The 576,716-nt window shown below is 38.0% G+C and overlaps 2 protein-coding genes, 1 non-coding gene and 1 pseudogene across 4 annotated transcripts; 3 read left to right on the forward strand and 1 right to left on the reverse strand.

Moving 5' to 3' along the window:
* The first annotated feature begins 21,714 nt into the window (after positions 1-21,714).
* Positions 21,715-21,877, forward strand: LOC115836165. The gene has a single exon (XR_004031155.1). It is a non-coding gene; the product is annotated as a U1 spliceosomal RNA (small nuclear RNA).
* A 63,190-nt stretch (positions 21,878-85,067) lies between these two features.
* On the forward strand, positions 85,068-88,673 carry POU4F2 (POU class 4 homeobox 2). 2 transcript variants are annotated; one of them, XM_030815217.1, is made up of 3 exons: positions 85,318-85,412; positions 85,545-85,592; positions 86,035-86,986. In XM_030815217.1, the coding sequence occupies exons 1-3, from the start codon at positions 85,318-85,320 to the stop codon at positions 86,984-86,986; spliced, it is 1,095 nt and encodes a 364-aa protein (XP_030671077.1). The 2 variants fall into 2 exon arrangements, with proteins under 2 accessions (XP_003257829.1, XP_030671077.1); XM_003257781.2 differs by having other exon boundaries at positions 85,068-85,596; positions 86,045-88,673.
* Positions 88,674-101,514: 12,841 nt separating this feature from the next.
* TTC29 (tetratricopeptide repeat domain 29) lies at positions 101,515-415,570 on the reverse strand. The gene is made up of 12 exons (XM_030815182.1): positions 415,529-415,570; positions 412,914-413,011; positions 410,710-410,793; positions 381,764-381,987; positions 376,282-376,467; positions 344,237-344,449; positions 337,318-337,403; positions 297,454-297,545; positions 283,443-283,566; positions 269,550-269,778; positions 147,866-147,946; positions 101,515-101,846 (listed from the first exon to the last, which is right to left on the reverse strand). The coding sequence occupies exons 2-12, from the start codon at positions 413,003-413,005 to the stop codon at positions 101,515-101,517; spliced, it is 1,743 nt and encodes a 580-aa protein (XP_030671042.1). The 5' UTR covers positions 413,006-413,011; positions 415,529-415,570.
* Positions 415,571-510,644: 95,074 nt separating this feature from the next.
* Positions 510,645-511,470, forward strand: LOC101179519 (annotated as a pseudogene).
* The last annotated feature ends 65,246 nt before the right edge of the window (positions 511,471-576,716 follow it).

Here is a 576,716-nt window from a genome sequence, read left to right on the forward strand (position 1 = left end):
CTGGTTAGGCAAAAACAGTACCCGGTCCCCAGAGAAGCTCTTAAAGGTATCCAGGTCCATCTCAAGCACTTAAGAACTTTTGGAATTATAGTTCCTTGTCAATCTCTGTGGAACACTCCCCTCCTGCCTGTTCCCAAGCCAGGGACCAAGGACTACACGCCGGTACAGGATTTGCGCTTGGTTAATCAAGCTACAGTGACTTTAATCCAACAGTACCTAACCCGTACACATTGTTGGGGTTGCTGCCAGCTGAAGACAGCTGGTTCACCTGCTTGGACCTAAAAGATGCTTTCTTTAGTATCAGATTAGCCCCTGAGAGCCAGAAGCTCTTTGCCTTTCAGTGGAAAGATCTGGAGTCAGGTGTCACTACTCAGTACACTTGGACCCAGCTTCCCCAAGGGTTCAAGAACTCCCCCACCATCTTTGGGGAGGTGTTGGCTCGAGACCTCCAGAAGTTTCCCACCAGAGACCTAGGCTGCGTATTGCTCCAGTACATTGATGACCTTTTGCTGGGACACCCCATGGCAGTCGGGTGCACCAAGGGAACAGATGTCCTACTCCAGCACCTGGAGGACTGTGGGTATAAGGTGTCCAAGAGAAAAGCTCAGATCTGCCAATAGCAGGTACGTTACTTGGGATTTACTATCCGACAGGGGGAGCGCAGCCTAGGATCAGAAAGAAAGCAGGTTATTTGCAATCTACCAGAGCCTAAGAGCAGAAGGCAGGTGAGAGAATTCTTAGGAGCTATGGGATTTTGTAGACTGTGGCTCCCAAACTTTGCAGTATTAGCCAAGCCTTTGTATGAGTCACAAAGGTAGGGGGTGACCGGGAACCTTTTGAATGGGGATCCAAACAACAGCAAGCCTTTCATGAGTTAAAGGAAAAACTTATGTCAGCCACCTGGGAATGCATAGAAACATAATTTAGGTAGTAATATTTGGTTCAATAATCAACTCCTGTAATTAATTTATCACTGGTAGATAATTTGTGAAAATTACATATGGCAGGATAATCTTGTTTTATATTTTTCTTTTGAGAAATTAGATAAGTTATTTGTATTCTTTTTAATCATTTAAAGTAATTATTCAAGAAATTTAGTGCATACAAAACTGCTTTCAAATTTAGGCTGTGGCACTTACTAGTGATTTACTTTCAGCAAGTAACTTAACCTCTCTATGACTCAGTTTCTTCATTGGTAAAAACATGCCTCATGGAGTTGTGCTCAGGAAAATGTATGTAAAATATATAGCCTAGTAAGGAATGCATGCTTAAAAATAGGTGGTGGTAATGGGAATTATTGCTGGTTGTATTTGTGTAGTTGTCTTTTTGTTGTTATTATACCATGTGTATGTGTAAATTAAATGAAAAGATTCATAAGGACATATATAATCTTCAAACAAACATATTTAAGAGCAACTATTTTGATCAGGGAATATTTTTTATACTACTGAATATTGTTAGCTTCAAAATGCTACCATGAAAGGAAATGCTCTTCTTTTCCTGTATTTCAAATACAGCAAAGATAAAGATATGTAGTGGCTGTGCCAATTATAACAGAATACTACAAATACATGCATAATTTGAAAACATATTGGAGCTAGCAAGATAATTTCCAGCATAAGTGTCTGGTAGTCCACTTCTCTGAACATTGCTAAAATGCTTTATGGAGATAGAGTATTATTTTCTTCTTTGATATTGCCTCTCCCTAGAACAACTCACAGACTAATATTAAACAGTTAGGAAAATTCCAACTCAAATATAGGAAGTCATGTTTTACATTAGACTAGGAACATAACCACTTCTCTTTTCTCCGTACAGGAATTTAGGCACTTAGCTTCTATTGTATTTGTGTTAATGAGAGTTATGCATGTAAATTTCCTCAATTGAAATAGGATTATGCCCTTTGCACATTGATAGTGACAGAGTTTGTCTGTGTGGAAGATGTAATGCTACTTTTTTTCTTTAACCCATGAGGGGTGAATGTGTCTCTTTGCGGAAGACCTTATGCTCTGGTAGTTTGTGGAACCTCTCCTTCTAATAGTTTCTCTGTCTCTTAAGTGGAAATCTGTCTCAGGAAATTAAGGGGAGAGAGGAGAGTAGACAGTCGTGGAAGATAAGCTATTGGGAAGCACAGTAAATAATGGAGTGAAATGTAGCTTGAAAGAGAAGGATCATTTAAGGCTATTAGATGACAAATCCACTTCAATGCAGTTATTATACCTGTAAATATAGAAAAATGATAATGTTGACAACTCTTCATCACACAATCTGTGTCATTAATAAATGATGAAGGATATAAAGAGTAAAAGAAATAAAACCAACATTCTGTGCATAACAATATCACAGAAGCACTTGGAACAACTAGCTAAGCTAAAAACAAAGGCATAACTCGGTACCACTAATCAGGGATGACTGAGATAAAAAGACAAAATTCAAAAGCATGTGTGTGTAAAATAGCATGAGTAATATAGGTTTCATTATTTAAAACAAATATATAATTTTGCCTTACATATCAGAAAATAATTTATATGTAATAATTGCCTGTGTAATTTTGTTTAATATTGGTTTTCAGGGAAAAGATAGCTGTCTGCATTCATGTAGGGCAAATGAAACTATTTATAGAGTGGTTGCCCACTTCATATTCCTTAAATGCCAAAGATATTAAAAATCTCCAGAGGGTATTTTCATCTCCTCCTGGAAAATTATCTACAATTACTGTATCTCTGAGTGTCCTCTTAGATGGGGCAACAACAAGAGTTATAAGTCCAACTTAATTTAAGTAAGAACAAAGATCTAAAAGAAGTTTGGAGAGCTTATGTCCCTGTGATTGGGAGACCTGTACACATTACCCTGGGTTCATGGAGCTCTGAAAGGCTGAACATTTCAAAGAATAGATTGGGTTGACTTTTCCAAGAGCTGTGTAATTATAATGGGTAGTGGAGGTTGCTGGTGGTCAGTCTCCCATTACACATTCTCTCCTTCTCCCTTAGTGTTAGAACTCCTGATTCTAGCTGGGCACAAGGCTGCTAAATAAAGATTACAGATTCTTTTGAAGCTAGTAAGTAGGCATGTAACTAAGTTCCAGCAATGTAATGTAACTAGAAGTGGCTGATTTCTAGGAAGTTCCTTAAAAGAAGGGGACATTCACCTGTTTATTCCTTCTTGCCGGCTGAATGCATATGTAAACGCTGAAATTCCCAAGAGTGGCAGAGTGGCAAGATGGGAAATTCCTGGAGCTACCCTAAGGACTCTAGCTTGAGTATCTCTGGATTGTAGGTATATAAGAGAAACAAACTTCTCTCTGGTTTATCACTATTATTTTGAGTTTTCTGTTGTTTATAGAAAAGCCTAATTTTATATGTTATGCAGTTCTAAAAAGCAGAAAAGTAAGCCATTATCTCGATCGAAAGGTTGCTCCAAAAAGTGAATTGCTAACCCTGACTAATGCTTAATTGAATGCCTTCAATTCATGCAGTCTTTTCAAGTTACACACAGTAGAAATGGAATCGTTGGTGATAGACTGATCCTCAAATAGGAAACTAAGGCTGGAATTTGCTGTTGTAATAGGCCTACCGATCTTGGTAAATCAAATTTGTGCATAGTTGGAGGAAGAAAATGTCAGAAGCTATATCTGAAGACACCTTAGAACCCTATCAGGCCAGACACCTATAAATATTATTTTTGAATACATTGGGTCTCCTACCGTCAATTATGAGGCAGGCCCTCTTGGCCTGAAGTGACCCTGGGTACTGGGATTGAAACTCTTCAGCAAAGACAGAGAAAACAAGTGCTACTGCCATTTTCCAAGGAAAGTATCACTTTATTCTTTCTCTACTGTTGGAGGACTGTAGCAGTTGTTTCTCTGGAAATAAGAAATTGGATAACCAGACCAATGGTATTCTCCAATCCATCTTATCAGAGCAGAGCTCTTAAATTCACATCTCCTAATTACTAGCCTGGTATTTTTTGTCCTAAACCAGAGACAGACAAACTAAAGCCCTTGGACCAAATACTGTTTTTGTAAATAAACTTTTACTGAAATGTAGCCACAGCCATGCCCTTTATAAAAAATGTTTGCTTTTATAAAAAAAAATGTTTGCTGCTCTCTCCCTCTCTATACTATACTGTTTTAGGTAAGAAATGTTAAGATTCTTAAAACTTCATTTTAAACTTTCAAGTCCTTTCTACTTCAAGATAACTCCCCAGATCTGTCTTCTCTAGGGTGAGAGTGCATGCTTTACTAGGACATAGTGGAACTTTCTTATTAAATCCAATTAGTGAGTTTTTATGCATCGACCCCAAACAAGCAAGACTTTCCTGAAAGTACAATATAAAGGCCTGATATGGTTTGGCTGTGTCCCTACCCAAATTGCATCTTGAATTCTAGTTCCCAAAATCCCCATGTGTTGTATTTTTTTTCTCTGAATTGTGTGCCATCTTCCTTTTACCATATATTTCCAGTAATTAAATTTTCTTATCATTCCTTTTATTTCTGCATGTCTTTTACATTCTTAAATGCCTGAGCATTTTTTTTCCTCAATGTGGTCTCAACAACTGTATTCCCATACTCTCTTATAGAACCACATTTGATAATATGGGATCTATTTGTGATTAGTATTCTAAAAGCTAGAATAAAAAGGTAAGTCACATGATTAGATATATTCAGAAATATTCATTAGGTCATTACGGTACTTACATTTTAGTGCTTCTTGTGGTTGCAGTTGCACATCTTCCTTACAATTTCACTTCTTTGTCTTTACCTGAGTGGCAGATAATGTTTTTTGCATGTCTTCTTCAGTTGGGTACCAGCTGCATTGTCCCAATGGCTTTCAAAAGGAAGACTAATGGACCTAATCCATAAATACTGACTAGAAGCCAGAGTAAAGGCAAGAGGCTCTGTTTATTGGCCATTAGTCATCAATAAATGATGGCAGTGTTAAACAATAAACACAGAGCTCTGAGAATATCATTAACATTACTTACAAAATAAATGTTTCTGTGATATATTGGGTTTTGGTAGTCAAATCCCCAGAGGGCTCTAGGACTGGGTTTGTCATCTGCTGCATTTTAAACTGAAATATCTTTTTCAAAAGCTCTTTCTGGTTCTTTGCTTTGATGGACTTATAAGAAGACTGGTATTTCCTCAAAGAAGATCTTCCTTTCCTCTGGATGTGTGTCATGTGTCGTTGAGTTAACTTGAAGAAGAGCTGGGAATATCTGACAAATATTTTGATCTTTTCACAACTTGAGTCTCTATACGTGTATAAGTATGTGAAAACCCATCAACTATCTGACCCAAGAAAGCAAAGTATAAATCTTGAGACCTTAACAATAACTAACCCCAAAACAAGATCAATCTGTTTTTGCATTGCTTTCTAAAAGAACATAGAGAAAAACAATTAGAAAGTACTTTACATCTGTTTCCCTCTATTTTTCCTAAAATAATATGCCTCCTCACTTAGTACCATATTGCAAACAGCTGGAGTCTATCATATGTTATTCCTACTTGTTGAATATCCTAAAAGCAATAAAGAGAGAAAGAATAAACATGTTTTAAATGATTCGATTTTCATGCTTTATGACTTTCTCATGATCACTTTAGTCATCTACCTAAAGATTTATTTTGAAGGCTAAGTGGTGATTACAGATGAATGCACTTCTAAAACCAATATGAGATACCTTCCTTAAAACACTTAAGAATGCAAGAGAGAGTGAAAACATGGAGTATTTAAACTCTACATCTACCATTTGAGTACATTACCTAACCACAGTTAAAGGTTCCTTTCTTTGTTGATAGAATAGAATAGCCAAGAGCAGGGGTAGCAAACCTGGAAAATGCAGATTCTCAAAAATCATAGGGAAGACATGATCTTGTTGTTACTTAAGTAACATAAGTAATAAATGCATAAAAATCTCATGGTATCTCATTGAGAGGCAAGTGACCCTTCTCCTCGCTGGTAAAACATGTCATGGTTAATAATACCTGCTTCATAAGATGGTTGTTAACGTTAAATATAGATAAATCACCTAGAGGTAGAGTTAATGGTAATAAATATTCCTTCTTCTGTTCCCCCTGCATTTTGTTCTCCTTCCTGTTCTCAGAGAAGAAAAGTCAAGTGATCCTAAACATCACTATTTGTGGAATAGACCTAGGAACAAAATAGGATGAAAGTCTCCTACATTTTAATGATAAACACAAAATGGTGGCAAGAGATCTAATGTCTTTCCTGAATCTTTGCACAAAAACATGACATAATTTTTCTCATTCTAAAAACATAGACGTAGACACACCAAAATGTGAACAATCTCTCTGAAGTTACGAAAGAACAAATCCAAAAAGAATATCAAAGTCTCCAAACTTAAAGTTTAAAATTCTAAAAACAAGCATATTATATCTGAGATATTACTTGGTGTTTGTACATATATCATCAACCAGTAGTGAAATTACTAATCAGTTATTTTTAGGTTGTATTATTTGCCTGTGAATGTTTTAGTAGATAACCAGTTATGTTTATATCATTATACGTTTATTAGACATCCCATTATATGTTTATGTGTTAAACAGAGGGCCTAAGGAGAACTCCACAGTAGAGAACAAAGAATGAGGTTAAAAGTGGACAAGTATGCATGTAGTGGCCATGGCTGTGATTGTTTGAGAAGCTACTTTGTTTCAGAGGTTTTAAGCATCGCCCTCTGCCTTCTACTGAAATTCGTATTTTTCCTTTGCTGAGTCTTTGTGGCTTTATTCTATGCTACTCCAGAGCCAAGTCTCACATGTGCAGTTGTCTGGGAAATCTACCAGGGCTAAACTCCCCAAGACTCATTTTCTTCCTAGTTATTCCTATTGCATTTGCTGGCTTGGTCCTCCGTCAACTCATAGAGGCTTCACTGATCATTCCCCTCTGCACCCAGGATGCTAAATTAGTATGTGATCTCTGGTAGACCTAGGTCCTATTTTGCTTGATAGGGTCTAAAACACATCAGTGCTCTGTGACAATTTTAGAACATCTCTCAATATACTGTAAGCGGGTAACATATGGTGTTTGCATATACATAGCTCCAAACATGTTCCAGGAGCATGGCTTTATTCCCAGATCATGGCCACCTGAGGGATAAGGGTTCTGCTCCCGTCTCCAGGTTGAAGTTTTCCCAGAGAATCACTTTGATCTGGTTTCACACTACCCCATGGGATGGCTCTAATGTGCCACTAAGGGACTACAGTCAATCACAGGAGCAGGCTGGGATCCTGTTGTAGTTCAGGATCCTCCAGATGTCCCTATGTTAGCTTTCTGCAGATAGACTGCAATGCCCTTGGAGGGTCAAAGACTGAACCAGCCTTACAGATTTCCCTGGATTACAAACAACATAAGCCCTGGCCATTGTCTTTAGATGCTTTTAAATATCAGAGCAGGATGGATGAATGGAACTATGCAGTGATCCACGCTAACATTTAGTCTTATTTGCAATAAGGACCCAGATATGCCATCAGCCTGCTACTATCTGGCAAAGTGCACTTCAATTTCAAGCTGATGTGTTTCCTTTCCAGGGTTGAAATTGTTGTCAGTAATTTTTATTTTAAATAGGAGTTGCAGTCACTGGCCTTTTAAAATACTTCATATTTACAAAGGTTCATTTTACAAGAACATCCTAAAGTGCTATATGAATATCGTTTCATTTATCCTCATCACATCTCTGTGAGGGAAAGTAACCCATATTGCCCTCCCCCATCATCACCAGACCCTGTGTTCAAATGAAAACACACAAACAAAGTCCCAACACAGAGGGTTTCTAGAGGACCAGAACAGAACTGATACTGAGCCCAATAATTGTGTATTGCATATGAAGGTTCAGGCACTGGCAAAGGACTTGGGAGAAATAGTTCTATCACACCAAGAGAACACTTTCTTAAGGGCAGAAGAATGGGGACGTGGGAAGAGAAGGCCCCTAAATCAGCCCATTGTATTGAAGACCCTTGTTCTCTGCCTTCTTCTTTCTCCCGTTATCAGTTATTACTATCACTCAGAAAGGAGGTGGAAGGGAGGCATGGAGCAAACTGATCAGCCCATAAATTGTTGAGCCTGTTACTTGCTTTTGAAATACTCACCTGTGTTCTAGATCAGAAACCAACTGATTTTTATTCCATAACACTTTCAGATGATTAGGATAGTCCATTAAGCATAGCCTAAGAACCTTTATTTCCTAAGATTAAATCAATTTGATTCAACTATTTGTTTAGTAGAAGCTTCGATGATAATAATAATGGCAAAAGGAATTGGGGAGGAATGGTGATGAGAGAAATGTATCTTTTTCTCTCATCAAGAGGTAAGGAAATGAGTGTTTACTGAGTAAGTATGGTTTACCAAGAGCTTTTCTAGATGACATTGTCTTTAGATGCTTTTAAATATCAGAGCAGAATGGGCGAATGAACTATGCAGCAATCCATGCTAACATTTAGACTTATTTGCAATAAGGACCCAGATATGCTGTCAGCCTGTTGCTACCTGGCAAAGTGCACTTCAATTTCAAGCTGATGTGTTTACTTTTCAGGGTTGAAATTGTTGTCAGCAATCTGTGACAATTCATTTAACACTGAATTTTGGGAATTGTGGTTCTTATGTCACAGGCATTTGAACCACAGTGATTCCCATCTTGAATAGTGGATCGGTAAAATGAGCCTGAGACCTACTGGGCTGCATTCCTAGGAGGTTAGGCATTCTTTGTCACAGGATGAGATAGGAGGTTGGTAGGACTGGTATCATAAGGTACAGGTCATAAAGACCCTCCTGATAAAACAGGATGTGGTAAAGAAGCTGACCAAAACCTTCTAAAACCAACATGGTGACGAAAGTGACCTCTGATCGTTCTCACTGATCATTATATGCTAATTATAATTCATTATTATAATTATATGTTTATATATATTATGTGCTATATTATATAATTATAATTCATTAGCATGCTAAAAGACACTCCCATTAGCACCACGACATTTTACAAATGCCATGGCAACATCTAGAAGTTACCCTGTATGGTCTAAAAAAGGGAGGAATCCTCAGTTCTGGGAATTGCCCACCTCTTTCCCTCATGAATAATCCACCCCTTGTTTAGCATGTGATCAAGAAATAACCATAAAATTAGCCAATCAGCAGCCCTCAGGGCTGCTCTCTTTATGGAGTAGTTGTTCTTTTGTTTCTTCTCTAACAAACTTGCTTTCTTTTTCCTCTGTGGACTCACCCTGAATTCTTTCTTGTGTGAGATCTCTTGGATCTGGATGGGGACCCCTTTCTAGTAACACTTATGCTCCTTCTCAAGAAACCAAGACTCAGAAAAAATAACCAACTTATAAGGTCACGCAGTAAACTCCAGAGTCTGGACTCTACCCAGATCTTTCTAATTCCTAAACTCCAGCTAAGAGTTGCTTTGGGGTTGTTCTCACATGCTAATGTGAAGCTACTCAAGAACACATTCTCTTACCAAGAGGCAATTGTTACAACTAGATAGGAGGAATGAGTTCTGGTGTTCTGTGCATTGCAGGGCAAATAGGGTTAACTATAATTTATTGTGTATTTTTTAAAAGCTAGAAGAGAGGATTTTTATGTTCACAGCACAAAGAAATGATAAATGTCTGTAGGGATAGTATACTAATTACCCTGATTTGATAATTACACACTGTATACAAATACCAAATATCACTCCGTATCTCATAAATATGTACAATTATTACATGTCAACTAAAAATAAAAGGAGAAAAAAAGTCAACTGTCTTTGTTCCCAAACCAATTTGTGTCTTTTGCCCTTGTTATTTGGATAACATTATTTAGTTAAGTGTTGAACAGACTAATGAAATATAAATATAGAAGCCGAGTGCAGTGGCTCATGCCTGTTATCCCAACACTTTGGGAGGCCAAGGCAAGAGGATCACTTGATCTCAGGTGTTTGAGACCAGCCTGGGCAACATGGTGAAACCACGTCTCTACAAAAAATATAAAGATTAGCCAGGCATGGTGGTGTGCGCCTGTAGTCCCAGCTACTCAGGGGGCTGAGGTGGGAGAGTAACTTGACCCCAGGAGGTCAAGCTGCTGTGAGTTGTGATCATGCCACTGCACTCCAACCTGGGTGACAGAGCAAGACCCTGTCTCAAAAAATAAAAAAAAAAGGAAGAAAAATATAAATACAGAAGTTTAGTGTTTCTATGAAGACTAGACTGCTTAAAAATTGTTTTCATATATATGTGGATTATATGCCTGTAAAATATTAAATTTATAAAAATCTAGGATTCTACATTCAGATTGCTTCAACATTCTTCTGGCATCTTAAAGAAATGGAAACTGGAAATTGGTGAGGCATATGGCTCTGATTCTTTAAAAAAGATGATGCAAAAATCAAAGAAAAGGCAAGGTATATATATATATATATATATATATGTGTGTGTGTGTATATATATGTACACACACACACCCTGATTTGATCGTTACTCACTGTATACATATACCAAATGTCACTCTGTATCTCATAAATATGTATACCTATATATACACGCATAATATATAGATGTATATACATATGTGTACATATGTATATACATTTACCCAGGGTCAGCATTGGGTTAAACCAAGTTTTCTAATTTATGTACAGAAATGTATATACACCTATATATTATATTCTAATATTTATGTACACATATGTATATACACCTATATATTATATATATAAAGTGTATACCAACTTACACTTTTAAACCTTTTAAAAAGGTAGATTACAAATTTCCCTGCTTTAATTGCCTTTTCCAATTAACTAGCCAGCTGTAGATTTTTAAAGCTTTTGATAAGAAGGTGACATCTCCTATAAAGCTTTTATTCTCTGGTCTGGGAATCCTATCTGCTTATTAATTTTATATATTTCTACAATCGGAGAGAAATTTACACATAAGCCTAACTCTTCTTTTGAGGAAAGAGAAGAATTGGAGATGATAGGAAGGGAAAATATCCAAGGGTGGGTTCTCAAACAGAACTGAGATGAATATAAAAATTGAGTAACTAATAAATGGTTCAACTAATAGTTAAATTTTCATTTATGTTAAAAGCCCATTCTATGTAAATGATCTCTTTCTGTTATTTTTGCCTTCATTTCCCAGTGAAAGCTTATTTTTAAAAAGGCCAACTTTCCTCACTAAACATTCTCAGTAATCACGTTGCTTTCCCAGTCACCCAAAGTCACAAGCCAGAGCATTGTCCAAGGCTCTTCCTCCTTTCAATCTCCAAATCCCTTGAACTCCATCTCGCAACTGTTTTCATATCTGTCCCTTTATCTTACTACGTAGGAGAGATCAGACACAAGGGCAAGCATTTACCAAATACATGTATCAAAGCCAATCCCTACTTGCCTGCATCTCTGCTCCCTGAACCACACATTTTATTTTGTGGGATCGTGATGGAGTCAAAAAGATAACCTCCCTCACTTCCTGTAATATCTGCTAAATGATAACGAGATATTCTCAGAATTAATGTTGCTGAAATTCATTTGCTGTTCTACCTGTTGCTGCTGACACCAGTAGCACAACACGACTGTTACGTAGGCTCTCCATAGGTCTCCTGTATTAACCACCACTACCACCATCCCTTCCAGTTGCAAATCTTCAGCTCAGTTCCCTTGTAAATCTAGAATCCAAATCTTAGTTTATAACTGCTGCACTCAAAAGCAGTCACGATTCTCTTGGCCTATCAGACTGAATCCAAGCTCCTTGGCATAAAATATCAGGTCCTCTGCAGTCTGGATCTCTCCTTATTTTTACAGATGTGGCTCATCTTCTCTTTAAACAATAGCTTTGCTCCTCTAAACAACTTCTACTCATTCTTTAGGTCTCATATTTGGTGTCTTCTCCTCTAGGAAGTCCCACCAATACCCCAGAACAGTGGGGGAGGTACACTTCCTGCTGTGTCTCCAACCCTAGCATCCACCTAGTGAATGCCTGTATAAACATGCCAAGAAGAATTTGCCAACACTGCAATAGACAGAGACGACCAAAGGCTGCTGTGCCCTTGGGGGCCCAGCTGTGCCAAATCAGTGACTAAGACAACTGTGGATTCTAAGGAGAACTCTTGGAATGTGAAATAGGAAAAAGCCCCGTTGTGGAATCAGTTCTCCCTGCCTGAGCTATCCTTTACAAGAGGTTATGCCATAAATACCAAGCACCAGTTTTAATCTCATGCTATTGTGTCAAAATCTCCTCTTTATATACATTGAATAACATTTTATCTCTTCTACTTGTATTAATTTACACAGTTAAATTATCAAGGGAAAATACCAAAAGAATCATACTTTTCCAAGTTTGAGCTTGACTTTTGGCTTTCTTTAAGAACTATAAATGTGATGTGGCAATGCACTAAATTCTTGAGTTATTCTTACACCATTTTTAAGATTAATGTAGTCTTAAAACTGGTTATTCTTAGATTGTGCATTCATTTCATTAAGGTGAAGCATATTTGGAAATTAGCACTAAATTAAATTTTTCCCATTCTAAAACAGCTTATATCAGATGTTAATAGACTTCATTTTGATATTCTTAAAATTGCGCCAAGTAAAAATTATATTTTGTGTATAATATATGTAGTACTTGACAGTTATAAAAACCTGCATGAATTTATTTGCTTCTCACAATCCTATAGTACAGACTGATAGGTATTATTATCCCCATTTTAGTGATGAGGAAATACAGGGTGGTTTGAGGACTCTGGCCACATTTACCCAGGGTTAGCATTGGGTTAAAAAACAAACAAACCAATAAACCAAGTTTTCTAATTCCTTGTAAGGATTTGTGCATATGCAGTTGTAGAGAATTCTTTTTCTCCCGAGAGGAGAATGTATAGGATGTAATATTTTAGCTTGGTAAAACCATTTTTCAAGTGTTAAAATTTATTGATACAACCAAAGAATAGGAAAAAAGTTTCTGAATTAATTCTGCTTTGATTTCTTTATCATGACCTTAAATAAGAACAATGATTTTATTAGTCATTTCTGTCATTCATTTATAATGTCTGTTTTACCTCTGTAGCTAAGACTATGCAAGTAAACAATTAAATATTTACAAATGTGAAATGTAAAGAATTTGCCTGATTTTCATCATTCTGACAGGAGCATATCTACATTTTTAAGTTTCATAGAAGGAAATTTACAGTGTTTACATTTGTTATTACTTTTCTGACAACCAGTGAAAACTATGTGGAAAAAAATATTGTAATGACTGAAAAGCAAGCTCCAAGGACACAAGAACTTTGTCTTTTTCTTCACTGGCACATTCTGAAGGCCTAGAACAGGCCTGAAAGATAGTTGGTACTTAATGAATATTTGTTGAATGAATAAATGAAATAGTAAAGGAAACAGATGAGGAAATTGAGGCTCATGACTCTGTTAGAAAGGGTTCTCCAGAGAAACAGAACAAGTTGGAAACATGTAGGTGCATGAGAGGGGATTTATTATGAGAATTGGCTCATGTGAATAGGAAGGCTGAAAAGTCCCACATTTGGCTATCTGCAAGCTGGAAAACCAGGAAAGCTGGGGATGTAATTTAATCCAGTCTGAGTTTGAATTCCTGAGAATCAGGAGCTTCCATATCTGAGGATAGGAGAAGATGGATGTCCCAGCTCAAGGAAAGAGGGTGAATTCCCTATTCCTCTACCTTTTTATTCTATTCAGACCCTCAACTGCTTGGATGATGCTTGCCACCTTGACTCTTCTTCAGTCAGTCTATGGATTCAAATGCTAATCTCTTCCAGAAACATCCTCACAGATATATCCAGAAAATCTTGTTTACCAGCGATCTAGGTATCCCTTAACCCAGCCAACTCAACCATCTCAACAAATTATTTACTGAGTGCCTAAGAAATTCTAGACAGATTCTGAGGCTCTAGTATAGGACTACTAAGCATCTGGTAGTGCCCTGGGGTGAGGTATTCCAGTTTAGACCGGGTGACTGCGGAAGGCCTCTTTGAGGTGCCACCATTTGAAATCTGAATGAAATGAGGGCACCAGCCATGTGAAGATAATATTACCTACCTATTGTCGAATCATTAAATTAGATGATGCATAGAATGCACGTACCTCATACCTCATACATCCTCAATAATCAGCAAATGGTAGATATTATTGGTATTTCTATAGATGGCAACCAAGATATTAATTTCCCCATATTCAAAACTGGGGCAAATCTACTGTGTTGTGATACATACAGATATTTAGATGGCCAAAATGAAGAATTAGTTGTATCCTAATCTATTCTTTATTGGACATGTTGGAAATCTTGGGATTGCATGCTTTGAGTCCTTGGAAGAAGCAGATGTCAATTCCTGCCCCAGAAGGAATGGGTTCTGCTGCACTTTCTGACTTTTTATATCAAAGCCCCACATTTAAAAGCCTGAATGTCCAATTGGGACAGATATTCTAGGTGGGTTTAAGGGCCCTTGAACAGGATTAAGGTTTGCAAATTGTTCACCTTTTTTGATACTTGGGCCATTATATATCAGCATGTCAAATGCTTTCTGTAATTTTTTAAATCTGCCAAACTTAAAAAAGTGTTCCTAACTCGTCTGGAATATGTATTAAGTCTTATATTTAAAAACATAGCTTACTTTTTGACCTTTCAAAAATTTGTTTATTATGTATTTTACAAATTTGTAAAGTTTTTTCTGAAATGTCTGTAACATTAAAACATTGTTTTATTGATTCTCTAATTTTTAAAATCTCATTTTACAAATAAAATATGCTATTGTAAAGTAATCAACCCAAACAAAAAATATATGTAAGTAAGAAACTAAAAATCACCCAAGATAACCACTGTTGTTGGTAAATATCCTTTAATACATTTCTTCAGACATACATATGAATACTTAGATACACAATTTTGAATAAATTGGATAATATTTTACGTGTATTTCATTAAGAATACTTTTTAACCATTTTGTTAAATTGTTTATCCCTCTCTTCTCCCCCTTTTACCCATCCCTCCTCACCACAACTATAAAAAAAATAGAAAACTCTTTTGGTCACTTGAACACCTAGTGTAAAAACCCCTCCAAATCAACTAATAAAGATATAACACATTCTATTTATTGGATGCATAACATTAGTTGAATCATAGTTTGCTTATGTATATACTGAATGAGGAGCATTCTTGCTGTGTCTCGTTTTTGTCACTATGAACAAAGCTATGGCAAACATCCTTGCACATGTACCCTTAAGTGCTGATCATTTTATGGGATTGCTAGGGGAAAGTCTGCGTGTACTTGTAATCTTAATTGATATGGCCAGAATTGCATCCTCAAAAGAGATTAATAGTTCACATATCTCTTTTGCATTTTATCCAATACTTATTTTCAGTGTTTATACATATACATATACACATAATTAGGGCAACTACAATAAACTTATTGCAGTATTATTGATGCTAGAAAAAACTCAGTCATTACTCAAGTTTTACCTGGTTCACTGATCTTGTCATCTGCATTTTAAAAGTGAGTGAAACAGGGCTTTAATAACCATGTTTCCAAAGCTATGCCAGGCAGCCGAATAGAACTATCATCAATAGCTCCTGAGAGCCACACTAAGAAGTTACTCACTTAGTTCCACCAGTTCTTAGAGTTAAGAATGTTCTCTGCATTCCATTTAGCAGAGAAAAATGGCTCCATTTTGCCAGCATCGCTTTCTGATTTTCATCACACTGCTGTGATATTTGCTTCCAGCACCTGAAAGCAGTATAAAAATGCATTTTAAATCATTAAATAGCATTTCTATGTTCTGATTTGCGTTATAAACTATAAAAAAAGATTTAAAGCTATGAATCTCAGCTCCTTGGCAGCATTCTTATTTTTTAAATGCTGAAAAAAAAAATCAAGAGCACCCATTGAAGAAATGTAATGCCATTAACTCATTGTACTGATACATGATGATTTATTTACAATCTGATTATTATAATTAGAGTTAACATACCAAACCCATTCAGGCTCAGGTTTCACAGCAATGTTTGAAGTGATTTTTTGAAGTTCCTAATAATTGGCATCTATTTGCACAGGTGGAAATTGGTGCCTCCTTTGTTATCTTCTCAAATCTACCCAGTCCCTTACCCTTAGAGTCTCTGCCTAGCTTTCAGCTGTGATGAGAATAGAGCAAAACATACTATTCAGTGTTATCCACTCTATTTTCATCACTTCTTCAAATTAAACAAAAATTAAATTGTACTGTAACCACAGAAAGATTTTCTAAAGATGCATTAAATATTTTTAAAAGCTTGCTATTGTGATTATTAGATCCACATTTCATAAATAGCTATTCATCTCCATGTAAGGTAGAAGAACAATCTTGGGGGTATAAATGAAGCAGAAACTTTGAAAAAAATCTTCTGTCCAGTAGCTGTGTATATGAGCAGTGAGTGAGCCCCAAGTGAAATGCCCAGCAATAATCACCGCATACACATCAGTCCCTAGTGAGCTGTATATTAATGTCTGCCTGGAAATTTAATGGCATCTCTAGGCATAAACAAAGATTTATTAAAATAGTAAGTAAAATATTCCTGAACACTGGATTGTTTTTTGAATTTTCCTATTCTGCTTTTGGAAATTAAGAAAGCCTATATTGTAATGCTAAAAGACATTGATTGAATCAACACCTGGCATCATTTTATTTAGGTTCTATTTTACATAGCCCAAAGCAAATAATCTACTTATATTTGTATTCAAAGATTTTTATTTCTAGGAGAAAAACTGTAATGGTTATGAATATAGTCCCTTTCATCAGGTTCTTTTTTTCCATCTACCACCCACTTTTATATCCACTCTCTTCCTTCGTAGCTCTCCACATGCTTCAGGAGGACAGAATCCCTGGAAAGATTTGATTTTCATAAAAAATAATCAATGGAAGAAAGTTAATGTTACAGAGACTTTCATGAATCCATCTTGAACAAGCAGCTTTGAAGTTCTTGTGGTCTCCCTATAACAACTGTATCCAACATGGCATCTGGTGGATAACAGATGAGAATCATCATTTTTTCAAAGAAAGTAATCTAGGGCTGCTGTCTATACCATTGGGCATTTCTTTATAACATTTCAGCAGGTAGAATACAATGATGCCTTGAGAAATCTTGACTTGAAAAAATGTGGTATGCTATATCACTACACTCATAGTTTAGGGTCTTCACCTTGAAAAAAAGCAAAACTGTACCTAATGTATTACCTGTTCCATCCCCTCTTAGAAATGACAACACAACTATTTTTGAAGGAACTAGAGCTCATTATTCTTAACTTCCTCCTAAGTATCTCTCTCTCTCTCCCTCTCTCTACTCATCTATTTAGTCAAAAGTTAAATCTATTTAATAAAGCAAGTAATTTGTGAGTAAACATTTGTCACTAAGATCTTTTTGTGTGGGTTTTGCCTTAAATTATGAAAGGACTATTTGGCAGTAGTACTTTATCTGGTATATAATGCTCATTACATAACTGGTTGACTTTTCAGTAGCTGAAAGGGTTATTGAATGATGCAACTTGATATACTTTTTTTATTATAGAAGTTTGTAGTGACTTGTATAACAAGTTTATTTTCCCTGCAGACATATTTACAGGTAACAATTTTAGCAAATCACTTTGAGATGCTTTCATGAAATAGTTTTAGCAGTTGTGACCAATTTAGATACAGTTTTCTGACATAGAATATATTTAAGGACTCTGAGGGAAATCTTCCTTTGCTCATATGAGTTACTATTTTTTTTACTTTTGTACTTTTTTTGAGATGGAGTCTTGCTCTGTCACACAGGCTGGAGTGCAGTGGTGTGATCTTGGCTCACTGCCGCCTCTGTCTCCCGGGTTCAAGCAATTCTCCTGCCTCAGCCTCCTGAGTAGCTAGGACTACAGGCATGCACCACCATGCCCTGCTAATTTTTGTATTTTTAGTAAAGATGGATTTCACCATGTTGGCCAGGCTGGTCTCGAACTCCTGACCTCAGGTGATCCTCCCCCGCCTCAGCCTCCCAAAGTGCTGGGATTACAGGCGTGAGCCACCGCCCCTGGCCGATAAGTTACTATTTTAAAACCTACTTGATATACTGTCTCCAAAAGCAAACACTATTTTCCTACATTTAAAAAAGTGTATTTTCCCAATCGTCACGCAGATAACCTAGTTTAAAGTTATAATGATGGGCACAAGCTACTATGATGAGGAATAGTTGAGAGATTCATTTCTCTTCCAAAAGTGTATATTTATTCTTTATATCTCTCAGCAATGCAGAACGTGGGCAAACAATGTCACTTTATGAGCTCTGTCCACTGGTTTTAGCAAAAATAATTGCTTTACCAATAAAAAGAGTGACAGGAAGTTAAGAAATAAAGGATAGACTGCTCTCAAAAAGAAGAAAATTGTGCAAACGTGAGGATAAAGTTTAATTAGGGAAGCTCTGCAGTGCCCCATCTCATAAAACTCATTTTATTAAATTTATGTCCCATATTTTTGCCACACTATATTGCTTTCTGCACTTAAAATCTGGCCATGAGGATATGAAATTATTTTCCCACTCAGTCACTGGCTTCAGGGGACACAGTTCTGATTTCACCAGGGTCTTTGGTCCTCTTGCCCTCTGTACCTTATTCAAAAGTTTCAGCAAATTTGACCTCTGAGAAGATACAATTTCCTTTTAGCCTGATAGTTTGACTTTTCTGTTTGCATATTAGAACTCTGCTCGGATGTAGAAAGTCTTACAGCTGAGCTCAGGAGCCAGAGCCAATATCAAGTGAAGTTTTGTTTCTGATGTATTAATATTTCACAACTGGGCCAATTTCCTTATTCAGAACTTAGCAAATAAATCCTATTTTTCAGGGTCCATTTTGGAGTGACTTGCTTATAAAATTCTCTCTATGACCTAGTCCGAGTATTATCTGGTTAATTCTATAAAATGTCTTTGTTCCCAAAATTAAATCATGCCATTGAGGGAAAAAATCCACATGTTCTGGAAGTCTTGATTATCTTGGAGGGCTGCCAAGGCTGGTAACATCTAAACATGTGCTCAATTCCCCTCCCTTTCATTTATAGTGACTCGGTCTGACCAGAAAATTTCTATTGTTGAATTTGATCTTGTTTGAGAAGAAGTGGTATTTTCATTTATGTTTAAATTATGTTTCAAAAGTACATTCATTAACTAGCAGCTTAGAACTCATCTTCCAATGAAAACTGTTGAAAATCAGAGGCTGAATGCAAACACAGCTGTTTGGGCTCAGGCAAGTATTATTAAGAGTGAAGAAAGCAGGGTAGAGTATACATGGTTTTTTAAAATTTCAGTGAAACAGAGATTACTGGGCAAGAAGAGCTCTGACCTTTATTCCCAATCAAATGCAATCTTCAAGAGTAAGCAGATAGGACTTACACTGCTTTTTTCTTTGGCTTTGATGATGAAAGTGTTCCCTTGTCAGAGTGGTCCAGGGCCTTAAGAGTGGCGGTCCCCAACTTTTTGACACCAGGAACCAGTTTCATGGAAGACAGTTTTTCCATGGGCAGGGAGATGGGATAGTTTGGGGATGAAACTGTTCCACCTGAGATCATCGGGCGCTAGATTCTCACAAGGAGCATGCAACCTAGATCCCTCGCATGTGCAGTTCACAATAGAGTTCATGCTCCTATAAGAATCTGATGCCGCCACTGATTTGACAGGAGGCAGAGCTCATGTGGCAATGTGCCTCCTGCTGTTGGCCCAGTTCCTAATAGGCCATGGATGGGTACTGGTCCATGGCCCAGGGGTTGCGGGGCCCTGCTTTAGAGGACTCAGTCTTTCCTCAGAGAGTGGCTCATGACTCCTTTGCATAACTGGATGATGATTTGGAGGTGAGAACATAAAAAGGTAGGGTCATGGGGTGAGTTCTGATTCACTTTAGTACTTAATTAGGATGGAAATTGTGGCCCTGTGTAAACATCCAACACAGCTTACCTGTTGGGGGCCACTGAGAGGCAATTGTTTCTCTATTCTTTTAAGGAAACAGAAACAAGCACGGTTTTGAAATAAAGGAGCTTTAAGCAGAGGATTTTTAGACATGATTTATTTTTTCCTTGAGGCCTATCTTTTCAAAAGCTGCACACATATTTTGGTCTGCCTTGTTTAGGAAAAATAGACACTGATCACAGTTCATTAATCCCATTTACTTCGTTACTAGATGGTTGCAGTGGGGGCCCAAAGCCTTATAAAGGATCTATAAAATACTGCGTACTAAATACTAAGATATAAAACTCACTATGAAAATTAGTAGACAATTTTATATTAGTCATAACACAAAGAGTGAAATATTCAAGAAAACACCTCAAATGCTAGAACTTGAAGAAAGTAAGTTTAATTTAATATGGATGAAGCATTGAAGACAAACTTGAGCAAATTGTGAAGTAGGCTACCGTGCATTTGTAGTTTGTCAAATTTAATTTTAAAATTTAAGAAAATGTCCTCCATATAAGAACTGTATAGCACTAGCACCATTCTTGGGCTTCCTGGCTGTGATGAGGACAAGGATAGCAAACTCATGACCTGCAGACTCAAGCCCGCTGGGCAGATGGATTGTTTAACTTTGAAAAATGTGAATAGCTCGGAGTAAGATGACACACTTCGCCACCCCCTGTGGCTTTGCACCCTGCTGCTTAACACATGCCTTGCCCACTTGGGCTCTGAAGGTGTTTATTTTCAGCCCTAGATTACATTACTTCCTTTGGGACTCAGAGATGTTAACAGAAGTAATGAAAGAGAGAGAACCAAGGAAGAATAGACGGAACCAGAGAGAGAGAAGAAAGAGATTCTTTTGGCTAACGATGCAATAGTTGGAAGAATAGAGAAAGAAAAAAGATTTGTTTGGCAAATATTCATTAAGTTCCTATCATACACCAAGCACTATTCAAAACACTGGGGGAAAAAAAAACAATGAACAAAACAGATGAAGTTCTTACATTCATGGAGCTTACATTCTAGTTGGGGAGAAATATAAAACAACAAATAGCTGGGCACGGTGGCTCCTGCCTATAATCCCAGCACTTTGGGAGGCCCAGGTGGGAGGATTGCTTGAGCCCCGGAATTCGAGACCAGCCTGGGCAACATGGCAAAAACCCATCTCTACAAAAAACACAAAAATTATCCAGGTGTGGTGGCATGCGTCTGTAGTCCTAGCTACTCAGGAGGCTGAGGTGGGAGAATCGCTTGAGCCAGGGAGGCGGAGGTTGCAGTGAGCTGAGGTTGTGCCACTGCACTCCAGCCTGGGTGAGAGAGTGAGACCCTGTCTCAAAAAAACAAGCAAACAAACAAATATTGTTAATGGAGATAAGTAACATGAAGAAAAAAATTTAAAAATAGGGATATAAGTGACAGGGCAGAAAGGAAGATGCCAATCTGTAAAGTGGTCAGGGAAGGACTTGTTGACAAGGTTACATTTGAGCGAGATGTGAAAAATGGCATTTCAGGCAGAGGAAACATGAAGTGCAAAGATCCGGAAGCTAGGCATGATTAGTGAGTTAGAGCACAAAGGAGGCCAGGCTAGGGGAGGAAGGCATGAGAAGGAAGCGGTAAGACATGCAGCAGTGACAAGGCAGTGGAGGGTGCAGCTCTAGTAAGAACTTTAGAGTTCCACTCTAAGGGAGGTGAGAAGAGGGCTTTGAGTAGAGCTGTGATATAATCTTGCAAGAAAATTCCAATTGTTCCGTTAAAAACACAGATGCATACTTATCTGGCAGGGGAGATACCATGTTCACGAAGTTGGTTTTCCAAGGGCCAGGCTTATCCATTGCACTCTGGATGTGCTGACTCCTGTGATTTGCCCGTACGTGGGAAACTTGACTGCATAATTTGTGTAGTGAGGGACTGCGTTCACACTTTCCCCGGTCTTCACAGCCTAAGAACAGGCTTCCTCTGTGTAAAGAAATAAAAGAAAACACAGAAGCATGGGCAGAAGTCAGTAGAACAATTAGGAGGCTCTTACGGTAGTTCAGATGAGAAACAGTGGTGGCTTGAAGAGAGTCATAATGATGAGTGCTGCTAGGAAGTGGTCTGTATTTTCTTTGAAAGTAGAACAAGTAGGACTTGTTGATGGATCAGATGTGGAGTGTAAGCAAAAAAACAAAAGTGTGCTCAAGGTTCACTCTACTTTCTTCTGTGTTTAAAAATGTCCACAACAAAAAGCAAGAAAACAGAGAGAGGGAGTCAAGGATGACTCAAGATCTTGGACTCAAGAAACTGAGAGAAAGGAGTTGTCATTTACTGTTATGAGCAAAAACAGAGAAAGGAACATATGTGAGGGGTGGGACCGTGAGTTCAGTTTTGGGCATGTTACATTTGAGATGCCTGTCAGTCCTCCATATGGCAATACCAAGTAGGAAGTTGATTATATGCGTTTAGAATTCAAAGAAAAGGCCTGGGCTATAGATAGAAATTTGAAATTATCTGCATGTAGGTGGCATTTAAAGTCTGAAGATTAAGTGAGATCACCTGAAGAGTGATAAAGGCGAGATCTGAGGATTGAACATTTTGGCACTCTCAAACGTAGAGGTCTGGAATATGAAGAGGAACCAGCAAGGATATAGCAGGAGGAATGACCAGAGAACTAGGAAGACAAAAAAAGAAAAAAAAAGCCAAGCAAGGAAGGCATTTTAAGAAAGGGGAATGATCAAAAGTGACTAAAATGCCTCTGATAATGAAGGAAGACGAGAACTAAGAAAAAACCATTAGCTTGGCAACACGGATATCACTGTTAATCTTTGAGTGCATACAAGCCCCTTGAGCTTGCTTCAGGAAATATTAGGAGAAGTACAGACAGCAAATGTAGCCCACCATTTTGAAGGTTTTTGCTATGATAGGTAGCAGAGAAATCAGGTAGTACCTAGAGGGGCATGTGCAGTCAAGTTAGGGTTTGTGTTTTTAAATTTTATTTTATTTTAGAGACAGGATCTCGCTCTGTTGCCCAGGCTAGAATGCAGTGGCACCATCATGGCTCACTGCAGCCTCCGCCTCCCGGGCTCAAGCAATCCCCCATGCTCAGCCTCCTGAGTAGCTGGGACTGCAGGCACATGCCGCCATGCCTGGCTAATTTTAAAAAATTTATTATACAGACAGGGTCCCCCAATGTTGCTCAGGCTGGTCTTGAACTCCTATAATCAAGCGATCCTCCCACCTTGGCCTCCCAAAGTGCTGGGATTACAGGTATGAGCCAATGTGCCTGGCAGGGTTTTATTTTTAAAAACAAAAATGAGCCAGTCAGAGAGGAAACTATGATACAGATAAGACACACAACTTCCAGAAAGATGCTCTTAGAAGACAAGATCCATCTTACATGTGGAATTCTCTTTAGATAGGAAGAGAGATTATCTATTCAATGTAACAGAGGGAAGACAGGATGCTGGGCATAGAGGAAAGTGTGTGTATTTGGTGGTGGAAGCATGAGGAAATTCTAATTATCTCTATTAGTAAAATGAAGAGCAAAGTCATTATAATGAGAATAAAGAGAATTAGAGTGAGAATAAATGGCAAGATGCTGTAGGTTTGAAGAGAAAAGAAGGGTATAAAATAGTTGTCTAGGAGTATAAGAGATGAAAATGATTATTCAAAGGCAGTGAAATTCCCTGGCAACAGTGAAGGCCCACTTGAGGTTGACAATCAGGAATCGAAGTAAATCTGTTAGCATAACTGTTTTTTTTCAGCCATTTCCAACAGATCAGAAGCAGGAAGGAGTAGGTGGAAGTTGGGATTTAACTAAGAACAAGTAAATTTGATGGTGGAAGAGAAGGACAAGGGAATTTGGATTATATAAGGTAATGGTTATCATGTTGAACTGTTGAATCTTCATTGAGGATAGAGGTAAATGCAGATATGAGGAAGTGAGAAATAGATGCTAAGGTCAATAGATATATGTTTCTTGTGTGGCTTGAAAATGATCAGAATGAGATGGAGACTTGGGAAGTAGTGGTGGGAGTATATGACATCTGAAATTGACATTATGAAAGGGGGTGCAGTTATTGACAATAGCAAGGTTTAGAGTGCAACCATGAGAGCAGGTAGCTGGAGTGATGTGGAGGACAAGATGATGGCAGGAGAGAACACCAAGAGCCTTAGGGGCTAGATTATTGTAAGGATCTTTTCAATGATATTAAAATCACCGAGAATTAGGAGAAGAATGTTGTTGGGGATATGACAGTGCGTAGGGCATGAGAATCTTCAAGGAATAATGGGAAGTGACTATGAAGTCTATAGATGATTGGACATATGGAGAAGTGAGGTGACCCATGGCTGAACTTCAGAGGAAGCAAGGATGTTTAGGGAGAAGGAAAGGAGGATAAGCTGAAATTGGCAGTGACTATTCATAGCGGCAGAAAGATCAGGTTTCATTTAGAATAAAGAGACGAAGGTGATGTACAGACTACTTCAAGGATATAGGAAATTTTGCTAATGACCCACAGTGAACTCCAAGGAACACGGTGGAAGAGTGTATTGTGGGAAAGGGTGTGAGATTGGGTCATATAAAGGAATGGACAGAGCTGTACAAGAATGTGGTTTACAATGATGAGTGGTGAATTGGGGCTTCTTTTGGTGACTGAGATGGCCTGAGGGTATATAGTTTTCACTTGCTGAAAAATTTCCAAGAGAATTTATTGAGTTTTGATTATAGAATAAATAGGAGAACATGGCTTGTGAATATGCTCAAGCAGTTTTAGTAGTTTATCACCATGACCAGTAGATGGTATTGTTGGCCCAAGATAGTTTGGTTGCTGTTTGCTGTTCAGCACAGAGTGGAAAAGGGAAGGAAAGGAGGTTACAGATGGACTATGAGAGAAGGCAGTGTGTCTTCCACTTGGCAAAATGTAAAGGATACTGGTAGACTTAGGAGATATCCTTATCTGAATTAGTCACTGTTACACAAAATTAATGTTTGATAGAATGGGCAAACAAGCACAAATTCTTAGAAAGGACTGAGAGTTTTAACAAATCTTGAGCATAGAGTTATAGAAATAAATAAAGTGCAAATAATGGATTTTAAAAGCACATAGATATATCTAAAAGAAAAAAAATCAGTATGTCAATGAGATATCTGTACTCCCATGTTAATTGCATCACTATTCACAATAGCCAAGATATGGAATCAGCCGGGCGCAGTGGCTCACGCCTGTAATCCCAGCACTTTGGGAGGCCGAGGCGGGCAGATCACGAGGTCAGGGGATCAAGACCATCCTGGCTAACATGGTGAAACCCCATCTCTACTAAAAATACAAAAAATTAGCTGGGCGTGGTGGCACACGCCTGTAGTCCCAGCTACTTGGGAGGCTGAGGCAGGAGGATGGCGTGAACCTGGGAGGCGGAGCTTGCAGTGAGCCAAGATCACACCACTGCACTCCAGCCTGGGCAACAGAGTGAGACTCCGTCTCAAAAAAAAAAAAAAAAAAAAAAAACAGATACGGAATCAACCTAACTGTGCATCAATGGATGAACAGATAAAGAAACTGTGATATATATACATGGTAGAATACTATTCAGCCATAAAAAAGAATGAAATCCTGTCATTTGCAGTAACATGGATAAACTTGGAGGACATTGCATTAAGTAAAATAAGCCAGGCACAGAAAGACAACTATCTCATGTTCTCATTCATTCATAGGAACTTAAAAAACATAGATCTCATGGAGATAGAGAGTAGAATGGAAGTTATCAGAGTTGGGGAAGGGTAAGTGGTAGGATGAGGATGGAGAAAGGTTGGTAAATGTGTACAAAAATACAGTTAGAAGAAATACACTCTAGTGTTCAACAGCACAGTAGGGTGACTAGAGTTAATAATACTTTGTATATTTCAAAATAGCTAGACCAGAAGATTTGGAATGTTTCCAACGGAAAGAAATGATAAATGTTTGAGGTGATGGATATCCCAATTACTTGTTTTGATCATTACACATCATATGCATGTATCAAAATATCACATGTATCCCATAAAGTGTACACTTATTGTGTATCATAAAAAACACACACAGAGAGACAGAAGAAAACTACAAGAACTTGCAACTCACTTGAGACTGTTCAGGATGCCGAGCCAATGAGATTTCTCCTGTTTTGCCTCTGGGACAACCATGTGTGCTAACTCTGGAGGCAAATGCATGAGAAGTCACTGGCTAAATTCTGATATTGATCTGGAAGCACATACTCTGAAAAAGGCAAATTTGGTTTTTGCTATAAAAACAAACAAGCGGCCGGGCGGGGTGGCTCACGCTTGCAATCCCAGCACTTTGGGAGGCTGAGGCGGGCGGATCACAAGGTCAGGAGATCGAGACCACGGTGAAACCCCGTCTCTACTAAAAATACAAAAAATTAGCCGGGTGTGGTGGCGGGCGCCTGTAGTCCCAGCTACTCGGGAGGCTGAGGCAGGAGAATGGTGTGAACCCAGGAGGCGGAGCTTGCAGTGAGCCGAGATTGCGCCACTGCACTGCAGCCTGGGTGACAGAGCGAGACTCCGTCTCAAAAAAAAAAAAAAAAAAAAAAAAAAAAAAAAAAACATATAAAAACCTATACTCTCTCTTCTTTCTTCTCCTGCTTGCTTTGGGAATTCAGAACACAGAGCTTAGAAAGCCAGAGGCACTGTGACTTCCTTTTCAGAAAAAGGAGAGGCTGAAAGAGGCTGATGCTGGGCAGAGTCTATGAGCTTTGCATATTCATATCCCTCAGTAGTTCAGCATTAGAAAATTCAGGTAATGAGCATGTGAACACTCCAGCAGCCTTTGTATGGCTTGGGGTTTTCTAGTCTCATGTTCTCTGTACAGAATTGACTGTGTCAAATCAGGAGGTCCCTACCCCCACCCCCAAATTGAATCAGCACTTGTACATTGAAGTTTTTAACATCACCCACAAGATTTTTAAGGGCTTGTCAAAAGAATCTTAGTCTCTAGCCATGAATAAAAATGAATTCAGATATCATACCTATCTCACATTTTATTTCATGGGATTAATTTAATTCATTGAGTTAAATGATATGGGCTGTTAAGTAGTTGCTGGTAATAAGTAGAAATTTTTTAATTTTTTAGGAAAACGTACCAACTCTATTCTGACATACTAGTTTTATATAAATGGTTGAAACTTTTTCTTAATGTTAGCACAGTTACACCTTGATTAAACAATCCTCTAGGGTAGGGATGTTCAATCTTTTGGCTTCCCTGGGCCACGTTGGAAGAAGAAGAATTGTCTTGGGCTACACACAAAATACACTAACACTAATGATAGCTGATGAGCTAAAAAAAAAAAAAAAAAAAAAAAAAAAAGGCAAAAAATAATCTCAAAATGTTTTAAGAAAGTTTACGAATTTGTGTTGAACTGCATTCAAAGCTGTCCTGGGCCACATGTGGGCTCTGGGCCACAGGTTGGACAAGCTTGATCTAGGGTAAAAAACGAAATCAGACACATTAAGAAAAAAAAATCTGCAACTATCACATCAAGTTGATCTGTTTGGTATTTATTTGAAGATTAAAAGTACAATATGATTATCTCTGCCCACATCTCCTATCAGGCTAAATACAGTTGAAAGTTAATACTAGCCCCGGAAAAACTTAATGTTTTTAAAGTTTCTTTTGGACACATTGCCCTGGCTAGATAGCTGAGTGCCAGATTATTATTTTAAAATTTGTAAATGATTCAAAGGCTAGAGTTTATAAGCTTAACCTGAGAAATTTTCTGGCGAGAATTGCTATTTCTTATCTTCATTGAGAATTAAAAAAAAAAAAAAAAAAAAGACCAGAAATCTCTACTTCTTCAGCTATTGGGGTAGACAGTAGGCCTTGGAGGGAGATTCATTCTAGAGTAATAAATGTCGGAAATCTTTAGCATTCTGTTATAATAAGACTTTTTCTCTCTGAGCAACTTACTGCTTTCAAAGGCTGCTTTTAGGTGACAGTGGCTCCCACTGCCAACCAAAGGCACCCCTAATTCTTAGCAGCTGTTTCTATCAACAGCTTCTGTTTGGAAGCCACTCAGAGCAGTGTTTATCACAGTGTGCAAAATCATCTGTGGTACTTATGAAAAATTCCTGGACCTCACCCCAAATCTAATGAATCAGAATCTCTAGGGTGGGCTGTAAATCTGCGTTTTACAAGTTCAGAGTTGAATTCTGCTTGCATCTCTTATTGTCTGCTAGTGTGTAGCTGTGCTCCTAAAAGAGCTTTTAAACAGAACTACTTTAAATGTTCATAGAGTTGCACCAGAGCAGGAGAACAGCATGAAATCCCATTATGTCACAATCCTAGCTATTTCTTTAAGAAATCATGGACAGGCTCAGCAGAGACATTTTTTGGATGACCAAATGTGTCTTTTACTGCTTCCTCAAAAACCCTATCCACAATCCTCTTTATCCCTCTTATTCTCAGCATGTTGCCTTACATCCTACCTCATCAAGAAAATAGAAGTGATCATCAGTAGTGCTTCTCTATGATCACTGAATTTCTGGATTTCCTGAAAATCTTTCCTGGCATCCATTCTTTCAATAATTGTGTGAGCTTCTAACTCCTTGGAATAATTCATTTCTGCTTGAAATTTCTGTATTATTTTGACTTATACAGGCTGCTTCCAATTCTTTTTATTAAAATGATAAAAAACAATTTAAAGAATCACTCTAGACTTGATGTCCAAAAATGTCTTTTCCAGAATCACATATTTAATTGTTACTTGACACATTAATTGGATACATACATAATAAGCATCTTAGTCTAAACATAGTCAAAATTGAGCTCCTTATTTTTCCTCCCAAGTCACCTTCTCCTGCAACCTTCACCAGCTCAATTTAAGACATCACTTTTTTCCACTTGCTCAGGCCAATCACTTTGGTGGCATCTTTAACTCCCTTACTTTTCTCATAACCCACATTCAGTCTATCTGCAAAACCTGGCAGCTCTACCTTTAAAATATGTCTAGAAGGAGACCATTTCTCACCATCTGCTCTACTCCTTCTCTGGCCCAAGCCACTCAGCTATCATCTAGATTAGTGTACTAGCCTTGCTCTCTTCTGCCCGCACCCTCTGCAGTCTATTCTCAGCACAATAGCCAGAGTCATCTTGAAAAACTTAAGGCAAGTAATGTCATTTGTCTTCTCAAAACCTTCCAGTGGCTTCTTCCTTACTAAGGGTAAAAAGACAAGTTGCTAACTCTTGCCTTTAAGATCCTATATGATCTGGCCTCTTTACCTCTCTAACTTTCATCACTTTTCACTCTCTCTCTTGTTCTGTCTGCACTAGTCACAATGGCTTCCTTCCTAGTTCTAGAACATGCAATTTATGCTGACAACTTCTTTGCTTCCTCACTTTGCTATCCTCCCTTTCCTTCAAAAAGTGTCTTCTCTTTGAGGCATTGCCTGGCCACATTACTTGAAATTCCAATTTCTTCAACTCCTGATATCTTATATATGCCTTCTTTACTTTTTCTTTTTAGCACTTTAGCACTTTTAGATTATCCTCCATTCCATATATTTTAATTATTTGCATATTTATTCAATCTCCCCTTCCAGAAGATCCAGGAACACAGGATATATTTTTCATTTACTATTATGCCCCCAGCACCTAGGATAATGTCTGGCATATAATAGGTGCTCAATATGTATTTGGTAGATATTAAGTGATTCTTTTGGAAATGTTAACAAAGATAATTTCTATTGAAGTTGGTGCTGGTTTCTGGGGAAAACATCATGAAAGTAAGAGAATAAAAGTATTTCCTGCATTTACAGCATTTGGATGATTTACTTCAAGAAATATTTAGTGAGGGCTAGGGTTGGTTCCAAGTCTTTGCTATTGTGAATAATGCCACAATAAACATACGTGTGCATGTGTCTTTAGAGCAGCATGATTTATAATCCTTTGGGTATATACCCAGTAATGGGATGGCTGGGTCAAATGGTATTTCTAGTTCTAGATCCTTGAGGAATTGCCACACTGTCTTCCACAATGGTTGAACTAGTTTACAGTCCCACCAACAGTGTAAAAGCGTTCCTATTTCTCCACATCTTCTCCAGCACCTGTTGTTTCCTGACTTTTTAATGATCGCCACTCTAACTGGTGTGAGATGGTATCTCATTGTGGTTTTGATTTGCATTTCTCTGATGGCCAGTGATGATGAGCATTTTTTCATGTGTCTGTTGGCTGCATAAATGTCTTCTTTTGAGAAGTGTCTGCCATATCTTTCACCCACTTTTTCATGGGGTTGTTTGTTTTTTCTTGTAAATTTGTTTGAGTTCTTTGTAGATTCTGGATATTAGCCCTTTGTCAGATGAGTAGATTGCAAAAATTTTCTCCCATTCTGTAGGTTGCTTGTTCACTCTGATGGTAGTTTCTTTTGCTGTGCAGAAGCTCTTTAGTTTAATTAGATCCCATTTGTCAATTTTGGCTTTTGTTGCCATTGCCTTTAGTGTTTTAGATATGAAGTCCTTGCCCATGCCTATGTCCTGAATGGTATTGCCTAGGTTTTCTTCTAGGGTTTTTATGGTTTTAGGACTTAAAGTATAATAAAAATAAAAAATAAATAAAAAGAATTGAAAGGGGGAAAAATAGAGAGAATGTCAAAAGACAGAGGGAAGGGGGGATTCCAAAGAGCTGCTCCTAGTGCATTCTTTTTATATTAATGGTTAGTGAATACCAGTGTCAGAAGTTCACATCACAGTACGAATAAGATGATTTGATTTTAATTTTTAGACAAAAATAGTCTTTCCACATTCTAGGTCATGCTGATAAAAACTTTTTTGAGAACCAAACTATTCAGATAGTCTGTACCAAGCCTTACCTGTACATGCAGCTAGAAAATACCTAGAGGACTTTATTCGTTAACAAATTATCACACATATATGCTCCTCAGAGAGTATGTTTAAGATAGTGGTTAAAAGCACAGTCTCTGAAGCCATACTGCCTGAGTTTGTTTCGTTTCTGTGCCACTTTTCTATCTCTGTAACTATTGTCAACTTGCCACTCTCTCTGTACTTCCATTCGTTCACCTGAGAACTGATAAGAGTAGGACTTACTACATAGGATGTTGTGAGGATGTTGTAAAGCATTTATTATTTGGTTCTATATTCAGTCTATTCTGATAACTATGCAGTTGAGAGCAGAAATGAAAGACTTTAATTTCTAGGAGTTTTATCTCTGAAATTCTATCTCCCGTAACCTGGAAGAGCTTCTATTCTCTGCCCCTATGGCACCCTGTGCCACCCCCACCATAGCATATGTTACTGTGCAGTATCTATTGCCTCTCCCACCTACATTAAACTGTAAGCTTCATGAGGACAAAATGTGTGTCTATCTTATAATCATTATTGCTTCAATGCCTAGCATATGGTTTGTACTCGGTAAATATTTATTGGATGAATGTTAAATAAAATGTATTAAAAGAAATATCACAAATAAAAAAAGAAATATTTAGTGAGGGCATGGGTTGCTGGGATATAGAGTGATGAATAGATAAAATCATGCTTTCATAAAGCTAAATGTTAGGGTGAAACTAGAACTTTGGTTCTAGTGGAAGAAGCTAATGATAAATAAATAAAGACAGTATATAATGCATCACATGAGGGTAAGTGCTATGGGAAAAAAAAGGAAAAAGGGGAAGTTAGTCACGGCATAGATGTGCAATTTTAAATTGAGGGCTGGGGAAGGCCTCTCAGAGGAGGTGACAGTTGAACTGAGACCTAAGTGAAGTGAGAGAGGGAACCAAGTAGATATTTGCAGGGGGAAATGTTCCAAACAGAGAAACTGTGAATACAAAGGCCCTGAGGCAAAAGTATGCCCGGGGGTAAGGGAGGAGCCATAACAGGGCTAGGGAGGCTGCAGCATAGTGAGCCTGGGGTGGAGGGGGAGGGGTCACAGGGAAGGTCAAGGGGTATCTGGGGCTCAGGTCAGTTGAGTTCTTGCAGACCAAGGTAAAGCTTTTGGGAAAAGTGAGCTGGAGAGCCATTGGAGGGTTTCGAGCAGAAGAGGGTAATGATCTGGCTTGCATTCTAGAAAGATCACTCAGGCTTCTAGGTTGACCATAGGCTGGGAAAGCCAAGGACAGCAGAGCAGCAGTCAAGTTAGTTAGGAAGGCAATGGCTGTCATCTTTGATGGAGCTGATGGTATCCGAGGAAGTGGTACAAAGCAATAAGGTTTTGCAAATATTTTGAAGGTGGAGCCAATGGAATTAAGATTAGATGTGGAATGTGATGGAAAGCACTTAAGACAACTCCAACATTTTGGGCCTGACTAGCTAGGAGACTGGAGTTGCCACTTTGTAAGAAAGGGCAGGTTTTGGTGGGAGGGGTATCGCTCAAATAAATAAATTGTTACTTTTTAGATGTTAAGTTTGACATTCTATTAGACATCCAAGTGAAGAGTTTCAGTGTCCAGTTGGGTATATAAGTCTGGAGCCTGGGGGAGAGACAGGGGCTGAAGATACAAATTTGGGGGGCCTCAGTAGATAGTATTTAAAGCCATAAGGTTGGATGACGTTTTCATAAATGGCAAAGATAGCTGAAGAGATTTCAAAGAGGTAGTTAAGGCCCTGAAACTCACCTTCATGGAAGAATTAGCTCAGTGATATTGAGATGACTGGAGAGGTTGACAATGAACCAAGAACAAAAATCTTTAAGGATTGATGAAGAGCGATCTGGGAGTCCTTGGTGACTGCAACAGGGATGTGTCGTGGGTAGAATTCACGAAGGAATGAGATTTGAAGTAGTTGAGAGGTTTGGGGAAGAGGTGAAACCATGGCCTGGAAGTGGCAAGGAAGGGCACAGAGAATAGCTACGACTTCTGGGCCCAGTTTTAGGAGACAAAAAGTTTCACCACCTGAGGGAACTGTAGGGAAAGTAGTGTCCTCAGGGGAGAGCCAGGTTAGAGTTCCAGCAAGATGAGATTAAGGCTATAGGGGATTTTTGTTGATGACAAATGTGAGTCCCAGAGGGAACAGAGACAGAAACCCTGCTGGCAGGAGGAAGAAAGATCAGGTTAGATTATTACGGGGTTAACAGAGCCATATGGGGCTGAATGTTGGAGTGAAGAGGCCTGATCTGGCCTTCTTGAGGCTGCTGAAGTAAACAGGGATGGAGAATACGAAAGGATTAACTCTGGTAGATTCTTGGGCTGACAAAGGTGAAGAGGCTATGAATCACTGCAGAGGGAAGTCAGGGCTTGTGCCTATAGCAGACAGAGCTCTGTGGGCTCATGGTTCAGTCATTCTGATGATGGTTTGAAGCTAATGCACACACAGTGGCACCAGGGGCCTGGCCTCTAGTGGCTTTCACATAGTCAATTCATACAGTGGGGCCTCAGTTAGTAATGACAGAGGGAAGTTCTTCATGGCCTTCCATCCACATGGACAAAATAGTTTCTTCCATCTAAAAGGATAAGGTGACAGATGTTTTCCTTGGTGTTCTCTAATCCATCCCTCCTGAGACCACACACATCCCTCTACATAAATGGAAGGGAGGATCAGATTGATTTCTCTTTAGTAAGAAAATCAGTGGTTCACAAAGTACCCGATTGAGGCTAACTTTAAGTTTAAAAAGTATACTTAAGATTCTTTGTTTTGTTGGCTTGGAATTTGAGTGACAATACTTCTGAGGTGGTTTAGTAAGGCTTTCATTAAGAGGGAGATCACTTTTATGGAAAACATTCACCTGGCTGTTTATTATTATTATTATTATTATTATTATTTAGAGATGGGGTTTCATCACTGTGCCCAGGCTGGAGTGCAGTGGTTGTTCACAGGTGCGATTATAGCTTACTGTAGCTTCGAACTCCTGTCCTCAAGGGATACCCCTGCCTCAGCCTCCTGAGGAGCTGAGACGACAGGCACCTGCCACCATGCCCAGCTTACCTGGCTTATTAAAACAGAGCCTCTCTTAGGGGCCAGCCTTGAAGTGTGTCTCCTAATGCAGGAAGACTGTGTTGCTGAATGTCCTCCCCGCAGGGCACTGATGCTGATAGAATCATCTCTGGTTTTCTTTCCATTGCTTCTGCAATGAAAATGTTAGTGATGAATTGAGGAATTTAAGGCTGTGAACACTTTTTTTTTTTCAGGGAGAGTGACATTTAGGAGGGGAAAAAAAGGAAAGCACTTGAGGGTGAAGGGAGAATGAGTAGTACTTCTCTCCCTCTTTCCAAATCAGAAACGGCTTCAATCTTCTTTTTCCCTCATGAGTCAGAAAAATAAAGTGATACAAAATCCAGTCTATTCTCATGCCTTGAGGCATGACTGCAACTAAACCATTAGGGGATGCAAATGGAATCCTCTCTGACAAAAATTCAGTGTCTAGCACACTGTTTGGGCCACATAAAAAAACCACCCATTTGTAAATGGGCTTTTCCTCTGAACATTGGTGGGCAGGCTCTGCGTAAGCATGGAGGAAAGTTTGACTTCTAGGCCTATTGAAAGTAAAGTAATACTCTAAAATATTCCTTAAAGTTAACAGATAATAGACTGAGATTGAAATCAGTTTTAGTCACTGAATTTAAAAAATGAGACATTTCATTAACTTGAGGGCTTTTGAAAAGCAGCACTATTGCTGGGGAGTAGATCATTTGTTTCTAACCTTACTGTTCTGGAGCCTGGGATTCAACTGTGCTCAGGTAGATTTTGCCTGTCTGCATGCAAATGATAGATAGGATTGAGGCATTCATTTGCTATAAGCTCCTATGACTGCTTAAAAAATACTATGGCAGTTCCTCCAAAAAATTAAAAACAGAATTACCATATGACCCAACAATTCCACTCCTGGGTGTATAGTTAGGAGAATTGAAATCAGAGTCTCAGAGATATTTGTGAATTTGTATACTCACAATCATAAAAGTATCATTTGCAAGAGCCAAAATGTAGAATCAACACCAGTGTCCACTGAGAGCGATTGGATAAATAAAATGTAATACATGCATATAATGAAATATTATTTAGCCTTGAAAAGGAATGAAATTCTGACACATGCTACAACATGGATGAACCTTAATGACATTAGGCTAAGTGAAATAAGCCAGTCACAGAAAGACAAATACTCTATGATTCCACTTATATGAAGTATCTAGAGTGTCAGATTCATAGAGATAGAAAGTAGAACGGTGGCTTGCCGGAGGAGGGCGGGGGGTAGGGAAATAAGGACTTAGTGTTTAATGGGTATAGAGTTTCAGTTTAGGATGATGAAAAAGTTGGAGATGGTTAATGGCGGTGGAAGAGCAATGTGAATGTACTTAACAACACTGACCTGTACAGTGAAAAATGGTTGAGATATTATAGTAAATTTTGTTATGTGTATTTTGCCACAATTTTTTAAAAGCCAATGGATTTACCTATTGTAGGCATTTTATATAAATGAATTCATGCAATATGTAACTGGCTTCTTTTACTTACCATAATGTTTTCAAGATTAGGCCAGGCGCGATGGCTCACACCTGTAATCCCAGCACTTTAGGAGGCCGAGGCAGGTGGATCCCTAGAGGTCAGCAGTTTGAGAGACCAGCCTGGCCAACATGGTGAAAGCCTGTCTCTATAAAAACAGAAAAGTTAGCTGGGCATGGTGGTGGGTGCCTGTAGTCCCAGCTACTTGGGAGGCTAAGGCAGGAGAATAGCTTGAACCCAGGAGGCAGAGGTTGCAGTGAGCTGAGATCACACCACTGCACTCCAGCCTAGTTGACAGAGTGAGACTCTGTCTCAAAAAAAAAAATTATTTATGTTGTAGTGTGTGTTAGAATTTCCTTCCTTTTTAAGGCTAAATAAGGAGAACTACAAACCACTGCTCAACAAATAAAAGAGGATACAAACAAATGGAAGAACGTTCCATGCTCATGGATAGGAAGAATCAATATCGTGAAAATGACCATACTGCCCAAGGTAATTTACAGATTCAATGCCATCCCCATCAAGCTACCAATGACTTTCTTCACAGAATTGAAAAAAAACTACTTTGAAGTTCATATGGAACCAAAAAAGAGCCCGCATTGCCAAGACAATCCTAAGCCAAAAGAACAAAGCTGGAGGCATCATGCTACCTGACTTCAAACTATAATACAAGGCTACAGTAACCAAAACAGCATGGTACTGGTACCAAAACAGAGATATAGACCAATGGAACAGAACAGAGCCCTCAGGTACCGCACATCTACAACCATCTGATCTTGACAAACCTGACAAAAACAAGAAATGGTGAAAGGATTCCCTATTTAATAAATGGTGCTGGGAAAACTGGCTAGCCACACCTAGAAAGCTGAAACTGGATCCCTTCCTTACACCTTATACAAAAATTAATTCAAGACAGATTAAAGACTTAAATGTTAGACCTAAAACCATAAAAACCCTAGAAGAAAACCTAGGCAATACCATTCAGGACATAGGCATAGGCAAGGACTTCATGTCTAAAACACCAAAAGCAATGGCAACAAAAGCCAAAATAGACAAATGGGACTTAATTAAACTAAGGAGCTTCTTCACAGCAAAAGAAACTACCATCAGAGTGAACAGGCAACCTACAGAATGGGAGAAAATTTTTGCAATCTACTCATCTGACAAAGGGCTAATATCAAGAATCTACAAAGAACTCAACAAAATTTACAAGAAAAAAAAAACCCCATCAAAAAGTGGGCAAAGGACATGAACAGACACTTCTCAAAAGAAGAGATTTATGCAGCCAACAGACATATGAAAAAATGCTCATCATCACTGGCCATCAGAGAAACACAAATCAAAACCACAATGAGATACCATCTCACACCAGTTAGAATGGCGATCATTAAAAAGTCAGGAAACAACAGGTGCTGGAGAAGATGTGGAGAAATAGGAATACTTTTACACTGTTGGTGGGACTGCAAACTAGTTCAACCATTGTGGAAGATAGTGTGGCGATTCCTCAGGGATCTAGAACTAGAAATACCATTTGACCCAGCCATCCCATTACTGGGTATATACCCAAAGGATTATAAATCATGCTGCTATAAAGACACATGCATACATATGTTTATTGCAGCACTATTCACAATAGCAAAGACTTGGAATCAACTCAAATGTCCATCAATGATCAAATGGATTAAGAAAATGTGGCACACATAAACCGTGGAATACTATGCAGCCATAAAAATGGATGAGTTCCTGTCCTTTGTAGGGCCATAGATGAAGCTGGGAACCATCATTCTCAGCAAACTATGGCAAGAACAAAAAACCAAACACTGCATGTTCTCACTCGTAGGTGGGAATTGAACAATAAGAACACTTGGACACAGGAAGGGGAACATTACACACCAGGGCCTGTTGTGGGGTGGGGAAAGGGAGAGGGAAAGCATTAGGTGATATACCTAATGTAAAGGATGAGTTAATGGGTGCAGCACACCAACATGGCACATGTATACATATGTAACAAACCTGCACGTTGTGCACATGTACCCTAGAACTTAAAGTATAATTTTTAAAAAGGCTAAATAATTTTCCATTGTACAGATATATTACATTTTTCCAGGAGCTGGAGAAAGGAGTGAATGGAGACTGCTAATGAATATGTTTTCTTTTTTTCTTTTCTTTTTTTTAAATTGAGACAGGGTCTCACTCTGTCACCCAGGCTGGAGTGCAGTGAACACAGCTCACTGCAGCCTCAACCTCCTGGGTTCAAGCAATTCTCCCACCTCAGCCTCCTGAGTAGATGGGACCACAGGCATGCACCACCACGCCTGGCTAATTTTTTAACTTTTTGTAGAAACAGGGTTCTACTACTTTGCCCAGGCTGGTCTTGAACTCCTGAGCTCAATTGACCCTCCCGCCTTGGCCTCCCAAAGTCCTAGGATTATAGACATGAGCCACTGCACCCCTCCCGGGTTTTCTTTATGGAGTGATGAAAATGTTCTTAAATTAGACTGTTGTGACAGTTGCATAATTCTGAGTATACAAAAACCCACTGAATTGTACACTTTACAAATGCACATTTTATGATGTGTAAATTATCTCCATAAAGCTATTATTTACAAACTGGAAAAACCCCTACCAACTAATGACATCGTAGATTAGTTAACAAAAGTACAATGTCCATAACAAGTGTTGTGAAAAGGCACCACATTTAGAGCCAGAAGGCCTGCATTCTAGTATTGACTCTGACACTTAATAATGTGACTTTGGTCAAGTATGAATTTCTGTAAACCTCATGCTTACCATTGGGAGATGGGATGGAGAGATTCAGTTCTTTTAGCTCTTTGTCTCACACATCTTGTGCTTTGCCATGTCACCAGCTGCCTCTAAATAAGTAAGCAACAGCTGCAGGTGAATCTGGAACAGATGTCAAGCTGGAATTTCATTCCGGCAATTACTATATTCACAAAGTCTTTTCCTGTTAAGAAACTTTCTAGCCTACTCTCCTTTACATTGATATAACGAAAGTTAAGCAGGCCTCAATTGTGCTGCAGCCAATTATTAAAGGGACAAAAATGTCCCAGCCTACACTGGAAGGGAAGGACAGGATTTCTGTATATGCATGTCTAAGAAAATGCAAAATTGCTTGCAAAATGTTGTTGTTTTGCACATATTGACTTTTGCAGAAGTTGTCTCCTTTGCCTCACCCCAATCATCTACTTTCTGAAGTATTTAACTAAAGGGTTACTGTATTAGTCTGTTCTCATGCTGCTAATAAAGACATATCTGAGACTGAGTAATTTGTAAAAGAAAGAGGTTTAATCGACACAGTTCCACATTGCTGGGGAGGCCTCACAATCATGGTGGAATGTGAATGAGGAGCAAAGTCACATGTTACATGGTGGCAGGCAAGGAGAACATGTGCAGGGGAACTCCCCTTTATAAAACCATCAGATCTTGTGAGACTTATTCACTAATGAGAGCAGCATGAGAAAGACCTGTCCCCATGATTCAATTATATCCCACCAGGTCCCTTCCATGACATGTGGGAATTATGGGAGCTATGACTTGAGATTTGGGTGGAGACACAGCCAAACCATATCATTCCACCCCAGCCCCTCCCAAATGTCATGTCCTCACATTTCAAAACCAATCATGCCTTCCCAACAGTCCCTCAAAGTTTTAACTAATTTCAGCATTAACCAGAAGTCCACAGTCCAAAGTCTCATCTGAGACAAGGCAAGTCCCTTCTGCCTATGAGCCTGTAAAATCAAAAGCAAGTTGGCTACCTCCTAGATACAATGGGGGTACAGGCGTTAGGTAAATATACCCATTCCAAATGGGGGAAATTGGCCAAAACAAAGGGGCTACGGGACCCACGCAAGTCCGAAATCCAGGGGGACAGTCAAATCTTAAAGCTCCAAAATAATCTTCTTTGACTACATGTCTCACACTCAGGTCATGCTGATGCAAAGTGTGGGTTCCTATGGTCTTGGGTAGCTCCGCCCAAGGGGGAGCTTTGCAGGGTAGCGCCCCCCTCCTGGCTGCTTTCACAGGCTGTCATCGAGTGTCTTGGCTTTTCTAGGTGCACGGTGCAAGCTGTGGTGGATCTACCATTCTGGAGTCTGAAGGATGGTGGCCCTCTTCTCACAGCTCCCCTAGGCAGTGCCCCTGTGGGGACTCTGTGTGGGGACTTCAACCCCACATTTCCCTTCCACACTGCGCTAGCAGAGGTTCTCCACAAGGGCCCCACTACTGCAGCAAACTCCTGCCTGGATATCCAGGCATTTCCATACATCTTCTGAAATCTAGGCAGAGGTTCCCCAAACTCAATTCTTGGCTTCTGTGCACTTGCAGGCTCAATACCACATGGAAGCAGCCAAGGCTTGGAGCTTGCACCCTCTGAAGCAATGGCCTGAGCTATATGTTGGCCCCTTTTAGCCATGGCTGGGATGCAAAGACAGCACAAAGCAGCAAGGCCCTGGGCCCAGCCCAGGAAATCATTTTTTCCTCCTGGGCCTGCAGGCTTGTGATGGGAGGGACTGTTGTGAAGACCTCTGACATGCCCTGGAGACATTTTCCCCATTGTCTTTGTAATTAACATTTGGCTACTCATTATTTACACAAATTTTTGCAGTGGCTTGAATTTCTGCTCAGAAAATGGGTTTTTCTTTTCTATCACATTGTCAGACTGCAAATTTTCTGAACTTTTATGCTCTGCTTCCCTTTTAAACATAAGTTCCACTTTTAAACCATATCTTCATGAATACATAAAACAGTGCTTTTAACAGCACCCAAATCACATCTTGAATGCTTTGCTGCTTAGAAATTTCTTCCACAAGATACCCTTATTCATCTCTCTCAAGTTCAAAGTTCCACAGATCTCTAGGGCATGGGCAAAATGCTGCCAGTCACTTTGCTAAGGCAAAACAAGAATCACCTTTGCTCCAGCTCCAAACAAGTTCCTCATCTCCATCTGAGACCACCTCAGCCAGGACCTTATTGTCCATATCACTGTCAGCATTTTGGTCAAAGCCATTTGACAAGTCTCTAGGATGCTCCAAGCTTTCCCATGTCTTCCTGTCTTCTTCTGAGCCTTCCAAGTCTCTAGGAAGTTCCAAACTTTCCCACATTTTCATGTCTTCTTCTGAGCCCCCTAAACTGTTCCAACCTCTGCCTGTTACCCAGTTCCAAAGTTGCTTGTATCTTTACAGCAGCACCCTCCTATCTGCTACCATTCTACCACATTAGTCTCTTCTCACACTGCTAATAAAGACATACCCAAGACTGGGTAATTTATAAAGGAAAAAGGCTTAATTGATTCAGTTCCACATGGTTGTGGAAGGCTCACAATCCTGGCTAAAGGCAAATGAGGAACAAAGTCACAACTTTGTCACACAAAGTCATATGCGGCAGGCAAGAGAGAGCATGAGCAGGGGAGCTGCCCTTTATAAAATCATCAGATCTCAGGAGATTTATTTACTATCAGGAGAACAGCACAGGAAAGCCCCACCCCCATGATTCAATTACCTCCCACTGGGGTCCCTCCCATGACATGTGGGAATTACAGGAGCTACAGTTCAAGATCTGGGTGGAGACACAGCCAAACCACACCAGTTCTCTATCCATTCCCTTTGATTTTGGAGTTTTTGCAGTCTATTTCTGATGTCACACCAGGTTTAGAGGAATGATGTGACCTTTCTTTCTGGCCATCTCTTTCTGATCATCCTCTTGATCCCTATAGAGCCAAGGAGACTTAGACTTTAAGTTACTGTCATTTCCTTTGCCCCACCTTGAAGCCGCTCTTCAAAGACAGAAAAGTGCCCTCAGTCAATTTTCTAATTTCCTCACCAGCATTTTCCATATTATTGTGAGCTATTATTAGAAAAAATGGATTAGTGAAAGAATAAGTGATTATCTACTCTCTGAATTCTTTAGAGGTAGTGTAAGTGCATTTCTAGTTTGTTCCACTCAGGAGAAACTCAGAGAATGTGTGCAGAGGATAGACCTGCATGAAGCATCTTGATTGAAGAGATGACTTCATACATAGTCACAAGGTAAGATCAAGCTACTCACCCATGCCAAAGAGCCAGAGATTCACTAACTAAACTGTCAATTGAAGATGAGGGATATTATACTTATGTTTGAAAATATTGAATTGATAAGAAATGTAGTGCTCCCAGGACAGTAGAAGGTCGTTGAGTAAAGGAATACTTGACGTTCCGTGAGAAGGTTCATCTTTCAGGTTTGAGGAATTTACTGATAGCAACAAAGAAACACTCTGGAGAGAAAAGATTGGAAGTTTTAGGCCTTTTAATGTGAGAAACGTTAAGTGTGTTGAGTTGCTGACACCTCAGACTTTCTGGGGCCAGAGCCTCAAAATAGTTCTTTATGAAAACTCCTTAAAATACAATTTTGAAAAATCCTATCCATTCAGGTATATTTCTAGAGGTGAATAATATTTCAATGCATGTATAAAAGCCAAATGCTTGGCCTATGACCTCACTGGAGGTGGATGTTCTCATGTATCATCTGAAGAAAAATATATTGCTTTAAAAAGGCATCTTTCATTTTAAGGCTCTCTGCAAAAGTTTAAAATAAAGAAATATTATTTTCCTTAGAAGGGCTAATAAATAATTCACTCCAGCTATAAATCTCGATAAAGAATAAAACCTTTCTTCTGTTTCAGCGTGTCTCAGTCTTCTGTAATGGAATATAGTTGTTCTTTGGCTATCCCACATCTAATCACAATGCATTCTGGAAGTGGCCTCTGATTTTTTCCTTTCTCCTTCTTAATCATTGTGGTTCTGGTGGATTTTTTCCCACTCTTGACTTTAAGGGCAGACATGTGACCTAAGTCTGGCCAATCAAAACACCTCTAGGGATGGAGATTGGTTAAGGATGGGGCACATGACCCTGTGAGGCAAATTGGAAACAAGGTTAACTTCAGGACATTGGCATCAGCAAGTACATTTTTAAAAGTTAGCGTTATAGGTAAGTAGGGTTTAATATTGCTTTGAAATCCTGGGAGTAAATGTGGGACACATGCCTCAGAGTTATCCCACCCTACGGGCAACAAAAGTGGGTATTTACACCCTGACTGCCATCATTCATTGGGTATAAATACCCAGTTTCCTTGCTCCTAGGGTGGGATAACCTGAGGCATGAGGGCTACTGGTCGTAGTGGTGGTGGTGAAGTCATTAATTCCCCTGTATTTTGGGCTCAGGTGGTCAGAGAAAGCCCTCAGGCAAAGAAATGCATTTGGAAGTTGGTCTTGCATGTACCAAAATAGTAAGGGCAAAGGGGATATGGGTGGGGCATTGACAGCGTCTGCTACAGTAAATAATGATCTTCAGACAATATATCTTTTTCCATTTTATAGTAAACACTTAGTAAATGTTAGTTATGATAGTATTTATTCATTTTACAAACGTCTATTGTATCATGTGCTAGGATACCTTCACTGTGCTAAATGCTGGGAGTGAAACAATAAACTAGACAGAGACAATCCCATCCTTCAAGAAACTGGCAATGTATAGCAGATACAAGCAAGTAGGCAAGAAATTATGTGTTAAGGATAGGGAAATAATGGGGTGCAGGGAGAACACTCATGGAAGGATCCGAACCGAGAACACATTTTCAAAGCACCATCTCAGGTTCCAGTAGCTTCCATTGCAATAGCAGGAAAAAAAAGTTGTAGAGAGATAAAAATAAATGGATGACGGAGGTGGAAGTGAAGCTGAGATATTATTGTACATCATTTTGTATTGTTGAATTTCATGCTATGTGTATATTTTACTAAACAAATAATTTTTTAAAAAGAAAAGTTATTCAACTTTAAAGGAGTAAGTCTAATAAGTACCAACATGAATAAAATTACCAACTGTCATAGTAACCTAAGTAACTGTCTGTGAAGGGTGGCTAAGGAGATTTGGGAACACAAGTCCAATTTAGGTGATGTGAGTATAAGTCACAAAGAGGCATGGCTGGAATTCAATAGCATCTGGAAAGTTTAATAAGTCTGACATAATGCATCCTGGCTGGTCTGAGGAAAAGGTGGTGGGTGTGGCAGCAGGAAGTACAGAGCAGAGAGTCAGAGATTAATTGTCTGTCATTATGTTTCTAGGACAGTTGGGGAAAGGGCTGCACAAACCAGCTATCACAGGCACTGGGTCCTCCTGGCAGGGATTTGGAGGACAACAGACAATTGTTAAATTCAATAAATTCTTTCTGAAATGAAAACATCAGTCTATCACAAGTCAATAACACTGACCGTCCCTGGATTTACACTCACTAAATAACCCTTTGACATGATCTGGTTTTCCACGTGGATAATCCTACAGAGGCAGTGTAGTCCCTCCTCGTGAACTTTTTGGCCCCTTTGATAGACATTTCTTAAATGAGCACGTTGTCTCCTCTCTACTTGGTTAGTACGACTTGGAGACCCTATACCTGATTATTTCCTATGGGTAAGCTGACAAAAATAATATTTCTGAGCCTGCAGAGGCAAGCACAGGACTTGAAGTACACTGGCCTCACCAAGGTAAGTACCCTGTGGGACCCTAAGTCACATTTCTTTTGTATTTCACTGTAACTGCAAATACTTAACCAGAATTTTGAAGGTTTGCATTGTTGCAATGAAGTATAGCATTCAACTCAGGGCCACCCCATTGCTCAAATCAAAGGTCCCTGTTCATATTGGCAAAATCCACGTACTCACCTCAGAATTTAACAAATGTTAACATTTTACTATATCTATTTCAGATATATATTTGTAGGAAATAAAGTGTGCTATAGTGATCTTTTTTTGTTTGTACTGACCTTTGTACATTTCCATGATTTCATGCTCTTTCTACCCCCCTCCTTCCCGTCCAAAAGTTACATCATCTGAAGTTAATATGTATTATTTTATCCATGTCTTTATATTTTTACTATATATTTGAACCTTAAACAATATTATATGGTTTATATGCTTAAGCTTTAGGTTAATGATGTTTTATCTCCATTATTCTATGACTTCTCTGGTTATTTACTCAATATTGTTTCATAGGCTTATTTGTGTAGCTATACATGGTTGAGCTTACATTTAAAATTTTAATATGCATACTCTGCTATAAGGTTTTCCAGTTATCTCAAGCCATTCACTGTCTCTGTACTTCTCCACAATAAGACAAAGGCCTTAGCCTGCCTTGATCTCACACTGAAAGTTCTTCTGCTATCTTTCTCGTTATTGTTGTCTAGAATTTAATTCCAAATTATTTTAATACACATAGTTTTTATGATTAATTTCACCAATTGATGTGTTCATTGTTGTTACCCCTGTATATCTTTCTGGATCTTTTCTCTTCATAGTTGTTGAATTACCTCCTTTCATAGCTGTTTCAAATAAGCCTGAAGTTTCAGTGTCCTCTTGACTGAAAATCCACACCAGATTTTTCATAAAATTGGATTATATTATAAATGCAGTGTCAAAACTTGCTCTTTTTGCTTAATGATATAGATCCATGTATTTATTTCTAACACCCATCTAGTTCCATGATTTAATTCACTGATCCTCTATTGATGAATATTTAAATTGTTTCCAAAAATTTTCTGAGAAAAATAATGTTACAGTGAATAGCCTTGAAAACATAGGTCTTTGTCCATTCGACTGGTTCCTGTCTGGTTAAGTTCCTGGTCACGGCATTTCAGAGTCAAACCCACATACATTTCAAATTTTGATACACATTGCTAAGCTGTCCTCAGAGAGATTACTATACCAGCACAAACTTTGTGTGTTTTCCTGCTTTCCCAACTTCATTCAATATGGTTTATCAATCTTTTAAAAATTTTGACCAACTTTTCTCTGATTATTAGTGAGGTTGAGAGGCCACACAGGCCTCCTCTCTGTTCACAGAACCCATTTGGATCTGTTTCACTTTGGGTTCTTTGTAAATGCTCTCCATTCTGCCAAGAATATGTCCACTTTCTACTGGACTTTCCTCTTAAACATCCCTCAGAGAAACGTTGCCTGATCCCCCAACTAGGTTAAGTCTTCCTGTTCCCATTTCTCAGAGCACCCACCACTTCTTAACATGCAGCCTAATTGTAGGCATAATAATCTGTGTGATCATTTATCTCATGCCTGCTTCTTTTGCATGACAGTGAGGCCCATGTGAGCAGGAACCTTGCCTCTTTCATTCAAAAAGATATTAGCACTGGGACAGGTGCTCCATCAATCCCTTTTGGTGAATGAATGAATAAAGTGTGATGCAGCCATTTGGTGCCACAGAATATTTTACAACATGTTAAGAAAGTATTCAAACTGCTCCAGTTTTTATTACTAAACCTTTGCACATCTAGCCTGCTTCTGAAACAGCAATCACAATAAATAAACAACAGGTTCTTTCAATTCCCAGTGCTGACATAATTTTCTCTTTTTCCCAACATGCTGCTGACATACAATTCAATAATAAACATTTGTTGAAAACCTAGTATATGTTGGGCATTGAGAACACAAAGCTGAACAAGATGTGATCGTTGTTCTTAAGAAGCTCTTCACCTAGTGCAGAGAAAAAGCCTTATAAACAAGTTCAGTAAAACATGCTGTTGAAGATGGTGGAGGGAGGGTACAGAGGGGATACAAAGATTCCAGTCTGGGGGAAATAGCTCTCACCTATCTGGGAAGACAAACAAGTCTTCTTCCCAGCAGAGAGAATGGCAGGAGTAAGGGCATGGAAGTCCATTGATAGATTGGAACAGACACCACAGTGAGAAAGAAAACCAAAGAAGTAAGCAGCAGACCCGACCTTGAAGAGCCAAGTGGGCATGATGAGCAGTTTAGACTTTCTTCTCTAGGCAGTGGTGACCCATATTCCAGCAGAAAGATGATAAGATAAATTAATGATTTTTTAAAAGAGTTGGAAATGTTTTGCTTAATGTAAAAACCTAGCAGATGTATATGCTAACGTGCCACAATGCTAACTACCTTTGTAATCCTGTCTTCTTCAAACATTTTCGATGCAATCTTAGAAAAATTTATTTCTGATTTTATCATATTGGTCATGAAGAATTCAATTCAACGCCCTTCATTATGTTTGCTGAGCACTTATTATGTCTAAATCATTAAAGAAAGGTTTAGAAAAATTCTAGTTTGAGGACTGTTCAAACTTACAGGGAATTGGGTTCTGGACTCTGAAAGACTGAAAGCTCAGTCAACACTCAGGGTTTGGAAGAGCTTAGGGGGGAATAGTTAAACTCTGATGTCTTAAGAAGTATTATTGATGCTGCATTTATGACTTCAGTAGACTTCTTGTGCTCACCAGGATTTGACCTGGATTAAAATTCCAATTCTGTCATTTAGAAACTGTGTAACCTTCATCAAGTTACTTAGCCTCCTTCAGCTTCAGGTTTCTCATCTGTAAAATGAGAACAGTTTACCTACTTCACAGTATTTACTGGGATCCTAAAAATCATATTTGTAAAGCACTCACTATATATTAGGCACTTTATAAATGCTGACTATAATTATTGTTTTATATGAAATGCAAATGAGATTTCAAACCAAATTTGAGAACATTGCCTATTTATAAATTGAGGACTATTCATAACCAATACCTCACTAAAATTTTTTATCACTGTTAAAAAATATTAATTGACAAAAAAACTGTTCAGTGTGGGGCAGATAGTAAACATCTCTCAAATCTTCTAGCCTTTTAATACAAAGGGTAGTCTTCAATGACTATTAACTTAGAGGTGATGCATTTATACTGTATATAATTATGTAAGAGTGTAATATATTCACAGAGAAATTGAATATTTGTTTCCCTGCTCTAAGACAGCAAAAAAGAAAAGACCCTTTATTCTTACAATTATTGCAATTCTGTAATGTACTTTGTTGTTTCAAGTTTGGAAAAATAAGGGTATCTAACATTGCTTTGAAATATAACACAAACAAGCAAACCTGGCAAGGTGATTTTAGATTGCTGGTTCTCACAGGGACGATTTTCTTCCTACACTGAATCACAGCTGGCTTCTTACCTTTCTCATGTGTTAGGGTGGACACGCACTTAGCCTGCAACCTTAAGTTTCTTTCTGGGAAAAGCAAAACATCTATCTTACAGGATTTTTGTGAGAATTAAAGGAGAAATCCATTTTAAGTACTACTGCAGTGCCTGACCCATACAGACCCTCACTAAATATTAGCTATTATTTATTGTAACATAGATTAGAAGCAGCTATGTTGTATGCACTAGCATTTTGATTCCATCTTATGCTGGGAAGTGACTGCACCTAATTGTCTTACTGCATCCAACCCGTCCATCTAAGCCACCATCATTGTTTGCCTGGACTAGTGCCAGTACCTCCTGACTGGCTTCCTTATCCACTTTTGCTCTTCCTATCCATTCTTTACACAGAAGCCAAAGTTATGCCTGTTGAAAATAAGTCAGTATAATTTTGGGAGGGGGCAATTGGAATAAAATTGTTCTAAGGTGTTTCTACTTTTTGGAAGACAGGTTAACATATTCATCAACTGTAAACTTTTTCAAGTTGTTGAATACTCTTTGTAAAATTTCAAGGATTACCTCTAAAAGAATAAAAACAAATAATAAAATGAGAAAACAAAGAAACAGAAAAAAAATTAAATCCAATTTTTTACAAGTCAAAAAATAAACCAAAAGAAAGCCAGTGTCTCTATCCTAATATCAGAAAATAGACATTATTGTAAAAATCATTATGAAGAATAAGGAAAATCATAATATAATGATAAAAGTTTGCTTCTGAATAAATGAAGGGAAGATGTAACAATTTTTAAGTCACATGCCTCTAATAATAAATTTGCCCTAACATATATACAGAAAAATGTATGGAACTATAGGAGAAACTGATGAATACATAATTAAAATGGGAGATTTCAACACCTCTCTCCTGACGACTGATAGGCGAAATGATAAAAAGTTGGTAAACATAAATAAGATTTGAGGACAACTAACTAACTTTATTTAATAAACACACTCTGAAGTCTGAGTTCCAAAATTAGTTTACCCTCTCCAACACAAGATTCCTTCATCATTGGCTGCTCATCAAGTTTAAAGTTACCAGGAGAGGCAAGTGCACTGCCAACATTGGATGACTACAGCAGCTATACACTTCAGGACTTAGAAAGACTATTCTGGGTCTAGAAATACCATTTGACCCAGCGATCCCATTACTAGGTATATACCCAAAGGACTATAAGTCATGCTACTATAAAGACACATGTGCATGTATGTTTATTGCGGCACTATTCACAATAGCAAAGACTTGGAACCAACCAAAATGTCCATCAATGATAGACGGGATTAAGAAAATGTGGCACATACACACCATAGAATACTACACAGCCATAAAAAAGGATGAGTTCATGTCCTTTGCAGGGACATGGATGAAGCTGGAAATCATCATTCTCAGCAAACTATCGCAAGGACAGAAAACCAAACACCACAAGTTCTCACTCATAGGTGGGAATTGAACAATGAGAACACATGGAAACAGGGCAGGGGACATCACACACCAGGGCCTGTTCGGGGGTGGGGGGGGTGGGGGGGGTGGGGGGCTGCGTGAGGTATAGCATTGGGAGAAATTCCTAGTGTAAATGACGAGTTAATGGGTGCAGCAAACCAACATGGCACACATATACCTATGTATCAAACCTGCACGTTATGCACATGTACCCTAGAACTTAAAGTATAATTTAAAAAAAAAAAGAAATAAACACTATTCTGGGTCTGCAGTCAGTGCACCCCATTGACTTAGAAATGCCAGGAGACTTTTCTCATTGTAATCGTCTGGGAATTATCTTAGGTGATTTATTGACTTTTCCACTACCTTTTGAAGATGCTCCTGGCATTGTGTGTGTTGCAGTATCTCTTGATTGATAGGTCTTCATTTTTTTACCAGGTATTGCTAGAAATGGTGATCAGTAGCCCTTGAAAACAATTTTCATATAGGCCACTTTTTTTGCCATTATGCTGATATATTTCATGGTAAGATTTTGGTGGAAAGATACATTTTTAGGTTAGTTCTGGTGTTTGGAATGTTTAATGTGTGGGTTTTGTAATTTAAAAGAAATCATGTAAATAAATTATTTTGAAAAGTTCATGGTTTATTTTCCCCTTTGGAAGAAAATGTAATAAAACATCTTAGATTCTAAAGACATTTGTTGCTTTAGAATGTATACTCCTTTTTTTTTTCAATTGCCAGAACCCTTTACATGGAAGTAATGATCCAATGGTGTTAGATATTCTAGACTTTTTGTTCTATACATGTGAACTATATGTCCACATTATTAAAAGTTATTAAATATTTAAAAAGAAAAAAAATAGAGCAGAGGAAGAGAAGAAGGAATAGTTGACCTGAGTGAGTGAAGAACTTTTTATTTGTTTGTGAATGTCAGTTATCTAAAACCCAACCAATTGTAAATCCCAATTATTCAAAAATTAATTTTGAATGCCTTTTATACTACTTTTAGATGATCAAGTCAAATTCTAACAAAAATTACAGATACTAATAGCTCTGTTAAAATTTTTGTACAATGTCCGGCACTCAGCCTGTTTTATCAATTATAGAAACATAGATTTAGAAGAGATTGTATGAGCTAATAAAAATTCCCCAGTGTACTGAGTCTAAGAGAGATTGTTGCATAGTTAGTCCAGAAGAGATTCAAACATGTCTAGCCCTCCCTGCCAGGCTGCATAATCATAACTGGCAACAGTGTACTGTAGACACCAGTCTTCAACACTAGAAAAAAAGAGGCATGTGGAATTACTCTGCCTTCATTACAATAGCCAGAAGTTGGATACCTTCTAAAAGCACCCTTAACAGTAAGAATGAAAATAAATTTTGGCCAGAAAAAAATCAATTAACTACTACATCCCATAAGAGAATATTCTTTTTATTTTCCATTTTATTTTATTTTATTTTTATTATTACTATACTTTAAGTTTTAGGGTACATGTGCACAATGTGCAGGTTTGTTACATATGTATCCATGTGCCATATTGGTGTGCTGCACCCATTAACTCGTCATTTAGCATTAGGTATATCTCCTAATGCTGTCCCTCCCGCCTCCCCCCACCCCACAACAGTCACTGGAGTGTGATGTTCCCCTTCCTGTGTCCATGTATTCTCATTGTTCAATTCCCACCTATGAGAGAGAACATGCGGTGTTTGGTTTTTTGTCCTTGCGATAGTTTACTGAGAATGATGCTTTCCAGTTTCATCCATGTCCCTACAAAGGACATGAACTCATCATTTTTTATGGCTGCATAGTATTCCATGGTGTATACATGCCACATTTTCTTCATCCAGGCTATCATTCTTGGACATTTGGGTTGGTTCCAAGTTTTTGCTATTGTGAATAGTGCCACAATAAACATACGTGTGCATGTGACTTTATAGCCGCATGATTTATAGTCCTTTGGGTATATACCCAGTAATGGGATGGCTGGGTCAAATGGTATTTCTAGTTCTAGATCCCTGAGGAATCACCACACTGACTTCCACAATGGTTGAACTAGTTTACAGTCCCACCAACAGTGTAAAAGTGTTCCTATTTCTCCACATCCTCTCCAGCACCTGTTGTTTCCTGACTTTTTAATGATGGCCATTCTAACTGGTGTGAGATGGTATCTCATTGTGGTTTTGATTTGCATTTCTCTGATGGCCAGTGATGATGAGCAGTTTTTCATGTGTTTTTTGGCTGCATAAATGTCTTCTTTTGAGAAGTGTCTGTTCATGTCCTTTGCCCACTTTTTGATGGGGTTGTTTGTTTTTTTCTTGTAAATTTGTTTGAGTTCATTGTAGATTCTGGATATTAGCCCTTTGTCAGATAAGTAGGTTGCGAAAATTTTCTCCCATTTTGTAGGTTGCCTGTTCACTCTGATGGTAGTTTCTTTTGCTGTGCAGAAGCTCTTTAGTTAAATTAGATCCCATTTGTCAATTTTGGTTTTTGTTGCCATTGCTTTTGGTGTTTTAGACATGAAGTCCTTGCCCATGCCTATGTCCTGAATGGTATTGCCTAGGTTTTCTTCTAGGGTTTTTATGGTTTTAGGTCTAACATGTAAGTCTTTAATCCATCTTGAATTAATTTTTGTATAAGGTGTAAGGAAGGGATCCAGTTTCAGCTTTCTATATATGGCTAGCCAGTTTTCCCAGCACCATTTATTAAATGGGGAATCCTTTTCCCATTGCTTGTTTTTGTCAGGTTTGTCAAAGATCAGATAGTTGTAGATATGCGGCATTACTTCTGAGGGCTCTGGTCTGTTCCATTGATCTATGTCTCTGTTGTGGTACCAGTACCATGCTGTTTTGGTTACTGTAGCCTTGTAGTATAGTTTGAAGTCAGGTAGCGTGATGCCTCCAGCTTTGTTCTTTTGGCTTAGGATTGACTTGGCAATGTGGGCTCTTTTTTGGTTCCATATGAACTTTAAAGTAGCTTTTTCCAGTTCTGTGAGGAAAGTCATTGGTAGCTTGATGGGGATGGCATTGAATCTATAAATTACCTTGGGCAGTATGGCCATTTTCATGATATTGATTCTTCCAACCCATGAGCATGGAATGTTCTTCCATTTGTTTGTATCCTCTTTTATTTCATTAAGAAGTGGTTTGTAGTTCTCCTTGAAGAGGTCCTTCACATCCCTTGTAAGTTGGATTCCTAGGTATTTTATTCCCTTTAAAGCAATTGTGAATGGGAGTTCACTCAAGATTTGGCTCTCTGTTTGTCTGTTATTGGTGTATAAGAATGCTTGTGATTTTTGTACATTCATTTTGTATCCTGAGACTTTGCTGAAGTTGCTTATCAACTTAAGGAGATTTTGGGCTGAGATGATGGGGTTTTCTAGATATACAATCATGTCATCTGCAAACAGGGACAATTTGACTTCCTCTTTTCCTAATTGAATGCCCTTTATTTCCTTCTCCTGCCTGATTGCCCTGGCCAGAACTTCTAGCACTATGTTGAATGGGAGTGGTGAGAGAGGGCATCCCTGTCTTGTGCCAGTTTTCAAAGGGAATGCTTCCAGTTTTTGCCCATTCAGTATGATATTGGCTGTGGGTTTGTCATAGATAGCTCTTATTATTTTGAGATACGTCCCATCAATACCTAATTTATTGAGAGTTTTTAGCATGAAGGGTTGTTAATCCCACCTGATTACAGATTCAAAAGGACTGTACGCATTCATATAATCCAAACCACTGGTCTCAAGAAAGATTGTTCCAAAGTTTTCTCAGGGACTGTAATAACTTGAATTTGTAACCATTACAAAATAGCCATTCTCAACTCTGGCTACATATTGAATCACATGGGAAGCTTTTTAAAATGCTAGTGACCTGGGTGTTTGCTTATGCAGATTTTTTTATTTATGTTTCATGTTCCTTACTGTGTGAATGTTCTATTTCATAATAAAAATCTTTGTAATAAAAAATGAAATATACTGCAGTATAGGCAGATCAATTTCTAATTATTTTTCTCACTTAACTTGTCCAAAACTTAACTTTTTATTTTCTCCTTTAAATTTCTTTTTCTCTCAATGTTCTCCCTCTCAATAAATGGGATATTTATACACCCTATTGCTTAGGTCAAAATCTTAGAGTCATCTTTGAGACCTCTCTTCTATTAGAAAATCCTATAGCTTCTAGTTTCTAAACATGTCTTGAAAGTGACCATTTCTCACCCCCTTCACTGATAATATCCTAATCTGAGCTGTCATCATCTCGTGTCTTGATTAGCAGCTGTAGACTTTCAACTAGTCCTCCTACTTCCAGCTCAATCTTCTGTAGGCCTTTCTCAACCCAACCAGACTGATCTTTTAGAACCAGAACTTAATCACATTCACTTCCCTGTTCTCAGTCATCCAGTGGCTCCCTGTCACATTGGGAACAAATCTATTCATTACCAGGGATTTCAAGGTTCTACATGTTCTATCACTTGGCAACCTCTCTGAGGTCATGCTCACTATCTCTTCCACCTCCCAATCCCTTCACTGTATTCTAGCCAGACTAACTCCAGGCTCTTCTGCAAGACTCACACTCTCTCCTGCCCCAGGCCTTTGTGTGACTCTTCCATCCTCCAGAAATGCCCTTCCTCCACAAATCTGTAGGGCTGGCTTCCTCACTTTCTGCAGGGTTCACGTGTAACCTTCTCTGATAGTCCTTCCAGAATCACTTATCTTAAATAGTACATCCTGAAATTATCTCTTAACCTTCTTTTACTTTTCTTCATTGCTTTTTAAAAACTGATTTTATGAATCTATTTGGCCGCTTGTTAACTATCTGACTATCTTACTAGAATGTAAGTTCTGGAGTTTACCTTTTTCACTGTTGATTCCATAGCACCTAAAATGATATCCGGAACAGAGTAGATATTTGATAAATTCTTGTCAGGTGAATGACTTAAAGTTTTTTGTCTTACAAGGCATGTATTGTTGAATGACTGGTATGAAGAATATATAAAACTTTAAACCTCCATTTTTCAATTTTCCTCCAGTGTGAGTGAACTAAAAATGTTTTAAAACATAAATCTGTTCTCAATATTTCTAAACATACCTACACTTCAAAAACCTCTATATTATACAAAAACCTCTATATAATGCATCTAAAGTTGAGCTTTCTTTTTTCTTTCTTTTCTTTTTCCATTTTTTTTTTTTTTTTTTTTTTGAGATGGAGTTTTGCTCTTGTCGCCCAGGCTGGAATGCAATGGTGCGATCTTGGCTCTGCCTCCTGGGTTCAGGCTATTCTCCTGCCTTAGCCTCCCAAGTAGCTGGGATTACAGGTGTGCGCCACAATGCCCAGCAAATACTTGCATTTTTAGTTGAGATGGGGTTTCACCATGTTGGCCAGGCTGGTCTGGAACTCCTGACCTCAGGTGATCCACCTGCCTCAGCCTCCCAAAGTGCTGGGATTACAGGCGTGAGCCACTGCACCTGGCCTGAACTTTCTAATTATGTAGTCTACCTCTGAAATAAGATTCCAAACAGTATTAATTTTTTCTTGGTAAAAGACATGGATCATGCTACTAATTATTATACCTACAAATATATCCACCAAATTTTCTTCAGTATGGAAAATACTCCTCAGCGGCCGACTGTTAGAGTGAATGAAAAGAGACTAAAATTTTGAATAATGGGAAAAGTCTTCCACACAGCTCTAAGTTTAAAAGTTTATTTTTCTTCCTACTGAAACTCATAGGAGACTGTAAAATACGTCTCAAAGGTTAAGGAAGTATATCAGAGGAGGAAAATGTCAGGTAGAAAGAGTGTCACTCAGGAGAATCTTCCTCTTGCGTTCTATACATTTGAGCAATGGAAGTCAGCAATAAGATCTGAAACGGACAAAACAGTAATTAAGCTCTGTTATGAAATAGAAAGTCTATAATCTAAGGAAAGAACTTAGAGCAGTTGCTGACAAAAGGACTCAAGTTATCTGCAATTCTGAATAAATATTAATATTTGAAAGTAGCCAGACAAGTGTGGGTTGGAGTGTAGCAAAGAATAAAAGGTGGCCCAGACACACAACTAGGACAAGGCATCAAGGAGATCCCAACCAGAACCGGCTCAAAAATCATACTGTAAAGGTGAGGCCTTGGAGGTAGACTACAAATAAACACTGCTCATCATTGCTTATTTCTTGTTTAGGTTACCTGAAAACAAACTGCTCCTCCATAGGACTACATTCACTTTGCCCATCTTTTGTCTCCGTAAAGATACGAGTAAACACAATTCCTTTAGGAGGTGAACTGCGAGGTCTGTTCTGACATCTGAATCCTTAACAGAAAGAAAGCCATTCCCTACAAAAATCCTCTGATCTGTTCTCTTGGACTGATGCATACAGTAAATTGTAGACCTGAGGTATTTAGACTAACTCTTCCATGAATAGAAACAGATTGAAAGCATGTGTTGAATTTTTCTGAATAATTACCCAAGTGTCCCACTTTCTTCTGTATGTATTTAGGCAGAATTTCATAAAATTTAGGTGTATAATACATTTCTGAAGGCCAAAAGTCACTCCGTCAAATATCGATGTTTTGATCCTAAGAAAAATGTTTAGAAAAATACACTCTATTTTTCTTTTACTAAGCATTACCTTATGCCAGTGGAGATGAATAAGAATTACTTGATTAAAATTAATTCCGTAAATAAAAAGTCTAGGGGAAAAAAAGGCTCCATAATCCCAGTGGTAATTTTGGTATAAAAGCACTATTACCTAAAACTGAATATGTTCATATTTAGTTTTTGAATACGCAATTAGCTGTCATTTTAGAAAAAAGGAACTGGAAACAAAGTGTCTTCAAATCTTCAAAATGTTAGGTATACTGTCCACAATGACACCTATAATTTTTCTTACTCCTCTGACAGCAGGAATCTGCAGTTTAACCAAAGCATTGAGAATTATGTGTTCACAAGAGGCAAGCTAGGACAAGAGCCCCTTGGTTAGCTTGCCCTCCTTTCCGCAGTTAAATTTGATAAAACACCCTGCAGATATGGAGAATGAAAGAGAAAAAGGAGAAACACCATGTGGTATAAGCTAATAATTATTTATATTCCTAATCAAAGGCTCAGCATTTTACATGCATGGTTGACTACTCTGGCCCACCCAAGCCCTGAAGCTATTTTTCTTTCTTCAAATTAGGAATTTACTGATCAAATCAAATGCTGATTCCATATCTGAAATGATATGTTTTCTCTTTGTGCAAGTGATTAGGTCCTGCTAAGAAACTAATTGCTGCCATTTCAAATTGCACAAGTACTAAAAGAGCTTTCCTTAAGAAAGAATTCCAACTATATTTCTCATATTTTTCACCATTTAAAAGTGATATTTTTCTTCAGCTCTGTTGTTTGGACCATAAAAATGGCAAAGAGTAATTCAATGAAGTAATAAGGCCAAATCATGCGTAAAATTTTGCATAATTTTATCTTGTTAGCTGTTGTGGCTTCTGCTAAGATTCTAAAAAATCAGCTTGAATTAAATATATATTTCTTTTTGCAAATGCATTATCTCCCATCTGATCTTATATGCATGTAGATACTTATATGCCTGTTGAAGTATTGAAGATAATTGTCTTTAGTTTTAAATCTTGCTGTTCATAAGGTTAAAGTTCAGTTGACAAAGAGCTAAAAACAGAACTACCATTCAACCCAGCAATCCCATTACTAGGTATATACCCAAAGGAATATAAATTATTTTACCATAAAGACACTTGCACATGTATGTTCATTGTAGCACTATTTACAATAGCAAAGACATGGAGTCAACCTAAATGCCCACCCATGGTGGACTGGATAAAGAAAACGTGATACATATACACTATGGAATACTACACAGCCATAAAAAAGAATTAGATTATGTCCTTTGCAGGAACATGGATGGAGCTGTAGGCCATTATCCTTAGCAAACTAATGCAGGAACAGAAAACCAAATACTGCATGCTCTCATTTATAAGTGGGAGCTAAATGATAAGAATTCATGGACATAAAGAAGGTACAGGGTGGGAGAAGGGAGAGGATCAGAAAAAATAACTATTAGGTTCTTAGATTAGTACCTGGGTGATGAAGTAATCTGTACAACAAACTCCCATGACATCAGTTTACCTATATAACAAAACCTGCACATGTACCCCTGAACCTAAGTAACAGTTAAAAAAAAGTTCTGGGCTGGCCACTCACCCCTGTAATCTCAGCACTTTGGGAGGCCGAGGTGGGCGGATCACGAGGTCAGGAGATCGAGACCATCCTGGCTAACACGGTGGAACCCCGTCTCTACTGAAAATACAAAAAATTAGCCAGGCGCGATGGCGGGCACCTGTAGTCCCAGCTACTCGGTAGGCTGAGGCAGGAGAATGGCGTGAACTCGGGAGGCAGAGCTTGCAGTGAGCTGAGATCGCGCCAAGGCAGTCCGGCCTGGGTGAAAGAGCAAGACTCCTTCTCAAAACAAACAAACAAACAAACAAACAAACAAAAAAATAGTTTTCTTGACAGTAAGTCAGCTCTCCCTTTGTTTCACCAAGTAAATCTAAGAAGCTTAGTCTTTATTTGTCATGTGCACCCTAACAAGTAGTAGAAAAAACAGCAATTTGTATTATATGATTTCAGGATCACTTATTCTCCACCACTGTCTTCCTTGCTAATGCTGGACACTCTACAACAAGAGATTCACTTTGAGGAACTCTATTAAAATGTAGATTTCCCCAAGGAATATGTATTATTCAGGATTCTCCAGAGAAACAATATATATATATCTATATGTATATATTATATACACTCATAAATACATAAGTATATATTTATATATAAAGTGTATACTTCTAAATACTTATATAAATATATACTTATATATAAATCTATACTTATCTATAAACATTTATGTTTATATACAAATATATACATATATGAATTGACTCGTGATTAGAGAGGCTGAGAAGTCCCACAATCTGCGGTCTGCAAGCTGGAGAACCAGGAAAGCCAATGTGGTAATTCAGCCCAAGTGCCAATGACAGAGAACCAGGAGCTCCGTTATCTATGGGCAGGAGAAGATGAATGTCCCAGCTGTAACAGAGAGAAAAAATTAACCCTTCTTTTGCCTTTTAGTTCTATTTGGGCCCTCAACAGACTGAATGATACCCACTCACATTGATGAGGATGGTCTTCTTTACTCACCCTATCCATTCAAATTCTAATCACTTCCAGAAACACTTGCACAGACACACCCAGAAAAAGTGTGTTACCAGCTATTAGACATCCCTTAGTCCAGACAAATTGATACATAAAATTAACTAGGGCAAAAGGTGACTCTGACCCTGCTTGATACATCAGTAAGTCCATTACACCTTAATGTAGACGAATATGTCAGAGCCTTTCCTGGAAGCTGGTTTGCAGGACATTGCAGCAGGAGGTCCCCAGAAGAAAGAGAGGGTGAGGCACCCAGGAAGAAGAAAGAGAGAAGGTAGAGAATCTAGGTAATTCTTTTAAGGAGGTATTCACGATGTCTTCCTACTGAAATGTCTATATAGGGAAATCGTCAGTCAACAAAAGGTGCTGCCTCTGAAACCTTTTGGTTAAACACTTGTGAGTGGATAATATAGTCTGGATATTTGTCCCTTCCAAATCTCATGTTAAAATGTGATATTCAATGTTGGAGGCAGGGCCTAGTGGGAGGTGTTTGGGTCATGGGGGTGGATCAGCCGTGAATGGCTCAGTGCCATCTCCTTGGTGATGAGGTTGCTCTCTCTGGTTGTTTAAAAGAGGCTGGCACCTCCTCCTCTCTCTCTTGCTCTCTCTTGTCATGTGATGCCAGCTTCCCTTTGCCTTCTGCCAGAATGAAAGCTTCCTGAGGCCTCACCAAAAACTGGTGTTAGCTAGCATCATGCTTCTTGTACAGCCTGAAGAATCATAAGCCAAATAAACCTCTTTTCCTTACAAATTACTCAGCTTCAGGTATTCATTTACAGCAATGCGAGATGGAGTACTACAGTGGAGAATAATCAAAATCTGCCAATTGCTGCAACCCAATGTTTGGTCTCAGAAAGAACATCTCCAGTGATTTCCTCTTTCTTTTTGGGTTGCCAGAAAAACTGGGCCAAATGATAGAGATAGTTATTTGGCAAGAGACTGCAGTTGCCAGACAAATGAAGAATGAAAACAAAATTAAAATAAATTTACCACCAGAGACTTTATAACATTTTTACCTGTAAAGAGAAGGAAATTTTAAACTTGCACTAAAACATCTAGCTCCAACTAGAATCAAACTCTTTTTTTCTGGGTTCACTGTGGTAAAACTTCATGTACTTAATTGGTTCACAACATCTAAGGGATCTTCCTAGAGACTTTACTGGTGTACAAAACGAACTGAGATTTAAGGGGAAAAGTATTTCTTAATATTATTATTCTAATGCTTTAGTACTTTTTCCAGAATTATTTCTTTTTTTTTTCTTTTTTTATTATACTTTAAGTTCTGGGATACATATGCAGAATGTGCAGGTTTGTTACCTATGTATACATGTGCCATGGTGGTTTGCTGTACCCGTCAACCCATCATTTACATTAGGTATTTCTCCTAATGTTATCCCTCCCCTAGCCCCCCAACTTGGTTCCAAGTCTTTGCTATTGTGAACAGTATTGAAATGCATGTGTCTTTATAGAAGAATGATTTATAATCCTTTGGGTATATACCCAGTAATGGGATTGCTGGATCAAATGGTATTTCTGGTTCTAGATCCTTGAGGAATCACCACACTGTCTTCCACAATGGTTGAACTAATTTACATTCCCACCAACAGTGTAAAGGCATTCCTATTTTTCTAAATCCTCTTCAGTATCTGTTGTTACCTGACTTTTTAATGATCGCCATTCTAACAGGTGTGAGATGGTATCTTATTGTGGTTTTCATTTGCATTTCTCTGATGACCACGACTGATCTCCTTAATAAGCTTCTGACCAAACTAGAACTTTCTAGATTTAAATTTTGTGTACATTTGGTCAAAGTGACTTCCTGTTTTTGGAAAGGGGAAGCGATTAAGAAGTTTTCAAAAGCTGCTTACATTTTAGAGTGCCATTTAAATATTGATTTTATGTGAGTTAAGTAAAAGCCGGTTGAAAACATGTATTAAATTTTCCTTAAAATTTACGTGTTTCTAAAAATTAAGAAGGGTGAATGCTTGGCAAGCTGTGACTATCTTTTGTCAAAGCAAAAATACTTGAAAAGTAGTTGTTGCCATTAAAAAATATTTCCAATACAGCTAGATTTACCTTGCCTCTGCTTGTTCTCTTTATTCACTAGCATTATGCAAACTGTCCTCTATCTATTTTAAGATTATGCCGTTTATTAGGAACAAGTAATAAGAATTCAGCTGGCAGAATTTGTGTTTTCAGAGTTTTTTTTTCCATTGCTTTAAAATTATATTCTTTTCTTTTTTATTATTATTATACTTTAGGTTTTAGGGTACATGTGCACAATGTGCAGGTTTGTTACATACGTATCCATGTACCATGTTGGTGTTGTGCACCCATTAACTCATCATTTAGCATTAGGTGTATCTCCTAATGGCTGTCCCTCCCCACTCCCCCCACCCCACAACAGTCCCTGGGGTGTGATATTCCCTTTCCTGTGTCCATGAGTTCTCATTGTTCAATTGCCACCTATGAGTGAGAACATGCGGTGTTTGGTTTTTTGTCCTTGCAATCATTTACTGAGAATGATGTTTTCCAGTTTCATCCATGTCCCCACAAATGACATGAACTCATCATTTTTTATGGCTGCATAGTATTCCATGGTGTATATGTGCCACATTTTCTTAATCCAGTCTATCGTTGTTGGACATTTGGGTTGGTTCCAAGTCTTTGCTATTGTGAATAGTGCCACAATAGACATACGTGTGCATGTGTCTTTGTAGCAGCATGATTTATAGTCCTGTGGGTATATACCCAGTAATGGGATGGTTAGGTCAAATGGTAATTCTAGTTCTAGATCCCTGAGGAATCGCCACACTGACTTCCACAATGGTTGAACTAGTTTACAGTCCCACCAACAGTGTAAAAGTGTTCCTATTTCTCCACATCCTCTCCAGCACATGTTTTCCTGACTTTTTAATGATCTAGGGTCTTTATGGTTTTAGGTCTAACATGTAAGTCTTTAATCCATCTTGAATTAATTTTTGTATAAGGTGTAAGGAAGGGATCCAGGTTCAGCTTTCTACATATGGCTAGCCAGTTTTCCCAGCACCATTTATTATATAGGGAATCCTTTCCCCATTGCTTGTTTTTGTCAGGTTTGTCAAAGATCAGATAGTTGTAGATATGTGGCATTATTTCTGAGGGCTTTGGTCTGTTCCATTGATCTATGTCTCTGTTGTGGTACCAGTACCATGCTGTTTTGGTTACTGTAGCCTTGTAGTATAGTTTGAAGTCAGGTAGCGTGATGCCTCCAGCTTTGTTCTTTTGGCTTAGGATTGACTTGGCGATGTGGGCTCTTTTTTGGTTCCATATGAACTTTAAAGTAGTTTTTTCCAATTCTGTGAAGAAAGTCATTGGTAGCTTGATGGGGATGGCATTGAATCTCTAAATTACCTTGGGCAGTATGGCCATTTTCACGATATTGATTCTTCCAACCCATGAGCATGGAATGCTCTTCCATTTGTTTGTATCCTCTTTTATTTCATTGAGCAGTGGTTTGTAGTTCTCCTTGAAGAGGTCCTTCACAACCTTTGTAAGTTGGATTCCTAGGTATTTTATTCTCTTTGAAGCAATTGTGAATGGGAGTTCATTCATGATTTGGCTCTCTGTCTGTGATTGGTGTACAAGAATGCTTGTGATTTTTGTACATTGATTTTGTATCCTGAGACTTTGCTGAAGTTGCTTATCAGCTTAAGGAGATTTTGGGCTGAGACGATGAGGTTTTCTAGATATACAATCATGTCATCTGCAAACAGGGACAGTTTGACTTCCTCTTTTCCTAATTGAATACCCTTTATTTCCTTCTCCTGCCTGATTGCCCTGGCCAGAACTTCTAGCACTATGTTGAATAGGAGTGGTGACAGAGGGCATCCCTGTCTTGTGCCAGTTTTTAAAGGGAATGCTTCCAGTTTTTGCCCATTCAGTATGATATTGGCTGTGGGTTTGTCATAGATAGCTCTTATTATTTTGAGATACGTCCCATCAATACCTAATTTATTGAGAGTTTTTAGCATGAAGGGTTGTTGAATTTTGTCAAAGGCCTTTTCTGCATCTATTGAGATAATCATGTGGTTTTTGTCTTTGGTTCTGTTTATATGCTGGATTACATTTATTGATTTGCGTATGTTGAACCAGCCTTGCATCCCAGGGATGAAGCCCACTTGATCATGGTGGATAAGCTTTTTGATGTGCTGCTGGATTCAGTTTGCCAGTATTTTATTGAGGATTTTTGCATCAATGTTCATCAAGGATATTGGTCTGAAATTCTCTTTTTTGGTTATGTCTCTGCCAGGCTTTGGTATCAGGACGATGCCGGCCTCATAAAATGTGTTAGGAGGATTCCCTCTTTTTCTATCAATTGGAATAGTTTCAGAAGGAATGGTATCAGTTCCTCCTTGTGCCTCTGGTAGAATTCAGCTGTGGATCCATCAGATCCTGGACTCTTTTTGGTTGGTAAACTATTGATTATTGCCACAATTTCAGAGCCTGTTATTGGTCTATTCAGAGATTCAACTTCTTCCTGGTTTAGTCTTGGGAGGGTGTATTTGTTGAGGAATTTATCCATTTCTTCTAGATTTTCTAGTTTATTTGTGTAGAGGTGTTTGTAGTATTCTCTGATGGTAGATTGTATTTCTGTGGGATCGGTGGTGATATCCCCTTTTTCATTTTTTATTGCATCTATTTGATTCTTCTCTCTTTTCTTCTTTATTAGTCTTGCTAGTGGTCTATCAATTTTGTTTATCTTTTCAAAAAACCAGCTCCTGGATTCATTAATTTTCTGAAGGGTTTTTTGTGTCTCTATTTCCTTCAGTTCTGCTCTGATTTTAGTTATTTCTAGCCTTCTGCTAGCTTTTGAATGTGTTTGCTCTTGCTTTTCTAGTTCTTTTAATTGTGATGTTAGGGTGTCGATTTTGGATCTTTCCTGCTTTCTCTTGTGGGCATTTAGTGCTATAAATTTCCCTCTACACACTGCTTTGAATGTGTCCCAGAGATTCTGGTATGTTGTGTCTTTGTTCTCATTGGTTTCAAAGAACATCTTTATTTCTGCCTTCATGTCATTATGTACCCAATAGTCATTCAGGAGCAGGTTGTTCAGTTTCCATGTAGTTGAGCGGTTTTGAGTGAGTTTCTTAATCCTGAGTTCTAGTTTGATTGCACTGTGGTCTGAGAGACAGTTTGTTATCATTTCTGTTCTTTTACATTTGCTGAGGAGAGCTTTACTTCCAACTATGTGGTCAATTTTGGAATAGGTGTGGTGTGGTGCTGAAAAAAATGTATATTCTGTTGATTTGGGGTGGAAAGTTCTGTAGATGTCTATTAGGTCCACTTTGTGCAGAGCTGAGTTCAATTCCTGGATATCCTTGTTAACTTTCTGTCTCGATGATCTGTCTAATATTGACAGTGGGGTGTTAAAATCTCCCATTATTATTGTGTGGGAGTATAAGTCCCTTTGTAGGTCACTCAGGACTTGCTTTATGAATCTGGATGCTGCTGTATTGGGTGCATATATATTTAGGATAGTTAGCTCTTCTTGTTGAGTTGATCCCTTTACCATTATGTAATGGCCTTCTTTGTCTCTTTTGATCTTTGTTGGTTTAAAGTCTATTTTATCAGAGACTAGGATTGCAACCCCTGCCTTTTTTTGTTTTCCATTTGCTTGATAGATCTTCCTCCATCCCTTTATTCTGAGTCTATGTGTGTCTCTGCACGTGAGATGGGTTTCCTGAATACAGCACACTGATGGGTCATGACTCCTTATCCAGTTTGCCAGTCTATGTCTTTTAATTGGAGCATTTAGCCCATTTACATTTAAAGTTAATATTATTATGTGTGAATTTGATCCCGTCATTATGATCTTAGTTGGTTATTTTGCTCGTTAGTTGATGCAGTTTCTTCCTGACCTCGATGGTCTTTACAACTTGGCATGTTTTTGCAGTGGCTGGTACCAGTTGTTCTTTCCATGTTTAGTGCTTCCTTCAGGAGCTCTTTTAGGGCAGGCCTGGTGGTGACAAAATCACTCAGTGTTTGCTTGTCTGTAAAGTATTTTATTTCTCCTTCACTTATGAAGCTTAGTTTGACTGGATTGGAAATTCTGGGTTGAAAATTCTTTTCTTTAAGAATGTTGAATATCGGCCCCCACTCTCTTCTGGCTTGTAGAGTTTCTGCTGAGAGATCAGCTGTTAGTCTGATGGGCTTCCCTTTGTGGGTAACCCGACCTTTTTCTCTGGCCGCCCTTAACATTTTTTCCTTCATTTCAACTTTGGTGAATCTGACAATTATGTGTCTTGGAGTTGCTCTTCTCGAGGAGTATCTTTGTGGTGTTCTCTGTATTTCTTGAATCTGAATGTTGGCCTGCCTTGATAGATTGGGGAAGTTCTCCTGGATAATATCTTGCAGAGTGTTTTCCAACTTGGTTCCATTCTCCCTGTCATTTTCAGGTACACCAATCAGACGTAGGTTTGGTCTTTTCACATAGTCCCAAATTTCTTGGAGGCTTTGTTCGTTTCTTCTTATTCTTTTTTCTCTAAACTTCCCTTCTCACTTCATTTCATTCATTTCGTCTTCCATCACTGATATCCTTTCTTCCAGTTGATCGCATCGGCTACCGAGGCTTCTGCAATCTTTGCGTAGTTCTCAATACTTGGCTTTCAGCTCCATCAGCTCCTTGAAGCCCTTCTCTTCATTGGTTATTCTAGTTATCCATTCATCTAATTTTTTTTCAAAGTTTTTAACTTCTTTGCTATTGTTTTGAATTTCCTCCCGTAGCTCGGAGTAGTTTGATTGTCTGAAGCCTTCTTCTCTCAACTCGTCAAAGTCATTCTCCGTCCAGCTTTGTTCCGTTGCTGGTGAGGAACTGCGTTCCTTTGGAGGAGGAGAGGTACTCTGCTTTTCAGTGTTTCCAGTTTTTCTGCTCTGTTTTTTCCCCATCTTTGTGCTTTTATCTACTTTTGGTCTTTGATGATGGTGATGGACAGATGGGTTTTTGGTGTGGATGTCCTTTCTGTTTGTTAGTTTTCCTTCTACCAGACAGGACCCTCAGCTGCAGTTCTGTTGGAGTTTGCTAGAGGTCCACTCCAGACCCTGTTTGGCTCGGTGTCAGCAGCAGTGGCTGCAGAACAGTGGATTTTCATGAGACCACAAATTCAGCTGTCTGATAGTTCCTCTGGAAGTTTTGTCTCAGAGGAGTACCTGGCTGAGTGAGGTGTCAGTCTGTCCCTACTGGGGGGTGCCTCCCAGTTAGGCTGCTTGGGGGTCAGGGACCCACTTTAGGAGGCAGTCTGTCCATTCTCAGATCTCCGGCTGCGTGCTGGGAGAACTACTACTCTCTCCAAAGCTGTCAGACAGGGACATTTAAGTCTGGAGAGGTTCCTGTGGAATTTTTGTTTGTCTGTGCCCTGCCCCCAGAGGTGGAGCCTACAGAAGCAGGCAGGCCTCCTTGAGCTGTGGTGGGCTCCACCCAGTTCGAGCTTCCTGGCTGCTTTGTTTACCTAAGCAAGCCTGAGCAATGGCAGGTGCCCCTCCCCCAGCCTCGCTGCTGCCTTGCAGTTTGATCTCAGACTGCTGTGCTAGCAATCAGCGAGACTCCGTGGGCATAGGACCCTCTGAGCCAGGTGTGGGACACAATCTCCTGGTGTGCGGTTTTCCAAGCCCATTGGAAACATGCATTATTAGGGTGGGACTGACCCAATTTTCCAGGTGCCGTCTGTTACCCCTTTATTTGACTAGGAAAGGGAATTCCCTGACCCCTTGCACTTCCCAAGTGAGGCAATGCCTCCCCCTGCTTCGGCTAGTGCACAGTGTGCTGCACCGACTGTCCTGCACCCACTGTTTGGCACTCCCTAGTGAGATGAACCCAGTATGTCAAACGGAAATGCAGAAATCACCCGTCTTCTGTGTCGCTCATGCTGGGAGCTGTAGACCAGAGCTATTCCTGTTCGCCCATCTTGGCTCCACCAGTAATTGCAGTTTTTGCCACTAAAAGTAATGATGTTTTTTGTTTTATGGTGGGTTTATCAGGACATAACTCTATTGTAAGTCAAAGAGCATCAGTAGCTGTCATTTATTTTATTCTGTATATATTTATATTTACCAAATGTTAATCCTTTATAATAGCCTTTTATTCATAAATCTCAATGCCTGTCTCTTAGATCCCTTTTCTTCTTTCTGAAGAACTCACTTAGAGTTTCTTTAGGTATAGGTCTGTTGGTGAAAAAAATCTTTCAGTGTTTGTCTAAAAAGTGTTTATTCCACCTTCATTTCGAAGCACACTTTCTCAGCTGTTGGGTTATAAATGGGAAGCTATTGTCTTTCAGAACTTTAAAGATCTCATTCCATACTTTTCTTGAAAGTCTGATGTGAGTCTTCCTGTTGCCTCTTTGAAGTTCACATATGTTTTTCTGCTAGTGATAGTATGACTTTCTCTTTCTCTTTGCTTTTAGCAGTTTTTCTATGATGCGCCTGTCTTTTTTTCTTTGTATTTATTCTGCTGGAAATTTCTAGAGCTTTTTAAATCTGTGGTTCTTCTTGCATATATCGTCCTTTTTTCTCTCCATGATTCATTCCAGATCCATATTTTAGGCCAATGCTTCTCTGTTCTGTGTGTCTCATTTGATGTTAAACACTCTTATTGAATTCTTAATTTCAGTTATTTTACTCATTTCTAGAATGTCTACTTTTTAATGAATTACAACTGTCATCTAGTTTCTTAAGCATATTAATCACAGTTATTTAAAGAGTCCGTATCTGATCATTTAAATATTTGGATTATACATGGGGTTCATTCTATCATCTGTTTTTTTTTCTTTCTGGTCGTTTAGTTCTATTTTCTAGCATGACATAATTTTTTTGTATATGCCATACATTGTTCAAAAAAACTGTCTTCAAGTCGGTCTGTGTTAAGAAATTTAAAAATTTTAAGAAATAAATATTTTTATAAAAAAACAAAGCTGTCCATCACTTAGGCAAGGGCCATTTAGGCAGCACTGCTCTTAAACCAGAGTAAATGGCACTGCACCAGGCCCCACAATTCAGGAATCCTGCACTTTGCAGTACCTTCATTGAAATTTTCTAAATTCTTATCCAATGCATTGGGTTGGCCAGGACCCGCAGTACAATTCAGATAGGGCTTGCTGAGTTCTAGTGTTACATGGGTTCTAGTTACCAGAAGCATTTCCATAAATTTTCCAATTCCTCTTGCCATAATATGACTGGGCCAGCAGGTCTATCTGGGCAGTGCATCTCATGCCTACACTGAGACCTAATTCTCTTTTCAGCTTGTTTTCAGACCCTCTTCTTTACATGTGGATTCAACCAGCTACCCCAAAGAGCTTCAGGATTTGAACCTATAACATCATCCTAGGTTACTGTGGCTAGACTATTATTTTAGGAGGATAGCCTGATCATCAGGTCATTGCTGCTGGCCAGTGTCGTGTTTCTTTCACAGAATAATGTAAGATTTGGCCACTAGAATGCTGCTGACACTCTGATGTTGGGTTACTCTCATTCACATTGGACACAGAATGAGTTCAGGGCTATGGACTACATGTGGTCCACTGCCAATCTTTGGACCTGAGCTGGGTGTTCGGGCCTATGTATTGACTGTTTTCCTTCTATCTTCTGACCACAATGTCACCTTTGGGCCTAAGCTGGGTGTTTGGGCCTATGTATTGACTCTTTCCCTTCTATCTTCTGATCACAATGTCACCTCTGGTCTGTAGCATCCAAGGCAGGGGATGGGACAACAGTTATCTTTTACAGTTTTCCTTCCATCTCTGGCACCAAAGATGTTTACTCCACCCTCTCTGCAGACTCTGAATCACATGTGAGGTATCCTGGATGGCCATGCCTTTTTCCTCCGGGAGTTTTTAAGACCACAGCTCTACAGTGCCGTTGGGCTTTTCTGATAAATGTCTTCTCTTGCCTCTGTTCCCAGACAGATGTGGTGATGTCATGCTCTCTTGGATCATTTTTATGCCATGTTGAATGAGGGATAGATATACTTGAGTGAATGGGACCATTCTTTCTTCTGCTTATGTGCGTCTCACCTCTCCTTTCTGCTGTTGGTGGTATGTGGAAGGCAGGGGTACACTCAGCATTGAAAAAGATCACAATCTAGGAAGGCATTGATCATGGCCTAAAAAAGTTCAAGAGAAAACATGGTCAGAAAATATGTTGTTTTATCTTTATTCTATAAAATTCTGAAAAGTAAATTTAATATTACCAGAAAACAGATTATAATTCACATTTTCCTGTGTACTATGGGTAAAACTTGCATTTGAGGTCATTATCCACAAAACACAATAACCACAATGGAAAGCGCCAATGGGAGCCAGTATTCATGGGCAGCAGGGTGGTTGCCACAGCATCATGAGTAGTGATGTAACCAGCATGAAATAAATGGTACTAGAGCACCACAGGGGCAGGAAACCCTACATTGTATTAACACAAACCAGTTCAAAAAGCTACTTTTTCTTTATGGTAGGAGATATACAATCAGCCAGGAATAGCATATTTAACAATAAAGAACATCAAGAGATGGTTCCTGGACATGAACAGGAGGAGATTTTACCTGCATACTATGAAGAAAGAATATTCACATGCACCACTTGACCAATATGCAAGTAGGTACGTACCTCTTCTCTATCCATCATTCTAAATCTTCGTCAATAAATCACTCTACCTCATATAGGCCCATGAATCTTATAATACATATCAGTATTGTTTATATAGACAAAGCCCTGCCCAAAATATTTGCTAGTGGCCTTGATATCACAAAGGTGGTTCTGGAGCCAGGGTTCTGATTGAGATCCTATCAGGGTTCTCTGTCCTTAATGCTCAGAATTCTTTCAGAGGTTTTGCACTTAGCCATTTGGCCTGCCACCCCACCTGAGTCAAAAATTTAGCAGGACTTTGACTTCTAAATTTTACAAGACAGCAGGATATTTCATTCTGCCTTTCTGATTCAGCTTTTGTGCCTCCCCAGCTGTCTCAGCCTGCAGAAAATATGTCATGTGGAAAGCAAGCCATAACTTTGGTGCTCTTGTATGTTTCAATCTGTCACACCAGCAGAGGCAGCCATGAAATTTCTTCTTGTCTGTCTATCCTAGTAGAGCCACTCTGCCTATGCCCCTTCCCTGAATCTTCAGATGCACCTGAGAAAAAGAAAGTCTTTGATCTTAGTTCAACTAGGAAGGGCTCCTTTTTATCTAAAATTTTACTTCCTTCCTTCCAAAATTCTTTGTTTCCACAGTTCTCCAATGTCTTCAAAAATTCTATTTTTGTATTTTTTTTTTGTTTTAGTTGCTGCAATAGGAGCAATGGACTACTCAACAGGGTATTTTATAGAATTATAAGATATTACATTTGGAAATATCATACATATTCTCCCAGAAACTGCTTCTGTGGGCTCACCCAGCAGGCTTCCCACCTTCTGAAGTCACCAGATAAAAAACAGTCCTTGGTCTTCATGTTTATGTCCTCATCCACCTTCAGAAAGTTCTTCCAAAAATTCCCTCACCATGTCTTTCACTTGGGGGCTGAGAAATCTGGAAATTAGCAAGTATCCAGCCGAGGAGTGAGATAACAACTCTTTCTTCTTGTGGGCTTCCTAGGTATCCATAGGTAATTCTTTAGAAGCATGCCTCCCTGACCCCATACACAGCAAGCTATCTTCACAATGTCATGATCGTATGTTTATTCTCCCTCAAGATAGTCTAGCATAGTGCCTAGTACACAGTAGGCACTCAGTAAACAGTTAAACAATTGAGATGAACAAAGAAAACCAGTTCACCTGCATGCCAGTTGCATGGTAATTAAATGAAACTTCAACTATGGGTGAATCTTATTTTAGACTTATCTGGACTTAACATATCTGGTTTAATATTGAATCATTTTTTCCCCAGAATCTATATAAATCAGATTGGAGGGGAAATCGTATAGAACAAAGAATTTGGAAAATTAGGTTGATAATCTAAGAAAATCATTTGTGTTAATTCATCAAATTCAGTTAAAAATAAATTTCATGATAGAAAGTCTCACTCTGTCACCCAGGCTGGAGTGCAGTGGCATGATCTTGGCTCACTGCAACCTCCAACTCCTGGGTTTGAGCAATTCTCCTGCCTCAGCCTCCTGAGTAGCTGGGATTACAGGCTCCTGACACCATGGCTGGCTAATTTTTGTATTTTTAGTAGAGACAGAGTTTCACCATGTTGGCCAGCTTGGTCTCAAACTCCTGACCTCACACGATCCACCCACCTGGGCCTCTCTAAGTGTTAGGATTACAGGTGTAAGCCACCACGCCCAGCCTAGCTGTGCATTTTCCTTTCACTATAGATTTTCTGTGACCATTTGGTCTAAGTAGCATCAGGAAGGAAAGGAATTTTCTAGTTGTTCAGGTCCCTTCATGATGTTTCAATTAAAGTAATATTTGAACTCAAATTGGTAACTGGTTAGTAATTTTTAAAGTAAATAATATTAAGAGATGTTAAAGAGAATAATATGGATAACATTACTCCTGCCTTAGATTAAAACCAACCAACCAACCAACCACATGTGTAAGATTCACTTTTGATGTATTCATTAAGTGATGGAAGAGTTTAAGTCCACATAATGACACCAGTTCACACTTGAAGATTTGTATGTGATATGATATGTGTGTAATTGAATCCAAGTCTCTAATTAAAGAAACAGAAATGGCCCTGTGGACACCTATGGGCTTAAAGTCTTGAGTGTTTCATTTTTAAAAAGAAAAGAATTCCTGTCTATGCCCTCTCCTTGTCACTGTTACGTCTGAGATGAAGCCATCAGTCTTTCTTGCCATCAGTCATCATGCCACTATGGGGTTTCCTTTTATTTTTTCTAACTTTGCCATGTGTTTGCAACTAATGGGGTGGTCAAATATTGAAATTACTCTACTGTCTTGGGCATAAATGCAATCCTCATGGTGTTTTACGTTTTCAATTAACAACAACAACAACAACAACCAGTTTGGAAAATTCTCCAAGTATATATCATCCAAGGAATTCAAGGTATAGAAATGGATCTTGCCTCTGAAACTAGAGATGCTTTTTTAACTCTTTCTTAATAACATGTCTTTTCCCCTTAAACTAACCAAATTTCCATTCTTTTCTGTAATAAAGCATTGAAAAGTCTGATAATAAGGAGTCTGATAATATACCCCTTCTTGTCCTGTCTCTTAGCGACCTGGAAAGTATGTTGGTCCCACGCTAAGCAAAGAGGGGCAATGTGGTTACGGTTGAAATGACTTAGCCCGTATATAGAGGGTCATTTTGTTGGATCCCCAGTGTGTAATACTCAAGACTGGCTCTTTTATATAAGACTGTGAGCTTTTCTGTATTTCAGAGATGCACTATAAAACTTAGAAGAAAAAATACCTCTCATGTCAATTAAAATAGCATTTCCAATCTATAAATACTCACTGCAGCTAGTGATAGTGAATGAGTTCAACTGGTGGTTCAGCTCATGGATCGTTTAGTTATAGCACTTTAAATAAGAGAGGCAATGAATCTTACATGAAAAGTATGCAACCTGTGAAAGTTTTATCTGTAACTATATTTAATCTAAACATACATGTAATTCTGGTAATAGGAAGAATGAAAGCTCATTGTAGGCAATTTGGAAAATTAAAATCTCTTACAATGCAACGTGTAAAATGAAAAACGTACTTTTCACTGTTTTCCATGCATTTATATACTTATTTTGAACAAAAAGAATCATTGTTTTTTATCATGTTAGCTTTGCTTTAAAGCACTTTCCTATGTCATTAAGTTTTCTCTGAAAACATGATTGTAGTGACTGAATACTATTTAATAGTATGGTTGTACTACAGTTTATTAAGCTATTTATTTTTGGACATTTAGACTGTCTCTAATTTTCACTATTGTAAACAACACAGCATTTCTCCTTCGTTTGTATTTTTAATTGTTTTTTTAAAAGAGACTCCTAGGCCGGGCGCGGTGGCTCATGCCTGTAATCCCAGCACTTTGGGAGGCCGACGCAGGCAGATCACGAGGTCAGGAGATCGAGACCATCCTGGCTAACACGGTGAAACCCCGTCTCTAATAAAAATACAAAAAATTAGCCCAGCGTGGTGGCGGGCGCCTGTAGTCCCAGCTACTCAGGAGGCTGAGGCAGGAGAATGGCCAGAACCCAGGAGGCGGAGCTTGCAGTGAGCCGAGATCACGCCACTGCACTCCAGCCTGGGCAACAGAGCGAGACTCCGTCTCAAAAAAATAAAAATAAAAAATAAAAAAGAGACTCCTAGAAGTAGAATTCAATGGAGAAAATGAACTCTTGTCAGGCCCTAAATATTTTTTAATGAATTTACTTTCAAGTTACATTTCTACCAGCCAATGGTACTTACTTGCTGTGGTCTGAATGATGGTATCCCCTTTAAAATTCAAACATTGAAAGTTAATTGCCAATGTAATAGTATTAAGAGGAGGATCCTTTAAGAGGTGATTAAGTCATGAGGGCTCTGCCCTCATGGATGGAAATAGAGCCCTTACAGAAAGGCTGGAGAAAGTGGGTTCTCTTATTCTGTTCTTCTACTATGTGAGGACACAGCCTTTCTCCCCTTTAAAGGATGCAGCAATAAGGCGCCATCTTGGAAGCAGAAACTGGGCCCCTACCAGCCTCCATTTTGATCTTGAACTCCCAGCCTCCAGAACTGGGAGAAATGAATTTTTGTTCTTTAAAAATTTCCCAGTGTTAGGTATTTTATTATAGCAGCACAAACAGACTAAGACATTATTCTAATAAACAGAATATGTTTCTGGATATAAGTCTCCTTGAAAGATATGCAAATGTTTTTTCTGTATATGTATGTTAACGGCATTCTATTATAGACCTCATTCAGTTTTTCATTCAACATTTTAAGATATTTTCATATTGCCATAAGATTCATTGCCTCTATCTGCTGTCTCCACAACTCTGCCATTATAAACAACACTGATAGAAACATGTCACCTTTGGGATTTGTAGAAAAATTTTTTGGAGTATAATCCAGCAGTGGAATTGGTAGGCCACAGGATATTTGCATGATCATTTTTACTAAGAACTACGAGTTTGCATTTCAAAATGGTTATAACAATAATTATGTATATCAGTCCTATGTTATGGTTTCTAGCCCACATCCTTAATAATTTTTGGTATCGTCTAACTTTCCAATTTTATAAAGATGATAGCTATAAAATGGTACCTCACCCGTTACTTAGTGAGATGTGGCATCTCTTATCATAGTTAGCATTCCAACTATGCTTTGCTAATCTGTAAATTGCCTACTTATATCTTTTGTCCACTTTTCTATCAGATCTATCAGATTTTGTTTTATGTTGTTCCTTTTTATGTTATTTTTCAAGGTTGCCTTGTATAATCCAGGATTTTTATTGTGCTTTTTATTCAATGCAAATGTTTTCTCTTAGTTTGTCATCTACCTGTTAAGCTGGGCCAAGTACCAAAAAAGATTTGAAAGACAAAAAGCATTAGTGAGATTTCAATGCACAATATTCAAATCATTTTCTGTCATAACAATCATTCATTAAGTTAGTCAACAAATACATGTCAGGCACCTACTTTACACAGAATGCAACGATACGCATGTTGAGGCCACAAAGAGGAGTAAAACAAAGACTCTGTCTTCAGGGATTTCACAGTCTCATTAAGGAGATCAGATAAGGGAAAAACCGTATACAAATGTAAAGTAATAGCTTCAATAAGTGAAACTAGTATGGGTCTGTAGGGACTGAGTTTGAAGGTAGAGCAGATGTCCAGATGGAAAAATCTAATAAACTGTTGGAATGTGAAACTGACTATCAGAAGAGGTCAGAGTAATAGAGTTTGGAGAGGCATTTTGGTGAGAGTAGAAGCTATAAAATTGATGGAATTAGTAAGGGAGAAGCGAAAACAGAGCTGACAGATCCTTAGGCAAGCACTACCTTTTGGGAAATGGGAGAGTAGCCAAGGAAAATGAGAAAAAAATTCCAATGTCTCAGAGAGTGGATATGCAGAATACTCTCGACTTGAGAAAAGGAACCATATCAAATATGCTCAGGTTTTGGTGTTGAATATGTTTTTCTCTCAGAATTTTTTTTGAGGTAATAAGTTAGAAATGACGTTAAACTGGTAGATGAAGCCTGGCCACAAAAATGTCAGACTCTCTGAGCAAGATACAGCACCAACCAACAACATTTAACCCCCTTCTTCCCTGAATGGGTCTTTGAGTTAATTAACAAATATTACATAAGCCCACATTTTAACATATGATAGCCTTGGGGAGATGGGCCACTGGGTGGCTGGCCTTGTTTGATGGACTGGAAAGAGTGGGAGAAGAACACCAAGAAAGAACAAATCCTGGTTTAACGACTGACTCTGCTAAGGCTGGCATATTCTGCCTTTACAGATTATATGTTTAAATCCATGGCAATCCATTTGAAGAATGAGAGGATTACCAGCACTCACATTCTGCAGATTGTTGTTGATATTGTTCTATTATTAGCTAACATTTATTAAGTGCTTATTACATCCAAGGAAATATGCTAAGCCTTTTACATGCAATATGCCATTTAATCTATTCAATAACCTGGGGGAAGAATTTGCTATTATTATCCACATTTTTCAGAGGGGCAAAATGAGAATCAAAGTCAATAACTAGCAGAGCCAGCACAAATTTCCAAGTGTGAAGCCCATGCTTTTGGAAAAAGTACCACAGAATTTGTAAACTAAAAGGTCATTGGAATGTAAGGGAGAGCACCATCAGTAGGGAGTCAAGGATTGAAATAATCTTGCCAGAAGTTAAGAAACAATTGGGTGGTAAGCAAATGAAAGCAGTAAATGTAACTGCCATTTCCAAATCTGCTGGTGAAGAGAGACATCGAAGGGAAAAAAATTAAGAAAGTGTTTCTTAATTTAAATTTTATGGCTAATACATCTCAAATATATTTGTAGGGTAAGAAGAGAAAGACTGGGGAGGAGAAATTGAAGATTCAAGAAAAAGAGTTAAATTGATAGACCGCAGTTCTGAAGGAAGTGAGAGGGTAAAAGCTCATGACATATGAAAGAATTAACCTGGAGGAGGAGGTTAAGTTGACACTTATGGGAGAATCAAAGAAGGAGATGTTGGGGGTAGAAACACAGAAAAAATGATTAGGTGATTATAGAGCAGTTAAGTGGTAGAACATGTAACAGTAAACCATTTTCTTGGCAAACCATGAGGTGAGGTTATGCTCAAAGTCATGATGGCAGAAATGGAGAATATTTGCAATATATTCCATAGAGAATGAGATGGAGAGCCAATTAAAGGTGAGTAAAAGGGAAACTGAGCAGCAGAGAAAAATAACATTAAGCTGGAGTATCAGTCAGGCTTTAGCTGCAAATAACAGAAACCACTTTAGCTATTTTAAGAAGAGAGAGATTTAATACAGGTGGATGCTTACAAATCTTTGGAAAGGTCTGAAGTAGCAGACTCTAGGCTGAACTTCTGGGAATGATTCCCAGAACCATGGTGCAGAACTAGCTTGCCAGGAAAGCTGTGAACTCTACCATAATCAGGGAGAAGGGGAAGAAGGAAGGAACTGGTGAAACTAAGGACTTCAGAAATACACCACCTTAGAGGTACACAACTGTTGGCTTTAAAGAAGTACTGCCTCTCTTAGACTCACCACCTGAGAATAAATTACCCACACTTCTGCCTCTTGGTTACATCAGTACCTGAGCTGTAAGGGTGTGAGAAATGTAGCTTTTAGCTTCATGGACACTGCATGGCAGGAAGGCACACTGGAAAGAGGCTAGAGGAGATGTCAAGTGGCAAGCTACCATATCTGTGACAGATGGATAACACAAACATATGGTAAATTACAATTTAAAGGGAAACTAGACTATTCTTCTTACTCCTTCCACTGAAATCAGCAGTCTATGGGCAAAAGTAAAGAAAATGACTAGTCTGATATGTAAAAGGTAAGGCAGCAATGAGATCAGGATGCTTCATAGGGTCACTATAGAAATGACTAACCATGTGGTCCAGACTAGGTAAGTGGTCAATAGAGGCCAGGAGAAATCAACGAAATATGAGGATGGAAATATGCCAAATGAGCATAATGTTGATAATGCCTACTTTGGCCATGAGAGCCAAAGAAAAGGTGCAATGGGCACACAACACCACAAACTGTAGTATTTCTGTTTTGAGGAGAGTTATTAATACTTTCAAGTACAGTGTGTTTGTTTTGATGCTAGGGCAAATTGATATCTCATATGCATATCGGGAAAAAGTAGTCAAGGCACAAAGCTATAGCATCTACCGGAGCACTTGTTAGTTGAACTATAATTTGGTGATCTGTATACGCATATAAAGGAGAGAAAGAAGAGGGAAACAACACATATTTGGGTACAAATATTATAATTCTATGTTTGATTACCATACTTCTATATACACACGAGATTTACAGACAAATCATAGGCTGTATATACAATTTCAAGAAAGGATAAATGCTTAAAGGTGAATTTGTTGTCATTGTAAGGTCCTTCTGCTGCAGTTAAAAAAAATTGAGAGTGGATGCCTACAAGGATTTTAACATGTTTTATGCACTCAATTCATATTTATATAGCTGAGAAGTATTTATAATCTTTGCAGTCAACCTATTAGCATTTCTCCTTAGGTTTTTCTGTTTCCTATAAAAGGCAAGCTATTTTGTTTCTAATTCATCTGGGGATGAGAGAGGGAGGAAGGAAGGAGGCTTCAGATCCTTCAGATGCATACAATTTGACATGGGCTGTAGGTCTCCACTTCCTGGTGGCTTCCCAGCAGATGCTCAGCCATGATTCCATTGAATTCTAGTTGTATGTCTGCAAATCTCTCCTTTTGTAAGATTTCCCTTTATCTCTGAAAAGAGGCAGTGAAGTTTGCTTTCCGCCAGGCTGCTTTGATTTCCTCCCAGTGCCTCGAACAAACGTCAACAGAGCACTCTAGGGGCAGTCCCGTGTGTCTCTCAAACAAAATAAAGGAGAATATGCAGTGAAAATTGGAATAGAGTCACTGTACCTTCTTCCCAACAGCTTCTTAAATGTCTAGTGCATGATTAAGAGTTTATTGCATACTTATATGTAGAATACTGCTCTCAAGTCTTTGGACATTGAAAAATATACACTGGAAATAAAATAAACCCGACTTAGGTAACAGAAAAATACATTCACATTTTTTAAAACATAGGGACACAACTCTTGTGGTAAGGGATACAAGAAAACGATTGACAATGAGTCCTTAAATGATGATTAATCTTTTTTTTTTTTAAAGTGATCACAAACAGGGAAAGGGAACAAACTGCTGCCTTTAGAGGGTCATTGTTTTGTGAAATCCTGTGGGATAGGATTGTCCAACCAAAATCTGTTACAGAGACATGTATCTCTTAGGCTTCTATAAATATTTGTCAATGAAAATGGTTAATAGACATGCCATCTGGTGCCCCTGATCCTCAGAACTTGATAAGGTCTTCATTGTTATTGCTCAAGAAATTTTGGTTGTATAAACTCTGACACTCAGTATATGTGCTCATGGAAGATGAAGGTCCAAGCTAACTTTGAGAGAATAGGTGGGGGAAACAAGGAAACTTGTCTCCTTTGACAAATGCACAGTTCTTGGTTAACTTCTCATTAGCAGTCTGCTCACATCTCATTCCCATTAAGAGTATTCCGTTTTCTTTGTCTAAAGTGTTGAGTGGTTATGAATAGTAAGGACAGACTATCTGTAATTATTTTTTAATTATTAATGGTTTTGTTAGATCCTTTCACTTTTACATTACATTTCTGTTAATGTAAGTTAAATCAAAATGTACTTCAGTTTCCAAGCTGTTCCCCAATGTATTTTTCATTCTTTCATAACATTACTTCGGATTTCTATGAGGTGTCTATGAAACAGCTTGCCTTTTAGGAGTCACCCTCACCATGCTGATAGATTCAGGTACTGTTCAGTTTTACAGATTCACTGGCCATAGCATTGGTCACCACCAAATTTTAAATTCCCCGTGGTACACAGTGCCAGAGCCTTGATAGGTGCAAAAGTAGTTTGATCTTAGCCAGCATCTTTAAACCCAATACAGGAATGTCTACTTTATTTAGTGCCTCCAGATGAGAAGTTTTTTAGTGCGTTATAGATATGAAGATTCTCTGTCAGTTAGGAACTAAAGGAGAGGAGAAAATGAGTGATTTTGGAAGGAACAGATATCAGAGGAAGAAACGAGTATCCAGGGTTTGTGGTCCAGCTAAGTACCTTGAAGAGTAGTTCAGTCAGAACAAATACTTAATACTTAGCCATTAGGAATATAATGACGCTCAAGGAAAAAAGAAAAAGAAAAAAAAAAGAACTTCCCTGGAGAATAGAAAAAAATTTATCTTTTAATCAATTTTTCCATCACCAGCAAAATGGTACTTTTTGAGGCGCACTATTCTCTCAGAGAAATAGTTCTGGTTTGGATTTACTAAGAGGCCTGGTTTCAGATGGAGAATGAAACAACTCACACAAATTCAAATAATAGCCCTAGTGAGCAAAAAGACAAAGAAGAAAGAATGGGTGAGAGATTTAAAACAATTTTGAAGTATACATAGCCCCAGGAATTCTGGTACCCTTACAGTTGGTGGTGTTTGGAAAAAAAAAAAAAAAAAGGTTACTAAATCAGCTCGGAGGAGTGGCAGGAGGTGGGAGCCCCTTGCAGGGCAGAATTCCTGGGCTGAGGTGGAGGGCAGTGAACCTCAGGGAACCGACTTAGAGGAGCCAGATCTTAGCCAAAAGTGGATAGTTAACATACACTGCACCAAACACAAAAGCTACTAAAAAATGACTGGATAAATTATGCAGAGGGATTTCTGGATTTCTTTCAAGTAATTAAGTTTCGATTTCTTGCATTTATTTTAGTTATAGGAAGCGCAAGGCGCCATGGATTGCAAAAGTCTTCATTGATTGTTCCAATGCTTTAAGTTTGATTTCGTGACTGGACTTAACTTTGAAAAGAGGTAAATACGCGGACCAAGGAAGTTCACTGCGACGAAAAATAACAGTTCGCTGGGGCAAGTAGACACCGGGGTGCCTGCTTCTGAACGGAACGCAGAGGTCTGCCCCCCTCCCCCAAGTGGTGCGCGGGAAGAAGAGGGGAGAAACAGAAACGTGTGCGCGTCTGAATGGGTGTGCGTTAGTGTCAGCACGTGTGTGTCTGCGTGCCTGCGTGTGTGAGAGCGCGCGCGCGTGTGTGTGTGTGTGTGTGTGTCTGCACAGATGTGTGAATTTGAGCCCCTGCGCTCTGGAAGAGTGCAGAGTTAGGTGCCCAGGAATTGAGTCCTTCCCCAGGGCAGATTTTAGTTTCCTGGAGCCTGTTGCGTTTGCTTCAAAGGTTAGTCGATGCCATTGGTTCCATCAGCTGTCCCTGAATGTGAGTTCCTGGCCACAAGCAGCCTTAGCAAACCCACCAGACGGAATTGAGAGGGCGTCTAGGAGCCTCTAAGGCATCCAGCCAGCCTGGGCTGGCTGCGTCCTGCGTCCCGCTCCTCCCAGTCTACTTTCCTTGAAACTGAGCTCTGCTTTCTTTCCTCCACCGGGAAAAGGGGAACCGTTGCTTTCCCTTCTACTTTGTCTCCCTTCATTCTCTTGTCCTCTGCCGGGCTGCTTTCCTCTGTTCAGAATTACCTAGAGAGAGCCCCACGTGGCTTGCTCTGCGACTACAGGCCACTAGTCTTGGCCAAGTCTCTCTCAATCTCCAGAGTATGCTTTCTGGAGTGCCGATAGCCTTTGCTTTTGTCCCCTCTTCCTCCGTGAATTCTACTTGGCTTTGATGGGAGGGAAAGAGGTTGTGAGTCTGTATTTCGTTCTAGAAGGGCCTGGGAACTACTGGATGCAGAGTCAGCAGTGACATTCGCTGACTACTTGCATTGGAAGGTTAGGACTGAGAGCCGGAAAGGCACTGAAAGGAGGCTGTCACCCTCAGGCATAGGGGGTGCCTGGAATCTTTGGGCGAGAGAGCGACTCATTTAATGCAGGAGAGGGGGACTTGGGGCTCACGGGGAGCCAGTGACAGGGTAGTAGTGGACATACTCAGAAGTGAAAAGATGTTTGAACAAAACCCACCCATCACTCCTTAAACATAAACCCCTATCTCAATACTCAAGCCCCAAAGCGCCCTCCTTCACCTGAACTTTGCTCTGCAGCTACATCCCTGGGAGCTTCCAGAGTTTGTTTCAGGGATAACTCTCTCCTGTGTCTTCTTTTTCCTCCCTGTAACAGTAGAGGCCACGGAAGAGTTTAATCTATGCCACCCCCCTACCCCAAACTCTTCTGCCTCAAGCCACGAGTCCAGAGAGAGCTCAGGGTGTTCGTCTTCTATTCAGAATCTGAAGCAGATTGGCTGATTTTGAAATCCGTACAAAAACAGATGGGGAATCCCTCCTTTCCCTCTTTCTTCCACCAACCACTCTCTCCCTGAGATCGAAATGGTGAGCGAATAGGGCCAGATCTGTCTTTTCAGAAATCTTCCTTGTAGTCCAATTCAATTCTGTTTGAAATACAAAGAAATCACCCTGCCCTTAATAGATTAAAATTTAATAAAAGACATTAGGTCCGGTAAAATATGAATGCACTACTTAAAATTTTAATAGTAAATTAGGACCCAGATACAAGGAGGAGGCAGATTTCTCCCCTTGGGATCGCTTCAGGCGCGGGCTGATTTTCGGGTGGGGGGTGCCTACTGCGGGAACCCTTTGCCCAGAAGCCTGAGGGGACTCCCAGCTACTCCTCCTCACCCGGGGGTTGGGGGTAGTGAGGGGAGTTGCTCACATCTGTCTGCATCTGCCAGAGGACTGGACAGAAGCTATTGTCAAACAAAGAGGCTTGGTGAGAAGAAAGGAGCGCCTCCTGTAGTCACAGAGTTGATCCATTTTCCATCTTGCTGCTTAAAAAATAAAATGTTTATTTTCCTTTTGCTAGGTAGGTCTGTAGGTGTGTAGATGCACAAGTGTGAGTAGGGGCTTGGGCATAGGTATGTTGAGGTGGTAGGAAGCAGGTTTCAAATTTTGGGTCATGTGCCTCCACCCCTTGGGTTTATTGCCCACTTTCTAATTGTTTAGATGGCTCCTGATAACTGCGGGGCTGGAGTCTTTCTTCCTTGGAGAGAGGCTTCCACACTCGCTGGAGCACTTTGCAGCAATGCCTGTGGGCAAAACCGAAATGGGTTTTGTTGATATCACCGCAACGATGTTGGTATTCTGGACACTCCTGAAAGGAGAGACTGCAAGATTGCAAGTCCTGGTTGATGAAGGAACAATTGCTTTTTCCCTCTAATGCAACACAATCACTGTTCATTTTTCACTTTGAGTGGGAAATGGAGAAGTCTAACTCTATGACTTGACTTTTTAAAAATGTAAGTGTTTTCTAGGAGGAAGGAAATGCAGGTAAATAAACTCTTGAATTGCTCTACAACCACATATTAATTTACTTCAACTTGATAATCTGAAAACACAGCCTTCCTTTTTTTCTTGTCTGGAATTAGGGATATCACTGAGAAATATCAGAGAGATAAAAAAGTTATGTTAAAAATTTTTTGATGATATATGAATTTCAGTTACCAGGAAAATATTCTCATGGGAGTTTTCTTGCTTAAAATAGTTTTGGTCAATAAATTCCATATCAAACAAAGTTTGTCCAGTCATTTCAACAGTGTCCCTCTCTATTTCATGAATTTATTATAGTACCTTATTTACCATATGAAGTGATGACAAGTGTTTAGCATTTTGGAGATCAGTTGTCAGTTACTATTAAAATCAAGATTAATTCATATTAACGATATGCATTTCTCAATACTCCCAGGTGACAACATACATTAAAACAACTATTGCAAGTAATTAAGCTCAATGAAGGGGGAGGGGACAGAGAGAGGTTCAAAACACCCCAAATATTTGATTTTCAATTCAAGTTCAGCAGACTGTTGCCACAATAATGCTTGGGAAACTCCTCAGGGTTACTTTTTACTTTACATCTAATTAGGCACCTAATGAAAGAGAAGAATTTTTTCCCCATGTGGCTTTTCTCCTTGATATTCTTGTGCCTTTATTTAAACACATAAACACTCTATTTAGGAGTGGCAATACCCAAAAGTTTCTCATGTGATTAACTTGCTATAATAATCTGGGGGAATTAGAAAGAAGAGGACGTTTGTCTTCCGGTTATTTTCTATCTCCACTCTCACTTTGGCCCTTTGGCCTTTATCCAGTACCGATAGAAAACACACCCAAAATATTTTTATGGATTTTTTATTAGGCTTTAAAAATGCTCAACAGTTAATACTAATTATACCATCCAAAGCCTTTTGAAGATTAAGCAAATTGGATAACCCTTGTTAATTAGAACATAATTTGAAGTTTGAAATTATATCACTGATGAAGTAGTCTAATTAGTATGACGATATGTTAATGGACCAATGAGACATAGTGCCGATAGAGTTTGGCATGAACCTCTTCACGGCTTGCAGGAAATCCTCCCTCCTATACTGACATTAATAAAAGATTTCTATAGACTTCAGCCTTTCCACGATGACATACAATTTATAGTACACACAATGCATTAGCTCATAGTACTGCTCAATTTTTTCACTATTATGAAAACTAATAAATTCGTCAAGCTGAATTAAGCATACAAATCAGATGAGGCATAGCAGATTACACAGTGAAGCGCGGTGTCTCCCGAGCCTAAATGAAATTTCAATCTAATAATTCCTTCCTGGCCCAGTCATAATTTGTTTAGAGATGTTGTTCTACTTCTTTCAAAGCGCTATTCGCACTATAATTAAATGATACTCAAGCTTTTAACTTTGATTTATTTCATTTCTTGAAGCTTGAGACAGTGAGAGCTGTACAATGTCATTTTTTTTGTTTCCTTGAAAATTACTCTGGCTGTTGTTGAGGTAGAAATTAAACACCTAAGCACTTACTTGAACCGTCCGGCACAAGCCACATTCATTCATGTCAACACTCCCCTCTCCCTGCCCCATGTCCAGGTTTCTCTGAGCGCACACCCGGGAACACTGCTGCTAGGAGTCCCCTTCGGCTACTATTTATTATTTTCCTCCACACATGGGAAGAGAAAGGCAAGCCCGAGAGGATCCAGGGAAAGCAGAAGGGGGTTAAGGACCATGGACAGAGCCTGTCGCGCGCTCGTTGCTGCCGCCTTCCCCAGCACTCTGGTGACTCCGGAGGACAGCGGTCCCATCTTGAAACCGCTATTCCGTCCGGCTGAGGTCAGGGGTGGACAGGCGGTCCCCTACTCTCCGCCGCCGCTTCCGGGAGCTGACCACCCGAGGGTTCCCCATTTCCACTCTCCTTCCCACTCTGTTTTTGTCCCAGCGCGCCAGCGCCTCTCAGGCCTGCCGCCTGCTCTCGCACCTGCTCGCCTTCCCCAGGCGCCCAGTGCCTGCACCTGCTCCCGGTCAACCCCGTCCGGATTGGGCCACCCGCGGGTTCTTGCGTTGGAGCCGCGGGGCCTTCTCACCCTCGCCTGCACCCTGCTCCTTCCGCTCTCTAGGGAGGTGACAGCAGCCCCCAATACCGCGGGAAGTAGAGAGAAAATGGGATCCAGAAGGAGAGGAAGTAGTGTGTGTGTGTGTGTGTGTGTGTGTGTGAGAGAGAGAGAGAGAGAGAGAGAGACAGAGAGACAGAGAGACAGAGAGAGAGAAAGAGATTATCTCCTTTTGCAACTGGAACCAAGAGTGTGTGTCCATCTCTAGGAAAAGTGGTCTGCACTGGGACTGGGACAGAAGTGGGAGTGAAGTGTCAGCTAAAAATAGGCTCCGCACGGAGAGGCTGTGGAAATGAAGATAAGTGGGGCTTGTGCCAGCCCCCGAGGGTGTGTGTGTGTGTCTGTGTTGTGGGGTGTATCAGCAGCACATGCGCTGTGTAATTTCTGACCTTCCCTCTCCCTGTCAGTTGCCCCTTCTTCCTTTGATTGTGGCTAATGAAGAATAATAAATCCAGGGGCAGGGTTTGCCAGTGGATCCTTCCAAGACTCAGCTCACACTGTACTGGATACAGGGTGGAGGAGGAGGAGAAAAGGGGGGCAAGAGGAGCGTGTGTGTGTGTGACTGTGTGTGTGTGTGTGTGTGTGTGTGTGTGTGTGTGTGTGTGTTGGGGGGGAAGGATACAGGGGGGAGGGGGAGGAGTCGCATGCGCACAGATGACCCGAGCCTGCTCCGCGGCTGTCCAATCCGCTGAGAGCTGGAGAAATCGAGTGAGAGAAAGCCCTGCAGCCCCTCCGACCCCATGTCTCTTTGGCACCAGGCACCCGCCGGGCCGTGGGGGGCTTGTAGCCGAACGCCGACCTCCGCTCTTATTGGGACAGGAGTTCAGAGCCGCTCTCAGGACCCGGGTTGGCCGCAGCGTCTGTGTTCTCAGGGGTGGCCGGGAACCTGGGATCAGGGTCACCTGAGCTGACGGGGTGGGGGCGGGCCGAGTGGGGTTGGAAGCCTGGAACTTAGTGGTAAGCAGGAGGCGTGGGAGGTGGCAGCCAGGTAAGAGGCACTCCAAGTAGTCCAGGGAAAACCCAACCCAACGCTGGCTTGGGCTGCAACTTTATTTGGGAGTTTCTTTTTCCGGTAAGACAGAGACCCGGCAGAAAAAGCGGGAGGGGCTGGAGGCTGGTCCTTAGGTAGGCACTGCTTGGCGACTGGAGTGCGGACCTGGCCATTTGGGTGGAATTGGGTGGGGGCACGATTGTGAGTAGCAGCCGCGGGACGCTGCAAAGGGGCGGCGGCAACAGAGCGCGGGCGGGGGCAGAAAAGGGGCGGCGGAGGGCGCGGTGGGGGAGCGCGAGGCGAGTGCGGGGAAAGCAGAAAGGACTCAAGCCTGAGGGGAGTAGAGAGGGAGAAGGGGCAACGCGAGAAACCGAGCAGGATCCGGCGTTTCCTGGCAAGGGAGGGCGGAGGCGCACGAGAGAGAGGGAGGGCGGGGGGCGCGGGGGTAGGCGCGGGGAGAGGTGAGTATAACTCGCCGGCCGCGAGGAGCCGGGGCAGTTTCGGGCGCCGAGGTCTGCAGCCAGCTGCAAGCGGAGTCAGGCATCTGTTCAGACTGACAGCAGGGGCGGCGAAGGAGCGCTTAGCCGAGATCAAGCGTACAGAGTCCGGAGGCAGCGGCGGGTGAGCTCAACTTCGCACAGCCCTTCCCAGCTCCAGCCCAGGCCCGGCACTTCTCGGAGGGTCCCGGCAGCCGGGGCCAGTGAGTGCCTCTACGGACCAGCGCCCCGGCGGGCGGGAAGATGATGATGATGTCCCTGAACAGCAAGCAGGCGTTTAGCATGCCGCACGGCGGCAGCCTGCACGTGGAGCCCAAGTACTCGGCACTGCACAGCACCTCCCCGTGCTCCTCGGCTCCCACCGTGCCCTCGGCCAGCTCCCCCAGCAGCTCGAGCAACGCTGGTGGCGGTGGCGGCAGCGGCGGTGGCGGCGGAGGCCGGAGCAGCAGCTCCAGCAGCAGTGGCAGCAGCGGCAGCGGCGGCGGGGGCTCGGAGGCTATGCGGAGAGCCTGTCTTCCAACCCCACCGGTGCGTATTTCTGCATAATCACCGCTTAAAGGCACATTTTGACAGCCCCCTTTATCTGCTTGATGTTTTTTTCATGTCTGCACAGCAAATCACCCCACACCTCCAACCAATTTTCCCCCCCTCTCTCTTAAGTATTCAGCGGGTCTTGCCTTTCATATTAATTTTTATGACCTGGGATGTTGCCTGTGCGCGTGTTGTGTTGTGTTTTCGTTGTGTCTACAGGCTCACTTTCCTGCACTCTCGGCTTCTTTCGGTGGCTTCCCTCTTTTTCTCTTCACCTCCTGTTTTCAGGATTATTATTATTATTATTATTATTACTATTATTATTTTAACGATCTGGGAATGTTGTAGGCGCGGCGACGGTGTCGAGCCCTGGGCCGGGGCTTCCGGAGAGAGCGCGTACAATTCCCTGCTGAGCGTAATGTGTGCCTTCTACTTACAATTGCAGAGCAATATATTCGGCGGGCTGGATGAGAGTCTGCTGGCCCGCGCCGAGGCTCTGGCAGCCGTGGACATCGTCTCCCAGAGCAAGAGCCACCACCACCATCCGCCCCACCACAGCCCCTTCAAACCGGACGCCACCTACCACACTATGAACACCATACCGTGCACGTCGGCCGCCTCTTCTTCATCGGTGCCCATCTCGCACCCTTCCGCGCTGGCGGGCACGCACCACCACCACCACCATCACCACCACCACCACCACCAACCGCACCAGGCGCTGGAGGGCGAGCTGCTGGAGCACCTGAGTCCCGGGCTGGCCCTGGGCGCTATGGCGGGCCCCGACGGCGCTGTGGTGTCCACGCCGGCTCACGCGCCGCACATGGCCACCATGAACCCCATGCACCAAGCAGCGCTCAGCATGGCCCACGCGCACGGGCTGCCGTCGCACATGGGCTGCATGAGCGACGTGGACGCCGACCCGCGGGACCTGGAGGCATTCGCTGAGCGCTTCAAGCAGCGACGCATCAAGCTGGGGGTGACCCAGGCAGACGTGGGCTCCGCGCTGGCCAACCTGAAGATCCCCGGCGTGGGCTCGCTTAGCCAGAGCACCATCTGCAGGTTCGAGTCCCTCACACTGTCGCACAATAACATGATCGCGCTCAAACCCATCCTGCAGGCATGGCTCGAGGAGGCCGAGAAGTCCCACCGCGAGAAGCTCACCAAGCCTGAGCTCTTCAATGGCGCGGAGAAGAAGCGCAAGCGCACGTCCATCGCTGCGCCAGAGAAGCGCTCGCTCGAAGCCTACTTTGCCATTCAGCCTCGGCCCTCCTCTGAAAAGATCGCCGCCATCGCGGAGAAGCTGGACCTGAAGAAAAACGTGGTGCGCGTCTGGTTCTGCAACCAGAGGCAGAAACAGAAAAGAATGAAATACTCCGCCGGCATTTAGAAGACTCTTGGCCTCTCCAGAGACGCCCCTCTCCTCGTCCCCCCTTTCCTCTCCTTCTCTCTTCTGCCTCTTTTCACTTTTGGCGACCAGAAACAATTCCAGTAAATGTGAATCTCGAGAAATCGAGGACTGAAGAGGGAGCGAACGAGCGAACAACTGAGCCCAAGCCGGTGAGAATGTGAAACAGTTTCTCGAAGGAAAGAATAACAAAAGATGGTATTTGTCTGTTGTAGCAAAGTTGTCCCTTTGAACCCCACCTCGGCTTCTTCAGAGGAAGTGTGGAGATGGCTGTTTGCAGGAAGGCAGACGAGACAGTTTTTAAAAAGTCCACAAGAATGATCAAGTAAGATTTGTTTTTATTCTTACAGACATCACCCGTGTTCAAGTTTAAAAGTACACTTTGCAACTATTTTTCAGAAATAGAAATTGATTCAGGACTAAAACTTTAAACAAGAGTTGATGCTTAATGTGATAGAGACATCTCTAAAGTATTTTGAATTTTAAAAAAAGATGGCAGATTTTCTGCATTTACACTGTATATTATATATATATATTTTTATTGTGGTTCTTACCCCCTTTTCCTTCTCTGAAGTGTTAATGCTTAAGAAAAGAGTTGCGCCTGCTGTGTTCACTGATCTTGAAAGCTATTATTAGATTATTGCAGAACAACCCTCTGTAAATTATTAATTTATCTCTCTAGCAACTTAATTTTGTGCACATTCTAATTAATTAAACTTCTTCCATCTAAAAAAAGTAGGGGAAATGTATAGCTAGTAACGTTCAAAAAATTTTGTTTGATGAGTTTACCGAATTTTTACAGCTTTCCTCCTATACTCTGTTCCTTTTGACCCATTTGTATATTCTCACTTGAATGAAGATCGTTTTTTTCTTTGTTTTTACTGGTAGTGTTCTGATTTGTGAGTCGACACTCAGTAATGGATGTCTTAATCGTGTAGACCTGATTCACTGTCTGAAGTATTGTTTACTTCGTTACATATTTAATGGGGATTCCCACATTGTCCCCATGACACATGAGCGCTCTCACTTACCCTTACACACACACACACACACACACACACACACACACTCACACACCTCTAACAGAAGGGAAGAAGCAGTTGGAAGCATGACTGATGCACCATTTTCTAGCTTTAGGTGCATTTGCCACTTGGTATTTGCCCTTCGGATTTTAGATTTCACCAAGGTATTTCAGTCTTCCAGTTTTCAATTGCTTTGCTGGCTACATGTTAATATTTATAGGAATCCTTCTGTTTTTCCTTTTGGAGGTTTGTTTGTAGAAAAATTAATCTGAACTATAAGAAAGACAGTGCACTGCTTGTAAATTCACATTGTTTGGAAAAATTCTTTTGGAACAAAAAATTAGGTACATGATAACTGGTACCTTATCTACTGTAAATATTTCATTAAAAATGATGCACACATAGATATATTCTTACAAATTTTCCTGTATTGCTGTTCTATTTGAGGCTCTCCAAAGTCTTGAGTTCTGTATATGGCCTGGTTTCTTGTTTTTATTAATAGATGGTTTATTTACTATGGTAATGTATTAATTTATTTTTGGTGTTGTTCGATTGTCTTTCATTGAAGAGATAATTTTAATGTTTTATTGGCAACATATGCTGCTTTTTCATTACAATATGCTGTTAAAATTAAATGGCTTTTAAAATGTGATGTTGTTTTAATCATTTATGTGGGAAGTGTTTTGGTGGGAGACTTTTTTAAAGGAGGAAGCACATTTTGATGATTTATTAGGGAGTGGTTGTTATCAAAGTATAGCTTGGACTTAGTAGGGGCTGTTTCTCTGGTAAAGTATTAAAGAACAAGGTTTATAACAGCCTTTTAATAGTGAGAGCTCATCTCACAGGATACTTCACTTTTCTGCTCAGAAGAAATTATGATATTTGGCTCCAAATATCTCCCTTGGAGTTCTTCCTTCAGACTTGCAACAATCCTGCAAAAAGGAATCTTTATAAGCAGAGATATTGGATGGAAAGAATTTCATGCACTCCCTCCCATCTATCAAGAGTAAAAGTAAGAAAGAAACTCAGCTCACTTTTCAGCAGCTCTAGGAGACTGGGTGTGGCAAGAGCCAAGGCCTGGTTGGAGGAGTACAGCACCCTGGTTGCGGCTCAGAAGCAAGCCCACCATAGCTTTCAGTTTGGTCACCACCACTGGAAAGCAACGAACCCAGACAGAGCAGGAAGCACCTGAATTGCTGGCTTAGGAAGTAAGGTCTCTCTCTCTCTCTCTCTCTGTCCTCATTTCCCATGACCTTTAAGGAAACTCACATAGCAAAGTAGGGCTGAGGAAGAAATTCTGTGTAGTTAGAAGTAGCAAATTTTTGCCCTCTTCTGTGATTCACCCTGACACCAGAGTTGGTGGGAAGTCTGTCTGACACTGGTTTGGCACTGACACAGGAAAATTCATCATGTTTGATGCAGTCATTTCTTCTTCTGATCTTCTAGCTTAAAGACATCTCTCCACTGTTTTAATAATATTCAGATTCCCTACAACGGTTGGACAACATACTTAATACCAGGTTTTCAAAGGTATTTTTTCCCTCAGTAAGTATCTGGTTTAGATATTTATGTTATTAACATCTCATACTATTAATTAATATGAGAATATCATGCTAATCTATAGCTCAAATGAGAGGAAGATCTAGGTCATTCTCCAGGAGTAATTCTATTAACCTGAGCTGTGACTCCTCTGATATGGAACTATCTTGAGATGTTTCTTATTTTGGAGACAAGATTAGGAAATATAATATGAGTCAATGAAAGTCATTACAGTGGCTCAAGTTGGGATTAAATGTTGTTGGAGATATCATAATTTCTGGACGTAACAAGAAGAGTTGTGAAAGTTAGATGGAGAATGGGTGGAGGGACCTCTTTTTATTACTGAAAAAAGAAAGACACCTGAATAAATAAAATCTAAGTGTCCATTACAAATAATGAGATGTTGCATAGGTGCCTAAGAAAACATTAAAAATTGCAGGAATTTAAAAGAAAAAATTGTGAGTTCAAGTATAGTAATATTGATGGTTTAGTTCCATTTCTGTCTTGAAGGCTGAAAGTTTCTTCTTCCATCTCCCTTTGTATTCTTAGATTTGGTTTTCCTGAAAGTCTTTTCAAACAGCCAGCATATGCTGAGTTAGACTCAGCTTGGTTCTATGCTGAGTACTAATTTCAGTACCATGGATAGTAACCGTAGAACTCAGCCCTACTCCAACTCACCTTTGCCCAAAAAGTTTTTAGCTAGCTAGACAACCTTCGGCTTGCTTGCTTTCTCCAGAGTGGAGAAAATGAATAAAATGGCTTGAATGTGCAACAGATTCAGCTTGCTTATCTAGGATAAAAATGATCGTCAATAAATAACACCGTTCCTTTCTCATATGTGGATCTTTAGTGAAAGGGAGTTGGTTGGCGGGAAGTAAAACAGATGTGCTAGTGTCTTATTTCTACAAATATAGCATCTTTAAATGAAGACGAAAACATTGTAAAAGTAGTAGAAATTGAGAAACATATTGGAAAGAAATAAAAAGGAGTTTTAAAAGTACTTTTGAAGTACATGACAGCTTGCATATGTGCATACATGGCTAAGATTTTTGCGAGAAAAGTGACATAACAACAACTATCCATATACTTCCATAGTTGAGAGTAAAGGCCTATATTTTCTCCTAATTCACCAGGTGTTCTTTGTCTCTCGTGTTCCTGGACTTTCAAAAGTACATTAAATTTTGTTAATCTTCTCTGTGTTAGGGTAAGAGAAAACTTTCTTGTCTGCAAGATGGAAGTATTTTCATTCTTAGAGCAGGCTTAAATGTGTGTTGTATGGGAAAAGCTGAAAAGAAATATATTCTGAAGTTTTTACTAATAAGAGTTGCAGAGATACTAGAGATAATACCAAACCAAAGAGATTGGAGAGAAGAGGGTTGGTCTTAAAGAAAAAATTAAAGGTAAGAATAGGCTGAACCATGTATAAAGTTGTTGAGAAATATCCATTTGGTGTTGACTTTCAAAATACTCAAATGGATAAGTAGTAGAATGTGTCTGAAAATTCTTGTCATATCAATCAAATCCACTGGCATTCATGACTTATTTCCTAATTTTCCCCAAGGTCCACAATTGCTATTTTGTTGGAAAGATATACATTATGAATTGACTTAGTAGCATATTTAGACATCTTGAATTTTATGTTTCAGTATTATGTAGTTTTTTAGACTTCCCTAAAAGCAAATGATCCAATCTTTTTGTTAAATGTGGTCATCTAAATCCAAACTGAAATGGAACAGAAATGATCATGTAAGCCCTGGTTGATATCTAAGTACCCTCCATAGCAAAACATTATAATTCAGCTTCTTTCAGACACCTGACATTACATCAGTTGATCAACTCTTTATCAGATTATGTTTCATTGACACATAGCCTGGGGAAAAATAATGTAAGTATGGAAAAGCAAATTAAGTAATTAGGATTTTCATACAATGTAATACTCTTCTGTTTTCCATAAAATTGATTTTTAAAAATAAGTGATGATACATAACTACACTTTTCAATATCAAGGAGAGATCCTGTTAGTTCTCTTTGTGAAGAGAATTGAAATTTGTTCAAGATAATTGAAATTTTTTCAAGATAATTGGAATTTGAGGGATAAAAATGTTTTATCTCAAACTTCAAATATGTCAATTTATTTTGACCTATCTATTCGAGAAGTTCTTGAGGAGATAGTGAAAAACACATAGAAAAATTCCCTTGATTTTAAAAAGAATATTATTCACAGAATGAAGCTCAAAATTTTTCTAGGCAGGCAATGACAGTAAGTTTAGAAATTTGTTTTTGGAATTGTTTCGCAAAAATCATTTATATATCTAGGTAAATGATTCATATTAGAACTCAAAACTTCACTTTACTTTTCAGTTGGTCTTGGAGGGGGTTGCTGCAACAGAAGGGAAAAAAAAGTTGGATTGGTATCCTGTAGGACAAAAGGGAAGACGAAGGTTTTCAGATAGTTATGATGTTCCTGAAGTCCACATTTGTCAGGAGACAGATTTATGGCAATGAGAAAAAAAAATCACTAAATTTCCCCTGCTTTGCCCCTTTAAAGGAGCCATTCCCAGTACTGAAAGTCTATTATGAGTGAATTAATAAATTACACAGCGAATTATTAAATCCAGATAATTACAAGGAATAAGTAAGTAATCATTAGTTATCTCAGCTAATTACTGTGGGTCAGAGCCAGCCGGAATGTGAAATCCTCCGCGGGAATTGAAATTAACTTTGCACAGTGAGTCTCTCTGCTTGACATCCCCAGTCTGTAGGCACATGGCAGCTCCCCTGTGAGCTAGTCTTTCTATTTAACTTGGAGAGAATAGAAATAAAATTAAGTGGCGATGTGATAATAGGAAGCTGCTCAGAAAGCAAACTGTGGGTTTTATTCTGTACTTTCAACGCTTGGAGATGAAAAGCTTTATTTACACCGTTTCAAAAAATTTAAAGCACCCTTGTTGAGATGGGCTCCCTGAACACACATGCACACATATCTACAGTCGACTGGTGTGACAGTCAGATTAGCAGCACATGAAGAAGGCTCAAGAAGAACAAACGTTTTGAGTCCTCTCTCTCTGTCTCCCTCCCTTCCTCCTTCTCTTCCTCCCTCCTCTCTCTTCCTCTCCCTCTCTCTCTCTCTCAGATGTGGGGAGGGGGGGAGGCAGCAGTCAGAAATAAAAAAAATGAAAATATTGCTCTTTGCTTTCATTCCACGCAGTGGAAATGCTGTGGAAAAGTGCAGCCTGACCTAATAATCTGTTTGTTTTGTGTTTGTTTGGGTAACAATATGCTTTCATCTTGCCACAAGAAGAACCAGCTTAGTGAAAACGTTGTCTCTCGTTGATCTTTTGCCAGATGCTTCCAGAACTGGTGTCACTTTTTTTTTTCTCATATAGCATCACTTTCTGAAGCCAGCCTCCCCTATCCTCTCTCCCTCCATTCCCACCAACCCCTGAGGCCTTCTCAAAGGGCAGAGAAGAGGGCAAAGCCTGGTGCCCGTTGGAAAGTGGAAAATACATCTATGTGATAATGTAATTGTGTGTATCACAGGGCTGGGTAAGCCTGGACATATCGAGAAAAAATAATCTGCTGTTAATGTATTAAAATGAGGGGGGTGGAATCTGAGAGCTTTTTTTTTTATCAATTGCAATTAGATGGACAGTCTTTCCGCTCATTCCCTACTCTAGTCTGGGATGATAATAAAAATTTAATGAAGCCTGGGACGAGCAGAGAGCTCTGTCTAGGGACCGTGGAATAGAATATTTTAACTGTACATTTATACCAACTGTCTGGCTTCAAAGACGTGACTGCTTTTAATCTCGAATTAGAAAACCACAGACTTGAAATTAAATATTAGATACCCCCGGATCCCCTTCCTTTCTGAAATATTGTCACGACTGTTTTCCTCCATTGCCCCGTAACACACATATCTTAGGTCTCCAATTACATTTCTGTGAATAATAGATGGCTTTGATAGGGTGCAGTATTCTGGTGCTTTTGTGTTTTTTTGTTTTGTGTGTGTGTGTGTGTGTGTTTAAATAGAGTTAATGCAATATTAATTGGCTGTAGATGTTATAAGAATGCACAGCCCCATTTTCAGGAACAAAGCGATGAGATAGGGATGCAAGAGAGGGGAGACGAAGGCTTTTCCCAGTATAGATCACCTCTTTGCGGAGAGGCCTTCTCAGAGCTTTGGGTAAGTGAAGAGGCGCCTTAAGTTCCGCGGTCCCAGCTGCCCAGGCTCCGCAGCCTGGAGGCGGGAAAGGGAACAGTGAGACCGAAAAGCAGGACGCGGGAACAGCGATCTCCCAGAAGCTTTCCTCGCTTTTGGTGGCTAATGCTACGCGCCTGCCTGCGGGGCTCAGGCGGCACCGAGGAATCAAGATCCTCGTCCCCACCCTCCGACTCACCACCTAATGCTTTGCACAAGCTGGTCTTGGGTTCCCTGCTAGTCCCATCTCCCCTCTCCTCCCCTCTGGTTCCTGGTGCGCACTGGTGACAAGCGGTTTGGGAGAGGGTGAGGGGTAGAGCAGAACCTCCCTCCCTCGCTGGAGGAGCTCGCCCGGTCCCCGAGGGGACCCCAGAGCTGGGGGAGCAGGCGCCTCCTCAGGCGCTCAGCCAGGAACCCGCAAAAAAGAGAGGCCCGGGCGCCTCGTCCCCTCACATTTTACTAATCACGTCTATTTAAATTCTAGCGCGGTCCGCCGCGCTCTCACCGGGAAAGCTCTGGAGAACTGGACCCATCAATTATTCTGAAAAAATCCCTGACTACGTGAGGCTTCCAGCCAGCGGGAGGGAGGCGGCGGGAGGAGGTGGAGAACCCAGCCCCTACCCCTCTCCGCTCCTCCCCGCCCCTCCCAGCGCGGCCTCTTGATATACACTCAACTTCGGGGTTCTGGGGCCCCAGGGAGCCTTGCGCGCATTCTCAGGGTTCGAGCTTTTGTGGGCGAGGAAGGAAGGTGGTGGGAGAAGGTTGGGACCTGGCCTGTGCAGGGCATCCGCTTCCGGAGCTGCTATCCCTTGTGCACCACCCCCTTCTCACTTTTTGCCAGGCCCCTACAGCTGGCCTAATGGTTGGGGGCTGCTGGGCACGGAGCGGTCTCTACTCGGCCTTCCTTTGCTTCAAGGATAGGGCCTTCGGGGAGAGTCTAGCTCAGAAACTTTTTAGGAACCTCAGCTTAAAGTCCTGTAGCACGAACCCCAACCCCCATTCAGGCTCCAGGATGCCCCGAGGCCGAGCAGCAATCCAGGCGCGCAGCTGGACGCGCAAAAAGAACGCGTTCGCCCTAAAGTAGGGAGGCGAGTGAGCATGGCTAGTAATTACTGCTCCCCCCACCCCCGCCCAGCTTCACCCGCCCCCACCCCGCGCTGGGTCTGCAGCCATTACTCCAGCTGTCACTGGGAGGAAAGCAAGCGCCCTCCCCCCAGCCCCAGAACTGGCTGTAGCTAACAGAAGCCAGTGCCCCCCTCACCCTCCCATAGGGTCTGGATCGTGGATCTTAAAAACTTGTCCTAATTTTTCATCAATACTGTACTTCCTCTTTCCTAACTCCCTTAACGTTTGCATTTTCTGGACCCTGGGAGCATATTCAAAGTCTTATTTGTGTACATGGGTGAGGGTTTTTGTTTTTTATCTCGGGTGGTGGAGGGCTTCCTGAATATTTGGAGGCAGCAAGAAAATGAGAACTGATATTTTTAAGAGAAGCCAACTGGCTTCCGAAATTGTTGTAAGATGCCAAGTCGTCCTGTTAAACTAATGGGGTTTGATTTTTTTTTTTTTTTTTTAAAGTTACTGATGTGTTTGTAAGTGGTTAAAAGGCTTAAACTAACACCCTCTGTACGATTCGTTCAGGATAGTGTTTGTGGTTCTTGGAAGGCCTGAATGACTCTGGGGTTGGTAAGGGACACCTGGAGATGCCAGGTTAATACACACAGGGCTGGACAGTCCTACTCTCCTAGTGGGCTACCTTGGCTTTGCTAAATGGCTGTCTGCATTTCTGTGCCTTTTGGTTAAACTGGGTGAAGACTCACTGAATTCCAGAGACACAGTAGGTCATGGTTTGGGGAATTATTGGCCTAGTGTGTGACGTGACAGAGGTGGAGAATCTTTTTGCAGTCACCTTATGCTCCAAATTCAACAGCAGTCCCAAGCCTGAAAAATATAAGGAAGGCTTCTGACCCTTGCCAAGAAGGGGCACCTTTTGTGCTCACTAGTTATAAACCTAGGAGCCCCTATTTCTTGCACTGGGATGAGGGTGGAGTGCCTCTCCCTAGGTGGCAGCTGGCTCCCTGGTGTATCAAAGCAAGGCCTGGATTGTAAAGGTTCTTTAAGAACTGACCTGAACCAAAGCATTTTACACCAGAGCGAAGGCATCTTTTGCAGCATAGTGGAGGACCAGGGTATACCCCCTATCAGCCATACTCCATGGACATGTAGATTCCAAGATTCTCAACTTCAATTCTGGCATTTTCCTCAAAACTTCTCACCTGCATCACACACACACATGCACACACACACACACACACACACACAACCACAAAGCAACAAACGGGTACATTCCAAGCCATTCTCCTGCTATATCCCCCTGCCAGCATGCTTGGTGAAACTTTTCAAACTCACTCAAAATGCCACTTTCTTAGTCTTACCAAGACACTTGCTTCCCCTGGGAAGGTGCCTGAGACTCCCTTTTCTGTGTATTTTTTTTCAAAGCACCTGATGGGGCTTTTACCTTTTGTTTGCTACAGGTGTCTTGCCTGTGGGTCTTCCCTTTACACAGAGCCTAACACGGTGTCTTTTTGGCAGCAGCACCTCTGGCTCCGAAGGTGGAAGCCATCTGTGTTTCCCGGGGAAAACAGGGCACCTGGCCTGCAGCTGGGCTCAGCAGGGATGGGCAGGGATGAGGATCCAGAATTAAAGTAAAGATCTCTTTGGAAGCAGTGTTCAGTGCTTCAGTCTCTACCCTCTCCAGGGTTTCTTGGTGGCTTTCAGAGAGGGCAGCCTGGATAACTGGTTTTAAGTCCCATTTTGGTACCAACTCCAAGGTACCAACTAATGGTGCCCAAGCGTTAACTTTGCATCTCAGCTTCTGGAGGTGACCATTTTGTCACCTTGAGCCAGAATGAAGGCAGCTCCTTTCTCCTTCACCTCCAGAGTCTTAAGATTTTGTGGGGGAAGAGAACTCAGGCCCTGGTTTTTGAGCTAGAATGTCTGATTCCATCTGGGAAAAGAGCAGTTTGAGGACCCTGGGGTCCACACCCTTAAATTAAATCTAACTTCCCCTAAATGGTCCTACTGGGTTAGGTAAGAATTGGTTGGCAACTTACACTTTCTTTCATCAAGTTTTCACTTTACAGCCCTGAAAGCTTTTAATTACAGTATTGTCAGAGGGGCCCATTCTTCCATTTCCTAAATCATTTCATTGATTTTTTTTCTCACGCTGCTTTCCTTTTCAGGGAGACTTATTTCTTTTTTCCCGAGATTCACTCTGAATTTGAGAGGTGAATAAGAAAGAGAGGGAATATGTGAGGGGGTGATGGGCGGCTAATAGGAGGGAGTTATCCATCTTTCCCCAGGGAGGGGGAAATAATGCAAAGATGACTACATATGTTATCCCTCTATCTTAGGTCCTGTGGTGTAGACATGCAAAGAGAAAGAAGCTATAATAAAATAGAAGGGCATCAGTGCGGGGAGCTAGACCAGTTTCATTTTTGTCAAGTATTCACTATTTGTTCTGAGAGGAGCAGACATATCTGGATAACTGGTAATTAGACTTGGTAATATGCATACATTCACTGTAAAGAAATCACAAAAGGTGTTATAGTAAATCGAGTTTTCTGAGCTGAATGTGGCACACAGCTTCTAATTCTGAAAAGCTCGGTCACATTTCCTCTCAAAACCAGGCAAGACTAGAATTCTTTGGTTCTGTCATTAATTTTGTTATTACGGTAACTCCAGGTTTATTTTTCAAATAGTAGTTTTTACCAACCAGTTGTGGCATCAGCACAGAAGATAAGGTGCCCAGTGTAGAGCAGAAATGAGCAAGAGGTTGCTGTCAGACAAAGGGAAAGCTGAGGCTGCTGTTTCTATTTGCTCCCATTGCTTAGAATCCTAAACTAGAAGGTGGAAGAAATGGCCGGATGTTTCCTGCATGGCCTTTTTGCACTAGCAGTGCGTACAATTGGGGAGGAAGTTTGGAGGGGAGAATAGACAGATTTAATTTAGGCTAAGAACAATTGCATTTATTGTACCCCGATTTGAAACTACTTCGTAACTCAGTAACGATGGTGAGGAGCATCCTTACTTCTCACCATTTAATTCGTGGCCATTAGGTATCAGTTACTGCAAGATAAAATGATTTAATCAGCCTAGGCGAAATAATCTCTTTACTGTTCAATCCTTCCCTCTTCCATTTTCCCCTCCCCCTCCCTCTTTTCTCTCCTCTCATCTCTCAAATAGCTTGGGTGAGGAAATCTTAGAAGCTGGTGTCACTATTAGAAGCAGCTCACTTATTGGGGCAGGATTTCTGTATCAACTTTAATGCTGCCCATGAGTTGCTTATAAAAATGATCCTCCCCCAAATCTGTACTTATCTTGCATGTGAAAGGCAGAGAAAACTATCCTGAGATGCAATAATGCTTGGCTTTCCTGAAACAGCAAGACTGAGTTTTTATTTTTTTGTAATTAATAATAAACAAGCCATTGACAAGCTAGAGTTGGCTGTCTATTTAGGTTTTGCAAACTCACTCATACAAACTCTTTCCCCTTGTTCAGGAAAGGATGCCATCCCTGAAACTGCAGCCAGATGCAGCTCCAAGCAATCCCAGTGTTACATATGATATTTCCCCCAGCTGGCTGATGGCAAGTAGATGTGATAAAGCAGAAACTGGACACAGGTAAGACTATCTTAGGATAACTCTTCTCCCGAGCTTCCCATTAGGCACAATGACAGGAATAGGTTGGAAGGAAATAAATTTTAGGAATCAGTCCCCAAACCCTTTTGTACACTCTGATGACTTGAGATCTAACTCTTTTAATGAGGGAGTGTGGGATGGCACAGCAGTCCAGAAATAAATAAATAAATAAATAAATAAATAAATAAATAAATAAATTGAAAAAACTAAAAAGCTACAATAGCTCCTCCATTTTGAATTGGGTAGGTATTACAGTTCCTCCAACCTTTCTGTTTGCACTCCTTCAAGTTCTCTTTCACCATTCTTCTTCCCACCTCACCACTACTACCCTCGTCACCATTCTCCTCCTCCTCTTCTTTCTTCTCCCTTCCCCCCCAGCACACTCCCTTCCCCCCCAGCACACTCTTGCAGGACATGAATTGTATGCACAGCTAGGAATGAGATCTCAAGCGATTTCACAGTGAGAGGATTCTAAAAAGTGATACACAAGGCTTAGATCCCTGAAAATTGTCTGGTCTTGGAGGGTGGTGCAGGGATGTGTGGTTAGGGAGCCTGTGAAGCAGATTTGGGTCCTAGTGAAGGATGGAGCTGTGGCTGTTCTGGGTATGTTGGTGGGTGTGAGGTGCAGGTCAGAGGGAGATGAGTCTGAATGCTTTTTTTTTTTTTTTTGAACTTCTTTAACCATGTGGGGGAGATGCCAAGGACATTTTTACTCTTCTGCTTGAAGAAGGCTACATCGACTCTAGAAGTTACCATATTTACTACCTAAACGCACTGACTTTTAGATGAAAATGCCATCAGTTGTCTCTGCCCAGTTCTATTGCAGATCTATTAATCATATCCACAAGGATTGCCAAAATGGCAGGCTCTCTTCGCTTTTCAGTTTATACAGAACAGAATCATTTACATAAAGTCCTTAAGGCAAATAACTGTTGGGGCTCTAATTTATATCTGATCGAAAATTAGCCGTCATTATGCGCTCCATTAGCAGCGTCTTTAATGTGCTTCTAAGCACCATTTGTCAAGCGGCTTGTTAATATCCTTCAAGTCTTTAAAGTTGAGAGCTCATTAAAGAGTACGCTCTGTTATTGATGTAATTTAGATGAGTTTGGAAGAGCAAGTACACCATGCCTTGAATGGGCAACCTCCAGAAGCCAGGGCAAGGGGGCATTTGGTCACCAAGCTCACTATCAGTGATCTTCTCCCAGAAGCCTTCATGTTTCTTTGACAGCAGGTCTCTGAGTCCTGTGAGAGTGTTTTTGAAGGCCCTCTTCCTTAGCTGGGTGTAAGTAATTCATTTCTTAGGGAAGATCTATATTTGTCTACAATCTGCCCTTCTTTAACTTCTCAATTCATATTTACTGTGGCTTACTGAACCTTATGAGAAGAGTCTGGGTGGTAAATGGGCCCTAATCGAATGTCCTTTATGAAAGGACTCATCAGTTTCCTTTTTTTCCCCTCTTTTCACCTCCATCCTCTATTTACACGCAGTTGTTTGCTTCCTGAGGTTTCCCCCTTCATTCCACAGGGTAGAGGAAGTAAATATCCATTGAGAAAAACCATAGGCTTAAAGACAGAGATACTGCCTTTGAACCTATTTTCACTGAGGTACAGTAAACCCGCTTAATTATGTACATATTATTACATTATCTATCAACCACCCCATCAGAAGAGCATAAAGGCCAATAAATTACCTCACTTATTTATCTAAAAATCCATATATTTTGTCATTTTCTTTCTGGAGGAGATTATGTTAGTGTAACACAATAAAGAAAACCATTAGCACAGCCAGAAAATTGCAGCTGAGTGCAACAATAATTCCACTAGCAGGAATAAATAACAGTTAGAAAGCTGCATTTCTGTCCGGGATTTTCTGGTAGGTTGAATCAGTCTCCTCTTGAATCCAGTCTTGAGTTTATAGAGGAATCCTTCTATCAGGGGGTATATTACGATTTTGCATGCGCCCCCTATCTCTAAATCTTACCTTAAAAGAAAAATATTCAAGCCACCATGATTTGTGAACCCCACTTCTATTCCTACTCTAAATTCATTTCCCCCCCTGAGACCTTCTGGGGACTCAGAGATTAATACAAGATAATGAAAGACATTAGGCATTTTATTCCCTCCTCTAAATTTCCAAGATTCTTTCAGCCTTCGAAGCTCGAGTGTGAAGAGGGTTCTCCTTTACCACACAGACGTAAAAATGAAACCAAGAGTTTAGGAACTGGACTTGTGCGGGGCTGGTGCAAATGCCTCAAAGTCTTCTCTGTCCTCACTCCTTTATCACCCCCTCAAAGAATAATCTCATTTTCATTATTTGTTGAACAGCTTATTCTTGCGTTCCACACCTTAGAAGAGTTCATTACATACACACGGAGAAAGAGAAGGGAGAAAGAAAGATATAATAAGATCAATTTAAGGACATATTGAGGTCATATAACAGCACAAATATTCTCAAGTGCTCTGTATAATGTGCAGTGGGGATTTTGGGCAGTTTTATTGTGTGGTAGGATCCTCATCTCCGTTGTTTTTTACAGGATTCCTCCAGGCTAAAGTAATAAAGCGAGTAATTAGAATGCTAAAGACAGATGTAAATAACAGGAATGAGACAGCGGTGACAGATGAGCGGCTGGGTCAGGAAGGAGCCCAGTTGGTGGAAATGACACTGCTTCCCCGCTCCGGGTCCCCTCCCCCACCCCATTCGCGTTTTCTCTCTCGGCCTCTCCTCCCTCCTCGCCTTGGCCTTAGGCAGCCGACCGGGGACACACGGGTCAAAATTGCGTTTGGGCGGCGCAGCGATGCTACGGTCTCGGGAAGCCGCGGAGGGGCGTCCCGAGCCCCGGGAGCCGCAGGCTCGTCCAAGGATCCGCCGCGCGGCGGGCGCCTGGGCCCTCCAGGGGCCCCTCCTGGGCCGCCTGGACTCGCAGGTCTCCCGCGCCACCCCCTACCCCATTCCCCGCCTGCGCCCCCTGCTGCGCTCGGCCCGCGCCCTGCTGCAGCCTGCTGGGGACAGCGCACTCAGTGACCGGGCGCGGCAGCCGCTTCGCTTTACCATCGACCTCGCTGCCTTCTGGCTTTTCTCAAAGCCTTTTCTCCAGAGCCAGAGCGCAGATGCCCTGGCGATGCCTTCGCCGCCCATTTGGCGGAGGTAGCCCAGGCCTGTACTTGGTGCCTCCGCCGGCCGCTCCGCCGCGGCCCAAAGCCGGGGAAGCGTCCCAAGCCCGCGCGGTCTGCCCCGGAGCCCCGGAGAACCCGAATACTCAGCGGAATGCCACCCCTGCCGGGTTCTTTGGATTCCCCTCCGGGGCCACCCTGCGGAATCCAGCCGTCCCCACAAGCTACCTCATGTAACTGGAGACCTAATAAAAAACTCTCCATACCTTTTGACAAAAAGATGTACCAGAAGCAATTTGCCTTTCCAAAACTAACCTATCAATCACTAGTCACATAGGAAGGCAAATCCAGTAGGTAATTCCTAAGTGGATGAGTTTCATTTCCCTCTCAACAATTTAAATGGGTTATACGGAAGTTTAAAAATGGTCAATGCTACTAAACCATTATCTTTGACATTAGAGCAAAAGAATAATCAGATCTGATTAAAATCTCATAATGAGCAGGTCCTTTCGTCACTAAATCCCACAGATAATTTGCAGAATTCGGTCGCCAGAGAGACGCTCTTACTCTTGCTTAGAGGAACCTCAATCCTAAAATTGGGTCCTGTTCAGGTTCACTTTAAGGTGAATGTCAATTCTAGCGATATTGCTGCCGTTTGGAGTGACTGTGGTTTAGACAGAAGTGACCGTGCGTCGCCTTTAGCTTTAGAGCTTTAAGTGTCCTGAGTAGTCTTCAAATTAACACGTGTGCACACACCCCTGAAGCAAACAAAAAACTCTAGAGTGAACCAAACTAGCCTAGGAAGCATCTCTACTCTCCACTGGTAATGTTGGGCCTGGGTGTGGGGTGTGTGTGTGTGGGCGTGAAGCTGCTTATGGAACAGTGACAAGCACACAGTGTCACTGAAGGATTCCTCTGCTATTTCTCAGATTATTAAAATTAGTTCTGCCCACCAGTGAAGGAAGAAAACCTCTTTTCCATATTTTTTAAGAAGGCTTGCGAATGGGTAGGGCCAAATAAGAGAATGTGTCTTGAGATACCAAGATATAGGCCAATCAATTTTGGTTTTAATTAAACCAAATCGAGAAATGCATTTTCATCATTTGCATCAGTAACTGCAATAGATACAGTTCTTAACCTGTTCCCCACCTAATTCTGACTATTATCTTATTTTGAGTTAACATTTTTTATTTTTAAACAACTGTTTCTTCCTTAAAGAGAAAAGAAAACAAACTGGGGAATATCTGTGGCACATTTATGAAGCTGGTGAGGATGGGAACTATTGCTCTCAGGCTCTGAGATCAAGTCTGTGGGTTACATTTTTTGAGTCTATTGTTAAATCTATACCTTCCAGATAGAGGTGATTAAAGAATGAGCACTCTTTCCTAGATGAAAAGTTTATCAACATTGGTGGGTATTGATTAAAGATCACCATAATATTCATGAGAAATTGGAAGCCTACCCTGCATTATATGTGTGTGTGTGTGTGTGTGTGTGTGTGTGTGTGTGTGTGTGTTTATGAAACTGGAGATCTGCTCCATTATAAAAGAACTGGCCTTAAAAACTGCATTGGGCCTAATACTAATGCTCTTAGAGGTACATAACAGATAAATCCCCTCTGTTTGTGAGTTACTACATTTTATTTTGGAGAAAAAAAACCACATTGACACATTTACAAACTCAGTGTGCAGCCTCAGGACCTGAAATGTAGGTCTGATGAGGAATTCTGATCTAGTCATATGTCTGATAGCAATCTTCATTTACATTTCTATGAGAAAGCTTAATATGTTTTGTCTGAGAATCAGAAGCTGGTGTTCTTGGTCCAGTGGAGGGAAGGGTGGGAGCGATGTCTCAGAAAAGGTTATGATGGAAATATGTGGGGTGGCCCAATGCTGGGTGTGGATTCCTTATAGCTAAGCCATGGGGCTGGAAATGAGGAGAGGTAGGAGGAGAAGGGCGGGGAGGAGTGAAAAGTCCCCGCGGACTTGGACTTCCTCTGTAGGAAGTGAGAATCATCCACTTCCCTGTACCTCTGTGAAGGACCTTTTCTGTGTAAAACTCTTTTCTGTTATGGAAATCTCAGACTTCAGGTTGCCACTCATTAGTGGGTAATGAATTTAGTGGGTTGTGACTAGCATCAAGAATATTTAAGAACAAGTTTTTAAAAATGGAGTAGAATACAAACAATCACTGGGGACCACATGCTGTGAGAACGAGTTTTGTTTGATAAAACTTTAGTTGTGTTTATATTTGTGTATTTTTATTGGGCCATGGCAGAAAATATATTTTTTACTGTGTGTTTTAGTCAAAACCATTTGAGAACAATCGTGGCTGGGCCTAGCTCACTTCCTACCTTCCCTGAGAATTATTTCTGAGTCCCACCAGCCCTTAGTGGTTTATCAGTCCTTTTGCCCCACTGTCACTTATTGGTGCTGCTTACTGAATGCTCCTCTAGTGCTTTCCTGTGTTATTAACTTCTCATGTCTATTTCTTTCTAATTGAATTTGCACTGTTTCAAAGGTGTGTATTTTAGGCTTCATTGTATGTTTTATGGTCTCTGAGGTGGTTCTGTACACGATAGTAGTTGATAAATGTAGGTGGCTAATTACGTGCTTGACAAAAGCAAGTCTGATCTAGGGATGCTTTTCTTTTTTTTCCCAACTTTTATTTTAAATACAGAAGGTACACGTGCAGATTTGTTACATAAGAATATTACATGATGCCAAGGTTTAGAGTAAGGATCCTGTCACCCAGGTAATGAGCATAATACCCAATAGGTAGTTTTTTAACCCCCACTGCCCACCCTCTGGTAGTCCACAGTGTCTATTGTTCCCATATTCATGTTCATGTGTGCCCAGTGTTTAGTTCCCACTTATAAGTGAGAACATGCAGTATTGGATTTTCTGTTCCTGTGCTAATTTGCTAAGGATTATGGCCTCCAATTTTTCTTAATGTGTTCTCTGCCTCCGCTAGAGGCTCACTCCTGTCCCCTTGTTGCTGGCTCTCATAGTGCTTTGTAATGTCTTCATGATACTTAGTGGAATTTGACTATAAATATTTATGTGCTAGGTGATTTGTTTCCTCCATCAGAGCATAGACTTCATTAGTGTAGACCAGGTCTGTTGAGCTCATTTGTACCTAGCACAATCCTTGGCACAAGGTCGAAGCTCAATAAACATTTGTTAGCCAGCTGATTGACTACTTGATGGGCTGAATGACATAAGAATGACCAGTCATTGTTCTGGGAGAGGCAGCAGGCCTTTTCTTCCTTGCTGGCAGGAAGGTATTTTGCTAATGAACTTAGGATGAGAAGGAAAGACTAAGAACTAATAATTTGAGGAAATTAAAACTTTGCGTGTGTGACATTGTCTTGTCCTTTTACTCCTATTATACTAGCAGTACATTATTTCGTTTCACTTGTACCTGGCTATAGGAATGGGCTCCTGTATAAGAAACAGGTAAGTGGATGACATTTTTGCAATTTTTGAAAAACTGTTACGGAGAAAAGGGATTTTATTGTATAAAATTCGGTTTGTAACTTACACTAGAAATCCTTTTTAGAACTTGTAAGTTGTTTCCTTCTTGACAGAATGAGAATCCTTTTTTTATTAGATAAATGCGATCTGCAACCCTGTGAATTTCGTTTTCTTGGCTGACATATACTGCAGACCTGAGATTTGGGTTAAAATCCAGTAGGACTTTTCAACACACATTTTTTGGAATAATCATCTTTAGTTCTTTAGTCTTCTATAACTTGCTTTTTTAACGTTTGTTTTTAATTTTCTTTTGATTAGGGGCTTTCTGGGTTTATTACACCTATGTCAGCATACTACAAAGGAAATGACATGTGTTGGCTTTGGAACTGGATAGGCCTGGATTCAAATTCTGAACAAATCGGCATTTTAATACTTCTTAGCTATGTGATTTTGGGAAAGAAACCTGTCTGTATCTTATTATTGTTGTCTGCAAAATGATATCAATACTACATTCCACATTGTTTTAATTATTGTCTGAAACATCACAGTATTTAGGACATTTTAGATACTCAGTAAATGTTAGTTCTCTTTCTATCCATTTATAATATGAGACTTCCAATCTCTTTTGGAAGGAGGTGGGTAGAACCCATGACAACAAAAGAGTCTGGTATATTAGTCTTATATTTTCTGTTTTTTTGAGAACCTGGGAGAATAATCTTGTTTCTCTCAATTACTCCATCTTCAAAATTCAGAAAATAATAATCACTATATATTACTTCAGAAAATTATGTGTTAATAATATTGATGTATACACTATTTGATGTAGTTCATGTATTACCTTAAGGATAATTTCAAAAAGGCACATGTTTATCTCTTAAAAAGGGATAATCTAATATGCTGAGAATGTCATTTCTGTTTTGATTATCAGGTTTTTGCATTAATAACTAAAAGTGTAGAATTTTATTTGTGCTTTAGTTTTAAGTTTATCACATAGTTATTGAGGAAATTTTAAAAAAAATCACATTCTATGCTATCCTAAGCAGTTACAATGTTTATAGAGAAGTATGAAATAGATTACTGCTTCAGCTTTAGATACCTAATTCTAAGGACATAAGTAGTGGTTTTAGTAGTATAATGCTAAGATTTCAATACCACCCAAATAGAACTGGTTAGGGAGGCACACAGCCTTCCAGCAGAATCAGCTATCAGAAATAAGCCAAAGATCTGGAATCTAGGAGGTCGATAATCTGGGAATGAGAAACCAATTCTTGATGTTACTTCCAGGCAGGCAGGAGTTCAAAATGAGAGAATGAAGGTCGTTCCAAATATACCATAAACAGGGACACAGACATGAAATGAACAGAGTATTTTCCCCTAGTTTCCTTTATACTTTTTGAACTCTATATATCTAAAACTGAGTTTGAAGGTGTGTTCTGGAAGTAATTGAAATGTAGGGAATTCTGCTACTGTATTAATGGTTCAAGTGACATGTGAGACTTTGTATGACATGTGAGACCATTATATAATGCTTTTTTTCTCCCACCATGATTTCTGGAATTATTATGTTAATTAGTAAATTGAACATTTTAATCATTAAGTTAACAAACCTTTAATAAATTTCAGATATTTTGAAAGATACTGGAAATAAAATGTGCCCTACCTTTGAAAAGCTTACAGTCCTTTGGCGAGAAGGACACTGGAAAAAAATTGATGAGCAAATGATGAGTGCTTGTGGGGTTAAGCCCGGAGTGTTATGGCAGTAGAGAAGGTGCTGCATCAATTTGTATTTCATCAAACGATGATAAACCCACTATTACCTTCAACCCTGCAACACATACCCTGAGTTGACAGAGGCAGAATGAAGAATTTATTTTCTTCAAAGCCAGTTTTGGCTTACGTAAAACTGTAATTATTTGTTAAAATCATGAGATAATTGCAGAGATGGTTCAAGAAAAGATTGTTTTACCTTTGAAGCTTGCATATTTTTTCTGTTTCAGTTAGCCATTTCAAGTAGAATACTTTTTGATATACTTGCTCAAGAATTTCAGCTTTATGCACATTCATTGTAAGCATTCTTAGCCAAATGAAAAAACGCCTCCATTCATCATTCCTTTAATGAAAATAGATAATTTCTTTTGGCTTCTAGAAAGCAGAATATTAGAAGTAGAAGAGAAAAAAATTTACTTTCCTTATTTTACAAAGATGGTATGGTTTTATTTTTAGAATCAATACATTTTTTGAGGAATTCAGTAGGTTGCAAACTTGGAAAAAGTTTCTCCTTTACTTTTTTGTGGAACTGTATGATTGTATTTTCTGTGCTACCACTTTGAAGATGTTTCACTTTTGTTATCTGCAAAATGTGTCAGTTCAATATTTTGGGAAAATATTGTATTCAGAAGAGAAACAGCTACTGCATGCTTTAACAATTGTGGATGTGAACAGTGAACATTTTGCATGATAACCTCAGAGAGCTGGTAAAATTAAGAAAATGATAGCATGTCAATAAGCTCGAGTTATCTATTTAAAAAACTATCTGTTTCTGATTTGCTTTTAGTATATAAGAATCTGGCTACTGAAGTTGCCCTACATTTCCCAGCACCTAGGGATCTGTCTTTGGCAGTCAGCTGCCCTGCAGGACTTGGCTAGGAGCCAGGCCACAAGAAAAGGCAGTATGGAAGTCGAGTGAGGAGAATTAGTTAAGCTTTTAATTAATTCACCCTTTCCTGTTATAGGGCTGTATAGAGAACCACTCTTCAGTTGTATTTCAAATACTCAAACTCAGCCACATATTGACAGTAAACAATAAGCATGAAATAGTATGCTAATCTTTAAGGATGACAGTATAGACATATATAGCAAGGCTTCACAGAGATACTCTGCAGATCCAGGGGCCCAGAAGAATTTGTATAGAGATAGAGGGCTCTGAGGCACCTCAAGGCACTGGGAAGTCTACTTCAACTGGTATACCCACCTTTCTGGGCCTGGAAGGCACAGACGATGTTTATTGAAGTAGTAAGACATTCGAACTCATTCAGCTGACACATGTGTACATAACTAACTTGGATATATCTAGACACGTTCAGTTTACACTTGTAGACTATTACCTTTGTGAGTTCCTTAGTCTGGGTATGTACTCTGTACCACTCCTCACTTAAATTTCCTAATTCTTGTAGATCACAGTTTTGAGTGGTCATACACCAAAGTGGCCACTGTTACTGAAGTCAACATTTTTTTTAAAAAAATAAAAATGCATATTGTTATCATAGAAAAAGAAGTTCTGAAGGAGAACATATAAAGTTGGTTAATCCGATATGGAAGCAACATTTTATCCACTGAAGGTTAGGAAGGAAGTAGCTATTGCCTAGTGCAATATGAAGCATGACCTACAGAGCAGTATGGGTCATTTAAGTCTCGGAACCTTCAATAAGGCAGACCAGTGTAGGTAGTAGAGGCAGAGGAGTCAGGGATGTGGTTGGCAGCTAAGTCAGCTGCTGGTGATGTCTGTATTCTGTGCTGAGGAGCATGTGTGTGTAACAAAGATAATTTGATCTTTATTTATTGTCTGTGGGATTTAGTAGATATTAAGCATGATATAAAAAGCGATAAAAGTTGACTTCTCAGATTATATTTTTTGAATACAAATGACAGGATTTTAACAGCTTTGGTGTTTTTAAAAAAGTCTGTCTCCATGTTGTCAAAAGTAAACAACCTCCTTTCCTTCCTTCTCTTCTTTCTCCTTTCCTTTCCCTTCCATACATCCTACTGCTCTACATCCTATTCTGGATGTCCCCCTTAAAACTCTTTTCCTTCTTAACATAGATTTTATCTGAAATCCATTTTACATTACAGTGGATATTTTAATTTTAGTTATATAGCAAAATTTTAATAGTTAAAATGTTTCTGTGAAAATATAAATTGAAAGCGATTCTTTTTATTTTTCATGGTAACATTTTGATTTTATATATTACTTAGTATATGTAGTAAGCACATGGGTAAGCTGAAAACTTTCAAATTCATCCTGTGAGAAGAACCCTAGAAAAAGAGAGTTGGGAGCAATAACAAAAGATGTTGGATTTATTGTGTCCTATATTCTGCAGGACAGTAGCTAAGACTTTGTAAAAAGGCTTCCATAGAACAATCAAATGTTATAGTCAAAAGAAGCTTGAAAGATGAATTTAGTTCAGTCTTCTCATGTTACAGGAACAAAAAGGTGATGTGACTTATCTTTGGTCACACAACAAATTAGCAACATAGTTGGTACTGGATCGACTTCCGGTAGAATGAATCGTTATTAAGTGTCTTTTCTTCAGACAATGACCTCACAAGAAATTAGGATAACATAAAAGCAAAATAGATTGTTACACATATTAAGTGCTATATCTATACCTCTGTCTGACTTAGTTTCAAAGAGTTTTTCCTTTCGCTGACTGTGATGCTGAGCTCTAAGGGACCGTGGCAAGGAAATAGTCTATTCTGTCCGGGTAGCATAATGAGGACAGGGCAGCCGTTGAGTGTGGCTCTGTCCCTGAAGCTGTCACTTCCCTATTGCCCCATCTTGCCCTATTGACCTCTTAACTAGAAGATAATTCTTAATGACCTTCCTCATCCTCCAGAGTAGAAACCTGGAGAGTGACATGAATCACAATGCAGAGGGGTTGTCTTGAGGTTGGGAATGAAGAGGGACAAGTGTGGATCGGGAGTGGGGTGGGTGAGGTCTGCATGCATCAGGGCTTGGGGTCAAGAGATTGGAAGGTCTGAAGGGTGGGGAGATGGTTTCTAGACCTTGTCTTAGTCATACAAAGGTCTAGTTGCTTCTGTTCCATTCTACATAGTTTAAATGTATCCTGACAGAAATAGCTGTGCGTGGTGCCTCACGATGTTTGTCCCTGAATACCATAGGTTTTAGATGAGAGAAGCAAATGCTCCCTTCTCTTATGATTGACTAGCTTGTACCCCATTCTGTATATTTTTTGTTTGTTTGTTCACTTCTCTAGTGTTGGCAAAGGTCCATGGATGTATACAATTTACAATAATATTTTGAAATAAATAACTGATTTTGGGAAACATCTGGTAAACTTGGGAAGATGAGAAATTCTAAGAATACTCATCTGATACTTAAGTGCTTGAGGGTTATAGTTTTTAAATCTTGAAGTTAGTGTATTTTTCCATTAAAATTATACACTTGTTATAGAAAATATAGAAATAATAGAGAATATTTGTAAAAGATAAATGGTCACCTATTGCCTTAGGACCCAAAGTCTCTTAACATTTTCCAGTTGTTTATTTGTTTCTTCTTGTATCTTTTTTCTTTTTTTTTTTCTTGTGACCAAGAGACGGGGTCTTGCTCTGTCACCCAGGCTGGAGTACAGTGGCACAATCCTGGCTCACTGCAACCTCTGCCTTCTAGGTTCAGGTGATTCTCTTGCCTCAGCCTCCGGAGTAGCTGGGATTACAGGTGTGTGCCATGACGCCTGGCTAATTTTTATAGTTTTTATTTTTTTTAAGAGATGGAGTTGTCCCATGTTGGCAAAGCTGGTCTCAAACTCTTGGCTTGATATGATCTGCCCACCTCAGCCTCCAAAAGTGCTGGAATTACAGGCATGAACCACCGTGCCTGGCCTCTTCTTGTATCTTTTCCAGGTTTGTATATATACATACATTTGTAGTTTGCTTTTTTCCCCTTAGGTCAGGATTCCTGGTAATAGACAGACTCCGGGTAGCAGGCAGTTTTCTTTATTATGGTGACATCATATTCTATTGTGAGGTTATACCATAATTTACCTATTTTTGTTGTTGCTTTGTTTTTTCTTTTTTTGGGGGTGGATCTTGCTATGTTTCCTAGGCTGGACTTGAACTCTTGGACTGAAATGATCCTCATGCCTCAGCCTTCCTAGTAGCTGGGACAATAGGTGCCTGCCCAGTTGTTTTTCTCTTAATTGACCCTTAGGTTAATGACAAGTTTTGGTATTAGAAATGTTGTTATAGTATACTTCTTGACAAATATGACTTCTGAGTTTGGATTCTTTTCTTGGCATAGATCATGGTAATGAATTTATAGGGTCTTGTTATATGTTGTCAAATTACTTTCCAAAAATTTAACAGTTTACACTCTGCATAGGACATCTGAAGTTCTGTATGTCAAGCCTCCCTTTTACTTCCTCTTCTGATAAGAGTACCTGTCCTGTTTTGATTTGTCTCATCCCAGTGATGGGATTTTGGGGCCTCAGAGTGCTGCCAGGCAGTAACATGTCTTCCTAGATCTTAGCAATTGTTATAATGGGTACATGTGACACAAACTAGGCCAACCAGACTTCTTCCTTTGAGATTTTGTGTTCTGAAACTTGAGATGTTCTGTCCTCTGGGGTTCCTAAGCTCTGATAATGTTACTTGGTGGTGTCTGCTGCTAGGATGCCTGGCTTAGGGAGGAAACTCTGTGACTGGAGAGAAGGAGGGCAACATAAAGAGAAGTTGAGATGAGACACTGTGGGTTGGGACTGGGGGACAAAAGAAGAGGAAAAGGAGGTGAGAGAATAAGGGGAACAAGAAGAGGGGAGAAGGGAATGGGGGAAAGAAGTAGAACAAAAGAGAGAGGAGAGAGTTGAGTTCTTCTATCCAGTTATTCCTGAGGTCAGTTGCATCCATATTCTTTCAGTTCCTTGTGCTAAGACATACTTTCATGTGATTATGTTAATTTAAATATAATTTCTAAGGCTTGTCTTTGATAGAGTCCTAATTTGCATTCCCACTTTGTTTCTATAGTTTCAGTTGAAATTAAAAATCTACAGTATAAATTCCCCACTTGACCTTGCACCGATACCAAGTATTAATCATAATCAGCATCAGTATTAATCACAATGGATAGCCAGGCTGGAACTCAAAATGTTAAGTTGGTTATAGGTCGCTTGAACCAAGATTAGTGACAACTTTAACCAGCAATAAATGTATTTTAAATTGATATATGAGGTGTCAGATGAGTATTAAAGGTTTACTGGACATTTATTCTTCACCTTAAATTTAATATGATAGGTTTGTAACTCTTTTTCTGTCTTTTCAATACTCTCTAAACCATTTATTTCTAGGTAGAAAGACTCCAGGAAAAGTTCAATTTTTGCTATTATTGGATGCTTGGTTTGCTCACAAAAAAGAAAATCTTATATTTATGTCCTTCCAGAGCATCTATAAATGTACTAGCTTTTTGTAACGTTTGGATTGTATCTGGGACCATATTGGAGGATATGTTGCATTTACTCTAGGTTTCTTGATATGCACCAAAATGGTTTTGTTGCTATGTGCCATTGATTTGAGCAATACTATCAATAAAAGTCCTTCACCATAGAGTAGATGTGACATGTTCTCTGGCAAAAAAAGCAGAGGGAGGGGGTGTCTGAGTTAAAATGGTAGGATTCTCAAAGCTGTTAAAGTACTAATTTGCATTATCAATGCTCCAAATGAGACTGCAAAAGGCAGCATTTCCAAAACAGGTTTTTAAACCATGGTTTAAAGGATGGTTTAAAACGGGTTTTTAAACCACCTTTTTCACTTAACATTTCACCACTTATGTGTTCAGTCCAGGAAATAGAGCAGTGAAAAAGATAAAAAGTTGCTTTGCTCTCACAGAATTTGTAGAGCTTACAGTCATTTGCCATGCTGGAACATCAGTACAAATGAGCGCCCATATCATATTAAATATAATCATAAATATCACATAGCAACATAAATATTTAAAAGCTATACATTAAACTAACTGATTGTTAAAATGTGTTCCATGCTCTTCCCTTGAGTGATATATCTGCAAAATGATCTGGAAGGCCAAGCTTTCATTTAGAATTTGGATTATTTGGAGTTTTGTGCCCTGATGGCAGAGCGCACTTGCTTCTGGCTCCCTGCTTGTGAGCTCCTTTCTCACTTATCTTCCCATCCCAGGAAAGTTTTTGCATGGATATTTGGGGATATCACAACCCCTACATCCAGGGTCTACCTTCTGGGCGCCCCTCCCCTTACATCCTTTGGGTGTAGGAACTTTGGAGGAGTGAGATACCTCTTTGGCTGAAGGGTGAGCCCTGAGGAAGCCAGGGCACCAAGGGTGGTGGGGAGGACTCAGGGTGGGGGCCCCAGCTATCAGGTTCTAAGGATAGTATTGTTTATTACCTATGATTAGCCTGTGTTCTGTGGAACACATTTTGGAAAATGGTATATCGTTTGTGAAAACAGGGACAACCTTGAGAAGACTGGATGTAGAATTTTTGTTTAAACATAGTTAGTGTTGCCTTTTGTGACAAGATGCCGATTAGAATATTGGAAGAGTTACCATAAAAGGCTGGAATCGTATTAAATGAACAAGCCACTTTCCCAGAAGTCAGATTTGAACTGTGATGGTTAATATTGAGTGTCAACTTGATTGGATTGAAGGATGCAAAGTATTGTTCCTGGGTGTGTCTGTGAGCGTGTTGCCAAAGGAGATTAACGTTTGAGTCAGTGGGCTGGGAAAGGCAGACTCACCCTCAATCTGGATGGGCACCATCCAATCAGCTGCCAGAGTGGCTAGAATAAAGCAGGAATGGACAGAGTGGACCTGCTGAGTCTTCTGGCCTCCATCTTTCTCCCATGCTGGATGCTTCTTGCTCTTGAACATCAGACTCCAAGTTCTTCAACTTTTGTACTCTTGGACCTACACCAGTGGTTTGCCAGGGGCTTTTGGGCCTCAGGCCACAGACCAAAGGCTGCACTTCAGCTTCCCTGCTGCTTCCCTACTTGTGAGGTTTTGGAACTCAGACTGGTTTTCGTGCAGACAGCCTATCGTGGGACTTCACATTGTGATTGTGTGAATCAACATTCCTTAATAAAATCCCCTTCATATATACATCTATCCTATTAGTCCTGTCCGTCTAGAGAACCCTGACTAATACATGAACTATAACATATTTTGTCTTAAACCTGGAAGTAATTGGCAAAGGTTTCTTAGCACCAAAGACCTACTCCAGAGCACTGGCATTTGGCTCTGTTAGTGCAGCCTAGTCCTCACTCAGTGTTTGAAAAATAGGCAGCACTTATTAGTCAGTTGAAGTAATGGCAAATAGCAGACAAAAGACAGAAAATGCAAACAGAAGGTAGAAAAACTATAAAAGCATAGTCAGCAGTGGTCAGGCGGTACATAGGAATAAACAACCTTACATCCCTATCCGTGCTACATAGGAGTGCATAGAAGCTCCACAAGTCTCCATAGATTTAAACAGTGAAATTATTTTTGCAATGCTCTTTATTTTTTTAAATGGAGATGTGATGCAATAGATATTTTTACATGCTTAAAATGAAAAAAAGGAAATTGTTTTGATATAATAGCTTCTGTTGTAATATTCACTTATATGAAATAACGGACAAGGGTATTGATATATTTGTTTAAGAATTGCTGAAAGCTTCAAGATTAATGGCATTCACTAACAAAAGAATGATCATTTTACACTTAAAATCCTGTGCAGCGTGATTTGTCTTCTTTTTTAAAGGAGGCTGTGCTGTGCTTTTTCAGAATCATTTTACCACCACTATGTAGAGTCCCAGGAAGACTTTGGGAGACAAGAGCCTATGTCTTTCTTGATGGATGTACTAGGAATAACTAAGATCACTCCCTGATCAGAATTCCTTTGAACACTTGATGGGAGAATCCTTCCTGCCCACTGACTCATGGGCCTTTTGAGCTGGAGCAGTGTTTGCTGAATCATTGCTGAACTGGCTGGATCATTCATTGCTTACTGGACCTGATTAAACCCTCTTTTGTTTTCTTCAGAATATGTTGCAGACATTTTCTGAAAGTGTTTTGTTATCTTATTGTGACAAAATATTTATTTGCGAGTGTATTTAGTGGATGAGGAGGGAGAATAATGAGTGTGTTGGTATTATGTATGCGCCATGAATTTCAGTTGCTGACAGACATCGTCTATGACAATATTGTGCCACAGGTTTCTTTATTCTTTGCAGTCAAGGTTCAGAAACATGAATTAAACTTGATTGCACAATATCTCCTCATAGAAATTACAAGGAGAATGGCATGCCCTGATAGTGCTTATTTACACAGAACACCGTAGTTCACTGTTTCCCCTCTGGCTTTTCTTAAACAAGCAATTTATTCACAACAGTTTTAAATTTAAAAATCAATATTTCTAATAAAATAGTTTTACACTTTTCATCTTTATGTATGGACGTGTATTTAAGGGAATCCAAATGAGTTTAAGCAGGAAAGATGATACTATTAATAAAAACCATTCTAGGAAAGTCTATGAAAACTAGCTATTGTTGTTTCTATTTCAACTCTAAAGTACATGTGAATGGAATATAGTGTAACTTTTCATTCATTAACTAGATATTAAGTAGTAAAATTGGCTTCAGGCAAAAAAGTAAATCTGTTGTGGTCAATTAAAAAATGCATTTGGTAGTTTAAAAATATTTTAAAGAGTTTACTCTTTTAAAATAAGTACTGAGTGCTTGTCATTGATGGTATGCTTCAGTAGAACACATTTAGAGAAAATTTCCTTTGGGGTTCAAAGATTTATAAACTTTCTTGAACTTGCTAAAAATGCTTATATGAAACATTACCTAAATTATTCTCCATTAATTTGGGGAAGTGGGATGATATGTTTTTAAAACTTGTGTTAAGTCCTTTTTTAAAAGCATTAATCCCACCCAGAAGGGCAGAGTCCTCACAACTCAATCACCTCCAAAATCTTTATCTCTTAATACTGTCACACTGGTGATTAAGTTTCAACATGAATTTTGGAGGGGACACAAACATTCAAACCATAGCATATACTGTGTATTGTTATTCTGCACCTTGCCTTTTTAAAGACTATCCTAGTGATATTTCCAAACATGCCTGTAGAAAACAGCCTCATCCCTCTCTCCTCTACCTCATTATCTTCTTTTTGTACCTCCTCCTCCTCTTTCTCCTCTTCTTCCTTCTTCTTCCTCTTCTTTCTTTTCCTCCTCCTCCTCCTCTTTTTGCTTCCTTCTCCTTTCTTCTTTTCTTCCTCTCCTCCCCCACCCTCTCCTCCTCCTCCTCCTTCTCGTCGTCATCTTATTCTCTTTTTACTGCTGCATAGTATTCCACTGTATAATGTAATATAATATATTTAACAAATTCTCCATCAATGGATAGCTGGATTGTTCCAATTTTTGTCTTCTACTAAAATGTTGTAATGAGAAACTACATGTGTATGTAATTTCATATTACTGCAGGTTTATCTATAGCATATGTATTTGTATAAGATTAAAAACAAAAGAATGCAAATTCATAGCCTTTGCTTCAGTGGTTTTTGAAACAGACAGCAAAATGTTCTGTTTTATTTTGGAAGGGATTAGGAAGTCATAACAAAAACAACAGTATAATTAAGATCATCTAGCCTAAATATTTTCAAAATGTGCCCTGCAGAACCCTGGGGATCTCCAAGATAATTTCAGCAATTGAAGAGGTCAAATTATTTCATAATGGTACTAAGACATCATTTTCTTTTTTCATGGTTGACATCTGCATAAATGATGCAAAAATAATAGTGGGTAAAACTTTGTGCAGACTGGTACAAATCAACCAGTGGGAGCAAACTGTACTGGTAGCCATTGACTTCTTCACTGCCATGCAATCACATTTTTAAAAAAGTAAGTCTCAATTAAGAATATCTAATGAGGCCAGGCGCGGTGGCTCACGCCTGTAATCCCAGCACTTTGGGAGGCCGAGGCGGGTGGATCACAAGGTCAGGAGATGGAGACCATCCTGGCTAACACGGTGAAACCCAATCTCTACTAAAAATACAAAAAATTAGCCGGGCACAGTGGCAGGCACCTGTAGTCCCAGCTACTTGGGAGGCTGAGGCAGGAGAATGGCGTGAACCCGGGAGGTGGAGCTTGCAGTGAGCCGAGATGGTGCCACTGCACTGCAGCCTGGGCGAGAGTGCGAGACTCCATAAAAAAAAAAAAAAAAAAAAGAATATCTAATGAAACAGCAAAAATACCTTAATTACATTGAACATCAACACCAAGTCTACTTTAGAAAATATGTTGTGTGATCAATGTACCAGAATCTCTGGGACACATTTAAAGCAGTGTGTAGAGGGAAATTTATAGCACTAAATGCCCACAAGAGAAAGCAGGAAAGATATAAAATCAACACCCTAACATCACAATTAAAAGAACTAGAGAAGCAAGAGCAAACACATTCAAAAGCTAGCAGAAGGCAAGAAATAACTAAGATCAGAGCAGAACTGAAGGAGATAGAGACACAAAAACCCTTTCAAAAAATCAGTGAGTCCAGGAACTGTTTTTTTTTTTGAAAAGATCAACAAAATAGACCACTAGCAAGACAAATAAAGAAGAAAAGAGAGAAGAATCAAATACACGCAATAAAAAATGATAAAGAGGATATCACCACTGATCCCACAGAAATACAAACTACCATCAGAGAATACTATAAACACCTCTACGAAAATAAACTAGAAAATCTAGAAGAAATGGATAAACTCCTGGACACATACATCCTCCTAAGACTAAACCAGGAAGAAGTTGAATCTCTGAATAGACCAATAACAGGTTCTGAAATTGAGGCAATAATTAATAGCCTACCAACCAAAAAAAGTCCAGGATCAGGCGGATGCACAGCTGAATTCTACCAGAGGTACAAAGAGGAGCTGGTACCATTCCTTCTAAAACTATTTAAATGAATAGAAAAAGAAGGAATCCTCCCTAACTCATTTTATGAGGCTAGCATCATCCTGATACCAAAACCTCGTAGAGACACAACAAAAAAACAGAATTTTAGTCCAATATCCCTGATGAACATCGATGCGAAAATCCTCAATAAAATACTGGCAAACCAAATCCAGCAGCACATCAAAAAGCTTATCCACCATGATCAAGTGGGCTTCATCCCTGGGATGCAAGGCTAGTTCAACATACCCGAATCAATAAATGTAATCCATCACATAAACAGGACATATGACAAAAACCACATGATTATCTCAATAGATGCAGAAAAGGCCTTTGACAAAATTCAACAGCCTTTCATGGTAAAAACTCTCAATAAACTAGGTATTGATGGAACGTATCTCAAAATAAGAAGAGCTATTTATGACAAACTCATAGCCAATATCATACTGAATGGACAAAACTGGAAGCATTCCCTTTGAAAACCGGCACAAGACAAGGACGCCCTCTCTCACCACTCCTATTCAACATAGTGTTGGAAGTTCTGGCTATGGTAATCAGGCAAGAGAAAGAAATAAAGGGTAATCGAATAGGAAAAGAGTAAGTTAAATTGTCTCTGTTTGCAGATGACATGATTGTATATTTAGAAAATCCCATCATCTCAGCCCAAAATTTCCTTAAGCTGATAAGCAACTTCAGCAAAGTCTCAGGATACAAACTCAATGTGCAAAAATCACAAGCATTCCTATACACCAATAAGAGACAAACAGAGAGCCAAATAACAAGTGAACTCCCATTCACAATTTCTACAAAGAGAATAAAATATCTAGGAATCCCACTTAGAAGGGATGTGAAGGACCTCTTCAAGGAGAACTACAAACCACTGCTCAATGAAATAAAAGAGGAGTTCCATTGTTTGTTCCAAAAACAAATGGAACATTTTATGCTCATGGATAGGAAGAATCAATATTGTGAAAATGGACATACTGCTCAAGGTAATTTATAGATTCAATGCTATCCCTATCAAGCTACCACTGACTTTCTTCACAGAATTGAAAAAAACTACTTTAAAGTTCATATGGAACCAAAAAAGAGCCCGCATAGCCAAGACAATCCTAAGCCAAAAGAACAAAGCTGGAGGCATCACGCTACCTGACTACAAACCATACTACAAGGCTACAGTAACCAAAACAGCATGGTACTCTTACCAAAAGAGATATATAGACCAATGGAACAGAACAGAGGCCTCAGAAATAATACCACACATCTACAACCATCTGATCTTTGACAAACCTGTTAAAAACAAGCAATGGGGAAAAGATTCCCTATTTAATAAATGGTGCTGGGAAAACTGGCTAGCCATATATATAGAAAGCTGAAACTGGATCCCTTTCTTACATCTTATGCAAAAATTAACTCAAGATGGATGAAAGACTTAGATGTAAGACCTAACACCATAAAAACCCTGGAAGAAAACCTAGGCAATACCATTCAGGACATAGGCATGGGCAAAGACTTCATGACTCAAACACCAAAAGCAATGGAAACAAAAGCCAAAATTGACAAATGGAATCTAATTTAACTAAAGAGCTTCTGCACAGCAAAATAAACTATCATCAGAGTGAACAGGCAACCTACAGAACGGGAAAAAATCTTTGTAATCTACCTATCTGTCAAAGGGCTAATATCCAGAATCTACAAAGAACTTAAACAAATTTACAAGAAAAAAAAACCATCAAAAAGAGGCAAAGGATATGAATAGACACTTCTCAAAAGAAGACATTTATGCAGCCAACAAACATATGAAAAAAATGCTCATCATCACTGGCCATCAGAGAAATGCAAATCAAAACCACAATGAGATACCATCTCATGCCAGTTAGAATGGTGATCATTAAAAAGTCAGGAAACAACAGGTGCTGGAGAGGATGTGAAGAAATAGGAACACTTTTACACTGTTTGTGGGAGCATAAATTAGTTCAACCATTGTGGAAGACAGTGTGGAGATTCCTCAAGGATCTAGAACTGGAAATACCATTTGACCCAGCCATCCCATTACTCAGTATATACCCAAAGGATTATAAATCATGCTGCTATAAAGACACATGCACACGTATGTTTATTGCAGCACTATTCACAATAGCAAAGACTTGGAACCAACCCAAATGTCCATCAATGATAGGCTGGATTAAGAAAATGTGGCACATATACACCATGGAATACTGTCCAGCCATTAAAAAGGATGAGTTTGTGTCCTTTGCAGGGACATGGATGAAGCTGGAAACCATCATTCTCAACAAACTGTCACAAGGACAGAAAACCAAACACCACATGTTCTCACTCATAGGTGGGAATTGAACAACGAGAACACATTGACACAGGGCGGGGAACATCACACACCAGGGCCTGTTGGTGGGTGGGGCCTGGGGGAGGGATAGAAATACCTATCCCTAACACCTAATGGAGAAATACCTAATGTATATGACAAGTTGATGGGTGCAGCAAACCAACATGGCACATGTATACCTATGTAACAAACCTGCATGTTGTGCACATGTACCCTAGAACTTAAAGTATAATATAAAAAAAGAAAATATGTTATGTGACAAAATGGGAAATATTCATAAAGTGCTTCTGCATATCAAATTACAATGGTTGACTTGAGGAAAATCACTTGAGAGAATGAACTGTGGGCTGAACTAGCCACTTTTCCCCTATAGGACACCATTTTTACTTGAAATATGGCTAGTATCTGGCAGACATTTTCTTCAGAATTAACAAAGTGAGACTGACCCTTCAAGAAAATCAATTGACAGCACATGTTGCCAGTGATAAAAATGTAAGTTTTTATGTAACTATTAGAATTTTGGTAAATTTATGTCTGCTATCAAGAGCTTGATAGCTTCCTAATACTCAAATATTTTCTGATGAAGTTCATAGTAATATTAATACCTGTGATTTAAAAAAGTATTACATACAGAAATATGTCAACATTTGGGAGATTGACTTAACTTTGTGAACCAATATTTTAATCCACACTTAAAAAATCATGCATGGGTTTATATGCAAGATAAACCAATGATTTTAATGCAACCAAACAGGAAAAGTTCAACAGTGTGTTCACATTCAACCAACTTTTAAGAAATTATCGTTTGTCAAATTTTGGTGTAGTATCACAGAAGAATATTATCAATTATCTGAAAAGCCTGTTAAGTTTTCCTCTTTTCCACTGCATAACTATGTGAGGCTGGATTTTCTTCAAAACAAGATGTTGCAACAGATTGAATATTTAAGCAGATATCAGAATTCAGCTGTCTTCTGTTAAGCTAGACATTAGAGATTTGCAAACATGTAAAATAATTCTCACTAAATTTTTTATTTAGGAAATATAGTTATTTTTTATAAAAATGTCATTTATGTTAACATGTAATGGGCTTATTATGTTACTGTAAAACAAGTAAATATTTAAAATTTTCTGTTTCAATATCTAATATGATAGGTATCAGTATATATAACTCACACAAACAAAAGATCTTTAGGTTCATAATATGGTTTGGCTTTGTGTCCCCACCCAAATCTCACCTCGAATTGTAATCCCCAAGTGTGGAGGGAGAAACCTGATGGAGGTGATTGTGTCATGGGGGCAGTTTCCCCCATGCTGTTCTCGTGATAGTGAGGGAGTTCTCAAGAGATCTGATTGTTTAAAAGTGGCAGTTTCCCTGCATTTTTTCTCTTTCCTGCTGCCTTGTGAAGAAGGTACTTGCTTCTTCTTCATCTTCCACCATGATTGTAAGTTTCCTGAGGCCTCCCCAGCCATATGGAACTGTGAATTGATTAAACCTCTTTCCTTTATAAATTACCCAGTCTCAGGCAGCTCTTCATAGCAGTGTGAAAACGGACTAATACAGGTCATCAGTAATTCTTTAGAGGCTCAAGAGCCATGAAATTAAGAAGTTGAGAACCATTATTCTTGCTATTCTGTGAGGGTTGGGCAATTTGAAAATAGGTAAGGTCTGAAGGTTCAAGGCAAAGTATTCATTTTTTAAAAAAATATGAATGATGTATTCTCTGAGTCAGTAAAATTATCATAAGTAGAAATTTCTTTGCTTTAGAATAGTGTAGACACTGAACTAAAATATTATGAACAATTTTTGTCTTTTCCTATATCTATTTTCACCATTTTGATTGCAGCCAGATATTCATATAATTTATTCATTTATAGCAATACCTTTTATGCCTGAAATAACCTTGTTTTTATTCTTTAATTCAGAATTTACCATGAAGCTCACTTTGTCCAAATCCATTTTGAAGGGCTGCTATTACAAAGGGGGATAAATAGGGAATGGGGTTTATCCCATTGGTTATGAGTGATGGTTGCCTAAGGGGCTGCTATGAAGTGTTGTAAGTGGCAGTGGGTTATAAGATGAGAATAAATCATCACTATCAACAAGAACAAGAGCATTCATGGCATGATTCATTGAAGGCCGTTATGTTTCATCTCTGTTTTTTGTAGGCATGCAAATTAAAAGTTTGAAGATGAAGAATTTGTGTATGTATTTATGTGAATATGGCATAAAGTTCTGTCTAGGAGATAGATACTTGGCCTACACTTCTTTTTAGGGATACACCATAGTTGGTGTTAGCCTCAGTATTTGGCCAAAATTTTTGTCTTTGTCTCAGGCCACAGCTTTTGGAAAGCTGAGTAGTACAACGCCTACTTCAAATGTCAGCTCTAAATATTTGCAGGATCACTGATGTAAGTGTATAGGATACTAGTGCATTGAATCAGCATTACACTGCCAATAGCATAAACAAGACAAATAATTCAGATTTATTATTACTAGCTGAATAGTCACTTTCAAATATAGATATGTATTCTATATGTACTTTTGAATGAAAAATATCTCTATATGCTTTAAATGTTGACAGTCTATAGGTTTGTTGAAACATGAATGTAAATGTTATTGCAAGAGTCAAATGCAGCAAAAATTAATGATGATTGTGAAAACTGTTAACTTTATATCCAAAAATAACCAGGCCATTTCAAATAATAAATGTATAAAGAAATAGATTTAAAGTAAAGGTTAATGTTAAGAGAGAATATATTAACTAGATAACCTTAATAAGAATATTGTATCTTATTAGAGCCAGTAAATATTTATAAAATTGAAATAATACAAGAAAGAGTAATAGAAATCTTATTAATATTACAATCTTTGGAAATGTTTGTTGTATTAACATTAAATTATCAAAGCAAATAACCTTTAAAATTATACTAGTATTTTGTATTTAGTTCTATTTAGGCCATAAGTCTTGCAGGAAAAAGTTCTCTATGGGAATGTTTCACATCTCGAAGGATGAATAAAAAACAAAATTAAGTTTGCCTTGTTAAAATTTCACAAGGCAGGAAAACAACCCAAATCATGTACAACAACATCTGTGATAAATCTTCTTTGATCTAGACACAACAAAGAATATAAAGAATAAAGGAGGAAAGTGTTAAAGAAAAATGAGGAATTCCTAAAATATCATGTTTCTCTACCAACCTCAGTTGAAAGAGTGTGTCTATTTAGTATCACAGATAAGCCGTAGCGTGAATGCAGGAGCAGTCTAGCAGCTGACAGTACTGAGAAATGGTTCTTCCTCTATTATGTCAAATTTTCAAAATTTTACTGCTGGTTTTAATGACAAAATTATAGTGAAATAACTTTTTGGGTAACATTCCCAAGTTTCTTACATTTGAGAAGTCCAATCTCTGATGGTGAATATAGGCGTAGGTCTTGGTTTTGGCTGAATATTGATTTTAACATTAGTTCCTTCTGCATTATCTCATAATTTGTCTTTGATACACCTCTTCTTCTTTACAACGTTACTCCTCCAATGTTTAATAAATGAAAAAGGAAGAGCTCACAGTCCTACAAATGAGATTGGACATACTTTCCCTCATGTTTTTCTTTGTTGTTGTTTCATTATTTTTTCTTCTATGAAATGCTTTTTTTTGGGGGGGGGATATTTATATATTTTTCTTATAGTTCTTCTGTCTATGCTTGTTTTATAATTCGTTTTGTGTCTTGTTTTCTTTACACTCTTCTTTTGGTATCTTTTGATGAACAGAAGTTCTTTATTTTAATTTGTCAAATTTATTGATATCTTTTGTTTAGTAATTTTGTTTGAAAAGTTTTTTCAAACCTGATGTCATAAAAATATTCTTCTATAATTATCTGTAAAAGTTTTCAAATTTTGTTCTTCACATACAAGTTTTTGATCCATTTGAAATTATTTTTTATGTATGTGTTAAGGCAAGGATCTAATTTTGTTTCCATTTGAATAATCAGTTTTCCTCGTACAATTTATTCAGTAATCTGTTTCAGTAATTTTCATCGCCATCTCTGGCATCTGTGTGTGGTTCTGTTTTGGGCCTCTGTTCTACTCCATTGGTCAATTTATCTTTCCCTTTACCAATACTACATTTAAAAATTATAATAGGTTAATAATAAATCCTAATTTTAGTGCAAAAGTGTTTGCCCACTTTGCCCTCTACCTCCTCCTTCCTCAACAGTGTCTTGACCATTCATAAGCTTTGCTTTTTCTCATAAGTTTAAAATTGGGTTGCCAAATTATTTGAAAATTCTGCCATGGTTTTTGTTTATTGAGGTAATCTTTACAAGAAGTTGAAGACAGATTTTAAATGTACAACTCAATGAGTTTTGAAAATTGTGTCACCTTACCTAACCAATATCCAATCAAAATACAGAATATTTCTATCACCCAGAAAGTTCCTTCATGCCCTTTTTTGTGTCAAGCCCCGAAGCAACCACAGTTCTGCCATCTATTCTGATAGATTAGTTTTGTGTTCCTAAATTTTAAAAAAATGAATTCAGTTCTCTTTTGTGTCTGTTATTTTTCTCAACATAATGTTTTTGAAATTCATTCATGCTACCGAGCATACAAAATTTATTGATTTGATTCATCGATATATTCATTCATGTTTTGTAGTTCTTTTTTTATTGTTGAGTATTATTTCATTGTGTGGATTTAGCACAAATTGTTAGTCTATTTTCTTGCTGATGATCATTTGGGCTGTTTCATTTTTTGGCTATTATGAATAAAGCTGCTATAAATTGTCACATACAAGTCTTTGTACGGACATACATTTTTATTTCTTTTGTTAAGTACCTACGAGTGGAGTTGGAGGGTCAAAGGGTAAGCATATGTTTAAATATATAACGAACTACTAAACAGTTTTCCAAAGTGGTTGTAACATTTTTAATTCCCACAACTAACGCATAATTGCTCCATGTCCATGCCCAATGTTTGGAGGTGTTCATCTTTTAAATTTTAGCCAATGAGAAAAGTAACATCTCATTGTGTTTTTAATTTACATTATGCTGATAACTAGCAACATTGAGCACCTTTCCATGTGCTTATTGTCCATTCATAAATGTTTTGTGAGATGTCTGTGCAAGTCTTGCCTATTTATGAAATTGGAATGCGTGCCTTGTTATTAGTGAGTTGTATGACCTCTTTTTATATTCTGGATATAAGACCTATGTTATACATTTGCATTGTGAATAATTTACCCCAGTCTGTGGTTTTAATTTTTATTATTTTTATTTATTTATTTTTTTGAGATGGAGTCTTGCTCTGTTACCCAGACTGGAGTGCAGTAGTGCGATCTCAGCTCACTGCAACATCTGCCTCCCGGGTTCAAGTGATTCTCCTGCCTCAGCCTCTGGAGTAGCTGGGACTACAGGCATGTGCCACCATGCCCAGCTAATTTTTTTGTATTTTTTTTAGTAGAGATGGGGTTTCACCATATTGGCCAGGCTGGTCTTGAATGCTTGACCTCAGGTGAGCTGCCTGCCTTGGCCTCCCAAAGTGCTGGGATTACAGGCGTGAGCCACCATGCCTGGTCAGTTTTTAAATTTATATAATAATTAGTGTTCATTAACAGTTGAGGGCTGCTAGTTTTGATTGTGTTTTTGTTTATCTGCAAATGTCTTCAATCCACTCATTTGGGGTATATTCACTCAACAAAGAGTGAGTGAATATTTCAAACTTTCTTTGAAAGTTTTTTTTCCTTTAGTAGTTTACAAATGTTATTTGTCTCTTGGCTTCCATTATGTCTGATGAGAAGTCTGCCATTGTTTGTATTGTCTTTTTCTCTGACCACTTTTAGATTTGTTTAACTTTGGTTGTCAGCAGTTGACTTTGACATACACACATGCTCTCTCCTGTACACTTATTTTGTTTGGGGTTCATGGAGAATGTTGGATCATTAATTTGATGTTTTCCACCGCATTTGGCCAACTTTATTTTATTTATTTTTTTGTAATATATATATATTTTGCCTTATTTTGTCTCTCCCCTCCACCTGAGACTTTAGTTACTATACACACACACACACACACACACACACACACGTATGTATATCTATATGTATGAATGTGTGTGTGTGTGTGTGTGTGTGTGTGTTATATCATTTTATATTGTCCTAGAGGTCACTGAGTCTCTATTAATTTTTTTTTTTGAGATGGAGTCTCACTCTTGTCGCTCAGGCTGGAGTGCAATGGTGCAATCTCAGCTCACTGCAACCTCTGCCTCCTGGGTTCAAACGACTCTCCTGCCTCAGCCTCCTGAGTTGCTGGGATTACAGGTGCCCGCCACCATGCCTGGCTAATTTTTGTATTTTTAATAGAGACAGGGTTTCACCATGTTGGCCAGACTGGTCTCAAACTCCTGACATCAGATGATCCACCCACCTCCCAAAATGTTGGGATTACAGGCGTGAGCCACCGCACCCAGCCATCTCTGTTAATTTTTTTAAATCATTTTTTTCTCTCTTCTAGTAGACAATTTATTCGATTTGCCTTCAAATCCACTATCACTTTCTTCTGTAGTCTTCACAATGCTGTTAAAAGAATTTGTGCCTTATGTATTTTCCATTCTAGGACTTCAACTCTTTAAAAAAATAGTTTCTATTTCTCTGCTGAGATTCCTCATGTATTTACTAATTATGACCATATTTTTCTTTAAGCTCATGAATAAATTTATAATATATGCTTTAAAGTTTGTGTCTGCTAATACCAACATCTGGATCATTTCAGGACTGTGTCTGTTGCTTGCTTTTGTTTTTTGGTTTTGAGTCATATTTTCTTAATTTTTTACATCTAGTAATTTACTATTGTAGGCTGGACATTGTCATGGTACATTTTTAGGATACTGGATTTTTTTTTTCTTTTAAAGCCTGTTGAGAATTGTACTTTAGGACGCAATAAATTACAGCAAATACTTTTGGTCCTGACAGGTATGCTGTGATTTTTTTCCCCTTTATTCAATTGCGTGGGAAATTTACAAAATTTCTCATATATGTGTTTACACACATCTATTTGCATGAAGTTGAAACATATTATACTAAAGACATTTTACTGATCATTCTTTTCTATTATAATTTTTATATAATTAATCTATTATTAATTTCTTTGTTAGTATAGTCCGTTTCCTTAATTACATTGTATGCCTCAGGGACTGACTTTTATGTTATATTTCTTTGTATAATTATGGCATTTGACACACAGCTGGCATTCAATAAAAGTAATAACTTCTAGCGAATATAAAAAATGCTTTACCGTGGTTACTCCAGTATTTCTTTCATAGCTAGTCTTACTCTACTTTTGAGTATTATACATTGAGTTTGTTAATTCATGTGCTCATATACCCATTTATCAATCCATTCAACAAACCTTCATTGAGGACCTACTATATGCCAGTTCCCGTGGTGATACTATGGCTACAACATTGAATAAGATGAACAGTGTCCACATCCTCATAGAACTTATAACTAAACAGCGGAGACAGATAATAAACAATCATGGAAAATAAAACTAGATTGTAGCTTATGATGAAAAAATAAAGCAGAAGAAAGGGATGAAGAACAAAGAAGTTAGTTATTGTGATGATGATGAGGCATGTGTGTTTTTTAAAAATAGGGTTGTGAGGAAAGCCTCTCTAAGTAGATGACCTCAAACTGCAGCAATTAAATAAGTGTATAAAAACAGAATAAGGGGCTAATTATTAGGTGTGATTGCAGGAGCATTACAAAGGCTGCTGTCCCCCACAAATCTTCTGAAATCCAGCTGTCTATACTTTGCAACTTTATCTTAAGACTTTGTTGCCTTAAAATGCAAATCCTTAAAATGTAGTTATGACTTAAGTGTCAAATACTTTTGTGTGAATGAGCTTCAGATATTTTTCTGAAGAAGTGAAAATAATAGAGCAAAAACATAAGGAGTTAGCATGGTGTAGTAGTTAGGAGCATGTATTGCCAGAGTTTCAAGTTCCGGCTCTGCCATTTACTAGCTGTATGAGCTTGAAGTAGTTGCTTAATATCCTTGTGCCCCAATTTCCTGAACTGTAAAATGGTGATAATAATAATGCCTACCCTCGTACGGTTGACATGACGATGATACCTTGTATTTTCAAAATTGTAGGGCCCTGTCTATGAGAAGATTATCCATCCCTTCTTCATTGTCAGATTTGGCCAAGTCACTTTTTTGGCCTGTAAAATGTTAGTCTAACTGCTGTATATAACTTACGTGCAGAAATTTCAAGAGCTCACTGCAGCCATTGCATGTTTCTGCCATTCTCTTTTTTCTCTCTACCATGAGAATGGTGATGTCTGAGATAGGGTTCTCCTCAACGTAGGTCCTGGACTGAAGAGGACAGGAAGCAGAACCACAGTCAAAGCCAACATACAATGTAGTGAGGAATAGATCTTTCTTGTTGTGAGACACTGAAATTCAGGATCATTTCTTAGTGCTGCCAGACTTATTGTAATCTTACTGATATAAATTATTATTTCTAACATGCTTACAACAGTACCTGGCACACAGTGCACACTAAATAATAAACAAATATCATCTTGAGGGAGGCTAACTGTTGACAAGAAAATGTAATAGAACTGCAAGACCGAGGCACCTAAACCAGACTTTCTGACTACTTTCTGATTCTTTAATAATTTTGTGCTATAGAAGTAGGATACAATGATGTAACATTGTTCCTGATACCTGAACCAGATATTAGAAATAAGATGCTGGAGTTGAATGATTTGCTTATGGGATGCACTGTCACTGTTTCCAAAGTATTTCTTATGGAGTCTTTACTCTCCAGTTCCTATTTACACTTCTTAAGACTAAGTATTATAGGGTCTATTGAAAAATATGTACACAATGCTTATTACAGTGTTCTCACAAAACGATCACTTCTTGATGCTTGTTAACTAGGTAACCATAAGAACAAATTAAATTGTTAATCTTGATGGTTTGAAAAAAAGGAGAGTTTCTATTTATACTACATGTTATTAGAGTGACCATGGTTTTCCTAATCTCATTCTGTTTGCTTGGTTAGCTAAATTATTATACTAAACGCTAAAGCTTATATTTCCACTTTGATGTTTTAAAATTGGAAATATGGTTATTTCTAAGCTATTTTCCCATGAGTTGACTCTGATGAGTTAGCTGGGTAAAAGAAAGATGAAGAATGCTCTTTTTAAAAAATGCTTGCATCTACTAAACTAACAACAAGTTTAAGAACACAGTTATGCACTGTATAATGATATTTTGATCAATGACAGGTTGCATATATGATGGTAGTCCCATAGATTTATCATACTGTATTTTTACTGTATCTTTTTTACGTTTATGTATGGTTAGATACACAAATACTATCATGTTACAATTACCTACAGCACTCAGTATAATAACATATGCGGTACAAGTTTGTTGCCTAGGAAGATAAAGCCTAGATGGTATAGCAGGCTATACCATCTAGGCTTGTGTAAGTGCACTCTATAATGTTTGCATGATGATGAAATCCCTAATGATACATTTCTCAGAATGTTTCTCCTTTATTAAGCAACTGTATATTAAAAGTTAATCATAGCAATACTCTTTATAAAAGAGTAGATTACTTGAAAATTAAATAAATTGTGATTAAAGAATAATGTTAACCTTGTACACTGTTGGTGGGAATGTAAATTAGGATAGCTATTACGGAAAACGGTATGGATGTTCCTCAAAAATTTTAAAAAGGGCCGGGCGCGGTGGCTCACGCTTGTAATCTCAGCACTTCGGGAGGCTGAGGCGGGCGGATCACGAGGTCAGGAGATCGAGACCATGGTGAAACCCCGTCTCTACTAAAAATACAAAAAAATTAGCCGGGCGTGGTGGTGGGCGCCTGTAGTCCCAGCTACTCGGAGAGGCTGAGGCAGGGGAATGGCGTGAACCCGGGAGGCGGAGCTTGCAGTGAGCCAAGATTGCGCCACTGCACTCCAGCCTGGGCGACAGAGCGAGACTACGTCTCAAAAAAAAAAAAAAATTTAAAAAAGAACTACCATATGATCCAGCAATCTCACTACTGGATACGTATCCAAAAGATATGAAACCAGTACATGGAAGAAATATCTGCATGCTCATGTTCATTGCCGCATTATACACAATAACCAAGCTGTGGAATCAACCTTAGCATCCATCAACTGGTGAGCAGACAAAGAGAATGTGAGATATACACACAGTGTAGTACCATTCAGCATCAAAAAAAAAAGGAAACCCTGTCACTTTAACAACATGGATTAACCTGGAGGATGTTGTGTTACCTGAAATAAGCCAGGCAGAGAAACGCAAATACTGCATGTTCTCACATACATGGAACTGAAAAAAGCAGAACGTAAAGAAATGTAAAGTGATGATTACCAGAGGCTAGAAGCTAGTGACGTGGGAAAATGTTGATCAAAGGACTCAAAATTTCGGTTAGATAAGGGGCATGATTTCAAGAGATCTATTGTATATTATGATGACTGTATCTACTAACAATATGTTATATGCTTGAAAATTGCTAGGAGGGTAGATTTTAAGTGTTTTCACCACAAAAAGTAAATAATGTGAAGTAATGCATATGTTAAGTAGCTTGATTTAGACATTCCACAAGGTATACATACATCAAAACATCATGTTATACACTGTAAATATATACAATTTTTATTTGTCAATTAAAAAATCATGTTAAAGTTTGCCTAAATAATTTCCCCCTTGAATCACTAAATAACATTAAAAATGTCTAAGCTCTTAGAAAACACTCTACAGATAGTCTAGAAATGGAACAGCTGGAGGAAGTTTACTGCAAACTTGTAATCATTTATTTTGTATATTATCCCTTATTAAATGTTTACAATTATCTTTTAATTAAATGTCATTTAATTATATCCAAAGGGACTTTGTCATCAAGATTAATAAGGAAGAAATTTAACCAAAAGCAAATGAAATATCAATAAACAAGTAAGAAAAAGTAGTGTCTTTGTTCTATTTCCTTGTATTTTCTGTCTTTTTTGTAAACAGGGTCTCTGTGTTGCTCAGGCTGGAGTGCAGTGGCTATTCAGTGGCATAGCTATAGCAAATGGTAGCCAGGAGCTCCTGGCATCAAGCGATCCTTCCACCTCAGCTATCCAAGTAGCTGTGACTACAGTCTCATGCCACTGTGGCCAGCAATATTTCTTTTTGACTGGAGACTGGAAGGCATCAATATTTTTTCTTTTACTTCCCAGTAATTACTCATTATATAGGTAAGCTTGGAAAATATACTATATACCTGTGTGTCCACCATTTACCTTTATTAACTCTTTCTATTAGTCTGTATTTACTTCAGTTAGGTGTTTTAAAAGAAATGCAGTACAGATATAATTGCTGCCTTATGTGTATCCCTCCATAATCCCATTTTTCTCCTTCCCTCTATAGAGGTAATCATTATTCTGAATTTGTTGTTAATTATTCTCAGGCTATTATATACGTGTAAAATATATAGCATTGTTTTACATGTTTTGAAATTTTGTTAAAGTCATACAGTGTACACATCTTTCTAAAATTTTTTGTACACAGTTATATTTTTGGAGATTTGTTCACACTGATACATGTACCTTTAGTTCCTTCATGAACTGCTGCATATGATTTCCATTGTATAAATGCTTCCATGTATCATTCTCATATTAATAGATATTTTCTAGTTTTCACTTACCATAAACTAGGATGTAATATATATTCTTAGTCTGTCTCCTTATGCATTTGTGAGAGTTTCTTTGAAGCATGTTCTCAGAAATGGAATTGCTGGTTCACAGAGTGTAAGAATCTTTACCTCCACTAGATATTGCCAAATTGCTCTCTAAAGTGTTCTATTTCTCCACATTCTCACCAACACTTGGGGGTTATTAGAATTTTAAACTTTTTGCCAAACTGGATGAGTATAAAATGTATCTTTTTTTAATTATGCATTTTCCTGATTAGTAACTGTAAGGGTGTTTATATTAATATTTTATATTTTATTTTATTTTAATATATTATAAAATAATATTTTATTTTAGTATTTCATATCAATGTAGTTCATATTTTATTGGCTATTTGGTGTTCTTTGTCTATGAATTGTCTGTTCTTATACTTTGCCCATTTTTCTATTTTGTTGTCATTTTCTTATTGATTTGAATGTTTTGTTCAATTCTAGATACTAATATTTTATTGGCTGTATGTATTACAAACTGTTTTATATTTACTCTATTAATGCTATGAGTTAGGAGCAGATGGGCATGTGTACCCAAACAAACTTTTGCCTTGATGGAAAAGCCTGTTTTTTATCACTTACGTAGCCCTTCCAATGGGTCAACATTTTTTCTTTAAGCACTTAATGAATATTAACTCATTTAAATCTTGGTAACAACCCCCGAGGTAGATGTGAAGCAGGTTTACTGTGTGTTGATTACCAACATGTTTGAGTCCGGTGAGGCAGATTATCTACGTACACAACAAGCTACATGAAGCAAATTTATTACTTACACATAGGCAGCAAGAGACAACAGAAACGTAAGATTCAGAGTGAGCTGGTCCTCCAAGGCTCAGGAAATCTTCCAGGGTCACATGGAGTCTCAGCTGTGTGTGCCTTACTTGTACCACAGCTGAAGGACTCCCAGAAGCAGCCCACCCGAGGTTATATACCACAGGGACAAGTTGACATGCTGGGCTAAAGCACTGAAGGACATCCTGTTTCTAGGGAAGAGAGGAACAGGGCCCGGCTGTTCCAGCCAGTCCCTCCCCTATCTCAGGATGTTGCATTCCTAGAACATTCTACAGTTATTCTTGAAAACTACGGCTAAGAATAGGGGAGAGAATTGGGTCTATCCAAGGTCACCTAGAGAACTGTCCTGGCACTGTATTTAACCATATTCTTTTTATCGTTACTTTAACAAATAACAGCTTTATGGAGGTAAATTCATACACCATGAAATTTACTCTTTTAAAAAGTGTACAATTTGGCCAGGTGTGTTGGCATGTGCCTGTAGTCCCAGTTACTTTGGAGGATGTAGTCCCAGCTACTTGCAAGGCTGAGGCAGGAGGATTGCTTGAGGCCAGGAGTTTGTGAGTCCAGCCTGGGCAACATAGCAAGATCCTGTATCTAAATATAAAGCATACAATTGAGGGGTTTTTAGTATATTCACAAGACTTTGTAATCGGCCTCACTATCTGATTTCAGAATATTTTCCTCACCCACAAAAGGAACACTACACCAATTAGCAGTCACTCTCTATTTCCCTTTAAATCCTCCCTGTCCCAGGCAACCATTAATCTACTTTTTGTTTTATGAATTGCCTATTCTGGATACTTTTTGTAAATGAATTCATACAATACATGGCCTTTTGTGTCTGGCTTCTTTTACGTAACATATTGTTTTCAATGCTGAATAATATTTCATTGTATTGATATGCCAAATTTTATTTACCCATTCATCAGTTGTTGGACATATGTGTTGTTCCACATTTTGGCCATTATGAATAACGCTGCCATGAACATTTATGTACACATTTTTGTTTGAACATATATTTTTAATTCTTTTGGGTAGATACTTAGGATTGTAATTACTAGGTCATAAGTTAACTCTATGTTTAACTTTTTTTTTTTTTTTTTTTTTTTTTTTTGAGATGGAGTCTCGCTCAGTCACCCAGGCTGGAGTGCAGTGGCGCGATCTCGGCTCACTGCAAACTCTGCCTCCTGGGTTCATGCCATTCTCCTGCCTCAGCCTCCTGAGTAGCTGGGACTACAGATGCCTGCCACTATGCCCGGCTAATTTTTTTGTATTTTTAGTGGAGACGGGGTTTCACCGTATTAGCCAGGGTGGTCTCGATCTCCTGACCTCATGATCTGCCTTTCTCAGCCTCCCAAAGTGCTGGGATTACAGGCGTGATATGTTTAACTTTTTGAGGAGCTGCCAAACTTTCCAAAGCAGCTGTACCATTTTACAGTACTACTAGCAATGTATGATGTTTTAATTTCTCTGCATCTTCTACAACACTTGCTATTATTCACCTTTTTTTCTTATTGCCATCTAAATGGGTGTAATGTGCTATTCCATGATAGTTTTGACTTGCATTTCCCCTGTGCCTAATGATATTGAACATCTCTGTGTGTGCTTACTAGCTACTTATGTATCTTCTTTGGAGAAATATATATCAAGTTATTTTTTCATTGTAAAATTGGGTTGTCTTTTTAATTGTTGAGTTGTAAGTGAGAGTTCTTTATATGTTAATTTTCTGTATTTTAAGCATAAGAATTAATGTGCAGGGAGGTTAAGTAACTTGCTTAAAGTCATATAGGTAGTATATAAATGTTTTATACAAAACATGGCAATGCTTTTAGAATTAAGGGCACTATGAATTCACTGTAATTATCTGCTACTTAGAAACTTGTCAGGATTTTTGGCTTGAGGTCCTAGTGGCTACCATATACCATGACAAAACGTTTGGATGTGCAGTATTGGGCTTACAGTGAGTGTTGTGTGTTGTTGGGCTTATAGAGATTCTTCTTGACGTGATTTTGCTAGTTCCGTCATGAGTAAGTGATTTTATGGTAAGAAATTAGACATCTAAGATGAATATTTCTCTCTGGGAATGAATTTTTTCCCTTATTGTTACTTAATAAGTAATTTCAGGTTCTAAATTTTAGTTTCAAATATATGCATTTATAAATATGTACTTTTTCATGAATCATGAATCTATAAGTATAATTTCTTACTTTTGGTACTGGTATGCTTTATATTAAGATAAATTAACAAAATTTATTTCCTTTTCCTATACTCAGACTTACTGTACTTACATTTTGAATTGTCTATCTCTATTTTGGCTCTTATTCTTTAACTACTATCCATATTCTGTTGACTTACAAGTTATTATCTCTAGACTGATCTCTATTCTGAATCCTGAACTTTTATGTCTAATTGTCTCTTTAACCTCTCCTGTAGGAAGTTTAATAAACATCTTTAAACTTGTGTCTAAAACAGAGCTCTTGATTTCACCTGCAAAGTTTGATCTTCTTGTAGTTTTTCTCATCTTAGTAAATAGTACTGCTAATCATACTAATCACTAAGTTGCTCAAGACAAATCTTTAGGATCTATCCTGCTGATCTTCCCCTTTGTTTTACCATGATCCCATCAGCAAGCTTATGGATTGTTGCTTAAAATATCTTTTAAACCATTTGCTTTTGTCCATTTTCACTGATACTCTTATTCTTAGTGACTCATCTACACTTGCTTGGACTTCTACAGTAGCCTTCTAACTGGTCTTCAAGGTTCCACTTTTGCCTTCCTATAATCTCCTCCCTCCCTACACAACAGCCGAAGTTATCTTTCAAAAACAGATCACATTTCTTCTAGGTTCAAAAGTTTTGAATGTCTTCTCATTGGTATTTAGGATAAAATCTGAATTCTTTACTCTGGTAAGATACTTACATGTATCTTAGTCCATTTCTGTTGCTGTAACATAATATGACAGACTGGTAATTTATAAAGAAAAGAAGTTTATTTAGCTTATGGTTCTGGAGGCTGAAAAGTCCAAGGGCATGGCAGCAGCTTCTGGCAAGGCCTTTTGTGCTGTGTCATATCATGGCAGAAATGTGGAAAGGCAAGTAAGCACATGCAAAAGAGGCCACAAGAGTGAGGTGTGCTCACTCTTATGATAACAGCATTAACCCCCTCTTAAAGGCTCCACTTCTTAATATTGTTACAATGGTAATGTTTCCAACACACGAACTTTTGTGAGTACACATTTAAACTATAGCAATCCGTACCTGCCTGTTTCCTTAATTTCATCTGGTGCCACTCTCTCCCACTCATTTATTGCAATTACATTATCCTTCTTATATTCCATAGGCAATTGAAACTCTTTCTTGCCTTAGAGCCTTCACATTACTGTTCTCTCTGCTAGAATATTTCTTTTGGCTTTTCATACTGCTATCTTCTTCTCATCTTGCAGGTCTCAGTTTAAAGTTATTTCCTCAGAGAGACCTTCCCTGGTGACCTTATGTAAAATTGTCCCTTTTCCATTTTTATCTATCACATCTCCTTTATTTCTTTTAGGTTTTTATAGCAATCTGTCTTGTTTATTTACTTATTGTTAAGACATTGTTTGTATCTTGAATTTTGGCTCCAGGGATGTGGGCTCTTTGGTTTTTTCACTATAATTAACAATATTCTCAGTGCTAGGTGCTGAGGTGCTAGGTGCTATCATTATTCTCATTGAATAACGATAGTTCAGGAGATGTAATTTAAAAGCCCGAATAAACTTATAGCATTTTGACAATTAGGAAAGGTGAATAAATAATTACATTGGGAACCTTGATCTTAAATGAATTATGTCACGTTAAAAAGAAATTACAGGCCGGGCGCGGTGGCTCACGCTTGTAATCCCGGCACTTTGGGAGGCCGAGGCGGGCGGATCACGAGGTCAGGAGATCGAGACCACGGTGAAACCCCGTCTTTACTAAAAATACAAAAAAAAAATTAGCCGGGCATGGTGGCGGGCACCTGTAGTCCCAGCTACTCAGGAGGCTGAGGCAGGAGAATGGCGTGAACCCGGAAGACGGAGCTTGCAGTGAGCTGAGATTGCGCCACTGCACTCCAGCCTGGGCGACAGAGCAAGACTCCATCTCAAAAAAAAAAAAAAAAAAAAAAAAGAAATTACAGCTTTCTACCATGCATAAAGTGCACAAAATGAAGACTTAATTTTATGTGGCTTTGATGGTTTCCTTCCTTTCTTCATTTTTTAAAAAGCCCAAATTGAGCCTATATATATAGTTGAGTGGCAGATTTAGAATCAGAAACTTTTGGAGCCGGAAAGGATGAAAAATATGATGTAGTTTATTTTACTGGTTAAGAAACAGAGGTTCAGAAATGAGAAACATTTTCCCCCAAGGCCGTAGATGGTCAATGGAGAGAAAAGTCCAGGAATTATTTTGTCTCTATTACATATTATTTTTATTTTGCCAATAATACTTGTTCATTAAAAACAGAAAATTTTAAAATTAAATTAATATTATTTAAAATTCTATGTTTTAGAAATAATCAATTAATGTTTTGTGATATATTTTTTAGGAATTGCTTCTATGCATATTCAGTAATATAAATAAGCCAGTAGGAATTCCAGGAATTGCTCCTAGATATATTCACTAATATAAAGAAACTAGTTCAAACCTACATGTTTATTTGTCTCTCTTGTCATTTTAAATAAACATGTCTTTTTTCCTCATTTAATAGTACTGTAATATTCTTTTTTCTGCCATTAGGTATAGCGCCAAATTCAGGGATGATATTACAAATATTTAATGATTACTACTTCAAAGCCACCAAACAATCAGAAAGAACAGACTGTGGCCTGGGGCTTTACTGCTATAGGAGGCATTAGTCCTTTAATTGCTAGATCAAAAGGTGGGTCCGTGGTCTTCCTAGGGGAGGAGCTGGGAGAATATCCAGGACTGGGTAGGAGATGGAGACCAAGGCAATAGCTTGTTGACAAATGCTACAGAAATATTTCAATATTTAATAACTAATTTAATTTTTTTTGAAAGGCAGCCCAAATATCAACTCTATTATCATTTTCAGTTATTGTATTTTATTCCATGGTGCAGTAGAGACTTTTAGCACCCAAATTGTCCCACCCAAATCCCTGGAACTTGTGAATATGAGGAGATATCAATCCCATGATTGTATTCTGGTATATGGCACAGTTGGCTCTAAGATGGAGAGGGTATTGTGTGGGTCTAATCTAATCACATGAGTCCGGGAAAGCAGAGAACTTTTTCTGGCTGGTTGCAGAAGAGGAAGTCAGAGAGCTTTTAAACCTGAGCAAGACTCTATTATGTAGCACTGTTGGTTCTAAGATAGAAGGGACTATGTGAAGGAATGTGGTGGCTTCAAGTTGGTGAGGGTGGACCCTGGCTGACAGGCAGCAATGAAACAGGGACCTCAGTAACCGCGAGGAACTGAATTCTTCCAAGAACCTGAATGAACTTGGAAGCTGATTCTTCCCCACACTTGTCAAATAAGAACTCAGCTTGGCAGATACCTTCATTTTTGCCCTGGGAGACCTAAGCAGAAAACCTAGTCAAGCCTCCTTGGTCTTTTGACCTACAGAACTGTGAGATAATAAGTGGGTATGGTATTAAGCCACTAAATTTGTAGTAATTTGTTACAGCAACCATAGAAAACAAATGCACTTGCTAGGAAGGTACTATAGCTGATTTGACCAGTTATTTTATATTGGATATTTAGGTGGAATCTAAGTTTTATCTGTTTGCTTTATTTGTTCTTATGCTAGCACAAGAAAGAAACTTCCATAAACAGCTTTTTACCTTCAGTATTTCTCAGTTGTCTCATTATTTCCTAAGATAAATTCTTAGAAATGAAATAGCAGAGTTAAAGTGTTTTCAAAGGCTTTTGGTGCATATTGTCAAATTGTTCTCTGCTTCTTTTTTTTTTTAATTTACATGTCTACCTCTTTTATTAAACCCACTTTTTTTTTTTTTTTTTTTGAGGCAGAGTCTCACTCTGTCGCCAGGCTGGACTGCAGTGGCGCAATCTCAGGTCATTGCAAGCTCTGCCTCCCGGGTTCAAGTGATTCTCCTGCCTCAGACTCCCTAGTAGCTGGGACTACAGGTGCTCACCACCACGCCCAGCTAATTTTTGTATTTTTAGTAGAGATGGGGTTTCACTCTGTTGGCCAGGATGGTCTCGATCTCTTGACTTCGCGATCCACCCACCTCGGCCTCCCAAAGTGCTGGGATTGCAGGCGTGAGCCACCGCGCCCAGCTAAGCCCACCATTTTAACACCAGTTATTCTTTGTAACTTTTGATAAAATGATAGGTAAAAGATTAGTGTTACAATGCTGTTTTAATGTGCATTTATTTGAAGACTAGGGGCTGTACAACATGTTTAAATGTTTAGGGATTGTAGGCAATGATAAACTTTTTGTTCTGTGAGGCCATATTTACTCAGGCTGGTAAATTCTAGATTGTTCAAGCAAATAACTAGTAAAAGGTTTTTTTGTTTTTGTTTTCTTTTTTTTTAAGTGTTGAGCCAGGCACAGTGGCTTATGCATGTAATCCCAGTACTTTGGAAGGCTGAGGCAGGAGGATCGCTTGAGGCTAGGAGTTCAAGACCAGCCTAGGCAACATAGTGAAACCCCATCACTACCGAAAAAAAAAAAAAAGAATTAGCTGAGCATGTTGCTGATAGTCCCAGTTACTCAGGAGGAGGCTGATGCAGGAGGATCCCTTGAGCCCAGGAGTTCAAGATTGCAGTGAGCTATGATCCTGCCACTGCACTCAGCCTGGAAGACAGAGCAAGATTCTGTCTCAAAAAAAAAAAAAAAAAATTGAGATAATTTGTATATACTCAAAATTTTGGGGAGAATTTCTTAAATCAATTGCAATATCATAAAATGTATAGCTATAATTCTACAAAAAAGTGTTATTTGATGTAGGACTTGAGAAGTTATATACCAAACCAAGATATTTGGAAGTACAAAGCAATTTTGAGTGAAGTACTAATTAAATCTACATTATTTGTGTCTTTTTCTTCTTTAATGTTCAGTCAATTCAGATAATTTTTAAAAATCTCATAATCATTACATGGTCACATTACTGTCTAGGGTATACTTATCTATAGGGTGTGTGTATGGGAGGCAGAGAGAAGATAAATATCAATAGTAACAATGGTAATATAATACATTTCATTAAAAAATCTGGGTAAAGTAACATTGGAAAGAAGACATTAAAGCTTTTTGCTTTAATAGAAGCTATGTTCATTACTTTTTCTAAAGACTTCCTATATTTCACCTTTAAATGTGGATCTTGAAAGTTAACCAAATGTGTCTTCTGTATTTTGACATATACCATCAACCCTATGTAGAAATATGTATCACTACCCTGGGAGAGGAAAGGAAGGCCCCCTAGAAGGGAAGAACTGGGGGATGGAAGAAAAATACAAGGTCCTTAGCATTTAAATAAAAATATATTGTCCAGGACATTTTAGTGTTATATAGTGTGGGAGCACAAACATACTTCCTTTTTTTAAGAAGCGGGCTATCACTCCGTCACCCAGGTTGGAGTCTAGTGGTGTGATCATAGCTCACTGCAGCCTCAAACTCCTGGGCTCAAGTGATCCTTCTGTCTCAACCTCCCGAGTAGCTAAAACTACAGGCATGCACAGCTATGCGTGTGCTAATTTTTATTTTTAGTAGAGGTGAGGTCTCCCTATGTTGCCCAGGCTAGCCTTGAATTCCTGGACTCAAGCGATCCTCCCTCCTTGGTCTCACAAAGTGTTGGTATTACAGGTGTGAGCAACTGCACCTGGCCCATGTTTGTTGCCTATAACCTGAGATGCACCCCCCCGGCCCCGACCCCGGCCACCACCACTACCACCTTCAGGAATCTTATTAGATACAGTATGAAAACCAGAAAAGGAATGATGCCTTAGCAATTTTTTAAAGGAGAAGCCAAAAGCTAAAGTAATTATAGTATATTACAGAATGTTGTATTTTAGGCACTGTCATTTTGATAAAAATGGAATTAGGGACCATTATAAATGCTTACATGTTCTCAGTGAGTGGTCCTGGCTGCATTATTTATGGGAGGATCTTTTACAGATAAGAACCAGCATTTGATGCAATTGTGATTTGCATCTATCATCCAGAAAAGCTTGATTTTGTTTTCAGATTTGTTTTCAGTTTCACAAATTAAAATGAATCAAACTGAAATTTAAGGAGAAAGCTCCAAAGAAACCTTTTTGATTAAATCTATCAGAAGGGATAGCACTGTGGCCATTTAGCATTTGATTGTAAATTCCAGTTTCTGTTGACCTTGCTGACAGGTTTATGTTTGATATATCTAATTTTCTGAAGTGTTTTCAAAGATGTGGGTGTTTTGATTACAAATATTCTCACAAAACTTTCCAGACATCTTTTTAAGGAACCCGAAAACTAATTTAAGAAGACACTATAGCAAAAAGCAGTTATTATAGAGGAAAAAAGAAGTATTTGTTATTTGAATTTAAACTTCGAAGATAAAAATTGTTCCTATAAAAGGAAATAAAGTTTTCTCGTGGTTAAACTACTTTTTAGAGTGAGATGAGATGGGACATTTGTAATGTAAATGGTTATAGTTAAAGAAACATTATATAACAAAGTAAGAGCCTGGTGCGGTGGCTCACAGCTGTAATCCCAGCACTTTGGGAGGCCAAAGTGGACAGATCAACTGAGGTCAGGAGTTTGAGATCAGCCTGGCCAATATGATAAAACCTCATTTCTACTAAAAATACAAAAATTAGCTGGGCTTGGTGGCGTATGCCTGTAATCCCTGCAACTCAGGAGGCTGAGGCATGAGAATCGCTTGAACCTAGGAGTTAGAGGTTGCAGTGAGCCGAGATCTCACCATTGCACTCCAGCCTAGGGGACAGAGTGAGACTCAAAAAACAAACAAACTAAACAAAAACAAAAACAAAAAAACAAAGTTGGAGAATCTTTAGTGTTTAATATTTTTTATTGTTAAATACTAAATACATATATACATATATTCATGTATGTGGAAAAAATTTAAACAATACAGATGTATATAAAATAAAAAGTGAAATTGTCCCCAACCCTATTCCCTAGAAATAATCACAGTTCATTTTGGGTTTAGATTACTTAAGATCTCTTTCTATACACATACAAACATATACATAACCACAAGCATGCACAACTACATTATACACATACAATATGATCAAGCTGAATCTACACTATAGCCATTCGATCCTTTTTGTTTTATTTTTTACAAGTCAACTTTACTGAGTTGTAATTTACATAGTAAAATTCATCCTCTTATATGTACAGTTCAATTAGCTTTGACAAATATATGAAGATACACAATCATAACCATAATTCAGATATAGAATATTTCCTTATCCCCCAAATTTCCTCATATTGTTTTATAGTCAATCTTTTTTCCTCCAACCCCAGCTCTTTGCAGCCACTAGATCTAATATCTGTTCCATAGTTTTGCCTTTTTCAGAATGTTATATACATAGAAATTCTGTGATTGGCTTCTTCTACTTGGCATAATGCTTTTGAGGTTCATCTTGTTACATTTATCAGCAGTTGCTTCTATTACATTGTTGAATTCTATTTCATTCTACAAATGTACCACAATTTGTTCATTCACCAGTTGATGGACATTTGGGTTATTTCTGGTTTTGACTATTATGAATAAAACTACTATAAATATTTATATACAGGCCTTTGTGTGGATGTATGATTTTATTTTTCTTTGGTAAATAATTGTGAGTGGGATTCCTCTATCATATGGTGTGTATTTAAGTTTATATGGAACTGCTAAACAGTTTCTAAAGCAGCTGTAGAATTTTTCATTCTCATCAGTGATTTTGAGAGTTCCAGTTGCTCCAAGTCCTTGTCAGCCCTTGGTTCTGTCAGATTTTTAACATTTTAGCCATTCTAGTAGGTGTGTAATAATATCTCTCTCTTTTTTTTTTTTTTTTGTTTTTTTAGATGGAGTCTCACTCTGTTGCTGGCTGGAGTGCAGTGGTGCAATCTTGGCTCACTGCAACCTCTGCCTCCTGGGTTCAAGTGATTCTCCTGCCTCAGCCTCCAGAGTAGCTGGGATTACAGGTGTGCGTCACCACACTCAGCTAATTTTTGTATTTTTTAGTAGAGATGGGGTTTCACCGTGTTGGCCAGGATGGTCTCCATCTCTTGACCTGGTGATTTGCCCGCCTCAGCCTCACAAAGTGCTGGGATCACATTTTTCTAACGACCAATGATGCTGAGGATATTTTCATGTGCTTATTTGCCATATGTGGATCTTCTTTGGTGAAATGCCTGTTCAAATATTTTGCCTATTTCTTAATTTGCATTATTTGTCTTATTATTGAGCTGTAAAAGTTCTTCACATATTTTCAATACAAGTACTTTACCAGATAAGTATTTTGCAAATATTTTCTACCAGTCTGGGACTTGTCTTTTTGTTTTAACATTTTCAGAAGAGCAGGCATTTTTACTTTTGATGAAGGATACTATATCAATTTTTCTTTTATGGTTTGTGCATTTTTGTCTCCTAAGAAATCTTTGCCTAACTAAAGGTCACAATAATTTTCTTCAATGTTTTCTTTTAGAAGTTTTATAGTTTGAGCTCTTACATTTAGGTCCATGACTATAACTTGATTTTATCTTGACAATATACCATAGGCATCATTTCATGTCAGCACAGTAAACTTTACTTCACATTTTTAATGATCCCATATTATATTATTGTATGGATGTACCATAATTTATTTAGTCATTCCTGTTAATGAATGTTTAAGATGGTTCCAATTTCACAATATTACAGATGATCTGAGATAAGCATCCTTATAAGTGAATATTTATGCACTTGTCTGAATAGTTTTGAAGAAACTATTTCTAGAATAGAAATGTTAGCTTACAGGACATTCATTTTTTTTACGTTTTCATAAGTACTGCCAAATACTTTGACTTCACAAATTTTTTTTATCAGTTTTTGTTCCTATTAATAGCATATGAGAATGTGTCTTAGTTCATTTTGTGTTGCTGTAACAGACTACCATAGGCTGGATAGTTTATAATGAACAAAAATTTATTGGCTCACAGTTCTGGAGGCTAGGAAGCGCAAAATTAAGGGGCTAATGTCTGATAAAAGCCTTGCAGTGTCATCTCATGGCAGAAGGGCAAAGAGAGAGTGAGAAAGAGCAAGAGATTGAACCTGCAGCCTCAAGCCCTTTTATAATCAACATTAATCCATTCATGAGAATGAAGCTCTCATGACCTAAACACCTCCATTAGGCCTCATCTCTCAAGCCTGTTGCCTTGGGGATTAAGTTTCCAACACGTGAACTTTGGGGGACATATTCAAGCCACAGTGGAGTGTCCTTCATCCTAAACCCTAGCCACACTGGATATTTTCAATCTTTTAAATTTTTGTTAATTTGATTGGTGGAAAATGATATCTTATTGGTTAGGTTAGAGTTGCTGTATTATCATATACAGTACTTTTATATTTAGTTTTTGAGGAGCTTATATACTGTTTTCCATTGTGTTTATACCATTTTAGATTCTCACCAGCAATGCACAAGTGTTTCATCTTGGCTATCTTTTATTGTGTGTATTAATCATTGGTATTTTTCTTCTCTGGATTGCCAATTTGTATCCTTTGTCCTTTTGCATACCAAATTGTCTTTCCTTTCTGTTTTTCCTTCTCTTCATCTTTATTAATTTATTTTAAAGAAAGTATCTGTATTTTATGGGCATTGGGGTTTTTTGTTGCAATTTCTTTTGCTCTGTCATTGACTTTCTAACTTTGTTTAATGACTTTTTCACTGTATGGATCTTTTCAATGTACTCTAGTATGTTGTAGAGTTTGTCTGTTCTGCACCTGACCTTGATTTTTTGCTTAGGAAGGTCTTCCCCAACCCGATATTAGAAAAACATTTCCCAGTGTTGAATTCTGATGTATTTATAGTTCAATTTGATTTGATGATGTGAAATAGTGAACACATTATGGGTTTTGTTTCTGGAGAGATAATCAATATTCTCAGGACATTCCTTACAGAGTCTATCCTTCTCTCATTGTTTTGAAATGCCACCTTTATCATGTACTAAATTTTTATATGTAATTTAGACGATTTCTGAGTGCTCTTTTCTGTTTCATTCATCTATTTGTCCCCGGCCAGCATCATTTTTAAAAAATGACTGTTCCTAGCAAAACAGGGCATTTCTGGGAAAAAAGAACTTGGTGGTGATCACTGTAAAAGGTGCATTCTCAGATACCATCCTTAACAACCTTATTTCTGTCTCAATATTTTGTAAGTCTGAAAGCAGATATCTGCAGTTGTTTTAAAGAGAGAAACCTACTTTAATTTTAATTCTAGGGCAAAACCCATGGAAATCTGTGGGCACTACAAAAGATCGTTCAGGAATCAGAGATACTGTGGAAATTGGTTTTACTGATTAAATAAACAATACAAGAAAACACTTTTTCACCCATATACCTTTTCAATTATTTTTTGATATTTGCATTGACTCATGTTCATTACACTGATACATTGAATAATTTCCTTGGGCAGAGTGCTAAAATTTCAATATCATGTGGAAAGCAGAGTGATTCTACACACTGCACGGTGAGTCTCTACTCTTCAATCATGGAACATTCAAAGGAACCTAATGTTTTTAAAAAATAATTTCAACTTTTATTTAGATTCAGGGAGTATATGTGCAGGTTTGTTACATGGGTATATTGCGTGATGCTGAGGTTTCAGGTACAATTGATCCTGTCACTCAAATAGTGAACATAGTATCCAATAGGTAGTTTTCAACACTTGCCCTCTCCCTCCCTCCTCTAGTAGCTGCCAGTGTCTACTGTTCCCATCTTTATGTCCATATGTACCCAATATTTAGCTCCCACTTATAAGTGAAATCATGTGGTATTTGGTTTTCTGTTCCTGTATTAATTCACTTAGGATAATGGCCTCGAATTGCATTTATGTTACTGCAAAGAATATGGTTTCATTCTTTTTTATGGCTGCATAGTATTTCATGGTGTGTATGTACCATATTTTCTCTATCAACCCCAACATTAATGGGCTCCTAGGCTGATTCCATGTATTTGCTATTGTGAATAGTGCTGTGATGAACATCTAAGTGCATATGTATTTTTCGTAGAATAATTTATTTTCGTTTGGATATATACCCAGTGATGAGATTGCTGGGTAAAATGATAGCTCTGTTTTAAGTTCTTTGAGAAATCTCCAAGCTGCTTTCCACAGTGGCTGAACTAATTTACATTTCCACCAACAGTGTATAAGCATTCCCTTTTCTCCATGGCCTTGCCAGCATCTGTTTTTTGACTTTTTAATGATAGCCATTTGACTGGAGTGAATACAATTTCATTGTGGTTTTGATTTGCATTTCTCTGATGATTAGTGATGTGAAGCATTTTTTCATATGTTTATTAGATGCTTTATGTTTTCATTTGAAAAGTGTCTGTTCATGTCTTTTGGCCATTTATTAATGGGGTTACTTGGTTTTTTGCTTGTTACATTAAGTCCCTTATAGATTCTGGATATTTGACCTTTGTGAGATGCACAGTTTGTGAATATTTTCTTCCATTCTGTAGGTTGTCTATTTACTCTGTTAATAGTTTCTTTTGTTGTGCAGAAGCTTTTTAGTTTAATTAAATCTCACTTATCTATTTTTGGTTTTGTTGCAATTGCTTTTGAGGACTTGGTCATAAATTCTTTCCCAAGGTCAGTGTCCAGAGTGGTGTTTCCTAAGTTTTCTTCTAGGATTCTTATAGTTTGAGGTTTTACATTTAAATCTTTAATCCAACTTGAGTTACTTTTTGTATGTGGTAAAAGGTAGGGGGTCCAGTTTCATTCTTTTGCATATGGCCAGCCAGTTGTCTCAGCCCATTGAGTAGGACGTCCTTTCCCCACTGCTTATTATTGTCGACTTTGTCAAAGATCAGTTGGCTGTAGGTGTGTGGCTGGGTTCTCTATTCTGTTCCATTAGTCTATGTGTCTGTTTTTACCAGTACCATGCTGTTTTGGTTGCTATGGCCTTATAATATAGTTTGAAGTTGGGTAATATTATGCCTCTGGCTTTGTCCTTTTTGCTTAGGATTGCTTTGGCTATTTGGACTCTTCTTTTGAGAAACCAGATTTAAACTGTATACTGACCAAGATTAAATGGGAATAAAAGTCTTTATTGTTGATAATGTACTTAATTCATAAATTCCCCCAGATCTTCAGATCTGAAATTATACATGTAACCATCTCAGCTGTGTTCTTTCATTTGCAAGATGTATTAGGTAAGGCTTGTAAGATTGAAGGACTTAGTTAAACTTTTTAAGTTGACATGGATAAGTTTTATTATGTGCTATCAGCTAAAAGTATCATAAAATATACTTTTACACAGGTAAAGCAAACTGTTTCAAACAAGACTTATCAGTATGGTAGTCTTAATTGCTTATACTCCTTTTATCTATGTTGAAAAGCTTCCCTAGAATTTTAATAAATATTTTCCTACATGAATTCAGCATGAAAGATTTTCTTAAGCTTGTAATTATTTTCTCATTAGAAAATATTTTCTTATTTTGGTTTCATGGTATCACTATTTCTTGTGGAATAGTGGATAAGAGGAAATCGTTTATTTCATGGATGATTGCTGATATTTCTAAGAATTGGAATATATTTTATTTTCATGGATTTAGATGTTTTGGATTAAATTTATGGTAATACACTGCAATGCAAAATCCAATGAAAAGAGTCATAGTCGGTTTTATTATAACTCTATATTATCTGTAACATGCTCCTATTACAAATATCGAAGTCTAAGGTGACATGATGGATTTCTTCTTGCTTTGATGTTAAGTGAAAAGCTGCTTTAAGTTTCATTTTTTTTGATCACCTGGAAATCCGAAATAAAATAAATTATAAATTTAACTTCTATACTGGGCTAGAAAGCAAAGAACATTTGTTTTGAAAAATAACTTGTTTTCTGTAATTTTCAGATGTGGCTTCAAAATTAAAAATGCTTAACCTTATGTGACATTTGAAAATAAATCTGTGATTTTTTTAAAAACAGTGTTTCAATATTAAGGTTATCAAGTGCTGGATGAAACTCCTCTTTTTGTGTTTGGAGAATGAGATTATACTTAGTATATTGCACAAAGTGGGTACTCAATAGAAACTTTTTACTTGATTTATCATACCTACTGAGTTCTTCCAAATGTTCTGAGTTTTGAGACACAGCTTCCACTGTGGATCCTCTAAACTCTTCTAAAAAAAAAAGATATACAAAGTTAGTTAATAGTTTATCATGAACACAGTTTATAGTTATTTTGATCTTGAACCTGAGAATCCCTTTTCAGGGATATGTGTCCTTATCACCTATAAGATAAGGGTGTATGTATCACCAGGGCAGATTGTGTTGTACAAAGATGGCCACAACAATCTCTCCCACTCCACATGTTCCTGTACAGCATGATCTTGTCAATCCCCCATGAAGAAGTAGAATCCAGTTTTCTTCTTGAAATTGAGCTACCCTTAAGACTCTTTTGTGATCAGCTGAATATGGAGGAAGTGACAAAAATGAGTTCTGGGGCTAGGTCCATAAAGGCTATGCAGCCTCTACCTCGTTATCTTAGGATACTTTTTTTGGAGGAAGCAAGTCACCACATAAGTCCTCATACCCTGAGACTGCCATGCTGGAATGGCCATGTATAGGTGTTCTAGCAGACAGTCCCAGCTGAGTCCAGCCTTCCAGCCATCTTGGCCAAGTCTCCAGCCTGTGAGTGAAGCTGTCTTTGACTCTTCAAACCAGCCCATCTGTCAGCTGAATACCACTTAGTGACTTCAATTAACGTCCAGCCGAGCCCTGCCTGAATTCCTAATCTACAGAATTCTTGTGATATAATAAAATGGCTACTGAAAAGGCCACCTTTTGTTGGGTAAGATGACTTTTAAAAATAATACTCAAAAGGAAAATTAATTTAGGGAGCAATATAAAGTACCCAAATAATGAAGTCAAATATGGGAAGTTTATATATATATATATATATATGTATATGTGTGTGTATATATTATATATTTTTATATATATAAATGCATACATAAACATATATATACATACATAAACATATATAAATACATATATAATACGTATATAAATACATGCATAAACATATATAAATACATATATATAATACATATATGTATATATAATATTTATGTATTTATATATAAATATATAAATACATATATGATACATATATAAATACATACATAAACATATATATATAAACTTCCCACATTTGACTTCATTATTATGATATTATGATAATGAAATCAAATATGGGAAGTTTATATACGTAGATATATGTGTATATATGACTTCATTTGTCATATATTATATGTATATCTATATACAGAGAGAGAGCCATGTTAATTTGTTACTTAACTTTAACTTTCATATCTGCCCCTTTACTTTTGATTTCAATTCACTGGGATTAATCTAATAAGAAACTGTTTATTCCTGTTTATGACAGGCCCCAGTTTTCAGGTCCCTTCATTCTATTTTTTATTACCTTTCCTGTTCTGTCCCCATCTCCTACCCACTGAAATTCCTGAAAGAGTTCCACTTTGCCTTTTGGAATATTTGATTCATTATTTCAGCAAAATGTCCTATATCCTTACCCTATTTTCTGAAATTCCTCTTACTTTCTTGCTCTAACAGAAATTTGTCTCTTCTCTCAAGATACTATAAGCCCAGAAACCCGTTTTTGTTATTGTTTTTATCGGTCTTCTCACTACTGGACCTGAAGATGGGTTGGTGTCCTCTCCTCCTTGTTCTTTCAGGACCCTTGCCCTTGCCCTTCCTCTTTCCCTTTCTAACACTCGTGTCATTAGAGTATACAGTCAACCATTTGTCACTATTGTGATCTATCTTCAAGTGGAATCATTCTCAGTGGATGTTATCATTGCCTCATTGTCACTGTACTACTGCTTTCTTAATTTAGTAATTTCAATGTAAAGGTAGAAGATTATTCCACCCTAAGTCTCAATTCCTTGACCTCTTGTTCTTTTACATCTTGTCCTTTACATTACCACAGCCATTAATTCCCCTGGTCATACTTAGACCTTGTTATTATCAGTAACTATGAGCCCCCTCTAGCTCATTTTCCTGCATTTAATTGTTTGGCTGCCTCCTTTTGTATTTCCAGATCACTCCCTCTGGTATCCTGACCCTAGCAATTCTTCTACTTCACTGGAACCTCCAATCCTACCTCCTTTTCATTGTTTTTCCTCATTTTTCTGTCTCTTCTTTCTTCCTTATATAATTTAAATTCCATGGTTATCTACTTCCTTGCATAAAGTCTAAATTTCTCTTCTTTTCACTTTGTTTGCTTACTTGGCAAAAGTATAGCCCTAGTTAAATCCAGTTATCTGCCTATTCCTCTCCTGCACTGTATAGTTCAATATGGATGGAGAAAATACAACTGGCCTGAGATGCCTCATCTTAAACTCATGGCCACAAACATTAAGTAGACCCTTACGCTTCCAGGCCATTCTGTGAGACATTCCTAGTCCACTCATTCTTCCACTCCCCTAGATGACTAAATCTATTTTTCTCAAACCTCCCACCCTCCACTTTTCTCAGCTGATGATTTATTTTCTGGCTTCATAAAGGAAATAAACCACAATAGGAAAAATCTTCCACAAGCCTTGTGGCAAGAGTTACTCACCTACTGCTCCTGTTCTGTATACTCTGTCTTCCCTTCTGTTAGTATCAACGAACTGTCTAAGGCCTATCCCTCTACTTCTTCACTAGATCTCATGCCCTCTTGTCTAGACAAGACACGGTTTCAGTCCTTCCTTCTGCCTCCCACTCATCAGTGCTCTTCCTCTCTATTAGATCTTCCCTATCAGTAAAGAACTATTTAGTTAAAGCCATGTGACTAAGTTCTCACCAATGAAATGAGCAAAGTAATATACAGTCATGTGTCACTTAATGACAAGAATACCTTCTAAGAAATGAGTCATTAGGTGATGTTGTTGTACAAACATCATAGAGTGTACTTACACAAATCTAGATGGCACAGCCTACCACATAGCTAGGCTATTATATGGTACAGCGTATTGCTTCTGGGCTACGAACCTGTTCGTCACGTTACTATAGTGAATATTGTAGGCATCTGTAACACTATAATGAGTATTTACTATAGCTAAACATAGTAAAGGTAATGCATTGCACCACAGTGTTACGATGGCTAAAATGTCACTAGTGCATAGGAATCTTTCACCTCCATTATAATCTTTTAGTATCACCATTGTGTATGGCATATATTGTTGACAGAAATGTCCTTATGCAGTGCATGACTGGATACTTCTTCTGGGTCTGAGTGTTAGACAATGGGTACTCACTCACCACAGGACTATTGACTCTTGGTTCCATCACTGCAAAAACACTCATTTGGATTATAACCTAGGTTTTGCACTATGGGTCTGACTTAAGGTGTGATTTGAGATGTTTGATCTGTAGGACTTCAAGGGAGCTGGAAGACTGGGACCAGTACCACTCTAGTAAGGGAGACCAGAAGCAACAACACGTTGAAGTGTGATATTTGCTTATATGATCTACATTTCAGTAGAAATTGGCACTTCTTTGTTGCTAATAGTAAAGACTCTGAAATGGTAGATTCAAGTGGGCAACAAAAAGATCTCATTTATACCACCACTTAGCCTATATGTTACAAAGCAATAGAATAAGCCAGTAAATGCTAAATTGCTATAAATCCACCATCACATCCCTTTTTTGAAAACAATGGAATATAATATTTATATTATACAGTATTATATGTAAACAAGATTTTTAAAATGTTATCTGTAGAGAAGGATGAATTGAAATGGAGAAGACATTACCTGGTAGTCTGGGGACTGGAAAGGTAAATGAATTTTTATAATTTTGGCATGCTAAACATTTGTAGTGGCCTTACTCTAAAAAAGGGTAAATAACTCATTCATAAAGGTTGTGTCACAGTTTATAGACTAGACCCCTGGTAATGGATTCAACCTTTCTACAACAAATCAAAAGTATTGTTGTATGCTCACATGAATATACAGTAGTCATTACCTTAAATTTAAAACTCACTATAAGCAGCAAACACAGAGAGCATGATATGAAGGCTGTATTGTATCAGTGTGGTCTGCAGAGAATTTCTTCATATGGTTTTTGCCTTGTTGAAATATATGTTGCAGTTCAAAGCTAAAGGGATTATTTTTGAATAGTCATCACAGAGGTTGATTACATTCGTATATCATATTTAGCTGGACCCTGCAGGCTATTATTCCATTAGCTATGCTGGTCCTGCCATTGTCAAAAAGTTGATCACCTAATGTTAAAAGACTGTGCTTTCTGTTGACCTTATCATAATGACTCAAAAGCTTTTGTTAAAAAATAAAATTCAGATTATGTTTTACGAAACTGATTAAGAATAAATACTGCGTATAAACTATGCTCCTATCTTATGGGTGATCTTAACATTATGTTATTATTAACAATGAGATGTTTTGTTTTTGTATTTCAGCAGATTTTATTGATAGTCATAGATTCAATTTTAGTAGAAACAGTACTTCTCTCTCACTGATAGTAAAGAGTCTCAGAAACTGATTTCTGAAAAAGGAACAGAAGTCTCCCTTCCCCACCATGTAAATCATATAAAATTACCCTGGAAGTAAGCCAGTATATCAATGTTAATATAATGGCACATCTACAATGGCCTACTTACAATATGATTTTACAAGGCCACTGTACTGAAGAGAACAAAGTTCTGTTTTGGGGAAATATGTATATGAACTGAAAACTTGTCAATCACACTTGATAATGAGAAAATCCCTTCCAATAAATAAATAAATAAATAAATAAATAAATAAATAAAAATATTTAACTGTTTATTCTTAATATGATGGTTGTATAGGTTCACTCATTTAATTACAATGAGAATATCTGATTCAGGGCTATGAATCTGGTTTTTATAAACCCAGAATCCAATTACCAATAAAAGGCATATTTAGATAAGCTTGACTTTTAAATTATTTTATTATGAATTAGCCACAAATAAGGAATGAAATGAGAGCTCATCTTTGAACAAGATATTGACAGTTATGACTTTATTATTTAAAATAACATACAAATTTTTTCTTTAGAATCACATTACGAAAGCTGTCCTTTGGGAAAAAAGATGATTTTGACCCTATCTCAGTTGAACAGCTAAGTCCTTGAGCTGTGTTCCCAGGAGTGATGATGGATTGGCATAGACTCATGTGTGCTCTTTGGCATGGTCTACCTTGTAACTGATGGTTTGTAAAACGGCTGGTCAGGGATGCAGGCTGTGATCCTGGAACACAGCCAGACACTAATTTTGGCCTCATTAGCACTGTTCTCTTAATCAATTGAACTTTTCAGCAGGTGGAGGTTTCCTAATATTTCTTGTACTTGCTTGCCTTTAGCTACTCACTTGATACTCACAATAGACGAGTGGGTATCAGTCAGGAAGAAACAGATGGCACATGCAACTGGGATTTTGAAAAGACTTTAATGAAGGGACTATTAAGAGATGAGGGCAGGGCTAAGGAGCTAATAAGGGATATTGAGGCACCTAGGGACTTGCAAAAGAGGGTGCCATGCCATTATCATCTCTGGGTCTAAATTCAGGGTAAAGAGGATGGTGCCACTAGACTTTGAGTGAGGGCAAAGATTTAGCAAAGGGACTGCCTATTCTAAATTTAGAAGTAGCAGTTGTAGAGTGTCACAGTTGTCAGAAAGGAGCCGAAGTGAGGGACAGAGGAATCGTATTCTAACTCTCCACCTTCCTAACCTCTCAACTGCCGGTGACTCCCTTTGGCTAAATCCATATGACTAAGCCAGAAAGCAAGTCAGCCTGTGTGATGCAGTCTGAAGTCAGTCTCCTGGGACACAGAGCAGAGAAGGTGGGAGAATTGATCTCGTGGTGTGTGTGTGTGTGTGGTGTGTGTGGTGTGTGTGTTTAAGAGGTGGGGGAGGGAAACAAGTAGCATATAATAACCATAAAATGCAAATGTTTTCCTTTAGCAAACATTTAGTCATGTGAAGTGTGGTTTGGGTGTCAACATATTTAATGTTGGCATATAATTGGGTGTTTCTTTATTCCTTTTCCTCCTCCTCCTCCCTCCCCCTCCCCCCCTCCTCCTCCTCCTCATTCTATAATATTGGTTTGTCATTCATGGTTTTCTCATCTTAACAGTTTTGTAAAAAATTTATGAATCAAAGCCTAAGATTATAGAGTTAATCTCACTCTATCAAAAATATGTGATTTTGGGGGTAATATTTTTCTACATTTTGTTGTTAACAAAACAAAAAGTTAATCTTTCTTATCTGTGTTTTGAAGTAGAAATCATGATGTGGTAATTCTATATCTGATGAGTATAATAATCAAGATGGAAAGTTTTAAGGCAGGAGGCACTTTCAAGTTTGGATAGACTCTCTTAAGTGTCAAAAACTGACATGTGTTCTTTCATATTACAGGATCTGGTATATATCAATTCCCTTGCCAAGGGCTTTTATTAATATTCAAGCAATTAAAATTTATGCAAAGATCAGAAGTATATTCCCATTCGAAATTATAGGGTTTTTTTTTAACCTTACACACCATTATTCTGAATAAATGGAATGCAACTAGGCCTGAATGAAGCATTGAAGATACCATATTGACATAGAATGATACTGAATTTCTTTTTCTGGGCATCTAAACTTTTAATGAGAATATTTGATTCAGGTCTATTAATCTGTCCAGACACTAAATACTTTCTTAAGATAAATAGTGTGTTAATGTCTTCATACAGTTCTTTTTATTTCTCTGATTGTTGCTACATTATAAATCCTGCAATTTTTTTTCTATTCAAGACAGTGTAACAGAAATCAGATTAACTTTTTTCCTAAAACACTCCTCCCTACCCCAAAAATCCTGAACAAAATATATGAAACAATGATTTTGAAGACACTGGACATCAGACAACAAAAGCCAGCGATTTCTGAAAGACAAGAAATATGTTTGAATACAAAACATGCAAAAAGACACAATGTGGAGAAAAATCAATCAAAACTGACCCAGAACTGACATAATTATTAGAATTAGGAACAAAAACAAAGTTACTCTAACTGCATTTTAGATATTTAAAATGTTAAGTAGAGACATGGAAAATAAAATAAAACATTAATAAACTTGGAGACAGAGTAGTAGAAACCACAAAATGAAGAAAGAAAGTCAAAAAGATGAACATATTATCAGTAAACCATAAGACAGCTTCAAGCAGCCTAATAGACATTTACTGGCATTCTAAAAAGGAGATGGAAAAAGAATTGAAACATAGTTGAAGAAATTGGGCTGAAAATTTTCTAAAATTGATGAAGACTATAAACCCACAGATCCAAGAAACTCAACAGACCCCAAGCTTAAGAAACTTAAAGTACGAAAAGAAAAAGAAAAAAAACCTACAAAATGTACAATGCCATACCCACTGAAAATATCTTTTAAAAATGAAGGCAAAAATAAAGGCTTTTCAGACAGACAAAAGCTGAAGCAATTCATTAGCAGCATATTTGCACTACAAGTCCTCAAGGCAGAAGAAAAATGATACCACATGGCAATCTGGGTCTAGGTAAAGAAATGAAGAGCATCAGAGGTAAGTACAACGCATGACAATGTTGTACAAAGGTGAGAAGGGGAGAAATGGAAGGATGTAATTGTAAACTTCTTCTTTTTTTGAGACAGGGTCTCGCTTACTGCAGCCTTGACCTTACAGGCTCAAGCAATCCTCCTGCCTCCTCAGCCTCCCAAGTAGCTGGGACTATAGGCGTATGTCACCATGTCTGGCTAATTAAAAAAAAAAATTCTTGTAGAGATGGGATCTCGTTTCATTGCCTACTCTGGTCTTGAACTCCTGGCCTCAAGCAATCCTTCTGTCTTGGTGTCCCAAAAATGTTGGGATGACAGGCATGAGCTACCATGCCTGGCCTATAAGATTCTTATACTATGTGTTACTATTGGTGGGAATGTAAATTAGTACAGCCATTATGGAGGTTTCTCAAAAAACTATAAAACTAGAGCTATCATGCAATCCAGCAATCCCACTGCTGGGCATTTACACAAAGGAAATAAAATAAATACATTAAAGGGATACCTGCACCTCCATGTGTATTGCAGGACTATCTACAATAGCTAAGATATGGAATCAACCTAAATGTCCATTAACAGACAAAAGGATGAAGAAAATGTGGTGTATATACACAACAGAATACTATTCAGCTACAAAACAGAATGCAATCCTGTCATTTGCTGCCACAGGAATGAGCCTGGCGAACATTATGTTCAGTGAAATAAGGCAAGCACAGAAAGGTAAATACTGCATGTTCTCACTCACGTATAGAAGCTAAAATAATTCCAGCTCTTGGAAGTAGAGAATAGGATAGTGGGTATTAGAGGCTGGGAAGGGTTGGGGGATGGGAGAAGGTGGGAGATGTTGGTTAATGGATACAAAATTACAGCTAAATAGGAGGAATGAAGTCTGGTGTTCTGCAGCATTGCAGGGTGAATGTGGTTAACTACAATTTATTGACTGTTTTCCAAAAGCTAGAAGACAGAATTTTGAATGTTCACAACACAAAGAAATGATAAAAGTTTGAGGTCATGGCTATGCTAATTACCCTGATTTGATCATTACACATTGTAAACACGTATCAAAATATCACCCTGTATTCTATAAACATCTACAATTATAATGTGTCAACTAAAAATAAAAGGGAAAAAATTCTTACACTATGTGTTAAATGATCTAATGTCACTTGAAGGTAGGTTGTGAAAAGTTAAAGATATACACTGGTCATTATTTTTGTTTTTACGTTTTAGTTTACACTTTTCATTTAAATATTCTTGATAGGAAAAAAGTAAGATTTGAAAAATCAACATCTCTCAAATTTGAAAATAAGAAAGCCTGTCTCTAATTTAAACATTAATTCGAAAACTTATCCTTCTCATATATTTCCCTGATCTGAGGCTTGAAGATAAGCTAATGAATTCAAAGAAATAACCATTTCATTATCACTCCGAAAGTTTAATTTTCTTGACCAAATTATGTGCAGTGTAATACATATAATATGAAACTAAATGCGGATAGGTAGGTTTGAATTTTCTTTTTCTGGCTACTTCAGAGTAACAGTTTGGAAAATATACAAGCTCCGTATTCATGTTCTTTTCATATGCTCTGTACTTCAGAACAGAGAATTATATGAGATAATTTTTTGTAATGCTTTATTGAGGTATGATTGACATAATAAAAGCTGTACATATTTAATTTATAAAACTTGATGGGTTTGGAGCTAAGTATATGTCTGTGAAACCATTCAAAATCTACGCTGTAAACACATCCATCATCCAGGGGATGATATTTTTAATGAATAATCCAGAGATGTGAAAATGAATGTTTTTGTAAAAATTGAGTTTTCTAATGTATGTTGAGATTTCCAAAGAAGAGATGCTGTAGATATACAGTATCCAGTCCAAATATAGTATTATAAGATGAGTAAATATATATCTGGTCAGCAGCAAAGTAGTTCCTAGAAATAACATCTCTGAAAAACCCAAACAATTCCCTCACCAAAATTAAAAATCAAAACCTTGTACATCCCAGCTAAGACACTCTTCCTCTTAAATTTTCATAAGAATGAACTGGTCTATTTGAAACAATGACAGTGAGAAATACATTTTGAAATAAGTCACCAGTTTCCAGGTGACCTATATGTCTGCTACTCAAAGTGTGGTCTCCAAACCAGGAGCATTGACATTACCTGGAGCTTGTTCGAAATGCAGAAATGTAGGCCGCACTTCAGACCTAGTAACACAGAATCTGCCTTTTAACAGGATCGCAAGGTGATTCGTTCACCCATTAAAGTTTAGGAATCGTTGCTTTATGGATTTATATTTAACTATGTAGAGTAGGAGTAAAATATTAATAGCACATTGGAAAAAGGAGTTGTAGTTGCTTGTCTGTTGTTCAGTTGCAACATTTAGATAATAAGTAAATTTTTTCCCATGGATTGAGAACATACTTTGTAATAGGGAATGTGGTCAGCACTTGTATTGTTGTTGTTGTTGTTGTTGTTATTATTATTATTATTATTATTATTTTGAGACGGAGTCTCACTCTGTCACCTAGGCTGAAGTACAGTGGCGCAATCTCGGCTCACTGCAATCTCCGCCTCCCAGTTTAAGTGATTCTTCTGTCTCAGCCTCCCGAGTAGCTGGGATTACAGGTGCCTGCCATTATGCCTGGCTAATTTTTATATTTTTAGTAGACATGGGGTTTCACCATGTTGGCCAGGCTGATCTCGAACTCCTGACCTCAGGTGATCCGCCCGCCTCAGCCTCCCAAAGTGCTGGGATTACAAGTGTGAGCCATTGCGCCCAGCCAGCACTTTATTATTTAGTTTTAATTTTTAATTGTACATTGCCAAATTATAATTATATATATTTACGGGGTACAAAGTGATGTTATGATCTATGAATACAATGTGAAATGGTTAAATCAAGCTAGTTTGTGTGTCCAACACTTCAAATGCCTATCATTTTTTTATAGTGAAAACATTTGAGAATTACTGTCTTAGAGATTCTGAAATGTACAATACATTATTACTGACTATATTTACCACGATGTGCAATGTATCTTAAAGAAAAAGCCTTATTCTTCCTGTCTAATTGAGGCTTTGTACTTTTTCACCATTATCTTCCCATTTCCCTCACCACTTCTATCCTCTGATAACCATCCTTCTGCTCTCTGCTTCGTTCAGTTAGATTATTTTAGATTCCAGTATAAGTGAGAACATTTTATATGTGTCTTTCTATGTCTGGCTTATTTCATTTAGTATACTATTCTCCAATTCCATCTACGATATTGCAAATGACAGGATTTCTCATTTTTTAAGGCTGAATAATACTTCATTGTATATACATATATACCTATATATAGTGTATCTATCTATCATCTATCTATCTATCTATCTATCTATCATCTATCTATCTATCAATCATCTATATATCACGTTTTCTTTATCCATTCAATGGTTTATGGACACTTCCATGACTTGGCTATTAGGAATAGTGCTGCAATGAACATGGGAGTGCAGACATCTGACATGCTGATTTCAAATATTTGGGTAAATACTCAGAAGTAGGATTGCTGTATCATATGGTAATTTTATTTTTAGTTTTTTGAGAAAACGCCATACAGATTTCTGTAATGGTTATACTAATTTATAGTCCCACCAATAGTGTACAAGGTTTCCCTTTTCTCCACCTCCTTGCCAACATTCATCTTTCATCTTTTTGATAACAGCCGTTCTATCAGGTGTGGTTTGATATCTCATTGTGATTTTAGTTTACTAGTGATTAATGATGTTCAGCAATGTTTCCATATGTCTGTTTGCCACTTATGTCTTTTTTTTTTTTTTTTGAGAGAGATGTCTATTCAGGTCCCTAGCCCATTTTAAAATTAGACCATTTGCTTTCTTTCTATAGAGTTGTTTGAGTTTTTTCTATTTTGGTTATTAATCCCTTATCGGATGTATGGCTTGCAAACATTTCCTCCCAATCCATAGGTTTTCTCTTCACTCTGTTGTTTTCTTTATTTGTGTGGAAACTTTTAATTTTGATGTAATACCATTTGTCTGTTTTTGCTTTTGTTGCTACACTTTTGGGGTCAAATCTAAAAAGTTATTGCCTAGACCAATGACACATAGTTTTCCCCTTATGTTTTCTTCTAGCAGCATTAGGGACAGTGTTAGGTGTTATGTTTAAGTCTTCAATTCATTTTGAATTGATTTTGCATATGATGTGGGTTAAGGATCAAATTTCATTCTGCATAGGGATATCCAGTGTCCTCAGCATCATTTATTAAAGAGACTGTCCTTTTTCTATTGTGTATTCTTGGCACCATTGTCGAAAATCAATTGACCATACATACATGTGTAGGTTCATTTATGGGCTCTCTATTCTGTTCTATTGGTCAATAACTCTATTTTTATGCCAGTATCATGCTGTTTTTTTATTACTATTGTACTTTAAGTTTCAGGGTACATATGCACAATGTGCAGGTTAGTTACATATGTATACATGTGCCATGTTGGTGTGCCGCACCCATTAACTCGTCATTTAGCATTAGGTGTATCTCCTAATGCTATCCCTCCCTCCTCCCCCCCACCCCACAACAGTCCCCAGAGTGTGATGTTCCCCTTCCTGTGTCCATGTGTTCTCATTGTTCAATTCCCACCTATGAGTGAGAACATGCAGTGTTTGGTTTTTTGTCCTTGCGATAGTTTACTGAGAATGATGATTTCCAGTTTCACCCATGTCCCTACAAAGGACATGAACTCATCATTTTATATGGCTGCATGGTATTCCATGGTGGATATGTGCCACATTTTCTTAATCCAGTCTATCGTTGTTGGACATTTGGGTTGGTTCCAAGTCTTTGCTATTGTGAATAGTGCCGCAATAAACATATGTGTTCATGTGTCTTTATAGCAGCATGATTTATAGTCCTTTGGGTATATACCCAGTAATGGGATGGCTGGGTCAAATGGTATTTCTAGTTCGAGATCCCTGAGGAATCGCCACACTGACTTCCACAATGGTTGAACTAGTTTACAGTCCCACCAACAGTGTAAAAGTGTTCCTATTTCTCCACATCCTCTCCAGCACCTGTTGTTTCCTGACTTTTTAATGATGGCCATTCTAACTGGTGTGAGATGGTATCTCATTGTGGTTTTCATTTGCATTTCTCTGATGGCCAGTGATGATGAGCATTTTTGCATGTGTTTTTTTGGCTGCATAAACGTCTTCTTTTGAGAAGTGTCTGTTCATGTCTTTCGCCCACTTTTTGATGGGATTGTTTGGTTTTTTCTTGTAAATTTGTTGGAGTTCATCATAGATTCTGGATATTAGCCCTTTGTCAGATGAGTAGGTTGCGAAAATTTTCTCCCATTTTATAGGTTGCCAGTTCACTCTGATGGTAGTTTCTTTCTTTTTTTTTTTTTTTAATTATACTTTAGGTTTTAGGGTACATGTGCACAATGTGCAGGTTTGTTACATATGTATCCATGTGCCATGTTGATTTCCTGCACCCATTAACTCGTCATTTAGCATTAGGTATATCTCCTAATGCTGTCCCTCCCCCCTCCCCCCACCCCACAACAGTCCCCAGAGTGTGATGTTCCCCTTCCTGTGTCCATGTGTTCTCATTGTTCAGTTCCCACCTATGAGTGAGAACGTGCGGTGTTTGGTTTTTTGTCCTTGTGATAGTTTACGAGAATGATGTTTTCCAGTTTCGTCCATGTCCCTACAAAGGACACGAACTCATCATTTTTTATGGCTGCATAGTATTCCATGGTGTATATGTGCCACATTTTCTTAATCCAGTCTATCGTTGTTGGACATTTGGGTTGGTTCCAACTCTTTGCTATTGTGAATAGTGCCGCAATAAACATACGTGTGCATGTGTCTTTATAGCAGCATGATTTATAGTCCTTTGGGTATATACCCAGTAATGGGATGGCTGGGTCAAATGGTATTTCTAGTTCGAGATCCCTGAGGAATCGCCACACTGACTTCCACAATGGTTGAACTAGTTTACAGTCCCACCAACAGTGTAAAAGTGTTCCTATTTCTCCATATCCTCTCCAGCACCTGTTGTTTCCTGCTTTTTTAATGATGGCCATTCTAACTGGTGTGAGATGGTATCTCACTGTGGTTTTGATTTGCATTTCTCTGATGGCCAGTGATGATGAGCATTTCTTCATGTGTTTTTTGGCTGCATAAATGTCTTCTTTTGAGAAGTGTCTGTTCATGTCCTTTGCCCACTTTTTGATGGGGTTGTTTTTTTCTTGTAAATTTGTTTGAGTTCATTGTAGATTCTGGATATTAGCCCTTTGTCAGATGAGTAGGCTGCAAAAATTTTCTCCCATTCTGTAGGTTGCCTGTTCACTCTGATGGTAGTTTCTTTTGCTGCGCAGAAGCTCTTTAGTTTAATGAGATCCCATTTGTCAATTTTGGCTTTTGTTGCCATTGCTTTTGGTGTTTTAGACATGAAGTCCTTGCCCATGCCTATGTCCTGAACGGTAATGCCTAGGTTTTCTTCTAGGGTTTTTATGGTTTTAGGTGTAACATGTAAGTCTTTAATCCATCTTGAATTAATTTTTGTATAAGGTGTAAGGAAGGGATCCCGTTTCAGCTTTCTACATATGGCTAGCCAGTTTTCCCAGCACCATTTATTAAATAGGGAATCCTCTCTCCATTTCTTGTTTTTGTCAGATTTGTCAAAGATCAGATAGTTGTAGATATGCGGCGTTATTTCTGAGGGCTCTGTTCTGTTCCATTGATCTATATCTCTTTTTGGTACCAGTACCATGCTGTTTTGGTTACTGTAGCCTTGTAGTACAGTTTGAAGTCAGGTAGCGTGATGCCTCCAGCTTTGTTCTTTTGGGTTAGGATTGACTTGGCGATGTGGGCTCTTTTTTGGCTCCATATGAACTTTAAAGTAGTTTTTTCCAATTTTGTGAAAAGTGACTGGTAGCTTGATGGGGATGGCATTGAATCTGTCAATTACCTTGGGCGGTATGGCCATTTTCATGATATTGATTCTTCCAACCCATGAGCATGGAATGTTCTTCCATTTGTTTGTATGCTCTTTTATTTCATTGAGCAGTGGTTTGTAGTTCTCCTTGAAGAGGTCCTTCACATCCCTTGTAAGTTGGATTCCTAGGTATTTTTGTGAATGGGAGTTCACTCATGATTTGGCTCTCTGTTTGTCTGTTATTGGTGTATAAGAATGCTTGTGATTTTTGTACATTGATTTTGTATCCTGAGACTTTGCTGAAGTTGCTTATCAGCTTAAGGAGATTTTTGGCTGAGACAATGGGGTTTTCTAGATATACAATCATGTCATCTGCAAACAGGGACAATTTGACTTCCTCTTTTCCTAATTGAATATCCTTTATTTCCTTCTCTTGCCTAATTGCCCTGGCCAGAACTTCCAATACTATGTTGAATAGGAGTGGTGAGAGACAGCATCCCTGTCTTGTGCCAGTTTTCAAAGGGAATGCTTCTAGTTTTTGCCCATTCAGTATGATATTGGCTGTGGGTTTCTCATAGATAGCTCTTATTATTTTGAGATATGTCCCATCAATGCCTAATTTATTGAGAGTTTTTAGCATGAAGTGTTGAATTTTGTCAAAGGACTTTTCTGCATCTATTGAGATAATCATGTGGTTTTTGTCTTTGGTTCTGTTTATATGCTGGATTACATTTATTGATTTGCGTATGTTGAACCAGCCTTGCATCCCAGGGATGAAGCCCACTTGATCATGGTGGATAAGCTTTTTGATGTGCTGCTGGATTTGGTTTGCCAGTATTTTATTGAGGATTTTTGCATCAATGTTCATCAAGGATATTGGTCTAAAATTCTCTTTTTTGGTTGTGTCTCTGCCCGGCTTTGGTATCAGGATGATGCTGGCCTCATAAAATGAGTTAGGGAGGATTCTCTCTTTTTCTATGCATTGGAATAGTTTCAGAAGGAATGGTACCAGTTCCTCCTTGTACCTCTGGTAGAATTTGGCTGTGAATCCATCTAGTCCTGGACTCTTTTTGGTTGGTAAGCTATTGATTATTGCCACAATTTCAGAGCCTGTTATTGGTCTATTAAGAGATTCAACTTCTTCCTGGTTTAGTCTCAGGAGGGTGTATGTGTCAAGGAATTTATCCATTTCTTCTAGATTTTCTAGTTTATTTGTGTAAAGGTGTTTGTAGTATTCTCTGATGGTAGTTTGTATTTCTGTGGGATCGGTGGTGATATCCCCTTTATCATTTTTTATTGCATCTATTTGATTCTTCTCTCTTTTCTTCTTTATTAGTCTTGCTAGCAGTCTATCAATTTTGTTTATCTTTTCCAAAAACCAGCTCCTGGATTCATTAATTTTTTGAAGGGTTTTTTGTGTCTCTATTTCCTTCAGTTCTGCTCTGATTTTAGTTATTTCTTGCCTTCTGCCAGCTTTTGAATGTGTTTGCTCTTGCTTTTCTAGTTCTTTTAATTGTGATGTTAGGGTGTCAATTTTGGATCTTTCCTGCTTTCTCTTGTGGGCATTTAGTGCTATAAATTTCCCTCTACACACTGCTTTGAATGTGTCCCAGAGATTCTGGTATGTTGTGTCTTTGTTCTCATTGGTTTCAAAGAACATCTTTATTTCTGCCTTCATTTCGTTATGTACCCAGTAGTCATTCAGGAGCAGGTTCTTCAGTTTCCATGTAGTTGAGCGGTTTTGAGTGAGTTTCTTAATCCTGAGTTCTAGTTTGATTGCACTGTGGTCTGAGAGACAGTTTGTTATGATTTCTGTTCTTTTACATTTGCTGAGGAGAGCTTTACTTCCAACTATGTGGTCAATTTTGGAACAGGTGTGGAGTGGTGCTGAAAAAAATGTATATTCTGTTGATTTGGGGTGGAGAGTTCTGTAGATGTCTATTAGGTCTGCTTGGTGCATAGCTGAGTTCAATTCCTGGGTATCCTTGTTAACTTTCTGTCTCCTTGTTCTGTCTAATGTTGACAGCGGGGTGTTAGAGTCTCCCACTATTATTGTGTGGGAGTCTAAGTCTCTTTGTAGGTCACTCAGGACTTGTTTTATGAATCTGGGTGCTCCTGTATTGGGTGCGTATATATTTAGGATAGTTAGCTCTTCTTGTTGAATTGATCCCTTTACCATTATGTAATGGCCTTCTTTGTCTCTTTTGATCTTTGTTGGTTTAAAGTCTGTTTTATTAGAGACTAGGATTGCAATCCCTGCCTTTTTTTGTTTTCCATTTGCTTGATAGAGCTTCCTCCATCCCTTTATTTTGAGCCTATGTGTGTCTCTACACGTGAGATGGGTTTCCTGAATACAGCACACTGATGGGTCTTGACTCTCTATCCAGTTTGCCAGTCTGTGTCTTTTAATTGAAGCATTTAGCCCATTTACATTTAAAGTTAATATTGTTATGTGTGAATTTGATCCTGTCATTATGATGTTAGCTAGTTATTTTGCTTGTTAGTTGATGCGATTTCTTCCTAGCCTCGATGGTCTTTAAAATTTGGCACAATTTTGCAGTGGCTGGTACCGGTTGTTCCTTTCCATGTTTACTGCTTCCTTCAGGAGCTCTTTTAGGACAGGCCTGGTGTTGACAAAATCTCTCCGCATTTGCTTGTCTGTAAAGTATTTTATTTCTCCTTCACTTATGAAGCTTAGTTTGGCTGGATATGAAATTCTGGGTTGAAAATTCTTTTCTTAAGAATGTTAAATATTGGCCCCCACTCGCTTCTGGCTTGTAGAGTTTCTGCTGAGAGATCAGCTGTTAGTCTGATGGGCTTCCCTTTGTGGGTTACCCGACCTTTCTCTCTGGCTGCTCTTAACATTTTTTCCTTCATTTCATCTTTGGTGAATCTGACAATTATGTGTCTTGGAGTTGCTCTTCTCGAGGAGTATCTTTGTGGCATTCTCTGTATTTCCTGAATCTGAATGTTGGCCTGCCTTGCTAGATTGGGGAAATTCTCCTGGATAATATCCTGTACAGTGTTTTCCAACTTGGTTCCATTCTCCCCGTCACTTTCAGGTACACCAATCAGACATAGATTTGGTCTTTTCACATAGTCCCATATTTCTTGGAAGCTTTGTACGTTTCTTTTTATTCTTTTGTCTCTAGACTTCCCTTCTTGCTTCATTTCATTCATTTCCTCTTCCATCGCTGATACCCTTTCTTCCAGTTGATCGCATCGTCTCCTGAGGCTTCTGCATTCTTCATGTAGTTTTCGAGCCTTGGCTTTTAGCTCCATCAGCTTCTTTAAGCACTTCTCTGTATTGGTTATTCTATTTATACATTCGTCTAATTCTTTTTCAAAGTTTTTAACTTCTTTGCCTTTGGCTTGAATTTCCTCCTGTAGCTCGGAGTAGTTTGATTGTCTGAAGACTTCTTCTCCCAACTCGTCAAAGTCATTGTCCATCCAGCTTTGTTCCGTTGCTGGTGAGGAAATGCATTCCTTTGGAGGAGGAGAGGTGCTCTGCTTTTTAGAGTTTCCAGTTTTTCTGCTCTGTTTTTTCCCCATCTTTGTGGTTTTATCTACTTTTGGTCTTTGATGATGGTGATGTACAGATGGGTTTTTGGTGTGGATGTCCTTTCTGTTTGTTAGTTTTCCTTCTAACAGACAGGACCCTCAGCTGCAGGTCTGTTGGAGTTTGCTAGAGGTCCAATCCAGACCCTGTTTGCCTGGGAGTCAGTAACAGTGGATACAGAAAAGCGGGTTTTCGTGAACTGCAAATGCTGCTGCCTGATCGTTCCTCTGGAAATTTTGTCTCAAAGGAGTACCAGGCTGTGTGAGGTGTCAGTCTGCCCCTACTGGAGGGTGCCTCCCAGTTAGGCTGCTCAGGGGTCAGGGATCCACTTGAGGAGGCAGTCTGCCTGTTCTCAGATCTCCAGCTGCGTGCTGGGAGAACCGCTACTCTCTCCAAAGCTGTGAGACAGGGACATTTAAGTCTGCAGAGGTTACTGGTGTCTTTTTGTTTGTCTGTGCCCTGCCTGCAGAGGTGGAGCCTACAGAAGCAGGCAGGCCTCCTTGAGCTGTGGTGGGCTCCACCCAGTTCGAGCTTCCTGGCTGCTTTGTTTACCTAATCAAGCCTGGGCAATGGCGGGCGCCCCTCCCCCAGCCTCGCTGCCGCCTTGCAGTTTAATCTCAGACTGCTGTGCTAGCAATTAGCAAGACTCCATGGGCGTAGGACTCCGAGCCAGGTGCGGGATATAATCTCCTGGTGTGCCGTTTTTTAAGCCCATAGGAAAAGTGCAGTATTAGGGTGGGAGTGACCTGATTTTCCAGGTGCTGTCTGTCACTCCTTTCTTTGACTAGGAAAGGGAACTCCCTGACCCCTTGCACTTCCCGAGTGAGGCAATGCCTCGCCCTGCTTCGGCTTGCGCACGGTTCGCTGCACCCACTGTCCTGCACCCACTGTCTGGCACTTCCTAGTGAGATGAACCTGGTACCTCAGATGGAAATGCAGAAATCACCCGTCTTCTGCGTCGCTCACACTGGGAGCTGTAGACTGGAGCCGTTCCTATTTGGCCATCTTGGCTCCACCCCAATGCTGTTTTAATTATTATCAGTTTGTAGTATATTTTGAAGTCAGGTAGTGTGATGCCTCCAGATTTGTTCTTTTTGCTCATCATTGCCTTGGCTATTGGGGTGTGTGTGTGTGTGTGTGTTTGTGTGTGTGTCTGTGTGGTTCCATGTAAATTTTAGGATTGTCTTTTCTATTTATGAAAAATGACATTAAATCTCTCAACCACCCTATGCTCTAGGTATTATTATTCATTTTGTACAGATAAGGAAACAAAAGGTTGGAGAGATTAACTTGCTCAATCTCACACAGCTGATAACTGTTTCACTGGAGATCAAATCCAGGTTAATTTGGATCTTAAATCCATCCTCATAGCTTTTGTGCTCATTCTCACTTCAATGAATTCAAAAGGAAGGTGAGTCTTAAGAAAACCTCTTAGGCAAGTGTATAGCGTTAGGCTTGGAAAGACTGATTTATTTGACTTTGTGGCAAGAACTACTGCAGCAAGCCTATTTAGTTCTTAATAGTTGTTCGTCTATTTACTTTCTTGCCTTTTAGAGACCATTCCTAATGCAGCAGTTAAGAAAACAGCCACATACTCCAGAGATCTCCCTGAAAACCACTAATCTGACATGTAGGCCATGACAACGGAGATTGGACTAGTGAGAAACCAAATCTAGTTTCCATCATGTAAGTTGTTGCCTTTATTTCATTATACTTTGATTCAACCCCTAATGGATTCAGCTTCATGAAGTCAGAAAAAGAAAAAAAAAGCAATTTATTCATGTTTTCATTGGAGCTCACTGCAGACATGAAATTTCTCTAAAAATGCAAATCATTTGGTACCACATAAGTGAAACTCGGTAGCTAAAGTGCTTAGAGGAAAATGCTTTCCCAGGGCTAATGTTTTCATGCCCAGTGATTGAATAAATCAATCCATTTATTACAACATCTTCACTTAAGATTTTGTCCCTAGATGAATGTATCTAAGAGTACTAGAAGACTTTTCTTTATCACTGAGAAAATGGATTATACTTGTTAATTTGGCTTTTAATCCTAGATATATAAAAATAAATACCATAAACATGTGTAGAAGAAATCAATATAGAGCTGTTCAATATCAGATTGATCAAAAAAGGATTTAGTAAGTCTCTAAGATGTAAAATACTAATGTACAGACTAAGCCTTTACTTATGTAATACGACTTTAGATGAGCTCAGTATAAACCTAAAAGAAACTATTTCTGAAAACAGAATGGTGTACTTTTCTTGCATTAAAGAAAAACCCCCAGAAGACCTACCTATCCAAGGTATTTAATGTGAACATTTGTTTTTAAAAGATTTCTTGTCTTTGGTCCAGCCATTGTTGTTAATTCATGGGGCATCATATCACAGATTTTTTTATGTTACATAAAGCAAAAATTACAGTTAACAAATGTAAGCTTAAGTCATAAAAATAGATAAAACAATACTCCTAAAAGCCAAGATATCACATGGAAAGGCTATCAGTAATTCTTTTCAGAGAAAGTGAGGACAATGAGTAATAAAAATCATATTCAAAGACTCCTGAAATGCCACTTAGACTGGCTCTGGCCCATTATGTCATGTGTTTTGTAGAACTCAATAGCAAACCAAGTAGACACTCTTTTGACTAAACATATTTTTGACTCTGCTTGTACAATAATGAATAAGACAGAGATTCACGCTACTCCACTCTCAGAATGATGCAAGTTTAAAACTGCTTTTCTGGTAGCAATATGGTTTATGGTGAATATACACTGTGTCAGCCACAAGTGATAATCTCTACTCATTTGTCACACACTCAACAGATATTCATTGTGAACCCAAGTGAAAAACACACATTTGTGGGATAGGTGCTTGGGTGCAGTTTGTAATTGTGTTCAAATTAGATAGATTCAGAGGTACATGGCTGAGGAGGGGCATGGGAAGTTTAATCTGCAATCATGGCACAACTCTCTGAATTAGTGCATGACCCTCAGAGAAGAAATGAGGTTTTTATGTACAACTTCTTAAAACAATTAATTTAGTAGGGGATACAGAATTTCAAAACAAATACTGACTTTAAAAGAATACAGTTAAATGCATTTAAATGCTTGTCCCAATAAAAATAGTCTGCTGGGTTTCCATGGTAGGACTCAGGTTCTTTAATAGCATAATTGGTGGGTCAAATATGAAAAGACACAGAAAAGCAGAGCATCTCTGTGTTAGAGCATGTTTTCTCAACACTCAACGTGCACATGATACAAATGTGTATACATTTTGACTGCTAAGTTGAAGTCATTTCTGGAGAAATTTTTGTGGTTAGAATTTTAGTACATAACCACCATTTCCTTGTAATCTTCAGATTATAAACTTTTCTCTTTTGAAAACTAATATATTTGTCCCTGTATCTGTAGTACTTTGCATGATGTCTTAGAGCTAGTATATACATAGTGTTTTCTGAGTGAACAGTCTACAGCTTATGATTTACTTTAAAAATATGACATAATAAAGTTGATTGGCACACAGAAGGTGACCATTAGATGTCTATTGAAAGACAGACAGAATGAGTTAATGCATCTATTCTTAAAAGCTTATATGAGAGTACAAAAGACATATAGTAAAGACAAAGCTGTGGGTTTGAAATGCCAGATTAAAAAAATTCAACAGCAAGATCTATGGACAACTCTTTAATAAGTACATAAAAATCAGTTATGTAAAGAAATCCTACCCAGAACGATCAGGCAAGAGAAAGAAATAGAAAGTACCCAAATAGGAAAATAAATCATAAAACGATCTCTCTTTGTTGATGATAGGGTTCTATACCTAGAAAACCCTAAAGACTCTGCCAAAAGGCTCCTGGAACTGATAACTTCAGTAAAGTTTCAGGATACAAAATCAATGTAAAAAAATCAGTAGCATTTCATACAACAATAACGTTCAAGCTGAGAGTCAAATCAAGAACAGAGTCCCATTCACAATAGACACACACACACACACACACACACACACAGTTACCTAGGAATACATCTAACCAAGGAGCTGAATGATCTCTACAAGGAGAACTGCAAAATACTGCTCAAAGAAATCATAGATGACACAAACCAATGGAAAAAATTCCATGTTCATGGATTGGAAGAATAAATATTGTTGAAATGGCCATAATTTCCAAATCAACCTGCAGATTCAATGCTGTTCCTATCAAGCTACCAACATCATTTTTCACAAAAGGATAAAAAACAATTCTAAAAATCATACGGAACCAAAAAAGAGCCCAAATAGCCAAAGCAATCTTAAGCAAAAAGAATAAAGCCAGAGGTCCCACACTACCCAACTTCAAACTATACCATAAGGCCACAGTAACCAAAACAGCATGGTACTGGTACAAAAACAGACACATAGACCAATGGAACAGAATGGAGAACCTGAAAATAAAGCTGCACACCTTCAGCCATCTGATTTTCGACAAAGTCCACAAAAATAGGCAATGGAAAAAAGACTCCTTTTTCAATAAATGGTGCTAGAATAGCTGGCTAGCCATATGCAGAAGAAAAAAAATGGACCCCTACGTTTCACCATATACAAAAAGTAACTCAAGATGGATTAAAGGTTTATTTTATTTTATTTTATTTTTATTTTTATTTTTTTGAGACAGGGTCTCACTCTGTTTCCCAGACTGGAGTGCAGTGGCACAATCTTGGCTCACTGCAGCCTCTGCTTCCTGGGTTCAAGCAATTATCCTTCCTCAGCCACCTCAGTAGCTGGGATCACAGGTTTGCACCACCATACCCTGCTAATTTTTGTATTTTTAGCAGAGACAGGGTTTTGCCATGTTGCCCAGGCTGGTCTCAAACTCCTGAGCTCAAGCGATCCACCCACCTCAGCCTCCCAAAGTGCTGAGATTACAGGCATGAGCCATGGCACCTGGCCTGAATTAAAGATTTAAATGCAGGCAGATCACCTGAGGTCAGGAGTTCAAGACCAGCCTGGCTAACATGGTGAAACCCCATTTCTACCAAAAATACAAAAAATTAGCCAGGTGTGGTGGCACACGCCTATAATACCAGCTACTTGGGAGGCTGAGGCAGGAGAATCGCTTGAACTGGGAGGAGGAGGTTACTGAGCCGAGATCATGCCATTGCACTCCAGCTTGGGCAACAAGCGCAAAACTCCATCAGAAAAAAAATTAAATGTAAGACCTCAAACAATAAGAATCCTAGAAGAAAACAGGAAACACCATTCTGGACATGGGCCTTGGGAATAATTTATGACTAAGTCCTCAAAACAATTGCAGTAGAAACAAAATTTGACAAGTGGGACCTAATTAAACTAAAGAGCTTCTGTACAGCAAAATAACCTATCAACGGAGTAAACAAACAATCTACAAATGGGAGAAAATATTCACAAACTATGCATCTGACAAATATTTAATACCCAGAATCTATAAGGAACTTAATTCAATGAGCAACAGACAAAAACCCCATTAAAAAAGTGGGCAAATGACATGAATAGACACTCTCAAAAGAAGACATACAAAGAGCCAGCAAACGTATGAGAAAGTGCTCCACATAACTAATCATCAGAGAAATGCAAATCAAAACCAGAATGAGATACCATCTCACACCAGTCAGAATGGCTATTATTCAGAAGTGAAAAAACAGCAGATGCTGGTGAGGCTGTGGAGAAAAGGGAATGCTTATGCACTGTTGGTGGGAATGTAAATTAGTTCAGCCTCTGTGGAAAGCAGTTTGGAGATTCCTCAGAGAACTGAAAACAGAACTACCAGTCAACTGAGAAACCCCATTACTGGGTATATATCTAAAAGAATATAAATTACTGTACCAAAAGACATGCTCTCACATGTTTATTGCAACTCTGTTCAGAATACCAAAGACATGGAGCCAACCTAGGTACCCATCGGTGGTGGACTGAATAAAGAAAAGGTACACATACACACCATGGAATACTATGCAGTCACAAAAAGAATGAAATCATGTCCTTTGCAGCAACATGGATGCAGCTGGAGGCCATTATTCTAAGTGAATTAATGCAGGAACAGAAAACCAAATACTGCATGTTCTCAGTTACAAGTAGGAGTTAAACATTGGGTACTCATAGACATAAAGATGACAAAAATAGACACTTGGGGCTACTAAGCGGGGAGGCAGAGAAGGAGGCAATGATTGAAAATCTAGCTGTTGGGTGCTATGCTTGCAATTTGGGTGATGGGATCTATTTATTGCATACCTCAGCATCACAGAATATATCCAAGTAACAAACCTGCACATGTACCCCCCAAATCTAAAATAAAAGTTTAAATTATAAAAAAAGAAATAATTTTTAAGAACTGATTTTCCTCTTGAATATATTATTTGCTCCTTTTACAAGTAGAAGTCTAAACTTTTAGTCACAGTTTCTAAAATGCTTTGGAGAAGAAATGAGATTTTTATGTTCAACTTCTTTTTTTATTTTTTTTTTTATTTTTTGAGACAGAGTCTCACTCTGTCACCCAGTCTGGAGTGCAGTGGCACGAATTGGCTCACTGCAACCTCCGCCTCCTGGGTTCAAGCAATATTCCTGCCTCAGACTCCTGAGTAGCTGGGATTACAGGTGCCCACCACCACGCTTGGCTAATTTTTGTATTTTTAGTAGAGACGGGGTTTTACCACATTGGCCAGGCTGGTCTTGAACTCCTGACCTCAGGTGATCCGCCTGCGTCGGCCTCCCAAAGTGCTGGGATTACACGCCATCATGCTTGGCCATCAGCTTCTTAAAATAATTTAAAATAATTCTTTAAGTTCAAAGAAATACATGCTTGTTTTTCCTTCCTTTCTTAATGGAGGAAGATTTCAGCTATATGACTTACCTCAATTTTTATGGATTCTGTGGTTTTTATGCAGTTTACAAGTACTGAGTCAACTTTCCCCATTGCAGTCAGTGTAACTGGAGTATACACGGGCATAGAGGGGAGAAGAGAGAAGGAATACTACCATTGGAAGATTGTGTATCCTTTCTACTCAAATAATCTGCCTCCTTCAAATTTAACTTCTTTGTTTCGATTGCACTGTGGTAGGGACAAAAAAGTACTGTATCTTAAAACCAAACATATTTTTCCTGGAAAGGCACTATATAAACTATACTTCAGTGAATGAGATGCTACTAAAAGATATGACGATACTTATTCAGACGATGAAAATTACTGGAAAGGCCAGACTGGTAGATCACACCTGTAATCCCAGCACTTTGGGAGGCTGAGGCAGGAGGATTGCTGGGGCTCAGGAATTCCAGGCCACCCTGGGCAACATAGTGAGACTTTGTCTCCACAAAAAATTTTAAAAAATTAGCCAATGTGGTGACCCATGCCTATATTCCCAGCTACTTGGGAGGCTAAGGTAGGAATATTGCTTGAGCTTGGGGAGGTCAAAGCTGCAGTGAGCAGAGATCTCACTACTGCACTCCAGCCTGGGTGACAGAGTGATACTTTGTTTCAAAAAAAGTTACTGGAAAAAAGGTTACTTTTATGGCTAATTCCACGTGACTAAATTAGGTTGAAGAAAACTTTATATTGTCTTATCACTGAAAAGTCTATTTTATATCTATCTGTCCATTATATCTGTCTGCCCGTCTATCCATCTTTCATCAAGGTGTTTGCCTGCATCATGCTTGCCATGTTCTGATCTAAGAAACTGAGAATAAAAAAACCAAATAGCCTGTATTGTTTAAAGTGTTGATTTGCTCCAATATTGTAGAGCATTTCGTTCCACACATTGGGAAAGCTAAGTAAATTACATATCAACTTGAATAGAGCCCCTTACACCTATACACCTATTCTATATTTTTTAGAGTCAGGATCTCACTCTGTTGCCCAGGTTGGAGTGCAGTGGTGCAATTATAGTCCACTGCAGCCTGCAACTCCTGGACTCAAGTGATCCTTTCATCTCAGTCTCCCAAATAATTAGGACTATTAATGTGTACCACCAAACTCAGCTAATTTTTTATTTTAATTTTAGAGACAGCAGTGTAGCTATATTGCCCAGGCTGGTCTCAAACTCCTGTCCTCAAGTGATCCTCCTGCCTTGGCCTCCAAAAATGTTTGGGATTACAGGTGTGAGCCATCATGCCAGGTCTAAACCATGTATAAAAAAATTTCAGCTGAGCACTTTGGGAGCCTCAGGCGGGTGGATCACTTGAGGCCAGGAGTTTCAGACCAGTCTGGACAAATGGTGAAATCCTGTCTTTACCAAAAATTCAAAAAGTAGGTGGGTGTGGTGGTGCATGCCTGTAATCCCTGCTACTCAGAAGGCTGAGGCAGGAGAATTGCTTGAACCCGGGAGGCAGAGGTTGCAGTGAGCCGAAATTGCACCACTGCACTCCAGCCTGGGCAATACAGTGAGACTCTGTCTCAAAAAGAAAAAAATATTTGACTCAGCATCTACCTTCACATCTCCTACTCAGTTACCTCTTACTCAGACTGGCCTGTTTTCTTTTTCAAATATTGTCATAAAAGTACTCTTTTCTTTTTGACACCTGTTATCTTGCTCAAGGTTTTGTGATATTTTTCATGAGGATGGTATATGGACAGCATATTTGGAACGATGTTAAGGGGAATCTACTGCTTTATGCATATTACTGATGACTTTATGAAGCCACCTTTTCTAAACTATAAAATATAAACTAAGTGTTATTCATATAAGGGTTTGAACTTGGAAGAGTAACTAAATAGAACAGTTCCTTTGCATTGACATTATTACAGAACTTTATTAACTTTTGTGAAAGAGTAAAGAAAATAATAGGCCCTAAGAATTCTGTAATTATTCTCTGTGGATCATATTCCTTACTTTAAAAATTAAAAAATTTTTGCATAGATATTCATGCACGTGGTACATTTTTAAAAAAGGGTAGACAGTGAAAAATCTGTTTGAAATCCTTGATCCCACTTACTTACTTCCTCTCCTCTAGAGGCAACCACTGTTACTGTTTCTTACTCTTTCAGATACATTCCATGCATTTATAAAAAGATAAAATGATATATATTTATATAAAATATATAATATAAATTTATGTTTTATATTTATATGAATGTCACATACTATGCACACATTTCTGTACTTTTTAAGAAGCAATATATATTGGATATCATTCTCTCTCTCTTTTTGCATACTTTATTTTTTAGAGCAATTTTGGTTTACAGCAAAATTGAGCAGAAAGTACAGAGTCCCCATATACCATGCACAGTCTCCCACACTTTGACATCTGGCACCAGAGTGGTGCATTTCTTATAATGGATGAACCTACCTTGACAAATAGTTATCACCCAAAGTCCGTAATTTACATTAGGGTCCACTTTTGGTGTTATACATTCTTTGGGTTTTGAAGAATATATAATGACATGTACTCCCCATTACAGAATCATAAAATAGTTTCACTGCTCTAAAAATCCTCTGTGCTTTGCCAATTAATCTTTCCCTCCCTGAAACCACTGATTTTTAAAAATCTTTTCCATAGTGTTGCCTTTTTCTAGAATGTCCTAGAGTTGAAATCATATAATATGTAGCCTTTTCAGACTGGCTTCTTTCACTTAGCAATATGCATTTAAGATTCCTCCATATCTTTTCATAGGTTGATAACTCATTTCTTTTTAGTGCTGAATAATATTCCATTGTCTGGATGTACCACTGTTTATTAATTCAGCTACTGAAGAACATTTGGTTTCTTCCAAGTTTTGACAATTATTAATAAAGCTGCTATACAATTAGTGTGCAGGTGTTTATGTAGACATGTTTTTAACTCAGCTGAATAAATACCAAGGAGCATAATTATTGGATCATATGGCAAGAGTACATTTAGTTTATAAGAAACTGCCAAGCTCGTCTTCTCATTATCTTGATAATTCTCTTTTAGTACATATGGAGTTGCTTCATTCATTGCTAACTGGAACAAGAATCCACATAGGGCCAGGTGCGATGGCTCATGACTGTAATCCCAGCATTTTGGGAGGCCGAGGTGGGTGGATCACCTGAGGTTAGGAGTTCAAGATCAGCCTGGCCAACATGGCAAAACCCCATCTCTACTAAAAATACAAAAATTAGCCGGGTGAGGTGGTGGGCGCCTATAATCCCAGCTGCTCAGGAGGCTGAGGCAGGAGAATCACCTGAACCTGGAGGCAAATGTTGCAGTGAGCCTAGATGGTGCCACTGCACTCCAGTCTGGGCAACAGAGTGAGAGCCCATATCAAAAAAAGAAAAAAAAAAAGATTCCACGTAGGAATGTACCATAATTTAACCAGTCACTAAGTGTCCTGTTGAACATTTAAGTTGTTTGCAATATTTTGTAATACTGAAAATCAACCCCTACACATATGTAAGGCTTTTAAAATTTGCTTGCCCTCCAGCCTGGACTGCTTCCCCCAAGATAATCATATGGTTCACTCCTTCCTTTACTTTCCTGAAATATCACCTCGCCTGAAAGGTCTTCCCCATCCATTCTATCTAAAATAAAATTGCCCCATTTATACAGGGACAGGGAATGATGGAATGGGGCCAATTTATTTATTTATTTAGTTTAATATAACATTTTACTTTTACTACTACTACTCTCTCTCTCGCTCTCACTATATATATATATATATATATATATATATATATATATGATTATATATAAAATATTGGGTGCTAAAATGTATGTGTGTATGTGTATATATGTGTGTATATCTGTTTAGAGGATATATATATCTGTCTAGATGCCCTCTAGTGAATCATCTCTCTGAAGGAAGGGACTTTGTTTTGTTTTCTGCTGTATCCCCAGTGCCTCCCTCAGCCAATGCCAGGCATATAGGGATATATTATAAATAGTTGTTGAATGAATGAATGTGTTGGTACATCTATTGTATAAACTTTGAATTATTGGGCCAAAGCTTTTTTCGTTCTACATTTTGATATTGCCAAACTACTCTCCTTGGAGGCTGTATCTATTCTTTTCACTAATAATATGTGGGAGATCTTATGCCATCTTATAGTAACCTATAAATTGCATTATCAAACATTTGCTGATCTGATAGCTGAAAAATTGCTTCCTACATTTTTCATTTACATTTCTCCTAACATGAGTAAAGTTCAGCACTTTTCACATTAAAGTTGACTTTTCACTTAACTCTCTTTTCCTTTTCCTTTTTAAAACTGGATTGTTCTTTTGTTTATTGATCTATGAAGGAGATAAACTCTTTGTGACATTTGAAGACTTTTTTCCGAGTTCAGTTTTACCTTTTAAACTTGTTTATCGTATATTTTGTCATGCAGAATTTTTTTATGAAGGCATGTTGTCATGTTCTTCATTTTTGATTGTAGAGCTTGGATGTCTGCTCTGTGAAATCAGATGTCCAATGGGTTCAAAAAAGTTTGTTTTGTTATAAAGGTGGTGTATTAGCCTGTTTTCCTACTGCTCTAAAGAACTGCCTGAGAAGGCCGGGCGCGGTGGCTCACGCTTGTAATCCCAGCACTTTGGGAGGCCGAGGCGGGCGGATCACGAGGTCAGGAGATCGAGACCACAGTGAAACCCCGTCTCTACTAAAAAATACAAAAAATTAGCCGGGCGTGGTGGCGGGCGCCTGTAGTCCCAGCTACTCGGAGAGGCTGAGGCAGGAGAATGGCGTGAACCCAGGAGGCGGAGCTTGCAGTGAGCCGAGATTGCACCACTGCACTCCAGCCTGGGTGACAGAGCAAGACTCCGACTCCAAAAAAAAAAAAAAAAAAAAAAAAAAAAAGAACTGCCTGAGACTGGGTAATTTATAAAAAAATAAAAGATGTTTAATTAACTGACAGTTCCACAGGGTTGGGGAGGCCTCAGGAAACTTACAATCATGGCAGAAGTAGAAGCAGGCATGTCTTATATGGTGGCAGGCAAGAGAGTGCTAGTGTGAAGGAGGAACTGTCAAACACTTATAAAACCATCAGATCTTATGAGAACTCACTATCATGAGAACAGCTTGGGGGAAACTGCACCCATGATCATATCCCCTCCCACCATGACCCTCCCTTGATACGTGGGGATTATGGGGATTACCATTAGAGATGAGATTTGGGTGGGGACACAAAGCCAAACCATATTAGGTGAGATTGACACTCTTTCATGGATTCTACAAGCAGAAGCTAGAATAGTATTATTCTTTACATATTAACTTTGTACTCACACATCTTACCAAGTTATCTTATTTTTATAAGGGTTTTCATTGGATTTTCCTTGGTTTTTCAGTTGAGCATTTATATCTATGTAAATAAGTATACATTCTCATATTTTTCCATATCTTGTATAGTATCTTGTTTCTTTCTCTATAATAATGTTAAATCCTGGGATACTACACAGCCATAAAAAAGAATGAAATCATGTAATTCACAGCAATGTGGAGGCAGCTGGAGGGCATTATCCTAAGTGATTAACTTGGGTGAATTAGAGTATGATTTTGGCCACTCTAAGTCTGAGGTGTCTATTAACTATTCGAGTGGAGATATCAAGTAGGAATTATGTATACAAGTGAGGAATTCAAGAGAAATCTTAAGGCTGGATAGATAATTTTGAGAATTATTAGTGAATAGATAATATTTAAGGTCATGAGATTGGATATAATAATTAGAGAATGAATGCAAATAGCAAAAAGAAGAAATTAAAGATTGAGCCATGCGTCACTCTAACAGTTAAGGTTCAAGCAAATGAAGTGGAACCAGCAGAGGATGTTGGGAAGAAGCAGCTAATGAGGAAGGAGGAGCCAGTATGGTATCCTGTAAGCCATGTGAAGGAAGAATTTATATGAGGAAGGAGTTATCAACTTTGTTCATTGTTGCTGATGGGTCAAATAAGATGAAGAGGACTGAGAAATGACTACTGTGTTTGGCGATGCGAAAGCCATTGATGAATTTGAGAACAGCAATTTCAGTTGAAGGTAGGACTGGAAACCTGATCCGAGTGGATTCAGAAAAGAATAGGAAGGGAAGAATTAGACAAAGAACCAATGCAGATGATTCTTTTAAAGAGTGTTGCTATGAAGTGGAGGAAAGAAATAGAATAGTAATTGGTAGAGATTGTGAGGGTGAAAACTTTCTTTAAAGACAGGAGAAAGCATAGCATTTTTCTATGCTGATGAGAATGATCTACAGATCATTTGATGCAGAGCGGAGAATTATTGGAGGTAATGGCTTTGAGTAAATGAGAATGGATGACATATAGTACACTGGTAGAGAAACTGGCCTATGCTGGGAGCATGACAGTTGATCCTTAGTAAAAGGAGATAATATATATTGAACAGAGATGTAGGTAGGTGGGTAGATATCATAGTGATACCTTATGGTCATTATCTTTTGAGTGTTTCTTGGTGAAATAGGAAGCAGGGTCATTAATTGAGAGCAAATATAGGGAGGAGGTATTGGAGGGTTGAGTAAAGAAGACAAAATATGAAATAGTTGGCTGGGAGAGAGGGAGAATGAACCAGGGAAATATAGTGATTGGGATTAGCATTAAGGGCCCACTTGAGGTTAGTGATCACAACTTCAAAATGAGACCAGCTAGCATTGCATAGCTGTATGTTTTTCTTCAGAAACATTCAATTGTAGGAGTGCAAACAGAGAGCAGAGAGAAAGTTGTATTTAGCTAGTGTTATGGTTTCACTAGGCAAGTATAAGGAAGAAAGAGGGACAAAGAATGGACCACAGAGTTTAAGCTGCTAAAAGAAAGTAGTGTGTATGTGGCAATTTCTTTCTGGGATTTCTCAGGAAAACGTATGTTTTTCAAAATCTGGGTCCCAGAGAAAATGATAAGTTGACAAATTGGGAAAATTGGTAAAATATTAAAATTCTCCTCTGAGGATTAGAGATTATCAACATAAAGATGTTACTTTTGAAGAAATCCATTTGTGCCAAATTGAAAGCAAGAGCAGGAAATGCTGACACTTGGGAATCAAAGTTAAGGTTGGCATTCCTGGAACCATAATGAGAGCATGTCAGAGAGAAATAGCCATGGTCCAGCCAGTTAGTGTTGCTTGTAGCTGCTGCCACATTGTATGTGTTTGTAGCAATGTCATCTGCTAATGGTAAGTCATTCTTGCAAATACTTGTTAATCAGCTTACATGAGTAGTATACTTCATATGACTCCTATGAGTGATGTTTCCAGAAGTAACAAGTTTTGGAAACAAAATAAATCCATATGTTTGTGTTTTTGATATGTAATTCTGAGTAGTACTGTTAAACTGCTAGGAGATGGGAATGTTATGGTATTCAAAATACCATCCAATAATATTTGCTGGCATTTTCTACTATTCGAAAATAGGTAATGGGTCACTGTTCTTTTTAAATTTTACTAAGCTTAATATTTTTTCAAATATCTATAGTTTTGGGCTTATAGACTTTAAAAATATATAATAATATGTAAAGAGTAGGAAGACTATTGGAAGTATTTTAAGAATAACTCATGATTTGGGGAATTTTTGATAATTCATAGGATTCCTTTTCTTGTTCCCAAAGATTAATCTGCTGGGAATTTATGAACACTAGACAGAAATATGGGCATGAGGAAACTGATGGAAAATGAAAAGGTAGTAGGATCAACTGATGACACATGTTGGTAGGAGCCATTTATTATGCAAAGTGAACTGAAAGAACCTGTAAGAATGGGATGCTTAAAATTGGCTTTGTGGAGAGCAAGGAAGTAGTTTGAAAAGTTTTGGGTTTAACTACGGGAATGAGTAGCTAAGATATGGTGGAAGACAAGACCATTGAAGGAGAAGAGGTCAAGGAAGTGAGAGAAGAAAATATTGGAAGGACCATCATGTAGATATTGAAATGACCAAAAGTTAGCTGGTGTGGAGATGGAGTGACAAAGGACCAGGAGCTAAAAGCTTCAAGGAATGAATAAGGAAGACAGCGAGGCAGATAACTGCAAGCCAAAAGAGGAAGAGGAGTATAGCCTTATTACCTGAGATTTATTGGTAGGATTTTAGCCAGCAAGAAGTGGCAATAAAGTCAAGACCACCTGTCATAACTTTAGGCCCAAAGGTCTCAAAGGACATGGGAGAGAAAAGAGTCATCACTTGAGAGTACTGTAGAGGAAACGGCATCCTTGGGGGACAACCAGGCTTCAATTAGCACAAGGCAGCCAAAGGAATAGTGGGAGAAAGGTGGAGGATTTTGCCTTGCCTGGCCTGAGTTTCTGAGGGGTTCACAGGAAGGATCTCAGTAGTTGGGGAGATTTGGGAGATGAGGTCAGAAAAAAGGATATGTGGAGAACCTTGTGCATATGGGAGTCTTGGGAGACAGAATTTTTTCTTTACAGCTATAAACAGTGACTATAGATATCTTGAAATTACTCCTGATAGTCACAGGCAGAGGCTGTAAAGTTGGGAGTGATTAGCCTAGATTTGGAACCTTCTTATTTAGTATAGACGTTACATGCTAAAGAATTTAGCATCATATTTTGATTAATTTTTGAACATCTAGATAAAATACATATATGTTTGATATACTTCTGTATGTATATGATATATATGTATCACAACTGAAAAAATTAATGAGCTTGTATGAAATAATGGCAGTCACTAACCTAATATCAAACTTGTTTCCCTTGAAAATATAATATGATAACATTTTATGGACTTTAAGAAGCATATTTTTAAATCTGATTAGACCTGTTACTTAGAAATAATTCTACATACTTATCCTACTTTATGTTAGTGTGTTGTCTGGCTATAGAAATAGGTGACTTATTATTTAAAATCAACTGACTTTCATCTTAAGGATGACAAATGCCTACTCAAAATGTCTCTTTGAGTGGCTTTCTCAACACCTTAAATAAGAGCTTGGGGAAATGGAAGTATTATGTTAATGATTTTCAGATAAATATTGAAATAAGCAAGGCTGTTATTAGTGTGTGAACAAAACATCTTTTCAGTGTAACCTAAACATCTACTTTTGTCTGAGAGATTATGGGGGTCTCTTTCACTGCATCAGTGGGGTAATTTTTTAAAAAATCAGATATTAATATTCGTGAGACTCTCTAACTTAATTTGTAGCCAGAATAGCACCAATGATTTGAAATATTTCCTCATCTTTTTAAAGAGAAAATGATAAAGCAAGCCTTTCTTTCTAATAAATGGAAACATTGGATAACTAAAGAAGAAATGTTAGACAACTGGCCAAAGAAGAGCTACAAAACTTTTAAATCCTAGTGTCTCTCTACGTCAAATGACTGGTCAGTTTTTTCAAAACATTTTCTATTATTTTATTTCTATAATATGATTGCAAACCAAAAGAGGTAGGAGAGTATAGTCTCATTATCTGAGATTTATAGGTAGAATTTTAGCCAGCAAGAAGTGGCAATAAGGTCACTCTATTACTGACTTTATGTATAATTAAAAATTGAGGGAGCTTCTGGGTAGTGGAACACGTGGAGTTTCCTGGAGGATGGTGCACCCAGGGAGGGTATGAAAGCTTTGCGCCCCTTCCCCCATACTTCACCCTATGCATCTCTTCATCTGTAACATTTGCAATGTCCTTATAATAAAACCGGTAAACGTTAAGTGTTTCCCTGAGTTCTGTGAGCCACTCCAACAAATTAACTAAACCTAAAGAGGGAGTCAGGGGAACCCCAACTTGAAACTGGTCAGAAGTTCCAGGACTTGCAACAGGTACCTGGGGGTGTGGGAGACAGTCTTGGGGACTGAACCCTCGACCTGGGGGATTTGACGCTATCTCAGGTAGATAGTGTTGGAAATGAATTGTGGGACACCCAGCTGGTGTCTGCTGCTTGGTGTATGGGGAAAAATACCAATACATTTGGTCACAGAAGACTTCTATGTTGATGATTGCTGTAGTGTGAAAGTAGAGGAAAAACACGGTTTGAGAGAGTTTTTCCTGAACAATTGGTGGCAGTGATGGGATCTGCTAGACTGGCCCAGGCTCAGGAAAACATATGGCTTGGGAAGAGAAAGAATAAAAGGGTGGGGGTTGAGGAATCATTGATTCCTCAGTGGCCACGTGGTCACCCATGGTACAAAGCCACAGCTGTGTTGAGATCAGTCACTAAAGGTAAAAGTTATCATTGGAATTTAGAGATGGATCTAACTTCCAGGGAGTTATGCATGCATAAGGAAATGCAAACTAATAAGAAAAAAGCAAAATATTCAATCCATTGGTTATTGTTATCTGCAACAGCTAAAATGAAATTAAAAGAGAATGCTGGGTTGGACCTTAATGCTAGACCAAACTTAGATTTTAGTCTGAGCTCAGGCCCCTGGACTCAAAGCCACCCCGCTAAAGGCAAAATGATGCAGGGACAATAGAAGATATCTCTGAGACCTGTGGTTGGTTACCAAGAAGGTAGTCAACGTGGGGGAAGGGAGAAACTAAGAAACTCTTCAAACCAGAGGGTACAGTGTGAAGCAAGTGTTCCATTTTGTCGATGGGCATCATCAGGTTTTTGAGGAACCTTTACTAAAATGGATTATGAGAGTGACTAACTTAGGGACAGTATCTTTGGTTTTAAATACTGCAGAGTGGACGAACACATTGATGGAGGACCCACGGCTCACTACTGAACAATCATAAATGGGTATACATGGTCAAAACACACAGGAGGTTATTCTTGAGGGAATAGCCAGCCTGGTAGCTTGGATAAAAGCCAGTGTAAGTCTTTTTACCCTAAGAAGGGGGACAGTCTAACTCCACCTATAAATGCCAAGTGGCACACCCTAGATGAGACAGCTGATATACTTTCTATGTAAGCCATGGGCGACTGGCTTTATCATGACAGGGATATTCACCACTGAATGTGCCTGTTAACCAGGTCATGGTAAATGCTGTCGTTAAGGGGGCCCTTTCTACATGGGCACCCAATGTGATGTCACTCTTGTAAAACTGAACAACAGTTCAAGAAGCCTTATCAAATTTGCTGTCTCAGCTTCCCTTCATGGGTCTTACAGATGCTGATAAAAACATAAGATTAATTAACAAGACAATAGGGAAAGGCAAAAAGTCAAAGGATTCATCCCAGCAAGGTAGAAATCTTTAGATGGTTATTAAGAAATAAAATGGAAACTGGTGGGGTTAAAACAAAGGTCTTAATACAATACTATCAAAGATTGGGTGGACCAAAGGGAGTCCCTGCTGGTCATCCAACATTAAAGGACCTCAAACCAGTTTGCTATGTTTCACCCAGTTTGGAGAAATGTAAAGGTTGGAGAGCAGAGATTACAATGAGCAATTTGATCTGAAATTGCCTGGAACAATAGTCAAGCAGATTAATCAAGATAAAGATTGAGGAAAGGGCCAGAGTTCTTTGGCTCAACCTTTGGCTGGGGACCCAAAGCCTTTTGCACAGGAGTGGGTAAAATGGTCTGGGTGAGAGTGGAGAAGAGAAGTTCCTGGAACTAGAACAACAAAAAAGTAAGGGCTGATAGGATTACGAAAGTTGGTATACTTGAATACACTTCATGTGAAGTGGTTGCCTGTCTTTTACCTGACTGTATCATGGGAATGAACATCGTATCTGATTGGGAAATGTTATCTTTACTTACTAACATAAAACAGAAGGCATGTAAATCTGCCTTTCAAGAAACAGTAATTGGACATGCTAGACAGAAACCAGTAAGATTGCCCAAGCCCACACAGTACAGAGTAGAAGCCAGAATGCTGGCAGGGACAAATTCTCCATCTGATAGCCCTTTATGCCTATATGCCTCCCAGCAATGACTACTGAGACTCTGAACTAGAGAATTTCCACTTGATGGACATTTAACCTGTTATGGGACATTAAGTAAAGCTACCCCTATGACTGAAGGACATAAAATGATCCTGAAACCTGAAATACTCATGATGTCTTCAGTGATGTCAGAGAAATGCTCTCATGGGGATGGCAGTGTTCAGAAGTGTTCCATAATAAAATGAAAATGGTTTATGCAGGATCTTGGTACCCAGGGAATGAAAGGAGGAGATGGTCACAAGCAGGGAGCCTTTGGGCTCCCTGGGACTGACTCTGAAACTCTGTGGGGTGTTGCTGGATTCCATTGACACTTAGACAGTGCACTACAACAGCTCTCAACTGACAACAGGAACTACTTGGTTTACAGATGGCAGTACCAAAGTAAATGGATATCATCTTGTTTGAAAAGCTGCCACTTTGATCAAAGAAGGTAAAAACAGATCAGCTTGGTGGGCTGAATTCCGTGCTGTTTTCCTAACAGTTTTGGAAGAATTGAACAGTGATAGAAGCTCCTATGTTTGGGTTTTTACTGGGCAGTGACCAATGGCCTGGCCATAAGCTCAGGCAAGAGGGCAATGGAAACCTGCCCTTTTAAAGGAATGCCTACATGGAGCATGGCCCTATGGAGATTGGGGGATGCATTAAAGTAGAACAAGTCAATATTCATTAGAAGAACTCCCTTCCAGGCTTGGAAAGTGACTGAAATCAACAAGCAGATATTCCTGTGTGTTTCCCTGAGGTGGTCACTTGAGTCCATGAAATGAATGGATATGGGGGCACTGCAGCAGTGCAGACACAGGATCAATCTAAACATGTTCCTGTTGCACCCTCTCAGGTGCATAATGACAGTAAGAACTGTTCTGATTCCCAGCAAGAGAGACAGAGACTGCTGATGACTATGGGGCAAATTATCTGGTCGGAAGGCCCTGAACGCATCTGGCAAGTGGGGCTGATGCTAGTAGCCCTGGGGGGCTACAAATGGGTCTTGACAGGAATAGCCACTGACTTTGGAGTGGGCTTTGCTTACCCAGTGGAAGACACAAATGCTCAGGGTGCCATTGAAAAAACCCCAGAAGATATTGCATGGGTTTGGATAGCCATCGTTTCTTCAGACCAAGGAACAAACAAACTGTTCAGCCCGTAATGTCCAACAATGGGCAGAGATATAGTTTTTCTTTCTTTTCCAAATCATCTAAAAAAATCTTTTTTTTTTCTCCTCTCTGATGCAGTGGTCCTAAGACCAGGGCTGTGACGACAAGTGCTGGAAGCAGGGATGATTTCTAAGCCAGAAACTGTCCCTATGTTTTTAAACTTTGTCAGCGTTCCTAAGGACTGGATGGGGCTGGATTGTGTCTTCACCCCACCTGGCAAAATTGGGATTAAGAATAAATACAACTATATTGCCTGGTGGCAAAAACAGCTCACTAGTTTAGAACCTAGGTAACTCTACCGTCTATGAATGGAAATGGACTGAGCGGGAGGCACTATCAGACTAGTATTGCTCCCAGCGATCTGGACCAGCACGGCGGCAGAACCTAATATTCCTTTTAAAAGTGAAAAAGTAGGGGTAAAAATAAATATCAAATGGAGAAAAGGAGGAATAATAGCTGACGGTGAAGAAATGGATAAATGGGTTATAAATGGAGAGAAATACAATATTACATTAACAACTTTAAGGAGCCTCAGAGCAAGAGAGGCCATTGTCTCTTAGCTCAGTTATCCCAGGTATCTGAAGGGGGGAAGCTATGTATTTGCCAAGACCGCTCCTGCTTTTGGAGGCTGACAAGATTAAAAGGAAGCCTGCAAACCTGAGTGGCCTCAGCCTGAGAGACATCCATATAGTATGATGGACTGGACTAATTATTAAAGATTGCATATATTTGTTTTGCTCGAAAGGATCTGTGGTTGAAAACCAGAGGTGTCCTGTAGTTTTATGATATATGTTGTTTCTCATCCACAGTTCCCGGCTCATAACTCCCATAGCCCTGTTACAGTCTTTTGTCGTAATGTTGGAGTGTTAGGTCTCAGGGGTAGGCTTCAGGAAACAGAATCTCTCTTCTGCCCTCCTTTCACCTGCCCCACAGCAAGACTCTAATCTTACCCAGCCTTTGTGATTGCGCATCTTAAGACCTCCCCAGAGAGGGTCCTACCTTATACTCTGGGGGAAGGAACGCTGACGCCATGAAGCTTCCATAAAATCCCAAGAGGGCAAGATTGGGGAGCTTCTGGATAGTTGAACAAGTGGAGGTTCCTCGTGGGTGGCACCCAAGGAGGGTATGGATGCTCTGCAGCCCTTACCCCGTACCTTACCCTGTGCACCTCTTCACCTGTACCTTTGTAATAGCCTTTATAATAAACTGGTAAATGTAAAAAAAAATTATTTTTGGAGCACAATTTTGGCAAAATATTTTTGTTTTAAAATTTGTTTAGAAAATATAAACTTTCACTTTTTCAGAGTTAAAGGAAATGGCTATGAATTTCTAATAATATTTAAAGTCTATTACATTGGAGAGATAACTAGATTATATAAACTGTCTATTATAGAATGAAGACTATGACAAAAACTGCAAAAAGGTGGACGTGTTTTGGGATTCAACAAAAATAGTAGCATGAATTGAATGCTATAGATGATTTTCTGCCTTTACTGAGGAAAGAAAAAATAAAATTTAAAGTGCTCTTTAAGGCCTTGTTCAAATACCCCCTTCACCCTGATGTCATTCCTTATGCTTCCAACTGTACGTGATCTTTTTCTCTTTTGGAACTCCTGTAACACTTTCTCTTTTCTGTAATCCATATTATGTTCTATTGTATATTCTGGTTATTTGTATGCATGATTTTCTTAAAAATTATGATTGTAAAAATCCTCGAACTTAAGATTCAAAGTTGTATTCCCCATTCTGTCACCCAATTTACATCCTAGCACAGGGCTTTTCATAGAATAAATGCTTAGTAAATATTTATTGAATGATTTTCAGCACTGTCTAGAAAAAGACAACTGCAGTTTGGGTATTCGGAGTGGAGACTAATTGGTTCTAACATTTCATTAAAAAGATCTGTGTAGGCTGTCTTTTATATTCATATATTCATACTTTTCCCTACAATCTCCACTTTTGACCAATAAATGCAGTGCCCTTCTGTATCTTTTTCCCTATTGTATAGATGGTGGTAATAGGTAGTTGTGGTGGGTACTGCTAGTTAACCACCAGATTTGTCTTCTCTCTGTTTGGGTACATTGCTAGGCTACATCTCTCAGCCATCCTTTGCAGGTAGATGTGGCTGGGACTAAATTCCCTCCAAAGAAATATGAATAGAAGTGTGCCTCTCACAGGCTGAGTCCTAGGAAAAGTCTCCTAAGGAGTTTATCTTTCAGCTGGTTGGATGCAAACAGTAATGAGTCGGAGGAGGTGGTGGAGGCACTGGATGGAAGGACCTGGGGGGTCTCTGAATGATTATGAGAAGCAGAGGCTCCACATGCTGACTGGGGACTTCTCTAGCCTATTAAATAAATAAGAAGCAAAACTCCGTTGCATGGAGCCATCGTATTTTTGTATCTTTTTGTTACTACAATCTAGCCTACCCTAAATGACACAGTAGGGAAAGTAATGGTGGCTGCAAACTACATTTCACTGGCTTAGGAGAAATATGTCCTTGTGTGTAGCAGCTAGAATCGCTAGCATGGCCATGCTTTTATTGTAGCTCAGGAGTAACAAAGAGGATGTTGAAAGAACCCAAGGAATGGATCTATTAGCATGGAAAATAGATGACAGAGAATGGGTTCAAAATAATCTTTATGTTGTGTATGTTTTGCCCACCACTCTCCTAGCACCTAGCTCAGGCAGAAACAGTATTCAGTGAACAACTGGGTATTTGGATAAGTAAATGTGATAGACACAAATCTTGATTTTTATTGAGAAGGGCATTCAAAGTACCAGACTTAAAGTTCATTAAGGAAAATTTAAATTAGATATAAAATCATCCTAAATATATTTAAAATAATTTTTTTATTTTTTGGAGATAGAGTCTCACTCAAGCCACTTCACTGCACCTAGCTGAGTGCAGTGTGGTGGCTTGATCGTAGCTCACAGCAGCCTTGAACTTCTGGGCTCAAGTGATCTTCCCGCCTCAGCCTCCCAAGCAGCTGAAACTACAGGCACGTGCACCACCATGACTGGCTAATTTTTAAAAAATATTTTAGAGACGAGGTTTCACGTGCTGGTTCAAACTCCTGGGCTCAAACAACCCTCCTAAGTCAGCCTCCCTAGGCGCTGGAAAAACAGGCATGAGCCACCGACCATGGCAGAACAATCTTACGCCTTAATGATTTCAGAGTTGAAGTCTGAATTGATCTTTCTGGCCTGGAAAAGTCACCCAGTAGTGCGAACCTTACTTTGCCTTAGAAATAGAAGAATCTTTGTTTTGACATTTTGAGAAGAAGGACATTTTGAGAAGAAGGACATTTTAGTGCAAACACATGACACATAAGTAATATTTTAGATCCAGGGTGTGAAACTTTTAGATGACTATATGCAAGTATTTTTATGCTAGAATAAAAACTGAAGAACTTTACTGCAGGAATAGCCACTGACTTTGGAGTGGGCTTTGCTTACCCAGTGGAAGACACAAATGCTCAGAGAGCCATTAAAAAACCCCAGAAGATATTGCATGGGTTTGGATGGCCATCGTTTCTTCAGACCAAGGGACGAACTGTTCAGCCCACAATGTCCAACAATGGGCAGAGATATATTTTTCTTTCTTTTCCAAATTATCTTAAAAAATCGTTCTTTTTTTTTTTTGCTTACTTTATTTGTCTCTTTTCTCCAATCCATCGAACATTGCCCTAATTCAGGTCATCATCTCTTCCCTAGATTATTGCAATAACTCTTAACTGGGCTCTTTGCTTCTGGTCTCTCTTATCTCCAGTTCCTCCTCTACATTGCCACAGAGTTACATTTGCACATTCCCAAGAATCTCTGGCCATATTCCTAACATGTTCTAGCTGCCTGTACAACTGCAATACCTAAAACACACTATGTTTTCTCGTGAGCCTTTGCCCTTTCTGGATTATCCTTTCTTTCCAGCTACTGGGTGAATTCCTACTCTACTCCCGTCACAACTTAAAAGCATTTCCACGGGAAGCTTCTCCTAAGTTAGGTGCTTCTCCTTAGCTCTTCATGGCACTGCATACCTTGATTTTAGAACTTATCAGATTCTACTAGTTGGCCAGTTCCTTCAGCCAAGGAACTTTATCATAATGGGAGTTAGCACTGTGGGAACTTAGTGGGTTCACATGCATTATCTCATTTAACTTATTGGGATAATATTATTATCCCCATATTACAGAAGCATATGCAGAAGCCCACATGGTCTAAATGGCACAGCTGGTAAATGGTGAGGCCATGATTTGAACCTAGGTCATCTGACCCCAGAGTTGGCACTTTGCATCACTATTACATTTGCTGAACGAACCCTGCCTCCATGGAGTCTTCTCTCCTCACTTCTTTCTTTCTTTCTCAGTTGCTTAAGGGTATAACTGGACATGAGGCTCTTGGATGGTCACAGTCTGACTTCCAGCTTATGAGCAGGTGCACACTTCGTGACACTAGACTCTGCTGCAAGCCAACCACAAGCATTTCTCTGTGGCACTTTTGGAGTAGCAAAAGAACTGTATTGCAGGGGGCTAACAAATAACTCTAGAGGGACAGGTGAGAATTCTTCTCATTCTCTCTGTGAAGGAAGACTCCCTGCATCTTTTAGAGCTGAGATGGTATAGCTAACAGTTTGTCTAGTAAATACGTCTAATAATTAAAAGTAAAAGAAATACTTCAAAACATTGAAAAAAATTTATATGCACACCAGTGTAAACTAATCTTCCTTCATCTCTCCCTCCCCCACTTCCTTCCCTTCCTTCCTTCCTTTCCTTCCTTGCTTCTTTACTTCAATTCCTTCTTTCCTCTTCTACTCCTCCCCCTCCCCCTTCCCCTCCCCTCCCCTCCCTTCTGCTCTCCTCCCCTCTCTTTCCCTCCCTCCCCTCCCCTCCACTCTCCTTTCCTTTCTTTTCCTCCTCTTTCTTCCTCCTTTAAACCAAAATAGTTGGTCTCAGTATTAGAATGAAGTAAAGATTAGATTAGATCAGGCTATGTATATAAAACATTTAAAATACTATAGTCTGCTTTTCAGAAGAGATTTCAATGGAAATATAAAACAAACTAAGGCAACAGAAAACACAATGGAAAGAAAAATCCTCAGATAGGACTTTTTAAAGCAAAAGTATCAGCTAACTTGTTGCCGGACATTACAAAAGAAATCAGTCCTTAGGCTCTGGCCCTCTACTTTCTATCAGCATTAGTCAAAGACCTCTTGTCCTGCCAGAAAGGGCCAGGAAAAGACTTTAAATTTCATGTAGAAAACATTCTCGGCGACACACTTTTTTTTAAAAAGAAAATATGCAAGAAACCTTGAAAAATATTTTATAATTGGCCTTGGGAGGGTGGGTGAATGCAATACATAATTAATTTCATGAAGAAATATTTCATTTGAATATGTATTTTGAGTGTTCTAACTTGGGAAATTTCTATATCTTCCCATACAGATAACTGAAAATAAGTGGCTGGCTATGCTCTACCCAAGGTATGGTCACTCTGTTTTCAAGCTCAAAACAGATATTGATTTTCATTTCAAACTCTAATGCCAAAATTAGCAATGTCAGGTTGAATTAGAGGTGGATGGTTTAGAGAGTTCAAAAGTGAACAAGCAGCACAGCCAGACTGCTCTTTTTTTTCTTTTATGTTTTAAAGACAACAAAGCATGGAATGTAAGACACTCTTTGGTTTTATGGCACTCCCAGAAATATTTAGTCCAACTTCACTCATATGTCTTTAGCACAGCAGCGTCCTTCAAGTGCCAAATTCAAGGGTGAAAGCATTTAGTTTGAAGATTATTACAGATTGCTTTGATTTCCTTCTGCTGAGAATTTTGCTTCTTATTTAGCTTTAGAAAATATAAAATTTGTATGGCACTTTAAATTGACGGAGCATTTCATCTACATTGTCCCATCAAGAGGGTATTGCACAGTTACTGAATTGCTCCATGAGCAATGTGTGAACCCTTTACATCTGGGGTTGATCTCAGGAAAATATTTATAAATTGGAGCTAGTGGGATCTTCCCTCACAAATCCCTTCAAATTAATAGAGCAATTGATCAAAGGAATGTATAGAACCCCATAATGGGAATATCTGAAGCATTCATTCAATCTAAGGAGCAAATGCCAGCAAATCTACATCACCAGACATGATTCATTGGTAAAGAAGAGGGTTAAGGCCAGAATGATGTGTAGATGGGAAGGAGGGGAAGGAAAGAGTATTGATATCCTCTGAAATACTCCTGTATCTGTACAGATAATATTCCAGTGTATCTGGCTTTTATTCATTTTTACTCCAAATGAAGAAGGCTTTTGTTAAATGTTTCCCCTGTGGAAATGGGTGCTTAGGATGTGTACGTGTAAGAGAGAGAGAGAGAGGCCAGGCATGGTGGCTCATGACTATAATCCCAGCAGTTTGGAAGGCTGAGGAGGGAGGATCACTTGAGGCCAGGAGTTCCAGATCAACCTGGGCAACACAATGAGACCCTCATCTCTTAAAAGAGAGAGAGAGAGAGAGGAGGAGGATGAGGAAAGAACGAGTGGGGTGGGAAGCAGAGAAGAAAGATGGAGAGTGAATAGGTAAACAGTAGCAGAGATAGAAGCTACAGGCGCCTCAAATATGGATCTTCCAGGATAAAAAGAGGTTCATTTAGTAAATTCCTGCAATTTTCCAAGCCATCTTCTTCCACACATTCTAGTTCTATGAAGGGGATAGCACCATAATTAAATTACTCCGTCAGCACAGTGTGGAGTGACAGAAATCTCTCTGCTGAGCGGGATGGGTGGCAGCCTCTCTGTGGGCCCACGGGTGTTGTATATGCCTCTCTCACCAACTATCAAAGTATGTTGTCAGCTGCTTCCCTGTCTGTGTATGAGCTCTCTGAGGGCAGAGATTACATTTATATTTTCATTTTATATTTCTAGGCCCTAGAAAATGTCTGGCTTACAGTTTCTATTCAAGTCATGTTTGATGAATGAATAGCTAGTGTGTTATGTATCTTCCCCAACAAGATGTGTGAGTTGTATTAAAGGTGGGGAGAGGGAGTCATTCCCTCCCTTCCAATATCTTAGGAATAAAAATCTGAAAATTTATGGAGAAAGTGGAGAAGAATCCCTGTCATTCATCATCAATAGCTCACTTAACCAAGATTCAGAGAACAAATAATTCTGAACATCAACACCCAGATGCCTGGTATGGGTATTAGACTACCACCAATTTCTATCAAGCACATGCCATGTTCACAGTTGGGGATATTGGACAAAGAATCTAAGAAAGACAGTGGCAGATTTGAGAGGGCTCCAGAAGTTGGTGGACTGATGAGTAAAGCAGGAGTGGAGCAAGAGCCTAGAGGAAAAGGGCACAGGGCCTTTGGCTCAGACAATTGAAACTCTGGCCAAGTGAGAGAAAGTAGAAGAGATTTATTGGCAAGAACCAGAGCCTTCTGGAACTAGAAGGGGAAAATGAAATGCTGGCAGGTAGACAGAGAACCACTAGTCATGGAGCTGAGGCTGGCACATGATTCTGAGCTTTGAGAGAGATAACTTCAGATTGATTAGCCATGGCAGCGTTCTCTGTTGGTTCTCTGCGGGGTGCAGCAAATAAAGTTTGGCTGAGCAAAAGAGAGAGGAATAAAGAATGCAGTTTCCTTCCTGTTTTAGGCATTAAATGAAATTAAGCTAAAGTCTGAACAAAAGTTAGACTCGTTTAGCTCTATAGCCAAGCTTAATACTTGATAGGTGGAAGGTTGCTTAAACTACAGCTGATAGCAACAATCTTTGTGACTTTAGAAACCTCAGGTCTTCTGATACACATTAATGTGCTCTTCTGACCACCCCACATTGACTCTTATGCTGTTTTCAATAATTTCTATAATAGCATAGTCAATTGTCAATAGTGTGGAATGCATAAAGGCTACCCAATATTTTTAATAGTATTACATAAGGTTTATTATTCAAGTGTTAAGCTAAAAATGGTGATAGGCTAATTTGTTTTTCTTTCTGCCTTTAGTACTGGCCTCTAGTGCCAACACTGAAAGAATGGGTACTGTTATCTCACAATGTATTTCTCTTTTTGTCTAAAGAATGCCACAACCACAACAGGAAAACCTATTTGCAAAGAGATACTTTGCTTTCTATATTGCAATTGGGAGGCACAGCTAGTTTACTCTGTCTAAACTCCCAGTTCAGCGATTGATGTTGAGAAAGAAGCTCAGTCTCCTAGAGTGAGTGGAGTTTATAGACTAGCCTTCAGCTTGTAGATTCTCTGTACCAGCCCTAGGGGAGGATAGATTTTATAAATAAAATATTTGTGAACAGCAGTAGTCACAGCATTATTACAAACTTAAAAAAAAAGATATCAAACGGCATGGTTATATGAAGTGAGCAACAAGTCAGCACTTGCTTCTCTGAACTGTCTAGGGCTACAACACTGTGTAGGACTCGTTAGTATGCTCAACAAAGAATAGAGAGTTGCATTAAGAATTAGAGATGTTAAAAATATCACAAATTCCAAATATACTTAGTACTGACTTTCCAACCAGGTCAATATTATGATGTTAGGTATTTGTATTTGTGAAGAAATTATGCAGTTTGATAGTTTGATGGTGAACCCTAAATGCAGGAAATTAAAATAGTCATAATTTTCTGTTTAGTTTGATCCTGTGGCATATACGCAAACATAGAAAAATATTGGTTTACAAGTATTTTCCAGATAACTTTAGTTTAGACAAAAACAGTATTTTCAGGCAATTTTTATTGTGTGTGTGAGGAATTTGTCTGTCCCCTCCCCTGTCCCACCAGATGAAAGAGAGTGTGTTTAGAGAAATGTTGTAGGGAACAGTTCCTCACTTCTCCAGTTTTTTAGGTTGGTCTAGCTTCTGCCCCATACAAGCATTAATGAGATATAAATTTAGGGTTCTGGGAGAGTGATGTCAGTAAAAGTGATGTCAGTAAGAGTGATATCAGTAAGATGGCTGACTAGAAACCCGTAGTGCTCTTCCCTCCCTCCTCCACCCCCCAAAAAGAATAAACAGTTACATTTGACCAAAATAATTAAAAGAGAGTGCTGGAGTACAGCAAAGCAGTGGCAGAAATCCTGTAGAACACAGAAACCTAAGATGGCCACACTGAGAAGGGAAGGAAACATGTCACCTCTGCCACCTCGTCCGCCAGATGTAATCAACTTAGAACCGGTAGAAACTTCTCCCTATGGAAGAAAGGCAAGAGGACCCCAGCATCCCCTATCACCATCGTGGACACATGCAGTTTTTACTACTAGAGACTCATGCAATCCTCAAGGGCTCTGAGCCTAGCTGAGAGAGCGCTTCAGAATCTGCACACTGAGCTACCCCCAGAGAAGGAGCTCATGATGTGTCCTGCTGTGTCCCCTACCTGGGTCACACTGCTACTGCTCTGTACCATCTTGAAACTGGAGCCACTGCTAGAGTGTGTGTCCTACTCCAGGGGTGAGTAGCCATTACATCCTTCCATCCCTGAGGCTCAGCCGTCACTGCACCACAGGAACCTGGTAGCATGCCATCCTCAATCAGAGCTTCTGCTATGCCCTGCCTCTTAGGGCTAAGCTATCACAGAACTGCTCCATTAATATCCATTGCAGTCACTGGTGCACCCTCCACATAGGGTAAAGTTGCCTCACCCCTGGGAACATGGAGACTTTAACTACTGGAGCAGTCATTCCCCTGGCTCCAGAGCAAATGTGGTGTCCCACCCACTGGCAGCTTCAGGTCTTCTGCACACTGGAGCAGTTGTGCCCCCAATCCTATAGCTGACACAGCAACCTGGGGACCTCAGGCCTCCAAAACACCAGAGCAGTTGCATCTCCCAGCACAATATCTGATGTGGTACCCTACCCCTAGGGATACAGAGGCTCCATTGACTCACATAGCTGTGCTTTCTATAGCCAAGAAGATGTGTTGCCTCACATCCCAGGAAATCAGAAGCTTGACTTAGTGGTGCCACTCCAGTCATCAGGCCAAATGGCCCCAGCACCCCACCTACCTGGAACTTGATGAGCTGAGCTGCTGAGGCACCTTGCCTCTCTGGGGAGTGGAGTCATTGCTGTGCTGTTCCCCACCCCCTGGAGCCCAAGTCACAGTGGCATCTTGCCATTCCTGGGTCCTTGCTGCTTCTGCATCTGCCTCACAGAGCCTAGGCTACTGCCATGTCCCACCATTCCAGGGTCCAGATTCATCAGTTTGGTATCTCATCTTCTGAAGCTCAAGCTGCCAGAGTGCCCTGTTGCTTCCAGACTCCAAATGGCAGCTGTGCCTTGCTCTGTGGGGCCTGTGCCTCCAGAGCATCCCTTCTTGCCTGGAGATACACCAGTGCTGTGAACTGACCCCAGAATCAGAACCACAGCTAACATCCCATCCCAGGGCCTGAGCTTCTAGGGTATAACTTAGAACAAGACCCTGGCTTAATGTGAGAACTGCATCCACTCATGTGTTGGAGAGTGAGCCTGCATCTCAAGTTCCAGATGCTACAGTAGTTTCACAAGACCCTGAGCCCAGGAACCTGGCTCCACTGCCACTCCAAACACCTGTACCCTGGAACCCAGCACCACTGTGACTGCCTGTGAACCATGTCAGAACCAATACCAAGAGCAATCCCCTCAGATAAGACTCTCCACTGTGACAATAACAAGAGGATCCCTAAAGTCCTTGCCCTAACAACATATGCAGCTACCACCACTGCCACAAACTCCTGCAGTCTAGACCAATGAGGCACCTGCAGTCCTCACTAACATTGGTTGCAACTGAAGAAGCTACATGGAGACTATATCACAATGCCCATATGGAACAAAAGTCATCACACCCTGCCCAACTGGCATTGTCTCAGGCCAATCTGCAGGTAAAAGTCTTTCCCTACAAAAGCTATTCTGTGAAATTTAGAAGAGGTGACCAAATGTGCAGACATCAATGCAGGGACACAAGACACATGAAATAATAAAGGAACATGGCATCACCAAAAAACACAATAATTCTCTAGTAACTGACCCCTCAAAAATAGAAATCTATGAATTACCTGAAAAAGAATTCAAAATAATGATCTTAAGCAAACAGTAAAATACAATAGAGAGATGAGCTAATGAAATCAAGAAAATAATTTATGATCTGAATGTGAAATTCAACAGAGATATACATTGGCTGGATGTGGTGGCTCATGCTTGTAATCCCAGTGTTTTGGGAGGCCAAGGAAGGAGGATTGCTTTTAGCCAGAAATTCAATACCAGTACTGACAACATAGTGAGACCCCATTTCTACCAAAAAAAAAAAAAAGGCCAGATGTAGTGGTGCATGTTTGTAGTCCTCATGAGGCTGAGGTAGGAGGATCATCTGAGCCCACGAGTTGAAGGCTACTGTGAGCTGTGATCTCACTGTTGCGCTCCAGCCTGGGTGACAGTGTAAGACCCTGTCTCAAAACAAACTAAAAAGATATCATAAAAAGAACCAAACAAATTTGGAGCTGAAGAATTGAATCAACAAAATAAAAAATATAATAAAGAGATTCAACAGCAGGCTAGATCAAGGAGAAGAAAGAATCTGTAAAGTTGAAGATAGGTCTTCTGAAATGACCTCCATCAGAGGAAAAGAAAAGAAAAAAGAATAAAAGAGTGAAGATAGCCTATGGGACTTATGGCATAGTATTAAATTTATTTATTTTATTTATTTATTTTTGAATTATGGGACTTCCAGAGAAGAAGAGACAGAGAAAGGGAAAAAAAGCATACTTAATCAAATAATAGGTAAAACTCCCCAAGTCCTGGGAGAGATAATGACATCCAGATTGATGAAACTAAAAAGGTTCTCAAGTAGATTCAATGCAAAGAGGTCAGCTTCAAGGCACATTAGAATCAAACTGACAAAAGTCACAGACAGAGAATTTTAAAAGCAGCAAGAGAAAAACATCAAGTCATATATGAGGGAATCCTCAATAGACTATCAGCAGATTTTTCAGCAAAAACCTTGCAGGCCAGGAGAAAATGGGATGATATATTCAAACTGCTGAAAGAAAAAACTGCCAGCCAAGAATACTGTACTACTTATGAAGCATAATGAAGGAGAAATAAAGTCTTTTTCCGACAAACAAAAACTGAGGGAATTTATTGCCACTATACCTGCTTTTTTTTTTTTTGAGATGGAGTCTTACTCTGTCGCCCTACGTTGGAGTACAGTGGTGCGATCTTGGCTCACTGCAAGCTCTGCCTCCTGGGTTCACACCATTCTCCCGCCTCAGCCTCCTGAGTAGCTGGGACTAGAGGCACCTGCCACCAGGCTTGTCTAATTTTTTGTATTTTTAGCAGAGACAGGGTTTCACGGTGTTAGTCAAAATGGTCTTGATCTCCCGACCTTGTGATCCACCCGCCTTGGCCTTCCAAAGTGCTGGGATTACAGGCATGAGCCACTGCACCCGGCCCTATACCTGCTTTTTAAGAAACATTTAAGAAAGTTCATGCCAAAAGGAAAATATAATAATTACTATCATTAATACATTTAAAAACAGAAAACGTGCTAGTAGAGATAACTACATAGTCAAATCTAGAATACTCCTGTACAGTAACAGTGGTATGTTAATCACATATACATCTCTAGTATGAAAGTTAAAAATAAAAATGACCAAAAATAACTAAAGCTACAATATATTGTTAAGAAATGTACAATATAAAATGATGTAAATGTGACATCAAAACCATAACTTGTTGAGGAAGGAGGGTATAAGTCTAGAGGTTTTGTATGCAACAGAGGTTAAATTATTATCAGCTTAAAATAGCAGATTATAAGATTTTTAAATGTAAGCTTCATGGTGATTGCAAAACAAAACACTATAGCAGATATACAAACAATAAAGAGAAAGGAACCTAAGCTTAGCAATACAGAAAACTATCAAATCACAAAGGTAGACAACAGGAGAGGAAGAAAGGAACAAAGGACTTATAAAACAATCAGAAAACAACAAAATGGCAGTGATAAGTCTTTACCTATCGATAATAACTTTGAATGTAAATGGATTAAATTATCCAATCAAAAGATACAGAGTCGCTAAATGAATTAAAAACAACACCTAAATATTCACTTCCTACAAAAGCCCTGTTTAAACTTAAAGACACGTACAGACTGAATGTGATGAAAGAAGACACCCCACATAAATGGTAACCAAAAAAGAGCAGTAGTGACTACACTAATATTGGATAAGATAGACTTCAAGTCAAAAACCGTCACAAGATACAAAGATGGTCACTATTTATTGATAAAGGTGTCAGTTCATCAAGAGGACATAATCATTGTAAATATATATGCACCCAACATTGGAGCACCTTAATACACAGAGCAAACGCTGATGAACACAAAGAGAAAAATAGATCGCAGTACAATAATAGTAGCAGATTTCAATGCCCCACTTTAAATGAATAAATCAATAAGACATAAAATTAATGCATAAATACTGGTACTTGAATTGCACTTTTGACTAAATAGACTTACAGACATATACAAAACTTTCCACCAAACAGCAGAAAATACACATTTTTCACTAGTGGACATGAAATGTTCTTCAGGACACACCATATGTTAGGCCACAAAACAAGTCTTAACAAATTTTAGACGACTGAAATCACATTAGACCACAGTGGTATGAAAATAAAAATCAATAACACAAGGTATCTTGGAAAATCCACAAATTGTGGAAATTAAACAACATCCTCCTGACCAACCAACGGATCAAAGAGAAAATCTAAAGGGTAATTAAAAATGTCTTGAGACAAATGAAAATGGAAACACAGGATACCAAAACATATGGGATACACCAAAAACCGTTCTAAGAGAGACATTTGTAGCAATAAACACTTACATTAAAAAAGATTAAAGAGCTCACATAAATAGCTTAACATTATACCTCAAGGAACTAGAAAAAGAAGAACTAAACAGAAGGAAATCATAAAAATCAGAACAGAAATAAATCAAATACAAAATAGAAAAATCATAAAATGAATCAATAGAACTAAGAACTGTTTTTTTGAGAAAATAAACAAAATTGACAAACTCTCAGCTAGTCTAAGAAAAAAGAGAGAAGATGTAAATAAAAAATGAAAGTCAAGAAATTATAAAACTGGCACAAGACAGGGATGCCCTCTCTCACCACTCCTATTCAACTTAGTGTTGGAAGTTCTGGCCAGGGCAATCAGGCAGGTGAAGGGAATAAAGGGCATTCAATTAGGAAAAGAGGAAGTCAAATTGTCCCTGTCTGCAGATGACATGATTCTATATCTAGAAAACCCCATCATCTCAGCCCAAAATCACCTTAAGCTGATAAGCAACTTCAGCAAAGTCTCAGGATACAAAATCAATGTACAAAAATCACAAGCATTCTTATACACCAATAACAGACAAACAGAGAGCCAAATCATGAGTGAACTTCCATTCACAATTGCTTCAAAGAGAATAAAATACCTAGGAATCCAACTTACAAGGAATGTGAAGGACCTCTTCAAGGAGAACTACAAACCACTGCTCAATGAAATAAAAGAGGATACAAACAAATGGAAGAACATTCCATGTTGATGGGTAGGAAGAATCAATATTGTGAAAATGGCCATACTGCCCAAGGTAATTTAGAGATTCAGTGCCATCCCCATCAAGCTACCAATGGCTTTCTTCACAGAATTGGAAAAAACTACTTTAAAGTTCATATGGAACCAAAAAAGAGCCTGCATCGCTAAGTCAATCCTAAGCCAAAAGAACAAAGCTGGAGGTATCACGCTACCTGACTTCAAACTATACTACAAGGCTATAGTAACCAAAACAGCATGGTACTGGTACCAAAACAGAGATATAGACCAATGGAACAGAACAGAACCCTCAGAAATAACGCCGCATATCTACAACTATCTGATCTTTGACAAACCTGGCAAAAAGAAGAAATGGGGAAAGGATTCCCTATTTAATAAATAGTGCTGGGAAAACTGGCTAGCTATATGTAGAAAGCTGAAACTGGATCCCTTTCTTACACCTTACAAAAATTAATTCAAGATGGATTAAAGACTTACATGTCAGACCTAAAACCATAAAAACCCTAGAAGAAAACCTAGGCAATACCATTCAGGACATAGGCATGGGCAAGGACTTCATGTCTAAAACACCAAAAGCAATGGCAACAAAAGCCAAAATTGACAAATGGGATCTAATTAAACTAAAGAGCTTCTGCACAGCAAAGGAAACCACCATCAGAGTGAACAGGCAACCTACAGAATGAGAGAAAATTTTCACAACCTACACATCTGTCAAAGGGCTAATATCCAGAATCTACAATGAACTCAAACAAATTTACAAGAAAAAAACAAACAACCCCATCAAAAAGTGGGCCAACGATATGAACAGACACTTCTCAAAAGAAGACATTTATGCAGCCAAAAAACACATGAAAAAATGCTCATCATCACTGGCCATCAGAGAAATGCAAATCAAAACCACAATGAGATACCATCTCACACCAGTTAGAATGACGATCATTAAAAAGTCAGGAAACAACAGGTGCTGGAGAGGATGTGGAGAAATAGGAACACTTTTACACTGTTGGTGGGACTGTAAACTAGTTCAACCATTGTGGAAGTCAGTGTGGCGATTCCTCAGGGATCTAGAACTAGAAATACCATTTGACCCAGCCATCCCATTACTGGGCATGTACCCAAAGGATTATAAATCATGCTGCTATAAAGACACATGCACACGTATGTTTATTGCGGCATTATTCAGAATAGCAAAGACTTGGAACCAAGCCAAATGTCCAACAATGATAGACTGGATTAAGAAAATGTGGCACATCTACACCATGGAATACTATGCAGCCATAAAAAATGATGAGTTCATGTCCTTTGTAGGGACATGGATGAAGCTGGAAACCATCATTCTCAGCAAACTATTGCAAGGACAAAAAAACCAAACACCGCATGTTCTCACTCATAAGTGGGAATTGAACAATGAGAACACATGGACACAGGAAGGGGAACACACACACTGGGGCCTGTTGTGCGGTGGGGGGAGGGGGGAGGGATAGCATTAGGAGATATGCCTAATGCTAAATGACGAGTTAATGGGTGCAGCACACCATCATGGCACATGTATATATGTAACAAACCTGCACGTTGTGCACATGTACCCTAAAACTTAAAGTATAATAATAAAAAATAAAAATAAAATAAAAATTAAAAAGATTTTGGTAAATCTATTTGTTAAATAAACTACCACCATTTTATATTTGAAAAAAAAGAAATTATAACAGATGCCTCAGAAATAAAAAGGATCATAAGAGATTACTGCAAACAATTATATGTCAATACATTGGATAACCTACATTAAAAGGATAAATTGCTAGAAAAATAAAACCTACGAAGATTGAGTCAGGAAGAACTAGAAAGCCTGAACAGAGAATTGGATATCTTTTAAACAAATAAAAGCCCAGATAGCATACCAGATAAATTCTAGCAAACATTCAAAGAAGAATTATACCAATACTTCTTAAGCTCTTCTGAACATATTTTATGAAGACAGCATTACTTTGATACCTAAGCCAAAGAAGACCTCACAAGAAAAGAAAGCTACAGGCCAATTTTTCTGATGAATGTTGATGCAAAAATCCTCAATCAAATATCAGCAAACCAATTTTAACAACACATCAAAATTTATATCTCCTGACCAAGTGGGATTTATCCCTGGCATATAAGCCTGGTTTAACATATGCAAATCAATCAATATGATACATCACATTAACAGAATGAAAGATTAAAACCACATGATTATCTCAATTGACATGGAAAAACCATTCAATGGAGTTTAACATCCTTTCTTGATAAAAACTCTCAATTGTTTGTGTATAGAAGGAAAGTAGCTCAACATAATAAAGGCCATTTATTAAAATCCCACAACTAACATAATAATTAAGATGAACTAAGATCTAGTATCAGGCAAGATGCCCATTGTTACTACTTCTATTTAACATAGTATTGGAAGTAGTAGCAAGAGTAATCAGAAAAGGAAAAGAAATATAACATACTCAAATCAGAAAGAAAGAAGAAAAATGATCTCTGTTTGCAGATGACATGATCCTATATGTGAAAAACCCACAAAAGAATGGTTTGAACAGTAAATAGAATCAGTAAAATTGCAGGATAAAAAATCAACATACAATATCATAGGATTTCTATACACAAATAGCCACCTTATTGAAAATAAATTTTTTAAAATCCCATTAATAATAGCATAAAAAAAGGAATAAATTTAACCAAGGAAGTGAAAAGTCTCTACATTGAAAACTATAAAACACTGATAAAAGAAGTTGAAGAAGACACAAATGGGAAGATACCTGTCCTCATAGATCAGAAGAATTAATATTGTTAAAATGTCCATACTATCTAAGCAGTATACAGTTTTAATGCAATCCCTATCAAAATTCCAATGACATTCTTCACTGAAATAGGAAAAACAATCTTAAAATTTGTGTGGAAGCACAAAATATTCTGAATAGCCAAAACAATTCTGAGAAAGAAAAACAAAATTGGAAGCATCACACTTTCTCATTTAAAGGAAATGGGGAGATGTAAATCAGAGGATAAAAGTAGCAGACATGTAAGATGAACAAATTAGAGATGTAATGTTCCACATAAGGACTATAGGTAATAAGATTGTATTGTATATGGGATTCATGCTAAATGAGATTTTAGCTGCTCTTGTCACAAAATCAAGAAGAAATAAGTAAGTATATGACATGACAGATATGTTAATTTGCTTCATGATAGTAACTTTTTTTAACTATATATATATATATATCCCACAATACTATGTTATATACCTTAGATATACCCAATAAAATTTGTTTTTAAAATACTCTTTAAAAAATTAGGGTTCTATATCACAAATCCAAAGGTTGCACAAAGTATGACCCAAAACCAAGTCTACCCTATTCCAAAAGCTAGTTTATTTTTGGAAGCTGCAGCCCCAAAAGACTTTTGATCTTAAATATGTATCTCAACCTATTATAGGTTACTAAAATTCAACTTTTAGGTTTAAACAGAATCAGACCATGTGATTTCGTTTAAGTCAGGCTGGGTGGGGTGGCTCAAGCCTGTAATCCCACCACTTTGGGAGGCCGAGGCAGGTGGATCATGAGGTCAGGAGATCGAGACCATACTGGCTAACACAATGAAACCCCATTTCTACTAAAAATACAAGAAATTAGCCAGTCGTAGCTACTCAGGAGGGTGAGGAGGAAAATGGTGTGAACTCGGGAGGTGGAGCTTGCAGTGAGCAGATTGTGCCACTGCACTCCAGTCTGGGTGACAGAGTGAGACTCTGTCTCAAAAAAAAAAAAAAAAAAAAATCTGTAGTCAGATTCAAATGTCTACTTGTTTTATTATGCTCATGATTTAGAAATCCTATCAAGTAGGCATTATATCCATGAAGTTCAAAATGATACTATGAATGACATTAGCAAAAACAGAATAAAATTAGGCATCTGGAATCTAACATAATTTTGTATAAGAAATATTTTGTGAAGACTGTTCAAAGTTTCACTGTCTGTTTAGGGTGATGGTAAGAGTAAAGGCATAGTTCTCTAATAGCATTAAGACAAGTTGCCGCCATATGGCCAAGTCGATTTTCAATACAAACTAACCCAGGGAAGTTTTCCTTGATTATTCCCCCAAATATATTTTCCAAGCTTTTAGAATTCTCTTCTTCCTCAGGAATGTTGATTATTCTTAGGTTTGGTCATTTAACATAATCCCAGACTTCTTGGAGTCTTTGTTCATATGATTTTTTATTTTTTTCTTTCTCTTTGTTGGGTTGGGCTAATTCAAATATCTTGTCTTCCAGCTCTGACTTTCTTTCTTCAACTTGTTCCATTCTATTGCTGAGACTTTCCAGAGCACTTCACATTTCTAAAAGTGTGTCCAAAGTTTCCTAAATTTTTTATTGTTTTATCTTTAAGCTATCTATTTCCACGAATATTTCTCCTTTCACTTCTTGTATTATTTTTTGGATTTCCTTGCATTGGGCTTTGCCTTTCTCTGGTCCCTCAGTGATTAGCCTAATAACTAACCTCCTGAATTCTTTTTCAGGTAAATCAGGGATTTCTTCTTGGTTTGGATCCATTGCTGGTGAACTGGTGCAATTTTGGGGGGTGTTGAAGAGCCTTGTTTTGTCATATTATCAGGGTTGTTTTTCTGGTTTCTTCTCATTTGAGTAGGATCTGTCAGAGGGAAGGTCTAGGGCTGAAGGCTGTTGTTCAGATTTTTTTTTTTTGGTCCCAGGGGTTGTTCCCCTGATGTAGTATTCTCCCCCTTTTCCTATGGATGTGGCTTCCTGTGAGCCGAACTGCAGTGATTATTGTCTCTCTTCTGGGTCTAGCCACCTAGTGAGTCTACCTGACTCCAGGCTGGTACTGGGGATAGTCTGCACAGAGTCCTGTGATGTGAACAATCTATGAGTCTCTCAGCCGTGGATACCAGTGCCTGTTGCTAGAGATCCAGACATCCAAATACAAGAAGCACAAAGAACACCTGAGAAATTCATGGCAAAAGGATCTTTGCCTAGGCACACTGTCATCAGGTTATCCAAAGTTAAGATGAAGGGAAGAATCTTAAGAGCTGTGAGACAGAAGCACCAGGTAATCTATAAAGGAAAACCTATCAGATTAACAGCAGATTTCTCAGCAGAAACCCTAAAAACTAGAAGGGATTGGGGCACTATCTTCAGCCTCCTTAAACAAAACAATTACCAGCCAACAATTTTGTATCTAGCGAAACTAAGCATCATATATGAAGGAAAGATACAGTCTTTTTCAGACAAACAAATGCTGAGACAATTCATCATTACCAAGCCACCACTACAAGAACTGCTAAAAAGAGCTCTAAATCTTGAAACAAATCCTGGAAACACATCAAAATAAAACCTCTTTAAAGCGTAAATCACACAAGACCTCTAAAACAAAAATACAAGTTAAAAAGCAAAAACCGGCCAGGCACGGTAGCTCAAGCTTTTAATCCCAGCACTTTGGGAGGCCGAGGCAGGCGGATCATGAGGTCAGGAGATCGAGACCATGGTGAAACCCCGTCTCTCCTAAAAATACAAAAAAATTAGCCGGGCATGGTGGCGGGCACCTGTAGTCCCAGCTACTCGCAGAGGCTGAGGCAGGAGAATGGCGTGAACCCGGGAGGCGGAGCTTGCAGTGAGCCGAGATTGCAGCACTGCACTCCAGCCTGGGCGACAGAGCGAGACTCCGTCTCAAAAAAAAAAAGCAAAAACCAAAACCAAAAAAAAAAAAAAAAAAAGAAAAGTACACAGGGAACAAAGAGCACAATGCACAATGAATGCAACAGTACCTCATATCTCAATATTAACATTGACTGTAAATGGCTTAAATGCTGCACTTAAAAGGTATAGAATCACAGAATGGATAAGAACTCACAAACCAACTATTTGCTGCCTTCAGGAGACTTACCTAGAACATATGGACTCACATAAACTTAAAACAAAGGGGTGGAAAAAGGCATTTCATGCAAATGGACACCAAAAGCGAGCAGGGGTAGCTATTCTGATGTCAGACAAAACATACTTTAAAGCAACAGCAGTTAAAAGAGACGAAGAGGGACATTATATAATGGTAAAAGGCCTTGTCCAACAGGAATATATCACAATTCTAAACATATATGCACCTAACACTGGAGCTCCCAAAATTATGAAACAATTACTAATAGACCTAAGAAATGAGATAGATAGCAACACAATAATAGCAGGAGATTTCAATACTCCACTGACAGCACTAGACAAGTCATCAAGACAGAAATTCAACAAAGAAGCAATGGATTTAAACCATACCTTGGTATAAATGGACTTAACAGATATATATAGAATGTTTCATCCAACAACCACAGAATACACATTCTATTCGACAGCGCATGGAACTTTCTCCAAGATAGACCATAAGATAGGCCATAAAACAAGCCTCAATTAATTTAAGAAAATTGAAATTATATCAAGCACTCTCTCAGACCACAGTGGAATAAAACTGGAAATCAACTCCAAAAGGAGCCTTCAAAACCATGCAAATACATGGAAGTTAAATAATCTGCTCCTGAATGAGCATTGGGTCAAAAATGAAATGAAGATGGAAATTAAAAATTCTTCTAACTTAATGACAATAATGACACAACCTATCAAGACCTCTGGGATACAGCAAAGGCGGTTCTAAGAGGAAAGTTCATAGCCCTAAACACCTACACCAAAAAGACTGAAAGAGCACGAACTGACACTATAGGTCACACCTCAAGGAACTAGAGAAACAAGAACAAACCAAACCCACACCCAACAGAAGAAAGGAAATAACCAAGATCAGAGCAGAACTAAATGAAATTGAAACAAAAAAATACAAAAGATAAAGGAAACAAAGAGCTGGTTCTTTTAAAAGATAAGATTGATAGACCATTGGCAAGATTAACCAAGGAGAGAGAAAATCCAAATAATCTCACTAAGAAATGAAACAGGAGATATTCCAACTGACACCACTGAAATACAAAAGATCATTCAAGGCTACTATGAACACCTTTACACACATAAACTAGAAAACCTAGAAGACATGAATAAATTCCTGGAAAAATACAACCCTCCTAGCTTAAATCAGGAAGAATTAGATACCCTAAACAGACCAATAACAAGCAGTGAGATTGAAATGGCAATTAAAAAATTACCAACAAACATTCAAAGAGAATTGGTACCAATACTTCTGACACTATTTCACAAGAAAGAGAAAGAAGGAACCCTCCCTATTTCATTCTATGAAGCCAGCATAACCCTAATACCAAAACCAGGAAAGGACATAACCAAAAAAGAAAACTACAGACTGATATCCTTGAGGAATATCAATGCTAAAATCCTTAACAAAATATTTGCTAACTGAATCCAACAACATATCAAAAAGATAATCCACCATGATCAAGTGGGTTTCATACCAAGGATGCAGGGTTGGATTAACATACACAAGTCAATAAATGTGATACACCACACAAACAGAATTAAAAACAAAAATCACATGATCATTTCAATAGCTGCAGAAAAAGCATTCAACAAAATCCAGCATTGCTTTATGATTAAAACTCTCAGCAAAATTGGCATACAAGGGACATACCTTAATGTAATAAAAGCCATCTATGACAAACCCACAGCCAACGTAACACTGAATGAGGAAAAGTTGAAAACATTCCCTCTGAGAACAGGAACAAGAAAAGGATGCCCACTCTCACCACTCCTCTTCAACATACTACTGGGAGTCTTAGCCAGAATAATCAGACAAGAGAAGGAAATAAAGGGCATTCAAATCAGTAAAGAGGAAAAGAGGAAGTCAAACTGTCACTGTTTGCCGACAACATGATTGTTTACCTTTAATACCCTACGGACTCCCCCAGAAAGCTCTTTGAACTGATAAAAAGAATTCAGCAAAGTTTCTGGATACAAGATTAATGTACACAAATCAGTAGCTCTTCTATACACCAACGATAACCAAGAAGAGACTAAAATTGAGAACTCACCCCCTTTTACAACAGCTGCAAAAAATTTAAAATACTTAGCAATATACCTAACCAAGGAGTCAAAAGACCTCTATGAGGAAAACTACAAAACACTGCTGAAAGAAATCATAGATGATACAAACAAATGGAAACACATCTCATGCTCATGGATGAGTAGAATCAATATTGTGAAAATGACCATACTGCCAAAAGGAATCTACAAATTCAATGCATCCCCATGAAAATACCACTGTCATTCTTCACAAAATTAGAAAAAAAATTCTAAAATTCATATGCAACCAAAAAAGAGCCCACATAGCCAAGGCAAGAGTAAGCAAAAAGTACAAATCTGGAGGTATCACACTATCTGATTTCAAACTATAGTGTAAAGTCATAGTCACTAAAACAGCATGGTACTTGTACAGAAATAGGCATATAGACCAATGGAACAGAATAAAGAACCCAGAAATGAACCCAAATACTTAGCGCCAACTGATCTTTGACAAAGCAAACAAAAACATAAAGTGGGGAAAGGACACCCTTTTCAACAAATGGTGCTGGGATCATTGGCTAGCTATATATATATATATGATGGAATACTATATATATATATGATGGAATACTATATATATATGATGGAATACTATATATATATATGATGGAATACTATATATATATATGATGGAATACTATATATATATGATGGAATACTACACAGCCATAAAAAGGAATGAATTAACAGCATCTACAGTGACCTGGATGAGATTGGAGACTATTATTCTATTATTCTAAGTGAAGTAACTCAGGAATGGAAAATCAAACATTGTATGTTCTCACTGATATGTGGGAGCTAAGCTTTGAGGATGCAAAGGCATAAGAATGATACAATGGACTTTGGGGAGTTGGGGGGAAGAGTGGGAGTTGAGGCAAGGGATAGAAGACTACAAATATGGTGCAGTGTTAGGTGCACCAAAATCTCATAAGTCACCACTAAAGAATTTACTCATGTAACCAAATACCACCTGAACCCCAATAATAACTTATGGAAAAAAATACAAACTAACCATCTTCTACATCATTCAATCACAAATATAATCTTAGATGATAGGCAGCTACATAGGTCTTTTTATCTTTTTTTACAGTTTAGGAAGTAACCCTGAATTACACAAATTAGAGTGGGTCAATTAAAGAACACAAGGGCATAAAGATTATGAAGAAGATTCTCTTGTGTCACAAATTATGCATGAAAACAATTCTTTCCCTCCTACTCTTTAGTAATTGGTAATTTTTCTAGAACAAATATATTCAAGTGAGCTTCCAATGCACACTTTGTACACTGCATGCATAATCAATGTTGAAATAAGAGCTGAGTGTGGGTGAATAATATTTTTTGAGTTAGGGGGTCAAAGCTGCCTTGTATTCCACTGGGTTAGATTTGGAGGTTGCAGGAGATTTTAGTTGAGTAGTTTCCCTAAACAGAGTAGTTTTTTTTTTGTTTGTTTTTTTTTTTTTTGTAGACTTGTCTCTGTTGCTCCCTTTTACTTACTCTTTTTTAGTATGGTGTAGTATACATAATTTAAATAACCAGGGAATGTCTCTGGGCTCAAAACCACCTGCTGGCTTATATTAGCTAATTAATGATGATTTATCTGAGTTACTAATTTGAGTGGAGCTGAATGCCCTTAGGAATTTGAGAAACGTTGTAAGAATTCTGATTAAAATTATGCCTTTGTGACGAACATTCTTCTTAAAAGGCATTTAAAAAAATGTTACCTGTTAGCAGATTTAAAACAAAAACCTGCCAAATCAATAACCTTGTGTTGTTTTTCTGGGCTCAAATCATGTCTTATGGCAGTCTGCTTGCTTTTGTTATTCAATTTTATCTCTGCTAGGCTTCCTTTCATTTTGTCTCTTATTAAGGTTTATTTGCCTAGTTTCATAGGGCTTTGACTGCTTGAAAAATAGAACTGATCTTGAATCCACAGAGCTCCATCATTTTCACAAAAACTAATACAGTAGATTCATTTCAGCCAAACTTGTGTGTCAGGCTGGCCTGATTCCCAGGGCCTGAATATGTGAATTTAATGGTGGTACAATGTCTGAGGTAGGAATATAATAGAAAGCTTTCAGCAGTATATCTATTGGATCAGTGTAATTTCTTTTTTTTCCTGTGAGTCTCAATGTCTCTTAAGGCAATGTAGTCTGTGTAAAAGCCAGCTATCTCTTACTGAGATCCCACTGCTGTTACAGTCAACAAAGAATCATCTCCTTGGATAAATTATACAATAGGCAACAGTTAAATACACAATTAGGGTTCACTGAAACAGTAATTCTATTAACTGTGGTATGATCTATTTCTATTTCAAGAAAAGGTGCCATAATTAACACAGGATCACTGCTTTGAGACATCTGGATTTAGAAATTGTTTATCTAGCCTAGTCATCTGCCCTTTTTCTCCTCCTTCTAAAAACATGATTCAAGTAATCATAAAATGCATTTTGATTTCTCAGTGACCTCAGACTCATAGTTTGCCTGGCTTGTCTACTACTAAGGAATGTAACTGAAGTATAATTTGCCACTTTTTTGGATTCCTGGTATATTTTCCAGAACGTGGAAAATATTTTTTTATTTATTTCAAAAATGTAAACAAAATATATAAGCAATATTGCCCATAATCTACAATGTGACAACCTAAACAAAGCTTTGTTATTTCAACTTTGAGCTGCAATTGTTTAGCTAACATTATTTCTGGATTTAGGGCTTATAGTCAATTCCCTAGGGTGGAAGTTTTCATAGCAGTCAATTCCTTTGCATTTTTAATAGTTCTGCTCACCTGTTTGGTTATTCTAAAGTACTTTGGAATTTTGGATACCCAGAACTTCTCTCACCTCTCTTTATTTTAATTGTGCAGCTTTCAGTTTCTTAGGCCTTACAAGGCTCTTTAGCCACACTGAATTCAACCAGTTTCCTGTTGCTTGTACTATGCTTCTGATGTTTCCTTTTTCTTCCTTCCCTAAAATATGACTGCATTAAGTAAATATAAAGTTAAGGAAGAGATGAGCCTTCTCATTAACTTTATGTTGAAGAGTTATATATTCTTGGAGTTTTGAAGAATTTTCCTGATTCCCACAGACTTTCCCATTCTCTCCTATTTCTGACTTTTTTAACTACAAGGAATTTTGTTGATGATAATCCAGTTCCACGTCAGCCCACTGCATGGTGGTTATAGATCTCAGGCCTCCTAGCTCCACCAGAATGTAGTGTAGGGTAGGGTAGAATGTAACATTCATCCATATTCAAATGACTGGAAGTTTAAGTATTGTAAGACTGGAAAGGGTTTAAGGGTGATGAGCAACTGAATTTAGGTTAGTGCTCTTAAGGCAACACGATGAGCAGGTGTACTTATCTGATAATGTTCAGATAGATTTAGTTAAATATCACATTTTCAGAAAAAGATATTCTTTCAGTGAATAACAGAGGCAGGGGAGACAGCGTAGTAGGATGGCAGAAGTAAAAGTGATATCAGTTTCTTTATCTTGGTTACCATCTAAAGTGAGTTCTGAAAGTGGAAGTCACATACCGTGACTTCCAAACTTGCTATACTTATAGACTTCACCAGAAAGCCTCTTCTTTTCAATCTGTATCTTACTCCTTTTTCAGGTATGGTGCATTAATATTTATAGGCTGACTCCACACAAGTTCTAAACTTTGGTATAGAGAAAAATATCACACAAAATAACAGGTTTGATGGCTTAAGGCAGAGGGGGGGATAATGACTGCACCTACCTGAACTCAATTCTCACATTTAAATCCTCCTGCTATGGCAATGCAACATAGTAATGTTTCAAGTGCACAACGTGGAGGATATACCCCAAAAGCATCTCTTAAACCACCTTTTGAAAGTTTAACATATGGATTTGAAATTCTTGGTGATTTCTCACATTCAAAACAAGTTTTGCATTCAGTATTCAATCACCCTGTGATCCATTCCATTTCAAGAGTGATATAGGGGAGAAAATAGATTCCAATTCATAGCTACTGTATTGTGCAAGATTCTTATTAAAAACAGCATATTCCTGTAGCCCAGAGGGCTGACAGCTTCTTCCAAAGCAAAACCGCTGCTCTAAGCTAACCTCAAGGGGCCACTCGAGAGAGATGCAGCCTTAACCCCTCTCATTGTGGGGTTGGGGAGGAGGAGAGAGGGGGCAGATAGTATCATATCCTATCACAACTCCAAACCTTTATCACCTCAATAAGTAATATTTCTTAAGGCATTACTGACATTCAGTTCCCTGGTTAATTGGTTTATAAGTACTTCAATAAAAACAATTATTTCAAAAAGAAAAAAATACACCTTAAAATAGAATCAGTTTAGGAGCGTAGCCACACATAGGCTCAGTTATGTAAGAATTTTTCCTTTATTAAAAACATCATGTTCGAACATAGGTATCATTTGCTTCTATTTCATCGCTTGTACTTGATGTTTTACCTGCAGATGATCGAACTATAATAAAGGGATCACTGCCAGACTTAGGCTTTAACAATGTTGAGTAAAGCAATGCTTGGAGACATGGTGCTGAGGAACACAAATGTACCGAATAAATTCAGTTCAAACAGGATGATCATGTCCTGAGGTACCACTAACGTTAGTGTTTTTTCTTATTGTCTACTGATAGTGACAGCAACTGCAAAGAGAGTTTGTCTCTTTCTTTTTCTTTTCCATGATGATCATCAGTTTGCTGATTTCATGATCTCATGTTTCACGTACAGCCTCGTTAACTTTAAGTTTAGCCATAAGCATTATTGATGTATTTTTCTATGCATTACCAAAAAAGTCTTCATTAATGTTATGTCAGACCTCAATGTATTAACTTATCATTTTATAGATTTTAAAAATGCAATTACAAGTTTGGAAGAATTTTAGGACTTATTTTAAAATTGTTGGTCTTTTATAATTTAAAGGCATGTACATGTAGATATGTTAAAAATGTAATTCTCTGCTATTTTAAAAATTTAGAACATTAAATCCTCAATATAAAAAAAGAGAGGTGTGTTATTAAGACAAAGTCACGTGAAAGAGATAATTTTCACAGAACGTAATTCTTTATAAAGTGAAATTATTATTTAAATGCTCGGTCCTTTCTTTAAAAGAGACCAAAAATCATAAGGTAACATTTAGGCAAAATGCATTTGACTTTCCAGGTTTTAATTTCTCGAACTCCTGATCTCAAATAATCCACCTGCCTTGGCCTCCCAAAGTGCTGGGATTACAGGCATGAGCCAATGCGCTCAGCCCCAGGATTTAATTTCTAATGGGCTAAGTTTGGAACTAAAACCCTAATTTTTATCTTACCTACAAAAATGAGAGTATCTTCTGTAATTTCTTCCTGAAAGCGTCTCTGCATATTAAGTATGTGATCCTTCAGTGATAACAAGGTATTCCTTGTTTCTACTTAAGCACTAACACTCCCACTTGATTTGGGTTGTAATGCGGCCCCAAACGGAGTGAATGGATTAGACAAGCAGCCTTCATAAGACAGACCTGGGCATTTGCCCAGTTTTACCATTTTAAATGATGATGATACTCTATGACTGAATTTTTTTTTAAAGAAGCTTGGTCTGGGAGTGCAAATTCAAAGGATATAAATCAACTGTCAATAACATTGACTGAAATATTTTTAAAGCTTCAGCTCTCTAGAGGGGACTGTTGTTCGGAATATATGGCCTCTGCCATAAACACATATGCAGGTCAGGTAGCTGGATTCTCAAGGAGAGCAAAACACTAAAGGTAAGTTAGGGGCTTCAGAAATGAAGTAAATCTGGGAAGCAGAGAGGTCTTGAGTCAAAGTATTATTTACTCGGATTCACAGTGTCTTAGTTCACTGTGCTCAGCTAAAGAAAGCAATCAGACTAAGCCAATATATTCTAGTGTATGAATGGCCATGACCATTGTATGGGTGTTTGCATTTAAAACTGTTAACTTAAAGAAGTACCTAATTATGGAACCCCAAGCAGAGAAGCAACGTGTATGTTAGCAAACAGTTTTGGCACATGAGAGAAGATGCTTTTGATCAGGAGATCATTATGTGTAAACATGGTTTTTGGGTTGGCAAGCACCACAGAACAAATTCTTCTTTTCATTTGTTATGATTTTCATAGCTGTTTCTTTTTCTCTACTTCTACACCAATTGGTATTCTCAAATATAACTTTTATAGTTCTTTCTGACATTCTTAAAGCATTGATGGGTGAAAGCAGCTTTATTGTCTTGCAGGGATAGGTAGGGTTAAATATTTCTAAATAAATATTTTAATAATGTATTTCTTGCATATGGACAAACTGTCTGATAAAAAAATTAAACAAAAAAATGAATTAGTATTTTTTAGAAGTGGGTTTGTGATAAATCTATTAGTCTCATTATTGCTAAATTACACTGCAGTGATTTTCAAAACTGGGTTAAATGACATTAGGTATAGATGTACTTTAGTGTTAGGTTTTATAAGATCTTTGACAAAGTATGAAGCTACAAGGTTCAATAAATTGTTAAATAATTTTTTCTCAATCAACTTATAACCCAAAAAGACAATGCAGCCCCTAGGTAGGTTAGAAGGGGTTGTAACAGGGACTGTGAATTGGGAAGAAGTAGTTAGGTAGTGGGTAATTGATATTATTAGAGATAGACATTTAGAAATTGTCCAGTTCTTAAATTAATTGTTTAAGATAAAAAAGATAATTGACAAATTCCAATTGGAATTCTTTTAGAATAATTCGTGAAATCATCCTGTAGACAAAACATTTATTCACCATTTAGCTATTGCTTTAGCAACTTGGTATTACAGATTCCACTAGAGCTTCCCTAGGTTTCCTTCATAACACCTCACTTCTAGCATTTGACATGAGAAAAGAATGTTCTTTTATGATCTTAGTGCAAAGATTTCATCCTATTTATGATACTTTAAATCATTCCCCTTGTAGTTAATCATATAAGATAGCCAGAACCAGAGAGCCCTGGTTTTAGTCCTGGTTCTACCATCTTCTGGCTTTTTCACTGGGGTCAAATTACTTAACCTCTCCAAGCTTTCATTTTCTCAACTGTAAAATGCTGCCATTTTTTAATGATGTTTTTGACAACTGCTCTGGGTCTCTCACTGTTCTGTTCTAATTGTCAATGCCTTATATCTTTCTCTACCTTTCTTCTCCCCCAAATGAAAACTTGTTGTTTTGTCCCATTGCTTCAGGGCCTTGTTAATGTGTTAGCTAACTAATAATTCCCCTCCCAGATAACAAAATGCCTTAATTTAGTGGAAGCACACATTTCTTCTAAATGATAATAACTTATATTTGTATAAAGATCTATAGGTTGCTGTTTGGCATATATGTAATCTCAGTTAATTCACATGACATACCTGAAGTAGGATATTATTGTCTATATTTAGTGAATAAGGAAACTAACACTAACAAGAGCTCAAGTAATTTTCTCAAGGATACACGCATAATTTGGGAGTCAAGCTCTAGGTCAGCTAAATCTATGTCCAGTATTTGTTCTACTTCACAGTTGTAATCAATAAAATACTCAGGTCATATTGTAAAATAGGGGAATTTCAGACCTGAATAATGTCTGCTATTGCAAAAATAGAAATGGAGAGGTCCCCCTTGTCACTCATAACTTTGTGTGTTGAAAACCATTTATTTAACATACCTGGGCTTCAGTTTCCTTACCTTTAAAAGTCAAGAGTTGGATAAGGTGATCTTCTAGGTCCATTTTTATTTTAATATTCCATGATTCTATGAACATATATATTATAGCTGCAATTCCTATACCAATTTTCATTTTCTTTCCAGTTTATATCAATAGTTGTGCAGGGAATTTAGTTGTCAGGAAATAAAATAGCATTTCAAAATGTGTTATGATATGTAATTTTTTTAGAGGAAAGAAGAGAAAGTAAAGAAAATTGAGTATTAAGTTTGAAGATTCAAATAGGTGAGTGTAGCCATCATTTTCTCTTGACCAAATAACAACTTCTGTGAGGTTGTCCTGTGTACTGACAAGTGCTTAGTTTTAGGAGGGACGTCCATGGAGCAGTAGATGAGGAAGGGGACCCCGCTTAGCTATCCCCATCAGCTAAATTAACTCCAACCATCAGTAGATAACAGATGTGGAAATAAGATCATCAACATACTCATGGATTAAATTTTGAAAAGTCAGATGCAAAACAGTATTAAGCTGTGTAGTCAAAACCGAAGTTGCTCAAGTTAAATATAATTCTCTCTTTATTACTATAAACTGTCTGAGAAAATCTGGCCCAAATTTATAAGACAGTCTAAAAGCAAAATCAAAGAAAAAGATGACAATTTTGAAGAGATTTTTTTCCCCTCCATTAACACAACTAGGCTGGCTGAGCTGTGAAACTGTGATGGAAATATTAGAGCTGTTGTGCCTGAAAAAAAATGCAGTGATCATTTCATTCTTCCTGTCTTTTAATGCTCCAGGGTTTTGGAGACGAATAGGAGCAATAAGTTCACTTTGCAGAATTAATGCAGTAATTCTTTATCATAAGAGCAGAGCATTACCTCAATCTGATTTTGCTACAAAATGGTTCAAAGTCTATTTTTAATGATGGCCCTAATTTGTTAACACCTTTTAAATTATTAATCCCCTTTATATTCAAGTAGTTATTGCATGTCATAACAATGTATCTATGCTGGGAAATTTAATAGTATTTTCTAGATGTCAAGAAAAGGCTTGTTCTGCAAAATGCTATTAAAACTGATAATGAGCTAAATATTTGCCATAGCAAACACTGAAATTACTATATCAATCAGCATTGGGCTCTCTTATTCAATAAACAGAAATTAACCTATTAACTATGCCTAACTTTCAGCAACAAAATGGTTGCTTTCAAGCATTTCTCCCCACTTCAAATCTTTCTTTCCTTAAAAACTACATATTGCCCTATAATCTCAGAATTTTGAATAAAATTCTTAGTATCGGTGTTTGTGGTTGAGATTCTGAAGACATAAGACAGTAAAATGTCAATCTTTTGCTGTAGTGATTGCAAATATTTTTGACTTTCCTTTTAGACAAACACTGACTTATAAGCAATAAAAATACTATATCTGATAAAAATGTAATATTCAAGCTTAATATTTTCCTGATTTCTAGAATTTTTTTAAAAAATGGTTTCTCTCTTACTTTATCAATTATGGGATTTGACTAAGTACAACTACAAAAAAATATGCTAGTGAAAGGTAGTATAAGGATTTACCACTGGTTAATTCTAGCTTTCAGATACTAAAATACGGATTAAGCATATATTTTTTACGCCTACCCAGAAGAAAGATGTAGATGCAAAAGCACTTTACGCACCATTAAAAACAAAAGAAAGTCAGTCCCCACTTCTGCTGTAAGTTAAGCAATACTGACAGATGTGTTGTCTGTCTTCACTTGGTGGTATATTCTCCATCCAATAATCATTTTAGTTATACTTTGGGCCGAGAATCAGTGTTGCACAACAGCGACCCTGAATTGGGTTTAGTTCTGATGCTTTTCTGTTATTTCTTATGCAGGTTTAAGGAACTTGAACAGCTTCAGTTGCTTTCACTATTTCTAAATTTCTAAAAAAAGATACTGCACAATAGATGATAAGTGTAGTTAAGCACAATAAAAATAATGCTGTGCAATGGTGCTTTAAACTTCTCAAAGCTGTTTGTGGCTGTTTGTTACAACTCCCCTTAAGTAGGCAGGCTAAACATCATGTATACGTATGTAACAAACCTGCACATGGTGCACATGTACCCTAAAACTTGAAGTATAATAATAATAAAATAAAACAAAACAAAACAAACAAAAAAAACCATCATCTTTATTAAATAGATTAAAAGGCAGACGTAGAGAAGCTAGATGATTTGCTCAAGCAAGTGGGGGCACTGGGAAAAGAATCTGGACTTTATGGTTTTCAGGCTTATAATTCTAGTGGTTCTCAACCCTAGTTGTACCTTAGGCTCACTTGCGGAACTTTAGAAAAAAAATTGTTTGAATGACACTCAATTAATGTCTATTTAAATCCAAATCCCTGGTGTTAGGTCTCTGCATCAGTAACTGTAAAAAAAAAACTAACAGTGGAGTCTGAAGTGCAGCCAGAGTAGAGAACTCTGAGCATTTTTCAAAATGCAGAGGATGATCTAGTAGATCTGAGTGAGTCTGAGCTTCTGTATTTCTCCAAAAAAAGCCTTGTGGGTAATGTCCACACTGCCAGGAACCACACTTGGTAGCAGGGTCATTTATCCTCCTTCACATCAGTTTTCTACTGCCACCTTGATGGGAAAACGTTTTCACTTTTTTTTTTTAACTCTTTTATATTTGAGAAACTGGAGGCAAATATTCCTTGAATTGGCCTGTAATTTCTTTGACTTAAATAAATTACAAATTGCTTAACAAAAATACACTCAACCGAATTCTGGTCTTCAGAAAGTTCAAAATTAAGCATAATTGCATAAGAGATAACATTCTCCGAATTCAGACAACTCAGAGTCAGTGACCACCAAATAGGGCAAAGATAGTGTGGTTCAAAGCATGGATTCTGCAATCTAACAAACCTGGGTTCAGATTCCAGCTATGTTACTTACCAATGTGTCACCTAATATCTCTAAGCTTCAGTTTTCTAATGTGTAAAATGGAAGCAATAATATCTGTTTTGTTTAGTCTCTCTCTTGATATGTCCCAAGCCAACTTGATGCCAGGCAGTATTCAGAAGAAAGCAGGGTAGCCTAGGTCCCTGCTGCCAAGAAGCTTACCAATAACTAACTTATAATACATTTGTAAGAATAAACAAGAAACTGCATGAAAATTGCTTAGCATAGGGCCTAACATGCAAAGGCTCAATAAATGTTAGTCATTATTTTCTATTAGTTCTAAAGTTTTAGCTGTTATTATCCAATTAGCACATACTGTTTTGATATGGTAATACTCAATAAGAACAGAAGCCATTGATTAAATATACACATCATAATTTTTGATACAGAATAAGACCTCACAGGCACATTATGTGAATATGCCCAGAAGCAGAGAGCTAAGCCTTCATTATTAAGAAACATGTGGACTTTAGCTGTCAGTTTTATGGTCAGGTTTTAGTCAAAGACTCTATGTTGTTCAGATGTTTCTTTGTTTTAACTTTTATTTTAGGTTCAGGGGTACATGTGCAGGTTTGTTATATAGGCAAATTGTGTGTCATGGGGCTTTAATGTACAGATTATTTTGTCACCCAGGTAATGAGCACAGTATCTTATAGGTAGTTTTTCAATCCTGTCCCTCCTACCACTCTCTGCCCTCCAGTAGGCCTAGTGTCTGTTGTTCCCTTCTTTGTGTTCCTGTGTACTCAATGTTTAGCTCCCACTTGTTGGCGAGAACATGCAGTATTTGGTTTTCTGTTTCTGTCTTAGTTCACTTAGGATAATGGCCTCCAGCTCTATCCATATTGCTGCAAAGGACACGATCTCGTTCCTTTTCATGTTTGTGTAGTATTTCTTGGTGTACACATAACACATTTTCTTTATCTAGTCTACCATTTGATAGGCATTTAGGTTGATTCTATGTCCTTGCTGTTGTGAATAGTGCTATGATGAACATACGTATGCATGTCTTTACGTAGAACAATTTATATTCCTTTGGGTATACACTGAGTAATAGGATTGTTGGGTTGAATGGTAGTTCTGTTTTAAATTCTTTGAGAAATCGCCACACTGCCTTCCACAATGGCTAAACTAATTTGCATTCCCACCAGCAGTGGTATATAAGCATTCCCTTTTCTCCACAACCTTAGCAGCATCTGTTATTTTTTGACTTTTTAATAGTAACCATTCTCACTGGTGTGAGATGGTATCTCATTGTGATTTTAATTTACATTTCTCTGATGATTAGTGATGGTGAGCATCTTCTTATATGCTTGTTGGCTGTGTGTATGTCTTTTGAAAAGTGTCTGTTCATGTCCTTTGCTCACTTTTTAATGGGGTTGTTTGTTTTCTGCTTGTTGTTTGTTTAAGTTTCTTATAGATTCTGGATATTAGACCTTTGTTGGATGTGCAGTTTGCAAATATATTCTCCCATTCTGTAGGTTGTCTGTTTACTATGTCGATAGTTTCTTTTGCTGTGCAGAAGCTCTTTAGTTTAATTAGGTTCCATTTGTCAATTTTTTTGTTGTTGTTGCAATTGCTTTTGGCATCTCTGTCATAAAATCTTTGCCAGGTCCTATGTCCAGAATGGTATTTCCTAGGTTATCTTGCAGAGTTTTTACAGCTTTAGATTTTACCTTGAGTTGATTTTTTGTACATGATATAAGAAAGGGGTCCTGTTTCAATCTTCTCCATATGGCTACCCAGTTATCCCAGAACCATTTAGTGAATAGGGAATTCTGTCCACATTGCTTGTTTTTGTCAAAGATCAGATGATTGCAGGTGTGCAGCCTTATTTCTGGGCTCTCTATTTTGTTCCATTAGTCTATGTGCCTGTTTTTGTACCAGTACCATGTGATTTTGGTTACTATAGCCTTGTAGTATAGTTTGAAGTCAGGTAATGTGATGTCTCCAGCTTTGTTCTTTTTGCTTAGGATTGTCTTGGCTGTTTAGACTCTTTTTTGTTCCCTATTAATTTTTAAATAGTTGGGTTTTTTGGTTCTGTGAAGAATGTTGTTGGGAGTTTGATAGCAATAGCATTGAATCTGTAAGTTGCTTTGGGTAATATGACCATTGTAACAATATTGATTCTTTCTATCTATGAGCATGGAATGCCTTTCCATTTGTGTTATCTCTGATATCTTTGAGCAGTGTTTTGTAATTTTCATAGTAGTGATCTTTCACCTCCCTGGCTAGCTGTATTTCTTTGTATTTCATTCTTTTTGTGGCTATTATGAATGAGACTGCTTTATTGATTTGACTCTCAACTTGGGCTTTGTGGGAATATAGAAATGCTACTGATTTTTGTTCATTGATTTTGTATCCTGAAACTTTGCTGAAGTCGTTTATCACATCAAGGAGCTTTTGGGCAGAGACTATGGGTTTTCTAGGTATAGTATCATCTAGTCTGCAAACAGAGAGTTTGACTTCCTCTCTTCCTATTTGGATGAAGTTTACTTCTTTCTCTTGCCCGATTGCTCTGGCTAGGGCTTCCAGTACTATGTTAAATAGGAATGGTGAGAGTGGGCATCCTTGTCTTGTTCTGGTTCTCAAAACCAATGCTTCCAGCTTGTGACCATTCAGTATGATGCTGGCTGTGTGTTTGTCATGGATGCCTCTTATTATTTTCAGGTATGTTCCTTCAATGCCCAGTTTGTTGAGGGTTTTTAACATGAAGAGATATTGAGTTTTACTGAAAACATTTTCTGCATCTATTGAGATGATCATGAGATTTTTGTTTTTAGTTCTGTTTATGCGATGAATCACATATATTCATCTGAATGTGTTGAACCAATCTTGCATCCCAGAGCTTACAGACTACTTGATCATAGGCTTTAATCAAGTAGATTAGATTACTTTGTTGATAGATTAGTTTGTTGATGTGCTGCTGGGCTTCATTTGCTGGTATTTTGTTGCGGATTTTTGCATTTATGTTCTTCAAGGATATTGGCCTGAAGTTTTCCCTTTTTTTGTGTATATCTGCCAGGTTATGGTGTCAGGATGATGCTGGTCTCATAGAATGAGTTAGGGAGGAGTCCCTCCTTCTCAGGTTTTGTTTTTTAATACTTTCAGTAGGAATGGCACCAGCTCTTCTTTATACATCTGGTAGAATTCAGCTGTGAATCCATCTGGTCCTGGGTTTCTTCTTATTCATAGGCTTTTTATCACTGATTCAATTTTAGAACCTGTGATTTGTTTGTTCATTGATTCAATTTCTTCCTGGTTCAATATTCGGAAGCTGTATGTTTCCAGGAATTTATCTATTTCTTCTATGTTTTCCAGTTTGTGTGCATAGAGTTGTTCATATCTGTAATGATTATTTGTATTTCTGTGGTGTTGGAGGTCGTGTCTCCTTTGTCATTTCTGATTGTGTTCATTTGGATATTCTTTATTAGTTTAGCTAGCAGTCTATCTATCTTATTTATTCTTTCAAAAAACCAACTCCTGGATTCATTGATCTTTTGTATGGTTTTCCATGTCTTAATTCTCCTCAGTTCAGCTCTGATTTTAGTTATTTCTTGTTTTCTGCTAGCTTTGGGGTTGGTTTGTTCCTGTTTCTACAGTTCCCTTACATGTGATGTTAGGTTGTTAATGAGAGATCTTTTTAATTTTTTGATGGGGGTGTTCAGCCTATATAAACTTCCCTCTTAATGTTGCTTTAGCTGCATCCCAGAGATTCTGTTACATCTTTGTTCTTGTTATTTTCAAATGTCTTGATTTCTGCCTTAATTTCATTGTTTACCCAGAAGTCATTTAGGAACAGGTTAATTTCCGTGTAATTGTATGGTTTGGGGCAATTTTCTTTGTATTGATTTCTATTTTTATTGTGCTGTGATCTGAGAGTGTACTTGGCATGATTTCTGTTTTTTTGAATTTGTGGAGGATTGTTTTATGGCCTATTGTGTGGTCGATTTTAAAATATGTGCCATTTGCAGAGGAGAAGAATGTATATTCTGTTGTTTTGGGGTGGACAGTTCTGTAGATGTCTATTAGGTCCATTTGGTCAAGTGTCAAGTTCAGGTCCTGAATATCTTTTTTAGTGTTTTGCCTCAATGATCTGTCTAATGGTGTCAGTGGGGTGTTGATGTCTCCCAGTATTATTATGTGGTTGTCTAGGTCTCTTTGTAGATCTTTAAGAACTTGCTTTATAAATCTAGGTGCTCTTGTGTTTGGTGCATATGTACTTAGGATAATGAGGTCTTCTTGTTGAATTGAACCCTTTACTATTATATAATGCCCTTGTCTTTTTTTGATCATTGTTGAAGTCTGTTTGTCTGAAATTAGAATAGCAATCTCTACTTTTTTGTTTTCCATTGCTCAGTAGATTTTCTCCATCTCTTTACTTACTTTGAGCCTATAGGTGTCATTGCATGTGAGATGGATCTCTTAAAGACAACCTACCATTGTGTCTTGCTTCTTTATCCAACTTGCCACTCTGTTCCTTTTACCTGGGAAATTTATCCTGTTTATATTCAAGATTAATATTGATATGTGTGAATTTGATCCTGTAATCATGTTGTTGGCTGGTTACTATGCAGACTTGATTGTGTGGTTGCTTTATAGTGCCAATAGTCTATGTGATTAAGTGTGTTTTTGTGGTGGCTGGTAATAATCTATTCTTTCCATATTTAGCACTCCCTTAAGGACCTCTCGTAAGGCAGGTCTAGTGGTAATGAATTCCCTTGGCATTTGCTTGTCTGAAAAGGATCTTATTTCTCCTTTGTTTATGAAGCTTAGTTGGCTGGATACGAAATTCTTGGTTGGAATTTCTTTTTTCTTTTTTAAGAATGCCAAATATAGGCCCCTATACTCTTCTGACTTGTAGCATTTCTGCTGAAAGGTCTGCTGTTAGCCCAATTGGGTTCTCGTTGTAGATGATCTGCCCCTTCTATCTGCCTTTTACGTTTTTTTCTTTCATTTTGACCTTGGAAAATCTGATGTCTATGTGTCTTAGGGATGGATGTCTTGTATAATATCTTGCAGGGGTTCTCTGCATTTCCTGAATTTGAATATTGGCCTCTCTGGCGAGGTTGGGAAATTTTCATGGATGAAATCCTAAAATATGTTTTACAAGTTGCTTGCTTTCTCGCCCTTTCTTTTGGGATGCCAATAAATCATAGATTTGGTCTCTTTACATAATCCCATATTTCTCAAATGGTCTCTTTACATAATCTCATATTACCCTTTGAGAAATTCATTTTTCATTCATCATTATTGTTTTTTCTTTATTTTTGTCTGAGTTATTTTGAAGAACCAGTCTTCGAGCCCTGAGATTCTTTCCTCAGCTTGATCAATTCTGCTTTTTAATATTTGCAATTGTATTCTGAACTTTTTGAAGTGAATTCTTCAGCTCTATCAGATAAGTTTGTTTCTTAAAATGGCCATTTCATATTTTATTTTCCGTATTGTTTCATTGTGTTCCTTAGATTCCTTGGATTGGGTTTCAACTTTCTCCTAGATGTCGATGATCTTCACTCATATCCATATTCTGAATTCTATTTCTGCCATTTCAACCTTTTCAGCCTGGTTAGGAACCATTGCTGGGGAACTAGTGGTAAGAAGACACTCTGGCTTTTTGAGTTGCCAGAGTTCTTGCTCTGGTTCTTTCTCATCTGTGTGGGCTGATGTTCCTTCAATCTTTCAAGTTGCTGTCCTTTGGATGGTTTTTGTTTGTTTGTTTTTTTGCTTTTTATCTTCTTTGATGCCTTTGGGGGTTTGATTTTGGTTTCAGTTGAGTTCAATTGACTGGGTTTTCTTCTGGAGGATTTTAGGGGGCCAAGGTTTATCTTGGCCACCTGGTCTGCATGCTCCAACTATGGAGGGCTGGTACTGGGCCCCCAACTTTGCTCGCTGGCCCCTGGAGGTTAGGAATCTGCTGTGCTGGAGAAGCCAAGGTGCTCCTGGTCCACTGGCCACAGTACTCTGATGGGCGGTATTAGCAAAAGCACTTTATTGGGGCAGTGGGATCTGTGCCTGCTCAAGCATGCTAGCGCAGCAGGGCACACACACATTGGCTGGAGTGGAGTACCGATGGAAGCAGGGTTGCACTGTTCTGTGTGCTCGTTCTGGTAGTGGGGCACAGGCAGGGGCGAGTTGCCAGTGTTTGTGCTCACATTTGTGCTAGCAGCAGTGGGGGTGGGGTGCTGGATGGTGTGGGGCTGCTGGCCTCCATGTTTGTGCAGATGACGGAATTGGAACAGGGAGGCAGGGCCACTGGTATCAGTGCATGCGTTCACACTGGTGGTGGTGGTGGCGGTGGTGCAGGGAGGGGTGGGGTTACCAGTGTCTTTGCCATGTTCACACCAGCAATGGGAGTTCAGCTGAGTGCTCTTGCACACAGGGGTGGGGACAGGTCGTTGTGTTCACATTACAGTAGTAGTGCAGTTGGGTATCCTATCTCCTGCAATCATGGCTCTCTGAGGCAGAAGATTCCCACACAAGTAATGGGAAAAATCGCAATTGCTTTTGCGCCAACCTAATACTTTTGTGATAACAGAATGTCTGCCTTCCTTTTTACAGAACAGAAAACCAAAGCACAAAGAGTTGTATTGCCTTTGCCAACTCATCTGCCAGGTGCCAGAGCCAGGACTAGACCCCAACTGGTTTTTTATATATTACGTTGACTTTTTTTTTTTTAAGCTAGGAAAGAGGCATTTTTATCATTTTTATTTGTGTGTTCTGTTTACTTATTAGACAAAAATGTCTATGTTCTAATAACTAAGACGGCATTTTAGAAGCATAGAAGAAATTCCCACATGATCTTACTATTTCCTTCATATTACTTTTTCTCTACGCTGTTTACAATTCATTTACCTATACTTTGCTAGTCCTTTCTTCTCCAGCTGCAGTGTTCTAAGCCTCTAAATTTTCTTTTGTCTTACTAGATTCTTAGCACTATAACTCAAGTATATGGTGCCTTTGAAATTTCATGCTGACTCTGGCATGATTAAAATTATATCAAGATTTGTAACAGAATGCTTGTGGGGTTTCTCTACTTTAGAGTCCTTGAGTTATCAAATTGGTAGAAAAGCCAATAGGATTTGCTTACTAACTGGATATGGTGTGTGAGAAAGGAGAAACGAAGATGTCTCCCAGGGTTTTGCCTTGAGAAACTAGAAGAATGGATTTACCATTAAACTGAGAGAAGATTGCTCAATGAGCAAGCCTAGGGGTAACAGGATGGGTGGATTGGGGTGAAAAAATTGGAGTGAAAATCAGGAGCTCACATTGGGTTTCAGATGGCTACTGAATATCTCAATGGAGATGTCAAGTGTTGGCCACAATGAACTGTAGTTCATGGATTATCTTCGTGGACATGTTAAGTTTGGGAGTCATTAGTTATAATGTTTTATCTTTGTGCTGTATTTTATTTATGTTCTTTTATTTATTTCCTCTTTTACTTTCTCCATGTTTATTCTGTTATTGTAACTTCTTAATTTATATATTTAGTCTGTTAATTCATATACTTTATTTTTCTTAATATAACTAAACTATTTAAGGTTATAAATTCCCCTTTAAGAGTTGCTTTAGCTCTATTTAATTAATTTTGAAATTTTAATATTTTCAGAGTTATTTAGTACTAAGAATTATCTAACTTCACTTTTGATTTTTTGAAGAGCCTATTTACTTGCTTTTTTTTGAAAAAAAAATTTTAAAACAAATTTTTGTTGAAATTAACGTAATCACACTGTGGATAGAGAACATGGTCTGTATGATATCAATCCTATAAATTCTGTCAAGGATTGTTTCATGGGCATCAATTTTTAAAAATGTTTCATATGTGCTTAAAAATAATATGTATTCTCCTATTGTTAGAAATAGTTTCAGTTGTATTAAGTACATCATATTTTCAAATTTGATTGTTCAAGACATTTTTATTTTTGCAGATACTTAGGTTTGCTTAATCCATCCACTACCAAGAAGTATGTGAAAATCTCTTATGATGGTAGATTTGAAATTTCTCCACATTTATTCTGTCAACTTTTGCCTTAATATGTTGAAAGGCTTTGGAACTAGGCACATTTCCATTTAGAACCTTATATCTTCCCAGTGAATTGAACCTTTCATTATTATATAGTAACTTTCTTTATGTCTCTGGTATACTTTTGCTTTAAAGGTCTATTTTATCTGGTAAATAAAAGTTTCATGGCTTTTGTCGGTACTTGCTTGTATATATTTTCTCATTTTTTAGTTTTTCAAACTTTCTGGTTTTTAGATACATTTCTAGTAGATGCCATGTCACTAAATTTGTTGAGTTTGGTCTGATAAACTTTATCTTTAATAGTTCACATGATAGTTTAATAAGTCAACTTATATTCATTGCTATTATGAATTCATTTTTATTGTATTATTTAATGCTTTTTGTTCTGATTTTCTTGTGTTTCATTTTTTTCCCCTTTGCTCTTTTTTGGTTTGTTTGGTCTTTTCTCACTTTATTCCTTTCTTTCCTTCTATGATTCTATTTCTTTTAGCTGTTACTCTAGATGTATGCATAATGAAGTTTAAAAAGTTGAAAGTAAATTAGTATGTTTAACCTCTTCCTGTACAAGGAAGCCACTTTAGCTCCAGTCATTCCAATCTGAATTATGTGTCCTTATTGCCCAGATATTTCCCATTTTTTAATTCTTCAAATTAGGATTTATAATTTATCTTTTTATAGAATCAATAATTATTTAGATTCACTTATATGTCTACCTTTTTTTTTTTTTTTTACCATTCTTTCTTGCATTTCAGACCTTTCTTCTGGGATCACTTTACTTTACTCTTTAGCACATACTTTAGAATTTGTTTTGGTGAGGTTCAGTGAGTAGAATGATTTGTTTATCTGAAAATATCTTTACTCTGCCACTGTTCTTGAGTGATAGTTTCGCCAGATTTATAATTCTAGGTTGATTGTGGTTTCTCTCATTATATTACAAATATTATTCCCCTGTATCTTGACTCCCATTATTACTATTTGATTATTGAAGTGCCAACTTGTCATTCCCTAAAAAAATCTTTTATTTTATTCTTCTTTGTCACTTTTTTTTTTTTTTTTTTTGAGATGGAGTCTCATTCCGTCACCCAGGCTGGAGTGCAGTGGGGCGATCTCTGCTTACTAAAACCTCTGCCTCCCAGATTCAAGTGATTCTCCTGCCTCAGCCTCTGAGTGGCTGAGATTACAGGCACCTGCCACCATGCCAGGCTGATTTTTGTATTTTTAGCAGAAATGGTTTTTACCATGTTGGCCAGGATGGTCTCAAACTCCTGACCTCAAGTGATCCACCTACCTCGGCCTCCCAAAGGTGTTGGGATTATAGGTGTGAGCCACCATGCCCGGCCTCTTCTTCATCATTTTTAAAATCTTTGCTATATCTTTGGTGTTCCACAGTTTTACTCTGAAGTTTCCAAACTGCAGATTCTTTTTTATTTACTTTGTTTGGAATATGTTGTACTCCTTATATGTGAACATTCATTTCTTGGCAATTCTCAGACACTATTCCTTTGGGTGTTGCCTTCCATTTTATCACTATGTAACTCCAACTATTGTATCTTGGATAATTTTACTTTATCTTCTGTGATTCTTAACTGCCTGGCAATATTGTCTTTCTCTTTGTCCATTAACATGATCTAGTCTGATATTTTCTTTAGATTTGTTTTTTAGTTTATTAGTTCTCCATTTAGCTGAATCACATCTGATGCTTAGCCCATCCCTTGAAGTTATTTTTCATTAATTTCATTGTTTATCATATTATTTTCTCCTTTGTATGTATCTTTAATTTTCCCTTTCCCTTTTTTGATTTTATGTACTAACTTGGTAAACCCATTATATTCATATTTGGTGCCCAAAGAGTATCTTAGCTGGGCTTGAGAGAAACCACACCATGCTGACTGGTCTTTAGATTCACAAACACCTCAAGTGCTTCATTAGGTTTGCACTGGCATAATTATATATTGACTTAGTCCATATACTCCGTCGTTCTCCCTGAAAATGCTTTCATAGCTTCTCCTTTCTTAAAGCTCTCAATCTGTCCTCTAGATAATGATGTTGTTTCTTCTTTCACTAAGAAAACTGGAGCAATTAAAAGATAACTTCAATAATCTTCTAACACAGTTACTCGCCTAACTTGCCTTGTGACTGGACTTTTGTTTGAATGGAGATGTGTCTGTGCTGCCATCTAAGGCCAACTCTATTATTTTTGTAGTAGATTCCATTTCTTCTTAACTAAATAAGAATATTGCTCTAGCAATTCTCCCTTATCCTTCACTGTAATTTCTTCCCTTTCTATTGGATCATTCCCACCTCATCCTATCTATTAATACTGGGATATTATATCCTATCACTTGTCTTCTTGCTCACTCCTTTTAAGCCAAAATGACTTCCTTGCTATTTCTTAAGCATACAAGCCCATTATGTTTTAGGCTTCTGGATATTTTCCTTACTTTTTGCCAGCATAGCCATGTATTTTTAAAATCTTTAAAAATTATATCTATTTCATATTTCAACGATAATAAAGTATTTCCTGGTAGAAAAGTTTTTCAGGATATATAGTTTTCTATGCACTTTCTTACTTTCTACTGCTGGCTGCTCCTCTAGAACCCAACTGTTACTTGTAGAAGGTCCTAGTTCTCAAACCTTGGCCATTTTTCTCTCTTGCATTCCTTTAAAATTATTTCATGAAATACCACTGCTTCAATACTATACGTAAGCCATAACTCTCAAATATGTATCCACAGCCCAGTCTTTCCTTCTGAGTTCCAAACTTACATACTCAATCCATGCTTGAAATGTTTCATGAAGGATCTAATAAACATCTTAAACATCTAAAGCATAATATGTCCAAAATAGGTCCCTTAATTTTTCCCATCCAGTGTGTTTCTTTCCAAACAAAATCATTTCTGCTCATATTCCAAATTTAGGAATCATCATTTCTTTCTTTCTTTTTCTCATCCCTGAATGTAAGCTATCAACAAGTCTTGTTGGTTCTATAAAAAAAAGTATCTCAAGTCTATCTGCTTCTCTTAATCACCACATCTCTACCACCACTCTGATGCTAGCCAAATTTTCGGAGGACAGAACTTCAGTATGTTCTTTGCTCTTTCCTTTTATTCAATTTTTTGAGTAGAAATTAAGTTGAAAATATCTCATTTCCACTCTGCATTCTGTATTCCACATGCTTACATTCTTATAGATGTTCTGTTGTGGAGAAGCAACTATGCATACATACACATCGAACAGCAGCTTCCATCCTGACATTTGGGTGCATACAAATCCTATGTTTGCATATGTACATATGTGAGTACACATTTCTATATCAAGAAATAGACTGCATATTTACTTTCTAGAAATGAGGAGCAACAAAGAGCAACTTTGTGAAAAGCAGTTTTGAAATCCCGTTGTGAAAATCAAATACCATGCATTCTCACTTACAAGTGGGAGCGAAACAACAGGTATACATGGACATACAGAAGAAAATAGACCCTGGACTCCAAAAGGAAGAAGTGAGTGAAGGGAGAGAGGGTTGAAAAATTACCTATTGGGTTCATTGTTCACTATTCGGATGATGGGTACACTACACAAAAAATGCAGACTTTACTGCTACCCAATATATCCATGTAACACAACTGCACTTGTACTCCTAAATAAGCAAAAAAAAAAAAAAAGAAAGAAAAAGAAAAAAAAGAAAAAGAAATGCTGTTGTAAAACTTACGGGCTAGACAACAACAGCTGTGAACAATGAGAAGAAGAACTTAAATCTGAAGTATACTTGGTCCCAATGTAGCCTGCTTAGAATTCCCTTAAAAATAATTTATAACTATAAGAATAAATGTCATATTCCAGAATTATTGTGTGAGGACTTTAGAAAATATTTTACAATAGTTATTTATTGACATCCTCAATTAATACATCCTGTTTACAACTACACATGTATACACATTGAAGAGCAACTTCCACTCCCATTTCCTTTATAATTTGGTTCCTTCCAATTAATTTTCAAATTTTTCTAAATGATGTATAATGTTCCCAATGTCTAGGTATAGCATGAGTGCATAACAAAATAGGAGCAGTATATTTTTAAAGTAATTTTCTATAGCTTAGAAAAAGCATTCAAGTAATATTATAAATTGAATTCAACTGAGATATGTGGCACATTCTTAAATCAGATCCATTGGTAAAAATAATTGGAATCTATTGGTAATTTTAACATCTATCTCATTAATTAACTAAATATTTTGAGTAAAAGAGTAAATGATATAATTCTCTATGTTAATTTTCATCATGATAGGCTACTATGGTCTGAGGTTTTCGAGCAGGTTAGAATTATATCAGATTAGGCTCTATCTGGCTGAGTCTGGGCACCACAGCACTTATCCCACAGTCTTTGGCTCTCAATTCCCGGTGAAACTGCCAAGGGCTCATTTTACTTCCTTTACATTGGTTCTGAATCTCCACTTGATGGAAGACTAACCTGGAAGCTAGTCAAAATAAGGTTGAATTTATAGGTTTTCATATAGCTTGGACCCACCTGCTATTTCCACTGCTTTTAGAACCTCTTATTAACTAGTTAGCTGAAACCAGAAAGTGAATCTTAAATTCGACACTACATTCAAATAAACTTTTTGTTTTGGCTAACTTGTCATATTTCACCTCCACCCAATCTTAGTAATGACATTTACAGCTACTTGAGATTCTAGATCTGCAGAGATTCTCAAAAATAGGAATGTTTTGTAATTTGAAAGATTTTTAAAATATTTTTATCTTTCTTTGAAATGTCAAGGATAGTAAACAAAATTCTAACTAAAAACTTTAGCTTTAAGAGAAAGCAAAGAACATTTAAGTGCACATCAATTTTCAGTATGAGAGATACAGGGAAATTATGTTTTATGCACAAAGTTACTTCCTTCTAAAATCTTCCAATTTGAAATAAATGTGATATGCTTTGTAGTAGAACTTTAAAATATTTTAATTGAATTTAAACAACTGTGAAAGAGCTTATAAAATTCCCGAAATTCCTATATTCATCTAAATCTGCTAAAATCTACTTGCTTCCCCCAAATTGAGCTAAGTGGAGTACTTCTTTTCAAAGCACTTTTTGGGTAACATGTATGGGTAGAGACCACAATGCTCCAGTCATCTCAGAAGTGTAAAGGATTGAGCATTTTAATGGGTATGGGATCACCAAATGAATCTTTTTCTGAATGAGGGTGTGTGTGTGTGTGTGTGTGTGTGTGTGTACAGATGTCAAAAGAACTTTCACTCTATTGTAAATGTTCTTATTTTTTAAAATGCCTAAATTATATCAAAATCACAAAAATACAAAGAGGCATGTTCCAGGGCACTATCTTTTGAGGGCATCAATTTCCAAGTCTCTTCCAGGGATCATGTGTCCTGTTTGGGCAAGTGAGATAAGACATTCAGGATTCCAGTATATATATATAGTGGAGAATATCTGTAGGAATTTCTTCTCTATGATTAAGTGCTCTTCCTTGGGCTAGTTTCAGCTTCTCATATCTCTAGATTTGCCTTCTCTCCAGTTCATCTCTTAAATTGCTGAAGAAATGTATATTAAAGTACACACACACACACACACACAGATATATATATAATATAACTGTCCCAGTTTTTTTCACACTTAATTCTTTCAACAGTCCTGTAAACTTGGAATGAGTTTCGAATACAAAAAATTAGAAAATGGAGAATCAGATAGTAAATGACGGCTGGATTGGTATTACAATCCACATCTCTGTGTCTCAATATAGATAGCTTCTCTTGTTTCCTTCCCAGGGAATTGGAACTTGTGGACCTGCATAAGTCTCACAGATATAAAAATATCCTGACAGTCTTGAACTTGAAGATTAAAATGGTTAGATAAATTTCAGTTTGCTAGTTAGATGAGCATGCATAATATAAAGTACACAAGAAAGGCAATTGTATTATACTTCATCACTCCTTTTTCCATTACAAATCATTGTAATGGAAAAGAAAATGGCACCAGACATGCTTTGTTATAAAAATACATCGCCCCCTTTTTGAAATAAGTATATATTCAGAAATACACCTGTCAGTATAGTGTCTGGAACAAAAAGGAAACACAATAAAATCTATAATGATACATGAGTAGAATAATTGCTAGATTGAATAATCCAGTGGTATATGGCTTGACATATTTCCCAATCAAAAGATATATACTTGATATAAATATTTAGATTGCATCATATTGAAATGAATTAACTGTCATATTAACCTCTAGAAAAGAGATTAAGAGACTCGAGCTCTGAATGGAAGATTTCTTTTAAGACTCCTGAAACTGAGATTTTGAAATCACAATGAAAATATAGCCCAACTCCAATATCTCCAAACAAATAATGGGCAAAATCACATATAATTTTATAGTGTAAGATTAAAACCTTGAAACGCACATGACAAATCAGTGGACTGTAAGATTTGCTCAGTACAGTGTAAAGAAATGTATTATGGGAAATGAGGGGTGGAGCCAAGATGGCCGAATAGGAACAGCTCCGGTCTCCAGCTCCCAGCCTGAGCGACACAGAAGATGGGTGATTTCTGCATTTCTGCTTGAGGTACCGGTTTCATCTCACTAGGGAGTGCCAAACAGTGTGCAGGACAGTCGGTGAAGTGCACTGTGTGTGAGCCGAAGCAGGGCGAGGCATTGCCTCACTTGGGAAGCGCAAGGGGTCAGGGAGTTCCCTTTCCTAGTCAAAGAAAGGGGTAACAGACGGCACCTGGGATATCGGGTCAGTCCCACCCTAATACTGCGCTTTTCCAAAGGGCCTGGAAAATGGCACACTAGGAGATTGTGTCCCGCACCTGGTTTGGAGGGACCTATGCCCACGGAGTCTCACTGATTGCTAGCACAGCAGTCTGAGATCAAGCTGCAAGGCAGCAGTGAGGCTGGGGGAGGGGCGCCCGCCATTGCCCAGGCTTGCTTAGATAAACAAAGCAGCCAGGAAGCTGGAACTGGGTGGAGCACACCACAGCTCAAGGAGGCCTGCCTGCCTCTGTAGGCTCCACCTCTGGGGGCAGGGCACAGACAAACAAAAAGTCAGCAGGAACCTCCACAGACTTAAATGTCCCTGTCTGACTGACAGCTTTGAAGAGAGTAGTGGTTCTCCCAGCAGGCAGCTGGAGATCTGAGAATGGACAGACTGCCTCCTAAAGTGGGTCCCTCACTCCTGAGCAGCCTAACTGGGAGGCATCCCCCCAGTAGGGACAGACTGACACCTCACTCGGCCGGGTACTCCTCTGAGACAAAACTTCCAGAGGAACTATCAGACAGCTGAATTTGTGGTCTCACGAAAATCCGCTGTTCTGCAGCCACCGCTGCTGACACCAAGCCAAACAGGGTCTGGAGTGGACCTCTAGTAAACTCCAACAGACCTGCAGCTGAGGGTTCTGTCTGGTAGAAGGAAAACTAACAAACAGAAAGAACATCCACACCAAAAACCCATCTGTACATCACCATCATCAAAGACCAAAAGTAGATAAAACCACAAAGATGGGGAAAAAACAGAGCAGAAAAACTGGAAACTCTAAAAAGCAGAGCACCTCTCCTCCTCCAAAGGAATGCAGTTCCTCACCAGCAATGGAACAAAGCTGGATGGAGCATGACTTTGACGAGTTGAGAGAAGAAGGCTTCAGACTATCAAACTACTCTGAGCTACGGGAGGAAATTCAAAACAATAGCAAAGAAGTTAAAAACTTTGAAAAAAAAATTAGAAGAATGGATAACTAGAATAACCAATGAAGAGAAGGGCTTCAAGGAGCTGATGGAGCTGAAAGCCAAGTTTTGAGAACTACGTGAAGATTGCAGAAGCCTCAGTAGCAGATGTGATCAACTGGAAGAAAGGGTATCGCTGATGGAAGATGAAATGAATGAAATGAAGCGAGAAGGGAAGTTTAGAGAAAAAAGAATACAAAGAAATGAACAAAGCCTCCAAGAAATTTGGGACTATGTGAAAAGACCAAACCTACATCTGATTGGTGTACCTGAAAATGACGGGGAGAATGGAACCAAGTTGGAAAACACTCTGCAAGATATTATCCAGGAGGACTTCCCCAATCTAGCAAGGCAGGCCAACATTCAGATTCAGGAAATACAGAGAACGCCACAAAGATACTCCTCGAGAAGAGCAACTCCAAGACACGTAATTGTCAGATTCACCAAAGTTGAAATGAAGGAAAAAATGTTAAGGGCAGCCAGAGAGAAAGGTCAGGTTACCCACAAAGGGAAGCCCATCAGACTAACAGCTGATGTCTCGGCAGAAACTCTACAAGCCAGAAGAGAGTGGGGGCCGATATTCAACATTCTTAAAGAAAAGAATTTTCAACCCAGAATTTCCAATCCAGCCAAACTAAGCTTCATAAGTGAAGGAGAAATAAAATACTTTACAGACAAGCAAACACTGAGTGATTTTGTCACCACCAGGCCTGCCCTAAAAGAGCTCCTGAAGGAAGCACTAAACATGGAAAGGAACAACCAGTACCAGCCACTGCAAAAACATGCCAAATTGTAAAGACCATCGAGGCTAGGAAGAAACTGCATCAACTAACGAGCAAAATAACCAACTAACATCATAATGACAGGATCAGATTCACACATAACAATATTAACGTTAAATGTAAATGGGCTAAATGCTCCAATTAAAAGACACAGACTGAAAAACTGGATAAGGAGTCAGGACCCATCAGTGTGCTGTATTCAGGAAACCCATCTCATGTGCAGAGACACACATAGACTCAAAATAAAGGGATGGAGGAAGATCTATCAAGCAAATGGAAAACAAAAAAAGGCAGGGGTTGCAATCCTAGTCTCTGATAAAATAGACTTTAAACCAACAAAGATCAAAAGAGACAAAGAAGGCCATTACATAATGGTAAAGGGATCAATTCAACAAGAAAAGCTAACTATCCCAAATATATATGCACCCAACACAGGAGCACCCAGATTCATAAAGCAAGTCCTAAGTGACCTACAAAGGGACTTAAACTCCCACACAATAATAATGGGAGATTTTAACACCCCACTGTCAACATCAGACAGATCAATGAGACAGAAAGTTAACAAGGATATCCAGGAATTGAACTCAGCTCTACACAAAGTGGACCTAATAGACATCTACAGAACTCTCCACCCCAAATCAACAGAATATACATTTTTTTCAGCACCACACCACACCTATTCCAAAATTGACCACATAGTTGGAAGTAAAGCTCTCCTCAGCAAATGTAAAAGAACAGAAATTATAACAAACTGTCTCTCAGACCACAGTGCAATCAAACTAGAACTCAGGATTAAGAAACTCACTCAAAACCACTCAGCTACATGGAAACTGAACAACCTGCTCCTGAATGACTATTGGGTACATAATGAAATGAAGGCAGAAATAAAGATGTTCTTTGAAACCAACAAGAACAGAGACACAACATACCAGAATCTCTGGGACACATTCAAAGCAGTGTGTAGAAGGAAATTTATAGCACTAAATGCCCACAAGAGAAAGCAGGAAAGATCCAAAATTGACCCCCTAACATCACAATTAAAAGAACTAGAAAAGCAAGAGCAAACACATTCAAAAGCTAGCAGAAGGCTAGAAATAACTAAAATCAGAGCAGAACTGAAGGAAATAGAGACACAAAAAAACCCTTCAAAAAATTAATGAATCCAGGAGCTGGTTTTTTGAAAAGATCAACAAAATTGACAGACCGCTAGCAAGACTAATAAAGAAGAAAAGAGAGAAGAATCAAATAGATGCAATAAAAAATGAAAAAGGGGATATCACCACCGATCCCACAGAAATACAATCTACCATCAGAGAATACTACAAACACCTCTATGCAAATAAACTAGAAAATCTAGAAGAAATGGATAAATTCCTCGACAAATAAACCCTCCCAAGACTAAATCAGGAAGAAGTTGAATCTCTGAATAGACCAATAACAGGTTCTGAAACTGTGGCAATAATCAATAGCTTACCAACCAAAAAGAGTCCAGGACTAGATGGATTCACAGCCAAATTCTACCAGAGGTATAAGGAGGAACTGGTACCATTCCTTCTGAAACTATTCCAATCGATAGAAAAAGACGGAATCCTCCCCTATGAAGCCAGCATCGCCCTGATACCAAAGCCTGGCAGAGACATAACCAAAAAAGAGAATTTCAGACCAATATCCTTGATAAACATTGATGCAAAAATCCTCAATAAAATACTGGCAAACCAAATCCAGCAGCACATCAAAAAGCTTATCCACCATAATCAAGTGGGCTTCATCCCTGGGATGCAAGGCTGGTTCAACATACGCAAATCAATAAATGTAATCCAGCATATAAACAGAACCAAAGACAAAAACCACATGATTATCTCAATAGATGCAGAAAAGGCCTTTGACAAAATTCAACAACCCTTCATGCTAAAAACTCTCAATAAATTAGGTATTGATGGGACGTATCTCAAAATAATAAGAGCTATCTATGACAAACCCACAGCCAATATCATACTGAATGGGCAAAAACTGGAAGCATTCCCTTTGAAAACTGGCACAAGACAGGGATGCCCTCTCTCACTGCTTCCACATAGTGCTGGAAGTTCTGGCCAGAGCAATCAGGCAGGAGAAGGAAATAAAGGGTATTCAATTAGGAAAACAGGAAGTCAAATTGTCCCTGTTTGCAGATGACATGATTGTATATCTAGAAAACCCTATTGTCTCAACCCAAAATCTCCTTAAGCTGATTAGCAACTTCAGCAAAGTCTCAGGATACAAAATCAATGTACAAAAATCACAAGCATTCTTGTACACCAATCACAGACAAACAGCCAAATCATGAGTGAACTCCCATTCACAATTGCTTCAAAGAGAATAAAATACCTAGGAATCCAACTCACAAGGGATGTGAAGGACCTCTTCAAGGAGAACTACAAACCACTGCTCAATGAAATAAAAGAGGATACAAACAAATGGAAGAACATTCCATGCTCATGGGTTGGAAGAATCAATATCGTGAAAATGGCCATACTGCCCAAGGTAATTTATAGATTCAATGCCATCCCCATCAAGCTACCAATGACTTTCTTCACAGAATTGGAAAAAACTACTTTAAAGTTCATATGAAACCAAAAAAGAGCCCGCATCACCAAGTCAATCCTAAGCAAAAAGAGCAAAGCTGGAGGCATCATGCTACCTCACTTCAAACTATACTACAAGGCTACAATAACCAAAACAGCATGGTACTGGTACCACAACAGAGACATAGATCAATGGAACAGAACAGAGCCCTCAGAAATGATGCCGCATATCTACAACTATCTGATCTTTGACAAACCTGACAAAAACAAGAAATGGGGAAAGGATTCCCTATTTAATCAATGGTGCTGGGAAAACTGACTAGCCATATGTAGAAAGCTGAAACTGGATCCCTTCCTTACACCTTATACAAAAATTAATTCAAGATGGATTAAAGACTTAAATGTTAGACCTAAAACCATTAAAATCCTACAAGGAAACCTAGGCAATACCATTCAGGACATAGGCGTGGGCAAGGACTTCATGTCTAAACACCAAAAGCAATGGCAACAAAAGCCAAAATTGCCAAATGGGATCTAATTAAACTAAAGAGCTTCTGCACAGCAAAAGAAACTACCATCAGAGTGAACAGGCAACCTACAGAATGGGAGAAAATTTTTGCAACCTACTCATCTGACAAAGGGCTAATATCCAGAATCTACAATGAACTCAAACAAATTTACAAGAAAAAAATAAACAACCCCATCGAAAAGTGGGCAAAGGACATGAACAGACAGTTCTCAAAAGAAGACATTTATGCAGCCAAAAAACACATGAAGAAATGCTCATCATCACTGGCCATCAGAGAAATGCAAATCAAAACTACAGTGAGATACCATCTCACACCAGTTAGAATGGGTATCATTAAAAAATCAGGAAATAGGTGCTGGAGAGGATGTGGAGAAATAGGAACACTTTTACACTGTTGGTGGGACTGTAAACTAGTTCAACCATTGTGGAAGTCAGTGTGGCGATTCCTCAGGGATCTAGAACTAGAAATACCATTTGACCCAGCCATCCCATTACTGGGTATATACCCAAAGGACTATAAATCATGCTGCTATAAAGACACATGCACACGTATGTTTATTGCGGCACTATTCACAGTAGCAAAGAGTTGGAACCAACCCAAATGTCCAACAACGATAGACTGGATTAAGAAAATGTGGCACATATACACCATGGAATACTATGCAGCCATAAAAAATGATGAGTTCATGTCCTTTGTAGGGACATGGATGAAACTGGAAAACATCATTCTCAGTAAACTATCACAAGGACAAAAAACCAAACACCGCATGTTCTCACTCATAGGTGTGAATTGAACAATGAGAACTCGTGGACACAGGAAGGGGAACATCACACTCCGGGGACTGTTGTGGGGTTGGGGGAGGGGGGAGGGACAGCATTAGGAGATATACCTAATGCTAAATGACGAGTTAATGGGTGCAGGAAATGAACATGGCACATGGATACATATGTAACAAACCTGCACATTGTGCACATGTACCCTAAAACCTAAAGTATAATAAAAAAAAATAAAAATAAATAAAATAAATAAAATTGATTTTAAAAAAGAAATGTATTATGAAAGATTTACTCAATAAAAGCAAGCATTATATAAAACCAACTTGCTATATGTTGAGGTCAGTTGAACTTCATTACAAGTAAGGCTCACTAACATGCTATTCCAATACCGCCTTATCTCAAATTATTAATATTTACCTCTAGTATAGGACTACTAGAAAATGAAATTTTATCACAGTAGTGCTTTGAAGTGTTTTCACTTTGGTATCTTGAGAAAATGAATTCCACCTAGCTGTGCACATGGAGTGTCTCTCTACCAAAGTATTTTTATGCGCGCATGGAGTATGAAAGAAATCATTGGTAGAGTAAACTAGATGGGGATTCTGATAGCCAAGAGAAAACCTTGACTTTTAATTTTTAATGAGTAAAAATCTAAAATGACAATCATTAGCAAATCTCACGGCCAATTTCTATCAAATAAGAATTTGAAGCAAATAAATGAAAAAAAAAATACCAGCTATAAAACATGCTATTTAGCCAATGAAAAAATGGCATTGTTTGAGTCTGGAGGTGCAACAACCTATTGCAAATTCTATATTTATTTTTATTTTGAGAAATTGATTTCTGGCATTCTGGTGTAATACACACAGAAGACACTTAAACTTCTGCTCATTGTAGTACATTTTTTCACTCTTTTTCTCAGTAATTTTATCTTGTCTTCTGCTAGTCCCTCCTCTGATAACTTTGTGCAGAAAGTGACCACTTTAAAAATAAGTTATTTAGTGTATTATTATATATATATTAAATATCTGTTGGCCATTTATATAAAATATTATTATTTGAAATTAATGGATTATTGAAATGCATTAATTATCGAGAAGAATAAAAGGAAATTGAATAGCAAGATAAAATGATTGTTAATTACATTCCTGTAAAGTTACTTAAGAAATGAAATGTTTATCTTGTAGCAAGTTTTCTGACATTACTCTGTTGGAGAAACTTACAGACAAATAAGTTAGGGAATACCACATTCAGTGCAATACTTAGCACATTGTTTTTGTTTAGTAAGAAGTAGGTGATAGTGACTGATGAAGACTGATGAAGAAAACGTTTTTCACATATCAATGTAGTCTATTCCATGATGTAAAATGCTGTCTATTATAGTGTTTTGTTGCTTTAAAAACTACCCTATAATACAAGGAGATATATACAGGAGTAGAAAATGATCTGTCCAAACAATTTATTCTGTAATTATTACTTTACTATTGACTATTATTTAGAATAGAATATAAAAGCCGAAAGGCAAGGAATATTGTTTTAAGTTGACCAAAGTTTTAATCCTCAAATAGGCATCAGAAAATAAACAGATAACTAGAAAAGACCTTGTAAATCCAGAAACCCATGTGGTCCAGTCTCAAGAGTTCTGTCATAGGAGAGGAAGCAGTTCAGCAACAAAAGCAGTTGAAGTATAACTCAAATTCTTCACTTGCATTTTTCAGATATAAAAATTCAACATACCACATCATAATCTCCAAATTTTCCTTTTTACTTATTTACTTATTTAAATTCAAAAATAATAATTGTATATATTTATAGTGCACAACATGATGTTCTGATATACGTATAAATTGTGGAATGGCTAAGTCAAGCTAGTTAACATATTTGTTACTTCACATGCTATTTTCTTTATTATCAAATTCCTTTTCACTCACCACAATGCCCAACAGTACTCACAAACCTCCTCTCTCATCTGTCTCTTGTTTAGCTTCCTAGTCTCTGTCCCCATACACCCTCTTCTTCATTTTTTTTTTATGAATGAAAACTTAGCCTCTATGTAAGTCAACTTAGCCTCTCTCTCAGCCAATGAAAATACTTTTACTTTGGGGGTTAGGAGGAGAAAAATGGAGCAGGTGTGGGGATGAAGGAAGCCTGTAAACACTCATGTGTGAACACATTTTGATTCATCATAGGGAAATGTTTTATTATAAAATATAAATCTAGAATAATCTGCGATGCCTTAACATAAGTTCAGTAACATCTGTTCCTGACAGAGGCAGCCATATAAAATGTGCATTCATAGAAGTAATGTTTCAACAGTTCATCATATTTTTGGTATTTCTCAACTGAGAAAGGAGCTAAGTCTCAGGTGAAGGTAGACTACTGACTACAATTTCTAAAGTGGGAAGAGGTAGCCTCTTATTTTTTACATTGTAGGAGCATCTCATAAATTTGTCTTCTATATTTGTGTTAAACAGTACCATTTTTTAAGGATAGACGGACTAATTGAACATATGTTATGTTAATTGTTCTTTGAAGATAAAGAGAGAACTATGGGATCCACAGATTAATGAAGATTTAAGAGACAAGTTAACCAGGACTCTACTCTCAAATAGTATGTCTAACTGGAAACCTAAGACTCATTTCTATCTCTAACCTTTCTAAAGACTTGTGAAATCGATTTTTGTGAATTAGCTAAGTAGCTTGAACTAGTTTTCTTAACTGAAAAAGGAACTAAGTCTTAGGTATAGTATAGTATACACATATATGTACTATATTTATAAAATATATACTATATTTACTATACCATAAACTATATAATAGGAGGATACTATACTTACTGTATAAAAAGACATAAATATAGTGTATCATATAGTATCTCTTTTTTTAACATCTTTTGAGATGGCAAGTGGTAAACCTTTTAGGTAATTTAAACTTTCTCCAATAAGTGACAAAAATTAAAAAAAATTAAAACAGTAAAATTGTTGGAGACAACACAGTAAAATGGAAAGAGTGTCATATGTGGTTTATGAAGACATGTCTTCAAGTTCTGACCCTGTCACCTACTCCTTGTGGCCTTTGGTAAGTGCTATGGTCTGAATGTTTGTGTCCCCTTAAAATTCCTATGTTGAAATCCCAACCCCACAAAGTAATGGTATTAGGAGGTAGGGCCTTTGGGAGGTGATTAGATTATGTGGGCAGAGCCCTCATAAATGGGATTAGTGCCTTTATAAAAAAGACCCGAGAGGGCTCATTTGCACCTTTGACCATGTGAGGACACAGCAAGCAGTTGGTGCCTTTGAGCCAAAAAAGCAGGCCTCAGCGTATATTGAATCTGCCTCAATCTTGGACTTGCCAGCCTCCAGAACTGTAAGAAATAAATCTCTGCTCTTTATAAGTTACCCAATTAATAGTATTTTGTTATAACATCCTGAATGGACTAAGACAATAGTACACTTCACCTTCTGTCAAATTAAGTTTCTTTATCTGAACAAATGGAGGATGAACCAGAAATCAGAGGGTCTGTTTCATCATTAAGGTCTACCAAATGATATTTCTTTAAAATTTCCCTGCATTCTTAAACAGACTAAAATGAACATAATTTAATCTTTTCTAGGTGGCTGGAGATCATCAATAGAAAAATTAATTATGTGATACAGTAAGAGGCTATTGAGTTTGTAACATCCTTTGGTTCCTAAGCAAAATGATTCCAGACTGCTGCATTGCTGCATGTTTGAACGGTTTTGTGTAAGAGTGTGTGTGTCTGTGTGTGTGTGTGTGTATACACTTGAACCTTTTAAAAATATGGATTTTCAGCTATTGTTTACTGATGTAATCACCGTCTGTTTATAACTTGCTGCCTATTTTTTTTTTTTTGAGACGGAGTTTCGCTCTTGTTGCCCAGGCTGGAGTGCAATGACACGATCCCAGATCACCATAACCTCTGCCTCCCAGGTTCAAGCGATTCTCCTGCCTCAGCCTCTAATTGTTAATATACTTATTGAGGGATAAATATATCCTTCTATAAAGTAGGTTGCAATTGCCTCAAATGGCAGCAACAAAAATGTTTGGCTTGTTAAAGTCATCAAAGTTTGACTGATGAATAAGTGAAATATTTCTGCACTAGTCAATGGAGAATCAAAATAAATCTCTTGTGCTGTAATTGTTAATACATTTTCTTCTGCTCTATCCTCTGAGGAGATGGAGGACAGCTGTTAAAGACTCCTCTCCTTAACAACACCTATTTGAAGACAGTTATTGGGTCCTTAGAGAACCTTCTTTTCCCCCGGTCTAAAAAATCTCAACCTTTACTCATGTGACTCATTTTCCAAATGATTAAACTTTTTCATTATAATTCTGCAAATCCCTTTTCATTCTTTTACATGTTTCTTGAGCTGTCTGGTTTCAAAACCAAAACTGTAGTCTAATAATAAAAGAAGACGTTTCTATTAACATTTCTGTTATTATTTCTTAAAATGATGTTAACAGTTTTGATATTATCCACATTTTACTTATGGTTAAACTGAAATAAGAGAGTTTGAACATTTAACTAAAGGTCACTAAATTAGTGATAAGGAAACTATATTCTTTGTATTAGGATTGGGTTATTAAAGAATATATATATGTATATCTACAGTATATATGTATACACACACACACACACACACACACACACACACCTACAACTGAAATAGTAAACTTGGTTGGTTTGGGATACCAGAAGAATATTCCTGTGAATTACCTAAGAGGCTTGACACTAGTAGTGTAAATGCTTGCTGAGAAATAAAACTTATGAGTGGAGTTGTTTTCTGAAATCAAGCCATAATTTTAAAACAAGAAGTCTCTCCCTCTTCCTCTTTCTCTTCCCCCAGTGCACCATCTTTAGAGGTCCCCTTACCTTGCAGATGGCTGTAAGGTATAATGCACAAGTGACCATTTGTTCTCTAAAAGACTGGCACCGCCAGGTAACACTTTGGGTAATAATTATGCCTGTGTTTGAAATATGTGCTTTAAAATAACACAGTTGAATCAACTTGTAAAATTTAATCCACTCTACTCACACTTATTAAAAGATCATTTGGATGTCACATCACTTGGTTTATGCACACGGATGAAATCATAGCACCATGCTCTTCAGTTTTTGACCAGCATGATTTCCAGATATTCTCTCCTGCTGCAGGTTCTACTCTAAACCTCAAGGCAGTCTCATAGAACAACCTTCTGTACAGTGAATTTAAACTTTAGGTTCTGAAATCGCAATTGGTTCCACAACTCTTTCCTAGTTATTTTTACATAGTTTGGGGGGAATATTTTGTTTTCTTTTCTATTCCCTACTCAGAAAGCTGACTAATATTGTGATAAATGTCCCAGAAATAGTGCCTAGGAATGCAAAGAAGTGGCCACATATCATTTAGAAAATCTGTATAAATTTTAGAAGCTAATATTTAGGCCCAGAAAAAAAAATCTAAAAGTCACTGAACTAAGGCTGGGCATGGTGACTCATGCCTGTAATCCCAGTGCTTTGGGAGAACAAGGCAGGAGGATTGCTTGAGGCTAGGTGTTTGAGACCAGGCTAAGTAACATAGTAAAAACCCCACCTCTACCAAAAAAAAAAAGAGAAAAAAATTAGCTGGATGTGGTGGTATGCACCTGTAGTCTTAGCTACTTGGGAGGCTGGGGCAGGAGGGTTGCTTGAGCCTGGGAGTAAATTTAAAGTCACAGAACTGAAACAAATCAAAATAACATTTTAGATATATATTATTTTCATGTAAATGTTACTTGGAATAAAATCTGTTTTTGAGAGCTAAAGAACTACCTAGTAAGGATGAAAAATTGTTCAAAATAATATGAAAGTCACGGTACATGAATAGCATCATATTGCATGAGGATACATTTCCAGTAGTTTATTTGGGTTGTTAAGAGAAATTATAGGTGGGACAAATGAAAGAATTCTACTTAAACGTCATGCTCAATAGGTAATGCAACATAATTTGATATATACCTATTATATTTTCCATGTATCTTCTTAAAAATTGTATGTGTGTATGTTTGCGTCTGTGTGTGTGTGGAAATGGTAGTAGTTGTAGCGAAAGCAAAATATTTGAGTTGTTCCCTCCAAAGTGGTAAAATTGATGTGCCTTGTTGTTTGCTATTAAGACTCAAATAAGTCTAGCGTGCTTAGGTTTTCTCTTGTGTTTGCCAGTTTTTGACAGCCGCCAGTTAACAGATGTGATCACTTTATCTAAGCATCGCTAGCCTAGTATCTTCAGAAAATCTTCTGTGAAAGCTGCAGCTTCACCGTCCCAAGTCAATTCCCGCATTCTTAAACTTGCAGCGTGTCCATTTGTGGGCACTGAGGCAGCCAGTGGGAGGGTATTGATTGGAGTATAATGTCATGTGTAGCAGGAGAGAAAGATGAAAAGTGTTTTCTGCTTAATGGGTTGGTATTAAGTAGGTGGGAATGGCTTCTAATTAGCCAACAATTGCTGTGTTTCCCAGTTTCCCTCCTTCCCCTCCTCCTGTCGGTCACCAGCTGCCAATCTGCCCCCATTTTTTTTTTTTTATTTGGAGTTCATTGCTCACTGCAGTGAAAGCCTTTGTTTAAGAAAGAGGGCTCCCAGGGTCTCAGCTGCCTGGGTACAGCATGCTGCCTACGATGAGTAGCAACTGTCAGTTTATTTTATCTCAACCTTTTCATCATGCTGCTGAAACTGATCGACTGAAACCACCTGAGAGACCTGAGGATTCAGTACCTACAAGTCATTAGCTAGGACTGCACAGCCTTTCACCACATAGCAAGTCAACTGAATACTTCCTGGAATGCAGTCCACTTTAACCCCATGCTTTCCCATGAACACATAAGAATTCTGTCCCCTTTTTGTTTTTGAAGCTGAATTGATGAGAGATGATTTCTTTGACATACAGTCATATGTCAGAATATTTTGCTTTGGCTAAGGGATGGGGAGAACGCCCCTGTGACAGGCTTTGCTATAGGGATATCACTAATGTAGGGCACATTATTCCATTCATAGTGAAAGTGAAGGTGACGTTGGAAAACATTTTGCAAAATGACTTTATAACATTAGGTCTTAAGCCCCATTTTTCACAAACATCAAATGTGCGAGATTGGAGCCTGATCTTACATGTGCGTGATTCATAATATAGCTACTGTCTAGGGTTTCCTGTGTTTCGTTTTAAAACCAAGTAAAGAAAAACTTCCCACACCCTTTAATAATAGTTTGAAAATGTTTTTTAGAAAGACCATTTAACCTGTAGTATCTAGAATGCATCTAAATAGAATGACATGCTGAGAAAATTCCACCTGTGCCACAGTGGAGCATAATATTTAGTGAAAATCAATGACATACAAAGGTATGGGAAAATGATGCTGTCATATACCACTTAGAATTGTAAAGTTGTCAATATGTGGCATTTAGTCACATTTCAACCATCAAAGGTAGGTTTCTTAGGGAAGTAAAACTTCAGAAACTTTTGGAAGGGGAAAAGAAAGGAAAGCAGAGGAAAGTAGATTATTTTTGAGAAATTATGTGAAGTGACAAGTATTGATACAGAGTTGGGATTAGAGAGGAAAAGAGTTCAAGGAACTTTTGAACTGATTTTTTTTTTTTTTTTTTTTTTTTTTGAGACAGTCTCGCTCTGTCGCCCAGGCTGGAGTGCAGTGGCGCAATCTTGGCTCACTGCAAGCTCCGCCTCCCAGGTTCACGCCATTCTCCTGCCTCAGCCTCTCCGAGTAGCTGGGACTACAGGCGCCCGCCACCACGCCCGGCTAATTTTTTGTATTTTTAGTAGAGACGGGGTTTCACCGTGGTCTCGATCTCCTGACCTCGTGATCTGCCCGCCTCGGCCTCCCAAAGTGCTGGGATTACAAGCGTGAGCCACCGCGCCCGGCCTGAACTGATTTTTAAATAGATATCTAAAGGAGGTAATGGGGATAGATGCACTGAATAAAAGCACTGATTTGAAGTGCTTTCTATATTCCGTCTGTGAATTTATAATAATGTCCTGCAGTACTAATACTACTAAAAAATGTTATCCTTTAAAAATACACTTTGTTGAGGTATGATTGACATGTAGTGAGCCGTACATATTTAATGTATACAACTGGATGAGTTTAGGGTAAGGAAATGTTATCTTAAGTCTCACTAACTGGGTTTACATATACTAGTGAACTATCACGTATTCATGAAGAAAAGCTAACCTTGCATTATCACCCTAAAATACTGAAAAATTCAAGAAACTTAAGAACAGCTCCTGCATATAAGAATCTCCTGGTGAGCTTGTTAAAAGCAGATTCTTAAGCCCCTTCATTAGAGATTCTGATTCGATAATTCTAAGATAGGACCCTAGAAAGATACATTTTTAACAACTCAACACCACCTACCCCTCATAATTTTGATGCACCTTGAGAAACTGCCTAAGGCTTATTGTGAAGTTTAATTTTCCACAGGGTATCTTAAACTACTTGTTCATATTAGAAATGCAACAGAATATCTTGTCACCACTGAACATTTTTAACTTCAATGTCATTTTTTCCTCTTAAAAATCTTCTACTTATAATTTCTTTGAAATCATTGAAATATGAAATAGACTAGGCTAGACTGCAGTAGAAAAATATCAGAGTACTTCACATGTAATAAGTACTGTTTTGTCAAACTGTTTATTCAATTACGTATTCTATGTCACAAGGTAAAATATATATTTTACTGTAGGTTTTAATTAAAAAAAAAAAGCCCACTGCTTTACAAGCTATTCTTCACACAGCAGCCAAGGTGATCTTTTTGGAAAGTTAGAGTTCTCCTCTCCGACCTCAGTGATAACTCAGTAACAACTGGAATAAAATCTAAAGTAATCACCATGGCTTACAAGGCCTAAATTAACTGGCTGCCCCTCAAACTTCAATTCTTACTTCTCTCCCTCTCACTCAATTTGTTCCAGCCATATTGGTTTCTATCCAGGTAAAACAAGCCTTGCTTTATCTGGATATCTTCTCCCCACCCTCCTACATATACATGCCTTGATTCCTCATTTCAATTAGGCTTCTCTTCAAACTCCTCAAAACCTTCTATTTAAAACAGCACTCAACAAACCCAAACCCAATCACTTTCTTTTTTTTTCTTTTTGAGACGGAGTCTCGCTCTGTCACCCAGGCTGGAGTGCAGTGGCACAATCTTGGCTCACGGCAAGCTCTGCCTCCCAGGTTCATGCCATTCTCCTGCCTCAGCCTCTCGAGTAGCTGGGACTACATGTGCCCGCCACCATGCCTCGCTAATTTTTTGTATTTTTAGTAGAGACGGGGTGTCGCCGTGTTGGCCAGGATTTTCTTGATCTCCTGACCTTGTGATCCGCCCGCCTCGGCCTCCCAAAGTGCTGGGATTACAGGCGTGAGCCACCATAATGGTGACCTGCAATCAGTGATCTTTGATGTTGTTATTGTAATTGTTTTGGGATGCCATGTATTGCACCCATAAAAGACAGTGAATTTAACTGATAAATGTTGTGTCTGTTCTGACTGCTCCACTGACCAGCCATTCCCCTGTCTCTCCCTCTCCTTGGGCTTCCCTATTCCCTGAGACACAACAATATTGAAAAAGGGCCAACTAATAACCCTACACTGGCCTCTAAGTGTTCACATGAAATGAAGCATTGCATATCTCTCACTTAAATCAAAAGGTAGAAATGATTACTATGCTTAGTGAGGAAGGCATGTTGAAAGCTGAGATAGGTAAATGCTAGGCCTCTTGTGCCAAACAGTTAGCCAAGTCGTGAATACAAGAGAAAAGAAAGTTCTTGAAAGAAATTAAAAGTGCTACTCCAGTGAACACATGAAAAGGAAGCAAAACAGCTGTATTGCTGATATGGACAAACTTTTAGTGGCGTGGATAAAATATTAAATAAGCCACAACATTCTCTTAAGCCAAAACCAGTATCCAGAGCAAGCCCCAAACTCTCTTTAATTCTATGAAGGCTGAGAGAGGTAAGGAAGCTTCAGAAGAAAAGTTTGAAGCTAGCAGAAATTGGTTTATGAGGTTTAAGAAAATAAGTCATCTCCATAACATAAAAGTGCAAGGTGAAACAACAAATGCTAATGGAGAAGCTGCAGCAAGTTATGCAGAAGATCTAGCTAAGGTAATTGGTGAAGGTGGCTACACTAAACGACATATTTTCAATGCAGATGAAACAGCCTTTCATTGGAAGAAGATGCTATCTACAGCTTTCATAGCTAGAGAGGAGAAGTCAATGCCTGGCTTTAAAGGACAGGCTAACTCTTATTAGTAGCTACTGCAGCTGGTGACTTTGACGTTGAAGCCCATGCTCATTTACCATTCTGAAAATCAGGGTCCTTAAGAATTATGCTAAATCTACCACACCTGTGCTCTATAAATGGAACAACAAAGACTGGATAACATCAAGTCTATTGTAGCATGGTTTACTTAATATGTTAAGCCCACCATTGAGACCTACTGCTTAGAAAAAAGATTCTTCTCAAAGTATTACTGCCCATTGATAATGCATCTAGTCACCCAAGATTGCTCTGATAGAAATGTATAAAGAAATTAATGTATTTTTTACACCTGCTAATACAATAACCATCTGTAACCCATGGATCAATAAGAAGTTTTGACTTCGAAGTCTTATTATTTAAGAAATACAAAAAACACACGAAAAAATGCTCATCATCACTGGCCATCAGAGAACTGCAAATCAAAACCACAATGAGATACCATCTCACACCAGTTAGAATGGCCATCATTAAAAAGTCAGGAAACAACAGGTGCTGGAGAGGATGTGGAGAAATAGGAACACTTTTACACTGTTTGTGGGACTGTAAACTAGTTCAACCATTGTGGAAGTCAGTGTGGCGATTCCTCAGGGATCTAGAACTAGAAATACCATTTGACCCAGCCATCCCATTACTGGGTATATACCCAAAGGACTATAAATCATACTGCTATAAAGACACATGCACACCTATGTTTATTGCAGCACTATTCACAATAGCAAAGAGTTGGAACCAACCCAAATGTCCAACAACGATAGACTGGATTAAGAAAATGTGGCACATATACACCATGGAATACTATGCAGCCATAAAAAATGATGAGTTCATGTCCTTTGTAGGGACATGGATGAAACTGAAAACCATCATTCTCAGTAAACTATCACAAAGACAAAAAACCAAACACCGCATGTTCTCACTTATAGGTGGGAATTGAACAATGAGAACTCATGGACATGGGAAGGGGAACATCACACTCCAGGGACTGTTGTGGGGTGGGGGGAGAGGGGAGGGACAGCATTAGGAGATATGCCTAATGCTAAATGACGAGTTAATGGGTGCAGCAAACCAACATGGCACGTGGATACATATGTAACAAACCTGCACATTGTGCACATGTACCCTAAAACCTAAAGTATAATAATAATAAAAAAGAAATACCTTGTACAGCTTTAATATTATTTAATATTTAAGAAATATTTTGTAAGGCTTTAGCTTCCATAGGTAGTTGATTCTTCTGATGGATCTGGTAAAAGTAAATGGAAAATCTTCTATAAAGGATTCATCATTCTAGATGCCAATTAAGAACATTTATGATCTATGGGAGGTGGTCAAAATATATCAATAGTTATGGGAATTTGGAAGAAGTTGATTGCAACTCTCATGGATGACTTTGAGAGGTTTCAGATTTCAGTGGGGAAAGTCACTGCAGTTGTGGTGGAAATAGCAAGAGAACTAGAATTAGAAGTGGAGCCTGAATATCTGAGTGAATTGGTGCAATCTCATAATCAAACTTGAATAAATGAGGAGTTGCTTCTTATGGATGAGCAAATAAAGTGGTTTGTTGAGATGGAATCTACTACTGGTGAAGATACTGTGAACATTGTTGAAACGACAACAAAGAATATTACATAAATTTAGTTGATATAACAGTGGTAGAGTTTGAGAGGTTTGACTCCAATTTTAAGAGAAGTTCTACAGTGGGTAAAATGCTTTCAAACAGCATTGTGTACTATAGAGAAATCTTTTGTGAAAGGAAGAGTCAATCAATGTGACAAATTGCACTATTTTAAGAAATTACCAGAGTCACCCAAATCTTCAGCAACCACCACCCTGATCAATCAACAGCCATTAACATCAAGGGAGGACTCTCCACCAGCAAAATGATATGACTTGCCGTAGGCTCAGATGATAATTAGCATTTTGTTTTTAGTAATATTCTTAATAAAGGTATGTACATTGTTTTTTTAGACAAATGCTATTGCACACCTAACAGACTAAAGTGCAGTGTAAGCATAACTTTTATATGTACTGAGAAACCAAAGAATTTGTGTGACCCGCTTTGTTGCAGTGATCTGGAACTGAACCCACAATATCTCCAAGGTATGCCTGTATTTGGCTTGATATTTTTCTCTTTTCCTTCAAATTGATGTGCAAAAGAGAGTCTAGAGGAGAACCTGAGGAAAAGCAATAGGTTGGTTTTCATCTACTTATCTTTTATAAATTATATTTGTACTGAGAACTCTATCCAGTAGAAAGCTGAAGTTTTTTAAAAAAGAAAAATTCCTACGTTAGATATAGTAAGTGGCAGCATTATGCATAATTACCTATGCAATTACACTTGCACATGCTTGAAAATTTTTAGCCAGGAATGCTTAATAACATTTGCATGGTTAAATGAGACAGCAGAAACAACTGGAAGGGCCTCAGGGCATGGTCATCTATTTAAGCATCCACTTGGATTTTCAACATAATTAGTCATATAATTGTGTGCCCAAACTTAGTAGATTCATGTAAGTAATGATAAATTATTAAAAAGCTGTGCTTGTAATGTTTTGCTTCTTATTTCCTGCCAATCAAATTACTAAAAATATACTATATTCACATTTCATCATACAAATCTTCAAAAGTGATTACAATTTAAAGCCCTGGATAAAGGTGGGTGGACGAATGAAGTCATTCACATGAGAGGTAGTTAATGTAGCTATTTGGACATCTATATTTTTAGGGAATATTCCTGTGATCAAATTATAATATCAGCCTGCTCATCCATGCCTACTAAGATTTTAATGAAAAAATATTGTTTCTTTTGCTCACATTATATTCAACGCAATTAGTTTTTTCATATTATGATAGAAGGAAATTAGTAGCTAAAGGATGAATGTGATAGCTTCCTCTTGCATAGTTTATTTCCCTTTTTCCACAATCCTGTTAGCTAGTGGTGGTAAAAACTTGGGCCGAATAAATCTGTACAGTACAGTAAAAATATTAATCTCAAAGTTTTTTTTTTTTTTTTTTTTTTTTGAGACAGAGTCTCGCTCTGTCGCCCAGGCTGGAGTGCAGTGGCGCAATCTCGGCTCACTGTAAGCTCCGCCTCCCGGGTTCACGCCATTCTCCTACCTCAGCCTCTCCGAGTAGCTGGGACTACAGGCGCCCGCCACCACGCCTGGCTAATTTTTTTGTATTTTTAGTAGAGACGGGGTTTCACCATAGTCTCGATCTCCTGACCTCGTGATCCGCCCGCCTCGGCCTCCCAAATTGCTGGGATTACAAGCGTGAGCCACCGCGCCCAGCCAATCTCAAAGTTTTAAGATGGTTATTTTGACCCAGTTTTCCCAAGTTTTCTCACCCTTTCTTTTCCTATTGATCTTGAAGCTTCATTTCATTTCATTTTTCCCCACTTTAGTACTTTAGTATTAGAATTAAAAATATGTGGAAACTGGAAAACTGTTTCCCTTCTTAAGAGCTTACTATCTCATAAGCAAGGCTAGAAGCCCTTTGAAGGGTTGCACTAAACTTCTTTTGATAATAATGCAAAATATACTTGATTAGTTGCTGATATCATGAAATGCACAGCCTTTTTTTAAAAAAAATTTAAGTTCCAGGGTACATGTGCAGGATGTGCAGGTTTGTTACATAGGTAAATGGAAATGCACAGTCTTAATTCAGAGAGATCAGACTTATCTCACTAAAGTTTGAAATTAACTAGGCTTTTTCTCCTTTTAGGTATCTGATTTCATATTAGAGGTTAATAAATGCAATCCCTCAAAGGAATAGCACTTAAGTGAACTAACTTTAGTTTTTCCTATTGGTTTGACAAAGTCCAACTTTGTTTACCTTAAGAGCACAGTAAAAGTAGGCCTATTTGCTCAGGCTTTTTGACTGAAGTTTAGAATGAAATGAAAGTCAGAGAAAACCTGAGTATAATGTAGTGTGAAAAGATTTGGGGTTGGTGAATATTCGTTAGTCCTTTCAATATTTATTTCATTGCCACAGTAGTTCAGAGGACTAAGAAAGTAAATGTGTGCAGGTACATTCATAGCGGTTCAAAAATTCATTCCAGGAAGGTGAAAACACTGGTCAGGATGGACTGGCATTAAAATGAAGACATATGCCACTACTTCTTGTCCTTATAGTCTTGCCCAACGTTTCCCATACTGGGCCCACTGACCCATCGCCAGGAGGCAGACATCATCCATGAGAAGTGAAATATGTATCCGGGGATAAGGCATTGGAAATAATTTCTAAAGGGATATTTGTCATGAAAAACATTTATTTTTGTATTAATTATGCTAAACAATCTAGATCATAGAATATTTATCCTCATCTGGGAGTTAAAAAGGCAAGGAGGACAGAGTAAAAGAACATTAAGAAAAGTAAATTATGGGACCATGAATATATTTTTTCTAAAAAACCCTGAATCAGGAAAAGTTCAGAAAGAATTAGAATCCAACAAAACATGTGCCTTTAATGTGTTCATGTTTTAAATACAGTCATATTGCTTCTTTTTTCGGAAGAAATCTTATGGACCAAGAATTACTAGAATTGTCCTAAGAAAGCCTTACCAAAAAAGGATTAAATACACATAGGAGAGGATCATTTTGCTTCCAAATTCTAGCGATGGTAGAAAGCATCTAGCTAAACTGGCATAATATTTGGAATCCGTGGCCACAGGCCAAATGACATAGCTAGAGGCAGAGGTAAGACCTTTGCTGAGAATGAGACAAGTATAAATGGGGTGACAGCTGAGTTCTCCAACTCTTCCCTTCTACTGATTCACTCTCATTTTGCTATGGTTTAACTAACTGACAAACTTTTCATAAGCTCCTCAAACTAGCAATTAAAGACAAAGTTGAAACAAAATCAGATTAGAGAAACCCAGCTACATTCTTCTTACAAGTGATGAATTCAGTGTACATTGGAAAGTTAAAACTGGTAACACCACCAGCTACCAAGAACTGTGAGCAGAATCTAAAAGAAGTGTAGTTTTTGTCTGAGCAATCAAGAATTCTCTTTTATTGAACCAAAGCAGCAGATAGAGAAGGAGACTCTCAGAGGCGGAAAAAAAGAAAAAGAAAAAAAAAGATCTTTCAACCCGAGGGATCTAGAGCTACATTATTATTTCGCAATGAAGTGAGCAACAGTTTCTAAAGAAATACTTTATTCTTAAGGAGGCAACTTGTCACCTGTAGAAAATAAATGAAGATAGGTGAATTGTATTTGAATGAGGAAATTTGTAATTCAAACTCAAATTTTTCTGTCTTCCTTATTAAAATTTGGTTACAATTAAGTATTGACTTATATTTTTCAGCATGTTTCACCTTTGGAATTATTTCATTTTCTTATTAGTTGCAGAAGTCGCTGAATTATATAAGCCCCTTCTTGGTATTTATTATAAATATACTTACATAATCTATTATAATTTAAATAAGATTAGCAGAAAATATGCATATCCTTCTTTACACTTTTTGGATGCTAGCATGTAGTAGATATATATAGAAAACATATTTTAATGTTTTATCTCTATTTGTCTTATCAAACTTGTTTTCTGTGACTAGAAATGGAAGTACAAATGAAAGATTTTAAGGGCCTCTCCCTCTGAAAGAATCACATGCAGACCAACAACCTAAAAACATACAATTTGTAAATCGTCATACAATTCATGGCTGTCCCAATTCTCCCACTGGAGTTCCCACTGCTGACCTTTGGGAGTCACGATGAAGAATCCTGAATCTTTTGGAGTTAGGGCATGCTAAATTAGGCTGTGGTAACAAAGTCTGAAGATATCAATGGTTTGTCACAAAAAAAGGATTATTCTGTGTTCACACAAAGTCTGCTGCTGATAGGAGTGACTTTCTGGGCAAATGTTCTCCAATTGCAGATTTAGTTATCCAGGCTGCTTCGATCTGGTGGTTCTCTTATTTTTAATAAGGCTTTCTGCACGATTGCTGCAGCAGGAAAAGAATCAGCTGCAGTCTCTGGTGGGCTCTCCTATGCTTAAGCCAGAAGTGACTTTTGACTACAGTCCATTGGCCAGAACTAGTCAGTCCCAGAGCCCTGTCCAGTTGCAAGGGACTGGGAAGTGCAATCTTCCATGTGAGAGAAAAGAATCAGATACTTGAAAGCACTTGTCATTTCTACCTATTTCAGCAATGGTTACTGATCTCTCTGAAATTACAGTTGACCCTTGAACAATGAAGGGGCTAGGGGTGCTGACCCTGCTGCAGTGGAAAATCTGCATATAACTTTTGACTCCCCCAAAATATAACTGCTAATAGCTTACTGCTAACCGGAAGCCTTACTGATAACATGAACAGTCTATTAACATATAAATTGTATGTTGTATGTATGTATGTTGTATGTATACATTGTATTCTTACAATAAAGTAAGCTAGAGAAAAGAAAATGTTATTAAGAAAATTGTGAGGAGGATGAAGAGAAAGGATTGGTCTTGCTATCTCAGGGATGGCAGAGGTGGAAGAAAATCTGCATCTGAGTGGACCTACGTAGCTCAAACCTGTGTCATTCAAGTCAGCTATATATTCCATAGTTGCATGTTTTCTGGAGAGAGACCCCTTAGCTTTCATCAGATTCATCAGAGAGTGATGTGTCATTTAAAAATTCCTTTGTTAAAATATAGCATATACATTTTTCTTAATACAAATTCTAATGACCTCTTTTTTTCCCCCCAAAAAAGGGGATGTAGATTCATGTTAAATAAAGGAAAGCTTTGAAATTCAGGAGAGCTTACAGAAGTTGAATTTAAAGGCAGATTCCCAACTTTTACAAGACAGATCCATGTATTGGCCTCATTATCCATAATTATCTTGCCCCACACTGCCTGAATGATTTCAAATACACACTATATTACAACTGCCCTAAGTTCTGGCCATAGGTAATCTTCTAACATTTAAAAATACCCTAATTGCTCTGAATAGGTTAAAACACTTTCAGGCATAATTTGGTGAGGAATCAGTTCAATTTGATTTCTTCCTAACTACATTCATAACTTTGATACTCTGAAGGAATGGGTGTTCTCATTAGGAAAGGAGTTAAGTTGGGAGGAGAGATAAGCACAGTTAGAACATGAGGTGTTTTTAAAATCAGAGAGCATATCAGATTTTGAGATCTTGCCTAATGCTTTAAAAAAACGTATTTACTAAAATTCTATTGTAAACAACTATTGTTCAACAAACAGTTGCACAGTTTAGGTTTTCCTTGAGCACTATTATGTGCCAGGCATGGTGCTAGCAGCTGGGACCAAAGTAATGACCACAGTTGTTTCTCTGTGATAGATAGTGTGTTGGCACTACTTGACATTTCATTCTTGCAGTATTGTTAGATACAAGTTTTGTTTTTTTTTTAAAACAGTTAACAATGGCTTAAGAAATAGAAAAATTTGGGGGTGTGAGGAGGAGATGTTGGCCAAAGGATACAAAGTGTCAGTCAGATAGGAGGAATAAGTTCAATAGATCTATCGGACAATATAGTGTCTGTAGTTAATAACAATGTATTGGTTTTTTTTTTTTTTTTTTTTTTTTTTTTGATGGAGTTTTGCTCTTGTCATCCAGGCTGGAGTGCAATGGCACAATCTCAGCTCACTGTAAACTGTGCCTCCTGGGTTCAAGCAATTCTCTTGCCTCAGCCTCCTGAGTAGCTGGGATTACAGGCATCCGCCACCATGCCCACTCAATTTTTGTATTTTTAACAGAGATGGGGTTTCACCATGTTGGCCAGGCTGGTCTCGAACTCCTGACTTCAGGTGGTTCACCTGCCTCGGCCTCCTAAAGTTGTGGGATTACAGGCATGAGCCACTGCGCCCGGCCAGTGTATTGTTTTTGGAAAATTGCTAAGATAGTAGAGTTTGTGTTCTCCCTTCAAAAAAAAAAAAAAGTATGTGAGATATTGTATATGCTAATTAGCTTGAGACACTCCACAATGAATACATGTTTCAAAGCATCATGTTGTACATTATAAATGTATATAATTTGTTTTTGTCAATTAAAAATAATAAAATACAAAGAGAAATGGGGACATTTATCTCACATTAATAGAAAGTAGTGGTGGTAATTACAGGGTTGGTTACTTTGGCATGCCCGGAACTTGTTACGCATCTGATTCCTTCTGTGCTTTCTCGTTGCCATCCTCAGCACTTTGAGAGCTTGGTTGCAAGTTGGCTATGGTAGCTCCAGGCATCATATATTCATGCATCAACATTTAAAATCAGGAAAAGGGGAATTCCTTATTTTGTGCTCCCTTTTAGGAATGAAGAAAATATTGTTAGGAATTCATCAGAAGATTTTCTTCTCTTATATGGTTGTTTAGGATTGTGTCACATATTCTTTCTGAAGCTGTCACTTGGCAAGTATAATGAGATCACAGTGACTGAATTATATAGTAAATATTCAATGACTGGGGATCGAGAAAGGCCTTACCTCCCTTTAAGTACATGGGACCTTGAAGAGGAAAAACCGGTAAGAATTCTGTTGTCAGGTAAGAAGTTGGGCAATGGCCACTAGGCAGGCGGCCAACAGGTGCATTCTGTCAGTGGATCCTCAAGGCAACCTTGTGAGGGAGGAACTGTCATCTTCCTTTTATAGATGAGGGAACAAAGGTAAAGTTACCCAGGTCCATCAGCTATGGAGGGGAGGAGTTGGGATTCAAACGAAGAGATTGATTGACTGACTTCAAAGCCCAAATTCCTCCCTGCCCAACACTTGGAGACTATAGTCAAAGAAGACTTCCCATCACTGAAATATGCCTTCTCCAAATTCACAGGCTTATCTTTTTTGGGTTTTTCTTAATTCTCTATTCCAGTGTGTTGCTCCAGAAATTCTTAAAGAAGTGTTATTCTAGGGTATAACTAAGGAATTTTGAAGTAATTTTGTTTGAGATTATGTAATGATTCATTTCATAAACGTTTGTTTTTTCCCACCTCCACTCCCACTGTCATATGTTGATATACTTGCAGTATCATGGCAAAAACAATCTAAAGGAGTTATTTATATGGAATTTGTTGAAAATCATATCAGGGAGAATGATGTTTTAAAAACCCATAATAATTTTTTTGGTGTTTAGGATTATCTTAAATTCAATTAGAGTAAAATAAAACTTAAAAGCATAAGAATTTTCTCAGAAACCTAGGAATCGTAGATTTAAAGAACAAAAAAGGAATTCAGAGATCATATAGTCTAATCACCTCTGTTGCACCCCAATTTTCAAATAAGGAACTTACACAAGGTGAGAATTTTAGTCCATAGGGACACTGTGAATAAAATACTTAGTATATTAAGTAATTATCCATTTAATGTCTCCTAAACCACACATCATAATAACGTCAACATCAACACCAATAACATGACTACTGAAAAAAGTTTTAGACTTTTTGGGTGGGAGGCATTTTTTAGGGTATAATCCATTAGAGATGTATGGTCAAATTTCTCTGTTTTAAAGCCACCTGGAATTCTTCCTTTCTGTGTGATTATATCACCAACTGGATACATATTTAGGGTCATTGGCTTTATTCATTTATTTTTAGATTTTTAGAAGTTGCTTTTGCTTTTTCAAAAATTTCTTTTGTTGGGGCCCCTTGTAGAAATGGTAGATTCCAGGTCTGGATGCAAAGATGTATGCCATGAGCCTGAAAAAATTTCTCATAGCAAATAGAAAGCCATCAAAACCCACAAAGTTTTCAAAGGGAATGCTTCCAGTTTTTGCCCATTCAGTAAGATATTGGCTGTGGGTTTGTCATAGATAGCTCTTATTATTTTGAGATACGTCCCATCAATACCTAATTTATTGAGAGTTTTTAGCACGAAAGTTGTTGAATTTTGTCAAAGGCCTTTTCTGCATCTATTGAGATAATCATGTAGTTTTTGTCTTTGGTTCTGTTTATATGCTGGATTACATTTATTGATTTGCATATGTTGAACCAGCCTTGCATCCCAGGGATGAAGCCCACTTGATCATGGTGGATAAGCTTTTCGATGTGCTGCTGGAATTGGTTTGCCAGTATTTTATTGAGGATTTTTGCATCAATGTTCATCAAGGATATTGGTCTAAAATTCTCTTTTTTGGTTGTGTCTCTGCCAGGTTTTGGTATCAGGATGATGCTGGCCTCATAAAATGAGTTAGGGAGGATTCCCTCTTTTTCTATGCATTGGAATAGTTTCAGAAGGAATGGTACCAGTTCCTCCTTGTACCTCTGGTAGAATTCAGCTGTGAATCCATCTGGTCCTGGACTCTTTTTGGTTGGTAAACTATTGATTATTGCCAAAATTTCAGAACCTGTTATTGGTCTATTCAGAGATTCAACTTCTTCCTGGTTTAGTCTTGGGAGGGTGTATTTGTCGAGGAATTTATCCATTTCTTCTAGATTTTCTAGTTTATTTGCATAGAGGTGTTTGTAGTATTCTCTGATGGTAGTTTGTATTTCTGTGGGATCGGTGGTGATATCCCCTTTATCATTTTGTATTGCGTCTATTTGATTCTTCTCTTTTCTTCTTTATTAGTCTTGCTAGCGGTCTATCAATTTTGTTGATCTTTTCAAAAAACCAGCTCCTGGATTCATTAATTTTTTGAAGGGTTTTTTATGTCTCTATTTCCTTCAGTTCTGCTCTGATTTTAGTTATTTCTTGCCTTCTGCTAGCTTTTGAATGTGTTTGCTCTTGCTTCTCTAGCTCTTTTAATTGGGATGTTAGGGTGTCAATTTTGGATCTTTCCTGCTTTCTCTTGTGGGCATTTAGTGCTATAAATTTCCCTCTACACACTGCTTTGAATGTGTCCCAGAGATTCTGGTATGTCATGTCTTTGTTCTCGTTAGTTTCAAAGTACATCTTTATTTCTGCCTTCATTTCGTTAGGTACCCAGTAATCATTCAGGCACAGGTTGTTCAGTTTCCATGTAGTTGAGCAGTTTTGAGTGAGTTTCTTAATCCTGAGTTCTAGTTTGATTGCATTGTGGTTTGAGAGACAGTTTGTTATAATTTCTGTTCTTTTACATTTGCTGAGGAGAGCTTTACTTCTAACTATGTGGTAAATTCTGGAATAGGTGTGGTGTGGTGCTGCAGGGATGCCCTCTCTCACCACTCCTATTCAACATAGTGTTGGAAGTTCTGGCCAGGGCAATTAGGCAGAAGAAGGAAATAAAGGGTATTCAATTAGGAAAAGAGGAAGTCAAATTGTCCCTGTTTGCAGAAGACATGAGTGTATATCTAGAAAACCCCATTGTCTCAGCCCAAAATCTCCTTAAGCTGATAAGCAACTTCAGCAAAGTCTCAGGATACAAAATCAATTTACAAAAATCACAAGCATTCTTATACACCAATAACAGACAAACAGAGAGCCAAATCATGAGTGAACTCCCATTCACAATTGCTTCAAAGAGAATAAAATACCTAAGAATCCAACTTACAAGGGACAGGAAGGACCTCTTCAAGGAAAACTACAAACCACTGCTCAATGAAATAAAAGAAGATACAGACAAATGGAAGAACATTCCATGCTCATGGGTTGGAAGAATCAATATCGTGAAAATGGCCATACTGCCTAAGGTAATTTATAGATTCAATGCCATCCCCATCAAGCTACCAATGACTTTCTTCACAGAATTGGAAAAAACTACTTTAAAGTTCATATGGCACCAAAAAAGAGCCCACATCGCCAAGTCAATCCTAAGCCAAAAGAACAAAGCTGGAGGCATCACGCTACCTGACTTCAAACAATATTACAAGGCTACAGTAACCAAAACAGCATGGTACTGGTACCAAAACAGAGATACAGACCAATGGAACAGATCAGAGCCCTCAGAAATAATGCCACGTATCTACAACTATCTGATCTTTGACAAACCTGACAAAAACAAGAAATGGGGAAAGGATTCCCTATTTAATAAATGGTGCTGGGAAAACTGGCTAGCCATATATAGAAAGCTGAAACTGGATCCCTTCCTTACACCTTATACAAAAATTAATTCAAGATGGATTAAAGACTTACATGTTAGACCTAAAACCATAAAAACCCTAGAAGAAAACCTAGGCATTACCATTCAGGACATAGGCAAGGGCAAGGACCACCAAAAGCAATGGCAACAAAAGCCAAAATTGACAAATGGGGTCTAATTATACTAAAGAGCTTCTGCACAGCAAAAGAAACTACCATCAGAGTGAACAGGCAACCTACAAAATGGGAGAAAATTTTCACAACCTACTCATCTGACAAAGGGCTAATATCCAGAATCTACAATGAACTCCAACAAATTTACAAGAAAAAAACAAACAACCCCATCAAAAAGTGGGCAAAGGACATAAACAGACATTTCTCAAAAGAAGACATTTATGCAGCCAAAAAACACATGAAAAACTGCTCATCATCACTGGCCATCAGAGAAATGCAAATCAAAACCACAATGAGATACCATCTCACACCAGTTAGAATGGCCATCATTAAAAAGTCAGGAAACAACAGGTGCTGGAGAGGATGTGGAGAAATAAGAACACTTTTACACTGTTGGTGGGACTGTAAACTAGTTCAACCATTGTGGAAGTCAGTGTGGCGATTCCTCAGGGATCTAGAACTAGAAATACCATTTGACCCAGCCATCCCATTACTGGGTATATACCCAAAGGACTATAAATCATACTGCTATAAAGACACATGCACACGTATGTTTAGTGCAGCACTATTCACAATAGGAAAGACTTGGAACCAAGCCAAATGTCCAACAATGATAGACTGAATTAAGAAAATGTGGCACATATACATCATGGAATACTATGCAGCCATAAAAAATGATGATTCATGTCCTTTGTAGGGACGTGGATGAAACTGAAAATCATCATTCTCAGTAAACTATCAGAGGACAAAAAAACCAAACACCGCATGTTCTCACTCATAGGTGGGAACTGAACAATGAGAACACATGGACACAGGAAGGGGAACATCACACTCTGGGGACTGTTGTGGGGTGGGGGGAGCAGGGAGGGATAGCCTTAGGAGATATACCTAATGCTAAATGACGAGTTAATGGGTGCAGCAAACCAACATGGCACATGGATACATATGTAACAAACCTGCACATTGTGCACATGTACCCTAAAACTTAAAGTATAATAATAATTAAAATATATATATCTAGATGAGGGATAGATAAAAGTCAAGCATGTTGCGATATTAATAGAGCAGAAATATTTAAATGCATACATACATTTATACATATAATAACATACCTAAAGAATAATTAAATTTTGACCTTTACTATGATAGCACAACTTAAAAATAAATTCCTACTAAAAGTCAAAAAAAAAAAACCCACAAAGCTGACATTAGAAGGCCCCTTTGTGAAGAAGGCTGTGATGATTTGGGGCCCCAAAATACCCAGTATCAAAATATATCACCCACCTTTAGCCAGGTAAAGTTTTGTAATCTCAGGAAAAAAAAAAGGTCAAAATTAAAAACAAATCCCTTTTAGAGGAAACCAACAACTAGGCAATGAGATATGGTTGCTAAAACAGTGGGTTCCCAAAGAAGAGACTGATGAGCACTGACAACATTCAGTTCAAATATTGAGCTATGGTGGTCCCCAGGCTGGCAGTTGTCTGCCTGGTGGAAACTGAAGGTGCCGCTACAAAATCAGATTTCTCCATTTAATTTACATTTACTTTCACATTTGTTATAAACCCTACAATGCATTATTATTTGTTTGCATTAATCGATTATTTTTAAAGCAAATTTAAAAAGAAAAATTATTTTTACTGATATATTTCTAATTTTTATGTTCTTTCTTTGCACAGATGCAGATTTCAAACTGAATCCCTTTTTCCTTCAGTATGTAGGACTGTAACATTTCTTGTACTGTTGTTTAGTGATTAATTCTCTCAGCTTTTGTATGGCTGGCAAAAGCTTTATTTTGCCTACGGTTTTGAAAGATATTTTCACTGAGTATACAATTCTAGGTTTGATGCTTATTTTTTTTTATTTCAGTACTTTAAATACCTTCTTCTGAACTGTGTTTTTTACAAAGATCTTTCTGGTTTTTTTTGTTTGTCCTGTCTTTGTATGTAGTGTCCTTCCTCTCCCACCTCACCCTGGCTGCTTTAAGATGTTTCTTTTTATCACTGATTTCAAGCACTGTGACTATGGTATGCCTCGGTTTAGTTTCTTCATGTTTCTTTTGCTTAAGGTTTATTGAGTTTCTTAAATTCCAGTTTGTGGTTTTTCTTAAATTTGTAAAACAACTGGCTACTGTTTACTTTGATATATATATATCAAAGTAATATATATATATATCAAAGTAATATATATATATCAAAGTAATATATATATATAAAATATATATTCGTTCTCTCTTCTTTTCCCTCTTCTTTGGGGCCTCCAACTCAATCGTATATTAGGCTTCTTGAAGTTGACCCACAGTTCTCTGACATTCTTTGTTCAATTTTTTTTCAGTATTTTTTCTCAGTATTTCATTGTGAATAGTTTCTATTGCTATGTCTTCAAGTTCACTAACCTTTTCCTTTGCATTGTGTAATCTGCTGCTAATCCCATTCAATTTATTTTTCATCTTGGACATTTTATTCCATGACTCTTAAAGTTCCTACTACCTCCTTGAACGTATGGACTATAGGATATAGGAGTGGCACCAGATTTAGGAGGGAAGAGGTAGCCACAAAGTAAAGTATATGAAAAGGGATAATCATTAGAAGAAAAGCAGGAATATTCAGAAATCAGGAGCCCCAGGAACAGCGGGGCATAGGGTAGGGTTGAGGAAATGCTAAGGGGAAGTAAGACACAGGATTGGATACAGGAGGATGAATTAAAAGTCTTCAGATAATATAGTTCACTAAGATTAGCAACCTCAAGAGTGCCAACCAGGGAAAAGTAAAACTTTTATTATAAATTCTAGCAGAAGGATCAAATACACTTGGTCTTCCTACAGTTGTTTAATATATAATAAAAATAATGATAATAATAAGTTTCCTTTTGTGGAAACTCACAGAAGCCGATGTTTGTGGGGAGAAAAACAACAAATAAAATGCTCATGAACATCTAGATTGTACTCGTAAAGACTACAAAATACTGGCCGGGCCAGGCACAGTGGTTTACGCCTGTAATCCCAGCACTTTGGGAGGCCAAGGCAGACGGATCACGAGGTCAGGCAATCGAGACCATCCTGGCTAACACAGTGAAACCCCGTCTCTACTAAAAATACAAAAAACTAGCCGGGTGTAGGGGTGGGCACCTGTAGTCCTAGCTACTCAGGAGGCTGAGGCAGGAGAATGGCATGAACCCGGGAGACGGAGCTTGTAGTGAGCTGAGATTGCACCACTGCATTCTAGCCTGGGCGACAGAGTCAGACTCCGTCTCAAAAAAAAAAAAAAAGACTACAAAATACCATATTTAGTAAGAAAGATGCTCTTACTGAGAAATCATGGTCAGTTCCAGAGGAATTTTATCAGCATATATTTTGAACCTCAGGTAACAGGCTAAGGACACAAAATGAAATCTTTTGCTGAAAGTCACAAAGCTAATTAGTGCTCAATATGATGTTAGAGCTCAGATCACTGGACTCCTGACTGGTAGCCTCTCTGAATGACACCAAGCTGCCAGTAGGTGAGCTTTGATTCAGTCATATTTTTCACAAGACTCTTCTTTTTCTTTGTGTTGGTTATGAAAACATTATTAAAGACAGAGAGTTGCTCTGTGATTATAAGATGGATGAAACCTACTTGCTTGCTGACTTTTTGGCTAATTCCATGACTTCCTCCTCATTATTAAAGTTATTAACCAACAGAAGTAGCTGATTGTAATAAAAGCTGAGGATCACTAGTGAAAGTGATTTTTTTCACTTTTTTTTAAAGGGTTGAGTTCATGAATGAAAAATACAAGCAAGGAACAGGTTACAAAAACATGACTCAACATTAAGTGCAGGGACCCACATTAAGTCAACATAAACCAAGGGCTGTGAGACAAAGTCATGGTTTTGATCATTCTCTTTTAAGAATACTAAATGATGCATAAAACTACGATGATATCATTGCCAGTCAAGGAAACCTTTACATTCCATTTTGTAGAAAATAGTGTCTTTAAGTACTGACTGCCAGCAGTTTAATCTACTGTATTTCTATAGTCAGGATTTGCGTCTTATTTCTCTGATGTCATTTACATTTGGCTACAATAAGAAAGTACATTAAAACCATGTTACTGATATAATTATTATCAATGAAGTGGTTAACAATGTTGGTATTTAAATGGCTATAATTACATTTCTAGGTTAATACTGTTATTAAGTTGAATATGGAAAGCTTTTGCTTCTGTGTTGCTGTTCCACATGTGGGTCTGAGATCTCCAAAAGGCCATATGAATGAGCCTTTCATTTTAAAAAAAATTCTTCTTGATTGTAGAGATAATAGCTCTAGTAAGGAAAGTAAACTATATTCTGGAGAAATCAGCAGAAATTCATAGGCTCTTAAGCCTTCCGGAGCCAACCAATTTCAGTTGATTTAGGATGAACAATTTTATTGAACTGCAATAAATTTGAATTTCTTCTAAATCCCTAAGTTTGGGAGGATAATCTATTCTTATTTTAATATTGGAAAGAAAGAACAAGCAATCAGGTCTAACCATATCTAAGAGTGTTAGAACAGAATGAAGGTGCCTATATTTGCTGTGTTCCCTCCGAAAGGTAGAAAGATGAGAGATGATTGCTGGTGAGTCACTGTTCTATTTCATCTAGAGACCTGAGTGCTCTCACTGCTCTATTCCCTTAGGGGGTCATGTTCCTCTGCTTAAAAGAATATTGCCTGCTCTCTGAGCTAATGATTTGTTTGGAGGATGGAAGTCTCAGAGGCGAAGATAACTGCACAGCTTTTAAAATGTATCTTTCAGATCTTTGATCTGTTTTTTTCTGAATACATAGGACCCTTCAATGGCAAGATTAAAGATGCCTTTTCTTAGAAGAAAGGCAAAAGTTGAAAACTTAAAAGCTGCTCAGATTTCCAAATAATATTTTTGTATTTTTTCATTTTGTTGACATCATGTTGGGTGAGTGTCATCCTTCATTCATGTGATAATTGGATGGTAATCAAAATGCAGTGTTGGATCACAGGTTTTCCAAGAAGAGGGGGAAACTATGCATTTTGTTTAAAAAGTAGTTAATGCAAATTAGCTTATGATTAGGGCATACATACTCATTTTGAATTCTATTTAATTCAACAAATATTTACTTGGTACCTAGTAGATGCCAAACATCGTGTCTTCTTTTGTAGGGAATACCAAGAACAAGGACCTGTTTTCAAGAGACTTACCCTTAATCAGGCAGTTAAGGCAATTACAGAAATGGCTGTGGTAGGATGCAGAATATGCCAAATGAAAAGCGCGTAGAGAGAAATGAATGACATTCAATATGGGACAGAGAAGAGACCACATTTAAATAAGAGGGCATCATGGAGGGTTTCAGCATTTGAGAATGACCTAGCAAAATGGGCAAGATTTTCCTGGATGGGGCTAGAACTGAAAGTAGGTGATAATAATAAAGTGTGTGTTATGCTGAGGGCAGGGGGAGTGGCAGAGGGCAGGGGAGGGAAGTGGTCAGAAAAGATTGAGAAGCTTGTATTTAATGAGCAGGCAGTGGGGAGCCAAGGCAGATTTTTAAGCAGAGCAGAGATGGTGTTAAGAGTTGTGGTTCAATAAGTATTTTTGAAGCATTTTAAAGCAGAATTTCACGTCTTTTGAATTAAAAAATATGTCTATGTAAACAAACGTGCTTGATAATATCCTACAGGTTTTATTTCCAAATAGAAGGGCTACCTCTGGAAATGTTAAATCATGCCAGTAGTATGAGAATTAATTTCTCACTTGTACTTGGATCCAAAAGGTTATTATTTTTCAGTTTTATAATGTTGTGGCTCATCCATGCATATATTTCTAATGTAGGCGAAATAAATCAGCAAAGGAATGTTTCATTTTATAGCATTCTGAACAACTTAATCTGCCCCCCTCTACCATACAAATAGCTGTTTTTAATGTCTGAATAATATTTTGATATGCTTTTGTTCTGCTCCTAAGTCCTGTTGGAAAAAAAAAGCATGACCTTACAAAAACATGGAAATAAAACATTAAAAGTATAGAAAAATAAATAGTTTTACAGAATAAAGAAAAACAAAAGAGCCAGGTGCAGAGGCTCACGCCTGTAATCCCAGCAGTTTGGGAGGCCAAGGCAGGTAGATCATGTGGTCAGGAGATCGAGACCATCCTGGCTAAGACTGTGAAACCCCATCTCTACTAAAAATATAAAAAAGTTAGCCGGGCATCATGGTTGGGTGCCTGTGGTCCCAGCTGCTCAGGAGGCTGAGGCAGGAGTATGGTGTGAACCCAGGAGGCAGAGCTTGCAGTGAGCCGAGATCAAACCACTGCACTCCAGCCTGGACGACAGAACTCAAAAAAAAAAAAAAAAAAAGAGAGATTTTTTTTAAAAGTGAAAATCAGGATGGCCTCGAATAGACATAGATCTGATCAGAAGATACTTTTTTCAGGAGTATTTTTTTTCATAATTACCATTGTGATGGTTGGAGTTTATCCAAAATAAATCTGAAAATGTGAGTAGCTTTACTCATCTTCTACTAAACCTTCATCAGAATAAGCAATCTAATATGAGTCATGTTTCCTCTGCATTATTTTCTGCCATTCTGGGCAGAAAATATGCAAACCTGAAGGATACATAACTCAAAACTACAGAACTCTCAAATACATGATGACAAGACAGCATGCTGAAGTAAGCACAATATGACCTGAAAGCAGTCAGTTAATAATGGACTGTAAATATTTTGGGGGTGTTTGAACACACTGAAATTCAAGAAGCTGCCAATTTTTTGAAGACTTCATCTTGTTTTCTCTTACTGTGGATGTATTTGGAAGAAAATCTTTCCTTATTTTATAACTAGAGGATGGTGGGTAGTAGTATTCTACTGACCTAAAAAAGTCAACAAAACTTATTTATGCTTAATTTGCTATTATTTACAATTTATTCTATGGAGGAAATAAATACCCAAATAGACTGTTGTTTCATCTAAATGACCACAGGGGAAAACAAAGAGATAAAATCAAATAGAAGATACTTCTTCACATTACAAAAGGTTTGCCTTATGATTCCATTTGAGTTATGTCAAAATATTTTACTTTAAAAAGTTTGATTTGCACACAAATAAAAGAAACTCTAAAGTCTGCCATAGGCAGTATTGTTTTTTATTTTATTTTGTTTTGGTTTTTAAAATATCCCATTCTAAAGTTCTTAACTGGGGACTAAAGCCAAGCCTAGTTGGCACATAATACTGACCCCTGCATCCCTTCTAGTTGTTTGGTTTTAATTGACTATTTTGAATAGAATTCTTCAATTCTATTGAATAAGAAAAAGCATGTGGCAAAAAAGTAGAATTGAGAAAGATTACTACCAAGTATTTTCTAAATTAATATTCCAACTCAAACTGATAAAAGTACTCATCAGTAAAGTAAGCGCATAAAACAAATTGGCATTCATCAACAGTCACTCTTTTCAGTAAGGTATAACACGGAGCATGCTAAAAAAGTATAAGCTTATTTCACATTCCTTATGCCTCATCAGTACATATTGTTGACTAAGATAACTGATGAAAAAAAAAACAGCATGAGAATGGTGATTTATCAGGTACACCACATTATTACCACTGTTTTATGCTTCTCTTAAACATCAAAGGTATAATTTAGCACAAAAGTATATCCAACCTTCATGTAGTAATGGATCCATAAAATTAAAATTACCAATCAAATTAAAATCACCAACATTTGAGTGAACCTTTCCAATGAAAGTGAATTAACCATTGAGCATTATATGAAAACTAAAGTATTCTAAAAACCAGTGCCTTACCAGTAACTGGATCAGGTTCAATGTCACCTCTGCTCTCCTTCCATGACAGCAGGTAGTTGAGGCTGGTGAGATCTGCAGACTCTATATAGTTGTTCACTGTAAGCATCATCTGATGAGCTTTTGCTATTCCATAGTGAACTTTTGTCTCATCCATCAGAGGCATGCTCATTAGCTCTACTGTTGTGTCAAAAGCTTGCTGAAAGCATTCAGAAGCTTTGTTGTAGTATCCCTAAAAAGGTAAGAGAAATAATTTTCTTTCTTACTTTTAATGTCACCATTTCACATATTTTCTGACCTTACCCTGGCATGTCCCACACTGACCTTTTGACAGTTACAGCAGTTCATCTTGAAGAAGAAACAGATGAAAAGTAGGCTATTAGGATAAGGTTCTTTTATAGACCTGTGATTACTCACCATTCAATATCTTGAAATTAACTTAGTAGGCAAGTTGTATCTATTAGACTAAGCTATATAAGACTTAAGTTCTGCAATGTCTGGCAAGATGGCCGAATAGGAACAGCTCTGTTCTGCAGCATCCAGTGAGCTCAACACAGAAGGCAGGTGATTTCTGCATTTCCAACTGAGGTAACTGGCTCATCTCTTTGGGAAGTGGGTGCAGCCCACGGAGGGCAAGCTGAAGCAGGGTGGGGCAGTGCTTCACCTGGGAAGTGCAAGGGGTTGGGGAATTCCCTCGTCTAGCCAAGGGAAGCTGTGAGGGACTGTGCTGTGAGGAATGGTGCTCTGTGGCCCAGATATTATGCTTTTCCCATGGTCGTCACCACCCACAGACAAGGAGATTCCCTCTGGTGCCTGCAGGTTTTGAGCACAAAACAGGGCGGCCATTTGCGTAGACACTGAGCTCGCTGCAGGAGTTTTTTTTTTCACACCCCAGTGGTGCCTGGAATGCAAGCGAGACAGAACCATTCACTCCTCTGGAAAAGAGGCTGAAGCCAGGGAGCCAAGTGATCTAGCTCAGTGAATCCCACCCGCACGGAGCCAAGCAAGCTAAGATCCACTGGTTTGAAATTCTCGCTGCCAGCACAGCAGTCTGAAGTCAACCTGGGATGCTTGAAGTTGGTGGGGGGAGGGGGGCCAGCCATTATGGAGGCTTGAGTAGGTGGTTTTCCCCTCACAGTATAAACAAAGCCTCTGGGAAGTTCCAACTGGGTGGAGCACACCACAGCTCCCCAAAGCCCCTGTAGCCAGACTGCATCTCTAGATTCCTCCTCTCTGGGCAGGGCATCTCTGAAAGAAAGGCAGCAGCCCCAGTCGGGGGCTTATAGATAAAACTCCCATCTCCCTGGGACACAGCACCTGGGGAAGGGAGGCTGTGGGCGCAGCTTCAGCACACTTAAATTTTCCTACCTGCCAGCCCTGAAGAGAGCAGTGGATCTGCTAGCACAGTGCTCAAGCTTTGCTAAGGGACAGACTGCCTCCTCAAGTGGGTCCCTGACCCCCATGTCTCCTGACTGAGAGACATCTCCCAGCAGGGGTCGACAGACACCTCATACAGGAGAGCTCTAGCTGGCATCTGGAGGGTGCCCCTCTGGGACGAAGCTTCCAGAGGAAGGAAAAGGCAGCAATCTTTGCTGTTCTGCAGCTCCGCTGGTGATACCCAGGCAAACAGGGTCTGGAGTGCACCTCCAGCAAACTCCAGCAGACCTGCAGGAAAGGGGCCTGACTGTTTGTTAGAAGGAAAACTAACAAACATAAAGGAATAGCATCAACATCAACAAAAAGGATGTGCACACAGAAATGCCATCCGAAGATCACCAACATCAAAGACCAAAGGTAGATAAATCCACGAAGATGAGAAAAAACCAGCACAAAAAGCCTGAAAATTCCAAAAACCAGAACGCCTCTTCTCCTCCAAAGGATCATAACTCCTTGCCAGCAAGGGAACAAAACAGGATGGAAAATGAGTTTGATGAATTGACCGAAGTAGGTTTCAGAAGGTGGGTAATAAAAAACTCCTCCAAGCTAGAGGACCATGTTCTAACCCAATGCAAGGAAGCTAAGAACCTTGACAAAAGGTTAGATGAATTGCTATCTAAAATAACCAGTTTAGAGAAGAACATAAATGACCTGATGGAACTGAAAAACATGGCACAAGAACTTCGTGAAGCATACAAAAGTATCAGTAGCTGAATCGATCAAGCAGAAGAAAGGATATCAGAGATTGAAGATCAACTTAATGAAATAAAGTGTGAAGACAAGATCAGAGAAAAAAGAAGAAGAGGAATGATAAAGCCTCCAAGAAATAAGGGACTATGTGAAAAAACCAAATCTACATTTGATTGGTGTACCTGAAAGTGACGGGCAGAATGGACCCAAGTTAGAAAATACCCTTCAGGATACTATACAGGAGCACTTCCCCAACCTAGCAAGACAGGCCAACATTCAAATTCTGGAAATACAGAGAACACCACAAAACTCCTCGAGAAGGAGAACTCTGAGACACATAATCGTCAGATTCACCGAGGTTGAAATGAAGGAAACAATGTTAAGGGCAGCCAGAGAGAGAGGTCAGGTTACCCACAAAGGGAAGCCCATCAGACTAACAGCAGATCTCTCAGGAGAAACCCTACGTGCCAGAAGAGAGTGGGGGCCAATATTCAACACTCTTAAAGAAAAGAATTTTCAACTCAGAATTTCATATCCAGCCAAACTAAGCTTCATAAGCGAAGGAGAAATAAAAATCCTTTACAGACAAGCAAATGCTGAGAGATTTTGTCATCACCAGGCCTTCCTTACAAGAGCTCCTGAAGGAAGCACTAAATATGGAAAGGAAAAACCAGTACCAGCTACTGCAAAAACACAGAATTGTAAAGACCATTGACACTATGAAGAAACTGCATCAACTGATGGGCAAAATAACCAGCTAGCATCGTAATGACAGGATCAAATTCACACATCACAATATTAACCTTAAATGTAAACGGGCTAAATGCCCCAATTAATAGACACAGACTGGCAAATTTGATAAAGACTGAAGACCTGCTGTATTCAGGAAACCCATCTCATGTGCAAAGGCACACATAGACTTAAAATAAAGGGATGAAGGAATATTTACCAGGTAAATGAAAAGCAAAATAAAAGCAGAGGTTGCAATCCTAGTCTCTGATAAGGCAGACTTTAAACCAACAAAGATAAAAAAAAAAAAAGACGAAGAAGGGCACTACATAATGGTAAAGGGATCAATGAAGCAAGAAGAGCTAACTAGCCTAAATAAATATGCATCCCATACAGGAGCACCCAGATGAATAAGGCAAGTTCTTAGAGACCTACAAAGAGACTTAGACTCCCGCATAATAATAGTGGGAGAATTTAACACCCCACTGTCAATATTAGATGGATCAATGAGACAGAAAATTAACAAGGATATTCAGGACTTGAACTCAGCTGTGGACCAAGGAGACCTAATAGACATCTACAGGACTCTCCACCCCAAATCAACAGAATATACATTCTTCTCAGGACCACATCGCACTTATTCTAAAATTGACCACATAATTGGAAGTAAAACACTCCCTAGCAAATACAAAAAATAGAAATCATAACAAACAGTGTCTCAGACCACAGTGCCATCAAATTAGAACTGAGAATTAAGAAACTCACTCAAAACCGCACGACTACATGGAAACTGAACAACATGCTCTTGAGTGACTACTGGGTAAATAACAAAATTAAGGCAGAAATAAATAAGTTCTTTGAAACCAATGAGAACAAAGACACAACGTACCAGAATCTCTGGGATACAGCTAAAGCAGTGTTTAGAGAGAAATTTATAGTACTAAATGCCCACATTGATAAAGCAGGAGAGATCTAAAATCGACACCCTAACATCACAATTAAAAGAACTAGAGAAGCAAGAGCAAATACATTCAAAAGCTAGCAGAAGGCAAGAAATAACTAAGATCAGAGCAGAACTGAAGGAGATCGAGACACAGAAAACCCTTCAAAAAATCAATGAATCCAGGAGCTGGTTTTTTGAAAAGATTAACAAAACAGATAGAATGCAAGCCAGACTAATCAAGAGGAAAAGAGAGAAGAATCAAATAGATGCAATAAAAAATGATAAAGGGGATATCACTACTGATCCCACAGAAATACAAACTACCATCAGAGAATACTATAAACACCTCTACGCAAATAACTAGAAAATATAGAAGAAATGGATAAATTCCTGGACACATACACCCTCCCAAGACTATACCAGGAAGAAGTCAAATCCCTGAATAGACCAATAACAAGTTCTGAAATTGAGGCAGTAATTAATAGCCTACCAACCAAAAAAAGCCCAGGACCAGACAGATTCACAGCCAAATTCTATCAGAAGTACAAAGAGGAGCTAGTACCATTCCTTCTGAAACTATTCCAAACAATAGAAAAAGAGGGACTCCTCCCTAATTCATCTTATGAGGCCAGCATCATCCTGATAACAAAACCTGGTAGAGACACAACAAAAAAAGAAAATTTCAGGCCAATATCCCTGATGAATATTGATGCAAAAATCCTCAATAAAATACTGGCAAACCGAATCCAGCATCACATTAAAAAGCTTATTCACCACAATCAAATTGGCTTCACTCCTGGGATGCAAAGCTGGTTCAACATACGCGAATCAATAAACATAATCTCTCACATAAACAGAACCAATGACAAAAATCACATGATTATCTCAATAGATGCAGAAAAGGCCTTCGATAAAATTAAACATGGCTTCATGCTAAAAACTCTTGATAAACTAGGTATTGATGGAACGTATCTCAAAATAATAAGAGCTATTTATGACAAACCCACAGCCAATATCATACTTAATGGGCAAAAGCTGGAAGCCGTCCCTTTGAAAACTGGCACAAGAGAAGGATGTCCTCTCTCACCACTCCTATTCAACATAGTATTGGAAGTTCTGGCCAGGGCAATTAGGCAAGAGGAATAAATAAAGAGTATTTGAATAGGAAGAGAGGAAGTCAAATTGTCTCTGTTTGCAGATGACATGATTATATATTTAGAAAACCCCATCATCTCAGCCCAAAATCTCCTTAAGCTGAGAAGCAACTTCAGCGAAGTCTCAGGATACAAAATCAATGTGCAAAAATCACAAGCATTCCTATACACCAATAATAGACAAACGGAGAGCCAAATCATGAGTGAACTCCCATTCACAATTGCTACAAAGAGAATTAAATACCTAGAAATACAACTTACAGGGATGTGAAGGACCTCATTAAGGAGAACTGCAAACCACTGCTCAAGGAAATAAGAGAGAATACAAACAAATGGGAAAACATTCCATGCTCATGGATAGGAAGAATCAATATCGTGAAAATAGTCATACTGCCCAAAGTAATTTATAGATTCAATGCTATCCCCATCAAGCTACCATTGACTTTCTTCACAGATTTAGAAAAAATTACTTTAAATTTCATATGGAACCAAAAAAAGAGCCTGTATAGCCAAGACAATCCTAAGCAAAAAGAACAAAGCTGGAGGCATCACGCTACCTGACTTCAAACTATACTACAAGGCTGCAGTAACCAAAACAGCATGGTACTGGTACCAAAACAGATATATAGATCAATGGAACAGAACAGAGACTTCAGAAGTAATGCCACACATCTACAACCATCTGATCTTTGACAAACCTGACAAAAACAAGCAATGGGGAAAGGATTACCTATTTAATAAACGGTGTTGGGAAAACTGGCTAGCCATATGCAAAAAACTGAAACTGGGTCCCTTCCTTACACCTTATACAAAAATTAACTCAAGATGGATTAAAGACCTAAACATAAGACCTAAAACCATAAAAACCCTAGAAGAAAACCTAGGCAATACCATTCAGGACATAGGCATGAGCAAAGACTTCATGAATATAACACAAACGGCAATGGCAACAAAAGCCAAAATTGACAAATGGGATCTAATTAAACTAAAGAGCTTCTGCACAGTAAAATAAACTATCACCAGAGTGAACAGGCAACCTACAGAATGGGAGAAAATTTTTGCAATCTAGCCAACTGACAAAGGGCTAAAATCCAGAATCGACAAAGGGCTAAAATCTAGAATCTACAAAGAACTTCAAAAAATTTACAAGAAAAAAACAACTCCATCAGAAAGTGGGCAAAGGATATGAACAGACACTTCTCAAAAAAAGGCATTTATGTGGCCACCAAACATATGTAAAAAAAGCTTATCATCACCGGCCATTAGAGAAATGCAAATCAAAACCACAATGAGATACCATCTCATGCCAGTCAGAATGGCAATCATTAAAAACTCAGGAAACAACAGATGCTGGAGAGAATGTGGAGAAATAGAAATGTTTGAGATGCCATCTCATGCCAGTTAGAATGGTGATCATTAAAAAGTCAGGAAATAACAGATGCTGGAGAGGATGTGGAGAAATAGAAACGTTTTTACCCTGTTGGTTGGATTGTAAATTAGTCCAAACATTGCGGAAGACAGGATGGTGATTTCTCAAGGATCTAGAACCAGAAATGCCATTTGACCCAGCAATCCCATTACTGGGTATATTCCCCAAGGATTATAAATCATTCTACCATAAAGACACATGGACACATATGTTTATTGCAGCACTGTTCACAATAGCAAAGACTTGGAATCAACCTAAATGCCCATCAATGATAGCCTGGATAAAGAAAATATGGGACATATACACCATGGAATACTATGCAGCTATAAAAAAGGATGAGTTCATGTCCTTTTTAGGGACATGGATGAAGCTGGACACTATCATTCTCAGCAAACTAACATAGGAACAGAAAAACTAAACACCACACGTCCTCACTCATAAGTGCGAGTTGAACAATGAGAGGACATGGACACAGGGAAGGGAACATCACGTACCTGTTGGGGATTGGGGGACTAGGGGAGGGACAGCATTAGGAGAAATACCTAATGTGGATGACAGGTTGATGGGTGCAGCAAACCACCATGGCACGTGTATACCTATGTAACAAACCTGTATGTTCTGCACATGTATCCCAGAACTTAAAGCATACCTAAAAAAGTCTTATGTTCTTATCGACAAAAAGTGGTCAAATATTGGCAATTTCATATGGTTCAGCCTAATACATTGTAGTAAAAAGAAGTTTGGGAATGAGTGAACCAATTCACATTGATTTGGATAGAATTTTACTATCCATAGAGTTGGATTTAGCTAATGAAATATTTTTTACATAACTTCTTTTTTTTTTTTTTGAGGTGGAGTCTCGCTCTGTCACTCAGGTTGGAGTGCAGTGGCATGATTTCAGCTCACGCAACCTCCGCCTCCCAGGTTCAAGCGATTCTCCTACCTCAGCCTCCCGAGTAGCTGGGATTACAGGCATATGCCACCATGCCCGGTTAATTTTTTATATTTTTGGTAGAGACGGGGTTTTACCATGTTGGCCAGGCTGGTTTCGAACTCCTGACTCAAGTGATCCACCCGCCTCAGCTTCCCAAAGTGCTGGGATTACTATGTTTTGTTTTCAGTCACAGCAAAAGGTCATTTCAGCCAAGTCATTCAGTTAATGGCTGGTGAAAATAAATGTATCTATCCTCTAATTCGTTTACTGCTCTGATTTTCCCGTGTTCATATGCCATTCTTCTTAACTGAGAATGTTGAAGTATCCAAAATTTCTGAAAAATATGATCTCGATGTCACTAGCACCAATCAAATGATCATTCAAATATCTCTTCAAGAAGTCCTTTGCAACAGCTTGAGCTGCAAAAATTCAGGGTTTTGTTGTTGTTGTTGTTGTTGTTTGTTAGTCTGTGTCACCTTTATTAAAAGCTATCCTCCACAAATAAATACTGTTTACCTAGCTCTTATGAAACATGGGGGCCAATGCTAAATACTTCATATATATTATGTCATTAACTTTCACACGTCACCCTATGAGGAAAATATTATTATTATTTTACAGATAATCATATTGAGCCTCAGAGAAAAGAGCATCTTCTGCCACCCCAAATCTTCTAAAAATCCTCATGAAAATCTCTTTCTAAGAGGAAGATATTATCTAGGATTGAGCTACATTTGTAAAGGCTCTAGGGGACAAAATTTCCTTTCTTCACTGACTTATAACCCTTTAGGCTCCACCATCTCCTCCCTTCCACTCATCTCTCTCCTCCTCACCCCACCAAACACACAAAACAAACACGTGCATGTGCACTCTTTTGAACAGAAACCCTTATATGGGGGAATATTTTGCTGTATGAGTTGTTAAGTCAGTTTGTAGTATTTTATGAAGGAAATGAACATAAAAGCAACACAGGAACAGCTTTATACCATTACAGCAGTAGAGGTAAAACACATCTTCAACTCTGCATACCTCTGTATAATCATGAAGCTCCAAGATCGGTCAAACTGACTGAATAAAGAAATTTCTGGCAAGGTGAGGAGGGTGAGAAATAGGACTTATGTGATCATTTTGTTAGAAACAGGAAGAGCACATATAACACTATATTACATGCCCACACAGACGGTTTAGGAGGACTGTTCATTCAAATGATTCATTCCAACCAGCTTTGTTAATTTAAACAGAGTCTCTCCATATTACATCAAAAATAACTTTTGTTTGTTGAGGTGAACAATTCTTTCTCTCTCTTCGAGGCATAAAACATAAAATTTATATGAGAAAAGAAGTTAATTAGGAAAAAATAAAACTGTATCAACGATATTTGTATGCCAATGAAGTAAACTATAATTGAGAAACATACGAATATTGAAGATGATGAAAATAAAAGTCACTAAAATTATAGATTTTCCTGGTAGATATCAAAGACATAGGAAAAAATATATGAAAATATATAATTAGGCCAAACGTAACCATTTTTTTAGAAACAAAAGTATAAATATCTAATTGATATTGTAATTATATTTCTGAGATTTCAATTATTTATTGTTTTAGGTGAGAGTCTTAATTAGGAAAATTAGAGACCACAAATAAGTGAACATATATATGAATTTCCAAAGTTATTTTTATATGTTATTAAATTAAAATTAACTCATTCATGCATTCATTCATTCATTCATTCATTTGGCAACCACGCTGAGCCAGGCCAAATGCCAGGCCATGCAGAAGGAGCAGTAAATGGAGTTTCCACTCAAGTTTTTGAGGTTACTATTAAGTGTAAGTAGTGATATGCCTAAAATTTTGATTAGATCTTATTTAAGTGCCTTTTTACTCTTAAAATGGGAGCTTTATAATTAGCTAATTATTATTCCGTCAAATTGTACTTAGTATTCCATCTGTAGATGCACACAACTGACATTAAATAGATAAAAACCTACCAGTTTTTCTAGTTTCTCTAGTTTAAAACACTACTAAAGAAATAAAAAATTAATTCTTTTAAGATGCAAGCATTTGTATACGTACCATTTTAGAATGAGATTTTGCTAATGTATATTGTACTTGTGGATGTTTAATTCTTAGAATTTACTGTCTAAATCTCTTCTCCAAAGGTTAAAAATAACTTTCTACAGTTTATTTCAGATAATCCCTATTCTATTATAAAATTCAGAAGATTCTAGTAATTAGTCTTGGCAATCTTAAATATGAGTTGACAATATGCACTTCCTAAATGAATCTTACAGGAAGAGAACAAATTCATTTAATGTTATTAATATCCCTGATAAGCATTTAGTGGACAATTCCAGGACAGGATCTTGATGACATCATAGACCTTGGAACAACGCTCAAATTATCACATTATAACATAGAATTTTCACGCATTATTTTGATTTTTAGTGTCTAAAATGTCACTCTATTCAATGAGCAAGCTCAAAATAAATAAGCATTTTCTCAGTACTAAGGATAAACCATTTCCTACCCATTTTCCCTATAATTTTAGTGTTGGAACCACCATTCTTTTTAACTATGTCATTAGTCTATGATTTTATTAAGGAATGAGAAATCTTATAAACCTAGTTATTTCCTCTAAAACATTCTCATTTGACCACTTTACACTAATTATATATTTTCAGTTAACAGTCCATCAAAAGACCCAGAGGGTAGGATGAGTGGTCCATTTTCTATGATTACATAGTGAAAGGTAAATAACTAGGATACAGGATATTTTTTAAATGTGCTAATTCTAATTATAATTACTATAATAATTACAGAAAGGGTAACTCCAATATTTTTCCAATTATTATAATTTTCATCTTATAATATTTTTATTTCTTGAAAATTGTTAAGAATACAATTACAATACCTTGCATGAGTAATATGAAGCCAGAAGATATTGGGTTTGTTTTTAAAGATTCAGGACAAGTTTTCAAAATGTTAAAATATTATACAAAAATGAAATAGAGGCTGGGCATGGTGGTTCATGCCTGTTATCCAGCACTTTGGGAGGCTGAGAAGGGAGGATTACTTGAGGGCAGGAGTTCGAGACCAACCTGGCCAACATGATGAAAGCCCATCTCTATGAAAAATACAAAAATTAGCTGGGTGGGGTGGCGTTTGCCTCTAATCCCAGCTACTTGGGAGGCTGAGGCAGGAGAATCACTTGAACCCGGGAGGCAGAGGTTGCAGTGAGCCGAAATCGTGCCACTGCACTCCAGCCTGGCAATAGAGTGAGACTCCATCTCAAAAAAAAAAAAAAAAAAAAGGGAGGGGGCAACCTGATGGCCACTCTTTCGTTGCTAAGAGAAGGCCCCTCTGAAGAGGTGGCATTGAACAGAGATCTGAGTGACAAGAAGCCAGCAATGTGAAGTTCAGAGCATTTCATGTAGAGCATTCCAGCCAAGGCAAATGTTCTAAGGCAGGAACTAGCTTAACATGCTTAAAGAACTCCAAGAATGTCAATTCGCTATGGTGGAGTGGATAAAAAGGAGTTGGAAGCAATGAGGTCAGAGATAGGGGTGGGGCTATCTCATATTTTAGGATAGGGTAGGGATTTATATTTATGTTCTCGGAAGAGTGAGAAGTAATGGAAGTGTGAATGAGAAGTAATGGAAGCGTTTTAAGCAGAGAAATCGCATTTGATTTACATTTTAAAGTAAGTACTTTGGCCTCTTTCTGCTTATGCGGGGGTGGGAGGGAAGAGAGTGTATGCAGGAAGCTGAGTTTAGGGCTTACTGCAGTGTCTAGGTGAGACAATATAGTGTCATAAACTGATGTGACAGTTGCAGGGATAGAGGGAAAAGGGTGGATTTGAGATATATATTCGGTAACATAAAGGTCAGAGTTTGCTTTTGGATTGAATATGGAGCCAGGGGAGAGGAGAATTGAAGGATTTTCAGATTTTTGGCTTAAGTGACTGGGTGGATGGATAATGTTACTATTTATTAAGATAGAGAAGGCTAGAGAGGAGTGGGTTGCATTTGAAATAGATTAGAAATCCAGGTGGAGGTGCCAAGGAAGCAATTACCTTTACAAAATTTGGAGTCCCAGGAGCGACCAAGATTGGAGATACCAATGTGGAAGTCACTGGCGTATGGATAGTATTTAAAAGCCGTGGGCCTGGATGGGGCAGATAAGAGGAGCTCATAGACTAAAAGGAGAAGATTGCTCGGAAAATGCCTAAATAATATTCTAATGAGGTTGAGATTTAAGTTGTTAGAAGAAAAAATTTAGAGAAAAAAACAGTAAGTTCAGTTTTTAGTACAGTACAGTTGAAGATATCTAAGTGGAGAGGTAAGTAGGTGGTGGGGTATGCGCTTGGAATTGAGGGGAGAGATCTGAGCTTTTAAAAGGACTGTTCTTCAAAACAGAAGGGCAAAAAACACAACTTTTTACCCTACCTCCAAACAACACCCAAACCCAGCCCTTCTGTACAACATGAACATTGCTAACCTATATTTTCCTAATAACAGAAAGCATAAGGAAAATAAACTTTTCTGAGGGGCAATATTTTTATATTTGCATTTTCTTAATGTTTTTGCCAAGAGTTTATATCTCATCAGTGTGTATTTAATTCTCCGATTTTTGATTCTTGGAGAAGAGTTTAGTATCTGAAGTTAAGGTATGAGAAATAATATCCAAAAGCTGTGTCAACTTCCAGAAGTTAAATTTCATCAGCTTATCCCTATTCTAATAGAAAATTTGGAGGATTCTGGGTATTTGCACTATCTTCAAATATATATGCCTTCAAATATACAAGTTGATTCATACACCATTATCATACTGCATACATTCATATACTATATCTTTTCTCCTGTGCTATAGGCGATGCTCCCTCATTAGACTGTGAGCCTCACAAGGGTTTAGGTCTTTCTGTTTTCACCACTGTATCCTAAAAAGTAAATAAAAGCAAATACAAAATCAAGGAGAGAGGAGTCAATAAAGGCAAAGAAATGGGCTGGGAACCAGAGGGTAGCAGAGGAAGCACACGACATGCAAAACCTGAGCACAGCTAGAGCAACAGACAGGGGAGGACTCGAAAAAAGAGGGGAAACAAAGTGGTGGAGATGGGGGAGAGGGAGAGGATGACCCAGGGGTCAGAGAGCAAGGAGGAGGGACGAGAAGGAAGGATGCAGGAGAGAAGGGAGCAAGATAGGTAAGGGAGGCGGGGAGAAGAAGGGCCAGGAGAAAAGGGGGCTTTTTAGATTTCAAGTAATAGGAGAGAGGGGAGGCAAATGAGCCCAGGGGAGCAAGAGAGGGGATGTAAGACAAAAAGGAAATGAGATACCTTGTTTGAAAGCACTTACTCCACATTAGGAACTAAAGAAATATTAGTTTCACTCATTCAAATTAATTTCAAACTCGATTTCCTTAAAAAAAAAATCCTAACTCCTTCTGAAATAAAGTCAATTTTATGGCAAACGACAGAATACTGTAGTGGTTAGGAGAATGGGTTTGAATACCATTGCCACCCAGAATCATCTGAGGGTCTGGCAAAGGGGAACTGTTTGATACCACTAAGGGTGTAGAGAACAACAGAAGTTTATAAAGATAGTACTTCTCCTGCTGTAAAGCACTAGCCTAAGTGCTTTCCATATGTTAACTTAATATGCACACTAACTTTATGAGGTGAGAAAACTGAGGCACCTAGAAATTTAAGTAACTAGCCCAAGGTCACAGATCTTACAAGTGAAAGAGCTGAGTTTTTAACTCAAGCAGTGTGGTTTTGGAATTAGTGATTTTATTCACTACATACACAGACTCTCAAAGAGATTAACAGAAAGTGTATAAACATAATTTGAGAACATAATTACCCTGAAAATGATGGATCTTATTCATGATCAAAACAGCAATTATAACTAGAGAAACAAGGCTCTTTCACACCATTTCTAAAGGAGAATCAGTAATAAAAAGATAAAATCAGGAGAAAATATGACAGAAGTCCATTATGACCAGTACATTATACTAGTAACAGCTTCTTGAATTGGATAATTTTATTTTGGACTTTTTTGTTCTTCTTCCTGTTTTCTCTTTCATGTAATCAATCTGTTGCTAAAATTCCACTCTAAATTTTCTGCAGAATTGTTTTTAGGATTGTCGTTCCTTCTTCTAAGGAACCTAGCAGGGGCGCCACAGATGGATTAATAAAGAATTTGGAGCGAGAGAGATGAATGTCAGTGGAAGTAGATAATAGCCAACAGTTATAATCAATTTCCTTTGAATTAAATATTTTAATTGCTCCTCAAATCCAATGTCACTTAGAATCCTCACTGGATGTCGAATCTATGAATCAGGGTTAGCAGCTCATAAGGACTGTCCCCGCATGGCCCTAAGGTATTGGAAGAGGAGAAGGAGGAGGAGGCATTTCTCCTCCTAGTCCTTGCCATGGGCATTAACTACATGCTGCAGTCCAGGGCCATTCTGCATAATATATTGTGGGAAGACAAGGATGACATGAGAAGAGACTTTTAAAACGGCACATTTCTCCCTAAACACTGTAAATTTCTCATAAACAAGAAACACATAGACTCACTTTTTCATTGTAGATGTCCCCAAGCATTGTACTTGCTCTCACAAAATCTAGGCTTTGAAAATTGTTTCTTGCAATTTTCACAAATTTTTTCAAGTATTTAATTGCTTCTGTCATCTCTCCTTGGCTAGAATGAATGAAACAGGAAGTCAATGGAGTATCATCTTACTTAATGTCACAGTAAAGAGGAAGTTTCTTGTGTCTTTGCTGTAGAAAATGCAAGATGGTTATCAGGATAATGAGATTTAATGTGTAAATACCAAATTAAAAATATATGGCTTGTTTTTGTTGGCGCATACATTGAGTTAAAACTGAAACTTTTAAATCCTCATGCATTGCTAATGGAAATGTAAAATGATACATTTTCTTGGAAAACAGCTTGGCAGTTCCTCAAAAACTTTAACATAGAGTTACCATATGACCCAGAAATTTTACTCCAAAATATATACCCAAGTGAAGCAAAAATATGTCAACACAAAAAGTCACATACATGAAAGTTCATAGCCGCATTATTCATAATAGTCAAGGCATGGAAACAATTGAAATGTATATCAACTGATGAATGGGTAAACAAAATATGTTGTATATCTACAATGAAATATTATTCAGTCTTAAAAAAGAATGAGGTGGGCCAGGCGTGGTGGCTCACGCCTGTAATCCCAGCACTTTGGGGGGCCCAGGTGGGCGGATCACAAGGTCAGGAGATTCAGCCTATCCTGGCTAACATGGTGAAACCCCATCTCTACTAAAAATATAAAAAATTAGCTGGGCATGGTGACAGGTGCCTGTAGTCCCAGCTACTCGGGAGGCTGAGGCAGGAGAATGGCATGAACCTGGGAGGCGGAGCTTGCAGTGAGCTGAGATCATGCCACTGCACTCCAGCCTGGGCAACAGAGCAAGACTCCAACTCAAAAAAAAAAAAAAAGAATGAGATAGTGATACATGCAACATGGATGAAACTTGAAAATATGCTAAGTGAAAGAAGCCAGACAACAAAAGATCACACACGATATGAGCCCATTTATACAACATGTCCAGAATGGCAAATCCATGAGATAGAAAGTAGGCTAGTGGTCGCTAGAGGCTGAGGAAAGTGGAGGATTGAGAAAAGACAAATAATGGGTACAAGATTTCCTTTTAGGGTGATTGAAATTAGATAGTGGCCATGGTTGCTCAACCCTGCGAGTACACTAAAAACCACTGAATTGTAGACTTTAAACTTTAAAAGTGAGGACTCTTAAATTGTAGACTTTTAAAGTCTACAATTGTTAAAGTCATAATTGTATAGCATAAGAATTATGTCTCACTAAAGCTGTTTTTTTTTAAAAAAACTTTTAAAAGTTTATAAAAGGTGAATACTAGCTTACTCTTGAAAGCATTCATTGGTAGTGAAAGCTCAGGTGTCACTAAAGTCACATATACAAGTGTTACATATCCTCACAAAATGTTCAGGAAGACATACAATTTCTAGCAGAGAATTTGGCATATAGTAAGCATTAATATACTTTTGAATGAAGTAATGTTGAAAATTTGGGAAGGGAGACACATATGCTGCACACATGAAAGCTAAGCATCCAGGTAAACTGTGAGAACCTTAAGGCATATAGATGTTTGGAGTCTATGATTGTAAACTCCTGACTCTTGGATATTCTAGTAACATCAAGAAACTTTGGGAGCCTAGCAAATGTCCCAAAATTTGCTAGTTGCTGGGGAATAACGTTCCTGTGCTTGAAGAGTTTCACTGTCAATTTGGAGAAATAAGTGTATAAATTCATACATGGGATCAACTGTGACAGGTACTGACTTGTATACAGTGCTTTGAAACCTGGAGTTCATTCATTCACCTATCCTCGTAAGAACACGTCTAGTGTTGTTTTGTTTTTCTGGGTTTTCTAAATGTGACTCCAAATTCTTTTGGCTATTTCTAAACACTGAACCCACCTCTCAACTGGGGCTATTTAAAAGAACATATTGCAAGTTCAGAAAGTATTTTCTTTAAAAAAAAAAAAAAAGGGATACATGTGTAGAACGTACAGGTTTGTTACATAGGTCTACCTGGGCCATGGTGGTTTGCTGCACCTATTGACCCATCCTCTAAGTTCCCTCCCCTCAATCCCCACCCTTCAACAGGCCCTGGTGTGTGTTGTTCTCCTTTCTGCGTCCTTGTGTTCTTAGTGTTCAACTCTCACTTACGAGTGAGAACATGCGGTGTTTGGTTTTCTGTTCCTGTGTTAATTTGCTGAGGATAGTGGCTTCCAGCTTCATCCATGTCCCCACAAAGCACATGATCTCATTCCTTTTAATGGCTGCATAGTATTCCATGGTGTATATGTACCATGTTTTCTTTATCCAGTCTATCATTGATGGGCATTTGGGTTAGTTCCATATCTTTGCTATTGTAAATAGTGCTGCGATAAACATACGTGTGCAAGTGTCTTTATAGTAGAATGATGTAGGTTTACTGAATCATTTTTTGTAGGATCCTTTGGGTATATATCCAGTAATGGGATTGCTGGGTCAAATGATATTGCTGCTTCTAGATCTTTGAGGAATCGCCATACTGTCTTCCACATTGGTTGAACTAATTTAACTTCCACCAACAGTGTAAAAGTGTTCCTGTTTCTCCACAGTCTCACCAGAATCTATTGTTTCCTGACTTTTTAATAATTGCCATTCTGACTGGCGTGAGATGGTATCTCATTGTGGTTTTGATTTGCATTTCTCTGAAGATCAGTGATGTTGAGCTTTTTTTCATGTTTGTTGGCTGCGTAAATGTCTTCTTTTGAGAAGTGTCTGTTCATATCCTTTGTTCACTTTTTGATGGGGTTGTTTGTTTTTTTCTTGTAAATATATTTAAATTCCTTGAAAATTCTGGATATTAGACCTTTGTCAGATGGGTGAATTGCAAAAGCATTCTCCCATACTGTAGGTTGCCTGTTCACTCTGATGATAGTTTCTTTTGCTGTGCAGAAGCTCTTTAGTTTAATTAGATCCCATTCATCAATTTTTGTTTTTGTTGCAATTGCTTTTGGTGTTTTTGTCATGAAGTCATTGCCTGTGCCTATGTCCTGAATGGTACTGCCTAGGTTTACTTCTAGGGTTTTTATGGTTTGGGGTTTTACATTTAAGTCTTTAATTCATCTTGAGTTAGTTTTTGTATAAGGTGTAAGGAAGGGGTCCAGTTTCAGTTTTCTGCATATGGCTAGCCAGTTTTCCCAGCACCATTTACTGAACAGGAGATCCTTTCCCCATTGATTGTTTTTGTCAGGCTTGTTGAAGATCAGATGATTGTAGATGTGTGGTGTTATTTCTGAGGTCTCTGTTCTGATCCACTGGTCTATATGTCTGTTTTGGTACCAGTACCATGCTGTTTTGGCTACCGTAGCCTTGTAGTATACTTTGAAGTCAGATAGCATGATGCCTCCAGCTTTGTTCCTTTTGATTAAGATTGTCTTGGCTATACGGGGTCTTCTTTGATTCCACATGAAATTTAAAATAGTTTTCTCTAATTCTGTGAAGAATGTCAATGGTAGTTTGATGGGAATAGCACTGAATCTGTAAATTACTTTGAGCAGTATGGCCATTTTCACGATACTGATTCTTCCTATCCATGCGGATGGAATGTTTCTCCATTTGTTTGTTTTCTCTCTTATTTCCTTCAGTAGTGGTTTGTAGTGCTCCTTGAAGAGGTCCTTCACATCTCTTGTTAGCCGCATTCCTAGGTATTTTATTCTCTTTGTAGCAATTGTGAATTCGAGTTCATTCATGATTTGGCTCTCTGCTTGCCTACTGTTGGTGTAAAGGAATACTTGTCATTTTTGCACATTGATTTTGTATCCTGAGATTTTGCTAAAGTTGCTTCTCAGCTTAAGGAGATTTTGGGCTCAGACAACGGGATTTTCTAAATATACAATCATGTCATCTGCAAACAGAGACAATTTCACTTCCTCTCTTCCTGTTTGAATACGCTTTATTTCTTTTTCTTTCCTGATTGCCCTGGCCAGAATATCCAATGCTATGTTGAATAGAAGCAGTGAAAGAAAGTATTCTTGTCTTGTGCCGGTTTTCAAAGGAAATGCTTTCAGCTTTTACCCATTCAATATGGTATTGGCTGTGGGTTTGTCATAAATAGTTCTTATTATTTTGAGAGATGTTCCATCAATACCCAGTTTATTGAGAGTTTTTAATAGGAAGTGATGTTGCATTTTATTGAAGGCCTTTTCTGCATCTATTGAGGTAATCCTGTTGTTTTTGTCATTGGCTCTGTTCATGTGATGGGTTACGTTTATTGATTCACTTATGTTGAACCAGCCTTGCATCCCAGGGATGAAGCTGACTTGATCGTGGTGGATAAGTTTTTAATGTGCTGCTGGAATCGGTTTGCCAGTATTTTATTGAGGATTTTCACATTGATGTTCATCAGGGATATTGGCCTGAAATTTTCTTTTTTTTGTTGTGTCTTTTCCCGATTTTGGTATCAGGATGATGCTGGCTTCATAAAATGAGTTAGAGGAAATTCCCTCCTTTTCAATTGTTTGGAATAGTTCCAGAAGGAATAGTGTCAGCTCCTCTTTGTATATCTGGCAGAATTCAGCTGTGAATTTGTCTGGTCCTGGGCTTTTTTGGTTGTTAGGCTTTTAATTACTGCCCCAATTTCAGAGCTTGTTATTGGTTTATTCAGGGATACAACTTCTTCCTGGTTTAGTCTTGGTAAGGTGTATGCATCCAGGAATTTATTCATTTCTTCTAGATTTTCTAGTTTACTTGTGTAGCGTTGTTTACCGTATTCTCTGTTAGTAGTTAGTATTTCTGTGGGGTCAGTGGTGATATCCCCTTTATCATTTTTTATCGTGTCTATTTGATTCTTCTCTCTCTTCTTCTATATTAGTCTTGCTAGCAGTTTATCTATTTTGTTAATTTTTTCATAAAACCAGCTCCTGGATTCATTGATTTTTTGGAGGGTTTTTCGTGTTTCTATCTCCCTCAATTCTTCTGTGATGTTAGTTATTTCTTGTCTTCTGCTAGCTTTTGGATTAGTTTGCTCTTGCCTCTCAAACTCTTTTAATTGTGAGGTTAGGGTGTCTATTTTAGATCTTTCCTGCTTTCTCCTGTGGGCATTTAGTGCTATAAATTTCCCTGTTAACACTGCTTTAGCTGTGTCTTAGAGTTTCTGTTATGTTGTCTCTTTGCTCTCATTGGTTTCAAAGAACTTCTTAATTTCCATCCTAATTTCATTATTTATCCAGTAGTCATTCAGGAGCAAGTTGTTCAATTTCCATGTAATTTTGCAGTTTTGAGTGAGTTTCTTAATCCTGAATTCTAATTTCGTTGCACTGTGATCTGAGAGACTGTTTGTTATGATTTCAGTTCTTCTGCGTTTGCTGAGGAGTGTTTTACTTCCAATTATGTGGTCAATTTTAAAATAAGTGCCACGTGGCACTGAGAAGAATGTATGTTCTGTTGATTTGGGGTAGAGAGTTCTGTAGCTGTCTACTAGGTCCACTTGATCCAGAGCTGAGTTCAAGTCCTGAATATTCTTGTTAATTTTCTGTCTCGTTAATCTGCCTAATACTGACAGTGTATTTTTAAAGTCTCCCACTATTATTGTGTGGGAGACTGTCTCTTTGTAGGTCTCTAAGAACTTGTTTTATGAATCTGGGTGCTCCTGCATGGGGTGCATATATGTTTGGAATAATTAGTTCTTCTTGTGGAATTGTTCCCTTTACAATTATGTAATGCCCTTCTTTGTGTTTTTGGATCATTGTTGGTTTAAAGTCTGTTTTGTCAGAGACTAGGATTGCAACCCCTGCTTTTTTTTTTTTTTTTTGATTTCCATTTGCTTGGTAAATTTTTCTCCATCCCTTTATTTCGAGCCTGCGTGTGTCTCTGCAGGTAAGATGGGTCTCCTGAATACAGCACACCAATGGGTCTTCACTCCTTATCCAATTTGCCAGTCTGTGTCTTTTAAATGGGGCATTTGGCCCACTTACATTTAAGGTTAGTGTTGTTATGTGTGAATTTGATCCTGTCATCATAATGCTATGTGGTTATTTTGCACACTAGTTAATGCAGTTTCTTCATAGTGTCATTGCTCTTAATATTTTGGTGTGTTTTTGCAGTGGCTGGTATGAGTTTTTCCTTTCCATATTTAGTGCTTCTTTCAGGGAAGCACCAGGGAAGGCCTGATGGTAACAAAATCCCTCAGCATTTGCTTGTCTGGAAAGGATTTTATTTCTCATTCACTTATGAAGCTTAGTTTGGCTGGATATGAAATTCTGGATTGAAAATTCTTTTCCTTAAGAATGTTGAATATTGGCCCCCCAATCTCTTCTGGCTTGTAGAGTTTCTGCTGAGATGTCTGCTGTTAGTCTAATGGGCTTCCTTTTGTAGGTGACCTGGCCTTTCTTCCTGGCTGCCATTAACAGTTTTTCCTTCCTTTCAACCTTGGAGAATCTGATGATCATGTTTCTTGGGGCTGATCTTCTCATGGAGTATCTTAATGGCATTCTCTTTATTTCCTGAACTTGCATGTTGGCCTATCTTGCTAGGTTGGGAAAATTCTCCGGGATAATATCCTGAAGTGTATTTTCCAGCTTGTTTCCATTCTCCTCATCAACTCTGGTACTCCAATCAATTGTAGGTTCGGTCTTTTTATGAAGTCCCATATTTCTTGAAGGCTTTGTTCATTCCTTTTCATTCTTTTTTCTCTATTCTTGTCTGCATGCCTTATTTCAGTAAGGTGGCCTTCAAATTCTGATATCCTTTCTTCTGCTTAGCTGATTCAGCTGTTGATACTTGTGTATGCTTCATGAAGTTCTCGTGCTGTGTTTTTCAGCTCCATCAGGTCATTTATGTTCCTCTCTAAACTGGTTATTCTAGTTAGGAATTCCTCTAACCTTTTATCAAGGTTCTTAGCTTGTTTGCATTGGGTTAGAACATGCTCCTTTAGCTCATCGTAGTTTTTTATTACCCATCTTCTGTAGCCTACTTCTGCCACTTCATCCATTTGATCCTTCATCCATGTCTGTGCCCACATCCCTTGGCTGGAGGGAGGGGGCTCCCCTTCCCTGTGTGGCTCTCAGGTGGGCCACCACACCACACTGCTCTTCCCTCTCTCCGTGGGTCTTGCCTGCCTTCTAGTCAATTTTGATGACAGAATCTGGATACCTTGGTGGCTGGTGAAGGATTCACACACTTATTGTGGTTTATTTTGATGGGAGCCCCAGCTTCTAGTAGGCCATCTTGGCCCCGCCCCCATGGTAGCATTTCTATATGCCCCAGAAGGTATTTTCAAAGAAGTTTACTTTAAACAAGTATTGGTAGGATTAGGGTTATCTCCTTGCATAACCTCCCAAGGTTTGGAAAACATTCATTTTCACAGGTAAACAGTGATATATTTTTAAAAATAAGTTAGATTACTTTAAAGTCAAAATGAGTTATGGTGGAATTTAGAAAGATGTAGGTTTGAATCTCAGCTCAGCCTCTTAGATTAATAACTTTGATCATACTAAAGTTATGAAACTGAAGAAAACTTTTGTTTCCTCATTTCAAAAATGGCCACAAGTTGCTGTGGGATTAAAAACTGTGTAAATGTATAGCTTGGCATGTAGTAGGGATTCAATAAATGGCACTAGTGTTATTACTATCTCTCAGTGAAGTAAACAACTATCACGTTCACAGCTCTCTACTTGACATTGTCTACCACAGGCCAAGAGGCAAATTCGATTTAGCTAAGCAATCCTTCTTGAAAACATTCATCATGTGATAAGTTAAACACTCTGATTTTAATGTATGCTCTGCAAATCAGCCACATAAAGTCCTGGTGTCTATTTTTTAAGGGGCAAAATCAAAAAGCTAACATTTTTTGTTTACTTGAGTATCAGGTACTATCAAATACATTTTTTTCCTCTTATTGGTAAAAGAGTCTTCTACATATCAGAAATAGGATGAAATTTTATGTTACCGCAGCTTTGAATACTACTTTTTATAATTCTGTCCTCATACAGCATTTTCATACTAAAATTATGATTGATCTTCCACATATAGGCATAGGTCAATTCTCCAGAAAAATCATGAATTATTGGAGGAAATTTTCAAATGCAGGTATAGAGTAAAATATAATGAGAGGTTCACCGATTATTTTAATTATTTGTTTTGTGAAACTAAAAGTTATTGAGAGAGCTTGAGTATAAAATATTAATAAAGAAAATACATTATTTAGAATTTTGAGCGAAATTGTGGATTTCTAGGGCTAAAAATGTTCTATCAAATTGTTAATTTTTCACACTCTTTCCTAGGCTATACTATTCAAGAAAAAATTGATGGGGGAAAAATGATGACTTCTCTGAATATCACTTCAAAACCTTAGGGAAAATTATTATTATTAATTATTTAGCTAAGATGGACTCACTGAAGCTTATTTATGTTCATGTTTCTAAAAACCAATATATTTTTGAAGAAAGTACATTTTGAATTAGATTTGGCCTGCTGAGGATTGTTAAATCAAGATATATACAAACAAAGAAACAAGCAAATAAAACTAAGTTTAGAGTATGAGAAACACAAAATAGTATAAATAAAACTATTGCTGGGTAATTCATGTCATTTTTCTTCCGAAGGAGCAACAGATCTCCAAAACATACAAAATTATCTGGAACTTGCTCTAACAAATAATGCTAGGGAAAAAAGTCTTATTATTGTAAGTCATTTGCTTTACTCAATGAATGTATAGGTCTACAGCCAGCAAAGTTGTTAATGCAACATCTGAAATATTAACATTATGTGCTGGTTAAAGGTTTTCCCAATTTAAAAGTTAGCAACAGATTTAGAAGCCATTCTTTTTATGGAAGGGAAAACATCAAATATTTTCTTACAGAAAGGCTACAGCTTATTTGTATAAGTTAAAGGACAAGGTTAAAATGTTAGATAAATATTAATTCCAGTTTTCTATATGCAGTGCACAGGTGCAACTTGAACAGCATATTATATGGTATAATCAGTAAATTCGTTCAACCAGACCTTAGAGAGTTAAAAACATATATTCGGAGGAACAGGACTCCTCGGTCCAAAGAATGAGAATGAAACAGTGCAGAATATTTGTGTATCAAGGTGATTCCAGTTTCCAACTGGGAAAACAGGACCGTTAACACCCACGTCCCTTGACAACTGTCCAATTATGTATATCACACTTGGCCTACTGTTTGCAGTAGAAGTAATCAATAAAGGATGTGGTTGAGTGAACATAGATTTTGGTTGAACCAATGCATGAAAACTTAATCATTTACTCAGAGAGAAGAAATCAAATAGAGCAGAGATGAAACAGCCACTAAGGGGTTTGTTGATTGTGCCACCAAGTTTGTGGGCCACAGATGAAAGTAATAAGGCAAATGGGATCAGTGACAGGAGAAAATGCAAAAAGCTGTTCTTAATTTCATGAATTAATAGATATGTTTTGATGTATTTTTTTGGTCATTTTTAGGAAATTTCACATCAAAGCCTGGATGTTCCATTTTAAAGAATATATGAAAATTACTAGGGCGTGTCATTTCTCTCAAGCAAGAAAAAATTAATTTTCAGCTATAACAGAAAGGTAATTTTCACACTTGAAACTTTGTACTGATTGATTTAAAGATCTCCATTGTGGAAAGTTTTCTAGGAAATAATTTAACTCGAGTTTGCAAGAAAATTTACAATTGGTATGGAATAAACCCAGAGATGGGTTAGTTGTGACCAATATGTATTAAACATATTTTTGTGAATTTTTTTCTCTGTATTCTTTTAAATAATCTGAGTATTTTGGAAAGTTGTGGCATTTCTGTAAATGAACTACTTCAGTAAATGAGGCAAAAAAAGAAATGCCATAAGGAAAATACAGGGATTTTCCCTCTCTGTATTTACTCAAACTGTCTGTATAATAATAATACTTACTTGTAATCTCTCAACTCACTTTCTCTTTGTTTTATGGACCATAATTCTAGCTTTTATTGTAGTTTCACAAAGCAATTGTTAGTATTTTAGAACATCAACTCTTTTCTTCACTATTATTCCAAGTAGGGAAAGAATGACATTATAAATGCTTATTTTCTGCTATGCTGCTTAAAGTCTTATGCAATTAATATTATTCAGATCAATGGCAAAAATAACAAAACTTGTTCACTTACTAACACCTTCCCCAATAACTCTAACACCAAATCTGTATCTATTAATAACATCACCAGACAGGCAACTCTGTATTACCAAATCCTCAGTCTTGAGGGATTGTGGTGTGTTTTTCAATTGAGGGCTTAGTATAAATTCTTATAACCATTTCAGAAGCTCCCAGCCTTAGATCTTATTCACCGTTCATGCACGCTTAGCTGATGGCCTTAGACACATACTTATCCTAGACATGGCTATCCTCTTCCATTTCCTTTAAAGATATAAAATATGTTTATAGAGATAGGGCTACCATTAGTGAAACTTGTGCAATTGCACAGGTTAGGAAAAAGAGATTTAGAGGTGATGCTAAGCTTCATATGCAACTTGATTTATTTCTCAGCTGCCACCACCATAATTTCCTCTATTTGGGTTGTAGTCTGTTTCTTGCATGTTGCTACTAACCTGAGAAGGACAATTTAGGGCTATGAAAGGGCTGGTACATGTGTGTGTTTGTGTTTATGTGTGTGGGTATGTGCATGTGTGTATGTGTGCACATGCATGTTTACTGAAGGATATCAAGCCTTTCAAGCAAAATGTTCTAAAAATGATCACAGAATTTACATCAACGCATTTATACTACGAGTGGACTTGATTTAATAATGCCTTGCGCTATTCAGGATGCTGTTGTCTATCTTGCAGAATTTTAGGTTTGGAAACATCTGCCTGTTAGTAGATTACCCTTTTGAATTATTTTACACAGATGTTGAAATAATATGTGGAGGCTTGCACTCCCCTGAGTGCTCCTCTATAACCAACAACAGTGCTGCAAAATCACAGATTCGGATTGGAAAGCTGGTTGTAGCCTTGGGACACTTTTTCACTATGACCTCAGAATAAGCATCCCCTGCACTGTCTTGTGCATTGTGGCATTGCATAACATTATAAAATTAAGAATCCATGTCTACCATGAAATCACTGGTAGCTTTATTTTACTTTAGTAGATGGGAATTCTTTTTTTAATTAATTTAGAAAAATAGAGATAGGTTCTCACTATGTGGCCCAGGCTGGTCTCAAATTCCTGCGCTCAGGTGATCCTCCCACTTTGGTCTCCCAAAGTGCTGGGGTTACAAGTGTGAGCCATTGTGCCTGGCCAGGAATTCTTATAAAAAGAATTAGTTTACTTGGCATAAAATTAAAATGGGGATAAATCTTCTTACTCCTTTAAATGTTTGCCCTAAGGCACACTGGCAGGCTGCTGAGAGTGTTGGAACAGAATGGTCCCCAGTCCTACCCAAAACAAATTCAACTTCATGATATATCAAATATAGCTGTATCCTGTCCCACTCCCAAGCTCCAAATAATACTTAAATAGGCAAATTAAAACATCAGATTACCTGGTAGTGCCAAAATTCACCAGATAATTGTTCAACTCTTCACTTAGCCTTGACTGAATCGACCAGGAATTCAAATCCTGGGAAGGAGGCTAAAATATTCCAGAAAAGAAGTAAGGCTAAGAGGTGAGAATTATTTGAAGACAGGCTCATGTCTCTGGAAGTTTCAAAAATAATTATAAAGACCATCAGTAACCAAAGGGACATTTCAATATTTGTCCAGTGACATTGTAAGTGCTTAGTAGATGTTTATAAATAAATTTTCCCCTTGAAGTTTTATCTCTTTATTAATTAATTAATTTATTTTTGCGATGAGGTCTTGCTATGTTGCCCAGGTTGGAATCAAACTCCTGGGCTCCAGGGATCTTTCCATCTCAGCCTCCCAAGTAACTGGGATCACAGGCACCCACCACCACACCCAGCTTATCTTTCTAGTTATGCTGGAACACAATGGAAATGTCATTTTGTAAAAATTATTTTATAGGCTGGGCGCGGTGTATCAAGCCTGTAATCCCAGCACTTTGGGAGGCTGAGGCGGGCGGATCATGAGGTCAGGAGATCGCGACCTTCCTGGCTAACACGGTGAAACCCCATCTCTACTAAAAATACAAAAAATTAGCTGGGCATGATGGCGGGCACCTGTAGTCCCAGCTACTCAGGAGGCTGAGGCAGGAGGATGGCGTGAACCCCAGAGGCGGGGCTTGCAGTGAGCCGAGATCGTGCCACTGCACTGCAGCCTGGGCAAAAAAGCGAGGCTCCATCTCAGAAAAAAAAAAAAAAATTATTTTATAAACATGTTAGGGGACACATTTATATGCTACTACAAAGCAAAGCAAAGAATCCAATCCTTTTCTGCTGATTTTTGGGCAGTGATAACAGCAAAGTCAAGTAATCTGATAATCAAAATGTACAATCAACAGAGTTGGTTAGTTCCAAATAGACATAAATCGAATTCTTATCAGTCTCTTCTTTGTATTCAACCATCTGCATCTGCTGGGTTGTTGTTTGGAAGTAAAAGTTTTTAAAAATGGCTGAGTTGGTCTTCCATGGACTAGTTACCAATCTTTATTTAGAAGGATCATAACACTCACAGGCTGCTTGCCTTATCCATGACTGGCTCTGTCTTTCTTGGGTAAACACCCATACTCTCCTTCTTTTCCTTTTTTTTTGAGACAGAGTTTCATTCTTGATGCCCTGGCTGGAGTGCAATCTCAGTTCACTGCAACCGCCACCTCCCAGGTTCAAGTGATTCTCCTGCCTCAGCCTCCTGAGTAGCTGGGATTACAGGAGCCCTCCTCCATGGCCAACTAATTGTGTGTGTGTGTGTGTGTGTGTGTGTGTGGTATTTTTAGTACAGAGGGGGTTTCACCATGTTGGCCAGGCTGGTCTCAAACTCCTGACCTCAGGTGATCTGCTCACCTCGGCCTTCCAAAGTGCTGGGATTATAGGCGTGAGCCACCAGGCCTGGCCTCTCCTTCTAAATATGTCTGTGTTCCTAAACCATTTATCCAGTGATGACTGTATTTTATTTATTTTGTAGGATATCTTTAAAATTTCATTGGTACTGATATTTTAAACTATGATTATCATATTAGTAATGGTACTTATATAATGATTCTAATTTTACCCGCTAGGTACTTTTTAATGTTTCAAATGCCTTTCAAATAACAATTTTACTTTTAAAACACCTCCTTGTATGTGTTTACAACTGAAATACAAATGGGAAGAAATTAGAACTTAACACAATCTATATTACTACAGTTACTGCAACCAACATTACTATTATTAAAAAGCTATATCTTGGATATAACATTAACATAGTAAAAACCAAGGCCTTAACTGGTAACGTTTCTTCTTGTTACTATTTCTTAAGTCATAATGCTACTCTATAACAATCAAATGGAGTAAACAATGATTGCAAGACAATGACTGGAGGGTGAATGATATATCTTCCATGGAAAAACAGGTATCAGAAGTTGTTCATATATCTAAAATTTTCTGTTTTAAATGAAATATTGGGAATATTGGTTTTAACCCCAATTGTTTATCCAGATGTGCTCAAAGGAGAGATGTCTTAATGGAAAAGCATGACTGAAGCATAAATGGAAACTTTCCTCAAAGAAGAGATCTGGAAAGGTTATGGTGAGCCACAGCCACTGACGCGTACTACATATTTCTGTGCTGTCTGCTTTCTTAACTTGTGAGATGTGACCCGATATTTTTCTCTTTTATTCAAGGTCATCACTAAATTTACAGAAAACCAAAAAGAAAATAATACGAAGGAGGCACAGACAAAGAAGAGTTTAGATGCGTATTTTAAAATACCAAACTGGTTTAAAATAACTTACGATGAAAGGGTCACTTAAGAAGGGCACTGCTTAAAATTTAAGCAGGCACTAATGGAAAGCGACAGACCTCAAACAATTTAAGCCTTTCACAGTTGAGTGAATTCACAGTGACAGCAAGACCAGGATGTGCTAACTTACCTCTGCAGGACCTTGGCTATGGCTTCATAGCCTTTCCCCAGACTGAGATCATCATCCAGGTCTGTGGAGATTTTACAGTAAGTGTCAAGGACCTATCAGGAAGAGAAATACATATTGAATGTATAGCACAGCCAGATACGCTGATGTTTCATTTCATAATGAACAGAAAAAATTAAAATCAATAGTTGTTTTTAATGTCTCTATATAAAATTTTGTTGATTAAAAATTCATGTTGGTTTGGTTTATTTTTATCTATAGTATAACTTGTTTTGTGGCAATCTCTTTAAGCCATGACAGTGAGGCCTTACTTTTGGAAAAAATAATTCTTTTCTTGCATAATTGCCCAAATCTTCCAATTTATATAACTTAGGTGTGAATAAATAATTGAATGGCTTTTACATTATTTTAAAATACAGGACTATTATCTAAGGTAATATAAGGCAGATCATAATATTCTACTATGATAGCTTAAATATCACTTTTCTTTCCATAAATAGCTATTTGAAAAGCATGAATTTAGGTGCCAGGCAATTTCTAAATCTATCATTTTATTAGATGCATAGCTCACAGTTTGTGCATGTATACAGTTTACGCTAAAAATATTTCTTACAAATGTATTTCATTACCAACAATCTCTTCAATAATCAAAAGATTACAGCTGCCACAGCCAAACATGTGATCTTAATTTAATTTAATACTGACATCATCTGTATGGTATAATTTTCCCTTTTCCTTTTTTCCCTCTTTCAATGGCCAGAAGGAGAAAAATACATAAAACAGAATCCCCATTCTTCCTTTTTCCTTCATTATTACTTGACCCAACCTATTACACACATGAGGACACAGGAAATCTCCAAAGACCTCTATGGAAATCCTTTTTGCACATTTTCTAAGAAAGAATTAGCAAAAGTCATTTGACGGCATTTGGAAGACAGAGTCAGTGTGAGGGATGACATAAAAACGCCTTGTCTGCTACTGCCTGAATCAGGCAGCCTAGCAGGTTTAAGTCTGAGAGGTAGGGCTGATATTTTATTTGCTTTCTTAGTGTCAATATTTGGGAAATAATTTCAATGAGGCTATTGCGACACTTCATAAAATTTGAGTTTCATGTGATTGCAAGTGACTGCTTGACATAATGCTGTTGTTAAAACTTATGGCTATATACTGACCCAGGGTTTTAATTCCTGCTAAAACCACAAAGTTCAAAACTTTGGGGGTTTTTTGTACTTTAAAAACGTATTTATTCTTAATTAATAAATAATAACATATCTATCACCTCACCGAATTAACACTTGTGAATGTGGTGAGAATGTTAAAAATGTATTCTTTAGCAATTTTGAAATATACATTATTATTATCTTTGATTTTCATTTTTAAGTCTCTTTTTTTATTATTATACTTTACCTAATGTTAAATGACGAGTTAATGGGTGCAGCACACCAACATTTTTAAGTCTCTTAATGACCCTTGTGTAAACCTGAGAATATTCTTTTCACCATCTTACATAACAAGTAGCACTTAGATCTAATCTGATATGAATTGACATAGACCTTTCTGAGTTAAAGGGCAGTACCTCTGAATTTTGTGAATTTATAAGAGATCTTTTGGAATCCTAATATCAAAATATTTAGGAAAAGATTTTCTGGTGTCAAGGTCCATATAGTTTATATGACATTCTAGAAGTTTAAAGTAAAGATTGAATATAATTATATTTTCTGCCAAAATAGTTCATTTGTTTTTTTTCTGCAAATACTGTTATTGTGTCTCAGGCACTATGTTAGACCGTAGGATCTTAAGTAGATGAGAATATGCCTGTAACCCTCAAGGCATTTACAGTTCAGTGCTGCAGACTCTGGACTGATACAACTGTGTGAATTAAAAATGACTGAAGACAGGTTTCTCCAGGGCTAAAGCTGTGCTTATACTGCACCGCTCTCTCATGACCCTGATCTCCATGGGCTCTGAAGCACATGGCAACAATCAGAGGTGCCCAGTTTTATCTGTGAGGTGTGACTCTTCAACCCATGGATAGACGGGTAGGTTCCCAAGAAATTATGGGTAGATACTTCAGTGTTGATGGCTCCTATCCCACACCACTGTGCCATAATTCCTGGGAGTAGAGGGGCAAAAAACAGCTTTGGCCTTGCACTTGATTCCATAATAGCTTCCCAATGGAGACCGATGTGGCCTGCTGAAATGAACACTAACCTTAGAATAAGAACACTTGGATTCATGTCCTAGCCTTCCATACCCAACACATTTGGGCCAGGAAATCTCTTTAAGTTGAATTTCCTCATAGTAAAAAAGAAAATCTACCTCTGAGAATGGTTGTGATGCTGTGAGATAATATAAAGTGCTATGTAGATATTAGGACAAGAATTTGGGAACCTGTTAATTAGCAACCAGTGAACAGCTCCTGGTAGGAGTATCCCTCCTCAAAGTAAAGACAACTGATCTTTTTGTGGTTTGAGAGAGTGTGAGTATTTCCTTAAACAATTTACAGAAAAACAGGAAATATATAGGCAGTAGGACGAGTACAGTTCATTACTGACCAAGTAGGGAAAATGTCAATCACATGAAATCCACATGAGGGTCTTGCAAAGGAGCTGCTCTAAATCAAAGACACACCCTCTGATCCTCTGGAACATGAGCTGCAGTGGGAGAGAGGAGTGCATACAGGTGAAATCATGAAGAGATTACTAGACAAAGCCCAGTGCATTGGTGAATTGTGTAGTTCAAACTAAAGAGAGTAGGAGGGTCTTCAATAAAATAAAAAAGCATTAAAATGAGTGGAAAAATAACATGATACTATAAATTCTGTAGAAGATACAGATGTTTTAATTTACAAGAAAAACTAGATCCTATTAAAAAGTGGGCAAAGGAGGTGAACAGACACTTGAAAAGATGACACGCATGTTGCCAACAAGCATGTGGAAAAAAGCTCAATATCAGTGATCATTAGAGAAATGCAAATCAGAACCACAATGAGATACCATCTCTTATGAGTTGGGATGGCTATTATCAAAGTCAAAAAACAACATATGCTAGCAAAGATTGTGGAGAAAAGAGAATGCTTACACACTGTTGGTGGGAATGTAAATTAGTTCAACCATAGTGGAAAACAGTGTGGCGATTCCTCAAAGGGCTAGAAACAGAACTACCATTCAACCCAGCAATCCCATTACTAGGTATATACCCAGAGGAATATAAATTATTCTACCATAAAGACACATGCATGCAAAGGTTCATTGCAGCACTATTCACAATAGCCAAGACATGGAATCAACCTAAATGCACATCAATGTTCACTGGATAAAGAAGATGTGGTACATATACACCATAGAATACTATGCAGCCATAAGAAAGAATGAGATCATGTCCCTTGCAGCAACATGGATGCAGTTTGAAGCCATTATCCTTAGTAAACTAGCACAGAAACAGGAAACCAAATACTGCATGTTCTCGCTTATAAGTGGGAGCTAAATGATGAGAACTCATGGATACAAAGAAGGGAACAACAGACACTGGGGACCTGCTTGAGAATGGAGGGTGGGAGGAGGAAGAAGACCAGAAAAGAGAACTGTTGGGTACTAGGCTTAGTACCCGGGTGATGAAATAATCTGTAAAGTAAAGCCCTGTGACACAAGTCTACCTATATAACAATCCTGCACATGTACTGCTGAACTTAAAAGCTTTTAAAAAGATACAGATGTTTTATACTGATTTATAGTAGGCAACTTTATCTGCTTAAAGCAGGTAAGGTATAATCTACAAATTAATAAATATTGATCAACTTGAATCACTAGACAAAGAGTGGAACCACTTTTACAAAGAATACTTCAAGTATTATAAGAAAACACAGTGTGGCAATCTGAGGGGTGCACTGCACTTGACTGACTATCCCTGTGGCAGATAATATGTTGGAAACAGAGCCAGGATCAGGATGGTTAAAATCTAGCACCGCAAGTCAGAGATAGGCAAACATAAAGGATCTCCAGGTACAAATATTTTGATGAATTGAAAATATATATAATATATAAAATATAAGTGAATTTGTCTATCTTTAAAGTTCATGGGAACTAACTTAACTTTTGGCAAAAGACAGAGGAGAACATTAATTTAGCATGCTACTATGTAAGTTTCAATGGACACCAAACTACATGATACCAAAGTTACCAAAGTTGGCAAAGTCAGTTCATACACCTAATAAGAATTGAGTGCTACATGGCCACTCTATCCAATTGCTCCAATAATTTCAGTGAGTAATGAAGATGAAGCTTTGAAAACAATTTCTGTGACTTCAAAGAAAACAGACTATCTTCTTACCAAAATGAAATAGATGTACTTGGTAAAAACATTTTCGAATAAAATCCAAAGTTCTTAAAATAAAATAATTGCATTGCTCACCTAAAAACAAAACCAGTAGAATACTCACCAGAAAAAAATGAGAGTGTACAAAAGAACAATGCTGGGGATATGCTACAGATTCTTTGAAGAAGTGTTGTTGTAAAATGAAATTTAAGGATTAATTTATTTTTACTGCCAGAGCCTAAGGGAATATCGGATTTAAGTCAAAGATTGTCAACCGTCAAAAAAAATTAGAATATCTATCTGTCTTAGAGAAAGTAGAAAAATATCCTTGCCTTCTCAGAAGATAGGAATTTAAAATTTATAAGAACAAATTTTGTGCCTGAGCTTTGGCCCCTTTAAGGAGACAAATAGGAAGACATTATTAGGTCTAATAATTTCAAGAACCCAGTTGTCTTTTTCCCTTTCTATGCTTAGGGCTACCAGTTAGGAGGGTACCTTGGGCAGACAAAAATGAACTACAGTTGACTCTTGAACAATACAGGTTTGAACTGCATGAGTCTACTTAATGCGAATTTTTTTCAACCAAATGTAGATCGAAAATACAGTATTTGAAGGATTGGGAACCTGCCTGTAGGAACAACTGTATTTGGTATTCATCCTCCTTCCTGACTTCCTCTGTTTTCCTATTTCTCACCCCACTGCAATTCCTCTCTTATATACTTTTATTTTAGAAACCATTAAAACATAAAATTCTACCAATCTTGGCTCTTATGTTCGTTTTAACAACTGAAACTTTAAACCACTATGAGAACTATCACTTCAGGCCTACCTTTTCCAAATTAGATGGAACTGTCCCCTGACCCCTCTGTCCAGCCAGCCATTATAAGAAAACACTGTTCCAGTTAATTTGTTTTAAAAAAGTTTAAAGACCACTGTAGAGTCACATAGAGTTGTAGGAAATAATACAGAGTGATCCCATATACCCTTTGCTCCGTTTTATCCCAGTGATGACTTTTTTTCATAATGATAGTATAATATCACAATCAGGGAAATGACATTGATATATACCCACTGGCCTTATGAGTACTATGTGCTAACCAAATGAGTGCTAGTATTTGATACTGCAGTAGAGAAATTATAGATAATAATTATATATTTCAAAATAGCTAGGAAATTGTAGTTAATAATCATTTATTGTATATCTAAAAATAGCTAAAAGATTTGTAATGTTCCCAACACAAAGAAAAGATAAATGTTTGAGGTGATGTATATCTCGATTACCTTGATTTGAGCATTATACATTTTATACAGGAATCCAAATGTCACAGGTAACCCCCAAATATGTACAGCTATTATATATCAATAAAAATTTTTGAATTTCACTGGCCTTATTCAGATTTCACTGGTTTCACATGAACTCGTGTGTGTGTGTGTGTGTGTGTGTGTGTGTGTGTGTAAGTTTTACGCTATTTTATCACATGAATATATTCATGTAGCCACCACTGCAATCAAGATGCAGAAAAATTCCATCATACAAGGATGCCTCATGATACCCTTTCCTAGTTCATTTTTTGTTTGCTCCTTAAAAAAGAAAAAAGAAAATGATAAAGGAAAATCTTTTTTTTCTCTTTTCCTTAGGTAAAAGTTATTCCTTGGGAAAAATTCTGCAATAATTTGGCATCTCTTTTCTACCCCTTTGGTGCACCTCCTTTAACTTAAGCACTTGTATTTCCCTGGCAATTTCCTCAGCTAAGTGATAGAAAAAAAGGAGTTGACTAAATTAATTCATACTTATACTTAGGTGTGAATGACTCAAACATCATTAACTCTGGCAGAGGAAGTTGCAGTTTTAAAAAGAAAATGTGTGTTAGCCCCACATCATTTCTTCTAAACTACATTTTATGCAGTTTAATAAAGTGCAGTAAGATAATTCAGACAGTGTGCAGCAGGAAAATATGGGGGCAAAGGTTATAAAATAAAAAGCCAGCTTCCTTGTCTTCAAATCTAACCTTTGATATGATCTCTTAATCTTTTAAGTGGGTACTGGTTTTTTTTATTTTTTTATTTTTAATTTTTTTTTTGTCTACTGTGCATTTGTGTTTTCTAGAAGCTCCACAGCTTTTTCACAATGTCCCTTATCACATAAGTGTGGAAGAGACGAAAAAAGGAAGAGGGAAATGTGCAGCAGCAGATGTGATCCTGGTAAAGGGAACTGCAGCTATTTCCATTCCACCTTGTTATCACTTTCTTCATAATGCCCAACCTTCAGAACCAATGTATTATGCAAAGAACTCTTCCAGTATATTCCATTAGATGTGGCTGCTAGATATAAAATTATATTTCTGCTCTTAAAGACATTACTATGTAAGGAAATAAGACTTACAGACATTGAAATTATATAGTGCTATAAGTCTGTATAAAGGGCTAAAAATTTAGTCCAAAAACATTAATCCATTACACAGATACTGAGTGTCTTTTATGGGCAAAGGCTTGTTCTAGGTGCTAGGGATACAGCAGCCAATAATATAAAATCCCTGGCCCATTGCAGCCTACATTGTATTTGGGCAACGGGAAGACAATTTGTAATGAAATAAATAAATAAATGAATTTCAGATAGTTGTAAGAACTACAAAGGAATACAACCAGGAGAAGCTTCATATAAGAACTCTATAATAACTCTATCTTCATATAAGAACTCTATCTGTATTTTAAAGGAATAATAGAATTGGGGAAGCTGGAGCAAGTCTGGAAATGAGAATAAATGATACAATGAGAAAGAAGAGAAAGCTTTGCTAGGATACATAGATGCAGCAATGTTCAATAAAAAGTGTGCTGTAAAAAGCATTCACAGAATGTTTGTCTAGTAGTGTGGACTAAGTTATTGCACTTTCAACGGATATATTAAGGAACAAACTTTCAAATGGCAATTTATCTTTTTGATTTCAAAGAAAGTATTTAATTGTTGTTGAGAAGGTAAGGCAGGTCATTCATTTTCATCCCTTTATTCTACGTGCACATAACAGCAGTCTTTTGCAGGACTTTAAAAAAATTCATAGTTTTTGTCTTTCTACTTGTGAGCACCTCAACATGTTTGGTGAAATTTGCCGCATTCAAGATGGTGCAGGTGGCTGCCTCGTTTTCTGTTATTCCAAGTTTTCAAGATTTTATTCAGCATTGTTCCTGTGCCTAGGGAAAAGAGAGGAAGTATTTTTCTTTCTCCCTCTGGCACAGCACTGTGCATGCACAGCTCAAACTACGACGACCAGATCACACAGGTCAGTGACATGAGATTTAAATGGGCCTCTGGTCTCTGGCTGGTGACCTTAACTGCCACTATTTCTGTGTGAAGAAAACAAACAAGCAAAAAAACACCATAGAGGCCATCATATGAAACAAGTTCTAGAATGTAGCCTATTTGAGATGGGAGTTTTGCAATTTTGCAAAAACTCCAATGAACACGAATCTTTTTTTTTTTTTTACTTCTTATTTTTTTTTTCCTCTGTACCTATTCCTTTCTCTGCTTGCCACCCTTCCCATTGTTCTTTCTTCCTGAGTTAACTCAATATTTGAAGCAGTAAGGACTCCTACTCTGAAGACATAGACCAGGCCTTGGAGGAGCCTTGTGAGGTAATGAAATCTTCCTCTGGGTGTTCAAATTTTCTCCAAACATCATAGGCTTTTGAGCCTGGCAGGTGTTCTACTGAGCTGGCTGACAGGTGCCAGGTGACTTATCTCTCTGGGCCCATTTCCTCAGGTGCAAAATGGAAATGAATAAAGCCTACCTTGAATGGGTGTTACAAGGTTCCAATAAGATTAGGTATGTAGAATTACTGTCTGATGATTTGAACAAAACAACTGCTTAATTTGCCTTAGTGCTTATCTAACCTAGTTGTTCTCAAATGGGGGTTATTTTGCCCTTGCCAGATGGCATTTGGCAATGTCTGCAGATGTTTTAGGTTGCTATAATTATTAGGGGGGTGCTACTAGCATCTAGTGAGTCAAGGTCAAGGATGCTGCTAAACATCCTACAATGCACACCATAGCCTTCCCCATAGCAAATAATTATGCAGCTCAAAATGTGCATAGTGTCACTGTTGAGAAATCCTCAGCTGGCCTTTGCTTGAACAATTTTCATGATAGAAAATTATTTCCTAGTGAGGCTAGCCATTCAATCACTGGAGAGTTACCTGAGGAAAACAATGGTTCAGCTCAGGCAAAATCTTGAACTCTCACCTGCTAGCCAAGGTTGTGCTTTGTGAGACAGCAAAATAAGCCCATTCCTCTTCTCGTGACAGTCCTCCCAATATTGAAAGGTGGCTGTTTTCCCTCCCCAAACCCCACAGACTTATAGAGTCATGCAGGACACTCTGAAATAAATGAGAATGAAACCCCTTCAGGTTAGCCATATTTGGATGCTTTGTTTCCAGTTTTGCCTACAAGTCTAAGAGAACCAGAAGAGTTTAAATAAACCCACCTAGATCAAAAATTGTCTATAAAACCATAAAGAACATCAAACAGATTTCTCTGTTAACAAGAAGTTACAAGTCCTTTGCCCAGGGTACATTTTTTACCTGTTTATTCCTTCCCCACCATAAAAAGTCAGCATAGCTAATATTGTGTTATACATCCCCTACACAAAATCCAAATTGTGTCATTTTATAACTAAAGTTTAGCACTGTTCTCCATACAGTGCATTACTTTGAGGAAAAAAAGGTAAAGATACAGATTTATACTTATGCAATGAGAAATACAGAAATAAAAAATCAAGTTTGCCATCTCGAGCTTGAAATCATTGTCAAATCTTATTGGAAATACATTTATTCTGATTTCTGGCAATCTAACCTCCTTTAGCCATTTCACAGTTGGTGAGCAGAGAGGATGTTTCTGCCTCATTTACAGTGTCTGAACATGATTCAGACAATCAACTGCAACATTAGTCAAAGGAATCAGTGGCTAATGATTTCTGACAAGCACTGCAGTAACAGGCTGAGGACCAGACTGGGCAGCCATAGCATTCAGGGATGTTTTAGAGAAGCCAGCAAATAGGCACTGGTGGAAGATAATACACATGAAGGCAAATAGCAGGGGCCCCATGTCACTTAAAGGCTCTTACATACTTTATGAAAAGTATCTGACATGCAATATAAAAACACTAATTCTTTTCTACAAATATATTATCTTGAATGGACACTGAGGACAATTCGGGATGTAGCTTTGTAAACTATAATACACAAAAGTGGTTACATCTTTTGCATTCGGCTGAAACTACACTCTTAAATTGGGAATAGTCTGGCCTTATAATTATTAATATTGATCATTTGAGTATGCACACTTTCTCCCTGAAATCCATGACTCATCATTCAGAGTATCTCCATACATTGACTGCTTACATTGCCCAGCACCTGAAGTGGAGGCTGTATGGTCAAGGGCAGGAAGGGCTGAGTATTGCAAGACATGAGCACTAGTGTCTCTTCTGCCATGAGCTCATTGTGTGACTATGGGCAAGTCACTTGGTTACCTTGTGCTTCAGTTTACAAGTCTACTAGATGATGGAGATGAATCAAATGGTCTCAAATTCTCCCTTCCAAAAGTATGATTTGGATTTTGGAACTCTACATTGATATTTTTAATAATCAAACATATGTCCTAATTGTTTTCAATAATTTATCTTTGGCTTCAAAATTCCTGATCAATTTACTTTATCTCTTTAAACTTTCTCTTCAAGAAGCAAAGGGATGAATCGGTATATTTAATTGAAATTTTATTTTCATACTCTCTCCTCATTTGATAAGTCCTGCAGAGTTTTAGGGAACTGCTTTTTTAAAATGTCCCTACATTAGAATAAATGACAGAAAGGAAAGCTCAATTAACAATGCTATTTGGTTAATATTAAACAGCAGTTAAATGTAATAATCAGTGCTGTACAAAAATAACAAATTTTTGTTTTACAGTCAGAAGTTTTTAATAATTTGATGAAAATCAAGATTAGCCTTAAATGTAATAGCCTGATTAAGAATACCCAATTATCTTTCACATGCTAAGAGTTTACATTGTCTTTTCAAAAACTGTAAAAACATAAATATATCAGAAAATTTCCAAGAATCTTTTTTCATCTAAAACTCTCTCCTTAAACATCCAACATCCAGATGGCTCTGAAACCTCAAAGTAATGAGACAAAATCTCATATACAGTTAGAAATAAAAGCTTTCCTCAATAGTAAATTGGAAAATAACAACAGCTCAAAACTGCCATTTCCTAAATTGGTCATTATAGTTTTGTATTACCTTAACAAGACACATATTGATGAAGACTTTTTATTCTAACTCTCAATTGTTACTGTAATACAAATGAAAAAATGTGGAATATTTATCCTGTACAGCCCAATCACAGTGTGAGTTTTATTTACAGCTCCTTGAAAGAAAAATTTCCTAGCCTTTAACCTTCTTTTTTTGTGTTTATTTTTATTTTTTATTTTAGAGGTGGGGTTTTGTCATGTTGCTTAGGCTGGTTTTGAACTCCTGGGCTCATGCAATCTACCCGCCTTGGCCTCTCACAGTGCTGGGATTAGAGGCATGAGCCACTGTGCCCAGCCCCCAGCCCTTAACCTTTTGCTAAGGAAATCCACTGGAGATCTTGGGTTATATTTTGCTAGGAAGCCTTGAACAATGAGTAGCCAATTCACTGGCAGTCCAGCAATCTCTGAGGCAGCCTGATACAAAAATTCTGTGCAATGTAAGATTAAAGCGATTAGTTTAGTGCCATCATGTCCTCTTAGAGAGTTCAGAGCAGCTGAGTTGTTAGTAATGGCAGAGGTGGGAGGGCACTCAGACATAAAGGAACAGCAAGAGACCAACTGACTCGTGTCAGCAGAGTGAATCGATGGACTGCTGCTGCTGTGGAGGGGGAAATAAGAACACTCAGCCCCTTGTCTTCCAGGGGTCTTCCAGTTCCCAAGAATCTTTTGGTCTGTGTGAGGCCCAACTGTTTGCTTCTCCTGGGAATTCGTAGGATTAGGATTTCTCTCCTTGCCACAGCAATCTTCACAATCAACTCTCATACTTGAGGTAATCTGAATGAATCTCTTTGTTGAACCTCAAGTATAAAACAGAGAAGCACTGAGAGATAAAACAGCTGCCTTAGAGTTAAGGTGGTAAATAAATAGATAACTTCAAGGCCTTTTCCTTCCATGTGTATCAGTGAGACACAATGTAGGTTGATTCTTTCAGCCTGTGCCTACTGGCAAGAGAAATAGGCCAGTAGACACTGGTAACATACAATGATTAGTGACATCGTTGTCAGAAAAGATATGAGAGAAAGTAAGTTGCTTGTGTATTTTTTTATTAATAAATTCTCACACTTCACTTGGTTATGTTCCTATGAGGCTTCAAAGTGAGTGGGACAAATAATTTCATTATACCTATGCTAACATAACCAATAATACCAGTTATCACTTATTTATGGAAACTAAAGATGGTGGTGGCAAACTGAATCAAATAAAGTGCCAGTCAAATCTAATTTGACCAAACAGGTATTGTCACTTGCTTTGCCAATGCAGAAATGTCAATATCTACAACTAGATTTACAATGTGCAGGACTCCAGGAATCTCACCCCAGCCACACAGACCTTTCACTAAGGAATGGGCCCAGCTCTCTCTGCCTCCAGGCCCTTGTTAATTGCAGGCCCCGCTGCCTGCATTGTTCTTTCTCATTTTACTCCTACTCTTCCAGTACTTGAACACACAATCACACACACACACACACACACACACCCCACTTCTTTGTGCTATTCTAGCACTTACCACATTGTGAAACATATCTACTTATTATTTGTCTCCTTCTAGTTAGACTGTAAGTGCCCCGAGGAGAGGATCCATATCTGTTTTGCTCTCCATTGTGCCCCTAGCTCCTAGTCTTCTGTTAACCTTGAATATTGTTGAATGACTATTGTGGAGCCCTTGGGAGGTACTAGTAGTACCTGTAGAAACATTAACATGGCTATAACAAACCACTGTATGTATTGACTTTTGCATTCTACCGCATTCAATAAAAGAAAAAAAACATGACACTTTATATCTATGGTAAATGAAAAGTGTATGAAAAATTTCAGTTAACAGCCAGTCCTGGAGAGATGAAGTATCAGCAACCAATCTTCATAGAAGAAGACTTACATGAAACTTCAGATTGACACAAGAACCCCCTATCTAAATGTGCGTTTGGTTTGTTTGATCACATTCTCAGACAAATAAAAGTTTCCCCCATTACGAACCCAAGGGGTCATTATGTTAAGTGTGGACAGGTGGATCAGAGACTGAACCACGTTTCAATAGTCCTGGTATTTGGAATGATTCTTCTTATCTGTGGAGGAAATATAAAACATTTTTTCTTCCATTTACTCTAGAATAATAAGAGACAAATACAGTTTCTATCCTGGTAAGTACCAAAATGAGGCAGAGAAGCTGTGAAAAGTCACTAGCATGGTGACAAGTCTCTCAACTTCTCCCCAGTGGCCACTTAACCTTCTTCCTTTTGGCCACCTTGAACAAAATGGTTTCTGGCTCTGCAGAAAAGGATTAGGGGGTGTTGTACATTTGTGGGTGACTATCTAGAAGGTTTTAATAAACACTAATCCTACGAAAATTTCTATATTTCCACATGAACTGATTACCATGAGGAAATCTGTCTCTCCGCTGGCAGCAAAGCCGTCATCTATTCATCATACCTGTTACTGGATTTCTTTCTCATTTAAGGCAGGATTCAATAAAATTTCATTGTAGTTTCCCTTTCTCAGAAATCCATGAAAGCCTTGAAAAACATGTTGAGCATATTCTGTCTGTACAATTTGATATCCTTTTCACCTCAGGCCATTATTCTGGTAAACTCAGTAAACCCTAATTTAGATCCACGATGAAATGCTTCCATATCAGGCTGTGTGAACATGTTCCTTTAAAATAAAACATGGTAGGAAAGTCTTCCACTGAATGCTTTCACACAGAAGAAGCTTTATCTATTACCCTTTCACAGTGATAGAAGAGACAAGAAAACAATTTATGAGTCATTTCCATTCTGACAGGAGCGACAATGACTGGAAATGCGATGCCTGCCAAGAGCTTTTATCAAGTAGGTTATAACAACTGGTAATAAGTGTAAATAATAAATGTCTGGGATCTTAGGGGAAGCGGTGGCAATAGGAAATGATGTTTTGGTACTTCTGATGGGGTTCTGCTACTCTTGGAATTCCCTGGCTTCCCAGTAGAGTTTTGGCCTGACAATAAACAACAGTTTAGTACTTTATCTAATCCCAGCCAGGAGGTGAGTTCAACAGCAAGCTTTTGCAGATGTTCACATTCAATAATCTATCCATAATTGATGAAACAGGGAGGTCAGATGTAATGGCTGCTACTATTCCAGCAACAAATAAATGGTTATTGACAAAACAAGCCAGTGTGGCGCAGAGTGCTGAGCAGTGACAGGCAGGAGCCGGCACTGAGGCAGAGGCAGGGAGGACTATGCGGCTCTTCATCTTGAGAATTCCTCAGCGAGCCATGTGCAGAAGGGCCACACTGACACAGAAGCAGATGGAGGTGACTTGTCAGGGAGAAGGGAGGCTGCTGAAGTACAAAAAAACGATGAAGACATGCCAAGGTGGAGAAAATGCTGAGTGAGCCACAGACAAGGCTGGTGACCAGGGTAAGTACAAATGCATCAAAAGTTCAGAAGTGCCTTTGAATGCTCGCACTGTGATGCAGATGTCTGAGTTGCTTTTATCACGCAGCGTGTCTTCACTCACATACCTGCTGTCAAACTGTGCAGCCTGGATAACTCCAACACCAAAGTGGATGCATGGGATGCTTTGCTGCCCACATCCTCCCACTGAGAGACCTTCACAGGTATTGCATTTAACCGTGTAGATTGTGGATACCTTTTCCTCCCCTATGAGTTTTTTAAAAAGTCCACAAAAATCACTTGTACAACTTTAACAATATTTTCAGATAAGCTAAATATACGAAATTGTAAAGCTACAAATTTTCTCAACACCGGAACTAACCTGAAATAGATGCTGCTTAGAATCAAATGTACTGGAAAGAAATGTGAGTGGAAGGCAAAGTTTTCTTTAATAACAGAAAATACACATTGTACTTTCTTTATCTCAGCCTATGCAAAGAGTATAAGAAAGCATTAATCGAGTATACTTTTATTGACTGAATAAAATTCAAGATATACTTCCACAAATAAGCAGCTGAAATCCTGCACTTCCATTCCAATGCTAAGAAATAATGTTTTTACACAGTTTACTGTGTAATATTATAAGATGAAGAATGGTAGGATAAAATGGTAGTTATTATTGCTATAGGTAGTCACAAAGAGGCTTGGGACAGAGAAGTTTTAAATATTAATATTCATAAAATCACTTAAATCAATTTAACACTCTTTAGTGGTTTATTTAGATGTGTGATTTATTTTATTCTTTGCAACCAATGCCTTTGATCAGCTCTGAAATAATATACAAGCTGAAAATAAAATGGCAAAACAAACTGCTGCTAGCATTCTTATAGTAAGATTTAGGTTTTATAGCAGGAACTGTTATATTTGGTGCTTTTGAATTACTTATCAATACTTAGACATTGAGAATTACAGAGCCCAGGAGGAACAGTAGAGAACATTGCCAGTTGCCCTGCTTCCTTAGCCCTGCCATCCTCCCAGCTGGTTCCACCCATTTGGGTGGAACTTAGACCTGTCCCTGTCCCCAGGACTGCTCCTGTTCCTGGTCTGGCAGGGCGGAAAGTTGGCATCACAACAGTTTGCCATGGATCATATAATGTTTTTAACCTTTGTTAAAGTGACTGGACTTTCGTCCTGTCCCTTGAGACCAAGCATGCATCCCAAGGTGCATCCCAGCCTGGGGGAGCTACACTCCAGTCTTGTTCTTCTTGCTTGAATCTCTATCTTGGTGCCTAGCCTGGTCTCTACTCACTGCGAGTCTGGAGACCTACCCTGCTGCCCTCAGTATGCCTGAGTCAGCAGTCTTACCCTTGAGCCCCAGTCCCTGTGGCTTGGTGCTTGTCACTTGCCAATGGCAGTCACTACCATTTATAGAGCAAAACTACATGTGCAGGATGTCTTATATTCATAGTGCATTCAATCTTCACAGAACCTTCAAATATATGTTAATATTCCCATTGTATATCTGAGAGAAATACAATACAGAGAAGCTCAGTGCCTTGCTCTGGAGGACACAGTGAATTGGTGAAGGAGAAAGGATTTGAACTGGGTTCATTGGACTTCAAAACCCATGTTCTTCAGCACTGTGATATGCTTACAGCTAGATCACACTGAGCATGATTATTCTGACCTTGACCTTCACCTACAGCTCACTGCCTTCTGCCCCAGTTGCCAGAAGCTATCCTCCACTCACATACAGGGACATTCATCGCAGCTCATTGTCTGATGTTCTAGATGTCAACCTCATGCTCACCTAGTCACAGTGTTGCCTATTAGCAGCTGCTATTTTTTCATCATGCAGCTTAATGATTAGAGGTAGTAATAGCCAATATTAACTTAGTATTTTTAGGTCATTCCTTGGCCTGAAATGAACCCCTTTTCACTTAGGAAAAAAAAGCCATCCTTGAAAATGACCTCCAAGATCAGCTATGGTCCCACTCCTTATCTCCACTCTTCTCCCCTTTTGCTTTTCTCCAGCCTTACTGGCTCCAGGCCCCCAGGCACACTGCCACCTTAAGGCTTTTGCCCTGGCCATTACCACTGCCTGGGTGTGCTTCCCTTGAGTGTCTGCATGGCCCACTCTCTCTCAGGCTTTCAGTCTTTCCTCAAAAGTCAGCCTCTCAATGCAGCCTTCTCTGATCACCCATTTATAATTCCCTCCACCCTACCTCTTGCCTTGGAACTCCTGACTCATTATTTTGTAGTACTTTTTTCCATAGTGTTTCTCATTGTCTAACATACTGTTTAATTCACTTGTCAATTATGTTTCATCTTCATTGTTAGTTTTCCCCAACGGGATGGAAGGTCCACAAGGACAAAGATGTCTGTCTGCGTTGTTATTGCTGTACCCAAAGCATCTAAAACAAGGCTTGGCAATAGGTGCTCCAAAACTATGTTCTTAAGACTACATGTGTGATCTAATTTAATCTTCTTAACACCCCATGAGTTGGCATTATTATTATTCTTGTCTCTTTAAGGGTGAGGAGACAAAAGCACATAGAGATGAAGCCACAGGGCCAAGGTCATACAACTGGTAAATGGTCAAGAAAGGACTCACACTTGAGCTGTCTGACTTCAGAGACAGCATACTTATCCAGCCCTCTCTTCCACCACATTGACAAGTAGCTGCCTGATAATGCCACCATGCAGGCTGGGCTTCAGCTTCTGGATCTTTTTGGTGCAACCTGTCCTATTGTGGATTGACCAAGATTACAACAATGGCGTCTTGCAACAATGTCCATAAGGGAACTAAACAAAGTTTAATGACTTGTCCAAGGCCAAGAGCTTGGTGACAAAAACCACAACCAGAATCCAGGATGTCTGATTCCCAATTTGGTGGTCCTTCTGGTATTTTCAAAACCCATTTTGAAGATCCTAATGATTATCTGGCTAATACTTTCCCATTCCCATGTAACATATTACAAAAAACAATTAAGAAGTAATTTTGGCTTTGAAACCATGTGACAAATATTTATGTTTATTTACACGTTATTTTCAATGGAAAATGTTTGTTTTTTAATATCTATGATATTATAAACATATAAAGTGGAGATATAAACAATCATTCTGCTGTAAGCTAATATAAGCTCATAGGGAAAATGAATATGTTTAATTAAATTTAGGAAAAATGTATAGTTAAATCATTTGCATTACAACAATAAGGACCAATAAACGTACCTTTTTTTACTATTCCATTGGAATTTTCATCAATATGCTATATTAACATATATCATCTTCATTTTACAAAGCAAGGGGTGCTAACAGATTTGTCTGTGATCTGTTAAGCCAGCTGTGGCAGCATGAATAGCATAATCCTTGCACTAACCCAGCAAATCATACTTTTACTATTCTGTAATTTTCACTAACATTTATTGAGGAAGTAGCATATGCCAGACATAGGTCTAAGTGCTTTCTGTATGTGAACTCATTTAATCCTCAAAACCACATTATAACTTAGATGCTAGAGTAATCTTCATGCCGCAGGTGAAGAAACTGAAGCACAAGATGGGCTAAATAACTCACTCAAGTCTTCAGGATTAGAAGTGGCAGGAACAGGATTTGGAGTCAGGCACTGTGATTCCAAGGGGCCAACCTCCTAATCACTAGATCATAGTCATATTGTGACAGTGGTTGAGATGGCAACAGAGAAAATTAAGATTGATGAAAAGGACCCTGTCCCCCTCCTCTTCTTTCATTTTATCCAAAATTATAAGCATCTCCCCTACCAGATCTTTCAACTGAAAATCTAGCAATTAGCACTTTCACATGCTCTTTCCCTTGCATTTACTGTGTTGCTAGTAGATGGCAAATTTCCATCTGCAGCAACAAGAGACTGAGGATTGTAGGTATAATATGCTGATTACACTGCTTTTAGAAAAGAATAATATTACTTTTTCTTTTTACAAGTGGCTTAACTTTAGAGCTGGACATATTTCATCGTCAGAAAAACATCCAGAGAAAACAAGGCAAATTCAGCTAAGAAGTTACGTCGTAACAAAGGAAGAATCCATGGTACCCATTATCTATAATAATGGAGGGGAAGAAGAAAATGGAAATAAGAAATGGAAAGTAGTGTTTGTGGGGTGGAGCCAAGATGGCCGAATAGGAACAGCTCCGGTCTCCAGCTCCCAGCCCGAGTGACACAGAAGACGGGTGATTTCTGCATTTCTGCTTGAGGTACTGGTTTCATCTCACTAGGGAGTGCCAAATAGTGGGTGCAGGACAGTCGGTGAAGCGCACTGTGCGTAAGCCAAAGCAGGGCAAGGCATTGCCTCACTCGGGAAGCGCAAGGGGTCAGGGAGTTCCCTTTCCTAGTCAAAGAAAGGGGTAACAGACGGCACCTGGAATATCGGGTCAGTCCCACCCTAATACTGCGCTTTTCCAACAGGCCTGGAAAATGGCACACTAGGAGATTGTGTCCCGCACCTGGTTTGGAGGGTCCTATGCCCATGGAGTCTCACTGATTGCTACCACAGCAGTCTGAGATCAAGCTGCAAGGCAGTAGCGAGGCTGGGGGAGGGGTGCCCGCCATTGCCCAGGCTTGCTTAGGTAAACAAAGCAGCCAGGAAGCTGGAACTGGGTGGAGCACACCACAGCTCAAGGAGGCCTGCCTGCCTCTGTAGGCTCCACCTCTGGGGGCAGGGCACAGACAAACAAAAAGTCAGCAGGAACCTCCACAGACTTAAATGTCCCTGTCTGACTGACAGCTTTGAAGAGAGTAGTGGTTCTCCCAGCACGCAGCTGGAGATCTGAGAATGGACAGACTGCCTCCTAAAGTGGGTCCCTCCCCACTGAGCAGCCTAACTGGGAGGCACCCCCCCAGTAGGGACAGACTGACACCTCACTCGGCTGGGTACTCCTCTGAGACAAAACTTCCAGAGGAACTATCAGACAGCTGAATATGTGGTCTCATGAAAATCTGCTGTTCTGCAGCCACCGCTGCTGACACCCAGCCAAACAGGGTCTGGAGTGGACCTCTAGTAAACTCCAACAGACCTGCAGCTGAGGGTCCTGTCTGGTAGAAGGAAAACTAACAAACAGAAAGGACATCCACACCAAAAACCCATCTGTACATCACCATCATCAAAGACCAAAAGTAGATAAAACCACAAAGATGGGGAAAAAACAGAGCAGAAAAACTGGAAACTCTAAAAAGCAGAGCACCTCTCCTCCTCCAAAGGAATGCAGTTCCTCACCAGCAATGGAACAAAGCTGGATGGAGGATGACTTTGATGAGTTGAGAGAAGAAGGCTTCAGACTATCAAACTACTCTGAGCTACGGGAGGAAATTCAAAACAATAGCAAAGAAGTTAAAAACTTTGAAAAAAAATTAGAAGAATGGATAACTAGAATAACCAATGGAGAGAAGGGCTTAAAGGAGCTGACGGAGCTGAAAGCAAAGTTTCGAGAACTATGCGAAGATTGCAGAAGCCTCAGTAGCAGATGCGATCAACTGGAAGAAAGGGTATCACTGATGGAAGATGAAATGAATGAAATGAAGCGAGAAGGGAAGTTTAGAGAAAAAAGAATACAAAGAAATGAACAAAGCCTCCAAGAAATTTGGGACTATGTGAAAAGACCAAACCTACGTCTGATTGGTGTACATGAAAATGATGGGGAGAATGGAACCAAGTTGGAAAACACTCTGCAAGATATTATCCAGGAGAACTTCCCCATTCTAGCAAGGCAGGCCAACATTCAGATTCAGGAAATACAGAGAACGCCACAAAGATACTCCTCGAGAAGAGCAACTCCAAGACACATAATTGTCAGATTCACCAAAGTTGAAATGAAGGAAAAAATGTTAAGGGCAGCCAGAGAGAAAGGTCGGGTTACCCACAAAGGGAAGCCCATCAGACTAACAGCTGATCTGTCGGCAGAAACTCTACAAGCCAGAAGAGAGTGGGGACCGATATTCAACATTCTTAAAGAAAAGAATTTTTCAACCCAGAATTTCCTATCCCGCCAAACTAAGCTTCATAAGTGAAGGAGAAATAAAATACTTTACAGACAAGCAAATGCTGAGTGATTTTGTCACCACCAGGCCTGCCCTAAAAGAGCTCCTGAAGGAAGCACTAAACATGGAAAGGAACAACCAGTACCAGCCACTGCAAAAACATGCCAAATTGTAAAGACCATCGAGGCTAGGAAGAAACTGCATCAACTAACGAGCAAAATAACCAACTAACATCATAATGACAGGATCAAATTCACACATAACAATATTAACATTAAATGTAAATAGGCTAAATGCTCCAATTAAAAGACACAGACTGGCAAACTGGATAAGGACTCAGGACCCATCAGTGTGCTGTATTCAGGAAACCCATCTCACATGCAGAGACACACATAGACTCAAAATAAAGGGATGGAGGAAGATCTATCAAGCAAATGGAAAACAAAAAAAGGCAGGGGTTGCAATCCTAGTCTCTGATAAAATAGACTTTAAACCAACAAAGATCAAAAGAGACAAAGAAGGCCATTACATAATGATAAAGGGATCAATTCAACAAGAAGAGCTAACTATCCTAAATATATATGCACCCAACACAGGAGCACCCAGATTCATAAAGCAAGTCCTAAGTGACCTACAAAGGGACTTAAACTCCCACACAATAATAATGGGAGATTTTAACACCCCACTGTCAACATTAGACAGATCAAAGAGACAGAAAGTTAACAAGGATATCCAGGAATTGAACTCAGCTCTACATAAAGTGGACCTAATAGACATCTACAGAACTCTCCACCCCAAATCAACAGAATATACATTTTTTTCAGCACCACACCACACCTATTCCAAAATTGACCACATAGTTGGAAGTAAAGCTCTCCTCAGCAAATGTAAAAGAACAGAAATTATAACAAACTGTCTCTCAGACCACAGTGCAATCAAACTAGAACTCAGGATTAAGAAACTCACTCAAAACCGCTCAACTACATGGAAACTGGACAACCTGCTCCTGAATGACTATTGGGTACATAATGAAATGAAAGCAGAAATAAAGATGTTCTTTGAAACCAACGAGAACAAAGACACAACATACCAGAATCTCTGGGACATGTTCAAAGCAGTGTGTAGAGGGAAATTTATAGCACTAAATGCCCACAAGAGAAAGCAGGAAAGATCCAAAATTGACACCCTAATATCACAATTAAAAGAACTAGAGAAGCAAGAGCAAACACATTCAAAAGCTAGCAGAAGGCTAGAAATAACTAAAATCAGAGCAGAACTGAAGGACATAGAGACACAAAAAACCCTTCAAAAATTAATGAATCCAGGAACTGGTTTTTTGAAAAGATCAACAAAACTGATAGACCGCTAGCAAGACTAATAAAGAAGAAAAGAGAGAAGAATCAAATAGATGCAATAAAAAATGAAAAAGGGGATATCACCACCAATCCCACAGAAATACAATCTCCCATGAGAGAATACTACAAACACCTCTATGCAAATAAACTAGAAAATCTAGAAGAAATGGATAAATTCTGCGACAAATACACCCTCCCAAGACTAAATCAGGAAGAAGTTGAATCTCTGAATAGACCAATAACAGGTTCTGAAATTGTGGCAATAATCAATAGCTTTCCAACCAAAAAGAGTCCAGGACCTGATGGATTCACAGCTGAATTCTACCAGAGGTACAAGGAGGAACTGGTACCATTCCTTCTGAAACTATTCCAATCAACAGAAAAAGAGGGAATCCTCCCTAACACATTTTATGAAGCCAGCATCGTCCTGATACCAAAGCCTGGCAGAGACATAACCAAAAAAGAGAATTTTAGACCAATATCCTTGATGAACATTGATGCAAAAATCCTCAATAAAATACTGGTAAACCGAATTCAGCAGCACATCAAACAGCTTATCCACCATAATCAAGTGGGCTTCATCCATGGGATGCAAGGCTGGTTCAACATATGCAAATCAATAAATGTAATCCAGCATATAAACAGAACCAAAGACAAAAACCACATGATTATCTCAATAGATGCAGAAAAGGCCTTTGACAAAATTCAACAACCCTTCATGCTAAAAACTCAATAAATTAGGTATTGATGGGATGTATCTCAAAATAATAAGAGCTATCTATGACAAACCCACAGCCAATATCATACTGAATGGGCAAAAACTGGAAGCATTCCCTCTGAAAACTGGCACAAGACAGGGATGCCCTCTCTCACCGCTCCTATTCAACATAGTGCTGGAAGTTCTGGCCGGGGCAATCAGGCAGGAGAAGGAAATAAAGGGTATTCAATTAGGAAAAGAGGAACTCAAACTGTCCCTGTTTGCAGATGACATGATTGTATATCTAGAAAACCCCATCGTCTCAGCCCAAAATCTCCTTAAGCTGATAAGCAACTTCAGCAAAGTCTCAGGATACAAAATCAATGTACAAAAATCACAAGCATTCTTGTACACCAATCACAGACAAACAGCCAAATCATGAGTGAACTCCCATTCACAACTGCTTCAAAGAGAATAAAATACCTAGGAATCCAACTTACAAGGGATGTGAAGGACCTCTTCAAGGAGAACTACAAACCACTGCTCAATGAAATAAAAGAGGATACAAACAAATGGAAGAACATTCCATGCTCATGGGTTGGAAGAATCAATATCGTGAAAATGGCCATACTGCCTAAGGTAATTTAGAGATTCAATGCCATCCCCATCAAGCTACCAATGACTTTCTTCACAGAATTGGAAAAAACTACTTTAAAGTTCATATGGAACCAAAAAAGAGCCCGCATCGCCAAGTCAATCCTAAGCCAAAAGAACAAAGCTGGAGGCATCACGCTACCTGACTTCAAACTATACTACAAGGCTACAGTAACAAAACAGCATGGTACTGGTACCACAACAGAGACATAGATCAATGGAACAGAACAGAGCCCTCAGAAATGATGCCGCATATCTACAACTATCTGATCTTTGACAAACCTGAAAAAACAAGAAAAGGGAAAGGATTCCCTATTTAATAAATGGTGCTGGGAAAACTGGCTAGTCATATGTAGAAAGCTGAAACTGGATCCCTTCCTTACACCTTATACAAAAATTAATTCAAGATGGATTAAAGACTTAAATGTTAGACCTAAAACCATTAAAATCCTACAAGAAAACCTAGGCAATACCATTCAGGACATAGGCGTGGGCAAGGACTTCATGTCTAAAACACCAAAAGCAATGGCAACAAAAGCCAAAATTGCAAATGGGATCTAATTAAACTAAAGAGCTTCTGCACAGCAAAAGAAACTACCATCAGAGTGAACAGGCAACCTACAGAATGGGAGAAAATTTTTGCAACCTACTCATCTGACAAAGGGCTAATATCCAGAATCTACAATGAACTCAAACAAATTTACAAGAAAAAAACAAACAACCCCATCAAAAAGTGGGCAAAGGACATGAACAGACTCTTCTCAAAAGAAGACATTTATGCAGCCAAAAAACACATGAAGAAATGCTCATCATCACTGGCCATCAGAGAAATGCAAATCAAAACCACAGTGAGATACCATCTCATACCAGTTAGAATGGCCATCATTAAAAAAGCAGGAAACAACAGGTGCTGGAGAGGATGTGGAGAAATAGGAACACTTTTACACTGTTGGTGGGACTGTAAACTAGTTCAACCATTGTGGAAGTCAGTGTGGCGATTCCTCAGGGATCTAGAACTAGAAATACCATTTGACCCAGCCATCCCATTACTGGGTATATACCCAAAGGACTATAAATCATGCTGCTATAAAGACACATGCACACGTATGTTTATTGCGGCACTATTCACAATAGCAAAGAGTTGGAACCAACCCAAATGTCCAACAACGATAGACTGGATTAAGAAAATGTGGTAGATATACACCATGGAATACTACGCAGCCATAAAAAATGATGAGTTCATGTCCTTTGTAGGGACATGGATGAAACTGGAAAACATCATTCTCAGTAAACTATCGCAAGGACAAAAAAACCAAACACTGCACGTTCTCACTCATAGGTGGGAATTGAACAATGAGAACTCACGGACACAGGAAGGGGAACATCACACTCCAGGGACTGTTGTGAGGTGGGGGGAGGGGGGAGGGACAGCATTAGGAGATATACCTAATGCTAAATGACGAGTTAATGGGTGCAGGAAATGAACATGGCACATGGATACATACGTAACAAACCTGCACATTGTGCACATGTACCCTAAAACCTAAAGTATAAAAAAAAAAAAAAAAAAAGAAATGGAAAGTAAGAATTCCTGACATTTTTTTCTCTGGAGAAGCTACAAAGCAGTGGGTCATTTCTAGCCTGATGCCACTTACATCTTTGGTTTCTTGAGACAGAGTCTCGCTCTGTCACCCAGACTGGAGTGCAGTGGCATGATCTCAGCTCACTGCAACCTCTGCCTCCCAGATTCAAGCGATTCTCCTGCCTCAGCCTCCCGAGTAGCTGGAACTACAGGCGTGAGCCACTGCACCCAGCCCACCATTTGCATCTTCTACTTCTGTATCCTGTTGTGCTTTTCTCCAAACTGTGCTGATTCCCAACTGGTCCAGCAGCAGAGGGGTGATTTCTTTTTTAAGCTTCAAGTGTTATTCAATAATAATTTCCAGTGGACAAGAATAACAAAATGTTATTAATGCCAATAAGTAGTTCATTACGTGGAACAGATGAGAATCTTATTAAACATTTATATGGGAAACTTGTGACGAGGCTCAACAAAAATGAGTTTAAAATCATCTTACTGACAACTCTACCAATTACAACAACATCAGTAGTTAGAGGCATGGGCTCCTGTCTGGCTCTGCATCTGCTAGCTTTGTGACCACGGGCTGACTAGTTAATGGATGTCTCAGCCTCTTTTCAAACAGCTTCTCCCCCAGTAGCCCTACTCAGAACAGTTTCACTCCTGCGACGCTCCTCCTCCAGCCTGGCTGGATGCATTTTGCTGCGCTCCCAGGCCTTTACTCTTGCTGCTCCCACTCCAATGAGGGAACAACAGCTTCGCTGTTGCTTCTCTAGCTCTTGCTCTCTATTATAAGAATGGCACTGGTATATGTCTCTTTTCCATGTGGATAATGCAGTCTTGCCCTATAGGAACAATCTACCTGACCATAAAGAAACTTCCCAGACCTATTATTCAACACTGTGCACCAAACTGAATTTTAAAACATCATCAACATAATTATTACCATTTTTGATCATAGGGACTTTGGACAAAATTACTCAGGATTTCAGAATCTAAACAGCTGTATTTTTCTCCCTATTTTATTGTTTTTGCTTTATAATTTATACGATTATTTTTTACCTTATGAATTCATTTTTAAATTCTTTTATTACTTGTTAAGCATTTAATAATTTTCTTTAATGTTGTGGGTTGAGATAAGCTGTTGAAATGCCTAACCTGCTACAATCAATCCTACACTAAAGATTTTTACCATGAACAACCTATATAAAACCTATTAAAAACATTAATTAAAACCTTTAAATTTTAATGGAATGGAAAGATATAATAGTTTACTTTTTAAGTAGTTTTTCTTTTATTTTTTATTACAAAATCAATATGTGTTAATTGTAGAAAATGTTGAGAGTACAGATACCAATCTCCCCCAAAAATAGAAAAATTAAAGTCATTCATTATTCCAGCTTCTACAGATAACCACCAAAAACAGTTTGGTAGTTCTAGCATTTTCATATATTATTTATGCACTACATATATATGTATTTATATATAAGTAGGGTCATAATGTACACTGTTTTATAACCTGATTTTTTTGTTCAACATATCAGTAATACTTTTATTGTTATAAAATGTTTATTCATTTTGTAATTTTTATTGGCTGCATTGTATTTCAGCACAGGATACTCAACAATGATTTAATTTGATATTACTTTACATTTACTTTTTTCTGAATTTTTCACCATTCCAAACAGCATTTATAGCATTGTATACAGAGGTTATAGCTAAATCTCTGTATATATTAATGATTTTATGAACAATATGACAGCTCAATATTTGCACACATTACTAATTATTTCCCTTAGGTAAATTCCAAAATGAGCAACTCTTGAGTCAAAAGATGTGCAAAATTTAAACCTTAAAACAAAGCTATCATTTACTGAATGCTTACTAAGTGCCAGGCACATTACTTCTTTATCTTATTTAATTGCCGCAGCAACTTTATCATTCCTATTTTTCAGATACGGAAAAGGAAGCCTACAAGCTAAGTGACTTGCATTCTGCCAGTGACTTGCACTGACAGAGTGGCCAAGGGCTGCTCAGGCCAGCACCTGGGATCTTCTGTTTGATGGCTGGGCTCATGGTAAACTGGAATTCCAGAAAATTTTAGTGTCCCTGGAAGCAACTATTAACCAATGAATGGTGGGAACTGGTGGATAAATACACCAGCTCCCTCATCTCTCCCCTGGGATAACTGATTTGTTTCTACACGGTTTCCTAGAGCGTCCCAGGTGACTGGCTTGGCAATACACCTTTTCTTGGCTTCCTTCTTTTGCCTGACTCCCTGGCTGATAGAATCCCTCCCAAATAAGCCACATGTACTCAATTCCACGTCTCAAAGTCAGCTTCTGGGAAAACCTGAACCAAGTCATCAAGGTAGTCAACAGTGCAAAAGCATTCACCTATTGCTGCCCATGCTTTTGTAAGAACTCAAAGAATGCCTTGTAAGCTTTTACGAAATGTCCAAAAATGTGTATTTGAGCAAGAACGATGTGACACATTCGGGTTGCAATCAAAAATATTTTGTGACCAAGTTATTTCACGTTATTTATTTGGAAACTCTGGCACATAGAATCGAGTTAGCCACACTCCCTAGAGCAGGGCACACTTTTATCATTGGTCTGTGTGTGCCCCCTCAATTGTTCTTAATAAATTTTTCTCCTTCATCCACCGTCCTCACTCTTACTCCCTTTCCCCTCCATAAGCCCTCTCTAATGTGTCCCTAAAAGGTTTCTCTGGGACAGATATTCCCAGGAGTGGGCTGGTGTGCCACCAGGAAATCACGTACAGAATTTCACTCACACTGTCGCTCTTGGAATGATGGCCACACCAGCTTACCCTCCTAACTGCAGTTCTTGTAATCTCACGTCCTTGCCAACCTCTCACACTACTTGGTTTTTTAACTTTCTAATGTTTTGCCTCAAAGTCATGCTTTTGTGCAGAAGAATATTAAACTCCTCCCTTGAAATGCTCACAAAAGAAAGCTGTTACACACATCTATATAATCAACCCTTGATTGTTCAGGTGCCAAATGCCATTTTGTGGATTAGTTGGTTTCCTTATCTTCTTTCTCTTTTTCTATTCTCGGCCATCATCTTCATCATTAAAAACAATAAATAAGGGGCCAGGCAAGGTGGATCATGCCTGTAATCCCAGCAGCACTTTGGAAGGTTGAGACGGGTGAATCGCTTGAGGTCAGGAGTTCAAGACCAGCTTGGCCAATATGGTAAAACCCTGTCTCTATTAAAAATACAAAAATTAGCTGGGCGTGGTGGCTCATGCCTATAATCCCAGTAGCACTTTGGGAGGCTGAGGCAGGTGAATCACTTGAGGTCAGGAGTTCAAGACCAGCCTGGCCAACATGGCAAAACCCCATCTCTACTAAAAATACAAAACTCAGCTGGGCATGGTGGTGCGCGCCTGTAATCCCAGCTATTCTGGAGGCTGAAGCAGGAGACTCGCTTGAACCTGGGAGGCGGAGGTTGCAGTGGGCAGAGATTTCGCCACTGCACTCCAGCCTGGGCGACAGAGCGAGAGTCCATCTCAAACAAACAAACAAATAAATAAGGGTCAATAGAGGACAGTCATGGGAAAAAATGGAGATTTAATCTTAAATTCATTGTATTAGTTATTAATGAAACTTATGTGTTGATTAAGGGAGAAAGTTGAAATTACTGGGTAAAAGAGTTTTTTACAAGTATATGGATTGAACATTAGGAGTATGGTATTAATGCTATTTTTAAATCCTAGTATATGTTATTTTTATTGTGCACCAATTATACTGTACAATTTCTAAATGCAATATTACTGTTAATTGTAGATCCATAATTACCTACACTAAAGACACCTTTGAGAATGTTTTGGATAAGTTTTAATATATTTGATTACATTTTTTCTTTCTGAAGTTACCCCTTTCATCTCTTAGAGGAATTATATATAATTTGGCTAAATTTGTAATGATGAAGTATGACCCACACACTTATTCCTGTTTAACACATCTAATCCTATAATCTTCTCTGGGTTCTTCCAGGTGTAATGCCTCTTCTTCTTTCGCAGCCTCTAGATCAACGAGTGCTAACAGCTGTGCCATTGCCTCTAGGTCTGTCATACAATTAGTCTTGTGATGAACTATGCAGGTTGCTTTATTGCTCCAGTGCACATTTTCATATGCTAGGCCTTGAACTTTAAGGAGTATACATACATTATGTTCCATATGTCACTATTTAGTATAGTTGATTAGAGTACTCAATTTTCAGATTTTTGAACCTCATCCTCTTAGGATGCACTAAATAAAAAAATTTATCCTTTCCTTCATTTTTCTCTCACAATGAGTATCAGAAATTTTTGCACTGTTTCTTAAAATATGAATACCTAGATACAAAAACTTCAGCTTTATAAAGAGCTACTGTAGCAGTACTTTTTAAAAAATGAATAAGTAAAATAATCACGAAGTTTTGGCCCAAGTGGTATTCTAGATCTCAAGGGAAACTAAAACCAGCTTTCACATTAAAAAAAATCAATACATTTTATTACTAGAAAATTTGTATTTATATTAATCTAGGCCACAAACTTTCTTTCCTGACATAAAACATTTCTTTATTTGTAGGAAAGTTTGTAAATTGTAAATTGTTACTGTACAGATTTGTTTCAAAAAATAAATATTTTAATTTTTTTGAGCTTTCTGATTTTCTACAATGCTTTTGTCATTTAAATGACAAATACTGTAATTTATATGACAAATACTATAATCATGATAAAAAAGAAAACGATGCATATTTTCCTAAGCTGTAACATTAATATTATTCATTAATTAATTAAAATATTATTAATATGTAAGAAAATTAGAGACATTTTAAAAAATTAAAAATGATTTAAAGAGAAACTCCCCATTGATGAGGAAATGAAAAAAAAATTCAATTTACTGAGATTCTATTCTGTGATCTTCACTACAGAAACTATGTTAAATTAGTACCATAATGTTACCTGTTTCAGTGTTTCAGAAAGGACGCAACTTTAAATATTAAGATAACAATAACAAAATTATTAGTGAAACATTTTAAGTTTTCATAATTCCCCAAGTATTAAAACATATTTTTATAAACTACCTATTCAGAATAAGATCAGATATGGAATACATTTTGTACTATGCCTTAAGTTATTGTATAATAATTCTGAATAAGACATTTTCTATACAATTTGTAAATACATATTTTAAAATTAGAAAATATTACTATTTCCTTTTAATGTTGGTTTTAAACAACCCTTTCTTTTGCATATCAGACACTGAATATTTTGAATATTACTTAGCAAAACATATAAAATGAAAATAAGGTAGGTGCTGTTTCTGTACTGGTGGAAGTGTGTGCGTGTGTGTGTGTGTGTGTGTGTGTGTGTGTGTGGCGGGTAATGCTAAATAGAAAGAGGTCCAAGCCACAACAATTGGGGGAAATGGGATCTGTAACAGCTGCTCCTTTTAGATTCCCCAAGAAGGAGAGTGCCTGAGGTGGGCCACAGGACAAAAGGATAAAGCAGATGAAAACTCTGATGTAAAGCAGGAAAACGACTGCTGAGACCGCTGAGCCTACACCTGAATCATCTCAAGCTGAGTGGCGAGCCCTCTTTAGCATGCCTCAGAAGCTGGTGATGAACTACACATGACCAGGAGGCAAACTGGCTGCAAGCAGGCTTGTCTGCATGTTATGTATAATGATAACCAGCCATCCTCTGGGAGAAGGGGCCATGATTTCCTCTCTGGCAGCATCTGAGCTCCCCTCGGTTACCCAGACCATTAAACCAAGGATGGAAGGGTAAATTTTAGGTAAGGATTTCTAACTGGCGAGTAAAGACAATTTCTGTTTAATGGGCAATGAGTAGCTCTGATGTTTAAAGAAAGAAATAACTCAATTTTTAAAAAATAAGTGTCATATTTTTAACACAAAGTTATTAATAAATGAACAATAAAATATTTTTCACAAAATGTTGGTTTATCTTCTTTCCATTATATAAAAATATGTGCCAATACAAAGATAAATTTAGGTACTGTGTAATTTATGTATGATAAATAGTAAATTACAATTAAGAATAAAGTAAGAATGAAGTAGAGACTTTGAATGCATACTCAATAAATGCTGTCTACCACAGTATCATTGCCATCATTATCCAGTTATAGTTACATCAATCTGTAGTGATAATGGTATCTTACATTTGAGAACTGTTTATAATTTAAAGTGTAAACATACATTTTTAAATTTTGGTCTTCACAAAGACACAGTGAAGCTGCCATTAGGATTGTTATTTCACAATCGAAACTGAGCCTCCAAGAAGTTAAGTGACTAACCTAAGGTCACACAGCTAGTGCATGGCAGACAGGACTAAAATCCATGTCTTCCATGGCTCCAAGCCTCATGTGCTCTTTCTGTACCACAGTTACCTCTGATATGAACACTGTGCATCCAAACCTACAGCCATTTCACATATTTGGCCACTTATAATTAGAATGCCATTGCTATGTATGACTTGACCCATATTCCATTAAAATGCTCTTTATCATGTAATATATGTACATCAACTTCTCCTTCAAATACTTTTAACTGTGTAGACTTTACCAACACATTTAACATTTGTTCCTATGCTAACTAAGGGTTTGAGAATACCATAGGTCTAGAGCAGAAGCCAGACATTGTGATTTCGTAGATGTATGATCATCTAGCACTTTGGAAAAAATATTATTTTATGTATATTAATAGTAACATAATAGTTTTAGTTATCTGCGTGTTAAGCCCCATGCTACAAATTTCAGGCACATATTCTTACTTAACTCTCACAAGGCTGTCCTGAGTTACAGAGTAGGATTATCCCCATCTTACAGAAGAGGAAACTAATGTTCAGAAAGGTTAAGTCAGTCACTTGTTCAATGTCACATGGTGAGGTGGTAGCAGATCTGAGATTCTATGCTTGATTAGTTTGATTTTAGAGCCCATCAGTTAATGATGTTGTTGTCCTCTCACTCCAAAGAGTTGATAAATGTACTCCCTAAAAAGCATTTTGAGAGTGCCTTATCTGAGAAGTGCAAGTACTTACTGCCTTTACTTCATACAAATGTCTAATGATCAAAGATTTGGTAGCAGATATGAGCACCAATATGCATTCCAGGAAACTCTAATATCATGATGTCATATTAAACTGGCCCCAACTGTCATCTACATGCAGCCAGGAGATCATAGGGAAGAGTGAGAATGCAGATATGAAGAAGCCATTGCTCTTGTAGACAAACTGATTCAAATTACAGATAGAATAAATGTGGTGTCCATCAGAAAGATTCATCCTATTATTATATGCTGCAGACATTCAGAACTCTAGAGCTGAAGTATTGGAAACAACACAGAAAGGACCCAAAGGAACACTGAGTCTCAGACAGCCTCTCTCTTGATTCCTCCTTTGCCTTGGCTTCTTTGTTCTCATTTCCTTCCCCTCTTGTTTATTATTTTTTATTTACATTTTTTTCTTCTGACATACACTTTTCAAGAATTTCTTACATATAGTGTAAGAAAATCTAAAAAATGATTAATGCAAGTGTATTTGCTTGCCTTGCCTTTCCCAGACTATGAACTCTCGCATAACCCATTTGATACTCCTTTTTCTCTCAAACCAGCGTTATCCCTACTGGGTTCTATTACGCACATAACAGTTATAATTTTTCAGAGGAATGGGTTGTGCAAAGTAGAGATAAGACTGCTGAAAGAGTCAAGATTTATTGACCTGAAAGAGAAAAGAAGGCAGGAGAGAGAGAAGAGAGAGGAGTGATAACCACACAGAAGTGGAATACACGGGGGGAGTTTTGGGTTTAGGGAGTGACATAAAGATATGGGCTTCTGAATATCCTGTGATAGACAAATTTAAAAGTTAGAGAAATAGAAGGAAAGAGGATTTTAAGAAATAATGGTGCTGTGAGTTAAGATTATCTCTTTTACTCTTCTTTAAGGGTAATTAAGTAGAAATTAAAATTACTTTTAGTTTAGATTGCTGGATTTCTTTTCTTTTAATATGTCATCATACAAAGACTGAGCCATGAAGAACTCTGAGATTTATTTGGGTTGCATAATGGTTTCAGCAGTAGACAGAAATGTGTCTTCACTTATTAAAGTGACCAAAGAAGAGATTAGTTTTTGGTTTGTCAGTATGAAATCTGCCAAGGTATTTGCATATCAGCTAGATTATCACTTGATTTAAGAGCCCACTGCTATAAACAATGGGTTGACTTTTAAAAGAGAGGTAAACTATATACAGAAAGCAACTAAGTGGAAACAACTGTAAGAACTCTCTCCCCCGGAAACTTTCTGTCAGCTAAACATTACAAAGCAAATAAATCATTGATAGAAATCATTTCTCATATAGTATGGCTTTATCTTTGCTTACATTTATTGAGTTGAAAAAATGTATTACTTTAGTGAAACCCTAAGGATATAGTATTTTACACACATGATACATATCCTCCATTGTTAATAAATATATATCAAATAAAAATTTTTGGAATATTTTTTCTGATACAGTAGTTCCTCCTTATATGTGGAGAATATGATCCAAAACCCCCAGTGGATGCCTGAAACTTCAGATAGTACTGAATCCTATATTCACTGTTTCTTCCTATACAGTCATAGGCAGGCAGCATATACAGCATGGATACTCTCAATGAAGGGATGATTCATGTCCCAGATGGGACAGAGTGGAACAGCACGAGATTTCATTGTGCTACTCAGAATGGTGCATAATTGAAAACTTAACCAATTTTTACTTCCGAAATTTTTCCATTTAATATTTTCAGAGTGCGGTTGACCACCACCAACAAACTGTGGGAAGTAAAACCTCAGATGAGGGAAGACTATTTTGTATTACTTATTTGCATTTTTCTATGTGATGCTACTGGTGAGGCTGGAGATATGGGTCAACCACATCTACAAGCTAACACTAATGTTAGAAGCATTCTAAACTGTTACAAAGATGCTAATGTATGTAAACATAGAGATGGCTTCTGTTTTGTATATGGAATAAATAATAGTAATGGGGTGAATCCTGTATTTCAAAAGAAAATGAAATATAAATCTGTTGAATTTTGTTTTCATAGTATCATTTTTAAGTTAATTATTGCAAAATAATAGAAAGCAAATAATTCTCTGCCTGTTTTAAAGATTGAATAAAGTTGATATTCTTAGAATCATTACATGGATTGATATATTTAGGGAGAAAGGAAATTCATACATAAAAACGAAGGGCTAAGCAAGGCCATTCCTTTTCCTTAAAATAACTTTACGTTGGTATGTGGCTGGTCCAATTTTGCACAAGGTCTTAGATGTGATTGTTGGTAAAATATTTTTATCTTTCAAACCTTAGGACCTTATAATATACCTCCTAAAATTTGGAATTTACCCTACTTAGAACATTTACAGGTCTAAATTGATGATGGCCAAAGGGAATTACACTTTCCTTCCCCAGCACATGGCATATGCAGGTAGCATTCTCCTCGTTAAGTGTCAGGGTCTCCATGACCTCTTGCACAGATTCATTAGTGTAACTATTTTTTCTCTTTAACAAATACTCTTTCCTTACTAGTAGGTGTTTCAGCCCTAAATAAATCTATTATTTGTTTTTAGTTTAGCTGTATTCTATCATTCAGTAAAGAACCCTATATCAACAAGGAATGAGTCACCAAAGTTTTATTCATATGCTTGTCTGCACACTCTTCTATTACTGTATTAATACTTTACTGATAAAGCCTTTCCATTAAGATACATTAGCAAAATTTCAAAATTCCTTCTATTTCAGATTAATAGAACTATTGATTAGGAATATTCACTTGTATCTGTCCAAGTTTCTTTGAAAAAAATGTAAAAATATTTAGATAGATGAATAACATTATTGGAAGGGAGAAAATTGTGAGAGGTAGAAGTTGAATCCAGAGGCAAGACACTGAGAATTTGAAAATATTCCAATTCATCAATTTGAAATACAAGTGAGAAGATAAAATGGTGTATAGAATTAATGACAACAATTAAAGATAGACTGAATATGAAAAGGAAAGGAAAATGCTAAATCTAACACGACAAAGCTGTTTCTGAGCCTTCTTACATCTCTTCATAGCTACACTATGGCAGGAACATCAGTAGTGCTTTAAAACAGGTGAAGACAATGCTGGTAATACTCTGCAAGGTGGGAAAGTAGAATAAAAGAGGATCTAGAAAGAAAACTTTAAAAAATATATGTTGAATATTTACCTTGTGATTACATAACTGGTTAGATCTCCAATCAATCAGGGAATCGATCTTACATATTTATTTATATTTTCTCATTATATATATATATATATATATATATATATATATACATATACACACCCAATATATTCACTAAATAAGGAGTGCTCTGTCCTGCTATAGATTTCTAACAGAAATACTGTAAGCTGGAAGGAATGCCATCACAGAAGACCCTGCAGATAGGAAGATATGTTATAATTTGCAAGCAGATAATAGATCACTTATGTAACATCGTTACTTTCATCAGGTCCAGAAAGAAAAAAGTAAAAGGAGATTCAATTGAAAAGTTGAAGAATGTCCTTTTAACTCAAAGGAAATAGAAAAAGTGGCTAAGATAGGACACTAAGGAGAGTGAAAAGACATTGCCTTCAAATCTGAAGTCAAAGCAAAGCTCTGTTCAAATGTTGTGCTTGGCTTCTGCAAGTCTACAGTTCTGGGTGAGCTGTGTCCAAGAAGGCAACAATATTCTTCCACAAATATTCTGTCAAAATGTAGGCTCTGAAGAAAGTCCCAGGCTTTTCCCAACTGCAAAGGCTACTGGATGATAGCAGTGAGTCTGAGGGCTGGAATACGCCCTTGCCTAGTTTCCCGAAGCCTCTACTCTGGCCGAAGAATTAAATAACAAGAACTAACTAAACCTGGGCCAGGCGTGGTGGCTCACCACTGTAATTCCAGCATTTGGGGAGGCTGAGGCGGGCAGATCACAAGATCAGGAGATCGAGACCATTCTGGCTAACACGGTGAAACCCCATCTCTACTAAAAATACAAAAAATTAGCCAGGCGTGGTGGCATGCGCCTGTAGTCCCAGCTACTCAGGAGGCTGAGGCAGGAGAATGATGTGAACCTGGGAGGTGGAGCTTGCAGTGAGCCAAGATCGCGCCACTACACTCCAGCCTGGGTGACAGAGCCAGACTCCATCTCAGAAAAAAAAAGAATTAACTAAACCTAATTCCAATCCAGGTACATTTACTGGAAATATCTGCATAGAGCACTCTCATTCCAGCCCAAATCCCAGGATTATGCAGTTTGCAAAAATGTGCAGTTTGCATGTCTGTTTCTTTTAGAAATACCTGGTATGAAATCATCTTTTCTGTGTTCTCCCTGCCTTCCTGGATACTCCTGCTTAAGCTCTTTTGTACCTCCCTTCTTCATCCAATTTGGCTCTAGGCCTTTTTCTTTCAACACTATTAACTCTCTCTCTAGGAAATCTCATCCACTCCACAGCTTCAATTTGCTGAAAACATACAAATTTATAGAATGTATTATGTTCTCCAGAGAAACAGAAGCAACAGGATAGATGCAAAATCTCTTTTAATCACCCTATGTAGCCATTTCTTAGGCCTGATGGAACAAACTGTGACAAACTAAATGTCTTAAAATAACAGAAATGAATTCACTCATAGTTTCTCATAGTCTCTCATATATATATGAAGAGATTTGTTACTTATTGTAAGGTGCTGGCTGCCATGATTATAGAGGCTGAGAAATCCCACTATCTGCTGTCCATAAACTGCATACCCAGGAGAGCTGGTGGTGTAGTTTGAAGGCCTGCAAACTGGTGAGTCAGTGATGTAGATTCAGATGGGGTCTGAAGACCTGAGAACCATCAGTGCTGACAATGGAAGATCGATGTCTCTGCTCAAACAGTCTGGTCAAGTAAATCTGCCCTTCCTCTGCCTTTTTGTTCTATTGAACTCCCCAGTGGATTAAATGATGCCCATCCACATAGGGGAAGGCCATCTGCTTTACTCAACCCACCAATTCAAATGCTAATCTTCTCCAGAAACACTCTCAGAGACACACCCAGAAATGTTTCGCCAGCTATCTGGGCATCCCATGACCCAGCCTAGTTGACACATAAAATTAACTTTCACATATAATATTTCCCCTCTAGACTTCTTTTTAAGCTCCAGACCCTCATATTTAACTGTCTACTTGAACTCTCCTTGAATACCTTTAAAAACTCCTCGAATTCTACATATCCAAAATTGAACTCTCCATTTCCCTGCAAGCCTTTCACATTCCCTATCCCCGTAAACAACACCAGCATCCACCCCGTTCCACAGCCAGGAACTCAGGGCCCATCTTTGCACCTCTGTGTCCCTCACCTCCTATACTTAGCCTGTTACCAAGTCCTTTATAACTTCTGAATCTGTCTAATTCCTTCCATCTTCACTATTACTGCTCAAGTCCGGAGACTTAGATTAGTGAAAAAATAAAAAAAAAAAATAATTACCGAAGGTTTATTATAAACCAGGCAGACAGTCTTTTAAAACTTTACATATATTATCTCTTATTATCACCCTATGTATTAGTTCTCTAGGGCCGACATAAAAATTACCACAAACTAAATGACTTAAAATAATAGAAATATATTCTCTTCTAGCTTTGAAGGCTACAAGTCTGAAATCAAGGCATCAGCAGGGCTGTGATCTTTTTAAAGGCTCTAGGAGAGGATCCTTCCTTGCCTCTTCTATCTCCTGGCGGTTCCAGAGATTCCTTGACTTGTGACTGTATCACTGCACTCTCTGTCCTTGTCTTCACATGGTCTTTTCCTCTGCACATGTGGCTTCCTGTCTTCTGTTTCAAATCTTCCGCCTTTTTCTTATAAGAATGTTTGTCTTCATATTTAGAGTCCACCTAGATAATCTAGAATGAGCCCTTCATCTCAAGATCTTTAACTTAATTACCTCTGCATTCACAGGTTCCAGAGATTAGGAAGTAGATTTTTTTTTGAGAGGAGTAACATTTAACTCACTACCCTTTATGAAATAAGTACAGTTATTAGTCCCACTGGAGAGATGGGGCAATTGAGACTCAAAGAGCATAAGGGATTTGCCCAGTGTCACACAGTTAATAGGTTGTAGGGACTTAAGCTTCACGTATACTTTCAGAGAAACAATTTCAATACTCTTCTGAAAGGAGTAACAGTTTCAAGTAAAGTAGTTCATCCCTTGGATGTCAAATATTCCTTCTTCAATCTATTCATTACTAGACTATCCTACACCACTAGGAATAGGATACACCAGCATTTCCACCTCTAGGAATCTATTCTATGGATAAATTTGTCACATCTGATGAAACTGTTCACTGCCACAACCTTTACAATAAAAGTTATGTGAAACAACCTTAATGCTCAGCAGTAGAAGATGTTTGAATCCATTATGGCACAGCCACACAATGAGATATCAGGTAGACCCCTTAAGATAAGGCTTGTCCAAATTAACACAAGAACAGAAAATCAAATACCACTTGTTCTCACTTATAAGTGGGAGCGAAACCTTGGGTACTCATGGACATAAAGATGAGAACAATAGATGACTAGAGGGAGGAGGGCAATGGCTGAAAAACTATCAGGTACTATGCTCACTATCTGGGTGACAGGATCAATCATACCCCAAACCTCAGCATCACAAAACATACTCAGATAACAAATCTGCACATGTACCCCCGAATCTAAAAGTTGAAATTATAAATAAATAAATACAATGAGACTTGCCTATAGTTAATAATGGTATATTATATACTTGAAGTTTACTGAAACTAGATCTTACATGTCCTCACACACATACAAAAGAGGTTAATATGGGAGGTGATGGACAGGCCAACTAGTTTGATTGGGGAAATAATTTCCCAATATATAGGTATATCAAAACATCACATTGTACATCTTAAATATATGCAATGTTTATCTGCCAATCATACCTCAATAAAGCTGGAAAAATTAAAATAATAAAACTAGGCATGCCTCTATGCATTAGTATGGAAGAAATTAACTCAAGGTGCAGAACAGTGCATATAAAATGCAACAATTTCCTAAATAACACAAAGGAAACATATATATGCACTTTACAGATATTTGAATATATAGAATATTTTTGGAAAGATAAGCCAGAAATGTGTAACTGTGTTTGTCTCTGAGAAAAGAACTGTGAGACTGAGTACAGGGAGGGAAAGAAAATTTAGTTTTCATTGTGAATTTTATTGTATTGTTTGAATTTATTTTGTGTTTGCATTACCGAGAGAGAAAGAATATCTATGAGCTAGTTTTCACCTAATTTTCCAATTTGACCTCCAACTGAATCTCATCTTCCACCTAAGTCCTTGCTTCCCAACACACTGAGTATGTCCATGTTGAGTGTGTATGAATGTGTGCACACACATATATCTGGTGATCTATCATTGTGGACTCTGTTTTCTACATGTGTAAATCCTGTCTCTCAAAAACTTTTTTTCTGGTGCAGCCTCCCTGGTCTTCAGTGTTGGAACCAACCACTCTTCCCTCTGCACTTAAAAAGCCCCTGTTCATCCTACTTTGAATTGTGGTTATGCTTGCAAGTTGTTTACCCTCATTAAATTAACTCCTAAAAAGAAGTGTGCATCTCGTTGGTGTCTGTGTTCCCCAAGGTATCAGAAACAAAGCTTTGCTGAATGCTAATCATTAATTTAAAAATATTAAGCATAAGAGTCATCTAGGAAAACCTAAGTTTTCTATGATATCCAATTGTAAGGGGGCTAGAGGAAAATACCTAGCCCAAATATAGGAATTCTACTTAGCAAAAAATATCTAAAGGAACAAAGAAGATCCCGAAAGCTAAAAATTAATCCAATATTGTGTATCACATTGGATTATTATAAGAGATGTAGGTGAAATACTTTAAATACATAGTAGAGGCAAGAGAAGAAGAAAAAATGACTTCAGTTATAATTCAGGAAAGATCGCTCTTGACATTTTTATTTGTTTGTTTTTAGCCAAACAAAACCTGGTTGCAAAATAGCCGAACAGTGATTTGATTATAGGGCAGGCTACTTCGCACACCCATCTCTACCTCTGTTGCCTCCCCACTACCTGCACTGAAGATATACATCAATGCAGCTCACTCTATTTGCTTTATAACTGCATTTTTGTGTGTGCAAAATTTCCCAAATCATATTATAAAATGACTGTAATTTCTTTTTTGTTATTTACTTTTTACCATACTTAAACCTATTTCCTCTTGTCCTTGTTGATATGGGCATATGGAGGGCCATATTACTCCATTTATTTAACTTTCACATATCCCAAAGCACTTCATAGTAATTGATTACATAGCACTGTACCTTCAATAAACAATAAAACCGATTTTTTAAATGCTTCTAGCATATTGCTATTCTGCTTTAATCTCAGTAAATACGCACACCTATGTCAGGCCTAACTCATTTTTATTGGCCTTGTAATAACATATAGGAAAATAAAATAAATATACTAAAATAAAAATTAAAAATGGCAGTGATTAAAAGTTTAGCTTACTGTTAATGCTGTTTCATATTCCTCAGCAGCTAAGTGTGCTAAGCCCAAGTAGTAAGAGGCTTCCGCTTCCATCTTTTTGTCACTTCCTGGAAAAAAATTACCAAGTATTCAAGAAATGCTTTATTACAACAAACAGAATCCTTGCTTTTCAAGATAGTAGAAAATTATTATTTTTAGAAGTATGCAGTTTTATCAATAATCCCCAAAACCTAGCTGTATACTGGAAAAAAAAAAAGGCTGATGTAAACACAATTTACCTGGATCATAGATATTAAATTAAGATGCTTTAACAATGTAATTATATACCTCATACATGACATACCTCACACCATTTGGCAAATATATAACTTGCTTATATTTAGTTTATAATGGGGTTTCCCTTTATAAACACAGCCAATATTATCATTTTGACATTCACGTATAATTTTTATACTAGTCCAGCACGTAAAGGCTTACAGTCATCTAGCATAGTTGCTGCTACATACATAAAACAACCGATAATGGATAACAACCTTAAATGGTGCACAAACATTCATACTCAATCACATGGACTGACATTCAGCTAAGTTTCCAACTGCAGATAATTCACAAATTAATGAATTTTTATTTTGATTATGTTCTGTTTAAGAGCTATTGATTAAAGCATAGGTGAGAGTAACTGACAGAGCTTAGTTTCCTGGTACAAAATTCCATGCATATTTGAAATCCAAACACTTTTCTTTACTAATCACTGGTAATGCTTTTCATCATTTTTTTTGCAAGAAAGTTAGTCTTTCTAATTCCTGCGATATCTTACTAATTTTATTTCAGAAATTAACCACTTCCTTCCAAAAGCAAAATGTGTAAAGATATAACGTGGTTCAACATGACATACCTCATACCATTTGGCAAAAATATAAGTTGCTTATATTTAGTATATTAAATGTAACATTGGCTTCCAATGTGACTAACTCCTGGCTAATGCAAATGCTGAGTGATCTAACCTTTGTTTTTGGTCTTTGGAAAGTAAGTGATACGGTTTTGATGTCTGTCCTCTCCAAATCTCAGGTAGAAATGTGATCCCCAATGTTAGAGGTGGTGCCTGTGGAAGGTGTCTGTCATGGGGGCAGATCCCTCATGAATGTCTTGGTGCCATCCTTATGGTAACGAGTGAGCTCTTGCTCTATTAGTCCACATGAGAGCTGATTGCTTTAAAGAGCCTACCATCTCTCTTACTCCTTCTCTCGCCATATGACATGCCTGCTCCCCTTTGCCTTCTGCCATGATTGGAAGCTTCCTGAAGCCCCTTACCAGAAGGAGATGCTGGCACCATGCTTCTTGTACAGTCTGTGGAGCTTTAAGTAAAAAAAAAAAAAAAACCTCTTTTCTTTATAAATTATTTACCCTCAGATATTCCTTTATAGAAATGCAAAATAGACTAATACAGGAAGTATCCTTAGATTTCTGAGCTCCACATTCCAACCATGAAGGATGTCAGCAGGAACAATATTTCATGCTGCATTCACTCTCACCACTCACCAAATAACCACTGCTGAAGCAGTGGCTCTTTGAAGACTTCAAGGAAATAACATGGCAAATGCCAGTGACAGTATTTTTTTCTTCTCTAGCTATTTCCCTGATTGCAGAGAATTATACCTTCAAGATCTCACTTTAGCAGAGTTGATGATGCCAGTAATCCAGTAAGGGGAATTTTAATTCTTAAAATTCAGCTGGGCCCTAACTTTTTCTCTGGTATAGGATTATGGGTTCTGGGGATAAAGGTGGGACTAGTGAAGAGAAAAACAGAATAGAAGAAAGAGGCTATGACAGGAAGCTACTTATAGTTGGCTGTATGTGGTATGTATTTTCTGTGTCAAGCGGTGTAACTGTGTTAAAGCACTAGCAACTGGCTGGGCTGATATGGCACCATCATCTGCATCTAATTTTATGTGAGTGGAAGCTTAGCAAAGAGGAGAAAGGAAAGAAAACATCTATTGCTACTGATACAGTTTGGAAACACCAAATATTAGTTTTTAAATAGTATTTAAGCATGAGAACTTTTCTTGTACATGAATAGAGGCAAAGTTAAGATAAAGTGAAAGCAATAACATAACAGAGAAAAATGTCGGTAAGAATAGGATTAAAAACAACCAAAAAGAAAAGGTCAGATCTAAAATCTTGGCACTACTAAAATTGAGTGACACATCAAAACTTATATTTTAGAGGACAGAGACATAAAGAGAGAGAAAATAAGTAATAAAGAATAATTATGTGGTAAGGTGTATGCTGACAAATGTTCCAGGGGGAAAACAGAGCAGGGTAAGGGGAATTGGGAGAGCCAAGTGGGGGTCCAGAGGACAAAGCAGGTTTCAATATTAAGTATGGTCAGCAGAGTAGACTCCATTGAAAAGGTGGTATTCACAATAATGTAAAATTAAAAATACATAATAGAATTAAATTTGGGAAACTTGCACGTATGTGGAAATTAAAACTTCTCCTAAATAAACAATGGGTCAAAGAAGAACACAAAGTAAACCAAAAAATACTCTGAGATGGATGAAAATGAAAACACAACAAACCAAAATGTATGGGATACAACTAAGATGTGCATAGAGGGACATTTATAGCTATAAATGTCTATACTTAAAAATAAGAAAGTTCTTTCCACCTTATAAAACTAGAAAAAGAGGATACAACTACACTCAAATCAAACAGAGGGAAGGAAATAGGAAAAACTGGAGTGGAAATTAATAACATAAGGAATAGAAAAACCACAGTGAAAATCAACAAAACAAAAAATGATTCTTTGAAAAAGTCAACAAAATTAACAAATGTTTAGTTAGTCCAAACAAAAAAGAAAAAGAAGAAACCCTTAAATTATTAAAATCAAGAATGAAAAAAGGTAAATAACTGTAGGCCTTAAAGAAATAAAAAGGATTATAAGAGAATTTTGTGGACAATTATATACTAACAAGTTAGACAAAGTAGATGAAATAGACAAATTCCTGGAAAGATACAAACTACTGAAATTGACTCAAGAAGAAAGAAAAACTCTGAATAAATTCATAACAAGTAAAGTAACTGAATTAGTAATTTAAAAACTTCCCAGGAAGAAAAGGCTAGCCAGGCTCAGATGATTTCACTGCTGAATTTTTAAAAAATATTTTAAGAATTAACACCAATCTTTTACAAACTTTTTAAGCAATTAAGAGAAAACACCTCCAAAATCATTCTGTGAGGCCAGTATTATTTTGACATCAAACCAAAGACATTACAAGAAAACTATAAACTAATGTCCCCTATGAATATAGTCACAAAAATCCTTAACAAAATTACTCACAAAGCCAAATCAGTAACATATAAGAAGGATTATACACCACAATCAAGTGGAATTTAGCCCAGCGATGCAAGGTTGGTTCAACATATGCTAATCAATTAGTATAATATACCATATTAATGGGATAAAAGAGAAAACACATGACCTTCTCAATAGATGTAGGAAAAACACATTTTGTAAAATCCAACCCCCTTTCATGTTAAAAACCCTCAACAAACTTGGAATAGAAGGGAATTTTTTCAACGTAGTAAAGGGCATCTACAAAAAACCCTCAGTAAATATCATACTTCTGTTTAAAACTGTTGCACTAGAGGTTCTAGTGAGATAAATTAGGCAAGAAAAGATAAGTCACATAGATAGAAGGGAAGCAGCAAAACTTCATTTGCAGACACCATAGTCTTGTATATAGAGAATCCTAAAGAATCCATAACAAACAGTCAAAGCTAATAAATGAGTTTAACAAGGTTGCAAGCTATAAGATCAATATAGAAAAGTCAGTTTTGTTTCTACATACAGGTTATGAACTATCTGAAAATGAAATTAAGAAACAATTCCATTTACGATAGCATCAAAATAATAAAATATTAAAAATAAATTTAACAAAAGAAGGCAGTACATATACACTGACAACTATAAAAATCATTGAAAGAAATTAAAGAATATTTAAATAAATGGGCAGATACCCCATATTCATGGATTGAAAAACTTAGTGTTAAGATGGCAATATTCCCCAAATTGATTGACAGATTCAGTGCAATTCCTATCAAAATTCCAGCTCCCCTTTCTGCAGAAATTAACAAGCTGATCCTAAAATTCACATGGAAATGCAAGTGTTGAAAACAACTAAAGCAAACTTGAAAAAGAACAGTATTACAAGAAACATTTCCCAATTTCAAAACTTACTACAAAACTAGAGTAATAAAATCTATGTATTCTTGTAGTTGTAAGTTAGACAAGAGAGATCAAGGCAATAGAATTGAGAATTCAGAAACAATCTCCACATTTATGGTCAAATGATTTTATGTAGGGTATCATTACAATGTATTGAAAAAAGAATAATGTTTTCAACGAGTAGTACTAGTACAATTGGATATTCACTTTCAAAATATGAAGTCGTACCCTCCTCACACCACATATGCACACATACACACATGAAAATAGATCATAAGCTTAAATATAGTTAAAACTAAAAACTCTTAAAGCATAGGAGTAAATCACTGGGACCTTGCATTGGTCAAAGCCTTCTTATTGATGATATCAGAAGCAAGAACAGCAAAGAAAAACTAGACGAACTGAACTTTATCAAAATTAAAAACTTGTGCTTCAATGAATACCATCAGAAAGTGAAAATAAAACCCACAGAATAGGAGAAAATATTTTCAAATCGTATATCTGATGAAAGACTTGCCTATAAAATATATACAGAATTCTTAAAATTCAATAATAAAAAAACCCAATTAAAACTGGGCAAAGAATTGGAATAAAAATGTCTGCAGAGAAGATATACAAATGGCCAAGAAGCACATGAAAAAAATGCTCGATGTTACTGGCCAACAGGGAAATGCAAATCAAATCTACAGTGAGATACCACATTACACCTACTAGGATGAGTATAATGAAGAAGACGAAAGTAAGAAGTGCTGCTGAGGAAGTGGCTAAACTGAAACCCTCACATAAAACTAGTGGAAATGTTAAATGGTGAAGCCACTTTGGAAAACAGGCAGCTCCTCAATAAGTTGAACACAGTTATCATGTAACCCAGCGATGCCACTCCTAAGCATATAATCAAGATCTTTGAAAAGTTGTACACAAATGTTCATTCCAGCATTATTCATAATAGGCAAACGGTGGAAACAACTCATATGTCCATCATAAATGAAGAAAGAAAATGTGGTATGACCATGCCACGGAAGGCGATTTGGCCCTATATGATGGATGAACCTTGAAAACATTATGTTAAGTAAAAGGTGTTGGCTGATGCTACACTTGTGCATTACATCAATGTACCCTAACAAAGGAATTGGCCAACAGTTGGTGTCAGTACCGCTTAAATACTATGTAAACCAATGTGAGGGGCATACTTTATTCAGGTAATCATCAGCTTGCTCCTTCAGGCTCCCTGATCAAAGTAGGAGACAAGAGTAAAGGGATGCTTTATCCCAGAATATTTACCCTCTTTATGAGCTCTGTAAAGTATTGTGTAATCCTTTAACCTATGTACTTTCTTAGATGAAAAATGTGGGGACAAATATTTGTTGGCTTTAAGAGATATTAAAAACTATAACAGTATAAGAAGTAAGTCTTTTCTTGTTCTCCCGATCTGATCTTTGGTAAGCGAGAGATACTTTTTGAAAGAAGACTGCTTGACAGGCTCTGACTGTTGGAAGAGACCCAAGGAACTTTTCTTTCTTTGTGAACTACCTTAAAACTTAGCAAATGTAAACCTAAAGTAACATATCTTTTCCTAATCAACGCATTCCTTTTCATTGAAATTCCACGTGACTAAAGTTTGCTGCCGAAATTGATATACGAGCTAACTATGTGTTTACCCCTTTGGGGGAAGGTACTAGACCATTTATTCAAAAGCAGCTTATTTAATGAGATGCATCTTTCAGGGGGTGATTTCCTGTGAGTATGTTGACTAATATTATTAAAAGAAGTTACAGAGAGACTAAGCTGTTTATTTTTCCTCTTTACCAAATTAAAATCACACCCAGAAAATCAGTCCTGCTCACTCTAGATAAGCCATCTATTATTTAATAAACCAATCAATTAAATATATCCATGAGCTAATAAACTTTAGTTCAGGAGCATAACTTTTATCTTTTTCTCCTTCCTGAAAAGGCTACTCTAGTACTAATTTACTATATGGTAACAAAATATCTGTGCATTTCACAAATTAAAAGCTTATAAGAATATGCTCCAAATTTTTTCTTTATATTTTATACATACAGAAATGATATAGACTATGAAAGACATGAGCAGCTCTCATAGAAGCATTTTTACTGCTTTAAGTGTGCATATACATCACCTGGGTATCTTGCTAACCTGAGGATCCTGCTGCAGTAGGTCTGGGGTGGGACCTGAGACCCTGCTGTTATAACGTATTGAAGCTGCTGGTCCAAAGGCCACATTTTGAGAGGCAAAAAGGTCTAAAATATGTTACAGTCCTATTTTCCTGTACTAATAACTAAATATGTATCATATTTTCCTTATTACCTGACAATGGAGAATTTACAAACAATGAAAGGTCCCTAAGATTGCAAGGAACATACAACCACATACACACATGCGCATGCACACACACGCTTAACTTCTGCAGATGATCTTACCTTCTCACTTTAGGTTCTTTGTTTTACAACACTACCCCCAGTGGATTGTAATTTTGGAGATAAAGCTTTCAGGAAACTAATGGATTTCTTGTTGTCAGCACACTAAGGCACCTCCGTTTTACAGTGAAATTTGAAAGTAAATTGATGGCATTTGTCTTTGCATTTCATAGGAAATAATCACCCTAACACTTGACGATTTTTACTTCACTCTTGGGAGAAGCAGTGTCTACCCATTAAAGAAAGCAATGTGAGAGTGTTCATTTCCACCCACCTTCTTTGGCTATTTCAGAAGCTTTTATTAGAATTTTGATGGCCTGTTTGTATTCTTTATTTTCTAGCATTTTGTCTGAGAGTAATCTGTAAGTCCTCAGGAGACTCTCACAGGCCAACAAGTTGAGAGAGCGGCCTGTCTCATCCTTCCATATCCGCCCCTGCGTCAATTGATGGAATGCTTCATAATGCTCAGCAGCTTCCAGAAGCTGACCTGGAGAATAAAAGCCATTCACAAGTATAAACCAGAGGTCAGAACGTATTTTCAGAAATTTTGCATACGTTTTAGCTTTACTATTAAATGGAGAAACACCATGGATTATGGTGCAGGATTTCCAAGACTGAAGATGAATTAAACTGGGAAAGGAGCGATCTCTAATTGGACCTCAGTTTCAGCGTGAATTTTAGATAGACACCTGCAAGAAGGATGTCCTCTGGCTAGTAGAAATTTACTGGGCTTGCATATGTTTAGAGAGGGTGTAAAAGGCCAGCAATATTTATTAATAGCAATCATATTGGCTAATATTTCTTTAATATTATGTATGCCATGCACTCTGCTATGTGCTTCATATGCATTTCTCATTTAATCCTCAAAACAATCCAATGGAATGGGACTATTCTGATTTCATATTACAGAATAGAAAGCCAAAATTTAGTAAGGTTAAGAATTTTGCTCAAGATGGCAAGTCTAGTGCTATAATATCCAGGAAATCTAACTCTAGAGCTGATACTCTCAACCAATATCCTCTACTGTTTTTCCAACAGATGACAATTTCATCATTCTTTTTTTCTTTTCTTTTCACTCTGTCACTCAGGCTGGAGTGCAGCGGTGCAATCATAGCTTACTGCAGCCTTGAACTCCTGAGCTCAAGCGATCCTCCCACCTCAGCCTCCTAATTTCATCATTCTTAAAAAGGAATGCATCTGTTACAAACTTCAAATTCAAACATTATGGCTCCTTAAACTGCTTCTCAAAGTTTGACTGGACTTTCCAACAAGGTTTTTGTATATGCTGTTTAGTTTTGAATAATTAGAATGTAACTAACTGCCTTTTTGGATTTTACCCTATAATAAAATCCAAAATATATTTTCTCCAAGCTAAAATTCTAAATTAGATGTAAGTAATTTCTTTCCTTAAAATATGAGCAAACATATTTCTGGAAGAATAGTTTGCAGCTCCATACAGTGGATTGTATTTTATTTGTTAATTGCCTCATGGGAATGCTCACAATAACCTGAAATGTAAATACTCTTTTATGGTATTGGAGTTACATAATTGGAATTGTTACGAAGAACACTTATATCTAGGCACTCCAACCATAGTGGTTAAGAGTGAATGTGGGCTCCAAGCAGACAGCCTGTTCCTATCCCAGCTTTCCCAGTTTTTGTTTAGCCTCAGGCTAATTACTGCCCTCTCTGTGCCTTACTTTATTCTTCTGCAAAACAGGATTACTGTGTAACTTTTCGAGGTACTATTGTGAGAAATGAATTCACGCATGTACAATTATACGTTACAGGGTAAGTGCTCAAGAAACGCAGCAAATGTTGTCAGTTGGTACAGTAATAATATCTTCAGAAACTCCAGCAGGCAAATTGAAATACAGCCACTAATTTATTATGTTTATTAAGTATAACTTACTCTTCCCACAAAAAAACAAAAATTAGTTGAGTCCCTATAACAGTATCATCATGATATATTAAATTAACCTATGCAGGTTATATTAGACTCAGTATCTTTCCTCAAATGAATTTCATTGAATAGTGTGGGTTGGAGCTGCTTCCATGACTATTGCATATAATTTGTTCCTATTTGTTGCACTGAATTTGTTACCAGAATGAGTATTAAAGAATGCACATAGATATTGATTCTTCCAACCCATGAGCATGGAATGTTCTTCCATTTGTTTGTATCCTCTTTTATTTCATTGAGCAGTGTACTGCCCAAGGTAATTTATAGATTCAATGCCATCCCCATCAAGCTACCAATGACTTTCTTCACAGAATTGGAAAAAACTACTTTAAAGTTCATATGGAACCAAAAAAGAGCCCACATCGCCAAGTCAATCCTAAGCCAAAAGAACAAAGCTGGAGGCATCACACTACCTGACTTCAAACTATACTACAAGGCTACAGTAACCAAAACAGCATGGTACTGGTACCACAACAGAGACATAGATCAAGGGAACAGAACAGAGCCCTCAGAAATGATGCTGCATATCTACAACTATCTGATCTTTGACAAACTTGACAAAAACAAGAAATGGGGAAAGGATTCCCTATTTAATAAATGGTGCTGGGAAAACTGGCTAGCCATATGTAGAAAGCTGAAACTGGATCCCTTCCTTACACCTTATACAAAAATTAATTCAAGATGGATTAAAGACTTAAATGTTAGACCTAAAACCATTAAAATCCTACAAGAAAACCTAGGCAATACCATTCAGGACATAGGCATGGGCAAGGACTTCATGTCTAAAACACCAAAAGCAATGGCAACAAAAGCCAAAATTGCCAAATGGGATCTAATTAAACTAAAGAGCTTCTGCACAGCAAAAGAAACTACCATCAGAGTGAACAGGCAACCTACAGAATGGGAGAAAATTTTTGCAACCTACTCATCTGACAAAGGGCTAATATCCAGAATCTACAATGAACTCAAACAAATTTACAAGAAAAAAACAAACAACCCCATCAAAAGGTGGGCAAAGGACATGAACAGACACTTCTCAAAAGAAGACATTTATGCAGCCAAAAAACACATGAAGAAATGCTCATCATCACTGGCCATCAGAGAAATGCAAATCAAAACCACAGTGAGATGCCATCTCACACCAGTTAGAATGGCCATCATTAAAAAAGCAGGAAACAACAGGTGCTGGAGAGGATGTGGAGAAATAGGAACACTTTTACACTGTTGGTGGGACTGTAAACTAGTTCAACCATTGTGGAAGTCAGTGTGGCGATTCCTCAGGGATCTAGAACTAGAAATACCATTTGACCCAGCCATCCCATTACTGGGTATATACCCAAAGGACTATAAATCATGCTGCTATAAAGACACATGCACACGTATGTTTATTGTGGCACTATTCACAATAGCAAAGAGTTGGAACCAACCCAAATGTCCAACAACGATAGACTGGATTAAGAAAATGTGGCACATATACACCATGGAATACTATGCAGCCATAAAAAATGATGAGTTCGTGTCCTTTGTAGGGACATGGATGAAACTGGAAAACATCATTCTCAGTAAACTATCGCAAGGACAAAAAACCAAACACCGCATGTTCTCACTCATAGGTGGGAATTGAACAATGAGAACTCATGGACACAGGAAGGGGAACATCACATTCCAGGGACTGTTGTGGGGTGGGGGGAGGGGGGAGGGACAGCATTAGGAGATATACCTAATGCTAAATGACGAGTTAATGGGTGCAGGAAATCAACATGGCATATGGATACATATGTAACAAACCTGCACATTGTGCACATGTACCCTAAAACCTAAAGTATAATAAAAAAATAAATAAATAAATAAATAAAAAAGAATGCACATAGAAATAAGAATAGTATTCCCAAACAAAAACAACCAGTGGTAGTGGATAATCAGTAAACAGTCTGTAGAAAAATTCAGTAGACAGGCCGGGCACAGTGGCTCACGCCTATAATCCCAGCACTTTGGGATGCTGAGGCGGGTGGACCACAAGGTCAGGAGTTCAACACCAGCCTGGCCAACATGGTGAAGCCCCGTCTCTACTAAAAATACAAAAAAGGACCTCTTCAAGGAGAACTACAAACCACTGCTCAATGAAATAAAAGAGGATACAGACAAATGGAAGAACATTCCATGCTCATGGGTAGGAAGAATCAATATCGTGAAAATGGCCATACTGCCCAAGGTAATTTAGAGATTCAATGCCATCCCCATCAAGCTACCAATGACTTTCTTCACAGAATTGGAAAAAACTACTTTAAAGTTCATATGGAACCAAAAAAGAGCCCGCATTGCCAAGTCAATTCTAAGCCAAAAGAACAAGGCTGGAGGCATCACACTACCTGACTTCAAACTATACTACAAGGCTACAGTAACCAAAACAGCATGGTACTGGTATCAAAACAGAGATATAGACCAATGGAACAGAACAGAGCCCTCAGAAATAATGCCACATATCTACAACCATCTGATCTTTGACAAACCTGACAAAAACAAGAAATGGGGAAACGATTCCCTATTTAATAAATAGTGCTGGGAAAACTGGCTAGCCATATGTAGAAAGCTGAAACTGGATCCCTTCCTTACAGCTTATACTAAAATTAATTCAAAATGGATTAAAGACTTAAATGTTAGACCTAAAACCATAAAAATCCTAGAAGAAAGCCTAGGTAATACCATTCAGGACATAGGCATGGGCAAGGACTTCATGTCTAAAACACCAAAAGCAATGGCAACAAAAGCCAAAATTGACAAATGGGATCTAATTAAACCAAAGAGCTTCTGCACAGCAAAAGAAACTACCATCAGAGTGAACAGGGCAACCTACAGAATGGGAGAAAATTTTTGCAATCATCTGACAAAGGGCTAATATCCAGAATCTACAATGAACTCAAACAAATTTACAAGAAAAAAAAAACCCCATCGAAAAGTGGGCGAAGGATATGGACACTTCTCAAAAGAAGACATTTATGCAGCCAAAAGACACATGAAAAAATGCTCATCATCACTGGCCATCAGAGAAATGCAAATCAAAACCACAATGAGATACCATCTCACACCAGTTAGAATGGTGATCATTAAAAAGTCAGGAAACAACAGGTGCTGGAGAGGATGTGGAGAAATAGGAACACTTTTACACTGTTGGTGGGACTGTAAACTAGTTCAACCATTGTGGAAGACAGTGTGGTGATTCCTCAGGGATCTAGAACGAGCAATACCATTTGACCCAGCAATCCCATTACTGGGTATATACCCCAAGGATTATAAATCATGCTGCTATAAAGACACATGCACACGTATGTTTATTGCGGCACTATTCACAATAGCAAAGACTTGGAACCAAGCCAAATGTCCAACAATGATAGACTGGATTAAGAAAATGTGGCACATCTACACCATGGAATACTATGCAGCCATAAAAAATGATGAGTTCATGTCCTTTGTAGGGACATGGATGAAGCTGGAAACCATCATTCTCAGCAAACTATTGCAAGAACAAAAAACCAAACACCGCATGTTCTCACTCGTAGGTGGGAATTGAACAATGAGAACACATGGACACAGGAAGGGGAACATCACACACCGGGGCCTGTTGTGGGGTGGGGGGAGGGGGGAGGGATAGCATTAGGAGATATACCTAATGTTAAATGATGAGTTAATGGGTGCAGCACACCAACATGGCACATGTATACATATGTAACAAACCCGCACATTGTGCACATGTACCCTAAAACTTAAAGTATAAGAAAAAAAATTCTCCAAAAAAATACAAAAAAGTAGCTGGCCGTGGTGGTGCACACCTGTAGTCCCAGCTACTTGGGAGGCTGAGGCAGGGGAATCACTTGAACCCAGGAGGCAGAGATTGCGGTGAGCCGAGCTCGTGCCACTGCACTCCAGCCTGTCAACAGAGCGAGACACCATCTCAAAAAAAAAAAAAAAAAAGCAAAATTCAGTAGACATGGACAGTCTAAGTCCTTGCTGAGCCATGCAGGAGGGCATGTCAGTGAAGACACATACATAAAGGGCAATGTGTACTGCAGACTTGTTTATAAATTTATATTGTGAAACTTTCACATGATAGGAGACTGCAGGCCACAAGTAGGATATTATAGAAGCCTATCTTGTTACATGAACAAGTGTTTATAATAAGCAAATACATTAGGAAACATAAAAAAACATTTAGAAAGCATTATCAGTGTTTTGTCTGGGAGGTAGGATTATGGGTAACTTATGGTTTATTTTCTGATTTTCTATTTTCTTTTTCTTGATTTTTTTTCTGTTTGCTATCAGCATTTCCTAAAGTTTCTATCATCAAAGCATGTTTATTTTGTCATCAGGATATACAATGAAAGTTATTTAAGAAATAATGCTCAGTACCTTTTTCACATTGAGACAAATACTCAAGGTTGAAGTTCATGGCTCTAATCTATCTTTACTTCTAGCTGATATTTTTTTCTTACCTTCCAGAAAAACAGGCATAGTTTTTCATCTCTCCCACATAGCACCTCTTGCCAGAAACACCTTGCTCCAAATACCCATGACCCTCATTTTTTTAAAACTAGAATGGAGCATTGACATATATGTGTGTTATATTTCCTCCGTTAACTGTATTTCTGCCTATGAAGTATAGCACTGTAGCCCTGGAAAGACGTATACAAGAGTTCCTTTTCTTTTTTCATCTAGTGTCCATCTATTCATAAAGTACAGACACATATTTCTTTTTGGCCATGTAAGTAGGGAGAAGGCGATGTAGAATACTGTGACAAAAACAGATAGTTCCAGAATAGATAGGGATCATAAAGGAAATGAAGCTCTAGTAACTCAATTAGAATTAGATGCAAATGAGTTATAATGATATAAATAGCAAAGGAGAACTGACATCCATCTCCAAAATTTGATCTATATGGGGGCAGAAAGGGGAGGTGACGGGAGGGTAGAGTAGCAAAAGGAGAAGTGGAAGAAATCAGGACAAAATGGGAGGTGGGAAGAGTGGAGGGAAGGCTGGGGCTGTGTCTTCGTATTCCTTATCCACCAGACGTCCTCTGTGTTACCTTACTGAGTCTTGGGTTGCTGTTAGGTGTCCTGCATAAGGCTGTCCAAGCAGGAATGAAGTGAGGATGGTCCTCAGGACACTGGTTTCAGCTGGTGAATACAGAAGGCAACCTTGGGATGGTTAGAAATAACAGTAGCTTTTCGGTTGGATTTGCTTTTTGCTAGAGCTTTCAGGGCTAGTATAAATATACTACTTAGTTCGTGGTTATTGGCCAAAGTTCAGCTTTCAGAAGGGTCTATTTGGAGTCTTCCCTGAGGACTGAGACTGAGATGTTTGGGTAAAAGAGAACAGTGACCTACTCTTTCCTGAAGGCCTTTTAGGTGCTAGTCAAAATGCAAGGCTTTCCTCTCACCTACACATTAACTTATTGAACATTCCAAAAACTGGTGAAAGTATATATGATAGTTGTTGCTTTTTCACTAAAGAGGAATCTGAGACTCACAAAGTTTACATGACTCAAATATATGCCCCAGAGTTATCATAAGTGATGATCAGGATTTAAACCCAAGGTCACCAAAAGCCCACACAACTGGTTCCACCACATCAGATACTAGTCAACAAATCAAGAGCCAGGAAACTTATGTGGAGTGAATTAAATTCTCTGGACATGAATCTCTTGTGTTAAAAATAATGATCAAATTTGCATGATTCCTAGTCTTTTCCAGTTCTATAATTCTCTGACTTTGCCCAGGCCATCACAGGTCACCTCTAAGAAAAGCACAGATGTGAGCCCCTGATGTGTTTCTGATTGGTCTTTCTGAAGAAGCTGTTGTATAACCAGCTATATCTGAATTCTCTACTCTGTTCTAAGCCATGCAGTGACATCTGTGGGGGACTCTGGAATTCCATGGGTACCCTAGACCCAGGGACCTGTGGCCTCATCTCACTATTCATGGTTTCACTTCCCCTTGCTTCACCATTTTCCCACAGATGAGGTCAGTGGGGTCCTGATTAGTACTATTTTAAATGGAGGTCCCTACTACACAGAAGCAGTTTTCCAGCCCTTCTCATATGTAGGGATTCATTTCTAAAAGTATTTGGTGGCAGTAAACAAGCCAGCAAGAAAATAAGCCAGCAAAGATTTGATCCAAATGACCACAAGCACACAAATGACTTATCTGCAATTTCTAAAGGCTGGCCAGAATTTAAAGCATATATTATGATATAGTAGAATATTTGATTTAAAAATATTAAAAGATATGCCCATGCTATGAAGAGAGCATAATAATTTAAATATGCAAGCATTTCCCTTCAAGCATGATTAACAATGGTATGATTTCCATCCAATTTCTATTTCCAACTGTGAATTGGATTTTTAAAATCATCTTATTTTCTGAGTAAAGGTTCTGATATTAATTAAGACTAGACATTTATTAAGACATAATGCATACTGCTTTTAACTGAAAATTTTAAATTCAATTTACCTGAGGGAAATATTATAAAAGACCTCAATATGGTGATCACTTTTACTAAGCTAAATATAAATATCAATGTAGATAATGAATCAGATTTTCTAACATGGCTTATAGCATTCCTTTATAACTTCTACAAAGTGTTCATATTTAGTCTACCTTTTGGCACCAAATAAACTTTAATACAGCAGGATCTAGAAATCTCACTTGGTTCTGATGTCAATCTTTTAGAAGGACAAGAACAAGTGTTTAAGTGTCCAAGGACTGTCCTCCTCTGGAATTATCAAGTGTTGACATTATTTTCCATCAAGGAATAGGGACAGCGAAAAGAGGAATAATTTTACCAATGTATCACAAATATAAAGGTTAGCAGAAAACAGGACAAAAAAGAAGGTCTGGGGACTATTCACAGGTATTAAAGTCTTGGTAGAGGAAAGTGAGTTTTACCATGGTGCACCAGGAATCACCCGCAAATCTTCATCATCACTGTGAGTAACCAGATCACAGTGGTAACCACAGTAAGGAAGACACACTAACTGCTGAATTAAAGGCCTGCATGCATGGCTCTATACCAAGCGAAAGTCCAGATAGTCCACCAACATTTCATGTGAACCACGGAAGAAAATAGAGCCAAAATGTTTTGTTGGAGAGGCTGGGGTTGGCCCTCCGCAAATACCCTTAGTAGTCAGTTTATTTCAATAATATGAAGTAGGATCAGAAAACACATCTTAGGAGAACACTGTGAACAACTGCATCAAACAAGAGTATCCAGGTATGAATAGAAGTAGCCTAACCCTCAGTTTTGTTTTGTTTATCAATTATATGACATCTACATAGACAATGAGGAGTTTGGCATGCATTTATAGTTTTTCACCTAAAGGAACGAGCACTCAAAATAAAACTACTACAAGGGAGTTTTACTTTATCTAAAGCCCACACAAACAAGAAATCCACCCGTTTATTTAAAAATACAAACAAAACCCAAACAATGTTGTAAACTGCAAAATGCCTGGTAGGATGTTAAGACAAACACGATGTAGGGAAAATCAGATTTTATATAGTTGGGTATTATCCAAATTGTTGCTTACCCTCTTCCCTGCACAACATCTTTGAAAGTTTATAGATATTTGTTGTATCACAGCAGATGTCTAGAACAAATATTAAGCAAAGGAGAATGTATATGATCTCTCCCATTTTAGTTTTTTTTTAAAGTAGGAAGATTGACTAGATATTAACACAAATGGGTTTAAATGTGAAGCTGCCATAAAAGCAGGAACATAAATGTAATTCTCCCAGCCGCTATTTTGATGCACATTTTTGATTCCATGAATATTTTATGAAATGGCCCAAACTAAAGCCATATAACATTCCTGCATTACTGATGCTTGCGCCCGTAAGCTACGAACATTAGAGGCATGATTGAGTGCATTAAAATGAACTCATTCAGCAGTGCATTGATTACTTGAAGGGGGAGGGAAACAAAAAAAGAAAAAAAAGGAAAAAAAGAAGTTGCTCCACTTAAGAAAACAGCATACAAATCTAAAGTTTGCAACACAATAAGGGCAAAAGCAAGTTTAAATAAAATAATATCTCATAAATACAGCATGACTCTGTCTAGATCTGACATTAATTAGACAAGGTGTTAATTATGTCCAAAGATGGCTGCTGGTATTGTTCAGGTAATTTAAAATGTCACAATCTCTAAGACGCATAGACTGGTCTGTTTTAGCTCTATGCATCAGCAATTCTGAAAATAGCTAATTATTTCCTTTTCTATCGACTTGTACATTTGCCAGTAAAAACAATGCTGCAGAAACAATTGCATAAAAATAATTTGACAGATCCATAAGACCTGTTTCTTCAGCAGCACTGGTATAAGTCTTAAGCATATTTAGTTCGAAATTGTGCACATTTGCTGAAGACTTTAGGGAAATATTCCACTTTAGTTTAAAACAACAACCTAAAGGAACAATAAAGCTTTACGTGTATTATATTACATTTTAATCTGGAGCTACTGGACATCTTTGGTGTAAATTACTATTCTGTACAACATAGAGATAAAATCTGCTAGAAGCAATATTGAACAGTAGCAAAAAGAGAAAAATGTTATTGCCCCTTTGCAAAAACAAAAGACACTGCTTTCCATTTTGGCTTAACTACGTGAACAATTTATATTATCTTTAGGTTTTTACATTCAATTATGATAATTATAACGGCACTACACATGCTGAAATAGTTAAGGGCTTGCCACACTTCCAACAGAAACTATCACTTTCAAGGGTTTATCTCCTGTCACAAGAAATTTGTTGTGCACTATAACCCACTGCACACCATTGCAAAATGGAACGCTGGAAAACAAAGATTTTGTTCTGTAACTCAATAGTATCCCTAATAAACTGAGAAGAAAATGTGCCCATAACTTTTGAGTAGCTACTTTTAGATATTTAGAAGAAATGTAAGATGCTAGTTTAAAAACGGAATCCTCACTTTGTCATTTGGAGTGCTGATTTCAAGTGGACGTTATAGGAATGCTACCACACACCAGTTAAAGAGGATCGGTCATATTGACCAGACAATGAAAAGAATCCCACGTAGACAGGTTTGGGAGAACCTCACCCAGGGTTTTATTACTGATGTTGAAAATAAAAGTTCATTTATTTAAATCCAGAAAATTTGCCTAGACCTCCAAAATATTCCGGAGGAAGTGTTATTAATTGTTGCTGCTTATGATTTTAGATAGCTGAATTGTGGCCAGTCAGCAAGTCTGACTGCTCTTGGCCAACAAACCTCCAACAGTTGGTTTCAATCTAAGTTTTGTAATTTCTAAAGATAAGCATTAGGCAGCTTTACTCTTAAAAGAGCATAATTGGAGGTATCAAAATTACTCAAAAAATTTATTGAATAATGTAACATGTAAATGTATCATCTATAAAAAGTAAAGAATTAATATTAGCCATTTTGAACCTTGTATAGTTGGTAGAGTCAACTATTTTCCTCATATAATAAATTGTTTTACTTTAATGTTCCCACCTTATCTTAAAATACTAAGTAAAAAGTGCCGATAGGTATAAACATCTGAGGAGAAATAAAGTTAATATTGACATTAGATCAACTATTGAATTATATTTGCACAGGCTTTAATCAACAATGTAATTTTTACTTGAATTATGTATTGCTCATGGTTTTATATAAACCACATTCAATTTGATTTCTATATGTTTATCTGAGCAAAGAGAAAGGTGCAGAAGCATCTATGCCAAAGTATCAGTATTGATTATTGAAGATGGTGATGAGGAGAGTGAGGGGAGCTAACTTCCCCCTCCACTTCTTTGTTTTGATGGATGATTAACGTGTTATTTTGGATATTACGACAAAACCCAAAAAACTGAAAATAAGATATTTAGATGAGTATGGAGGGAGAGAAATAATGTTAGTTGAACTTCTACTATGTGCCAGGCATGACACTAGCTGCTGCTCTCTGTGTGTGTGTGTGTGTGTGTGTGTGCACGCGTGTGTGTGTGTGTCTGTCTGTGTATAACCTTACTTCACTCACCCTCAGGTGTTAGTATATTTTTGAGATGAGGAAACTGAGCCTCAGGAATTCTCTTGCCTAAATTCACATACTCAGTAGGTGGCCAACCAATGTCCAAAGCCCACTGTGGCTTTACTTCTTCAGGGTCACTCCCCTTTTTAGAAAATGGGTCAAATATTTAACTTCAAAGCCAGAGACCAAGTTTTGGCCATCTGCCCCAGTGATATCATTGGACCATTCACACACTACTTCTGAGCTTCCTTTCCTTAAGAATTCTGAAGTATGGATAACTATGCCAAGCTCCAGATGTAGTTGCAATGGGTATGGCAACAATTGTCAGCACCTTGCTCAGTGCCTGGTGCTTCACAGATATCCAATAACTTTTCACGTGGAGTTATCTAGTTTCTTTTTTTTTTTTTCAAGTTTGCAATTTGTTGTGAATCTGGACGGGCCTTTTATAGGGAATACCCCTGTTAAAGGTTATGGAATAATATCAGTTTTTCAGATTAAATGCCAGTGGAGGCACTAATTGGAAACAGCACACTTCATCCAACTCTAACACAATAAATAATCCTTACACTCCTGGTCAGTTGTACCTCTGAAGAGATATTTTAGGGGCAGTGCCTCTTCTTAGACAGAGGAAATACTGCCTCCTGAACAGTTTATTCAGTGTAGCAAGAACTGTGGGCTCGGTGCAACTATTCAAGATCTCCTTGCAAAGCTTTGAAAAAAGAAAAACCTGCTGCAGAGCAGGTACCTTTGAATGAGGCTTCCTCTCAGTGCTACTCGTTAAGCAGTAAATAATTAAAACACCCTGAAAAAGACAGGTAAAATACAAGCAGCAATGTCAGTATCACAGACATGAAAGAGAAGGGGAAGAAAATGAATTGAAAAAAAAAGAAGCAATGAAATAATTCATTTGAAGCTCTAATAAAGTTTCATTTGCAGACTTGTTTAAAGATATATCAGACTTTAGGGATGTAACCTAATTACATTTTTATTCTAAATTCCATTCAAAGATCTTGGACTTTGATTCTTTAACATAGATCAAACATGGTATAATTTTCTTGTGGCTATCAATACTTAAAAAGGATCTCTTCATTAAATACTATAAGGTCTTATGAACATGTACACATAGTAGATGAAGAATAAACTGACATGCCCCAAAAAGTGACAATTAATTTATGTAGAAATAGGAATGCGAATCCACTTCTTTAAGAAAGTTTTTAACTATCAAATTCACTTTCATTCAAGTATAAAGTGACTCAGTTTCTAACACTGGTCTAGTTGGATGCATCTTCGAAAATGTTTACTAGGGCTGGCTTTCTAAATCCATTCTCGGAATTTACTCTGAAAAATGAAATGTGCACATAGTGGCAGCGGGAAGTAGTTAGCCTCAAAATCACACAGACATTAAAGAGGAGGTGCTTTCAAGAGACTTGCAGTTTGAGTGTTAGGGAAAGGTATATTAGAATCATCAATGCTTTACACTTAGGAACTAGTTCGATTGGCTTTATTCCATGTTGTTACTAGGAAGGCTGAATGGAATAATGTGTTTGCTCTTCCAGGGAATCTTTTTGGAAAAATTTCCTCCAGAGGGACTTTTAAGATGCAAATTTGGAAGCAGTTTACAAATGGGGGAAATGAACAAGTAGGATTTATTTTTTGACTATGAAGAGAAAAAATGCTCCCAATGAACTTGCTTAGTTGTACAAAAGGTGTAACGAGACTGGAAAGTACACTAGGATTTAACACCCAGATAGAGAAACCTACAGAAAGCTTTGGTCATGACTCAGCAGCAGCCATTAGGAGTTCTTGCTGGAGTTTTTGTTTGTTTGTGTTTTAATTTAATAAGATGTCCTTTATCAGTTTATGCCATTTTCTCTTGCAACACCCTGTACATAAAGGAGGCTTTATTGTTGAAATTTTTTTAATATGATAGTAATTTAAATAGAAAATGAGTTATTTAAAACCAAAAATAACCATAATATGCTTGTCAAAATCTATTGACAGCAAACAAAGATGTTATTATCTCATACATGAATACAATACTAGATTAAGAAAGGCAAAAGAAAATTTTCACATTTACTCTATTTAAGGTGACCAGCTCAAATTTACCCAGGGCTTTCCTGGTTCTAGCAACCAAAAATCATGAGTCTTGAGAACCTCCTCAGTCCCAGGCAAATTACGGTGACACTACCCTACAACTGACCCAAAATAACAAAAGATTTTGAAAATGTAATGCAATAAAGCAAGAAAAAAAGGATATTTAGCAAAAATAAAATGCAATATAAGTTTACTGATTTTGAGGGCAAAAATATATTGGCATGAATGAAACAATACAGGAAAAATCTTAAGTATTGCTGACAACACCGTTAATCACCCAAAATGTACTTATTTTTGTCAAGTTTCATTCTATTCTGTTATATATCCATGCATAATTTTTACACAGTTGTAAAGAATTGAATACAAATTTTCTGTGTATCTAGATTATTTTATTAGAATGACATTCCATATTATTTATTTTCATAATTGTATTTTAAAAGGCTGTGCAATATTTTTTGGGGAGATATACACTTTAATCATCTGTCTAGTGCTCAGGTATTTAGATTACTTCTTTAAGTAATGTTTTTAACTATCTTAACATTTTTAGAACTGGAATTGATAGATAAGGGAGTGTGGCAAATTTTATGATTGTTAGGTTGGCGCAAAAGTAATTGCAGTTCTTCAATTAAAAGTAAAGGTAAAAATTGCAATTACTTTTGCACTAACCTAAAACCATTTACCATATTACTTTCCAAAACCATTTAAATGATTCACATCATCATGAGCAGCAATACACATGTGTTACTTTAAGAAATCATGATTACTTTTTTGTCCCTATTATAAGAAGTGTTAAATGGTTCTTTATAATTATTCAATTTGATTTTTAGGAAGTTGGTTATTTTTCTATGTATTGATTTCTTGCCATATTTCATCTTTGGTGAATTTTCTGTATTTTTGCCATTAAATTATAGTTGTCAACATTTTTCTTACCAATTGATGGATACATAAAAAAAGTTACTAAATCTGTATTATATATAATGCATATAAAGTTAATTTTTCTCTTTTTCCCTACCTCCTGCCCTATATCTGAATACTGATGCTGTTTCCTCTACTGTAATGTCTGATAATCATCCTTTCTTTCAATTTATTCAACCACATACCAACCCATTCTCTTCACCAGTCTGAATGCCTCCTGTATCTTCCTTCTGCTTTTTATTTCCTCTGTTGTAGGTTACGTCACCCACACTTGTTGAACAGCCCAATTCATATGACAAAAAACCTGTTATAAATCCGTCCAATCCTGTCTCTTCCCACTGACTCAGTTTGCTAATCTTTTTCTCTTCAACTTTGCTCTCCACATCTATTAACCTTCACGGATTTAGTTTTCTTAAGAAACCATCCTTTATAATGCATAATCTGAATAGGCTAAAATGGCATCAAGGATTAAGTAACGAGGGAGTTATGTGCTGGACCCACTGATAGAATGGGATACTCACTGAACACGACATGGGAAGCATGGGCTAGGGTAGGGCTGAGGAGAGAAGGCCTGATAAAGGCAAATGGCCACAACTGTTGGCAAATGAAAGAGGACATTAAAAAGGAGATTTTTTTTTATTTATAATTTTGCCCGGGTGAGTCCTATTTCAGAAGCCTTTTCTTATCACACTTTTAATAAAATAAGACAAGAACAAAAAACTCAAAAGGCCGACTTTGTAAGGTCTCTGCTGAGCAAATCCTTGCTAAGGAGATGGTGTTGGGTAGTGGAAAAAACACTGAATCTAAGATCTAAAGACACAGGTTTCCATCCGGCTCTGACATGTTTTAGTTGTCATTTAATTTTATTCAGCCTTAAAAAAGATGAGAATTTTGCAATATGTGACTTGGATGAACCTTAGGACATAATACTAAATGAAATAAGCCAGTCACAGAAGGACAAATACTTCATGATTCCACTCATTTGAGGTATCTAAAATAGTCAAACTCATAGAAGCAATGAATAGAATGGTGGTTGCCAGGGACAGGAGGGAGGAGTTGATGGGAAGTTGCTAATCAAGGAGTATAAAACTTCAGCTATGCAAGATGAATCAGTTCTACAGACCCTCTGCACAACTTTGTGCCTATACATAATAATATTTATTGGGAACTTAAAAATCTTTTGAGGTTAGATCTCATTAAGTATTCTTACCACAATAACATAAAAAAAAGAAACAAAATAACCTCTTAGTATCCTAGTTTCTGCTTCCTTAAAATGAGGACGATATGCATGCATGAAAAAAATACTCAGTCTCCATCAATATACCTTCTTATATGTTACTGTCATTATGTAGCTTGTAGATACATCTGACTTGTTGTAAGTCTGTCTAAATGTTACTGTTAAATCAGTTTGAAAACCATGTGTAGAGACTGTTTGTGTTTATTTATGTAAAGTATGATAGGGAGACGGTAAAAGGGCCTGATATGGATATTAGGAACTCCGGATTCAAGTCTAGCACTGGCTGCTAACTTTATGGCCATGGCAAAATTGTTCAATTACAGTGCTTCAGCTTAATACTTATCTATCAAATTAGGGTTTAGACTAGATTACTTTGAAGATCTAATGTGACTCTAAAACTCATTCGTCTAAAAGAATTGAACATAAATTCTCAACCCAGTTTTAAACAATTGAGGACTATTTTACAATTTGCTAAATCCATCTCCGCGTGTTATTCCATAGACGCTAGGTTTTCCTGACCCTTAGTGCCACCCTTACAGCATCTCTTCTTGGACATCAATTTTTAGGGATTGTAGCACTTATGAAAAATTAATCACCAGAGAACAATTCTTCCTTCTTCTATTTCCCACCCAAGCTACTGCTCTTCAAATTGTTACCTCATTTGTATGCAGTGGCCCAGCATCAAAGTGGAACAATAGGGACAAGCAGAAAAGCCTTCATGCTCCCGGAAACAAAGAGAATATGTACTGCGGAGGCACTGCACACACAACAGTGATCTTACCACTTGGAAAGGCAATGGGGAAGTTATTAATGGAGCAAAGCTTCCCCACTCTGTATGTGTTTAACGTTCTGAGGACAAAGATAAGAAAATCTTGAACACAAGTGGAGTAGGTGGTTTTGTTTTTTAATCAAAAACACAAGTCCCAAAGCAGAATAGTCTAAAGTTTTGCTAGATTGCTTTGTGGTAGATTTGCACCCTCTACGTAGAACTACAGAGAGAACTTGGGGGACATAAACAATGGAGCAGAGAGATTACCAAGATAAAATGTCAGGAGTTAAAGGGAAGAATGAGACGCTGAGGGAAGGTGAAGAGCAGACCAGGTGGGAAGCGTTGAGCGGGTTCACTAACATGGAGCTTCTCACCTCTGGAGCCCTGGGCTTCCTATGCTGGTCTGCCTGAGGACATTCACCAGTTTTACATGGGGATTCACTGAAATTGCTGCTTGTAGACCTAACACTGGGTTACAACAGTATAGCTAACTCTTCCTAGCCCTGGAAGTGAAAAGAGAAAGCAGTGTTTATACAGGCCCATGTGCCAAGCAGAGCACTAGACATTTTACTTATCACATTCAGTATCAAAGCAATTATCTGAAGGACTAGAATTTTTTTTCTAATAATTAAAGAGAGGTACAAAGAGGTTAATATTAGGCTCCTTCTCTGCTTTTCATAAAGTGACATTTTTCTCCCCCTAATTAGTAAATAATTTGACACACAGTGTTTTTAATAACTAATCATTCTTTTTTTATGACTGATCTTTCAATAATCATTTAAGCAGCCATAGAAATCAGAGCTGGAGGTGAACTAAGAGCAGATAGCATCTGCTCCAACTCCCTCATTTTAGAGCTGAGGAAAGCAAGATCTACAATGATTAAATAACTCACCTAGATTTACATAGTTAATTAGCTAATGGCAGTGTCAAAAGAGAATCTAGGTTTACTACCCAGTCTAATACATTTTTCCACTGCTAGACTTGAGTGATGCTCAAATGTCATTTTAAGTAACAAGGCCAAGATACACATTCAACATTTATCAACTCTCCTTAATTTAACCCCCATGTATGAATTTGCAGGTTTCTAATTTATTTTTATTCAATACTTGCATCCTTTATTTTTAATATCCCTTACTGCCTAAAGACCATTCAATCCATGATTAATTAACATTCCCCCACCCAAAACATATTGTCTACCTCATTAATAGTGTTGTGATTAGATCTATAATAATTCTTTAATCTTCATGATTATCTATTACCAGCTGTAAAAACCTATCCCTTTCAATAATTTGTAATTTAATGAGATTTCTAAACTTAGCTAGTTTTAAAAAATACTTAAAATATTTTTAAAATTATAACTAAACAATACATGCACAAAGTAACCAGTCCTAACAGTGTGAAAAGGAATAACAAGTCTCCCCATAATTTTGCATCATCAATGCCCTTCTCCAGAGGCTGTCCTGGTTAAAATTTTGTGTATTTGATGGGTTTTAAATCCTCTCAATAGCACTTACATCTGTATTAATTTTTAATAAAATCAAAGAGAAAATAAAATACCACACTAAAAACTGATATATCTTTTGCATTTCTTTTCGTTATTAAGGCTGTTCCTCTAATAAACTGGCAAATGTTATTCCATGACAAATAAGAAATTACAATGAAATTTTGATCAATTTTGATGTGACATCTTTATGTTAAATATGTTTTTACCTTTTTTGGAGAACTGAATATTATGATAATCAACCTCACTTCAAATGCCAAAGAATAAAGTGATATTTACAATGCAATATAGACTGAGGTAAAAAGTAAAAATTCTAGAAAAAAATTTTCATATGAGATAATTTTTTGAAAATCATCTTTTATTATTTTAGATAGTATTCAATTGATCACCATGCATATAATTGTTTTTTATGTGTAGAGTTTAAAGTGAAGAAACATTAAATTTCTCATATATATTGACTCATGCCACTCCACCATTGGTATATATTTTTTTTTATTTCTGAAATAACATCTTTGGCTACTTAAGGAAAACATTGACACCATATTGAATATTATATTAGTTTCCTGGAGCTGTCATTAAAAAGCAGTATAAACTGGGTGGCTTAAACAACAAAAATTTATGGTCTCACAGTTCTGGAGGCTGAAAGTTCAAACTCAAGGCATCAGGAGAGTTTATTCCTTCTGAGGTCACATTCACAAGTACTGGGGGTTAAGAGCTCAACATCTTTTAAGGGTTTACAATTCAACTCACAATAAATATGGTTGAAAAAGTTCTCTAAACTGAGAAAACAAAAGTACCACCAATGTATAGGGTAGTAGTCCCATCTTACTTGTGGAGCTATAAGAGCTTCCAGCCCCTACATGAGAAGCAGGGTGAGGCATGGGGAGCATGTGGGACTCATGACAGGAGGCTGAGGGCTGGAGGTAGAAAGGCCCACCCCACCCAGCAAAGAAATAACTAGAATCACAGACACGGTTACAAGTGAGGTGCACCTGGGAGCCCATGCCCGTGGCGAACTTGAGGTCAAAGCAGAGAGGAGACAGAGCCAAAGACAAGCCGTGTGTAGGGATAGTCATCAGAGGCTTCACAGCAGGAAGACTTCATTTGAAAAAATGAGATCTGTCTTCCATGATTGGGCCTAATGCCCAGATGGCTGGACATTCCCCTCACACATACAGGGCCTGGGCTTTATGGGGTAGAATCCATCACTGGGAAAGCTGTCACAAGACAGTGGGTTTGCTCCAGAAGCCAGAAAGTTCTCTGGTTTATGCAACTTCAGCCTTTTTTTTTTTTTTTTTTTTAATTCCAATGGGAGCAAAACTGGCTAGCTATATGGAGAAAGCTGAAACTCGATCCCTTCCTTACACCTTATACAAAAATTAATTCAAGATGGATTAAAGGCTTAAATGTTAGACCTGAAACCATGAAAAACCTGGAAGAAAACCTAGGCAATACCATTCAGGACATAGGCATGGGCAAGGACTTCATGTCTAAAACACCAAAAGCAATGGCAACAAAAGCCAAAATTGACAAATGGGATCTAATTAAACTAAAGAGCTTCTGCACAGCAAAAGTAACTACCATCAGAGTGAACAGGCAACCTACAGAATGGGAGAAAATTTTTGCAATGTACTCATCTGACAATGGGCTAATATCCAGAATCTACAATGAACTCAAACAAATTTACAAGAAAAAAATCAAACGACCCCATCAAAAAGTGGACAAAGGACCTGAACAGACACTTCTCAAAATAAGACATTTATGCAGCCAAAAAACACATGAAAAAATGCTCATCATCACTGGCCATCAGAGAAATGCAAATCAAAACCACAGTGAGATACCATCTCACACCAGTTAGAATGGCCATCATTAAAAAGTCAGGAAACAACAGGTGCTGGAGAGGATGTGGAGAAATAGGAACACTTTTACACTGTTGGTGGGACTGTAAACTAGTTCAACCATTGTGGAAGTCGGTGTGGAGATTCCTTGGGGATCTAGAACTAGAAATACCATTTGACCCAGCAATCCCATTACTGGGTATATACCCAAAGGATTATAAATCATGCTGCTATAAAGACACATGCACACGCATGTTTATTGTGGCACTATTCACAATAGCAAAGACTTGGAACCAAGCCAAATGTCCAACAATGATAGACTGGATTAAGAAAATGTGGCACATATACACCATGGAATACTATGTAGCCATAAAAAATGATGAGTTCATGTCCTGTGTAGGGACATGGATGAAGCTGGAAACCATCATTCTCAGCAAACTATCACAAGGACAAACCAAACACCGCATGTTCTCACTCATAGGTGGGAATTGAACAATGAGAACACATGGACACAGGAAGGGGAACATCACACACTGGGGCCTGTTGTCGGGTGGGGGGAGGGGGAGGGATAGCATTAGGAGATATACCTAATGCTAAATGATGAGTTAATGGGTGCAGCACACCAACATGGCACATGTATACATATGCAACAAACCTGCACATTGTGCACATGTACCCTAAAACCTAAAGTATAATAAAAAAATAAAAAATAAATAAATTACCCAGTCTCAGGTAGTTGCTTATAGCAATGTGAGAACAGACTAATATAGTCTGTATGCTGTGTTCAATGTTGACAACCATAACTATTGTGCCTACTCCTTTGATACCTCTGTTCTTTTTCTTTTCCCCCAACTTTTAAGTTCAGTGGCATCATGTGCAAGATGCGTGGGTTTGCTACATAAGTAAAAGTGTGCCATGGTAGTTTACTGTACAGATCATCCCATAGCCCAGGTATTAAGCTCAGCATCCATTAGCTATTCTTCCTGATGCTATCCCACACACAGTGTGTGTTGTTCCCTATGATGTGTCCATGTGTTCTCATCAGTCAGATCCCACTTATAAGTGAGAACATGTGGTGTTTGGTTTTCTGTTCCTGCATTAGTTTGCTGAGGATAATGGCTTCCAACTCTATCTATGTCCCTGCAAGGGACATGATCTTGTTCCTTTTTATGGCTGCATAGTATTCCATAGACACCTCTGTTTCATTGGCCGGTTCTTCTTCACACTGAGTTACTGAGTTAGCCTGGCAGGAGCTTTCAAGAAACTTGAGTGAAGGAAATTAGGAGTGCAGGACTGAATCAGGGAGCTCACATTTTGAGTAGTAGATCCCAATCCCAAGACCCATGAGCAGGTATTGAGTCTTTGGTCCAGATGGAAACACTAGGAAACTGTGTCAGTTAAGCGGTCTACTATTTCCTTCTGGGTTTAATCTTCGGTAATAATAATCATGGTATCCTGAAACAGTTTACAACCTTGCACAGTAAGTAAAACACTATTGTGGACCTGCAATGGAGGCATTCTACATCAGCTAGCTTTAAAAAACTGTATATTGTTATTTTTTAGATTAAAAATATGTTGCGTGTCTACTATAATGAAATAATGCAGAAATACATAAAGGAAAAAGTAAAATACATCGACTTTTTCTATACTAAAGAAATAGAAATGGAGTTTTTGAAAGACTGTTATATCGGTAAATTAAGGTATCTGTTTGTCTTCAAAAATGTTAAAACAGAAGTTTTTACTGAAGCACAAATACATAAGATATCACATTCCAAAGGGACACTTTAGACCATTGCGTGAAATTTTCAAAGACATTGCCAAACACCATTAACAGTACTCTTGAAATCCCTCATTCACAATAAGGACACATAAGTGTTGGAGATTGTATTAGTCAAAAGTCAAATTTACTACAGTGGTAGTAAATAGATCCTGAAACCTCAGGGGCTCACATAAAGTAACTTTCTTGTTCACATAGAGTCCACTGAGGGCTGGGCAGCTCTGTAGGGTAGCTGCCCTCCAAATGGTCATTCAGGGATCCAGGTTGTTTCCATCTTGTGGTTTCACCACCTCGACACAAGTTTTCCATGGTTGCCATGGCAAAATAGATATAGCATGGACAACTCATATCCGCTCTTCCATACTTCAAACTGGAAGTGACTGATTATAGCTTATTGGCCAGAATTAGCATTTTTGTAATGACAGACACATAGCACTCAATAAATTGTGGCTCTTACCATTATGGTTATTGGAAAACAACATTTTGAGTAACTGGAAAAGAGTTCATCATGTGTAGTTACCATGGTTAATTAACTATTAACCTGCTGTAGGACATTTCTATTGTGTCCTTTGTTGTTGTTGTTGTTATTATTATTATTATTATTATTATTTAGAATCAGGGTCTTACTCTGTCATCCAGGCTGGAGTGCAGTGGGATGATCATGGCTCACTGTAGCTTCAACATTCTGGGCTCAAGTGATCCTTCTGCCTCAGCCTCCTGAGTAGCTGGAATTATAGGCACGTGCCACCATACCTGACTAATTTATTTTTTGTAGAGACAGAGTCTCACTATGTTGTCCAGGCTGATCTTGAACTCCTGGCGTCAAACAATCCTCCCACCTAAGCCTCCCAAAGTGCTGAGATTACATGCATCAGCCAACGTGCCCAGTCACGTGTCCTTTTTTCACTCTTACAAATAATACATATGCAAAGACAAAACATGTCTTTATATAAATCTTTGTCTTCATATATGATTTTTTAGAAGTGACTCTTGATACATATGCCAAATTGCATGCTAGAAATGTCAGACTCATTTATCCTATCACCAGCAATGTAAGAAGCATATTTATCAAAATGTCACAAGTATTAAATGCTATGTTAAATAAATAGACAACTTTGATTCCTCCACATTTGAATTTGGTGCATATAGTCACTCACATTATTGTAATTATCAGAGGACAAATTTGACTCTTCCACTGAAATGCAAGCCCACGAATCAAGGGGCCATAAGTATCTTTTCAGCTATTATTCCCAGCACTTAGCCCAGTGCCTTGAATACAGTAGGAACACAGTAAACGTGTTTTAAAATTACAAGTGAAAAGTGGCATATCTTTAGTGCTTAAATTAGTGCTTTTTAAATTATCAATGTTGGCTTTTTTCTCATGCTTTCTACCTGGCTGAATTTCGTGGAATTGTCTCTTAATTCATTTACCTATTTTTCTACTGTTATGTTAGTTGTTTTTCTCACCAATTTGTAAATGTTCTTCATATAATAATATTAATCCATTATCATGTTTGTTTCAAATATTTCCAAGCTTTTGTTAACTTTAGTTATATGAGGTCTTTAATAAATATTTTTAAACTTATGTGTCAAATCTCTCAATTTTTGTTTCTCATAGAGGAAATTCCATTCCTCTAGCCTCGTGTTTCCTTGAGGGGACTTCCTCTCTCCTTCATTCTTCACTTCTCATCAAGGGAAGAGGCAGGACATATCTGACTGGTGAAATTCTCTACTTTCATCTTCTCTGGACTCAGTTCTCAAGGAGGGTGATCTTTGAACTCTATGAGGAAGCTCACAGGAGCAAGCATTGAGCCTGTACAAGAGCCTGAACTTGACCAGTCTGCCAGTAGCTAGGTGGTTAAGATTAATTCTGGGGGAGAATAGAGACTCTCATTAGAACAGATTAAATCTCTATTCTCTAATCAACCTTAACAATTATGATCTGTCTGACTCTTTTGTTTCCTATGAATTTGTTTTATACTTGGAGCAGAGAGGATATAATTGTCCCTCAATAAACCCCATCATTTTCCCTTGTGCTTTATTCAATTGTTTTTGTTTTGAAAGTCTTTCTCATCTAAAATTGCATAAATATTTGCCCATATTTTCTACTTGTTTTTTTAATACAGTATTTATAAAAGTTTCTCATAAAATTTATTTTTAAAATAATATAGAGAAGTAATCAACATTACTGTACAATAGTAAATATTAAAAATGAAGATAAAAATTAAAATCATACTTAATTTCATACTGTGTAGCTTCTACTGCCAAAATTACTGTGCGTTTTTTTGCAAACTTAACTTTATGTTTAATTGATTTAATTGTTTACTGTCAATTTTTTTTACATCAGGATTTCTCTATTCTTGAACTTTTAATTTTGACTTATCTTTTGTTGGGCTCCAAAATATGATATACAGAAACTGTATTCATAATGCAGTTTCTGAACCTTGCATATATAAGAATGTTTTCCTGTTGTTTCACCCAGGAACCAGAACTTTGCTCTATAGCCCTCAATTCTCAATTGTACGGCATTTCAACTCTCTTTTCTCTCCCCTCAAACTTTGTAGACTCTACTTCTTTTTACCTTCTGGCATTTATTGTTGCAAAGGAGAAAGCTGAATACTTGTCTAATTTTTAATTCAATGCAGGTGATCTGTGTTTTCTCCTTGCATACAGGTAGGAGTCTCTCTCTATTTGAATATTCAAAAAATTCCCAAGGATTTGTCTAGCTATGAATATCTCCTTATTAATTGTGACTGGAGCATGAAAAGCTATTTTAATGTGCATATTCAGAATTTTGGGGTATGTGAGGAACAAGAAAGCATTCTTAAAATATATTTGATTATTGTCTCATTTCCAATTATTGCGTATTCTTCCTCGGGAACTGCCATATTTGTCATCTTCTCTCATTGTGTTCATTTCTTAGTCCTTCCCCTGCAATTTGAGATCGTTATTCAAGTTTGTCCTCAACATCACAGACTCAATTTTTCATTATGTCAATTTCACTCTTTCTCTACTCTGTACCCTTAATTCTCCCAAGACATTGTATTGAATGCCTTCCTGATTTTATCTGGTGCTCATTCTCATATCATCTGGTTCTATCCTTATGACTTTCTAGTTTCTACTTTTGTCTTTATGAAGATACAAAGCAGTTTTCTAAAACTACCACTTTAACAGGTTTGTTCTTTTTCCCAAGTTAAGCCTCTGGATTAATGCTTAGTTTTTCTTTCATCTCCTACATCCCTCAGTTAGGAGGATGCTCTTTAGTCCTGGTATTCAAAGGCAAGCAGAGTGGACAGTCTCCCCTTGGTTCTACTCACTGACCATGTGATGCTGGTGGAATCCTCTTCTGCCAACTAAAGGTGGGTGGTAGTTGGTAAAAATTCTTGTGTTTACCAGGCATTCTTCTAGCGCTGACATTTGTTCTTCTCTTACTTTAACCCACTAGTTCTCTTCTACTTTGGTCAGTTCTTGAAAACATCTAGTCTTAGGAGTGAAGCTTCTTTTGAAGCTTACAGACTTACTCATGGTCCCATCTTTGTCCTCATTCTTAAAGGACAGGACTTTTGTGGTCATAATATAACCAAAATCTCCTTATGCATAATTTGAAGACCTGAGAGGTAGGGGTTAACACATCCAGAACTGATCCCCTGCAGGCCAGCTTCTCAGAAAAGAAGATGGATGCTAGCAAAGCTCCATAGAAACTAGTTAGGCTCAGTGCTCAAGGCAATCAATCATGACCTATTGCAAAGGCTTGTCAGGAGGCCTCTCTCTCCTGACAGGGGAGAGGTTGGTGTTCCCCAAACTATGATTGCCCATGTGGTAAATCTTACTATTTGTATGCCATGCCCTATGACTGCAACCACAAGGCCTCTCTCCTTGGTCCCTCGCCCCCTCCCTGACATCCCCTGCTGATCATGCAGGGGAGGGGCTGATGTTACATCAAATCATGAATGCTGAACTGTACCAAGGCTTTGCCATGTCATATTGCATTGCGTCTGGCTCCTAATCATACAGCATCTGATGACAGGATAATGGGAGACCAGAACCCTGCTATTGTTCCTGCCTCTGCAAGTTCTCACAAAGCAATGCTGTTCCCAGTTGGTCTGCTGTGAGTGCTGCTTACCAAGTTACCTTGCTAGCATGGCAATTGTTCCAGTAAATGGAATATCTGTCTAGGCACCCATCATGGCCTTCCAGAAGCAAGTCAGGAAAGCAGAGATAGATTAAAGACTCAAAAAGAGGGTCTAGTAGCAGAGTTGTTGTCAGCCTTTGGGAGTTGGTGACTATTAGCAGGAATGACCCCTAGGAAACTGAGGAGTGGGAGACCTACAGGGTTAAGACTCAATGATAGAATGTATTGTTTTTTTTATTGAGAGTAAAATAAGTTGCCAAGGATGGGATGGATACTGTACGGAGAAGAAAGCTGAACCACTGCTTCATAACACTCATGGAAAAATAAAACAATATCACATAGTGCCATGATCACTAAAGAATGGGTAGAGGAGATCATTAGGGAAGGGTACTGACCATCAGCAAACAGGGATAAGTGGGCTCCAATTCTAACTCCTCTCTATGAGATCAAAACGGGAAAGGGGACAGTCCCTTATAGTGGTGGCCTCCTCCAGAAGTCTGTTGCTGGGTCTGCCTTCCACTGCTAGGTGTTTCAAGGAAGGGCTGGTAGTTATTCCAATGTGTTTTCACAATACTGTGCTGCTCCTGGTGCCTTCTGAGCTGCTGGCAATTTATAGAGATACACTAGCTAGTGTCTGTCCAAAAACTGTCAACAATAAATTTTAGGATCCGAACTGAGCAAGCTAGTCAGGACAGCTGTTTCTTTCTTCAGAAGTCCCCCAGTCATTGGAAGAACTTGGAATTAATGCTTAGATTATGGTTAGCCTTACTCCAACTCTGTACTAAAGTCATACAGGAGGGTCTTCCAAACCGGAAAATGTGCACTTTCTATGTTGTTCTTACAATGGTCTCCCCTGTCTTGTCTGCAGTGAATATATTCAGTAACTTGGGGTTGTCACCAATCATCTATCATTCAGGAGGACATCTAATTTTCCTCCGGGTTTCCCACAGCAAAGTCAATATCTAGACTCAAAGCTAATGGGTCGAAATGGAATGGGCTGCTGATGAAGTGGGAGATGATACTTACAAGCCACCCACTGGAATTGGGAGAAGGGAAAGGACTAAAATGGGGACTGAAATGAAGGGTTAACTTGTCCAAGACTGACCTCTCCAGTCTAGCCCCCGACAAAGAAGGCTGGCCTCCTGCGCAGCTCAACGTAAACCATCTAGTCTCAGTGCTTAAGTCCATTAATTTGGTCAAAAGCAAGGCTTGAACTTAGCTCATCATGGGGAAGAGGAGCGAGGAAAGTGCTGGTGCTTCCTCAACTATGAATGCTGGTGTGGTAAACCCTACTGCTAGTTTGCCTGCCCACCAAACCTCACCAATAAAGCTGCAACTGCAAGGCTTGGACCCCAGTCCCTCATCATGCCAGAGAAGAGGCTGGCATTGTATCCAACCACTAATGCTGACCTGGCAGGATAGGATTGAAATGAAGGCTGTGCCACTCATCTTGCTATTGTTCCCTGGCCTCAAATCATACCAAAGGAGGAGCTGGTGTTTCCCCAGTCATGTCTGGCCCCGATAGACCTCTGTGTGCAGCTCTAGAATGAATGGGAACATCTATTGATCCAGTGTCTGAGAGCTTTCTCCAGTGCCCCACAGACACAGTGAGAATGCTGCTTGTCCATTTGTCCTGTTTGCATAATAAAAACCTTACAAATAAGGTCACAATTCTGAAAGAGATACAGATTTGTTCCAAGTGTTTTTCAGTTGATGACTACTCCAAGCCAGACACCCCAGGTAAAGATCTGAAGATATTTGACCTGAGGAATGAGACTGCCAGCCCTTGAGCCAAAGGGAACCAGGCCATGCCGCACACCAAAGACCCATTTTTAGCAGCAGTGGGGACTTGAACCTGTCTACTGTTCATGACTCTGGCCAGGGAGCGCTGCGTGGGGCTCTGGTCACATTTACACCAGTGGGATGAACATGACCCCTGACTGTAGCCATGTTCCCAGTCTCTGTGGCTCTGGCTTCTGCTGATGTTCCTCATTTGCTCTGCTATGGTTCCCTGAGTGTGCTGGAGCCCTGCCAAGGACTATAGCCTGCTTGGTTGGGCCCTGACAACCTACCCGTTGCCATCTGCCAGCTAATGTCCCACTTTAGCATGAATGAGGGCACCCCTGGAATCAGGATGCTGCCACCTGCCCCTGGGCACAGCTGCCACCTAGCTGTTGCTGCATGGCCTCCATTCGCTTGTCTGGACCAATCAGATCAGATATGCGGAAGCTGGGCCATCATCGCCTCAGAGGGAACCCTCTAGCCAGGTAAGTCCCCACTCCACTCTAGCCACATATTCTTGAAAGTCCTAATTCACTTTTTTTAGGGTGAAAATTCTACCCCATATTACAGAACCTTCACAGATAATTTTCACCCTCACTAGGTACATCAAACACTCAAAGTTAATCTCCAGAGTTTTCATCAACACTGACTTAGTTGTTTTATCTGTCAGGCAATAAAGGTATGATTCTAGGGTTTATGAACTATTTAAGGGCTTAGAAAAATATTTTAGATCTGACAAAAGTAGTTCCAAAACAAAATAACACACTCTCAAATGATCTCAAAAGCAAAAGCCTTTACAATTCTTCATAACCCAAACTTTTTTTTTTTTTTTTTTTTTTTTGAGACGGAGTCTCGCTCTGTCGCCCGGCTGGAGTGCAGTGGCACAATCTCGGCTCACTGCAAGCTCCGCCTCCCGGGTTCACGCCATTCTCCTGCCTCAGCCTCTCTGAGTAGCTGGGACTACAGGCGCCAGCCACCACGCCCAGCTAATTTTTTGTATTTTTAGTAGAGACGGGGTTTCACCGTGGTCTCGATCTCCTGACCTCGTGATCCGCCCACCTCAGCCTCCCAAAGTGCTGGGATTACAAGCGTGAGCCACCGCGCCCGGCCATAACCCAAACTTTTTACTTATGAAATATGAGTGCATTTCATCATCCAATAGGGTGGAGCATCTAAACTCGAGCAAGCCAAGGACTTGAGAGTGTAATCTCATGGCAGACCCTCCCTGACTGCTCACATTTTCCAACCTCATCTTTTCCTTCAGTCGCTGTGTGGCTGCCACTAAGTGGTAGGTGCGACCATGGTGCCGTGCGTACTAACCACAGGGCCCATAGGCAGAGTATTTCTTGAACAAATGGGTGCATAGATGAATGAATAAATAAATTAAGCAATGTATAAATCCTCCAACAGAAATATTTTAAGATATTTTTAAAAATCAGAATGAGAGGGGAATGGGGAGTTGTTGCTTAATGAGTAAAGAGTTTCAGTTTTGCAAGGTGAGAAAGTTCTGGAGATTGGTTGTGCAACCAAGTGAATATACTTAACACTGCTAAATATACTTAGAGATGATGAAGATGTCTAAGTTTTATGTTATGTTTTTCACCACCATAAAAAATTGAAAAATCAAACAAAATTTTAAAAAAGTAGAAATAAAATTTACAGAAAAATTCAAAATACACTTATGACAGCTATCTGAATCTCACTACAGCCACTCTTCAGTTTCATCAACACAGGCCTGACTAATTTGTCCTATTTTCACATAATACGTATGATTTATTCTATGGCTTCTTTTGGGGGGGGTCAGTAATTGACAGTTCCATTTGACAGTCCAGTCAGAATTTGATGGTGCAATTACAAAAACAAAATAAAAACAATTTTACTTTCAATTTTATATAAGGAAGAACTTAACCCTTTTGTACAGTTTGAAAAATAAAACCTGACTTTTAGCAACAGGCTAGAAATTTTTAACAAATTTGAAATAACTTCTCAATTTATAGTAAGCCATATCTCCTCAGTGTGTACATTTATAATCACCTAGAGTCTCTGCACTCAGAAATAACTACTGTTAACATGTTAGTGTATTATATATGTACAACATAAATATATTTTACATTGTTTTTATTCTTATTTTTCTATTTAATGTATCAGGAGCATTTTCTGAAATTAACACATATTTGGGGTTTCCTATATTAATTTGGAATAAAATCCAAAGTCCTCACCTTGGCCTACAAGCCCCAGTGTGATCTATCCTAAGCCTCCCTGTCTAATTTCAGCTTCTTCCACTTCCCACCTTCCACTCACTGTCTTCTAGTCACACTGGCCTTCTTGCTGGTCCTTAGGCAATGATCAGCATGCACTTGCCTCAGGACCTTTGCACTTATTGCATCTTCCCTCTGGAACCCCTTTCTTCAGATTTTCACAAGGGCTTCTCCCTCATTTCATTGCTGTCTCACCTTATAATAGATAAGCACCTTATATAAAGTGATAACCATTGTGTATCCCCTTGCTCTACTTTATTATTTATTGTAGCACTTAACACTGACTTAATATTATATTATACAGCTATTGATTGTTAAGACCTGGTTTTCCTAGAAGAATGTAAGCTCTACAAGGGCAGAGACTTTGTCTTGTTCATTCTTCTATCCCCTGACACTAGGTTCTAAATCACCATTTGTTGAATGAACCAATGACTTTTGCTTTAACCTATTTCATGACTGCACAGAACTCTGTTGCATGGATGTTGCTAAATACATTTAGCTAATTCCCTTTTCTGGGATACTATAGATTGCACTGCAGTGGAATACTTAAATATGTTCCCTTAAATACAGTAGTTTTCCACTGTTTTATCCGAGTTAATTACATTGAGTGCAGCAGCTTCCTAGGATCCCCCTTCCCCTTGACCCTCCTCCCACAGTTTGTATCACAGACAGACTGGTATCACACTCCTTTCCTTGCCCTCCGTGTACAGAAGCTTAAGTCCAAGCTCTGACTGCTGGTGTGTCCCTATTCTACCTTCCCACTGTGGTTTCCCAGAGTGGGAGGAGGGGGGAGGGTCACAAAAAAATAACTAAGGGGTACTAGGCTTAGTACCTGGGTGATGAAATATCTATACCACAAACCCCATGACACAAGTTTACCTATGTAACAAACCTGCATATGTACCCCTGAACTTAAAATAAAAGTTAAAAAAATCATTTAACTATTCCAAAAAACACCCTACACTTCCCACTGGACGCAGGTTGTCCCTCTTACCAGTTGCTCTAATTATGCTTTAGTGTACACTGTTCCCTCTTCACAGAATATATTCCTATTTATTTACAAGCCTAAATTCCACCCATCTTCCAAGTCCCTTGCCAGTCCCTCCTGACTGCATCGTGCCTTCCTTGAATCTAGTCTGCATGATCTGTCACTTCTCTAAGCTTTTCTAATACTCCCTATGTCTAGCCATGCATGGTGGTTTCTGACCACATTCAGGCACTTCATGAGCTTTAGCTACAATCACATGAACTACAACTTCCTGAAGCACTTTCAAAGTCCTATGCAGTCCTAGTCACAAAATAATAAATATTTTTAAAATTTAGCAGTTTCACCAAAGTAAAAACTTTTATGCAAAATGAGATAGTGTTTGAGGGAAGAAATGGCATTATTCAAGATCAAATCTTTTCATCTTTCCCTATATTTTCTTTGCATATTATCTACACACTATTCTTCCATAAAAATTTTCCATTCTTAAATTCCTATTTGCAATCCTTGATCAGCCACTATACAAAATCTATTTCTGACAATTTTGTTGTTGTTTTAGATTTTGGCTTGTCTTAACATTATTAAGTATGAAGTTATTTTTAAATGAGTATTTCATTCAGGAATTATTTTAAAAATCATGATGAGGTGGTATGTGAGTTATACAGATATTTCTTGGTTTTCATATAAGGGGCATGGGGCATTATGAAAATCACAAAGTATAACTTTCATTCTTTTCATCCTGTGTGTGGAGGGGTGGGGGAGGATGCTTTCTCTTGGTGAGGATGTTACCGGGTGGGAACTGTAGGCTGAGCACTCAGGCAGAAGCATGAGCAAGGGATTCTGCAAAAAATATTCTGCAAGGAATACTGAAGCTGGGTCCATAAGTCACATGGTTTTGCTTTTTGATATCAATAATATACATGATTATGCTGAAATCTCAGGTCTTTTTCTAGACCACCAAGTGTTTTTCCATTGTGTGATCTCAGGATCCCCCAAAACACACCCAAGACATCTTGGCAAATGCCCACTCACCATCTTCCTCGTAGAGAAGACCCATATGCATGTGTGCCTCGGCTTCTTTCTTCCCACAGTCAATTTTGATCAGCTGAGCAATCTTAAAACATCGTTCATAGAAGTGGTTCCTTACCCACTTGTCTTCAGAATTATTGAAGTAACAGGCCAGAGCATACAAGTTATTATATACATCTTCGAAGGATTCTTCAAAGAGAGAAAAGCACCATGAGTGGCATTAGAAAGATGTCTCATGGCACACCCTTTAGAACGGCAAACCAATATCATGACATTTATTTCCTATTTTTCCTTAAAGATGTGATTACCAATTTTAAAAATTGGGTCTAAAAGCAAAAAATAATTTATTTTAACTATTATATTAATTACATTAATTAAAGGATGTGCAGATGAGTAAAGCAATAAAAGCCTTTCTGAAAACTTAGAACATGTAGGAAATTGACACTATCTGGTTGAAACAGGAGGCTTTAAGATGTAGGACAGGACAATACCTACTAGCAACGTGCTCAGCGCTTTTGGAAGAAAGGATTATGTAGTATCATTGAGTACTTTTCCCACTGGAGGTTTGAAAGTACTTAGAGATTCTAGAGATGGCAATGTTTCTCAGCCATGGCAAAAGATAATGTAAATGAAGAAAGCAGAATGCATATGAAAATACCAAGGTATTTCATATCATAAAAATGTCACGGGCCTGATAGATACAAGAAATGATTATCAGAATGACCCTATAAGCTCCGTATGCTTTCAAGCAATGTTTCTAGCAATACAAATTTCTAGCAATGTTAAGAAAGAGTAGACTTCTATGCTTCTGTTTTCTATGGGTATTTTTTTGCTTGGAATGCATAAATACTAGTCGTTTTTACTCAGGAAGTTGTTAAACTCTTGTAGGTTTTTTTTCCTAAAGGGTATCTAACCTATATCTACATAAAAAGTGTGTCCATCAATTGTGAATCAGTCTTATAAACCCCACTGTGATAGTAAACCTGAATGAATATGTCTATGTGTTAATAAGTCGTGCCTCAGTCCTGTAAATTCCACTCTAATGGTGAATGTGAACAAATTCATAATATTTATGTCTTTCGTATTTATGCGGAAAGCATAGTTGTATTATAAAATGCAGTGGTCTCTGGGTTACCCTTCCAATAACTTTTTAATAACAATCATTATATATTAGAATTCACTGATATTAATTGTTCACGACTACCAGAGAAGTCAACCCACATATTCCTGAAGAGATTACAATTATGAAAAATATTGCCCAGTAGGACACCTATAAGATTAAAACCAAAACTCAGAAAAAATGAAACAGGTTGATTACAACAATGGGTCGTTTTGCAAAACTGTAAGTCACCCCAATGTTTCAAAAGAAATTTCTAAAACCGATTCTATTCCTTTACATATACTTCTTTAAAATTCCAATGGAAATTAAGATTTATATCAAAATAAATTTAATAACTGGAAAACAAAATAAAAAGTTCTCCCTGTCCTGGAAGTTGCTCGGGATTCCGGAGAGCCATTCTGCTTTTCAAGGACACTCACACCAGGTGACAGCTCAGGTGAAAAGTAGAGCATAACCTAAGTTATTTATCTGATGCAAATACTCCCACCTCAGAATACTTCTGTGCTTTGTCTTTCCATTATGAACTTCCTACATAATGTGAATACAACACTAAAGTCTGTTTTGTAATATTTCATATTCTTGGTTATATTTACTGATTAGAGAGTTATTGCTTTTAGAATCCAGTAAGTAAAACATTTCATATTTTCCACTTTAATAAAAAGTATATATATATATATAAAATTAAAAACATATGCAGTCCTGAAACAATTTTTTTATATTTTAGTAATTAAACTTTAATGTAAAAATATTTGCAACATTTCATAAGGTTTTTTTTTTTTTTTAGGAATGAGTTAGATAAGCTACCAAGATTACATATTGAAAGACTACTTGTCAGCTAAGCTGTTTTTCTATGAAAAAAAAGGATGGTTTTCTAGAATATTAAATATAAAAGAATATATTCAAGTTTCAAATCTTTGGGCAATCCAAATACATGTCCAGTGCCCTTTACAAAGGCTACAAGTAGCCTTCTCTCCTTGCGTAGACTACTCCCTTGAATTGTCAGCAGGTATATTCAGAAGATGAAAATCAATTTTATTGTGGGTTTCTTATGCTCCTTAAAAAGAAGATTCTACAATAAAATACATTTGGGAAACATTTTTGCAAATTTCCTTTTTCAGTAAACCACACAATATACATCAGCATGCTAGATGCTCTGATCAGTCCTGCAATAAATCAACCTGCTTAACCTCAGTGTTAGTTCACTGGGTATTTCTCAAGCTTCTTTTGCCAGAAAATTGTTTTGTTTTGCTTTACATCAAATCTGTAAATACGTGTGGCATTTTGCTTTAGTAGAACATAATTTGTGTATCTTAAACAAACATTGTTAGAAAAAAATTGCTGCTCAACCCTTAATAAATTTAAGTCAAGTGTAAATAATGTTTGAATTATCTATTGATTCTCTTACCCATTACCATTATTGTCATCTCTTCCCTAGCCCCATGGGGCATAAGGCCCAAATCAGATGTCACAGATGGCACAGCAATGATTCACGACAATGGATAATATTTTTTAGAAAAAGTATCAGGGACAAAGAAACACTTTAACAAATGGAAAATCCCAAAAAGAAATGATTGGCTTACTTTAAACACACCTTTGCTATAAAACAGCAAGTGTTTTATAAAGTAATTTAAATAACTCTAGGTTACTGCTCTGTAAGTCTCAAGAGATAGAACTGACCTGAGATGACTATTGTTAGCGCCATAGCTTTGATTAAATGAACTTCACTGTGACCCTAGAGTGATGGTTCTTCCAATGAGAAGCAACGAGAATGCTCAGTTATATGCTATCTCAGGAAAATTGTCTCTAACGTCACAACCATATAGAATGGAACTTTAAGATACTATTAACATATTTCTATATTCTAGGCATACATACACATTTTAAGATTTAGGATTCATTCAAGTTAATAAGAGTGAATGTGCATTTCTCATTTTCTGGTACATCCCTAATTCAAACCACAATTTTCCTCCAATAAAGTTCATGTGTTGAATGTGGAAAAAAAATTATAACAATTTTTGAAAAAAGGTGACACAAATGTTTACATGTCCTTCAGCTAAAGTTTTTCAAGTAATACTTTTGTAATAATTTTAATTTTCTATATTTCAACCAGACAAAAGCCACTGCATTTTGTGGGGGATAATCCTACAGAAGAGACTTTGGCTATTATAACATTGGACTTTGGGCCAGGTGTGGTGGCTCACGCCTATAATCCCAGCTCTTTGGGAGACCAAGGTAGGAGAATCACTTCAGGTCAGGAGTTCGAGACCAGACTGGCCAACATGGTGAAACCCTGTCTCTACTAAAAATACAAAGATTAGCTTGGCATGGTGGTTTGTGCCTGTAGTCCCAGCTACTCAGGAGGCTGAGGCAGGAAAATTGCTTGAGCCTGGAAGAAGGAGGTTGCAGTGAGCTGAGATCACACCACTGCACTCCAGCCTGGTTGACAGAGCAAGAGTCTGTCTCAAAACAAAACAAAAATTTAGACTTTAACTTTTCGATTGGAGAAACATTTTTACTTATAGTAACTTTTCTTTAAGAAATATTATATATTAAAATGTTTTCTACCCTGAAATAGACTATTTGGCATTTTAGGTTCTTATAAATTTGAAAAAGCTTTATGACAAGCTGGCTCACATCTATGACACCTTATGATAAGTGACATATTTAGCTTATATTTACACTATCTCCAATGAAAGCCTCAATTTAAAACTGAATATGATAAAATTCAATGGAATAAAACAGCTAATGAGCAAATATTATCTTAATTAGTTCTACTTTCAGTTTAAATATCACTGTAGAATTTTGGGCAAATACTAGAATGTACATTGTTTTGTTTTCTTTTGTTTGTTTTGTTTTGAGATGGAGTCTTGCTCTTGTCACCCGAGCCGGAGCACAATGGGGCAATCTCAGCTCACTACAACCTTTGTCTCTCGGGTTCAAGCAATTCCCTGCCTCAGCCTTCTGAGTAGCTGGGATTACAGGCGTCCACCATCATGCCCGGCTAATTTTTTTGTATTTTTAGTAGAGACGGGGTTTCACCATGTTGGCCAGGCTGGTCTCGAACTCCTGACCTCAGGTGATCCACCCGCCTTGGCCTCCCAAAGTGCTAGAATTACAGGCATGAGCCACCGCGCCCAGCCAAAATGGAGGTTTTTTTTACAATAGCACTTTTTATTTACAATAGTTAATTTCTTGAGAAATAATTGTAAATAATATTTTAAAGTTCACCAAAATATTTTTTTCACATCCATCCTGAAGTGAAACCCTTTTCATAATATAAATAACCACCTCCTATCCCACCCCTGCCACACACACACCCTAGTTCATTTGTTTTGTTGTTCACATTTTTGTGTGTCTCATATTCATAAGTCAGGTCACAACCTGACGGGAAATATGTATTGGCTCCAACAAATAGACACTCTTCTAATGTTGTTTACATGACTCCGTAAATTTTCTCCATGGTACCATTGGGTAACAAAAAGTTGCTAATACCCTATTTTGTCATAGAAAAGCCTGAAATGACATGTAGACATCGTCATGTTGAGGCCTGAGTTTTTCTTTTTGAATCCTGTGGTATTTTCCCCAAAAAATTTGGAGAAAAGAATAATTTAGAATACCGAATTTACATGCCAAATTCTAGAATTTCCTTTTTTTATTTGATTATAGATGACTAGTTAAAATGACCAGTTCCTAATATGTAACTAAGAAATATTTATGACAACAATATCAGTATAATTAGTGTAGAGATGAAAATATTTAATACTTGGAATGTATACTAACTTTGTGGAAAATTTTGAAATACAAAAAATTTATTAGAAATGATGTAATGGAAAATATAAAATTGACAATTTTATTTGCAATTGTGAATTGCAGGATTTTCATGTCTTTTTACTATTTACAAAATAAATTCTCCGATTCAAATCAGTAGGACTTCTTGACCCAAACTTCAAAGCCCGCTATCTAAACTTAGGAAAATCAGTGTGATTTTCAAGTTATAGTACTCTTTGAAAGTATCTCCTCTATGAAAGTCAACATTCAGATTACATATACAGAAAAACTGTAGAAAGGTTTAAACCTAATAATAGAAACTATGTTAATTCATGGGGAAGTTCTGGAGATATTATTAGGTGTTATGTGTTGTCTTCCCTGGCTCGGAAGGACATCACCAGAATGCCCCCGTGTCTGGGCAGCCTCATGATCCAACATTCCCTTTCCTTAATTCCATAAAGACGCTTAATTGACCGGGTTGAAGTGTGCTAAGTTGTCTTAATGTTTCAAATTCATACATGAAACAATCTGGAATCTTCCCCCAGGAGCTCGCTGTTCTGGCTCCTTCTGTGCTCTGCCCACAGTTCCACCACTTACCTTTCCTCTCAGCCTCCTCAGCCCTGGTCAGGTAATGGTAGAAGTAATCCAGTTTATCAGGCTGCTCCTCCAGGGGCTTCTGCAGCCAGAAGAGGGACCTGACTCTCGCAGCCTCCCTCAGGGCATCCCACTGCTCCATCAGAGCGAAGAGCTCGGTGAAGGACTTATGATAACCATCTCGCAGCATGTCCACACAGATATTCTTCTTGTAGGAGTTCCTATAACTGGGAATATGAATCAGAACACTCTCAGGTTTATGTTAATCCTTTCAGTCTGCACGGTATTTTCATTCTCTAATAATTAAAGGTTGAATCATGTTGCCTTTTTTCCCTCAGTGAAAGCACTGAAAACTATCAAAAGATCTTTGCCTCAAACACTTACAATTGAACAACTTCTGTTTAATGAAAGACGCCAGGAGCTATCTAAATACAGTAATTTTAATGAAATTACATTATAAACATATCAGTTCCAGAGCTGAGCTCCATTTGATAAGGACAAATAAGCTAGTTGACTGATGAATATTAAAAAATACTTGATACATCAGCCTCCCACCAAAAAAAAAAAACCTCAACAAGTCAAGCAAAAATAAAACTTGCCATTTAATATCCAAACAATATTCTCTCTATATTAGTAGTTTCGCTGTATGTTACGGAAGTTCATCATTCTTTCATTCATGCAGAGAATATTTATTGAAATCTATTACTATGTATTTTTTAATTATTTTCAGTTAGAATTAAGTTAATGATTAATAATTATATTCTAACTTCAATAATCAAATGCAAAAAGATAAAGTGACAAACGAATATTCCATTTAGTCAAGCGACAAATAGATACTGAGTTTCCTACTAAGTGCCAGGCACTGTTCTAGACCAAATAGATTCCATGCCCTTGTGACGCTTACATTCTAGGGGCAGAACGTGACTAACAAATAAGTAAGCAAATGAGAAATAATTTCAAATCATGAAAATTTCTAGAAAGGAAATAAACAGAATTGTGAGATAATAGCTGTGTAGTGGCTATTATTCCATTAAAAGAACAATTAGATACCAAAAGATACAGCTTTTATACCAAAAGATATAGCTTTCTATTCTTTAAAAAAAATAGGACAAATGACATGATGTGATACTACTGGCAACAAAAATTCACCGTGGAGTGGAAACAGCCTAGACCACCAAGATTAAGTCCAGTTTTGCCTCACCTTCCTCAGTCTCCAGTCTTCTCATCTCTAAGCTGTGTATATTAGTATATGCTACCTACATCATGGGATTCCTATAGGAACCAAATGAAATTAGGTGTGTGAGAATACTCTGGGAAATGTGAAATCTCACTGCTGCTTCTCAATTCCTCATTATGCATTAGATTCACCTACAGAGTTCAAAAAAACAAATAACAAAACAAAACAAAGTGACTAGATTTGCATCTGCCAAGGATTTCTTATCCAGTGGATCAGCTTAGATAGAGAACAAACAAATAAGGAGTGGCAAGCAGGAGAGTGTTGAGACAGGAAGTTTAGAAAAAAGGCAGGGCCCAGATCACGAAGAGACCTTACGGTAAAAACAACAGTGAGAAGTTTGGACTCAAAGCTGGGAGGGAGGTAGAGCTATTGGAGATCAGAGTCAGGGAACTGACGTGACAAGACTGCATTTTACAAAAGTCATCTGGAAGAAGTGTCCCAGCTGAACTGCAACCTTCCCCTATATGGCAGTCAGATTGTTACAGAACTAGTCCATAAAGAGAATAAAGAGACCACATGGATCCTAGGCCAAAAGATCAAAAGCCAAAATTTGGTATGAGAATAAGATATATTTGAAATGGGGAAGAGAAAAGGAATAGTGGTTGTTGCTTATTCCTGTCCTCCAATTGCGATAGAGGAGGAAAGTATGGAGAAAGGCAGTGAGATGCTTGGAGGGCCATGTTCTTTCTCTTCCTCACTCCAGTCAAATGGAGGGGCTCGGAGAGTAGAAAAGTCAACATCCTGTGAAATGCAGTGGGAGCCAAGAGTAGAAAACACTTCCCATCTAGGGTTCTTGACGGCAGGGAGGATTACCAACATCCCTCTCCCCACCTCCCCATATGCAAGGGCATGCAAAGGCAGCAAAAGTCCCTGCATAGCATTTCTAGGCAGAGGAGGACCAGAACCAGCCCTGTAATTGCCCACAGCCCCCTGAATGGTATAGGAGAAGGGACTTAATATTCCAGTGGGCACCATGTGTGGCCCAGAAGTTACTGGGAAGAGAGGGCTGATATGTCTGTCACAATGTCATCTGGCCATAGCAAGGAGATGTATCCTAAAGACTGTTCATGGGCTGCCCACTGGCGACTGAAGGAAGACACAGCTAAGGCTGAAATGAGCAGTACTGGGGAGCTCCTGAAGGGTTCAGGTCAGCTTATTTCCAGAGCTGATAGAACAAAGATGGATCAAGTACCTCAGAGAGGGACACATGTAAAGGACCTCATAAGCTAGGAATGCATTCAGCTATAAGTAAAAGAAACTTGTCTCACAGTGCTGTGAAAAATGGAGGTTTCTAATTTTCTTGCCTAAAGGCAGGCAGCTGAGGGCCTTGGTTCGGTAGCCTGGCAAGTTCAAGGCTATGTCTCTGGGGTTATCTTGACTTTCCCTCCTTCTGGTCCCTTACTGGTTGCTACAGGGCTGCTACAGCTTCAGACATTATGTCTACTTTCAAGACAGGAAGAAAAGGGAAAGTGGGGTGGCACTGGCATCCCTTATTTTAGGGAAAAACAAAACATTCCTGCAACCACTAGCAGATTTCCACTTGTTTATTGGCCAGAACCCTGTCACAGCCCCACTCCTCACCTTGGTGCAAGGAGTCTGGAAAAACAAATACCCTGCCCGCTCTTGGTCATGTTGCTGCCCCCAAACAAAACTAGAGCTATGTCTGCAAAGATGGAGGAAGGAATGGATACTGGACAGACAAATGCAGTGACAATTACAAAGTCCTGGAAGTCAGGGATGTCCAGTCTTTTGGCTTCTCTGGGCCACATTGGAAGAATTGCCTTGGGCCACACATAAAATACACTAATACACTTTTTTTTAGCTGATAAACTAAAAGAGTAATCACAAAAAAATCTGATAGCCTTTTTAAGAAAGTTTATGAATTTGTGCTGGGCCACATTCAAAGCCATCCCGGGCCGCATGTGGCCCATGGGCACTGGGTTAGACAAGCTTGTTCCAGGTCAAGATCTGAAAATAAATGCTGTTACCCCAGGGGGTTACCAGATAAAATGTAGGATGCCTAGGTAAATTTTAACATCAGATAAACAATGAATGATTTCTTTATTAGCAGTATGCCCCGAATATTGCATAGAACGTACTTATTCCAAAAAAAAAGTTTCTTGTTTTTGAAACTCAGACTGAACTGTATGCTCTGTATTTCTATTTGCTAAATCTAGTAATTCTACTCCGCTAAAGCCCCCAGTAGTGCGACGCTGTTTCTGTGTAGGAAAATAGGGTAAGGGGAAGAAGTTTTAGAATCTTGAACAACCTGAGAAACTGCCGAATTGGACTGACTTTACCTGAGAGTGACAAGATTGGATTTTTACACTAGGGAGGATCAAGGCTCAGGGCCAGGAATTAAAATTAAGTTATAAAAAAATAAAGACTTTCAATTTAGCATTCTCGAGTCTGTGAGTCAGAAATTCACACCTGATCCAAGAGAAGGGAAGGGAGGAGGGTAAAACCGGGAGCAGGAAGAACGGATGGGAGACCGGTGGTCGCAGAAAGGAGAGGTGCTGGGGGTGGAACCAGGGTAAAGCTGGAGGGATGGACAGAAGTAGGTGAATTCAAAACATTTTAAGGAGACAAAAATATGGGTTGCTTGGTGATTCAGAGGATATAAAAGGTGAAGGAAAGGGAGGAGCAAGGATAACAACCAGGTTTTGGGATTGGGTAATGGGTAATTAGTAATTTGCTGAAGAGGAGAACACGAAAGGATGAACAGGTTTGGGGAAAGATAATGAGTTAAGGTTTAGATAATTGGAGTTTCAGGAGCCTGAGGGGACCTCCACGTGTTACCCTAGAAGGCAGTTTGGGGGGTGACATAGGAGGCCTGAGAGGACAAGGGGTTGGAATCTTGCCTCACACAAGCAATGCCACCTTTGTATGTGTATGCACTGGCAGCCAGCCGATCATCCTAGGAGTGAAGAAAACATTTGGGGGCCAAAATGAAGAAAATTATAAATAGATAAAAATTAAAATTGACCATAAATGATACAAATAAATGCTAGATAGGGCAGTTAGAAGGCCCTCTCAGTTCTAATCACAACAGGGTCAGAAATCCAGAAAAATCACTCTCTGGGCCTCATTTTCCCCACCTGGAAGATGAAGGTGCTTTTGCTGGATTTGGTCCACCCAGCATCTAACTCCACATCCACAGGAGGCACATTCTAAAAGTAGTTCAGAAATAACCAGTCCTACGTTGTGTGTAGTCTTGGTGGCATGGAAATTCAGGGACTCCCTAGCCAAGGAGTGGGTTATTGACCCAAATTAGGCCAACTGGCCTCTCTCCCAAAATTCTGAAGCCAGAGGCAAGCAACATAAAGGTGTAGGAGGTTGCTGGTGCTCAATCAATCTGGAAGAATCTTGACAAGATTCTCTCGTAGTTCCTGCTACCTACGTCCATTTGAGAGGGCTGAGTCTGGTCTTTTTCTTCTGATCTGGGTTCTCCTCTAAATTCCACTATATCCTTTCAATAAAATCATTTCCACTTGATTTAGTCAGAATCCATTTCTGCTGTCTGTGACCAAAGAACACTAGGTGCTTCAGAAGGGGTTGGACAATCATTTCCACAACGCCTTTCAGCTTCAAACATCTGTGATATATAACTAATATCAATTTTTAAAATTTCTGGTACATTTTTAAAAAAGATCATTCTTTACAGATGATGTTACAAATAGAAATGTATTTAAATATGCATATAGAACTATGCTGGTATCATCTCTATTTTTTACACACATGCGCACATACCTATGCATACAAATATGCTACTGTTTAAGTCTCATTGCTAATATTTGAGAGCAAGAAAGGACAAATATAGTGGTTTAATAAATAGGTTCCTATCTAAACCTTCATAGTTAATGCAAATTATTTCTTTTAACCAGAAAATCTTCTTTTATTAAAATAAATCGGCTATTGGAAAAAAAGGAATGTCAATCTCTACCATTATATTTGAATTTCTCAGGTTTTAAATTTCATAACAGAGAACCATAGCCAAAGTTCACTTGCTGTATGAAAGAATTGTTTTAAACACAAATAGAAATATAAACAAAACTCAGATTTATTCGCTTAATCGTTATTTCATTTGGCCATAAACTTTTTAGGCTTTGGTTTCATTTACACATTAAAAAACTTTTATGAATATTAGTCTAAATTAAAAGATGCTGTTTTTAAGCATCAGAAAAAGAAAAATCTTCTTGAACTGATGCCATGATACTGGATGAAAATAGAGAACGCTGGTAAAATTTATGGAGAGATTTAATATTACGAAACATGAGGAGAGTTCATCTGACAGGAAAAAAATGTGCCATTCACAGAAGCAAAAGTTGTCACATTCGTGGACATGCTGAATGTATCCTAAGGAAGATCTTTGCCACTGCAGATACTTGGGGCTGCAATAGGATAAGGGATGCAGCTTGAGAATGCATTTGAGAATGAAATTAAGTAGTCAAGCATTTCATAGGGGTTTTATTGCCATTTAAGGGCATTATTCATTCAATGGAGATGCTGTTAACTGTTTTGAATTCACATCAACATCTCCCTAAAAAAATACAGAGATTAAAAAAATCTAGAAACTGACAGAAAGCAGAACTGAACAATATGGCATAACTCTACAGCAGGTGAATATGTAGAGATGCTGGGAAATGGAGAATTTACTGCTAAACAGCCATGGAAATATTATAGTGTTTTAAAATTCTACCTTAAACTATTTTGAATAGCTACTATTTATAGAGCACCCACAATGTGTCAGGCACTGTGTAGACATCATTTCTAACTGGCACAATAACTGTATAAAGTACTACTTCAGTTTTTACAAATTAAAAAACCTGTCTTCAGTGAGGTTGTGAATTGCCCAAAGCCATACAAGTTATTAATAGTAAATGGCAGAGTTGGAATTCACACCCAGCTCCCTCTGGTTGCAAATTCTGAATTCTTCCCATTTCCCTACATTGCCTCCTATTATATCATGTATTGTTGCTTTTTCTTCTTCTCCTCCTCCTCCACACAATGTTTTGTTTATTTGCATTGATTAGGAATTTGATGTTATTTGACAATTATGATGCAACCTTTCAATTGGAAAGCCATTCTCTTTATCCATGGCAACCCATGTTTAGGTTGGGTTGGAGACAGAGATCAGTATCATTTTGTGACTCCCCCAGAAAATCCTTCTCTTTAAAAGGAGAGAGCAGACAGCCAGCAGCAACCAGGAAGAGCAAATTAAATGGCTATGGTTCCCACTCAAGGGTGTAAACTCTAACAGGAAAAACACTGACAAAGACAAACATTTAAAAGGATAAAAAGCATATACTTCTATAAATATAAAAAAGATGAATAGATGCAATGAATAGAAATTACAATTTATTTTACTCTCTCTGCACCTAAACTAATACATCTAATAAGTAATATAAAACCACCTAAGTAGGTCTTTGTATTAGTTATTAGGTGAATTTTTTAAATCAAAGGCATTATTGTATATTCAATTATATGACTGATACATTTAACATATTTTTTTCATAGGATAAACTGAATTATGGAATCAAGATGAAGCTTTACATTCAGTGAAATATTTCAAAAGCGGTTCAATAAAAAAACCGTACTTTAAAACAAGATCATAAAATTTTCATTTAATCTGACAAAGATAAAATCAAAAGATATGTAATATCTAATCAAAAGTCAGGATAATACTTTTATTTCATTAAGTTAATATTTATAAGTCACGAGTGGGTTATCTATGTGTCAGTTATAACAGTTTAACATTCATATGGTAGGGATAAATGTTATTGGAATCACCTATGGGATAATTACATTGACTTAAATTAATACTTAAATAGCTTCAGTTAATATAATTTCCTTGGAATAAAGTGAATCACTATTCTTACCTATCTTTTTCAGTGTAGGTAGATATTATGTATACTGTAATTAGAATGAAAAAAGTCATTTCTTGACATACACATGCTAACTGATAAAAATTATATGAGTTGTTTATGTTTTATAGTTTTTGGTAAAAATGCTATTTTTTCCCAAAAGCTAAAATAACAATATAGCATTTTCCTAGAAATATAAATGTATAAAGATAGAGAAGTTAAAAAGATAAAAAATTTGACTGTGTTTAAAATGACTTTTTACTTTAAAGCCATATAGAATTACAATGAAAACTGAGAGCATTTTTCTTAATTTTACACACTTAGGTTGTTCACAATTATTAGTCATAGTATTGATTAGCAATGATTAAGAATTGGACTACCAACAGCCATATATATATATATATTTTTTTTTTGTAAGAAACATTAGTGAGTTAAGATTTTCAGAATTCTTAATTTATTTTCCATGCACTTCAAAATATAGCAAGAAAGAAGTTTCAATACAAAAAGGTCTTTAAATTTAAAGGATTTCCAATGAGTTGACTGGTCTCTGGGGGCATCTACTGGAAATTTAGCAAACTGCAGTTACATCATGTAAATTTGATAACTTTCATTATCCATCCTAATACAGATATTATTTTAATTGATATGCAAATAAGTTGACACTCAAGATAAATGTAAAGTTATGCATGGTATTCTATCTCATCCGTCTGGTAACAACAAAACTTGTAGCTGTCTATGAGATCAGTTAACAAATATTCAACTGCTAAAAATGTAAATAGGGCAGGTAGGTGGCATATCCTAGATTAACAGTTTTCAAAGCATCCAATTCTTATTTTTGGAAAAATTAGAAAAATATTTTATACTTAAACATTCACATATTTAATGAGAAATGTTTATTAATCCAAATAAAAAACATATATAAAACACTTTTAAATTATGATAGATTCTCTAAAACAAATCATTTTGTATCTCATACATCCACCAATCATAAATAATATGACTACTGCTTATTTTCTATATGATTTAATTTAATTATTACATGTTAACATTTCAAAAAGTAGAATTTAATATACTTGGATCAAAAGAATCTTTCATTATAGTTAGTCATTACAACTAGAATTCATCATTAAAATGAACATTGTTCTTAATGTCTTCTAAACATTTCAGAACCTCATTAAAGAATATTGAACATATAATGAACACAATACAATCATTTCAATGTATTATAGTTTAACATATTTTAATTAAAAAGCTCTTTTTATAATATTATCTGTCATGACTAATCATATAATTTTAATATCACAGCCATTATAATGATCTTGATTTTTTTGCAGAATTTATAAATCATATTCACTTTGAGAGAAGATTAAAAATATAATTTGAAAGTATAAATATTGTGATATGCTTATATTGTACCATTATATATTTTATATATTGCTGTAAAATTTATATAATTTATATATAAGTATATATACTTTTTATAAAATACAATTAGATATTATATACTTTATATATTATTTATATAATATCTAATTAGATATTATTTATATATTATATTAAATATATATTATTTATATAATATATATTATTTATATTATATTAAATATTATTTATATAATATCTAATTAGATATTTTTATATCTAATTTATATCTAATTTATATATTATATATTTATATCTAATTTATATATTATATATTTATATAAAATTATGTTATATAAATTTTATATTATATTACTTATATAAAATTATATAATTTTATATTATATTTTATATTATGTTACTTATATAAAATTATATACAATTTATATAAAATTATATTATATACAATTTATATAAAATTATATTATATATAAAAATTATATAGAATTATATTATATATAAAAATTATATAAAATTCTCCTTGTAAAGATTCAGATAACATTTTATCTTCATTCCAAAGAAATCATCTAATGCAACATATTAATTTATAATTTTTCTAGAAATTTCTTAGAGTTGCTATCCAAATAAATGATTTCATCTTTTATTATATGAACTGAAAAAATTAAGCAATATAAAAATATTACCAAAAAGTCAGAATATAAACATTAATATAGCATTCTGTTTCAGTTTTGATTTAGACTCAGTTTAGGTAGATAGGCCAATTTAACAATTTTAAATATATAATTAAAATCTGCCCCCCAGAACATTTTATGGAATAGAATTTTTATGTGATTATCAAAACAGTTACGCGTTTACTAATTTGAACTTTAGAGGAAACTGTTACATATGCAAGTTTTGCTTTGTACTTTTGGAATTTTTATCTATTAATAATGAAGAAAAGCATAGTCAGACTTTCAACATTTTAAAAGTATATATACAAATTGAAAAATGCTATTTTGAAAAAAAGTAACCTAAGTTCAACCTTTATTTTTTAAAAAAAACTAGTAATAATTAAGGGATAAAGTTTATCCTCTGGTATTTTGTAAATAGTGCTATCACTAATATAACTCTTTCAACGAACAATAAAAATATCTAAAAATTTGATCAGTAAAGATTCCCTCAATAGCCTGATAAGAATTCATTTCAACATGGGTGATTATATTTTAGAAGTTATGGAATATTTATGTAGAATGGGACAGAAATTATTTCACAGATTCTATTTTGATAGAACTGATGTTTTGCATTAAAGGCAGTCACTTTTTGTGAGATCAACAAATGTTTATAAACCAAACAGTATTTTCACTGATGATTATTAACAAATATCAGAGGAAAGCATGCTTATTTAGCAAATAGTACAGGACTACAATCTTTACAATAACGTTAGCTAATTTCCTTAATAACATAAAGGCATTTTTTATGTGCCCACCTGCTCAAAGTGATTTATTCAAGTCATTCCCATTTAATCAAATATTTGAAGTACAGTAATTGTTATCAACCAGTAATGGATAAACTATTTATCATTCGATAGAAAGTATTACCAAAATAGTTACCCACGGTAGCTGTCGCACAGCACTTTAGCATTATTCATTTTCTTTATTGAAAAACCTCAAACACACACATTTTAAAAACTTAAAAAAATACTGTTTGTTTTAGAAACATTTGTTGATCTCACAAAAAGTAACTGCCTTTAATGCAAACTTCTTTAGTAGTTGGGTAAAAAAGGATTGGAAAAAAAGCTCCTTATATGAGGTTAATTACATATGCAATTTTGATAAAAGTCTTATTACTTGCAAAATCCTTTGAGAAATTCAAACTTTATACAAAATAATTTGTGCAGAAAAATTTTAAGCCAAAGATTCCACATGGAAAGATATTAAATGAGTGTTAAAGGAGAATTTTTCAGGGACAGTATTTTCAAGCCAGGGTTACAACATGACTCCAAACACCTTTGGCTAACTGCAGCAAATCATACAGATTCTTATTCTTTTCTTTCAGATTACACTGTACTTCTCTACTATAGAAAAACCAGTTAAACCTAAGCTGAAAAATAAACCCTGGAAATAATCTTAGCTTTTAAGTTGAGTTATAACGATACAAAATAAATTCAAATAAGTAATAAAATTCTGGTGTATTCTGTGTCCTAATATAACAAGAAGAAACATGAGGAAAAGGGGGGAAACAAAAAATGAGCTTCATATCACAGGACTGCAAAGAGTGGACTAAATATACATGTAAATTTCATCATACTCACTCATCAAATGACCATTTTTGTCTAAATTAGTATTTATAATTTCTATTAACAAAAAACTCCATAGAATATGATATTCACTCTGTTGTGTTCTTCTTTTTAAACCACCCATCTTCACACTGATACTCTGTTTTTTGAAACGTAATTCTATGATACCCTCCACATTTTTTGAAATTTTATTGTTTGGAAAACTTTTTCTCAAATAACATCATTTAAAATTTTCTTTTAGCTCTCTATACAGCATTATAAATAAAAGAACTATCAACTTTCCATATATATTCAGGGAAATATCAAACTTTTAATAAAAATGAAAAGCTGGAGAATATAAAGAACAAACTTAGTAAAAACAAGTTGCATTATAAAGAAAACTTCAGCTCACTGCATTTTTTTACTAAAGTATGTCATACATTTTATCTTTGCAAGAGTTTGACGATTTTTGCAAGTAAAATTCTGTTTCCTCCACACTTGCTAATAGTCATGAGAATCTGTAGTTTGCACCTTCCCATTAAAAATGTATTGTATTTTTTGAAATTATTCACCCCGCCTTTTATCCAGATCATGTCTTTGAAAGGAGGAAGTAGATAATAAATGGAATAATTCATGATTCCCCATTAAATATGAAACTTTCTTTTGCAGAGTTTAGAAAATGAAGTTCTACATAATGTACAAAAGTTGATTAGAACTTTTTTAACCTTTTCAAGAAAAAATCTTTCGTATTAAACAACTACTTGAGGAGCTTTCTCTGAGAAAGGTAAAACAATCAAATCTTTACACCTATAGCTTCGTCATATACATTCTAGTGTTGCTCCCTCTAAACATATATTTCCTTATAACACTTTAAACATATTAAAAAATAATGGCAAGAAAAATAGTATACATTGAGCTGTAAACATGACAAGTTTTTAAGAGAAATATAACATGTTTAAAATACAAAGGGAAAAAATCACATAAATTAAAAATGAAAACAAAACATTATTCATGCCCTTTTCAGTAATGTAATGGAAGACAGTGTAAGGGTAAATAACAAAAACTGCACGTATATTTCTCTTACTATAGCATGTCTTCTAGTGAAGTAATGATATTTTGTCATGAGAAAAAAGTATATACACTTATAAAACTTCTCTTTTACAAATCAATCATTGGTACTCCATTAACTACACTCTCTTGCACCCCTTTTTTGATAAAATTTTTAAAAAGAAACCAAATGATTCTTAGGCTGACTCCAGTTCTATATTTTTATATATAAATATTCTGTATGTCTTGGGTGAGAAATCTATATGTCTTGGGTGAGAAATTATATATAAATATTCTATATGTCTTGGGTGAGAAATACGTTAAGAGAAATGTCAAGTTCTGACTACTTAAGAGCAGCAGTTGATCTCATTTCTTCTTTGGGTTTTTAAGTTTCTATTATAGAAATAGTTCCTCATTTGACTCAACATATTTTGATTTTCCTCTTATCTAAAAATAAAATTAGAATATATTTCCCTATCAAACTTGAATGCTTAAAAGATAACTACCAAACTGTAAGTCATGCAAATAAATCTTTCATATTATGTGCTCTTTAATTACCATTGCAAAGTAAGTATGCACTGCACACATGAACAGTGAAGCCATGAGTTTTCACAGACTATATATATACAATAAACTTCCAGAACATAATAAAAACTAAATTAATAAAAACAAAAAGTCAATGGATCATTTTGATGCTTTGGTCAGAAGACATCTGTATATAAAGATCTTGTTTTCCTGAATATCATATTAATTTCATTGCAGCTATCTAAACATTTAGAAAATTACTAGTTATAACTAAGAATATGGAATAAGTAAATACAAAAGTATATCAATAAGAACATTGCAAGAACAAAAGAAAGTATTTGCAAGAAGATGAAATAAAAGAGCCTTGGATTTAAACTTTTTAAAAAAAGTATAAAATAGATTAGTAGGCAGAGAACAAGAATATTTTTCTTTTGTATTCCCATATAATAATGCAAATACCAACAAAAATAAAGCTTGTATAATATTATTAGTATTAAACAAAATAGAATTCAGGCAGAAAAATATTAAAGGAGCATAATAATATCAGATTTATAAACAGATTAATTTACTGAAAAATATAGCAGGTGGGAAACAATGTACCTAATAATATAGCTTAAAATACATAAAATTAACAGAATAATGAGAAAACATTGATTTTAATTTTTTTCAGAAACTTACAGATAAAGTAGAGGGAAAAGTATTGGAACAGTAATTGCCTAGCTTGATTGAAATAACAGCCTCACACTAATATTTAGATTCTGAGCGATTTTTATGTAATTATCTACCAAATAAATAGAGAATATATACTTATTTTTCAAAAATAGAAATATTTATAAAACCTGACCAGGTACTGGTCACACCAGGAATTTTGTAAATTGATACATTTAGTACACATCCATGGGTATACATCCATGACACACTTACTAAGCATGAGTAAAGATTTACTTCCCAATCCTGGATCCCTTACAAAAAAAAAAAAAAAAGAAAACACCAAAAACTACAAAAACTACTCACCTGCACATTTAGAAATACACTTCAAATTTATTTTTGGCTTAAATGTAAAACCACTATGGAAATTTTCACATATTTATAATTGAAAGGAAAAAGAAGTTATCATCGTATTTAAAAAGGAGGCTATAGATTTAAGTGCATTTTCTAAAAAACAGGAGCAACTGATACTACTGAAGAAGCTAGCTTTCAACTCAGGATGATAGAAAAAAATCCTAACAAAACAAATATTATGAAATAATACTAAATAAAATTCTGAGAAGAAAATATTAACAGTAAATTAATAAAATGATAAAAGAGAGACCAAAAAGTTGACCCATAAAATGAAAGAACTGGTTATGTGAGAAGAAACAGATATCTGTGCAAATATAACCAAGAAAAACAAAAACAGATAGTTACTAAACACAGTAGCATGAACGGAAAAAGCTTCTAATTATAATTATAGTAACAGCTAACTCTTACTGTATGCTTAATGATGTGCCACGTGCTGTTTTCAATACTTTACATGTAATTAGCCTATTTAAACCTGACAACATTTTTAATGAGATAGGTGCTATCATTTTAATCTCCATTTTACAGATAAGGAAACTATGGCACAAAGAGTTTAATTAACAAGGTGAAGATCACACACCTGTGAGTGATGGAGCTGGTTCATTAACAGAGGCAGTCCAATCCTAGACCCCGTATTAGCCATCATTATCTTTTCATCAACAGAGGCAGTCCAATCCTAGACCCCGCATTAGCCATCATTATCTTTACACTCCCTCCAAGATATAGAGAATATTTCAAGAAATATAGAAGAGACTTTAACATTATTAGAAAATACCATGTTAAACTTTAGTGCAGTAAATATAAAATTTTACATAATAGGCACTTATTTTTTAAAAATAACAATTAGCTGGAGAAGATTCAGAAGACCAATTACAAGACCTACCTACCCTCTTTCCCCTGACCCTTATTCTCACCAAAGGAGAGAAACTATTCAGTTTTACATGGGAGTTCTACCAAATTTTCAATAGTAAGAAATTCCCATTTCATCCAAAATGTGCTAGAGCATTGAAAAGGAAAAAAAATTCTTTAGTCAATTTTACAAAATACAAGTAACCATTGTAATTTCTTTCACTGGGGGAGGGCCCAGAAAGACTGCAGAGAAAGAGATGTTTCTAGGTCCTTGCATTATCTGAAAAAATTTTTAATTTGCCCTCACTTTTAATTGAATGAGATAAAAATTCTTTAGTCGATTTTACAAAACCTGAAAGTGTAGCATGAGAAAATAAAAATCATAGCTCAGTATCATTATTATTTAGATACAAAAATCACACACACACACACACACACATGCACGCGCGCACTAACACACAGAGAAGTCAATCAATTGAAACCATCGTAAGTAGAGTTTATCTCAGAATTGGAAGAATAGTTCAAAATAGAAAATCTAGTAACTTTATAATAATCTAGTAGGTGCTAGAAAATTATTTCACAAGGTTCAAAACTCACACATGATTAAGAAAAATAGAAACTAAAAAAAAGCTTCTTTATCTTGGTAACGTGTATCTATTAAAAAACCTATGGCAAAAGGCTTTCTGTTTGGGATACATTAGAATTGTCTTCACTGAAGGCAGGAATGTGAAGAGGCACCGCTGTCAATGCTATTATTTAACACCATTGAAATGAAAGGTTCTTGTTAATGTGGGACTCAGTATTTTAATAATGTCAGTTCTCCTAAAATAACATATGAACTTAACACAATCCCAATAAAAGCTTAATGATATTTCCCCAACTCTTGACAAGATAATTCTAAAATTCATATAAAACAGTGAATATACAAGAAAATCTTTCTCATTTGGAACAAAAGGGACTGTCTGCCAGATATAAGAATGCATTTCAACTATATTGATAAAAAGATTAGTGGCATTAATATAAGAAAATGTAAATAAATCAATATAACAGAATATATATTTACATGTATGTGTATAGGTATATGCATACACACATGAAAGTTTGGCATTTAATAAAAAGAGCATTTCAATTCAGGGTAAAGTTTTTAGGACAACTGATTTGCAAATATTACTGGTTTTATTTTTTTAGATTTATATTTTATATTCAACAAATAACATATATATATAGCATGTGCTATATTACTTTTCCGCATTTAAGAATATACTTAATACACTTAAATCTCAGTTTCCTGATCATCTCCTTAACCCTAATTAATACATGTGATAGGTTTATATTAACATTATCATGAAGATCTTTCAGCTGCTTAATCATATTATTTGCTAGAGGACTAGTTGAGAACTGTTTCTTCCTCTTCTATTTTCTTGAAGAGTTCGTGTTAAGTTTGTCATTATTTCTTCCCCTAATGCTAGGTAGAATTCATTAGTGGAGACACATGGGCCTGGAATTTCTTTGTAGGAAGTTTTTTTAACTATAAATTTAATGTCTTTAATAAATATAAATCTCTTCCATTATCTGTTTCTATGTAAGTGAACCTTGGCAGTGTCTTTTGAGAAATTTAGCCATTTCATCTAAGTTGTTGAGTTTATCAGCATAAAGTTTACCTCCTAATAACACTTTAATATTTGTGTAATCTGTAGTGATGTGTCCCTTTTCATTTCCCAAATTGGTAAACTGTGTCTTCTATTTTTCTCTGATCAGTTTGACTAAGGGTTGATCAATATTTTTCAAAGAACCAGCATTAGTTTCATTGGTTTTTTTGTTTGTTTTCTGCTCTTATTTTACTATTCCTTTTTCTCCACTAACTTTAACTTTAATTAGCTTTCTTTTTCCGGTTTCTGAAAATGAAAACTTAGAAAATTAATTTTGGATATTTATATTTTTCTAATACGAGCATTTTAATGCTATAAATTTCCTTTTAAGCACTGCTTTAGCTGTATCCCACAAATTTTGATATGCTGTGTTTTCTTTTTCATTCAGTTAAAATATTTTCTAATTTGACTTGTGATTTCTTCTTTGATTCATGGGTTATTTAGAAGCATATTGTCTTGCTTCCCAATTTGGGAAGATTTTCCAAAACTCTTTCTGCTATCATTTTTAACTTAATTTCATTCTTGTAAGAGAACACAGTTGGAAGGATTTAAATTGTTTAAACATGTTAAAATTTGTTTTATGGCCCAGACTATAATCTACTTTGATAAATCCTCCATGCACAGTTGAACATAATGTGTTCTACTGTTGTTTGGTGGAATATTCCATAAGTGTCAATTACTTAAGGTGATTAAAGGTGTTGTTCAAGGCTTCTATATTCCTGCTGGTTTTTCTACCAGTTATTGAGAGAGTGATGTTGGAATCTCCAACTAAAATTATGGGCTTTTCTACTTCTCCTCTTCTTTCTATCAGTTTTGGTTTTCTTGAAGTTCTATTATCAGAAGCACAAATATTTAGGCTTATGTCCTCTTGATGAGCCAACCCCTTTTATCATTATAAAATATCATTTTTTTCATAGTGATATTTCAACTGCTTTCTAAAAACATATTTCTGAAATTTTGAGATTTCTAATTTGTTTTCTCTCCTTCCTTATCATGGTAAGAATTTATCATCCTTTGTACTTCTGTGTGGCCATTTCAAATACAGAAATGAGATTCGTCATTTATCTTGACCTTGACATTGATGTGGAAAAACCTTAAGCCAAACTAAGTTTTGAGAAATCAGTTCCCTTAATCAGCAATGCATTTTTTGGCTACTTTGGTTATGGGATAAAAAATTGTTTCAGACAAGCTTAAGTAAAATGATTTCATGGAAATCTGAATCATGGTTGCAGAACGACTGAGTTCTGATAGAACTGAACCCCAAGGGAGGTTCTGGATCCAGGGTAGTCCTGGAAATACCAGAAAAGTCTGAAAATTGATTTCAAATATATGTCATCCATTTTCTTTCCAGCTCATTCATTCCTTCCTCTCTTTGAACCATCTTTTTTTCTACTGCATTGCTTCTGCTTCTTTATAACAATAGATTGCCTTGGTCAAATTACTTAACCTCTTCATGCCTTGGTCTCTGGGAGTAATAACAAGGGTTATTGTTCATACGGTTGTTTTAAGGACCACTTAACACAGAGAATAGCACACAGTAATCATTTATTTTACCTGTTACTATCTTGTTTGAAAGAAAACTTAACGAGGAGATGTAATATTTATGACAAGCTGTCTAAATAACTATTTTGTTGCATTAGGTGTGCAAATTTTTCTTATATAAGATTATATAATAACTTTCTTTTGGAGCTTAGTATCAGGAAAAAGCTTGTCTCTCTTAAAGAACTGATGTATGCCTTTTCATCACGTAATGAGAATTCTGTAGTCCTTCACATCTTCCTTTTTGCCCAGTCTACCCAGAAGTTGAAAGAGAAACTTAATGTTCCCTCATAGTAACTATAGTAATTCCAGTGGGGAGCATATTTACATACTTTATTTGCCTTCTATTTTCTAGTTATAATCTGACAGCTGTGTAATACAAAGGTTTGTGTTTTTTTTGTTTTGTTTTGTTTTGTTTTTTGAGACAGAGTCTTGCTCTGTCACCCAGGCTGCAGTGCAATGGCGCAATCTCGGCTCACTGCCCAGGTTCAAGTGATTCTCCTGCCTCAGCCTCCTGAGTAGCTGGGATTACAGGCCCGTGCCACCATGCCTGGCTAATTTTTATATTTTTAGTAGAGACAGGGTTTCACCATGTTGGCCAGGCTGGTCTCGAACTCCTGATGTCAGGTGATCCACCCGCCTTGGCCTCCCAAAGTGCTGGTATTACAGACGTGAGCCACCACGTCCAGCCTACAAAGTTTTAACTTTAAGTTTCTTTAATCCATTCTGGAAAGAAAGTCAATAAGCAAAAAAGTGTTATTTTATGTAAGTCAGAGGCCTAAAAGATAAAGAAAACACAATCCCTGCTTTCAAAGACTCCAGTCTAGAGCAGAGTTCATTCCTTATGACAACCCACATTAAGAAAAGATACAAAAATTAGCTGGGTGTGGTGGTGCATGCCTGTAATTCCAGCTACTCAGGAGGCTGAGGCAGGAGAATTGCTTAAACCCAGGAGGTGCAGATTGCAGTGAGTGGAGATTGCGCCATTGCACTCCAGCCTGGGCGACAGAGCAGGACTCCATCTCAAAAAAAAAAAAAAAAAAAAAAAAAAAAACCAAAAAACCAAAAAAAACAGACACATTGCAATTCAGCACATGTATAAATGTGTGTGTAACATATTAAACCAATATTTAAAAGCACAAATATGCAAAATGTTCCAATCAGTTTATAATTATTAACTCAATTATCATAACTATTTTAGGAAACAGACCCTATTATCATTATTTTTTTCAGATTAGGTAACTGAAATACAGAAAGGTTAAGTAACTTCACCAAAGTCAACCAGTTACTTTGTTAATGAGAGTAAATCCGGGACTGGAGTCCAGAGAGTATGGTTTAAAAATTCATGCTCTGTTCCACTATACATTGCAGCCTCCCAATATTTAGCTTTCCTCTGTGCAATGCGTTCTTTTCTATACTATTTGTCTACACTCTCTTTCCATTGTTTAAATCCTGGCCATGATCCCCAAACTGATAGGTCAAAATCACTACCCACTAATGAGTCACAATCTATATACTATCCCTACTATAATACATACATACAACATACATACATAGTATAGAACATATTATAATATGTTAAATATTAATAAAGGGGAAATAAAACACTTGTACATGACTGTCAATGGCCATCAAGATAGTTCAAACAGGAGCTCTGCACTCTACCAAGTGTTTCAAAGGAGGCCTCACAAAGCAGGAAACTGTTAAGTTGAAGCTGGAAGATAAATAAAAGCTTGCCCAGTACACAAGGCATGAGAGAAAGCAGAGGGTTTTCCAGGCAGAACACATGTGCAAGGCTATGAAGGGGTAAAAGATCATGGGTTCTCATTCCTGTGAGGTGAGCTAAGCACTGTATGAGTAGAGTACCAAGGATGCACATACGAGCAGAGCAGCAATGGCCCCAGCTCTCTTGAAGCTTGTAGTCTAGTATAGGAAACAATTATTCTAGCAATGGTAATACAGTGCTATAAGTGTACTGGAGATTACAAGATAGTAGCCAGTTTATCTAATACAGTTGAGCCATTTAAGATTGAGTAAGAGTCATGAGACAGTAAAGAGAAAAATCATTCTAGGCCAAGAGAATGGAAATACCCTAAGAATGAGAGACGAGAGAAAACACAGTTTAATGAAGACCTGAGTATTTTCAGAGGCAGAGTGGTATAATGCTCCAAGAATGAGTGCTAGACCCAGACTGCCTAGATTCAAAGTCAGCTCTTCTACTTATTATCTGTGTGTCCTTGGGAAAGTTACTTAATATCTCTGTGCATCAATTTTTAGCTGTAAATTGAATTAATAAATACTTTTTGTAAATTAAGTGAATGAATACATATGAGGCACTTAAAATAATACCTGAAACATAGAAAGTGCTCTACAAATATTAGTCATTACTATTATTTTTGCAAGAAGATGAATTTCAAAGCAGGAATGGAAGGAATTAAACTGGAAACAGTATGCACAGGCTGGGATGAGGCTGGCCTTAATTAAAAAGTATTTCTTGAGGGCCTACTATGTGGATACTATTATAGGTGCTGGAGACACAGCAGTGAACAAGACATCCCTCTAGTTGCTCAGGTCAGTTCAGAAGGAGTCATTTTTTATCTATTCCTTTACTTAGTTCCCATGTTTACTCCATTGGTAAGCTCTAATCTCCCTGTCATTTAAATATATTCTAAATTAGACCACTTCTCATCATTTCTACTAAATCTGCCCTGGTCAAGCCACCAACATCTTTTGCTTGGGGTGTTCCCCAGTCAAATATCTACAGAGCACAACAGCCTTGAGTGATCCTTTTAAAATAAAGTGACATCATATCATTTCCCTGCGTATAATGAGCCAAAGGTTTCCTAGCGTACTTTGAAGAAAATTTAGGCTTTTTGGAAATTATTCTGACCAAATAACTTCTATCCCTTAGGAACAATGTGAAGGGAATTTTAAAAAAATCCAAAAGCACAAAAGAGATTTGGAAAGATTCTTATTGGTCATCTAAGAGTTTTGGAAGATACTATAGTAATTAATTAATAAGTAAATTAATAAACAATTTGTATTAATTTAAGGACAGAGGCAATCAACATTGGTAAATTTTCCAACAACACAAATCTTTCAACATATAAACCTAGACTAAAACAAAAACTAATAAAGCAAAACATATAATTAAAACTTTTCTAAAATATATCATTCATTTCCCTGCCATATGAAACAGAGTAACATCAACAAAATAATGCTTTGTTATGAATTCTGTTATATAATTTCAACACAATGTAAATACACTGAAAAGGGTGGCTGCAGGGCCCAGTCATTCCTTGCCCTTGTCCCCAGACAGTCTGTCCTTTTCACAGTGGCCAATTATTTTACCTTCCCCATGTCAGCTAGTATATCAGTATTTTAGCTTCTTCCTTACAAATTTAATTTACCTAAAGTAGGAAAAATAGGATGCTTCCATGAAAAGCAATATAGGCAAGTTAGTTAAATAAGAAAACCTAATTTTATATACATGTCTAAGTAGACAGACTTGGCCTAAGTATGCCTCCACAGCCCTCCTGACAGTAAAATATGTAGGCTGTTTTTCTGGAGCTTTTCTTTGTTGTGTCAAGGTTTGCATGCATATACTGATGTTGGTTAATGTAAATCTGACATCTGAATTAGTGATGTGTTCCTGATGTTCTTCTTATGAAGGAACTGTCAAGTTTTGCCTGCACTGTGTGGATTGCCGGGAAGAAGAGGAAGAAGCTTCTCTATCTGGGTTTTCTGGCTATACAGTAACTGTATGTGCAATACAGCAAGGTGCAATAGAATAAGTTATGCCTGTATTTAATTTGACTTAACATGCTTACACTTTGGTTTAAAGAGAAGCACTTAAAATATACTGAAAGATTTTTATATAGTGGTATGTAGAAAATTGGGATTAATAGTTAAAGCACAGACCTTGAAGATGCTAATACACACACACATATATACACACAAACATTCACACATACTATATATATATTTATAAAGATACACACTACATATATTTGTATGTGTGTGTGCATATATATATATATATATATATATATCTTGATAAGTTGCCTTTCCAGATCAAAGAAAGGGTAATCATATTTTAAATGGTCTCAGAGAATCACTGAAATACAAACATGAAGTTTTAAAAGCTTCCAAATAATAAAAACTATCAAGGAAAAGTATCTCTTACAAATTTATATTCTTTTTTATTGCTTATAACTAGACATTTAAATGCTTTTATTTTAAAAGAGAATTAAAAAATAAAAATAAAAGAGAATGATAATGCTGTTCCCTTCTAATCTGGAGGTGGGCATCACCTGATTATGCTTCCCAGAAAAGTCCCTGGTCTGGTAATATCTGTGGAAACCCTGGTGAAGCAAAAGAGTTCTTGTGAATCCATAACTTTGTTTTGCTTTAAACAGTGAGATGGTGATGCTGGTTATTACAACATCTCCAATTTCCAACATAGAAAACAGAACAGGATACGGGTATAGGCCAGGGAGATGATTTTTCCATAGTTGCAGTAACCTCAGTAATTTTAAGGATTGTTTTTTAGCTGTAATGGAGACTTGAAAAGGGTCTAAATAGTTTTTAATCTTCCCTGTTTTCTTAATACAGAGAGAAGACACTATCAAAGACAAAACTCAACATAATAAAACCATCTTGCCCCATACATTGAGAGTGATGTGGCTGGATCATTGTTTATCCCACTGACTGACAGTTCTGGCTGATTCATCCTCTGTGGTACCTGTGTGCTTGTCACCTTTTATCTTTTTTTATTTATCACTTTGTCCTATGACACTGAAAAAGGAATTTCCCAAATGGTTTTTAAATAGAGAAGTGCATTTTGCACTTACAGGTTTATGGGCTATTGCAGGAAGAACCACATCCTTCGGCTATATTCTGTGTATTTCTAAAATTGCGAGTTTATCTGTACATTTCTGAAAAGTTTTTATTACAACTTGAAATTTTCTTAAAAATCTGGCTGGGCATGATGGCTCACAGCTGTAATGCCAGCACTTTGGGAGGCTGAGGTGAGAGGACTGCGTGAAGCCAGGAGTTCAAGCTCAATCTGGGCAACATAGTGAGACCCTGTCTATACAAAAAAAAAAGTCCCCTCATTGATTAGTATTATAAGTTTGAAATACATGTTATTTAAAACTCTGCCTTTAGAACATGATGAAAATGATACTTAGCACAAAGCAAAAGATGTAACTATACATATTTAAAGAGAAATGATAAATTAATATCACTACATAAATCAACACATTAAGTTAATACAAAATATTTAGGTTATTTATACTATTAATAAATGCTTAAAAGCCAAAGAAAAATGGGCAATGATAATTAATAATAGTCTGAATTGAGTGCCGTCTACACGTGTTTCATATAGAGAATCTCATTTAATTCTTGTAAGAATTTCTTGTTATTATGTTCTCCAAATAGTTGTGGAAAGCAAAGATTGGAGAAAGCAGGTAACCTCCTTAAGACAATACAGGTATTACATAACAAAGCCAAGTTTTCAACCGCAGAAGGAATCAGCTCCTATAATAGCCAGAGCTGCAAGTCATGATTCCCATGCTTTCCTCTTAGAGACATCTTTTTTTAATGTCTATTAGAGCTGGTAAGCTTAAACACCATATGTGAAAATAGTATTTTAAAGCAAACTCCTAAAGGACACAAAGATATAAATGCCTAAGAAATTGGCATTTCTATGTTCTGTTGACATTTGAAATCTTTTCTTTTATCTCTATATTTGGTTTTGGTGAAAATTTGAGACCTTTTTTTTTGTACCTAGTGAACATTGTTCTTTTATTCTGTCTTGTTTTGTTTTTTACAAAGCTCCTTCCAACTACATTTTTTAAATTCCCCAATTTTAAACTTTATTGATATCAGTCTTTTCCCCCTTCTTCTTTCTGCTTTTTCTTCTTCTTCCCTTCCTTCTCCTTCTTTTCTTTCTTCCTTTTCTTTTAAATCATGGCAAAACGATCTTTTCATTCCTGGTTTCACATCCTAGAGATCTGATCTAGAAGACAATGCCAGAATTTTTTCAAAAAGAAGTGGCAATTCCTTCTCTCTTCCCACCTGCATTCTCTGTAATCGCTTATTTTTTAAAAATATTCATGAGAAAGGAAGAAATTTTCTCTTCATTTTAGAACACCAAAATCTTCTTTTCCTAGCAGGAAACAGGGGTTCTTCCTTCTCCTGCCCACCTATCTCTGTCTCATCTGGAGATTAGTCATGTAAACATTTGCTTGGCAACTGGCTTCTTCAGGAAGTTAATTTGCAAACCTCCATAGAGAATTTTTTACTTTACCAAAGAGCAAACTTTTTTAAGAGAAACCAAAATGATTTCACATTTTCAAAAGTAAAGAAAAATGAATGAAGCAGAGGAAGAGTACACTTGAAAGGATCTAACTTCCAATAAAGAATTATGAAATATTGTATCTTAAATAAATGGCTTCATCTTGTGCCATATGTTTGAGTGCCAGGGCATTGTGCAAATCCAGACGCTAGATTTGCATATAAAAAGTGTATTTGTAGTTCATAAAAGCATCTTTGGACAAAAATTTTGAGATTCAAGATAAAAACCTAATCTGCAAAAAACAAAATGTGGACTGGCAAAACACTAATTTACTTTGAGTAAGTATAATACAATTCAAAATGAAGCAGGAGAAAAAGGCTTTAAAGATATGAAAGTAGGCCGGGCGCGGTGGTTCACGCCTGTAGTCCCAGCACTTTGGGAGGCCGAGGCGGGCGGATCACGGGGTTAGGAGATGGAGACCATCCTTGCCAACACGGTGAAACCCCGTCTCTACTAAAAATACAAAAAAAATTAGCCGGGCGTGGTGGCAGATGCCTGTAGTCCCAGCTACTCGGGAGGCTAAGGCAGGAGAATGGCGTGAACCCAGGAAGTGGAGCTTGCAGTGAGCTGAGATCGCGCCACTGCACTCCAGTTTGGGTGACCGACTGAGACTCCGTCTCAAAAAAAAAAAAACAAAAAACAAAAAAAGATATGAAAGTAAATTGTTCTTTGTTTCTTTACAGCCCAAACTCACTGAACATAGTAACAAACAGTCCTAACTGCCACTGAGCTTGCTGACAAAGTGATGCTCAATAAACACCCATTGATGATGCTAAAAATAAGATGTTCGGAAAGAAAGTAATATCTTAGAGATGCACATAATTTTGAACCAAATATATTTTTCTGCATAACAGAACTTGATATCTGAAGCAGAAAATAATATTGAGCAGATGAACATACTCTGTCCCCAGATCATTTTGTTTCCTCATATACATAGCTAAAGCTGTAAAGTGCCCTCTAGAAATGTTTATTTGAATCTATAAATGACTCTTTTATTACTTAGCTACTCAAAGTAATTATGATATGATAATAAGTGATATTTTAAGTTCTTTTTGAAAACAGTAATGCATTCTGATAATACTATACAGAATTAAAACTCGGAAGTTCAGAAATACAGAAACTCTTCTGACATGACTGTCTGTACTTGTTAAAGATCAGTTAGATAGTAGCAGTGAACCATTTGAAGTTCACTGCTAAGTCAAATTTGACTTTGAAGTTTAAAGTCAAATCATCATTACCAAATATGGAATGTGAATACAATGGATTTGATTTTTTTAAATGCACCTATAAGGCACAACAATAATCTAGTCACTTAGAAAGTAACAAAGCATACTGAAATTTCTTCTGTGAAGGTAGATGATACAAAACCCAGAAGCCTTTTGCCTTTGAACGATTCTACCATTCCCAAGTAAAATAAACCCCCATCACCTGGGTTTGGCCATTCCAGTGACAACTACATGTTAGCTTATCCTGCTTGCTTACTCATTTACATTGTATTATGAGGTCAAGAAATGGCTCACTGTGGAGGTCACATTCAAGTTGACACCTGCATAAGAAATGTCAGCAATAAGGCCACATCGGGAGTAGAGAGTGGTGGGGAGAAAGAGAGAGAAGGTCAGAGAGGTCAGTAAAGTCCAGACCATGCACAGCTTCAGGGCAGGTGAAGAATGGGAAGCTATTGGCAGATTTTAAGCAGGGGAATGTCATGATCTAATGTTTTCAAAAGACCACTCTAGCAGGAGGAGTGTGGTGGAGTGAGAGTGGGTGTGGGAAGAGCAGTTATATGACCATTTAAGCGATCTTAGCAGACATGATGGCAGCTCCGCAATGAAGACCAGGAGATGAGCACGGGATATATTTTGGAGTTGTAGCTGATCGGGCATACTGATGGATTAGAGGGGGGGTAGCAGTAAGCAAGGTAAGACTCAAGGCTGCCTTGATGTTATTTGCTGAATTGAGGAAAGGCTGTGGGATGAATATTGGGGATAGGAGAGGAGCAGGGGTGAAGCAAGAGTCCAGTTTTGGGTTATATTAACCTTGGGATGTCTGTGATATATCCAAGTAGACACATCAAGGAGGCAGTTGGATCTAAAAACTTTCAGCTTGATGGAGAGGTCAGTGCTGGATTTATAAATTGAGTAGCCATCGGGTTATTGCTGATGTTTAAAGCTATAAGACTGGGTCCAGGTTGAGAGTGTGGCTGAAGTGCACCTAGGACCCAGCCTTTGGGCACCTCACCACTGAGAGTTTGGAAAGAGAAAGCCAGCCTGCAAAAAAGACTGAAGTGCTCCAGTGTGGAGAAAAACCATAGAATATGGCATCCCGAAAGTCACAAGCACACAATGTTCAAGAAGATGAGAGCGTTCAACTCGGTCAAATGCTGTGAAGACATCAAGGAAGCTGGGAACAGAAACATAACTATTAGATGTGATAAAAATAGGGGTCATGGGTGACCCTGAAGAGGCATTTCTGTAAGTATGGGGGTTGGAAAGCTATTTAGAGTCAACTAAGGCGAAAAAGAAATGTGAAAATATTAAGACAGCACTTTGCTTGCTGTCTTGGGTAGAGTAAAATGGAGTAGAAACTGGAAGGGGATAAGATGTCAAGAAAAATGTTTGAGTAGAAATGAATAATAGTGAGATCGTTCCAATGAAAAAGGAGAAATTGATGGTATAGGTGAAAAACAAATTTAACTGCAGGAGGAAGTCTTGGGAGCAGGTAAGGGGATGAGATGCAGAGCACAAGCAGAGGGACCATGCTTAGATGACAGTAGGAACTCTCTACCCATCGCATTGGGAGGAAAGTCACAGCGTGTGAGTTTACACATAGGTAGGTTGGCATATTTTGGGGTACATGATGAGAGGTTATTTTGAAACTAGACACAGAGCATATGTGTACCATGGGATATCAAAGCCAATGTACATCAATTGTATTAACGAGTATACACAAATATATCGATCACCATATTAAAGACACGAATAAGGCAGTAGAGAGAGGGATTTGAGGATATATCTTAGGCATTGTTTTTGCCTGATTTGATTCTTCCATTTCTACCCATTACATTTTTGTATACTGAAGATCTATGACTTACCAGTTAAATAATTTTATAATGCAATCAGACAGGGAGCCAAACTCAAAATCTATTTTCCTTAAGAAGTTCTATCCTATCGTCTTAGTCTTCTCTGATTTTTTCTTGACCTCTAGGCTGCACCTCACAATACAGTCGGCACTCGATCATTTCATATTTGTCTCCTGCTCATAGGTCTTATTGTCTCAAATAAATGTTAAGGCTCCAGGATGGGGCCAAGTATTTTACAATAAAATATCATTGTCTCTCCCACTGTGAAAAACCTAGTATTAGATATAAAGTGAGTACTTAATAAATGTTTGTTGATCAATTTATCTTTTTAGAGCTGAATGGCTATAAAGAGTTTGATGCAGTAATTCCCTGGCTAACAGACTATGCATAATTCTTCATGGCACCTGCTGGGCATTGCTGGAGATGCTGAAATCATTCATCAATTTTCTCCTTTTTATGCTATTCAATTAGTCTGTCTAGGGCAAGGTCTAGAATGTGTATCAATCAAAAGCATAATAATGACCTGTGTACAAGCTATCTCCATACTAATGATTTGCATCCACTATCTTACAGAAAGAGCTTTGGTCTAAGAAAGCACTGAAGTGAAGGAAACTTTAAGGAGAATATTGTAGTAAGTCCTGAGAATTACCCAGTGTTACTGTTGTCAATAGTGTAATGATGAATTTGAAATCAATTTGGCAGTATCTTTACTGGAAAAATAATATTAAGAGAATACTCATCACCATAGCCTATTGTGCATTGTCTTAGATAAAGTTTTTCTTCAGCCTGCACTGAAAACTTAAATGTCAGTAGACTTTTAGTATATGGACTTCTAGTTTGTTGAAATTATGTGTAGCATGTTTAGTTTTTAATTTAATTCCAATTCTTAAGCCAGTTAAAACTATTTGGATATAATATTTAAATCAGAATCCAAATATGGCATACATATATTTTTCTTTTAAGAAGTAGTTGTACTATCATACAATATTGGCCTTAAATTTTATCTAACAGGTTATCACGGAAAGTTAAAGAATTAATCATCAGAATAGCATTTAACCAAAAATCCTGCACACCATATACATGGTAGTCTGTAGAGCTCTGCAGAAGTGAGTGATAACAGCTACTGTAAAATTTTGTCATTCTATAAAGTAGTTATTGACAAAATAAATGACTGTGTTTTTCCATGTTATATGCAAACTGACAAAGATAATATCTGATAAAATGGAAAACACCAAGAGACTTGGAACTTTAGAATATATCAAATCTACACCAAAATATCATTAGCAACACCCTTTCAGTAGAATCCCACAGCATTAGACAAATTAATAGAGAGAATCTTTTAAAAACATTTGTTGCATAAAATATTTTAATTGAAACGATTATTGAATTCCATAAGATATGTGTAAATTTACAAGATTTCCATTTTTCAATACTTACATGAAAAGATCTGATAACAGAGCCACTAAGTATAGGTAAGAAATATTAAACCTGTTTAGCTATTATTCTAAGTTTCTGTTCATTTCTCACTAACCTACATTGATTTTTGTACTGCTTTTATTCATCCCATAAATTAGATGCTAACTGGTGATAAAATGTCAAAGTTTGTGTCGTTCATCTAAAAAATAAATCTAGACAATTTAGAATTATTTAAAAATTAACGAATAAACTATGATCCATTGGTTCTTTTTGTGAGTGCTTGGGTGGAAAAGGAGACATATTAGTACATTAGTAAGGTGTTTTTCTTTAATCACCAGGAGAAAAGATATATAAATCTTTTTCTTAAAGCTTTTTTCTTTCCCATGGAGACAACACACCTTAAAATGAAGGTTAATAAGCAATTAATAGCACAGACTTAACTAAATATTGCAAATGTGATAGTATAATATCTTGGTAAATATGGGAATTTTGAGAGCCATAAAATTAAAGACTTTGAGATGTGTGAGATCAATAGACATGACTTATCACTATTTAATATGAGCTCTAATTTTTAAATGCCATGTTCCAATGAAAAAGTATATTACACAGGAAAATTGAAATTTCAATAAAGAATCAAGACAAAAGAAACAAACTTTATATTAAAGTACCTTTAAAGGTTGTACTTACGCTGCAACCTCCTCTTTTGATAATCCTTTGAAATTCACCTCTAGATAATGATCTATGTCATCTTTTTCTTTGATCAATTGAGACCTAAATGAAATAGAAAGAAATAATAAAGCACCACCTTATCAAGTTGAAAAGCTACCAAACGCATAAAATGTCACCAGGAGAATAGAAATATTCAGAGTATAATACCATATGTAATAAATGCAATAGCTATAGAGTTAGGTCGTTGGTTGATCATTTCAAAATTTTATCTTTCCTGAATGGAAAATGAGAAGGAAGAATATTAAACCCATTGTGTAAACAAATAAAACACCAACACCTTGAAATAATTCACTTTCTACTTAAGAGTCTTCTCCTCAAAGCTTATAAGACCTTCTATTTTGCTCACATTTTTTCGTGGTGTAACTTTCCAACTGCTGAAGTTATATATTGTTTGGCACAGAATCCTGAGCCAAGAACACCTGTTTGATTCAAATGTGTAACATGAATTTGTTCCAAACATTAATCAATTTTGTCCTGAAATGCTCTTTGAATAGTTTTTTTAATCACACATAAAACTCAAATTATTAAAGGTTCAAGGTGCAATATCATTTTAAGAAGCCCTTATTGAAAATGTATTATACTTGTAGTGCATTCATTCTTTACACCCTTTTGCACTTTTAAAAATAAGCATGCTATCAACCTCTCATAACTATGATGATATGGAACTAAACAAATATCAGTGTTTTATTCAGAAGCTATTACAGAATGTTGATACAAACTTTGCCTTTTGTGGGTATGATAAAAATATTTTTCTTCAATAAAATGAATACCAGAAAACATTTTCTTTAAAACTCATCCTATCCTAAGGATATGAGATTTGGCTATGCTTTTGCTCACCTTGAAAACAAAATATAAATTAAATCCTTTAAAAAGACAGAAAGAATAAGCTTTTTCAGACTTCATAAATATTTTACATTATTCAAAAGTAAAACAAAAATATGTATGTATATATATTATAGTATACACACATGAATTATGCATTCATTGAAAGATTTCTCTGCTATAGGAAAAGAAAATTTTGATTTACCATTTCAAAAGAATTTTTATGTTAGTTTAGCTGAATGTATTTATTTTGTTCCAGGGGCTTTGGTCTTTCCTAGAAATACTAAAAATGAGGCATGAGAACAAAGAAGCCTCCTAATATGTTGATCATTATGCCTTGCAAGAATGGAAAAGTAGGCATATAAAGAAAATAAACCTACGTATGCAAACTGTTTATATTGGTAAATAATATGTATATTACTAAAAGTCAATAGAATTACAAATGGCAATTTCAAAATAGCACAATCAGTTAATATTCATAATTATAACAAAATGTATCAATTTCTCTGCCCTGCATTTCCTCAGTGACAATTTGAGTAGCTCAGCAGCCATTCATGGGCAGCAGCAGTTTGATGATGCATTTTCAGGCTCCAACATCATTTCAGGAGCTGATTCTCGCCTGCCAATCTACCCTACAAGTAAGGCTCTACCCTCCTTCCAAAACAGAAGTCAGCCCTTGGGACTTTGTAGATTAAAAGCATTACACCTTTCAGTCTGGGCATGGTGGCTCATCCCTACAATCCCAGCATTTGGGGAGGCCAAGTTGGGTAAATCACTTGAGGCCAGGAGTTCAAGACCAGCCTGGCCAACATGGCGAAACCGGTCTCTACTAAAAATACAAAAACTTAGCTGGGCATAGTGCTGCATGCCTGTGGTCCCAGCCACTCAGGAGGCTGAGGCACAATAATCGCTTGAACCCAGGAGGCAGAGATTGCAGTGAGCTGAGATCACACCACTGCAATCCAGCCTAGGTGATAGAGTAAGACTCTGCCTTAAAAAGAAAAAAGCTTTACACCTTTCGTTCCCAAAGCTTCTGCTTTCTGTTCTCCATACACATTTAAAACAGGAAACTTATCTCCAAAACTCTATGGGAACCATGATATAATTGCAATAGGAAATAAAATGATGAAATAAGCCTAGATTAATAAATAAATATATTTGCAGCATTTGAATGTGGTTCATAAATACTTTTGAAACAGCAGATTTCAATACTCTCAATATAACAAGGTATTTTTCTCTTCTCTTGAAATGATTTTATTTTCTGAGATACATTATTGACATTTCTTACAACAGAAAATTTATTCTGTAGGAAAATAAGTAAAAAAACCAGGGGCACGTACCTTGGAATTTTTCTGGAGGAGCAAGGCAGCTTCTGTCTGGCTAAGGCTGTAAGCTTCGGGCGTGTCATGGGCAGTGAGGGCAGGGTGGTCATTTCGGACTACAAAAAGAAATAAGTAGAAATTGTATTTTAAAGAATAAATCTTTCAAAGGATCCTTTAAAACATTATTAGAGATTTACAGTCTGTCATCTTAGTTGAGAATGCCTATGTGTAGTGCTACAGCTGTGTTATTCAGGAATGATGCTCAGTGAGTGGATTCTGCAGGTTGCTTCTCTCATTATTTTCTTCCATTGTCTGCTTTTTGGCCAATTTATTATTTGTCTGTATCTTCAGCACAAAGTAGATAAGAAGAAAATTTGATAAATGCATTGATGGTTCAGTTGGCATCTTTGGTAAGAGTTTTATAAGTGACATGATTGCAATTAAAGAATAAAGATTTTTAGGATAGCTATGGATTTCTAATGTTTATGTGTTGCTTTCCTGTTACAATCAATAATTGGAAATTGCTCATACTTGCTGTTTTCTAAAAGCCTTATCGCTCACAAATAAAGGCTTTCCCTTAGATGTGATGGATGATAAGAACAATTCTCAACAAGGAGACAGCTGCCCTGAGAAAGCACACAGCCATAACAATATAATGAATCACTTCAAAATGTACTGTTTTTTAAAAGTTGTTTAAAGCAACTTTATCTCACACTTTACACGGGTCAGGAATAAGGACAGGGTATGATAGGCATGGATTTTTTCTCCTCCATGGTGATGGGAGCCTCTGCTGAGAAAACTCAGAAGCTGTAGTAACCCAATGATAGGGGACAGGAATCACCTTGAAGTGTCTTCACTCACTTTGCTAGTGGTTGATGCTAACTGTTAGCTGGGACTCAACTGGGGCTATCTGCCAGAACTCATACATGTGGTCTCCTCATGTGGCATGGGCTTCCTCACATCATGGCAACCTAAGACTTGTTATGTAGCAGCTCCAGGCTCCAAAGGCAAGTATTTTAGAGAAAAGCCAGGCAGAAGCTTTATCCCCTTTTAGGGTCTACCCTTGGAAGTCACATAACATCCACTTCTACTATAATAACAAGTTCAACCAGATTCAAGGCAAATGAATACAGAACCACCTATTGATAGGAGAGTGTCAAAGTTTCATTGTAAGAAAAGAATATGGCATGGGAGATATTGTTACAGCCCTTTTTGGAAAATGCAGTGTGCCACAGTGGTGAGCAATTAGCAAGGCTAGTCTATAAAATCAAATTATCTAAATCCTACTCCAAAGAGGAAGAAGCGTGGACATGATGTCTGTGAACTTAGAATAGAAAAATTGTTACATGGTGCAAGGGCTCTCAGACGCAAAAGAACCCATGCTTCTGTTAAATAGAGAGGCATCCAAAAGGCCAGGGGCTCCTGATCCCACCCCCTCTATGTCCACCAGGTTTGACCTGTACTCTTAGCTTCACCAAGTAACTGAAAGGCTTGTTTTAGGTTGTAAATGGCTTATCTTCAGCATTACTACCTGTGTGACCCAGGGAAGATCACAATAAAATCTGGGCCTTGAATATATTCAGCAGATATTTAATGAGCTCCTATTTGGTGCCAGGCACTGTTCTAGGTGCCAAAGATACAGCAGTGAAGAAAAAGACAAAACTCTCAGATTTCACAGACTTTGCAGTATGGGGGTAAATATGGAGAAAGACAATACACAAATAAGCAAAATATATAGAACCTCAGATGTTGATAAGATTCTCTGCTGGAAAACGAAGCAGAGAACTAGAAACTACCCAGATGCTCACCAATGGCAAAGGGATGAATAAAAGTAGAAGGAGACAAGCTCAAAGACATTGTGGAGAATTTTGTTGGGTGTCCCAATAATGTAATGTCTTGAGGGTTACTGTAAAAACTGGCTTTCTCATTGAGGTAAGAATCCATTGGAGGATACAGAGCATAGAATTGACACGATCTGACTTTCATCCTGAAAGGATCACTCTGAGTTTTTCTTTCAGGTTAGACTGTAGTTGGGGAAAGGGTAAACAGAAGAGAGGCCAGCCCAAAGCCTCCTGTGAAATACAGGGGAGAGAGAGTGGTTGCTTAGGTAGGAGTAGAGAAGGAGAGATGTAGTCAAACCCGAAATAGAACCACCTGTGGATAGCTGAGACACAATATTCCTCTAGTGCTACAAAGCCATGGTGGAGGTGGGGGTGCAGAAGCACTAAGACGAGAGAAAATCTTCTGAAATTCAGTGTAGAAATAGACAGCTTTGTGTTTTTGAGAAAGATTATTACCCTGGCCTAAAAATAATTTTTTACATAATTAAAGAGAATTCTAATGGAGATCAGTGGTTTATTTTAAATATAATAGAATCCTAGTACTACCAGTTTATCAAGGCATGATATGATCTATGAAACAAAATGCCCACTTATTTTTATGCAGTTGTAGCTTTAAAGTGCACAATTTAAACAGCAAATGTTAGTCCTCTCCTACAGACTAAACATTAGAAACATGCTATATTACCCTTCATAACTTCACAACATAATGACAATTTTTTTAATTTTAAAAATCTATTTTTCTGATTAGATGTTATATTAAATAGTTGAGTTACTGGAATAACAAGAACTTACTAAATGGCAGCATCATACAGAGCATACGGAAAGAAGTTATGATTCATGTGAGGTTTGAAGGGACACCAAAACTCCTCAAACGGGCCTCCCAAGAGCTTACTCCAGAGGAGCTGTGAAGACTTTTCCAGAGTTCCAGAGTCTTCAGTGTTACAGTGAACATCGGAATCATCTAAGTTCTTAACCCAGACCAGTGTAGCCCTAGTAAATTTCAACAGGGAGAAAGGAAAACAACTAAGTTTGCCTCATGTGGGGCATTCCATCCTCTATAAATTTTAGACTCTTTTCTAAAAGCCCCACTTTACTTGGCAAAGCATTATGCACTGGCCACTGGGGCCAGGGTAATCTCTTCATAATTGCAGGGGTCTTTGAAGAGTTCACCAAGGAGCTTCAAAATGAGGAACAGTGCTTGCAATTTCCTTGAATACTAAGAACATCCAGCTATTTGTAGACAGATAAAAGAGAGCAGCCCCCAGAGGTGCTGATCCAGCCAACATAGCTCATCGAGGTGCATATAACTTCCCACCAAAGTTGGCATACCAGCATGTTATATAAAATTTATCCTTTTTGATGTTTACTTGAGTTCGATGATTTTTGTTAGAAAATGTAAGCATGGAATAGAAACCAAATGCAAATGACATACATGGAGAGGGATATGTCTTCTTTGTCATACAGATCAACTGAGCTTTTTTTTTTTTTTTTTTTTTCAAATTCTGAGTCAATGTTTCCTACCATTAAAGTTTCAGCTGCCAGCTCCTTCATTTTGCTCTCCTCTGATCTGAGAACATTAGCAGCAGGAGCACCTTTACTCTTAAATTTAGTTTAATGTAAGTACTGCAAGCCCTGCTGGCAAGCCTCAAGGCACAAACTCTGAATGGGGGGTGGTCAGAGCTGAATGATAAAGTGGAAAAAAAGTTATCAGAGCTGAATGATAAAGTGGAAAAAAAAAGCATGTTGGAAAAAATATCCCTCAATCAATCTATGTTGGACAGTTTAAGCTTAGAGTCAGGGTGGAAGTTGAACAGGCTTTCTCTTTGTTTCTGAACCCCACATCCTACCTTACCTATGCCTATCAGGAAAGGGAATTTTGTTTCTCAGAATCAATATGTGGCCACATAAGATATTTTGTTTTACACAACAGATAATGTGTGATCTGAATTTTATGACACAGTTAATATTTTGAATGCACCAAATATGTAAAGGGGTCCTGTAACAAATTACTTTCTTATCTAAGTAATTGCCATCTTTTATGCCTTATAAGTTCAAGCAGGGTTTGCAGTACTTACATTAAATTAAATACCTGTAAAGAAAGCCTTTTGGTCTTTGTTAATATGAGTTGCATCATTTTCCTGGTGTTGGTCAGACAGCATTCTCAGTTCCCATGTGAGCTCCAATCTAGACTCAACAATGAAGAATGGGACTAGTGCTATGAGGTGACTGACCCAGGCCTGTAGCATAAATGGAGCACATCACCATTAGTTATGGCACCTCCTTAGGGTTCTCCTAGATCAACATCTCAGGGGAAAACACACAAGATGGGTGTGGCTGCAGGAAGGGAAATTGCTCAGGTTCAGGTGAGTAAGAAAGAAGAAGAATGAAAGATACCTCTTTGGCTGCCACCAAAATGAGCTTAGCCCCAGGAGCTCAGACTGAATCAGCCTTTTAGGAGGACCCAGAGGCACCTCCCCCAGTGCCAGCAAGTGGGCAGTGCTACAGTGTGGCACCATCGGGTGCTGAGACAAAGATCAAAAGGCCGCCTGAAGCCATTCCACTGTTGGTATTCAGAAGAGATTTGGTGCACTCTTTGATCTGCTGGTTGGCTCTTGTATCACAGTTATAATCTCTAAGTTTGGCCCCCACATGCAAAGACAAATGAGAATGGAGAAATACAGGATGAAAGGTTTGAGAGTGCTAGGTCAGGCTGAATGTGTCCCATGGTGTGAGTTTAAATTTTTGGCCCCCAAGTAAAATTCTTCAAAGAGTAACCCTCCTGCCCTCTATCCCCAGAGATGCCTTTATCAGGAAACACAAAGGAGGGAGACCTACTACTGTGTAAACGGAGGCTACTTGGAGAATGACTATGTCTGAGGCTGACCAATGTCTCCAGGGTTCAGTCACTTTGGAGTAAAAACTGAGATTAGAGAAATAAAGCCAGTAAACCACAGTAAGCAAGTTTATTATACATCATCACGAGTTCAAAACAAATATGATTTTACTAAAAATCATTCATAAGAATTAAAACTTTTCATATTATCACAAGCTCTTTTACTATCAAAGTTTAACGAAAACTACAGAAGAAATATCACTAATTATGCTCCCTAAGTAAAAAAAAAAAAAATTAAGTTTATAAAGAGTCACTAATAATGTTTATTCCCGGTATCATAATTTTTGGACACTTCTGGCACTCTCTTGTGGGTAGTTTGTTAAGTAAAATAAATAGAAAACACATTTCCTACCAACTGACATTGATGGCTAAATCACAAAATCAAGCAGGAAATGAGTTTGAAGGCAAGCCGTATTTCACCTGACTTACATTTGCAGATTACTGCTAATGGCCTCTCCAAGCTTATGGACTTCAGCCTGAAAATCAGGAAGCAAAGATAATACAAAGAAGAAAAGAAGTTTAAAATCAGTCAGTAGTGTAACTCCTCTCCCCGCCCCAAGTCATGGAATAAGATTCACTCTTACAACAATACTTCCTACCGTCTAAGTTTGATGAACTTTTAAAGAAAATCCCCAAGTATAGATCCTACGAGAGAAACTAATCACTAAATCAGTGAAATGCCAAAACATCTGAAATATGTAAATGTATTGATGTATTTCAATACAAATGTGACATTAGGGATAACCATTTGTTCTCTCAAAATTACGAGATACAGTTATCTTTGCCAAAAACCGAGAGCATCTCAGTTCCCTTTCTGTTCCCACCTAGTTCTCAACAGGACTAAAGGACTTATCCTATGCCTAGGTAAACCGGGGAGCAAGAGGAACTGGCGCCTTTCCTTACTTCTCTTTCAGTTCGTTTATTGAGGTAAGTGGCGAGGGCCTGGACTCAGGAAGCTTGAGAAAGACTGATGGGGGAAGGGCTGTAGGGGTCAGGGAAGGGGCTGCCTGAAGAACAGCCCGCCTCTCCAAGGAGCTGAGGAAGTCCTGTCCCAACCTCGCCCCTGCCGTCACGAACCTCGGTGCACTGGCCCAGGGAAACAACTCCAGTTTTCCGTTCCGCCGAAGTCAGTCCCCCACCGGCGGCAGGTGCTGGACGTTGGCGCTGCCCCCTCCTCTCTCAGTGATTCCGAGGCCTGGCTCCGCCGGCGCGGAGAGAGGAGACGCCGAGAGCGTCTCCAGGGAAACAGAGAGGCGAGGCAGGACGGCCAGGGGTGGTGTTAGGCTAAACCGGGCCTCGGGATTGGGGCTGCTCCCAGACTCTTCGGGCTTGGGGGCGGAGTCTGGCGAGGGGTGGAGCTTACTGATGGCCGGGCGGGGCCCCCAGACAGCGGAGGCTTTTCAAGCAAGGCTACTTTCAGAAGTTGGCTCGCTTTTAGGCATTTTCGCATAACCCAAGGGGCTCGAATTTGCCACTTTGATTTCTTTCGTGGCCTTGCATTCTCAATGTTTTTTCTTCATTTCCCTTTTGTCCACAGGATTGATGGGAAAACGCTGAGCCAGGCATTCATGAGCCCCGTCACCTGAAGCCAATTTATCCATCTAGCTAAGTCATTCATTCTCCTCTTCCTCAGCCTCTCTTGCAGTCAGAACCCACCACAAATGCCTTTTCCTGTCCTGTCCCCACAGACAATTCAGTTTTGAATTGTGGTTCGCTAAATACTCAAGGTCTCTTTCAGAGAATCTCCCTGCATCTGTCCTTATTTGTTTTGCATTTTTACCTGAAACTCAGGGTTTTATATTTACACCAAATAAATATCATCCTATTAATCTCGGCCCATCGTTGCGTCTCTTCTCTCAGACATGAGTGTAAGGAAGTGAGCCTCCTTGCTCATTCCCTCATATATACATGGGGCAAGAGAGTGAGGCTTGCCACTCGTTACTTCTAAAATACTGAAGAGCTGGAAAGTTAGGCTTTTGTTCCTAGTCTACTGTCACACATTGTAAGAGAACGAGCCAGCAATATTGCTCACACGAATCATTCTATTAACCATAAATCGATTCTATTTGGAGTACAGGCATATCAACCATAACCACTTTCATTCTAACATCTGATTTGCTGTAACAAATTACTAAATTATTTCCCAGTAAGTTTACATTATACATTCAATGATCACTGTGACTATCTGCAATTGGGCTCCACCCCATCCCCCACACCAGTAAGACTCTCATTCTATTCTCATGAGTTTATTTTCCAGTTTCAGCATCACCTTAACACACTCCACTGTGACCTGTGTGAATTCTTTTCCAGTCCTTGCTGCTTTTTCTGACTTAGACGTTTGTGAATTCCATGCACCTTCCTTTCTCCTCACAGGAGGCTCTCTTAGCTGGCTTTCTAGGTAGTTCCTTCCTGCTTCTTTGGACTTATTTCTGCTACTTGCTGTTTTTTCACTAGAAGTTCTTTGACTAATTCTCTTTCTCCTTCTGCTTAGCATAGAATTCCTTCAGTTAGAGAACTTTGTTTGCAAGTGACAGAAAACTCAAACCGGCTTAAGCACAAAAGGAAACTGATGAAAATCAAAGGATGCCAGATTCAGCTGCAACTTTATCTAGAGACTCAGGCCTTTCTGAAAGTTTTGAGGATTCCAGAATACCCCTTCCTTTCACTACATAGAAATAATTTCTCCTCCTCTCGCCTCCTTTCTCTTAGACCTACCTTTATTTTATCAGTATAACTTTGCATGGTGTTTGGCTTATGGGAACCAAACTTGCCTGAAAGATTGTGAGTACCTTGAAAGCACAGACTTTGTCTTATTGTTTTCTAAATTCCCTTGTACTGTATGCAAGGATTAGTATACAGTATGTGCTCAAAAATATTTTTTTAATTAACTGAATGACAGAGTGGTTTTTCAAACAGATTCTTCCTTGTATAATTCTTCTCATTGCTTCCTCAATCTTCTCCACCTAGAATTCTAGGGGGAAGGTCAGGTGATGCAATTGATAGTTTGAAGGCTGTGACTGACATAACAACCTCTAAAGTTTCCTCTTCCAATCTTGCTCTGGAGAAATGATTTTAGGTTAGTTCAACTCCCTAAAGAAGCAAGTGATAATTTTCTAGTGGAAGCCAATCCATCTTAACTGCTCCCCATAATTGTTCTCAAAGTGTTTTTGATATCTCAATCATCAATTTCTACAGTAAAATTACTCTGAATCATTCTTGTTTTACTAAACACAACCCCAAGTAACATCTTAGGAAAGAACATATGAGATAAAATTTTAAGTTCTTTCATGTCTGACAATATCCTTATTTTGCCTACAATCATTTGGTAGGGTTGCACATTCTAGATTAACAATCATTTCCCTCTGAATTTAGAAGGTATTATTTCACTGTTTTCTAGTATCCAGTGTTCGGGATGAGAAGTCTAGTGGCAATTTTATTGTGCTTCCTTTGTATGTGATGTAGTAGTAAGATCCATATGCAGTGACAACCACAAATTGACAACCACAAATCTGTGTGGCCTAAAACAACAAAGTTTATTTATTGATTACCGTATGTCACCACAAGTCAGCCTTGGGTTTTGCTCCATGCTATGTCACAGCAGAATCAATATGAAAGAACCTTTGCCACCTGGGGGATGGCTGGTCTGTAGCAGAGAGATCATGAGAGTAAACTGCACATTAGCTTTAAAGGCTTCATCCAAAAGGATATCCATCACTTTTGCATTTCGTTGGCCACAACTGAAATAGCCATGCTCAACTTTAAGAAAGCAGGTTTGTGCAATTTCACCTGTGCCTGAAAGACCAGATATCCATTAATGGTCATAATGATGGTCGTAGACCTGGTTTTTCCCCTCAACACAGGCATTTTTAGGTTACTTTATCTTTTTTGTTCTCTAATTTTATGGTAGAACTCTTCAGCTGAGTACTCACATCCTTCTTCAGATTTAGATAGTTGTCTTCTATTTTTTAAATTATAATTTCCTTGTCTTGAATTTGTTCTATTATTTCTTTAAGATTCTGTTTAGTGAATGCAGATCCCTAGATTTGTCTTTTTATCCTTGATCTTTTTAAAAACATTTTTATCCTTTTTGCCTTTTTATCCTTTTTGCCTTTTGCCTGTAAGTTTTTGACAATATTGCTTTTTAGTCTTTAATTGATTTTTTTGTACATAGGAGGAGTCATATTCTTGGTCTTTGAGCGTTCTTGCTTTCTGATTGCTCCTTCTTTATGGACTCTTTTATGAATGTAATATTTTGCAAATATCTCTGAATATATTAATTTGTTTTTTAAAGTTGTCTTTTTATTTTTAATTTTTATGGGTACATAGTAGGTGTATGTATTTATGGAATACATTAATTATTTTGATTTAGGCATAAAATGTGTAATTATCACATCAGAGTAAATGGGGTACCCATCACCTCAAGCATTTATCCTTTGTGTTACAGACAATCCAACTGATACTCTTATTTTTAAATGTAGAATTAAATTATGATTGACTGCAGTCACTCTGTTGTGCTATCAAATACTAGATCTCATTCATTCTTTTAACTATATTTTTGTACCCCTTAACCATCCCCACTCCCACCCCCACTCCCTCACTACCTGTCCCAGCCTCTGGTAACCATTCTTTTACTTTCTATCTCCATGAGTTCAATTGTTTCAATTTTGAGCTCCCACAAATAAGTAAGAACATGTGAAGTTTATCGTTCGGTGCCTGGCTTATTTCACTAACATAATGACCTCCAGTTCCAGCCATGTTGTTGCAAATGACAGGGTCTCATTTTTTTTAATGGTGGAATAGTACCTCAAAAGTTGCCTTTTTTTTTTGTTGTTAAATTATCTTTTCTTCCAGGAAAAGTGTTTCTTTTGTTAATGTTGAAATTTCTGTATTATGTACCATATTGTATTTGGTTACTCTGTTAATTAGCATTAGGTTCAGCTGTGAGTAACAACCAACCAAGCAAACTACAGAATAGGAATGGCACTTCATGGTGTCAGATTCCTAGTTCCTTCTGTTTTTAGCTTCACTGCACATGGATTCCATTCCCAAGATTGCCTCATTGGTGATCCAGCTATTACATCTTATCAAAAGAAAGCCTGCACAGGGATGAGGGGTCAAATGGGGAACCTAGTGGTTAAATTTTTAACAATGGAAATTGGGCTATCTAGGCATATTCAGAGAAGACTTAGTAGCCTAAAATGCAAAGCCCCTATTAAGCATTTTCCACTGAGGCATCTTTGCTCAGAAAATTCCCCTTTCTTGACTGATATAACTGTTCTTTCCTTGCTTGAAGATACTGCTACTTCTTTGCCTAAGGTGGTTCCCTTGAAGAAAAAATATGATACATTTTTATTTGCCCAACCTATCCAGATCTGTAATTAGAAGTGAATTCCATCATGTCCTAGGGGACAATATTTTAAATATCCAAACCTGAGAAGGCTCTTGTAAACACACACGCGCACCCGCATACACACACACACACACACACACACAGAGATGACTTTGCTAGTTTATATCAGTAAAACTCTAACGACATTGTTTTCTTTCAGAATAGATTTTTGTGGATTCTTCAACAAAAAGGTTGGAATACAATATTAGAAAAAATAAATTTGTCAAATGAGTGCATTTTCCAGAGATTCTAAATTCCATGTGTTATTTTGGGTGAATAAGTATATTTGACACTTTTCTGGTTTGGGTAATGCAAACCTTCCCAACTCTAAAGTAAGTTGTGTTGCCAAAAAAAAAAAAAAAAAAAAAAAAAAAAAAGTTTAATTTAAAGTCTTTCAGAAACAGGAATGCTAACATACATCATTATGTCTTACCTCCTAACTATGTTCCCTTAAGACCATGTTGAAATTTTCCATTCCTCAAGGATTTGAGATCTACAAAGCCAGAGACTTTGTAAGTTCTTTATTATCTTGTTTCCCTTGTTTAATAGCACTAGTGGGAGATGTTAAACTGAAATGGGCATCATGGCTTCAATGGAGAGGCAATGTTTCCAGGAAAGAAACGCTAGATTATCAAATCTCGTGGGATATTTGGTGTATTTACCATAAACATACAGCTATGCCATAGTGTTAATCAGTATGACCTGATCTACAGAGATCTATGATTATGATTAATTGGTTATGACATTGTTAGGAATCAAATTCAAATTTGATTTGTATGAGAAAAGGGGAAAGTAAAGTCTCCAAAGTCTGGTAAACAGAGCCCTGACCTGAGTTACCACAATGGAGAGCAGAGAGTACTGCTCTCTGACTGTGTTCTAAAACTAGACTCATAGCACATTGAATGAAAGAGCTCTGAACCCTGGGGTCCAGAAATAACACCACAAGTGCCCACTGTGAATCTTTCTCCTATTTTTTCTCAAAGGTAACTGTATTTATTTACTTAGGTAACTGCACTGGGGAAAAGAGTATATCCAAAACTTTTGGATTGCTCGACATTAGACGCTAACTCTGAGCTAATACTAATTTCCAGGGACCCAGAACAAACTTATCAATGGATTTCAGGTAAATTAATTTTTTTAATTCTAAAATAGACCTAGTAGACTCTGAGACCATGCTATGGTTATTCCTCTGAGTGTGTAGATATATGCAAAAAATGGCATAAGTTTTTAGTGGCCATCTAAGCTATGGAATAAAGGTTATTATGGTTTAAAAAAAGGGTCAAAGAAGCTCTGGGTCAGATAATTGAAAGGACACAAGACTCTGGTGATGTTTACTCAGAAAGATTTTCTATAAGCAAAGGCTACACAGAATCAGGGACAAGAAAGCACAAGGCAACTTCGGGTTGGTCCTGAACATTCAGGTACAACTTCTTTGGTCCTCCTGCTGTCGCGCAGAATGCCCTTCATCTTCACAGCAAAAGTTTACCAAGGGATCTTTTATATTCCACTGGTCACATAGCCAAAACCTGTCTACGTATCAGGTAATACAGGTGAAGATTACCAATCTGTATTTTTTAAAAAACGATGCAGACAAGCTCATACAGAGTGCATTCAAGGGAGCTTCAGGATATAAATAGCATGTTATATATCACTAGCTAGTGCATTTCATTTCTGTCTTGGCTAAAAGAGAGTACTGTGACTCCAACCATCTTTGGAGATAAACATAAAGCTACCACAGGCCAACTGCAAGCTAACCCCACACTTTCCTACCAAAATAGTAAATCAAAAGTAATAATTTCCAGGGGAATTTCAGACTTGAATATTTTAGGGGTGATCATTCCTAGCATATTCCTATTTTATCTCTGAGTTAGCTGAACAAAATAAATGTGTCTTGAAAAGGAATATGTTAATCTGATGGTAACTTTAAATGTGCTACTGTTCCTGATACAGCCTTTTTTCCTAGAGCAACGTGATACACAGCATATACTGTTTCTCCCCTACATTTTGATAAATAGAAGAAAAAGAAGTAATTTGCTTTTATGTAGCAGGGATAGCAGTATACTTTTGTTTTCCAACTTTGTAACCCATCTCTTTGTTGTCAACCCTGCCTCTTTGTTGCAATTTAACCCACAGGGACCTTAATTATCTTACCCTATTATGCAATAAGATGCAGCATCATTGTACTGATAGGTATTCTAAAAAAGACTTGGAAAGCAGGAAATAGCAGGCACCCTACATGCCTTGGTACTATCAATACATGCCAAAATAAATGATATAAATCTTATGAAAACACAGGAGTCTTTCATCTTAGTGAAGGTTTTTGTTTTTTTTGTTTTGTTTTGTTTTGTTTCACTGTTTGTTTTTGTTTTTGTTTGGTTGGGGAGGAGTGTTACATGGAGGGATACTCCAAAGTAAAGTATAATTTGTTGAAATTTTCACAACCAGGCAAAATGCTTATTTGCCTATCTTTTGGATTTCGGAATCTGATATGAATTAGCTTCTCATAACTTCTGCATTTGTACCCTACCATGAGAATTACTGCAGTTCTTATTTTCTAGCCCCAGGATCTGCCTTGATATCTACCCTTCTCAAGTCTGGCTTTCCAGCTTCGCAATGATTTTGTGAGCCCCTGATATTATTTCAATGAATTAATTTTTCTAAAAGTAGACAGAGTTGATTTTTATTATTTACAACCAAAGAATACTAATGAATACAATAATTTAGAAAGCATTAGATGATACAAATGAGATAAAATTATTTAATTAAAAACACAAATTAGTAGGTGTTAATTACAGATAATATCAGTTACACAGAACTTTCCAGAATATTACACTTTTTCTAAAGAAGCAGTTGAAGCTCTCAGATTCATTTGATAAATTGCATTAAAGAGTCTACATAACAATTACATTAATTTTTCTATTGTTACATAGAGATTTTATAAAATTGGTTTAAGAAATTAAGGCCTAAATATTTTATTTATACAGTAGCAAATGATGATGTGTTGTTGACCTGGCTGAAAATATTGTAAAATATTTTATGAGTTTCAAGCATTTTCCATTTGTATAATAAGTCAGGTAGAGAAGTCAATATTTATTGATCTTACATAAACAGCGCACTGCACTAGGTTTTCTAACGTAAAACAAACAAAAAAACACATTTGCTTATTGATGCTTGCAAGTAATAACTTTTTACTGAATTTAGAGTTGAAAGCCTTTTTATAGATTTCACCTACATATATAACTCTCTTGTAATTGTCATTAAGTGTTTTGCCTTTAAAAGAATCTACAAAAATAACTTTTAAGATCTAATCAAGGAGAATCAGCAAATAGTTTTTAAATTATGCATTCCCAAAGTGTCCCTTTGGTAGGATTTCGTAAAATGAAATGGGACTGGCAAAGGAGAAGCAGCACACCAATCATAATATAGTCCTCAGGCGGCAATTTTGGAAAGGAGCACATTTGAAAGTCGAAGGTCTGAGAAATGATTTCCTTAAAACTATCAACATCTGGCTGGGCACAGTAGCTCATGCCTGTAATCCCAGCACTTTGGGAGGCTGAGGCAGGCGGATCACAAGGTCAAGAAATTGAGACCATCCTGGCCAACATGGTGAAATCCCATCTCTACTAAAAATAAGAAAAAATAGCTGGGCTTGGTGGAGTGCACCTGTAGTCCCAGCTACTCGGGAGGCTGAGGCAGGAAGGTCGCTTGAACCCAGGAGGTGGAGGTTGCAGTGAGCTGAGATGGTGCCACTGCACTCTAGCCTGGTGACAGAGGGAGACTCGGATTCAAAAAACAAAAACAAACAAACAGACAAAAACTATCAACATCCAAAAAGCTCTGGAAAGTCATCAGAAGCTAGCCTGAAAATCTAGGCTACCTCGTATGGCATCTTATGAGCATTTCCTTGTTTTTTTTTCCCTCAATGTATACAAATCATATTGTTTTTAAATCCAAAGTACACAAAGAACCAGCTTCACTTTATAATTTATCTTATAAACGTCAGTGGGTATTAAACTTACCAATTTTTTCTCAGCATCTTCATACTTTGGGTCCTGTTTTGGTCCAATTCTGTTGTCTCAGATTGCTAAATCTGCTAATTTTAAAAAATACCACTTGAACATGAATATCCAAATATACTTTATTGTTAATTTTACTCATCTTCATCATTTTGTGCTTCTACGTAATTGATAAAATTACATTAGCAATGTTTTCTATAGGTGGAGACAAATATCTACAAAATAATATGCTTCAATAGTTGTCCAAATATATTTAATCTTAATTATGTGCATACATTATATCCAGCTACTTATATGTAACAAATGGCATTCTTAGATATTAAGAGACATGTTAATATTTGTCTAATGTAATTAAGAAATGAAGTTTCTCATTTTCCAAGGACAAAAAAGTAACCATGTATATGCAAAGGAAATTCAAAATTTATGAAAAATATATAGAATATAATGATATTTCTTACAGATTGTTATAAACAAGATGACAAATATCACATTTGGTAAAATTCTACTATAACTTTCATTATAGTCTCACAGGGAAACAATTTTTAAACTAAGGTTATAAATAAAAGCTGAATTAGATATAACAGAGAAAAAAATATGGAGTAGCAACCCTAAGTACTGAATTTGAATGTCTAAGTCCATCAGCCCATTCATTATTTCAACCAGCCAGGTACTCTGCTAGGGTGGGAATATAAAGATAAGCCATGTCCTCAATGAATTCACAGCCTGGAAGTTAAGACAGACAGGCAAAAGAGACAACTATTTATTTGCCTCTAATTTCTGTGATCTCTTTGCACCAGGAACAGAGAGAACTAGACTGATGTCTTTGTTTTCTTAATGGCCTAAGTCTTAGACCTAAGTCTCCCACCCCACTCCCCAATCTGTTCCAAATTCTCTCTGCTCCTAATTTCCTATTTAAGACCTTAAACTCACTACCCAGATCTGACTCTTGCTCTTCGGGCACAGATCTCAGACCTTCTTGGCATTCACAACCCATTAGTTACCTGCCTCCAGTCAGTTTGCATAACTACTTAGTCCGGTGGAATCTGGCACAGCACAGACCATCGTGGCTGATGCTCCTCCCTGAATCAGCCCAGTCCCATAGCCACAGTTCCATGTGATAAGCTCTGTACAGATGACATCTCAATTGGTGCCCCAAGGAGGGGCCATCTAGCTTCCCAGGACTGGCTTGAAGTTGAGAGGTAACGGAAGACTTCACAGAGGGAATAACGCTTGTAATGTGATTTTGAGCCTTGAAAAATAAATAGAGATGTGCCAGGTACTGAGGATTGGAATAGAATGGCTTGCTTGATACATGTGAATTCTAGAATGCAAGGGCAGAGAGCTGTGAAACATAATGCCAGCCATGAAACAATGTAGCAACATAAAATTTTGGGCTCCAACCAAGACAATAAAAAACTGAACACATCATAACATATTCATTAGTTTAGTTTGAGATTATAATTGATATTGATTTTATAGAATTAGTTACAGTCAGGACATGGGAGAACTATGAATGCCCCTCCAGAAGATTAAAATAAAACTCGTTATTTAGAGAAAATAAAATAAAAAAGTCATTAGTCCTATACGGATAAAACTGGTTATAAGAGTATTCTACAAAAAGCCTTGGTCTACCTGACTCCAAAGCTTTTCTCTTAAATCACACTGCCTTTAATTAACTCCTTTCCTTTTATCCCATGCTCACCAAGCAATCACATAGGTATGCATTTTTTTCTGCATGTAGAGATTTCTAAGTGGATGAAAAGTATGTTCTAATTAATGACATAAATATTTAGGCTCTCCTCAAAATTATGTTCTCACTGTAAGTTAATGTAATGACATTTGGTTTTTGTATCAGCATATGTGAATTTGGTTTCTTTGGGTTAAAGCCTTTACTACAGTTGATCACCACTCTGTGTACTGCAGAGTTTCTGGACCTGCAAAAAGGGGAAACAGGTTGGCTAGAGTGGCCCATCCAGAAAAAGACCATCTTCTGAGGGCCAATTTAGTAACTACTGGCTTCTCTTGATGGTAGTTCTATCTTTACTCTCTTAATTACTGTAGTAATTAGAGGGCCACGTGGTTTATTAAAAATTTTTAAGTATTATAGGAACTGTAAGAGAAAATAGAATATTGATGAAACTGCTAGTAACACTCTTAGTTTGTGCTGCCATGACAACCACAGACTTGGTAACCTGTAAATAATAGAAATTTATTTGTTACAGTTCTGAAGGCTGGGAAGTCCAAGATAAAGATGCCAGCAGGTTTGGTGTCTGCTGAGGGCACAGTCTCTTGTTCCAAAATGGTGCCTTATTGTTGCATTCACCTGAGGGAATGAACACTGTGTCCTCACATGTTGAAAGAATGGAAGAAAGCACTCCCTCAAGCCCTGTTGTAAGGACCATCATCCCACCATTGAAATGATGACTTGTTCCCTCATGACTTAATCACTTCTTAAAGACCCACCTCTTAATACTATCTCATAGGTGATCAAGTTTCAACATATGAATTTTAGGGGACACATTCAGATCATAGCAATAACCTAACAAATTTATTTCAGTGCTTACTCAATGATTTTGGATATTACAAACCAAAGTGCTAAAAATAATTATACTGGTTCTTTTAACAATTTTAGCAATAATATCTTCATATTTTATTTCTGGACTAATTGGACGGGTGAAGATCTAGTCTCTATTGTAGTGACCATGGAAATGAACTTCACAGACCACTAACTATAGGGATTGTAATTAGCCAAGAGCCCCAGATACCTTGTTTAGAAATTTGTGGCTTCCATGCCTCCTCTGGGTTGTTTCCAACCAATGACTATGTGCAGCAGGAGTACAGATGCAGACCAATTCCTGAGAGACACTGGACTCCTCTGAGGGCTAAGCTTAGCTTAAGAATTCTCCTAAGCCTTTGCCAAACCTTTAAGCAGTGTAGGATACTTCCACTTAATCATTTCCTCTTTTTCATTTGGGGTCAAAATTGCATCACAGTCTGATGGCTCTCAGCTTTCTCATCTCCCTCCCTATTTTCTTTCAAATGGGCATTTTTCTCAAATAAAATCTTTGCAGGTGTAGCCCATTTTTGCATCAACTTCTTGAAAGACCACGACCAACACATCTAAAAACTTTCCTAAATTCTCTTCAACATTTATGTCATATTATACAAGGTCAGAATTCCAAATGGTAGAGCCTAGTCCTCCTGGGGTCAGAACATTGAAAGATATATCCTCTTATCCACCAAAAAATTACCCAGAATAGGCAGAAGAGGCTTTAAAAGACCAGGTGGATATAATTTCCTGCCCAGTGGAGGTCAATTTATTTCAGTGCTTACTCAGTGATTTATGAACTACATGATTGTATTGGCAGGAATGGAGAGGACACATGAATAAGCACAGTAACAAGAATTTGCCCTCACCAGGATGACGTGGCCTTTGCCATTGCTGAGAACCCATTTTGCATGCAATGGTGACCAACCCCAGATTCCTGATAGGATGCTACTTCCTGGGAGGGCCAACAGACTAACTAGTAGTAAATTGGTTATATTATATCCCCTCTGTGACAGAGAAGGCAGTGTTTTGCCCTAACTAGAATAGATATGTATTCTGCATATGGATTTACCTTCTCTATTAGATATGCTACTGAAAGCCACATCATAAATGGACTTATAAATGTCTTATTTATGGCCACAACACAAATGGCATTTAGGGGAAGGAGTAAGGGGGTTTGTTGATGTTCATGAATTTTTTGCTTTTACACATCACCTATTATCCAGAAACACGTGATGTTACAGAAGGAAACAAATGAAGACTTGGAGCTCCAGCTGCCGCACGCTAGCTTCTAAGTTTAGGGTGTAGTCCTATAAGATATAATATGTACTCTGAACTAGAAATCAGTGTATTGTGCTGTTTCCCATAGCCAGGATACTTGAATTCCAGAACCAAAAGGTAGAACAGAGAGTGGCACTACTTGATATTATACCTAATATTTGCTTTGCAGAAATTCTCAGCAACACACTCTGGAATGTGCTGAGTTCTTAGTACCAAAGGGAGAAATGATTTTACAAAGGGTCACAACTTTGCTTCCATTGAGTTGGATGCTGAGTCTGCCACCTGATATCTTGAGCTCCTCAAAGAGGTTGTGGTATTAGATAAGATGATTGATCTGAACCATCAAGAGAAAAGGGGAATTATTGATGAAATCCAAGGGGTTCCTGGAGTGCCTTATAGAACTTCTATAGCTAATGGTTAAAATTATTAGAAGACCACAACAATCTCATATGATTTGGAACACCAAGGGCTTATATCCATTTGGAATTAATGTTCAAGTTATTCCATCAGATAAAGAACTTTGACCAGCTCAAAAAAAGAGAACATATAGTGGAGAAGGAAGATTGCTGCATACTTAAGATGCATGACAAGTTGTAGAAAAAAGCTTGCACCACCTATCCAGAATATTGAGCTGAGATCATACCAGAACTTGAGAAAGAATGGACATTACTGAGCAATCTTGCATGTGGATATAACTGCAGTAACAAATGAGATTTTTTTAGTTGACCCCTTTTGAGAATGGAATGGTCATGGTTTTGGTTTGGTAAAGAATATTTAAATAAGGGAATTATGGTGTATGTTGATGTTGGGCAGCCAGAAGGGTAGATCATGGTGGGAATTTGGCATTCTTTTTGGTTACACAGCATCTGTACCTTCTGCCTATGTTTGGGAAATCTTGTACCCTATGAAGAGTCCACTTTCATTTACAGAAGCGCAATATGCCAAAAAGTTACTTTCCCAGACTTTGTTGCAATGAGGTCACGGATACGTTGACAGTTTCAGCCAATGAGGCACGTTTGCCCCAGCATCTGAACCAGAAAGGAGTCATGCAAAGACATAATGATTATGCAGAACTGGCAAGGCTCAGAGCAGTGGTAGCCCCCACACCCAGTTTTCAGAGGCAGCACTCTATAGAGCTAAGGGCCAAGAATAATGGAGTTGGAAGTCCAAGGTGAAGTTGAGTCCCCAGCACACCAGAGTGTTCACAGGACCAGCTATGAGGCATGATGTTGGACATCGTTGTAGGCTTCAAGTTTGTTCTCCAGCTGTGATTATTCTGTGAAAGATCCAATATGATTCTAATGAAATTATATCTGCTTATATTAGCCAGAGTTGGTTTCTGCTCTTTGCAAATAAGACCCTGATTAATACTGTGCCTCTTCCGCATGGGTGATTTGACAGACTTTGGGGGAGAAGTGCTCTTACTGCCTGCATTGAATGCATTTCTCTGGAAGACATCCAAAGCCAGCACCAATCTGCCAGCTGCCTGTACAGTTTGGGCACTTTGTTTTAGGTCTGAGCAGGAGTAGCCCTGTCTCTGTTTTGGGAAGCTACCTGCCATGCAGCATGTATCCAGTTCTGCTGTATTGTTTCAGTTTTCCCAGATAATAAATGACAGAGCTGGGATTTATTCAGGTGTTCTAACTCCAAAGTCCTTGCTCCTGATCACCATGCATACCGACTTTGAGCAGTGATGTCTCACAGACGGGAATGATTCCTCTGAAGGTGAGTGGTCTCTTCGCGACTCTTCCAGATCACATCGTTAATACAGTCTCCATATCATCTGATTGGCTACCACCTACTGACAATTGCAATCAGTCTGATTATCAAGCTGTATACATTATTGCCATTTCTAATATCATCTGCCCAAACTGCCCTGCACCTTTTACATCATTAATGTGCTGCTCAAATCTTTGCACTTGCCCTTCATCATTGTATCTTTCACTAACTTACTTCCTCCCTCCAGAAAGAACAGCATGGTCTCAGCACCCTGTTCAGCCTGGTTCCCACCCCTGGAATCACTGCTGCTCCCCTTCCTGCCTTCCAAAACTCCTGATGTGCTTCTCTCATTGCTTAAGTTGGCTCTTTGCCAATCCCAACAAGATGAATAACATAGTATTTTATAGTTCGACTAGAAACTGCTTTTGAAGTGGTGGGAGTTTTCGTGAAAAGAACAGACCCTTAGATGTGCAGAAGCATATGTGACTAGGTTGTTTTAACTGAGTAAGAGCTTACCACAAACAAAATGGACTTACTTTATCCACTTAATTTTGCACAGTATTGATAGCAGGAGGCATAGTTTTGTTTAAGTAGAATCTTGCTCAGTTGATGATTACTACTGGTTTCTGATCAGAAGACAAAACAATGGGTGTCTCACTTGAAATACATAATAAGCCTCGAAAATTCTCCAAATCATCTCTCCTTTTTTTACAACATGCAGAATGAGATGAGAGAGAGAGAGCAGTATCGTTGGAGATTAAACTACCATTGTCAGCGTTCTTAATAGATACAGCTCATCACACAAATCATTAAACACATAGATTCCAGAAGAGCACATCTGTGTACTGCTTCAGCAACATACTGAAGGGAGAATAAAATATTTTCAAGAAAGTTGACACCCAAAATGTTTATTTCAGTGTTTCCATTTTTCTCTTCATTACTTTCTGTTTCAGAGAGAATACGTTGAAAATTGTGATAGAAAATTGCAGATGTTTTCCAATAGCTTATTCTCCTAAAATATTGATAGAGTTTATAATGAAAATATTTTCCCTATTAGTGCCACCAAAACCAGCCAAGCAGATGATTATTTAATAAGGAAAAAGCCACACATATAGTCAGTTCACAGAAGCTACAGGTGCCAAAAAGGGTACAGGAGGGCTTGAGAAGGGGAAAGGAAGAAGTTTTTAAATGAAACTGAGAGCTGTAAAAATCAACCATTATAGGCAAGACCAAACATCTATAAAAATAGCCCATTGTATGAAACAGCTTGTAAAAGCATTGCCCCTGAGACTGAGGACTTGTGGCTATAAAGATCTAGATGTATTTTTAGAAAATTGTGCCTATAATAGATTCCACTGCAATATAAGTTGCCTAGGAGAGATAATGTCATGATTGCTAAAAACAGCAGAAGGCAGAAGGTGAGAAAGACCAAGTGCCCTCCAGCAGTGTCCAGAGACGCTAGGGCTGACTCCAAAGGTCAGCTCTAGTCATGTAGCCAGACACATCACTAGAGTAATGCAATCCTATAGGTGGCCAAAGCATGGTAGACATGTCTTTTAAGGATATCTGACTCCTTTCTAACTCTGTGCTTGCCAGTAGACTTTCTGACTGACAATTTGCTTTATGCATTGAAAAAGGAAGTTCTGTCTTGAGTTAAGGGATTAGGACTTGTTGCCTTGTCAAATACAGATTTGAACATAAACTGGCAATCTAGTGTGTAAACACTAGTCGTTAGAATGTTGATCATTGTAAATCAGTTTCTACTTTCTAATTACTTCTTGATGAACTAGTAAATATTTGTCATTGCATCAGCAAAGCTGTAAGCTAGACACTGAGCTAGTGTTCCTACCCAATACTGGGATAAAGAATTGAATTATGAAATTCCCATGTGAAAATTCCATAAAACTCTACAGAACAGCCTACTTCAGTATCTGTTGTAATGAGTATTACAGTCAATTAATTTGTTTATTTTTCCAGCTTGAAAAGGCATGTGTAATTTAAATGAAGTTGAAATTTTGTGACTTGAATCTGCAAAATTCACAAAATGACAAACTGGTACAAACATGTGAAGACTCTGATCCTCATGTAAATATGTATTGTAAATTTAGGAATATAATTATCACTGAAGAAATAAAAATTTTACAAGTCCTATGCTTTTTCTTCACAAACCTTTTACAATAAGAAGGGATACGTAATTATGGATTTTAATTCAGACCTCAATCTTCCAAGTACTGATTTTTACATATTGATAGTCACATTAGCAAACTGATCTTTAGAACAAGGTTTTGATCAATTTTATTTTTCGATTTTCAGATGGGAATCTCATAATTCAGTTCTTTATCCCAAGTAAAATTGTAAGGCATAAGCAATTTTTCCCAATATTCCTTTATTTTTATCTAACAATCTTAGTTATGCTATTATGTGCCACTTCTACCTGTTTAAATACAGTGCTAAACAAAACACTCAGATTAATGGGCCTTTTGAATATTAAACTCTATTGAGGGGAATGGGAGATGGACAGTAAGTAAAAAAGATGATTTCGAGGCTATGAAACAAATAAAACAAGGTAACACAATTAGAGTGATGTGTGTGTGTGTATGTATGCATGTGCACACTCATATGTGTGTTTGGGGATGTCTCTTTAGATTGAACAGAGAATGCCTCCATGTGAAGTGATATTTGAACTGCAACCTGAGTGAATGATGGAATGGAGAAGTCAGGTACAGATCTGTGGGGATAGCATCACAGGTAGGTGGGATGGGACAGGCAAACCTCCGGAGGTGGGAGCAGAATTGGTGCATCGGCTGTGGTAGCTTTCCATGATGTCGTCATTCCAGTGTTCACATCTTTAGAAGATTTCATCCCACTGAATGTAGGTGATATCTGTGACTTACTCTAGCCAATCTATATAACATAACAAAAATTATGGATGTCACTCCTGTAATTATTTTATGTGATGATCCATCTTGCTATCAGACTTACTCTACTCTCTCTATCCCTCTGCTGTCGGCTTTGTAAAAGTAAGCTTCCATGACTCCTACAGCCCCAAGAAACTGAGTGCTTCCAAAATCACACCAGTGGGAAACAACACTTCCCTAGTTGAACCTTCACATGAGAACCCAGTCCTGGCCAACCCCTTGTTTGCAGCCCTGTGAGACACTATGCAGAGCACCCAGCTAAGCTATATATCATACAGAAATGATGAGATAATAGATATGTGGCTGGAAGTTGTTAAGTTTCTACTCATTTGCTACAGAGCACAGAAAACAAACAAATGGCCCAGGAGCCAAGAAAACACATTTGGTTTGTAGGTAGTGATCCAGTGGGAGAGAAGGTGACCTAGAGGGGTAACTACATAGAACCTTAGGCCATAGTAAGGAAACTGGATTTTATTTTAAGTGTGTTAGAAAGTCATTGGAGATATGTAAGCAGGAGAGACTGGCTTGGATTAAGGTAGTAGGAATGGGGTGTGGTGACAAAGAAGAAGAGTCAGGAAAAAGTTTGAATACAGAGTTCACCAAATCCTAGCTATGTGGATTCAGCAACTGGAACTACAGTGATACCTTTACTGAAATGGAGAACTCAAGAGAGGTAAAGCTAGGTGACTCAGGTGAAACAAACGAGAGAGGACAAAATCAGTGTGCTATTTTGACATGTCCAATTTCAGATATCAATTACATATTCAGGGGGAAATGTCAAGGAAGCCATTGAATAAACAGATCTGGAACTCAGTATCAGTTATACATACTTGGAAGTAGTTGGAATACTGGATGTAGTTAAAAACAGGAACGGGATGAAAATCATCGAGGGAGGAAGTGTTAATGTGCTATATAATTAAAACAATGAAATCAACATAGAAACTTTCTTCTAACAATGAAGATAGAGAATTTTACTTTGCCAATGTTTAAACCAGTAGGCTATTATCACTATGTTCAATAGCATATGTAAAATATAAAATAAATATTTAATAGCAGGGGTGATGTAGATATAGTAAAACCAAGTTCCACTGCAGCCCTCTTTTTGGCCAGCTCCCACATGGGACATACATTCCCACAGCCCCCTCACCACCGCCTCTTCATTCTACTTGAACCATTGATCTAGCCCCAAGGAACCTACTCTATTGGCTGACCTTCACCCTTTACTGGTTTTAAGTAATCTTTTACCTTCCAGGTTTTCAGACATTAGTAATACCTGTTCAAATAACACTTTTAATTTAGTAGTTAGAAATTATTACTTCCAAAATAAAATTAGTTGATGGAATACACTTAAACTTTATCCTTTGTTTCAGTCTAATCAGGCTGCTATAACAAAATGCCACAAAATGGTGGCTTATAAATAACAAAAAATTATTTCTCATAGTTCTGAGGGCTGAAAAGCCCAGGATCAAAATGCTGGCAGATTTGTTATCTGCTGAAGGTCCACTTTTCTGTTTCATAGATGATACCTTCTTGCCATGTCCTCATGTGGTAGAAGGGACAAAGGTCTCTCTGAGGCCTCTTTTATAAGGGCACTAATCCCATTCATGAGGGTGCTGCCCTTGTGATCTAATCACCTCCCAAAGTTCACACTTTCTAATCTCATCATTTTGGGAGTTACTATTTCAACATGTGAATTTTGAAGGAACAGAAACATTTAGAGCACAGCACCCTCTCTTATACTTTAGTTGTACTAATGCTAACACATGACAATCAGTTTAGTATTATGGACTATAGTTGAAGAGGCAAATAAGTTGATAATAATAAATTAAGATTCTACAAAGGCAGGATTGATTTAGTTAAAGGATAAAAACCGATAACCCTCACTGAGTTTTTACTGCAGGATTTCTCACTTCTCAAGAGTAACTCTTATCTTTCTTTCATGAGCATGAAAAACCTAGAGCTTATGAGTGCCTCAGGCAAGTGAGTTTGAAGGTCTTCTTTGGATTGAATGAAAGATAATAATCAAAATCTAGGTCAAGATATTATTTATTCTATAGAGAATTGTTTAAGCTAATGTTTTAAATGTAAGTCAGAACACATTTTAATATATGATTCATACAATGCTGATCAAATATTCTTAATGACTGCACATGTTATAATCTTATTCTGACTATTTAACTTTGAGAAATGTCCTAACATCAAGTAGTATAGCCATTAAATTATCATTACAAAGATATCAAACTTCCTTCATTGTATCTAACTGTTCCTCAAGACACATATATGAGTTATGTGTCTGAAAGCTTTAGAAACTTCAACATACCTTTTCAGAAAGAAAATGAAAACAAAGGGTTTATGGTAGATACACTGAAACAGAATGTGAAAAAAAGGTGAAGAAAAAACATCTAGTTTGACACATAACAAGGAAAGTTTCCCCTCAGAGAACCAGAATTAAGTCACTGATCGTTATTATTAGCAATAGCACAGGTTATTAAAATTTTTAATAATTATTTAAAAATATAAGAAGTGAAAAAATGATAAACAGCAAAATATTAGAAAATGGTGAACAATTAATAGGGAATAAAGATGATTATCCATCATGAATACTTTTCCTAGGAGAAAATAAACTACAATGCATATGATTTACATTTCAACAAAATCACTCTAGTTTGTATTAGATAACAAGTAAATATTTGGTATTTAAGAGTATGTAAATATACCACATTAAGGGTTTACTTTAAAAGTTTCTTCGTCTTATCATTTCATTCATACAGTTGGTTATGAGCACAGGTTATATATAAAGAAACATGCATCCTACCATCTGTGAATTTAGGATAAAGTCAGAGTGAGTCCCAGCTCTCTGCTGAAAATAATGAAAACAGAACAAAATTGCATTCTCTTCTTACAGACTCCACATAGCAACAGGACTATTTGGAAAAATATTATAATAAGGTGTTAGGTAGAAATAGCATATTTGAGTGATGTTAAAATAAGTTAGAGTTATATCAGAACAAACGTTTGAGTTATGTTAGAATAAGAGTTAGCACTGCATACCCTAAAGTCTAGAGAGGAGGTTGGATGTGATAGCCAGGTCCCTGAACTGTGGGGATTAGGAGTTATTCACGATGAAATTGTACTTCCAGTAATGAGGATGGAAGAAAAGGCCACTTCTGATTATAACTTAAAAACTAAAGAGAGTAAAGCATGAGAAGAGCAACTGACTGGAGTTCTGTAAGGAAAGGTGGATCATGTGAGGGAGCACGGGATTATTGAGAGCAAGTCAGATTTCTGGCTCCGTTTTATGACCAAAAACTGCATTTACCTTCCAACCAGCTTCCTTATAAAATGATGACTAATGGCCACAAGGAGGCTAGACAGGTGTCAGAAATCTTATTTGCAAATGAATTTCCATAATTGTCAGTGGCTCAATAGTGCCAGGGAAATTTTCTAGGCAAATGGAGAACATCTAATCCAAATTATAGTAGAGGAAATCAAGGTCCAAAAAGATGATGATAGAGTTTGGCTGTATCCCCACTCAAACTTCACCTTGAATTGTACTCCCATAATTCCCATGTGTTGTCGGAGGGACCCAGTGGGAAATAATTTGAATCATGAGGGCAGTTTTCCCCATACTGTTCTTATGGTAGTGAATAAGTCTCATGAGACCTGATGATTTGATCAAGGGTATCTGCTTTTGCATCTTCCTCATTTTCTCTTGCTGCTGCCATGTAAGAAATGCCTTTCACCTCCCGCCATGATTCTGAGGCCTCCCCAGCCATGTTCAACTGTAAATCCAATTAAAGCTCTTTTTCTTCCCAGTTTCAGGTATGTCTTTATCAGCAGCACAAAAACAGACTAATATAGTAAATTGTTACCAGTAGAGTGGGTTGTTGCTGAGAAGATACCCGAAAATGTGGAAGCAACTTTGGAACTGGGTAACAGGCAGAGGTTGGAACAGTTTGGAGGGTGGCTCAGAAGACAGGAAAATGTGGGAAAGTTTGGAACTTCCTAGAGACTCATTGAGTGGCTTTGCCCAAAATGCTGATAGTGATATGGACAATAAGGTCCAGGCTGAGGTAGTCTCAGATAGAGATGAGGAACTTGTCAGGAACTAGAGCAAAGGTGACTCTTTTTATGTTTTAGCAAAGACACTGGCAACATTTTGCCCCTGCCCTAGAGATCTGTGGAACTTTGAACTTGAGAGAGATAATTTAGAGTATCTGGCAGAAGAAATTTCTAAGCAGCAAAGCATTCAAGAGGTGACTTGGGTGCTGTTAAATGCATTCAGTTTTACAAGGGAAACAGCATAAAAGTTTGAGAAATTTGCATCCTGACAACGCAATAGAAAAGAAAATCTCATTTTCTGAGGAGAAATTCAAGCCAGCAGCAGAAATTTGCATAAGTAATGAGAAGCCAAATGTTAATCCCCAAGACAATGGGGAAAATGTCTCCAGGGCATGTCAGAGGTCTTCATAGCAGCCCCTTTCGTCACAGGCCCAGGGACCTAGAAGGAAAAAGTGGTTTTGTGGGCTGGGCATGGGGTCCCTGAGCTGTGTGCAGCCTAGCAACTTGGTTACTGGCATCCCAGCCACTCCAGCCATGGCTTAGAGGGGCAAATGTAGAACTTGGGCCGTGGCTTCAGATGATGCAAGCCCCAAGCCTTAGCAGATTCCATGTAGAGTTGAGCCTGCCAGTGCACAGAAGTCAAGAATTGAGGTTTGGGAACCTCTGCCTAGATTTCAGAAGATGTATGGAAACACCTGGATGCCCAGGCAGAAGTTCGCTGCAGGGGTGCAGCTCTCATGGAGAACCTCTGCTAGGGCCCTGCAGAAGAGAAATGTGAGGTTGGAGCCCCCACACAGAGTCCCTACTGGGGCACCACCTAGTGCAGCTGTGAGAAGAGGGCCACCATCCTCCAGACCCCAGAATGGTAGATCCACCTACAGCTTGTACTGTGTGCCTGGAAAAGCCACAGACACTCAACACCAGCCTGTGAAAGCAGCTGGGACGGAGACTCTACCCTGCAAAACCACAGGGGTGGAGCTGCCCAAGACCATGGGAACGCACTTTTGCATTGGCATGACCTGGATGTGAGACTGGGAGTCAAAACAGATCATTTTGGACCTTTGAAATTTGACTTCCCCACTGGATTTTGGACTTGCATGGACCCTATAACCCCTTTGTTTTGGCCAGTTTCTCCCATTTGGAACAGCTGTATTTACCCAATACCTGTACCCCCATTGTATCTAGGAAGTCACTAGCTTGCTTTTGATTTTACAGGCTGATAGGCAGAAGGGACTTGCCTTGTCTCAGATGAGGCTTTGAACTGTGGACTTTATGCTCAAATGAGTTAAGACTTTGGGGAACTGTTGGGAAGGCATGATTGGTTTTGAAATCTGAGGACGTGAGATTTGGAGGAGCCAGGGGTGGAATAATATGGTTTGGCTTTGTGAACCTACCCAAATCTCACCTTGAATTGTACTTCCATAATTCCCACATGTTGTGGGAGGGACCCCATGGGAGAGACCCAGTGGAAGATACTTTGAATCATGGGGGCAGTATTCCCCATACTGTTCTCATGGTAGTGAATAAGTCTCATGAGAGCTGATGGTTTTAGCAGGGATTTCTGCTTTTGCATCTTCCTCATTTTCTCTTGCCACTGCCATATAAGAAGTGTCTTTCACCTCCCACCATGATTCTGAGGTCTCCCCAGCCATGTGGAACTGTAAGTCCAATTAAACCTCTTTTTCTTCCCAGTCTCAGGTATATCTTTATCATCAGCATGAAAACAGACTAATACAGATAAAATAATTATCCAGAAATAGCAAGAAGCAGAAGAATGCAGGCCAGCTTAGTCTTGCAAAGTCAGGGCTCTCTCCAAAACACTACAAAAAGGACAATATCTTATCTCCTCTTCAGAGACAAGATAGATCACTGAAATTTACAAATAAGCCCCAAACTGCTTTTTCAGCCAATATGTCCAACTTTCCCCCAAGCTAAATCACAGTAAATCAGAGAGAAATAATATTACATAATTGATTTGAGTTTCATCTACTTTTATTTCCTCTTTTATTTCTTGTAAAGTTGCTAATGAGCAGTAAAATGGCCAAAAATTAGAAAAGCAGAGAAAGCAAAGGATGTAGAAAACCCATAAAATGACTAATCAGCCCCAGTGTAACTGAGTATTAACACTAACATATTTATCTGGTGCAGATCAAAAGCTTTCATCATGTTCTAAAATCTCAAAGAACTCAAGTAAATCAGGACCTAGTAGAATAATTTCTCTGGAATATAATGACTTGCCAGTCTCTCCCAGACTGTACTGAAGCTTTATTTTCTGAAACTTAGGTACTATTCTCCTTATCATGAAAGACATAGTTGGAACTGAAAACAAAAATGGTCTTACCCATGAGTTGTTCCCTTACATTATTCCATTTGTCTGTTTTCTACACTTAACAACTACAGACAGCAGAGTATATTTAAGTAGAAGAGAGGAAGGGTGACACATCTTCCTTCCCATCTGTGTGCACATGCATGCACATGCACATACCCACACAGACATACACACACACTCCTGAGGAGTAATCAGTTCCTTCTGCAGTGTTGTCATTCAATTTACACCAATATATACAAATGCCAAAGGGCAAAAAGCCTCAAAAGTATTTTCCTTAGTTTGTTAACTTATCTCCACTGCCTTTTCCAGGCTCACAGCCTCATCCCCGGGATGTTAGAGAGCCTCCTGTGGCCACTGCTGAGCGCTTCTCTGGACTCTCTTTTTCCTAGCTCTGCTCTCCCAATCCTACATGGTACTAACCCATTGAGCTTTAAAACCATTTTTCTCCTGCCCGTCTAAGTGACTGCCTGCTATTGTGACCCAGCCTCTACCCTGAGTTATCAGTCATTTTATACTCCGCTTGTTTCCCCTGCCAGCAAAGACAAGGAGGGATTTTCTAATTCTCAAGGAATGTGTAGAGGGGCTGAGGAGGAGAAAGAGACTCCCTCAGAGTGTCTGGCCTTAAGGAAGAATATCTGAAAAAATCAGCCCCATTCTTCCTGCAAAGAAGAATCTTCTGATGTCTCTTCTCCTATGTCTGCAAGAGCATCTGTCTCCTTCTTATCTGTTTTAGGTGCAGATTTTAGGAAAGGTGGGCAGAATGTAAGAGTAGAAAATAGGTTATTCCCCAAACAATCTATTTCTGTGTGTTTTTGAGAGTTGAAGTTCTCTTTGTTTAAAAAAATCTCTGTAAGTCAATCTATTAGGATAGTGTTACATAACTCAATATCAACTCCATTAGCAGAAATAGAGAGAGTGAATACATTTAATTTTACTAAGCAGATATAGTCATATTAAATGCCTCATTTAGGACCCTGGGGTACATCAGCATAGGGTCAAAGATCCACTGTGTGTTTCTGACTTTGCACAAAGGCTTCTAAGTGGAAGAGGTGTGATGAGGGATGAGATCTAGTTTGTTTTTACTTGTCTGCCTTGTGCCCTAGCAAGGGCTACAATTTTTAAAGAAAATGGTGGCTTATTTTGTCACACAAAGGCACCTTTTGCTGGTCAAGCCAGTGGGATGCCACCATGCAGAGGGAGTGCCTTTTTTCAAATTGATCTGCCCAGAGCAAAGGCTCTCAGTAGGATGGCCAGGGCTCTAGCTCAGCATCACTTCTCTGCTCATTTTATGAACACAGAAATAATTTTAACATCTTTAAATGAAGAAATGGCATCAACAGTGATGTTTAAGCTTTCTTTAGTGGTAGAATCATCTCTTTAAGTGAATTCTGATAAGCTTCATGTCTAAATCAGAGCTACTCTGGTTAAATTCTGCATCGGGTTCTGGCTTTTCCCTCTTCCCCAAAACTACGATTTGTTATGAACTGTAGTTTAATAATTTCTTTCTTCCAAGTTATTTTTTAATAAAGCATCAGATGGTTTAAACTAAATCAAAATAAATTTATAGCAGAGAGTTAGTCAAAGTTTCCTCTCACATGCCCAAAGCATTTACCACTTTCCAAATGTACAAAGTACCTTGGTAATTATTTGTCATTTGTGATTCCCCTCTTCTCCTTATGTTTTTAAAATTTTGCAGAGTCTAAGACTGTAAAAATAGTCACTTTGCTTGCATGAAATGGTGGCACCAAGCTGAGGATCAAAAAATCATTATCTATTTTATGACAAGTTATGAAACAAAGGACATCCTGGGTTCTTTATAATTTTAATACAGGCTCCTTCGTTTACCTTGCAGTTTTATGTTTCACAGGGTGACAAAGTACACTTTGTGTGCATGTTTTAGGTGCCACAAGTGCATATCCATGCTGCAGAAAACACGTCTTAAGATGACATTCTTAAGATACAGATTATTCTAATTCCTTTCAATCCAGTCAAATTCATTCTGGTTCTGTGTAGAAAAGTATGGGACTTTAAAAGGAGACTTTATCTATAAAATATTTATTATATTTACCTTCTTAGAATATTCATCTATTTTAAGCCTTCTATTTTAAAGTTAATATTCTCATTTTTTTTTCCTTTCAGGTTGTGATGATTAATTTTATGTGTCAACTTGGCTAGGCCATGGCATCCAGATATTTGGTCCAATACCAGTCTAGATATTGCTGTGAAGGCATTTTTTAGATAAGATTAACATTTAAATCAATAGGTCTTTTTAAAAAAGATAATACAGGTTTTTATTTTATTTGTTTATTTTTGGTTCTATGGCTAGCAAAGTTATTTTGTTTTAACCAACAAGAAATTGTATATATTTATATATAATTGTATATGTTTATATATAATTGTATATATTTATATATACATATATAATTGTATATATTTATATATGCATATATAATTGTATATATTTATATATGCATATATAATTGTATATATTTATATATGCATATATAATTGTATATATTTATATATGCATATATAATTGTATATATTTATATATGCATATATAATTGTATATATTTATATATGCATATATAATTGTATATATTTATATATGCATATATAATTGTATATATTTATATAACTTATATACAATTGTATATATTTATATATATTTATGTATATTGTATATATATAGTATGATTTTTTTTTTCAGTGATAATAACTCAATCCTCTATATGACAAAGAAGAAGGAGAAGGAAGAGGAAGAAAAAGAAAGTGGGATAAAGGATCAGAAAGGGAGGAAAATAGAAAAAATTAGAGTATGACTCCAGGGTAGACCTGTTTTGTTGTCACTGAGTTGGTTGGTTGGTTTTTCTGTTGTATTTTTCATATGTTTCGCCATGTTGGCCAGACTGGTCTCGAACTCCTAGCCCAAAGTGATCAATCCGCCTCGGCCCCCCGGAGTGCCGGGACCACAGGCGTGAGCCACCACGTCCAGCCCCCACATTGCTTCTGGCCTCCGTGGTAGACCTCCCAGACGGGGCCGTCAGGCAGAGGCACTCCCCACATCCCAGACGGGGCGGCCGGGCAGAGGCGCTCCTCACTTCCCAGACGGGGCGGCCAGGCAGAGACGCTCCTCACTTCTTCCCAGATGGGGCGGCCGGGCAGAGGTGCTCCTCACTTCTTCCCAGACGGGGCGGCCGGGCAGAGGCGCTCCTCACTTCCCAGACGGGGCGGGCACCGGGTAGACGCGTTGCTCATTTCTTCCCAGACGGGGCGGCCGGGCAGAGACGATCCTCACTTCTTCCCAGACGGAGCGGCTGGGCAGAGGCGCTCCTAACTTCTTCCCAGACGGGGTGGCCGGGCAGAGGCGCTCCTCACTTCCCAGACGATGGGTGGCCGGGCAGAGGCGCTCCTCACTTCCCAGATGGGGCGGCCGGGCAGAGGCGCTCCTCACTTCCCAGACGATGGGTGGCCGGGCAGAGGCACTCCTCACTTCTTCCCGGACAGGGCGGCCGGGCAGAGGTGCTCCTCTCTTCCCAGGTGAGGCGGCCGGGCAGAGGGCTCCTCACTTCCCAGAGGGGGCGGCCGGGCAGAGGCACTCCTCACTTCTTCCCAGACAGGGCAGCCGGGCAGAGGCGCTCCTCACTTCTTCCCAGACGGGGCGGCCGGGCAGAGGTGCTCCTCACTTCCCAGACGGGGCGGCCGGGCAGAGGCGCTCCTCACTTCCCAGACGATGGGCGGCCGGGCAGAGGCGCTCCTCACTTCCCAGACGATGGGTGGCCGGGCAGAGGCGCTCCTCACTTCCCAGACGATGGGTGGCCGGGCAGAGGCACTCCTCACTTCTCCCGGACAGGGCGGCCGGGCAGAGGCGCTCCTCTCTTCCCAGGTGAGGCGCCGGGCAGAGGCGCTCCTCACTTCCCAGAGGGGGCGGCCGGGCAGAGGCACTCCTCACTTCTTCCCAGAGGGGCGGCCGGGCAGAGGCGCTCCTCACTTCTTCCCAGACGGGGCGGCCGGGCAGAGGCGCTCCTCACTTCCCAGACGGGGCGGCCGGGCAGAGGCGCTCCTCCTAGCGAGGGCGCCCTCACTTCCCAGACGATGGGGGCCGGGCAGAGGCACTCCTCACTTCTCCCGACAGGGCGGCCGGGCAGAGGCGCTCCTCTCTTCCCAGTGAGGCGGCCGGGCAGAGGCGCTCCTCACTTCCCAGAGGGGCGGCCGGGCAGAGGCCTCCTCACTTCCCAGACGGGGCGGCCGGGCAGAGGCGCTCCTCACTTCCCAGACGGGGCGGCCGGGCAGAGGCGCTCCTCACTTCCCAGACGGGGCGGCCGGGCAGAAGCGCTCCTCACTTCCCAGACGGGGCGGCCGGGCAGGGGGCTCCTCACTTCTTCCCAGACGGGGCGGCCGGGCAGAGGCGCTCCTCACTTCCCAGATGGGGAGGCTGGGCAGAGGGGCGGCCGAGCAGAGACGCTCCCCACCTCCCAGACGGGGCGGCGGCCGTGCAGGGGCTGCAATCCCAGCACCCTGGTAGGCCAAGGCAGGCGGCTGGGAGGCGGAGGCTGCCGCGAGCCAAGACCACGCCACCGCACTCCAGCCCGGGCAACACCGAGCACCAAGTGAGCGAGACTCCGTCTGCAGTCCCAGCACCTCGGGAGGCCGAGGCGGGCAGAGCACTCGGGGTCAGGAGCTGGAGACCAGCGGGGCCAACATGGCGAAACCGCGCCTGCAGCCAAAGGAGAAAAAGCAGGCAGCGGTGGTGGCGCCCGCAGTCAGTCCCAGGCAGTCTGCAGTGCGGCGCAGCAGCGAGCCGAGTAGATTGCAGCCTGGGCCACAGAGGGAAAAGAAAGAAAGAGAGGGAGGGAGGGAGGGAGGGAGGGAGGAAGGAAGGAAGGAAGGACGGAAGGAAGGAAGGAAGGAAGTTAGTTTTAAATGTAAATTTTTATTTTTTATTTTTGGGAATTTGATTTTTTCCTTTTATTTTTAGATGACACACAATAATTGTACATATTTATGGGATAAAGAGTGATATTTTGATAGGTGTATACAATATGTCATGATTCAAATTAGGGGGATTCATGTATCTGTCACCTCAAACAGTTATCATTTGCACTGTGAACATTCAAAATCCTCTTTTAGCTTTTTGAAAACATGTGATAAATTTCAGTTAACCATATTCACCTTCCAGTGCTGCAGAACCTGAGAACTCACTCCTCCTATCTAGCTGTAATTTTGTATCTGTTGGACAACCTCTTCCCATCCTCCCCGCCCACTATCCTTCGAGCCCCTAATACCCACAATTCTACTCTCTACTTCCATGAACTCGGATTGCTTTTTAGCTCCGACATATGAGTGAGAATAAGTGGTATTCATCTTACTGTGCTTGACATTTCACCACACATACTGTCCTCCAGGCTCATCCGTATTGCCACAAATGACAGGATTTCATTGTTTCTTAAGGGTGAATAGTATTCCATTGTGTATACCACATTTTCTTTATCCATTATTCTGTCAATGGACACTTAGGCTGATTCCACATCTTAGCTATTGTGAATAATGCTGCAATAAATATGGGGGTGAATGTATCCTTGTGATATACTGTAAATCAGTAGGCTGAGTAAAGCAGGTTACCTCATCCTGTCAGTTGAAGGCATATATGACACACAGTATAGGAAAAAAGACAAACTGGTTTCTCCTACTATATGCTCAACACCACACTTCTTGTTACCAAAATGTGTGGGCTTTTATATCCCCAACAAGCAATTCTCCAGCAGACACCAACCAGGTGTCCTATAATTCAAGTCAATTCTGATACTATTGACCTGCAGTTAGAGACAGATCCCATAGGTTAAGTGCTCAGTCCCATAAAATTTCTCCCAACTTCAGATACCAGTCATAAATCCAGTCCTCTGGAGCTTCTGATCAACTGGCTGTAAGTTGGGGTTTCCAGGGCCCCACCTCAGGTTTGATCGTTTGCTGCAATGACTCACAGAACTCCAGAAAAACACTTTACTTACGTTTCCCAGTTTATTCGAAAGCATGCAGAGCCAGATGGAAGAGATGCAAAGGGCAAGGAATGTGGGAAGGGGTGCAAAGCCTCCATGCCCTCTCTGGGTACACCACCCTCCAGGAACCTCCAGGTGTTCAGCAACCTGGAAGAAAGCTCTTCAAACCCCATAGGTTAGGGAGTTTTATGAAGGCTTCATTATGGAGGCATGATAGATTATTAACTCAATCTCCAGACCTTCTCCCCTTCCTGAAGGGTAAGGGTGAGGGTTAGGGCTAAAAGTTCCAAGCTTATAATCATGGCTTAGTCTTTCTGGTGACCAACCCCCATCCAAGAGTCCACCAAGAGTCACCTAATTAGAACAAAAGACACTCCTGTGTCCCAGAAAATTCCAACGGATTAGGAACTCTGTGTCAGGAACCAGGATCAAAGACCAAATATTAGAACTATTAGAACAAAAGATTCTCTTAGCAACCCTATTGCTCAGGAAACGACAATGGTTTTAGGAGCTTTGTGTCAGGAACCAAGGATGAAGACCAAAATCTATATTTCTTATTAATCACAGTATCACACACACACGCACACACACACATAATCACTCATTCTCTGCATTCTGTTTCCCTGGAGAGTGCTGACTAATGCACAGGTTCTCATTCTGGCCTGGCACACACTCTTACTTACCCTTGCTTTCACAGAGAAGACCACTAAAATTCCAGTGGAGGCCATGTCAACATTTCTTTTAAGTTGTATAAATATAAGCATCTCTTATTAATTGCTGTTGATTAGCCAACAGGCAAATACTTAATTAAACATTGAGAGATAATGAAATTGCACATGAATTATCTATCTAAGAGCACATAGGTCCGTACATTTCATTAAGATGCTTTAACTAATAATCATGTCTCTTACAGCCAGTCCTTGCTTGAGCAGATAGATTGTTTTAAAAAAAGAAAAAAGTTCCCTAGAGGGAGGGTGTTGTTTTTGTTAAAGTCATATGTTTGTTGATTTGTATTTACTTTGCTATTCATTCATGTTCTTTTAGAAGCACTGTTGATCTCACCACAGATAAATATTTTGTTTGCTATTCTTGAATACGTATACTCAAGGGGAGTTACTGACCAGTTTGAATGACAATGAAGCCTTTACAAAGAAAAGATTTAGCTAGTGGGTGAGCAAAATTCAGTTCTCCACTGTTTATCATACGTCCTTCTATTTCATAGGGCTTTTCTTGGTGCTGTTGTCTGTGGATTTACAAGGGGCAAAAAGGGTGGCTTGCATTTTTGAGTGTTTACTTAAGACACAGACTTTAATTTGGTTATGGGCTGGGCGTGATGGCTCACATCTGTAATCCCAGCACTTTGGGAGGCCGAGGCGGGTGGATCACCTAAGGTCAGGAGTTCGAGACTAGCCTGGCCAATATGGTGAAACCCTGTCTCTACTAAAAATACAAAATTAGCCAGGCGGGGTGGTGCACACCGTAATCCTAGCTATTCGAGGGGCTGAGGCAGGAGAATCACTTGAACCTGGGAGGTGGAGGTTACAGTGAGCCGAGAGCATGCATTGCACTCCAGCCTGGGTGACAAGAGCGAGAATCTGTCTCAAAAAAAGAAAAAGTAGGTTATGAAACCAAAGGACTATTTTGATCAGAACTGCCTGCCCTGCTTGCTTTTGGTCACTTGTTTTTTTTGTCACGTTTTTTCCTTTTTCCATGAAACTGAAGGCCATGGTAGCTAAAGGCCTCCCCGCTGAATGCTGAAACTTAACTTTCCCTGGCTACTTTATAGATACATATCATTTATAGGTCATCATAGTAATGGTTGCTTCTGTTGTTTTTCAGGAACTTAGGCCAGCTCCTGTCCAGTCAAACTGGTTGAGACCACTGACCCTTCCACTTGGCCTGTGCAAGTGCCCAAGAGGTGGCGTTTTGTTATCCGAGGGCTGAAACCTCTTCCTTGGATCATCCTAATGCCACCATTTTCTGCACATATGTCCTAAGACCTGCCATAAACTCCAAATATGCTTGTCCAAAATGAACCTGTTACCTCATTGTTCCCATTGCTAGTCATCTTTTTTCATGCCTTACATCACCCCACTTCCCTAAACCATAAAGATCCCTAAGCCTTATCCTGGGGGAGACAGATTTGAGAGCTATTTTCCCACGCCCTCCCTTCCCCCACCACATGTCAGTCTTGTGAGTACATCTTTTCTCTTTTGCAAAACCTATGTCACAATGATTGATTTACTGCACACCGGCAGAACTGACCTGGACCTGGCCTGTAACAGTTACTTCAAGAATCAGGAAAAAACCCTAAATGTTTCCACTGTTTCCCACCCAGGACTGAACAGAAGTAGCTGTGCAACCTCCACTAGAAGCCTTCTGAGCGTGTTACTGAAGAGGATGGGGCAGGAGGCTTCCAGAGGCAACAGCCAAGACTAAGCCATCAACCACAGGGCCAAACCCAGTAAAAAAGAAAAATAAGAACACTTCCACTTAAAGAACTGCTGCAATTATGCTGTTCCTTTTGTTTGTTTGTTTGTTTGTTTTGGGAATTAACATGTCTTTCCTTTTATGATGGTGAGAGTTAATATTAAGGTGTGCATATATGTTTGTTAAACGATCTCACTTTGCAATTAAAAGTCTGCACTTATATTAATACATTGGTTCTACTATTTCTTTTAAAAAATATGTTTGAAATTTTCTGTCTTATGAAATCCCATTGGCTGAGAAATATCAGCCTACCTACATACAGGTTTCTTGCTTATGTTTGATGTTGCGGCTTCCAAATTCTAGTCACTCTTCCTCTGATGTTGCAAGAGTGTGTTTCTATGCAATGGAGAACACATGATCGTTATCTTTATGGTGCAGGTGGTTGATCTCTGAGACCAGATGGCAGATGGCACAACAGGAGTCCTTGACACAAAGCTGTTAAAGAACATGTTCTCCTTTAATGAAATGGAGCTAGAATGGCTCAGGAAAGTGTGCACACAAATTTCACTAGCACTGAGTTTGTTTCTTATCTTAAATGAGATCAGCAGGAAAACCAAGGCTATGCTCTATAGATGAACTATAAGGATTGTTTACACAGCATGGGCCAGTGTCTGGGGCTGCAGATTGAGGAGAATTACACCATTAACTGGGCTGAAAAAGACCCTTATAAGCCTCTGAGTTGCATATTCACTCTAGCATAGAGTTACTTTGCATTGTTTCTCTAATTCTGCATGCTACTCCAGCTGTATTGATAATAAAGACAAACATGGCATAGACATATTTAAAGCCACTTTGAACATATGATCCAAAGGATTACCTATAAGAATAATGCTCAGAAAAAAGATCACCTAAACTTGTTCTAGTACAAAGCTACTAATTTTATAGGTTAGTTGTTTGTATTGGCCACCTCAGATTTACATTGTTTCGTTGAAATGCCTAATGTAGTAATTCTTTTTATTGTCACAGTCATAACATCCTTGAGATTCATTCCTGAATTTGTTTATTCACTTGTTTCTTTTTGTTTCTTTTATGGGTCAGGCATTGTGCTATGTACTGGAGACACCTAATTAAACAAGTGTAATGCAGTAAGTAATCAAGTGTGGGAAGTTCCAGACAGGGGCAAGCTGGAAGAGCTAAGGGCTAGTATGCATGGCCAGATTGATGTTTCACAAAAGAAAACCAATCCTAATCATCACCCACTTTTTGCTGTTCTTTGTATCTGCCTTAGGCGTGCCTACCATTTAATGCTAACAAAGATGATACTTCCCATTCCTTTCTTTCCTGCTCAAGAACATGGTAACTTTGAAATCCTGAGAAATTCTGACTGTTTTAAATCAGGGGCTTAATAGAGAAGTGGTGATTTATTAAGCACTGCTGAAACACTATTTATTGATTTAAGACTTTTAGAGAAACTGCTGCTAAGTTATCTGGTGCTCGTTTGAATGGAAACTCAAAACAACCACAGTAGTAGCAAATACATAAACGTGAAAATAGAGGCTTAGTTGGAACATTGGAGTGAAGACTGAAGAGGGCTGGATGTAAAAGCTTGGGCAACACCTAAGCAGGCTGATTTAAACACAATTCTAAAATTGCTGCTAGCAGAGAAGGCCAGAGTGAGCCCAAATGAAACCTGCGACCAGCTGAGAGTCCCTCAAGTTAAATGCAGAGACTTTTATTCTTGTGTGCAGTTATTTAGACTGAAAATGGAAACGTGCAACTGTGAGGCAGATCTCATTCATGCATAATTAAAACACCCAAGGGTAAAATACTGAGGCACAATGGATGACATTTGATAAAAAGAGAGCAAGGAAAAAGAAGAAGTTAAAAACAAGATACAAGACCCTGGGGACCACAGAGAAGAATACCTGACATAGGCCAAATAATCTCAAATAAAAATATCCATATTACCAGACAATGTAAATATAAAGACAAATGCACGGAAGAGACATGAAGATTGGGTAGGGAAAATGTCTAGAATATGAAACATTCAAAGGATGAGTCACTGGTGAATGAAACTCTTATTCTAACTAAATGCAAACCAAAGTACTTATATAGTATTTTCAAATACATAGGAACTAAGAACAAGCACAAGATTCACTGTCTTTAAAAAAGTTATATTGTAAATTACTATATGATGTATGTCTATTCATACATATAACTATGTAGCATATGTATGCATAAATATTTAAAATTTCTTTAACTTACTGGGAGAGGAGTTGTATGTGTGCATATGTGAATATGGATGTAGTTGACTTCTTAATTGTGCGAGATAAATTCCATTTTGTTGGGGAAATTTGCAGGAAAGATTTGCAATAAGTATTTTAAGAATGAAAATGATGAGCTGAGAAACAATGGGCAATTAATGCAGTTGTCTTGGCTATTTTCCTTGGCAAAGTCACAGGTGGTTTAATGAGCATTTATTATGCATTAGGCACAATCCTAGATACTCTGGACTATCCCATTTAATCTTCTGAGAAGAATCCCAAGAGAAGAAATTATTACTCTCATTTTAGGATGGCGATTCTGAGGCTCAGAGAAGTTAAGTCCCGTAATCTTGTCTGAATCCAATCCAAACTCTTCCCATCACACGCTTGCTCCTTTCCCTTTGAGAGATGAAAGGGGAAGGCTGAATAAAAAGGTTCTCAGTGCACCATTTCCGTGTTAGGCTAAAAATTCTTTATTCACTCAGATAATGTGCTCTTTCACTAAACAAACCTAATGTTGCAAAAATAAATCCAAATCAAAACCAATCCTAATCATCACTCTCTTTTTGCTGTTCTTTGTATCTGCCTTAGGCGTGCCTACCATTTAATGCTAACAAAGATGATACTTCCCATTCCTTTCTTTCCTGCTCAAGAACATGGTAAGTTTGAAATCCTGAGAAATTCTGACTGATTTAAATCAGGGGCTTAATAGAGAAGTGGTGATTTATTAGCACTGCTGAAACATCATTTATTGATTTAAGACTTAGAGAAACTGCTGCTAAGTTATCTGGTTCTCGTTTGAATGGAAACTCAAAACAACCATGGTAGTAGCAAATACGAGTACTTTTTTTGTTAAAAAAACAATGAGGCCTTTACATTGCTTACTAATTCTGCAGATTAGTAAGATGTGGTTCTGTGTTTAGGTCCCTATCTTCCTCACTTTCTTTTATCCCTTGTAATGAGAAGGAAACCTAAGGAAAGGCATCTTGTACCAATGGGAATATAGGCAAGTTGTAGGAAAATGATTCATGCCAGATAACCTATACATTTTCCATAGATATTTCATTAACTAAGAAAGTAGACATGAGGCATCTAATCCTTAATGTCAGCAGAGGGTTATTATATACTCCATATAGACCAGGCACTGGGACTTCAAAGAACTGTAAGTCACAGTTTCGACCCCGTGGAAACTTAAAATAAATCTACTGGTGTGCAAACATGTACATATATGTGTACTTGTAAACACGTGGAAGACAAGTGATAAATGCCTCTTGGATGACATGTGCAGCAAATGCTACAAGAAGTGAGAGAAAAGTCATCGAAGCCTGGAGTCCATTCAGCTTCCAGCACATGTGCCCACAAGGTTTGCATCCATATATCAAATATTGCCACATCTGCGGTTTTCTGAAGACTTCAAAATGACTTAGCTTTCAAGAATCTTGGTCTGGGATCCTGGTGGGCCCATTCAGGTACTATAGCAATCTAGTCCAGCTCAGTAATGATGTGGAAACAGAGGCATAGAGCGGCTAGATAACTTATTGCAGGTCATACGGACAGCCAATTTATGCAAAAGTATCTTTGGGAGTAAATATGTTCTATTCTCTATGTACATCTATTATATATACTTCAATTGTATACACTTCTACTATATTAAAAATATCTCCATTAGCTGGAAATTGGGGCCAGTTATAAACCAAATGGAAAATATTGAACTGAAGGAATTAAGCAACCATGGTTATAACATGACTGATTGTTTTTGTGGCCTAGAACACATCATTTAACCTCACTGGTGGCCAGCTCTCCCATATGTAAGAGAAAAGATATTGACTTAATGATGTCTATGGTCATTTCTAGCAATGGGATACCAGGATTTAATGATTCTAAATCAGTACTCAGTATTATCCTCCTACCAACTTCACAATCTTTCCTTTTGAGTATTTTCTTTTTCCTCTTTTTTGTAGTGTCCATGCCCCATGTATTTACATTGCAAATGAGTAGGCAAAAAAAAAAAAATCAATGAAATGACTCATTGCCTTTCTACTTCACATAAGGTCCTTAAGAAAACTGGTAGCAGTACTGAGACTGCAATTGAGACATTTAAGCATTCCCCTGTTATTAATACTTTCTTTTCCCTGGCAAACATATTCCATTCAATTTTATATGATTTCTATCCTAAAGTCACCTGGAAATCTTATAATTTTCCACCCCTTCCTCATCCCAAGTAACCTGTGCAAATCAACTCTGGCTTCCTGAGAAGAAGTCTCCACATTGTGGTCTGAATTTGTAGAAGTAGTTCTAATGGCAGCAATTCCAAGTCAGGTGGAAAGGGGGCTATGATAGTGTCTATGTCTTCAGAAACACTTATCTTTTCATTCCTAAGATGAAACTAAGAATTTGCTTTTTACAGAAAATACACATACCCTATAATAGAATAAAAACCAATGCAAGTTTTAGGGTTCACCCACCTCTTCTACCCCCAAGGACCGCATCCTTAACCAAAAGAAGAGGGAGGCATTTTTATCCCATTCTCCTAGATAGAACTTCAGGAGGAAAGAGTAGGAGTGCTTCCAGCAACTTGGAGAACTCTAGGAACTGGTTGGTGTTATCGAATAGAGAAAGAATAGCTACCTCTCCAGGCTTACCAGATGATGGCCATACTCCATAGACTTCTCCTGAGCCAGGACCACGAATCACTTCCTTTAATGAGGTTGACTTCATTGCTCACATGGTGAGCAGCCAGGTCTTCAGAGGCTGGGCTCACCACAGTTAAGTGCTCTTCCCAATCCCAGCCTGGACTCCTAACAACATAGTGGAGGAAGAGGCAAACAAATATGGGATGCTTATTTTTGTTATAAAGAACCATGAGCTTATTCTCTTTTCATCCTGTGTGGAGGATGATTTAACTCTCTTAAATTGTGGGCCACTTCTGCTTGAGAGATATTTCAAGGCAAATGGTATCTATTGGGAATTGGTACACAGTGTATCAGTACTTCTCAATCCTGGGTAGATATTTATTTATATATGCATCTGTGTACTGTTTCATCTCTGAGTTGTTTTTATTTTTTATGTGGGCATCCAAGCCCCACCTCAGAACAACTAAATCAGAATCTCAAGGGTTGGGCCCAGGCATCTGTTAGCATTTTGGTTGTCAGGTGAAAACAGAGAATGTTTTTAATGGACAGCTTCTGTATTCATTTGGAATTATTACATTTAATATGATTAAGATAAAATGATTAATTGTGCATATGTTCATCCTTTTGTTACTAGATCATTTTTGTCCCCTTTTGATTTTCTAAAACTCCTCCCAAAAAGTTACTATTTAACTAACCATTAGATTGAAAAGATGATTGTCCATTGATGATCATTGGTGGATATTGACTGTTTAGCCAATTCTAGTTCTAACAGAAATTCTATAACTTAAAATAATTATCAGTGAATATCTACACCCAATAAGAAGATAAAAATGTCATAAAGCAATAGATGCTTTTTCTCATCTTGTGGAGAAATCCACAATGGTGAAAGCCTTTGGCCTTGCTGTCCTATTCCACCCAAAGCCCACATGAAAATTTCTAAGAGTAACTGAGAAAAGGAGAGAAGAAACAGATTCGTAAGAACACTCCAAGAGCCCACTAATGAACTCCTGGATCTGTAAGAAAAATATTGTAAACTATAATTCAGCAACATGTTAAAATACTATACTGAAAAATGATACCATGGTAAGTGATGGTGATTTTTAATATTCTATCAATAAAATGGACAGTGACTTGGAATTGAGGGTCTATTGCTTCATATGACCTGCTTCCAGTAATTTGCATTTGAGTTCTATGTACAGCATGCTTGAAGGAAGAAGCTAAGGGAATATTTTTATGAGACTCCATGAAACACAGGTATCCAGGGTTACTTTAGTGTCGATGTGAGCATTAGAAAGGAAAACATTCTCCTCACTACTGGATAACAAATACGATGGCTTTAAATCACAGAAGACCCAGAGTGTTCCTAATACTCTCAGGGAGTATCAATACATAGCACTTTTGGTTTCGGTGCCAACCTTGTTATGAAAGGCACCATGAATCATAGCCATAGTGAGGAGGTTTGGAGGTGACATATACATGAAAGTGGCTCTAGTCAGACAGGAGGACCATGGTGGATGCACCGTAGACTATAACTGGCTAACTTGTACCTAGACACGTATAATACATTTCTCAAGATGTTAGAAATCAGGGAGTGAGATTTTGCAAGAGTATAAGGTAATGGATGAACAAGCAGAGTCAGAGAAGCTGGTGAGATTAGCTCCACTGCCGTTACTATGATCCCTTATCTAATGTAATGGTAATGTCTGGGGAACTCTAATTACATATAATTACTGGTTCATTTGGGTTAACAAGATGTTACTATTGGGAGAATTAAAAGGATATTATCAGTCATTTCAACTATAATACATGTAGTTTAATCAGACTGTTTTTCTGAAGTTAAGCTATGGTCACCTCTGTAGGAATGTGAGTTTTGAAGGACAGAAGAAAAGTAGAAAGAGGATTTTTGTTTTTCTTTTTTTTTAAATCATAGGGCACTTCTCTACTATATAGCAACAGATTATAAAGATTTGTACAGCCTTCATGCAGTAAAATGATGTGGTACATCTGGGAGAGGAGAAAGTATATTAATAGACAAACTTTAAAAATACCAAAAGGGAGCTGGGAGGGTCCAGACAAACTTTGAAATTTAGGGGAGGAAGAATCTCATACTCAATCTTCCTCATCTCAGCTAAGCACAATATTCCTTATATCCTTCTCAAATTGCCAGTTCTTGCCATCCAGCCGCATTATTCCTCTGAGCCTGGAGTGTTGAGAATATGGCTGGTGGCGGGGTGGAGGGAAACTCAAGTCCTGGACTATGAGTCTCTGCCCATCATTCTTCATCTATGGATTAGTGACAACTGGTGTAACCAGCCTGTCCTAGCCTTGAATGTCTTCCATAGTATTTCACTATAATTTAACCTATAATATGTACATACTTTACAAGAGAAAGAAAATGCCAACTTCATATAAATATGTGTTTTCAAATACGCTTCTTTCCATTATTAACTAATATTTGCCGTGTACATGAAAGATACATGTAAAGCACTGTATCACTGGCCTTAAAAGGCAATTTGGTTCCTACTATGTTAATCCAAATGTTCCAATTAGTTTAGTGCTTTCATAATTATGTATAATTCGGTTTGCATTTATGCATGGAATGTTTATTTCCATAATTGCAACAAGCACTTAAATTAATTATACCATAACCTCTTGATTCTATGGGCCAACTGTTGAGTCTTTTTTTTAATATTTTAGAGTCAGCCCTTTTTATTTTTTGAATTTTCCCCCCACCTTTGATGTGTTGTTTCTTATCCTTGTTTGGAATTCTCTATGGAATATTCTCAGAATAATCTTGCAGTTTTCTTTTATGATTGAAACTTTGCATTTTAACAGTTGTCTGGAGATAGTTTCTTCCTTGTGAAATATCAGTTTTAATAACAGAAAAAGAAAAATGCCATAAATCTGCACTAACCACATAAAGCTGAAGTCTCTGAGAGACTGATTAACATGGAGACTCTACACAGGTTTTTCAATAATTAGAGGATGTGCTTGCATGGAGCTACAACTGCTCAGGCCTTGAAGCCATTTCCCAGGGCAGCCAGCAATTATTACAGCCTGGAGTACATTCCTTATATTCTATGCCTCTAGCTATTGAAGCTGTTTTCAAATAAAGGTCTCTTAATTTCACAAAAAGTTAACATCACCGTGGATGAACAACATTTTTCTGCTAATACCTTCGCTACTTAGTTGGGAGAGGGCCTCAGAGAGCAGGCAATTAGAAATTCCTAATTTGTTGTTCACTCACCCATAAAAGGTTAAGAACATTCTGGTCTCTGATTACATGAACCGAGCAAAGGCCAGATCCAGCCTCCCACAGTGCCTTAGCTAACTGCCTGCCCTATCAGCAAATGCTGCTGAACATTTTCTTCAGAGCACAGGAGTGTGTGGGCAGTTTCACTGTGGGCTTGAGTATTTATTTATTTATTTTTGTCTCCATAAATTACAGATAGCAAATATAGTATGGAAAAGATTGTCACTTTTCTTTTTGGTACAAAACTTGGTATATCATTACCACAAATTAAAGGCTAAATGTTAGCTATGATACTTTTACTGGAGAAAACCCATGTGATCGTTCATCACCAATAGCCATGGAGTTCTACTTTCTGATGCATCATTGCTTGTATGGTGTGGATGTAATAATGCAGCATTACTAACAATGTAGATGTCCATGTAGCTTACTACATTATTATTTTATATCAAAAAGTGCTGATGAAATTTTGACTATATGATACGGCTTACAAAAACATAAAGCTTCTGCCTAGTGGACTTGATATCTATTTTATTTTATTATTTTATTTTGAGATGGAGTCTCGCTCTGTCGTCCAGGCTGGAGTACAGTGGCACAATCTTGGCTCACTGCAACCTCCACCTCCAGGGTTCAAGTCATTCTCCTACCTCAGCCTCCCAAGTAGCTGGGATTACAGGCGCATGCCACCATGCCTAGCTAATTTTTTGTATTTTTAGTAGAGACGGGGTTTCACCGTGTTAACCAGGATGGTCTCGATCTCCTGACCTTGTGATCCACCTGCCTCAGCCTCCCAAAGTGCTGGGATTACAGGCATGAGCCACTGCGCCCAGCCTGGACTTGCTATCTAAATAAGCAACGCATAATGTATATGCCAAGAGAAAATTTCATCAGTCATAGGTAGTTGACTGGACATTTAATTACCCTTCGCCTATGCTTTCTGTTATGCCAAGTTAACCATTTAATTTGGCCAAATATTCAGATTTAGTCCACAACAAAAGTCTCTTTCAGCTGGAGTTGGCTAGGGGATGGGTCTTAATGAAGAAAAGGAAAGGCAAAGAAAGGAGATGAAGATCAAAGCAGAAGAGAGCTGAGAATATTAAGCAAACTCCAATGTTGCCAACTCTCTGGCATACAGATAAACAATTCTGATGGGAAAGAATCATGACTTAGTCCAAAGTTGGACAAGTTGAATAATTTGGTAAAATATGATCAGTTCAGCCTGCCCAATCACTTGAATGTGGGAGGGATTCAGCAGCAACATTTTTGTCTCTTTGGGGAATGAAAATAATCTGTCGCAAACTGTGTTTAGCACATTCAAAATCGGATGTAATTTTGCCATGCTTCTTTTTGAAAAATAGTTGTGATAATATATGCTTCAGTTTGTATGTCATATACAACATGTGACTTCTGAGCTTGGTTACTAACTTTGATCCATGTTTCTGTAAACATAGAATATACAAAACTCCATGTGTGTGACATTGATGATTATAAAGCTTCTATATGAATATTGGGGCTTTCATATGAACACCATGTGGCCTTTGGGAGATTTCTTAACCTTTCTGTGCTTCAGTTGCTACATTTGTAAAACGGTGCTAATAGTCTTTGTTCTATTTTATTCTCATAATTCCTAAGAGATTACAAGAAATAACTTGTGTGATGTGTGTGCTTCGAAAACAATAAAGGATTCTACAAATGTGATGTCATTATTATATCACTGTCAGAAACACTTTGCCTAAACAAGAAACAAAAGTCATTAAGTCAAGATAATTAAAAGGATATAGAAGGAAAGGGGAGAGAAAACGGTAACATATTATTGATAGCTGACAATTTACTGAGTTGTTCTGTATTTTTCCACTCATTTTTTCTCAAATCATTTTAGTTGATATACTAATCTTAAAGCAGAAGAAACCAAGTTTTGAGGTGTTTTTGAAGTCAAAGTCTCCAAACTGTGATTCTTGCTCACAAGTTGACCAACACAATGAAAATTGTTGCAAAAATGTCATCTTTAGTGAAAACAATTGTCTGGGAGCCATCTTGGCCATAGCATCCTGAATAACTTGAAATGTTGTTCAAGGTGGATTACTTAACTACCATTTACCACTTGTTAAAAAAAAAAAAAAAGATTTGGGAATATGGCTGGTCCAGTTCATTTCTCAGTGACAATACACCAAAGCTTTTAAAAATACAATCCCTTTTTGCTTTCTCCTTTCAATATGCTGAAAACTGAAGTGTTATTTATAAAAAGGTAAACATTAAACCATTGCAAACTTGTATTTGTTGCTAGTAAATGAAAAAATTAGCAAATGTATTAATAGTTACCAAGTAGAAGAATCCTAAGAGATAATTCTTACCATTTTCTTCATTCAAAAGTTGTTCAGTGCTGATAATTATTAGAGATCAGGTCTCACAAATATTTCTTATGTGATAACATTTTCATGGGCATTCAGGAGAAACAGTTTCATGAGGGAGAAAGATGGAGTTGTGATGATTGGAATAAGACAAGAATAGATTGTAGATGGAAGACAAAATCCATATTAATTTTCTACAGTCATAATCAGGGGCACTAGTAATTGGAAGGGGACAAGGCAAAGCACTCCTTCACTATTCTCTCAGTTCTTGGCTTTGTATCTGAAGTGACCTCATAAAATATTAGGCATATAATATTGAACACCACTGGCTGAACAAGTAATTGATCGTATCATTCCCCTCCTTTCAGTCCTTCAAAGTCTTCACGTCATACCTAGAAAACTGTCAAGTTCTTAATCCTGCTCCTGAAAGAAGCAGACACTAAGACGGGATTAACAGGCAAGAATTCTATTAGGAGAAATACTCTGTTTGAGAAAATAGGTCGAAGCTAGGTTAGACTGGGAGCACCATCAGACTGCAGTGCAAGTCTGACCAGAGAGGAGAGAGGGAAGGAAGTTTGGGTGCTGTACAGTCTAAGCAAGGCCATGGGGAGTCCTCAAAATCAAATTTGCTGTCAGAGGATGCCAGTGTCTTCCAGGAATTGTCCTGCGTTAGTAGAACCAATGCACTCATCATTGACTGGAAGCAGCATGTTGAGAGCATAGGTTCATCAGAGAGAAATGTGGCAATGGATTTAAAAGGCAGCAGCTGGGGCCTTTGGTCAAGTATACTCCCACAGAGTTGCAGATCTACAAGGTGTGTTTCTCATGGCTGCCACAGTCCACTCTTAGGCCACACAGATTTATTTTTATGCAGATTTGGAGAGTTGCTCCTCTGTGGTTTCTGTGGTCTTTTCTTCCTGTGGGAAAACTCAGAATAGAGAGGTGACTGGGATGAGCTACTGCTCCCATTGCTCCTGTTGATGTTGGGGCCATAACTGAGACTTACCCTGTCTCTCCTCCACTATTCATTCCAACTCCCTTTACACTCAGCTATTCCCTAGGCAAGTCTTGGTAGCATTTCTGAAGTATCTAAACCCCTGAAAATCACATTTGTCTAAGCCTGAGGTTGCTACAAATGTCCATTCACAGATACAGCAAGTAAAGGGACAACCAAGTGGTGACCAACTAGATCACCTGTGTTTCATATGTATTCCTCCACGCCCCTATTGTGTAAAAACAGCATTGCCTCCTCTTGCTGATCAGGGAAAATTACTCTTGCCAGTAAGGTGACTCCTCTCTGAGGGAATAATGAGTTCAACGTGCTCTGGAGGCAGCCATAACTTTTAGTTCAATGCTATGTTCCCTAGCAGAGCATGTGCTTACTGGGGACCAGGACTTCCAGCCCTGAAAAGTCCAGAGTTGTAGGGACAGGAAGCATGAAACCACCAGTATGTCACTGGGAGTTATGACAAGTGGTGCTATTCTTGCTTCTACCCCTTGATGCTCTAATCCATGTCTTTTTCCTGTAGAGAATACAGCACATTGGATCTCTAGTTAATTAAATGCACTGCATCCTAGAGAATGACATCTACCTTTCAGTGTTTCCTTTGAGCTGGTGCTTCAATTGGCACCTTTAGAAGATTCTTCCAGACTTGTACGAGACCAGTAGCATCTGGTTGGTAGGGTATGTGATACAACCACTGAATCCCATGATCTCAGATCCACTTCTGTGCTCATTTCACTGTGAAGTTGGTCTTATGGTTAGAGGCTATGCTTTGTGAGATTTCTTGCCCATGGATCACTCATTCCATAAACCACCAAATAACAGAGTGGGACACACACAGTGTTGCCCTGGGACAGAAAAGGCAAACCTACATTTAGTTTAGGTATCCATCCCTGTGAACCTCTGGACCTTCCAGGAGTATTCCATGAGGAACGTGTCGTGTTGGAAATTTATCACTGGTCTCTGTTGCTGGAAGGTTGGGTATTCAGAGGCAGCCATAGCTATATCAGCCTTGGTAAGTGGGAGTCCATGCTTTGGGGCCATGTCACCTCCATCATATCCTATAATGCCATCACATGCCTGGGGTAGTTGACAATGAAGGTTGGCTAAATCAATTCACCAACCCGTATTATCTATTTCTTTTTTTAGTATCTCTTCAGAGGTAGATGCTTTTGGTGGGCATTAATAGGTGGCACAAAAACCTTTTGCTTTGTGTTCACTCTCATATGTCTATCCAAATGCCTCTATTCAGAACTACTTTTCTCAGATCATCCAGTCTTTTTCCCCTGGAAGTCCCTGAGCAATTTGTTAGGCCAAAGGCCACTGCTCAGAAATATTTATATGTTCTTCCACACAAAAGTGCATGAGCAAGTGCACTGCTCATAGCTCAGCCAATTTTTCATTCTCCACATGTTTCAGGGATATCTCTGACTGTAGTTGTCAAACAAATGCCATCCATTTTTAGCTTGTACCCACATAATGAGATGACTGAGGTTGCAGCTGGGTCTCTTTACGTGTTTTGCTAGATACTAAGCTGTACTTGTGCAATGAGAGACTGTGAAAGACCTGTTTGGGCAGGGAATAATGATAGTGTAAGGTGCGCTGTGAACTGAACAGGGATTCTAGAAGTCACACAGGACTGGAAGAGGTTGGAATTCCAGCCAATGACGTGGAGAAATCTTCCTGAAAACTCAGGCATTCCTGAAGAATCCAGAAAGGCCACATTTTGGCAGTGAGCTTCTCTAGCCCTAGAGCCAGGGATACTCCAACTGCCCTAACAAAATCTGAAACCAGCATTGATAGGATCAGACTGGTCCACCAGTAATTTAACTGCTTGTCAGAAAAAAAAAAAAAAAAAGAAGAAAGAAAGAAAAAAACCCCAGCACTCTTTAAAGGAAGATAATAAAATACAGATTTTCAACAATGTAGCACTCACAATGTTTGGCATACAACAAAACTTAATTAGATAGGCAAAGGATTAGAAAACTGTGACATAAAACTAGGACAGGGAAAAAACAAATCCAGAGTTGACAAATATGTTGAAATTAGCAGAAAAGACCTTTAAAGCAGCTATTGCAAATATGTTCAAGAATTTAAAAATGGGCATAATGAGTGGGCAGGTATAGAATGACAATGGAAAAATAGAACTATCAAAAGATGAATGGAAATGCTAGAATTGAAAAATACAATCTAAGAAAAGACAAATTTAATGCATAGTTTTAACAGCAGGACACTGCAGTGCAGAAGAAAGATCACTGAACTTAAAAATCAATTAAAAGAAACTATCAAACTAAAAACAGAGAGGAAGAAAAAAATTGAAAACAAACAAACAAACTACAGGACCAGAGGTGACATACAGGGACTGCAAGAGGTTTAATATGTGTGTATTTGGAATCCAAAAGGAGAAGAGAGAGAGAGTGAAGGTGGAGCAGAAAAAATATTCAAAGAAATTGGCCGGGTGCAGTGGCTAATGCCGTAATCCCAGCACTTTGGGAGGCCGAGCGGGGCAGATCATGAGGTCAGAAGTTTGAGACCAGCCTGGCCAACATAGTGAAACCCCATCTCTACTAAAAATACAAAAAAATTAGCCAGGCATGGTGGCGGGCACCTGTAATCCCAGCTACTTGGGAAGCTAAGGCAGGAGAATCCCTTGAACCCGGGAGGCAGAGGTTGCAGTGAGCCAAGATTGTGCCACTGCACTCCAGCCTGGGTGACAGTGTGGAACTCCATCTCAAAAAAAAAAAGGAAGAATGCCAGCCAGAATATCAAGTGATGTTACTATTGAAGCACTGAAAGAAAAGACCTGTCAAATTAGAATTCTAAATGCAGAGAAAATACCCTTTAAAAATGAAAGCAAAATAAGGACATTTTCCAATAAGCAAATGCTGAGAACTTTCATCAACAGCAGACTTGAATTATGATAAACGATAAAGTTTTTTGGGTGGAAAAACATGATACCCGATGGGAGCATGGATCTACAGGAAGGAGTGAAAAGCACCAGAAACGAGGAATATGTGGGTAAAACAGAAAAGTTTTCTGCTTGTATCTTAATTTCTTTAAAACACAATTGACTGTGTCTTTATGGTAGAATGATTTATACCCATGTAACAAACCTGCACATATACCCTCTGAACCTAAAAGTTGGAAAAAAATTTGTCTTTCTGATTGTATTTATTTGAATCTACATTGTTTCTTTATTAGTCTACCTAGCAATCTATCTAAGTATTTATTCTTTCAAAGAACCAAGCTCTGGACTTGCAGATCTTTTTTATGGTTTTTCATATTTCAATTTCCTTCAAGTCACCTCTCATTTTGTTTTTTTTTCTTCTGCTGGCTTTGGGGTTCATTTGCTTTATTTTCTCTAATTCCTGTAGGTGTGATGATGGGTTGCTAATCTGAGATCTTTTTGACTTTTTGATGTGGGCATTTAGCACTATAAACTTCCCTCTTAACACTGCTTTAGCTGTGTCCCAGAGATTCTCATATGTTGTATTTTTCCCCTTATTAGTTTCAAAGAATTTCTTGATTTCTGCCTAAATTTCATTGTTTGCCCAAAAGTCATTCAGGAGCAGGTTGTTTAATTTCCATGTAATTGTACGGTTTTTGAGCAATTTTCTTAGTATTGATTTCTAATTTTTGGATGTGCTGTAGTCTGAAAGTGTGGTTGGTGTAATTTGTGGTATTTTAACTTTGCTGAGGATTGTTTTATGGCTGTTTGTGTGGTCAATTTTAGAGTGTGTGCTATGTAAAGATGAGAAGAATGTATATTCTGATATTTTCAGGTGGAGGGTTTTGTACTATCTATTAGGTCCTTTTGTTGAAGTGTTGAGTCCAGGTCCCAAATATCTTTGTTAGTTTTCTGCCTTGATAATCTGCCTAATCTTATCAGTGAGGTGTTGAAGTCTCCCACTATTATTTTGTGGTTATCTACGTATCTTTGCAGGTCTTTAGTAACTTGCTTTATGACTGATGCTCCTGTACTAAGTTTAAATATATTTAGGATAGTTAGGTTTTCTTGCTGAATTATGTAATGCCATTGTCTGTTTTGATCATTGCTGGTTTAAAGTCTGTTTTGTCTGAAATTAGGATAGCAATCCCTGCCATTTTCTGTTTTCCATTTGTTTGGTCAATTTTCTTCACCCTTTACTTTGAACCTATGGGTGTCACCGCATGTAAGATGGGTCTCTTGAAGACTGCGTATCATTGAGTTTTGCCTCTTTATCCAATTTGCCATTCTGTGCCGTTTAATTGGGACATTTAACCCATTTACATGCAAGGTTAATATTGATATGTATCAATTTGATACTGGCATCATGTCAGCTGGTTATTATGCTGACTTGGTTTACGTGGTTGCCTTCTAGTGCCAATGATCTACATACTTAAGTGTGTTTTTGTAGTGTCCAGTAATGGCCTTTCCTTTCTATATTTAGTACTCCCTTTTAGGCCTCTTGTAAGGCAGGTCTGGTCATAATAAATTCCCTTAGCATTTGCTTGTCTGAAAAGGATATTCTTTCTCCTTTGCTTACGAAAATTAGTTTCACTGGATATGAAACTCTTGGTTGCAAATTATTTTTTTTTATGCTTTAAGTTTTAGGGTACATGTGCACAACATGCAGGTTAGTTACATATGTATACATGTGCCATATTGGTGTGCTGCACCCATTAACTAGTCATTTAATGTTAGGTATATCTCCTAATGCTATCCCTCCCCCCTTCCCCCCACCCCACAACAGGCCCCGGTGTGTGATGTTCCTCTTCCTGTGTCCATGTGTTCTCATTGTTCAATTCCCACATATGAGTGAGAACATGCGATGTTTGGTTTTTAGTCCTTGCAATAGTTTGCTGAGAATGATGATTTCCAGCTTCATCCATGTCCCTACAAAGGACATGAACTCATCATTTTTATGGCTGCATAGTATTCCATGGTGTATATGTGCCACATTCTCTTAATCCAGTCTATCATTGTTGGACATTTGGCTGGTTCCAAATCTTTGCTATTGTGAATAGTGCCTCAATAAACGTACGTGTGCATGTGTCTTTATAGCAGCATGATTTATAATCCTTTGGGTATATACCCAGTAATGGGATGGCTGGGCCAAATGGCATTTCTAGTTCTAGATCCCTCAGGAATTGCCACAATGACTTCCACAATGGTTGAACTAGTTTACAGTCCTACCAACAGTGTAAACGTGTTCCTATTTCTCCACATCCTCTCCAGCACCTGTTGTTTCCTGACTTTTTAATGATGGCCATTCTAACTGGTGTGAGATGGTATCTCATTGTGGTTTTGCTTTGCATTTCTCTGATGACCAGTGATGATGAGCATTTTTTCATGTGTCTTTTGGCTGCATAAAGATCTTCTTTTGAGAAGTGTCTGTGCATATCCTTCGCCCACTTTTTGATGGGATTGTTTGTTTTTTTCTTGTAAATTTGTCTGAGTTCTTTGTAGATTCTGGATATTAGCCCTTTGTCAGATGAGTAGATTGCAAAAATTTTCTCCCATTCTGTAGGTTGCCTGTTCACTCTGATGGTAGTTTCTTTTGCTGTGCAGAAACTCTTTAGTTTAATTAGATCCCATTTGTCTATTTTGGCTTTTGTTGCCATTGCTTTTGGTGTTTTAGACATGACATCCTTGCCCACGCCTATGTCCTGAATGGTATTGCCTAGGTTTTCTTCTAGGGTTTTTATGGTTTTAGGTCTAACATTTAAGTCTTTAATCCATCTTGAATTAATTTTAGTATAAGCTGTAAGGAAGGGATCCAGTGTCAGCTTTCTACATATGGCTAGCCAGTTTTCCCAGCACCATTTATTAAATAGGGAATCATTTCCCCTTTTCTTGTTTTTGTCAGGTTTGTCAAAGATCAGATGGTTGTAGATATGTGGCATTATTTCTGAGGGCTCTGCTCTGTTCCATTGGTCTATATCTCTGTTTTGGTACCAGTACCATGCTGTTTTGGTTACTGTAACCTTGTAGTATAGTTTCAAGTCAGGTAGCGTGATGCCTCCAGCTTCGTTCTTTTGGCTTAGGATTGACTTGGCAATGCAGGCTCTTTTTTGGTTCCATATGAACTTTAAAGTAGTTTTTTCCAATTCTGTGAAGAAAGTCATTGGTAGCTTGATGGGGATGGCATTGAATCTATAAATTACCTTAGGCAGTATGGCCATTTTCATGATATTGATTCTTCCTACCCATGAGCATGGAATGTTCTTCCATTTGTTTGTATCCCCTTTTATTGCATTGAGCAGTGGTTTGTAGTTCTCCTTGAAGAGGTCCTTCTCATCCCTTGTAAGTTGGATTCCTAGATATTTTTTTCTCTTTGAAGCAATTGTGAATGGGAGTTCACTCATGATTTGGCTCTCTGTTTGTCTGTTATTGGTGTATAAGAATGCTTGTGATTTTTGCACATTGATTTTGTGTCCTGAGACTTTGCTGAAGTTGCCTATCAGCTTAAGGAGATTTTGGGCTGAGATGATGGGGTTTTCTAGATATACAATCATGTCATCTGCAAACAGGGACAATTTGACTTCCTCTTTTCCTAATTGAATACCCTTTATTTCCTTCTCCTGCCTGATTGCCCTGGCCAGAACTTCCAACACTATGTTCAATAGGAGTGGTGAGAGTGGGCATCCCTGTCTTGTGCCACTTTTCAAAGGGAATGCTTCCAGTTTTTGCCCATTCAGTATGATATTGGCTGTGGGTTTGTCATAGATAGCTCTTATTATTTTGAGATATGTCCCATCAATACCAAATTTATTGAGAGTTTTTAGCATGAAGAGTTGTTGAATTTTGTCAAAGGCCTTTTCTGCATCTATTGAGATAATCATGTGGTTTTTGTCTTTGGTTCTGTTTATATGCTGGATTACGTTTATTGACTTGCGTATGTTGAACCAGCCTTGCATCCCAGGGATGAAGCCCACTTGATCATGATGGATAAGCTTTTTGATGTGCTGCTGGATTCAGTTTGCCAGTATTTTATTGAGGATTTTTGCATCGATGTTCATCAGGGATATTGGTCTAAAATTCTCTTCTTTTGTTGTGTCCCTGGCAGGCTTTGGTATCAGGATGACGCTGGCCTCATCAAATGAGTTAGGGAGAATTCCCTCTTTTTCTGTTGATTGGAATAGTTTCAGAAGGAATGGTATCAGCTCCTCCTTGTACCTCTGGTAGAGTTCGGCTGTGAATCCATCTGGTCCTGGGCTTTTTTTCATTGGTAAGCTATTAATTATTGCCTCAATTTCAGAGCCTAGTATTGGTCTACTCAGAGATTCAACTTCTTCCTGGTTTAGTCTTGGGAGGGTGTATGTGTCAAGGAATTTATCCATTTCTTCTAGATTTTCTAGTTTATTTGCATAGAGGTGTTTATAGTATTCTCTGATGGTAGTTTGTATTTCTGTGGGATCGGTGGTGCTATTCCCTTTATCATTTTTTATTGCATCTATTTGATTCTTCTCTCTTTTCTTCTTTATTAGACTTGCTAATGGTCTATCAATTTTGTTGATCTTTTCAAAAAACCAGCTCCTGGATTCATTGATTTTTTGAATGGTTTTTTGTTTCTCTATTTCCTTCAGTTCTGCTCTGATCTTACTTATTTCTTGCCTTCTGCTAGCTTTTGAATGTGTTTGCTCTTGCTTCTCTAGTTCTTTTAATTGTGATGTTAGGGTGTCAATTTTAGATCTTTCCTGCTTTCTCTTGTGGGCATTTAGTGCTATAAATTTCCCTCTACACACTGCTTCGAATGTGTCCCAGAGATTCTGGTACATTGTGTCTTTGTTCTTGTTGGTCTCAAAGAACATCTTTATTTCTGCCTTCATTTCGTTATATACCCAGTAGTCATTCAGGAGCAGGTTGTTCAGTTTCCATGTAGTTGAGCAGTTTTGAATGAGTTTCTTAATCCTGATTCTAGTTTGATTGCACTGTGGTCTGAGAGACAGTTTGTTATAATTTCTATTCTTTTACATTTGCTGAGGAGTGCGTTACTTCCGACTATGTGCTCAATTTTGGAATAAGTGTGGTTTGGTGCTGAGAAGAATGTATATTCTGTTGATTTGGGGTGGAGAGTTCTGCAGATGTCTATTAGGTCCACTTGGTGCAGAGCTGAGTTCAATTCCTGGATATCCTTGTTAACTTTCTGTCTCATTGATCTGTCTAATGTTGACAGTAGGGTGTTAAAGCCTCCCAGTATTATTGTGTGGGAGTCTAAGTCTCTTCGTAGGTCTCTAAGGACTTGCTTTATGAATCTGGGTGCTCCTATATTGGGTGCATATATATTTAGGATAGTTAGCTCTTCTTGTTGAATTGATCCCTTTACCATTATGTAATGGCCTTCTTTGTCTCTTTTGATCTTTGTTGGTTTAAAGTCTATTTTATCAGAGACTAGGATTGCAACCCTTGCCTTTTTTTGTTTTCCATTTGCTTGGTAGATCTTCCTCCATCCCTTTATTTTGAGCCTATGTGTGTCTCTGCACATGAGATGGGTTTCCTGAATACAGCACACTGATGGGTCTTGACTTTATCCAATTTGCCAGTCTGTGTCTTTTAATTGGAGCATTTAGTCCATTTACTTTTAAGGTTAATATTGTTATGCATGAATTTGATCCTGTCATTATGATGTTAGCTGGTTATTTTGCTCGTTAGTTGATGCAGTTTCTTCCTAGCATCAATGGTCTTTACAATTTGGCATGTTTTTGCAGGGGCTGGTACCAGTTGTTCCTTTCCATGTTTAGTGCTTCCTTCAGGAGCTCTTTTAGGGCAGGCCTGGTGGTGACAAAATCTCTCAGCATTTGCTTGTCTCTAAAGGATTTTATTTCTCCTTCACTTATGAAGCTTAGTTTGGCTGGATATTAAGTTCTGGGTTGAAAATTGTTTTCTTTAGGCATGTTGAATATTGGCCCCCACTCTCTTTTGGCTTGTAGAGTTTCTGCCAAGAGATCCGCTGTTAGTCTGATGGGCTTCCCTTTGTGGGTAACCAGACCTTTCTCTCTGGCTGCCCTTAACATTTTTTCCTTCATTTCAACTTTGGTGAATCTGACAATTACCTGTCTTGGAGTTGCTCTTCTTGAGGAGTATCTTTGTGGTGTTCTCTGTATTTCCTGAATTTGAATGTTGGCCTGCCTTGCTAGATTGGGGAAGTTCTCCTGGATAATATCCTGCAGAGTGTTTTCCAACTTCATTCCATTCTCCCCATCACTTTCAGGTACACCAATCAGGCGTAGATTTGGTCTTTTCACATAGTCCCATATTTCTTGGAGGCTTTGTTCATTTCTTTTTATTCTTTTTTCTGTAAACTTCTCTTCTCGCTTCATTTCATTCATTTCATCTTCCATCACTGATACCCTTTCTTCCAGTTGATTGAATCAGCTACCTAGGCTTGTGCATTCATCACATAGTTCTCGTGCCTGGGTTTTCAGCTCCATCAGGTCCTTTAAGGACTTCTCTGCATTGGTTATTCTAGTCAGCCATTCATCTAATTTTTTTTCAAGGTTTTTAACTTCTTTGCCATGGGTTCAAACTTCCTCCTTTAGCTTGGAGTAGTTTGATCGTCCGAAGCCTTCTTCTCCCAACTCATCAAAGTCATTCTCCGTCCAGCTTTGTTCCATTGCTGATGAGGAGCTGCGTTCCTTTGGAGGAGGAGAGGCACTCTGATTTTTAGAGTTTCCAGTTTTTCTGCTCAGTTTTTTCCCCATCTTTGTGGTTTTATCTACCTTTGATCTTTGATGATGGTGACGTACAGATGGGGTTTTGGTGTGGATGTCATTTCTGTTTGTTAGTTTTCCTTCTAACAGTCAGGACCCTCAGCTGCATGTCTGTTGGAGTTTGCTGGAGGTCCACTCCAGACCCTGTTTGCCTGGGTATCAGCAGCGGAGGCTGCAGAACAGCAGATATTGGTGAACAGCAGATGTTGCTACCTGATCATTCCTCTGGAAGTTTTGTCTCAGAGGAGTACCCGGCCATGTGAAGTGTCAGTCTGCCTCTACTGGGGGGTGCCTTCCAGTTAGGCTACTAGGGGGTCAGAGACCCGCTTGAGGAGGCAGTCTGTCTATTGTCAGATGTCCAGCTGTGTGCTGGGAGAACCACTACTCTCTTCAAGGCTGTCAGACAGGGACATTTAAGTCCGCAGAGGATTCTGCTGCCTTTTGTTTGGCTATGCCCTGCCCCCAGAGGTGGAGTCTACAGAAGCAGGCAGGCCTCCTTGAGCTGTGGTGGGCTCCACCCAGTTCAAGCTTCTGGGCCACTTTGTTTATCTACTCAAGCCTCAGCAATGGTGGACGCCCCTCCCGCAGCCTCGCTGCCACCTTGCAGTTCAACCTCAGACTGCTGTGCTAGCAGTGAGCGAGGCTCCATGGGCGTGGGACCCTCTGAGCCAGGCGCAGGATATAATCTCCTGGTGTGCCATTTGCTAAGCCCATTGGAAAAGCGCAGTATTAGGGTGGGAGTGACCCAATTTTCCAGGTGCCATCTGTCACCCCTTTCTTTGACTAGGAAAGGGAATTCCCTGACCCCTTGTGCTTCCTGGGTGAGGCGATGCCTCACCCTGCTTTGGCTCATGCTCAGTGCACTGCACCCACTGTCCTGCACCCACTTTCCCACACTCCCCAGGGAGATGAACCCAGTACCTCAGTTGGAAATGCAGAAATCACCCGTCTTCTGTGTCGCTCATGCTGGGAGCTGTAGACTGGAGCTGTTCCTATTCAGCCATCTTGGCTCCACCCCCGCAAATTCTTTTCTTTAAAAATGAGACTATAGTCTTCTAGTCTCTTCTGGCTTACAGGATTTCTGCCAAAAGTTCCACCCTTAGCCTGATGGGGGTCCCTTTGTAGGTAACCTGCCCCTTCCCTCTAGCTGCCTTTAACATTTTCCTTTCATTTCAACCTTGGAGAATCTGATGACTATGTATCTTGAGGATGGTCGTCTTGTATAGTGTCTTGCACAAATTATCTGCACTTCCTTAATTTGAATGTTAGCCTCTCTAGCGAAGTTAGGGAAATTTTCATGGATGATATCTTGAAGTATGTTTTCCAAGTTGCTTGCTTTCTCTCCTCTCTCTCCAAGACATCAGTGAGACACATTTGTTCTCTTTACATAATCCCATATTTCATGGTAGACTTATTTATTCTTCTTCAATCTTTTTTCTTTATTTTTGTCTGAGTTATTTCAGAGAACTTGTCTTCGAGTTCTGAGATTCTTTCCTCTGCTTGGTTCATTCTGCTCTTAATACTTGTGATTGTATTCTGAAATTCTTGAAGTGAGTTTTTCAGTTCTATCAGGTCAGTTTGGTTCTTTCTTAAAAATGGTCATTTCATCTTTTATCTTCTGTATCATTTTATTGTATTCCTTAGAATCCTTTGAGTTTTGAATTTCTCCTGAATCTCAATGATCATCATTCCTATCCATATTCTGAATTCTATTTCTATCATTTCAGCCATTTCAGCCTAATTAATAACCAATGCTAAGGAACTCTAGCTTTTTGAGCTTCCAGAGTTCTTGTGCTGGTTCTTTCTCACCTGTGTGGGCTGATGTTCCTTCAATCTTTGACATTGCTGTCCTTTGAATGCAGGATGTTTGTTTGTTTATTTTGTTTGTTTTTTGCTTTTATCCTCTTCGAGGCTCTCAGCCTCAAACCTATTGTGGTATAAGGTGGGTTCAGTCAACTAGCTTCATTTCTGAAAGATTTTAGGAAGCCAAGTCTCAGCTCAGCACTCTTGGCCTCTGTGCTCTAACTCTGGAGAAACGGTACCAGCCTACAGCTTTGTTCTTTGTTTGCTAGAGGCTCAGAACCTGCTGAACTGGAGGGGCTGAGGTGTTCCCAGACTGCTGGCCACAGCACTTTGATGGATGATAGCAGCCAAAGTGCTTCACTGAGGTGGTGGCAGCAGGATTCATGCCCATTCATGCATGCCAGCAGCAGTGGCAACGTGGTGGGGTGCATGCATGTTTGCTGTTGTGGGGTACTAGTGGGAGTGGGGTTGTGGCATTCCTGTGCATGCTCACACCAGTGGCCACAGCAACAAGGGTGGGTTGCTGGGGAGTGCGGAGCTGCCAGCCTCTGTGTGTATGTTTTCAGCAGTGGTGATGGCAGTATGGGGTTCGGGGCAGGGTTGCTGGTCTCTAGGCATGTGTTTGCACTGGTGGTGATGTCTACATATGGAGGGCCTGGGATTGATGGAATCTTAGCATGCATTCGTGTCAGCAGTGACAGTACAGCCAGGGGGTGTGGGGTGTGCTCACACCAGCAACAGTGGCATGGCAGGGTGCACACACACATACAAGTTGGCGGTGGAGGGGAGGTGATGTCCATTCCCATGTATGTGCACTGGCAAAGTGATAAGGGGTGGCTGTGAGCGAATGCATGCTGGCAAAGCAGCCTGGAGGAGGCTTCAGTGGGTAAGGGAATGTGTGTGCGTGCTGATGCAAACTGACAGGGCCACTCTGCTGTAGCTGATAGTCAGGCCCAGTCTGCTGGTGGGGGAGCTACAATGAAGGCCCCTGGGAAGCACCCATGTTGGGCATCTGAGGCTGTACTGTAAGCAGGTGCAGCCAAACTGGGGCTCTAGGACAGTCCAGCAGACAGGCAGTTGCTCAGATTGGGCTGGCCCCATCTCGCGGGCAAGATCGCCCTGCTCTGTCCCAGGCTGACAGTCACCCTAAGGCTAAAGTCTCCTAAAGGCACAAGGCAAGCTTTGGGGGATGGGCATCCCTGGCCATGCTCCACTGCACACGTTCCCACACCAAACCCTCTGGATTCCACACTGGCTGGATTCCTGCCCCTACCACCTCTCTAAGCCGCTCTCTCTGCCAGCTCAAGTGTCCCTGGGGGTCCTGAGGTCTCCTGCTGACAGGATTCCAGAGATCCCCAGTGAGAGCAGGATGCTGATTGCCTGCTCAGCTCACTCCTTCTCCAGGAGTCGCTGGGGGCCAGGAATGAGTCCCAGTGTGCAGTAGCACCATGTCGGGTTCCCAGCTTCCTTTCACTTCAGCCCAGCACCTGCATCCTCCCTCCATCCGCTCTCAGTACCTTCCCTCTGAAGATGGCTCAGAATGCACCAGTCTTCCCAATGTCCCAGTTTCTCAGTGGCAGACATTCTTCCTGGCTGTGTCTAGCTACCCATCTTGAATATGGAAATTCACTTTATATTAGTTAGAAGTGAAGAGAATGGGTAGCTTTGTGACAAGTACACACTAATAATAAGAAAGCTGAAGAGATTACACTAATATCAGTCAAAGAAGGCTATAAGGGAAGGGGTATTACCAGAGATATGGGTGAATATAGTCATGTGACACTTAACAGCAGGGATATTTTCTGAAAGATGCTTGGTTAGGATTTCATCATTGTGGGAGCGTCATAGAGTATACTTCCACCAGCCTAGGCAGTATAACCTACTACACGCTTAGGCCATATGGTTAGCCACCACACTATATGGATACTATTTAATAGTTGTTATACCGTATTTTTAAATGTGTTATTTTTATTGTTGTATTGTTATTTTTTACTCTTCTTCCTGAATATTTTCTATCCAACATTGTTTGAATTGTGGATGTGGAACCCTTGCATACTGAGGGCTGACTGTATTTAACTTTACCTCAATTAAATGAGTGATTCTTCTGGTAAAATAGCAAAGCTATTTTTCACAAGCTTGAACAAACAAGAATTTGGATTTGATGGATCTTTGTATAAATTGGGCCTTATATTTTGGCTATTTTTCCTAGTATCAATTAACAGCAAGTTTCTCAATTTATTTAGACTGTCATTAAACTATATTTGGCCCACTAAGTGCAATCTATAAAAATGCACTGGTTCTTTCTTGTGATTTCTTAATTATCAATGCATGATTTCATATGCATGTGCCTGTCTCTTGACACAGCTCTCTCCACTCCAACTCATTTGGGCTCTGGTAGCTGATTTACACTGAAGAAACATATGATGAGATTTCCTAGGCTTCAAAGTATCTTTTGTTTTAATTGTTTTCACTTCAAACTAATTGTTATCCATCCATTATATGAATAAGATATTTTATATTTTAAGTTACATCTTTTTTTTTTTTGAGACAGAGTCTCCTTCTGTCTCCAGGCTGGAGTGCAATGGCATGATCTCAGCTCACTGCAACCTCTGCCTTCCGGGTTCAAGCGATTCTCCTGCCTCAGCCTCCTGAGTAGCTGGGACTACAGGTGCGCAGCACCACTCCCAGCTAATTTTTGTATTTTTAGTAGAGACGGGGTTTTACCATGTTGGCCAGGATGGTCTTGATCTCTTGACCTAGTAATCCACCCTCCTCGGCCTCCCAAAGTGCTGGGATTACAGGCATGAGCCACCGTGCCTGGCCTAAAGTTAAATCTTTATTTGCTCACATGATACAGTTTGTTTGAACACTTATATACAATATCAGTTTTAATTCAAAGATCTTAAGAGAAAATACATACACCTTTTAATACTGGTTTTTCCTAATGTCTAGAGATAAATATGTATTTGCCTTATCAAAGGAAGTAATCTGAAATAATAACAGTGTTATTAGTCTTTATGCAAGTTTTAAAAATGCTTTGGTCATTTACCTTGAAATGCTTTAACAGAGTGTGTATAAGGCAACAGGACAGTCATCTAATCAGTGAAATTTCATTATTTTATAAATTAATAATTTACACTAATAGATACATTTTCAATAAATATGACATTGTAAAATTCAAACTTGCTTCGTAGCCCAGGGACATAACCCCAGAAATTACAATGCAATAGGGGACAGGACAAATAGGGAGTTTTGTTCAGAAGAGCAAGATAGAGTTTAAAGACACTTGGAACCAGTCTCTATCTTAGACACAGTAGAGAAGTTGAAAGTAACTTCTAGTGTTTGTTTCAAAATATTGAATACAACACATCTGAGTTAAGATAAGCTATGTTTAAGTTCTCCAAATGCTTGAGCATATGCTCTTCTCATCTAGGAAATCATTTGAACAATGTTAAAATGCGCTCATGAATTTAACTTTTTAGTTCCTTTTCTCTGTTTCAAAGTATCTCGATGAAATGAGTTCTAAGTGGGAGAAAACAATTTCTGATGCAAATTGTATTTCATCTTATATACCATGCTCTTCAGTATAGTATAATGGCATAGATGTCTAACAAGTATTCCAATGACTGACTTTTCAATTTGGCTGCAGGCTGAACTCCCCCTGGGTAGTTTAGAATAATCCAGATGTCTCAGTTCCACCTTCAGAAATTCTGATTTAATTGGTAAGAGGTGCAGCATGGTCATCAGGGTCTTTAAAAACTTCCTGGGTGATTTTAATGTGCAGCAAAATTTGAGAACCATTGCTTCAAAAAGTAAGAGGTAAATGTTTACAGGAGGGGGAATTCCTTCTGTGTTGGAATTCTGGAATTATCAGAATAGTCTTAATGGAAAATGTGACAAACTGTGTTGTTAAGGGAGAGGGTTCAGGGGCAGAGAACAGAAGTTATTCTACCAAGTTTAAGTAAAAATGAATGTATTTTGGAATATTAAGTGGCTTATATATCATTGAGAAGGCTGAGGAAATCAATGGTAAGATGAGCTTTTAGAAATGACTTTGGGAGCCATGATTCTGAATTGAGCCATTAAGGGAGCTGCTACCAAGTTATGAAGTTACTGCTACAGTTGCCAACTCCCAAAACATACCACCATTCCCAGGACCAGGGAGATGGCACCCTCAGGAAGTGTCCATGGCTAGGAAACCACCACAGAACACATAGGCACTTCAACGATGAGATCGAAAAATGCAGAAAAGTTTTCTCTCATCTACTCCCCCTGTCCTATCACACAGGGAGGTTTGTTGAGAATCACCACATGAAAGTGAAAAGAAACTAAAGTTCACATGCTTTTGTAAGAGTCCAGGTGGGAGACAGAAGATGAAAACCTGAACTAAAGCAGTAGCCAAGATGACAGAGAGGAAGATACAGAATCTTGAGATCATTAAAAAGTAAAATTGATAGGACATGGTATCCGGTTGGCTTTACAGAGAGAACGGTATCAGAAATGATTTTGAAACATACAAGCAGCCAACAAACACATGGAAAAAAAGTTCCACATCACTAATCATCACAGAAATGTAAATCAAAACCACAATGAGATACCATCTCACACCAGTCAGAATGGCAATTATTAAAAAGTAAAAGCAAAAAACAAAACATGAACCGAAAAACAGATGCTGGCAAGGCTGCAGGGAAACAAGAACGTTTATATGATATAAGTAGGAATGTAAATTAGTTGAGACACTGTGGAAAGCAGTTTGGAGATTTCTCAAAGAATTTAAACCAGAACTATTTGACCCAGCAGTCCCATTACTGGGTATATAACCAAAAGAAAAGAAATCATTCTACCAAAAAGACACATGTACTTTCATGTTCATTGCAGCACTATTCACAATAGCAGACATGAAATCAACCCAAGTACCCATTGATAGTAGATTGGATAAAGAAAATGTGGTGCATATACACCATGGAATACTACACAGCCATAAAAAAGAACAAAACTGTGTCTTTTGCAGTAACATGATGTAGCTGGCGGCCATTATCCTAAGTAATCTAACGCAGGAAGAGAAAACCAAATACTGCATGTTCTCACATATAAGTGGAAGCTAAATATTGGGTACTCATGGACACAGAGATGAGAAAAATAGACACTGGGAACTACTAGAGCAGGGAGATAGGGTGAGGAGTGAGGCTTGAAAAACTATTGAGTGCTATGTTCACTACCTGGGTGATGAGATCAGTTGTACCCCAAACCTCAGCAATAGGCAATATACCTGATATGGTTTGGCTGTGTCTCCACCCAAATCTCATCTTGAATTGTAGCTCACATAATTCCCTTGGGTTGTGGGAGGGACCCAGTGGGAGATAATTGAATCATGGGGGTAGTTTCCCCTATACTGTTCTTGTGGTAGTGAAAAAATCTCACAAGATCTAATGGTTTTATAAGGGGAAACCCCTTTCGCTTGGCTCTCATTCTTCTCTTGTCTGCCACCATGTGAGATGTGCCTTTTACCTTCCATTATGATTGTAAGGCCCCCCCAGTCACGTGGAACTGTGAGTGCATTAAACCTCCTTCTTTTGTAAATTGCCCAGTCTCGGGTGTGTCTTTATCAGCAGCTTGAAAACAGACTAATACCCAAGTAATAAACCTGTATATGTACTCCCTGAATCTAAAATAAAAGTTAAAATTACAAAAAATATTTTAAAATTTTTAAAATGATTTTGAAGATAATTGAATAAATGCTTGTGCTATTTACTGCCATCTATTGCCATGTATAGACGGGAAATACAATTTGAGGAACAGGCTAAGACAAGGGTGGGTGGAGAAGAAAGAACAAGTGAAGTGCACATGTATTCACCCTAGAGTCATATCCAAGTGCTGAATATCGGTTGAATAAGCAGTTAATATTACGGTTCTGGAGCTCAAGACATTCAGGGTTAGAGAAACTGACTGGCAAGTCAGTGAATCGTTGGGTGTAGATGTTTTGTCCATGAGATAATTTAAGGAATATGCCAAAAAAGTGTGGTCAGAACAAAGAAGAATTGGATTGGAATAAGATGGTAGATGGACCCATATGGCTCAGCAGATGTAGGGACTATAAATCAGAATACCTGACTTCAATTCTCAATTCCATCATTTTCATGGACCAGTCATTTAAACTCACTGAACTCCACCCAGTTTGTTTCTGTAAGGAGTAGATAGTATTTGTGCTGTTTATCTTAAGTACTTTGGTAGGGCTCAAACATGATGACTTATGAGAAAGCAGTTGAAAACTTGCTAAAGAAAGCTGATAGAATGAACTTTATTTTGCATTTTAAACTTTATTTCAAGCTGGTGAGGTTAGATGGTCAGGAAAACTGGGGAAGAGAACAAAGATGGGAGAAGGCATTTGCCCATCATTTTGGTCATTGAGAAGAGACAGGAAGGAAAGGAGCCCCTAATCTTATTGCCTGAGAGCTCAACTACACACCTTTCATCCTCCTGGCAGGTGGATCGCACATCTTCCATCGAGCACAGTCTCATTTACACACAGTTTTGCACATATGGATGCTGCTGCTACTCCCCTGCAAAAATGTTTCCAAAGCCACTAATAAAAAGGTAACTCGCTATGTGCTATGAGAGATGACAAGCGTACCTTGGGATGAATGATGGGTAAAGAATTGTCATTTCTTTTCTCAAAATCAGGCTATCATCTGCTCATGTGGCTTGGCACCTGTGGCTTGTTAGCAATTACATTGCGGAAGCCAACCCATTCAAAGTTTCCCCTGCAGAGGAGTTTTAGGCTGTTGCCTTCTTTCCATCTGTCTCTACATGGTTTCAGAGCACTCCCGTACGTTATTTGAGAAGCTTTAAAATCCATTTTCTTTTTCTAACCTTTTCTCTCATTTTATTTTTAAGTGTGATTTTATTATCCTTTAATTCAGGGTTTAAAAAGGAATGGGAATATTAATCCCTTTGGGTGTGATTATTTTGGTTAAAGTGGGACTTAGTTTTGGAATAAATGATTTGATATTGATTCATATTAGACATGGTACTTGTACTTCAAAAATGATTCAAAGTTACTAACACCACAACAAGTCCTTGCATGTCTCAAGGTTGTAGAACAGGTTGGTTTTTGATGTGATATTAACAATAATAACAAAAAATTATTTTTTCCTTAAAATATGCTAGGCAGTGTTTCAAACACTACATGAGTTACCCACCTTAATTCTCATTATACTGCTATGATTATCCCCATTTTACATTTTAGAAAACTGAGGCACAGGAAGTTAATTTACTTAATTGTTACATATAATATAAATACTAACACTTTACAAAAATTCAAACATTCCTGCAAACTGTCAACTTACTCTCTCTAAATCACAATATTGATTTTGCCATTCTCTACCCAAGAAATCTTTAATAAATATCCTGTGTCTATCAAATTAAGTGCAAATATCCTATCCTTACACACAAGATCTCTCAAATTGTGATCCTAATTTCTCCAGCTCTGTTTTACAGGAATTCCCTAACAATGGTCCTCAATCAGGGATAATTTTGCCACCTGGGGGATATATGGCGCTGTCTAGAGACATTTCGGGCTCTCATGACTTGGGAGTTTAATGGCATGAAGTAGGAAGAAGTTGGGGATGCTGCTAAACACCCTAAAATGCAAATGACAGTCCTCCCTCACAACAAAGAATTATCCAGTTCAAATCATCAAGAATACTGAGGTTGAGAAACCCTGCCCTAACCTATTCAATCAAACTGGACAAATTGTGGTTCTTTAAATAGCCTCTGCATGTTTCATCTTTGCAGCTTCCTCTTTTTTTTTTTTTTTTTTTTTTTTTCAGAGACAAGGTATTGTATTGCCCAGGCCGGAGCACAGTGGCACAGTCATAGCTCATTGCAACCTCGAACTCATGGGCTCAAGCAATCCTCATGCCTCAGCCTCCTGAGTAGTTGGGACTACAGGCATGCACCACCACCATGCTTGGCTAGTTTTTTTGTTTGTTTGTAGAGATGGGGCCTCTGTTGCCCAGGCTTCTCTTAAACTCCTGGCCTAGCAGTCCTCCCACCTCAGCCTCCCCAAATCCCAGGTTTACAGAAGTGAGCCACCATGTCTGACCAGCTTTCTTTCATTGTATTCCTTCACTAAACATTCACAGAGTACCTACTACATGCCAGCCCCTATTATGTATAAGACATGATCCTTCATCTCCCACTGACCTGGCTTCCTATCCTTGTTCCCCTCCTGTATCAAAATCCTGCCCAGTAGTTTGTGACACAAACCTACACACAAAAGTGTGTATCACTTATATATACATACTTTCATTAAAATCAATAGTAAAATTAAACCAAACAAAATCCTGCGTGTACTTCAAGGCCCCTCTCAAATGCTATTTCCTTCATGAGCTATATCTTTGCTCTTTCATAGTAGCTTTTTAAAATAAAATATTATGATATGAGAGTGTTGATATTATATGGAAATTCATAAAACTTGCTCCTATACGATGGATTTAATATGAATATTTAAGTACCATTTTTCCACCGCAGAAGCGTTAAAAAATCTTCTCAAGCTTGCATGTCTCAATGTTGTAGAAGCAGCTTTTTATTCCCAGTAAGTTTTTTTTTAAATCAAAGTTTTGGAAGTGAAAGTAGTAAGTCATTGAAGTTCTAGTCAGCACTTTGTAGCATTTGAAGAGGAGGGTGTAAAGGCTGTGTGAAAAGGCTAGCATCCATTGGTTTGCACCATGTTTCATTTTGGCAATAAAATTTTAAAAATTCAATTTAATAAGAATTTATTGAGTGCCACTATGAGCTAGACACTGTGTTAGATACTGGAATTTAGAAGAAAACACCTCATGTTTTTTGCTCCAATGAGGTCAAGTAAATATTTTTAATACTTCAAAATATTTTATCATAGAAGTAGAGAAATCCTTTACACAGATAAACATTCTGATGACCAGGTAAATGTAGAGGTGATAATAAGTATAAGTAATGAGGCATTGCTTCATCCTAACTCTATAGAAGAATATTAAGGAGAGGAAACTAGGAATGCATGAAGTATTAAGGATCTTAGCAATGACAGTGAATAGGAGTAAATAGACAAGAGTAAACGGAAATGACTTGCACAGTTAAGTGTTCTATATTTAAAGGGATGATTCCATATTTGAACAATATAGCCTGCCACTCTGAAAATATTTCTTAATGTGCCTAAACCTCTCTATTTTAGCATGTTACCAAGATTAGAGTTGTGAATGCATATGACACATATCCAGGAAGTTTTGGCCCCCTACTCTGGTTCAGGCACCAGATTTATGGTAAGTAACTTCTGCCATCTTGGTCAGACTCAAGTCATTGAAATTTGCCTTTTGGATGCACAATCTTACAGTTTCAATATAAAAAACTACAAAAAATTGCCATTCCTTATAGGCAGATTATGTAAATTATACATGAGTCAAATCGTGTTCATCAAGTACCACAAGACAAGTGTTGGTGCCCTTTAAACTGTGTCTGTCTTGGGATAATTTTCTCCATACATAGCTGTCCCTGTGGTTGTTTGCCTATCATAAACAGCCGAGGTGAAGCTGCTTCAATGGGGCTGGAGGCTTGAGTATAGCAAAGATTGAGAATCACTGTGCTATAGATGTTGATTTCATAGATAGCCTATGCCATCCCAGCCATGCACAAGTCCTTCTCCAATGCCCTTTCACTGCCTTGGACCTAAAGCCATGAATATTCATGGTAAATGATTTCAGTTCCAGTAGTTCACTGTAGATTATATACATTTCATCAAGTTAAGTAGTGAGGAATCCTTGCAGTCTAAAAGTGGTGCTGCATGAGCTCACTGTGGAAAATCATCAGGGTCTGGTGAATCATTCAATCCTTTTGGACCATGGAATCCAAAGCTTTCCTTCTCCCTTAACATCAGGAATCCCATCAAATCTCATGCTATGTGGAAATTTGCAGACTACTTCAGACCCAAAGAAAGAGGGAAATCTCCCCTGGCTGGTCTTTAAGAGGGCCTTGACATAGATGTACTTAAAGCACATGAACAAAAGCAGAGACACCTAAGATGAATTTTGTAAAGCAAATCCAAAAGAGAGACAACTCTACATTTACTGCTGATGATGGAACCTCTGAATAGCCTTGTTATGTGCCCTTGAATACATTGTGCTGCATATTACAGTCCTCACTGTTGTGACCCCCACTTCACTGGGCAACATGGGTTGTATATGATGGTGGACTAGGGTGTGTGGCTAACACATGCACTTACTGAGCTGGTCTTTTCAAAGTCCAAAACTGTTTTATAACATTGTCTATTTTGCCATTGGCTGGCTCATCAGCTGCAGAAGTAAGCATTTCAAGAAAATGTTGAAAGAGTTTATTATCTGTGTGAAATCTAACAAGGACTGCCAGTGACTGCCTGGTGTTGTTAACCAAAAAAGCCCAATATTCTCAGATAATGCCACCTATAGTGGCATTTTGTATTTGTCCATTCTCACACTGCTATAATGATACTACTTGAGACTGGGTAATTTATAAACAAAAGAGGTTTTGATTGACTCACAGTTCTGCATGTCTGGGGAGGCCTCAGGAAACTTACAATCATTGCGGAAGGTGAAGGGAAAGCAAGGCACATCTTACATGATGACAGGAGAGAGAGGGCGCAGGGAAAACTGCTGCTTTTAAAACCATCAGATCTCGTGAGAACTTCTTCACTGCCACAAGAACAGCATGGGGGAAACCACCCCCATGATCCAAGCACCTCCCACTAGGTCCCTCCCACGTCATCCCATGTGGGGATTACAAATGGAGATGAGATTTGGGTGGGGACACAGAGCCAAACCATATCACATCTTTTTTTGATTTCATAGATTCCCTGAAAAACAATCATAAAGTGGCTCCTAAAATTTAAGGCCTTAGGCATTTGTCAAAAGAACTTCATGTATGTGATGAAGACAGTTTCTGCTGAATTTTTAAACACAGTTCATGGGACTTCCTATAGTCAGAATGAGTTTCATGCTGAGATCTTTTTTTTTTTCTTGAATAAGTTTAGAGCTGGCATGGTAGATAATGAGAACACTTAAGCATGCACAACAACGCGGGAGTTAATGTCTCTGGCTGACATTATTTCCTACTGTGCTGAATATGGCAGGAATGAAAAATAATGTTTGCTACTTCTACATGAGGTTTATCAGGGATGGAAAGTATTATAGGGGAAAAAATCAGATTCCCACTGTGAATTTTTTAAATTAATTTTATAATATATATTACTCTAATTTGGAATATTTGGGAAGCACTTAAGATGTTGTCTGTGATTCGGTGCATGAAGTCCAATGAAGCCATTTTCTGATCATTGAATCCTACCTGTTTGTTCAATCTCAGCTAAAGGTCACCTGACACTCTGTAGTCAATTCTCTTTGAGCATGAAGACTTGAAAGAAGAACTTGTCACAAAACACAAGGTCCCTTTCTGTACTGCCTGGTCTCAGTGAGATGCTGTAAATAAAACATAGGCGAACTAAAACACAGGTAGACAGGTCTTTGGAGATGATCTGGAAGAAATACGGATAAACAAAGAATTGCTTCTGGGGAGCCTGGCAGGACACATCACCCCACCTTGTCCTAAGTACAACCCATAAGGAAGTTACTTGCAGTTACACACTAGGTGCATGGAAGCAATCTCATCGAAGAGATCGTGTTTTGGGGACTTACCACACTGCTCTTCCTGCAACCCCTGAGATAAAACATTCATACAAAACAAAACAAAAATATGTGTAAACAACTTACAGGACACATGGTGTGCAGTCAAGGCAAATGTTAACCAGGACTTTATTTTGCTTTAGGTAGTAGAAAAAAGGTATGATTGCAAGGTTCCTGGTCCTTGGAAACTCTAGGTTCTGATTAATGTGTGCTCATATCCATGATAAAAAGTCTCATTTAAGTCTAGAATGCTGCTCTCTAACTCCTCATAGTTCCCAGTGTTCTTTTCTAAGCATTCTCTAGTCTGAAAATGTTAAATCTTGTAAGATTTATCTCTCCAGTTTTACTCAAGTTCTTTTTTGAAAATGATCCATTAATTTGTATTTTATTATTCATGAGAGTGCTGCAATCTTAAAGCCATGTGACCCTGTCCACCTCCTTGTCTGTTACAATGGTTATACTTGCTTCTCAGAGTTGTTGTGAGAATTAAATAAGTTAATGTATGCAAAGCCCTTAGATAATATCTGGAACAGAGTGAGTAATCAATAAATGTTAGGGCAAACCAGGACAAGATAAAGACTATTCAACATTTATATCAAAGGTCCCCAATACATCTAGATTCTCAGTGAAACCCATTAGAATTTGTCTTACTGTTTTCTAAATAGAAAGGCAGGCATGGTAAAGTATATTTCTCTAAGATCTCTTGCTTAATTTCCTTTAGATCTATCTTGATAGCCACCATAGTTTATTGGTCAAAGCTTCTTTTCATGGCAAGCCACATTGTACTTAACAAAAGTGAGGGGTACAAACTGTTTTTTTGCATCTATGAGTTGTTGGCTTTTTGTGTTATTTGTCAATGAGCAAGGTGTAATAAAGGTCACAATACCTAGAGTCATCTCTTGACCTGAAAAAAACTATATTGACCTTGACCTTTTACGCCAGTGAAAGGCAAGTGTGGAATGAACATAAGTGTGGCAAGCTCCTCCAGGAAGTGGCCCTCCCTGGGTCTTCATGACACCAGAATTGATCATATCAACATAGACAAATCTCCTCCCACCCTCAGGTTCCCTCTAAGCCAGGGAGTGAGATTTCTCTCATATTATTTTCCATTGATTGTTTCAGAAGTGATTTGGAGGCCAGGCACAGTGGCTTATGCCTGTAATCCCAGCACTTTGGGAGACCCACGGGAGTGGATCACCTGAGGTCAGGAGTTCGAGACCAGCCTGGCCAACATAGCAAAACCCTGTCTCTACTAAAAATACAAAAAATTAGCTGGGCATGGTGGCTCACGCCTGTAATCCCAGCTACTCGGGAGACCGAGGCAGGAGAATCACTTGAACCCTGGAGTTGGAGGTTGCAGCTAGCCGAGATTGTGCCACTGCACTCCAGCTTGGGCAACAGAGCAAGACTCCATCTCAAAACAAAAACAAAAACAAAAAACAGTGGTTTGGTGAACACTTACCTAGAATTGCAAATTGGGAGTTGATGTAGAGCGCTGTGAATTCCTTGGGGCTCAGGTTCACTGAGTAGGCTTGTTTTGAATTTGAATAACGTGGAAATGTCACTCCTGTGAATTCAGGTAACTTGCTGACTGGCTGGACTTGCCCCTACGTGAGAGAGGAGTCAGCAATACCTATTAAGGATCTCATTTTCATGGAGGATTTTTTTTTTGTTTAGTGGAGTTCTGTAATTCATTTCCAAAAGCACCCAAATAGTTTAAATTTTTATAAGTTTTGCATGCACCGATCACGTCCCTTGAATTGCTAAGTAAGGAAGGCAAGGAGGGCTGAAGGGAAATTTTCTTGTGAATACAGTGTCTGTGGCTGGATTAACATTTTCCTGCTCAAATTGCATGTACTTTTAGCTCTCAGAAGGTCCCAATTAGGCCTGACACAACGCCATCACAGTGCCCATGCTCTCTGTAACAACCACTTTAAGCTCAGTGGGTGCTGGGTGAGTTTTAAAGTAGGTTTTTCAACTGGTATGGGTGGACAGGTTCCCATCTCACCACCTCCATTCCTTCCCCCTGCCCACTGCATTATATTTCCTATTACAGCACCCTACTTAGGAATAGGGTAGATCCAGACACAGCTGTTGCTTATTTGTCAATGACGGAATAAGCCTGATCACAGAAGACCATCCTGATGGGATGAGAAGAATCACAGTGAACACCACAGACTTTGTGGAACAAGTCAGAAGTTATGAGAAAATGGCCACTGGAAATTTCACATTTTAAGTGCATCCAAGTATAATTCAAATAGTTCATATCTGATGAGAGCTCCAAATAGAAGGCTGTAAAGAAAATATCTTTTGTTTTTTATTATTTATTTATTTATTTTGAAATGGAGTTTCACTCCTTCACCCAGGCTGGAGTGAGGTGGGAAGATCTCGGCTCACTGCAGCCTCCGCCTCCTGGGTTCAAGCAATTCTCCTGCCTCAGCCTCCTGAGTAGCTGGGATTACAGGCACCCACCACTACGACCAGCTAATTTTTGTATTTTTAGTAGAAACGGGGTTTCATTATGTTGGCCAGGCTGGTCTCAAACTCATGACCTCAGGTGATCCACCCACCTGAGCCTCCCAAAGTGCTGTGATTACAGGCATGAGCCACCACTCCCGGCCAAAAAGAAAATAATACTATTCATGAAGACACTGGGTTGCCTACATGGTACCAAAAATATTCTTGCTCCACTGATTTCCCCCTTCTGGAAATTTGTTATTTTGGCATTTGGGATGTGCACAGAAATGCATGTCAATACACAGAACAATCCAATTCCTAAGATTCTCCACCATGGATCCTTCACAAACCAAGATAAACTTCTCATTTCTTCATTTATTTTTACAATCCTTTACTGAACTCTTATTAAATGGCAGACTGTTCTGGTTCCTGGGGATACAGCTCTCTCTCATTTTGTCTCTCTCTCTCTGTACTTACTTACTTTACTTATTTATGTATTTCTTTTACCTTTTAATGTAGGAGAGACAAATAATTTAAAAAGTAAACAAGAAAATAGCAGGTGGTGATAAATGCAGAACAATGACAATAATCAGTGTGATGTCTTAGAGAGCCCCTAGGGGCCATTTTTGGCAGGGTGGTCAAAAAAGCCTTCTCCAAAAAGGGGATTTCAGCTGAGGCTTTCATGATAAGAAAGAGCATGCTTTGTGAGCACCTGGGCTTACCAGGTTAAAAGGGCAGCTAGTGCAAAAGCCCTGCGGTAGGAACAAGCTTTGGCAAATACAAGGAATTGGAAGAAGGTAAATGTACCAGAAGCACAGTCATTAAGGTGGACAGTAAGGAATGGAATATGAGACAGTCAGACAAGTGCTAAGGAGGCAGGGCCTTTATAGGCCAGGCGAAGAGGTCAGATTGTACTTTAAGTGTTACAGGAAGCCATTGGAGGGTTTCAAGCAGGGGAGTGACATGACCAGACCTCATCCTAAGTAACCAGTTCTGAATAAGATATTATTTTATATTAAAGTTTCACCAAGAAGGCATTTAAAAAAATGGAAGATTAAAACTGAAAGCCAGAAGAATTCTACCTGTTGTTTTTCTGCTTATAATAAGCAATAATTCCACATAATTCTATTAGCTGGTTTCATGTCATTAATATCCTCTCACCCATCTTCACAGTCAATTGGAAGATCAACTACAAGAGCTTCTTCAAATGCCTGCTAGAAGAATTGTTTCTATTTTCAGTTTTCCTGACCTGCTATGCTGGGGAGATTGAATGAGATACTCAGGTACCTTGCTTTTTAGACTGGAATCTTTAATATAGGGTACTATCATCCATAGTGGTGCCTCATTTTTTTAGGAGACTCTCTGCCCCATTTTTTTAGGTGACTCTTTTCAGCACCTAATCTTGGTTCTGGTAAGTAGGTTGAGAAGCTAATCCTTCAGTCCTAAATTGAATTTGCAAATTGTCAATGAGAAGCACAGTGTTCCTCAAACAAAAACAGACAATACTAGGCTTAGGGTTTTTTTAAAAAAAACTCCAAGTCAGGTATAACGTAACAACCTTTCCAGATATGTATAAAAACTGTCTCAAATTTCTTTATAAGCTCTTCGAAGAATTAGCAATGACCATTTGCTTTCCATTTTATAAGCTAAACCTTTTCAGTTTCTATTACTTTCTTTTTTGTGTGTGTTTTACAAGAGTTCTTTCTATTATTTTCTGCTTTCATCATCTGTAATATGATGCTTTCTTGACTCACAATGATCCAACTTCCTGTGGTTAATATGGACAAAATTCTGGAAATTGTGCATGTTATTGACTTGCAGCACTCAGTGAAGAGAGCAAACCAACTGTACCACCTGGCCAATATGCAACTCCCTTGTCCTCTGCCCTGACACTTTAGTGCAGCCCTAGCCAGGACAGGCCCCAGCCCAAGAATCCTCAGTAGTTATCCAAGGCTTTTCTGGGAATCCATTGGATAAATGTGTATCATTGGTTTTTCTCTGGCTTCCCTATATACTTGATAAACATAGTAGCATTATTTCTAATTCACCATTTACAGAAAAATAATTGGAATATTTTAGGCTGTGTGATGTAAAAGCGTATTCTTGACAATTGATTAAATGCTATATTTGTGTCTTGTTCTAATAAAAAATTAGACAGTAGGTTCTTAGTTAGAAAAGTAGTCTCCTATGACTTTGAGTCTCAAATGTATTATTCAACTGGTGGAGCAACTGAAAATCATAACATAAAATATGATGAAATATTCAGATATCAAATTTAAATTAATTTAGTGCTGATTGGGATCCTATTTTATCATTCTCTACACAATGAGAATAGAGAAGGCTTAAGAAAAAATGGGGGTTAAGTTTCAGTGGAGAGAATTTCAGTAATTAATTTAATTTTCTTCCTAAAAATTTGGAGAAGACTATTGTCATTAAGTTTTAATAGTGAAGTAGTGACGCTCTATGGTCTGGAATGGGAACAGAGCTCCAAATTCATGATCCTGTTACAACATTGTTTATATGCAGAAATCAATTTAATTTATATCGTTTACATTCAGGGGCTGTTAAGCTGCCACAACGCTGAGAATTGCCTATACTAAAATGTCTGTAGCATGGGAGAGCCACATTTAAGGAAAGAAATCAGTTTTACTGCATACATCATGCTCTGTCCTAATGAATTTCAAACACATTGAGGAATTGGACTGGATGCCTCAGTAGTCCCTTTCAGCCCTGAAATTTTGTGATTTCGTATTAAATGTCTTTGGTCACCGGATAACCTTGTATATTGAAAAATGTTGCGCATTTTAATAAGCCCAGCGTGCAAGGGCTGTTTCTATAAGAAGCCTGAGAGAATTGTTGTTGGATTATTTGGAAAAGTAAGTCTCTAGAATATCTCTTAACATCTAAAAATAAAAGCAGATTAGAGAGTGGTGAGCAACAGAAATTTACACACCAGAATGCTAAGAAAACATTGCAGAAAATGTCTTTTTAATCTTCTGATAATTGCAAAGCAAGTAGGTCACCAGTTGAGATAGAAACATCTTTTTCAAAGCTCCCTTTTCCAGCCAGGAAAATGTAGAAATGTGTCAGGGATCAAATATATTTACAGAATATTTACTATGGAAATTTGTAGACTTTAAAATTGGTATTTTAAAATGCAACTGCAATAACAGGTACTTTATAATCATTCAAATGAATTATGAACATGTTTCTAAGCAGAGGCCCTGCCAGGCCTGATTTTTACGGGTACTAGGACCCTCAATTATTGCTGCAGAAAAAACTTGAGCAGTGGTGTCTGAAAGACTTGGTTTTGGATTTGGGCATTTTGCTACTTAACTAGCTATGCAAGTTACTAGCTTAGGCATGTTAACTTAAGTTTTCTATGACTTTACCAAGTGTAATAATATAATAGCTACCGCATAGTTGAGGATGAAAGAAATAATATGTGAGAAAATACTTAACACTATGCTCAGGTTTCCCTTCTCTTTCCTCTCATCTGCCATCACTGCTTCTCACCAATGGCCACACTCAGGAGAAAACACAGGCACTAGTGCCCTTCAAAAGAATTTGTACTCTTACCATCCTTTTATATTTTTTGTTGACTCCTCTAATGTACAGCAAGTGAGTACCATATCAAATAAAAGAAAATTAAGTTAGTAAAATTCTGAATTAACATTATGCTTCATGTGCTTTTCCCCTATTTGTCAAGCTCTTTCAAGATGCAGTCATACTGGAACACTTGCTTATTTTCCTTCCAAGGAATTCAGCACTCTTTCACATTTATTTAAAGAGTCAGGTGTGGTGGCTCACATCTGTAATTCCAGCAATTTGGGAGGCTGAGGCGGGCGGGTCACCTGAGCTCAGTAGTTTGACCAGCCTGGCCAACATGGCAAAAGTCCCTCTCTACGAAAAAATACAAAAATTAGCTGGGTGTGGTGGCACATGCCTCTAATGCCAGCTACTTGGAAGGCTGAGGTGGGAGAATCACTTGAGCCTGGGAGGTCGAGGCTGCAGTGAACCAAGATTGTGCCACTGCACTCCAGCATGGGCAACACAGCGAGCCCCTGTCTCAAATAAAATAAAATAAAATAAAAAATAACATTTGCATAACAGTCCTAAGAGATGCACTGACGGGCAAAAGGGCTAGTTGTATGAAGCAACGCTGGAGGAGCTGCAGCGTTGGTTTCCTGTACCCACAGCCTGTCTTTACCATGTCCGTGCCCACACTTTGCATGGCACCCATTCCCTCCTTCACGGCTCTGCCTTTCAAACAAACCTTTATACTAGTACTGCCTTTTTCCTGAGGTGCATGGCAGAATAAAAGCTTTGTCTCTATTACAGTATTTTTAGATATCCCAAAGTTGGCCATGTTGAGGTGAGGGAGAAAGAGCAGAACTGAGGGGAGCAGGATCGGCATGTGCCTCCCGCTGCAGCTGCCGGCTTCTCTCCATCCTGCCTTTTCCTGCTGTGAAATGGTGCCTTGGCATGTGGCTGTGTCTTCCTCCCCATCTGAGCTCTTCAGAGGCCCATCCTTCTCAACCATCCTCTCTGGCTGACAAGTCCTGCCATCCATAATTTTTCAACTATCCTTTAAAAGAAGACTGGGCAACACAGCAAGACCCTGCCTCTACCAGCTGCCTGTAGTCCTAGCTACTCAGGAGGCTGAAATGGGAAGATCTCTTGAGTCCAGGAGTTTGAGGCTGCAGGCAGCCATGATCACACTACTGCACTCCTGCCTTAGCAACACAATAAGACCCTGTCTCTAAAAAAATAAAGCAAAAGGGATCATGTGCTAGACAGCTTGAAATTTGGTTATTAGGAAAATAAAAACTTCTGATTTCAAATGCATACTTGATTTTCTTCAAAATGTAATTTTGATTTGATAACTTACTATATAATGCTTCACTTATATTGCTTTGTTTTCACACAGAAAATGGGATATATTGTATGTAACATAATATATATTCACACACAGAGAGTGAAAGATAGTGCACATACCTTACCTTTTTCCCCTCAGTGCACACATAAAAGTATTTATAATCTGAGCTAGCACGAGATTTAATGAGTATGAGCAGACCACTACTTGACACATGCCATTTTCTTTGTAATGTCAATCATTTTTGCCTTTATTTAAAAAGTTAGGTTAATGTTTGAGATTAATGAGCACTTGAAATGTTTCACTTAAAACCAATAGACTGTGGAAGTAGATGAATTAAATAATACTATGTAACCTATTCAGGTTTCTGAATGATTTATGATTGATATATAAATAGTGTCAGAACATTTGCGTTAAAATCTAGAAGTGTTATTCCTATGATTAACGCATTGAAACAAATGTTTTGGTGGCCATAGTTCATTTTAATATTTTAATTACATATATAAAATATGAATCAGGAAAGGAAATTATTTTAAGTGCGGTCAGGAAAAACAATGTATCAAAAAAGATGGCATATACAATATTATTTTGAAGTTCCCCAAAGGCAGATGTTATTATTATTATTATTATACTGACATTATCATTATTATTATAATGACATAGCAATGACCATTTCAGTGATGTTATATCAGATTATTGCCTGAAATAGAGTTATGTCAGCTATTCTCACATTTATTGGTAAAACATCTCTGAGGTCATGTACATCAGGCAGTTTATTCCAGTATGAATTATTACAACATTCTCATTTTTTCTCATGTGGAATTTTAAAATTCCTTGTAATCGCTTCAAAGTCCGAAGTCTATAGGCCTGAGTTAATTTGCATGCTAGGCGCAATTTATTTCTAACAGAAACTATCCATAATCAGACATCTTATGACATCTGATAAAAAATTTACGTTTTCAAACAAAGTGGGGTTGGTGGTTTATAAGCCCTAAAATAAAAGTGAATCCCTTAAATCTTGAATTTTCAATCTAAATTTGAATGGGTTCAGACTCTTGCTAGAAGCAATTACTGAAAACTCATTTCCTTGGTCACCTCCTCACTCCCACCCCCAACCTCCTTTGCAATATAGAGTTAAAATTTAACCCGCTGGGCAAATGTGAGAATTAACTAGTTGGCTCTGTCAAAGCCCACCTGGTTACTATTGACGAAGGAAGCGGCTGCCTGGCAGTTCCTGCCTCACGATCCCAAACACCAGGTAGTTTTCAATCTCTTTCACCAATAGAATTGCCTTTGATCCTCACAATAAGCCCCCAGTGAAGGCGGCAGGGATTATCATCTCCACACGGAAATGAATGAAGGGAGGGTCAAGTTACAGTTTATCAATGGCGCAGAGCATTAAATCAAGAACAAAGATGCTCCCCGTGATGATATCGGCATATATATTTGTATACATTTCAGACTGTCACTTAGTTATTAATTAAGAGACTGTTTAAATTATCCCACCTCCACACTTAGATCCCTTGATTGTTTGCCCTTCCTAAGACTGTGGAGATGGAGATTTAATCAAAAGACCTTAGGATGAGCGCCTTGTCAGAGCACAAACATTTTGAAATCCCAATGAAAATGCAGTTTAATGCATCCAGTTAAATTGCCTGAGAGGAAATAGTGAATACAGCTTTCTTAAAGCCTTTTCCCTCAGGCCATTAACTAAGAAACTGGTCACTAACTGCTGGTAACAACCCATTTTGGAGGGATTATTGCTATTATTGGCATCTGTGGTTTATGGCAACATTTTGTTAAAAACATTAGAAACGATAGTGCAGCTGGACTTGATATTTCAGAGAAATCAGTCCTTTCCCTTGTGGTTAATGGCCATTTTTTCCTTCCAATCTAAGTGTACTGAGGCTGAGCTGTGCTGCTGCGTTTATTATCTGCTACATTTCTTGTTGCTCTAAGAAATATGCTTTACACTGGAGTCAGCATTCAAATCAATGGAGCAAAAATATAACATTTATTGTTAGTAAAATTGAATCATACTGGAAAAGGCTGAATGAATGCTTGACTTAAACTGGATGTTAGAAATCATTTCACTTGCCACGAGCACTTTTCAGCTGACACACAGCCACATGCTATTTTCTTCCAGTGATTAATTGTTAGCAAGAGCAGGCATATATACATTGCCAAATGGAGAGTAATAACCAAAGTTATATTATTGATTTCCCATAACTCTATGTGAACTTATATACCTAGAGAGGGGCCTGCTCTCTGTGGCTTATAGCTGCATGCTGATAATTCACTCTAGTAATTCCATTCACTGAAAACAGAATTAGAAAGGAGGTGGCCTCAGTGAAGGGCAGGCAAACATCACACAAGGAAAGAAAAGTTCTGGAGAGTTTCAAAAAATATTTCTTTTGTTCACTTCTAATGGCAGAAACAAGTCAGAACCATGACAGGTAAAAACTATAAGGTATAAAATTGAGATTGAATGTAGATTACAACTATCTTATTTGCATGGAGACTTTTTTTTTTTTTTTTGCTTTATTGGGGTCCATTTTTCCTCCTATATTTTAATTCAAAAACAAAAGATCAGAACATATCATTAGCTATGCTTCTTAGTGGACCTGACTTTTCTCAAAAAATTTACATCTTTCTCTCATTTTCTGTTAAGGTTTCTTACCCTGTTTTCCCACCTAAGGAATTATAATGAGGTAGAGTGAATGAGCTCTATGGGGAGAGCGGTGGACCCAGAGACTAAAGGTAAAAGGATGATTGATGGTATGAAATTACCATAAAAGTACAATCAGGATCAGATTTTAAAATGAATTTTTAAGCAGCCTAAGAGATACTCTTTGATTTGCAGTCTGGTGGAATGGATAATGTCTCATTCAGTGGATAAAGTTTCTCACTGTGTTACTTGAGCTTTTTCTGATCTTTCTGACTGGGAGTAAAATGGAACCAAAGCCTAAAGTGGTTTTTAATGCAGAAAATATCAAACACAATATTCTTAATGTCAAAACCTGGGCATAGCAGGTGAGAAAAGAAAAATAAATAGTAGAATATTACTGTTAGTATTATTGTTTCAGGCTCTCCTCTCACAGGCAAATGGGGTTAAAGCATACATTTCTTAAAGGGTAAACTTGTTTACATATTGAAAAAATAATAATGCTTAGGTTAGTGTCAGGTTTTAATTTTTCTTAGGTGTATAAAATGCTCCAACTAAAATATTCAAGCAAAATGCATTTGGGGGCTATATGTTTTCCCACTTTTCTTTTTTTAAGTTTATAAGTACTTTCTATTTTGAAAAAATTTTAGGTTTATAGAAAAGTGGCAAGGATATTAAAGAGAGTTCCTGTACACACTTCATCCAGCTTCCCCTGTTGTTAACATCACATTACTATCAGGGTTGCCAGATTTAGCTGATAAAATATAGGACACCGGTTTCATTTGAATTTAAGATCAACGATCTTTTAATGTACCAATGTCCCATGGCATCCTAATGTAACCCTACTATGTTACATTTGCCACGGCTGAGAATAAATATTGGTGAACTGAATTCTACATTTTTATTTGAATTTCACTAGTTTTCTTATGTATCTCTTTTCTGTTCCAGGATCTCATTCAGGATAGCACATTACATGTAGTCATCATGTCTCCGTAGGCTCCCCTGGTCTGCAAGTTTTTCTGACTTCCCGTTTGCTTTTAAACACGGTACAAAATGAGCTAAAACATTAATTGATAATCTAATAGTGTTAATACTTGATTATGTATTCAAAATCCACTTTTTAAAAATCAATACATTTTTAAAATGTTTAATATAAATATTTTAATAGTCTATATCTAATACTGTATATGTAAGATTACAAAAACAGTAATAAATCGTAAGTATAAATCAGGATTGTTCATTTTAACATTAGGAAAAATATAACTTGTAGCAACTTGTAAACATGTATGAGTTCATCATTAGATTGGAACTATTGTTTTCAGTTGAACATTGTACTTATCATGGTCTTCGAATATAAAGATAATTACTGGAAACTTTCAAATTATGTGCTTTCATTTCACTAAGCTTGAATTTTCATTTCATTAGTGTTTCCACAGAATATACATACTTTTAAGAACAGATCCTTGAAAGATGTTAATGAATTTGTGTTGTAAACTTTGTTCATAGCCATAAGTACAAATGTTTTGTTTTGTTTTTGCTTTTGTTTTCTTCAGAATTTTTCTAAGAAAGACTTAAAAAAAAAAAAAAGGGATGTGGCCATAATCTAGCAGAAAATATTTGAAGCTTGCAGCTTTATAATTTAAGTTGATCTTCATTAAGTTAAAATACCCTGCTTTAAAACATTATGGAAATCTTTAACATTTCAGACAGTTGCTTTTTGTGACAGTTTCTATTTCTTCCCCTCTGCTGACAGTTGCTATAATGACTTTAATCATAGAGTCTGGAAACGGAATCGGCTATTGAATAGCAACAAACTCAATGGTCAATGTCTATGTCACTTTTCTGGGAGCAGGACTTTCTGAGCATCAAGAAGCTAATACTCAGAGCCTCCTGGAAAAGTGCTAAGTGCATTAACTCTCTGTCAATCACATCTGTAACATGCAGGCCAAATTATTACTATTTGGCTCAAGACATTCCATTGAAACTTATTGGTGTGGTATTCTTATCTGTGTACTGTATATAACTAATGATGATTGTTTATGGAAAGGTGCCTGTCCAATTATTTTTGAAGAAACACAAGAATGCAGAATGACTGGAAGCATCAGGTTTTTGCCAGAGAATGCCTCAGGTAAGAGGAGAATGGCTAGAGGCTATAAGGAATCACAAGAGACAAGTCAGAGTCGTAAATTGGGAAACTGACATATCTCATCTAATATACTTGCTAACTAGGCCTTTAAAAACCTTGACATTTAACTAAGTTTGTGGGAAAGTTATGGGTTTTGTCCTTTTCTATGGGCTCTAACTCATTAATCCAGTGAATTAAGGTGTTTATCATTGTTACCAACATTAGGAGATAACGGAGGGAAATGTTTAGAGAGGCGGTGAGCTTCTCGCAGCGCAGCCGAGCAGCTGTTTACGCAGGCTGTGCCTGTTTCAAAGCCAAGTCAGTCAAAAATGATACTTCAAGTTATTTACCCTTTTGGTACTTCGGGGCTTGAGATGGCATGAAAGGAGCCTTTCATTCGGCAGAGGCATTTAAATAAAGCTTTCCAAAGGCTGATGTGTTTGGAAGAGGGGGGCTCTTCGCTGAAATAAACAAGTTTCTGGGGATTTTAAGAAAATAGGAAAGAAATGAAAACTTTCCAGTGAATGTCATCTACTTCAACGTCTGATTTTAATCAAGTTCATATTATTTAAGGGCATAGCAATGGCTCATGAGATCATCTTTGGCTTTTTATGTGAATGTTCCTAAAGTAGATTTAACTTTGCCGTAAGATATTTTTTTAATTCCAGAAACATTAAGAAACAAGACCAAAGATAAACCATGTGTAATCAGAAAGCAACATAGTTTCTTGAAAAGGCAGAAAAAAAGGTGCTGTTCACAAAGCGTATAGTAAACTAATTGAGCTTTTAATTCAGGATTTTATTAAACATATGTTAAAAGGAACGTCATTAAACCTAAGTGCTTCAAAAATAGGTGATGGAATTTGCCTTTTTTAAACAATAGTCTTTAAAATCAAACCAAAAATCTCTTTTTTTTTAATTGCAAAGCTCACATTGTTAATTTACTTAGATAAAGTAGATGACAAAGATATCCGGAGACACCTGAGAAAATGTTAAGATAAGACTATCTAACAATTATCATGTGGAAATTATTACTCAGAAACGCTAAGAAACTATTTAACCTTTTTTCCGAGTTATTAAAAACCACATGTGTCTGTTTCCTTTTTTACCACTTATTTAAAAAATTTTTAAATTTTTTAAAAGATAAAAAGGCCTTGCTACTTGCTTTAGAATTATCATTGACAATTTCTAACATTTTAAAGTTTACTGGCAATATGAAAAATAATTTAAAACATGCATTTTAAGGAACATTATTGACTTATTTATACCAGTTCCTTTCTTTTTGGTTAATTCCTATAAAGGATTTATCAAGCCAATATTTATTTAGCATCTTATAGACAACTAGCATAACATTACATTCTTTAGAGATAACAAAAATACATTTAAGGCATGGTCCTTCAGGATAACTTCGAGTTCTAATTTTATGCAGAACACAAATACAGCACTTACTGAAATAAAAAGCATGGGAGAACAGTGTAAGACTCTCTGTAGTGATTAATGAGGACTTTCTGTAATAAATAATAAAATGCTATGCTATGTGTATTAAGAAAAAAAAAAAAAGTTTTTACAGCAGTGCAGAGAAGGAAGATCTCCAGATGGAGGGGTCAGGAAAGTGGAGGTCCTAAGGTTGTGGTGTGAGATCTGTCTCGTCCATGTGCATAGATCAGTGGTGGAAGGAGTAGCCCGCTCCAAAGCCAGAAAGCCAACTAGACAGAGTGGTAGTTAGCGAAGCGGCTAAGGGTTTCCTAGAGATAATAAATATCTTTGATGGAGAGGGCAGCACTGGATGAAAGCAAGTGGAATACACAAGGTGCCCTCTATGTATAAATGTCTACTGCCTTGAGCAAGTTACTTAACCTTTCTAAACCTGGGTTTTCTCACCTGTGACATGGACCTAATAATAGTTCCAATCTCACTGACTTTGTGCATAGTGAGTGGCAAAAGGCAGTTATATCTGTTTGCCTGGACCATGGTGAGAACTCAATGGGATAACACATACAAAACACGATGGAGATTGGGAGCAGAGGCTGAAAGGTGTCAGGGAGGGTGTAGCAGCTGGTCTTAGCCCCATGTCTGTAAGGGACTGATCTGGGAATGCCAAGGCTCAATCTGGACAGCTCTATTTAGGCCTCGTATGTGCAGTGAGTCAGCAGGGAATCACTCAGAAATTGAGAAATGTCCCCATATGTTGGTTTATGGTGTTTTTACATACTGGGGGCCTTAGGGTAAGGCCCTGTGGATAGAGATGAGATTGCTCCCCATCCAGAGGTAGAAAATGAAAGCCCAAGGGTAAGATTTTAGATAATATGGGATAAATGTCCCTCTGTTTAGGACTGGAGAAAAAAGAAGTTTAGATTCAAAATACAAGAGATATTTGCAAGGATATCCAAGTGCCAGCATTTTAAATTGACCCCTGCAATATGTTGGAAGGAGGGAGCTAAAAGCTCTATGCACTGCACGCTGGGGCTTTAGAAGGGGCTTGAGCCCCAGGACTCCCACAGTAACCATATCTAATAACCAGTGTGAAGTCCTCTGTTCATTAATTCATTCTGTTCCCCAAAGCCGTCATAAATGTCTCACACATTACAGCTCAATGTTCCCTATCACTATAGGAAAATATGGGAAGCATCTGAGCCTACACTTCAGACAAAGCTGTGCCAGGAGAATAGCAGCTGATGCCTGAATGAAAAGAGTCTCTGGACAGGAAGAGGAGACCTTCAGAAGAGCCCAGTAGCAGCACAAACCCAAACCAACATGCCATAGATAGACAGGATTAGGGCCAGGAAGAATTTCCCAGGGGTTCCAAGAAATTCTTGAAAGGGAAACTGGAGAAGCCACTGGACCTCTGACAGTAATAAGGAAAGGAGACCTAGATTATTCTGGTTTGGATATTCATGGGAGGTGTGATCTTACAACCTGCTGATGTATGGGGTATCTGGGTCACACAGGATTGTTGCAAGGTTGAAATGAGATAATGAATAAAAAGTTTTTAGCAAAACATCTGTTTTGTTTTTGAGACAAGGTCTCATTATATTGCCCAGGCTGGAGTGCAGTGGCGCAATCTCGGCTCACTGAAACCTCTGCCACCTGGGTTCAACTGATTCCCATGTCAAGCCTCCTGAGTAGCTGGGATTATAGGCGCCTGCCACCACATCCGGCTAATTTTTGTATTCTTAGTAGAGACAGGGTTTTGCCATGTTGTCCAGGATGGTCTCAAACTCCTGGCCTCAAGTCATCCTCCCACCTTGGCCTCCCAAAGTGCTGAGATTATAGGCATGAGCCACCGTACCCAACCAACATATGACTTTTTAATAGGATCTCAGGTAAATGTCTACTGTAATTGATGTTATTGTTATTGACTATGGGATGGTATGTTAGGGGATTATGTAAGTGTGATGGACCAGAAGGTCATATAAGATATATTCGCTAAGCAAATCCTGTAGGTACCCAGGCTTCTGCATATACCAAACAGCACCATTGTATGCACAGACAGACCAAAGCCAGACCCTTCCTTCAGAAAGGACTAGAAGGCCAACTTTCTACTTGTCACTTTCCCAGATAGGGACAAGGTTGTAAACACCTGGAAGTATAATTTTTTTAGTGACAAATTACAAATGCATTCAACAGAGCTGTTTCAGAAAGTCATGAGTCTGTGGGAGCAGGTACCAGCCTTAAACGGTGAATGCATTGAAGCAGTGGTAGCTCTAGGGGAGATGGTCCATTTTTCTTTCATTAGACTCCACCATAACTTGGTATCTTTGTTTTTCTCCATGGCTTCTTAGGCTCAAAGACAAAGATAGCCATTTGGCAAAAGCACAGGCCCTAGTGAAACACGTATTGAAAGCAGTCTTCTGTGTTTATAGACATCTCCCTATACGACAATTGTCCCAGATGTCAGGCACTGTGTTGGAAGGCAAGCTGACACTTGACAGGTGACATAGGCAGTACTAATGGTAGAAATCTGATGCAGCAGAAAACAGGGTGGATTTAAGGAGCTGAGTGAATATCTAGCCAGAAGAAGCCAAGATACAGGGACACCAAAGGCAGAAGATCAGACTCCACATCAGCTTCTCAACATGCTACTCACACTCAATGGTTTACCAACAAGAAGCAGCAGGTGGCAGTGTCCCCCAGCATTAGGGAGGCCACAGGTCAGGTGTGGAAGTGGACCAGCTGGGCCAGAAAGTATGAAGCATTCTGATAATACTAATACCTAATATTAATCAAGAAATATTCACCTACCAGGCTCTACTTTAATGAACGAACTCACTAAATGTCACAACAACTGTATTTAATAGATCCAGTCATGATCTCAGGCATGCTTTAGCTTCAGGGTGTTTGCACTTGAAGTTTCCTCTAATCAAAACACCATTTCCCAGGTATATTCATGGCTTACTCCTCATGGCATTCTGACCTTTGGTCAAATGTCATCTCCTCAGTGAACACTGTTCTGATCATGAAAATACTCTACCCCACTGCTTTTTCCCTTGCCATCCTTTATTTTTCTGCACAGCTTTTATCTCCCTGAAGAAATTCATGTATTTGTACATTGCTTATAACCCTTCTAGAACTTAACATTGCACAGTGGATGGGAATGTTATCTGGTTTGTTGATGGCTATATCCTAGTCCCCAAAATGATACCCTTCCCAAATAATTAGCACAATAAACAGTTGTTGCACGATGAAGTATCAATTTATAAAGAAAAAACTGAGTTACAATGAGTTTAAGCAAATTACCTGAAGTCTCAAGTCATGCATGCAAAATCAGGCTTGGAATCCAGGCAGTGTGGCCCCGGGACCCCAGTTCTTGCCTGCTATCCATACTGCTTTGTGAGTACTTCCTCACGTCATCATCTCAGTCCTGAGAGAGAAACAGATCACCTGTGAGCAGGGGAGAAGCACATGGAGCACTGCTCTCTATGAAGAAGGACTGGAAAAGGCCCATATCTGGCTTCCTTGGTCCTCTCTTCCTGCATGAGCCTCCATACATGCTGCTGCTGCTGCTGGGAGGCCGTAGGCTTCTGGCTGGAGGGCAGACCCTGTCTATCTCTCTTTCTCTTGCTGAGCATGAGAGCAGGTAGGTGGGCTAAGCCCCTCTGAAAACCTAGATACCAGCAATACCCATACTGAGAAGAAAGGATGGCAGGACCTCTGCTTGCTACTGCATTTCTAGGCAACAGCCTGGAGTTTGGGGATGCTCTGGTTAAAGTGCTTAGCCCCTAGTCCTATTGGCCATACTCAGATCAACCCCTGTGGAGGGCACTCCTGAGCCTCAGGACACAGCAGGCCTTTAGAACTCTCCTGAAGCCTAGGCTTCTCCTTTATTTCTAGTGAACTAACTAGAAAAGGACGAGTCTATAGGTCTGTGATTTCAAGCTCTGGGTGTGTGCCTGTCTGAGGTATGGAGAAGCTTCCCAAAGAAACACATCAGTCAGTTACACTGGCCATTAAGGAATCTTCGGCACACCCAGCCACTGTAGCCTGAGAGGTAGGAAAGAGACTGGAGAGACCGGTGTTCAAACAGCTCTTGCATTTAGGTGGTTACCCCACAGCCTTAGACCTAAGGCCTGGATAAGGCACAAAGGTGAGACAGAAAAACTCCACAGATTATGGTTTGTGTGATAAAGAAAGGGGCCAAAGCTCATACTTACATTTAAAACCAGGAAGACAGTAGCAGCTGGGTAGAGAATATAATTGAGGGTCAAGCAGTGGAAGAGAGGACAGGTATTCTTGACCAGAGCAAGGGCATTCAGGACATAGGTGAGAAGTAGAGCCCAGAGAGACTTACTGAGCGTGGGGTGTCACCACTGTCCCTGTGAAAGCACACACTGTTAGCCTGGCCATGGTGGGAGAGTCACTGAAGAGGCAGAGTCAGCTAAAGGAACACTGAAGTTATGGAGAGGGGCTTTAATAAACTTAGGAAAAAAAGAAAAAGTAAAGTGAGCATTTCTGGTCTTATTTTCATTTATTTATTTCTTTGAAAGAGGATCTGGCTCTGTTGCCGAGGCTGGAGTGCATACTCTGCCTCCCAGGCTCAAACCATCCTTCCAGCTCAGCCTCCTGAGTAGCTGGGACTACAGGCATGCACCACAGCACCTGGGTAATTTTTGTAATTTTTTTTTGGTAGAGATTTTTTACCATATTGCTCAGGCTGGCCTCAAACTCCTGGGATCAAGAGATACTCATGCCTCCGCCTCCCAAAGTGCTGAGATTACAGGTGTGAGCCACTGTGACCAGTCTATTTCTGTTTTTATGTCTCCAAAACTCAAAAGACTTTTCACAGATTCTACTCTCCATGGATCACTACATTTCTTCGTTTATTCAACAACTGTGTATTCAGATCCTATTGTGCCAGACGTTAAAGTAATTTATGGCTGAGGTGAACCCAACAAGCCACAGTGCTCATTTTGTTTATGTAAACCTTGCAAAAACATTTTTTCCTTGTCAAATGCACCCACATTATCCATGCTATGAAGATATATTCTTCAAATATTTACAATTTTTTTAAATTTACATATATACTTTTATTTTTTTTAACTTTTATTTTTGGTTCAAAGGTACATGTGCAGGTTTGTTACATAGGTAAACTCATGTCATGGAAGCTTGTTGTATAGATTATTTCATCACCCAAGTACTAAGCCTAGCTCCCAATAGCTAATTTTTTTCTGTTCCTCATCCTCCTCCCACGCTTGACCCTCAAGTAGGCCACAGTGTCTATTATTCCCCTCTTTGTGTCCATGTGTTCTCATCACTTGGCTGCCATTTATAAGCAAGAACATGTAGTATTTGGTTTTCTGTTCCTGCATTAGTTTGCTAAGGATAATGGCCTCCAGCTCCATCCATGTTCCAGCAAAGAACATGATCTCATTCTTTTTTAATGGCTGCATAGTATTCTATAGTACATATGTGTACCACATTTTCTTTATCCAGTCTTCTATTTTTGGGCATTTAGGTTGATTCCATGTCTTTGCTATTGCGAATAGTGCTGCAGTGAACATAGCCGTGCATATGTCTCTGTGTGAACAATTTCTATTCCTTTGGTTATATACCCAGTAATGGGATTGCTTCGTAGAATGGTAGCTTTGTTTTAAGCCCTTTGAGGAATCACCACACTGCTTTCCACAATGGTTGAACTAATTTATGATTTTTTTTAATATAACAGCCATTCTGACTGGTGTGAGATGGTATGTTATTGTGCTTTCGATTTGCGTTTCTCTATCAGTGATATTGAGTTCTTTTTCATGTGCTTGTTTGGCCATATGTATGTCTTCTTTTGAAAAGTGTTCATGTCCTTTGCCCACTTTTTAATGGGGTTGTAAATTTCTTTAAGTTCCTTGTAGACTCTGGATATTAGACCTTTGTCAGATGGGTAGAATGCAAAAATTTTCTCCCATTCTGTAGGTTGTCTGTTTACTCTGTTGATAGTTTCTTTTGCTGTGCAGAAGCTCTTTAGTTTAATTAGATCCCATTTGTCAATTTTGGCTTTTGTTGCAATTGCTTTTGGCATCTTCATAAGTTGCTTTGCCAGTTCTTATGTCCAGAATAGTATTGCCTGAGTTGCCTTCCAGGGTTGTAATAGTTTTGGGTTTTACATTCAAGTGTTTAATCCACCTTGAGTTGATTTTGTATATGGTGTAAGGAAAGGGTCCAGTTTCAATCCTCTGCACGTGGCTAGCCAGTTATCCCAGCACCACTTATTGACTAAAGAATCCTTTCCCCATTGCTTGTTTTTGTCAGTTTTGTTGAAGATCAAATGGTTGTAGGTGTGCAGCCTTGTTTCTGGGCTCTCTACCCTGTTCCGTTGGTCTATGTGCCTGTTTTTGTACAGTACAAAACAGTACCATGCTGTTTTGGTTACTGTAGCCCTGTAGTATAGTTTAAAGTCAGGTAATGTGATGCTACCTGCTTGGTTCTTTTTGCTTAGGATTGCCTTGGCTATCTGGGCTCTTTTTTGGTTCCACGTGAATTTTAAAATAGTTTTTTCAATTCTGTGAAGAATGTCATTGGTAGTTTGATAGGAAGAGAATGAAATCTGTAAATAGCTTTGAGCAGTATGGCCATTTTAATAATATTGATTCTTTCTATCCATAAGCATGCAATGTTTTTCCATTTGCTTGCGTCATCTCTGATTCCTTCAGCAATGTTTTATGATTATCATTATATAGATCTTTCACCTCCTTGATTAGCTGTATTCCTAGGTATTTTATTATTTTTGTGGTAATTGTGAATGGGATTACATTCCTGATTTGGTGGTCAGCTTGGCTGCTGTTCATGTATAGGAATGCTAGTTATTTTTGCATATTGATTTTGTATCCTGAGACCTTAGTGAAGTTGTTTATCTTCAATAAAGAAGATTCATTATCTTCAATAATGAAGAAGCTTAAGGAGCTTTGGGGCTGAGACTATGGGATTTTCTAGACATAGAATCATGTAATAATGCTTTTAAGTTGCTAGAAACACAGCAGAAAAACTTTGAAAAAAATTAGACAATGTGAAACTGACTTTTTTGTACGAAAGAGGCAATAATTTTTGTTCAAAAGTTGCCTACAAGTCCATCTATCCATTCTATCCAGAGCTATGAATATGTGCATTTCCACAAAGACCACTCTCCCAATTTTACTCAAAGCATTCTTCAGGTTTACAGGCTGGCCTCCCTGAAGCCTTCTTTCTTAACCTTCTTCTTTTTTTGTTGTTTGCCATTTTGAATCTCTAATTGTCACTGCTCTGAGGGGCCCATGGTTCAGAACACTGTAGCAAACATATATACTCCATTCATTATATGTCAGCATGACTTCACACTTAAAGGACAGTATCCTTCAAATAAAAGACAGTGCTGATTGCTCACATTGGAGCTGCCCATGAATACACTTACACATATTTATTGAGAACCTGCTTATGTGACACCAAACTTTAAGTTTCAGTGGTGAAGGTCACTCCAGGTTGTTTGTCTCAGGAAATTTATATTAGAAAGATTAGGAATTTGAATCAAGTCTAGTGAAAATCTGAAGGCCAATAAAGCAATTGGGATCTCCAGTTTTGTGTCTTTTAGAGAGGCTCAAAAATGGCCAATGGGTATCTGGTAGACCAAGAAGAACAGAGCAAGGTGGATTCCACTACTGTGTATCACCAGCAATCATTTTTAAGGTATTCAACAAAAGGTCACACATACTTAGGCATTCTATTGAAATGTGTTAATATTGATAATGGCAAATATGTGGAGATTATTTTCCCTTGCACTTTCTCCTAGGACACTTCTCAAACGTACTATATCATATTAAAAGTAGTCTGAAAGAATATTTTAAAACAAGTTTCATTAAGGATACTACATTTCAAACTTTACACTTTATTATATAATACAAAGCTTACATTGTACTCTCCCTGCTTCCTGCCCCTATAAAGTATTACATTAATTTATTTTCCCTTGATTGACTATCCTTATGCAGTAGAGATAAATCCTTTTGAAGCTACATCACTGTCTAACACACCAATATTATGGACCCTTATTATTCTCATTCACCATTGAAAAAGTGATGTCTAAACAGGCTAGCCAGATTTCCAAAAATGTCAGAAGACAATACTGGCAAAATCCAGCATAAAATTGATTCTTCATTTTCAAACCAAGAGCATTTACCACAATGCCAATATACATTTTAACGCTGGCACTAAACTTTTGTTCTACGTTAACGTTGGTCAGAAGTCAAGATTCCTAAAGTCTTTTTGACTGACCAAGAAAATTACTCTGGAATCATGAGGCTTATGTTTTTCTAATATACCAACCAACCAACCAAAAATAATATGTGTCTCAGAGCTATCCTTTGAATGAACTTGGCCATATCTCAGAATATTAATAATGAATCATAAATGTTTGATAAGCAAAGAACATGATCATAGGAAGGAGAAAAAAAACTGAGGAACACATTAGTGACAAATAACTTTTTTTTTTCATTTTACAATAATGGGAAATACCATCTAGATTCATGCTGAACAGAGTGAGTCTGGAAAAGGGAGCATTAGGAGGTTGTATAAGTTTTCTAATGAAATCAGATGTCATTGCTTCAGGCCATGTTCTCTTCTTTTAGATCTGTACAAGGAGCCACCTATATAGTGCCAGATGAAATGTCTTTCAATAACAAGACTTCAGGCTGGCCCAGCTCTTTTACTTTCAACTCTGAGTTCTATGACCAACAAGGGCTGTGTGATGCATTCCAACTTCAGGGCTTCCCCTGTGGTTATGGGTTATGTAAAGTCCTGCTAACCCCTAGGGTTCAGCTTCTCTCCAACTGCTCCATTGTTCTTTCCTAGTGAGTCTGAGTTCCTCGGGGAGCCTCTGCCTTTGCATATATGCTGAAAATGATCATTTCTTGAAAGAGTCCATTTGCCTTGGAGAGAGATCTGAGTCTCTTATATTCCTTCTTAGTCCGCTGAGTTACTAAATCTTGTCCCAGAAACATGCAGCAATAGGCAATTTGTCTTCTCATTTTTTTTTTTTGCTTTTGCTGAGTTTCAAGCCCTATTGTTTAATTTTGACACACACACGTATATAAATATATAAAATACATATAACACATATATGTAAAATATACATATGATGTTCTTCAGGACTGTGCTCAATCTTTACAATTATTACATACTCATTTTATGCTTTCAAAAACTCCTTAACTAGGCTTTTTTTTTTTTTTTTTTTTTTTAATTATACTTTAGGGTTTTAGGGTACATGTGCACAATGTGCAGGTTTGTTACATATGTATCCATGTGCCATGTTGATTTCCTGCACCCATTAACTCGTCATTTAGCATTAGGTGTATCTCCTAATGCTGTCCCTCCCCCCTCCCCCCACCCCACAACAGTCCCCGGAGTGTGATGTTCCCCTTCCTGTGTCCATGAGTTCTCATTGTTCAATTCCCACCTATGAGTGAGAACATGCGGTGTTTGGTTTTTTGTCCTTGCGATAGTTTACTGAGAATGATGTTTTCCAGTTTCATCCATGTCCCTACAAAGGACATGAACTCATCATTTTTTATGGCTGCATAGTATTCCATGGTGTATATGTGCCACATTTTCTTAATCCAGTCTATCGTTGTTGGTTCCAACTCTTTGCTATTGTGAATAGTGCCGCAATAAACAAACGTGTGCATGTGTCTTTATAGCAGCATGATTTATAGTCCTTTGGGTATATACCCAGTAATGGGATGGCTGGGTCAAATGGTATTTCTAGTTCGAGATCCCTGAGGAATCGCCACACTGACTTCCACAATGGTTGAACTCTTAACTAGGCTTTTAATCCCCATTTTACAGATGAGAAATCTGAGGCCCAAAATAAATGATGTAATTTATTTAACATCAGACAGCTTGGATGTAGCACACTGATCCAAGATTTCAGATTCCAAATATTCTGTTGTTACTCTAAATTATACTACTTCCATTGGCCAGATCTGTAGACAGCATGTCTTGACCTTTATTTTTCTTCATGATATTTATCACTGACACTATATAACTCTGCCACCTAGGGCCATGTGACCTTAAGGAAGGCACTTCACCTGTTGTGCCTCATCTGTAAAATGAGAATTATGATGATACCTACCTTAAAAAGGGTTGTATCAAGGGAGTTAATGCATGTAAAACAATGAGAAGAATCTTTAGCCAATTGTAAGCATGATATAAGTGTCAATCATTATCATTATTAGTAGTAGTACATTTATTTGTTTGGGGTTTATTATCTGTCTCCTACACAAGAACATAACCTTCTTAACGATAAAGACTTTGTTTTGTTTACTACTATATTCTCATTGCAAGAAGAGTGCCTAGCACATAGTAAGGGCTTAATAATTATTTATTCAATGAATGAATGAATGCATAAATGACTTCTTCATCATCCTTGTTCCATGACTTTTGGGATTTGGCTGCTAAAGTTCATGAGTGGGTGAACATAGTGTTTGATGTCACAGCTGCACACACTTGGTCCAGCACCCCCATATGCCTAGATACAAAGTGGGCATCACTTGTGTTCTTTGTTGTGCCTCATGCTGATGGCATTTTCCCCTGACATCTTCTTCCCACAGGTCTCATGAATGGCCAAGCCATGCTCCATTTCCTTCAAGTTGTTCATTTCTCTTCATCTCATTAAAGTGAACCTGTCCTCAATTTCATTGCCATAAGATCTCCTCTTAGTAGGTGATGCCTAATTACTCTTTCCAATTAACATGCTATTCAAATTTGTCTAACGTTTCTTCCAGTTCTAAAATTTGATGACCACTGATCTGATGTGACTGTGTGATTGTTTCACAATTTGATGTGTGTGATGATATTAGTATGTACAATACATGCTGTTTACCTCTATCTAGTAACAAATGTCTACATTTGTTACTAGAGTAAGCTTTAGGGGTAGAACTCGAGTCTCAAAGCTCATGTCTTGGGAAAAAAAAGATCTGGTGTTGATAGAACCTTGATAAATCCCTTGTTATAGCACATGTTTTTGTTTCCCAGAAGTAAGGCAAGAGCTCTCTGGCTCATCCAATCAGCTTCTTCTCCTGACTTAAGTAGAGACACGGGCTTCATTACTGAGTTGGGAATTTAACTTCCCTCTGTCCTATGAAAAGTAGAAGATTTTCCTAAGAGAAACCTTCAGTGAGAGCAGAACAGAAAAAAGAGCAAAGAACTAACTGAAGGAGAGGGCAAGAAATCAGTGTACTGTGTGGCAGCAGAAGGGAAGTGACAGGTCAAAGAAAATAGGAGAGAAAAAGAGAGAGCTACCCAAGTAAACAGGAAAAGGGGAGGAAATACAAGGCAAAAGCAGAGAGCAGGGGAATTGGCATGACAAGAAAGTGGTGAAACACAGAGGATTCCACCACACAACAGAAAGCCCAGTAGAGAAGAGTGGGCTAGGATAAAGAGACAGGAAACAAATGGATTAAGACATAGAGTAGCCATTGTCAGTTACCTGGGTAAGAAAAGATTGGTGGTCTAAATAAAATGCAGATTGTTCATTTACAATTCTGACGGTTTAAATTATTTATGGTACACCTTGGTGCTTCACTTAATCATATTAAATTACAGTTGTAATCTTATTAATTACTTGCAATCAGCTTTCTCAATGTACCATGTATAGAGGACAGCTTATCAAGGGGTAGAAGTACTATAGCTTCACTTTTAATCCAGTATCATCCAGTACACGAATTAGCCTTACACTGTTAGAATCTTCCCGATGATGACTGGCTGAACTAAGCATTAGTCTTGACAATACAAGTACCACTGTGCGCATTTACAGAAAGGGAAGCAATTCTTTCCCGGAAAGTAAGATCTGATTTAAATGCTTTGGCCTAATTAGCTGTGAAAAAGGACATGGCTCAGGTAGGGCTTCGGGAAAAGCCAATTAACATATGTGCATATGTCTCTCTCCATTCACATCACCCAGCCTAGTCCACGTCACCACCATCTCTTCACTTGCATTGTTACAGTAGTCTCTTAGCCCCTTTTCCCACCTCCACCTTTGGTATCTCTAGTCATTCATGAGGTCCAAAATGAACTTTTAAAAATAACACCACACTATCTCTATTTAGACTTTTCAACAGTTTCCCATTGCACAAGGGATACATTACCACAAGGAATTACACCAACTTGCCCTTGCAAATCTCATCTTTATGTTCAACTGTGCTGATCTTCATTTTCCTCCTCAGATGTGCAAATGCTTTCCCATCCCAGGGACTTCAGGTTTGTTCTGCCCCAAAACTAAAACACTCTTCCCTATTCTTCATCTGGCTAACCAATATTCGTGCTTTCTGTGTCAGCATAAACACTGTTTTCCTCAGACAAGCTTTCCTAACTCCCAGCCTAGGCCAGGCCACTTTGAGGTGTGTGCTCTCCATAAATTTTACTTCTTCTATATACATCAATTCACCTAATTATACTTTAATACTTACTTGTATAATTGTTCGTGTGCTATGACCCCCAGCTGGCTGTAAGTCCTATAAAGACAGAGGCCACATCCATCTGGCACATCCTCTGTTCCCAGCACCTGCCATGGGTCCTATCAGCTGACAAGCACTCAATATATTGTATGAATAAGTAAATAAGATTCTAATTTCCAACATCCTAGACTTGTTTACAGTCCCAAGGAGCCTGCTCAGGTAGAGCACATGCAGTGCTTCCTATGCATGTGTTTGCAGAGAGAAAAGAGAGCAGCCCTACTGCTTCTCCCACGTGTTACCATTCTGACCAGGCTCAGTGCTGAAACACTGATGAGAGGGATGGAGACAGTGAGCCTGTGAGTGCCGTGTGCAGAACAGCACTTGCCTTTGTCCCCCATGAAAGTAATGTGATGCTCGGTGTCCACAATCTTTTTATCTGGCTGCTGTAGGGTGAGAATTTGTGGTCCTTTTCTGTTAAGATGGAATCTTGCTGAAGGTCAGAATGTGGTTAGAGTCAAAGAGTGGCATCACTAGCATTGTGTATAAAAGAAAGAATACAACTCGGATCTTTCATTCTCTACCAACTTGACTCACTTTCTCCACAGCAAGGCTCATATTATCCTTTCCTAATGGAGTTTAGGATGCAATTGCAGTCCTCTTCAGACAAGTCACCTGTCCCTTTTGCTTTATTCTGAAACAATGGAGTCCAAAATCTGTACTTCTTACGTAGTACAGTGACTAGCTTCTAACATTCCAGCATGGCTATCTCAAGGACTTTTGACTAAATGCTGCCAGTTCGTGTGGAGTGATCTCCAGCAGGGCCAGATTCAGCATAATGTAGCTTCCTGTTGTCTTCCTATATTCCTGTATGTTATTGTAAATATATTGACATAAGCTGACCTATTATACATGCTTGTTCCCTTCTATGGTGATAGGGACTAGGAAAGACAATGCACTGTTCACTCTAACGTAAGGGATCACATACAATTCTTAAGATTTGATGATGCTCTTCCAGCACCCAAACCTGCTTGTAGCTTTTAGGATTCATGGCCACTGGCGGCATTAAACACTTAGGGCCTGTCATCACAAAAGGACATCTTGTACACAATTATCTTTCCAAAGGCTAGATCAGCCCATGTCAATGTCATGTTTAATATTTAAACACACTTTGCTGTCATTTGTATCTGTTTACTCAGTTACCATCTGCAAAACCACTGTGAATAAAAATGGAACTTGTGGGGCGAGAAAAATATATTGAGAATCATTGAGTTGGACAGACCTAGTGAGAAGGTTGTGTCTATTCAAACACCTGTCTTCCACCCTCCCACCATCTGTGCAATCACTTCACCCTTCAGCCTCACTAGTCCCCCTAACGATTACCCTGTCAAGAGGAGAGTGCAGCTCAGGTGGATTTAATGTGGGTTTAATATGGCCTGTTGAGTTTCATGTTTAATGTTGATTTCCTTTAAGTAACCATTTCTGTATAAATCTATATCTGTATAAATCTATATCTGTATAAATCATTGCTATAAATCTATGACTATATGTCTATGCTTAATTTGGATGATGAGGGCAATTTGGATTTAAGGCAAGAGCCAGTTTATATGTTTTATGAAGAGATTATAGATCAAATAAGCAGACGATAGGCCTTCCAAAGCTATAAGTGAAAACAGAAAAATGATGCATAATTCACAGGTTACAGTGAAGTTAAAAGAGAGGGTTAATATTTTAATGTGTTGTTAAGAATTCTTTCACTCATTGAACTCCCATTCACAATTGCTTCAAAGAGAATAAAATACCTAGGAATCCAACTTACAAGAGATGTGAAGGACCTCTTCAAGGAGAACTACGAACCACTGCTCAATGAAATAAAAGAGGATACAAACAAATGGAAGAACATTCCATGCTCATGGGTTGGAAGAATCAATATAGTGAAAATGGCCATACTGCCCAAAGTAATTTATAGATTCAATGCCATCCCCATCAAGCTACCAATGACTTTCTTCACAGAATTGGAAAAAACTACTTTAAAGTTCATATGGAACCAAAAAAGAGCCCACATCGCCAAGTCAATCCTAAGCCAAAAGAACAAAGCTGGAGGCATCACACTACCTGACTTCAAATTATACTACAAGGCTACAGTAACCAAAACAGCATGGCACTGGTACCACAACAGAGATATAGATCAATGGAACAGAACAGAGCCCTCAGAAATGATGCCCCATATCTACAACTATCTGATCTTTGACAAACCTGACAAAAACAAGAAATGGGGAAAGGATTCCCTATTTAATAAATGGTGCTGGGAAAACTGGCTAGTCATATGTAGAAAGCTGAAACTGGATCCCTTCCTTACACCTTATACAAAAATTAATTCAAAATGGATTAAAGACTTAAATGTTAGACCTAAAACCATTAAAATCCTACAAGAAAACCTAGGCAATACCATTCAGGACATAGGCGTGGGCAAGGACTTCATGTCTAAAACACCAAAAGCAATGGCAACAAAAGCCAAAATTGACAAATGGGATCTAATTAAACTAAAGAGCTTCTGCACAGCAAAAGAAACTACCATCAGAGTGAACAGGCAACCTACAGAATGGGAGAAAATTTTTGCAACCTACTCATCTGACAAAGGGCTAATATCCAGAATCTACAATGAACTCAAACAAATTTACAAGAAAAAAACAAACAACCCCATCAAAAGGTGGGCAAAGGACATGAACAGACACTTCTCAAAAGAAGACATTTATGCAGCCAAAAAACACATGAAGAAATGCTCATCATCACTGGCCATCAGAGAAATGCAAATCAAAACCACAGTGAGATACCATCTCACACCAGTTAGAATGGCCATCATTAAAAAAACAGGAAACAACAGGTGCTGGAGAGGATGTGGAGAAATAGGAACACTTTTACACTGTTGGTGGGACTGTAAACTAGTTCAACCATTGTGGAAGTCAGTGTGGCGATTCCTCAGGGATCTAGAACTAGAAATACCATTTGACCCAGCCATCCCATTACTGGGTATATACCCAAAGGACTATAAATCATGCTGCTATAAAGACACATGCACACGTATGTTTATTGCGGCACTATTCACAATAGCAAAGAGTTGGAACCAACCCAAATGTCCAACAACGATAGACTGGATTAAGAAAATGTGGCACATATACACCATGGAATACTATGCAGCCATAAAAAATGATGAGTTCATGTCCTTTGTAGGGACATGGATGAAACTGGAAAACATCATTCTCAGTAAACTATCACAAGGACAAAAAACCAAACACCGCATGTTCTCACTCATAGGTGGGAATTGAACGATGAGAACTCATGGACACAGGAAGGGGAACATCACATTCCAGGGACTGTTGTGGGGTGGGGGAAGGGGGGAGGGACAGCATTAGGAGATATACCTAATGCTAAATGACGAGTTAATGGGTGCAGGAAATCAACATGGCACACGGATACATATGTAACAAACCTGCACATTGTGCACATGTACCCTAAAACCTAAAGTATAATAATAAAAAAAATAAAAAAATTAAAAAAAAAAAAAGGAATTCTTTCACTCAAATTCTCAATCTGAATCTAATAGTCATCTATATACTGCTATAAAGGAAAGGGAAGAAGTTAATATGAAATCCAGACCTATTATGTGTTATTGGGTGTGATGCTAGAGAGTTTATATTCATTTTCTCATCTAATAAAACAACTCTTCAAAGTGGGTATTTTAAAGACAACCTGAGGTCAGAGGGTTTAAATACATTGGGATACCAGCCACAGTCTGATTCAAAAGTATGCATTTTCCTCCCTAAATGGTCATATTATTTATCTGGTGATAGTACATCCATTAGTTGGAATGATTCAACCCTCTAAGGGTCTCACCTCACCATGTATAATATAGTATGTTATATCACCTAAAGGACAAAAATGATTAGAAAAAAAATGAAAATTGTAAGAAATTGTCCATCCAATACCTAGATAGCATTCAAGCTCAAAGCATTTGGATAACCACAATTGTTCTATTTCTATTTATCTGAGGCATATTCCTTCATTGCCAACTATGTATCAGGTGTTGGGATTGACATTTTGGATAGAATTATAAGCAATATGGAAATGCTCTCTTCTCTCACAGAGCCAAGTACCTACAGAGGACAGTGCAATGCAGATTGGCCTCTGTGGATTCTGAAGCAATATAGGGCTCAACGTTGCCTGCCTTAGAATGTGAGAAAGTAAGTAAAAATAGATGCTGCTTCTTTGAAGTAATGTATAAAATTTAAAGAAGATAGCAGGATCAGTAGTGTTTTATATTTCGTCAGGCTTTAAATGTTTATGTTTCAGATACACTTTGACCATGATATTTCATAAATATGAGACAAGTTGTTAAAGGGGAAGTTTGTGGTTGATTTCCTGAATTTGCCAACATGTTGACACCACGAAGTACCTTTATATTTTGCAGGTATACTGAGGAAGAGCATAGTTGGCCTTCAATGCCAATACACAGCACCTCAGTGCTGAACTAAGGTATTTGTATCTAAATAGTAAGGTACTGAGTATCATTCAGCAGGATGCACAGGTCATAAGTCCTTCCCAAAGGAAAAATTGCTGTCTTTCAGAAAAGAGCCAAGAGTAGAAAGAGGTGCTCACTCACTCCTCATCCTTTGAATTAGTAAGGCCAATCAACAAATTCATAAGAGATACTTGAGCATGTCACATCAATTTCTTTGATTTTTAGATGAAATGTGCTTTGTGTTGCTCTCAAATTAGACACTCATTACGCATAATTAGCCCCTTACATAGAACAGCTGCTGGCTTTTACAATGATTTCAGCCCAGAGCTGAGCATACCCATTGTTGGTGTTTACTGTGAGTGAACTTAATCAAATTTGTGATATATGCATCATTTGATGTGATTATCAAATATAGGGAAAAAAACCTAGAGAAAAGCATGGTGTGTTCATCTTCACTTAGAAAAGTTAACTCTGAAGTAATTATGGGCTATTATGCTGGAAATTATTTTAATTTTTTTAAAAATCAAAATTATTTGAATTTAATAGTAAATACAATTCTGTGATTGTTTATGAAAAAGAGGTACCAGTATGTTTCCCATGAGTGAAGAGGACTGAAGAGGCAATCAAATCACCAGGATAGGCCTCCATGGATAACCCAGGAATTGGGAAAGCTTGGCCTTAACTCTGACTTTCAAACTTTGCTAACATATTTAATCTCTACTTTTCCCATTTATAAACTTGGAAAATAATCATCAAGAAGCATGCACATGTAGCATTCTAAACACTTTAAGATGTAAATTGTTACCAAAGATATGAAAAATGTAATTCTCAGCATATAGTCCTAAATTGAAACACCAACATGGTTTGTCTATGCCACAAAATTGGAGATCTTGTAGTGGATTCTGTTGTGATGCTTTATGCATTTTGAGAAGTTAGGAAAACTTAGAGGAAATGTAATGTAATCATTAAGCAGTATTCTGCCCCCTTTTACTTTTGAAGTGTACGTATATCTCATTCACTCTGTTGGAGATACACTGGAATTGGCAATCATTGTTTCACAAATAAGATAGCTGAGGAAAGGGGAACTTGCAAAGTTACAGCGGGTTAGATAAAGAGATATTGCCACAGTTCTTTAGTTTATATCTTTTTATTCTTAATCCTGCCCAGATAGATAGAGATGTAGAAATTTAATATATCATATTTTAGACTACAAAGGTCTAAAATAAAAGCTGTGTCATGAGCACAGTGATCCTTTTTCAAATTATGAAAGTAAAATTTGGCTAAGGGGATATATTCAAAATTTTAACTGCCAATGTGCAATATTTCTGTTAAATCAGCTTTCCTGGACTATTCTAGATATCATTTATGGCATTGAAGCAATGTGTTTTGGAGTGATGGACTTTGAAGGCTGTTCTGGAAGTTAGAGATTCTAATTATTCTTTTTGGGATAAAAAGAATAATTTGGTCACCATTTATTTTGGGAGAAAATTATTACCTATTATTTTCTTTCTAAATAATCTTTAATTGAATTCAACTAGTTCTCAACATAACTGCTTGACTGCATTCAACCTGTTTTGCCAAGTTAATTTGATTGAGTAGATTCACTTTATATTCAAGATCCTTTTTAAAATTCTCTTTCATAAAGCAGAACCCTATAAAATTGAGTAAGAAAATAATCACAAAGGATCATTTTGCATATTGTCTGCTTCTGGAAGAGACAATGCCATTTATCACGAAAGGAAGCAAAATCATTTTTGAAGTATGATTACCTAAGGTTATTCTGTAACCAGAGGTCTAAGTTGTCATATAAGCATCATTTTCACAGATAACTTCCTTGTAACTTATTCCATTTGCAGACATGTAGAAGCCCTCAGTATAAAAATATATAAAGAAAATTTCCCATCAACTATTTCTTTCTTCAATCTAAAGGACATAGAAAATTTTAGCTTACAGCAATTCTGTAAATGCACTTTAATGATGGGAAAACACAGTCTCCACTGAAGTACACGGGCTTTGAAAATAAATCACTTTAAGTAAATCTTTTCAAAAACAAACAAAAATCATATTAACAAAATGTATTTAAAAGACCTCAAATATTATCTTGCCATACTTTTGAATTACATGTTGAGATGAAAGAAAGAGAGAGAGCAAAGGAAGGAAAAAAGAAAAATGAAAAAAGGAAAAAAGGAAAGAAAAAAAGGAACTATCTGTGTTTCTACAACAAAATAATGGAAAGAGTTTGCACTGGCTACTTAGGACCAAGGCTGATGCAGAGTGACACTTCATGCCAACAAAAGGATATTGAATATTCTGCCTTTTCTTAGAGATGCCTTGGTATTTAACATATTGATATCTTCTGACAATTTTCCTAAAGGATATTAAAATTATCATAGGATAGGTGCAGAGATTTCACTACTCAGGACCATTTATCTTTTTTAAAAAAACTAAAATACATATTGTTCTTTAGATACATTTTTGTCCTCTAAAGAGAAAATTAAAGCAAAGTCAACATTGAGATGAAGTAATAGCAGAATGCAGAGACTTGGAAAATGCCAAATTTTCATAGTTTTGTGTTGATAGCAATGTATGTGGTGTTACTACAGAGAGATCTGTTAAAAAGACTAAGAAGCATATATTCTGATTCATAGAATTCCCATTGAAGACAATTCAGAAAAAAAGAGAAATCTTTCCAAAATTATGCAAATGAAGCATATATAATCTGTGTCTAGATGACAGTGTGTTTTCAACTCTCTCTCTTCCATTTTGTTATGACATATTTCAAGATTTTATCACAGAAAACTACAAAAGGAAAATCACTTCAGTATACAAACATATGCACATGTTAAGGGAGGAAGGATTTAAAGCATTTACATTAATAAATCAAATTTGGGAGGGGTTTTCATAAGTAAGTTATAGGTGGGCCAATCAAGTAAGTATAACCACCAGTAAAAGTTAAAAAAGGAAGCATACTATTTGGGTCATCTTCATGAGTTCTAATTAAAATTCATAAGGAGAGTTATTTTTAAAAATCAGCTGGGCCACTGTCTGATTTTCAAGCAAGAACTGAACACTGGTTCATCCACTTACTGAGAAAAATATTATTGAACACCGGCTGTATGCCAGCCACCATTCTATCTGTATGCCACATGCCATTGTAGGTGCTAGAGGGGAAACCAATAACCAACTTTTGTTTTGTTTTCTCAAACTGATGTCTCGTGAAGACAAATGAAAGAGAGAACTCAGAAGACCGCAACAGAGGAAGTTTTCAAGAGAGAAAGGGAGAAGGGAGATTTTCAGATACACCTTCTACCGATGATCATCAAAGCCTTTATATTTGGACAGTTTATTTTTAAAGCAGTAATTGTCAAAGCAGTAATTGACTTATATCAAAGCAGGCAAAAAATGGTTTGGCTCCTTTGCTTCTTAACAGTGAGCAGTCTGTGCAGAGAGGCAGGCCTGAGCTCTACTTCCAGCTCCACCACTGAGCTCCAAGTTTCTCAACCTTTCTGGGCCTCAGGAACCTCATCTGTACAACAAGGGACTAAAAACCCTTCCAGTTCTCCCTGTTATTCATCTGAATCCTGGCCAGGCACCACAAATATGTGTTACTGTGTTACAGTAAAATGTTTGGCGTAGCCTGCAAATGGCTCATCAAAAATCGTTTTGATTCCTGGAGAAAATAACTGACAACTTGTTCTACTATAGGTGAGTTAGAAGCATCATCTTTAAATATGAAACAGAAAATCCTGACTTTTCCTGTTAATATGAATTAAGGAAAACCCAAAAGCAAATATTTGCTAGAATGTACTTTATACTAACTCCTAAGTTACTTGCTTAAAACAAACAAAACAAACAAACCCAAGCTTGTTTTAGATTATATACTGAGCTCTTAAATATGAGCAGACAGATATATTAAAAAAAAGTCTTCTGATATACATTTATTTTTCCTAAGCAGATGTTGAATCTCAAGTCCACATCAAAAAAAGAAAATTATTCCTTTATCCCAAGTGTAGTCTGGGGCAGATTTTCCATGATTAAAATCTTCAAATATTTTCTTGACCCAGATTTTACTCCATTATCTGTCATTTTTGTTCCGATTCAGACAGATGTATGAGATCGGACTCATTCTGAGTCAAGCCAAGTTTTTTAATTTGCCAGAAGTGTTCTTTGTAGAAACAGGATTGTGGTGCAGGGAGGACTGGATGACATTCTTAAAATGGATAGTAAATATACAGTTTTCTTTCCATTCCCTGTCAGTTGTGAGGTATATGATTGCAGGCACTGGAGTCTGAGGAAGAATACTGAGTTGCATTTTCCTTGAATTTAAGCATGTTTATGTGCCCTTCTTTTAAAAAAAAAAAAAAATCCCTTGAGTTTCTACTTCTAAAGCTTTCACCTGGTCTTCCTACTTGTTTCCCTCTGAGGTAATACCCCTGGAATCTGAAATCACTGATCATATTTTCAAGTGCTAAAATGTCAGTACGAATCTAGATTTTAGTATCACGGGGAGGAATAAATATAGAACCAGAAGAACTTGTCTGAAACTAAGAACTTATTTAGGGATAATAAAAACCACCTAATGTATGTTATTATCATTTGGGTTTCAAAGTAGAATGCTTTTTAAGCACTTGCTTTCAAGTTCCACCCTACTAATAGTTGTAGCACTTTGTCAGGGCTTGACTTCGTTCTTAAACATTAATTGTTCATGTGTCCAGAAATATATAATGGAATGTTATAAACACAGAAATTTTAAGATCACGCAGTTCACAGAAGTATATTTCCTTACCTCTCGTGACCTTTATACCCTTAGGATTTCAGAACAGGGATCATTAGTGCCTAAACCTAATATAAACCTTCCAGAACTTCCTCTCTCTTCATAGTGAATTAAAGAGTTTTTTTCAACATCTTTTTTTTCTCTCTTATAGTAATTTTAAAATGCGGGTCTCTACTCCACACAAATAATTTGCTCCTTGCAAATTATTTCTCTAATGAAGAACTACTGTTGCCCTTGCTGTTATTCTTTTCCCTGACTTCCACCTTCCCTTTTTCCTTGCATGTCTCAAGTTTCTTACAAATGCCACTCCTTTTCTTTCCAACCATTTTTTGTTGGCGGTCAGTCCTGGCTGGCATAGGCTCTTTCCAAGCAGGGCTTTCCCTCCGCTTTTCTCCATGGGCTCCTCAGCCTGAGCCTCCAGCAGCCGCCTCGCTCCTTGTCCTCCTCCATTTTCTTCCCACCACTCCAGAAAGACATCCACTGTCAAGTTAACCACTGGCCTGGAACTTTTCAAATCTCCTGGGCCTCCCCTCTCCCTCTCCTCCAAGAGCCGCGATCAGAGCCAACGCACATCTTTTGGAGTTGGGGCGGGCAGCAGAAGCCTTTGGTTTTGCCTGCTGGAAGATTACTGCTTCCTTGTGGTGGAGATACTGTGCTCTACAGAGAGCCGGTAGTAAGGCTGTCACTCTCCGCCAGGTTCAGAGGGGTTTTTTTTTTGTTTTTTTTTTTTTATTGTCCCTGTCAGTTAGCAGCCCAAGGTTACTGCCAGCTCTCTGTCAGGGCTTTGATTTTTGTCAGCTATGGCCAGGTCCTTTTAGTTATCTGCTATCTTTTCAGCTTTGTTCAGGCTCAGCTCTACTTGTCTACTAATTAGCTCTTTGGAGATTTCCCTTTTAAAACTCACTATCACAGAGGACAGGAACCGTTCAAAAGTTTTGTGCTTCATAGAAATTCCATATTCATCCATATCCCATACAGCCATATTTCTAAAATTAAAAGTGGCAGGTCAGGCCAATTTAAGGTATAGAAGTAACATTGTCTATAAAGAGAGACCTTCAGGTTCTTGATCAGGTATGGAGATGAGTGACAGGGAAGGAAAAGGTTTACATCAAAAAACACTGAGGGGTACAAATTAAAAAGAAACAATCACTCTGTATAACATATTCACATTTTCTTTATCTTCTAGTGTGCAAATATTGTGCTAGCTGAATATAAAAGTAGCACAACTTTAGGGTACAAAAAAAACCACACTGTAATAACATCAAGAGTGGTCTTACATCAAGGAGGGCCCCGAGGATGTCTTTGTTGTCAACTTCAGAAGAAAAGAGAGGAACAGAAGAGGAAACTGGCAGAAGGAATAGATGCCAAAGAGAACTCAAAGGATTAGGTCTGGGTGAGGTGATCGGTATTCGAAAACAGTCTGCCTTCTGGCTCTGATCTAAGGGAATAGGCTGGCAGCCAAGCCAGAGGGCATAGCAGCACAAACACACCTTCAGCACACTGCTAGAGGGTTGCCTCAGTGCCTTAGAAATTGCACTAGCAATTAGAAATAAAGCTATGTAAGAGCAATAGGCAAAATATTCTATTTATGGATAAAACTCTGCTTTTCACATAAGTCCCATCCTGGTTGTCCCCTCCACACAAACATAGCTTTTTCTTATTTTTTTTTGTAAGCCCCCCTTCTTTTTATGCTAAGTGCATTTTTCTTCTGCTAACTTAGTGCAGTTGTAAGTTGTGCTTACATTGCATTTACACACTGTTAATGTCTGCAAGATGAAAGTAAAAACCTTTGAATATATTAATGTTATAACACAGATGTCTTACTTTTTACTCTTTTTTTTAAAGCAAGTTGATGTGGCTAATAATGATGCAGATTGTGCTGGATGGATGTGCAGATGAAACAGGGGAATACAGATTAAATAAAAATTTCTTCAAAGCTTACGTTTGCTTCATAATTTAACTTCTGGGCTTGTCTCAGTGGTAGTAGGTGCGACCAGCCATCATAACATTGTTCTAAAACATCTTGGCATCAGAGAGAAACAATCACCCAAATAGCATTGCTGTACTTCTTCGAACCCCAAGAAAAATAATCACGGGGAAAATAAAGACTTCCAGTGGCTCTGTACAGAGAAGCTTGACCCAACTGCTAATAATGGGTAAGCAGTGAGAAATCAGGGACAAAGGTTTTGTGCTTAAGAAGCTAACTGCTTGTATACTACCTTTGCTCTTTGTGGCTACATTCAAAGCGTCAGCAGCCTCTTCTCCCAAATACTGAATGTGGTGTGTGCCAGAGGTGGTCATATACTCACTCTACCATCCGTGGAATGACTCTATCTATCATCAAGCTCTTTTCAACAATAAACAGAGGGGCATTGATGACATAAGGACTTGGAGCAGGCACAATCAATTTCTCTTTTATGTATCTGTTCATTCAAGAAGCATTTTTCACATGATATTCCATGCTAGAGGTTTTGCCAGGTCCCTAAAATAGGAGGGTGGGTAAGACCCAACCCCCTTCCTCAAGGAATTCATCCTTTAATGGAGAGGACATTTGTAAGCAGAAAACCTATAATGTCATCTCTTTTGAAGACATGAAAAAGTGCTGGGGATCTCCAAGGAGGGAATACCACTGTTTTCTAGGCCACATGTGTTGAGACTGTATCTGGGGTCTGCATCTTTCATGTGTGGAGAGAAGCTTACCCAGTGGACAAAGATGATGGAGAGACTTGAAGTCATAGATAATCAGCAGCATTGGGGGTGGTGAGAATGTCAGTGTGGCCAGAGCTTAGGCTGTGCATTTGAGGAGAGGAGAGGGAATAGAGCAAGAGGCAATAAGACTAGGGAATTGGGCTTGGAGCAGACTACATGGACTCATATGCTAAGCTAAGACATTTAGAATTCACCCTACAGACAACAGGGAGCCAATTGGAACCTTCCACAAAGAGGAAGGATGACAATCAGATGTCCTTTTCTACAATAACTCTGATGGTTATATGGAAAGGATACTGACCCCTCTAGAACAGACTGGTACAAGGAGACCACTTAAGACAGGTGTAGTTCTCCAGACTGAGATGATGGTAGTGTCAGCTGAAGAAAAGAGGCTGGATTTAAGAGACACTGTTGGGGGACTTAGATTAGCAGAATAGAGCTTCAACTAAAAATTTCTGCCAATGACCACCTCATTATCCTACCTCTTCAATACTTTCTATCCTGAGGTGGGCAGTTCCAATGTAACATGCTGGGAATCCCACACATCCTTCTGAGGAAAAGGAACTCAGTTCATAGGCGTTTAATAAGACACATAAAAAAAAGATCATTCCTCTTCCCTCTTACACTGTGAGCTTTGTGAAGACAAACACCATGCCCCTATCCAACTGTTTCTTCCAGTACCTAAAAGAGTATTGAAGATGACACACTCTTCTTAATGTTTGAATGAATGAATGAATGAATGAATCTGAATGAGTGACAAAACCGGGATGCAAAAACTCTCCACAGATTGGAAAAAAGCATTGCATTTGTTTAAAATAGTTCCTAGAGTGTAAAGACCACTTTATTTTATTGTGAGGTGGGGGAAGTGACCAGTTAATTATAAATAACAACAAAGCTACCCACTTGTGCTATTTGGAAACAAGGGTCCATCCCTCCATAGAAATAAGATTAAGTATGTGTTATTAAGGTAGTGGTCTGTAATGCTGATATCTTGGCTTCCCAAGTGATACTCACAGCATGAATATATGGATACATGGCAGATTTGCTTCAGGGAGTGGCTGTCCAGGCTGTGTGCTTTTGGAGGTGGCGAGCTCTTGATGCTGCAAGAGAAAAGAGCCATCAGCTGATGTTACTTAAGAAACAGTAGGGAAACCGGGCTGACAGAGACAGTTGAGCAGGCTGTGCCCTGCACAAGAGCTCTGCTGAGGAAGCAGTAGTGACTGAAACCTAGGTGCTGTTTCCAACTCGAGGGGGATGTTTCTTTAATCACACGTAAGTTCTGGGTAGGAGAATGGCAACCTGGATTTAACAAAACTAGAATGAATGGAAAAGAATACTTCTGAGACTAGTTTCCTGGACAATACCCCAAACCTACTCATCCCCATGTCTTCATAGTGTCCATTTTTGCTATCTGCTCCTTATGTCTGTGGCATTCGGGCTTCACATCAGTCTTACTGTTTGGCCCTTCTCTCCTGCACTCAACTTGGCTGGTATAGCCTTAAAGGGGTCTAAGAGAGAACAAGCACATGGTGCCTTTAAACATGACTGACACAGCCATCTGTCGGGGCTGACAGCATCCGGGCAAGATTACTCTCCATGCTCATCTGGCCAACTGGTCAGCCGCAGGACCCTAATAATCACATTAGCAGAGCAGGAGCATCGCCCACTGGATGAAACTTCAGACATTACTTATGGATGAAATGAGGTCAGAAGAGGTCAGAGAAAACAAGAGATGAGCTGGCCATGACAGCTGTCCAAGCTGCCCTTGAGATGCAACATCACAGCATCCAGGCCGGGGCTGTATCTTCCCACAGAGCAGGGGTTCCGTCCACGAGAACCACTGTGGCCTCACTGTGTTTCAACCTGGGGGCAAGTCTCCGGGCAAAGCAGCTGTCCTGGAGGAGGAGAAGGCAAAAACAAGCTAACACTGCTTTGGAAATAATGAAAGCATTAAGCTCAAATTTGTGCTCTTCTTGTAAGCTTTACTGCCAGGCTGGGAGCTCTATGAAAGCAGCTATCAGCATTGTGGCCAGCCCTTAAGCATCTATCTGGATGAAAGCATGTATGCAGCATGAACTGATGGTTTGATGAGGGCAAAATACCCAGTATACAGCCTTGTACTGAGACCTGGGGGGAGAATATCTTAAGAGCAGCTCTCATGGAAGAAAAAGAATTTTAAGTATATTTCTTTGGTTGTATCATTAAATAAAAAGATTGAATCCTGTGAATGATAGTGCACTGTTGTCTGCCTAATTTTCTAGAGTAGAAATGTGAAGTTAGAGGTTCACTTGGAGAACGATAACAAGATTTACTCCATTTTAACAAGCATGAAACCACAAATAAAACTTTAAAACAAACTTCCTTCAGCTTTTTATAAATTGTCCTTTACCTAGGGTCAGAAACATTAATGAAGGGAATAGATTTAGATACTTCTTCTTTAGATAGTTCTCATTAGCAAAATTCCTATTTTTCTGCACAAGAAAATAGCATAATGTATTGAGAATTGGTCATCCCATTATGTGTTGCGCAAGCCTGCTTTTAATTTCACCTTAAATGTTGTCCCAAATAAAGCTATCACTTAGAATAAAATACAAATATAATGCACACATTTTGTGAAAAATAATAATTACTATTAACCTCAAGGAGCAAAAGGTTAAAAAGAGCAGAGTTCCTATTTTCAAATGTAATAAATCAGTCCAACTTGGAGTCAAGGTAGTAAAAACATGTCTCGAGCTTTTTACTCCAAACATGATGAGATCAAGAAATTTTCCTTTTGGAGAGAAAAAAAAATGCATTTCTAAAATGCAAGCACTTTGAACATCTTGCTCAATTCCAAATGCAGCCTCCTTCTGTTGCACTTTATTTTAATGCTTTTCTTTTCACAGATGAAAGTCTGACTTTAAAAAAAAAAGGTACAAGAATATGCAGATAGTACGAAAGTGATGGCTAGGAGGGATAGCAATAGTTTATGCGGTCTGGGAATTCTCTACCATGTCACCATCCTCCCCCTTCTGTAAGTGTAGCAAAATAATTGGCCAACATAATTAAATATGAATCCGCATAACTTCAGACTCTGAACGCCAGATCAGTCCTTTGATAGGCTAAAAGGAGTGCTTCACCAGCCATGTATTCTGAAAGCAACGTGGAAAAAGCTGTACTTTCTTTGATTTGTGAAAAAAAATGCTTCTTCTGTAAATACGGAGCACAAACTTGACATTTCCTTAGGAAGTCATCTGAAACCTTAGCATGTATTTATCACAAGTGCAGTGGGGGCATATAATAAATTACAGTCCTTCTACCCCAGTTTCCCCCACCAGTATTCACATGTTCTTGAAAGGAAGTTTTCAGCATATTTTAGAGAGTACAGTGCCACAGAACTAAAATAAAACAAACAAGTAAGAAGCCATAATGTAAGAGTGATTGGTAGTTGGAAAACATGTCAGTGGTATTTACTGAAAACCCATGGTGGGCAGAGCCCTTTGCCAGCTACCATGAAAAGGTAAAAATAAAATGGAAAATAGATTTTCTTCCTTCAAAGTGCCTATAGCCAAATAGAAGAAATACATATAAACAAAAGTATGTGAATGTACAAAGAGCACATACATTTCAAAAAGTCAGAGCATGCAAAACCAATTACAATCAAACACAGGAGTTTATGCAGAGGCACCCGACTGACAGGGTGACTTCATTTGAAATGGTCCCAAAACTTCAAGTGCCAGGCACACAAGCACAGCTGAATGACAATATTGTCCACAACAGAAACTTGTTCATTTTCTGTCAAAGCATTTATTTATTGTGAGATAGGACAGGAGTTAACATAGTTTGATCATATGATAAAAGGTTTCATCAAATTAATCCCATAATTGATTAACTCACCCTTCTGTCGATTGTTTTACAAAAGCTCTGGATTTTATTTCAACTTAAAAAAAAGAAGATAGCTTATAGACTTTTAACTCTTAATATTTTAAAAACGAACCTGAAAGATTTTTTTAAGTTTAATTGGGAAGAAATGTGACACACCACTGTGTTAACTTATGGTTTTTAGAATTAAAAGGCAAAAATGAGACAGTATTTTAACAGGTTTTTTTCTCCATCTCTGAGAATCATTAACAAAGACTATACTTTTAATTTTACTATCATTTTCATATTTAGCATTTTAGTATGATAGAGAAAGGAGAAAGTGTCTTGTTCTAAGGAATAATCTCTCATAGAAAATTCTATTGCAAACAGAATTCATGAATATTCAAAAAAGTACAGAAATACTAGATGCTATTTGATAAACATTTATTCCATAACACAGTGATGATACTGTCATAAACAACTTTGATTACAGGCAGGAACATGGGTATAGTAAGAAGTTACTGATCATTAAATTTGATTTAAGAAAGTAAGGAGATGAGCCAATTTTTAACAGGATTCACTTTGCCTAAAGAGCTATACTTACAACTCTACAAGTGAATGTTCAGACTAGTTAATCGCAATTTTTACATGTATGGGTTATCACTTATTTTGAGAAGCAGTGTGGTGTGATTTAAGTGATAAGAGCACGATTTGAAATCCATCTCTGCCATAAATGACCTAGATCTCTAGTCTTCTTTAACATTTCCATATGCAATCTATGATTATAAGAAATAATATGCATCTAGAAGTATTAGAAACCCAAAGAATAAAAGAATCTGTGGAGCTGAGGTAAAATTGGCATACATAAATTTCTCTATTTAAATTCTATTAATTTAATTTCAGGAAACCCTATTAATTATAACCTTTCCATAACTGCTTAATAATAATAATTGTTATTTAAAATTATAAACCTGGAAACCTTGAAGTACCTTCTGAATCATTAGTATTGGAGGCTGTCTACATGTATTTTATTTGTTTTCATATATTAATTCACATAAAACTGCTATTCAAAAAAATAAGGTGGAGGACTTCAGATGGCATAGCATAAAACAAATCAAAACAAAAAGAACCACATGCACACAAGAAAAATCTTTAAAATAAAGATAAGTTACATAGTGCAATAGAGATAATGATTCAATTGTCAAAAACTTATTTTATGGAAGCATGGGAATGATTAAAAAAAAAAAAACACACAATGCTGTTGGAATGGGGTGGAGCAAAAAGATCCCCAGCCATGGAAGCAGGGACCCAGTTTAAGGTCAGGCAAAGGCCTTTTGTAAGTCAAAGTTTCACCGTCTGTTCAAGGCGGAAGCTCTCTACCGCTCCAAGTGCTAACTTTATAATTACTTGGGTCAGACAAAAATCTTTCCCTGGCACATATCCATATGTCTTTCAGGTAGAGCAGAGAGTGAAGATCTTAAAACCAAGATGAACATACATGACAAATTCACGGGGGCATTACTCAGTGAGGGGTCTTCAGGAAGTTGAAAAGAATTTCTGAGATTGGAGTACTAAGAGTCGATTCTGGCATCATAGTCTCTTCCTCATTTTATCTGCTCAAAATAACGAGCAGATGTAATGTAAAACAACGTAAAATAATTTTTACGCTGTAAAACTAATGCATAAAAATTGCATTGTTGTTTTAACTTTGAACATGTTAATATGTTAATTTATACAAGTCAAAATTTATTTGCACACACGCTTACAAATCTTGACACATGACTAATTTTTCATGTTCTACTAGACATTTGTTATGTAATCTGTTTTATATATATAAATCTATTATATAACATTTCTGTTATATAACTTGTTCTAAAACATGTCACTTTCTTTTTAGAAGCTACTTTAATTATCTTCCAAAGATGTTACAAGAGGGCGGGTTAAGGGAAAAAGGGAACTTCAGTTATTTTCATAAAACTGGTGAACAGAGCAGTGGATTCCCTCACGTTTGACAGGTGTTTGTGTCAGGGACAATACAAATTACTCCAAGCCGAGTAAACAATGAAGATCTGTGGTGCAGCGGCTTGCAATGCTGGGGAAAGTTGGGTTCCAGCTGAGAATGTTGCACTTTTAATTTCGTATGGTTGAATAGGAACCAGTGAAAACTATAATTAGAAATTATTCCAGATACAAAAAAAAAAGAAAAAAAAGCAACTTCTGTGTCATAAAAGCAACGTGGGTTCTACCTGGTCCCTTTTGGGCTACGTAAGTTGTTTGATCAGCTTCTCCCAGTCTCTGTGGATGTCCTTATATGAGTCTAATTGAAGGACTCCTGTTCTCTTTTTATTTTTGCTCTATGAAAAATGTATTGGAGATGTCTTATTATGAACTTTGATATGGTGAAATGATAATAATGTCCTAATTATATATAAAAATGTAATTACACTTGCTTCTATTATAGAAAAACTCCCTTTATAATGAAGTGTTATGTTGGAAAAAGATTTTCATTATAGGCGGACTCCTTTACTTGTTAATTTGAGCTCTGATTCATCACTTTAATATTTAAAAAGTTCTTTGTAAGTTACTTTTGATGAGTCTCATTTATGGTTCATTTCACTTCCTGGGAACCACAAGGTGCCCAAATCCAAACTTCTTTGAAAGACACTTAAAAATACACCTTTCAAAAGGAGTTCTTCTTTCTATGTGGTGAAACAGCAATATCACTGACCTTCTCATTTACTTGAGCTGTGAAAACTTTTGTTTTGAAATTTGAAAAGCATATATATATATATATGTATATATATATATATATATATGCTTGGCTTCTCAAATGTTTAAAAATATCTGTGCATTCAGTGGTAATAGGCAAACATCTAAAAATAGCCTTTAGCTAATAATCAATTATACACGTACCCTCATGACATTAAAACAATATGATGTATTTTCTATTCTTTTTGAGATTGCTCAGATCATCATTTCACCAAATCAAGTGAAAAACTAAGAAGTACAACAAATCTGTCTTATTTCCTATTTATTATAAATCTAATCAAAGCCTTAGGAGGAAATACCATTATATCCATTGGGTAAAATTAGTTTAGAAGTTTTCAGTCTACCACCATCACAGGGAATAAATATTTCATCATTAACAACAGAAAAAAATAGCTTAAACTATAAACTATCAGAATCAACAAAATAATTTAATTGAAATAAAGAAGGCATTCAAAAGTGTTGCAAGTGAACTCCAAAGATGCAGTCTACAATTAATTCTTTTGCCTTCTTTTAGATGGTCAACTTTCAGATTTTAAGTAAGGTTAATTCATTTAAAATATTGTTTTTAAAAGTAATGGGGTTTTTTTTGTGTTTTTTTTGAGACAGAGTCTTACTCCGTCACCCAGGCTGGGGTGCAGTGGTGCCATTTCAGTTCACTTCAGCCTCCGCTCCCGGGTTCAAGCCATTCTCCTGCCTCAGCCTCCCAAGTAACTGGGATTGCAGGCGCCCATCACCACGCCCAGCTAATTTTTGTATTTTTAGCAGAGACAGGGTTTCACTATGTTGGCCAGGCTGGTCTCAAACTCCTGACCTCAGGTAATCCACCTGCCTCTGCCTCCCAAAGTGCTGGAATTACAGGCATGAGCCACCGTGCCCAGTAAAGGGTCTTTAGAAGTGAGACAATGATTATTTTAGGTCTGATTTTGATAGCCATTAGAATCACTACTATCACTTTTTTTCTAGTATTTGTAAATATGATTTGTAAATTTTTGTAGTTTATACATTTATGATTTGTAAATTTTCTCTAATTTATAAATATCTTTAAAATTTTAGAGAATTCCAACTTCTTTTTTAACTTATTCCTGAACATCATGACTCTAGGAACTTTGCTATAACTTCAGTAAGGTTGTTGTACTTGATTCCTTCCTCCCCACTGCCCCAACCTAACATCTAGTCTTTCCCTAAATCCTCTTGATTCTACCTCCCAAATATCTCTCAAATCCACTAGCACTCACCAGTGTAGACCACCATCGCTTCTCAGTGGGATTCCTGCAGTGGCCTCCTAGCCTCTTTGCTTCCTCTCCAATCTCTTGTCCATATATCAGTTAATGATCTGGTAAATCATAAACCAAACCACACCACACCACTTTCCTATGTAAATATTTCCATGGTTTCTTGCGCCTTCGGATTAAAATCCAAGCTCTTTCCATGGTGCAAAAGGCTCAAGATGATCTGATTCCTATATACCCCCACGACTTCACTTTCTATCACAACTCATCTCAGACACATTTTCAGTCCCTCAAACACACCGCACTCTGCTCCCTTTGCTTGGAAAGCTCTTTCCCCAAATGTTACCTGGCCAGATCTTTTCATGTCATAGTTTCAATGTCACCGGAAATGCCTGGCAGCTTGCTTGGGCAGGGTCCAACCTTGGTTGTTTTCACACATAGCACTCTATTTCCCCTTTCATTCTATCTTGCTAATTGTCACTCAGGCATTTATCTGTTGTATTTATTTCCCCTTTATAAGATGTGGCTTTGAAGAACAAGAGTCAAGCCAAGAGAAGGTAATATGTCCCAAGCCAGTTCTCCTCCCCCATCTTCTGCAGCTGAGAACCTATCCTTCCTTGTTCTCTCAAATTTACCAGGCATTTCCATACCAGCAGGGTTCTGCCTGGAATGGTTTCCTTACATTCTGCAAACTTTCCAATTCTTTCTTGTTTTTTAAGACCCAGCTCAAATGCTGCCTTCTGTCAAAAGCCTTCTCTGATTCCATAGTTAGAATTAATTTCTCCTTGAATGTCAGTATTATTTTATTAATCTCATCTTGGTTTGCGGCAAGGTTAGTTGTATCCAGGTATGTCTCCTTCACAGCCACACTTATGATTGTTTGGGGTATTTCTCTTAGTACAATTTTTTTTCAATTTTTAAATCATATCTAATTGATGACCTCCTTTTCCCCTCCTTTCAACAAACACATGTTATAACTTACTAGGCACATGGTATTTCCACTTATTAAAAAAAAACTGGCAAATAAGTCAATGATTTTCTAAACTCAAATGTTCATAGAAATTTCTATATCGTTGCTGTTTATTAGACTATAACAATAAGCTAGGTAATTGTAAAGTAATTCCAATGTCTATTTGGCACCTAGTGGCAACTTGAGGAAAGCAATTATGTTTCCCCCATTACACTTTTACGTTTATTTAGGTGAAAATGTGGACCCAGAGTTTGTCAACAACCACAGCTAATGTGAATGATACTGTAGGAATGTAAACATGATGATATTTCAGATGGGACATCATGGATTAAGGAGTCTCAAAAGGAAATATGGCACTTAATAGTAACTGAAGGAAGACATAGCCAAGAAAATCCATGGATATTCAAAAAATTTTTCACAGAACTTATTTTTAATTTGGGAGGCCAAGGCAGGCGAATCATGAGGTCAGGAGATCGAGACCATCCTGGCTAACATGGTGAAACCCCATCTCTACTAAAAAAATACAAAAAATTAGCCGGGCGTGGTGGTGGGTGCCTGTAGTCCCAGCTACTCGGAGAGGCTGAGGCAGGAGAATGGCGTGAACCCAGGAGGCAGAGCTTGCAGTGAGCCGAGATCGCGCCACTGCACTCCAGCCTGGGCAACAGAGCAAGACTCTGTCTCAACAAAAAAGAAAAAAAAACTAATTTTTTGAATGATTTTTGAAATAGATACATATGATTAGATGACCTACCTTAATTCCAGAAGGATAATAGAAAAGTAATGATATTTTAAACTGGAAAGAGAGTGGGAATTTAGCATTGACAAAGCCCCTCTTGGCTTTTTGAATATTTTGAAGTTTTAATTCCTTTACTTGTATCATCTTTCAAGTTGTCTCATTTTGAATGTTAAAAAGGATGAATGAATATGTATGTGAATCATCTCTGAAAATATTTTTCAAAGAGTACTAGTACTGAAACATCCTTCTCAAAACACCACTTTTGAAAAAAACACCTTAGCAATATCTCCCCTCCTAGTAAACTATATATCACTTTTTACTCTCTTTCAAAAACGAGTATTTGAATCTAAAAGGTAGAATCTAAAATAATACCAGTTGTGGTGTTTTTGAAAGAATCCAAATTGAACTGTCTAGAATAAGATAGAGGTTTACTTTTTTCTCATGTGAAAAAAGTTGGAGGAAAGGTACTCATAGGCTAATTTGGGGGCACACCAGTCAACGGGGACTCTGCTTTTTCTATCTTTGTGCTCCACCTCTCTTAGTTGTGGCTTCTATTCTCAAGGTTGACCCATGGCCCAATATGGCTGCTGGAGCTCCAGCCTGACAACCACATTCCAGGGAAGAAAAAGAGGAAGGAGGGGAAAGACAAAAGGTCATGTCTTCTGGCTGAGTCAGTCCCTGTAATAAGGTTTTCTAGAAATCCTACCCATGTCTTAATGTCTTCCATTTACATAGCATAACCATCCTCACCTGCAAAAATAAGGCAGGAAATACAGTCTTTTTATCTCGGTGCTTTACTGTTTAGAATAAAATCAGGACTTTGTTAGTAAGGAACGAGGGAAGAATGGATACTAGGAAAGTCACATTCTGTAATGCTGAAATGTCCTATATACTTAAGACAAGCATTTCCAACCTTATCTCAAGCCCTCTCCTGCTCACTATGCTTCAACCATACTGGCTTTCTGGTAAGCCTTCCAGTGTAAAATCTCTACAATTGATTTTCCTCCTGGGTGGAATGCTTGTCATCTAACTTCTTCCATGGCTGGCTCCTTCTCACTTTTTAGGTCTCAGCTAAAATTTCACCTCTTTAGCAAGACTGTCTTCCCAACTCAAATCTATGTAGCCCCTTCCCTTTCACACCATTATTCTCTCCCTTGCACCCTGTTTATATCCTTTAAGGCACCTAACATAATCAGTAATTGTTGCTCTTATATATTCATTATTTTACATATATTTGTCTATTTCATATACAATATATATAAAATATAAAAGCATATTGATTTTCTTGTTATTTTCATATCCCCAAAAAGTGTCTAAACCCCATGAGAGCAGAGAGCTTGTGGGCCTTGATCACTGTTGTATTCCCAGGACCCAGCCTCATATCTGACACATGGAATTCAACAAGTCCACGTTAAACAAATGAGAAGGAACACCAAGAAAACTGTTTTTCAACTAGTCAATAAAAATATCATTTTGTCCACATTGCCATTTTGTGTGACCAATTACATCTCAAATCCCCTATTGTAGTTTGGGTCTTTATGAGTCACAAGATTCAGCTTCATAGGTGGCTCGGGGTGGTCCTGCTGGCTGAAATCATTCCGCTGAATCCAAGTGTTTATCTCTTCCTTTGTGAAATGATAGGGAAGTTGCATTCATCTGAAACCTTGGCTACGGGAGGCTCCAAAGAAAAAGCTCCACTGAGCACATGAACTTCTTCAAATGTTTCTGTTAGAAAACTAATTGGACCAACATGCATCGTTTTGTTGTTTTTTTAATTTACTGTATCAGAAGCTTGTGGAGAATGGTGATTCTGAAGCTTTTTTCTAGCTTAATATTTTACTTGGCATTCTCATGACATAAATGGCAGGGTGGAAGTAAAAAAATGTGGAAGAAAGAATGAAGGAAGAGAGGGTAACAGGGAGGAAGAAAGAGAAAAAAAGAAAAGAAGAGACAGATAAAATAAGAACATGGACCCTTTGTTGCAAAGGAGAACTTTTCATTGTGGCAGTTTGAGTCCTAGACTTTGGAGAATTGCTGGAAGACATTTTAGCAACCAATTCTTCGAGTAACTCATTAGGGTGATGAAAAGCCCATGATGAAGGGGCAGTGCCATGTTTGAAGAGCCAGGGGTTCCTGTTATCCTGAATTATTAAGTAGTCAATATTCAGTGGGCTGCTGCCTGCTCGCCTGTCTTCAGCAGGTGGTGGCCCTCTGCCTTTCTCTGCAAAGCAGCTGCTTGCTACCAGCCTCCCCAGAGCTTGCAACAGCCATTTGTTTCGATTTAAGACAGACGCTGTCATTATTTTGTGTAGAACTTCACAGAAATATTTCCTACTAAATGCTTGAACCATCTGAGTAGCACCAGGCAGGCTGCTGGCTTCATTAATAATGCATCCATGCTTATCAATAGGTTTAGACAACTGATATTTAGAAGCTTCTTTAGAAGGAGTGGGGTGGATGTTCCTTTCACACCAGTAGGCTTCATTTTGTCAGTTCCTTGATGTTGATATTACATCCAACTGTGTTCTGAAAACCAGAAGTGCTAAAGCTGTGTTGGGCTGTTCTTTTGCTTTGGAGTGCTTCTTGTTGGAGCTGAGTCATGGTGGTTTACCTTATGCCCTTTCTGCCCTTATCTAAGCTTACTCTAAAGGGAAAAAATTTACCATCCACTTCACTTTAAACCTTATTGCAGCTTTTTATTTTTCCAGGGTGTCTCACACCCAATTAATCTGGGCAGACTCAAATTTCTTGGCACTGTGCTCTGGTCTTGATATGTTTCAGCAGAACATGATAGGAATGAACTCTAAGACTTGTGCACGGAAAGTTACCCAACTATTTTTAGATCACTTACAGTCATGAAGCAATGCACCTTCTAAACCTTTGGGTTTGAATAAACACCCATTAGAAGGGCTATGGCAAAGCTCAATCTACTGGTTTGTTTGCAACCTATTTGCATCTTGACAAAAAAGCAATGCCAAAAGCAATGAAGGAACTCTGGAATCCTGCAGGGCATCAGTGACAGAAAGAAAAACGATGAAAGTACAACCAAAACATTGTTTTTTCAGTGCTAAAGTTTATATCAATGTAACAATTTCTTTTAATGATAAGAGTTTTCTCAAGATTTCCTTTTTAAAGTTCACTTCTCACTGCTGCTTATCAACATGTATAGCAATCCAAATGAGATTGATACAGCTGGTGTCAGAAGTCTCTTGTTAAAATTTTTACAGATTTAGGAGGTATTTTTAATGGAAAAGATTGCACAGAAGTAAATTTATGGTTTTTCCTAGAGCCATATACATAGAAGGACAAAATACATAAAATGACCTATATTCAATGCATATATCTACACATACAGAATGCAAATGCAGAATTCAAATTGCATGTACCAATCCATTAAACTTTCTTTGCTATGTTGTATTTTCCCATACAAGAAATGAAACATGTAGTAGACAGGATAATGGCCACCTAATGATGGGCATGTGCTAATCTTCAGAACCTGGGATATATTATGTTACCTAACAATGGGAAGTTGAGGTTGCAGATGGAACTAAGGTTGCTGATTAGATGACCTTGAGATGAGCAGTTATCCTGGATTAATGAGGTGGGCCCAATATAATCACAAGGGTCAGTAAATGGGGAAAAGGGAGGCAGAGGATACAGAACCAGAGAGGTGATGTGGGAAAACCTCCACTGGCCATTCTGGGCTTTGAAGATGTAAGGGGGCCACAAGCCAAGGAATGCCGGCAGCCTCTGGAAGCTAGAAAGCAAGAAAATGGACCCTCCCCTAGAACTCTCCAAACACCTTGATTTTAGCCGAGTGGGTCCCATTTCAGACTTCTGCCTTCTAGATCTGTAAGATAATAAATTTGTGTTTCTTAAAACCACGAAATTTATGGCCATCTGTTTTAGCAACAACAGAAAACTAATATAAAGCAGTTTCCAGAAAAAGTATGAACATTAAAATACTGAAACAAAAAAGGTTAAAGTGAACAATAACAACAAGAATGGTCATTCTTCTACACCAAGAAATGGCAGTATAATATTTCTTGAGCAATTTACTTCTATTTATCAAAACGATAAAAAATTTCCCATATTTACTGATGAAGAAATTACACTACTTGGGATTTTCTTATAATGAAATAGGTGCAATATCACACAAGCACACACATTTTTTGAAATAGTAAATGATTAGAAACAACCAAAATATGCGACAGTATGGAACTGATTTAAATAAATTATGGTATGTATTTATATAATAAAGTTAATGAGAATAATGCTCTAGGATAATATCCAATGACACAGAAAGATCTCACAATGTATTGAATGAGGGTTTGCAAAATAGTATGGTTTCATTAGTATAGCATATATACATTTGTACACATATGCATTTTTAAGAATAAAAGATTGAAAAGAATATCAACAATGATCATTTCTGGGTGGGATTTTTTTTTCAACACTTTCCAAAATCAAAGTGTATTATTTTTATTTCCAAAAAAAAAAAAAAGCCTACAACAAATTTTATTTTTAAAATTGCTTTGGAGAAATGTCTTTGCCTAGCTCCAGATAGGGGAGACTGAGATCATCCAGACATAGGTACTCATATCCTTTGCCGGAAAAAGAATGACTACTAAGTCATGAAGGTGTATCTGTTCAGGGAAGTGAATTGAGATGGGTCACATACCATCAACAACTGACAGCCCACGTTTAACCCTGAAGAGGAAAGATGCCTGAGGGTTGTTTGTTCACGAGGTGTTTCAAAGCCAGAGTGTGGGCTGAAGAATGAATGTCTGTTTTGGCACTGTCTAGTGGTCTCTTTTCAGGTTTTGTGGAGTATCGATGTGAACTAGCCACAGAAGACTCATTAGACAGAGGAGAGCTCTTTGAGCTTTTCTGGCTTAATTGAATACTTTCTCTTGCTTTGGAAGCCACTGCTGCCTTTGTTAATTGATTTGTGATCTCATAGTAGTCAATATCTCTCTGGCTCACAGATGGGCAGGGGAATAAGGTTTCTGTTTATTTTAAGCCATCTACTATATTAATTATATTTGGAAGAACTTTAGAAATATATATATAACTATACATACTTATATAGTTCCATAAATATAACTATATAAAGTTATATACATATTATGTATAGTTATATATAACTATATATAGATATATAGTTACATATATAGTTATATATACTATATACAAAACTAAGCATATATAGTTATACATAAAACTATATAACCACATATGGTTATAAATATATATGTATGTAAATATATATGAAATAAATATATATATAACTATATACATATGTAGTTATTTTCAACACTTTTGGTTGATCCAAAGCAAAATATTTGGGATTTAAACTTCCAAAGGTATTTAAATAAATTTACATTTTATGGAGCACAACTATTCTTGTAAAAGTGGTATTTCAGTGTTGCTGCAGTGAAACAAATTAGGTTGTTTCTTATAGTTTTCAACAAGTTTTTTTAAAAAGAAGAAAATTTTAATAATCTCTTACTCCTTTTCTCAATGAGAATAGAATTTAATGCAATTTAAAAATGGAAATTTTAATTCTGTTTATATGATGTTTCATAAACTGGTGGAAATTTATTCTGCCAATTTTAGCTTCTTTTTCCTGACAGGAATAAAAGTTCTTCTCTGATAGAGGAATAGCCCCAGAATACATGCTCTTTAATATTTGTGTAGCAGAACTAATATATATTATAAGATAATCCAAGAGTTTCCCTGTTTGGTTAGGGAAGTTTCATGATGGATGATGGCCTTGGGTGAGGAAGTTAAGAACCCATCAGGATGGCCTGGAGGAGAGAGTAGTAAACCAATACGTAATTGAATTGTTTCATCTACAAAATTAATGGGGACTGGCGACAGGAGCAACATAGAAAAAAGGAGACCAAAACAACAACAACAACAACAACAAAGAGAGACTAGGCTAAGCAACATGTTGGGAAGCTGAATCTTACCAATAAATGGTTGGAGATAGATTGACAGGGGTTGGGTTCTCAGTCTCAGTCTACTAGGAGCAAGACTTCTGAAGAACCAATTGAAAGACATTTGCCTGCTTTAACGTAAGCCCTCTCTTGACTCTAACCCATTAGCAAAAATCTGTTCTACACCAAGGCTGGTGTTGGTATTGTGGTCAGTAGAGGATGCAGGGTGGAATTTACTATGGGACATAATGGCACAACTGGGATAGTTAGGTGATCCAGGAAGTTGGGACCAGAGGAAAGTTAGAATCTCAAACTTCCTCCCCTACTCCAAACCCATATCACAAGGACACTCAGAAGTTCCAAAGGAGGGCAGGTCTCCCACTGGAGGTGAGATGGGGATTTAAGCCAATTTTTTGAATTATTATTACAAAAGCCTGAATGACCTGTGCTAGCACCTGGCTTGCATATGGTTTTATAGGGTCTTAGAGTTCTCGGATACATATCTGCCACTCTTATATAGATTTGGAGATTTCTTAAATCCATCAATCAAGAAACAATCTAGAACATCAGAGTCATTTACTAATCAGGTACTTGCAATCTCATGGGAGGTGATAAGCCACATAAACATGAAATCATAAACAAACCACAATTTGTCATGTTTGTGTAAATAAATACATCAGAATTGTTAAACTAATGCAGCAGAGCCAAAATTGAGCTATGCAATAAAAATGGGCAAATAAAAAAGTCAACAGTATAGTATAGCAAATTCCATTCCTATTGTCACTGCTCATTATCTCTCATTAGATTATGGTAAAATCCTCTTGGCTCCCTGCCTTCAGTGCTCCCGTCACTAAGATATATTCTTTTCTTTACTACTAAATTAATCATAATGAGGCAGAGTTCTGTCTTGCACAATGCTTGGCACAGAATAGGGTCTCAAGAAACACTTGTTAAATGAACAAATCAATCAGTGATTCTTATCTATCCTACACAAAAAGTCAGTGTCTCATTATTTCCTATTTATCTTTCTAACATTAAATCTCATTGTGTCTCATTATTGCTTATTATGCTCATATGCTCCAGCCCTGCTCCCATTCTTATCTCTTACTCTATTCTATTCCTTCATTTGGTATATCCTTTTCCCCATTCCAGCAAGTTTACCTTATCCATATTTCAAAGCCTTTCTCAAATACCAATAGCCCTTTCTCTCAGAACATCCAAGCAAGAAATAATAACTTTTCCTCCCATTCTTCATACAAATTTATCTTTACCTTCCTATTGCTTACTGTTTACTTGATATTCAATCAATTTGTGCTCATATCTCCCAATTGTACAGTAAAGGTCAGGGTCCTTTGAGGCAGACAACAGAATCCACTCTAGCTAGTCTGAGCAGAATGGGATTTATCATAGGCTACTAAATAGTTTATAGAATCTCTGGAAGAGCCAGAAAATCAAGCTTAGACCAATTACATCCTGAAACAATATAGCCAAAAGAATTATTTTGCTACATTAAGGGAACTGTTTGGATATAAATTTAATTACCATTGCCTCCTCTCAGTTCATGATACAGCACCAAGGACAAAACGTAGATGGTAACATTTCAAATGCCTTGGGAAAACAAAGCGCTTCCACCACAACTTTCAATCTCCCAACCCATAAGCCCAATCTCATGTTTCTCACTTTCATTTTCAAAGTCTTATGTGTGGGTTCATTTGTTTGGCGAAATCTAGTGCCTATGTAAAATCCTAGTTACAAGAGAATTTGAGAAATGTCATTTTTAGACGTCCATTCAAACACAAAAGACACGATGGAAATGGATTGGAGAGAATGTGAATTGATCCAGTCTACAATAGACGCCAGATTTAGTAGGCCTACGGGGAGCATGATTTATGTTTATTCATCTTCATATCTCCCATTTGCACATAGGGAGTACCCAATAGGAAGTGCACATAGGATGTGTCCAATTTATTCAGTGGACAATGAATAAATGCATAAGTGAATGTATATCAAGTGCACAGTACAAAATAAGGCAAAGGAGAGTTGAGAAAGGAGAAATGGAATCAGTGAAAACATTAATGTTTTCTTAATGAAATCTTTGATTTAAATTGCCAGACTACCACTCTTGAAGATGTTATTTGGTTTACGAAAAACTATGCAGAAGAAGCAAATGGCAGAGAAGGAGAGTCCTATTTCCTGATGAAAAATTGTTTGGATGGTCTTATGCTGCAAGGACAATAGCAATTTGTTTGGCCTCAATAAAAAAAAAAATAAGTGTTAGTTCAGAAAGTTTATAGAACAAAAATGTAACTTTCAACAACAGATGAGATGTATGTCTCATAGATTCATAATTTTTCTTGTATCTTCTATTCAAAGTCCAGCTAAGATAACTTTATCATATGCCAATTTAAGCTCACTCGCTAGTTAGGAACACATACTTTGATAACATTCCTAACAGGTTATATTCCAAAAAAGAATCCAAGAAAGTAAAATAATACGTATTGTATATTATTATTTATACATAAACTACTAATAATTAAAAAGTGAATTAAGAAACTGCACTGATAAAATCATGAAGGACATCACTGAACAAGGCAAAAAATCTCCTATATTTGTAAGATTGGCCATAGAATATTGTCATCCCACAATATTTTGTATTTTGTATACAAAATAGCTAAGACGGGTTGCCTTGGGAAGGAAGGGTATAAAGACAGAAGATGGAGAGTTTCTCCGGAGCAGACCAAAGTGGGAAATAGTAAAACAAAGGACTTCAGAGCTCATCTGCCTCCTCCTCTGTGCACAATCAAGGGAAAAAAAGAATATCCCCACTACCATGAAGGTCCTCAATTAAATGTACTTCTCCACTCAAAGTAATGTTCAGCAACTTCACACTTTCCCTTTCAGTGCGTCATTTTCAGTGGTGATTGTGAACAGTTAAGGAAAAAGAATCCAATAACATGAAACTATTTTAATAATTTTTAAAAGAAGTTTAAATGATACACACTTGATCAGGGTCGATGAAAATGGCGCTAGTGTCGAAGGGCAACAGGTTGCTAATAAATACAATAGTTTAGGAAAGTGCTGTTTCTGTCATGGAAAAACTATATTCTGGGAAAAATAATACTACTGTAATTCATTTTTGAAAGCTATTGAGACTTCTTGGATGAAGAATGTAGTTATTAAAGGCAAAGTACACAATATGTTGTAATGAAATGTTTGTGCTTCACACTTCATTAAATGTTTTGTGGGCCTCTGGGGAAATTCTATCTCTCACACACAGAAACAATGTTTATACACGGTGGTATCAGTAGAGGGAGTGCATAGAGCAATGTTCATGGAAAGAACTTGCTACAACTTCAGTATGTTCAATTAAAAACACCAAAGCGAGGCAACTGAGGAAATGTGTGGTAACTGACAAAAAGGCACACAAAATTCTGCTGTGACTTCAGCCACTCTTATTTTTAATCAAAATAACATTTTTAAATTTCATTTGAAAATAAAAACTGTGGGTTTTGCTTGAAGTAGAGGGAGACGGAGAAAACCGGATGGTTTGAATTAGTGGGATTAACTGACAAAACATCTGATTCCAAATTCTGCAGTTAAATAGACCCAATTACACACATAGAACTCGGAGAATTCAAAAGTTTAGCAGTCTGGAATCTGCTGACTGTGTTAACTTATAGTATTTTGAAAGTGAAAGTGTAAAATAGTGGTAAAATTGCGAAGAAATTCACACATAAAATTCTTAGAAGGTGGGAAAGAAATACGCAAAAAAAATGAGTAACTTTATAGTGTCATTGGCAAAAGATCTTTTAAAAAGAAACAGAAGTAAAGTCATGTAAAGAAAAGAAACCTATGAAAGGTCTTCAACTTGTTTTGTTCCTTACATCTCGGGCTTCTTACCGTTAACAGCACTTCCTGAAGGGGAACGGTGCCTATTTGTCTGATCTAAATGTAAGCCGCCACGCAACATTTTTAAGGAAAAAAAAAACAAAGAAACGTACAAGGGAATCACATTCAAAAAACAAAATCAAGCAAGAAATGTTAAAGACAATGGGCGTACACACTTTAGACCACCAACCAAGATCCTGTAAAAAATACTGTAAGAGATTTTCAAGGAAGCATTCCTTTGCCTCAAGAACATTTTTTTTTTCTCCCTCAAGAAGTGTGTTAACCTTAATGGCTTTCCCTAGAGCTAGAATTTCAATTAGCTACTTTATTACCATGACTCTAGTCATATAAAAAAGTGGTGACTCTTTAAGATTCTTGTACTAAGCCATATTCTTCATAGGCACATCTAAGTTGAATTTAATTTTTTTCCTATTTCCAGGTTCCTGTGTATAGTAAGATGCTAGTTATAAGAAAAGTACAACTTGAACTTAGATGAATGTAGCACTTGGGCTTCCTTCCTGTTAATAAAAATACGTTAGAAAAATTGATTCATTTATTACATAGACCCAAATGTTATTAAAAATGAAAGCTATACAGCAGGCCTGAGAGAGGATGATGCCAAGCTGTAATAAGACTCTTCATAATTCATCTTTATAATCATTTTCCCTTTTTTCCATTTTATTCTTAAAATTATCAAGCCAAGTGACATCTCTATAATCCTTTTTATCGGCTAGATTTGATAATTTGACACATTATACTATATTAGCTATTATGACAAGTTTTTGAAACACTAAAAAAGGTAAGTCCTTCAACAAGTTCACATCCTTAGGGTTTGAATTACCAATTGTACAATAACAAATAATGGAATTCTGATTAAGAGCTCCAAAACAGTTAACTATTATAATAATATTTACATAGGCCCTTTCACAGTTCTCTTAAATACACATAAATATCATCTCTAGATATATTCAAAATAAGCCACAAATGGCAGAAAATAACTGATTAAAACTTCCAAGGTCTATAAAAGAACTAAGAAAGTCATAAAGTTCAGTTTATTCTCTTGGCTGCAACCTGTATTTCAGTTCTTTAGGTAATTTCTGCATTTGTATGCTTATTTAAAAGACATATAAGGTCTGATTTCAGAATACCTAGATAAAGGTCAAACTTATCTAAGAGAATTCTTTAAAAAATCATCCTATTGTAAAAATGTCTCTGGATTTATAAGCAATTCAGGGTGCATTCTGGTGGTATCACTTTAGTCAAGTGCTCATCCAATGCAAGTCCGTGGTGGAGAAAAGTTGCCAGCCACTGAGCATAGGGGGCGGACATTTGTTGCTTTAGTCTGCTCAGTATCCATTCATCCTTGCAATGCTGTGGTTTGCATGTGTCCCCTCCAGCATTCACATGTTGAAACTTAATGGCCAATGTAATGGTATTAAATAGTGGGGCCTGTAAGAGGTGATTAGGTTATGAGGCCTTCTCCCTCATTCACAGGATAAAGTGCTCTTATGAAGGGCTCGATGGAGGCAATTTGTCCCTTTTTGCCCTTCCTCTTTCCACTATGTGAGGACACAGTGTTTCTTCCCACCCTCCTCCCTCCATAGGATGCAGCATTCAAGGTGTGATTTTGGAAGTAGAGACTGAACTCTCACCAGACAATGAACTTGCTGGCACCTTGATCTTGGACTTCCCAGCCTCCAGAATTGTGAGAAAATAAATTTATGTTCCTTATAAACTACCCAGTCTGTGGTATTCTTTTATAGCAGCACAGAAGAGTCTAAGATACTTCCTCTAATAGTAGCACACCACACTTTCCAAAAACTGTCAGTCAAAGATTTGCATGTCTCCGCCCACCCCCTCCCATGCTGGTCATAGTGACTGGTTTTGTGGCAGACAAGTGACTTTATCAGTAATAAAGTTATTCACATGAGAGGTATTTTACTGAGAAGGTTGGGAAAATGAGGATCTCTTTTTCCTGGTATAGCCAAGTGGGTAGAAGATAAGCCTGAGCTGCAGGTGGCCATTTATTTCCCACTAGAGAAAGTCAGTTATAGAATGGAGCCTATATAAAAAATCAGAACCAAGAGACTTTAAAGAATTAAGTCTGGTGACTTATTACATTTTTGAACACCTGAATTCAGTCATGTTAGGTCTGGAGAACCAATCAATTTCCATGTTCCATAAGACAACTTGAGTCCATTTTTTATTATTAATAAACAAAAGATTCCCAACTAATATAGCATCTTTCCTTATTCAAGAGGGTAGATAGTGGAGACAAATAGTCTGTGTCCTTAAGAGAAGGTCAGAGAAACAAAGATGGACATACGATATGAAGTGATTCAGAATTCAGAATTGTCTTTTTCAGAAGTTTTTGTTATATATTTTATAAAACTGAATAGTGTTGAGTTCTTGTTAATCGATTTACCCAATATCATTCCTCAATAGCTGAAACATATATCATAACATGTTGCATCTACCCGGACTGCCTGCCAAAATGTACTCCTTCCCAAATGTCCCCATCCAGCTCAAATTTCCTTTTCCTTTGGCAGCAGCTCATATTTTCTTTTAGTGTTGCTGGGATTTTTCTGAGCCTGCTTTTAGGCCTCAGTGTCCTGCTGAATTCTTCACTCTTTTCATCTGTTTTCCTTTTAAAGCTGCTTTAAGGTTCATTGCTTCTTGACCTATTCAGCCTTGCTGTTCTTCTAGGCCAGTCTAATTCCCCAACTGGGGCTTCAAGACTCTATTACTGCTGTGCTGTCAACAACCTATCTTTTTCCTTTTCACCAACTTTTGGCTACTCCCTGATCACATTCAGGGTGCAAAAATGCTAGGAGTGAACAGTTAACCAATCCCCAACCCGCAACAGCACATCTGACAGAACCTATTTGGAATCCTTTTACAGGATGCGCTAGCTAATGCAGATAAGCTCTGTGGCATCAATTCACCCTCCAGAAGAAACCCAAATAGCAACACAGGACGAAGGTCAAGGATTAACTGATGCTAATGGAAATGTTCTCAGTGACCGTCCAGATAAAATATTGTATCCCAGCTGATGAGGCCGGCACATGATGACAACACTACAAGGTATGCTTCCCTGGGAAGAAAAACCCCCCTTTTCATTTGTAATATAGCTTCATAGTTCACATCATGTCTGCTAGTTGCATTGACTGTGGTAAGAACTGCATACCACAAGTGGAGTTTTTAATGGCAATATGAACCACAAAGATGATGCTTATTCCACATCTAAGCCAATAAGCTCAATGCACTCTTTCATGGCTCTTCATCTTTTTCCATATTAGATTAGGCTGTTCCTTTCAGCAGGAGTTTTAATGCATTGTAGGCCTATTTGGCAGCAAGCTTTAAAAGCATTTAATAAAAGGAATGTGAAGGAAATGTTACCAATGAACAAGGTTTGCCTTAATGATTCTTTAACCTGTTTATTATTATCTCCTGCTTCTCAGAGGTGATAGTTCAGCAGTTCTACATACCAAGCTGAAGAAAACCCTGAGACTTTTTGGAGCCAGAGATCCTTCATCCCTGTGGGGTAATAAGCTGGCTAGCCTTCCATAATGGGCAGGCTGTGGTTTATTCTGTTTCCTATAAAGAGCCTACTGGAAGGAATTTTATGGCCATAGGTTTTGTGTGAGCATTAAGCCATTTGTGGCATGTGTGAGAAGAGAAAGCACTTGTCCCCAAAGCTACTTCAATTTCCCTTCCTACTTGCTGCCCAGGGCTTGGCAGCCTCTTCAGAGAAGGCATTCTAAAAGCTATCTCTAGACAATACTCATTCACAGAACATGCAATCTAGACACGCTTGGGGGCAAGCCTGATCTCTCCTGTTCACTAAATCACTGGTGTGAGGGAATCTAACCTGAATGAAAGAGTTTAGGAAACACACTTCCCACTCCCTGAACATGGACTGGCCTTGCTTTGAGGATATCTGGGGAGCTGATGCCTGTTACCTTCCTCATTTTCACTTGGCCCAATCCACCCCTTTGATAAACACACATTTCCACAGACAGAGATATTCTGTTGACTTCTCCTAGAAACATCTACAAGCAAAGGTGAAGGAGAACTATATGGAGCAAATGAAAATAGAACCAGTGGGATAAGCTGCCACTTTATAGAAGTAAATATGACAAACTTAGACCCACAGGAAATCGTTTTATGGCAAAGATTTTTGTCCTTTCAAAGAAAGGACAAGGCATTTTATTTTTCAAAATGAAACCTCAGGTTAGTGAACGTGTGGCCAGATGCCCGGTGGAAATAATATTGTCTGTAGGGACCTTCGTGGTGCTCTCCAGTGAAGAGAAAAATTAACCTTCAGTAAATAAAAAACTTTAAATTCCATGTTGTTAAAATTATTCTTACATTCTAGTTCTCATCGAGGACTAATATATATACAACACTTGAAGTTTTTCCATTAAATTGTTTTTGAATTATGAGTGACAAAATAAAAAGTTTGAACAAATTGAAGAAAAATAAATGAAAAGACAGAGCTTATGCCCCTTAGCTAGAAAGTATGTTATTTACATCTCTGACAATGCTTTCCCCACTCTCTCCCCACCCCCATGTAGCTATGGGCAATGAATGTCATTATTTACAAGTTTGGGTAGAGAAACTTTTTACTTTAGCCTTTGCTTTAAAAAATATGTCCCCCTACTAAGGGCAGAGTTGTGTATTAAGTGCTCAAAATGTGATTATGACACAAAATTAGGAAATTTTTCTTTAGAGAAAAGTAAGCTTTATGTATTGAAGAATGCTGACAATTTAAATTTTGGAAATGTCAAGTTTGAAATGTCTGCAAGACAAACAAGGGCAGATATTTATCAGGCAGCTGGAAATTTGGTCAGTAGACAGGTGAAATTGGAGACAGTGGAGTGGTAGCCTCTGTGTCATAGGATGGAATAAAAAAATAGGTTTCCAATGCAACATGTGTTTAAATGATCACTAAGAAACTATTATTTTAATCTCTTATTTAAAATCTCTTCTAAAGTGGTAAATAAACTTTCCCTTGAATCATTTCATGATGAATATGTTCAATTCTTCCCACAACCAGCCAAGTAAGTGAACGGCTCAGGAAGTACATTAACTCTTTAAGGCACTCCTGGACCATGAGGATGACACAGGGCTCAAGAACACAGCAGTCCCTGGGACAGAGTAGGGAAAAGTGGATAGCTAAGGTATAGACTCTTGGTAGCAAAGAATTTTCGAAAGAGTTGGTAAGTATCCGAGATTTTTCATGCAGAGTAAAATATTTTTGAGAAAACAAAAAGAAAGGCAGCAAAGTGGGAATTGGTTGCTAATCTATTTAGATTTTATTGCATTGTTTCCTTGATTATCCTGAAAATACTTTCCTCTGTGAAATTTAGTCAGAAGTAATTTCTCGAAGTTGGGAATTGTGCTCTAGTACAAAGAACTTCGAGCAGACTTTGCTACTCTTCTGCAATGTTAATCGTAAACCTTTATCAATTTTTTGGTGTCTGATTCATTCATTAGTTTATTATTTATTTAGATTCTGTGCACAATTACTGACATCACTTTTCCTAAAGCAGTATTGTTATACAAAATATCCATTAGTGGCTAAAACATTTTTCTTAAGGGAAAAAGACAAAACCTGATATCAGGCAAAAGCCTTCAGTAATCTTTGAATGAATGTGGTGTTGTTATAAACCTTTGCAGTAATTTATTATTTATTTAAACAAATGTCTTAGTTTCTCTCTTTATAAAAACAAAATAATACTAGCCAGGAGAAATATTTGTATTTTCTTTAGGGTTTTAGACAGGTGATGCACTGCTACATCAGCGTTTTTTGTTTGCTTGCTTGTTTTTTCTTTTTTTGAGACAGAGTCTTGCACTGTCGCCCAGGCTGGAGTGCAGTGGCACAATATTGGCTCACTGCAACCTATGCCTCCTAGGTTCAAGCAATTCTCCTGCCTTAGCCTCCCAAGTAGCTGGGATTACAGGCGCCCACCACCACACCCAGCTAATTTTTTGCATTTTTAGTAGATATGGGGTTTCACCATGTTGGCCAGGCTGATCTCGAATTTCTGACCTTGTGAATTCACTGCCTCAGCCTCCCAAAGTGCTGGGATTACAGGCATGAGCCACCGTGCCCGGCCCAGCATTATTAATGTTATTAGATAACATTATATGTCAAGCCCCCAACAAATTATTTCATGTCAAGCCAGTCTTTAAGACACAAGATAGGAGTTGGTTGTTCCAGTAAAAAATTGATTAATTATACTGCATGTGGTAAATTTAATTAATCAATAAGAGGTTAGTCTGTACTACTGCAAATACCAAGGCAATTGATTAAAGGCATTTTTCACTTTTTATAACTTTGACATCCAATTGTCTGATTTCCAGTAGTTCTGCATTCATATCATGGGATACAGAGTCAGACATATTTGGGATTCCAGCCCCAGCATTAATATATCTGCATCAACATGGGAAAGGCTATTTCACCTCCCTGACCATCAGTATCATCATCTGTAAAATGGGAATTTGCAATATCCACTACACAAGAGTTGTTGTGGGAATTAAAAGACGTAAAGCATGAAAGGCTTTCAACAGAATCTGGAGAGTAACAGATACTCTATACATACATATGTTTACTTTTAGCAGTGTTTATCTGATTTTGATGTACATATCTCAGAGAAGTTGAAAGAAAATTAAAGACAAAAATGATAATAATTAGAATTACATTTTCTCTGAGTGTTTAGGGGGAAAAATTCCTCTCCTTTTCCCCATTTCCTTTTGTTCGTTTGTTTCTTGCTTTTTTTGTTTTTTCTTTTTTTTTGTTTTTGAGACAGAGTCTCACTCTGTCACCCAGGCTAGAGTGCAGCAGCACAATCTCAGCTCACTGCAACCTCCACCTCCCGGATTCAAGCAGTTCTCCTGCCTCAGCCTCCCGAGTAGCTGGGACTACAGGCATGCGCCACCACACCTGGCTAATTTTTGTATTTTTAGTAGAAGCAGGGTTTCACCGTATTGGCCAGGCTGGTCTCGAACTCCTGATCTCAGGTGATCGCCCACCTCGGCCTCCCAAAGTGCTGGGATTACAGGTGTGAGCCACCGTGCCAGGCCTGTTTTTGTTTTCAATGGGCTCTTTCCTTTTCTTCCTTTTGTATTACATCAAAGCTCACCTGCTAAGGGCCTTTTATTTTTTCATCAGAGCATATACCAAGTCAAAATCCCCAATAGCGTTTGGCTCCTTAAGGGAATCAACCGTCTAAGAGAGGCAGCAAAGACTAGACATTTGGCATGTCAATTACGGTATTTTGGCAACATGATGTCTTGGCATCCTTTTTTCATTACACTGTTGGTGATGGCCTAACAGAAGGAAGGTATATAGGAAAGGCATGAAAACCTGGAGTGCAAATGAGTTTTGTCACAAGTTCTTGGAATGGAAAGAGTTGTTTTGCAAGATGCTGCATGGAAGGAAAATAGTTCTGCTGGATGTCTATTTGGGTAACAAGGAACATGGTCTGCTATGGTTTACTACTCTGGGGGACCAAAGCAAAATTCCTTACTGGAATTGACTTTGAAATATGCACTTGGTTTCAGCTGAAATTTGTAAGAGATAGAGACCGAGGTTCACACAAGTAAAGAAAAAGGGACTACAGTTTATAGTGGGTCTGATTTTGGACTCTTAAATTTTTAAAGTAACATTTGTTAAGTCATAGGATTTTTAGAAACAAAAATAGCATTTGAAGGTATAAAAATTTGACTTGAGCTATTTTAAAATAATAAGGCAGCAGGCATGTATACTAGTGCTCATTAATTTTTTAGTGAGAAAATTATTATTGTCTCATGAATTGTAGCTTTTTTGTCTAGCCCTAAATAATGCAACTTTAGTGAGAAAATCTGGGCTCTGAGACACATTACAAACAGTTACAAATATAGCAGTTATATTATTCTAGTCATTACTAGCAGACGTGTCCATTATAAATATGGATATTAAGAGGTTCATCATTCATATATGTACATGCTCTAATCTGATTCTTGACAGAACAGAGAAACTAATTCTGCAATATGTGGATGAAGATATTTTCTTTTCTTTCAGTTTTTCTTGAGACCAAAAAAAGTATATTTCTTGAAAGCCTCTTTCTTGAGGACCAAGACCCTTTTAGAATATTTTCTCATCTTTTTAGGTAAAGATGGTGACAGTAATCAAATGCCACCACTGTGTACCATCTATACCTGGTTTTTAATTGAACAAGTACTAAGTGAATATATTGCCCTTGTAGGAAACTCAAACAATACAGATTAATTCTCAGCAGGCCTTTTCAACAGAGCTCCAGTAAAAAAAAGCCTCTCATTACTTGCTTAAGCAAAGATTTCTGTTTTTGAACATTCTGTGTGTTTGAAAAGCAGATTGAACAATTAATGATTCAATATACATAGACTGTGCAGATCAGATTATATACAGACTTTTGATTAGCTCCCTGTTTTCTGCTCCACTTGTCATTCTTTTCCCTCCACTGTACCTGATGATTCAAAATTCTGAACCTATCCAAGATTATCTAGAACAACAGCTCTCTAAATGTTGTCCCCAAACCAACAACATCCCCATCAGCATTTCTAGTAAGTTCTCAGGTCCTACTCCAGCCTATTGAATCAGAAATTGTAGGGACAGAGCCCAGAAATCTATCTTTTAACAAGCACAACAGGCAATTCTGATGCACCCTAGGGTTTGAGAAAGCATAGATTTGGAGCAAATTGGCTGTCTTTTATGATATATCTGCTCTTGATGTGCTCTAAGCTCTAGTTTCTCTACCCTGTGACATCAATCATCACGCTTCCATCTGCTCTCAATATTTTAAATATGTGTTAAAATCTATGATCCCTTAACAACCTCATTTCTATTCTCTTTGTTTGTTAACCTTTTAATTTACTGTCTACCATTTCATTGGTGAATCAGGAAGGACAACTGATAGACATATGCTATTAGGCCATTATCTTTAGACATTTCTGTATACAATTCTATTAAAATGTATATGGACATGTTCTACAGAAATTTCTAGTCATATACATATTTGTACTTAGTGTTCACCTATCTTTCTTAAAATTAAAATCACTAATTGTGTGTGTGTGTGTGTGTGTGCGTGTGTGTTTAACAGAGTATCTTTAAAAGGAGCAAATAAGCAAAATTTTGTCTTACTGGTAAATTCTATTTTTTTATTACCTTTTTTTATCTTTAGAAATCACTTCTTTGGAGGGGTTGTTTACTTTTCTTTTTCTAGCTTCTTGAGTTGAAAATCTAATTTTTTTTTTTTTTTTACTGTCTAACAAATGCATTTAATGTATAAATTTGCCACTGAGTACTACTTTGGCTAGCTCTCGTAGTTTTTGGTATGCACATCAATTGTCATTTATTTCTAATGAAATTTGAAACTAAATAGAAATTTAGTTTGATTTCCTTATTATGTAAAGTTATTTGGAAAAGTTTTCTGTTTACTTGCTTTATTTTTAACTTTTTATTATTTTTTGATTTATGGAGGGTCTTCAAACTATTTTTTCTTTTTTTGTTTGAAAGTTATATGTTTTATTTACAATTTTCTACTTGTAACTTTGAAGTTTTAACATATTTAAAACATTTTTCTGTAAGTAGTTAGAAGCCTGGTGCATTTAGACTTCTCTATTCTCACATCATCTTCTACCCAACCCACCTTACCCACTCCAACACCCATTTTGAGATTTTTTTTTGTTCTATATTACTTTTACAACTAACAATTAGACAACTACACATTTTGCTGATTTCTTTGCCTGTCACTGTTTATTGTATCATATATATCATTCTTTTTAATTTTTTATTTTGCTGAAATGCATTCTTCTCTTTCAAGGAGTCCTTGCATAGCTACTACTGATGATTTGGCTGTGTTTAGAATTGGAGCTCAAAGTTATTTCCTTCTGAACTTTGATGTGCCTATATTGTGTTTTTCAGTCCATTCTAGTTGGCTCTGAATAGGATCATCGATATAAATATTCATATTTGAGGATTTATTAATTTTTATAATTATATATTTATTTCTTACGTTGCTAACTCCTCAAAAGAAACTTTGTTTTGTAAATGCTCTCATGAGAAGATTTTTTGTCCTGAGAAAAATATTAATAATACTTACATATTGCATTTGTTTTTGTTCTACTAATTGGATTTCCTCAGCTATTGAATACTTTCACTTTCTTAATATATTTTTATTCAAGATTTTATGTTGGTCATCTATGAATGCTATTTCTATTTACAGCAGCCTAATAAATTATCACTTTAAATTAGGAGGAATAGGAGGCACAGACAAGCTACCAGATGCTCTGTGATGGTAGATGATTTTTTGTGAAAGCATACCCAGTTCCTCCTGCATGCCACAAGACTTGGGGGATACGGCCTTCCTCTCAAGCTTGTGCACTGCCCCTCTAATGTCCTGTCTGGAGGGAGATTATTTCTCTCCATATTGTCTTACTTACCACACTCTGAGCCAATTGTGGCATGCTATTCCGACTTTAATCGTGGGAAAAACTGAAGGCAATTCATTCTAACATACCACTGCAAAATAGTGAAGGAGACAAGAACCAATCTTAAGTCTCCAGACTCTTATATATCTATATATCTATATAACATCTATAGCTGTTTCCAGATCATGCCAAGCAGACCTCTTACCTTGATCTGATTTTATTAACTGCCTATTATAACAAACTAGAGAAAGGATTTTTAAAAAGTCAAAGTATATTATTAAGGAGAAAAAAATAAATGAACATTTTAAATAATTTTTTAAAGACTACACACTGGGTATAGTGTATACTGCTCAGGTAATAGTGCATCAAAATCTCAGAAATCACTACTACAGAACTTTTCCATGCAATCAAACACCACCTGTTCCCCCAAAACTAGTGAAATAAAAATAAAAAACAGGGAAGAATTTAATGTTAACAATAAATACAGGAACAAATGGATATTTTTCTTATAAACAGTAAGATTGGGCAAAAAGAATCACAGTAGAAGACAACATTTTTCAGGGCAAATGCTAATTATAAAATCCAGCTTCATCAGTTGCCACCAAGGTCAGCCTGGGTGTTCTCTCTGCTGCTGCTAGTGCCACTGCTGTCACCATCACTATTTACTTGGAGCAAATTGGGCCTCTGATCTGACCAAGGACAGGGCTAAGCTGTGAAAATTCAATCAAGTCCTCATGAAGCAGAAGCACTGGTGTGGAAGGTGACCCTACACAAGCAATTGCTCAATAATGCCAGTGTCTAATAGAGAATTCTGCATGCCTGCACACACATGCTAGAAAGAGAATGTAGTTTGATAAACAATTTATACCATCAGAAATTTTAAGAATAACATATCTTAATGGAATTTCAGGCCCAGGCTAAGTAACAAACTAATTCTACAATGCTGAGCTGTTTTAGGGCGATGGTAACATGGGATGATTTTATTTTAAATGTTCTTGATGTTTTTCAGACAGCACATCATACTGTTCTATCAGCTGGCTTTGGCTTTATAACAAACTATCCTAAAGGTTATTGGCATAAACCAAAATAAGTTATTCAGTTCACTAGTCTGTGATGGGCAATTTGGGCCAGCTTTGAGTGATCTGACCTGGACTGTCTCCTGTGTCTGCAGTCAGATGTCAGGTCAGCAGAGGCAAAATGATGCTGAGATGGGGCACCTCAGTCCTCACCGTGGCCCCCCAACCCCATGAAGGAATGAATTTACATTGCTGCTATCATAATTTTGAAATTTTAGGTTTCCTTCTTTTTTCTTTTCTTTTTTTCTCCTTTTTTTGAGACAAGAATGTCATTCTCTCACTCAGGTTGGAGTGTAGTGGCACGAACTCAACTCATTGCAGCCTCAACTTCCTGGGCTCAAGCAATCCTCTTGCCTCAGCCTCCCAAAGTGCTAGAATTGCAGGTGTGAGCCACTGTGCCAGGCCTGGATCCCTTATTTTTTGAAGATTAACAACAAATCTTCTCTTTGCCTTATAAGTAAACCTATAATTACTCAGATTAAAATATTCTCTAGAGAAAGTGATGTCATGGTTTATTCAAGAAGTCTCAAGTCATTGAGTTGTTAAGTGTGGACTTTTTTTTTTCCAATAATTCCTATCAGCTGTGCTGCCAACTCCCTTCGCTAACAGTCTCTAAATCCAATCTCATTGTTTTTCTGTCATCTTCAGTTATTCACACTTGGTCCAGACCAACCTCCCATTAGAGTGAAGGCTTTTCCCTTCTCCTCAGACCCATGAAGGCCACTAGACCTTGACTCCAGAGCCTGGAGTTGGGGGTGGAAGTCTTCTCTCCTACCTCCCTGCTCCTTCTTCCTTGCAGTCTTCCTCTGGCATCAGTGCTGGGAGGAAGAAAGGAGAAGATCTACCTCCTGACGTGCCTACACATGGCAAATGTCCTTTTCTTGGTTGGCCTGAACTGCTCTTGCCTAACATGAGTGCCCACATGTGAGAAAAGCATATTACTGGTGAGAGGTGCCACTTGAGCAGAATCAGAGATAAGCATGTTTTCCAACCTCAGTAGTGCAACAAAGATCCTCACTGATTCTCTGTGCTCAGCACCATTAATCAAGCTGTGGCCTATACAGTAGAAGTAGAGAGGAAAAGGTCCCAAGACCCTGCTGGCATTGGACTCAGCTCCAAGGTATTTCGTTTAGAAATCTGAATACATCTTCAAAAGTCGATATCACCTAGCTACCATATCACATCCTAGCCTGTAGTGGACCCCAGCAAGCTTGCAGCCACCTCTCTCTATCTCAATTATATTTTGCACCCTCTCCCAGCGCATTTTTGGGAACCATGAAACACTTAACAGGACTGACTCATGCTGCCTTCATTTGGCCTCAGTGCTCCCATCATCTTCCTTTAGTGTTCTTACCCCTAAAAACCAGAACAAATTTGCAAACTCTATTGCTCAGAAGACAGCAAGGAGAAAAACAAGTCTCCGTTTCTTATTGATACCCACAGTCTTTGGTTTCCTACTCCCTTAAGCTTGAGAAAAGAAATCAGTAAATGCCTAGGACAAGGCCCCTAAAAATAACCTCCTAGCCCCTTTCCAGTCTTCTTTATACAAACAAAGGATGGGTGTATAGAGGAAGGAAAGAGCTTGAAAAAAGTGCTCATCTCTGATCCTACTCAAGTGGCACCTCTCACCAAGCCCTTGGAGCTGGAGACCAGCACGTTCATCTGAGATTCTCTCTGAATTAAGAGTGGACTTTACTCTCAACTTTGAGTTCTAGAAGACAATAGGCCTTTACTCTCAACTTTGAGTTCTAGAAGCCAATACTAAGAAGTCAAAAAACGTTGCACAAAATATTTTACACAATTCTGCTATACAGAAAAGCCTTTAGTACAGGTAAATATTAAAAAAGAGTCAGTTGTAACTTCACTATTGCTGTGAATGAAAATCATTTACTTCACCTTATGTGGCCTATTTTCCTTTATCCTTTTTGTAGATCACTCTTTTTTTTTTGGTAAATCAAAACAATTTATTGTATGAGTTTAAGAGTATCTTTACAGTCATCGATTAGTTTAAATATCACAGTTCATTCTCTTTCCTTCGGCACCAAGAAAATTGATGCAATGGCCTGTCGTAAGTTGGCTTCCTCTATTGGTCTTTTATCTGACAAGACACCTTTGGCAAAGTCTCATCAATATGCTACTTTTCATCTGCCTGACACTGAAATCAATAGACTGCAGAAGAAGCCTCTCGATTAGCATTGTCAGAAATGATCACCATGCTGGATGGAGTATGCTACCTGATTTCTGTGAGCACTCATTCATTCCTGAAAGCTTTCTCTCAGCTGTTACAACAGTGACCCTGCTTAGAGGTCAGAGATAAAGATGCTCTACAGTCAGAGGTTGCACGGTAAATGTGGAGAGGGAAGACTTTCTCAGAGCGTGAGATGATATAATGGTCTGTATATCTGGCCCCTGGGAGAAATCACATTTTCCATCTCTGGGGCATGTGACCTGCAGGATCTGCATTTGTAGGGCTGGAAGCCCTAATTTGTCATAAGTGACAGTTGGGATTAGTGGTTATATTCAACATTATGGAAAGAACTTACCCAAGCAAAAGTAAATGAGTTGGCATAATTAGTTTTATGAAGAAAATTTAAAGTATTCATCAAAAACTTTATAATAAAACATAAACATGATTATATAAATCTTTTTATATATTCTTGATTAACCAATACTAATAATTGAGTAGAAGAAAAAGCTTGTCAAATACATTTTAACATATTTAGATAATTTTCTCCCATCAGTGATAACAAGAATTATCATATCAAGAACTGAATTCCACTAGCAATCATAAAGCTAATGGAATTAGTTTTCCCTGACTTGGAAGATTCTAGGCTTGTGCTCATTCTGAGAGACAGAATAATGTCTTGGGAGGCTACAGCCATCACTCAGAACTCTAACCCAAAGTAGAAGAAAGATTGAAGACCACTGGTTTCAGACAATGATACCCAAATTATTCTGCCTAGTGAATATCTAAATGACCAAGGCACTTGATTGTTCTCTGCTTGAAGGAATACAAAAGCCATTATACCCTAGAAGGCAAGAAGTTCTTTATAAAAAAAAAAAAAAAAAAAAAGAAAGAAAGAAAAAATTTTGGCCTGCTTAAAATGCACTTCATTTTGTTCCTCATGTTGACCAGTAATTATATACTTTTCCCCCTGCAAAAGAAAAAACCCCTACTCATTCTAAAATAGCAGTATTGACCCTTTAGAGCTATTTCAAAAGAATATTTTCAAAAAGACATTTCAAAATCCTAGAAGCAAAGAAAATATAGTTGAAATCCAGGAAAGCTGAGAAGGTACACAGTAAGTAATTAATTTGGAGACAACTGTCAAGAATTCCTCTGAGGAGGTGGGTACTATGTATTTCAATGACACCTTATTAATGAGGTGGCCAAGAAAAACCCCAAACCAAAATTGATTGAAAAGAGGATGTGTGAGTATCCAATGCAAACCCTGCAGGTACACTGATCACAGTGCCAGGAGCTAAGGTATAGTCTTTCAGGTAAATATCCTATAAGACCCCCAAAACATAGTCAAAACCTGGGGGGACCCCGGCTCACACGACAGATGAATAATGTACCCAGACACCAATATTCAGTGAAAGAGCAGCTAGGGGTCCAAGCCACTCACAGACACAAAGGAAGGTGCTGTAAAGAGTCAGCAGCCATGGCCCGACTAGCTGTCCCTGCAGGCATTTATTTAGCACAGTTTTAATGACAAAGGCTTTGAGTCAACACATCTGTGGGTAATTAATCTGGTCGCCCCCACCCCGGGAGAGCCATCCTGCCTGTGAGTGATCAAAGGTTAGTTTTAGGACCACATAAGTAAACAAGCTCTTTGGATAAACTCCTCTACATGCCTATGTATCTATGTCCTAAGCTATTAAGTGGATTCAGCTGCCTTCAGCCAAACACTTTATGCAAACCTCCAGGCCTTCCAAGAGGGTTTGTGTTTATTTCCCATAACTTCATTTTAAAATTTTTCCCACCAGCCTGACTGAACTCCCACAAAAGCATGGCTGTAAATCCTAGAGAAAGAAGAAAGAGAACTTACATAAAGGAGGCTTTCTGGAGAACTGGCTGTAAGAGGGTTCATGTGGAAAATACGGAATGCGCTTAGGAGGCCACTGAAGCAGTCCAGGTAAGAGACAACTGACTTATAGTGGTTGAGGAGTGAGAAGTAGTCAGATTCAGGATATACTGATAGCCTCACACATCGATATCCCCAGACAGGGAAAAAGAGAATATCCCTCCAGTGTCCCTTTTAAACAGCAATCATATCACCCACCTGTTCAGAACTCTCCAAACACTTCCCACATTATGAGAAAATTCAAGGTTCTAATCATGGCTAGACGGTCCTTCTGATCCAATGTACCACCTCTGAGATCTCATTTCTTGCCAATTTCCTTGCTCACTCCTTTCCAGCCATGTTTACTTCCTTGCTGTTTCCCAAATACATTAAACATGTCCCTACCCTCGGGGCTTTGAACTTGTCTGGAAGCCCTTCTCCAGAAGTTCCCACGGTGTACTCCCCTCCTTCATTTAGGTCTTACCTTGTAGGCCAAAGAAGACTTCTCTGATAACTATTTATAAAGTAACAGCTCCAGCCAGGCTCAATGGCTCACACCTCGAATCCCAGCACATTGGGAGGCCAAGGCGGGAGGATCACTTGAACCCAGAAGCTCAAGACCAGTCTGGGCAACATGGAGAAACTTTGTCTCTACAAAAAAAGACAAAAGTTAGCCAGGCATGGTGGCACGCTCCTGTGGTCCCAGCCAATTGGGAGGCTAGGGTGGGAGGATCACTTGGGCCCAGGAGTTCAAGGCTGCAGTGAGCTGTGATCACACCACTGCACTCCAGCCTGGGTGATGGAGTGAGACTCTGCCTCCAAAAAAAGAAAAAGAAAAAAAAAAAAAAGGAACACCTCCTTCAACACTATTTTACCTTGCACAGCAATATTGTTCTTCACAGCACTTTTCACTACTTGAAATATAGGTATCATCCCCTCCCCTTTTTTGGGCCTCTGTTTTCTTTAGAGTGTAACTTGATGAAGGCAGATAATTTGTTTCTTATCCAATAACAGAGCAGGAGATCTATTTGGAAACTTATAGCCAGCTTATTCCACTGGGTCCACTCAGTCCCACTGTATTTTCAGTATCTACAACCTTAGCACATAATATTCACTCAATGAACAATTGTGAAATAAATTAATAAAAGTAATACCTACAGCGGCTACAGCCATTCCGTGACCATAAAGAAATTTCTTGACATGTGGTGGAAGGTGGAGCACAAAGACCAAAAGAACCTGGATCCACAGGGAAGCCCCTAAGCTGTGGAATCCATCATTTCAGTAAGAGCCCTAGCTTTTAGTTGTTATATGAGACAATAAGTTGAGCCACTTTAATTAGGAATTGCTGCTTACTCCACAACTAGGACTGCCCTAACTGCTGCATAATTTTAATCTTCTAGAAAAAAATGACGTTTCAATTTCTAGAATATGTCATCCAAGAACATTTTCCTTTCCCATTTCTCATACAATCAGCATAAATTCAACCAAATGATTTGTAGGACTTTTAGGATTAATTTGATAATGTTTATCACATTCTTATCCACCATGAGCCTCTATTATATAGGCATTTGAATTTCCCCCATTCAAAGAATGATGTAAAAACAATTTTCTTGTGCAGCTGGGCAAAACTGAATTATAAAACTTAAAATGACAAAAAAAAAAAAGAGAAAACAAAGCCCCTCAAATCCAAAATGTGGCCTCCCAGAATATTTGTCTTTCAACATCTTTCTGATAAAAGTGTTTGAAACCTCTTAGAAAAACACTCAAGCAGAAAGTGCTTTTGGAAGTTGACTCTATAAGGGAAAGGAATGTGTTATAGTTAACTGCTAAAGCCTAAATCACAGACACATTGTGCCCTTCAGAAATGTGTCCCATATTCTCAAACATCTTGGGCTATTTTCCAAGAATTGAATCTTTCAATTCCAAACATTTCCCTATGAATCCACTCTTAACTAAGTGTAACTACACTATTACCACTAGAAATTAATTCTTCATTTATTTATTGAGTACTTATTGCATCAGACTTTAAGGCACTGAAGGAGATATCTATAAATAAGAAGATATGGATCCTAGTCTCAAGGTGTTTTGCTCAGAGAGGAAGACCTCTCAAAAGCCTTCAAAATATAGTATGCAATATAATTCATATGAAGATTTTTCCCAATTCATTGGCCTGTTGCAAACTTCCTCTCCCATGGTCTGAGGCATGTACAGTGAGCTACAGCCTAGAGTTGGTCAACAGAGAGCTCCAGTCACACAGGAATCTATGTGACTGTTTCTATAAGAGGTGCCCCTTAGAGTTGGGCAGTGTCAAGCCAGCTGCCCCAGAATGAGCATTGGTCCATCCCAACTGTACCTGACCTTGCCATTTGAGACAGATTTGGAGACTTAGGACTGACTCATTCTACTGAGTCTCATACACCTGTCATTCTTGATCAGTGGCCAAAGTAGAACCCTCTCTAGCCATCTTTCCTCTCTGTCTTTTCCAGTCGGGTGTTTTGCTTCTCTTACCCCATATTATGGGTTAAAATGTGTTCTTCTAGAAAAGATATGTTGAAGTGCTAACCCTCAGAATGTGGCCTCATTTGGAAATAGGATTGTTACTAATGCAATTGGTTAAGATGAGGTCATACTGGAGTAGGGTGGGCCCCTAATTCAATATGACTAGCGTGCTCCTGAAAAGAACTCCAGGTAGAGAGAGAGACACAAGGAGAAGTCCATGTGAAGGTGAAGTCAGAGATCAGAAGGGTGCATCTACAAGCCAAGTAACACCAAAGATGGCCAGCAAAACACCGGAAGCTAGGACAGAGACCTACAACAGGTTCTCCTTCACAGTTCTCAGAAGGAACCAATCCTGCAGACATTTTCTTCTCAGATTTCTAGCTTTCAGAACTGTGAGACAGGCCGGGCGCGGTGGCTCACGCTTGTAATCCCAGCACTTTGGGAGGCCGAGGCGGGCGGATCACGAGGTCAGGAGATCGAGACCACGGTGAAACCCCGTCTCTACTAAAAATACAAAAAAATTAGCCGGGCGTGGTGGCGGGCGCCTGTAGTCCCAGCTGCTCGGAGAGGCTGAGGCAGGAGAATGGCGTGAACCCGGGAGGCGGAGCTTGCAGTGAGTCGAGATCGCACCACTGCACTCCAGCCTGGGCGACAGAGCGAGACTCTGTCTCAAAAAAAAAAAAAAGAACTGTGAGACAATAAATTTCTGTTGTTTAAGCCTCCCAGTTGGTGGTATTTTTATTTTGTTATGGAAACCACAGCAAACTAATACATCCCATCTGTTGCTCCCATTCTGATTGTTGAAAAATCTCCTAACTGTGACCTCTGGAACTTCCATTCCATGCTAAAGAAACTTCCCAACATCTTTATTTTCTTCACCAAACAGCCTCTCTCTGCTTCTAGCACTGTCTTGAAGACATTGCTTTACATGTGGCTCTCTCAAGGGCAATTCATCACCATTGAGACAGCCAGGTGGGAGGGGCTCCCCAGCAAAACTCCAGCCAGCCTGTGCACTAGGGTGGAGTCTTGGGAAGTTTGAGCCTTTTGCAGCAGGGGGAAAAGCCTGGCCCCTCCTCTTCCTGTGTGGAAACCGGGATTCAAACTGTGAGGTGGGAAGCACAGGAGCAGGGGACTCTGGCTTTGCAGAGGGTCCCTGTTCCCTGCTTTTTCGTTTTCACCCAATAAAACCCGACTTCACTCACCCTTCAAACTGTCCGCAAGCCTACATTTTCGTGGCATGGGATGGACAAGGACTCCATCTTTAGCTGAACTAAGGGAAAGTCCTGCAACAGTACTAAGTTGGCATTCTCTAGCTCCCTATTGCTATTCCCAGGGAATTACTCCCCATTATGTTGCAAAACTCCCTCTCGCTCTGCTGGTTAAGCCATTGGATAGCTTCTACCCTCCCTCATTACTGCTGTCTTCCAGCATATTCATGGTGAATGTATGAGATGTCTTCCATCACATTTATGGACACACTTGACACCTGCTTCACACTCTTCATTTTCACCTCAAGTCCTGCCCTCATCTCTGGCATCTTTTATGGTCACATGAATAAGCTGCCCAACTCTCCAGCCCAATGACTCATTGTTCTCTTCACACTCAGTGCCAACAACTGCTTTCTACTTCATTCACTGGTATTTAGGTATCTTACTCACCTATCTCACCTGATCTGCTCTAAATCAGAATACTTACATTCCACTCCCTAGACACAATCTCCAATCCTACTTTTTTCCCATGGTCTTTTTTCCTGCCAAACTTGTCTCTTTTTGTTTTTTGTTTTTTATCTTTGGCTTCGTACACATCTCTAAGCTCTCAGTGCCTCCACATTTTCTCAAGTAATGAAACCTTTCTTGGTTTTACTTTCCTATCTAGACCAGGCCTCTTCATTGATCACCAAGCAAGGTCTCTTCCATAACGGCAGTCTACAACACCGTCGATGATTCTGGGGACATATCATCAAAGATGTGACTTTGTGTGATGCGCTGAGAAAGAGCTGGCAGAATGTTAATGACTAAGTAATGGGGCCTCTCAAATCCTTTTCAAAATAATTCAAAATGTAACAGTTATTTATCTGTGTAATAATAAGAAATACAGGTTTTGTCTCAGCCTCCATTTCCTGGTAGACAGTTCCTAAAACCAAGTGATAGGTGTCTTTTCATGTGCTAATGGGATGGCTGGTGGCGGGGCTGCTGAATAGCCTTAGGATGGGGGCTGGGTGCCAGGAGAACCGACCAAGTGATTACACAGTTGGAACTTTCAGCCCCATGCTACCTCCCACCCCACCCCTCAGTTTCTAGGGAGCAGAGAAGGGCTGAAGGTTGAGGTGATCACCAATGGCCAATGATTTAATCAATCATGCCTATGTAAGGAAGCCTGTATAAAAACCAAAAGGGCAGGGTTCAGAGAGCTTCCAGGTGGTTAACAGCAACACATCCACATGCTGGGAGCGTGGTGCATCCCAAGCTCCACAGGGACAGATGTTCCAGTGCTCAAGACCTTCCCAGACCTTGCCCTGCGTATCTCTTTATCTGGCTGTTCATTTGTATCCTTTAATGTAGGCTTTGTAATAAAACGGTAACCTAGTAAGTAAGCCATTTTCCTGGATTCCATGATCCATTCTAGCACATTATCAAACTTGAGAAAGGTCATGGGAACCACCAATTTGTAGCCAAGTTGGACAGAAGTTGTGGGTAACCTAGGTACTCACTCACTGCTTGTGATTGGCGTCTGGAGCGGAGGCACCCCATGGGACCATGCCCTTGATTTATTGAGATAAATTGTAGGACACCAGTTGGTATCCACAGATAATTGGAGAATTTCTTGGTGTGGCAGAAGCACCCACACATTTGGTAACAGACATGTTCTTTGTTGAGTGCGAGAACAGAGAAAAGCAGTTTGTTACTTCTATATGGATTATTTTACCTAAAATTTTGGTTACATTACTTTGCTTGTAGTTCTTCAATCTTTCCCCATCAGTTATATAACTGAGTTCTAGCTCCTTAGACTGGCTTCCCAGGCCATTAATAATATGATCTTGCCAATCCCCTTCCAAATTGCTTCCCAGCACTTCCTACTGTTCACATTGTGCAATCTGAAGTCTTTCTGATTTGGAAATGCTTCTGCCCACAGTCTTATCCTCTCTTGCTTAGGTAATCCCATAAGGAGTTCTCTCTCCTCTTAATCTTCTGGTGAACTCCTGAGCATTCTTCAAAACTCACTGAAGACCTTACATCACTTTCATATCATTCACAGATTCCTTGGATAGAATTTATAAGTCCTGTCTTTCAGACACTTCATCTTATCCACACTTCTACAATTGTACTATTTTTATTTTTCCACATGTATCTTCACTATAGTGCAGGTTTTCTCAGCCTCAGCACTATTGACATTTGAGGCTGGTTAATTCTTTGTAGTGGCAGAGGCGGGCTGTGCCGGGTATCGTAGGATGCTTCGCAGCATCCCCGACCTGTGCCCGCTAGATTCTAGTAGCATCCCTCCAAATTGTGACAATCAAAAATGTCTCCAGACATTGCCAAACGTTCCCTGGAGGACAAATGCGCCTCTAGTTATAGTGCAAGCCACTCCAGGGTTGCACCTTACCTTTTTCATCTTGTTAAACTCAGAAACTAGCAGAGTGCCTGCCTCGTAACATACACTCAGCCAACGTTTAATGAATTGATCTGAAGCTCAGGAAGTGTGACACTGTTCCAGTAAAACGCCACAGAGAACCCAAGCAGTGTCAACAGCATTCTTCCAGGTACTTCTAATGAAGACATTTTCTAGTTAAAACATAGTGTTTCACTCCTAAGACGGACAACAGCATTCTGGGTTTTCTTTCTGAAAGCAAAGGGCATATCTGCAAAGTTTCCTGAGCACCATGGCCCGAGGCTATTTTTGACTGTGTAGCTCTTGCAGACTTGGGGCCTCCCTCCCCTCCAGTTGGCTTTCTCATGCTCTTGCGGCTTTTCTGCCTGCCCCCATTTCCCCAGTACTATCATTCAGCAGTTCGCTTCCACACACAGCACTAGGCAGAGACCCTCAGTGGGCACTCGCCGCTGCTCAGAACCAGGCCCTCAACAAACGTGAATGGCTCCTGTGGCAAAGGGCCAAGTTCATTGTCTGCCTGCTTCCTGTGCCAAGGCATTTGGCTCCTGTCTACTGCTTTTATCTGCATTTGTCTTTTCAACCAAATGAATTTAAATTATGTCCTTTTTACTACTGAGGCTGCCTGAATTCTCTATCTTAATGACTTCCTAGTAAAGCCCATTTTCTTCTCAAAGAGAGGTTATAAATACTGCGAGATGGGAAATGGACCACTTCTAGAAAAGCCATGTGGGCCCAGCTTGGTGTACGTGGGAAGGGTTCAGACCTCCCAGCACCATGGGATAGGACTCAAGGAGGATATTTCATATTTAAGACAAAGGGTAACTTAACAGCTTTTCTCTCACCTGCCAAATGCCAGGCCTTTTGGCCACTCTTCTGTTTGCATGGAAAATTATAAAAAGGCAAAGAGATTCTGGAAAACTTGACATAGTAAAGCCAGGTGGAAATTTTTCTCCTTAAAACAATTGTAGAAATTAGAAAAGAAGCACCTCACCAGTAGCTGACAGGCCACTGTGACAGAGCAGTGTTCTCCTCTCCAAATGTGTTTGCTTTTTGCTCTCTCTCCCTCGGGCTTTGGGAAGCATTGATTTGGGGCTCTTATGTTTAAAACATTATGGCAGACATTGTAAGTTGACTAGCCCAATTTCCATTCTCAATTCCCTTCTTCTGCCTCTTAGAAGCTGGTAAAACTGAACACTCACTTTCCCAGCTTCCTTTGAAGCATGTGGCATGTCACCTATTTCTGTCCAATAGTACCTAAGATTATTTTTTTCTGGGGGATTCTGGGAAAGTATTTGCTTTCCTGATATGAAAGACAGATGTTTCTTGTGCTGGCCTCTGTGCCCTTCTTCCTGCTTTGAGTGTGGACATTGCCTGGAGCTGGTGCCTAGAGCTGCAGCCTCTTCTAGGGACTGTGAAGCATCTCTTCTGACCACAGGCAGCTGCACCATTCTGCTACATGAGAAAAAGAACCCCCTTTCTCTAAACCTGGTAAATAACTGTTCTGTTGTTTGCTGCCAAAAGGCTTTATAATGAAAATAGCTGTATTTACCCTGTAGTCAAGTCACTATGAAAGTAAGTGCAGCTGTTTTACCCATTCCCTCTTCCCTGTGCATGCTCATCAGAAATTCACCAGGATACAATGTGATTCTTTCAAAATCCACCTAGATAAAGCATTAATCTAAGCTAACAATGATGCTATATATTTAAATGAAACAAAGACAGAACTTTTGTTTTATTCATCATTATAGTCTCCAATGTCTACCAAGTACCTTCTATTAGGTACTTCAAAGCAGTATTTGAACTTTTAAAAAATCAACTTTATGAATCCTCTAGGATTAATGAAGTATCTTTATGAATAAATACAGTCTGTTCTTCTAAAATAAAGTCATTCATTTTTGTCTGATTAACATGTTTAAATTGTTACAATTTTTTTAATTTTAGAGATACCAAAAGTGAGTCATTTTATTAAACGTTACCCTATCTACAATTAGGATTTTCAAATAATATTTCCAGGATTTATATTCCTTTTTGGTTTCATTTCCAGCCTCCTCATCCCTCCACTTAGTGGGATCAAGGGAGGATAGAGGTACAGTACTGGGTGGTAAACAGAAAAAAAACTCCTTTAAGGACTATTGCAGCGCAGGTGGCAGAAATCAACTCGCTCATGACAGTAACTCTCTGACAGCACAAAGAGGCTGAGAGAGCTACTCAACTGCCAGAGAAAATCATTTAAGGGCCAGGGGCCCTGATTTCAGACCTGGACAGATAAAGCTTTATAGCCTAATAAAATAGGCTATCTAAGAGAAAGAGCCAGATCATTGTGGTTAATATCAGCCACACAGCAAAGTATGAACAGCATAGCAACACAGTATTTGATAACAACTAGAGCCAATGTGAGCAGGAAAAACTTTTCTCAAAACAATGACCATCAGCCTGGTCAACTTTACGAGACATATTCAATTCACTTCAGTTTTCACAGACTACAGCGTTTCTTTATTTATAAACAATGTTTTTCATGGAGTCAATGTCCTATTGCTTTAATACACCTCTGATACAGTGGTCTATTCCAATTTGAATTGTTGGATGGCTTAATTAGAGAACAAGGAAACAACAAGAAAAAAGCCAACAGTCATACACCTAAATTTCCTCTATGTGTCCGAGGTATGTCATGCATTCCTCATTTAGAGCCCAGCACAATCCCATGACGTGGGCATCACTGGCTCCATTTTACAGATGTGTTGAACCTGTAAGTTCACATGCTTTCACCACGCCATGAACTGTGTGCTTGAAGTGTCATTGTGTCTGGGTAGAGCAAGCGGAGACCTGGTCATAAATGGGTGTGTAAGGAGTGAGTGTTCGTTTGCTGAGCAGAGTGACGTTGTATTCAAATGGCTGAGAACTTTGCAACCCTGTACTCACCATTTGAAAAAAATGCAAATAAAATAATTCTTATTAAATGTCTACTTCTCATGGCAAAACTAGTAAGTGGCCAATGCTGAAAAAAATTTTAACCCAAGTCAACAAACAAATGTAGTTGGGACAAAAGCCATCAGCCTCAAGATTCTGAGCAAATTGAAAGATGCAAATGAAGAGGCTTTGGTGAATATTTACTTTTGTTTGTAGTGAGTTCTAAAGGATGGTACTGATCAAATATAAGGGTGACCACTTAGAACAGAAGAGATCCAGAAGAGGCCTTTAAGCCCTACCTCCAAACAAGAAAAGCTTGGGGAACCTAAAATAAACCCACCACTTGAGAAAAATCTGTAGGAAAGGTAATTATTTGTGTAAGGGGGTAGAGTGAGGAAATTATAATTTTTTCATTTACTGAGATCCCTGAAGTGAGAAATAAGCAATATCCAGAAGCCTTCAATAGTACTGAGAGCAAATGAATCGTGATAGAATCAGGAGATGGCTGCCAAGGCTTAGAGAAGCTAGGATTGGCTGTGTTCTGTTAAGTCACCAAGTGAATGGCTAAGGAAATCAAGGACTCACAATTTCAAAGTATAAAGTAATCTTGAAAATTACTTAATTCAATCTCTAATCTCATAAGCTTGAAAACTACAGTCCAGAAATGGTTTTAGAACACCAGGTCTTTGACACCCAGGCCAGCATTCTTCTACTACTTCATGATATTCTATCACACATCCATTATAATCAGTTATCAAATATACATAATAAGCAATATACTTACTCTTCAAAAGTGGTTGTAGAAGAGAACAAAAATTACCTCAAGCTTTCCCCATGGCCAGATTGGAGCTGCCTTCGACATGCAAAATGTGTATTACAAATACCAAAATGAGGTTATTTTTCTAGAGCAAATTTTAGCAGCATCAAGAAGTATACTAAAAATATGCCACTAGGCAGAATCTTCTTCTTTAAATAAAATATTGGTCTCTCTACAATAAAAATATAATGTACAGTTTATTTATTCTTGCTTTAGACAAAAATAAAATAAACCCTGAGAATTTTGGAGATCATTTGTAAACTGAACACAGCACAGTTATTCTCCTAATCCTCCATTTCTCACTGGAAGTAGAGGACCCCCTTGAAAAAACTTGAGTGAGGTGAGTTAAGGACAGATAAAAGGAAGTATTACTTTACACAGAAAATAATAAATGTATGGAGCTCATTATCACAAAAGAGGTACAAGCAAGGAATATAAATGGATTCATAAAGGTTTTGACCAAATTTATGAATGTCAGAGCCATAAATGGCTACTGAGAGTACACCTAACCTTTAAGGTTAATGTCAGGGGGAAAACTATGTCCTTCCCTGGCAAATCCCTTGAGGCCTCTGTTGTCAACACAATATTAGGTTGGATGGAACATGGGCTTTTCCAGCAGAGCAGTTCCAAAGTTCCTTTTGGCTAATAGGAAACAGGACCAGATGAACATCAATCTCTTCAATAAGCATAAATGAAATGGACCCATTTTAAATGGGAAGCTTAATAAAATGATGCTGTTGAAATTTGTTATATAATCAAGGTTGTGTGTGTATGTGTGTATATATATATATATATATATATATATCTCCAAAGTGTGTGACTGTGTGTGTGTGTGTGTGTGTGTGTATATATATATATATATATATATATATATATATATATATACTTTGTTATTTATAGAAACAAGAAAAAAGATTTAAGTTTTTGGAATTGGAAGAAAGCCAACATTTGCAATGTTTGAATCCAGGCCCTGGTGCAAGTTACTTCCCATTCAGTGCTTCAGCATTCTCACATGTAAATAGGGAGAATAATCCCCATGGTAAGGGCATTTTGTGAGAGTCATGCTAGAAAGCACTTTGTAAACTGAAAAACAAAATATATATGTAGTTGCTGTAGCATATAGCCAGCTTTAAGCAAGTCTCAATCATTTTAGCAGAAGGTTTGTGAGACACATGAGATTGGAAGGCTCCTCACTTTATTTTTCCTGGGAGAATTAATACAAATATTCAAAAAGTACTCAAGACCCAAGTCAAATGCCCTCTCACAATGGCACGGTTTCTTTCTCCTCTAAATTTCCAGGACATTTTAGTCACGTCTCAGTTAGACTATTTGTATTATGACTTGTCTGCTAATTTACCTCCTTCATTTAACTATGAGATCCTCTAAATCAGAGGCCTTGTCTTATTCATCTCTGCATCCCTAATACTTATCATAGTTCCTCATATATAGTTGGCAATTAATAGAAGTGAATGAATCACTTAATGTGTTACTAATCCTGTTGTCTCCACCTCACAGTCATTCCTTCACAGTCATGGAATAAAGAAATGATCCAACTATAAAATGCAATAAACCGATCATGGCTAAGGTACAAAGTCCAAGACCAAGCCTATGCTTGGTCTCATTTCTGGGCTCCAGTCTCTAACTCCCTTATTGTGGAAAGAATAGTGTCTTGGTTCTATTTGCATGAAAAATAAAAAGCAAAACCTGAATTACAGAGTAGTGAAATCTTCACCAAGTACACATGCTTAAAATCCTAAAAATCTCTTTACTGTCCTAAAACTACAGTTTTTAACTCTTTAAAATAAGATGAACACTATATAATTCTGACCACAGCCTCACATTTTAGGCAAGTACACCATTGCAGAGCATCTGATGGCCACTATCATGATCCACAAATAGAAAACAGCCTTGTTATCTACAGAATTCAATGCAGGGGTCAAAATGAATGTTAAAATACAACCTGCATATTTAGTACATGACATGAACAACCAATTATAGGTATTTAGATCTAGTGCCTGGATTGCAGATGCTCAACTTTATCCTTAATGGCCGATTTCCAAGCATACTTCTGGTTCCGTGAGCTTGACTCAATGGACTAAATGCTTTTCTTCTTTTCCCGTAAGTTAGGGTGGTTCTGCTTTATCAGATTTTTTTAATGCCTAGAAAATGTTCTCCTCTTGTTTATGAAGTTAGAAGGGTAAACAGGAAAAAGACTGCTGGCATTAAATAAATATGCATGTATACAGATGCACATGTGTGTATGCTCACATGTAACCCTGTTTTCACTTAACAGCAGTTGAAAGAATGAGAGTGAAATGGGTCAATAAGCCACTGGACACCAGCATTTTCTTTAGCATCCCCAAGGGCCAGTCCCACCCTACCGCTGCCTTTGTGAGGGCACTCTCTGGCCAGTTTTGCTCAGCACATTCATTTAGAAGTTGGCATTCTGGTTGTGAAGCTGACCTTCTGCTCCTCTGAGTTCCAAAATGCTATCCACTAATATAACAGTTTTTCTTGTCAAAGGGATTGTAATGAATGTTTATTTCAGATCTACACTTCTTAGCTTATCTGTAGCCAGACTGACTTTGCTGCCTTCAGATTTCCGCTGTTTTATTCCTCAAGGCTAAATTTACATTGGTAATTAATAATATCCTGGCTTATTCTGACCAAGTACATATATATATATATATATGTATCTTCCACCTCTCTGCATCATAAATGTATCTTACACTTATCTTATTGTCATTATTTCCTGCTGTCAATCTCATATTGGAATACACGACATTGCTGTACTTTGTCATGGTGAAAAGTTTATCCTGCAAATGTTCAGTTTCTTAGGTCTCCCGTGAATGGCTGTGCTTATCTCATGTGTGCTTCTAGGCATCTCCAGGGCTCTGCATTTAACTTCATACTTCTAAAAGCATCTGTACAGAGGTAATATTAATGTTATTGCCACAGACAGGCAGAGCCTCATTTCTCTCTGCTTTGACTGAACACGCCTGTTCATAGTGAAAATGTGCAGACATTGGCATTTTTTGTGTGAGGTTGGAATGTGTGTGGGTCCAGCCATTGACAGCAGGAAGAAATAAGACACAACTGCCAGATGGCTTGGTTTAAAAAAAAAAAATACCAGTCAAGATTTGCTAGTGATCCATAGCCATTAAAATTATTTTCCCAAAGGATTCTCTATTCCGAGGCTGGAAAAATATTCCTGAATTCACTCTCAGTTCTGAGATGGGGTTGCGTGAAAGAGTGGGTGATTTAAAGATCACTTATCTCCCAGAATAGGTACTTAACCTAGACATATTGGGTGTTTAAAATTCTCGATACAAGGATATGACTGCTATCATCTTTAAATTTTTTGAAGATCTGATTTAGAATTCATAGTAGGAAGGCAGAAAGTAGTAGAATGAAGATTGAATTTGGAGTTAAGTTCTAGTCTCTACCATTAAGTGGTTATCTTTAGTGTATCCCTAAGCCTCAGTTTATTTTCTGTATGATAGAGATAAAATCTGCACTCTCTTGGTCATAGTCATAGTATTGTTAAGATCTTAAGATAAAAATGCGCAGAAATGAACTCTGTAAACCATCCAGTGCTATGGATCCAAGTTGCTGTTATAAACTAACACAGAAGTTCCTGAGTGGGGGGAAAAAACTAATAAGAAACCTATTAATGGCCCTGGTAGCTTTTGCAACCCGGGTTTCCTTAGATCATCCAAGTTGTAACTTTCATGTTGTTGGTTTGATCATTAGCTTAATTCACTTTATATTGTTTTCTCATTTTATCCCCAAACAACTCAAACCTAAGCTGAGTTATAACAACAAATAATAATGTTTAGAAAAAAAAGTCTGGTCCAAAACAATGGTAACTATTATAAATTTTTGACATGCATAGTGGAAACAAGAATTTCAGTAGAAAATAATTAGCTTGTTGTCTTTGAATTCATTTAAGTTAAAGTGATGGTTACACTGAGACATTACTGATTCTTCACTTAACACATCCACTCAGTGTTTCCACTAGGATTTAAGTGATCCTAGACTCTTCCCCACTAATGAGAATGCCACCTTCCCACCTAGTGTGCTTCTTCTGTTCTATCTGTGGACTCCATGCTCTTCGCAGTCACTGCCCTCTTCTCTCTAGTTGGCTGCTGGATGCTGTGGACCCGCTCAGTTACCCCGACATAGTACGAACTGGGTGAACGCTTGCTGTATGAGTGAGTGACGCCACATGCCTTTCTCCTTTAAGGCTCATATATGAAGGCACTGCTGGTGGAGGCAGCAGAGTGAGTCAAATCTCACAAATGACCATCACTAAATTCAACATCCCCAAATTCCTATGTCCAGTAAATGTGATGACTTTTGCCTAAGATACAATCAAAGGGTAAATAAAATGGAATGTCAACTGTCCTGAACAATGCTTTCCCAGGGTGAGGCTTCTCTAACAGCTTCTGCATTACAGACTATCGGAAGGCAGCATTCTGGAATATTCTGAAAGCAGAGAGGGAGACAGAGAGCAAATACTGCACAGAGGTCTCAGGATTACTAAGCACTGAAATATTTTTATTTTTATTTTTATTTATTTATTTTTTTGAGACGAAGTCTCACTCTGTTGCTCAAGTTGGAGTGCAGTGGTGCGATCTCAGCTCACTGCAACCTCTGCCTCCCAAGTTCAAGCAATTCTCCTGCCTCAGCCTCCCAAGTAGCTGGACTACAGGTATGTACCACCATGCCTGGCTAATTTTTGTATTTTTAGTAGAGATGGGGTTTTCACCATGTTGGCCAGGCTGGTCTCGAACTCCTGACTTTGTGATCTGCCCGCCTCGGCCTCCCAAAGTGCTGGGATTACAGGTGTGGGCCACCGTGGCCAGCCATCTTTATTTCTCAACTATTATTCCACATCAAAGAGAAGTTCACATTTTAACAGAAGATGGACGTAACCTCTGGATGAAACTGCAAATCTATAGTCTTTAACTGTGTTAATTATCATATTAGGTAATAGTGACTATGGACATAAAATTATTGATTCCAGCTTTTAAAATAACCATGCTATTGAGTAGCCATGAACATAAAACTATGAGGTTATAATAGAAAATAAATTCGGCTCTGAGCATATAAAAATTTCAATTAAAAAAACATACAATAAGAGACACTGTTCCAGAATTACGCTTTTGGTTGATCTTTCACCATTCATGTTATGCAGGCTTCCGTGCTGCAAAACCTGGCAATGATTAAGAAGAATATGCAGCATCGAAACCACAATAATGGCACTGGATATTACAATACTGAAGTGAAACTGTACAGTTTTCATTTCAGATTCCATGATTTGTTAGTCCAGTCATGTGACACAGGACAAGTCACTTTATTTATATTCAGCCTTTTAGTTTATACATTGAACCTCCTGGGGTCCTGTGGGATTGAAAAATGTTGATGACAGAGGATGTAAGTCTTTATAAACTCTGAGTTCCCAGTTCTGTTTTTAAAACATTGCTTCATTAAATCAGCAAATTGGCTTGTTATTTCTGTTATTTTGTGACTTTGGAAGGCTGAGCTCTTCATCTCTGCTTTTATTGTAATGACTGCTACTAAAACTGACACTCATGCCCCAATTACCCACCAGGACGATCAGGCATTCTCTTCAGGTGTGTGTTATCACTAAACTTAGTCACTTTACTAAAGTAACTTCAGACGGGCTTTAGTTTTGAGGGCAGGCTGTAAAACTAACAAGAAAAAAGGAAAATTTAAAAAAATGGACACAGAGTGATGTGTTGCCTTCCTGATCGTGTATTCAGAGGCTGAAAGCCCAGAGAACCTGGGCAATTGCTAACCTGCAGTATCTGGAGCAACCAGCAATCTAATGTGAAATTCCTTTCATCTTCCCTCCACACTCCTGTGAAAACCAGGAGGATTTCTGAGAGGCACAGAGATTCTCAATCGTTGCAACCAGGCAGCTTTCTTGTAGTGTGAGTTCATGAGAGGAGGGGCAATTTCATGTTAAACATACACACAAGATGACAGGGAAGGGGGTGAGCTGATAGCCCAAAATACATATGCAAACCCTCCCTTGGAAGCTTGCTTTTCACTCTCTTGTACAAAGTTAATGGAAACCAAGACTACCATTCAGAATTGTCGCCCGCTTTAATCCTTAATAACCAAATAAAAATGGGCAGCCCGTATTCGGGAGCAGCTCTAGCAAGCAGACCTCTAGGAAACAAGGCTCCCTACAGACTTTCCCTTGATCTTAAAGCTTAACTTGAAACATTTATATGCACGGAGCACCTGGCCAGGAGATGTGAGAAGGCCTTTTTTTTTTCTTTTTTTCACCTTGGCTCCATTTCTTTCTTTAATAATAAATGCTCAGTTTTCTTTTTTCCCTTCTTGGAAACTGATTCCACTCTAAATAATGTTTTTTGTTCTTTCTTAATAGTTTAAGAAAAGCAAGACAAACTTGAAAACCCCCCATTAACATCCATCAGGCTGCCCGCCTGCCGATCGGTATCATCTTCACTTTAGGAAAGATGAAGCAGAAAGTCAGTGTAGGTTAATTCCAATCAGGTTGAGAACTTCTTTTGTTTGAATTCAAAGGGCTCAGGTTAACCTATTATGCAATTTAGCACCAACTGGCTGCACAAATCTTCTTTCACATACTTTGCTGGGTGAAGAAGTGATGAGTGCAGAAACTTGTTCTGACTGCAGCAGTTTAAATACGCAGGTGTTTGAATTATGGTTAGAAGTTTAACAGAGGAGGAAAGCTCAAATCTGTCCTAAAATGGTAACACCATCTGGGTCACATCCTCAACAAGGTTATAATGTATTTAATGGTAAAAAATATACACATAGTCTGATATAAAGACTTTCCCTCAAATCGGGTCAAAACCAGAACAGATGCTTTATAGTTATTTTGAAATAAATGTATGTAAAGAAGGAAGAGTACCAGCTCATGAGTGTCACCAGCCTCTCTCCTCCTTTCTTTCTTCCATCTTTCATTCCTTCTTTCCTCCACATTTTGATTTCACAAAAGATTTTAAAGCATACCTAAAGACACGCAATACACAGGATATAATAAATAGCTGAAATTGAAGCAAAAAAGAAAATAGACAAGAAAACTAATGATGAAGGAAATATTCCAAAATATATATAAATGCAAACCATTCACTCCTGTGTGGTTGCTGCAAAGTGGAAGGTGGAACTTTGGCTGGATGGATGCCCTGACTCTAGTCCAGTCCCCAGCACCAATGCTCAAGAGATGCCCAATTCATCTCCTCAACTCCCACCTAGCCCTCCTCTAATCTCAGTCTCCATACCTGAGTGACACCTCTAAAAAGCAAATCAGATGAGGTCTTATCATTGCTTCAACATGTTAATGACTGCCCCCTATACATAAGATAAAGTCAGAATTCCTCAGTGTAGCTTATAATACTAGCATGACCTGGCACCTCACTGCTGTCCAACTCTCTGGCAGTCTCAGTGCCCCACCAGCTACTCTGCCCTCTGGTCACACCAGACCTCGTTCAACAATTCAAATATGTCCTTTCCTGCACAGCTTTTTCAGTGAGGTTCCTCTGCCTCTCCACCAGCTGAACTTGCACTTAAACTTCCTCCAGTTCTGGGTCATGCTCCTCAGACTGGAGTAGGTGAGCCCGAAGCATGTTCCCACCTGTCCTTCCTCGTCACAGCATCTGTCACACTTCATTATTTACTTACCAGCTTGCTTTTGCTGTTTGAGAATACACTCTTGGAGAGTAGGAGCTGGGTCTAGGTTGCTCCTTATTTCCAGCATCTATCAGAGTGCCTGACATATCACTACTCCTTACCTATACGTTATTGTTGTCACGTGTACAAATCATAATAACAACTGACATCAATTAAACATTCACCATGGGCCAAAAAAGATGCACCATGTTTTACCTTATCTTTGTAGGAAAAAAACATTTATTGTTCATAATAAAGCCATTATCTTTCTTCATAGTAAAGCTATGAGGTACATTATTATTACCTTCATTTTACAGATGAGGAAACGGAACCTGCAAGCTCAGACAAATGATGCTTCCCAACAGCCTAAGCAATAAACAGACAATGTTCAGTTACAAAATTTATAGTGGAAAAAATTCACAATTGTTGGGGAGAAACATGATTTTTTCCAGATTGTAAAACTTAAAATATTAATTCCCATAAGTTATGTGAAAGCATTCGCCAATGGCCTGATTGTATGGATGGCAGCCTGGGGAATCCCTACAGTGAATAAAGTAACAGGCTTTATAAGGCCCCTTGCTAGTGTCTCTCAGTACAAGAAATGGCACAACACAAAAGCACAGTTCACCAGGCTCCAGCCTACACCAGACAAAACACACAGCTCTCCTGTGGCCTGGCTTAAACCAAAGGGTTATTTAATTTACCAAAATCAAACCTAGCAAATATTCATGTTGTGACTTTGAGATCATTTTCCCCCTGAGAAGAGGGAGGAAAAGGAGAGTCCATAGGAAGAAAAGGCAAGGACTGGCGACTCACTCTAAAGAGAAGGGCGACACACGTCTGCATGGGAGCTGCCTTCGCCAGCATAGTCTTCCTGCCTGATTTCTGAAAAGACATGCTGACCTGGGCCTGACGCCTCCTCCGCCACCTGGAGTCTTTGGTCTCAGTGGCTCTAGGAGCCTTTCTGCTCTCATGGCCCCTGAATCTATGTCTAGGTTACAAATGGCTGCCCTTGGGGGGAGAGGGAGGGTATTTTATTTTGTTGCATTTAAAAGTGACAACCCTGCTCCCAGACCAAAGCCTTGGGTTTGTTTGGGGTTTGATCATCAAAATGGAGAGTTAGTCAAGCAAGGCAATTCTGACTACTTCCTTCTCACCATCTGGGTGCCACCGAGATATAAAGCCTTTGGCAGCAGAAAACCC

The sequence above is a fragment of the Nomascus leucogenys genome, chromosome 7b, assembly GCF_006542625.1.
Source record: "Nomascus leucogenys isolate Asia chromosome 7b, Asia_NLE_v1, whole genome shotgun sequence".
Taxonomy (NCBI): Eukaryota; Metazoa; Chordata; class Mammalia; order Primates; family Hylobatidae; genus Nomascus; species Nomascus leucogenys.

Coding starts and splice junctions, on each gene's coding strand:
- POU4F2 (XM_003257781.2), top strand. CDS start 85,312: ATGATGATGATGTCCCTGAACAGCAAGCAGGCGTTTAGCATGCCGCAC. Junction 85,597..86,044: donor CCTGTCTTCCAACCCCACCG/GTGCGTATTTCT, acceptor TTACAATTGCAG/AGCAATATATTCGGCGGGCT.
- TTC29 (XM_030815182.1), bottom strand. CDS start 413,005: ATGACCACCCTGCCCTCACTGCCCATGACACGCCCGAAGCTTACAGCC. Junction 410,794..412,913: donor TCCTCCAGAAAAATTCCAAG/GTACGTGCCCCT, acceptor TATTTCATTTAG/GTCTCAATTGATCAAAGAAA. Junction 101,847..147,865: donor CAGTAGGTATGATAAATCAA/GTAAAAAGTTTC, acceptor TTTTGTCAAAAG/GTATGGAGAGTTTTTTATTA.